Raw genomic sequence first — 558,332 nt, forward strand, 5'->3', positions numbered from 1 at the left:
CTTGCATCTGATGAAATGGTGCAGCCGAGATAGGTAAACTGGTTGACCGTTTTGAGTTTTGTGTGCCCGATGGAGATGTGGGGGGGCTGGTAGTCATGGTGGGGAGCTGGCTGATGGAGGACCTCAGTTTTCTTCAGGCTGACTTCCAGGCCAAACATTTTGGCAGTTTCCGCAAAGCAGGACGTCAAGCGCTGAAGAGCTGGCTCTGAATGGGCAACTAAAGCGGCATCATCTGCAAAGAGTAGTTCACGGACAAGTTGCTCTTGTGTCTTGGTGTGAGCTTGCAGGCGCCTCAGATCGAAGAGACTGCCATCCGTGCGGTACCGGATGTAAACAGCGTCTTCATTGTTGGGGTCTTTCATGGCTTGGTTCAGCATCATGCTGAAGAAGATTGAAAAGAGGGTTGGTGCGAGAACACAGCCTTGCTTCACGCCATTGTTAATGGAGAAGGGTTCAGAGAGCTCATTGCTGTATCTGACCCGACCTTGTTGGTTTTCGTGCAGTTGGATAATCATGTTGAGGAACTTTGGGGGACATCCGATGCGCTCTAGTATTTGCCAAAGCAAATATATACTCATGTATGTATTAACAGGTTAATTGATAACAGGTTGATTGATATCAGGCAAGATGATCCTGAGAATATACAAGATGGGGCTGTGTACATAATATGGACTAGAGCAGCATAACATACAGTGTGCATTGTTGGCCAGCAGGAGTTGTTAAGCTATACTGGCATGGAGTGTTTCATGCTGGCTTGAGAAGAGTGTGGTGATATGTGTAGATTTAAAAGAACCTATGTGTATGATGAGCAGGTGTAAAATGATATACAATGATTTGTGTCTATAATGAGTTGACCTTTAATGAGTGAGTGACTGCCAAGATGTGTGGCTAACGATGTAAGTAACAGAGCCAAATACAATCTATTAGAGAATGTCAGTGGGTCAAGCAGCATCAATGGGTGAAAAAGAAAGGTCGATATTTCAGGCTGAAACCCTTTACTAAGACTTCATTCATTGATGCTGCTTGAATTACTACATCAGATTGTGTTTGGCTTCAGAACCAGCATCTGTAATTTCCTGTGTGTCTCCAGTGTATAATGGAGTTTGTATATTGGGTATGATGTGTTGAATGTGGATTATACAACCAGTGGGAGTATAATAGGTGTCGATGTAATGGGTTTTGTTTAAAAGGTGTGCTGTGCAATGGGAAGGAGATAAATAATTGGAAACACTCAGCAGATCAGACTGGACATGTGGAAAGGAAATATATTTCAGGTCTGGAACTCTTTGTCAAAACTTGGGAAGAGAGAAAAAACCATTTAATTTTCCATTGTAGATAAGGCAGGAAGGGGTGGGTGGAAGAGAGGGAATATTTCTGATTGACTGCCCCCCGTAAATTAATATGATAGTTATGTAGCAGTCAAGCAGCAGTTCAAATCAGATTAAGCTTTTTTTGAATAATGTTTGTTTGAGGATGTGGGACATGAGGGACACGACTGTACAAAAGAAAAATCAAACTAAAATGATAGCAGGAAAATAATAGCAATATTTGTCCCACAGCCTTATCATGAACAACACATTGCACAAAGTTTAATCTGATTTGAATTGCTACCTATCTGCCACATTAAGCCATCTGGTCTCATCTATCAGATAAGCTCTCTTTATTTTACCTTATCTGCTACATAAACTAACTGTTTTTTTTCTCTTTTTCAGTTTCAATAAGAGGTTTTGGATCTAAATGTTTAATTTTTTTTTTCTATTTGCACAAATATTGCCTGACCTGCTGAGTATTTAATTATTCTACTTCAGATTTCCAGTATCTGTAGTATTTTTTTTAATTTTAATTTTCAGGGAAGATGGTATGATGGAGGATGTACACCAAGGGACATGAATGTACTTCGTATCTGTGGATATTAAGATGATGACCAGCAATAAATCAGGGCAGAGTGTAAATGTGTGGGTGAGTAAAGTACAATTGACCTGGCTGTAAAATGAGCTATGTGCTTGTGAAAGTAGTGTTTAAAAAAAATTTTTAAATTTAAAAATTGCAATGAATAATGAGCAAGTTAAACTTATGCAAGTTTATTAGGTATATAAATAAAAAGGAGTATACAGGAGGGAGTCTATTAGAGATGTACAAAGTTCAATCCTGACCTCAGCACTGTCAGTGTGGAGTTTGCATGGTCTGTCTGGATTTCTTTGAGCTCCCTTGGGTTGCTCCCTCATCCCAGAAATGTGTGCATTTGCAGATTATTTAGCCAGTGTGTAGGGTGCATGGTAGAATCTAAAGGAAATGTGAGATAATGAAATAGATCTAGTGTAAATATAGAGTAAATGGGTGCTTGATGGCAGCACTGACTCAGCAGGCTGAATAGGATTTTAGAACTGCAGACTATCCTTGTAATGCAAGTCTGAGAGAGGGGGAGGAAAGAGAGAGAATGAAGGAGAGAGAGGGGAGGAGGGAGAGAGATAGGGAAAGGATAGAGAGAGGGGGGTAGGAGGGGTAGAGAAAAGGGGTGTAGAGAGAGGGGCTGGGGCAGATAAACCACATACAGTCAAAGTTCAAAATTCCAGATGCCAGAAATCTAGACCACCCATGAATCCAGACTCATTGAAAATTCTGAAACTTCTTTAAATTTAGCGGCCTTTTGTGTGCGTGAATGCATAAGCATCACAGATGCACAGCAGCATTTTTAAAAAACTGCTCGTTTTGATAAATAATTCATGCTGTATTCGCTGATGAATAAACTATCACAATTTATCTGTTTATCTCTTTATTACTCCTTAAATTTGAATTTTAAAAGTACTGCCCAAGAATTCAGAAAATATGAAAATCTGGACTGACCCAATCCCCGAGCAGTCCGGATGTTCGGACTTCTACTACAGTAAACTACAATGACCATTGTTTTGATTTCTTAATGGTGATGGGAAACAAAATTCAATTGTTGACTCTGCTGGGCAAATATTACAACTCATTTGGAAGGATGTACTCAGCTCTTGCATGGATTCTGCAAGGTCATGTTTGGAGAGGCTCCTGTGCCCAAATACATTTATATCTTTAAAGGTGCCTACATAGAGAGAAGGTACTTGTGCAAAGCAAAGCTGGTGTCAAATCAGAGAAAACTAAAAGAGTTTCTGAATCCTTAAGAACCAATATAAAACATTGAACAGTACAATGCAGAAACAAAACCTCTGACCCACTATATCTCCCCCAATCATAATGGCAAAATAAACTAATCCCATCTGTCTGCACATGGTCCATAACCCTCTATTCCTGTCTGTTCATGTGTCTCTCTAAATGCTTCTGACATCTCCCCCAGGAGTTGTTAGTCGTTGTGTAAAAAAAACTTACCACTCACATCTCCTTTAAATTTTCTCCCTCTCGCCTTAAATATATTGACTCTCTACACTGGAGGGGAAAAAAAATACTCTATCTCCCCTTTCTGTGCCTCCCATAATGTTGTATACTTCTATAAAGTTGCTCTTCAGCCTCAGACCCTCCAGATAAATCAATCCCAATTTGTCCAACCTCTCTTGTACTCAAGTTGGTTAGGTGGTAGCGCATTGTCTTTGGAGTTAAGAAGATCTCACTCAAATTGAAAATCTAGCAAAGATGAGAGACTCTTTCTGTCTCACAAATTGATGCAAGAGATTTTATGTCACTGTTTTGAAAAAATAGCTATGTGAAATAGTGAACTGGGCCAAATTATCAGTACTCTGGTAACATTATTAAGAAGCAAATCATCATGGTGATTTTGTTTTGTGGAAACTTGCCATGTTCAAATCAACTTCAGAACACAAATGATAACAGTGACTTACTTTGGGTAGGTTTGAAGTTATGAGAAGGACAATATAAATGCAATTTTTTTTTCTGTTAATGAAGCAGCCAGATCCTTTTTTTACCTGGATTTTGGCTTCAAAACAACATCGATCATTCCGGTACCCAGGAAGAGCAGGGAGAGCTGCCTTGATGACTATTGTCCAGTAGTACTCATATCTTCTGTGATGAAATGCTTTGAGAGGTTGGTCATGTCCAGAATTAACTTGCACCCAAGTAAAGATCTGAATCCTCTGCAATTTGCCTGCAGCCGCAATCGCTTCACAGCAGATGCAATCTCACTGGTTCTCCACTCAGCTCTAGATCACCAGGATTACAGCAACACGTACATCGGACGACTACAGCTCAGCTTTCAACACCTTTATACCCTCAATGCTGGTCAGAAAGCTCCAAAACCTGGTTTTTCATCCTCTTCTGCAACTGGATCCTTGACATCCTCATCGGACGACCACAATCACTACGAATCAGCAACAATGTCTCCTCCTTATTGACAATCAGCACTGGCCCACTGCTCTACATTCTCTACACCCACAATTGGATGACTAGGCACCATTCCAATGCCATCTACAAATTTAACAATGACGTCACAGTCCACGGTCATCGCCAGAATCACAGATGGCAATGAGGAAGCATTTTTAAAAATATTTTACTTATATTTTCACACAAGTTAGTACAGCCATATACATTGTTAGTGCCATCCTGGTAGCTCGTATTCAAATTTACGTACACTCCATTCTCATTATTGACTGCATACACAAGATCGCATCTTTTCCAGATTCCCCCTCCCCCCTCACCTCCCTGCCCAACATCTAACACAGGACAGCTCATTCAAATTTCAACCAACAAAAGAAAACTTTACACCAGGGTAATAGATAATAATTTGGAAACAGGGATTGTCGCTGTTCGATGGGCGATCGATGGGCCGATGTATATTCCTGACTTTCCTTGATTGGGATTAGTGCAAGGAAGAGGACAACGCGGCAGGGAATGGGGGAATCAATCACTGCCATATGCCTACGTGGCCCATGTACGGCTGCCAAATCCTTCGAAAAGTGTCATATTTGTTTCTCAAATTATGTTACCTTCTTCAGGGGAATGTAGCTCTGCATTTCCATATTCCATCGTTTGATACTAAGACTAGAATCAGACTTCCAAGTCACCGCAATGCACTTCCTGGCCACTGCCAATGCGATTAACACAAATTGGATTTGAAATTTGCACAGCTTCATTGTGTTTCCCAACAGGAACAGGTTGCTGCTCAATGTGAGCAAAACCAAGGAGCTGATTGTTGACTTCAGGAAGGGGAATTCAGGAGAACACAAGCCAGTCCTCATCAAGGAAATCAGCAATGGAAAGGGTTAAGAACTTCAAGTTCTTGGGCACCAGCATCTCTGAGCATCTGTCCTGGAGCCTCCACGTCAATGAAAGCATGAAAAAGGCTTGTGAAGAGTTTGAGGAGAATTGGTATGTCACCAAATACTCTTGCAACTTTCTACAGTGTACGATGGAGAACATTCTGACTGGTTTCATCACTATCTGGTATGGAGGTGCCAAAGTACAGGACAAGAAAAAAACTACTACAGTGTGTTGTGAATTCGGCCACCACCATCATAGGCTCCATTGAGGACATTTACAAGAGTCTTAAGAAAGTAGCGTCTATCCTCAAGGACCCTCACCACCCAAGCCACACTCTCTTCAGACTGCTACCATCGGGAAAGTGATACAGGAGCCTGAAGACGACCATTCAGTGGCACAAGGACAGCTTCTACCCCTCTGCTATCAGATTTCAGAATGGACAACGAACCACAGACTCTATCTCACTTTTACTTATTTTTGCCCTAACTTACTTTTAAATGTAAATTTATAGCAATATTTGCATTACAAAGCTGCCACAAAACAACAAAGTTCGTGACAATTCTGATTCAAAGATCCTACTTTGAAAAGGGGACCTGCATCTGTTGTAACTCCAGGGGCAGCTCACTATCCAAACTAATGCTATGTTAGGCAGCCTTAAGATGGTTCATCTTACTTCAAGTAAAGTGTAAGATCCTTGATCTTGGAAGGCTGGAATGCATTTGTCCACAATACTTTTACTAGATTCTGCTGGAATTCCATCCTAAAATAGGCATCAGTGAAGCAAGCCTTGCTGGACAACTCTGATGTATGTATGAGCAGGCTCCGTATTTGATTCAAACCAGCAGGATCAACCACCCAGCAAGAACCCATTGTGAAAGTAGCAGCAACACACTACTTGACTGGCAGTGTGCTAGGTTCAATACCATTTTGAAGACATTATAGGCCTGTTTATACCCATTCTGGCACCTTAAAATGGCCCTGAAAGGCATTACAAAATCAGAGTCAAAATGTGCTTAAAACAGTGATGGAGCATTCAATGATGCGATGATCTCATGCTATAAACTAAATTTAGTATCAATATCATTACTGAAAATAAAGTCTAGCCACATTTTTTGCCATCTGTTCTCTCAAAACAGGAATCTTCCCCATCTGTATGCCAGTGTTTGATTTATTTATCACTTTTTAGGTTCTTTAAGTAATATATTGAAAAAAAAAGCAATATTTTTGTAAAATGGATTGGTTTATGCTTCACAACCTGCTTCCTGTCTATTCCTGCGTGTGTTAAACTTCAGAGAAGCAGTAAGAAATTCATGGAAAATCTCCTCAACCCTGAACAGAAGTGCACTGTACTCTCCAGCTCTGCAGAGTCCATGTGGCTTGGAGCCAGGCTGCTTTTTTTTAAAAACCAAGTTGTACACATAATGACCTGACTTTTAGAAGTGTTGCTGCAAACTGGTGCCATGTTCGCCAGGTGGATGGGAGCTGAAGTGCAAATTCATAGCTTGAGCCTCTAAAAATGTTTCATATAATACGATGAAATAAATTCCACAGAATTCTCCAAAGACTCCAGTTTTACTGAACTCTCAATAAAGGCTCCCAATGTTATATACCATGGCTGCAAAAAGAGTTGGAGCCACAAAGCAAGGAGCTAAAGTCTTTATATTGAGAAAATTAGCAATTGAATTTTTCCAGTGTATGTTTGCTGCAATTCACAGTACTTTAATATGAATCAGCATTCTTGCTGGTGAGACAAAATGGAAAAGAGCCATACATGGCAAGACAGAAACCATGCCCTGGCAGAATGACCCATATTTGGAGCCTCATGATGATTGGTTTAATCTCTGATGAAATGTCAAGTAATGATCAGATGCTCCTAGAGTTACTGATGCACTTCCCAGTTTCTGATTCAGATAAGGAAGACTGGTGGCTAGCTCTTTTATGAACATAAGGTATGCAGGCTGGAACAATCCATGGGATGACTCAAACGTAATTCACCACTTAAAAATATCAGGTCCAACCTTCTACCACAATCTCATTTTCCCAACAGCCTTTCATACCCATTTTCTCTAGTAAAATGTGTACCAGCCTAAGAAAGTCAGAAGAAAGGAGACTAATGTTTCTCTTTCTCACCTTCTGTACTCTTTTGGCTGTAGGTGAAGAGGAGGAGTGAGTATGACAATAAACCAACCTGTCCAGAGCCCTGGGTAACAGATTGAGCCAATTTCTCCACAGGTACCTGCATTATACTGGTGAGCCCCAAGATGCCAGGCACAGACAGATCATGGATTACAAGGCATAATAGGTGCAGGTGGGGGAGAGAGATTCAAAGGACATTGATGGTGAAGATTGGCGGTAGGAGAAAAAGTTAAACATTGTAAAAGAGAATGATATAAAATTCTCTGTGTTAAAGGAGAAAAAGCAATCACCAAGATAGGTTCATTGGCAGTCTACAGTGTGTGAAAGATTTACAAGAAAAAAGCAGTTTTCCCGGTTTTAGGTAGACCTGCAGTCATCCCTGTAAGAATTGCTGGTGAGGTCATAGACAGACCATGCTGCATCTGTCCATAAATACCCCAATCCCCACATTACAAGTAGGTTCTGGCACAGAAGTCACCATGAAGAAGCCACAAAAGAGAATTCTGGCAGGAGAACAGAGATCAGGAAAGGGGGATGTAACTTTCAGCCCTCTGATTTCCAAATTGTTCCCACCTGACAGAAAAGTTGAAAGTCAGGCCCAGAAATCTTATTTTTCATATGAGGAGCTACACTGCTGGCCTCTGGTGGCAGAAAGGCAGCAAAAAGTTCACCCAGTAGCTCAGGTTCTTATTTTCCTATTGTGGGAATCTTCAAGATTCAAATTCTGCAACTATGCCATTCCTCTCTGAAATATGCGAGACTGTGATCTTTATCTCTCTGACTGAAATCAAAATCATGATTTGGAGTGAAAACCTCTCTAATTCATTGCAGAATTTTGTCACAATTAATCATCAGGAAACTTTTTTTAAAACTCTGTTCTATATATTAACATTCGGGGTTTTATTTAGAGGAATTATACATCTGTAAGAAGCTTGGCCCATTCACAAAAATAGAATCTCACATAGTTCTGAAATGAGTACATTTTCAAATTCCATTTTGCATGAAGACATAAAGGGCATGTTACGATGAGGGTCAATGTTGAAGTGACTTTTAAAAGTCATGAAATCCATCACCAGTACATCCTAACATAATTGCACAGTCAGTACTGCCAATATTTAAACACTACCAGTACTTCAACTATGTCAAAAGGCAGCATGACTAGACTTCACTTCCAATGTGACATGTTACACCAGATAGTTGACAGATATCTATTGACAATCAGGACTTCGGGGATGGTAAAGAGAATACTCTGGTTTCTCAATTCTGGCGAGCTTATTTAAAACATATTTTGAGAAAAGATAATGCATATTATGAAATGCGATACTTAGGTTTTGCTTCAGCATATTTTCTCCAGTTGAATTGAAAGAAGATAAATGACATAAATGTAAAATTCTTATCCTCAGCTTTTTCAACTCCTTAGACATCATGTCAATATAGATTTCACTATTTAATTGTGTCATCGTCAACAGAATCAAACATTTTCACTATTTCTGGTTTAGTTTCCCAAAACACATTAAAGTCAGAGCATTAAAGTAAATTCTATGGTCAAAAATCTATATTGTATCAAATGAACAAATTTAGTAAACTCGTTTCCATGATAGAGTTCACTTTCAGTCTTTTTTCTGTGTCTCTATTAGCATGTTCTATAATTGTACACTGTGATTCACATTGTGAACAGCCACTGTGAATCTAATCTATGCAGCTATTTTTCTTAAGCTTCAACAGTCACTTTTACACAGGTTGTACAATGCACACATCATGGTTTCTTGTACAAAATAAATATATTTAAAAGCTTCGTGATCACAATTTAAATGAATTTTGCCAAATAGTTCAGCACTTAAAGAGCTAAATATTAACTTGATTATCAGGGTATCAAGAAGATTGCAAATGTGAAAATTGAAGCTGATAATATGTGAACAACTGCATTAATGACTACACGTTCAACAGGCCTTACAAGAGTTAAAATAATCAGATAATCCTCAGCGAAAACACAGATTAAAGTGGACGTCAAAATATTATATTTCAAGCCAATTGCTCTTTACTAACAATGTATCATGTTACAGTAGCTTTGAAAACATTGTAACAACTTAATTTGCTTATTTCTGTTTAAATTAGAAACAAAATATGATACAGGAACTGTAATTTTTGAGAAAAAAATAAATGCCTTGTGAAGGAAAGTATTTAAACTGTTGTTACCAGTTGCAAATGTTACATAGCTGTGCATTGCATTTAAAATAGCCTGTCAGAAATATGATCATACTACATTTTTGATTGCTAGATTGTCCAAGAATTATCCACTATAAAATACAATGAATTGCAAGATCTAATTTTTAAAAATATGCCACAGGCTTCAATGGTTTTACAGTGTTATGCATTGTGCTTGTATTCTTCAATTAAACACATCTGGTTCATTAATGGTCTTCAGGAGAGATCAACCAAACGTACCCGATCTGCTGCACATTTAACTCCAGTTCCACCAATGTGGTTGACTCTGAAATGTCCTCTGAAATAAGCTAGAAAGGCATTCAGTTTAAGAGCAAATTGTGATCAACATTAAATTTTGGCCTTACCAACCTCACCCATATCTCAAAAAATTAAATTAAAAAATGCTTTCAAATCTCATTTTGTTCAAATTTATTGGTAATTCCTTGAACTTTCAGCTTTTCTCTTTAGGTTTAGCTTTGAGCTCCATACCAGCCATTGTCAACAGGGGAAGAAGGGCTGTACTGCCTCCTGGGGCCACAGCACATTTGGGTGGGGGTGGGTGTGTCCCCATGTCTGGATGGGTTTTCGTGGGTGCTCCTGTTTCGTTTTACTATTCGAAACATACTGGGGGCTTTAGGTGAATGGGTGTAAATTTGGCGGCATGGGCGCATGGACCGTAATGGCCTGTTACTGTGCTGTATGTCTAAATTTAAAATATCCCAGCAGGTCCCAGAGGAGGGAAGTATGGGTTTGGCACACAACTCTCACCTGTCTAACCCCACTCCATTCACTTAATTTTCATCTTCGCCTGTTACATCACACCACGTGAACCCTTGCATAAAACTAGAAAAAAAAGTTTTTGTGCCAGATTAAGGTGGGATGTGAGTGGGAGGGGAAGGTTGAGAACCACATTTAGAGTAATGAGTAGTTTTTGGCCATGTATCTGACCAACATCAACAGCAGTGAAATTGCAATAATGCAAATTTACACTTACTCATGGAGGGTAAGTGGGAGTAAGGGTCACTGCTCTAGTACCCTGTCCCAACCCATTCCCTACAAAATTCTAATTATGTTCAGCTACAATTGACAGCGGTATCAAATGAACTGCTCCTCTTTTTGTTGGGATAAAATAACATAATTTTTCATCCATCAATTGCAAATGGGCAGAGAACTACACCTAAATTTGAAATCCAGAATGGTTGGAGTGCAAACAATTTGGTTTGTTTGGAATTCCAGTATCATAAAAACTTTAGAGGATAAAGCTAGTGTGGCTTTGTTATATCTCTTGCTTTTGTTTGACTGGCATAAGGTTAGGAGAGGTGAGGTATTGTGGAGTGGGCTGTTGGCAGAACGCAATATCAGTTTTTCACACTGCTAGATTCTGACACACAGAGTCTGAACTTTGACTGGTGGTGAGAAAAGGCTGAGTCAATCACCTTCTCCATTGTTGCATTTGCCTGCCTTAAGTTGGTGCTCACTTTGAGAATCAAAGTTTTAAATATTGGTGGGTAACAGGCCTAAACAATGTGGAAAATCAATGGTGCCTCAGGGATGTTCCTCTTGAGAGTTGCACTGGAAATTTGGCAACTTGTTACAATGTCATTGTTGGTTCAGGCCAGAGTAAAAAAATAAAGGAAACAAGTAAGAGTAAAGCATTAAATACTAAGTCACGATGCTCGATTTAGCAATCTGGCGATGAGATTGAGAATCCAGGCATCTGTAAAAATATCCAGTCAGTGTAGCTATAAAGTAGCAAATGTGAAAACTAGGGAGATGCCACAAGAGGGTGGCAGTACACTAGTACTACAAGGCTCAAAAGCAGGCTGAGGCCACACAACCAGTTCAACCTCTGTAGAGAGAATTTTTAAGTTTCTCTGACATTTTGTCTGCTTCATGTTTTTTTTTCCCAGTTCTGTAGAGGATTAATACAACAACATTTAGAAACCTTAATTAACTAATTTAATTCACAATTTCACTCCCTGTAAAGGATATGAAATCTAACACTGGAAAAGAACATTTATCCCCTGTGTATAATCTTGGATGCTTTGAAATGATAAATACATATCGTTAACAAATAAAAGCTTAATTGCACAAAAAAGGTAGCAAATTTAACATAAGTAACGAGCTTTAAGAAATAACCACTCTCGGTAGAAGGTTAAATAATTAGAAGTAACATCCATATGAATCACTATTTTTTTTACCCAATTTAAATTTAAACTCTATTATGTTCTACTGGAAGGATGAACAAAGATGGTTCAAGAAGTTTTGAGGCCAATCTAATGGGTGGTGTCCTCACTGAAAAGAAAAGGTGCAGTAGATCCAGTCAAAGGCAGCTCATACTTCAACAGGCCCCAAAGCCCCAGAATCACTGAGTTTCTTCAATCGGTTTGCAGCAGTTACTGCATAGTAGTTCTTCTACACAGAGATAAAAATCAAAATGAGAGTAACATCTATTCCTCCCTACATCAGATTTTGTCAGAAATGTGGTCAGGCAGAATTATGCATAACTTCTGACACAAAGATGCCACAGATAAAACATTGCTGCAAAAATATTTAATGGGAACTTGTTGCTTTGCTGAGTTTTAAAACAATACATATCTCACAACACTCATTTCAATTCCTCTTTAATCATTGAAATTAAAAAAAAACATGCAATCAAGCACGATGGGGTTCAGCTTGAAGATTAAGAGGAAGACCAACACTTTCAATGTGATATTGCTTGCTATAGTTTATGATTGTTGTTGCATTATATATTATCTGTAGTTGTGGAAATGAGTTCGGGTAGGGAAGGAGAATAATAAATATTCTCTCCTTTTCCTTAATATTTGTGAATTCCAAGCAAAACAGGACAGGAAAAAGGAGCAGCATGACATGCAGTTAAAGTAAAATACTGTTGGCACCAAAAAATCTGAAATGAAAGCAGAAAATGCTATGTGCTTGGTTTCGTTCTCTCTCTATGTATACCAGTTAACCCACTGAACATATCCAAAACAGGCAGTCCCGGGTTACATTCTGAGGAAATGTCCATTCCTAGCTACTTTCTCTGTAATGTGACCAAATTTATGTTTGGAGTCAGAGGGGAAGTGTGCAAGGTATAAATGAATACTTTGCATAAGTATTTACCAAAGAGAAGGATATGGAGGATTGTGATAAGGAGCTAAATGTGAAAAATGTTAATGTGTTGGGGCAATTTAAGATCAAGAGGGAGGTGGGTCTTTTGAGGAGCATTAAACTGGATTAGTGCCTGGGCCTAATGGAATGTATCCAAGATAGGTTAGGAGATTGCTGCGTCCTTACTAAAGATCTTTATGTTCTCACTAGCAATAGGCAAGATCCCAGAGGACTATAGAGTAGTTAATGATGTACCTTTGTTCAATAATGGAAATAGGGATAACAGGCTGAATAGGCTCACATTAGTGGTAGGAAAACTAATGGAGAGGATAATCAAGAATAGGATTTATGCACTTCTAGAAAATCGTGGTCAAATTAGGAACAGAGAACGTGGCAACTCATCTCTTCCCAATTTGATAGAGTGTTTAAAGATGTGACCAAAGTGGTTGATGAGGGTAGGGCAGTGATTTTTCTCTGCATGGATGTTAATAAAGCCATTTGACAAGTCCCTAATAGTAGATTGATCCATAAGTATCTACAGTGAATTTATGGTTTGGATATGGAATTGGCTGGATCAAAGAAGAAAGGGTATAGCAATGGAAGGTTGCTATTCTGGCTAGATGTTCCACAGGGGTCAGAGTTGGGACCACTGTTGTTTGTGATGTATATAAATGACCTCGATGAAAAAATAGGTGGCTGGGTAAGTAAGTTAGCAAATGACACAGGTAAGTGGAGTTATGGACAGTGTAAAGCAATGGTTTTCAAACTGCCGCCTTAAACTCACATACCATTTTAAGTAATCTCTTTGTCATAAGTGCCCTGTGATTAGTAAGGGATTGCTTAAGGTGGAATGTGAGTTTGGGGTACAGTTTAAAAACCTCTGGTGTAGAGGGTTATCAAAGAATGCAACAAAATATTGATTTATCAGCTATAGATATGGGCAGAGAAATGGCGGATGAAGTTTAATCCAGACAAGTATGAGGCATTGAACTTTGGAATGTCAAATATAAGGGGAACATATATGATCAATGGCAGGACTCTTAAAAGCATTGATATGTAGGATCTGGAAGTGAAACTTTAAAGTCTGTAGATGCTGTGATTGTAGTCAAAACACAGAAATGCTGAAGAAAATCAGACTCTCAAACTTTTTAAATTTAGTGGGCTTTTATGTGCTGGTGTGCATATATAAGCACCATAGGTGTTCAGTGGCAACAAGTGACCACACTTGTTGACTGTATTTTTTCTTTAAAACTGCTCATTTTGATAAAGGAGGCATGCTGTATTTGCTAATTAATAAACTATCAAAATGTACCCATTCATCTCTTCTTTATTCCTCCTTAAATTTGAACTTTAAAGTACTACCCGAGAATCCGTACCAACCCAATCCCTGAGCAGTCCAGATTTTAGAGCTTCTACTGTAGATCCTGTGCAAGCAGCCAAGGTTTAACATGAACTGGGCATCATGTTGAACACAAATATATGGGCCGAAGGGCCTGTTCCTGTGCTGTACTGTTCAATGTTCTATGCTCTTTTTCTACAGTAATCCATGTTAAATTGCTCGACATACATTTGAAATAATTTCATTTAATTGAATAATCAACCTTACACTACTCTGAATTTAGCCAGTGTTTACACTGTTTCTAATCATTTAATGAATGGCATGAAATGTTTTATTATTGCTTTTATTATATTATTATTGAAAAATTATTTTAAAATGCTGGCGAAAATTTATAAAAAGGTTGGATTTCCTTAAATCAGGTCATCCATTACCCATGGAGCCTGTATATCTTCTACGTTGGTAATTGTAGCATTTATTCTGCCTTGATCCTTAAAAACTACAATAAAACCCACGATATCTCTCATCTTTGGGGATTGGTAGATGCCGGTTAAGTAAGTTTGCCGGTTGCTTCAGATTCCATGTTGTGCGATTGGCGAACTTACCACAAGCGCGGTGCCAATTTTAAACTCCATACTTTTTACCTATTTATTTTTCACAATTTTTTTGCTGGTTTTACTGTATTTAGTTTAGAATTAACCAATTATTTTAAATTAATTAATAAATTCTGCATTAAAATCTATCATCAGGGGAAAATAATCAAGTTCACTGATATCTTTCAAGGAAAAGAAATCTAAAATGTTTACCAACTCTGTGCAATAATGCTTATTGAAATAGCTCAGCCAACCTTTCAACTCTAAAGGGACAATTAGTATGTATAACACAAAGCAGTACAGCACAGGTGCAGGCCCTTAGGCCCACAATATTTGTGCTGAAAACAATGACAAATGAAACTAAATTTCTTCTGCCTGCACATGATCCTTATCTTTCAATTTCTTCCATTTTCATGCATCTAGATAAAAGCTGATCAATGGTTTTGCTTGGAGAGATTTACAGAAATTTACTTATCCAGCATGAAATGAAACACAAAAATTTGCAGACACTGTGATTGTAGTAAAAACACAAAAATGTGGAGGAACTCAGAAGGACACACAGCGTCCATTGGAGGTAAAGATGTGTAACCAAAGTTTCAGGTCTGAGCTCTTCTTCACGGTCTCGATTCTACCTTGAAGAAGTGATCAGGCCCAAAAGATTAGTTATATATTTACCTTCTAGCATGAATGTACCTAATAATGTCAGGTGGCATTAAGGTGCCAAAGCCATTTAGATGGTTAGCATGCCTTTGGCTGCAGGAAAAGTACAGGTGAAGGGGAGGAATAAGTATCAAGAAATCCTTAATTAAACACAAAATGTGAGTTTACGACAGATACACATGTAATTACGTTTTTATGGTCAGAAAAAAAAAACGGACTCCATTATCTATTAAAGAGCTTTCCAAATGAGATTGTAACATAGGGAGAAAATATGAAAAATTGGCTTATGCATCAATATGCCAATTTTGTTGCTACTGGTACAAGGCTTGGAATGAAGTTAAAATATAACTTGTGTGAACAATGCGAGAGCCAGATAGTAATTCAGATTGAAGTATGACCCATGGATATGATTAATGTGTATTTTGTCTCTGCAAGTATGATTTAGCTAAAGGACAGATAACCATGCTGACTAACATTTTTTTGTGGGGGGGGGGTAGAAATGAAGATGTGGCAAAATAAAAACATAGTCCAGTGTCAAGATTGCAAATGGGAAGGTTACTGTACAAATACACTGTGCTCTGAAATGAAGTAGCTCAATCCACTAATGTCATGGGTTCCCAATCTGAATAGCAACTGGCTGAGAATAACTTTGCAGTTTGTTGATAGATGGGTGGGTTGTGGTGTGTAGTAGGATAGGTAACAGTGCTGAAATTAGTGAAAGGATTGTGGGAGATGATCAAGCAGGTTTTGGGGAAGGGTTAAATGTAAAGCCAATGGTAGGTATAAGGAATTCTGGTGAATGAGGGAGTTTTGAAATCTCTGCACTATTTCACTGACTGCATCACCCTGGTAAAATAAAAGAATAGTTTGTGTAGAGAGTATTTCCTTGACCTTTATCCCAATGGCGAACCTAATATCCAACATGAATTTTAGAAAAATAGAGTAAAGAACATTTTATTGAGCTGTCAAATTAATTTTGTCACCGGAATGCTGGAGTTTTTCTAAGACGGCAGTGTTTGTAGTAGCCACTACAGGCTTGTGAATAAGGCAGGAGGTCAAACCAAATTTTCCACCTCAATGTCCTTCCTCCTGACTGCCTCATCAGAGAGGCACTCAAAGCAACTACCTTCTGTTCGATTGAGATGTTGTTTGCTGGAGCAATTCGTTTAAAATTAGTATTATTACTGCACATAAATCATGATTTGTTTCAATTTGCTTTCAGTGTAATGCACGTCTCTGTGACATTTTGCTCTACTTTTGAAACATGGCACAAAACCAGGGACTTGCAACAAAATTGGCCATAACTTTAGAATCACTCACTCAATCACGGGAAGTGACTGCTAATTGTATTAATTTGCAGTTCTTTCAATTGCTCCCAAAATTAACAAACCCTTTCAATTACAAAGAAATTAATTCACATGATTTTGAAGTGTATGAATGCCATTTTGACTTTAATTTCCCCCATTAAAACTAACCAAACATGCCTGATTCCAATTAGAAAATTATATTTTCTTTTTCAGATCTTCAGCACTTCATAGTCAGGTTCTTCGTACTTGATAGTTTGACCACGTGATACAAAACATATTTTTGTATAGAATAAACTAATATTCAGCTGCTTTAGCCAAACCACACCAATGTAACTCCATTAATTATATGAATAAATCTTAAAATTACTCCAGTATTTAAAAGATTTTAAAAGTTGCCTGTGGAAAACAGATATTGTATTTGGCAAAATAGAGTTCTCTCCTTTGAGAACTCTTTTCTAGTGGGTTCCAAGCTATCAATGCAAATCCTGCTCCTCCTAAGAATAAAGGACTCTGGACTTTTTGGTTGCTGTTCTCCTGAAGCAGTGAAAACTAATCCTATTTTCATTGCTTCGTCCTCCCAGGGCTGGGCTAATGCTGGAATGGTCCTAGGCCACATTCCAAAAGGGAAAATAGCAGATCTCCCAGATAAGTACTGTATTTTTTTTTAACATCAGATTGAAGGGAAGCAGGGAAATTGGCAATGATTTATCCAACAACAAGTCTTATGGTTCAGACTTTTTGAAAATGGTAATCCAAATTCTGAATAAATCTGCCAGATTAGAATCACTGTGTCATCTGAAAACAAGTAGATGGAGATGTTTTGTTATCATACACTAACCATGTTCCAATGAAACCAAATTTGAGGAATGAATCCAAATAGTAGTCAACATTGTACATTTAATTAGCATCAGTGACCAGAGATCAATTTCTCTCAATAGAATGTTCACTTTATATTTTAACAATTAATTTTTTTATATACATGGGCCATACTTCATATCCAGGTTTTCATTTTAAAGCATTCAAACTGGAAAATGATTTACAATGTTCTATTGCAAACTGGCATTGTACCTTCCACAGCCGTCGCACCATGTATTTCTGAAGAAGGATCTGGGACTTGAGACGAACCTTACATTGTTTAGCTTTCTCTGCAATGTTATTTAGCCAGGGTTGTTTGAGACACTGAGTAGCACTTATTCTTCCACTACAAGAGAAAGAAAAAGGAATATCATATTTCAGTTTCTTGGGTTTGTGGTCATTTGGCTTACTGTTAATGATGTTTATAAACTTTCAGTTAGTGCAAAATTAAAAGTAAATACACTATCATGCATCAATCAATTCACTGTAAAGGCTGTTTAGTCATTTATAGCATTCTCATTAGGACATAGAATTAGGCATAAGGACATTATGTGCATGAAGAGCATGCATAATTTTATTTGCAGTCATGACCAGAAAGAAAACTAACGTGTGTTTAACACAGAAGCAAATGCTTTTTCACACTAACACCTCAAATTTCATGTTTGGTGAAGATATCATGGCCTGAAGGACATTTTTCCTATGTTGTAATGTTCTCCGCTTTTGTGTTCTATAAACAAAGAGCCTCAGCAATGATTACAGCGATCCACAAGGCAACAGAGTTATATAGGTAGGGTAGAGAAATTGGGAAGATGTTACCAGTTCTAACATAGTCTGCAAATTTGTAGTTTCCTTGCAGTTTTTTTTTCATGTTTCTACCAAATCTATCATGACAGTTAAAATAAATACTATTAATATTGATTTCTGTTGCTCTTCCATTTCAAATTGCAGCTATGGTGGACAAGAAATAGTTCCAAGGAAATTCTTAATCTAAGACGCAATTTTTATATGGTCAAAAACATTGTGATAGCTTTTGATCAGGGAGATTCAATATTCTTGTCCTTTCATACATTGTGTTTTGAAGAGAACTACAGAGATATGCAACACAGACACGGCTATTTAGTCAGCTTATTGAAAAATAAATTGTTGGCCCCATTCTGCTGCCATTACCCTTTTTCAAAGTTCTCTATTAGAGCATTTATCCATCACCTGATTAAAGGTTTTGGCCATATCTGCACATACTACCTATTCAAATTTGCCATGCTTTTTCTAATTTTCAAAAATAATGAAAAATGCAGATAGTCTCCATTCTAAAAAAAATTCCAATTAGAGAAGTGTCCTCCACAAAAAAAATGTTCCTAACTTTATGGGAATTACTACATTTAGTGGAAAGCCTGACAGTCTGTTACATGGCTGAAAAGTGGCAAACCCCTGTAATATATGAAGCTTTGTTGCCTGTTTTTTCAGAGCTTCTGCTAAGATTTTCCAAGCATCATTTCCTGTACAGGTCACAAACTGTGCCCACTGCCAATGTGTCTAAGTAAGTAACCTGAGAATGTTGATAAAGAATAAGCTGGAAATAAAGAAATTGCGAGAGACAGTAACTCAAATATTATTTTGAGAGGAATGTATCACTGAAGAGTAAGGGAGAGAAAGCAAACACTAACCTTTAAAAGACAAAGTAGATGTCAGCAAATACTGTGTCAAAACAGAATATTTTAGAAAGTGATACAGCATACTAAACCACTCCCATCCCCAAACCTCTATATGCCTAGTGGAACCATTAAGATTACTTCTCGAGGGCAAATTACACGATTGTATTTAACATAACATATAACATAACAATTACAGCACGGAAACAGGCCATTAGGCCCTTCTAGTCCGCACCGAACCAAACACCCCTTTCTAGTCCCACCTCCCTGCACAATGCCCATAACCCTCCATCTTCTTCTCATCCATATACCTGTCCAACCTTTTCTTAAATAATACAATTGACTCCGCCACCACTATTTCTCCCGGAAGATGATTCCACACAGCTACCACTCTCTGAGTAAAGAAGTTCCCCCTCATGTTACCTCTAAACCTCTGCCCCTTAATTCTTAACTCATGTCCTCTTGTTTTAATCTTTCCTCCTCTTAACGGAAATAGTCTATCCACATCCATTCTGTCTATCCCTTTCATAATCTTAAATACTTCTATCAAATCCCCTCTCAACCTTCTACGCTCCAAAGAATAAAGACCCAATCTGTCCAATCTCTCCCCATACTCCAGATGCTTAAACCCAGGCAACATTCTGGTAAACCTTCTCTGCACTCTCTCCACTCTGTTTATATCCTTCCTATAATTAGGCGACCAGAACTGCACACAGAACTCCAAATTAGGCCGCACCAACGTCTTATACAATCTCAACATCACCTCCCAACTCCTATATTCCATGCAATGATTGATAAAGGCCAGCATACTAAAAGCCTTCTTCACCACCCTATTCACGTAAGTTTCTACCTTCAGGGAACGATGTACCATTAATCCTAAATCTTTCTGCTCTTCTGTATTCCTCAATGCTCTCCCATTTACCACATATGTCCTATTCTGATTCTTCTTACCAAAATGAAGCACCTCACACTTATCAGCATTAAATTCCATCTGCCATTTTTCAGCCCACTTTTCTAAGCAGCCCAAATCCCTCTGCAATCCTTGAAAACCTTCTTCATTATCCACTATTCCACCTATCTTAGTATCGTCTGCATATTTACTAATCCAATTCACCACCCCATCATCTAGATCATTAATGTATATAACGAACAACAATGGGCCCAATACAGATCCTTGAGGCACACCACTGATCACCGGCCTCCAACCTGACAGACAATTATCCACTACCACTCTCTGGCCTCTCCCTTTCAGCCAATGTTCAATCCATTTGACTATCTTAAAATTTATACCTAAAGACTGCACGTTCCTAACTAACCTTCCATGTGGTACCTTATCGAAGGCCTTACTGAAGTCCATATAGACAACATCCACTGCGCTACCCTCATCCACATTCCTAGTCACCTCTTTCTCTGTTCTGAAATAACAAAGGAAATGTTTTTGAAAATGCTTCAGATAAAATACAACATCTGAGAGGATAAAAAAAAAGAAATAGCAGAAGAAATAAAAGCAAAACAAGTTCTCCTATATCTTCACATGACTGACCACCATCTTTCTCATAATTCTAAATTTCGCTAAATGACTCAAGCATTGCTTCATAGAAAGCTGCAATCAAGCTCTTAAAGTGCAAATGCTACTTTGTTAACTTGTTCCATGACTGTTAATCAATGTTATTTTTGTTGGAAATCATCCAGTCTGTAATTTGACTTAAACTTCAACAATGTAGGTGAACCAGAATTGGAGTTATCAATTTTAATCATGTCTATCACAACTCTGGAGGGTTTATAGACATCCTTATTTCAAGCACAAACAACTAACATCTTAAGATTAGTTCTAATTCCCACTGTCATGACTTTCCCCCCATTAAAAAAATTACATTGCAATATGCAACAAGTTGAAACTTTAATTTTCTGTCAAAATAAGCCAACTTTCAGAATCAAAATTGTTCTTTGATGTGACATGGAATATTGGAACATAGGGACTTATACTTGATGAGTCCATTCTTCTGTTCAGTGAAAACATGACAGAACTGTATTAAAAACTCTATTTATTTTTTAATACACCTGCCAGCAATAACTCATTAAACTCAGACTTAAGATGATTAATTGGGCTTGATCCACTGCGGTTGAGGGAGAGTTTCAGGCTATTCTTACCCATTTGTGTTAGTGTTTTTTTTTATATATATATATATACTTCAAGCCTGATTAACCTTGTTCTAACTTTGAATGATCACTGGTTGAAAAGGTTTTGCTCCACTTACCCTATCAATTATTTTCAGAAATGTAAAAGTACCAATCAAATCATTCCCAAAACTTTAATGTTGCAAGTTTGGATTTTATAATTGCTCATTGTAATCTAATGCATAGAGCCTAAGGGACATTCTGGAAACTCTGTACTGCATTCCAGGCCTAATGCATCCTTTCCATGGGGCAGATGTAGCAAAGCTGGGTTGAACATTACCCACTGTGACTGCTGCTTTCAAATCCCTCTATCTTTCTATTATAGTCCTTTTGTAATTATCTTTTAGTCTATCCACAATATTTTATGGGAAGACACATACAGCTTTAAGCTTCCTTGGATCTCCAGTATTCCCAGTTTAATAACCATTTAAGAAAAAATACAGGTCCTTTTTGCAACAGATTTTTATTGTATTTAAACCTGTCTTCAACTGTTTATTTTCATTATTTAACATTTCACTTTCTCTTTGGAATGCATTCCTCTGTCTACTCCAGATACTCAACCTTACCAGAACCATATAATTGTAATTCTGATAGCAAATTCTTTGCTATTTTAGTGTATTAATTTACACAAGTTCTGCTCTTTTTGTGGCATCACCAAGCACTTTATTATAAATAGAATACAAGTCAATTACCTTAACTCTCTCTGTGACAACTATTCTCCTGATCAGGTCAATGATCTACAATTCCATAAATTTTAATCTTAAATTAATTAGTGAAATCCATATAAACTAAATAATCTTATTAAGACACCACTAACTTTTATAAATCCATGGCTACTGTTGCTCATCATCTTAAATTTCCCTGAGTGTTCAGTTACTATGTCCCTAATTGTAGAATCGAAATAACTTCTCAACCACAGGTCTTAGACCAACAAGTCTAATTTAAAATGTAAATTTATAGAGGCTGATTTCCTATTACCCTGCCCATCTGGTTGGCTGTCAGGCAAGGAACTTGTTGAAAAGGTTTAAGAGATGTCCTCAATTAATTTCTAAGGATTCTAAAAAAAATGACACTTCCTGATTTCCTATTTGAAAAAAAACATTCCCTCACTCTCTTCCTGAACTCGAGCAAATATCAGGACCTCCAGGTCAGGATTCAAGGAGCAGATGGATCTCATTAATCTTGGGCTAACTCACTAAGTGTGCAAAACTTAGGAAAATTACTGCTGTCATTCCATTGTCTGCCATTCTAACATTCACAATTGAGCTCGATGGATGGTTCATAAGAAAGATCAGAATGCCTAAAGAAACACAAGGGAAGTAAGTATCTTAAAGACTAATGACTGGTGGAAGCAGCTTTTCACTTTAAAAATAAGTTGAGGGAATGCCTAGATCACTAATCATTAGGCTATTGGATGTTTGGGGAACCACAGATATGGGAGGAAGGTGACCAGGAGTTAGTTAAATATCCGCATTAATCTTATTTATAACATGTATTATTCTGCAATGTCACAGTTAAAGTATCTATCATTTATATCTCAATCAGTAAATATGGAGCTGCTATAAAGAAATACAGGTACTCCCGACTTGCGACCTATATGCAGATGCGTCCATCTGCACATACGACTGAATTTTTTTGAATAAAGAAAAAATATAAAACTTACCCAATTACAGTGAGAAGTGGGCCGATCTATGGTGGCTGCCATGTCGGCTGATGGCGAACCTCATGTGAGCTGGGCTTGTTGGCCGCCACGTTGGCTGGTGTCCAACCTCTCACAAGATCTGGCCTTGGTGGCCGCCATGATGAGATATTTCACCACATTTTAACTACTGTGGACTTTTTTTATGATTCTGTTGCTCAATATTCTGACGGTCAGACAGATTTTAGAGACCTGTATTGTCCGCAGGGTTCTCAATAGTGTAGCAACAGATGGAATGAGAAGGATTTGGAGATAGAGAATGGAAGAATGGAAGATACTTCACAAGTATGGGAATTCCAACATGTGTCCATTCCAAGATACGACCAGTCATCCAGAACAGAACACAGACGTATGTTGGGGAGTACCTGTATTTAAAGCCCCTCTGTTGGTTTCAATATTTCTGAATTATGGACAGAAATTAATTAGCAATTTGATTTCATACTTTGTTTCCAAGTTCTCATGTTAATTATTGTGTGTGATGATGTTAATAATCCAAAGTAGATTATTTTTTACATATCTTAAAATTGCTTTGTTGGAAATTAATATACACAGAGCATTTCCCATTCATTATGTCACTGTGAATTCGAAATGGCTAATTTACCAATACCCTTGTGTTAACAACAACATTGCATTCCAGATCTAGTAGTGAAACAACTTGAATGTAATTTATGTCATCATGTGGTGTAATGTAATGAGTGGGTGTCAATTATTTGCCAGTTAAGGGGATGCAAATTTGAAGTTAATTGATGTTGAGTTGCTGACATAAACTGGGCACAAAAGATTGCTCCAGCCGGGGAGTGGGGGGGGGGGGGGGGGGGGGGGGGGGGGTGGGGTGGGACTGAGGGTTCAAGGATTTTGGACTCACTGACACAGCTTTGGTGAGTTTCAAGCAACACATAATCAGATCAAGTTAAATTGGATTTGAATTTGGAGTTTCCACTTTGCTGGCAATCAAAAAGGGGATGACTGGGGATTGACAGAGATCGTAGAACCCTGATCTTCCCTTGATCTTCTGAATTCACACCAAGCAAGTAGTTGTAAAAACATAGCTTTTTGGGGAAGCCAGCAGAGACCTCTTCAACAACACCAGTTAGGCTATGAATTGACATTGTTCTTCTGAATGGAGTCAACATAACATTAGTAATGTCCGGGGCAGACAAATTTCTGGAGTGTGTCTGAATGTCACATGCCAAGTCTTTTATTCACAGTCGAAAATCCCTTCCTCCCAGATTCAAATTGTTCCTTGATTGCCCCCATTCCAGCTTTTGCTTGTGTTTCTATGAGCTATCATTAAATAGCACATGGTATTTTATCTATTAGCTATAATCGGACGTCCATTGGTGTCAGATAAATCCTTTGGTGTCACAAATTCTGCAGCTAGTGTTTGATCTGTGATAAGATTGCAGAGTTATTTTATAGGATATACTGTAGGTGAGAGGCCCCACCTGGTGGCATGGCTAATGATAAACAAACCATTCAAAAAACATTGGATTAAATTGCAAAGGTGTTCACGACTGGGATAAAGGATTGGAAGGGAAATTAGATGGAGTATTTTTTCATGGTGTAGAAATCACGGTTGTTTGCAAATATTAGTTCACATCTCATTTTAATACAGTATTAATGTAATTCTGTAATTAACATTCAAGACATGAACACTTTAATAGAAACCAAAGGTTCTAAGGAGATACTGAGTAATCGGCAGCCCCTTTTACAGTCTCTTCAAGGTGAGAATATTGCCCTTTTATTGTGCCACGTCGTTCTGTGTAAAAGGTATGAATATGGAAGGGGTGGGGGGGAGATATCATTGTGGTCCTGCCTTTAAGCTGGCGGTGGAGATAGTCACAGCGCTGAATCAATGTCTGTGTAAGAAGGGCGAGGCGTCACACGAGATGCCAATGCTGTTGTGTTATACGTCAAGCCTGTTTTGCTTACAGAATGCCGGCGTGCTTTGTAAAATGACACTCTGGGGCAGCATTATGCTGACGTTATTTGGTTCAGTGTGTAAAAAAAAAAGCAAAGCCGGCTTAATGACTAGTCTTCTTTACAGCTGTATTGTAGGATCTCTTGTGTAGAAAGGGCTAACAACTCAAAAAGTACTATGTACCCCATTCGTAGTCAATTTTCAATATCATGTATGTAGCGATAGTGAACAAACCACAGCAAGCCACAATATAAAGAAACACCACCTAGTCTTGCACAACATCCACACCTACATTTAAAATGTTTTACATATCAGGAGTGAACTGTTCTCCAAACCCATGCAAACAGGCATTTTTCTACAGCACAGGATCCTTTCATGTTAAAGGTCAAACACAATGATTGTAATTTTGTAAACATGTGGATGACCCGTAATATGAAACAGAGGAAAAACCTGCTCTGTTGAAAGAAGGAAATAGCAGCAATAATGTATCATTTATAACATGTCGAGCTGCATGCGGGTATCAAGCAACTAATGGTCCTTGACGGTAATATTAGACTGCTCTTTCTATTTTATTTATGAGCGTCATGAATGACATCCTCTGCTATCACTCATGTTAGATCACCATCCATGCAATACAGGACAGAGGCCCAATGTGTCAAAAGTGACATGACAGTTTTTATTAATAAAACAATGCTGAACATTTTTTCATGTGCAGTGAGGCCCACATTCATGAAAGTCAGAAATTAAGTAAAAGTTGCTTCTGTATTTGCATAAATGTTTGCACCAGGATGATCTACAAGTTATGAGGACATGAGCAGCATGACCGTGCCAATGTACAGCTACACTGATTTCATAATACTTATAAACAAGACAGGGACCTTGAAACCAAGCTTGTGATGGAGGTTTTGGTCTGACAACCAGGGGTGTTTAAGGGCCTCATTTGCACTTATCCTCCAGCTAAAGGAAAATAAAAGTCAGGTGACAGCAGTTGATAATACAGTAGAAATTGATGGTATAATAGGCCTACAGCATTTGTGCAAATTCAACATCACTGGAGTTGTTCCAGATGCAAGGTGCTTAAAATTCTGCCAAGTTTTTAGACATTTCTTCTGATTTAATGATATACCACGCTTTGATCCTTAGGGTAAAATAATCCTGAAATCAAATTTACTTTGGAACAGTACCACATGTTTAACAATATGAGGTTTCAGCTTAGAAATATTTAATACTAATCAAATGAACAGGACAGTTATCATTTCTTACTCATTTTATTCTATTCTAACAGCTCAGCAGTATTGAGGGAGAAAAACGAGTTCAGTCTATTGCTGTTGATTCTGAACTAGCCTGACAACTTTAATCATCCATTGCCATTACAAGTTCTTCTCAACCCTGTATGTTGAGATAGAGACAATGAGCATACATGAATGTATCTGTACTTAGAGGAAAATATAGATAGTATAGACAAGAATTAATAAGGGAAGGTAATGGAATAGAGAGAATAAGGAGGGAATTAAAAGAGGGACCTTTGTGACATATGAAAAGTGAAATCTTTTCTGGGGGAGGCGGGGTGGGGGGAAATAGCGGTCACTGCACAATCAGTTGACGCTTGCGAGTGGATTCGCAAATCCAAATGGAGAGGGGAGATGTGGTTGTCCGACAAGGGATAAAGGACAACTCAGGAGGTGAAGGGGAGATTGGGGATAAATAAGATAGAAATAGGAGAATAAGGAAAATGTTAGATGTTGTAGGAATGTTGTCTTATGAAGAGTTGAAAATAAGAAAACAGAAATGGAAAAGGAGGAAAGGTAATGATGGAAAAACGGAAAGAGAAGATAAACAAAATATAAAAGGGCTACGCTGAACTATATGTCTTTAAATATTAATGGAATACATAACCAAATTAAAAGGAAGAAACTACCAAATTTAAATGAATAAATGTATTCCATTAGAAAAAAAAATAACATATTGGTTAAGAAATAATATTGAAATATTCGAACAAGTATAGGAGCCTTACATTAAATACAATAGCGAAAACCTACCGGGGACAAACATTACCTAAGTTGATAGAAGGAGAAGGAAAGAAAAGAATGGACTCAGTAGAATTTCTGGTGTAATTTTGTTGAATGACAACATTGTCTGACTGGATTAATGCAACCTAGATTGTATACCTAAAATGGATGAGAGGGGGGGGTGGGGGGGTGGTTTGGGAGGAAAGGGGGGGGGGGGAGAAAAAGTCACTGTATATGTGTGAAAAGAAATAGTGTATATCATGGCTAATGTGATTTATGGTGTGAAAAATAAAAAAAAAAAAAAAAAAAAAAATTAGAACAGTTGAGAGATCAAATAAAATAATTCCAATACAAAAAAAAAAAAAAAAAAAAAAAACCCTGTATGTTGAGAGCATTTTGTTCTTCACTTTTTTAGTTCAACTATTTTTGCATGGCTGACCATTGAAGCTATTTTAGTTGTTTCCATTCCTACCTATAAATATACAATGCTCTTGCCTGCTTCTCCTTTCTGCCTTCTTTTTGCAAACATCTACCTTATTATGACACACTTGAGTCATTACGTGAAATGCGGAGGTGGGGGGGGAGAGATGGGGTGAATAGTGAGAAATTGAAGTGAGGGAGAGAGAAAGGAAGGAAAAAAGGATGAGAAAAGGTGAAAGAGAAGGGAGACAATTTGGTCTTAATCATTCTGTTAAATTCGATGGTCCTTCCTGCTGAGCATTCATGGCCTATTCAGAAAAGGCATGGGATGGACTGTTCAGCAATGATATAGTTGGAGAAACACAGGAGACGACAGATGCAGGAACTTGGAGCTAAACGCAATTTGCTGGTGGAGCTCAGCAGGTCGAGCAGCATCAGTGAGATAAAAAGTATGGTGGATGTTTTGGGCAAAATGCTTTGTCAAGGTGGTATTGCTTCAATAAGATGATATTCTTGTTTTTATATCGCATCCCAATTGGTCTCGTTCTGCATACACTGAAGAGTTCCAGTGCTTGTTGTCTATAAGCATGTTAACACAATAACTAATTGTATGTCAGGTGCTAACTTAAACTGCAAACGTGCATCTGGACATTACCTCCAATCTTTGAATAGAAATGCTAGCTGTGATCCACAAAAAGCAGATGCCAGGGATCTGAATTTAGCACCTATGGTGTTCCATAATTTTTCTTTGCTGAAATCTGTTACTACAGAAGTTAACGTATTCATCTAATGATGATCTCAATCCATCCTGTTTTTACCCAGTATCACTGGAGCACACCTTCATATTCTCCATTACAACTATTTTTCTGTACATAATCACAGAACTAATTAGTCTTTAATTTACCTTTGTCTTCAGTTCAAAGTTTAATTTTTCTCCATCCACTTTATCCATGCCTCTCATGATATTATTTACCTCGATAAGGTCAAACCATCAGCCTCCTACGCTCGAGTGAATTAATACCCAATCTAACCAGTCTCTCCCTACATAACTCAAGTTGTCTAGTCCTCACAACATCCTGATGAATTTTTTCTGCACTCTTTCCAATATAATGACATCCTTCCTGTAGGTGAGTGACTAGAACTGCACACAGTAGTGGTCGCAACAAAGAATTGTTTAGCTGCATCATAATATCCCATTTATTTTTGTACTTAATAACCAGCCCAATGAAGGCAAGCATGCTAAATGTCTTCTTAGTCACCCGATCCACCTGGGACACACTTCCATGGAATTATGTCCTGGTACTTCTAGATCTCTCAGTTCTACAACACTCTCCAGGGCTCTGCTATTCATTGTGAAGTCCAGCCATGGTTCAACGTACAAACATGCACCATCTCTCTTTAAATTTAATTTGCCAAATCCTTGGTTCACCTCCTCAACTGAATCTTCGATAGCTTTTCTTACTATCCATTACACCACCATCTGCAAATTTACTAATTTACCATGCAAATCTTTGACCTAGATAACAGATGGTAGTGGACCCAACACTGACCTCATGGCACTCCACTTGTCAAAGGCTTTTAATCAGAAAAGCATCCTTCCACTACTACACTCCTTCAAGTCAGTTTTAAATTAAATTAGTCAGCTCACCTTGGATCCCATGTGATCTAATCTTCCAGACTAACTTACCATGTGGGTCATTATAAAAGGCCTTGATAAAGTCTATGCAGAAAATATTCACTACCCTCATTAATTCTGTTGGTCACCTCTTCAAAAATAAAACTCAACCAAATTATGATACACAATTTCCTTCAGACAAAATCAAGCTATCTCAAAGCAGTCCCTATCTATTGAAATGCTGGTAGATCATGTCCCTCAGTGTCCCTTCCAGTTATCTTTCCACTCCTGATGTTAGGTTCACTACCTGTTTTCTCCTTGCTCTCGTCTTTTATTGATAGTGCCACATTAGCCACTCTGTCTTCCAGAACTTCACTCGTGGCCAAAGATGATGCAATTATCCCAGCAAGACTTCTACAATTTATTTCCCCATTTTCCACAAGGTCTGGTGATACACTTGGTCAGGCCCTGGGGATTTACCCAACTTAATGAACTCCAAAACAGCAATACTCTTTCATAGCACTTTAAATATGTTAACAACATTGTAACTGATTTGTTGAATTTCCCTCGTTGCCATGATGTTCTCCACAATAAATAAGGATGAGAAATAATAGTTCAAAATCTGACTTGCTGGCTTCTCTAATTTGTTTAAAAAGTTTTTTTTCCCTCCCAAGAAATCCAGCAAACACTTTTATTTATGACTATTGGGTAGTTTATTTTGAGGTGGTTATATGTATGATTATTTATACATGATTAAAAGTCTTTAAAATATTTATTTGACCACGTCTGTTTGTCCTCAACTATATTTGGAGAGCTAAGTTTCTAAATTCAGTGTAGTTCTCACCACTGCACCATTTTTTTTCTTCATGACCTTGGCACAACCATTTATTTTAATTTGGCACTGATCATTTATCCAATTATTCTTTCTGAGCCTTAACTTTTCAGGAAAAGTTTATTCAGTCCTCACGTTAGGGTCTGCTTTGTTGCTTGACTTAAATTTATAATTTCATCCTTTAATTTGTTGTAACATGGAGGATCACCCCACTGGACAAGGTTACGCCCCTTTGTCAATCAAAATCAGACTCTATACCCCAAACAAACCCACCGTCAATTGGTCATCCTCCTCACTTGATGTCACGTGACTCAATACCTGGGCCAACTTCTAGCTCCAGGAATATGGAACACATATTTGACTCTTTATCTTTGTTACTCCGAGCCTGCTCCAGGCTGTGATCAGTGGACAGCAACGAAGGACCATTTATGAGGTGTGTGCTGTATAGGATGGGGGGGGGGGGTCTCAACTGTGGTTCACCCATGTTAACTTCTACATGTGAATCTACAGCTAAAGAGCTTCTTTAATCAGTGATTTGTGCCTGTAGGTCGGGTGATCGGAACTGTTTGTTCTCACCAGCAGTTGTTCAAAATACTTTCTTTCGGTATTTGTAAATTAATGAACTTGCATGTGAGTGAGCGTTCTGCCTCTAGTTTCGTATTTACTCCCAGTTATTAATAAAATTTGTGCTGTAACTCTTTGAGAGGAGATCTTATAGAAACAAATAGGATTGTGAAGGGTATGGATAGGATAGATGTAGGAAGGTTTTTTGAGCTGGCCGGGGGAACTAAAATGAGAATACACAGTCTCAAGATTCGGGGGAGTAGATTTAGGACAGAGATGAGGAAAATTAGTTTTTCCCAGAGAGTGGTGAATGTTTGGAATTCTCTAACCAGGGAAATGGTTGAGGCTGCCTCATTAAACATATTTAAAATTTGGTTAGATAATTTTTTTACATGACAGAGGAATTAGGGGATATGGGGAGAAGGCAGGTAGGTGGAATTATGTCATAAATTAGATCAGCCATGATCGTATTGAATGGCGGAGCAGGCTCGATGGGCCATTTTTGGCCTACTCCTGTTCCTACTTCCTATGTTCCTATGTTCCTAACCCTTCAAATCTGTTATCTCAACGCTCACCACCACAGGTGTCCCAGTGAAAAATGCATTTAAATACATTTCAGAGTATCATTCCAAAAGACCATTGCAGGCCTATACTGTAAAAACAATGAAATGACAGTAAGATACAATAAGAAAAAAAAAATAAACCGATAAATGAGTTTTACTGACCTCTTTTCTTTGATGAGAAGTTTTGATATGAATTCTTTGGCATCTTCAGAGACATTTTCGAATTCTGCATCATCCAAATCCCACTTACAGGCAAGAATGTTATTCAGGGTTTCATTGTCATCTTCCCCAAGAAATGGGGAAAGACCACTAAGCCTTTTAATGGAAATGGAAAAATATGGGGTCAATTTGTTGACCAAATGCTGGTCAGTGCAAATAAAATAAAAAATTTTGGATCTATTTTTAATAAAATAAATGACTGTGTGTACTGAAAGAAATACAAAGATAAATAAATAGGAAATAAAAATAAACTTACCCTTCTTTGTATTAAAATTATGATATTTGCAATAGGGAAAGGAAAAGAACAAAGGTAGTAATGGAAGATGTCCTTGTAATAGACCAGAAGACCATCAAAGAAACAGGAGTAGGCTATTCAGCACCTTTAGCTTGCTCCACCATTCAATAATATTTTAATTCGTTCAACTTTCCTCATGTGTCAGAATATGAGTGATGGAATGGAATTAATTGAGAGTCAGCTTCGACTCTGACTACCTTCATGTATTAAGGAAATGTGAATGATAGCATATTGAAGATGAGAAATGAAGATGATATGTCTGCTTGTTTTGTGGTATAATCAGAAAGATAAAGGCTATATATACATAGGTGAAGTACTATGATTCTTTAGACCTTTACCTACTTCTAGCATTTCAACATATTAGGAATCCATAGAACAAAAAGGGATCTGGAAAGTAAATAATTTCCTTTAGGAAGTTAGGAACCAAGCAGGTAGTTGTATTTACAAATGTATTCCAAATCCATATCTGTGCCAAAAATATTTGTGTTCTTTGTTTTCATACTTACAACATGTAGGCAATTACGCCAAGACTCCACATATCCGTAGGAAATGATACAAAGTCATAATTCACAACTTCAGGTGCAAGAAATTCTGGGGTTCCAAAATTTATTTTTAGCTTTTCTCTTGGTTTGTATCTAACAGAACAAATCACAAACTATTAGTTTTATCATCTGTCTCCATCCATTATTAAAATATTACAGAACTGCATGACACCATTAGGATAGGTTGAGTAAATGTAATTGTTTATTCCTGTCTTCCATAATATTAGTGCAGGGGCAGATGGAGAAAGGAACATTTTTCATGAGCAAAATGGTGAATGCATAGAATTAAATATGTTGATATGAATCCATCTCATATCAATAGCACAGATATGAAGTGGACACAAAAATAATTGGCAAGAATTTCTGTTAAAATACCTAAAAATCTAATTGTTCTCACTATTAATATACAAATTATCCAGAAACCTGTTGGGAAGATTTGAGACCGTGTGATTTGTGCAGCTTCTTTGCAATTCACCTCAACTTCCAATCAGCTTAACAAACACAATGAGTTAATGAACATTATCTTGCAATATTTGACAGGATCAAACAGCTCCAATAATTTTCTCAAACAATCTTCCCAAGTTTAATTGAAAGAAGCTGAGGGTCATATTGATTCCTCCTAGTATAAAGTTGAATCAGTTAAAATTTAAAAATAATATAGTAGTAGCAATATGACTTTAGAACATTTATTTTTCTTAAATTAAATCTTGAGGAAATTGTAAAACATCAAGTGTGAGGACTTGAATGTTTTTTCATCCTATCAGCAAAGTACACTTCAGAGTTCAAGTTTATACACTTGTTACTTAATAAACAATTCCAATGTAAGAAGTTGTTTTATGTCCTTCACCAATGCTGAAATATATGTCTTTTGGAAGATTGTAGTTAATATTATTTGGTTCATTATCCATAAATAAATGAGCTGTACCTTCTTGCCAAGCCAAAGTCGATTATCTTTACTTGATTGGCTTCCCGGTTAACGCACAATATGTTCTCGGGCTGAAACGTTTTAAAAAATAAAATAATTTTTTAAAAAAATGTGAAAAAGTGATTTGATTCATTGAAACCCATCCTTCCACTGCACAAAGGTACTTCCTTCTTGGTTCTAAATGAAACTTTAAATTCTGAAATTACATTCCTTGAAGGATTATTTTCAAAATGCAACGTGTGGATTTGCTGATTATCTATTGATTGTTCATGTGTTTTTTTAATTAACTTTTGACTGAATTCCATTTGCATTCTATGATATTTTATTGTTATCGTGGAATAGGCCATGTAACCCCCTGGAGCCTATCCTGGCACGCCCAATCTGTACCTCTATTCCATTTACCTCCCCTTCACTCCATTTCCTGTGAGACGTTGATTTGGATTGTGTTTTCCTCTCGTGGGAAGCCTGCAGTAACAGATAACTTTAGCAGCTGCGTGGCTCCCAACATCCTGCTTGCAGCCATTCCACAAGGCAGAGCAAGTCACTGCCAGCAAAGAGGCCCACAGGTGGGGAAAGGAAGGCTGCTGTTTTGCTGATGGCCTACCCACAGCTCCTACACTCTGGAGGACTTTATCACTGTTTCCAGATATCTCTGATGAGATAAAAAAAACATTTTTTTTCAAAATGCAAATAATTTTATCAATTAGAAATTTGAATAAAAATTTAAATCTTTAAGAATAACAAATAACTTGAAAAACACCAAATGAATATGAATGAATTGAAGATCATAATACTGTAAAACCCCTGGTATCGGACACCAATGGAGATTGGTGGATTGTTGATTGTCAAACTAATGACGAGCCATGCCAATTTTAAACTTCCATATGTTTTACCGATATATTTTCCACTTTTTTTTTGCTGGTTGCTTGAGGCTGCCAGTTGCTTGAATTCCGGATAACAGAAGCTTTACTGTATTAATTTAAATAACGTGAAAAAAGACGTTAGATTTTTAGTGAATTCAAGTGGCACTGGCTGAGTTAGGCATAAAGCTAGGGAACCAAATACAAAGTGTTCTCCACCCTGAGCTCAGAATAGCATCGAATTGCCTCTGAGCTGAGTTTTGAGTCCACCACTGTTGCGAGCATTCTGGCAGTTGTGCTGCAGTTGGCTGCCACTGCTCCATGGAATTCATAATTAGCTGGCAGCAACATCCATCTCTTTGTATTAAGGTCATAATTAGCTTCCTTCATTGTGGACTTACACTACAGCTGCTGAGTCCTCATTCTTCACCTCAACACTGACAAGAAGATTGGGACCAATTCAAGCAGCATCATTATCTCTGAGGTTTGTTCCTCTTCAGTTACTTCTGGATTAAAATGATAGCTTGGTTTTCTACAAAGTATACTTTTCTTGGATTCAAAATAAATTGCAGTACCCTGTCTGACTATGAAGAGAAGTAGAATTGGTCTTGCCGGGAAGGGAGTCTGATATTTTCCTAAACCTAGCTATTGCGTTTATTGTGTCAGTGGAAATGCATGTAGTATTATGCCTCTCGAATGACATGCCATGTACATCTGCCTCATAGCTAATGGCTGCTGGATGAAATATTTGGTGTTACACAAGTGGGTTGTTCATCTCTCCAGGCATATTAGCATACTGAACAGAGTGGTACGGTTCTTATAATCAGCCATCACAATGTGAGTGGCGATCAAGATGGACTGCAGTGTTGGGCTCTTCTGTCAGTTGCTACTGTATTTTATCAACTTCCTGAATTTAATTTCCCTATATCTCCCCCCCCCCCCCCCCCACTCCCAGTAACATCTAAGTTTGCCACATAAATCTCCAAGTACAATCTGCCTCTTTACATCCTCAGGAATGCACCAGGAGCAAACCTGATCCTTGCAGCCCCAGGAATTGTCCAGGTAAAAACTTCTGCCATAATGCCTCTAGATTACTGTGTGATTTAGCCTCAGGAATACTCCAGGGACTATCCTGCACCATAGAGTGCCTGGGTGAACTCCCATCTATCTCCAAGTGATCTGGGAAGTAACTAATGAAACTGAAACTTTTGGCTACCCCTCAAAGACTTTGCCTTATTTGGGTCTCTGGTGACAACCTCTTGCAACTAGAAGCTTCAAATATCCTTGGTGTGCCTAAAAAAGGACCGAGGCCAGAGACCAGTAATATCCCAACATTGCACGTTAAATAGATGCATTATTACATGCCAGATAAACCTTTGGAAACACTGAACCAGTGCCAAAGAGACAGATGTCACACAGCATAGTTGTGTATAATTTACTCTGTTACAAGAAGAAATATGAATATTCTGGTCAGAGGGAAATGAATATTTAATTCTCAGGAATGACAATTTAAGTATTTATTATTTAACTTTCTAATTTCTTTATTGGGGATAGATGTTACCTGTCATGCAAAATTATTCCCAAATATCTTTCAATACCATCTACCTTCAGATCCAGATGAAGAATATACATCTGATGCATGTATTGAAGTCCTTCACAAATCTGCCTGACAAATAAGATTGTGTCCATTTCTGTTAAATTGTAGTTTTCATCAATGATCCTGTCAAATAGTTCCCCACCTTCAATACTGTAAGGAAAACAAATGAATCACAGTAAAAATTCATTTGGACAACATTTTATCCCAACTCCTGCTCCAAGATAAAAGGGCAATAATTCATCATTAGTCATAGGGCCGAGATATACAATATTGTAGCTGTTGCTAACTACGGTCTGGATCCAAAATATATTTTCACTGAAGTTCATTAAGTTTCATAGCTGGACTACAAGTTGATATTTATATATTAGTTTTGTTCATGAAGATGAATTTTGACTTCTGGGAGTTATCACTTTAGCACACAGATTTCCTTTAGATTCTTGTTCTTATTGCATTGAGTGAGCTGTATACTGATTCGGATCAAGTTTTGCTGTACACATGTTCAAATTTAACCTAATCAGTTCTTGCATATCAAACAAGCTACTGTCACTGGAGATTTTGAATGAAAACAGAAAATGCGGGAAACATTCAGTTAATCAGGCAGCATCTATGCATCTCTGCTACTGAATGTAAATTGTTTTCTTCTTTTCTCCAATTCAGCAGCATGGTTTATCTCCTGAAACATCATTGCTTCTGTCCACATATGCTACTTCAGCTGCTGAGTGTTTCCAGAGGTTTATGTTTTATATCTCGATTTTCATCTTACTCCTGTTCATTGATTATATCTGATGGAATATGCCAAGAATGATCTTTCACCTTAAAGGATCCTTATCACTTCTGGTCACAATCTCTTCTCACTGCTAAAAGTTTCATAGCTGGACTACAAGTTGATATTTGTATATTAGTTTTGTGCATGAAGATGAATTTTGACTTCTGGGAGTTATCACTTTAGCACACAGAAGCCTGAAAACCAACACCTCCAAGTTCAAGTACAGTTTCTTTCCAACAGCGATTAGACTCGAACATACCTTTCATGCACTAATCAGGATAGCTCCGTCACTACAAAAGGACTGACTGCACTGTTAGAAGTCACTTTGCTTGCAATAGGATAACTGTGAATATGTATTTATTCTCTTTTAATTTAATCTAAATTAGTTTACTATTATAGGTTTTCTTTACAAGTCCCTGTTCAAACTTCAGCAAGCAAGAATTTTGGTGCATAAGTGTATTGTACAATTCGTTCAGGTGCCTTGCCATTTGGCATAGGCAATAATATGTCTCCATCTGTCACAATCTCTGACCCTCCAAATTGTAGTTATTGCCTCTTCTTCTTTGGTGAAGGCTTCATCTTTGAGCTGAGACCATAGTCGATGTTGAGTTCATGACTATACAAGGGAAAAATACTGAAGGTTTCCGTTGCTTTCTTCAGTTGCAGTGTCCATACTGGATGGGTAACCCTGGTCATTGAGCAGCAGATTCATCTGCCCAGCATTTTTAGTTTTACAACCATAAATTCCAATTTTTAGAATCTGCTTGTAAAAACCATCCACCATCTGCAATCCATGGCTTCATGTGCCCCTGTTTGGGAGACTAAACAGGTACTACACCTTGCCCAAGTGTGACCTGTGTGCTCTCGGACGGAAGGATCGTCTTACACCTCCTTTCGGTGAGCAATTGAGCAGCGCCGACACTGATATTGTACAATGTGTACAACAATAAACTCATCATTTTTGAGTTGCTTCTCACCACAAATGCTGCAGTTCTTCAATTGCCTTCACACAACCAACCATAATTCCTCCTGCAACATGGAATACTTGAAATCTGAGTGTGAAACTTCAAACACCACCTCCAGCCATTAAAACCACTAACAGACAGTAAGATTGGGAACTGCCAGAAATGGAGTTGCTGTATTTTAATTACTCACTGTTCTTTTTCAAATCAATTGGAAGAGCCAAAATACTTTAGCTCAAGTAGAAGTGTCCTACTATTCATTTACAATGAAATTCCAATGAGCAACGATAACCAAAAAACAAATCATTTCACTCCTAAATTTGTATGTAACAGCTGGCTTTCTTTTTATGGGGCTGCTTTATTTTCCATCATATAATTTCCACAGCCACAGGGAGTTATCTTTGTACTAGTTCTTTTATTACAGCATCCAGACATATTTACCCTAATGTTAAATAAAGGTGGACAAAAAAAACAGACCACAACCTGGCCCCAATGAACAAACTCATTGGGAGAGGTGGTTGGGAGAAGTGATGGCAGGGGAAAGGGGTGGTTAAACTTTATATGGTTAAACAAAAATGTCTGCATATGCCGGCGTCAAGTGCAATACACAAATGCACCGAAGAAACAGCAGGTCACACAGCATCCATAGGAAGTAAAGGGTAACCAATTTTACAGGCCTAGGACCTTCATCGTGTATATGAATGTAAGTGAATAACTGATCTCAGGAGACAAGTCTACACTGAAAACATTTCAGTCGGAATGCCAGGCTTAAACTCATTCTCTGTCTTATATTTAACACTTGTGTTCCTGTGGACTACTAGAAACCTGACAGCTGATTATATGGGAAGATGTGCCACAATTATGATTTCTTTTAATCCATTGTTACTTCTGGGACATAAGAAACAAGAATATGGCGCAGAAGAGGAGAAGAAACATGGGACAAACTACACATGAAAATCGCCTACTTCCACTCTTTTTTTTGTACTTCAATTCTGTATTAACTCTGGCTTTGGCCCTCACTGCCTCCATCTAACTCATTCCTGCTTGACTCCCTACTATTGCCCTTTTGGTCAATACTCAGTGGATCATCTGTCACTTGTCCCCATTTCCAAGATTTACATTAATAATCCATGAAGATGTGTGAAGAAACATTTTATTATCACAATAATCTATCTTGAGACTTTTTTGTGTAGTAGTCCTGAATGTTAATTTTCCTGGACACTTTATGAAGCTTAGAATCTCCAGTCACCGAGGGAGAGTTGGTAATTCTCATCTCAACTGCTGCTTATTTCCTGATTTAAAAATACATCTTTGATGAAATGAAGTGGCTCAAAGCAAAATAAAAATAATTTTCATTTTTAATACACAAAAATGCTGGAAAAACTTATCAGGCCATGGTGGGAAGGAAGACTTTGGTGTATTAAACCCCAATCGTAGCATCTGCAGAATGTCTTGATTAAAAATAACTTACTCTTTTGTTTTAATAGATTAACTTTGAAAACAAATATTGTTTAACTGAGTCCAACAGGTTTTCATTAAATTTCACAATCACTTCTCCTCAATTAGTTCTACAGTGGTGATGAAGTGGTTAAGTTACCAAGCAAACAGCCAGATATCTGGACCAACAATCCGGAGACATGAGTTTGAATCATCCAAAATAGCTGTTACTTTTTAAAAAAAATCTAATATTTGTACAAAAGCCATGAAACTAACATTGTCATAAAAACCCATCAATTGCATTAATGTCCAACAGAGACATTATTAGCCTTCGAGCAGTGACTGAACAATGAGCACAGATTTCACAATGTTTAGAGGGTGCGAAAACATGTAAGATATGCCTTTTCCCCTTATCATGTCAGTGTCACTCAATTATAATTCAGATAATATTAATAGTTTATAATTAATTCACAGGTATTTTATGACCAGTTATATTCTTCTGGAAACTGCACTGGAACTACATTCAGTGAGGAATTTGGTGATGTATTTTGATTTTGTACTGCATTAAGTTTTTTTTTAAATGCTGGGCAATGAAGATTATGCTTTCTGAACACTTTTGGTGTATTTTATGGATTTTGGGCTACTGATCACGAAAATTTTCCTATCATGAACTTTTTTTAGATATAACTTATTTTTGTGATATTCTGTCATATTTTAAGTCTGCTTCAAGCATACAAAACCATGAAGTGCGACATGTCATTGAAAATTCTTTTTCTGCATTTGCACTTGGACTTCTTCCCTGCTGATCTTGGTGCAGTCAATGATGAACATGGTGAAAGATTTCACCAGGGCATTCCGATCATGGAAAAGCAGTATCAGGGCAACTGGAATCCCTCAATGCTGGCCGACTATTGTTGGCACTGACATGAGAGATATTAGATGCTGAGTACAAATGAAAATCAATGCCACAACATTTTTAGGTCAGTTGAACTAATGCAATTTGTCAGCATCATGCAAATTCAACAAATGTTCATTTAATGATTCTCAGGCATCCTACATGATACAGCAAATCTGAAATCATCTTTATATTCAACTTGAAGTTGTCTATCATAACCATTTCAGGAAGCAAACCTTTGGGGCGGGGGGGGAGGGGGGAAACATTGTCCAGTGTAATCAGAAAGTCAGTCGGAGGTACCCACTCTAATTGCTGATCCCTCCTACCCCTGGTCTATCAATATATATTATCATGCATTCTCACCTGACCAAAAGTTAATAATTTCTAATAATCCACTGAATAATTCTCAACTCCCAGTCAAAGAGTTAATTTATCCAAGTCCCAAGCTTTCATTTATAATAAAGAACCACAAGTGACCAAAGAAAATATTAAACCTTCAAGACTTCCAATGTTCCTTTGAATTTTCACTTAGCGGTGTGTCTGGCAATTCAGTATATGTCAGCTCTTGGCCAAAGCCTTGATCAGCAATTTGCACCTTTCCTAATACCCTTGTGTTGTATATACATTTTCAAGAACTAGGAATTTGATTGATGATTAATGCCACTTACTATTCCATGATCAGAATGATATCATTCTTTGTTTCAAAAGCATCATACAGCTGGATGAGATTTGTGTGATTCAGCTGATTCATGACTTGGATCTCATTCTTAACTTCCTCCTGTTGATCAATAATACATGCATATAATGTCAAAAATAAATCAAGCAATGTGCACAGGAAGGACTGGTGATATTCTGGAAGGGATATACCTTCTGCTTAGCTGCTCTGGTTTTAATAATTTTTGCTGCTAAAGTAAGGCCAGTAGATTTTTCAATACATTTGTGTACTTGTCCAAATCGTCCTCTGCAATGAACAGTTGAAGCAGACACAAAATTAATTAGACTTTAAAAGCCACAGCAACAAATTAACTAAAACAAAATTTTCAGTAATGGGGAATTTGTATCACAAAGAAATTTTAGAAGTATGACTAAGGTAACTAGCGACAGAATAGCTTAGTGGTCTAGTAACCTGACTAGTGTCTAAATATCTAGTCCATTGAGCTGACTGCATTAGTTCTAATCCAAATACATCATCTAAAGAAGTTCAACTAAATAAACAGCATTTGACTTGTGTCTCTATCTCAAGAGAAAGTTTTAGCCTGTTGATAGCCAGATAAGCAATTTTAATGAAATGGAAAGATGAATCTTCACCTACTCGTACATAGTGGTTGCATGATGTAATGTCATATTTAAGCTTGGAGAAAATTAAATACAACATCATAGATTGAAAGTTTCAATTTCAAAAGATATGGGCCCATTCATAGAATATTAAAATGATCGTCAGATTTAAGTAATTTAGATGCTCTGGTGATTCTCTGTCGAGTTTCTGAAGGTCGCTATTCAATTCATATCTTTTTTTTTGTCTCTAAAGTAACCTTGATTTGAGGGAGGGGGTAGATTAGATTTAGTTTTGTCTTTTTTTTTCTTTTTATTCCTTTTTTAGATTAATCAATTATATAGAGGTTTAATTATTGTTGTCCTAGATCATATTATTACATAAGACAGATATTACTGTGAGCTATATTGTAACTCATTCAGTTTCTATCCAGAATTATTTTTTAATAAATAATGTTGAATCAACAGATATGTATGGATTTGAATTACATTAATATTAATTTATGATATGTATATGGTATGAGATTTTTTTTGCTATATTACTAGACTTTGTATGAAGGATTAATATGTTAAACTAAAAAAAATATGTTAAAAAGAAAGAACTTTTAAAATTTTAAATTTAGACATACACACCCTTTTGACCCACAAGCCTGTGCTGTCCAATTGACCTACAACCTTGGTATGTTTTGAACGGTTGGAGAAAACCAGAGCATGCCAAGGAAATACATGCAAACACAGGGAGAGTGTACAATCTCTTTACAGACAGAGCCAGATTTGAATCCCAGTCACTGGTGCTGTCACAGTGCTCTGCTAACCTCTACGTTAACTGTGCTGCCCACTTATTAGATGGGATCTGACTCTGAAAATGTTGACTTGTTGAAGGAACACTAATACTAAAAGGCCAGGTCCACAAATGATAGCAGACTTACAGTAATGATGGTCGACTCTGAAATGTTTAACAAGCAAGAGCAATAAAGTGTCAATAAATATTGGCCAGTGATGCCCATATAAAAGCAGGTTGAATTACTGATCTATCATTAGCCCACACATATTGTGGGGTTGTTGGCTTGGGAAGGAGTTAGAATTACCCCAGTGCATCTTAAGCAATAAGCAAAACTAACCCTCCAAGGACTTCAGATTTCTGTATTGTATAGTAATTGCTGATCTGTGCGACATTTGTTGAGACAATCCGATGTTCAAATGGAGCAGGTGGAGCAGGACCATCATCTAAATCAAAACAGACAAAATAAGAAAATATTTTGGCACATGGATCTATTGCAACTATCACAGTACTGCACTTTAAAGGTTGACAATAACTCTCTGCAGGGAGTATCATTATAGATTAAGAAGGAAAAAAAATCAGTCACTTGGTGGATTTGCATTCATATATGAATATGACATATGACAGCGATGGAATCCATTTGGCCCATTGGGTCAAAATCTTATCAGTCCCTCCCCATTTCCTTTTTAAACCATATCTTATTCCCTCTTGCATGCCCATCAACTCGCTTTCTATTGCCTCAAGGATAATTTGCAGTGGTTGATTAAGTGATCAGTGTCATTGTAGGATGATCAAAAAGTTCTAAAGCAGATGGAATGTATAAATGTGAAATGACCATGGCAACACAACTATCCTGCAAGGTAGATGCTGCATTAACAAATTTGATATTTGAATTGATACATTGCTAGCTTTGATTTTATTGCCCACTATTAATGTATTGGACAGAAAGCAATGGGTCCACAAAAAATAAAACCCAAACCTTAGTAAAGTGAGCATTTGGAAACATAAATCAATTGTTCAGGCTTCAAACGCCAAGGGTGGGCATGGAATTTTGGTTGCTAAGATGCACATAATATTTTTCTACTGTATTCCTTTTCTCATTTGGAGGGAAGAGTAAAACTCCCTACCAAGGGGGAACTCAGTGTCCTCTTGATTTTAGAAATAATTTTGGTCTTTATACTCAACAAATTTAGTGCTTAAGATGAGTGCAAAGTCTCTAATGTAAATATAACATGGGATGCCCAGAAGCTACGTAATTTGCAAATCAGGTGCATTGACCCTGATTTATCTGCCATTTCCTACTTTTGTTTGGGTACAGACTAAATGACGTTTATTCATCAACCCTTCTGCAGAATAGAACTGTATCTCCGGCTGTCTAAAAGTTGTATCTAGTTAATTTGAACGTCAATGATCCAAATACAAAATCTGGGGAAATGCTATTTAACTTGCCAGGCCTCCTAAGAGCTTTTCATTTTTGCCATCTGACAAGTAATACTGAAGGGTAGCAAGGCATGATGATTGCTTTCAACTTCTACAGTATGTGAATTTGTGTATCCACCAAGATTATCAGCATTAAGTCATGGAAAATCCATTTGGTCCTCTATTGTCCCTTTCTGGATCAGCTTCCTGTCTGCATGATGCTGATTTACTTTCTTCCGTCTGGCACTTGAGAGAAACATAAAATATCACCATTGTGTGTTCATCTCCACTTTTGAATTTTTTTTAGTTCTAACTGGTATATGTGCAGTCAAGGAATGTACGAGTTAAATACAATTATAGCATAAATATGTTTTCAATCTGGTCTAATAACATTGGACAACCAAGATATTACTTCTGTGACAGATTATGTTATATTTTATATTGTATTTAGATATGTTTTAAAGGAGATAAATTGTGGAAGGTTTTTTATAGTGTAGGTCACATACAAACACTTCAAAATAGATCTCATTTGAAATGCTGGAGCTCTGCTCAAGCCAGACAGTTCAGGCTCTGGGTGCCTTTGCACTAACTTTGAAGGATGCCTATAAGGACTTCACAAGTAGGTGATTATTGCTTTGGAAAACAACAGATGAACAAACTCGAAAGATTAGGTCCGGAGCCATAGTCTGTCTGAGTGCAGTTGGCTTTTTTTTAAGAGGGTCATATGGTTTTCTCTGAGTGAGTGAGAGAGAGAATTCAGTTCTACAGTTCAGCAGCAACAGCTGGGACTAGAACAGGACAAGCTGGCAAACTTGTGGAAACCCCATTTTGAAGATGGGTCATGAGTTCTTAGTTCAGCCTGGTCAAAGCCCTTGTGGTCCATACAAGAGGAGAGTATTGGCTACCTAATGTTTCACTTGAAATAAGGGAAACATAAAGGAACTCTGTGGTGACTTGAAAAAAAGAGGTTATTATCTGGAAAGACACAGAAGTGGCTGATTGGAAGGAATCAGTGGTGGGTGTCCATCGAGCAACAAATATCTCTCTGAAAACTGACAAGAACCTTCCTGAGTGGTAACCATTTACTTTTCAAGCATCAAAGCCTGGTGAAGTTCATAAATGTTAAATTCTGTGCACAGTATAAGAATTGCCTGTAACCAGTGAACTTGGAGGAATGAGAAGTGAGACTGGACTGTGAATCAAATAACTTTTCTGAACTTACACACACACACACACACATTACATACATCCATGCTTAGAATTAGAAGGGAGGCTAAGTTAATAGTAATAAGTTAAAGTTTGATCCTGTTTTCATGTTTAAAGATAATTAAAAGCAACATTTGTTTAAGTAACTATTTGTCTTGGTTAATTTCTCTTGCTGCTGGGTTTTGGGATCCTCTGGGCTCATTAACACTTCTTAAACTCTTTTGTGTGTACATTATGGATTTTGGGCTGCTGATCACGAAAATCGTCTTAATATTTTCCTATCACGTATCTTTTTTTTTTAGCTATAACCTATTTTGTGATTTCCTGACATTTTAAGTCTACTTCAAGCATACAAAACCATGAAGAGCAACATGTCATTGAAAAATTCATTTTCTGCATTCATACTTGGACTTCTTCCCTGCTGATCTTGTGACAAACTTCAGTGGTGTCACTAGGGTTGGTGTCACCCAGTGCGGTAACTCATGGTGTCACAACCCCCCATCCATGGACCTCCTCCCATACCAGACCATACAGAATCCATAGTAATGTTTTTTACATTAATGTTACCTCATAAATCATAATTCCCATATATCACCGAGATAAACAACTAGCAAAATTAAAATTACACCTTTAAATTACAACATCATACTTGGTTCTCAAAATAAGTTACTGATATAGGTTCACAAATACTAATTACCACAATATTGTAGCTAAAACACCAGAAAATTTGACAAAAACAGCAACTATAAAAATACCAGCAGCAATGAAAACAACAGAATTAGCGTAAAGTTTTGCTAATTTGTAGGTATATTGATACTTGTAAGCTGGGCTTACAAAAAATATTTTTGTTGTTATAACAAATTACAGGGATATTTTTATAAAAAAATAAATAAATTTCTCCTGAAACATTGCACAAAAATTTTGTAGACAGTCATTTGGGGTCACCCTCTCTGATGGTGACACCAAGTGCTGTCCTCACCCATCTAGTGACAACAGTGACAAACATGGCGAAAGGTTTCACCAGGACATTTTCTTTCTTTGGCTTGGCGGATGAAGATTTATGGAGAGGTAATGTCCACGTCAGCTGCAGGCTCGTTTGTGGCTGACAAGTCCGATGCGGGACACGCAGACACGGTTGCAGCGGTTGCAAGGGAAAATTGGTTGGTTGGGGTTGGGTGTTGGGTTTTTCCTCCTTTGTCTTTTGTCAGTGAGGAGGGCTCTGCGGTCTTCTTCAAAGGAGGTGGCTGCCCGCCAAACTGTGAGGCGTCAAGATGCACGGTTTGAGGCGAGATCAGCCTACTGCGGTGGTCAATGTGGCAGGCACCAAGAGATTTCTTTAGGCAGTCCTTGTACCTCTTCTTTGGTGCACCTCTGTCTCAGTGGCCAGTGTAGAGCTCGCCATATAACATGATCTTGGGAAGGCGATGGTCCTCCATTCTGGAGACATGACCTACCCAGCGGAGTTTGATCTTCAGCAGCATGGATTCGATATTGTCGGCCTCTGCCATCTCGAGTACTTCGATGTTGGAGATGAAGTCGCTCCAATGAATGTTGAGGATGGAGCGGAGACAATGCTGGTGGAAGCGTTCTAGGAGCCGTAGGTGATGCCGGTAGAGGACCCATGATTCGGAGCCGAACAGGAGTGTGGGTATGACAACGGCTCTGTATATGCTAATCTTTGTGAGGTTTTTCAGTTGATTGTTTTTCCAGACTCTTTTGTGTAGTCTTCCAAAGGCGTTTTTTGCCTTGGCGAGTCTGTTGTCTAGCTCATTGTCGATCCTTGCATCCGATGAAATGGTGCAGCCAAGATAGGTAAACTGGTTGACCGTTTTGAGTTTTGTGCGCCTGATGGAGATGTGGGGAGGCTGGTAGTCATGGTGGGGAGCTGGCTGATGGAGGACCTCAGTTTTCTTCAGGCTGACTTCCAGGCCAAACATTTTGGCAGTTTCCGCAAAACAGGACGTCATGGAAAAATGGTATCAGGGCAACTGGAATCCATCAATGTTGGCCGTCTCTGGTTGTACACTGACACAAGAGGCATCAGATGCTGAGCACAAACTAAAATTAGCAGCAAATCATTCTTAGGTCAGTTGAACTAACACAATGTGTCAGCATCATTATGCAATTAGACATGCTAAATTCAATAAATTTAACGTTTCTCCAACATGATACAGCAAATCTGATATTATCTTTGCATTCAGCTTGGAAGTTATCTATCATTATCCCCAATATTTTTTCATGAAGGACACCTTTTGGGGGGAGGGGGGGGAAATTGTTGTCCAGTGTAATTGACTCTAAAGCAGCAAGTTGCCCCAGGAGAATAGGTTCAGTTTAATATTGCTACTGCTTTGCATTGATTCCAAGCATTTCCAGCTCTAAACAGTGAAATATCTAGGGTTCTACTTACCAATCACGATGTGCTCTCTCTGCTCTTCAGTTTCCTGTACCATCTGATTATTTTCTTGCTCTCTGTCAGTGAATAATGCTGCATTCTGACTTGATCCACATTCCAATGATTGTTCCTGACTCCATCCTTTTTCCTCCACTTTACTCTTTCTGCTGTCATCTTTAGTCACGTCTCCTTCGGTCTCCATTTTACTGGAAGTGCTCAGATCTTCAGTTTCCTTTTGTTCCGTGTGCTGAAATGTTCTTTCTTCAGGTACAACTGCTGCTGACAAAGCATCATCTTCTCTTTCTCTCTCTCCACAGCTGTCAAAAGTGACAAAGTACATTACTTCTTTCAAGAGGGATAGATGGGGCAGAATTTGGCAGGTGTATCTGAGAAGGATTCTTGACACAGTATGTGGACCAGCCAAGTAGAAGAGAGGCCATACTGGATCTAGTACTAGATAATTAACTTGGTCAGGTGACAGGCCTCTCAGTGGGGGAGTATTTAGATGAAAGTGACCACAACTCCCTGACCTTTAGCATAGCTATAGACAAGAATAGGAGTAGACAAAATGGTAAAGTGCTTAACTGAGGATGGGCTAATTATGATGGAATTAGGTCAGAACTGGGGAGAATAAATTGGGATCAGATGTTCTGGGAGAGGGGGGGGGGAATGCACAGAAGTAATGTGAAGGATGTATAGGAACTACTTACATGGTGTTCTAGTTAGGTTTATCCCAGTGAGACACACACAAAATGGAAGGATTAAGGAAGCATGGTTGACAAAAGAGGTGAGGCAGCTAGTTGACAAGAAGGAAGCAGACATTAGATTTAGGAAATAAAGGACAGGAAGGGGGTCATGAGAATTACATAGCAATCAGGAAGGACTTGGGAGAGCTAGAAGTGGCCATAAGAGGACCTTGGCAAGTAGGATTCAGGAAAACCCTGAGGTATTCTATGCATACTGTAGCTTAAGAGTGGAAAGACGATGAAAGTGAAGGTAAGCCTGCTTAAGGATAAAGGAAGCAACCTGCACCTGGAGGCAAGATCCTAAATGAATACTTTGCTTCAGCATTCAGCAGAGGGAGGGGTTTTGGTCAATGTGAGGTCAGTATAAAACAAGCTTATGTTCTGGAATATGTTGAGGTTAAGAAATAGGAAGTGCTAGATCTTCTTAAAAACCATTAGGATTTATTTATAAATCCCCACGCCAGATCAGATATACCTCAGTCTACTACAGCAAGCGAGAGAAGAGATTGCTGGGGAGTTGGCACTGATCTTTGCATCCTCCCTGGCCACAGGGAAGATAATGGAGGATTAGAGAGTGACAAATGTCGTCCCCTTGTTCAACAAAGGTAACAGAGAGAATCCTGGGAATTCTAAACCAGTGAGCCTCACATCAGTGGTAGGCAAACTATTGGAGAGGATATTTAGGGATAGTGTTTATGAACACTTAAAGAAGTATAAGACTTCTCCTAGATAATTAGCATGGCTTTCTGATGAGTTGGTCATGCCTCACGAGTCTAATTGAGTTTTTTTTAAGAAAGTAACAAAAGAAATTGATGAAGGTTAAAGTGGTAGATTTGGTGTGTATAGATTTTAGTAAGGCATTTGTCAAGGTCCCCCATGGTAGACGTTCAGAAAATTATGAGGCATGGGATCCATGGAAACTTGGTTGTGTGGATTCAGAATTGGCTTGTCTGCAGAAAGCAGAAGGTAGTAGTAGATGGAACATGCTCTGCCTGGAGGTCAGTGACTAGTGGAGTTCCACAGGGGTCTGATCTGGGACCCCTGTACATTGTGATTTTTTTCTTATAAATGGCCTGGATGAAGAACTAGAGGGATGGGTGATCTGTGAAGTGATGCATTTTGGAATGTTAAACTTGAAGGTTGAGTACATGGTTAATGGTAGGATTCTTAACAGTGCGGAAGAACAGAGGGACCTTAGCGTCCTATCCATAGCACTCTCAAGGTTTCCACACAAGTTGATAGGATAATTAAGAAGGCTAGTGATATGCTGGCCTTCATTAATCAGGAGATTGAGTTCAAAAGTCATGAGATAGTGTTGCAACTTTTGGAATATTGTGCGCAGTTCTGGCCTCCTCATTGGAGGAGGGATGTGGAAGCCAAGAAGAGGGTGCAGAAGAGATTTACCTGGATTGGAGAACGTGTCTAATGAGGCAAAGTTTACTCAGCTAAGGCTGTTCTCTTTGGAGCAAAGAAGGATGAGAGGGGACTTAACAGAGGTCTACAAGATTATAAGAGGCATAGATCAGGTGGACAGCCACCATAATTTTCCAAGAGCAGCAAAACCAGAGGACATCCATACAAAGTGAGGGGAGGTAAGTTTAGGGGAGTCGTCAGGTTATGTTTTTTACACAGAGAGTTGTGGGTGCTTGGAATACATTCCCAGGGGTGGTGGTGAAGGCTGGTACAAAAGAGACATTTAAGAGATTCTTAGACAGGCACATGAATAGAGAAAAAAAGAGTTATGTTTATGAGGTTGGGAAGGTTTAGTTTGTTGAGTAGGTTTATGTAGAAGTGGGTTTATGTAGGTTGCCATGACATTGAGGGCAGAGTGGCCTATAGTGTAGTGTTCTATGCTCTTTGTTCTATGAGACAATTTAAAAAATTTGTATTCTACTCTCTGCTAGCCTTCGTCGCGGGTCAGATTCAAATCATTGGTTACTCTTTCATTGTTATGCATGCTACATGACCCGCTGAGTTTCTCCAGCAATTTTGTGTATTGCCCTCCTTGATCATCTGGGTTAAAATTCTGAAATTTTACCTGAAAGTTAACTTGACTAAATAGACTACAGGAATTTAAGAAGGTTCTTAACCAGCATTTTCACAAGGATAAATGGCTATGGTGAATAAATCTATTATGCCACATTATGAGAAAGAACACAAGTGAGAAATAAATCTGCATTATTGCTGAGGATACATGAAAACAATAAATGAAATAAACAACAAAGAGAAACAAAAGATGTTGCTCTAAATGTTTTTGAAATGACTGCAACATGGTTTATTACTAGCTTAGCTGATTTTTTCAAATATTAAATTTTTTAAATAAATTTGCAAGAACTTCTATCAATTTTTTTGTATTTGAAAGGCCTTGAACAATATATATTGATTTTTTTTCCTGGTATGTACACCTTTAAGAAGCTGATGGCTTGAATTCAAAGTGATTCATTTTCAGCCAAATAAGTACAGTTAATCATATGCATCTGTGCCTACAAACCACCAAAGTATTCATAGTGATTGGAATTCCAGTTAACAATCAATGGAACATACAGGAACTGCTATTTACAAGGCCTCTTCCTCTTCTACAACTGTGCATCAATGAAAAATTGCTGAAGACGGCATTTCCCAGTGAAACACCTTTGAGAGGTAGTGAATGAAAGTTCCAATCTGCTGAATGTGTATAAAAAAAATTAAAGTGCAAGAATTGGAGGTTAGTTAGCAAGATTAATTGGGCAAATCTTGCCAATAATGAGTTAGCATCTCTGATAGGAACCGTTAGCGCCCATCTATTTAAATTTCCTTTGACTTCTGTATGTGCTTTATTGAATGGGAAGGTTTGAGAGATGCTCAGTGAATAATGGTGCAGCATCTGCCTCTACACTCTGTAGTTGGAATCCACTTGATTTTGGAGGGGTTCTATGTCTGCAAAATTAAAAGGGAAGGAATATTTAAAATATTTTACTTAAATTTGTTTTTAATTATTTCCATATGTTTCTAAATCAGTGATATTATGTGTGTAGTTCACTGTTAACATTAACAGTATTACAAAGCTCCATCACACAGAGACAGGCTGGCTGTCAAACTATGTCGGGGTATCCTGAAGCATAAAATGCCTTCTACCAGAGACCAACTCCCCACCGAAGCCATGTTGCCCAACTCCCCACCAAAGCCATGTCGCCTAACTCCCGAGCGCAGAGTCAGGGGTATAGGTCCTCCACGCCTTGCAGGTGTGTAGGGAGGGGTGGGGGGGGGCAAATTCTTGATGGTAGGGTGGATTTATTATGATCGGGCCCAAGATGTTAAATACATGGCAAATAGGAATTTTGCTCAAAAGTTGTTTTGTTTCGTCATGTACTGTAATTGCAATTATTAGGCTAACTATATTTGCTTGTGTGTGATCTAAGAAAATAGCAATATGCAAATTGAAAGAAACCCTGCATATTACAGGGTACACAGTCAAAGAAGCTTGATCTGGTCTGAATCATGATCTGATTTTACTGCTACTCATCGTTGTCAAAAATATTTCTGTTCTTCTCCCCATTCCTCCTATCCTCTGTGCTACTGAAAACTAACTTGTTTTTTTCTTATATCTATAATGTTAATGGTTTCTCTCTCCACAGATGTTGTCTGACCTGCTGATTCTTTCTATTTGAACTTCAGAAAATAGTTACTTATGGGTGACCAATTAAGAAAAAGGTGAGAAGGATATTGAATATAATTCCTGAACCTAAGTTTCCAGAGAAACAAACAATTGATCAAAAGTGAGTACTTATGTTAAAAAGAAAAATGCAACTACGCTTTATATGTTTTGGCCCTCTCTTTGAAAATCTGTTCTCTGAAACATCTGACTTGTTTTTAAAAGCCTTTTGAGACAATGATTTTGACTCATTGCTGCATGCAAGGGAAACAAATCTATTTCTTTCTATCAGCTGTGAATTCAGGGAAAATTCAGGAGTTCTGCACAAGGGCAACCAGATTATGGTTATGGAAGTAAATGCAATCAAGTCCATGCACAACTGTTGACTTGTGTTGAAACTTCAAACCATTCACTTACTTCACTGTAAGTTAGAGAAACAAATGTATTTGTCTCCATCTGCTGGAGTTCAGAAAATTTCAATTTCATTGAAAAAAATTTCAAAGGATCCACTTTTGACTAAAAGTTTGTTTCTGTACGTTTTAACAGAATGCCAGGCTACTTTGATATTCTCAAACACCATAAACTTCTCCATTTGGAGAGCTGCTATTTTATTTTCCTTTCAAGAATCAACTGTTTCGCCACAATTAGGCATCTTTGTATTTATTATTTTCCAGCTTGTGCAATATTGTTTTTTTAAAATATTTGTTCATTGGATGTGGGTGATATCCAGAAGGTCAGTACTTAATGCACAAATTGCCATTGTATTTGTGAAGGCTGTGGTGAATCTCCTTAAATTGTCCCTAAATGCATGATCAAGGCCCAATTACATTGAAATTCATCCCCCAATCACAGTAAGCAATAGTAGTATAGGTGCTGAACTTTGGACACCAATTAGCATAGAATTGCACAGAAATTCACAACCAGAGTAGAGCTAAATGTGCTATTTAGTATTACTCTGTGTATAAATTTCTGTGAAATTACTACAACTGAGTGACTTGCAGGGTAATACCAATGAGCAGATATCATTGCCAACATTTTTCCCTCCCCAATTTATATGAGATTCATGGAATCTTTTGTGCTAATTTGAAGAATAAGTTGTCTCATTTCAGATTTTCATAATATCACAAAAATGAAAAAGGAGTGCTTGATCTGCAGGCAATTTAAAAGATGATAGCTGGAAGTAAGACTTAATTATTGTTGTAAATGTAAAGTGACAGATAGTCTGATTTACCTGTGCAGTAAAACTGATTGCTGAATCTTGCTGGATTCTTCCTCTGTGACCTTTCCTTTGGATTCCTTAGTGATTGTCAGGTCTTTACTTTCAAATCTAGTATCCATTACTGCATCAATTTGTTCCTCAACTTGTAAGTGTTCCTTTCCTGTTGCCTCATTCTCTTTCACTTGTAGATCGTCTTTTCTTCCCATGGGCACTAATTCAGCTATTAACTCTTTGATAATATATTTGTTGCTATTTTTTTCTGCCTGCATTTTTCCCTGAGTGGTGATATTTTGCATTTTTTCCTGCATAACACTTTTCCTTTCTATCCTTTCACCATTTTCTTGGTTGGCACATGAATGATTCATTACTGAGTGAGAGCCTTCTTCAAACTTTATTTTACATTGTTCTTCTGCAACTGTATCTTCCCCTTTCTTTTCACCAATGGCATAAGTGTCCAAGGTGGTATCAGAAAATTCTGAGGCAATGGCTGAGGCAGTAGCCTTTGCCACCCCGCAAAACTGGACCCTAACATCTTCCTCAGATATGTTTGCTTTGAATTTAGTTACATTGTTCTGCTCCGGTAGATCTTCGACCTCATGCTGAGCTTCAAAGTCACTTGAACAGTTTCCATTTACTTGGCTTAAATTCTGGACCTTTGTATCAGCCAAAGTTTGCAGACTCTTCTGAATTTGCCCTGCGAGGAAAATTAAGAATGCATTTATATATGAAAATTTGTATACTATACACATGAGTTGATGGGATTTTTTAAAATACCTGTGGATTCTGGAGATTTCTTCTTCTGAGGTGACTTTATTTCTTTAACAATTACAGTTTGCTTTCCTTTCACCTCATTAGCTCTGTGGTCCTTCACCTGTACAACAATAAAAGCGAATCAAGTTTCCCTCAACTGACAGCTAGTTGTGCATGCAATGGAAATAGTACTATTTTGTGTAAAATTCCTGAAAAGCAATATTTGCAAGATTTATGTAAAAACACAATGCTGGACAAACTTAGGACCTATTTTGCCTTTAAAAAAAACAAATTAGCCAAGTGTAGAGTGACTGAGAGTACTCATGACCAGAGAGAGTACAACACGCTTTTATTCAGTCAGAATAACACACAATAGTCTTTGGACTGAACTGGGGTTTTGGCAGGGATCCAGGGTTTATATTGAGTTATGTGGGGGTAGAGTTGGGGGAGGACATCACATCAGTAGTGAATTCCCAGTTCACTACATTCACCCCTTTCTTTAGTGTGAAGCCTGTAGGTGAAACAGAACATAGTATAGTCATAGAATAATTTTTTAAACAATATTTACAAATTCAACCTGTCACGAGGTTTGGAGATGCTAGCAGAGGGCTGTAGTGCAGGCGGACTCTGAACTTTCTGATCCTCCTGTGGTTCTGTGACCTCGGGGCTTTGGTGATCTGGCTCTGTTGAGGGTTGGCTGGAACCACTTCCTGAGTCACTTCACCTGAGCCCCTTTGTGTTCCCCAGGGAACCCTGGATAGGTCCTGGCTCCCTTGAGGTGATAAACCCTCCATTCTGGCAGGTGCCAGGTCCCTGATTGAGACAGTGTCCTCCCTGCCATCCAGGCATGGAGTAGGTGCACTCTCTTGAACGGGGATTGGTTTTGCAACTCCTTGCATGCATTTGAAGCAGAACTGGTCCTGGTGTTGTAAGCCAAGTCGGGAGGGTGGTCCCTGACGTTGACTTTCTCTCAAAGAAAACATCAACTCATGAGGAGTTGCATTGGTCGCAGTGCAGAGTAATGAATTAATGGAGTGGAGCACCATGGGTAGGACATCCTGCCAGCTCGAGTCTGGAAGTCCTTTGGACCAGAGGGCCAATTTTATGTCCTTCCAAACCGTAGCGTTCTCCTTTTCAACCTGTGAAGTGCCAGTTGATGAAGTAGACAAAGACAATGTGGTCAAACAATAATCATGGCTTTTATTAGCAGAAACTCGTGGTACAATAATATACACAGTTATATCCAAGGGGAGTGTCCTTAACAGTAGAGATAATGCACAGCCAATGTTAGTACAGCAAGGCTCGCCAGAGGGGAGCCAGACATTCATCACAACCTATCCATTCCCCCGGGTGTAATAGCTGGTCGTCCTGCTGGATGCGATGCCCCTTACAAGCAGGAACTGATGTAGCTCCATGCTCATAAATGATGATCCCCAGTCGCTATGTATATAGCTGGGATACCCAAACAGGGCAAAAATGGAATCGAGGCCCTTAATGACGGATGCTGTGGATGTGTCCTGGCAGAGAATGATGAACAGGAAACTAGAGTAATCATAGATGTCTGTGAGGAAGGACACATTCCCCTTCATGGACGGGAGGGGACCCTTGAGTCATTCGAAGGGCCGGGATGCCTTTATCAGGTGCACTTTGCTGGGGTGGTAGAAGTGCAGTTTGCACTCAGTGCAGACCTTACAGGACCTGGTCATTTCCCTGACATCCTCAATTGAGTAGGATAAATTGCGTGCCTTAACAAAGTGAGCCACTCATGTGATGCCTGGGTGGCAGAGCTCATTGTGTAGTGACTACAAATGGCCAGCGTATGCAGAGGCACAGCTTCCTCTGGACAGGGCATCTGGATGCTCATTGAAGGAACCAGGTTGGTAGGTGAAGAGTTTGATCCTCCACTGAGTGATTTTATAATTTTTAATTTTTCCCTGTTTTGTATTATTGAACATGAATGCTACTGATTGCTGGTCTGTGAGGAGTTTGAATTTTCTGCCCACCAGTTAGTGCCTCCAGTGCCTGATGGCCTCCACAATGGCTTGAGCCTCTTTCTCCACTGATAGATTCCAAAGCTCATGGCCTTGTAGGGTCCGGGGAAAAAATGCAACCGGCCTACCCGACTGATTAAGGGTCGCAGCCAGGGCTACGTCTGAAGCATCACTTTCCACCTGGAAAGGTACACTCTCATCCATTACCTGCATAGTGGCCTTCACAATATGGCTTCTGTTGTAGTTGAAAGCATTTTGAGCTTCAGCTGTCAGTGGGAAGGAGGTGGTTTTTAAGAAAGGACAAATCTTGTCTGCATATTGAGGGACCTACTGGGAATAATACGAGAAGAAGCTCAGACATCTCGTTGGAGCTTTCATGGTCCTTGGGATTAGGAGTTCCAACAGGGGGCGCATCCTGTCAGGGTTGGGGCCAATGATGCCATTCTCCTCCACGTAGCCCAAGATGGCAAGGCGTTTAGCCCTGAACACACACTTATTAGTGTTGTAAGTGAGGTTCAGGGCCTCAGCTGCGTGGAAAAAATTCTGGAGATTGGCATCATGGTCCTCCAGAGAGTGGGCACAAATGGTAATGTTATCTAGGTAGGGGAAGATGACCTCAACTTAAATTCATTCAGCATTCGGTCTATTTGTCTCTGGAAGATTGAGACCCCATTTCTGATACCAAATGGAACCCTCCGGAACTGATAGTCTCCCGTTAGCCTCAAAAGCGGTCTTTGAAACAGATTGGCAAATGGTGGTAAGGAGCTTTAAGGTCGATGGTAAAATAAACCTTGTACTGCACAATTTCGTTCACCAAGTCCGAAATACGATGCCCCTCACCAGCAGGTACTGATGTATCTCGTCACTCATAAAGGATGAGCCCTGGTCGCTGTGAATATAGCTGAGATACCTGAACAGGGCGAAGATGGAGTCTATAGTCTTTATGATTGACGAAGTGGCCGTGTCTGGATATGGGATGGTGAATGGGAAGTGGGAGTACTCATCAATAATAGAGAGGAAGAAAGTATTGCCGCTCGTGGAGGGGAGAGGTCCCTGAAAATCGACACTGAGATGTTTGAATGGCCTGGATGACTTGATCAGGTATGCTTTTGCTGGGCGGTAGAAGTGCAGCTTGCACTCCACGCAGACCTGGCAAGACCTGGTCATTTCCCTGACGTCTTCCATGGAGTGGGGCAGATTGCACTCCTTGACAAAATGAACCATGCAGATGACCCCTGGAAGGCAGAGCTCATTATGCAGACACTGCAGTTGGCCAGTGTGTACAGAGGCACAGTTTCCTCTAATAAGGCATCTGGAGGGTCATTAAGAGCTCTTGACCAACAGGCAGTCATCCTCCACCTAGCTCGATCCTCCACCTAGCAATTTAGTCATTCTTGATTTTTGCCCTCTTGACATTATTAAACATGAATGCAACAGAGCATTGGTCAGTGAGGAGCGTAAATTTCTTACCAGCCAGGTAGTGTCTCCACTGCCTCATGGCTTCTACAATGGCTTGAGCCTCTTTTTCCACAGAGGGATTCCAGAGCTTGTGGTTTTGTAATGTCCATGAAAAAAATGCAACTGGCCTGCCCGCCTGGTTGAAGGTAGCAGCCAGGGTTATGTCCGAAGCGTCATTTTCCACTTGGAAAGGTACATTCTCATCCACCATGTGCATGGTGGCTTTTGCAATGTGATTCCAGAGGTAGTTAAAAGTCGTTTGGGCTTCAGCCGAGAGGGGTAAATTGGTGGCTTTTAAGAGAGGGTAAACCTTATCAGCATTTTGATGGATCCACTGGGCGTAATATGAGAAAAACCCCAGGCATCTCCTCAAAGCCTTTGTCGTTCTGGGAACAGGGAGGTCTAAAGGGGGTGCAACCTATTGGGATTGGGACCAATTATGCCATTCTCTACCACGCAGCCAACGATAGCCAGACGTTTAGTCTTGAACATGCACTTGTCAGAGTTATAAGTGAAGTTCAAAGCTTTCGCCACGTGGAGAAAACTCTGGAGTTTGGTGTCACGGTCTTCCAAGGTGTGGCGACAGATAGTGATGTTATCGAGATCGGGGAAGGTAGCCTTCTACCCATACTCATCCACCATTCTGTCCATCTGCCTCTGGAAGATAGAAACCCCATTAGTAATACTGAAAGGGACCATCTGGAATTGATAGAGACGACTGTTAGCCTTAAATTCTGTATATGGATGGTCCTCAGAATGGATTGGCATCTGGTGATGAGCACCTTTCAGGTAGATGGTCGAATAGGCCCGATACTGCGCAATATCATTCACCATGTCCAAAATTTGAGGGAGACGGTATGTGTCCAGGAGCATGTACCGCACCAATTAATAGTTTGTTTATAGTCATTTACTAGCCTGGACTTGTTTTCCCCTTTTACCACTATCATTTGAGCTCTCCATGGACTGCTGCTAAGTTCAATGATACCTTTGTTGAACAGATGTTGTGTCACAGATTGTATGAAATCTTGGTCTGCTGTGCTGTTCCTCCTGTTGGTAGCAATGGGTTTGCAGTCTGAGGACAGATTTGGGAAGAGAGGTGGGAGGTCAATATTCAGTGTGGAGAGGCTACATGTGGGTTATGATTTTAGGGGCCCTCTGTTCCAAACCGTTACAGGGGGGAGGGGACCAGATACTTTAAGGTCACATTTTTAATGTGACCAGAAGTCCAGACCCAACAACACCGGAGCACACAATTCATCAAGTATATACAAACAAAATTTACAGAATTCCCGCCTTCAAACAACAGATGTACTATATAATGTTGTTGAATACACGTAGAATGTGAATGAGACACAAGGAATATGCGGTAATTGGAAGGATACATCTTTAGGTTGCATTTTTGCAAAATCCGTGAGTCTATGAAGCTTTCAGTGGAGCCTATGTCAATTAGGCATTTAGTGGAGTGTCCAATTACCTTCACAGTCACTGTGGAGCTGCTGAGCTGGTGAGGTCTGTCCTGATCTAGGACCATTGAGGCAAGGACCCCAGAGATTCCGAACTCCTCATTCAAGTGGTCCCCCACTATCCTGGGTTGCCCTGCGTGGGTAAGGTGGTGTCGACCTCGTGGCACGGCAAGATGGCCGCCCTCCTTCCTCCAATGATAATGGCATCAAGTTTGAATTTGAGTCACGGCAAGATGGCCACCAAGCCTTTTCGTGCCATTTCCTCTCTGAGACCCTCTGTCGGCATGCAGCGCAGTAAGTGGATTCAGGTGAATTCAGGCCAGGTGGCTTGGGGCTGGAATCAGATCCGGGAGCCACGAGGACTTCCGTGGACTTCCCCGGGCTTCCTCTCCTGCAACAAACCCTCACCCAATGCCCTTTCTTACCACAGCTGGAACATACTGAGTCTTTAGCCAGGCAGAGAGATCGGGAGTGCTGGCTCTTGCTGCAAAAAAAGCACTCCCTAGCACAGGAAGCGCCAGCTGTTAGGGCTGGGGTAGCGGAAGCAGCCGGTTCTTGGAAGGGGTCACCTGGGTGAGCGATTTCACTGGCTTCAAGGTAGTCATTCTCGAGACTGGCCTGTTCCAACAATTTGGCCAGTTCAACGTGACTAGCAAGGTCCTTCTTACCCAACTTGAGCAGTCGCTGCCTTATATACCTCGAACGGACCCCCACGACTAGAGTGTCCCAGATCTGTTTTTCCTCATGAATGTGGCCTGTAGCCGCTTCATACCTGCATTTCTTGGCAAGCATCCACAGATCCAGCAGGTAGTCATTGATGGTCTCTCCTGGTCATTGGTGATATAGAGCGAGTCAGTACCTCGCTAGGACCTAGTATTGTTCCTACCCTCGAAACCAGTGCTGACCTCCTGCATTCAACGGTGTGTGGAAGACATCTCTAGTCACATTCAGGTAGACTGGAAGCAGTCTAGCCAGTACGTGAACTCCTCAGTCGCATCGGGGGATAGAGGGTCTATCAGCAACATACCTGGCTTGAGTAGCGCTTCCATCATTTAGAGAATAAGCTAATAAAATTGTAGAACAAATAAAAACTCTCACAACTGGAGGGAGAACAAATGCTTTTATTAGCTTAAAACTATGGGTAGGGATTCACAGTAGTCTTTGGAAGGGTTCTGGGTTTAGTCAGGAAACCAGGGCTATATATGGGGGAGGAGCCGGGAGCTGGAGCCAGCCGTCAGCACAACATACTGCCAGTGAATTCCAATTCACTGCAGTGTGGTATCTCCTGGTCCAACACCATCGCTGGACTCTGGAGATGCAGCTTGCGGGGATTGCTCCTCCCTTGCTGATTGTCAGGCAGGCAAGATGGCAGGAGCCATGAGGCACAGCAAGATGGCCACCCTCCTTCTGTTGTCGCCAATTTTGAAAACTGGCAAAATGGCGGAGACTATGTGGTGCAACAATATGGCCTCTCCCCCTTCATCTGATGAGGATGGCGCCAGTTTCGAAACGTGGTGAGATGGCCACTGGGATTTCCCAAGTTGCTGCCCTCACCGTGTGGCCCCACAGGAAGGCCATGGCGCACAGCACTGGCATTGGAAGGTTGTGGGATTAGGCTTTGGACTCACCTCAGTCAGCCCAGTGGGCATCATGCATGCATTGGACCTCTCAGCACTCACCCCTCATCCTTCAGACCTTCACCCAGTGCTCCTTCTTACCACAACCAGAGCAGATGGAGTCTTTAGCAGGACATTGAGTTCTTGGGTGCTGCTGCCAATGGAAGAAGAAGCATCCCTTGGTGCAGGAAGCTGTCGTCATTAGGACGGATGCCACCTGTGGAGCCGCTTCGGAAACCAAATCTTGGTGGAGTGTGCCTTCCAGGTTGTCAACTCCCAGTTGGGCCATCTCCTGCATCTTGGCCAGTTGCACATTGTCAGACAGTGCGGTGCTGCCTTGCTCCAGCAACTGTTCCCTGATGTACTTGGACCTCACACTACTGACAAGAGCGTCCCGGATCTGCTCGTCATCCCGTTCCCGGTCTGTGCCGTCTTCGTACCTGCAGTTCCTCGTGAGTGCTCATAGGATGAGGACAAAATCTTCAATGGACCCACCAGGCCGCTGCTTCAGTTGTGAGAGCTGGTGCCTTGCTAGGATGACATTTTGGGTCCTCATGTAAACAGCCTTCATCCTTTCGATGGCCGATTCGTAAGTTGTGTAGTCCTTGACGATCGGGAATCCTTTAGGTCCAACGCGTGAGAGGAGCACTGACCTTTTGAGTTCATCTGTAGAGTGGACTGTTTGTTTGGCCACCAGGTAGATTTGGAAGAACTCCAGCCAGTATGTGAGTTTCTCCAGGGCCTCTGGGGACAGAGGGTCAAGTAGGAGTATCGTTGGCTTCAATAGAGCTTCCATCCTCTTTTTACTGAATAAAATTGTAGTGTGACTGAGAGCACTCAAGACCAGAGAGAGTACAACACGCTTTTATGCAGTAAGAATAAACAGGGTTTATATCGGGATATGTGGGGGAAAAGTTGGGGGAGAAGCCAGTCCTTAGGACATTACATCAGTAGTGAATTCCCAGTTCACTACATCAAGTTAATTTTCTAGATAGCTGGATCAGAAGAAAAATACTCTAAATCACACATGTCAAACTCTGGCCCACGGGATTTGGCCCGCAAGATCATTTCAAAAATGTATTAGAGGTGGCCCGCCCTGCAGCGAGAGCCGATGCTGTTTTTTGGTAATGTCACCCCCACCATCCTCCCCCTTCATTGCACATCCTTCCCCATTGTAACACGAGAAATTGTAACATGAGAAGTCTGTCGCTGTCATCAGCCGGCAAACCAGTTGGAAGGCTCCCCGCACAACCAGTCACTTCTCCCACCTGTTGAGCGGTGCGGCGGATGGGCGAGCGCCTGTGATTTCCTGTCGGCGTGACGGGCATGGCAGGCTGCGCACGGCCCTCGGGCAGCGCGAGCCCTGCGCGACTGGCACCGGACGGCCCTTCCACAGCGCGAGCGCACTTCTCCCGGTCGCCACGGCCTTCAGCGCTTGCACCTGCGCAGACCCCAGGGACGACTGGTTCGGCCCTGCACGTGAAGAGAGAGATGGTGGCTGTCCGCAAAGGCTGATCGGCAGCGCGCTGGGCCTGAGTGGGTGGGTAAGCAGGGGTGGGCAGAGGGTGTAGGTGAGGAGTAATAGGCAGGGGAGGTTATGGTGGTGCGAGGGCAGTTAGAGGGAGGGATGAGTAGAAGGAGGGGTGGATAGGGAAGAGGTAAAAGGGGAGGGGCAGGGCGAGTAGGGGAGGGGTGATTAGAGGGTGAGAGACAGGTAGAGGGAGGAACAGGTTGAGGGGAGAGGCAGTAGAGGGGCGTGTATAGGATGGGGTGGGTAGAGGCAGAGCGAGTGGAGTGAAGGGTGAGTAGAGGTTGGGTAAAGGACTGGTCAGGTAGAGGGATGGTGGGTCGAGGGTGAATAGAGGCCTAGAGCCTAGGAGTGAGCAGGAAATGCTGAGTCCTGATGAAGGCCAAAATGGACACAGCCTGTGAATGCTGACTACATCTCCACAGGGACCAAATATGTTTCCCTCAGGTCAAGCAAAGGGTGAACTTGAGCTACCTGCTCCTGACCTGTAACATTATCCTCCTAAAGTTATATCCTAAAGTTTAACATTACATATGTTGAAAGAAGAAAAAACATGCAGATGTTGTTGAAAATTTTCAATAAATATTTAGTTCGGCCCTCGACTTAGTCCAAGTTTTTAATTTTGGCCCTCCGTGAATTTGAGTTTGACACCCCTGCTCGAAATGATTCCATCCTTCAGCTGCAAAGTGCTGTGCACTCCTGACCTAGACAGCTACTTTCATTTAGAGTCTATTCTGATGCCTTCCTGTTCTTTCTTTATACCTTGAATAACATATCTTTACCTTCTATGGTTGCTGTGAGCCTGGCTGAGTTCCTCCAACATTTCTATGTGTTTTATTTAGCTACTTTCATTCTCTATCTCCCTCCCGTTCTGACCCATCTGCACTAGCCCCTTGCACTGCTCCAAGTTAGGCCAATATAAGCTTGAAGAACAGCACCTCAGAATCAAAATCAGAATTCAGAATTAGAATTTTTCTCATGAACATGCCACAAAATGCATTGTTTATTCTTGTTTGGCTTGGCTTCGCGGATGAAGATTTATGGAGGGGTAATGTCCACGTCAGCTGCAGGCTCGTTTGTGGCTGACAAGTCCGATGCGGGACACGCAGACACGGTTGCAGCGGTTGCAAGGGAAAATTGGTTGGTTGGAGTTGGGTGTTGGGTTTTTCCTCCTTTGTCTTTTGTCAGTGAGGTGGGCTCTGTGGTCTTCTTCAAAGGAGGTTGCTGCCCGCCAAACTGTGAGGCACCAAGATGCACGGTTTGAGGCGATATCAGCCCACTGGCGGTGGTCAATGTGGCAGGCACCAAGAGATTTCTTTAGGCAATCCTTGTACCTCTTCTTTGGTGCACCTCTGTCTCGGTGGCCAGTGGAGAGCTCACCATTTAACACGATCTTGGGAAGGCGATAGTCCTCCATTCTGGAGACGTGACCTACCCAGCGGAGTTTGATCTTCAGCAGCGTGGATTCAATGCTGTCGGCCTCTGCCATCTCGAGTACTTCTTTGTTGATGATGAAGTCACTCCAATGAATGTCGAGGATGCCATTGTTTATTAACATTTATTTAAACTACATTATTATTAAATAAATAAAATAGTACAATAAAAAGGAAAAAGACAAAGTACGGCAGTCTCTTTGGTTTATTGTTCATTCAGGAATCTGATGGCAGAGAAGAAGAAGCTGCCCTTGTGCCGTTGACTTCAGGCTCCTGTACCTTTTTCCCGATGGTAGCGGAGTGAATAGGGCATGGCTTGGGTAGTGGGGGTCCTTGAGGATAGACACTGCCTCTTGTAGATGTCCTAGATGGAGTGAAGACAGGCTTCCATGATATCGCAGGCTCAGTTAACAACCCTTTGGAGTATTTTTCTTGTCTTGAGCATTGGCACCTCTGTACCAGTTATACAGCCAGCCAGGATGCTCTCCACAGTACATCTGCAGAAGTTTTTGAGTCTTTAGTGACATACCAAACCTCCTCAAACACCTCACAAAGTATAGCTGATGGCGAGCCTTCTTTGTGATTGCATTGACATGGAGGCTCCAGGACAGACCCTCGGAGATCTTGACAGCCATGAATTTGAAGTTCTTTACCCTCTCTACTACTGACTCCTCAATGAGGACTGGTTTGAGCTCTCCTTGACTTCCGCCTGAAGCCCACAATCATTTCCTTGGTTTTGCTAACTTTGGGTGCAAGGTTGTTGTGATACCACTCAACTATCTGATTCATCTCCCTCCTGTACGCTTCCTCGTTGCTGTTCATGATTCTGCCAACAACCATGATGTCATTGACAAATTTGTAGATAGCATTGGAATTGAGCCTGGCCACAGTCATGGCTGCAGAGTGAGTAGAGCAGTGGCTAACCACACATCCTTGAGATGCATCTGTGCTGATCGTCAGTGAGGAGGACATGTTGTTTCAAATTCATACTGACTGTGGTCTTCCGATGAGGAATCAAGGATCCAGTTGCAGAGGGGGATGCAGACACCCAGGGTTTGGAGCTTGTTGAATGGCACTGAGGAAATAATGGTATTGAAGACTGAGTTGTAGTCAATGAGGAGCAGCCGTATGTACAAATTGCTGTTTTCTAGGTGATCTAGAGCTGAGTGCTTAGGTATGTGTTAATTCTGGCCACAACTAACCTCTCAAAGTATTTCATCACCTCATTGTCTGTTTTGGCACATTTCAGTCTCTGGGTCTCAAACTGGAATCCAATGGTAACTAAAAAGTAGATTACGAAAATCTATAGACACCGTGGTTGAAGTAAAAACACCAAGTGCTGGAGAAGCTCAGCAGGTCAAACAGTGTCCTTTAAGTTGCAAAGGTAAAGATATATAACTGACATTTCAGGCTTGAGCCCTTAATCAAGGGATGAGAAAATACCGGCAGGTTTCCAAACAAAAGAGAAGGGAGGGGAAAAGGGGTGGGAAAGGTAGGAGATGATAGGTGGAGAGGGGAAGGATGGGACAACAGCAATGAGGGGGAGGAGGGATGGTTGGGTGGGTGAGTGGGAAGGGAAGGAGAATTGTAAAGGCAGAAAGGGGAGGCAGGAAATGAAAACTCGAGCAGTTTAGTAGAAAGCAAAAAAGTCAATGTTAATCCCATCTGGATGGAGGGTGCCCAGATAGAAAATAAAGTGTAGATCCTCCCATTTTCAGGTGGTCTGGGTGGGATAGTACACAAGGCAACGGACAGACATGTGAGTGTAGGAGTGTGACTCGGAATTGAACTGGTTGACTACTGGGAGGTCGCTGTGGTTGTGGATGGAGAGGAGGTGCTGAGCTAAGTGATCTCCCAATCTGCAACCAGTCTCTCTAATGTAGAGAATGCCACAAAGGGAACAGTGGATGCAGTAAATAAGTCCTCTGGATGTACAAGTGAAGTGTTGCTTCACGTGAAAGACCATGGTGAGGGGGGAGGTGTGAATGCAAGTGTTACATCTCCTGTGGGCACAGGGGGAAGTTGCCAGGGGTGCAATGGGTGGGGAGGGATGAGTGCATGAGGGAATCGTGGGGGGGGAGCGGTTCCTGTGGAAGATCAAGAGGGGAGGAGAAGGAAAAATGTGTTTGGTGGTGGGATCCTGTAGTAAGTGCAGGAAATTCCAGTGGAGGATTTGTTGGATGTGGTGGCTGGTGGGGTTGTAGGTGAGGATGAAGGGGACTCTATGTTTGATGTATCTGGAGGCAGAGGGGACCAGGACAGATGAGCAGGAAATGGAGGAGATGCAGGTGAGGGCTGATTTGATGGTGGTGGAGGGGAAGCCACGTTTGTGGAAGGAGTCAGACATTTTGGAAGATCTGGACTGGAAAACCACATCTTGGGAACAGATGCGGCAGAGACAGAGAAATTGAGAGAAGGGGATGGAATCCTTGCAGGGAACAGGGTGTGACTGAAGTGTAGTCCAGGTAATTGTGGGCTTAGAGAGTTTGAGATGGAAACAGAGAGATCCAAGAAGGGGAGAATGTTATCAGAGATGGACCAGGTGAGTTTAAGGTCAGGGTGGAAGTTGGCCACGAAGTGGATGAAGTTGACAAGCCTATCATGGGCGCATGAGACAGCCCCGATGTAGTCATCTAAATACCATAAGAAGAGTTGAGGGGTTTTACCTTTGTAGGCCTGCAGCAAGGATTGCTCCACAAAGCCCATAAACAGGCAGGTGTAGTTTTGTCCCATGGCTACGCCTTTGATTTGGAGGAAATGAGATGAGTTGAAAAAGAAGTTATTTAGAGTAAGGACAAGTTCTGCCAGATGGAGGAGGGTCGTGGTAGAGGGTGACTGGTCGGGTCTTTGCTTTCAGACCTTCTGTGTGGGGGATAGAGGTATAAAGGTGCTGGACATCATCGTGTAGATGAGGCATTCCGATTTGGAGAATCTGAAGGGCATGTGAGTTGTCATAGATGTAGATGGGGAGGGATTGGACCAGAGGAATCAAGGTAAGATGATACTAGTTTGGTGGGGAAGCAGGTAGAAACAATGGTCTACCTTGGTGGTTTGGTTTGTGTATCTTGGGTAGTGTGGGGATGGCAGACAATGAGGTTGGTAGGTGTGAGGGGGAGGTGAACAGAGGTGATGAGGTTGGAGATAGTGTTGGAGACAGTGGCTTTATGTGTAGTGGTGGGGTACTGTGGGAATGAAAGCTAGGTGGAGGTGTCTGAGAACTGTCAACTGGCCTCGGCAAGGAAGAGGTCAGTGTACCAGACCATAACTGCCACACCCTTGTCTGCGGGTTTGATGGTGAGGTTGGGATTGTTGCGGAAAGAGTGGAGGGCAGAACTTTCTGAGGAGGTGAGGTTGGAATACGAGACGGGGGTTGTAAAATTGAGATGGTTGTTTTCTCAGTGATAATTGGAAATAATAAGGTCCAGAGCCAAAAGCTGGCCAGGACAAGGTGTCCAGAAAGAAGAAGAAGAAGAAGAAGAAGGTGAAGGCGAAGGTGAAGGCGAAGGCGAAGGCGAAGGCGAAGGCGAAGGCGAAGGCGAAGGCGAAGGCGAAGGCGAAGGCGAAGGCGAAGGCGAAGGCGAAGGCGAAGAAGAAGAAGAAGAAGAAGGCGAAGAAGAAGAAGAAGAAGGCGAAGAAGAAGAAGAAGAAGGCGAAGAAGAAGAAGAAGAAGAAGAAGGCGAAGAAGAAGAAGAAGAAGAAGAAGGCGAAGAAGAAGAAGAAGAAGAAGAAGGCGAAGAAGGCGAAGAAGAAGAAGAAGAAGAAGAAGGCGAAGAAGGCGAAGAAGAAGAAGAAGGCGAAGAAGGCGAAGAAGGCGAAGAAGAAGAAGAAGGCGAAGAAGAAGAAGGCGAAGAAGAAGAAGAAGGCGAAGAAGAAGAAGGCGAAGAAGAAGAAGGCGAAGAAGAAGAAGGCGAAGAAGAAGAAGGCGAAGAAGAAGAAGGCGAAGAAGAAGAAGGCGAAGAAGGCTTTAAACAGGAGAAAGGGCTTTGGGAAGGGGGTGGAGAGTCATGGTCATGGAAGTGAGCCCGGAGGTGGAGGCAACGGAAGAAGAGTTCAGCACTGTGGCGTGCACGGAACTCATTGAGGTGTGGGCAGAGGGGGACAAAAGTAAGGCCTCTACTATGGGGAAGGCCAGAGATGATAGTAAAATTGAAGCAGGGGAAAAAGTGGGGATTGGTGTTGTGGGGGGTGTTGGGGGAGGGGGAGGAGGAGAGTTGGGGGAGTCTGAAAGTGGAGATGGAAGGTCGGGGAGATTGAAGGGAGCAGGAGGAAGGTTTGGGGAGTTGGTGGGGGAAGGGAGTTAGGGAGGTCGGGAAGGGGAAGGTTGGGAGTTTTTTTTTAATCAAGGTATGATGAAACTAGTTCAGTGGGGCAGGACCAGCCAAAAACAATGGGTATGCCTGAATGGTTGGATTTGTGTATCTTGGGTAGATGGTATAAATGGGCAGTGCGAGGGTGGGAGAGAATGAGATTGTGGCTGTGGAGGGGAGGTGACAAGAGGTGATGGTGTTGGAGACAGTTGCTTGATGTGTAGTGGTGGGGTCCTGTGGGAGGGGTCGATTGGAGAAGGTGTCTGAGAACTGTCTACTGGCCTTGGCAAGGTAGAGGTCAATGTGCCAGACCACAACTAGCCCACCCTTGTCCACGGATTTGATGGTGAGGCTGGGGTTGTTGTGGAGAGAGAGTGGAGGCAGAGCATTCTAAAGAGGTGAGGTTGGAATATAAGAGGAGGGTGGTAACATTGAGACAGTTGATGTCTCGGTGGCAGTTGGAAATAAAAAGGTCCAGAGCAGGCAGCTGGCCAGGATGAAGTGTCCAGGAGGAGGAAGAAAATGAAGCAGGAGAAAGGGGTCCTGGGTGGGGAGGTGGAGAGTCGCGGTTACGAAAGTGGGCCTGGAGGCGGAGGCAATGGAAGAAGAGTTTGGCATTGCAGAGTGCATGAAACTCATAGAGGTGTGAGCGGAGGGGGACAAAGGTGAGGCCTCTACTGAGGTCTGAACACTCCGTCTCAGATGGGGGAAAGCCAGAGAGGATAATAAAGACTAAGCAGGGGTAAGAGTGGGAATCGGTGTAGTGGAACTCACTTTGTCTGCTTATATCAGAACTGGTGATACTGCTGTAAAATTGTTCCTCTTTAATATTAACTCTTTTTGGTTTTCTAGGTCCTGGCACAAATTGATCTGCTGGACTTTTATGGAATTCTCTTAGCCTCAACAATAGCTCAGACCTGTATATCTCTATCTTTGTATTGTGTTTTCTCTCTCTTTAATGTCCCTCATTAAACTATGAGTGAAATGGCTCCAGAAAATCTGGAATCACGACAATAACCTTTGCCCCACATTATCAGAAACATCAATCTATTCCCATTCTCTATGTAATTTAAAGTTAATTAATTTTCTCAAATTTCTGGTGTTGATAAAAGGCCTTGACCTGAACCTTTAACTCTATTTCTCTTTCCACATGCAGTATCGCATGACCTGCTGAATTTGTCAATGTAGCTCATCAAATGACCCAAAGACTTGTTGACTCAAACCAAGGCTTTTATTAGCAAGACTGGATCATATTACATCGAGGTCAACTAGTCCAGACTGACCTGGGTCTGGTTAGGAGCAGCCCTTTATGACCTGCTAGTGGGTGTGGCTACAGCTCTCAGCCAATCACTATTACTATATGTAAATATATACAAATATATACATTGGTGATAGTATCCATACTATCACATTCACCCCTTCTTTAAGAACTGACCCCAGAGTGAGTAAAAAAAAAGTGGCGAATAGCGTGCAGTGTTCATGGGCTGTGGTGTTCGGGAGGCCTGATTGTCTGACGTGATTGCCGTGGTGCTGGGATCGGGGTAACTGGCAGAGTATCATTTCTGGGGTCCACACACACAGCTTCACCTAGCCCACTTTCGTCGTTGGCTGTAGGTGGTCCAATCTGCTGCCGTTGTCATCCGTAAGGTGCTGCTAGTCTCGCTGTCCCTGCACATAACCTAGAGGAGGATTGGATGGAGGTTGGAGTTGGAATGTGACAATGTTAGACCAAGCTTGGGCCAAGTACCTTACCGAGACCGTGTCCTCCCGCCCGCCCAGGAACTCGATATAAGCGTAGTGCGGGTTCGCGTGTTACTCGGTTGACTAGGGGGTCGTTTTTCGAGTACCGGACATGACGTCTCAGCAGGACAGGTCCAGGGACCATTAGCCAAGCCGGTGTGGTCGTTCCCGACTCCGACTTCCGTGGGATCAAGAACATACCTTCGTCCTTTCGACCAGCCCGTTACCGTGTGGGTTGTAACTAGTGGTCCTGCTCGAAGCAATACCATGCTCCAGAAGGTACTGCCTCAGCTCCGCACTAAAAAACGAGTACCCCCAGTCACTGTGGATATAGCTGGGGTACCCGAAAATGGCAAAGATGCTGTGCAGAGCATTTATGACTGTGGAGGCGGTCATGTCCGGGTAGGAAATAGCGAACAGGAAGTGGGAGTACTCATTGATCATCATGAGGATGTAGGTATTACAGTGTGTCGATGGTAGAGGCCCCTTGAAATCTACACTTAGATGTTCAAAGGGCCGTGTGGCTTTAATGACGTGGGTCCTCTCGGCTGGAAGTTTTTGGGCTTGCACTCAGCGCATACTGGGCAGGGTCAGGTCATGGAGCGGATCTCCTCGACCGTATAGGGCAGGTTGCGGGCATTCACAAAGTATTCAAACCTGGTGACCCCCGGGTGACAGAGCTCCTCATGGAGTCTGCAGCCTGTCCAGTTGTACACTGGCGCATGTCCCATGGGAAAGGGCATCGGGCGGGTCATTGAGTTTACCAGGCCGGTACAAAATGTCGTAGTTGAAGGTGGAGAGTTCAATTGTCCACCTGGCAATCTTGTCGTTTTTGATCTTACCCCGATGGTTGCTGCTGAACGTAAATGAGACCGCACATTGGTCGGTCAGCAGTGTAAAGCGCCTGCTCGCGAGGTAGTGTCTCCAACAACACATGACCTCTACGATGGCCTAGGCCGCCTCCTCGACAGAAGAGTGTCAGCTTTCTGGACCCTGAAGGGTCCTAGAAAAGAAGGCGACTGGCCTACCGGCCTGGTTTAAGGTGGCTGCCAGCGCAAATTCAGACACATCACTCTCTACCTGGAAGGGTATCGATTCGTCTGTGGCGTGCAGAGAGGCCGCGGCGATGTCCGACTTGATGCGATTGAAGGCTGCTCTGGCTTCCGCTGACAAGAGGAAGGAGGTGGACTTAATCAGTGGTCGAGCCTTGTCAGTGTACCATGGAACCCATTGGGTGAAGTAGGAAAAAAAACCCAGGCAGCATTTGAGTGCCTTCTGGGTTTGGGGCAGTGGAAGGTCCATGAAATGGCGCATCCGATCAGGATCTGGCATTTCCACCACGCAACCTAAAATTGCAAGGCAAGTGGCCCGGAAGACACACTTCTTTCAAACGGCGAAATGGCTGAATCTGACCTACAATTTCGAGGAGTGTGTCGAGGATATCCGCTCCATGTCCCAAGCCTGCCCAGTATGCGCTGAGTGAAAGCCCAACTTTTTCCGGCCCGAGAGGACCCACGGATGTTGGAGTCGAGAACGATCACACCGGCTTGGCTAACAGTCCCCAGACCTGTCCTGCTGAGACGTCACGTCCAGTACTCAAAAAACAACGCCCTAGTCGACCGGGTAACGCTGTTACACACGAACCCGCACTATGCTTTCATCAAGTAACCAGACGGGCGGGAGGACACGGTCTCAATAAGGGATCTGGCCCAAGCCGGCTCTAACATTGTCACGTTCCAACCCCAACCCCAACCTCCATCCAATCCTCCTCTAGGTTACGTGCCAGGTAAACAAGTCTTTGGGTCATTCAACGTGCTACAATTTTATTACCAAAAGACTGGAGCGTATTACATCAAGGTCAACCAGTCCAGACTGACCTGGGTCTGGTTAGGAACAACCCTTTATGACCTGCCAGTGGGTATGGCTACAGCTCTCAGCCAATCACTATCGCTATATGTAAATGTATACAAATATCTACATTGGTGCTAGGATCCATCCTATCGCAGTCAAACACTTTGTTTTTATTTCCAGCATCTGTAGTTTGTTGCATTTCAATAGCCCTCTGCCTCTCGGCCAGACCGTATACACAATCCGAAAATGACACATGCATTCTAACCCTTGGCTGAAGTCCTTTCATTTTGTTTTAATGATTCGAAACCTTTTGAGAGTATGCCTTTTTTTTACATTTGTGCATTTCAGAATCAGTTACAAATATCAAATCTGGACTCATAATTTTGCTTCAGGGTGTTGGCAATTTTTTCCAATTCTTAAGGTTGGTCCATCTGGAGCAGAATCAGAGCTGGATATTGCAAAAACATGTCTCTGACCAGAAGATATTAAATTTTGCTGATTTAACAATGAGTTCAGATTTTCAAAAAAATAACTTGTATTAGCATAAAATATCATAATTGAAAATAAGCTAAAAGTGTTTTAAGTATTAACTAAATGAATCAAATCACAGTTTTAAAATCCATTTTGAAGATTAAGTTCAGTGATCCCTTATCCATTTCAAGGCACCAAAGGTTGCAAGAGGCACTGCCATCAGCTCCTTGCTCTGTATGTTTGACCAGAAAATTCCAGAGTTTCAATGAAAATAAATTGTGATTTATTTTAATTTTTATTTTTGCTTGTTTCTCTCTCTCTCTCACTCACACACACACATACACACACACACACACACACACACACACACACACATACTCTCTCTCTCTCTCTCTCTTGATTGCTCTATATGCGCACACAGACACTCTCGCTCTATACGTGCGTGCACACACACTCGCTCACTCTATATGCACACACACAGACAGACAGACAGACACACACACACAAACACACACACACACACACTCGTTCTCTCTATATGTGCACACACACACTCTCTAAATATCTCTATACACGCACACGCACACACTCTCTCACTTTCTCTATACACACGCACACTCTCTCTCTCGCTCTCTCTACACGCACATACACTCTCTCGCTCTCTCTCTCTTTCTTCAGGATCTGGAACCTACTGTCTGAAAGGGTGGGTGGAAGCTAATTTGATTCGTGCTTTTAAAATGGAGTTCAACAGATACCTAAAGATGAGAAACTACCATGGATCCAGGTAACAATTTGAAAGGAAACACCAATTCTCCAATTCATTTGAACTTTTTTTTAAATATAGTTCTGAAATATTTTGGGACTTGTGTTTTCTAAGCCAAATAGATGTCCAAGTCTATATCTCTATATTTAAAGTGCCACAATGGGCATGATTGACTGAATGGCTGCTTTGGTATTATAAATATGCAATAGTTTAGAATACTGCTTCTAATCCTGGGGAACAACTGTCCTTTAGAAGCAGGTGCTATAGTGTAAAAACCGCACAGAAGTAGACTCTGATAAAAATCAGATTCCTTTAAAAATATTTGTCCATAATATTGCATAAGCCATGACATCACGGTCAGATTTAATAACTTTAATCACTTAATTGCATATGCAATAATGCTTAACTGCACTCTTTCTAATACATGGCATATTTACATTCCCGCTCTAATTCTAAAAATTCATATTCCTCTACAGACTCAACATTAGTTGATTTTTGAATGTTAGGTCAAGGCTGCCTTCTCCTCAGTAGGTTCTTCATCACACATTTATAATGAATAATTGAAATGCAGCAAAGGTCAATCAATATGAGGAAGGATTAATCACATCACAAATAGTGAATGGAACAGATGTTCATTGCTAAAAATAAAGCTAAGAATGTTCATTCCATAATTAAATCTACATGCCTGAGCTTTTTGGCACATGTTTGACTAATTTTGGCACTGGTGTCTGCTGTATTCAATTCACAGATTCACTATAATTGTGTTCATCAATGCACTGAGAACTGAAACAGATTGGAGCTATTTTCTGGTTCAAGACTATCCTTTATTTTGAACTGACTTTGTCTTTAAGAACCTGTACTTCAATTAAAAACAAATGTCTTCTTATTTTCCCATGTGCTCGGAAAGAAAACTCTAAAACTATCATAATTTTGAGGTGCATCTATTAGCTCGATGCTCAAAATTTGATGAGGAATAATGTTGTTTGAGCAGAAACCTGCTAAGATATTTTTGCCCCTCCCAATTTTTTTTTTTATCTCCCATTATGCTGTCAACTGCTAGTTTACTCACTTGCACATGGGCAGTAACCATTTCATGAGATTTCCAGTGTTTGGATAATCTTATAATCTGGTCTAAATCAATTGAAAATCTGACATTTCATTCATTGATGTCATCTGTCTTCACCTCTTTTATTGGATACGACTGCATATTGTTCCTGCTGCCAAAAGCAATGCCGTGCAAAATATTCATCCATGCATTTGAAGTTATGTCCTCTACAGTTCTGGTATTTTATGATCCTTAAATCAATAAGCAATTTGAAATAAGTGTTGCCTGACTCACCTGATAAAATTTCAAAATTGAGCAAGATGAGGATAAGAAAGACCAACAAGTGCTGCACCTTACATGCCCCTTCCCTGCATCACCTTCTAGGAAATGGCATACTTTAGATATGTAGTCACTGGGAATGTGACAGACAACTTAAGCAAAACAAACTCCCACAATAGCAATGTGATAGCATCAAGATGTATGTTGGTGGAAAATAAATAACAACCAGTGCACTGCAGTTGGATCCTTTGCACTTCTAAATTAGTGCCTTAGATTTTTATATCCACCTGAGAGAGAAGAAACCTATCCAAAATATCTTCAAATTAAATAGGTCAAATGTGCTGCAGGAAAAGAATTGCTGGAAGAACTCAACTGTTCAGACAGTACCCATGAGAAGAAATAGTTCTGGGTGTGAACTCTTTCTTTTGGCTTCATTCTTACCTATTTTTGATCCTTTTCCTTTACATTCCAGAGCTACTTGCTGTTTTATAGCATCTCACTCAAGTGACCATCTGTCATGATGGGGCTCTAGGGGAGGGTTGGTGGTAGAACAGAGAGACCCAGTGATACCAGTCCATAGTTTCTTGAGCGTTCAGAAAGGCAGTGAAAAAGGTGTTCAGCCAGCTTGCCTTCAATGGACAGGGCATCGAAAACAAGAGTTGGGACATCATATTAAAGCTGTAAAAGATGTTGGTGAGACCATTCCTGGAATACCATGTGCTGGTCCCTATACTAAAGGATGTGATTAGACTAGAGGGGGTACAGAAAAAAAATTCACAGCTCAGAATGGAGAGCTTGAATTACCTCATCAGACACAGCAAATTTTGTACAAAGCAATTTGAATCACTTTCTTATATTACAGTGTTTAGTTAATATTATTGCATAACTGATGGGAGCATATTAAAATATTTACCTTTACTTTTTTCCTTCTCAACACTACTTTTCCGGAAATAATTCTCTTTTTAGAAATCTTCTGCCCTTCATTGCACAAAGCACTTTGCGGCTTCGGACTAACTTGGCCTTTGAGAATAAATTCAGCAATTCTAGAATTTTTAAATGTCTCTCCTAGATAGTTAATAACTTGTTGTACTCCAAGGAGGACATTTTCAATTCCGTCTATCTTCTTAGTTTGTTCCTTTGAACTCTGTTTCAGTGTTGACAGCAGATCAGAAATTTCACCAGAGATATTGGTATATTTATGTTCTCCTCCGTGACAAATTATACCTTGTTTCATTTTTTCTTTGCCAACCTTCAACATTTCAATGTCTTTTCCAATCCGAACAACATCTTGAGTTATGCCATCCAGTTTCTGAACAACATTTTCCTGAACGCACAATATTTTATCCACAGTTTGACTTAAAGACTCCAATTTAATGTCCATCACATTGAAACTATCCATAGAACTGCACCGACTGCTCTCTGAAGATTTTCTGGAGGATCCCGTTATTGGGGGTGGCCCTTGGCTCTGAATAGCATTAGAATCAAACACCTTGGCCAGGGAATGTACCAAAGTGCTAGAGTTCTTCCTAGGTGGAGTGTTCATTATGAAATTTAATACAGTTAGAAGATTGCAGCCTTTACAGCAACAACAAATTGGTCAGCACAGTCAAAGCAGCTTACCTTGAAATAAATTCAATAGTCCAAATCAGTTTTCACCTTAAAAATAATGGAAGGTCACTGTGAGATTGTTTCTTTCGAGTTCAAATGAATAATCTGAGATGCTCTTCAGCAGTTTCTGTCAGGGTTTGTTTGTTCTTAGGTTTAATACTGTTTTGGAGACTTCCAAAAATTTTCCAGCAACACAATGAAAATGTTATATTTAAGTCCTGCCATGAATCCAGCAAGTCTTCAGATAAGTATAGCTTTCACCTGCAACCGTCCTGATGGGTGATTCTCTTTGTCCACTTTCCTTTGTTCCTTATATGTATTTTAAAGACGCACAACGGCTACATTTAGCAGTAGCAAACTGACATTGAAATTTTCCTACCCACTCCAAATGTCTGTTACCTTGTGACGCTCGCACTGAAATGAAGAAGGCTATTTGGGCACCCATGGCATTTAACAACACATTTCTTGCATGACACTTGATATGCTTTAAAGTGCAAGGCCATTTGCACTTTAGTTTTCCTCAGCAAGAATGTGACTGTGTTGTATTCAAACTAGTGGTTCTTTTATATTTAAAAAAAAGATCAATAAATAACTTTTTCTTCACTGATTACATTTTATCATTGTAGGAAAATGATTGCTTTGTAGATCATTAGGACAACCGGTAGTCTCTCATCTAATCAACTGGTAGTCTCTCATATAATCAACTGGTAGTCTCTCATATAATCAACTGGTAGTCTCCAATATAATCAACCGGTAGTCTCTCATATAATCAACCGGTAGTCTCCAATATAATCAACCGGTAGTCTCTCATATAATCAACTGGTAGTCTCTAATATAATCAACTGGTAGTCTCTAATATAATCCTCAAAAGCAGAAGTCCTCAGCTTGAGAGCTCCAAATACAGACTTATTTCCTGGAAGGTTAATTAAATGTAATCTTTCCTTCTACACTTTTGATAGAAACCCTTCCGCAAGATTTGGGCAGTTAGATCAAGCCTCACTCGAAAAACTGGAACAAGTGATTTAGCAGCACTTCTCTATTAAATAGGACAATAATCAGAAAGGTTATTACTGTAATTCCCCACTTTCCTGGATTTATACAATCCTGCCAAATTTATTCAGATGCTTTTTTTCCTCCCCTCTGACTATTTAGAGGCTCTGCTTGTTGTTGCCTTTTCTTCAGATGCTCTTTGCCCAGTCCACTTAGTCACTGTTCTTCCACACCGCGCCCCCCCCTTCCATTGTTAAGACACTTCTTCCTTCTGTAATCATTGAGAAACCTTTCTCCCCCCCCCCACCTCAACACCTTTCCAATGGCCCTCTCCATTTATTCAGTCACTCATGCACTCATCTCTTTCTCCACTTCTTTGTAATTGCACACCCTTCAACTGTAGAACCCAGGCCTGCTACAAACAAAGCTGAATTCACTGTGTCCTGAAACATATTTCTCTCAGAAGCTCATTAACTCCACTTTGATTATTTTTTGCCCTGTCTACACCAAAGGGCAATTTACAGTTGGTAATTAACCTTCCTTTGGGATGCAGGAGACAGCTGGAGTATGCAGAATATTTCATACAGTCTCAAGGAGAACGTGCAACTATCACAGAGACAGGAGCCGAGGAGGGGATCAAACCTCGGCCCCTGGAGCTGTAAGGCAGCAGCACTTCACTGTTGTGCCACCGTGTTACCCCTTCACTCATTCCTTCATGTTCTCACTTCCCCCTTGCTTCTGACAGTCATCCCTCTCTCCCCACCCCATTAATTCAGTAAATTCTTCTTCCTCCCCCTATTTATTTACAGCTCCCATCCTCTCCATTGATGTTGGCTTTCTCTCTCCACTTTCTCAATTCACACGGATAGACTCGTTCTTTCTCCACTCCAAGGAATCACGTAGAAAAAAATAAAGTAAGTGCACGTCAAGTCAAGTTTATTTTCATCTGATTATACAAGTACAACATCACGAAACAGCGTTCTCCGATCCTCGGTGCAAAATGTGCAGACATAACACACATACAGACAAACATACATACTGTATGCAGGTCAAGTATTTGATCTATAAATAAATAAAAAGATAAATGTTTTGTACAAATTTGAGTCATGGACAGTTAGTGTGTCCTGTTCCTTTGGTCATTCAGCATTCTCACTGCCTAAGGGATGAAGCTATTCCTCAGTCTGGTGGTGCTAGCTCTGATATTTCTGTATCTCTTTCCTGATGGGAGCGGCTGAAAGATGGTGTCTGCAGGGTGGAAAGGGTCCTCAATGATTTTGCATACTCTCTTCAGATAATGATCCTGATAGATCACGTTGATTGTCGGGGGGGGGGGGGCGGAGAGGAGACTCCATTGATTCTCTCTGCCACTCTTATGGTCCTGTGGATTGGCCACCGATTCATTTCTCTGCAGCAACCGTTCTACACTGGGATGCAACCAGCCAGGACGCTCTCATGATGGTGGCCAGTAGCTTTACCCGCTTCAGTCTTCTCAGGAAGTGCAGTCGTTGTGGCACCTTCCAGACAAGTGAGGAGATGTTGAGTTTCCACGATAGGTCACTAGTTAAGTGAACTCCAAGGAACTTGGTGGTCTCCACTCTCTCTACTACAGAGTTGTTTATGTGTAGTGGAGGTCCTCCTGAAGTCCACAATCGTCTCCATCATCTTGTCCACGTTGAGACTCAGGTTATTACTCTCGCACCATTTCACGAGATTTTCCACCTCATCGCTGTAGTGCAACTTATCGTTATTACTGATGAAGTCAATGACTGTTGTGTCATCTACAAACTCGATGACACTGTTGGAGCTGGATCTTGTGATGCAGTCGTGGGCCTGTAGTGTGAACAGGAGTGAGCTAAGCACACAGCCTGAAGGTGCGGCCAGTACTCAGCGTGACAGTGCTTGAAATTCTGCTGCTGACCCGGACAGACTGTGATCCTTCTATTAGGAATTCCAGGATTCAGTTACAGAGAGGGGCGTTGAGTCCCAACAAGGACAGCTTCTCCACCAGCCTCTGGGGAATGATCATATTAAATGCTGAGCTGAAGTCAATGAACAGCAGCCTAGCATATAAGGTTTCATTTTCCAGGGAGGCCAAGACAGAGTGAAGCGACAAGACTATAGTATTGTCTGTGTAATGGTTTCTTCTATAGGAGTTGGCCATTCAGCTCTTTGAGCCTAAACCACCATTCATTATGATCATGTCTGATTCTACCTGATTCCTGCTTTCTCTCCATACTCTGATCCCTTTAGCTATGAGCCACAGCCAATTCCTGCTGCATTTCCTTTCTTCCTTCTAAATTGTCTTTTCCAGCTATAGTTCCTCATGAGCGGGATGGTTAGTGTAGCAATTAGTGCAAGGTAATTGCAACACCAATGATCTGGGTTCAAATCTGGTGCTGTCCATAAGGAGTTTGTAGGTTCTCCCCATATCTGTGTGGGTTTACTCCAGGTGCTCTGGTTTCCTTCCACCTTTTAAAACATTTGGGGTTTGTTGGATAACTGATGTATTTGTGGGCTCATGGGCTAGAATGGCCTTTAACCAAGCTATAAGTATAAATTTGGTTGACCGTTTTGAGTTTTGTGTGCCCGATGGAGATGTGGGGGGGCTGGTAATCATGGTGGGGAGCTGGCTGATGGAGGACCTCAGTTTTCTTCAGGCTGACTTCCAGGCCAAACATTTTGGCAGTTTCCGCAAAGCAGGACGTCAAGCGCTGAAGAGCTGGCTCTGAATGGGCAACTAAAGCGGCATCGTCTGCAAAGAGTAGTTCACGGACAAGTTGCTCTTGTGTCTTGGTGTGAGCTTGCAGGCGCCTCAGATTGAAGAGACTGCCATCTGTGCGGTACCGGATGTAAACAGCGTCTTCATTGTTGGGGTCTTTCATGGCTTGGTTCAGCATCATGCTGAAGAAGATTGAAAAGAGGGTTGGTGCGAGAACACAGCCTTGCTACACGCCATTGTTAATGGCGAAGGGTTCAGAGAGCTCATTGCTGTATCTGACCCGACCTTGTTGGTTTTCGTGCAGTTGGATAATCATGTTGAGGAACTTTGGGGGACATCCGATGCGCTCTAGTATTTGCCAAAGCCCTTTCCTGCTCACGGTGTCGAAGGCTTTGGTGAGGTCAACAAAGGTGATGTAGAGTCCTTTGTTTTGTTCTCTGCACTTTTCTTGGAGCTGTCTGAGGGCAAAGACCATGTCAGTAGTTCCTCTGTTTGCACGAAAGCCGCACTGTGATTCTGGGAGAATATTCTCGGCGACACTAGGTATTATTCTATTTAGTAGAATCCTAGCGAAGATTTTGCCTGCAATGGAGAGCAACGTGATTCCCCTGTAGTTTGAACAGTTTACCTATCTCGGCTACACCATTTCATCAGATGCAAGGATCGACAATGAGATAGACAACAGACTCGCCAAGGCAAACAGCGCCTTTGGAAGACTACACAAAAGAGTCTGGAAAAACAACCAACTGAAAAACCTCACAAAGATAAGCGTATACAGAGCCGTTGTCATACCCACACTCCTGTTCGGCTCCGAATCATGGGTCCTCTACCGGCACCACCTACGGCTCCTAGAACGCTTCCACCAGCGTTGTCTCCGCTCCATCCTCAACATCCATTGGAGCGCTTACATCCCTAACGTCGAAGTACTCGAGATGGCAGAGGTCGACAGCATCGAGTCCACGCTGCTGAAGATCCAGCTGCGCTGGATGGGTCACGTCTCCAGAATGGAGGACCATCGCCTTCCCAAGATCGTGTTATATGGCGAGCTCTCCACTGTCCACCGTGACAGAGGTGCACCAAAGAAAAGGTACAAGGACTGCCTAAAGAAATCTCTTGGTGCCTGCCACATTGACCACCGCCAGTGGGCTGATAACGCCTCAAACCGTGCATCTTGGCGCCTCACAGTTTGGCGGGCAGCAACCTCCTTTGAAGAAGACCGCAGAGCCCACCTCACTGACAAAAGGCAAAGGAGGAAAAACCCAACACCCAACCCCAACCAACCAATTTTCCCCTGCAACCGCTGCAATCGTGTCTGCCTGTCCCGCATCGGACTTGTCAGCCACAAACGAGCCTGCAGCTGACGTGGACTTTTTACCCCCTCCATAAATCTTCGTCCGCGAAGCCAAGCCAAAGAAAGAAGGTATAAATTTAAGATCTATTCTCCTTTTAATTTGCATTAATTTTGTCCTTCCATCTGTTGTCATTCCTTTGCCTTCTTGTTTGTGACCACTGATTTCCCCCTACTGCATTCTCGGATCAGCGCTAGATCCAACTTTGGCACTGCCATTTCTTTTTCACCTCTCCTTTCTTGCAACACCTTCATTTACCCCTTGCCATGCAATAAACATGATCGCCTATTGCCATATGCCAGGGTTCCTTCTCCAACTCCATTCAGCCCTCCCTCTTTCTATCCACTTTTCTCCACATGACTCCCTTTCCCACTTTATATATTTCAATATATTTGTACAGGCTAGATATGGCAGGTTGAGTGGTCTCCATTCTGTGCAATATATTTCCATTGTTCAATACTACGATCTAGTCAGACATTTTGAGGGCAAAGGTGATGGAGCAGAAACTTTACATAACTGACATTCAACCACATGTCTCTACTGCAGTTACTTCCAAGCTTGCATCATGAATTCTCTCAATTAATTGGTAACATATAGAGAAAATATGGTAGATTATATTGTTAAAACTTTCACTAAAGTCGTCTTTTTTTTCATGCTAAGTTGCAGAGAACCGGCTGCCAAACGTCATGATGTCACGATGTGGTGATGTCGTCGGGGCACATGATGCAGGGTTTTTTTAAAAGTTGCGTGTGTCTTTAAACAGTTTTGTTTGAACTTCCTCTCAATTGCAACTCATTTCTCTTCTCAAATTACCCAATGCGACATCAGTGGCTACACATTGAGTCTATCCAAGATGGCCTTGAGCTGATATGAAATGAAGTATGTTGGAAATTGGGAGAAAATCTTTAGCCAAGACACTTTGGGCAAATGTGAAAAACCTTTCTAGGTTTTGATTCTTTAAATTATTTTGACATCAATACTTCAGATGTTGTAAAACAAATACAACCAGTTGATGTGCCCCATTTATTGGGCATCTTAAGGATCAAATTCAGTGATGCTGATGTATTTAGTCAAAAGAAAATTATTAAGTAGGTCGAGCTATTACCTGTCTAACTCCAGAAGTCCAGGTTGAAGCCTGACCACCTGCACTCTCTATATAGATTTCACTTGTCAGTCAAGTCAATTTAAGTTCAGCCACATTTATTGTCATCTCATTGCCCAAGTACAACCTGACAAAACAGCATTCTCCGGTCCTCAGTGCAAAACATGCAGACACACAACCAGACATAAGACGCATAAAGACAAGCAATATATATGTAGGACAAATAGTCATATATACAAATAAATAAATAAATATTGTTTCACCAATAGTGTGAGCAGTTCCTTTGGTCATTCAGCATTCTCACTGCCCATGGGAAGAAGCTATTCCTTGGTGCTGGCTATGACACTCCTGTGGGTAGGACAACATTGAAGGCTGAAGGGCCTGTACTGTGCTGTAGTTTTATCTCTTCCCTGATGGGAGCAGCTGAAAGATGTGTGGGGTGGAAGAAGTCCTCAATGATTTTGCATGCCCTCTTCAGATAATGATCCTGGTAGATCATTTTGATAGGCAGGGAAGGAGATTCCAGTGATCTTCTCTGCCACTCTTATGATCCTGTGGATTGACCTCTGATCTATTTCTCTGCCGTAACCATACTACACTGTGATGTAGCCTGCCTGGGTGGTTTCAAAAGAACTCCTGTAGAAGGTTGACATGATGGTGGCTGGTTGCCTTGCCCGCTTCAATCTTCTCATGAAGTGCAGTCACTGTTATGCCTTCCTGACAAGTGAGGAGATGTTGTGTGTCCATGATAGATCATTAGTTAAGCGAACTCCAAGGAACTTGGTGTTCTCTCCTCTCTACTACAGAGTTGTTGATGTGTAGCCGAGGGTCCTCCTGAAATCTGCGATCATTTTTCTCTTGTCCACATTGAATCTGTCCTCCCACGAACATCTGGCTTTCTCCTGGATGTTCTGGTTTCCACCTAGGACTGATAGATTAGGGGGCTGCTGTAAAGTCTGCCCAGTACATCGGTGAGTAGGAGAACTTGAGGGGGAGTTGATGGGAGTGTGGGGAGAATGAAATGGGATTCATGTAGGATTAGTGTAAAAATAGGTGTTAGGCATTCAGCACGGTCTTACTGGGGAAAAAAAAACTGTTTTCTGAGCTATATCTCCATGACTCTACTTGGCTCTCTCTTTAAAAAGTGTTCTGCCATCAGACAAATGCAGTTTACTCCAGTGCCAGAATTTTATTAATTAAAACTTCACCTCTAAACTCACAATATTCTCTATTAAAGAAGTCTAATCAAAGTCAAATCACTTACTGCTTTCATTTGGTTTATGTTTGCTCAGTGGCCAGTCAAAGATCTTCTGCAGATTAACATGGGAAATTTCTTGAAAGGATTTGCTCAGCCTTAAATCATAAACTTGAGCTACTTAAGGGGAGATTTTTTATACAAAATGGATGGTGAGTACTTAAAGTGTCTTTGTCACTTCAGCTTTCCACTGTTCTTATCTGCTTAAAATTTTGGACTTGACTGAGCACAACAATGGGTATCTTGAGCTGTTCTTTGTCATCTTTTTAACAGATCTTTAACTGATCTAGCAAACCCTTGATTTTTGCGGAAAACTTTGATGCAGTCCTATCACCTCGGAAATTAAGCTTCAGGTAGAGTAACTATTTTTGATATCCACACAGGTTTGACTGGGTGTAGCAGCAAAACATTTGAGCAAAACTGGAGTCAATGGGCATCAAAGGGAAAACACTTGTAAAATCAAATGTTGAACAAACAAAGATGATTGTGGTTGTTGCAACTCTAATAAACACAAACTCTGGACCACTGCAGGAGCTACTCAGGGCAGTACAGAGTCCCAGGCTCAACCAATTTTGGCTTTTCCTCAGTGATCTCCTTTCTATTATTAGGTCAGAAATGGGGACATTTGCAAATGATTATAGTGTTTTGAATTCCATTCACAACTTCTCAATAAATGAAGCAGTCATGGTCATAAGCAGAAAGTTCTACACAGCATTGAGGCATGACTTGATAGGCAGTAAGAAATGTTCATACCACAAAACTGCCAGAAAATAACCATCTCCATCAAGAGAAAAATCTAACCATCTGCACTTGGCATTAATGTCTCCAAGTCCAAATACCTAGATCAGAAACTCATCAGTGCCAAACAGGTCGGAAGCTGGGTAACCTCATGTTCCAATGCTTTTCTACCACCCAAAGGCACAAGTCAGGGGTATGATTGAATATATTTCATTGTTTGGATGAGTGCAGCTGCAACAACTCTCTAGAAGCACAACATCATCCAGGAACAAGCAGTCTACTTGATATAAGACATAGGAGCAGAAATAGGCTATTCAGCCCATTGAGTCTACCCTGCCATTTAATCATGAGCTGATCCATTTCCCCACTCAGCCCCAGTGACTGATCTTCTCCCCATAACCTTTGATGCCCTGGCTAATCAAGAACCTATCAATCTCTGCCTTAAATACAGCCAATAACCTGGGCTCCACAACCAGCTATAGCAACAAATTCCACAGATATACTGCCCTCTGGCTGAAGAAATTCTTACGCATTTCTGTTCTAAGCAGATGCCCATTAATCCTGAAGTTGTGTCCTTTTGTCCTAGACTGTCCCACAATGGGAAATAATCTGTCAACATTTACTTTGTCCATGTCTTTCAACATTCAAAATGTTTCAATGAGATGCCCCCTCATTCTCCTAAATTCCAATGAATAAAGGCCAAGAGCTGCCAAACTCTCCTTTCATTCCCAGAATCATCCTAGTGAACCTCTTTGAAGCCTCTCCAACCAGCACATTTCTTAAATGAGGAGCCCAAAACTGCCCACAATACTCCAAGTGAGATCCAACAAGTGCCTTATAGAGCCTCAATATCACACCCCTGCTCTTATATTCTTTTCCTCTTGAAATGAATGCCAGCACTGCCGCTACTCATCCAGGAGATGCTCACAGCACTTCCCAAACCCACAACCTCTGCTACCAAGAAATATTAAGGCAACAAGCATTTGAGAATAATGTAAAAACTGAAATCCCCACCCTTAATTGATTCCATTGTTTATCCCTATCTCCATCTGATTCCACTGTTCAACCTCACCCTATCTGTTCTACCATTTCCATCTCTGCTTATCCACCATATACATTTTTCTCTATCTAAATATTCTTCCCTCCTCCCCCCCCCCTTTCTAATGGTATCTTCCTCTTCTAATGGTATCTCACCTCTCACACTTTCTGCCTCATATTACTTCTGGGCCCCTCCCCCAGCCCCCTGTATGGGTGTATTTTTACCTATTTTATATTAGTCTTGACAAAAGGCTTCAGACTCAAATCAATGACTGAACATTTCTACTCATGGATGCTAATTGCCACCTTCTCAAGGACAACAAGAGACAAGCAGTAAACCCCGGCTTTGCCAATAACACCCAAGTCCTGAAAAATGACTCCAGGTCATGTCAGGCTCCGGGCCAAAGCCCCAACCTGCCACTGTACAGACAACCTGTGGAAAACCTGATCCTAACAGTCAGAACTAAGTCAGAATCACAAATAAAAAAGGTTTACGTACACGCAGCTCATGATCATTACAGTTTGAGTCTGTTCTTAAATAATTAAAAGTTTCTATTGCAAATGCATTTACCAGTGAAACTAAAGGTAATTTAAGGGTCAATTTGCTTTAACAATCATATACGCCACTGAAAGAATAAGTGAAGTTTATATAGCTAAAGGTCATTTGGCTTCCCAGATGTTCCATATAAAATTGAGATTTCCAGTCATAGAATTCTTGTGTCAGGGTCAAACGACTGCACTTTTCCTGATTTGGAAATCGTTAACTATCCATCATTTTGTCTGGAGGTGCTGATTGTCAGGTTTTAACATACTCATTCTGAAGTAAATATTGCTGGGTGCTGGTTGGTGTTCAAAATCAATGTGCAGTTCAGTATCGAGTTTGTTCTTGTTAGCCTTTTAGTTATTGCCTGGAAATCACAAACCTGGGAACAGTGGTTTCATTCATTTCTGGATATTATTAACCTATAGAGATTAACATTTAACCAGAGGGGTCAATTAATTCAATTTGAACAAGTATGGAGCTCATTTGAAAATTATGTGACTGCCAAAAGGAAAAGAAGACCACCATGATATTATCTAGAAATAATTAGGACCAAATGTACGAACAAGCATCAACTGGATTTGTGGCAAGAACTACCATAGAAATGTAAAAGCACCCCTGTACATTGAGAAAACATTCGTAATGTTTTCTAAAGTGATATACTTGTTTCTTTTAGTATTGGTTGTTCACTTTTATTGCTCTATTAAAATGATTATTGAAATTGGTTGATGGAAATAAGTTAAGTAAACAATTAGTCAACCAAAATGAACAATAAGTATTGGGAAATATAAGATAGAATTGCATTTATGCAGCACATTCCGAGATTTCAAAATCCCTCAAATACAGCAAAATACACATAATTGCAATGGTTTGTTATGGGGTTAAACTAAAAAGTCATTTTGCTTGAATTTTGCTAATACAACAATAAGTATTGATTTTGAAGGTAATTGTGCAATTTTGGAAGTCTGTTATTATCAGTGTTCCCTTCCTGGACTAGAACTTCTATGGCATTATTTATTCACTGGGATGTGGACATTGCTGATGAGGTCAGCACATAATTCATGTCACATATAACACATATGTTATATGTTGAGAATTTGTAGGAAGTCATCTTTTAAACTGTCGCATTCCTCTGGTAAAAGTACTCACAAAATGCAATGGGGAGGGAGTTACTGAATTTAGATCCAATGGCGACAGAGGAGCAGTAATAGATTTCCAAGTTGGAATGGCATTGGAGGAGGAGAACTTGCAGGTTATGTTGTTTCCATGTGTTGAAAGCTCGTTCACCTGGCGCAGAGGCCTAATTAATTTGATTTGCAAAAGCAGCCAGTGGTTCCACACAATCCTGAACAACTTACACATGTGAAGAGATGACTTTCCCAAGTTCACTTCAAAATAATTCTCAGGAAGAAATTTGGAGCGTTAATGAAGAGGGTGGGTTTCAGCTTCTGATCCTACATGACCTCTATACATCTATTTGCTATTCACAGCTTTGTAAATTGATTGCTGTATATTTCTGTCCTTGCCCATCACCCATGGTTTTCTTACCTCTGGACCTGGCATCCTCAATCATCTTCTGACAGCTGTCCACTTTAACAGCATCCCCCACTAATATACCACAATTCTGTGCTGCCTCTCTCTCTCCTCCTTAAAACCAGGCACTTTCGCCAGGTTGTCAGTGACCAATACAAAGATCAACTTCAACATTTTGCCGAAAGGTTCTCCTGAGAAGTACATTGAGACCACTGTAGTGTACACAACTCTGTAGTAGAGGGAGTGGAGAGCACCTAGTTCTTGGAGTTCACTTAACTAGTGACCAATCAATCATGGACACACAACATCTCCTCATTTGTCGGAAAGACACAACAGCGACAGCACCTCCAGAGAAGACTGAAGCTGACAAGGTTACCAGGTACCATTATGTTAACCTTCTGTAGGAGCTCTATCGAGAGCAGCCTAGCCAGTTGCATGAGCGTGTTATGGTTGCTGAAGGAAAATGGATAGGAGGTCAATCCACAGGTCCATAAGAGTGGCAGAGAGGATCGCTGGAGTCTCCCTCCTCTCCCATCGACATGATCTACTGGGATCATTGTCTGAAAAAGGTGCGCAAAATCATTGCGATCCCCTTCTACCCCACATGCATCTTTCAGCTGCTTCCATCAGAAAGAGATTCAGCAATATAAGAGCCTGCACCACCAGGCTGAGGAACAGCTTCTTCCCTCAGGCAGGGAGAATGGGGAGGAACTGCTCGCACTAACCATCCGAGATTCTTGTGCGTACAAAATCTAAATTTATTTATTTGTATATATGAATACTTGTCCCGCATATGTATTGTTCGTCAGTATGTGTGTTATGTCTGGTTGTGTGTTTGTATGTTTTTGCACCAAGGACTGGAGAACACTGTTTTGTTGGGCTGTACTTTGCAATCAGATGACAATACATTTGACTTGATTTGAGATTTTTTTTTTAAATTTTAGAGATACAAAACAATTAATGTCCTTCAGGACTGTATCCCCATTTACTCTACAAGCCTCATACATTTTTGGAGGGTGGGAACCAAGCCACCTGGGGGGAACCCACGCAAACATGAGGAGGACATATAAACTCCTTATAGACAGTGCTGGATTTGAACCTGGATTTCTGGTGCTGTTATAACGTTGCACTAACCACTACGCTAACCATGATTGCCTCAGTTCTGACTAAATTAAAGGTGCTAATGTTTGGAATTTGTTTCTGTCTCTTTGTGCTCTGGAACAACATTGGAACTAATCCAGCAAAATTCAAAGTGATCTATGTGGGTCCAGAATAGCATTTCAGCTCCTCCTGGACACACAGAGATCAGTTCGACATTTCCTAGAGAAGTTCTGCTTTGTTAGATGGAGAGCGGACAGCAGGTCTTTAGCCATTAAACTTGCATGGGTCTCGGTGGCATTATGGAAGCCCTAATCACAGGCATTTATTTGGCTCCAGATTGAGTCAGGTAGGCACTTAAATTGGTCATGGAGCAGCAGAAAACCAGCGCAATGACTGAGTTTGAATTGTTCAGTCCTGTCTGGTTTCTAGTGGGGGTGGTGAGGCTGCAGTGGGGATCGGTGGGGGCATGTACGATTCAAATGTCCCTCTCTGAATAGAGAAGGCTAGAGCTGGAAAGCTAAAGAGCGAGCTGTCTGTCTGTGCAGACCTCAACTAAATATGAGTGAAGGAATCTGCATGAAAGAGTAAGGGCACAGTCAGTAAATTAATAGCAGGCAGGATTATGTGCCTGAAGTAATCTGTTGTAGGTTGTTCAACTGGCAAGAGTTCTCTGCTCCATAATCTGCAGTGTTGCTTGCAAATGCATTCATTCTTCAGAAAAGTTGGGAATTTGTCCAACTTAATTTCAGAGCAATATCTTTGTGCTGGCAAAATCTTGGGAGATAGGAAGTTTAAGCACAATGTTTGATATTGCAAAGTTTGTGATTAAATCAGTACCATTCACATTACACAACAAGCCCCTCAGTTAACCCATTGAATTTTCTAACCAATAAAGCACACTGTTTGAAAGTTGGCACCTAGCAATTCTGGGGGAAAACAGACGTACAGCTAGCTTCCAGAGACATGCTCTGGAATTCCAAAATCACATCTCTTTGAGGATGGGAGGCAGTTGCCTTTCATATAATATGACTTTTCTTCTGTTGTGGTGGATAATGCCACTTATGCATTTAAAAAAAAACGGGTTCTAAAGACATTATTCAACCAACAACAAAAAAAATCACTGGAACCCAAAAAGTTAGTCAGAGAGATCAGAATGAGCACTACGGAATGATATAGAGTTAATTAATCAAATCAAATTAAGTTGATATCAAGGAGTAAAACATGAAAGTCTGCAGTTGGTGCAAAACATGCAGACACACAACCAGACAGAACACATACATAGACAACAATACATATCCAGGATAAATATTCATATATACAGTGGTTCTCAACCTTTTTCTTTCCGTGGTAAGAAAAAGGTTGAGAACCACTGTTTTAATCTTAACTAATGACTTGTGTGCACGATTTCATAACTCCAAAGGAAATGGGCCAATGACAATTTTTCTCAAGCAAATTATTTCAGTAACTTGCTTTGTTCGAGAGTGTGGACTCCCAAAGGCCGGAAAGTGTGTTGGCACAGTGTGAAGGGGAAAACCTGGAAGGTAGTGGCATTAACCAGCCGGCATCAGTTGAGGTCAACCAGGAGTTCATTTGCCCAGAGGAAATCCGCTCCTAGGAGAGCATAGCCTACTGATACGATGGTACAGTCCCACCCGAAAATGGCGTTTCCGATGTGAATGGTCACGCAATGTGTCCCATAGGTGGGGATGGTTGAACTGTTGGCAACCTGTAGGGGTAGGCCCTCTGGCATTGTTCTTCTGTTTGGCGGAACTAGGCTGATTTCTGCGCCGGTGTCTCTCAGGAATTCCTGCTAGATCTTCTGGTCACAAAGGTACAGCAGGCCTTTTCAAGTGTCAACTGCCAAGGCCTCTAATGGCATCTGGCCTGTTAATTTCCCTGCATTGGACTGGGTTTGCTGGGTTTTCAGGCAGCATTGCAGTCCCACCAATGGTGGAAATAGCAGTACCCTGCTGTTTTGTCACTGCAGTCGCCGCGTTGTGGCTGGGCTGCTGCGATGGCCGCCATGGAGGTGCACAAGGTGTTCAAGGTTTATGCGGTTGCTCTCACTGCACAAATGGGCTGGACATGGATGGAGTTGGGTTGCGGAGTGCGGAAGAGTCAGTTTGCTTCTCTTGCCATGATGTGCAGTTTGGCAAAGTTCATGTTGGAGATGGCGGCAGCAACATGGACCGGCATCTTGGAAGGGAACAGACCCTCAAACAGGAAGCACTTTGTGTGTCCATTTGCAAGGGCCACTAGCCCCTGCATCAGTTCTGAATGGGTTGCGATCACCTAGGCCCTACGTGTTAAGCACGTGAATGGCTCGTTTGTGCCAGCTAAGTTCAAATGACTCGAAAATAAACCATTTAAACATTATGTACTTGCCGTCCAAGAGTGGGTTGTTGACAAATGGGGTGACTTTTGCTGCTGTGGCAGGGTTCCAGGTGCTGACCATGTGCCAGAACTTTGTGCCTTTGGCTGTTATTCCTTGCAGGGCAAATTGTGGTTCTACAAGTTGCAGCCAGCTGCATGGCTAGTTTGCCCAGAATGGTGGCAAGTGGATGCTTATGGCGTAAACTGCCGTGGGAGATCCTTTGGTGGCAGCTGCTAGGGCTGTGGATGAGTCAGCAGGATTCATCTTGCTGCGTGTTTCGGGCTCTAAAAAATGTTAGAACCTGTTCAGGGTCACCACTGTAGCACTGCTAAAGGCAGAGCTGCTGAAATAAATGCTGTCCATTCCAAGCAAGTAAACCAGTAAATGCCGCTTATTCAAACTATGTGCGCTCCTTTTAAAGGGAGACGACAAGCTCATGGGAGTGATGTCATAATGCTACTGTGAGGCCTGGCAAGCACGCTCCTGCTGCCTGGAACTTCTGCGCAGTGGGGGGAAAGCCCTGTGCCCTGCTGTGCTCGCTGTTCACTACGACGATTCGGCCTGCCGTATATGAGGTTGACCCGGCCCGCTAAAATTTGTACAACACTTTGGTCAACGTGAGTTGTTTTAAATGTGCTATATAAATAAACTAAAGAATAGAAATGGTCCTGTCTGGTTGCATCATAGTATGGTAGCTACAAAGCATCTGATTAGAGATCAGTACAGAGGATGATTAAAACTGCTGAGAAGATCACTAGGGTCTCCATGCCCTCTATTAACAATATCAACAGGAAATATATATATATATGTATGTATGCTTTGGAATCTATGATTTATATGATTATATTGTACAATGAATTTTGAATTTAGATGAATGTATGACTTAAAAACATCAAAAATAAAATTCTAAAAATAAATATCGACAGGGAGCTGTGCTTATAGAGGGCTCAGAGAATCATTGAGGACCCTTATCACCCAGCCTGCAGTATCTTGGAGAAACTACTTTCAAAGAAGAGGTTCATGAGCATATAAACCAAGACTGCCAGGCTGGGAAACAGCTTCTTCCCGCAGGCAGTGAGACTGTTAAACAATTCTAGAAATCTGTAAATTATTTTTATATCTATTATGTTGGATTGTTATATATATAAAGTAACATTTCATAATTCAAGCATCTGGCAGCCTCAAACAGCCGGCAAAATAAAACAAGAAAGATAAATTCAAAAAATTAAAATAAATAAGAATAAAATAATAGGTAAAAATACGTGTTTAAAATTATAAATGTTCTCTGAAGTAACACATAAACCTTTGGTGAAATGGGAGCAAATATTCAGCCAACCAAGTGCCTTAGTCGTGTTTTGCACAACTGTTTAAATAAAGTTTGAATATAGTTGTATTTGAATAAAATGGCATCGCCCAAGATGAAGAGCTGTTTGATGCTGCTCACCCTTGGGGTGACTCTATTAAAGTATCTTCTTATCCCTCCTTAGTAAGAGTATCCCGGTCAGAAGATTTACCTTGGGGAAGGGAGGGGTTAATTAACTATAATTCTAATTCATCTTTATTTTAATATAATATAATTAATCTTTTGGGCAGCTCAGTGGAGGAGAAGGAAACTACAGACGCAGCAACGGTGAAACGTTTTCAAAGAATGTGACTGAAATTAAGTAAAATGCTTTAAGGTTTGTATGTACATGCAAGTGAAGTTTGTTCAGTGTAAGTACAGGATAGAATTTTTGTCTTGTTTTTTAAACTGTTTGTTCTTAATGCAGGTGTATTAGTTAGACATTGTAAGAGCAACTGGAAAATACACTTATCAGGCATTTACCAATCCCTGTAGGTGCCGGAATATCAGAGGTTTTACTTTATTGGTGTACTGTGCATTTGTGTGTTGATGGGTTGTACACTATGTATATATCTACAAAATGTAGAGCAGTTACTTGCTTGGGTCACTCTGAAAGTACTTCCCAAAGTTATGATCCTTACCATTAAGAAAGATAAAGTAACTAGCACCTCGAGATTTCCCTCTGTGCTCTACATCATTCTGATTTGAGAATGTATGATCAGTCCTTGCTCAGTTCTTGGTCTAAAACCTAGAAACCCCTACCCATCACTTTCATCAAGAAAACTGGAATGTTTCTAGTTTTAGCTCTTTGTGATGAGGGGAAATTGTTTCCTGCAGTCTACATTATTATTAGCCCTCATAATTTTATAAATCTTGATCTTGTCCCTTCTTAACCTCCTCCACTTCAGGAAAATAGATCAAACTATCCCAATCTCCCCTCATTATTAAGAAGCTCCATCTCAGGCACATCAGTGCCTCTACTTCCTCAGAAGTTTGCAGAGGTTTGGTATGACATTGGAATCCCTGGATAATTTCTACAGAGGTGTGGTAGAAAGTGTGCTGACTGGCAACATCATGGTCTGGTATGAAAACACCAATACTGCTGAGCGCAAAACCCTCCGAAAGGTCATGGGCACATCCCAGGACATCACAGGCAAAACCCTTCCCACTATTGAGTACATCTAAAGGGAACACTGCTGTCAGAGAGCAGCAACAATCACCAAAGACCCTCAACACCCAGCACAAGCTCTGTTCTCACTGCTGCCATCAGGAAAGTGGTATAGGTACCACAAGACTCGCACCACTGGGTTCAGGACAGCTACTACCCCTCCAGCATTAGTCTCCTCAATCAGAGACTCATTTAAGGACTCTTACTTGTCCACTCTATTGATTTTCTTCTGTTCTCTCTTTATTGCACAGTCAGTTTGTTTACATTATTGATCTATTTACAGTTCTTTGTTTGTTTACATGTTTCACACTTTGTACAGTTTATTTTTTGCACTACTAGTTAGTGGTAATTCTGCCGCACCCACGGGAAAAAAGAATCTCAAGATTGTATGTGATGTTATGTATGTACGCTGACAATAAATCTGAAATCTTGGTGAGTCCCCTCTGCACCTCACCAGTGCAAACACACCTTTTGTATATTGTGGTGATTAGGACTTCGTGGAATACTCCAGCTGAGATCTAACTAATGTTTATAAAGTTGGAGCATAACCTCGCTTTTCTTATATTCAATATCCAGACTCCTTGTGCCTACCTGACTACATTATCTACCTGTGCCGCCATCTTCAATCATCCTTGTTCTCTAGCTTCATTCTTAATTCTAAAATGCATCAGCTCATATTTAAACTCCATTTCCCTTTTGCCCATTTCACCAACACATCGATATTATGCTGCAGCCTAAGACTGCCTTCCCTTCCTCACTATCTACAGCTCTGTCAATCCTCATGCCATCTATGAACTTACTGATCCTGTCTCCTGGAGTCTCATCCAAATCATTCACAATCATTCACCCTTCACCAAACTCTGTGGACCATCACGGTAAACGTGCATCCACTCACAAAGACAACCTTCTGTCTCCTATTGCAAGCCAATTTTTGGTCCAACTTATCAAGATGCACTGGATCCCATGGGCTCTAACCTCTTGAATTAGTTTGCTCTGTATAACCTTGCCAAAGACCTCACTGAAGCCCATGTAAACCACATCTACTGCACATATTTCTAATCAGGTATTTTCAGGTCAAAATTGTGATAATAATAGAGTTCATAGCATTCACCAGTATTAAACTAAGTAAAAACCTAAGGCATCTGTGAAGGGGAGAAGAAACTGGGCAAATTGTTGATAATTTGTGCCATTCTGACAATGGCTTTGCCAAATATGCATCTATACTACAATTCTCGAGAATTCAATCAATAGCCAGGTCTGTCCAAAAGCATGAATGAGTCACAAAAATTAGTGCTGTCAATTCCAGTCATACGTCCTCTTTAAAACTCCATGAATTTTGATTTGTCATGAAGCATGAGTGTGCTTTTTCCCTGAAAGAACTAAATGAAACTTGGACCCTTGCTCCCATGGATCTGGAAATTTTGTAGACACTTCAATAATTTTTCCCCTTCTTTCATCCTGCCAAGAATTTGCCTGACATTTATTCTTTTTCTTTGTTTCATTCATTAAGGTCCAAGAGCATTGTGCCTCATAGTTCAGAGGTTTGAGACACTGCCCTGAGTCTGCCAACCCCATTGCACTCCCTTCAACTTGAACCACAAAAATAATTTTATCTGAAGAATGAAGCAAAAGTCCAGTCTATGATGCCTGCCATTTGATTTCTCTAGAACAAGGCAATCAGTATAGCAACAGGTGCTTTTGTGCCACCACAAATATTATCTTCAGCTTTCCTATCTATTTGAAGATCATTTATATCAGAAATATTCCCTGTTGATGATCCAAGAAGTGTTAGGTGGCAAGCAGAGCAAATTCAAATCATTGCTCCTTTGCTTGCCAACTCAATGAACATTTATGTTGAATCCTCTTTTATTGCTTTATTGGTAGCCTCGGCATCTTAGATAGATAATCATTTGATTTGCACCAATTAAATTTTAATGTTTTGGGCCCGTATCGCAGCACATGCATTTTGTGCGTGATCCACTACTATTTTCTGCTTTATTGTATGAACCTGCATAGCTGCATGATGGTTGGTTAATCAGTGACTGTAGATTGTCCCTAGTGCAGAGGTGATGGCTGGAGTTTGGGGGAGCTGAAAGGAATAGTGTAGCATTTGTCTAAGTGGTCAGTGTGAACTAAATGGGCTGAAGGATCTGTTTTCCCTACTGAATAATACTATGACTCTATCTTGGGCTTTCAGGTCATGTAATTAACCTTTAATGTGTGATTTTAAGAAATGAAATGTGGTGCAGTCAAGAAAACAACAACCTCTTGCACATTTTTCTACTCTGGGCTGTACCACTGAGATTGATGACCGCCTCGTGGGAACCAGGTCATCTTCCGTATGGGCACCCTCCAACTGGATGGCATTAACATCGACTTCTCCAGTTTCAGTTAATTTCCCCTTCCCCCCCACCCCCCCCACCATTTTCATCCCCTGTCTCCTTTCCTCTCGTTCTGTCTGTTTTTCTCTCTCTTCCATTTCCTGTCTCCTTTCACAGAGCCAAACTCAATTGTCACCTTTCCTCTTATTATATCCAATTAACTATTTTTGTTTGTTGGTTTGGACTCCTACCCCACCCATTCTTCTGTCTTTCTCTCTCAGTTTTTAATTAATTTCACACTGGTAACCCACTAAACGACCTATGTGCAATCTCTTCTCTTTGGCTTGGCTTCGCAGACGAAGATTTATGGAGGGGTAAATGTCCATGTCAGCTGCAGGCTCGTTTGTGGCTGACAAGTCTGATGCGGGACAGGCAGACACAGTTGCAGTGACTGCAGGGCAAAATTGGTTTGTTGGGGTTAGGTGTTGGGTTTTTCCTCCTTTGTCTTTTGACAGTGAGGTGGGCTCTGCGGTCTTCTTCAAAGGAGGTTGCTGCCCGCCGAACTGTGAGGCGCCAAGATGCATGGTTTGAGGCGATATCAGCCCACTGGCGGTGGTCCATATGGCAGGCACCAAGAGATTTCTTTAGGCAGTCCTTGTACCTTTTCTTTGGTGCACCTCTGTCACGGTGGCCAGTGGAGAGCTCGCCATATAACACAATCTTGGGAAGGCGATGGTCCTCCATTCTGGAGACGTGACCTACCCAGCGCAGTTGGATCTTCAGCAGCGTGGATTTGATGCTGTCGGCCTCTGCCATCTCGAGTACTTCAATGTTAGGGATGAAGTCGCTCCAATGAATGTTGAGGATGGAGTGGAGACAATGCTGCTGGAAGCGTTCTAGGAGCCGTAGGTGATGCCGGTAGAGGACCCATGATTCGGAGCCGAACAGGACTGTGGGTATGACAACGGCTCTGTATACGCTAATCTTTGTGAGGTTTTTCAGTTGGTTGTTTTTCCAGACTCTTTTGTGTAGTCTTCCAAAGGCGCTATCTGCCTTGGCGAGTCTGTTGTCTATCTCGTTGTCGATCCTTGCATCCGATGAAATGGTGCAGCCGAGATAGGTAAAGTGGTTGACCATTTTGAGTTTTGTGTGCCCGATGGAGATGTGGGGTGCTGGTAGTCATGGTGGGGAGCTGGCTGATGGAGGACCTCAGTTTTCTTCAGGCTGACTTCCAAGCCAAACATTTTGGCAGTTTCCGCAAAACAGGACGTCAAGCGCTGAAGAGCTGGACCTATGTGCAATACCGGCTGAGCAATTCACACTGGACTATGAATTTCCTGGTTCATGTGAATATCGTGGATCTAAGAGGGGGCCCATACTCCAATGGTGATGTTCTGAGTGACATATTACATATTTACAGGGCAATTAAATCAGAGCAGGAAAAGAGCATAGGAAAAAATCCACACAAAAAAACAAATGCAATGGGAAAATCTACTGCAGTGGGCTTCAGACTATTCAAATTCAGGACAAACCCACAGACCAGCTCTCTAACAATCTGGCAGACCTAGTGTCAAATCTTGAAATATTTGTGCTAGTGTTGTTTTCATATTTGTCTAAGTAATGGGGACACTTGGAAACTGAAAGGACATTGAGCTGAGCACTAATGCAGGTTCTGTGATCATATTGGATAAAGAAGAACATCCTTTCCTGAAACCATCCAGATAATTTATAACGTGTCATTGGCCTTCTTGGCCAGTCTGCAGGTCATCAGTAGAACGACAGAACTTTAGTATTCGTGCTTATTTTAGCCAAGTCCTACAGCCATTGTTATGGTCCTTTCTTAGTTACTACAACTCATGTACTGAACATGTACAGACTATTTTTTCTGGTCATTATTCCCTAAACAATAGAGTATAACAACTATGTACACAGCATTTTCAATGTATTAGGTCTTATAAGTAATTGAGATGATTTAAAGCATGGGTTCGCACTGACAGCCCCACCAGCTGCCCTGTGACTGCCTCACCGGCCACTCTGTGACAGCTCCACTGCCTGCCCTGTGAAATATAACTGCACTGATATTAAAATTACCAGACTGATGCATGCATGCAGGGACTGACATCACTAATGATACCCGGATGAGCAGGTTGCCTGTTTACGTTGGAGTTGAGTGAACTCCGTGTCAACTTGACCAGGCTCTGATACAACCCCCTGGGATGTATCAGAGCCTGGTTGATGTTTTTAATCCATATAACCATATAACCATATAACCATTTACAGCACGGAAACAGGCCATGTCGGCCCTTCAAGTCCATACCGGTTCACTTGAACAACTCCACTAGCTCCTCCGCAAACTCCTGAGGAAGCAGAGTCTCTCTCAGGTCGCTACATCTTGAGATCTTCCAGGTCCTCATAGATTCTCTTTATAAGACCCCGTTTTCTTGGATACTTTCCTCCGTTCCATTTCTCTTTAATCACTGTTCTCTGGGATTCTTTACACATGTTCCTTTATTCTTTATAATTCCCCGTACTTTGGGATTCTTTACTCGTATTCCTTTTCCCTTTGTAAGTCCCCGTCCTCTGGGAATCTTTACTCATGTTCCCTTTCACTTTATAAGTCACGGTTCTCTGGGATTCTTTAGTCATGTTCCTTTTCACTTTATAAGTCACCATTCTCTGGGATCCCTCTGCCTAGTTGGGAGCATTCACACTGACAGGTGACCCACTAAATACGCACTAAATTGCCTGCTTCAACCCACATTCAGTGTCAGTGTGAAAGGCCTCAGGCCTGAAATGTCAGTAATATATCTTTTCCTCCAGTGGATGCTGCAAATTTGGGTGAGATCTTCGAACGTTTCTGTGTGATTTTAACAATCACAGCATCTGTAGAATTCCATGTTTCACTTGAACTTTGTTTTGGGACTGGGATTTGTGAGGATACCAATGATGAGGCAGGGCTCCTGAAGGGCCGAGGGCACAATCAGCTTCCAACTCGTATCAGAGTCTAAAATCAGGAGTCAAGGAGGGTGCCTGGAGCTCTGGTTCACTGCTGGAATGGACAAGGGGTTAAGGAGAGTGCAGGAATGGGCAGCAACAGAGGAGGTGGGGTGGGGGTGAGGGATGGGTTTCAGGGACACTGGATATCGCTGAGTGACTCCCTTTTGCTTCTCTTGCTCTTGTTGGAAGGGCAATAGACTGGTGGTGCCTTTGTGTGCTTTTACGGACAAATAAAAGTGAACACATTTTTTGTATTTACACACAAGGCAATAGAGGAGCGTTGAACATTCAATAAAGCTGAATGTAGCTAAATAAAGCCAGTTTTTGCAAGATTAGTACTCCACATCTGTTTAGAGACAGTTTTAGGAAGCTACGTATGCAGATTCCATTAATGCTATTCCAATTAAAGGAGTGAATCCACTGGCTATCATAAAACATAATGTTTCAGAATTGCAGAGGGATTGAGGGAACTAACTCTTAGAGACAGTATTAGAGATTAGAAATCCTCATGGAGGAATTCTCAAGGAATAGTGCATTCTGCATTCATGGGCGGTTGAAGGATTCCTGCAAGAAGTCAATAACCAAGTATTATTGGCAGACTTAGTGTCAAATCTTTTATGCTTTGTGATTCCCCTCACAATCTGGCAGACCTACTGTCAAATCTTGAAATATTTGTGATCGTGTTGTTTTAATATTTGTCTAGGTAATGGGGTCACTTGGAAACTGAGAGGACATTGAGCTGAGCACTAATGCAGGTTCTGTGATCATTACTGGATAAAGAAGAACAACTTTTCCTGAAACCATCCAGATAATTTATAACGTGTCATTGGCCTTCTTGGCCAGTCCACAGGCAATTCCTCTAAGATTCATCTAAGATCCATTTCATAAATGAAACGGAGAAAGGCATTAACCTCTTTGGATGAAGTTCTCAAAATAGGTCCAGAGAAAACACAGTCCTTTTTCAGTAACAACTGAGCAATGAAAACTTAATATTGGCTTTAAGTTGTGCTGAATAACCTCAATTATTTTTTCTTTAATTCTTTCAGCTGGTTACTATAAAAGAACTAGATACCAAATGGCATTTGGTCCAATTAATAAGAAGGAGGCCTTTTATAAACCATTAACAGAACAAGATAATTTCCTTTAATGGGTTGGTATCTTCTGCTTATAGAAAGACCAGTTCAATATAAAAAAATAAAACAAACTTAAAAATTTATTCATCATTTCAACATAGGAAATTTTAAGCAGATTTAATGATCAAAAATATATTTTTAAATATTTTTAAGTTTTAAGAAAATACAGAATGTAGGACTCAATTAATATAATAACAATAATACATTGAATATAAAATCATATAAAAACATTCATAAGGTCTGATAAAAAAGGTAAGTTCCTCTTCTCCCAATGCCCCCTCCCCAGATTTGAAAGAAAAGGGTCAAACAGCAGGAAATAGAGGGAGATAAAAAGAAAGAAAATAGAAAAGATAAAGCAACAGGAGTAAGGTTCGACATCTCAGAGTCACATCATTTAGAAAATATTAAATTTATAATAGGCAGTAAACTAAATGACAAATATCAAAATTAATTATACAATCTGGGCATTTAAGTAATCAAATTTTGATGAACATACTATATCTATATCTGAGTCTCTAAGTAATTTTCTCAAGGGGAATACAACTTTGCACTTCCATGTTCCAACAATCATTGTAAAGTGAAGAAGCAGATTTCCATGTTATCGCTATACATTTCATGGCTATTGACAGCACAATTTTAATAAATTTAGATTTACTTTGGGAGAAGTTATAATTGCCAAATTCCCCAGAGGAAGCAATTCTGGATCTAGTTGGAAGTTTGCCTCCACAATTTTTATCAACACTTTCCCCAATTCTATCCAAGAGTCTTAGTTTTGTGCATAACCAGGTGGAATGTAAAAAGCTACCAAATTCTATACCGCACCTAAAATACCTATCAGAAAATTCTGGTTTATTTTTATGTATCTTTTGAGGTGTGAGATATAATTAGTGCAGAAAATTATTATGAATCTGTCTATATCTAGAATTAATTAAGGTAGTTATACTATCTACACGTAGATCTGACCAGCATTGTGGATCAATTAGATTAATAAATATATTGAATGTCTTTTGTTTGATGCCTACTACTTTAAATGTGATATATTACCAATAATGTGGATTCCATTATTTCTTAATTAACTTATGCACCTGAAACAAAGGATTTGATTATAAGTATGAACACAAAATGGTAACAATAAAGATGGATATTTCTGGCCGAATATCATCAACCAAAACCTTAATGGATGGAGAAATCTTTGCTGATCACTGAGTAAAAATATTCAATTGACACAAATAACATAACAAAGCAACAATATAATAATCAAATATTTAATGCCTAGATCACTTTAAAATGTTGGAGCTTATTTTCCTTTGACATTTCCAAACTTATGACTAGCATTTACAGGAACAGATCTTTACATTTTATATTCCTTCAGGCTGATCTGTCACTATCACAATTTTCCTTTCTTATTGATCAGTATCTTAACATTTTCACTCCTTCCCTTTCCTTAATATCTTGTGCATTATATAGTCTTGTCCTTCAGCATACACCATCTATGTGGCTCTTACACACCTCACCTGGATGCAGTGGAGAGTCTACGTGAAGCATTATATTGCGGTAATTAACTTCCACCAAGTTCTGTTCTGAATTAATTAACAGGCCTCGACATGTAACTTGTTTCTGCACAAGTTATTTTGTAAATAATAAACCTAACGGAAGAAAGATTCCAGATACCATCACAAGGTTTGTTCTCAAGCACGACAAGCACGACAAAGAGTTAGATTTAACATAATGTTTGCCTGTTTTGATAATTCCTACACAACTGATGACATTTAATTTTTCAATTGTGCCATAACTTTGAAACATTTTGGAGTGTCCAAAGTATACCATGAGGTACTAAATAAATGAAATTTCTCTACTCATAAATGACCTCCTAATTTGATGGTTTTCAAACTTTTTATTTCACTCACATACCTCTTTAAGTAATTCCTGTGCTCTGTGATTAGTAAGGGATTACTTAAAATGGTATGTGAGTTGGAGAAAAAGATTGAGAACAACTGCTCTAGACCAAATTGTTATTGAAATATTTTGCTTGAGAAAAATTGTCATTGGTCCATTTCCTTTGGAGTTATGAAACCTTGCACATATCAAGTCAATTAGGTACAACTAAACAGAGATTTTCAAACGTTTTCATCCCACTCACATACCACCTTAAGCAATCCCTTACCAATCACAGACCACTGAAGGCATAGGGAATACTTAAGGTGGTATGTGAGTGAAAAGAAAAAGTTTGAAAACTACTGTCCTAATTGATTGCAAAGAAACATTAGCAATGTACCTGCATTTGACAACTTCAGAAAGAAATTGAATATAAAGAATGGAATCAGTAATAGAAGAAAACAAGGTTGAAACAGGTAAATAAATTGTGGGAAAGGCCCTAAATTGCTTAACTATAAACTTTGATTTGAAGCTATAATGACAGACTAATGCATAGCAGATACTTGTATTAATCTGGTTTCGAATGTCCACCAATTTATTCGTGAACCTGACATATTAATAGCACAGAATGGAGTGTACAATACTGATGCCTTTTTTGGAAGTTCACTGACGCATTTCAGTTGTATTTTGATCTAATCAATATTCTTAGGGTGCTGAAATGATGGTGACACCAGCAGTGTCTCCATTCATTCGGACAGCAGCAAGTTCAGGTCACAAACTAACAAAATATGGTCTCTCAGTAAGTTTTGGCCTCACTCTTTACTTTAACACCTGTTATTCACAGACAATTATAGACTTCTATTTCCATGATGCACAAACTTCGTCTCTCATTTTTCAAATTATGCAATCGACAGTCATGTCTGCAATGGTTACATGATCTCAAGGGCATGCATAAGACTATAGATTATTTAAACTTTTTTGAAGCACAAGATGGTGAATAAACAGAATAAATTCTGTTGACATGATTTAACAAACATGTTTCTATACTTAAATAACCCTGCCACAAACAGCTATTGTCAACATAGCTTTGCCCTTAAAAACAGCTGTAGAGTTATACCTTCCTTTCCTGTGAAGTTCTGTTTTGAAGTCATGTATTTATCAGAGCAAGGCATGTAACTTGTGCCAAAATAGATCCTGACCCAGTTGGGAATTCATCAGTTGCCATCAGGTCAATACAAAAAAGATAAATCATTCCAAAATTCACAGTATTTCTCTGAATGATTGGCCTTAGTCTGATGAACTTGGCCTATTGGAGTCATACTGCTTTGTTTAAGCCTGTAGTTTAGGGTGGATTTACATGAATATGGCAGTATTGGTGTGAATTAGTTTCACTTGATACCAGTTTTGCAACTTTTGCAAACTGAATATAGAAAGTGCATCGATATTATGTCAAAGCATAATGCAATTTGGTGATGAAAAATTCCCACTGCTATTCACATGGAGCACAGTCTGGCCTTAAAACATCACAATATTCAAACAAATATGGGAACCATACATGAAATACAATAGAGAAATCCTACCAAGAACCTCCACCACCTAAAATAACAGAAGGAGAAGACAACAAAATGAATTGACTCAGTATATAAAAGTAAAAGATAAAAATTTCTTGTTTATTTTATTAAGTGACAACATTGTTTAATGGATTTAATGTATCTTATAAATTGAACTTTGAATAAATGGGAAGGGGGGAGAGGGAGGGGGGGAAGGGAGGGGGGGAAAAGGGGAGAAAATGACACTATATATTCAAGAGAAAAATGTCTGTATGTATTTTGGTCAATATGGTTTATTGTGTAAAAAAAACATGTATTATGAATACAAAGCAAAACTTGTTTATCTGAGCAGAGACCTATGGCCAATGAATGAAAATATAGGTGCCCTAATTATTACGTTTATAGGTGACACAAAAAGTTATGGATAGTGAGGATGGTTGTCAAAGGATCCAGCTGGAAATTTAGGCATAGAAATGTCAGATGATTACGATCTCAGGGCCGTCACAGTCCGAGGAAGAGCAGGGGACTTGGGAGAGCGGTGAGTGGAGGGAACCAGCCTGGGTGATGGCAACTGAAGGGTTAAACAGAGCTTTGATTTGTAGGAGTGAGTACTTCAGCTAATTGGCAGGAATAAATAAAAGGAGAGGAAGCTGAAGAGGAGCAGCCAATGTGTGAGTGGGCCAATGGAGGAGTGGAGCTTTGAGGCTCTGGCTCAAGAGGCTTCAGCGAGCATAGTCTGAGGATGAGTTTGCTTCCAGTAAGGTAAGGACAGATTAGGTAATTTAATCCTTTAATTGAATTAGGAGTAGGTAATGGAATCAGTTAAGGCTCTGATTGTGGGATGTGAAAAATCTGGGACAGCATAATTGTCCCTGATGACTACACCTGCAAAAGGTGCATCCAGCTGCAGCTCCTGAAAAACCGAGTTAGGGAATTGGGGCTGAAGCTGGATGAAATCCGGATCATTCAAGAAGCAGAAGGGGTGATAGAGAGGTGTTTCATGGAGACAGGTACACACAAAAGTCAGGAGGTAGGTAGCTGGATGACTGGCAGGAGATGGAAGGGGAAAAGACAGAGAGAGAGCAGAGCAACCCTGTGGCCAATCCCATCAACAATAAGTATACAATTTTGGATACTATTGGTGGGGATTATCTACCAGGGAGAAGATGTAGTGGTCACATCTCTAGCACTGAGACTGGACCCTCAGCTCAGAAAGGAAGGAGGGAAAAGAAGAGAGCAGTATTGACAGGGAATTCAATAGTTAGAGAGAATTCTAGGAGATTCTGTGGGAGAGTTTGAGAATCCTGGATGATCTGTTGCCTCCCTGGTGCCAGGGTACAAGATATTGCAGCAGCAATCATCAAAGACCCACACAACCCAGCACTCAGTCTATTCTCACTCCTGCCCTCAGGGAAGAGGTATGGGTGCTACAAGACTTGCACCACCAAGTTCAGGAACAGCTGCTACCCCTCCACCATTGGACTCCTCAATGACAAACTCAATCAGAAACTCATTTAAGGACCCTTACTTGTGCACTTTATTGATTTTCTTTGTTTTCTCTATATTGCACAATCAGTTTGTTTACATGTGTTATCTTTTTGCAGTTCTTTTATTTGTTTATGTTTATACTATGCACAGTTTATTTTTTGCACTACCAATTAGTGGTAATTCTGCCGTGCCTGCGGGAAACAGGAATCTCAGAGTTGTATGTGATGTCATGTATATATTCTAACAATAAATATGAAATCTCAGATTAAGTTCTCGGTATTCTCAGGAGGGAAGGTGAGCAGCCAGATGTTGTGGTCCATTTAGGGACCAATGACATGGTTGGAAAGATGAGGAAGTCCTGCAAAGAGAGTTTAGGGAGTAGGTGCAAGGTTGAAGGGCAGGACCTCCAGGGTTGCAACCTCAGGAGTGCTACCTATGCCACGTACTAGTGAGGCTAGAAATAGGAAGTTAATTCAGCTAAACACATGGTTAAAGAGATGATGCAGGAGGGAGGGCTTCATGTTTCTGGACAATGGGGCTCTGTTCCAGGGAAGGTGGGACCTGTTCCGACGGGACTGTTTGCATCTGATCTGGAGGGGGACAACATTCTTGTGGATAGGTTTGCTAGTGCTCTTCTGGGGGGGATTTAAACTAGATTGGCAGGGGGATGGGAACCAGAGTGTTAGAGAGTAGATAGTGAGGTGGAGGAGGATAAAGGTCATGTGAGAACTGCACATATAGACAGAAATCAAAGGATTGTACGTGTTAGAAATGTTCTCAGGTTATTTATTTCAATGCAAGGAGTATTGTTGGAAAGGCAGATGAGCTTAGGGCATGGATTATCACATGTGTTAACAACATTATTGTTATTAGTGAGACTTAGTTGCAGGATGGGCAAGGCTGGCAGCTCAATGCCCAGAGGGATCATCTACAGAGGCCATATGGCTGGAACTGAGGAATGGGAAAGTTGTGACCACAGTGATAAAGTTGTATTATAGACCACCCAATAGTCAGAGCGAATTGGAGGAGCAAATCTGTGGAGAGATAGCAGGCTGGTGTAAGAAACAGAAAGTTGTGATAGTAGGAGATTTTAACTTTCCACATATTGGCTGGGTCTCCAAAACTGTAAAAGGGCTGGATGGCTTGGAGTTTGTCAAATGTGTTCAGGAAAGTTTTCTAAATAAATATATAGAGGTACTAACAAGAGAGGAATGCAGTACTTGATATCCCATTAGGGAACCGGACAGGTCAGGTGACAGAATTATGTGTGAGTGAACATTTTGGATTCAGTGACCATAATGTCATTAATTTCAAGTTAATTATGGAGAAGGTTAAGTCTGGTCCTCGAGTTGAGATTCTAAATTGGAAAAAGGCAAATTATGTGGAAATTAATAAGGATCTAGGAAGAGTGGATTGGGATTTTTTTTCTGGCAAGGATGTGTTCAGTAAGTGGAAGGCATTCAAAGGCAAAATTTTGAGAGTGCGAAGTTTGCACGTTTCTGCCAGGATTAAAGACAAAGTTAACAAGCATTGTCAACCTTGATTTTCAAAGGATATTGGCGATCAGGTTAAGAAGAGAGAGGTGTATAGCAGGTATAGGCAACAAGGAGCAAATGAGGTACTAGAAGAGTATAGAAAATATAAGAAAGTACTTAAGAAAGAAAACAAGAGGCAAAAATGTGAAGATAAACATGAAGGGTTTCTATAAGTATGTTAAGTAAAAGGATAGTAAGGGACAAAATTGGTCCTGTGGAAAATCAGTGGTCATCTATGTGTAGAGCCTCACGAGATGAGGGAGATCTTAAACAGTTTTTTTTGCATCAGTATTTACTCAGGAAACTGGCATGGTGTACAAGGAAGGAAGGGAAACAAACAATAGTGTCATGGAACGTATAGAGATTAAAGAGGAAGAAGTGTTTGGTTGCTTGCTGTCTTACAGCAACTTGATATTCCCTCTGACCTTGAGAGGGAGAATAGTGTAGATATTGCAGGGGCCCTGGCAGAAATATTTAAAATACCCTTAGCCATGGATGAGGATTGGAGGGTAACTCATGTTGTTCCATTGTTTAAAAAAAATGTTCCAAAAGTAAACAAGGAAATTACAGGCTGGTAAGCCTGACATCAGTAGTGGAGGGTATTCTGGAAGACTGAATATACAAGTATTTGGACAGTCAGCATAGCTTTGTGTGTGGTAGGTCATGTTTAAAGAATCTTATAGAGTTTTTTGAGGAGGCTACTAAGTAAATATATGAAGGAAATGCTGTGGATGTTGTCTACATGGACTTTAGTAAGGCTTTTGACAAGGTCCCACATAAGAGATTATTTCAGAAGGTTCAGACACTAGATATCCATGGAGAGGTTGTAAACTGGATTCAAAATTGGCTGAATGGGAGAAGACAGAGAGTGGTAGTGGATGATTGCTTCTCAGACTGGGGCCTTTGATTAGTGGTGTGCCTTATGGATCAGTACTGGGTCCATTGTGCTTGTTGGCTATATCAATGATCTTGACGATAATGTAGTAATTTGGATCAGCAAGTTTGCTGATGACACTAAGATTGGAGGTGTTGTGGACCAACTGGAAAAATGGGCCAGAAAATGCCAGATGGAATTTAATGCAGGTGAATGTGAGGTGCTGCATTTTGGAAGGACAAACCAAAGTAGGAATACACAGTAAATAGTAGGACACTGAGGAGTGCAGAGGAACAGAGGATCTGGGAATACAGATACATAATTCCCTGAAAGTGGTGTTACAGGTAGACAATGCTGTAAAGAAAACTTTTGGCATCTTAGCCTTCATATATCAAAGTACAGGTACACAATCCTTTATCCAGACATCTAAAATCCATAAAGCTCCAAAACCCAGCATTTTTTCCCGGTGCTGGTACAGCAGAGGGAGAAGGAGAGAGACAGCAGCGCGACTAGGTTGGACGGGAGGGAGATGGCAGCGCGACTCGGGTGAGTGAAGGGGAGAAAGATGGCAGCGCAACTCAGGTGAGTGAGGGGAGAGAGAGATGGCAGCGCGACTAGGGCGGGTGGGGGGATAGAGATACAGCAGCGTGACTCGGGTGGACGAGGGGGAAGAAAGATGGCAGCATGACTCGGGTGGACGAGGGGAAAGAGAGATGGCAGCGTGACTCGGGCAGGCGAGAGGGAAGAGAGATGGCAATGCAACTCGGGTGGGCAAGGGGGAGAGAGACGGCAGTATGACTCGGGAGGACGGGGTGGGGAAGAAAGACGGCAGCACGACTTAGGGAGGGAGTGGTGAAGAGAGACGGCAGTGCGACTCGGGCGGGCGGAGAGTGGGGGAGAGAGAGATGGCAGCATGACTGGAAGGGGGTGGATATGGCAGCTCAATTTGGGTGGGCTTAAATCTGGGGCAGCTGGCTTTTGTTCTGAAATCTGGAAAAATCCAAAATTCACAACATACTGTCCCCCTAGGGTTCCAGAAAAAGTGTGGAACAAGCTGCCATCAATAGGAAAATATAATTTGACTAGCAGGACATTTAGAGTGTTTATGAATGGAGAGATCTTGAAGTGTAATTCCTTGGCTCATTGAAAGTGCTAACACTGGTAGATTGGCTGGTAAAGAAGTCATAAGCATGTTTACCTTCCTCAGACTTCGCATTGAGTACAAAAGTTAGGAATTCATGTTGTAGTTGTCTAAACATTCATTTGGCCACAGTTGGGGTATTGCGTGCAATTCTGGTCTCCACACAATAGGAAGAATGAAGAGGCTTTGGAAAAGATACTGATAATCAATAGACTTTTGCCTGGATTGGAGTGCATTAGCTACAAGGAGCTTGGTCAAACTTTTGCACAAAGAGTGGTAAGCGACTGGAATGTGCTACCAGAGGATGTGAGAAAAGCATATATGATGGAAACATTTAAGAGGAATTTAGACAGATGCATGAAAAGGCAGGAATAAAAGGATGTACATCATGTGTGGGCAGGTGGGATTAGTTAGATTGGCATCACGATCAATACAGAGATGGTGGGTTGCATGTCCTGTACAGTGATGTTCTACATTCTTTGTTTACCAAACTTAACTTCACGATCCAAATCTCAAAACTAATTTAGACCAAGTAAATAATACTACATTTTGGAAATCTGGAATAAAACCTGAACATGCTGTAAATAATCAAGAGAAACAGGATATTTTTTTGGCTGGTATTAAATATAAGCTATTCACTATTATCATTAAAATACAATTTTCTTTTGGAAAGCATGAACTAATATGAAAGCAAGATTATCCATTGCCAATTAAATACAATGTTCCCAAATCTCATTCAACTAGTTTGCATTTTTCAACATTTTTATGTCATTTTCTCTGTGGTTGTGTTTCTATTGAAGCATTACATTTTTTCTTGCACTAATTGCAACTGTGAAAATTTACTTATCTGTCCTTTTATATTTATTAAATCTTTTTTTTAATCTTGATATATTGTAACAATTAATAGTATTGTATATGATATATCTTTTATACCTATTTGGCTGCAGAAAGAATTTTGCTGCATCATTACATTGCACTTACAATAAATTCTCAGAGTCATACTGCCCAAAGACCGAAGACTGGAGTGGGTTGCAACACGAAAGCAACAAATACTTTCAAAAGGCCCATAGTTTTTCACAATTGATATTGTTTTCAGGATCTGTTTCAGAACAGGATTAAATTCCTGACAAACAAACTATTTCTTCATTCTCAGTGTTTGGAGAAAATACTTCTGATATATTATCTCCATAAAAGCTCAAATAATGTTAAAGTATGTTCACACTTCAATTATTCCTTCCTTTCACTTGTCATTCTTTCATCTGGTATCTTTAATTGTCTGTTGGGACATTGGAAACCCTTGTTCCTCTTTCACAGATGTGTCAGATTTCTCTCTGTCACGTGTAAATACCTAAAGTATGAACATTGACCAACCAGTATATTTGTTAACAGTTTCCAAAAGAATCCCTCTCAGCAGACATGCATTGTGCTCAGAAGCTCATGTTTCATCTTAAATAATCATTCATGTAGCCGACTTTTTTGAGTGCAGACTAGGCCACCTTTCTCCACTGGCAGCTGTGTTTGAATCATTTAATGATGGAATTGTATGTTTTGTAACCTCTGGGTATGTTTTTTTTGTCACTAAGACAGTAGCCCTGAGGTTCATCTCTAATTTGAAGAATTGTGGGGATGATTCCCTTTGGAAGATTGAAAAGCCAATTAATACAAAGACAAAAGTGACAGAATGCAAAAAAATTCCAATCATTATTATCATTGAGAAATGTAATTGTCATTGAATCCCAGCTGAATTTGGTTCCAGTAAAACAAAGTAGTTGCAGAAGTACAGTCCACACAAATAGTTCATGGAATATAGTCAGATGAGAAAGATGTCATTATGAATTTAAGCCAATTTAAAAATCCTTCATGTGCAACTTGGATGATCCCCAGAGTGAAAGAGTTTTTGCTTAAGGAGTGTTTGAAGTCTCTGGGATTGTGCTTGCCAGTGTTTAGAAGAATGAGGGGGATCTCAGAGAAACATAACAAATACTGGATGTGGAAAGGATATTTCCTGTGGTACGGGAATCTGGGACCAGAAGGCACAGCCTCAGAATACTAAAACATCCCTTTAGAAGAGAGATGAAGAGGAATTTCTTTACACAGAGATTGGTGAATTGGTGGAATTTGCTGCCACGGACAGTATGGAGGCCAAGTCAGTGGGGATATTTAAGGCAGAGGTAGATACATTCTTGATCAGGAAGGAAATCAAGATTTATGGGAGAAGGCAGGAGAATGGGGTTGAAAAGGATAGTAAATCAGCCACGAGATGGAATGGCAGGGTGGACCTGATGGGTTGAATGGTCAAATTCTGCTCCTATGTCTTATAAGTCAATGCTTATCAAACAAAATTGTATCAGAGCACTGCTTACATGGGGAATCATTTTAGAACATCATCCTTGAGTCTAATTGGAGATTAACTGTTCTGTACTAACTGTTCTTGTGGAGATACTGAAGGGAACATGCAATAGTCAAGTACATCATATTACTGATAAATGATTACCCTTTTGAGCTATGTATTTTAATCCACATCATTAACCAGGGGTATCAAAACTTTTTAGAGAGAGAGAGAGAGAGAGAGAGAGAGAGAGAGAGAGAGAGAGAGAGAGAGCAGGCAAATGGGATGGGTCAAGTGACGGAGGTTAGTGTTGGCGAGCACTTCGGGTCCAGTGATCATAATGCCATCAGCTTCAATGTCATTATGGAAAGAGAGAAATCAGGGCCAAGGATTGAGGTTTTTGATTGGGGAAAAGCTAGATTTGAGGAGATGCGAAAGGACTTGCAGGGTGTGCATTGGGACAATTTGTTTTATGGGCAGGATGTAGTAGAGAGATGGAAGTCTTTTAAAGATCAGATTTTGAGAGTGCAAAAGCTTTATGTTCCTGTTAGGTTAAAAGGAGGGGCAAAAGGTTTGAGAGAGCCGTGGTTTTCAAGGAATATTGGAAACTTGGTTTGAAGAAAAAGGGAGGCATACATTAGATATAAGAAGCATGGAGTTAAGGAGATGTTTGAAAGATACATTGAATGTAAGAGGAATCTTAAGAGAGGAATTAGGAAAGCTAAAAGAAGGTACGAGAAAACTATGGCAAGCAGGGTGAAAACTAATCCAAAAGAGTTCTACAAATATGTTAATGGTAAGAGGAAAGCTAGAGACAAAATTGGTCCCTTAGAAAATCAGAGCGGAAAACTGTGTGTGGAGCCTAGAGAAATGGGGGAGATATTGAACAGTTTCTTTTCTTCGGTATTCACTAAGGTGAAGGATATTGGGAGATGTGAGATAAAAAAAGCAAATTGGGTAAATATGGGGAATATAGAGATTACAAAAGGTGTAGTTTTAAGGCTTTTGAAGAATATGAAGGTGGATAAGTCTCCGGGACCAGACGGGATCTTCCCCAGGACATTGAGAGAACTGAAGGAGGAAATAGCAGAGGCTCTGGCGGTAATTTTCCAAATGTCATTAGATATGGGGATAGTGCCGGAGGATTGGCGCATTGCGCATGTGGTTCCGTTATTTAAAAAGGGTTCAAGGAGGAAGCCTGGCAACTATCAGCCTGTAAGTTTGACGTCTGTGGTAGGTAAATTAATGGAGAAAATTCTTAGAGATAGTACTTATAAACATCTGGATAGACAGGGTCTGATCAGGAGCACTCAACATGGATTTGTGGGAGGAAGGTCATGTTTGACCAATCTGATTGAATTTTTTGAAGAGGTGACTAGGAATGTGGATGAGGGTAGCACAGTGGATGTTGTCTATATGGACTTCAGTAAGGCCTTCGATAAGGTACCACATGGAAGGTTAGTTAGGAAGGTGCAGTCTTTAGGCATAAATTTTAAGATAGTCAAATGGATTGAACATTGGCTGAGAGGGAGAGGCCAGAGAGTGGTAGTGGATAATTGTCTGTCAGTTTGGAGGCCGGTGACCAGTGGTGTGCCTCAAGGATCTGTATTGGGCCCATTGTTGTTCGTTATATACATTAATGATCTAGATGATGGGGTAGTGAATTGGATTAGTAAATATGCAGACGATACTAAGATAGGTGGAATAGTGGATAATGAAGAAGGTTTTCAAGGATTGCAGAGGGATTTGGGCTGCTTAGAAAAGTGGGCTGAAAAATGGCAGATGGAATTTAATGCTGATAAGTGTGAGGTGCTTCATTTTGGTAAGAAGAATCAGAATAGGACATACGTGGTAAATGGGAGAGCATTGAGGAATACAGAAGAGCAGAAAGATTTAGGAGTAATGGTACATCGTTCCCTGAAGGTAGAAACTCACGTGAATAGGGTGGTGAAGAAGGCTTTTAGTATGCTGGCCTTTATCAATCATTGCATGGAATATAGGAGTTGGGAGGTGATGTTGAGATTGTATAAGACATTGGTGCGGCCTAATTTGGAGTTCTGTGTGCAGTTCTGGTCGCCTAATTATAGGAAGGATATAAACAGAGTGGAGAGAGTGCAGAGAAGGTTTACCAGAATGTTACCTGGGTTTAAGCATCTAGAGTATAGGGAGAGATTGGACAGATTAGGTCTTTATTCTTTGGAGCGTAGAAGGTTGAGAGGGGATTTGATAGAAGTATTTAAGATTATGAAAGGGATAGACAGAGTGGATGTGGATAGACTATTTCCGTTAAGAGGAGGAAAGATTAAAACAAGAGGACATGAGTTAAGAATTAAGGGGCAGAGGTTTAGAGGTAACATGAGGGGGAACTTCTTTACTCAGAGAGTGGTAGCCGTGTGGAATGATCTTCCGGGAGAAATAGTGGCGGCGGAGTCAATTGTATTATTTAAAAAAAGGTTGGACAGGTATATGGATGAGAAGAAGATGGAGGGTTATGGGCATTGTGCAGGGAGGTGGGACTAGAAAGGGGTGTTTGGTTCGGTGCGGACTAGAAGGGCCTAATGGCCTGTTTCCGTGCTGTAATTGTTATGTTATGTTATGTTAGATAGATAGATAGATAGAAAGTCTCTCGTATTGGTGTTGTCAATTTTTTTAAAATTCTGAGGGATAATGTTGATGTTTATGGAGAAAGTCAATAGGTGACAAAGGACAGCCAACGAATTTTTTAATGGATATTTCTTCTTTGCGTATAACTAGAGTATAGATGAGGGTAATACACTTGAAATTGTCAGTGTGGATTATTAATAAGACACACAGGAGATTGATCAGAAAAGTAAGTCCATGGGAAAATGGAAAGTTGTGTCCAAAAATAAGGATCAGGTTTTGTCTTTGGAAAATCAGGTAAAGGAATGCAAAATTAATGGATGGATACAAAGAGGATCTTGGAATGCAGGCCTAGATATCTTTGAAGGTAATAGGAAAAGAAGATAAAATATTGAAGGAGGCATAAAGGACACTTTCCCTTATTGATGAGGCACACACACATTACAAGAGCGGGAAAGTTATGCCAGAACTGTGTGAAGCAGCTGTTGGGCCACAGTGAGAGTGCTGTTCAAAGTCACACTACATGAAGAATCTTATTGTACTATAAAGGGCTGGAGAGTTTTAGTTATGAGCTGGCTTCTTCCCTTCTCACCCCCACTAAGCCAGTTTAAATCCTTCTCAAATACATGGTCATCAGTCACACTTGCTTCATTTTGCAATTTTTGTATGATCTAATTTCTATTGGGTTATATCATTCAAAGAGGGCCTTGAAAGGGGGGGAAATAAAATAAACTGGGGGAAGAAAGCGGCTCACGTAACATCTGTGGAGGGAATGGTTTTGGGTCCCTCAGCCTGACCCACTGAGCGAGTTCTTTCAGCCATTTGATTTTTGCTCTAAATTATGTCTACTGTCTCTTGTGTTTCAGTATGAGGATCTATTTAGATTAGCAGAGAAGCCAATCATTCAGAGTTGCCATAACTGGCATAGATGTAATTTTTTTAATAATCTGCTAAGACTGAGGTGATCCATTTCCCAGGATTTCAAGTTTGGAGCTCTGCATCTATATGACTGAGTTGACTCTGTACACTAATAGTAGGCACTAGGGTTGAGTAATTCCATGATCACGAGGAGAACAGATGCCATCAGGAAGGTTGACCTTACTAATGATCCTGGACTGGGTTTTATATCTCACTATCCTCTCTTCTGTCAAAGCACATTCCTACTGCCTTCAGTAGCTCCTGCAGATCATGAATCGCTCAAATGCATCCATCGGTTAATAGGCTGTAAATTGGGCGGCACGGACGCCTGTGCTGAAATGACCTGTTACCGTGCTACATGTCTAATTTTTTTTTAAATCAAAGCGGATCTATATGGGCCATTTTGATTATCTCTGGGGTCTGTTTTTATAGGGGAGCCTATAAAGTATGGATGTTTTGCTGCTGTCACTCGCTTCAAGTCAAACTTCAGTGCATTGAGGCTTCCCTTATTTTGGCACTGAAGATGACCTCAGCCATCTGTTTTAACATTGGAATTTAGACTTTTGCCCAGAATTTACCACAAAAAAAACAGTGAAGCTAATGGTGTTGTTATTATTACTCATGTGCAAATCATAAAGCAACTTCAAGCAACTAGATGTGGGTAAACCTCCAGAACTTATTGTCCAAGATGTACCACTTCTCCACAAAATGCACATGAATGGAATCTCAGTATCTTTAACATATTAAATGGCTTGAAGTTCCTATACAGATAACATAGTGGAGGCTAAACTAACCAAAGAAAAAGATCCTGTGTCTATGTTCATTGAAGTATCTCTTGTCATTGTTGCACATATTTCCATCCTCTTTTTCTCTTTCCATTTGTCTGAATTTTATTTCTAATGTGTGGTGAGATTGCAGGATTGGGTACAGGAGAGAGGTGGAATTCTCGATAAGTTAAGATGTCAACCTGCCAATTTCTGTATTTTACTCCAATGAGTCTGGGCTACATGCATTCAACTCCCAAGGGAAAGGCAAACTGTCAATTTCATTCTTTTATTTTCTCAGTTGAAGGGATACTGGCATGGATTTTGGACTTTAACCTGGGTTTCTCAGGTTTCCCGATGCTTGCCAGTGAATGCAATGTGAAAACAGTGCCAATTGAAGCAGATGAAGATTTGAGAGGGAATTGGGCCAAGAAGTACTCATTCCTCACAGCTGTTGTGTAAGGATTTAGTTGCAATATTTGTGCTGAGAGATAACTTGATATAGTTTGGAGGTTTGTGGGTTTCATATCCACTTTGTAATCTGGTCCACTAGATTTGCATGCATGCTACCATTCAATCTACATGATTTGGACCTCAGACTAAGTTCAAGATGCAGGGGCATCATCATCGTCGTGCCTATCCCTCGAGGTTGAGGATGATGGACTTCATTCTGTTGATCTATTTATGGGATCTCAGGTGGCTTATGAATCCAATCTTGACTTTGAAAGACCTTCCACATTCAGGATAGGTCATTCCAGATGGCAGACTGAGTTTTGGTTCTTGCTGCCTCTCTTTCCATTTACTTCTCTTTTCTTCTAGTTTTGCACATCTGTTGGCTTCGAAAGTTGCTGGTCCTTCTTAGATGATGGTTTGCCAGAGTTTCCTGTCCTTGGCATTAGTTTCCCAATTATTGATGTCAATGTTATATTTCATGATGGATTTTAAGACGTCTTCAAATCTTTTCTGTTGTCCACCCCTTTTAAACTTGCCTCCCTTAAGGTGGGAGTAGAAGATTTGTTTCAGCAAATGTTCATCTTCCACCCAAACAACAGAGCTGCAACTCTACCAGAATGTGGTGTGTGGGGGGGGGGGGGGGGGTGTTGTCAGCAGAGAAGTGCAGCTTGCCAGAGGCTAAACTGGCTTAACACTGCCTTTAACTTCCTTTGCCTTTGACTCCATCCGGAAAACTGCCAAAGATGTTTGCAAGTTTTCACAGTTAAGCACTCAAGACAGGTGGCAAGTTGTTGTTTAACTATAGTACATGCGATGACCACTATATAATGAAGAAGAATGCAATAACAAAAAGCACGTTTTTGAATTTTTCTTGATAATTCTATTTACAAACTGAATTGAAGCCTAGACTTGTACCTGTCGACCCCTGTTGTTTGTGCTGTACATGAATGAATTAGAAAAGAAGGTGGGTGTGCTATAAATGATACAAAGATCAGTGGAGCTGTGGACAATGTGGAGAGTTATCAAAGAAAACAACAGGATATAGATCAATTACAGATATGGGCAAAAAAATGACAGATGGTTTAATCCGGATAAGTGTGAGGTGTTATACTTTGGGAGGTCAAATGTTAATGGGGAAGTATGCATTTAATTGAATGTCTGTTAAAACTATTGATGTACAGATGGATCTGGGGTTTAGGTCCACAGCTCCTTGAAATAATCCACACAAGGATGTTAAAGAAGATGCATGGAATGCCTGGCTTCATTGAGTAGGATATTGAGTATAAAAGTAAGGAGGTCATGTTACAGCTATATAAACCTTTGGTTAGACTCCACTTGGAATATTTTGTGCAATTCTGGTCACCCCCATTACATCTTGAAAGGTTTACCTAGATGGTGCCTGGTTTAGAGGGTATGAGTTATAGGGAAGGATTGGACAAACATGGTTTATTTTTTCTGGAATGTAGGAGGCTGAAGGAAGGCCTGATCTAGGTGTAAAAAAATCATGAGAAGTATTGATAGAGTGGATAAGTCAGAATCTTTTCCCCAGGAGAAATGTGTCATTCACTTAAGGTGAGGCAGAGCAAATATTTTACGTACAGGTGCCTGGATTGGGCTATCAGGAATGGTGGTGATAGCAGATACAATAGTAACATTCAAAAGACATTGAGATAGACACAAGATATGAAGGGGATGGAGGGATATCTATCAAATGCAAACAACAGTCTGTTTAATTTGGGCGTTAAAGGTCTGTTCCTGTACTATACTGTTCTATGCACATTACTTTGATCAATTGTGTCATCCATTCCAACAATGAAGCCAGTCCGAATGAGCTGACACTCAGTTCTGGCTGTCTATCCACAGAGGAGGGTATGAGTGTTAATGATCTTTTGAAATAGCCAGGAAAATAAAACAATCTAAGGAGTGTTTATGGATAGACAATAAATGTTGTTCCCTTTGAATGAGTACAAAAAAAAAGTATCATCCCATTTCTTCCACTCCTTAATTTGGAGAACTACAGAGTACCTTGGTCTGTTGTATTGTTCCCCTCCATCAGTATGTAGTTTACCTGCAATCACAAATATCTTTATATAACAGGGAAGTAATCTCAGAATTGCTGCACATGCCACATGCTAGTGAGGTTGGAAATAGGAGGATAATGCAGCTTAACACATGGCTAGAGACGTTGTGCAGGAGGGAGCGAGAGCTTCAGTTTTCTGGATCACTGAGCTCTCTTCCAGGGAAGGTGGGAGCTGTTCCGATGAGATGGTTTTCATCTGAATTGGTGGGGGTTAATATCCTTGCAGGAAGATTTGCTAGTGCTGCTCGGGGGGTAGGGGGTTTAAACTAGATTTGCAGGGAATGGGAACTACAGTGCCAGGGTAGGTGGGGGAGTGGAGGGGGAAGAGATGGAGTGAAGATTGCATGTAATATTAGAAGTCAAAGGGTTGTACATGATGGCAGTTTTCTCAGGTGCATCTATTTCAATGCAAGAAGTGTTGTAGGAAAGGCAGGCGAGCTTAGAACGTGGACTGACACAGGGAATTAGGACATTGTGGCCATCGGTGAAACTTGGTTGAAGAATGGGCAGGACTTGCAGCTCAATGTTCCGGGCTTCTGTTGTTTGAGATATGATAGGATGGGGGGAATGAAAGGAAGAGGAGTTGAATTGCTTTTCAGGGGTAATATCACAGCTGTGCTGAGGCAGGACAGACCAGAGGGCTTGTCTACTGAGGTGGAGGTAGAGAATGGAAAAGGTATGACCACACTCATGGGATTGTTTTATAGACTGCACAATAGTCAAGGAGAATTGGAAGAACAAATCTGTAGAGAGATAGCAGACAGCTGCAGGAAACATAAAGTTTTTGATTGTAGGAGATTTAACTTTCCACATATCAACCGGGACTCCCATACTGTAAAAGGAATGGATGTCTTTAAGCTTGTCAAATGTTCAGAAAAGTTTTTTTTTAAATCGATATATAGAGGAACAAACTAGAGAGAGTGCAAAACTGAATCTCTTATGAGGGAATGAGACAGGACAGTAGACAGAAATACATGTAGGGGAACATTTTGGCCCAGTGATCATAATGCCATTAGTTTCAAGGATTAGTCAAGGCCTCAGGTTGAAATTCTAAATTGGAGAAAGGCCAATTCTGAGGATATGAGAAAGGATATGGAATGCATGGAATGGGATAAATTGTTTTCTGGAAAGGATGTTCAAGGTAAGTGGGAGACCTTCAAAGGTGGTATTTTAAGAGTACGGGTTTGTATGTTACTGTTAGGATTAAAGGCAAAGTAAACAGGCATACGGAGCCTTGGGTTTAAAGGAATATTGGATATCTGGTTCAGAAGGTGATTCGCAGGTATAGGCAATGGAGCAAATGAGGTATTCAAGGAGTATTAAAAAATGCAAGAAAAACCTCAAGAAAGAAACCAGGAGGATGAAAGAAGACATGAGGCTGCTTTGGCCGACAATGTGAAGGAAAATCCAAAGGTTTCTACAGGTATATTAAGACCAAAATGATGGTATAGGAACAAAATATGTCCCCTTGAACATCAGAGTGGTTGGCTATGTATGGAGACAAATGAGATGGGAGAGATCTTAAATTTTGTTTTGCATCAGTATTTACGCGGGAAACTGGCACAGAGTCTAAGGAAGTAAGAGAAACCAGCAATGAGGTCATGAAACTGGTATAGATTAAAGAAGAGGCAGTGCTTGCTATCTTAAAGAAAATAAAGGTGAACAGATCTCTAGGGCCTGACAAGATATTCCCTCAGACCTTGTGTCGAAATTCCAGGGGCTCTGGCAGAAATATTTAAAATGTCCTTAGCCATGGATGTGGTGCTGGAAGATTGAAAGATAACTCAAGTTGTTCCATTGTTTAAAAAAGGCTCCAAAAGTAACCCTGGAAATTATAGATCAGTGAGCTTCATGTCAGTAGTAGTTAAGTTATTGAAAGGTGTTCAATACAAGTATTTGGATAGCAGGGACTGATTAGGGATAGTCAACATGGCTTTGTGTGTGATAGTTTGTGTTTAACCAAACTTAGAGTTTTTTGAGGAGGTTACCAGGAAAGTTGATGAAGGAAAGGCTATGGACGTTGTCTATATTAGAGTCCATATTAAAGCCTTTGGAGGTTAGTCAGAAAGGTTTAGATGCTAAGTATTCATGGGGAGGTAGCCAACTGGATTCGACATTAACTACACAGGAGAAATCAAAGAGTGCAAGTGAATGATTGCTCCTCAGACTGGAGGCCTGTGACTAGTGGTGTGCCTCAGGGATCGGTGCTGGGACCATTGTTGTTCGTCATCTATATCAATGACCTGGATGATAATGTAGTAAACTGGATCAGCAAATTTGCAGATGACACTAAGTTTGATAGTGTTGTTGACAGTACAGAAGCTTGCAGAGGAATCTGGACCAGATGGAAAAATGAGTTGAAAAATGACAGATGGAATTCAATGCAGACAAGTGTGAGGTGTTGCATTTTAGAAGCACAAACCAAGAAAGGGCCTACACAGTAAATAGTAGGGCACTGAGGATAAAAAAAAAATCCCTGAAAGTGGCATCACAGGTGGATAGGGCTATGGGAGTTTGGATGTTATGGTAAAGTTGTATAAGACATTAGTGAGGCCAAATTTGGAGTATTGTGTACAGTTTTGGTCACCTAACTACAGGAACAATGTCAATAAGGTTGGAAGTAAATCACAAAATTCTGTAGACACCATGGTTAAAGTTAAAACACAAAATGTTGGAAAAGCTCAGCAGATCAGTGTCTTTTATGTTTTGGGATTGAGCCCTTCATCAAAGTATGAGAAAATGCCGGCGAACATCTGAACAAAAGAGTGGAGGTGAGGGGGGGGGGTGACAAAGGCAGGAGATGATGATAGGTGGAGAAAGGAGGGAAGGGACTGCAGCAATGGGGGGGAGTGGCTGGGCTGGGTGGGTGAAAGAACTGGAAAGACAGGAAAAGAGGGGAGGGGAAAGAAAAGACAAGCAGGTTTAATGGAAAGCAGTATGCCAAGTGGCTGGAGAGTGGCCAGACAGAAAATAAGGTGTTGTTCCTCCAATCTGCGGGTGGTCAGGGTGGGACAGTAGTCAAGGCCATGGACTGATATGTGACCATGGGAGCATGACCAGGAATTGAAATGGTTGGCTATTGGGGGATCGCTTTGGTTGCGAATGGAGAGGAAGTGCTGAACGAAGCGATCTCCCAATCTGCGACTGATCTCTTGATGTAGTGAATGCCACAAAGGGTGCACCAGATGCAGTAAATAAGTCCTCTGGATGTACAAGTGAAGTGTTGCTTCACATGAAAAAACTGTTTGGGGCCCCGAACAGTGGTAAGAAGGAGGTATGGGTGCAATTGTTGGACCTCCTGCGGAGATGGAAAGGTGCCAGGGGTACGATGGGTAGGGAGGGATGTGTCTACGAGGGAATTGCAGACAGAGCGGTCCCTGCAGAAGCCAGAGAGGGAAGGAGAAGAAAAAAATGTGTTTGGTGGTGGGATCCTGTAATATGTGCAAGAAATTCCAGCGGATGCTGTGTTGGATGCAGAGGCTGGTGAGGTGGTAGGTGAGGATGAGGGGAATTTTATGTTTGTTGCATCTGGAAGCAGAAGGCCAGGGCAGATGAGCAGGAAATAAAGGCAATGCGGGTGAGGGCTGAGTTGATAGTGGTGGAGGGGGAAGCCACGTTTATGGAAGAAGGCAGACATTTGGAAAACTCTGTACTGGAAGACCTCATCTTGGGAACAAATGCAGTGGAGACAGAGAAATTCAGAGGAGGCGATAGAATCCTTGCAGGGGACAGAGTGTGAGGAAGTGTACTCCAAGTAGCTGTGGAAGTTGGAGGGTTTGTAGTATTTTTTTTGACAAGCTCATCGTAGGTGCATGAGGCAGCCCCGATGTAGTCGTTTATATATTGGAGGAAGAGTTGGGGGGGTGGTCTTGCCTGTGTAGGCTAGCAGCATTAATTGCTCCACAAAGCCCACAAACAGGTAGGCGTAGCTGGGACCCATGCAGCTACTCCTTTGATTGGAAGAGCGTAGAGAATATTTACGAGGATGTTTCCCGGACTTCAGGAACTTTATTCCCTGGAGCGTAGAAGAATGAGGGGAGGTTTGATAGAGGTATTTAAAATTATGAGGGGCCTTGACAGAGTAAATGTAGGGAGACTTTCTTAACTGAGGGTAGGTGAGACACAAACCAGAGGACATGGATTAAGCGTTAAAAGGGAAAGATTTAGAGGGAATATTAGGGGGAACTTCTTCACACAGTGTGGGAATGTGGGAATGTGGAATAAGGCACACATCCCACAAGGAATGTGGGCTCAATTTTAATTTTTAAGAAGCATTTGGTCAGGCACATTCATTAGAGGAGTATGGAGGGCTATGGTGGAGGTGCAGATCAGTGGGACAAGATAGAATAATACTTCAGCACAGACTAGAAGAGCTAAAGGGCCTGTTTCTGTACTGTATTGTTCTATGGTTCTATTAACTGGTTGCTCAGTGTCTTGACACCTTCTCTCTGATTTTCCCTTGCTATCAGACCTGTTGAGCATTTCCAGCATATTCAGGGTTTCATGTTTTCAATATGTGTAATCTATTGATATTGTGTACAATCAATAGCATTCTCTTTCCTCATTGCTGCATGTTGAAAGCCCTTTACCTTCAGCGGAGATAGAGGCAGGCTCCTTAGATCCCTGTTCTGCCTCAAGATTCTCAGTTGGTAATGAGCATGTGAAGTGTCTGCTAAAGCCTGCTCCGTGTTCACCTATACATGAATAAGCAGTGCACTATTTGTCAAAGAAGCTGTGTGCAACTAGGAGAGGAAAATGACAAGGCTTTTATCATTTTAATATATTTTCAAGCATGGAATGTGTGTGTTATTTTCCACATTTGTTATTTGATACTATTATGTTGTTAGACAGCAGAATCAAGCTGAATTTTGCTTGTCAAACAAGCACCACTAACTGGAATACTCATTGTGTGCCATGAGTACCTTGCAAATAAAATTCCATTTTGGGTCTATTTTCATTCCTCTATACATTATGAAGACATTTTAACCAATGTGAGTTTATAACCACACCTACTTGCCAGCAAAGTGCTGGAGAACACTTCTGCAGATCAATGATCCATGATGTCATTTGCAGTGTGCAAGCCCTTCTTGAGGGTCTTGATAAAATTCTACTTATTGTCATGTTTGCTTCTCCACACAGACTATTTTCATGGATGAAGACATCATCATAAAAACGTGTGACTTGTTGTCAGTCATGCTTGAAGTGGACTCCTCCTGTCTCTCTGCAATATGAAGCTGGGATGCCTGTAGTAAATCACACATTGTTTGGTAATGCTCCAGAAATATCCTGTTGATCAGCAACCTCTGAGGTACAATATTGTCCAGCTAAGTAGAGCTTAAATGTCCAGTGGCCCCCAATATTCCTCTATTGCTGCCCCTGTTCTTGTTCACTGGTGAAGAATAAGTCACCAAAGAACTCTTTAAATCTCCCACCACTGGACAAAAGTAGTCTGCCCAACTATATTCATTATGCACCTAATCACTGACCTGCATGCATGGTGAGACTCTGCTGGTCTCCATTGGTTCTTTCTTCATAGATATGATTTAAGAAATGGCTGTAAGTGGCCTCAGGTTCTCTGCTCTCATCCTCTTCAAGAAAAATAATGAGTGTTTTCACCTGCTGGATGGAGAGAACTTGACAACAGTGGCTGTGAGGATTAATGATGAATATGTCAGGGATGAATTGACATAAGCAGATGAAGGGGAGTTTTCAGATAAAGAGAGATGGGTGCTTCAACATTGTAAATTATTACAGAAAGTTGAGGCTTCACTCCTAAAAGAACTCAATGCCTTCTAAGCCCAATTTGACGACATTAACTGCAAACAACCAACTCTCTGCACGCCCACATCCCATGATGATCCCATCCTGTCCATATCTGAGGATGACGTGCATGCTGTCTTCAGGAGAGTGAATCAAAGGAAAGCATCCGGCCTGGATGGAGTACCTGGTTGTGTATTAAAAATTTGTGCTGACCCACTTACCAATGTATTCATGGATATCTTCAATATCTCATTCCAGCAGGGCATAGTACCCACCTGTTTCAAACGGGTGTCTATCATACTATGCCCGAGAAGAGTGTGGTAACGAGCCTTAATGACTATCAGCCAGTAGCACTTGCATCAACAGTGATGAAGTGTTTTGAAAGGATGGTGGTGAAGCTTATCAGCTCCTGTCTGAGCAGTGACAGGGATATGTTCCAGTTCACCTATTGTCACAACAGGTCTACAGCAGATGCCATCTCACTGGCTCTACAGAAAACCCTGGAACACCTGGACAGTAAAGGTGAATTCATCAGGATGCTCTTTATCGACTACAGTATGGCATTTAACACCATCATCTCCTTAAAATTAATCAGCAAACTCCAAGACCTCAGACTCAACACCCCACTGAGTAATTGGATCATGGATTTTCTCACCTCCAGACTACAATCAGTGAGGATTGGTAAGAACATCTCCTCCACAATGTCCATCAGTATCAGAACACCACGGAGCTGTGTTCTTAGCCCCCTGCTCTACTCACTTTATACCTACGACTGTGTGGCTTGGTATGACAATAACACCATCTACAAATTTGCTGACGATACCACGGTAGTGGATTGTATAAAGGAAGGGAATGAGTCAGCATACAGGAGGGAGATTGAAAACTTGGCTGAATGGTGCACCAACAATAACTTTGCACTCAATGTCACCAAAACTAAAGAGATAGTTGTTGATTTCAGGAAGGGAAAGCCAGAGGTATACAATCCAATGATCATTGGGGGATCAGAGGTGGAGGGATTGAGAAAATTTATATTCTTGGGAGTCAATATTTCGGAGGATTTTTCCTGGACCAAACACACTATGCCATTGTGAAGAAAGAACAACAGTAGCTCTACTTCCTCAAGAGTTTGCAGAGGTTTGGTATGACACCAAAATCCCTGGCAAATTTCTACAGATATGTGGTGGATAGTGTGCTGACCAGCTGTATCATGGTCTTGTATGAGGACAAAAATGCCCTTGAGTGTAAAGCCTACAAAGGGTAGTGGACATAGCCCAGGACATCACAAGCAAAACTCTCCCCACTATTGAGAATATCTACAGGGAACGCTGCTATCGGAGGGCTGCAGCAATTATCAAGGATCCAACCACCCAGCACACACTCTGTTCTCGCCGCTGCCATCAGGAAAGTGATATTGATGCCACAAGAGACTTGTACCACCAGGATCAGGAACAGCTGCTACCCCTCCACTATCAGACTCCTCAACAACAAACTCGATCAGGGTAAGGACTCTAAGTTGTGCATTTTATTGATTTTTTTTCATTCTCTCTGTATTGTACAGTCTGTTTATATTCATATCTGTTTTCAGTTCTTTATTTGTTTACATGTATATGTAAACATATGTTGAAAGAAGAGAAAACATGCAGATGTTGTTGAAAATTTTCAATATTTAGTTTGGCCCATGACTTAGTCCAAGTTTTTAATTTTGGCCCTCTGTGAATTTGAGTTTGACACCCCTGCCTTAGATGAATCCATCCCATTCCATTCCAGATGGAGAGCAATGCGTCCGACTTCACCCAGGTTGCCACACTGAACCAGGCAGGCAGGCCGGTGGCATTTTTCTCCCATACCCTCCAGGGCCCTGAACTTCGGCACTCAGCCATTGAGAAGGAAGCCCAGGCCATAGCAGAAGCTGTGAGCCACTGGAGGAATTACCTAGGCAGCAAACTGTTCACCCTGCTGACTGACCAATGTGCAGTCGCATTTATATTTAACAACAAACAGCGGGGAAAAATTAAGAATGACAAGATCCTGAGGTGAAGAATTGAACTGTCCGCCTACAAATATGAGATCTTGTACTGGCTTGGGAAGCTCAACAAGCCTCCTGATCCCCTGTCGCGGGGTACCTGCACCAACGTGCAACCAAATCATGTCCAAGCCCTACACAACAGCCTCTGCTACCCTGGGGTCACCAGGTTCTATCAGTTTATGAGATCCCGCAACCTCCTGTACTCGGTTGAGGACATTATGGAGCTGACCTGCATCTGCATGAAGTGTAAGCCCCACTTCTACCGGCCAGAGAAAGCTCACCTCGTCAAGGCCACCCGCCCCTTTGAACACCTAAGTATGGACTTCAAGGGCCCCCCTCCCCTCCATGAACCAGAATGTGTATTTCCTCAACATTGTTGATGAATACTCACGATTCCTGTTCGCCAGTCCATGCCCAGATATGACTACGGCCACTGACATTAAGTCCCTGCATAACCTCTTCATGCTCTTCAGATACCCTAGTTACATTCATAGTAACTGGGGGTCCTAATTCATGAGCGAAGAGATGCACCAATACCTGCTGACTAAAGGCATAGCCACAAGTAGGACCACCAGCTATAACACCTGAGGGATGGCCAAGTGGAAAGGGAGAATGGCACCATTAGGCACTCAATTCAAGAGGGCCTCCTGCCTCCTAGTAGTAAGAGGTCCTCCCAGAGTGGCTCCACACTACCACGTCCCTCCTTTGTATAGTGACAAATGCTACCCCCTCATGAAAAGTTATTCTCCTTCCCCAGGAAGTTGGCATTGGGAACAACGCTTCTGGTCTGGCTGCTGAGCCCAGGATCTGTGTCACTCCAGAGACACACCAGAACACACAAAGTGGACCGCCTGGTTGAGAAGGTCCACCTCCTCCATGCAAATCCCCAGTATGCCTACATGTAGTACTAGGATGGGAGGAGGGACTTGGCTTATGCAGGGGCCCCCTCAGCTGAGGCATTTACTGAATCAACCACAGTCGATCGACCAGCACCCTTCCCCCTCCCCTCCCCACAACTAGCAGAGACACGGCCAAGGATCTGACCCCACCATTGGCACCAGCTGCCCTGAACCCAACACACACACCCCCAGCCCAAACTGATTCTGTTCAGCCATCCAAATCACAGCCTGTCACACAGGGCACTGCCCAGGAACCTACAGCAACATTACAGGTGGCACTGAGACATTCAATTCAACAGATGAAACCACTGGAGAGGCTGAACCTATAAATAGACTCTGAATGGACTCTGACACCTCATCCCGCTGGATTTTATTTCAATAGAAGGGGTGAACGTGGTGGAATACTCTATTGCAGTCATTGTATTGATTGGCCCGCCCCCAATTCTGTAACTCCTCCCCCTCCAGGATCCCTAATAATGGCAGTATTACCCAATCAGTACTGGCTTGGAATCAGGCCAACAACATATAAGATGTGACTGTAAGTTTATAGCAATGGTTCTATAAGTGGGAAGGGAAAGTTGAGAACCACTGCTCTGGACCCAATTGTTACTGAAATATTTTGTTTGAGAAAAATTATAATTGGCTCATTTCCTTTGGAGTTATGAAACCGTGCACATGACAAGTCAATTACGTACGATTAAAGCAGTAGTTTTCAAACATTTTTTTTCCACCCACATACCACCTTAAGCAATCCCTTACTAATCACAGAGTACCTATGGCATAGGGAATACTTAGTGGTATGTGTGTGGAAAGAAAAGGGTTGAGAACCACTGGTTTATTAGTGATTAAAGCCTGTTAATCTCAACTTCTAGCCTGTCAGGTCTAATTGATGGTGCTACACAAAAAAACAGGAAGGCATCAGAATAAAGACTGAAGACTGGCTGGGGAAGGAGTTCAGACCAATAAAATGTGCTAATTGGATGTGATAAGAGGAGAGGAGAGGTGATGTCATGACTTGTCTGTTCTGGTTATATTTTTGTTTTTCATTCCCTTTGTTATTTCCTGTCAAGTTTCCCTCCTGTGTGATTACCTACCCTGCCTTAATGTGTTTCACCTGTGTGCGATTACCCACTTGTGTCTTGTTATCCTCCCCTCCCCTTGTGTATATAAGCTGTGTGCGCTCTTCCCTCTTTGCCGGTTTGTCTTAGTCCTTTGTTTTAAGTGATTCAGCCTTCTTCCCCAGTGTTAGCCTACACGTGAGTTTTATTTTGACTGCCTGTGTTGATTAACCACCTGAGTACTGAACCTGTGATTCCTAATAGAGATATTGATAAAACTGAACTGTCTCGAAGTTGTGTGTTTAGGTCTATTCTCTGTGAGGCTAATTCCTTGTTAGGTGAGGTGAGTCTGCCCAGACTAAAGATTAGATGTTGATTATCCAATTTGTGGGTGGTCACAGACTGGCGGTGCATGAGACCGTGGACAGAAATATAATCGAGGGAATTGAAATGGGTGGCTATTGGAAGATCCACATTATTGCAGTACACAGATCCAAGGTTTTTAATAGAGTTATCTCCCAGTCTGTGCCTGGCCTCTCTGATGTAAAGTGGACTATGACGGGAGCACTGGATGCAGTAGATATCCTCTGCAGATTCACCAGTGAAATTTTGCTCCACTTGGAAGAACTGTTTATGGTCCTGAATGGTTGCAGTGAGGAAGTGTGGGCAGAAGTAGAACATCTTCTACTGTCACAGAGGTCGGTGTGATATAGAGAATTTAGGTTAAAAAGACTTAAGTTAAAATGTGATGATTAATCATAAACAGGGAAGCCAGAACGGACAGAGAGTTTACTAGCAGTCAAGGACAGAAGGAGCTGCTGAATATGTTTTTTTAAACCTATCTTTTCATGGTCATAGTGAGAGACATGCAGGAGACAAAGGATTGATAAGAAGTGTGAGAAACAGAATTCAGTGAATGTAGAGTTCACAGCGTACGTAACGAACGTGATAATTAATAATGCAGTTATACTTAGAATGTTTTTGTAATACTAACCAATTAAAACAGTATTAATAAGAAGGGGAAGGGCAAATAATAAAGGTATAAAAATCAATGCACTGTATGTATCGGGGCTTAACTGGTGAGAAACCAGTTGAGTCCAACTCTGCAGACTTGTAAATAAAGCTTGTCGTGTCATCTGTTTTAAAGAGACTCATGTGTGAGAAGTTTTATTTCTGACAAATGGGGGCTCGTCCGGGATCTACACTCCGGCCGTGAGGGGAGGCGAGAAGAGGGACATCGGAGGCGGTGCACCCCGCTGAGTTCAGCGGCTCCTAGTCCCTTGCTCGTCGCTTCGGGCGGCTTGAGCGAGTGGTATCCGGACAGGGTGACACGACAAGACGGAGAGGAGAAGGGTGACGGTTTAATCCCCGGGAAGACACCGGTAAGTGACGACTTACGATTGTGGTGTGGGGATTGGGTAACAGGTGTAACGGGATACACCTGTTTGGATAAAAACCTAACGGAATAGATTAAGTATAGATCTTTTGTCGTTGTGTGAGGACCCTGTCGCGGGACTCTAGGATAGACCCCAGGGAAACCTCAGCGGTAACCGAAGGAGGGACAGCACCTCCGACGAGGCGTCTGAGAGGAAGGGAGTAGGGTCCAGAGCGAGAGGGTCCTCAGCAACGATAAACAGATCTAGGTGGGAAAATGGGAGGATCAAAATCTAAGGGCTCGTCTGAAAATTCAGGACAATTCCTGGGAGTACCCCTTGACAGCCCTTTGGGGAGAATGTTTGAAAATTGGGATAGTAATAGATATCGGGACAAAAACAAGAAAAAGATGGTCCAATATTGTCTCCTTTGGTCAAAACAACCTATTAAAGGTTCCTCGGTCTGGTGGCCGAAATTTGGATCTGATGAGAATTGGGTTAGACAAACATTAAACATATATGTAAATTCGAGACCAAAGGTGAATCAAGAAGAGTCAGCATATGCATTTTGTTGGGTTCCCTGGCCAGGATCCTTAACAGAATGTTTTAAATTGAGAGTGGCAGGAGAAAAGAAATGGGAACCTCTGGACAACCTTCCCCCTCCTTATATTCCCCCAGTGCCTACTGCGCCCGAGGAAAGCTTATTACCGGAGGGGAAAGGTGATGAATCTGATTGCCCCGAAGGGGGTCGGGATAAAAAGGATGAATTAAGGGAGTCGGACCCTAAACTTCCACCGGTAAACCGACCCTGGACAAGATCCCAGACTGGTCCAGGACCATCAAAGTTTTCAATAAACCTAAATCCCCTGAGAGAAGTTCCTATGGGAGGGCCGGGAGGGGGAACGGGATATGTGAATGTTCCCCTAACTAGTACAGAGGTGCGGGGATTTAAGAAAGAAATGAAAAAGTTATTGGAAGATCCTATAGGATTGGCTGAACAGCTTGACCAATTCTTGGGACCAAACACATATACGTGGGAAGAGATGCAGGCAATAATGGGAACATTATTTTCACCCCAGGAGAGGCAGATGATTCGACGGGCTGCCCTCCTCATGTGGGAATATGAACAACCTGGGGACCCTAGACCCCATGAACAAAAATATCCCCTAAATGAACCCAGGTGGGACAAACGAACACCCGAGGGATTGGCAAGTATGAGACAATATAGAGAGTGGACAATTAAAGGGATACGGGAGGCTGTGCCAAAGGGTCACAATTTTACCAAGGCATTTGGGAACCACCAGGGGAAAGACGAGTCCCCTACTGATTTTTTGGAGAGGGTGAGAAAGAATGTCCAACAGTATGCTGGTGTGGACCCTAGTACACCAATGGGTGAACAGCTTATTCGAATTGAATTTGTTTCCAAATCATGGCAAGACATTAGAAAGAAACTAGAAAAGGAGGAGGACTGGAGTGAAAAACCCCTAAGTGAACTGTTAAAAAAGGCACAAAAAGTATATGTGCAGAGAGAAGAAGATCAAAAGAAGGCGACAAAGGTTATGGTACAGACTATCCGACAGATGAATGCTGAATCCAGAGGGGAAAGAAAACAAAACCTTCCTCTAAACAATCCAAAATATCCAAGAGAGGGAAGACCCCGGAGATTCGTTAAGTGCTATTACTGCAATGAGGAAGGACACTTTAAGAGGGAATGCCCCCGATACAAGAGGGAATTGCGTGCCCTCGAACTTATGGAAGAAGATTAGGGGTGTCAGGGGTTCCAAATGTTAGGGACCAAATATAAGAGGGAACCCCTGGTAAAACTAAAAATTGGTCCCAAGGGAGAAGAGGTGGTGTTTATGGTGGACACAGGAGCGGAACGAAGTAGTGTAATAACTGTGCCAATCGGAACTGAGCCTATAAAAAGTAATTTGACAATTTCTGGGATAGAAGGAGCTCCCAGAATGGTATCAATAATTCCCCAAGTAACAGTGAAACTGGAAGAAAGAGAAGGGGTACAAGACCTCTTGTTATTACCTTCGGCTGGATTTAACCTCCTAGGAAGGGACTTACAGGCTCTCCTAGGTTTGGGTGCTCTCCCTGTGGACGGAGAAGTGCGAGTCCACCTCTGCGCTTTAAAGGAAGAGGATGAACGGCAGATTGACGAGAGAGTCTGGTATAAGGAGGGAAATCGAGGAGGTCTGGACATCCCACCTTTACATGTCACATTAATACCAGGTCATCAGCCGGTAAGGAAACGTCAGTATCCTATTTCTTTGGAAGGGAGAAAAGGGCTACAGCCGGTAATTGAGACTTTAATACGAGACGGACTATTAGAAGAATGCATGTCACCTTATAACACCCCTATACTCCCAGTAAAAAAAGTCAGATGGATCCTATCGCCTAGTTCAGGATCTAAGAAGTTTGAATGCTATCGTTCAGACCCGCCACCCAGTGGTGCCTAATCCCTATACTATTATGAGTCGGATTCCCCCAGACCATGAGTGGTTTAGTGTTATCGACTTGAAGGATGCCTTCTGGACTTGTCCGTTAGAAGAGGAAAGTAGAGATATGTTTGCGTTTGAATGGGAAAATCCATGGACAGGTAGACGGAGACAGTTTCGGTGGACTGTATTGCCCCAAGGGTTCACTGAATCTCCAAACCTGTTTGGACAAATGCTAGAACAAATCCTGATGGACTATCCACAATCTGATGATTCCCAACTAATGCAGTATGTGGATGATTTACTATTATCAGGACCCAAGGAACAAGAAATGAGGAGAGAGACCATTAGACTCTTGAATTATCTGGGGAAAAAGGGTCTACGAGTGTCCAGAAACAAGTTACAGTTTGTTGAGAAAACTGTGATATATCTGGGACACCAGATAAGTAAAGGACAGAAACGGATTACCCCTGAACGAATTGTGGGAATCACTAGAATGCCTTTACCCCGTAATAAGAAGGAAATAAGACAATTCCTGGGACTCTTAGGATACTGTAGGTTATGGATAGAGGACTACTCAGTTTTGGTGAAGTTTATGTATGATAAACTGACAAATGAAAATGACTATCCATTGAAATGGACCCAGGAGGAGGAGGGATGGTTCGAGGACTTGAAACATCGCCTAACACGAGCCCCAGTGCTCACTCTGCCCTCTTTAAAACAGCCCTTCCAGCTATTTGTCACTCATAACCAAGGAACAGCTGTGGGAGTTTTAACACAAGAAAAAGGCGGTCAGCGACACCCAGTAGCTTTCCTTTCCAAAATGATGGACCCAGTGTCTCGCGGATGGCCGACGTGTATCCAGGGAGTAGCGGCTGCTGCTCTGTTGGTAGAGGAAGCACGTAAACTTACTTTTGGAGGAAAGATGACTGTGTACACCTCCCATTCTGTGAGTGTTTTATTAACACAAACTGCCCATCGATGGCTGACTGATTCTCGCATATTAAAGTATGAAACCATTTTAATGGTTGGAGAAGATTTACAGTTTGCAAAAATTAATAGCTGCAACCCAGCTCAATTTTTATACGGCAGTGAAACAGAGAAAGAGGTGGAGCATGACTGTGTCGAGTTGACAGATCTTCAGACCAAGACCCGAGAAGACCTTTGCGATACTCCGCTGGGAGAAGGATATGAATTCTACATTGATGGCTCCGCCAGATGTGTTGACGGAATGAGAAGAAATGGGTATGCTATAATAGAAGGAAATACTTGGAAAGTAGTAGAATCCACGAGACTACCCGGAAGCTGGTCAGCACAATCCTGTGAACTATATGCCTTGCAGAGAGCCCTCAAAATACTGGCAAAGAAAATTGGAACGATTTACACAGATTCCAAATACGCATACGGAGTAGTGCATACCTTTGGTAAGATCTGGAAGGAGCGTGGTCTAATTACATCAAGAGGAAAGGAATTGGCACACGAACAGATGATTACTCTGACTCTAGAAGCCTTAACATTACCCCAAGAAATAGCAGTGGTCTACATACCAAGCCATCAAAGGGGAGATAACCCGACAGCAATTGGAAACAGACTGGCTGATGAAGAAGCCAAAAGAGCAGCCATGCAACAAGAAGTCCGTTTGCTGACTTTAATCCCAATAAGGCAAGGCATAAAGACAGCTCCCATTTTCACTGCTAAAGAAGAAAAGAACATGGATCAGCTGGGCGCAAGCCAGTTACCTGATGGAACATGGAAAACACCAGATGGAAGAATTGTTCTAAATAAAGAAATAACTCGCAATATTTTAAAACACCTGCATCAACAGAGCCACTGGGGCACCCAAGCCTTATGTGACACAGTGCTTCGAGAATATGTGTGTAAGGGAATCTACACCTTGGCCCAACAAGAGGTGCAAAATTGTTACCTATGCACAAAAATTAATAAGAAGATAATGAGGACAGGGACCATGGGAGGTCAACCATTAGCCATACGCCCTTTTCAACGTATCCAGATCGACTTCACAGAGTTACCTCAAGTTCAAAGATGGAAATATCTGTTGGTGATAATAGATCACTTTACCCGATGGGTAGAAGCCTTCCCAACAATAAATACTACAGCCTCTACAGTAGCTCGCCTCCTCCTAGAGCAGATAATCCCCAGATATGGTATAATGGATTCTATAGACTCAGACAGGGGTCCACATTTTTCTTCAAAAATCCAGCAATTGATTTGTGATGCATTACAGGTCTCTTGGAAATTACATACCCCTTGGCATCCACAAAGCTCAGGGAAGGTCGAGCGTATGAATGGAACACTAAAAATCCAATTGACAAAGTTAATGGTGGAAACTAAAATGCCTTGGATAAAGTGTCTGCCCCTAGCCTTATTGAGAATTCGTACTGCCCCACGAAAAGATGTAGGGCTGTCCCCTTATGAAATGATGTTTGGGCTTCCCTTCTGGAGTACAGTTGAGGGGTGTCCCACCTTGGGGGAAGGGGATATATTTGTTAGGAACTATTTACAGGCACTGTCACGCTCTCTTACAGATTTACGAAAGAGAGGACTATTGGCACAAACACCGCCTCTAGACTTTTCTTTACACAAAGTGGAACCAGGAGACTGGATTCTTATCAAGACCTGGAAGACTGAAAAACTCCAGCCCCAGTGGGAAGGTCCATACCAAGTTCTCTTAACTACAGAAGCTGCAGCACGAACAAGAGAGAAGGGGTGGACACACGCATCCAGATTTAAGGGACCTGTAGAGGCGCCACAGGACCCTGATACGAACTCAGATTGGACTTGTATTCCTGGAGAAAAACTTCTTACCTTACGATTTCACAAAAAGACTTAATTCACAATGTTATTGTTATGTTCTTTGATTTTTCTTAGTTTGCCTATGTCTTTATCAGGTGTGAAATGTAAGAAATGCAGAGATACAGTGGTCCTGTTTCAGGACCACATTTGGGGAAGAAAGGAAGGTAATTTCATTTCCCATACCTCAGTTCCTGAGAAATGTTGGGCAGAAAATACCACCCAACATCCATATACCCCTTGTGTGGAAAAAGAAGGAAATAATATGGGTCATTATATACAGATTCCTAATACCACTCCTTTCCCTCTTAACGGTTGGAAAGGTGACTCAAGCCCACCATGCCCTGATGGACTCTGGTTTTGCATACACCAACGTACTGTTCCAATGAGAAGTTACACTCCACACTCGAAATTGCCTGTCCCTTTAAGACAGCCGGACTTAGTTCGAGTCCATCCAAATAACCATGTAAGTTTCGGTAATGTAATTGGGGGAGATAACCTTTTTGTAGATCTGGCAACTAAAATTGCAGGAACTTTTAATGTAACTAATTGTTGGGTCTGCGGGGGTCCACGGATGTCAGAACAATGGCCTTGGTGGGGAGAACCTCTCAATTCATTGACCATGATTTCCCGCATTTGGACAACTAACCGAACGAGATCAAGAGAAACCTGGTCTCTCTCTAATGTCCCCTCTGGTTTTTATTGTCTCTCACGAGCCGGCAAATACCCAGTAGGAGAAAGTCCCTGCAAGGCTGTATGGATTCGCATTTCGCCTGGTGTTTTCACTTGGTTTCCTAAACCTCAGACTTGGTTCTTATCCACTGTTTTTAAAACTAATTGCCTACCCCTGTCTAATAGCAGTATTCAGTTTTGGAATTGTACCACTTCCACCATCACAGGACCATACCAATCAAATCCTGTTCTTAAAAGAGTTTGGGAAAGGGGGTATGGAGTATCCCCAAATGGATTATTCTGGGTATGTGGTAATAAAGCTTATACTCGTCTTCCCTCACAGTGGAGTGGAACTTGTTTCCTAGGAATAATCCGCCCAGAATTTTTCCTTCTACCCCACGATCACGGTCATAAATTAGGCGTGAAGGTCTTTGATACATTACATCGTGAACCCCGCTCTACCACGGTACATTTGGGAGAATGGAGAGATGATTGGCCTCCAGAGCGCATAATTCAATATTATGGTCCCGCTACATGGGCTCAAGATGGATCTTGGGGTTATCGTACTCCTATATATATGTTAAATCGCATAATTCGCTTACAAGCAGTGCTTGAAATTGTTACAAATCAAACAGCTATAGCCCTGCAATTACTTGCATCCCAGCAAGGTCAAATGCGCTCTGCTATATATCAGAACCGTCTAGCCCTAGACTATCTCCTAGCCACGGAAGGAGGTGTATGTGGCAAACTTAATTTGACTAACTGCTGCTTACAGATTGATGATAATGGAAAAGCCATTCGTAAAATCGCTGATAATATTCGTACATTGTCCCATGTACCGGTTCAAACCTGGCATCCTTTCCCACAATTTAATTGGATGGACAAATGGTTTGGAGGAACCTGGTGGCGTACCTTCTTGTGGGTCATCGGAGGTATTTTATTCCTCCTACTTATTTTGCCCTGTATTATTCCCTGTCTACGCAGCCTGGTGATTTCCATGGTCGAACAAGCTATGCAACCAGGGGGGATGGGAGACCCTGTAAGACTTTTATTTCAGCGTGAGATTAATGTATCATAAAACATTTCTCTTCCCTAGCTTAGAATCCCCATTCATATCTATACATATATTCAACACATTTTAAAGAGAGAAAGGGGTGGATTGTGATATAGAGAATTTAGGTTAAAAAGACTTAAGTTAAAATGTGATGATTAATCATAAACAGGGAAGCCAGAACGGACAGAGAGTTTACTAGCAGTCAAGGACAGAAGGAGCTGCTGAATATGTTTTTTTAAACCTATCTTTTCATGGTCATAGTGAGAGACATGCAGGAGACAAAGGATTGATAAGAAGTGTGAGAAACAGAATTCAGTGAATGTAGAGTTCACAGCGTACGTAACGAACGTGATAATTAATAATGCAGTTATACTTAGAATGTTTTTGTAATACTAACCAATTAAAACAGTATTAATAAGAAGGGGAAGGGCAAATAATAAAGGTATAAAAATCAATGCACTGTATGTATCGGGGCTTAACTGGTGAGAAACCAGTTGAGTCCAACTCTGCAGACTTGTAAATAAAGCTTGTCGTGTCATCAGTTTTAAAGAGACTCATGTGTGAGAAGTTTTATTTCTGACAGTCTGTCTCAAAGGGAAAATTGATGGGGAGGGAAGAGTGGAGGAATCATAGAGGAAGCAGACCCTGTGGAACATGGTGAGGAAAATGTCTAGTTGTGGGATCATGCAGTAGGTGGTGGAAATGGTAGAGGAGGATATGTTGAACAAGTAGGGTGGTGGATGGGGGTGGAAGGGAGCGGGTCCACCATCAACAGCCCTCACCTGCATATCTGCCATTAGCTGGACCCTCTCCCACCAACTCAGCCCTTGCCTGCACATCCTCCATTACTCATACATCTGCCCTGGCCCCCTCTCTTTTGACATGCAACAAGGACTGGATTCCCCTTGTCCTCACCATTTCAATTACCCATTCCATTCCCTTGTCAGTTCATGGACTCGTACACTGCCAAACAGAGACCAGCTGCAAATTAGAGGGCTACACCACTTCTTCTGTTTGGGCACACTCCAACCAGATAGCATTAACATTGATCTCTAGTTTCCATTAAGCCATCCTATCTTCTTTCCCCATGGCCTTCCCCAGCCCTGTCTCTCTTACCCCTCTCTTCCCTCTATCTTTCACTGAGCCAAAATCAATTCTCACCTCCTCTCTTATCACATCCAATCATCTTAGTCTGGACTCCACCCGCAGTCAGTCTTTATTGCGCCTTCCTGTTCTTTGCTTATTCCTCGAAGGAGGGCATAGGTCCAAAATGTCAATAATAACCATATAATCATATAACCACTTACAGCACAGAACAGGCCAGTTCGGCCCTACTAGTCCATGCCGTAACAAATCCCTACCCTCCTAGTCCCACTGACCAGCGCCCGGTCCATACCCCTCCAGTCCTCTCCTATCCATGGAACTATCTAGTCTTTCCTTAAATGTAACCAATAATCCCGCCTCGACACGCTCATGGAATGACTTGCTAATATTCCTTAAAGGGCTTTAAAAACTTCTCGGGTGGAGAAACTCAGCAGATTGGGCAGCATCAGTGGGAGAACAAGAAGTCTTCATCAAATCTTGATTGGAAGGTTCTGTCCTGAAATGCTGACTGCTTCTTATCTCCCACTGATGCTGCTTGGCCTGCTGTAGACTGGGGTTTATTGGTCCAGATTTCTGCATTTGCAGTTTCCTGTGTATTTGCCTTAAAAGGCTGTCTGGTTTCTAAACCTTCTTCCCTTCATAAAACAATTAACCTCTCTGTTCCGTCCACCATACTATTTTCTTCCTATCCTTTTACTCCATACTCATTGTAGTTTTTTTTTCCAGCTTGTCTTCCTGCAAAGGACATTACTTTCTGAGTAACCCAATCTTTAAAATAACTCAAGATGCTGAAGGTGCACAAATGAATAGAGATTTTTAGAAGGTCACTTGAAGCAATCACAGAGTAGCAATGTTCATGTACATAAATTCCCTGTTATCTGGAATTCGAGCAACCGACAGCCTCCAGCCACAAAAATTGCAGAAAATAAATGGGTTTAAAAAAAACAAGTTTAAAATTGGCACCTTCTGCTGGATAGTTCATCAATCAATCTCAAGCAACTGGAAAATTCACTAATCTGGCATCTGCCAATCCCCACAACTCCTGGATACTGGAGGTTTTACTGTACATGTTTTCTCCCATGTCATAAATTGATTTAATAAACATACATTTCTGCAGCTTGTTTCTTTCTTTGAAATCCTGTGCAGTCATTCCCATATTCCTATTATATCTTGAATGGTGCATTCTTTTCCTCAAAATCTCTGCTGTAATATTTTGCAGCTCCTGTTTTATATTAGCCTTCTAATAGCCGGCACTTGTATGGACAAGTCAACTAAACTGTTCACCAGATAGCAATGCCTTATCAAGCAAAAATTGATTTTTATCTCTGTACACAGTAAAGGATTCTTATTTACTAAATCTTGTATTGTGATAGCAGTTTAAAGCATGCAAAAAAAAACTAAGGTTTAATTTTTCTTCATCCTATCAATCAACATTGCATTTTCTACATTCTTAAGCAATCCATTCCAAGGTAGTTAGGTGCCACTCAAAATATATAGATAAATGCCAGAATATATTATCTTTATCCTTTGGTATGCATATCAATATATACCTTGCTTGATGACGGTGATTAAATTGAATCTCTATTGCTTTCACAGTGTATGATTTCTGTTCATTTCCAAATTTAATTTCAATGAAAATGATGCATCACCTTACTAATTGATTTCAATTTTGCATCTTCTCCACAACACACACAATTAATCTGCAATGAAAGTAATTAATTATCTGAATCCTAATTTTGAGGCAAGTTCTTGGGGGGGGAAGCGCATTATAGTATCTTTTCCATATAGCGACCAAAAGAGATAATAGAGCAACCAACAACTAAAATATGCATGCATGGACAGACTTGTGGTTAAAAATCCAGATAATACTTAAACATATGGTAACAATTAATTACTACCTGTAGTTCTTGGAATGGAGACTTCTTTCTGTGTTGATTATAAGTGATTAATGTCTGAAACCTGTGCCAAAGGTAAGCAAAAAGGCGGAGGCTGCCTTCTATCCAAAATGATTTCATTTTACAAAATAAATCCATTGCTCATAAAGGGCAATGGTACATCAAAGGTATTTTAGCTATAAATTTTCATATTCATTCCCAATTGAAAGAGCATTGCTTTGCTTCGCTTCAATAAAGCATATATATATATATATATATATATGAAGTAGTCGCTCTGAAAAGTCACGCAGCCTCTGCAGGCAAATGTTGCCAAGAGTTGCACCTAAAAGGGAAAAAAATGCATTGGGCCTATGACAAGTCTAAAACAGGTGCTGAGAAAGATGTGCAAAGCAATTCTTGGCGTGTCATTTTTTATATACTAGTTCAAAGCATGCGGATGTACTACAACACCATGCATAGGAATCACTGAAGACCTCAGCATTGCTTTGGAGTATATACAAGTTTGTTAGGGTTGGGGGTGGAGGTGGGTCTTGCACTAAAAAAAAAATTATTGCTTGGATTATTCTGTGATTCATACAGGTACCTCCTGTATAGGCTAATTCTACACATGCTTTGCTATATTAATTAATCTAAAAATAGATCATCAATTGGAGTAGGGACATAATACAGACATTCATATATGGATGGTTGCATTCTGCCTAAATATACCTAAAAATTTGCCAAACAATTTATTTTCCATTATTTGCATTAGCTACAGTGATGTTCATCTTTCTTCAGTCACCTACAATGCTGGGTCACTTGAAGGCTAGTCTTCTGACTACAGTAAAACTCCAAAATTCTGGATACCAGAAATGTGGACCACACAAGCATCCAAACTTTTTAAACCTTAAAACTTTTTTTTTATTTGGCAGGTGGGGTGGTGTGCATAAGCACCACAGAGGAACAGAAGCTGCGGAAATGAACAAATACTTATTTGTTTTTGTTTGTACTTTGTATTTTATGAAAAAATACTTAATAAACTAGCAAAATTTACATGTTCATGTTTATTCTTGGGAAAATCCAAAAATTAGGACCAACCTGGTTCCCTGAGTAGTTTGGAATTTGGGACTTTTACTGTAGAATACAATTTTTTTTTAGCAGTGTAGCCCCATTGCTGGCAGTGTGGCTATAATCGCAATACTCAGCACAAATATTGTCTGAGCAAACTTATTTAAAGTGTTAAGGAAAACAGTCTTGTAGGACATCGGGTCATGAAATCCTGCCCATGAACACACTACTGTGGCAGATTAAGGGGCATTTTTGGGCAGGAGGGAGCTATAGACTTCTAAAGCACCCCTTATTTTAAAGTCTGTCAAACACAAAATTTCACCTGATGCTCCACAAGAGCCAGATAATCTTTGGTTAAATGACACTTTTTTTTACTCCCCACCCTTCCGGTTCAGTAAAAGAGACAAACTGTTTTGAAGAATGAGAGTTCACCCTACTTTTCCAGAGCATATTTTCACCCACTTCACTAAAACAAGTTATCAGTTTAGTCCTTGTAAAGTCATGCTGTGTTCAAACTGACTGCATTTTGTAACTATTCCTCAAAGTTTTTCAATGGCTGTAAAATGTCTGTGAAATGCCTTTAAATAAGTGGAAAAACCATTTCTATCTTTCAAGAAAAATTAAGCTTCATCACCCCCAGGAATCCATCACCTACCCCACCTTCCTACCAACCAGCCACATATTGATACATTGCCTATCCATTCACCTCACAAACTCTGACTGTGCAACATCTCCAAGCACCAGATTCGTGTCTCCTGGATGAATGTACTATGCAAAGCCTTCCAACCAACATAATAAAAATTATCTGGCACACAAATGGCTTTTCTTGTTTCGAATACTAAACTTTTTTTTAAATTCTTTTTGATCAAATCAGTGTCTCTTCACTGCCTTTTCATTCCAATTCACTGAAGTAGAATCTGGCCCTGGCAATTACCATGACTCCCTAATTTGTTCCAGCAAGCCAATTTCAGATATTTTCTACAAAATCTGTCACTGGAAATAATTTATCTCCATAGCTATTTCCCCTTCTTATTCCAATGCATTACTAATGCATTTAAGTTTTATTCCAATATTTTCCAGAATAGTAAATTGCCATATTAGTGTCATTGGTAACTTGGATAGATTTGGAAAACCATATTTTCCTGGATTAGGTTCATTGATGGTATCTCCAAGTGTTTGGCTGAATAAGGTGCCCAAATAAGGGTCCTTCAAGGTTAGTGATTTCAGGAACCAATCAACTGCTGAAAATGTTTTACTGTGTTGACAAGACTGACATACATTCATGAAGATAGGACTAGGAGGGAGAGGAAAAATGGCCCCTGTCCAGATTCAGTTCATTCATTTTGGCCATATTTCCTTTAAATAAGATGTTTATAAGTACAAGCACTGTTACAGGATTTGACTTAATAAATGCATCACTGTCTGAGACCATAAATTATATTTTTGTTTATTCTCTTGGATAACTGTAAAATATTCCTTTTTTTAAAAATTGAAGTTCTGTAATCCTGTATCTTCCAAAAGTTATTTATTTATTGATGTTTATAACACCCTGCTGTGCAGTAATTAGTTGCATTACATTCCAAAATAATATTTCCTTCACTTCAACACACCTGAGATTATGAATAGGGCTTTGCAAAAAGAACATTTTATTTATAGCATGAAGGAAATATATGATGAAGCCTTGAGGGGATATGATTTACTTTCCATAATTCTTTCAGTACTGTAACATTTCATTACTAAATCAGTCCCAGGGGAGTTATTTTCCAAGGTACACTGTATTAATTGATTCATAGGCCTGACAAGTTACTCTATAATTGCAAAGCATACAGACATTTAAAACAAACTTGCCTGCTTGAAGAGTATTTTACAGGTGTTTCAGCAGGAGTTTAATGCAATTACATCTTGGAGAAATATGCAGGCATCTTCAATTAAACTTGTGTTAACTTGGATTCAAACTGTAAATGTTGGGGCTAAGTTTTATATTCAGGAATAAAGCTTACCTCATCATCCTCAGTGTTACCATCTGTTTCACTGGTTTTTTCTTCCCAGAAACTCCTCATAGTTTCCACTCTTTCCAAGTAATGAAAGAAAGCCATTTTTCCTAACCTTCCACTGTTGGATCGCTTGTTGATTTCCTTCAACCTAGACACCTTCCATGATTTATTAGACTCTGTCAGCTTTATATCTTCATACCTTCCCTGTTCGTGACCACCTTTCATGCTTCTTCCATAAATATCTCCGTTTACTGGCTCACAGATGTTTCCTCCTGTACTGTGAATGAAAAAAAAAACATTTCTCTTGTTTTTGGCTGAAGTTATTTAACACGTTTTGTTGCATGGAGCAAACGAATCGTGCATTCAAATGCAAACAAGTAAAATATTAGGAGACTCGAGACTAGAACAAAAAGCGAGCTGCTTGAGAAACTCAGTGGTTGAGGCAACGTCCATGGAGAGAAATAGGCAGTTGACGTTTCAAGTCAAAACCTTGTTTCAGGACTGTTACAAATATTAGCAATTTGGAATTTATAATTTCAATAGAAGTTTTATGTCACTATATCTATTCTGCCATTCCTTGTTGTAATTGACATGTTTTTAAATATCTGTGATGAATAAATTAAATCTGAAGAAAACCCTTGATTGGACTCATTCCACCCTCCTGCATATTCTCTACACTTCTGGTGTATTGTGAATGCACTGCAGAAATTCATTTAAGCTTCCTCCCAAACTCGACCTCTACTACATAGAAGGTTAAGTGCAGCAGGTGCAGAGAAATCCCATTACCTACAAGATTGCTTCTAGGTCACACTGATCCTAATTTTTTTTTCCTTCATCATTGCTGGGATGAAACCTTATAGCTCGCTTTCCAATAAAACCAGAGTATGGCAGCTGTTCAAGAAGGCGGCTCACCCCCCCCTTTTCAATGGTAATTAGGTATGGGCAATTAATGCTGGGCTTGTCAATTCACATAAATAAATTAAAAATCATAATTGTATTATCTAATTACTGATAGGGTGCAAATGACTAAGGTTATTTCGGTAATGTTGACATCATTCTATATCATTTCGTGAACATTTAAATACTAATGTTTATAATTGCCCCTGATTATATTTTGGTTCTCATTTACCAGTTTACAGAATCTACATTTTATTATAATTTTCTATACTTCTACATGGGCAACATAAAATATGTAGGAAGGAATGAAAATGATTAATGCCATTCTGATTACACTGCATATATTATTACACAAATGCCATATCTTTACAATAACCACTTGTATCTCCTTTGTGAAAAGGAAATATTATTAATGTACTGTGTATACATTATCTAAATAGTGAACTAATTTACACATTTTCTGTGCTCCTATGCCCTTGTTCTGTGGGATCTATTCTTGTTTCTTCCAAAGCTCTAATTGAATTAACTTCTGGAAAACAAATGATCACATACTGTAATTCATAGAATTCTCTTGCATAATATGCTCTGCCAGCCAGGGGTTAACATCTATTATGGTATTTATTATTGTGCTGTAGTTTAGCAAAGTTTGCTGATTTGCTGAATTCTTGTTAACCTCTCGGTGACATTATTTGAAGCTGGGTGGTGTGGGTAAAAGAAAATTTGTGCGCCATAATTCTTTCTAAAATGCCCAAATCAGAACAAAAAAGTTTGCATGCGAGACTAGTTGCTCTAGTAGGCAGTGTCAAGACTAAGTTTAGGTGATCACTGAAGAAGAGTGCAGGTGGTGAAGGTGTTTAGCCCGCAAGTCTTCATTAGTCAGGGCATTGAGTACAAGAATTGGGATTATATCTACAGCTGTACAAAATAATGGTAATGTCATTGTTTCATCTTGTATTTGTATGTGTGAGTTCTTGGACAACACATGGATGAAGGGAAAGGTTCTTTACTTCAAAGTTGTTGTAAACAGCCCCATGAGGCATACCATGAGGTTTTAAAGCCTCCATTACAGATCTTTTATACAGCAGTCCCGCCATCTGTGTGAGCCCCCTGCTAGAAGCCAAGTGTAATCAAACAGGAACTATGATCCTTAAGACATTGCTCATTGTAATGCAAACATGATCACTATCATTGCAGTCATGTTTGGAGCATTGTGGGCTGTTCTGGTTTCCCAGCTCTAAGAAAGATGGACAGGAGTTCAAAAAGATTCACCTGGATTGGAGGGTTTGGGTTATAAGGAAAAGTTAGATCGGCTGAGATTTTTTTCCCTGGAGTTTTGGAGGCTGAGGAGATTGACGTGTATAAAATCACGAGGGGTCTTTTTTCTTTGGCTTGGCTTCGCGGACGAAGATTTATGGAGGGGGTAAATGTCCACGTCAGCTGCAGGCTCGATTGTGGCTGATAAGTCCGATGCGGGACAGGCAGACACGGTTGCAGCGGTTGCAGGGGAAAATTGGTTGGTTGGGGTTGGGTGTTGGGTTTTTCCTCCTTTGTCTTTTGTCAGTGAGGTGGACTATTGATAAGGTAAATGGTCACAGTTCAAAACTAGTCAGCATAGGCTTAAAGTGAGAGAGGAAGAATTTATAAGAGACCTGAGGGCAACCTTTTCACGCAAAGGGTGGTAGGTATTTGAAATAACAGCAGACAAAGTTGTTGTTGTAGCCACTATCATGATGTTTAAATGATATTTATCTAAGTACTCTGACAGGAAAAGTTTGGAGGAATATGGGCCAAGCACAGATTCCCAGGTATTATTGACTCTGCTTATCCACATTCAGATGAGCATTTGCACTTGAGAGTTGGGTAAATGTTTGGCTCTTGTGAACTCTTCCTAAAGATTCTGTAAAGAATGCAATGCTACTGTTCACAATCCACTGTGTGGTTTAAATGTCACCATGTGAACATCATATTGCCAAACAGTCTTGTCGAGTTTAGGCATATCTATAATTAGTATTGCAAGGTCATTCTGGCTTGTTCTTATCAGAATTTAATTTTGTTTCATTTACCTACTGGATGCTCATTGTAGCTTGGGCAGATTGTAACAAAAAGAACATTTATTTTGCACCCCCTTGATATCAGCATTATAATGTCCAATACTGAACATTTCTGTGTTCTCAATTGTATATCTGGCCATATTTTTGAAGCATCCATGCTGTTCATCTTTTTCCAAGCTTCAATCTATTTTGGTTCAATAACAACTACCATTGATCAACTTTTTGACTATCTGGATTAAAATCTTAAGTACTACACTTGAATACATCTTTGTTTCCAGCACTACGTTAGTGGTACTTGTTTCGGCTTGCTTGGCTGTGAATTGTTGTCATAATTGAGCAATCTCCTGCCACTTCTATGCTCTTATTGGGACACTGGATATGTTACCAATTTTTTTTTTTCTGAAGACCTTCAGCTTTCTGCCATTACTGCTGTTGGCATAAATGCTACAGTAACACAACTTTCCATGTTCCTATTGGCTTCTGTACTATGTAAACATCCATGTGGCTCCATGCTGTGAAAATTCCTCTGGTGTGAAGAAATCACAATCCAGGAATTGCTTTGATTTACAACCTTGGCTTTAGACTTGCATTCTGGGGATATGTAAACAAATGAAACTACAGATGCTGGAAGACTGGACAAACACAAATTGCTGGAGGAACTTCACGGGTAAGGCAGCATCCATGGAAGACAATAGCTAGTTGACTTTTCAGGCCATAATTCTTGATAAAGGGCTTGCCAAACATTGAGTATCTATTCCTTGTATAGATGTTGCCTAACCCACTGGGTTCCTCCAGCATTTTGTGTTTCTACTGTGGATATGTCTTTTGATCTATTAATCAAAATAATGTTTTATGTTGATGTACATGCAGTGGATGGTGTCTGTGACATCCGTGTCACTTGTAGCAGTCTCATCCACACACTTTGGATGTCAAATAAAAGATATTCAACATTTAATTTTAAAATAGGCTTTGTTTTAGATAAATTTGCCCAACTGTAGGCTATGGTAAGTGTTCTGAGCACATTTAAGGTATGCTAGGCTGAGGCGCTGTATTTTTTTTTAACTTGCTATTCCCCCACCCCCACTTACAATGGGTTTATCAGAAGGTAATCCCATCGTAAGTCAAGGAGCAACTGTACAAGTACAACCTGACAAAACAGCATTCTTTGGTCCTTAGTGCTAAAATATACAAACAATTCATATGTAGGACAAGTATTATATCTATATATTTTATTTTTTAAAATTATTTTTTACAAATGAGAGTCTTGGATGGTTAGTGTGAGGAGTTCCTTTGGTCATTCAGCATTCTCACTGCATGTGGGAAGAAGCTGTTCCTCAGCCTGGTGGTGCTGGCTCTGATACACCTGTACCTCTTGCCCAATGGGAGCAACTGAAAAGTGCTGTGTGCAGGGTGGAAGGGGTCCTCAATGATCCTGGTAGATTACATCAATTGGGGTGTGGTATGGGGGGGTGGGGAAGGGGGAAAGACTCCAGTGATCCTCTCTGCCATTCTTATGGTCCTGTGGATTGACCTCCGATCCATTTCTCTGCAGCAACCGTATCACACTTGGATGCAGCTGGGCTGGATGCTCTTGATAGAACTCCTATAGAAGGTTAACACAATGGTGGCTGGTAGCCTTGCCCACTTCAGTCTCCTCAGGAAGTTGCACCTTCCTGACAAGTGAGATGTTGAGTGCCACAATAAGTCACTAATTAAATGAACTCAAAGGAACTTGGTGCTCTCCACTCTCTCTACTACAGAGATGTTAATATGTAGTGAAAGGTGGCCATTCCTGGTCCTCATGGAACTGCATGATCATCTTCTTCGTCTTGTCCATGTTGAGATTCAGGTTGTTACACTCATACCATTTTATGAGATTTTCTACCTCTTCTCTGTAATGTAACTCATGGTTGCTGCTGATGAGGCCAAATACTGTTGTTATCTGCAAACTTGATGACACTGTTGGAGCTAGATCTGCCAATGCAGTCATGGGTCAGTAGTGCAAATAGAAGTGGGCTGAGCACACAGTCTTGAGGTGTGACGGTGCTCGATATGCTTCAATACCGACCCAGACAGACTGTGGCTTTTCCATTAGTAAGTCCAGGTTCCAGTTACAGAAAGGGGTGTTGAGTCCCAGCAAGGATAGCTTCTCCACCAGCCTCTGGGGAATGATCATATTGAAAGTTGATGAACAGTAGCCTGGCATATGAGGCGTCTCCTGTGCCTTCCATCCAAATACTAGTGTTTTACCCAAGAGAGTGATGTTGACCTTTGCACAAAGTCGAGAGTAAAACAAGTGGCCATGCTTCCCAGCATTTCCTATGAGTCAAAATACAATCTGCCAGAGGAACTCGATGAATTAAACTGCATCACTTTTGGCTCGGAACCATTCATCAAAGCAGATTGATTTATTTTCCATAGCAGTCTCTCATGAGTGACCCCACTCATTGCTGACATACGCTCATCAACAGATTCCAAAATGCCATTTAATTTTCTTGTTAATCTTTTATCAATTTGTAACAGTTATGCATGAATTCATTTCTACCTCCATGGATGGAGCAGAATTTATCAAGAAACACAAAGACAAGTGAAGATCTTGAAAGCAGACAATTGAGTTAACTGTAATTATAATTTTTTTATATATTGAGGTACTAATCCAAACATTTTAAACGATGGTTGACATTTATTACATAGATATATTAGGCTGTCAATTAAGTCCAAAGTTTAAAATTAACTTAACATCAACATTTAAAATTAATGAGCTTCATGGATTCTTCTCCAAACATTTAAAGATATTTCTGGAAAATTTACATACATGAATCCAAATCTCTGCATCAGAAAATTAAGTTAATGACAAAATTGATGCTTAATAGATTGCAAAAGGACAAATGTCAAAGGAAGGTAAGAAAAATTACCCAGCTTTATTTCAGAAGGTTTGCTGTCCATCCCAGAAAGATGGTTATTGAAAATAGCTAAAACGTTAGATACTATTAATAGATTTTCAACATAGAAAAAGCCATGAAAATTACTCCTCTTTCAAAATCCAATGTTGACAGCTTGACAGTTTCTGCTTCAAAGCTTTCAATAGATTTAGTTAGACTCTATCTAACTATTCAAGAGGTGATTAATGCACAACTCCAAGCATCTAAAAATATAAACTCATTTCATTGTGTAAACTGACAAACAGTTGCCTGCAATAAGTTATTCACCTTTGTTGATTTTTCTCAGTGTTGATGATAGCAAAGAATACTATTATAATGTGTTTAATAGAATCGACCAACTGCAAGAGTTATAGACTTTGTACACTTTTGGTGATTGGCATAACACAGATGAATGCATGACTGCCTTCTCCTTAATCCATCTCCTGTCAGTTACTTGAATTGGACCATTAACTGCAGAATCATCTTTACAAAGGTTGCACCATTAAGCTTGCACTTACAACTAAATGCCATCTAGTTATAGTGCAAGACAACATTTCAATTCATCTAATCCACATGGTGAGTTTATTATGACAGTTATAAAACAACAATAAAACTAGTTACTTAATTTTGAGTTGATTTGGAGGTTAAGCCAACAAAATGTATGCATTATTTCAGATTTCCAACATCGTACTTTGAATCCTAAATTTCTGCACGCAGTTTCTCCTACATGGATGATTCAGCAATGCCTCAAAATAATACAATCCTCTGTGTTCACTCTTGACATGACAATTCCATTGAAATCAACTGAACTTAATTTTGGAAACAGAGTACAATACGCTGCCCATGTTATGTTTCAGGGCTTATCAAAAGCAAATGAGGTCTAATTCTCAACTCACATTGATCATGCTACATATTATGCAAATAATTTTGTTTGTCCTCACATTTTTTAAATTTAATTTTATTTAGATATACAGTATGGTAAAAGGCCCTTCAACCTGTGCCACCCAAACACACCCATGTGGCCAATCAACTTATTTACCCTGTACATATTTGGGAATGGGAAGAAACTGGAGGAAATGCACACAGACTTAGGGAAAATGGACAAATTCCTTACAAATAGCGGTATATTCAAACTCCATTCACTGGCAACTGTAATAGCCCTGCATTAACTGCTACACTAACCACATCGACTTAAATTCAAATTTCTGTTAGAAGTACAGCACGGTAACAGGCCCTTCTGGTCCAGGAGCCTGTGTCTCCCAAATACACCAATTAATCTACAAGCCCCATACATATTGAAGGGTTGGAGGAAACCAGAGCATGTCGAGGAATCCCACACAGACAAGGGAAGAACATACAGACAGTGTGGGTTTTTCACTCTAGTTCACTGGTGCTGTAATAGCATTACACAAACGATGCTGCCCACAGTTCAGTGAATTAAATTGTGCAATGCTCAATGCAAAATGGTTTAAACAGTGAAAAACAGGAGAATTTCCTCAATTTTCACCAACTGCAACAGATGTTTTATGAAAACCCTTTTGGTCTTGTGCCATCTGGACACCAGTTGAAATTTAACTGCTCACTTATTTTTACTTGCTCACTTATTTTTACTTGAAACAGTAGTATAATACATGGGTTCGATATCACAAAGATATGAATTATGTTACGACAGAGAAACCAATTGATCTAAAACTCAGGGGAGCAGGTGGTAGGGTTGCATGCGTAATTTTGTAAGTCAAGCCAGAGAAGATGCTGGTTCCATTCTGCAACTAATTACAAAGATTCATGCATGGAGTCAGAGCTACACATGATTTTACAGGCTGCACGCATGTAGAAGTCTGAAACAGGAAGTCTGTGATGCTCTTGAAAATGTGGCCTCTTGATAATGGAGAGAAGCGGACAATGCAAGAAAGAGGAACAATGGCTAAGGGAGGAAGGAACAGGCAGTAGGACTCCTAAAGTTGCACTGAAGGTATTTTTTTCCATTTAGACAAACAGCACAGTAACTGACTCTTCCAGACTGCTAGTCCATGCCATCCAAATATTCCAATTAACCTACAACCCTGTATGTTTTGGAAGTATAGGAGGAAACCCACGGAGAGGGAGGGAGGAACATACAAACTCCTTGGAGACATTTCCGGATTCGAACCTAGATTGCTGGAGCTGTAATAGTGTTGCACTAACTGCTACGCTAACCGTGCCACCCATGACATGATACTTGTAGCCAAGAAAAGAAAGGACAAGAGGCCATGCAGGCAAAAATTCAGGAGACATTAGTAAGAAATATTGAACGTATGGTAGATGTGCCCAAAGTGACAGCCTATTCAAAATAACATTTTTTTAACGTATTTAGAGGAAGTTGTATGGGTGAGGCCCACAGAATGCATTGAGAGCTAGAAATGTGGCCAAATGGGTTGAGAAACACTGAATTAGATCATGGCTGGTCTTTATTTGAACTCCAAATTGGCAGCTTGGTTCCATTATACTTAATAACCCATCAATCTCAGATTTGAAATTTTCCAATAACCTAGGCTCAGCATCTTTTCTGGGAAAGTTCCAGATTTCCACTTCCCCTGGTGGTACTTCCTGTCATCACTTTGTCAACCTGTAGATTTTGGGTTATTTCCCTCTTTCCAGACCCCAGCAATGGTTTTCTTTCTCTCTGCCCAAACATATCTATTGCACATCATAAATGCCTCAATTTTATTGAGCAATGCCTGCCTAATCTGTACAATACCCCTAGAATTTAACCCTTTTAGTGTAATTCACAGAAAACACCCAGAAGGCTAGCAATATGCCAAATGAAATAAATAATGCACCACCTTAGAATTATTGCACAATCCTCTGAACCAACACTGATACAAGATGTTATACAACTAGAAGAGCTTTCTTGCCGATTATTGTTTGATCTAATGGAATTATTATTTGATCCAAAGGGGTCAAACATGAAAACACAAATGTTGGGTAAGTCCAAAATGGAATGGTGTAGAGCCACATAATTTTCCAGTTAGGCAGAAGTAAATATGTGCTCCTACTGTCTTCATGACTTCTTCTATCCAAACTGACAACTTGATGGTCAATGAAAATGGCATTACATAGCCGCATGGCTTGATCACCATTCCCAATTCAGTTATCAACTTAACATTGACCAACCTTTAATTTAAATTTATCTTCTATATATAAAAGTACAAACATGTTAATTGTATGCTGGTGTCCCTGCACACTACAATAATTAAATTGGTGCATTGGTGATTTACCAGGAAATTGCTGAGAATGCCATTCTTCAATTAAGAGAGACTTGAAAGACTGGGTTGTTATTCCATGGAGTGAGTGGGGACCTGACAGAAGTACACAAAATTAAGTGGGGCAAAGGTAGGGTGGATAGTAGAAACTTCTCCCCATTGCAAAGGTATGCCAAATTAGAAGGGTTAGATTTGGGGTAAGGGGTAGATGTTTTGGAGGGGATCAGAGGAAGATTTTTCACTGAGGGTGGGTGGAATCAGGAACATATTGCCTCAGTGGGAAGTGGAAAACATTCTTTCTCAACATTTAAGAAGTTGCATGAGTTAAGGAAGGTTATGGACCATATTGCTGGTAAATGAGATTACTATAAATAAGCACTTAATGGTCCATGTGGATATGATGAGCCAAAGGGTCTATTTCAATTTAATATTTTTTTAAAATCTAGATGTCACAGAACTTTCTGGCCTGCAAGTCTTTGCCACCCAAATATTCCAATTAACCTATAATGCCTGTGTGTTTTAAAGGTGTTATGAGAGGACAAGGAGCAATGAGTCCAGACACAGATTGAATGTGATAAGTCTTTATTTGCCTGTGAGGGAAATTCGGCACAAGAAATCACACTCACTCAGACACTTTCACAGTGTATATGATATAATCGCATCAGACGCAACTAAACAGCAATAACTATAAACCATGCTAGCTATTGATATCGAGTCAAGGAAAATGCAACAACAGTACCCACCACCCCTTGACCTTGTGCAGAGGTGACACCAAATAAAGAAAAAGAAGCCCAGTACAATGACGATTAATCACTGTGCACCCATCTTCTTCTTCTTTGGCTTGGCTTCGCGGACGAAGATTTATGGAGGGGGTAAAAAAGTCCACGTCAGCTGCAGGCTCGTTTGTGGCTGACCAGTCCGATGCGGGACAGGCAGACACGATTGCAGCGGTTGCAAGGGAAAATTGGTTGGTTGGGGTTGGGTGTTGGGTTTTTCCTCCTTTGCCTTTTGTCAGTGAGGTGGGCTCTGCGGTCTTCTTCAAAGGAGGCTGCTGCCCGCCAAACTGTGAGGCGCCAAGATGCACGGTTTGAGGCGTTATCAGCCCACTGGCGGTGGTCAATGTGGCAGGCACCAAGAGATTTCTTTAGGCAGTCCTTGTACCTTTTCTTTGGTGCACCTCTGTCACGGTGGCCAGTGGAGAGCTCGCCATATAATACGATCTTGGGAAGGCGATGGTCCTCCATTCTGGAGACGTGACCCATCCAGCGCAGCTGGATCTTCAGCAGCGTGGACTCGATGCTGTCGACCTCTGCCATCTCGAGTACCTCGACGTTAGGGGTGTGAGCGCTCCAATGGATGTTGAGGATGGAGCGGAGACAACGCTGGTGGAAGCGTTCTAGGAGCCGTAGGTGGTGCCGGTAGAGGACCCATGATTCGGAGCCGAACAGGAGTGTGGGTATGACAACGGCTCTGTATACGCTTATCTTTGTGAGGTTTTTCAGTTGGTTGTTTTTCCAGACTCTTTTGTGTAGTCTTCCAAAGGCGCTATTTGCCTTGGCGAGTCTGTTGTCTATCTCATTGTCGATCCTTGCATCTGATGAAATGGTGCAGCCAAGATAGGTAAACTGGTTGACCGTTTTGAGTTTTGTGTGCCCGATGGAGATGTGGGGGGGCTGGTAGTCATGGTGGGGAGCTGGATGATGACGAGAAAGTGTTCAATAAATATTTTGAAACTGAAAACAACTAAACTGTCTTCTAAACAAATTGCTCGCTTATTTGAGCTACTAGAATATCTTTGTGCTTCATTAATTAATTTAAGAAATAAAGATTCATCAAACTGTTGTGAATTGGTTAGAAACAAAATCTCTTGAAACCTTAGAGTTAAATAACTTCTTGCAGTTTTCTGTGTTAAAATACCTAAAAATAAACCGGAGAACAGGAAAGGAAAAGTCATTACAACATACATTGAGAAAAGTTTCAATAATAATTAAGTCAAAATGGAACTGTTACGTCTACCAAACAAAAATAATTTATGCACTATTAGGCCCTTGCACTGGTATTTATATGTCCCGATCTAAATTTGCCTATAGAAGAAACTGTTCCACAGAATATGCCATAGCCTTGTCACTTCACTCCATCGTAAACTGCCTGGAGAATGATACTTCATATACCAGGCTGCTGTTCATCATCTTCAGCTCGACATTTAATATGGTCATTCCCAGATGAAGGCGGAGAAGCTGTCCTTACTGGGACTCAACATCCCCCTCTGTAACTAGATTCTGGACTCCCTAACAGAAAGACCACAGTTGTCTGGGTCAATAGTAGAACATTGACCACCATCACGCTGACCACTGGTGCACTACAGCACTGTGTGCTCAGCCCACTCCTGCTCACACTACTGACCCATGAAAGCATTGCCAGATCTATCTACAAAAATGTCATCATGTTTGCAGATGACATAACAGCAGCTGGTCTCACCAGCAACAACGATGAGGTGAAAAATCCTGTGAAATGGTGTGAGAGGAACAACCTGATTCTCAACATGGACAAGACAAAGAAGATGATCGTGGAGTTCAGGAGGACCAAGAACGACCACCCTCCACTTCACATTGACAACTCTGTAGTCAAGAGACTGGAGAGCATCAAGTTCCTTGGAGTTCACTTAACTAGTGATGTATCGTGGACCCTCAATATCGCCTGACTTGTCAGGATGGCTCAACAGTGACTGCACTTCCTGAGAAGACTGAAACAGCCAAGGCTACTGGCCAACATTATGTCAACCTTCTATAGGACCTCCATCTAGCACATCCTGGTCAACTGCATCACAATGTGGTACAGTTGCTGCAGAAAAATGGATAAGTCAATCCACAGGACCATAAGAGTGGTGGAGACAATCATTGGAGTCTCCCTCCCCCCCCCCCCCCCCATCGAAGTGATTGACCAGGATCGTTGCCTGAGGAGAGGTTGCAAAATAAGTGAGGACCTGTTCCACCCTGCATGCAGCATCTTTCAGTTGCTCCTGTTGGAGAAGAGATACAGGAGTATCAGAGACAGCACCACCAGGCTAAAGGACAGCTTTTTCCCACAGCCAATGAGATTGCTGAACGACCAAAGGAACTGCTCACAGTAACCATACAATGCTCTTATATTCAAATGAAAATCAACAGCAAAACATTTTTAGGTCAGTTGAACTAACGCAATGTGTCAGCATCATGATGTGATTAAACATGCTAAATTCAAAAGAAGTTCATTTAATGTTTCTCCAACTTCCTTGTTTTCACCTTGAAGCCTTGAAGTTGTCTATCATAATCACCAATTTTATTTCAGAAAGTAAAAAAAAAACCTTTTGAAATAATTTGTTGTCCAGTGTTACTTGTTGGCAGAGGTGTAGCATCTTTCAGAAAACTAAGTCCTAACCAACAGTTCCAAGACTTCAGTCCATATTGTAAAAAAACATCAAGCTATAGTTGAAGACCAATAGAAAATTGTCTGTAATTTAAAATGTACAAGTTGATGTTCCAATGTAAGTTAAAAATGCTGTTGTATCAACCGTGTCACAGTGTGAAATGAAGAATAAGAAAATGATCAGACGTAGTCGAATCGAAGTTCAGTAAAAGTTGTTACTCAGTCACCTGCAGCTTATAAACCCCCGCAAGTTCCAAATAACATCATCGCATTGTGACGACGTGACTTCACTCAGAACCTCCCAAGCCAGTTCGATGAAGCCTTCAGTGAGCCGCTACATGCAGCCCTCCCCCCACCCCCCGAACCGGCAATAGGAGGCTAAACCTCTGGTGCCATTACTGTTCCCAGCATCTGAGTCATGGCAAGAGCCAATCAAGTTTGAGATGAGCGGGCTTTAGTCGGTCAATCTTAAATGTCTCTGGATGCCCCTAATGTCCAGTACACAAGTTGTACGATTGTTTCATAGCACTGTAAATGGCCCTCATACGGCCTCTGTAAGGGTGGCCATTGTGCACCTCTACGCACAAACACGAATTCACAGTCCCAGAGCTCCTTTGGGATGAAGGGTGTCATTGTTCCATGCCCTGATGTGGGAACTGGGGCCAATTTTTCAAGCCACTCCCACAGTCTACACAAGACTTCAGTCGGTGGCACCTTCTGTTTGCATGCTGCGGGCAAAGATTCTCCAAGTACAATGAGTGGAGTTCCTAAACCAACTTGGCTGATGAGGAGTTGAGATCCTCCTTGGGTGTCATTCTTATTCCCAGTAGGATCCAGGGAAGCTTTTCCACCCAATCAGGTCCCTGAAGTCAGACTATCAGTACAGCCTTCATGTGCCTATGGAACCACTCCACCAGGCCATTCAATTGCGTGTAATAGGCTGTCGTGTGGTGGAGCTGCATTCCCAGCAGTTGCAACAAAACATCCCAGAGTGCAGAGGTAAACTGTGGGCCTCTTTTGGTTATGACATGCATAGGTAGGCCAAAGCGAGATACCCAGGCAGAAATAAAACCTCTGGTGCTTGAATCAGTCGATGAGTTCATTATAGGAACTGCCTCCAGCCACCTAGTTAATCTGTCAATGACCATTAACAAGTACCTGGACCCTCGTGACACAGGAAGCGGGCCGACAATGTCGACATGTACGTGGTTGAATCTGCACTGCGGTGGCTGGAAAGACTGAAACGGTGCCTTCAGGTGCCTTGCATTTTTGCAGATTGGCCGTCCATGCACATCTTTGCCCAATACATGACCTGCTCATGCCATACAAACTTGTCGGCTCTCAGGTGGACTGTTGCTTAAATGGAGGGGTGGGACAGTCCATGAATGGGATTGAAAATGCAATGTCTCCATGCACCAGGCACGATAGGGTGAGGCTGACCTGTGGAAACGTTGCATAGGAGAGTGGTACCTTGCAGCCCAAAGGTTACATCCTCAAGTTGCAGGGCTGTGACAGTAGTTCTATAAGCTAGGAGTTCATCATCCTGGCACTGAGCTTTGGCGAGCACCATGTAGTCTACACCCAGAGAGAGGGCATGTACTGCTGCTTAAATGGAGGAGCAGGACAGGGCAGCAGCCACCACATTACTCTTAACAGAGATATGTTTAATCCTGGTAGAAAACTCTGATACTTAAGATAGGTGGCATTGCTGGCAGGCTGACTTGGGATCTGATGCTTTTGAGAAGGCAAATGTTAGTGGTTTGTGGTCAGTAAAAACCATGTACTCCCTGCCTTACAAAAAATACCAGGAGTGTCTGACTGCTAGGTACAGCACCAGCAGTTCCTTATTGTAGGTGCCGTATTTTGTCTCCGGAGGGTGGAACTGCCTACTAAAAAATGTTAGAAATTTCCATTGTCCATTGGTTCATTGTTCCAAGATCCCACCTATTGCTGCTTTGGACATGTCTATCGTCAAGGCAGTTGGTGCATCCATTTGTGGATGGACCCGCAATGTTGCCTTTGCTAGGATGTCTTTGATCTGCTGGAATGCTACTGTTATTTCCTTTGTCCACTCGACTTCTTTGGCATCATTGGACATGAGGTCGAAGAGGGGTTTTATAATATGAGTGCTGCAGAGGGTAGAAAGTGACAATAGAGATTGACCATCCCCACAAATTCCTGGAGTTCTTTGATTGTACTGGGCCTCAGGAATTTGAGGATGACTTTCACCTTGTTAGGCAATAGAGCGACACCCCAGCTGCTGATCTGATATCCCAAGAACACTACAAAGAGCTGCCTGAATTTGCACTTAGCAGGGTTCATAGTTAGCCCAAACTCTTATAGGGGGCAGCAGAGGAAACACAGATGCTGCAGGTGCTCTTTGTGGGAATGGCTGGTAACGAGTATGTCGACCAAATATACAGAAAGGAAGTCCATGCCATGCCCCATTGTGTACATCAGTCACTGGAATGTTTGTGTAGAATTTTTGAGCCCAAAAATAATGGCAGTTTTGGGCACATCCTCCAGGTTTACAGGTATTTGGTAGTATTCACGCACCAAGTCAATTTTAGAAAATATCCTGGCCCCATGGGGACTAGCTGTAAAGTCTGGTATATGGAGCACATGGTAGCGGTCTGCAATTATAGCATCGTTGAGAGACCTGTAATAGCCACAATGTCTCCAGCCTCCTGTGGCTTTTGGCACCATATGTAGCAGGGAAGCCCACAGGCTCTCAGACCTGCATATAATTCCAAGTTCTTCCATTTTGTAGAACTCCTGTCTTGCCAGCTGCAACTTGTTGGGTGGCAGGTGTCAGGCTTAGGCATGTAGAGGAGGTCCCTGGGTGAGGATGTGGTGTGTGATGCCATGTTTGGGTGTAGCAGTGGAGAACTGGGGAGTGACGATGATCAGAAACTCTGCAAGAAGTTTGGCGAATTCATTGTTAGAGTACTCCACGGCATCTTGGTGCGGGATGGGTAGTTTGACTTTTCCAAGGTGGAAAGTCTGGACCTTTGTAGTGTTCACCAACTGGCACCCTTTTAAGTTCACCATCAGTGAGTGGGCTCTGAAGAAGTTGGCAACCAGCAACGGCTGGGACACAGCAGCAAGAATGAACTTCCATATTAACTTATTGTCGCCGAATTTCAGGGGTGTAGTCTGTGTGCCATATGTACCAATTGAACCCAGTGAGCACCAGACCTGTGCTCCTGGTACAGGTGTCAAAGGCCAAAGGAGGAAGGATACTAAGCTCTGCACCCACGTTGACTAGAAATTTGCACTGGGAGAGTTCACCCCAGACGTAGAGTAGGCCGTTACGGTGGGTAGCCATTAGCGATGACTGACCATGGGGTTTTCCTGAAAATGTGCAAGGGGTCAGCAGTGGCAAGCTCCAGAACCCCAGCATTGATGGTAAAAACCGTCAATGATTGTCAAAGAGTCATGCTTATCTGGGGGATAATGCACACTGTTTGCCGGTACTTGTGGAGCCTGGGCCTTTGGGTGCGAAAAAGCACTAATTTCTGTGGGCCTTGTGCCTTGCTGTTTTGTGCTCCACAGAATGTCTGCATGGGTGGCTACTGTTCAAGGATTATCAAAGTCCTTGTCAACCAACATGAGGTGGATATGCTCTAAAAACAACTGCTTGAAGAGGAAGCAAGGCCTATGGCCACCTGCCAGTGCTAACATGTTGATCCTTAACTCCAAAGGGGCGCAATCGATATGGAGGATCCATGCAGCTTGCTCGCGCCATGAGAGATCGTAAATCCAGAGAAGGAGGGCTTTTAGGCCTTCGTACTTGCTGAGAACTGGTGGGTCCTGAAGGAAATCCACTACTTGACCAGCCGTGTCCTGTTCGGGGCACTTGCTGCATGATAATATTTCATGGCATCCATTTCTATCTTGCAAATGTGGAACTGCGCCTTAGCCTGCCCGAACTAAACCAGGTTGAGTCCAAAAGATGGGCAGTTTGAGCAAAAGTGCAGCGTTGTCCATGTTGAGTCCAAAATCTGTTTGGGCTCATTGGGGTCACCAATGTAGCAAATAGGTCACAGTGTGAAATGAAGAACGAGAAAATGATCAGATGTAGTCAAGTCGAAGTTCAAACAGTCACCTGCAGCTTTTAAAACCCCCATCGCATTGTGATGTCATGACCTCACTCAGGCCTCCCAAGCCAGTTCGATTAAGCCTTCGGTGCATGATTTTCTCACAAAAACACTAAATTTTGGATGGTGATAGTTCAATATTAACTCATCCAATGGAATGCTGATCAGATCCTATTGAAAAACTAGTTTCATAGCCCCCCCCCCACAATTTTGCATTCACCTATAGCTTCTGCAGAAAGAGACATAATGGAAACTGTCTATTCAGGTGTCTGCCAGATGGATTTGATTACAGATGGCCGCATTTTATTTCATGACTACTGTAGATTTTTTCAGGATTGCTGAAGGTTATTAGATGCGATTCCTTCTTTCAGTCTGATAATTTGAACATTGTTTCATCTGCTAAAATTCTCCATGTGGTCCATCTTGTCCAACTCCCATTGCTTCGCATATTTCTCCAAAGCTCCAAAGATCTAAATATTGTCATGGAAAACTTGAGCAATCAATTTGCAGGTGTTGAAACTGTAATGAGAGACATGACTGAAAGAATGACTGAAATTAAAGATATCGTTGAAGACTTAATGGAAAGAAATGACCCAAGCAGAAATGGACGGTAAAAACACAAGATAAGCTAAAAAGCTTTGAAGCAATGGGAGTTGGACAGATAAGGTCTGTTGGACAAGATGGACCACATGGAGAATTTTAGCAGATGAAACAATGTTCAAATTATCAAAAAGATGGTTAAAATCTTAAAATTAAGAATTTTTTTCACCAAAAAGTGGACAAAACAAGTACTAAGAAACCAAGGCAGCCAAGAACAAAAATTGAGTAAATTTCTACTCAACCGGGAACATCAAACGAAAGCCAAAAGGGAGTGGGGTAAGACAAAATTGCAATTTTGTCATTTACCATGGTCAACGACAAAATTGCAATTTTGTCATTTACCATGATCAACATCAACTTTTCAGTTTAGTGTTTATATTTTTTTATGTTAAATAAGCTGAAAGAAAGATGTTCCTGAATGTAGTGCATGAAGGCTTTAGGTAGACAATTTAAAAAATTTCACAGCTGGTACATATTTTTTTTAAAAAATTATGCTTATTTTCTTTATTATCTATATTAGTGAAAAGGGGAAGAAAAGTTCATCTATATTTTTTTCTCCCCTTTTCTGCTCAGATTTATTCTGTTTATCTCTGTCTCCTACTTCTGTGTTTTCTTTGTGGTTTCTTCTTTTAATTCTTTCCCTGTGACATTGAGTTACTTGGGTAGAAGACAATTTTGCCACCTGGATAATGGCCTGGGTTAACAACTCATTCTTCTATGATAGGACTGACCAATTTTTATTTTGTTTGTGACAAAACTGATTGTACTTTCCAGGGCACAATCAAACTGCCCAGGCAGCTTACTGTCCAAGCAGCAACATTGAAATTAGCCCCCATTACTTCTGTATTTCTTTATTTTATCGGTCTCTTTTGCCATCTCATTTTCATTCCTGGCTCCTCTTGTCCCCACTTTCTGGTGTAAAAACAATGTTTTTTCTGTCTAAAGGTTTGTTTTACTGTGCTTTACTGTTGTCTGAGCCTATAAGTCCAAACCTCTACACTTCCTGTTATTTTGAGTTTTTACGTGTCTTCCTTTTGTTTTACTTCTTTGGTACGCAGTCTTCAGTTTATATTTTTTCCTCACGGCATTAAAAAAAAAAGGCCACTTACCCCATAAAGTTTACATCAAGTCTCAGAGCATTCCCTTCAACTTTCCCCAGATCCTCCAGCCATCCACCGACACCTCAGTCATTTAGGGTGGCATAACGGTTAGTATGACGCTGTTACAGTGCCAGAGATCTGGTTTTGAATCCAGTGCTGTCTGTAAGGCATTTGCATGTTCTCCCTGTCTGCATGGGTTTTTCCCAGGTGCTCCCATCCCACCTTTCAAAACGTAGAGGGCTGCAGGTTAATGTTGGGTGTCATTGGGTGGCACAGACTTAAATAGCTGGGATCGGGTTAGGGTTAGGGTTAGGGCTTCTACCATGCTGTAAATAAATATTTTTAAAATTAAAATTTAATTAAACTAACCTACCAAGCTTCACACCTGAAGAGAACCTGGTGCAATCAGATAGTGAAAATGCAAATTCTACAAAGATAGCACAGGAAGTCAAGAGCAGGTCTTTCAAGGGGAATGTACTGCTACCAAGTCAGATCTGCACTACAATGACACTTACTCTCAGAAGAGAAGTTAAAGTGAGGAAAACAAAAATTGCTGATGCTGGAACCTTGAACAAACAAGGAGCTGCTGGAGGTGAGGCTGCATCCATGGGTAGAAATAGTCGGTCAATGTTTTGGGTCAGAGCCCTTTATTGAGACTGAAGTAAAATCATCTACTTCTTTCCACAGGATTCTTGTTCACTTTCACAAAATTAGCTGAATTTGTGGCTCCCTTCTCTTTTACTGGAAGATGTCATTACAACACTACCTGTGCAGAATACATGAGGTCAGTGAGGAAAAAGACATTAGCACACCAAATAAAAATCCAACATTTTGTTCTGGTTGCTGGAAATGCAATTCAGAATGTTTTCACTGCAAGATTAAGGTGTCTGTTCGTTAACAATTCCAACAGAGAGAGCCAATGGCTTGATTTTCTCATACCCAGTACTGTATGTTTCTTGGCAAGTAATCTGGAACATCCACATTAAAGACATGAGAGCCTCATAATTAAAAATGAGGAATTGGTAAATTCAGATGAATTTATACATAATTCTTAATGTTTTAATATTCCAGATGAAATAGAACAGTGGAACACTGAATAAACTATCAAAGTAGGAAAATAAATACAATAGATTATTTCCTCAGTCAGAATCAACAACCATAAACTGAAAGTCTCATAACCAAGTGGGCATAAGTGTGAGGAAGTTGTTTTTCAGAGGATCCAAGGGGTAGAGTTTTTTTTTAATATACAGGCATGGTTGATACAGTATCTTGAACATGCTACCAGAGGTGTAATAGAATCAGGTACAATCACTAGGTTTCAGACATTTAAATTGACAATTAAATAGACAAGGCAGAGAAGGATAGAGTCCTAAAGTGGGCAAATTAATGTCAAGGGGCAAAAAAGGTGGCATGGATGTGATGGGCCCAAGGGACTCTATCACTCAAGGATGTAAAACTAAAACTGTAATCATAAGGATTTAATAGTGCTGAGACAACTGTAATTTATATAAACAATATATCAATTCAGATCAATGCTTGTGAAGCAGATGCAATCAGAACAGAGTTTGCATTTGCAACAGAGTACATTTCAAAGACCTCGATTTTCCAGGTCACCTGCTACCCCACACATGGTGCTCACATTCCCAATTCTACTGGACTTAGCTTTTGGAATATGAAAGGCCGATATGATCCCAGATCTCATGCAAGTAACTGAGACACAACAACCAGACCCTGTCACAGAAACCATGGCCAACGCAAACCTCCCCTTGGCTGTCTGCCTAAGCTGTCAAAATATTTCATTGCCTATCAGTAACAAATAAAATATATCTTAAACAGTAAGTAAATAACAATAATAATTATTATTATAAAAATATTATTTAAAACATTAAAACTAAAAAAAACAGTGGGCGTGGCCATGCGAAGGACTTCAACAGACGTGTTTGATCAAGCTCTCCATGAAGAGTATCAAAAAGATGGTTAAAATCTTAAAATTAAGATTTTTTTTCACCAAAAAGTGGACAAAACAAGTACTAAGAAACCAAGGCAGCCAAGAACAAAAATTGAGTAAATTTCTACTCAACCGGGAACATCGAACGAAAGCCAAAAGGCAGTGGGATAAGAGTAGCCTCGAGACCAGTGGACTCGATCAGAGCTGGGGAGTCAGGAATAAGATCTAAATATTGTCATGGAAAATTTGAGCAATCAATTATCGGGTGTTGAAACTGTAATGAGAGACATGACTGAAAGGATGACTGAAATTAAAGATATCGTTGAAGACTTAATGGAAAGAAATGACCCAAGCAGAAATGGACTTGGTAAAAACACAAGATAAGCTAAAAAGCTTTGGAGAAATATGCGAAGCAATGGGAGTTGGACAAGATGGACCACGTGGAGAATTTTAGCAGATGAAACAATGTTCAAATTATCAGACTGAAAGAAGGAATCACGGGAAGAGATCCGGTGAACTTCTTTGAAACATGGATCCTGCGAGTGGTGAGAGAACACAAATTCAGAGAAAAATTATACATTGAAAGGTCTCACCAGACCCTCAGACCCAGGAGAGATGGCAATCAGTGACCACAACTGGTCCTGGTAAGCCTTTTCAGTTACCGGGGATGGGAGACAATTCTGGGAGTAGCATATGAATGCTCTAAGCAAAACAATGGTCCACTCAAGATTAACCATGAAAAAGTGCTATTTTTCCAAAAGTTTAGTCCTACTTTGATTAAGCAAAGAAAGGAGTTTAATGATGTAAAAAGACAATTGGGTTCCAAAAACTTGAAATATTCGATGATATACCCCCAACTATGAAGGTCGAAATAATAGAAGGTAATCGACGATTTTTCAAGACTAAGGACAAGGTGGAAAACTTCCTATGAGGTTTATGGAAAGGCTAAGGTTATCAAAGAGGAAGACTGTGAAGAATATTTACATTGGGACTAAGTAAAAGTTTGATTTTTTTTAAACAGTCTTATATTTATTGTTGAAAAGTAAATTTTAAGAGTGAAAACTTGGGTTAAGTAGCAGCAGGGTGGATATTCTGGTCTAAGGGGGAGAATGGTGCCCAGAGAGGAGTATTTATAAAAGATGGCACTAAAGGGGTTCTTCTTCCTCTAGAGATCTATGGACTTTTCACACAGGCTTTCCCGGTTTCCTGTTTGCATCACCATCAGGGAAGGGACATTGTATGTTTTTTACAAAAGAGGAAAGATCACTATTATTTAAAAAAATCAAAAAGGTTTTATTGTTAAACTGTAGCTAGCTGCTACAAGCTATTGGCTCTGCGAAGCCTATAGCTCAGGAGAGGTTATAGATATATGCAGGTTAGCTCAGAAAGAACATGCTGTTTCCAAAAAGAATGGCACGAATCCCACTAGAGTGTAGTTAACACTGAGCTTTATTCGGCTCAGAGCCCTGCTTTTATTCTCAAGCTGAGGGGTGTGGTCAAAGTCCCCTTAGTGCTGATTGGTGCATTTGCGATCCGCTTTCCTTGATAGGCCAGTTTGGCTCCTTTAGTTGTGACCAACGGGAGGGCAGTGCTGTGGGCCTCATGCAGGCTGCTGGATCGTCGCGTTTGTGGTTCATTTTGTGAGGAGCCCCGAGGGGGCTGCCACAAAGCAATATTTATTTAAAAATTGATATAGATAGAATGTTAAAATTTAATATTCTTAATGTTAATAGGATAAATGAGACGGTGAAAATGAGGCAGGTCTTCACACACCTTAAAAAAAATGAAAGGCAGATATAGTCTTTCTACAAGAAACACATCTTACTAAATTAAAAAGAGGATGGATGGGAAAAGTAATATCATCTTCATATGGCTCAAAAGCAAGAGGAGTCGTGATTTTTAATTAATAAAAATATACAAATAATAATAGAAGAGACATTGACAAAGCCAGAAGATTTGTAATGGCACATTGTAAAATTTATGCAGAACCATGGACTTTTATGAATATCTTTGCACCAAATTATGATGATGAAGCCTTTATGAAAGATGTCTTCTTAAAAACAGCAGAGAGAAGTCAAAATATACTGGTCGGAGAAGATTTCAATTTCTGTTCAGATCCAAGATTGGATAAATCAGCCAGAGCAGTAACAAGGGCACAGGCTTCAAAAACAACACCTATCATTTATGAAGGATTTAAATTTGATTGGTATATCGAGCCACTTAAAGAAACTATTCGTTCTATTCAAGGGTACATGACTCACATGCAAGTGTTGATTTGTTTTTAATGTCTATCCAGTTAAAAAGTAGAGTGGTAAAAATAAAATATTTGGCAAGACAATTTAAAGATTTATTGATGCCCCTTATGATGGATGCACTGGACCGGCAGAGGAGACCCAGACCCTCCCAGAATCTTTCTCAACTGCTATAATTACAGAGCTACTGAAGAAAAGTAGAGACCTATAAAATATTGGCAAAGGCACTAGCTAATAGATTGTGACAATATCTACCAAAATTAATAAGTAGACTATTTAATAGAATACACATGGCAAAACCAAAGTTGAATCCAAGTGTAACCATCTCCCTAGATGCAGAAAAAGAATTTGACTGATTAGAATGGTCTTTCCTATTTAAAACATTGGAAAAATTTGGTATAGGCAGAAAATTTATAAACTGAATAAGAACACTCTCATAAAACAGAAGTCAAAGCTATAACTAATAATCAGATGTTAGTGGGTTTTTCCCCCTTGAGTAGATCAATTCGGCAGGGGTGTCCTCTGTCCCCAGTGCTTTTTATCCCAGCTATCGAGCCACTGGTAGAGATTATAAGGAGAGATGCTGATTTTGAGGGCTTCAAAGTTAGACAAGAAGAAAATAAAATTAGCTTATTTGCTGATGATGTGCTATGATATAGGTCTGACCTATACTGAGATAATCCCATTGAAGAATTTTGATTATGAAAGATATCAAAAAGGTAGTTGATTTAAGTGGAAGATAGATGGAATCAAATATTTAGGAATAGTGACAAATAATAATTTACAGAACTTGTGTAAATTTAATTACACTCCTCTTCTAGAAAAAAAATAGAGAACTATCTACAGAAATTGAAAGACTTGTGAATTACTTTAGAGGGAAGAGTATATTATATTAAAATGAAAGTGATGCCAAAATTAAAGTATCTCTTGGAGTATTGCAGTACCTATAAATTTCTTTAAATTATTGAATAATTGCATAAGGCAATTCCTATGGAATAACAAAGTGCCCAGAATTTTATTGGAAAAATTTGGATCTGAATGGGATTGAATTCAATAAAGGCAAAGGACTTTATTTATAAGTGGAAAGTTAAATAATAACAAAAAATATATAGATAATTCTATATTAATACATATGATTAGAAAGCCAGTGTATCATTAAAAACCTTTATGTAAAAATGTGAATCTGGGTAACAAAATATTGAATTCATGCCATAATAAAGGAATAAGATATGTTGATGACTGTTGTGTGGAGGGATCTCCTACATCTTTTGAACAATTAAGAAACAAATATGGAGAAGGTAATGGGACTTTCCTTTGTTTTCTCCAGCTAAGATCATTCCTAAGAGAAAGATGGGGGCCAAGTTTGGCCCCACCTGAAATTAGTGAAATGGAACAAATGATTTGGCTGGGGAATACATCTAAATTTATAACTAAGATGTACTATGCTCTCCAGAATGAAAGGGCAAAACCAGGTTTACAGAGATTGAGAGAGAGAGATGTGAGTCAGATCTAGGTGTTGCAATAATGGAAAGATGTTAGTCTGATTGGTGTTTGGATAACATGACATCAATTATAAAGGCAAGATACAGATTAGTGCAATATAATTTCCTACACCAATTATATCTCACACCACAGAAGATGCATAAATCAAAATCTGAAATATTGGAGATGTATTTTAGGTGTGGAACAGAAATAGAAATGTTTTTACATGCTATGTGGTCATGTGTGAAGGTGAGACCTTGCTGGAAGGAATTTATTGAAATGTTAACAAAGATAACAGGGGTGGCCTTCGCGGGCAATCCAGAGCTTTATCTTTTGGGCAACTTCATTGAAATAAGCAATAAACTAACTAAATTCCAAATTTCATTTGGCAGAATAGCCTTAGCAGTGGCTAAGAAATGTATTGCAATTACTTGGAAATCCGACTCCCCTCTACATGTAGGAAGGTAGACTGCTGAGATGAATAGTTTCATACTCGTAAAAAAAATTATAGACAAATTAAAGAACAAATATTTGGATCACATAGGGGTCCAATTATAATTATAAATACAATAATAAAAAGCACAATAATAGATGCTGCTATAGCTGCGTGACTTTGAGAACTTTTTTATGGTCAACATAAATATGAGCACTGATGGTGTGAAGATCTATAGTGTGAAAGTGAGGGTTTTATTTTGTTTGCTTTTTGTAAGAAAAAAATTATATATAACATATACTTTGATACTGGAGAGTTTACTGTGCATATTTATGGAAAAGAAAACAAAAAAAAATGTTTTAAAACACAAATCGTTAAATAGAGTTTCTGCCATTCCAATATATCCTCTTAAGATAGCCATCAGCCACGTAGACCAGACTACTACAGGTTACAATAAGATTGTACAGACAGATTCTGAGCTATTTGGGCTCATAGTTACCCTTCACAGGCACTGTGACCTACCAACCCTCCAACATCTTCTTGCTGCCACCTTGATTAAGTGCCTGGATAAAGTAACTATCTGATCAATACTGATTCCACAAGGTGTCTCTCTGGGATACTAGACAATTACATTCCCCTTGAATGTCAAAGGGAAATAGTCAGATTTGATGCAGACAGGCTTTATTTCTTGTATGATGGCATGATGGTGATTTGATCTTTGTCATTTGAAGTATGAATGACAAACGTTTGTGCAGTATTTATCCATGAAGTACAACTATGTATCCCTGCCATGACCTGAACAAATGGAGTAGCCTAATCGAGTGAATCCAAAGAGTTTACCTTTCATCCTGACACCACATTCAGAGATGCTGTTCTTTGGGAGTCCTCCTGAAGGTAAACTTGTATGCTCAGTCGGTGGTGAAGAAGGCAAATGCAATGCTGGCATTCATTTCAAGAGGAATAGGATATAAGAGCAGGAATGTGATGTTGAGGCTTTTTAAGGCATTGGTGAGACCTCACTTGGAGTATTGTAAACAGTTTTCAGATCCTCATTTAAGAAAGGACGTGCTGAAAGGGTTCAGAGGAGATTCACAAGGATGATTCTGGGAATGAAAGAGTTATCATGTGAGGAGTGTTTCTCAACTTATTGGAATTTAGGAGAATGGGGAATCATTTAAAATGTTGTAAGGTGTGGACAGAGTAGATGTAGAAAGGTTGCTTTCTATGGAGGGAGAGTCTAGAACAAGAGGGCACAACTTCAGGATTAGAGATGTGGAATAATTTCTTTAATCAGAGGGTAGTTATGGAGGCCAAGTCAAAATATAATGCTGGAGGAACTCAGTAGGTCAAACAGTATCCTTTATATAGCACATGTAAAGATAAAAATACATAACCAATGTTTTGGGCTTGAGGTATGAAGGTATCAAAGTATGAGAAAATGTTGGCAGGCGTCTGAATAAAAGGGTAAGGGAGGAGGCATGGTCACAAAGGCAGGAGATAATAGGTGAAGAAGGATGGAGGGCACTGCAGCAAGCAAGGGGAGGGCTAGGAGAATAGAGTGGGAAGAGTGTAGAGCTGAGGTAAAGAAGTCAGAGTGAAGACAAGGGAGGGGAAAGGTGAGCAGAAAATGAAAAAGTCAATGTTAATGGCCATCTGGTAGAGAGTGCTTAGATAGAAAATCAGGTGTTGTTCCTCAAATTTACCGGTGGTCTTGATTGAATAGTACCAGTACATGAGGCCATGGACAGACATGTGAGTATGGGAGTGTGATGCAAAACAGAAATGGTTGGCCACTGAGAGGTCTCCCTCACTGGTGCAGATAGAGCGAAGGTGATCAACGAAGTGATCTCCCACTCTGTGCCCAGTCTCTCCAATGTAGAGAAGGCCACAAAAGGAGCATTGGATATAGTAAATCAGTCCTGCAGATACACACGTGGCTTCACTTGAAAGGCCTGTTTTGGGCCCCAGACTGTGGTGAGGGAGGAGGTGTGAGTGTAAGTGTGGCATCCCTATGGAATGCAGAGAAGGGAGAAGAGAGCAAGATGTGTCTGGTAGTGGGATCCTGTTGTAAGTGTGGTAAATTCTGAAGGATAATGTGTTGGATGCAGATGCTGGTGGGGTGGTAGATGAGGACAAGAGGAATTCTATGTTTGTTGCATCTGGGGGGAAAGGGGGTCAGGGCAGATGAATGGGAGATGAGGAGATGTGTGTGAGGGCTGAGTTTATGGTGGTGGTGGGGAAGCCTCATTTGTGTTATCATTGGTTGTATTTAAGGCATAGTTTGATAAGTTCTTGACTAATCTGGGTATCAAAGGTTATGGGGAGAAGACTGGGCAGTGGGGCTAAATGGGAAAGTGGATCAGTTCATGATTAAATGGCAGTTCAGTCTAGATGGGCTGAATAGCCTATTTCTGCTCCTATGTCTTATGGTCTTATTAGAAGCAAAAGATGGAACAGGATGAAAACAAGCATACAGAAATAATCTCATGGCTACTGTAAACCAAGTCCTGCCAACTCAATTTTCAGTAATTAAATGAAAGTCCAAAGCAGTTGCCCAATCCTATCTACAGGAACCAGTAAAACCTACTTCAAATGAGGTTGTATGTGGAGCAGCCTAACCAACAGGCCGAAAGGGAAGTGTGGATATATTTATAAATTTCTTTATTAAAGCACATTAACTATTATGGCTATAATGCCACCTGATGCACTAGTACAGTGGTCCTCAACCTTTTTCTTTCCACTCACACACCACTTTAAGTAATTCCTATGCCATTGGTGCTCATTGATTAGTAACGGATTGCCTAAGGTGGTATGTGAGTGGGAAGGGAAGGTTGAGAATCACTGCTCCAGACCCAATTGTTACTGAAATATTTTGCTTGAGAAAAATTGTCATTGGCCCATTTCCTTTGGAGTTATGAAACCGTGCACATATTGAGTCAATTAGGTATGATTAAAACAGTGGTTTTCAACCTTTTTCTTTCGACCCACATCTTTCTTTGGCTTGGCTTCGCGGACAAAGATTTATGGAGGGGTATGTCCACGTCTGCTGCAAGCTCGTTGGTGACTGACAAGTCCGATGTGGGACAGCCAGGCACGGTTGCAGCGGTTGCAAGGGAAAATTGGTGGGTTGGGGTTGGGTGTTGGGTTTTTCCTCCTTTGTGTTTTGTCAGTGAGGTGGGCTCTGCGGTCTTCTTCAAAGGAGGTTGCTGCCCGCCGAACTGTGAGGCGCCAAGATGCACGGTTTGAGGCGATATCACCCCACTGGCGGTGGTCAATGTGGCAGGCACCAAGAGATTTCTTTAAGCAGTCCTTGTACCTCTTCTTTGGTGCACCTCTGTCTTGGTAGCCAGTGGAGAGCTCGCCATATAACACGATCTTGGGAAGGCGATGGTCCTCCATTCTGGAGACATGACCCACCCAGCGCAGATGGGTCTTCAGCAGCATGGATTCGATGCTTGCGGACTCTGCCAGCTCGAGTACTTCAATGTTGGTGATGAAGTCATTCCAATGAATGTTGAAGATGGAGCGGAGACAGCGCTGATGGAAGCGTTCTAGGAACCGTAGGTGATGCCAGTGGTGGACCCATGATTTGGAGCCGAACAGGAGCGTGGGTATGACAGCGTGAAGCAAGGCTGCATCCTCGCACCAACCCTCTTTACTATCTTCTTCAGCATGATGCTGAAACAAGCCATGAAAGACCTCAACAATGAAGACAGTGTTTACATCCGGTACCGCACGGATGGCAGTCTCTTCAATCTGAGGCGCCTGCAAGCTCACACCAAGACACAAGAGCAACTTGTCCGTGAACTACTCTTTGCAGATGATGCCGCTTTAGTTGTCCATTCAGAGCCAGCTCTCCAGCGCATGACGTCCTGTTTTGCGGAAACTGCCAAAATGTTTGGCTTGGAAGTCAGCCTGAAGAAAACTGAGGTCCTCCAACAGCCAGCTCCCAACCATGACTACCAGCCCCCCCCCCCCAACCCCCCACATCTCCATCGGGCACACAGAACTCAAAACAGTCAACCAGTTTACCTACCTCGGCTGCACCATTTCATCTAATGCAAGGATTGACAACGAGATAGACAACAGACTTGCCAAGGCAAATAGCGCCTTTGGAAGACTACACAAAAGAGTCTGGAAAAACAACCACCTGAAGAAACACACAAAGATCAGCGTGTACAGAGCCACCCACATACCACCTTAAGTAATCCCTTACTAATCACAGAACTCCATTGGCATAGGGAATGCTTAAAGTGGTATATGAGTGGAAAGAAAAAGGTTGAGAACCACTGCACTAGAGTTAGAATGCTCTATTAATGTGTTTTCTTTCAAAAATATTTTTCAGTTCTTTGAGAAGCAAATACACCTGAGTGAATTTTGTGTTTGTCACTAAATTGTAATTGTTTATAAAGCTAGAACATTAACGACTACATTGTGACTGCACAATTAAATACATTTGTATTATCAAATAGGAGAAAAGATCAGTGTAACTGAATAAATGACAAATGAGGTTTAACATTTCATATTTTATTTTCGTGTTTACAATGGCTAAAGGAAAATATGTAATCCCAGTACATTAGAGTTTGTATATTTGATGGAGATTTTTTCAACTCAAGAAAATATTGCACAAATGTAGAGTTTCGAAATAATGAACCTAGACACACCAAAAATTCACAAACAAATGAAAAAAAAAACAATTTGTGAAGAAATGAGTCAAAATTCAAAGTACTTTGAGGGCCACACTGTTGCTTTTCCTTCACTTTATAAGTATGTTTTCAGGATCACGAGCCTCTCTGTGTACAGTAATAATCAGTTTAATTTGTATTGTTCACATGCATTACAAAAGGGAAGAAAGTAGATTTTTTTTGTCTTATAAAATCTTATCATTATAAGGACTCACGCACTCTATTAAAGATGAGTGAAGGATGTGGACTCAGTCCATTCCATGTGTTGGGCAATGAAAATACAAATAATTGGGGAATATTTCATGCCTGGATCTGGATAATTCTTTCAACTGTTATTCTCAGACCAGTATTTCTATGTAATGGGAGAGAATAGGAAATGATTTGTTACATTGGAATTCTCCATTTGGACTCGGTATGTGTACATGTGGAATCAACTGTTTTCTGTGGAGGTCTGTGCATTCCTGAAATTACAAAAATCACCATTATGAAGGGGACACCATGTTCTATATTATGTATTAAACATTTTATGTGTAAAAAAAAGACAATTCCATGGCAAATATATGGGCATGGAAAATAGTGGAGTCATAATCACAGCTTCAACTTTGTGGTATTACTAATAGTTGTTGGCCAAAAATATTCCGTCTCATTTTTAAAAAATTGGACGTGTAATTAAATGATTACAGAGTAAAGGCCTGTATAATGACCTCCATCTGGTCATCTAATCAATCATCAAACTTTAAACAGTTGCTGTAAAATACATCCACTATGACGTGCATACCAAAGACATGTTTTACAGATGGTTTAGAGCTGGTTTCAAATCTTCAATTGAAAGGTCATTTGTCAATTAGGTGTTAGAAGAAGAATCTGGCATTGATTTAGTGCTGGTTTTGCTTACAATCAGCAATTATTCATCACAAATATCATATGCTTGAGACCCAAAATAACATGCTTGCAAGTTTCCTCAGTTGTTTTCTCTACTGCTGATTTTACGACACAACAACGTATCCAGCAAAATAACGGAATTGCTTGCGAGGTTATTTTAGTATGGGTTTGACAAATAAAGTGTTCCAGGTTTATTTTGCTCCCTTCAATTTATTACTTGAATGAAGACTAAAGTGTTATTTTTTTTGTGTAGAATCTGCTGTGTTGGGTGCAACAACAATAGAATCAGCTGCAGACAATTCACAGTCATAACAGCAAATAACTGCCGTTTTTTATGTACTAACCCATGCTCAGATGTTACAATTTCATCCCTTTTATACGTGTGCAATAGGGGAGAAGAGGGTTGAACATTTCCTCTTTCCATTTTCCACTAGATTGTGTATTTTGCTTTAGAAACAGGTATGAATGGATGGAGAGAGGAGGAAGCTATTATTTTCTGTTGTGGTGCGTCATTTGGCTGATACGTGGAGGACTTTACATTTGTGAGCAAGCAAAATAATTTTAGGGTAAACTTGACGTACAAACAGGACCAATACAATTTCTAGCTCGCAGGCTCTAACACTTGGAAGTGCTCGTCAATGTAATGCTCAGCTTCACACTTCAAGCATCAACAACTTAGTGAGGAACAGCTGCGTAATTACCAATGTGGAATTTCACTTCAGAGAAAACTTTCAGGGAGAAGGCTGGAGAAAGAAAAATAACATTTTTTTTTGCAATATCTTATTCTCACAGTAATGATGAAATATAAATAAATAATTAAAATCTAGTGCCCTAAGATGGTGCTTTTACCACTTAACATAATTACACAAGTCTTCCTTTGTAATTCTGGGACTTAGTTTTTTTTTGTCGCATTCAATTTGGATATCCTTCATAAGACGTGACTAAGGAATTAACATTGATTCAGACTAAATAGAGAGAATGCCAAATGTATATCTTAATACCTTATTTCAAACTACAAGTATAATTCAATCAAGGAGAAATGGCTATAGTCTCCTTTAACGATATTTGTGAACCTTATGGACTTTTGTGACAACGTTGCAAGTTCATGCAATTCTATATATGATTAATTAATCAATTAAGTTTAAATTCTGCAGCTGCAACAAACTCATTTATTGAGATCATTTGTCTAATCTTGTAAACACTCCACCACTCTTTCCTTCAAATTATAGTTTATTGGCATTGATTATATCCTCAAAGTTATACAAAACTATTTCAATAGCATTGTTTCAGTGTCGTGAAACAAACATAGGCTTCTTCCTACAATTCTGAAACTGATACAATGGTTAGATCAACTTAATATCAAAAAAATAATTTTAAATATACAGCACTATCAAATGCAATACACAAATGTACTGGAGGAACTCAGCAAGTCATTCAATGTCCATAGAAAGTTAAGAGTAATCAACATTTTGAGCTATAAGGAAAATAAGGAAAAATTGGTAGATGTCTGAATGAAAAAGTAGGGGTGGGGAGGAAGGAAGAAAAGCAAGGTGGATGAGTACAGGCAACAGGAAAGAGTTAATATGGATACTGGTCGAAGGAGGGGCAGGGTAGAAGAGAAAGAAGCTGAGAAGTGATGGAGTGAGGGCAGAGGGCAAAGAAGGGTACCTTGCTGATAGGAGAAGGGGGAAAGGGTGGAGAGCTGCAGGAATGGAGCAGAGGGATGAGGGTAAAAGAGAGATATGGGGAGTTATTCCTGAAGAAGTGCCCAGACCCAAGATGCTGGTCAGCTCTATGACCTGCTTAGTTTCTTCAGGACATTTGTGCATTGCACTTGACCACAGCATCCGCAGATGTTCTTGTTTAACACCCTGATTAGTGTACCAAAGGGAAGTTCAAATGCTTGATGGCTATTGAACTGGAGGTGCTGGTTTGCAGGCAGGTGAACAGAGCTGAGTCATGGCCACATCAGCCATGATCTCCTGAATGGTGAAGCAAACACAACTCGACAGATATCTTATGCCTACTTCTATTTCTATATCCTATGATCCTACCAATGTTGTTACCAATGTGCGGAGTGAGCTCTGGCTGTTCACCTTCCCCCTTGCAAATGTTCTGCAGCCGCTCTTGGCCCTGGAACCCATGATGCCACACACTAGTTTACAGCCACAGAACCTCCTATTTGCCCATTTAATTATTAAATCCTCAATCACTATCACTGTATGACTCCACCCTTGACTATGAAGCTTTAGGGCTGGTTGTGGTGCCACAGTGTATCCTCCCAAGAGTATCCAAACAAGTATACCTCCTTCCAACAGGAATAGCCACAGGGGACCCCTCTACAAGGCCTTCTGCCTTGTGTTACCTAATATTCATCCAACTACTCATGAATGACAACATCAACATAACTGCTATTTATGAAGTTCTCAGCATCCCAAATAATCCTGAGTGCATCCAATTATACCTCCAATTCTTTGAGTTACTTCTGCCCTACACATAATCTTAAAAGTTAAAAGACCTAACCTGTCCTTATCTGGACTTTTCCTTCAAGACCCAAAGCTGCAACACTTGTTCCTCAAGACAGGAAAGAAGGAAAAGTCTGACCTTATTGATGTCCACCCTCCTCACTGAAACCTGAATGTCTCTGGCCTGCACCTTGATCAATCAGCCTCACTTGGCCTTTCCAAAAATGACCATTCTAAGTTGACCACTCCACTGGAGCCTGCCTGACTTCTATTTGTTCTTTTCACCAGCCATTCTACTAAAATGCCTGGCTCTCAGGTCCAACTCCTGTTCTTTCAATTTCCTGCTCTCCTCCTTCTCTCTGCTCTCGCTATCTTCTCTTTTAAAATGAGGCAAAAGAACAGGGCTCTGGAGAAAAACATGACACCAAAACTTCCTTCAAGGTGACCAAGATAACTGTTGTGTGGTAACAATCATCCAAACCTTTCTTTCCAACCATCAGACCCTCAACTCCTGGGGCTGAGTGTGACCTCCTTCCAATTCCATCATCCTCCTATCTTTGCTCGAGCGCCTTCAGATTCCTGAAATTGAGGTCCAGTAGGTTTTTCCCTGAGTTTAGGTGGGCTGCCTGCCTGCCTGGGTGATTTTGATTTTGTGTAGGCATCCAATCTTACAAAAATGAACAGTTCTTGGGAGTCATTATCTCAGAGGATCTTTCCTGAACTAAACACACTAATTCATCATGAAGAAACCACGTCAGCGGCTCTCCTCCCTCAGCACTTTGTGGTGGTTTGGTATGACATTGGAAAGCCTGGAAAATTTCAATAGATGTGTGGTGGAAAGTGTGCTAATCAGCTGCATCATTGTCTGGTAATGTGGACACCAAAACCCCTGAGCGTAAAGGTAATAGACAAAGCCCAGGACATCTCAAGCAAAACTCTTCACATCATCAAGAACATCTACAGGGAACGCCACCGTTGAACAGCAGCAGCAATCATCACGGATCCACACTACCCACCACATGCTCTGCTCTTGCTGCTACCATCAGAAAAAAGGTATAGGTGATGCAAGACTCACACCATCAAGTTCAAAAACAACTGCTACATTCAGACTCCTCAACAATAAACTCAATCAGGGACTCATTTAAGGACTCTTATTTTTGCACTTTATTTTTTCTTCTTCTCTGTATCGCACAGTCAGTTTGCTTACATTTCTTTATTGGTTTACAAATTGTGGTGGTACACCACTGGCCTACTGCAGGGGGAAACCTCTGTACCTGGCCAGCTGTCAATCAGCCGACCTGAATAGACCAAGCCCTACCCATTTGGGTGTCAATCACCCTCCAAGATGTAAGCCCGAGCCAGCCCTTCGAAGACCCTCTCAGAACTTACAGGACCACAATCTCACAGCTGGCTCTGTGGAAATTTATGTTGAATAAAGCCTGTTGTACAGTCTTTAGGTTTTGTGTTTTTGCTTCTGACCGACGGTGCACCACAATTTATTCGACATAAACTTACAAGCTGCTATGGACAAGCTCCTGAGCGCCGGGAGCCTTGAAATCGACCCATGCCACCCAGAAGCACAAACACGCTTCAAGATCTGGAAGCACACGGTCGAAGCAATCATCGAGGCTCATGCCCACAACATCCTGGACTCGGATCGAAAGAGGTTCATCTTACTCCGATCAAAGCTGAGTCCCCGAGCCTTCCAGGCACTCAAGGACTGCACTGGGTACTTGGAAGTGATGAACACCCTCAGGACCATGTATAAACCTCCCACAAATGTGGTCTTTGCAAGGTACCTCATGGGTATCCATGCCCAACTATCCGGGAAGATGGCTGAGTCCTAGCTGGGAGCCCTGCGTGAGTTGGCCTGGCCTTGTCTGGCTAAACCTAGGGTAAATGAAAGGGAGGTCAAGAGGCTGATCAGAGACACTTATGTCTGAGGGCCGTCAGGCAGAAGCTGCTGGAGGACAATGTCTACTCTCTGGCCAAAACAGTAGAGGTTGTCCGAACCCTGGAGGCAGCAGCCCTGCACATTGAAGCCTTCGACTCTAGGATTCCTCGGGCCTCTGCGTGGCCAGCACATTCGGCTGCTGTGCTCCTAGATCAAGCTGGGGAAGAAAACATCGCTACTGTGGGCGACCAGCGCCCTTGTAAGTACTGTGGGTCCTGGTGTGGGCCTGACCGTCAATCGCACCAAAACTGCCCAGTCAAAAACCACTACTATTCAAAATGTGGCAAGAAAGGCCACTTCACCAAAGTATGCCTCTTAAAGCCAGCTGGCAGCTCAGCGGCTCTCTACAACCTCCCCCCCCCCTTCATGATCCCTGCCACATGCGATTGCCAGGCAACACCATTGCCCTGCAGCCACTTCCAGCCTCCGCAAACCCGGTGGCCCAACATCCGGCCTCATCAGCAACGATCGCCACATGCGTGCCATGTGCACGGACCAGCCCTCGCTCTCACCAGTGCCGCCTCCCAAAGACTACAATGACATCATTTCCGGTTGACGGAAGGACATCACTTCTGCCGATCATGATGATGTTGCCCTCTCCAACAGCCCTCTTCACTTCCCCTGGCGCAACTAGTGTACCCAGGGAAGAAGGATAGCCATGTCTCACCCTCCCACGCAGCGCCGCCATCTTGGACCAACAGGCGCGGCCGCCACCGCCGTCACCGAGGCCCTCCCAGGCTTCCGACAATGACAACGTGGTCAATATGGGCACTGACCAGGCCGACCTACCGACACACCCCATGCCTACAGACGCTGCTATCAGCCACACACCGCACCCCACGACTACGGAGAGCACCACCAGTCGACACTCACCTTTCACATGCCTGCAGAGGACACTGATGACCACAACTTGCCTCCACTATCGGGGAATAATGACTCAGACCCCGAGAAGGTCCTAGCAGCCACCACCCTGACCAGGAACATTCCCCACAACCTCGGGTGCTCCATGATGGACGTAAAAATAATTGGGCAGGTAATAAAGTGCCTAATCGATAGTGGCAGCACCGAGAGTTTCATTCACCCAAACATGGCCCACTCACTAAAGTTAAAAATCCACCCCACCACTTTCTCTATCGTCTTTTCTGCCAAGGACCGGACTATCAATACCCTCAGGCACTCCTCGGCCGATCTGACTGTGGGGGGAGAGACATACACCGGGTTCAGGCTCCTGGTCATGCCAAACTCTGTGACCCAGTCCTCTTATGCTTAGACTTCCAATGCCACCTGCAGAACATCATCCTTGCCTTCGGGGGGGCCACTACCTCCACTCACGCTCCACAGCACACCGTCCAACCAGCCCTGGCCAACCAGTGGCCTCTCCATGCTATGCATCACCCCTCTCATGCTCTTCTCACACCTCATGCCAAACTGCAAGCCAATAGCTGCCAGAAGTAGGCGCTATTGTGTCGCAGACAGAGCATTCATCAGGGTGGAGGTGCGGAAACTTCTGGCAGAAGGTGTCATAGAGCCCAGCAACAGCCCTTGGAGAGCCCGAGTCCGAGTTGTCAAAGGGGGAAGCAAGCCGAGGATGGTCATGGATTACAGCTGGACCATCAACCGGTACACCCAGCTGGATGCCTACCCCTTACCAAGGAGAGCCGACATGGTCAACAAGATAGCCTGCTACCAGGTCTTCTCCATGATTGACCTGAAGTCGGCCTGTCACCAACTCCCCATCCACCCGTGGGACAAGTCCTATACCGCTTTCGAGGCCGATGGATGCCTGTGCCAGTCCCGCCGAGTTCTGTTTGGGGTCACGAATGGGGTCTCCATCTTCCAGCTGGAGATAGATCAGATGGTAGACTAGCACAAGCTAAAAGTGACTTTCCCGTACCTGGATAATGTCACCATCTGCGGCCACAACCAACAGGACCATGATGCCAACCTGGAGAAATTTCTCCATATGGCCGAGGAGCTGAACCTCACTTACAACAAAGAGAAGTGCGTGTTCAGCATCACCTGCCTCGCCATCCTGGAGTATATTGTGGCACATGGTGTCATCAGCCCAGATCCAGAACGGATGCACCCGTTAATGGAGCTGTCCCTCCCCCCCATGTTCAAAGCCCTCCACAGGTGCCTTGGCTTATTCTCTTACTACTCACAGTGGGTTCCCCGCTTCTCGGACAAGGTCCGCCCACTGGCCCAGGCCACAACATTTCCCCTCCCACCTGAGGCACAGGCAGCCTTCAAGTGCATCAGGCAGGATATTACAGACGCCACGATGCATTCCGTGGATGAGGACTCCCCCTTCCAGGTGGAGAGCGATGCCTCCGATGTAGCCCTCGCCGCTACCCTTAACCAGGAGGGGCGCCAGGTCACCTTTTCCAGGACCCTCCCATAGCTCTGAGCTAGGGAGCTCTGCCATTGAAAAGGAGGCCAAGGTGATCGTAGAAGTGGTCCGCCACTGGTGCCACTACCTGGCTGGCAGGAGGTTCACCGTCCTCACCGACCAGTGGGCAGTGGCATTCATGTTCAACACCACTCACAGGGGCAAGATCATGAATGACAAGATCTTGTGCAGGAGAGTCTAGCTGGCGACATACAGCTATAACATCCATTAACATCTGGGGAAGTTTAACAATTCCCCTGATGCCCTCTCCCAGACCTGAGCATCGCTCCACATCAACCAGCTGCAGGCACTGCACGAGTCCCTCTGCCACCCGGGTGTCACCCGCTTATAGCATTTTATCAAGTCCTGGAACCTCCCGTACACCGTCAGGGATGTCTGGACCATGACCAAGGCATGCAGGGTCTGCGCGGAATGCAGAGCTTGCTTTTTCCGCCCACCCCAGGCTCATGTCATGAAGGCCACTCAGCCCTTCAAGCACCTCAGCATGGACTTCAAGGGGCCCCTGCCTTCCACAAATCAGAACGTCTATTTCCTCACGGTCATAGACGAGTACTCCCACTTCCCTTTTGCTATCCCTTGCCCAGATGCTTCCATGGCCACCGTCATCAGGGTACTAACACAAATCTTCACCATGTTTGACTACCCCACATTTATCCACAGCGACCGGGGATCTAGCTTCATGAGTGAGGAACTACGCCAGTACCTGACATCAGGAGGCATTGCATCAAGTTGCACAACTAGTTACAACCCAAGAGATAATGGGCAAGTGACACACGAAAACAGGGTGATCTGGAAGGCAGTTCTCCTGGCCCTTAAGTCAAAGGGGTGGTCTGTAGAATACTGGCAGGACGTTCTTCCAAAGGCACTCCTGTGCACAGTTACCAACAAGACTCCTCACGAACCCCTGTTTTCATTCCCAGGAGAATGGCGACGGGAACGTCTCTCCCAGCATGGCTCGCATCCCCAGGACTGGTGCTCCTGCATAGACACGTGAGGGCACACAAGGCCGAATCCCTAGTCGAGCAGGTGTTCCTCCTACACATGAACCACAACTACACCTACGTTAGGTTCAGCAGTGGCAGGGAGGACACCATCTCAACCAGGGACCTGGCACCAGCAGGAGCACCTACCACAGAACAGCATTCTCCAGCCCAGGACCATGCTGGCTTGACACACACCCCCGACCCGGATAGCTATGGGGCACTCAAGACCTCCTTGGGCACCAAGGACTTACTACAACTGTGGGTGACGAACCCGCTCCCCGCCAATCTGATGCAACACACACACCTCAACCCCAGCCCCCCCAGTACAATTTTAAAGAAGGAGGTGAATGTGGCGGTACACCATTGGCCTACTGCAGGAGACAAACTCTGTATCTGCAGAAGAGCATGGGGACAAGACAACACCTGGCCGGCTGTCAATCAGCCGACCTGAATGGACCAAGTCCCACCTGGTTGCGTGTCAATCACCTTCTGGATATAAGCCTGAGCCGGCCCTTCGAAGACACTCAGAGAGTTTGTAGCAGCTCTCCTCACAGCTGGCTCTGTGGAAGTTTATGTTGAATAAAGCCTGTTGTACAATCTTTAGGTTTTGTGTGTTTGCTTCTGACCGACAGCGCACCACACATATGTATGTTGTCTACAATTTTTTTTTTGTACTGCCAATAAGTGGTAATTCTGCCTCGCCCACAGAATCTCAGGGTTATATGTAATGTCATGTATGTTCTCTGGCAATAAATCTGAAATCTGAATCTGACAATAAAGTTAAGACTCTTCAGCGTGGCAAGGAAGAAGTATATTTTTCTCGATTCCCACTTCTTGCTTGATCCTGTACTTATTGAAGCTATGATGCCATGGAGTTGCCACTCTTTCTTATCATAATTTCCATTAAATTTATAAGAACTAGAAACAAAAAAAATATTAACGATGCAGCACGAAAGAGGGCCCTTCTGGCCTATGAATCCTGTGCTGCCCATTTATATCCAATTACTATACAAACCTGGTACATTTTGGAGGGTGGGAGGAAACTGGAACACCGAGAGGAAACCCATGCATTTCACGGGGAGGACACACAAATTTCTTGCAGTGACAGATTCAAACCCAGGTCACTGGTGCTTAAGAGCATTGCGCTAATTGCTACACTAACCATGTTGCTCGTAATTTTAAATTTAAATAAAAATGTGGCCATACACAAAATACTGGGGGACTCAGCGAGCCAGGCAGCATCCATTGAAGGTAGTAGACAGTTGAGGCTTCAGTCTGTAACTCTTCCTCAGGATGGGCGGAAAGAGGAAAGAAGCCTGAACAAACGGATGCGTGCTGGGGGCAGGGGTGTTAGGGAGGAGCATGTGGATAGATGATAGGGGAATAGAGGCATGAGAGAGGAGGAATGGGTAAAAAAGTAAGACGTTTGGAGGTGATAGGATGAGGAAGAAGAGGACTAAGGAAGATGCTCTCTGATAGGGGAAAGTAAATCATGGAATGAAGGGAAGGGGTGGGAGCTGGGGAAAGGAAGGTGTGACTAATAGGCAGGTAGAGAGGGGAGGGGAGGGAAAAGAGAAGGAGGAATGGGGCCAAAAGGATCAGCGAAAGCAAGGGGGAATGTAAGGAGTTGTTCTTCTAAGCCACTGTGTGGCTTAGGTAGAAATATCATACCTCCTAATGAGTTCACAGTTCTAAATAGCTAAATAGCATAAAGGGAATTTCTGGCTATTCCAGTAGATGTCCCCATTCAATGCACATATCTCCAACACGCATCCCACACACAACACCAGAGGGCACTCTATTCCCTTTTGGAGAGATTTTCTTCATTGGTCTACCAAGGAACATGCGCTGAACCAATTCTCCAAACTTTCAAGCATTTCTGTGATCATAACAGGCAAATTCATTCAAACCTCTGGTATATTGACACACCTATATGAGATCAGCATTCCCACTGTGAATGAAAGTAAAATTTGAGTACAAAAGACATGACAACGTGTGTTTCAAGATTCATAACTGAAGATTCTTTTATTGTCATGTAATACATGTAATGTTATACGAAATTGCCTCTGCCTACCTTAAGGCCGATAAAGAGTCTCCATTAGTGTTGCCTGGTGCCCTTACAGTTAGAGAGAAAGAGGTGAGCCCCTTCAGATTCACTGAAGATCTGTAGATTTGCCTCTATCACTCCCGCAGTCTCTGTAGCTGCATGGACTCCTGCTCAGTCCATTGGTAAACCAAGCTCCTGATCCAAACCCCTGATGCAATCAGGAAGCCTTCAGTGGCCAAGGCCCTTTGGGAGCACTTCTTGCCCTCAGCACCTTCTTGAATCCTGGTTCTGATACCTGAAGATGGTTTGCAGCCATTTTCAGCTGGAACTGCAGACTAGATAAAGCTATCTTCCCTTATGTTTAAGTTTTCAATGTCACAGTGGTCAGCCTTTTGTCAATTTTAATTTACTCCACATAATATTAAAAAAACAGTGGCATGCACGGAGTACAGCAGGGTCAATGAGACCCAACAAAATCCTGGTGAGAGTTCTGAAGAGCTCCAGAATTGGCCATGTCACTATCTAAATTGCTCCAGTACAATTGCAATACAAAATTCTGCTAATTTGAAAAATAGGAAATTGCTGGCCATTAAAAGCAGGACAAATCCAAACTAGTTGATTACTGTCCCATCTGTCCAGTAATGATTTTATAAGCAAAATGCTGACAAATGTCACCAATATTATTAAGCCACACTCTCTCACCAATAACTCGCTCACAGAAGCTCTGAGGTTCACTAGGACAGTTCGGCTTCAGACTACATTACTGTCTTGGTCCTAACAAGGACAATTCCAAACAACTGCCCTTGTCTCCAATGCAAATTTAAACAAATATAACCATGTTCAACTGAAGTAAAACTGAAATCAATGGGACTCAGAATACTCTTCAGTAACTGGAACAATGCAGAGTCGTGTGAAAATGGCGGCACTGCTGAAGGCGCTGTAATGGCAGTGCTGCTGCAGACCCACGGAGAGCAAGGAGCTAAGATACAACACTCCTGTACAGTCCAACCGCCCAGTCAACTGCCGTCAGTTCAGCACAGGCTTTGAAGGGCCTGATAAAGGAGCCGATGGTAGTTTTATTTAAAATCCCATGGTCTGCACCCAAGATGGCGGCACCTATGATCGACAGTAGCCACGAGGGGTTGCAGACTCCAAGCAAGCGGAAGACTGGCACAGGGCACCAGAAAACATCTGAGAAGGAGAAGCAAAGGAGACGACCCAAGGGACAGTGACCATGGCAGCGGACCAGTGAGGGGGTTCTGCAGCTGAAAGACCCACACATGCGGCAGGCTGCTGACGACTCAAGGCGAGGAACCGACGGAGGATGTGGACTGCTGGAGACTGGCTCGAAACTGGCTGAAGGGGTACCAGGTATCAGAACCAGGAAGAGAAGGGGTGCCGAAGGCACTGAAGGGTTCCTGACCATATCAGAGACTCAGATCTGGAGCTCAGGTTGCTGGTGGTTTGAACTGGACTTTGTGTGGCTGCAGAGGCTGCGGAAGCACTGGAGGAAAATCTATGGACACTCAGTGACCCTGGGGGAGACTCTCTTCTGCTTCTCTTTCTCTGACTGTAAAAGGCACTTCAAGCAATTTCTGCCAATGGCAAATCTGCCTTTTAAATTTAAATTTAGACATACAGCATAGGTAACAGGCAATTTAGACCCACGAGTCAATGTCACCCAATTTATACCCATTAACCTACAATCCCGACACGCTTCAAATGGTGGGAGGAAACCGGAGCTCTTGGGGAAAGACCCCGCAGTCATGGGGAGAACGTACAAACTCCTTACAGACAGCACGGGATTCGAATCCTAGTCCAGTCCTGATCACTGGCACTGTAATGGCCTTAATGATAATGATTTTTTTGTCATCTACATTGTACAATGTACATATGCCAAAAACTCTTAATAGCTGCAGTCAAACAGGAACATAAAGAAAATCTATAAAATAAACTAATTAAATTAAGAGACAATAAATACATGAGATAATAAATATTCACAATGATCCTAGTGCAATTAAATGACGTAATAGTGAAGATAATCCATGCTTAATGTACCATAGGGGAAGTTAAAGAGCTTGATAACTGTTGGAAAGAAACTGTTCATGAACCAGGAGCCCTTCAGGCTTCTGTACCTCTGCCTAAAAGGAGTAAGAAGAGGTTGTGACTAGAGTGAGAGGGGTCCTTTAGGACATTGGCTGCCTTACTTAGATGTCTGAAATGGATAGGAGGTCATTGTGTTTGGTACCTTCTGCATTCTTGGGTACTTGTATTGACAAATCAGGCTGTGATGCACCCAGGCTGAACACTTTCCTCAGTGAACCTGCAGAAGTTTGATAAATTTTCCAACAACCATGCCAAATGTCCTTAGATGGAAGAAGTGATAGTATGCCTCAACGTGGTGGTTCCAGCAAAAGTCCTGAGATGTAGACTGCCAGGAACTTGAAGGTTCTGACTCTCTCCATCTCTTTCCCATCAATGTGGGTAGGAGTATGGTCCCTTGGCCTCTCCTTCATAAAATCAACAATAAGCTTCTTGATCTTGGTGATGTTGGAAGCAAGATTGTTGATCTGGCATCACCCAACCATGTTCTTGATCTTTTCCAATTATTCAGCCAACAACCTTGATATCATCAGTGAATGTATGGATTGAGATGGAGCTGAACTTGGCTGCGTAGTCATGGATGTACAAGGGATAGAGTCGAGGATGCAGTTGCAGAGGGATAAGTTTGTTATTGAGGGTAGCATAACTGTGCAATTACACAAATATGAACTGATCAGAGACAATGACAATAGTCTTGATTGGGGTAAGAATTGTCTAAGAATCTTGTTACATCGTTCATGGAAGTTTCAATTTAGTTACAAGATGCCTGTATTTAGAGGTAATCTGATGGCTTGTATAAAGAATTAGTTACAAAGCAGGAGATGCCATCAAAAATTCAGGCAGAACTTTCATGTATGAAATTTCTAAGATCTTCAGTTTGTGAAATTAAGAGGTGAATTCAATGATAATTCAAGGATAATCAAGTGAATACATAGGATAGTCGGCTACTCCATATATTTAAAGTTAATGGTGGGCTACTCTAAGGTAGAGTTAAGAAATGGATCACCATGATATATTTAAATGATGAAAAAATGTCTTTGGTACATTCAGTTAAACAGAGTTTTGGAGACTATACATTGAAAGATGAGACGCAAAGAAAGGAAACTTGGTGAGTCATTCATCAAATCAATAAATTTACTGTCACTAACATGCCCACTGTAACAATTCCCTTCCTATTCACATATGTAGTCACTTGAAGGCTAAGTTAGGGGTTTATCTGCAACGTGTTTTCGATAATTTCCAGTACAAGCTCAGTTGTATTTAAATCCTTTATTGTTAACATGCAAAACTTGTCATCTTCTTTTCTGATACTCTATGTTGTAGATTCTTAACAACATTCATATAAAAGTTAACTAGGCCAAAATGATGTTCAAAAGATACTTAATGATTCTGAAAGTGTTTCTGAAACAGTCAACCCCTAACTTAACTTCCTTCTGGTCTCCAACTTCCAGCGCTGGCTGTAGAACCTCATTTTAAGCATGCACATAAATCCTGTGCATGCTCCTTTGGATGGTATGCTGGCCCTGGCTTCAATTGCACACAGGCATACCACACTCCATGGCACAGCCAGGACTGAGCCGAGCATGCATGCGTAACCATGCTCCATGGTGCATGCATGCTGGCGGACATGCCGGCCCGGCTGCCACCACTGCTGCTGGGGCCAAGCCAACCGCATATGTGCCACCACGCTCCGGCTCCATAAACAGGCCAGCAGCGCATCACAGGAGACTGAGCAGTGAGCATACAGTTCAAAAATCACCACTTTGGAAGAATGTGCTCAAGGGGAGCAGTCTGGATGCTGGCATCTGGGGAGGAATTGTAGCATCGCTAGACTTTTTCTGATAAAATGTCCATAATTTATATTATTTCTAGAATCAGTGCTAGAATATTCTTCTCATATTATGTACATACATCATTATCATACTTTTATCTGTGCAATGCAGAGAGAAGAAAATCAATAAAGTGCAAAAGTAATAGTTCTCAAATGAGACACTGATTGAGATTGCTACTGAGATGCCTGATGGTGGAAGGGTAGCAGTTGTTTCTGAACCTGGTGGAGCAAGTCTTGTGGTACCTGTATCTCTTTCCTGATGGTAGCAGTGAGAACCAAGCATGTGCTGGGTGATGTGGATCCTTGAAGATTGCTGCTGCTCACTGCTACAGCATTCCCTGTAGATGTTCTCAATGGTGGGGAGAGTTTTGCCTCTGATGTCCTGGGCTGTATCCACTATGTTTTGCAGGGATTTACGCTCAGGGATATTGGTGTCTCTATACCAGAATGTGATGCAGCCGGTCAGCACACTCTCCACCACACATTTGTATAAATGTGCCAGGGTTTCTGATGACCTTCCAAACCTCTGCATACTCCTGAGAAATAGAGGTGCTGATGTGGCATGCTTTCTTCACGATGCCATTAGTGTGTTGGGTCCAGGAAAGATCTTCTGAGATCTCTGATCCCCTAATGATCACTGGAACATTCACTTCTGGCTTTCCCTTCCTGAAATCAACAATCAGCTCCTTAGTTTTGGTGACATTGAGCCCAAGGTGGCTGTTGGTGCACCATTCAGCCATGCCTTCAATCTCCCTCCTGTATGCTGATGCATCACCCCTTTTTATGCCACCACTTGCTGAGTGGTATCATCAGTGAATTTGTAGATGGTGTTGTTGTTGTTCCATGCCACACAGTCATAGGTCTATAGTGAGTAGAGCAGGGGGCTAAGAATGCAGCACTGTGGTGCTCTGCTATTGATGGAGATTGCGAGTGAGATATTCTTACCAATCCTTACTGATTGCAGTCTGGAGGTATTGAAGACCAGGTCTTTGCTGATCAAATTTGAGGGGGTATGATGTTGAATGCCGAACTGTAGTCGATGAAGAGCATCCTGATGTAGGCATCTTTACTGTCTAGGTGTTCTAGGACTTTGTGCAGCCATTAGATGGCATTCACCATAGACCTGTTGCTATGGTAGACAAATTGGAACAGATCCATGTCGCCACTCAGGCAGTAGATGATATGCTTCAACACCAGCCTTTCAGAACACTTCATTACTGTTGATATGAGTGACACTGGGCAATAGTCATTTAGGCAGGTTACTACACTCTTCTTGGGCACCGGTATCTTTGAGGCCTATTTGAAACAGGTGGGTACCGTGCCCTTCCAAAGTGAGATGTTGAAGATATCCATGAATACATCGACAAGTTGGTCAAAACAGGTTTTTAATATTTGGCCAGAAACTACATCCGGCCTGGAAACTTTCCTCTGATTCACTCTCCTGAAGGCAGCCTGCACGTCATCATTGGATACGGACAGGAGAGGATCATCGGGGCATGGGGTGCATAGAAGTGGTTCTTCGTTGTTTTTGTGGTTGATTCGGGCCTAGAAGTTATTGAGTTCATCTGGGAATGAAGCTTTGCTGTCTCCTCCTGCATCAAATCTGGTTTTGTAGCAAGTTATGTCATTTAGGCCCTGCCACAGCTGTCGAGTATCCTTCATGGTTTCTATTTTTGTCTGGAAACTCCACTTCATTCGAGAGATGGCTTTCCATGGGTCATACTCGCTCCTTCTGTCGTGATCCGGATCTCCGGACTTAAATGGTTGTGATCTGGCTCTCAGCAGGTTCTGGATTCTTCCAAAAGGCATCAGGGTACAAAAAGGCTGGCTTTGCTGGTGATGAATGAGAAAAATCCTTTACATCCTTAAGTCACTAGTCAATTATCAAGAAAAAAAGATTGTGTGAGGATGAATTTGTTAGGGCATTTCTAATAAAATGCAAAATTCATATGTGAACAATGCAAATGGGATGGAATGATTTCCACTTTTGTCACCTTGGGAAAACAGAACTTAAATCCAGTTGTGCAGCAATGTAAAATTATTCTTTATGTCACCATAATTTTCCACTATCCCAATTTATTTATTGAGACATTATTGCCAACACCATGAAAAAACTAGTCATATTTGCATTAGTATGTAATTAACATTGCTTTAAAGAGCTTTAAGTTTAAAAAAAAACTTTAAAAGTTTGCTTTGAAGCATCAACAATTTTGAAGGATGCAGGAAGAAAACTGCCCTCCTCTGATTAAATAAACAAATACTTTTGTCAATCTGAAATGTTGTTCTGGTAAACTTGAACCTGTCACTTTGTTAGAAATTAAAGTACCTTTAAAGAAATTGCTCGAGACAAAAATTGAGAACAAAGAACATTTATTACTACAACAATGCAAAGTTGGGTGCTTCCCCTTACCCTGGGAATACACACACATACTGGGGCTCACCCAACTTTTATACAGTCAATTCCAGTATCAGAATGCCCTCCCCCTTACATTCTTCTGCCCCCTGGATGGGTTTGGCATAGGTAATCCTTCCTGCCTACGTGCAGTTTCAGTACACTTGGAGGACCAGGGGGTATCCTGTGGGTGCCCCATCATGTCATTGTCCTTATTCACACCTTCCTGATTCTCAGGGCTACAATCTCTTGGTATGCGGAGTTGACTCATTCTATCTAGGGTTGGCTAATTTCATATGTATAAATCTGTGTATGGTTAGCTAATTAGAAATGTATGACTTGGTACTTCTGTCCAGGGCTAGGAGACCCTTATCTGATCCAGACTACCTCAACTTCCTACATTCTATTGTACCTTACCATTCCTTTTCTTAGTCTTATGGTCTTGTCACAAAGACTAGAAGATTCTTATGTTAATCGTGCTGACTCTGCTTTCCTGCATCCTAACCCCCAAGCTTATCCTGTTTGTACTGGTTACAGCCATTAACTGATGAACTTTAGTTTCTTCCATGTTCATAATTTTAGATCAATTTTCCCATCTCTCACAATCCTCACTTTTCTTTTAGATCAGTAATACTGATCTTTCACCATGATCAGTGTTACTGATCTTTGGTTACTAGTGTCAGTGTGACTGATCCCCCCCCTTCCTCACTTTTCTTTTAGATCAGTAATACTGATCTTTCAAGTGTAAGGTGTAGTTTTACCCAGCTGGTCAATAGCCGAATTGTAATCTCTGTGTAAAGTCTTTAGGTAGGGGAGCACCATGAAGGTCAGAGTAGCGAGTCCAGCTGCTTATTAGGGTTGTGAGTATCAGGCTCCAGTTCTCAGTAAAGAGTCGAGTCCATCCCACATCAGTCCGAAGTTGCCACGTCTGAACATGGGCATGGGCAGATTCACGTTGAAACATTGAAGCAGTGTCTTTTAACCACCCGACTTTTGTAAGCATTGTCCTGACAAAGTCTGTGAGAAACGCTGCCTTCAGCAGCGAACGAGTAGCAGTAGTCAGGCGGTTCCGTTGAATTGTGGCTAGTATCTGATGTCCTCTTCAGCCCCGAACCCTAGGGCCACCGATCTCCGAAGGCTGTCTGGAGCCTGATATTAAAGTGTCAAGCAGCTCACGTTGTTGGTAACTGGTGCTCCCCTTCACGGGGTGATGAAAAGAGACCAAGCTGGGGGGGGATTGTTTCTTGTGATTTAACTGTGTGTTGCAGCTTGTCTGCTAACATTAGCATATGTATCATTGAACTTGTGAGTTGCAGCCTGTCTGTGTACATTAGCATATGTATTAACTCTCTCTCTCTGTTACATGTACAATCCTGACTACCATTCTGTCTGTCTTTGTCCCACCATGTCCTTTGTGCTATCACTTCAAAACTCCTGTCTTTAATACCTGTGTAGGCTAAGATACAAATTAGATGTACTCCACTAAAGCTGTTCAGTTCCCCTGGTCCGTATTGGAATCCCTTGTTAACCCATATCCCACTATGACTATACATTAAATCTATACCCTGTCTACATTCTAAAGGAGCACAATTGTAACCTCTGCTGCCCCTATTCCAGGGGGACTTAAAACATTAACGAACAATATTCCAAAAAATGAGTAAAACAACAATGAAAGTAAAACCCATTGAAAGCAGCAATAAAATATAACAATAACTGAATAAACCACAATAAATGTAAAGCTCATTGAAAACAGCAATAAAATACAACAATAACTGAATAAACCACAATAAATGTAAAGCTCATTGAAAACAGCAATAAAATACAACAATAACTGAATAAACCACAATAAATGTAAAGCTCATTGAAAACAGCAATAAAATACAACAATAACTGAATAAACCACAAAACATGTAAAGCTCATTGAAAACAGCAATAAAATACAACAATAACTGAATAAACCATTAAAGAAACGAAAAAAAATGTAACATTACGGCACTTTGTCACGGCTCAGTGTAAGTTTCAGGTCTGATGGATGAGGAACTGCACGCCAGGTTGAGGTTTGAATCTGTGTGTCGTGATGTTGTGGTTCAGAAGCTGGTTTAATTCTTTGAATGTGGGTCCAGCCTTTCTCTCTTGTTCTTACTGCGGTGTCTGTAATTAAAAGTACACAGAAGGGACCATCCCAGGCAGGTTTTAGTTGATCCTCTTGCCATGCTTTTACATAAACCCAATCGCCAGGTTTTAATAAAATGAATAACAATCTGACTTTCCTTTGTGTTAGTGTAAAAATTGTAAAATGAAACACAAACCATATTTGCATGGGTTTTGAATATGTTAGACCTTATTAAAATGCAGTTGGAGCTGCTTGTCTGTATGGGGCACAACCCTCCAATTTGTTAGAGTACATAACAGACATTGTAGCACAAGAGCCTCTGCAAGAGAACTTGAAACATATTCAACCTTTAGTTCTGCCTTAAGTAAAATGCCTTGTGCCACAGCTCACAGGAGCTGGTCTTATTTAAAACAGTCTGTAAAACAGGCACCAAAAAAAAGTTAAAAGATGTTCTTATGAAGATTGCACACACAATCATTTAAGTACAGGCTAGTTTCTATTATATTCCACTTAAAAGTTCTGCTGCATGAATCCTGGAGCTTGTGGAGTCATTATTGAATCAAGAAATATTGGTGCCATGCCAATCTCATTCTAACATGCCAATTTCTCCAGTCCTTAAGTCAAGATGTACTGAATAGCATCTGGTACAAGATCTTTGAGTTCTTAATTATATTATTATTCTTATGCACCCAATTGTTCTGAACTATGCCACCAATTTAAATCATATTCCACCTATTGCAGTACTCACACAGCACCATAGACCAGTTCGCAGGTTTATTTCTCCATTAAGCTGAATCCAGTTGCGCAGGGTTTACCTCCGTGATTATTTACAATGTAACTTCCGCACTACCGGATTTAAATATAAACCTGATGAATGGGGGTAAGTTATCATGAATTAAATAACAGCGGCAATACAGAGAAATTGTGCTGAGGCATTAATTTCACTCCAGAGGAAAATGTACCAGAGAAATGAATGATTAAACTTATAGGAATCCCCATAGGAATCCCCAGAGGTATCTTTATTCTCCAGAGGTGGGTGATCTTTAAACTCACGGACCTTGACTGCTGAATGTGTAGAAGAAATACCTCTAACTGCAAGACAAGAGCCTGAAGCCTCAATTTCAAGTGCCACAGTGCACTTAAAGGGACATGCACACTCCCCCTTCAACTGGCTGATCCAGCCACTTTACACATCAGATCCTTTCTTTATCTCACATACACTTAAAGTTAAGATGTATAGAACTCACCCTATTTGCGCAAACATTTCTCCCTGCAAATGTTATAACATCACTCAACTCTCAGGTACTCCCTGTGCAAAATCACATTTGAATACAATTTATTTCATAAATTGGAATTAACTGGTAGTTAAATTCGCTAATTCTACAGTATTGAAAAACGATCATTTATGACATTTAATTTTTAGCATGAATTTTAATCAATATTGGTCAGTGACTGAAGTGGGAAGTCATGATTTATGAAATTATCTCTGGTCTCTACTCTCCCACTCCCTGCACTTCTCCCAACATTCAGGAGCTGGCACACAGTCCCTGCCTTTTCCATGTTACTCATCTACTATTCCTTTAACTGCTTGCATCAAAATGTTAGCCTTTGCTTTCTGCTTATCCTCAGATGTCTGGACAAATGCTTTTTGTGTGATCTGTAGAAGCTGGGTTATTCCCTGCTCATGCCAATTTTCTGTCTTTTGTAATTTTCTCCTAATGTCTGGGGCTGAGTTGGTAACAAAACCTGTTAGTATCAATTGTTCCCCTGCTGGAGATTCTATGTCGAGACCCCCATATTGTATATATATTTGGTCCCAAAAATTGGTCTAACTGTTCGGCACATCCCTGGGGATCTTCTATCAGGGAGGTCAGTTCTTTCTTAAAGTTACGCACTTCAGTACTGGTCAGGGGCACATTTACGAAACCGAGACCCTCTCCCATGGGAACTTCCCACAGTGGTCTCATCCAGTTGGTTTCTTAGCTTATTAGGTCTGGGTTCCTGCTCCCTGGGAAATGAATCAAAGGGTTCTGCCCTTTCTTCCTGAAGAGTCTCACGCTGTTCTGAATTAAAGTTACCTCTCTCTCCTGTCAACAGAGGTGGTAATCGAGTGCTTTGTGAGCAAGTTATCATACCACTCCTGCTCTCTCCTCTCGTGGTGGGGGAGGTGGGGAAGGTGCAGAAGGGTAGGTTATAGGAGGGGAAGGAAAGATAGGAGCCGGCATAGGAGGAACATAAGGTGGAGGGAGGGAATGTAACACATCCCAACCCTGTGATTCAGGGACAAAAGGTTCCTCCTCTCTCTTATCCCTGAATTCTTTCTCATTCAAAACCAGCTGTTCAATGGATCCCTTTAGCCAGCAGGCTGCATATTCCCTGCTCTCAACATTGTCTTTCTGGTTTTGATAGAGCCATAGGTTCAAAGCTTTACACATCCATTCATCCTCGGATCCGAATTTTGGCCAGTACACGGAGCTCCCTTTAACCGGGTATTTAACCCATTCAATACAACAATACCTGACCATTGTCAGTTTCTCTTTACCACGGGTCTTTCCTGTGCCCCACTCAGATAACATCAACCCAAGCGGGCTGTACGTAGCTATCTGGTGGTCACGTCCTGTGTCAGGACTCTCTTCTTTACTGCCCGTTATTCCCATGCTTAGAAACAAGTAAAATACCTGACCATCGTCAGTTTCTCTTTACCACGGGTCTTTCCTGTGCCCCACTCAGATAACATCAACCCAAGCGGGCTGTACGTAGCTATCTGGTGGTCACGTCCTGTGTCAGGACTCTCCTCTTTACTGCCCGTTATTCCCATGCTTAGAAACAAGTAAAATACTCTTACCGAGTTCTAGTAGTACTGCTCTAGCGCGCTTCCTTCCGCCGTTTGTTCTCAATGCCTCTTCTCGGATATCACTCGCTTCTTCCACTGACCAGCCACCCGTCGCCCGTGAGTCCAGCTGAATCAGCCGGGGTGCACCTACTCTCGTCGTCGGGGTACTCTGTCAGTGGAGGGAGTGTGATCCCGGACGAGCCCCCATTTGTTAGAAATTAAAGTACCTTTAAAGAAATTGCTCGAGACAAAAATTGAGAACAAAGAACATTTATTACTACAACAATGCAAAGTTGGGTGCTTCCCCTTACCCTGGGAATACACACACATACTGGGGCTCACCCAACTTTTATACAGTCAATTCCAGTATCAGAATGCCCTCCCCCTTACATTCTTCTGCCCCCTGGATGGGTTTGGCATAGGTAATCCTTCCTGCCTACGTGCAGTTTCAGTACACTTGGAGGACCAGGGGGTATCCTGTGGGTGCCCCATCATGTCATTGTCCTTATTCACACCTTCCTGATTCTCAGGGCTACAATCTCTTGGTATGCGGAGTTGACTCATTCTATCTAGGGTTGGCTAATTTCATATGTATAAATCTGTGTATGGTTAGCTAATTAGAAATGTATGACTTGGTACTTCTGTCCAGGGCTAGGAGACCCTTATCTGATCCAGACTACCTCAACTTCCTACATTCTATTGTACCTTACCATTCCTTTTCTTAGTCTTATGGTCTTGTCACAAAGACTAGAAGATTCTTATGTTAATCGTGCTGACTCTGCTTTCCTGCATCCTAACCCCCAAGCTTATCCTGTTTGTACTGGTTACAGCCATTAACTGATGAACTTTAGTTTCTTCCATGTTCATAATTTTAGATCAATTTTCCCATCTCTCACAACTTTGTTCATTTTAGATTGGTCACAGTGTTTGAACTACCGAAAGAAAATAGATACACACGCCGAGAGCACATCAGTTTATACAAATCTTTATTACAAATTCTAAAGCTGATATCAAACTACAATATGCAAGCCCTTCCCAATTATACTTATCAACGCCTGGACTGGTCCCGACTGCCGAGGCGAGGCAACGACCGCACACTTGTTGTAGGTTGTCGGGGCGCCAGTTACAGCTTCTCCACCTCCCCCGACCGGGACGTTGGCTGGACTCTAGAAGTTCTTCTTCTTGCTGAGAGATGTTGCCACCTCTGGGAGAGTCTGAAACTTCAGCAGCGGGGACCATGGCTTGTATTACCCAAAAATGGTTTACTCATAGCTTATCACTTTGAATTAATGGTTTACTTATCTTCAAGGTCTCCTGACAGTCTGCGACCAACAAAAGACAACTGCATCTCTGGGCCCCATGGGTGGAATTTAGAGTATTGTCTTCTGATTCACATGCATCATTCTTGCATAAGCTGGTCTAAATCCTCCATTACAAATGTAAACTGACACAATGGGACAAATTGTGTCAAAAAACAGCCAGCTGGAGGAATACAGCGGGTGGAGAGATATCGAGGGGAGGGGAGCGGGAGGAATTATCGACGTTTCGGAGCAAGACCCTGCATTGGGGCTAGATCTAGCTGACAACTATTATGTGATTAATAATTTCTGACACTGTGGTGGAACATGATACTGCAGGCGTGACCTGGCTGGACTGGGCAGGCTGGCCCTCCTCCCCTCCCTGGAGCTCCTCCCCAGAAGATCCCGAATAGAGCCCTAATCTCCTCCCTCCAGACCGGCCTTGGACGTGAATCCGCAGCAGGCGGAGGTTTTCTGGTGAATCAAGCCATTGACTGCTTGCTGGGTGTCTCCGGGTGGGTCATGGATCATGCGACAGATACATAACATGCAACACATGGTCATGGAGTTTGCATGACTGATCGGATCAATCGCTGAACAAAAACTATGTTGGGTTTCCTCCTCCGGCTATTCAGATGTAATGATATCATGGAGACGAACACCCACTGCCCTGATTGACACTTGAGCCCATTCCGTGTCCGAACACGCCGACTAAATCATTTGTGCATGCTACTAACTTTAAAAAAAAGGGTTCATTCAAACGACATCTCGCTTTGATCGATTCCAAGGTCTCGTTTCTCTTCCGGCAGCTCCGCTGCAAGATTTCCCCTGGTAAAGGCTGTTTGCGAAAGGCAGAGAAAAACACATCTCGCCAGCCGACTTCCAGACCAATTGCGTTAAATATTCGGGATGGATCGATGACCCGGGAATCTCAGGGGCTGCTGATGGCGCTGAGTCGGAGTGGGAGGCCGGCCGTGCAATGCCCTGTATGTTGGGAAGAGATGGAAAGTTTGGAGATCAATCCCCACCTCGACCAGTGTCTCGGGGCTGGGGGCCCGATTGACCGTGGAGAGGGGTGCAGCGGCCAGGATGGACCCGGGTGCAAGAGAGCGCGTCGGTCGCCAGCTCCGGGCAACGGGACGCAGCGCAAGGCCCCTGCTGGCTCCCCGGCCATGGCCGGTAGGAGACAGGGCGAGGCCCCGGTCTTTGCACTCTTCCAGAAGGCGCAGAGGCCGCCGCCTTTTGCGGCAGCTTCCCCCACTGGCGCGGGTGTGCTGCAGGACGCGGGGCCGGAGGGCACGGCCTTCGCCACGGATGCGCCTGAAGCAGGTCCGCGAGGAAACCTGGTATCGTTACAGCAACTTGAAGCAAAGCCTCTGGCGGAGATCATGAGACCCCGTGCTTTAAAAGAACTTGTTGGGCAAAATAAAGTTTGGGGAGAAAAAACGCTCTTGAGGACTCTACTGGACTCGCATCAAATCCCATCCATCATTTTGTGGGGTCCACCGGGATGTGGGAAAGTAAGTACCGGAGCAAATTCGTTTGGCTCATCCCTTGATTTAATTGATAAGTACCTCGGCATTCTGCCTATTTGCACACATGCTGTTTTATGCAATAGAGCAGAAGGAAACCAGGGGTCTCGGCTTCTCATCACATCACGTTGCAACATGACCTGACTTCAGTCCTTCCTCAGCTGCGTTGCACACCTCATCCAAACTTTGATCCTCTCTGGACTTCACGACCAAAGCTCCTCGACAAAAGTGTGCAATCTCTCGTTTTCTCTCTCTGAATACTCTGTGTAATTTTTCAAAAGTCATGTCAATTTACTGGATTCCCTTGGGAATACTCTGAATCTTCAAGATCAAGTTTATTATCATCTGGTAGCACATTTACAGCTGGACAAAACCGAATCCATGGTAAATGTGGGGAAAAAAACCCCAAAATGCACAGTAGATAATGATCACATAAATAATCAAAAATAAATATAAAATATTTGGGATAATTTTCACAGTTACAGGATACTATTCATCAAGCTCACAGTTCGTGCAAAGAAGCCTGGCAGTCCTGATTTTGATGCTCCTCTTCCACCATCTTGATGGTAGTGGGTTGAAGATGCCGTGTGCTGGATGGAAAGAGTCTGTTCTAATTCCTTGAGCCCTATTTTGACCTTGGGGCTGTTTTTTTTTTCTTTGGCTTGGCTTCACGGACGAAGATTTATGGAGGGGGTAAAAGTCCACGTCAGCTGCAGGCTCGTTTGTGGCTGACAAGTCCGATGCGGGACAGGCAGACACGGTTGCAGCGGCTGCAGGGGAAAATTGGTTGGTTGGGGTTGGGTGTTGGGTTTTTCCTCCTTTGCCTTTTGTCAGTGAGGTGGGCTCTGCTGTCTTCTTCAAAGGAGGTTGCTGCCCGCCAAACTGTGAGGCGCCAAGATGCACGGTTTGAGGCGATATCAGCCCACTGGCGGTGGTCAATGTGGCAGGCACCAAGAGATTTCTTTAGGCAGTCCTTGTACCTTTTCTTTGGTGCACCTCTGTCACGGTGGCCAGTGGAGAGCTCGCCATATAACACGATCTTGGGAAGGCGATGGTCCTCCATTCTGGAGACGTGACCCATCCAGCGCAGCTGGATCTTCAGCAGCGTGGACTCGATGCTGTCGACCTCTGCCATCTCGAGTACTTCGACGTTAGGGATGAAAGCGCTCCAATGGATGTTGAGGATGGAGCGGAGACAACGCTGGTGGAAGCGTTCTAGGAGCCGTAGGTGATGCCGGTAGAGGACCCATGATTCGGAGCCGAACAGGAGTGTGGGTATGACAACGGCTCTGTATACGCTTATCTTTGTGAGGTTTTTCAGTTGGTTGTTTTTCCAGACTCTTTTGTGTAGTCTTCCAAAGGCACTATTTGCCTTGGCGAGTCTGTTGTCTATCTCATTGTCGATCCTTGCATCTGATGAAATGGTGCAGCCGAGATAGGTAAACTGGTTGACCGTTTTGAGTTTTGTGTGCCCGATGGAGATGTGGGGGGGCTGGTAGTCATGGTGGGGAGCTGGCTGATGGAGGACCTCAGTTTTCTTCAGGCTGACTTCCAGGCCAAACATTTTGGCAGTTTCCGCAAAGCAGGACATCAAGCGCTGAAGAGCTGGCTCTGAATGGGCAACTAAAGCGGCATCGTCTTCAAAGAGTAGTTCACGGACAAGTTTCTCTTGTGTCTTGGTGTGAGCTTGCAGGCGCCTCAGATTGAAGAGACTGCCATCCGTGCGGTACCGGATGTAAACAGCGTCTTCATTGTTGGGGTCTTTCATGGCTTGGTTCAGCATCATTCTCAAGAAGATTGAAAAGAGGGTTGGTGCGAGAACACAGCCTTGCTTCACGCCATTGTTAATGGAGAAGGGTTCAGAGAGCTCATTGCTGTATCTGACCCGACCTTGTTGGTTTTCGTGCAGTTGGATAATCATGTTGAGGAACTTTGGGGGACATCCGATGCGCTCTAGTATTTGCCAAAGCCCTTTCCTGCTCACGGTGTCGAAGGCTTTGGTGAGGTCAACAAAGGTGATGAAGAGTCCTTTGTTTTGTTCTCTGCACTTTTCTTGGAGCTGTCTGAGGGCAAAGACCATGTCAGTAGTTCCTCTGTTTGCGCGAAAACCGCACTGTGATTCTGGGAGAATATTCTCGGCGACACTAGGTATGCTCCTCAGATATGAGAAGCAGTCCACATTTTCCAGGGGCTCATTCTGGGCCTTTGTTGGAAAATGGGGTTATACAGAAGGGCAGGTTGTAGGGGGTCTTCATGGGAGATCATTGTAAGGCCTTGTCTTGTACTAGTTTGAAACTGGGCCTCGGAATGTGTAATTATCAAGCGTCGTGTGCCTTCTGCAGTTTTAACTGATGTTGGGTGGAAAACTTGGTTTGTGTCATTTTTCAAATGTCATGTAAATTTACTGGATTCCCTTGGGAATCTTGTTCAAGGTGACTAAAAGTGACTTGTATTTTTGGCAATGCCAAAGGATGCCTTTTATTTTTAGTTTGTGTTGCTATTTACTTAAAATGTGCTGCTTTACAGTGGACAGTTAATGTATGAACACATCTATAGAATATGGGTGGAAACAAATTGAGCAGATACCCAGCTCCCAGAAGCAGGAACATACTGAACTCCCTGAAACCTCAAGACAGCAACGCTAACTGCTGGTCCGCTGTGCTACCCCAACTGTGGAGCATCTTTCTGAAATTTGACTTTCCTCAGAACATTCCCTCTATCTTGCACCTTCTTAATTATGATGCAAAATTTGTGTTCTGACTAACAGAGTGGATCTCAGTAAAGACCGGAGTCATGAAGTTCTATATCATCACGTCAACACTTTTCACAGACTTTCTTCTAGCAATGGCACCACTTCACTTTGAGTGTAATCAATCTACCATACCCTCAACTACTTGGATTTTTCTTTCTGGAATTCCCACCCTAAATGTCTCTGAATATTTACTTCCCTTCCCTTCTCCCGGAACCTTTGAGAAGATATCTAGAATGTTTTTTTCAGGGCATGAAATGTAGAAATCTTTATTGGCAATGACGAGTGGGGATGCTAACATCGTGAAGGAATGCACCCCAAATCATGACTACATGGTGCAAAGTGCTGCACTTGGAGAAACAGGGAAGGTTAGAAGTTTAGTCTTCAGAGGAGATTCAGGAGGAAAAGTGGGCCTTTTTGTAACCATTAGTATGCATCTTGTGCTGTGTGCTACCAGCAAGTTTCCATGTAAAATACATTGTTCTGCACTTCCTCACAATGAAGGAAAAGAAGGAGAAGATCTAGAAATCATGGTTAATGTTGGAGCTAATGATATGGAGAAAAAAAAATTGAAGTCCTATAGTCTTTGGGTTTTTTTTTAGGACTTCAAAAATAAGCATCACGAGATTAGTCCCTGGCCCATGCAGTAGCTAGAAAAAAAAATAGGAAAATTGGGCTGATTAATGGAGTGTGATGGTGTGGTGCAAGAGCGAAGGCTTCAAAGTCCTGGGAAATGAGTCTAGTTCCAGGGCAAAAGGGACCTGTTAAAAACGATGGAGTGTGCCATAATGGGATGAGGACCTTTGTCCTCAGAGATTTACAAGTGTGGTCAGGGAGGGATCAAATTAAATTGGCATCAGTGTGTAGTCACAGAAAAGTGCAATAGGATGTAAAGCAGGAGGGAACAGGAAAATTATGGTGCCATTTATAAGTTAGAGGACAGTTAAATTAAATGGGATGAGAAGAGAGTGACCAGAATATAGTAGTGATACATTCAGTAGTTTTTTTTTGGACAGAAGAATGAAAGACAGCAGTACCCCTCTCGATTTAGTGCTATGGCTGTTGCTTTGTGAAGAAACACTTGGGTTCTACATTCTTAGTTAAATTAAATGGATTAGACAGTTCAATATTAATAAATAACAAAGGCAATAAATAAAAGATTAAAAGAAATAAACAGAATGAAACATAATCTCTGTAATACTATTTATATCAAGGTCATTCCACAAAGTTAGCTGGATACAAGGTAAAATGTACAGCACTACCTGCAAGATTACCTGCTCAAAGCTAACACTGTTGTTACATAGATGATCACCAGGTAGTAACTATGCAAAGGGATTGAAGAGCCAAACTTCAATCTAATATTAATACAAATCTCAATCACTACAAGGGTACTTGACACAACTGATTTTATTAACTCATTTTAGAATCTGACCACCATTCCTTCTAATGCTTCTTGGGTTTCTCTGTAAATTTTACATTCAAATATACAGATCAGAAATAGGCTATTCCACACAATCTGGATATTCTTGTATGGGTAAAATTTCCAAACATTTACAAATGATGAAAGCTGTGCATGTGTAGTAGACAGCAATGAAGATGGTAACAGACTATAAAAAGATGCAGAATATCAAAAGGCGGGCTCTTAGTAAGTGAAATATAATTGAGATAAGTGTAAAGTGGTGCATAGTGATAGAAGACTAGGAAACCTTGTCATCCAAGTATTTACATGAATAGAAGGCCTTGCCATGTATCTGTTCAAGTCCTTGAAAGGGGCATAGCCTTTGATAGAGTAAAACATATGGCACCCTGGAACTTGTTCATAAAGGCACAGTGTTCAACATTAGGGAAGTTATGCTAAGTTATGTCTCCATCTTCTTTCTTGGTCTCTCCCCTTGGCTTTCAGGATAACTTGCAGTTTTGTGGGTTCTGAGGTAGATATGTGGAAGCTGCAGACTCTTTTTTGTTGCATTTGTGCAGGTTGTTAGGAAGGCCACCTCTGGAGTACTGCACATAGTTTTGGTCCTCTTGCCTCAACAGTGGCACTGTAGGCAGTCCAAAAAGATTCACCAGATTAATTCCTGGGATTAAAAGTATTTCCTGCCAAGGTCCATTGTGTGCTTTAAAAAAATGAGGGGTGCTCTTGATACCAAGTGGACATCTCCGGGTAGATGTCAAGTTATCTTTGTGCATGGGAGGATCTGGAAAGAGTGGGGATTATTTCAAGGTGAGGTCCAGCCATTTAGAACCCACATCTCCATCGGGCACACAAAACTCAAAACGGTCAACCAGTTTACCTATCTCGGCTGCACCATTTCATCAGATGCAAGGATCGACAATGAGATAGACAACAGACTCGCCAAGGCAAATAGCGCCTTTGGAAGACTACACAAAAGAGTCTGGAAAAACAACCAACTGAAAAAGCTCACAAAGATAAGCGTATACAGAGCCGTTGTCATACCCACACTCCTGTTCGGCTCCGAATCATGGGTCCTCTACCGGCACCACCTACGGCTCCTAGAACGCTTCCACCAGCGTTGTCTCCGCTCCATCCTCAACATCCATTGGAGCGCTTACACCCCAAACATCGAAGTACTCGAGATGGCAGAGGTCGACAGCATCGAGTCCACGCTGCTGAAGATCCAGCTGCGCTGGATGGGTCACGTCTCCAGAATGGAGGACCATCGCCTTCCCAAGATCGTATTATATGGCGAGCTCTCCACTGGCCACCGTGACAGAGGTGCACCAAAGAAAAGGTACAAGGACTGCCTAAAGAAATCTCTTGGTGCCTGCCACATTGACCACCGCCAGTGGGCTGATAACGCCTCAAACCGTGCATCTTGGCGCCTCACAGTTTGGCGGGCAGCAACCTCCTTTGAAGAAGACCGCAGAGCCCACCTCACTGACAAAAGGCAAAGGAGGAAAAACCCAACACCCAACCCCAACCAACCAATTTTCCCTTGCAACCGCTGCAATCGTGTCTGCCTGTCCCGCATCGGACTTGTCAGCCACAAACGAGCCTGCAGCTGACGTGGACTTTTTACCCCCTCCATAAATCTTCGTCCGCGTAGCCAAGCCAAAGAAGAATGTCGAAATTCATCACTGAGAGTGGTAACTATCTGGAATTCTCTGTCCAGAATGTTAAAGAGGCCAGGTAGTCATAAGTATTTTAAGCAGAGATAAACATTTGAAAGATTGGTGAATTGAGGACAATGAAGATTGAATACATAGGACTCGAGATTGGCTGTGTTTGTACTGAATGGTGGGGCAGATGAGAGGCTGAGATGTAAATCCTTTTCCTATTATCTGATATTCCTCAGAAGATGGAGCAAGAGCTGGGTGGTCTCAGAGCTGGTGCATTCGTTCCACTATTATCACTGAATTTAGAACTTCCCAACACTGGAACAGGAACTTTAGCTCACCAGGTCTGCATCGATCATGATACCAGTCAAAACTCATCCCATCTCTCTCCCCCCCCCCCCGACCTCTCCCCCCCCGACCTCTCCCCCCCCGACCTCTCCCCCCCCGACCTCTCCCCCCCCCGACCTCTCCCCCCCCCGACCTCCCCCCCCGACCTCCCCCCCCGACCTCTCCCCCCCGACCTCTCCCCCCCGACCTCTCCCCCCGACCTCTCCCCCCCGACCTCTCCCCCCGACCTCTCCCCCCGACCTCTCCCCCCCGACCTCTCCCCCCCGACCTCTCCCCCCCGACCTCTCCCCCCCGACCTCTCCCCCCCGACCTCTCCCCCCCACCTCTCCCCCCGACCTCTCCCCCCGACCTCTCCCCCCGACCTCTCCCCCCGACCTCTCCCCCCCGACCTCTCCCCCCGACCTCTCCCCCCCGACCTCTCCCCCCCCCGACCTCTCCCCCCCCCGACCTCTCTCCCCCCGACCTCTCCCCCCGACCTCTCCCCCCCCGACCTCTCCCCCCGACCTCTCCCCCCGACCTCTCCCCCCCGACGTCTTCCGCCCCCGACCTCTCCCCCCTGACCTCTCCCCCCGACCTCTCCCCCCCGACCTCTCCCCCCCGACCTCTCCCCCCGACCTCTCCCCCCGACCTCTCCCCCCCGGACCTCTCCCCCCCGGACCTCTCCCCCCCCCCCGGACCTTTCCCCCCCGGACCTTCCCTTCCCCCCCCCGGACCTTTCCCCCCCGGACCTTCCCTTCCCCCCCCGCGGACCTTTCCCCCCCGGACCTCTCCCCCCCGGACCTCTCCCCCCCGGACCTCTCCCCCCCCGGACCTCTCCCCCACGGACCTCTCCCCCACGGACCTCTCCCCCCCGGACCTCTCCCCCCCGGACCTCTCCCCCCCGGACCTCTCCCCCCCGGACCTCTCCCCTCCCCCCACCTCTCCCCCCCCACCTCTCCCCCTCCACCTCTCCCCCTCTCTCCTTTCCCCCTCTCTCTCCTGTTACACAGGCAGAGTATGATCTTTTTATTCTTCAGGGTCTTCCTTTTCTATAAAGAACTTTGTAGAGATTGAAATATTTTCCACAACCCACCATTTTTTCAAAAATCTCAGAATATTGAATGAATGTGTAGTTTTACTTAACCACATTCCTTACTATTGCCCACTAATGGTTGTCCAGTATTGTTCATTCTCTAGTGAATAATGAGATGAGGTTGGGGGAAAACTGTGACATAATTGATAACAGCTAATTGCTGGCTAAATTTACTTTTTTTGCATTCTTAATTTAAGTTCCATAATTAAAAGCATGTAGCAAACATTTGATAGTGTTGCTATGCGATGGAGATTAACCCATTTGGGGAATGGCATCTGAGGGAAGAGAGGATTTAGGTAGTTTATAGCTCTGACAATCTGCCCATGGCATAGTGACGTTAAAACGGCTATAATTAACGTGCAAGATGCCAAAAAATCTTCTGACTGCTTTGCACTAAAATTAGAAATAGATTAATACATTTCAAACCACTTGATATTATTCTAATTTTTTGCTTGTTCTATTAATTTTAACATTTTATAAATAGGATGGGGTGGGGATAAGATTTGATCAGGTGTTCTGTGACGGGTTGATTTGGCATTCCTTTGATAAGATAGAACAAAGAACATTACCACACGGTACAGGCCCTTTGGCCCTTGATGTGGTGCCAACTTGTATATTCCTGCCAAAATAAAAACTAAATCCTTCCTACCCTGTCGCCTTCTATTTTTCTTTCATCCATATGCTTATCTAAGAACCTTAAATGCCCCTAATGTTTCAGCCTATACCACCACCCCTGGCAAGGCATTCCAGGCACCCACAACTTTCTATGTTTATATAAAAAATAAGCCCTTACCCCTAATGTCTCCCCTAAACTTTTCTCCCTTCATTTTGTACAGATGTCCTCTGCTGTTTACTATTCCCACCTTACCTATGCCTCTCAGAGATTTGTAGACCTCTTAAGTCACTTCTCATCCTTCTTCGCCCCAGAGAGAAAAGTCTTAGCTCTATTAACCTTGCCTTATAAAACTTATTTTCCAATCCAGCCAACATCCTTGTAAATCTCCTCTGCACCCTCTCCATAGTTTCCACATCCTTCCTATAACGAGGTGACCAGAACTGAACAAGTGCGGTCTCATGAGAGATTTGTAGAGTTGCAACATGATCTCTCGACTTCTGAACTCAGTCCTTCAACTTACGAGTCCACGAATCCCATAGGCATTCTTAACTTTATCACATCAACCTGCGGCAACCTTGAAAGATGTATAGATTTGGGCCCAACATCCACACTGGTAAGTATCTGACCATTAGCCCTGTACTCAGCCTTTGGAAGGTTTAACCTTCCAAAATGCATCACCTCTCAAGTTTATCAGCCACTTTTCCGTCCAACTCTGCATTTTCTCCTTTTGTAACGACAACCCTCAACACTCTCCACACTCTTCCAGCCTTCGTATCATCTGTAAACTTACTGACTCATCCTTCCACTTCTTCATCTAAGCTGTTTATTTAAAAAATCACAAAGGGCAGGGGTTGCAAAACAGATCCCCGTGGAACTCCACTCGTCACTGATTAACAGCATAATTCAAGCTGACATTTTCTATGATCAATTCATAAGCATCAAAAAATAGAGGGGAAGATGTCTTCAAAATTTAATTTTGTTTGAATGGTGGTGACCATTGAATTGGGGGCTGGCTGTGTTCCTTTTACTCATTTATTCTCCATTTATAATTATCCCTGCACTGAATGGCTGACATGGCCACTCGATAGTTAACCACATGGTGGGTCTGGAGTAGCCTAATGACTGGAGCAGGGTGACAGATTTCATCAGGTTGCCCTGAAGGACATCTCTGAACCAGATGTGTGTCACAACGCTCTATCTGGTAGTTTCACGGCCAAGATAATACCTGATTTTATTTTTTAAATCTATGTTATTAATCGAACTGAAATCCACAGCTACCATTGTAGTAACTGAACTTGAATCTTTGGATTATAATCTAGACTGGTCTAATAGGTTGCTGGTCTAATTCTGCTCCTCCATTTTATGGTTATGTGAATGAAATAGTAATCCACAAACTTGGAATAGTAATTTGAAGATCTGAGTTTTTGTCAGTTGGTAAGAATTTCTAAAATAAAGCATTAAAAGCCAAGAAGTTATATTACCAGTGTACAAGATGGTCCTTCAATGTTAAAAATGTCACCCTAAAACAGGGGTCTTCTTGTATGTCAAGTATTAAATCCAAACCTTAACAAAAAAGTCTCAGTGCTCCCCCGCTGAGTTCATCTGCTCAGCCTGACTGCCGTTTGCTCTCTACAGGCTTTAAAACGCCTGTTAAAGGAGCAGACAGTGATTTATTTTGAAGTATGCCAATAAAATTTAAAACTCTGCCAGGACTGGGTGTCAAGAAAAGGTTCAGGGTGTCAGGAGCTTGGATGGGGAACAGCTGAGACTGGGTAGTAAGTGCATTTCGGGTGTTAGGAGCTCAGATGGGCGGGCCAAAAATTGGGGGTGTCGACTTTTACATGTGATATATTGGAAAATGTCAGATTTTTGGGCCAAAAATAGAGAGGTTGACTTTTGCATATCAACCATTACACACTTATATAAGGTATATTAAATGTGCCTAGCAGCATCTCTCCATTGGTTAATGGACTTTGTGGAATGATGTTGGTGTAAATAATATTACAGAGATTGTGTTTCATTCTGTACATTTTTGAAAATCATTTATTAATTGGCCTCTGATGGATTTATTAATATTGAACTATCTAATCCATTTCATCTGACATAAGAATATACAACCCAAGTGTTTCTTCACTAATTTCAAGACTGTTGCTAAGTTGTAAAGAAAAAGAAGTCTTTTATTTTCAAGGAATAGTGTATGCAAGACATAAATAGTTATTTCCATGGGAAATGTTACTTTTAAGAACAAGAGCACTGGAAGTGTCAAAGTATGCTTAAGTATTAAGGATTTTTTTAAAAAATATTAGATTGTTTCTTGCCTTACCCATTGATCTATTTATATATATTTTACGGTTATTACAAAAAAAACATTGTTTACATTTGTGTATTTTCGGCACCTCAAAGGAACCATTTCTCAAGCAAAATATTTTAGTAACAATTGGGTCTGGAGCAGTGATTCTCAACCTTCCCTTCCACTCACATACTACCTTAACCAATCCTTTACTGATCACAGAGCACCGATGACATAAGGATTACTTAAAGTGGGATGTGAGTAGAAAGAAAAAAGTTGAGAACCACTGATATAAAGAGTTAGGGTAGTCAAACTGCTTTGGTGCTTGAGTTCCAGGTTTCACATATCATTTCCTAACCTTGCTTTAGTGGTGGGGGTTTTGAGCTATAAGGGTTTTTTGTTTCCCCCTTTTTTAATTAGTTTAGATTTTCTTTATTTTCTTTTTTTATATTGGATAATGGCTTTGCTCAACTGTGAAAAATGCAACTTTTGATTAAAAAATATTACAGAATAAGAAGGAAAGACAATTGTATACCTTATATTTTTAAAAAGAAATTTATAATTCAATTGAAAAGAAATTTTAACTTTATTTTTCCTTTATTTCTCTTTCTTTTGGGTTGGGTCTTGTTTTCTTTTGTTCGATATTCTATCATTATCACCTATGTGTATTGTGTTGATTCTTTGAATTATGTTCATCTTTGAAATCTTTTTCCTGTATTTTCAAAGGTATTGCACATTGTATAATTGTATTGTTCAATTGTTTATATATTAAATACAATTTGTTTTGTATTTAAATATTTTATTTATAACACCTTTATTGTTCTATGAAAAGTCTTTAAGTAACATTCTAAGTGGTTAATTCTTAACAAAATATTGGCATAAAAGTTAGCGTGGCTTAACGATATTTAACGTCGTTCCACAATATTCAACATCTTAACAATGTTTAACGATATTCAACAATCTTTAATGCTCTTTTATTATTAAAATATTTTAAAAAGAAAAGAATGCTTGACATTACAGTTTGACCAAATGGAAGGTGTCTCAGATCTCCAAATTTGTTGTTCTATCAAGCTAGTTGAAAGGAATTTATGATCAGTGGGATTATTCCAAGAAATAATGATATTTTCTGTAAACTTCCACAATGAATCTTATTTTGAACATGCTGTTGAGAAGATTCAGAGAATAGGCCAGTCCTGTGCATCAGCTGTTCCTATGAAACCATACGACTAAATCAATATTCTGGTCATAGTTCCCTTGGGGGCTAGAGAGATGGTACCCATGGTTATGATGCAGTATATAATTGAGAAAATAAAGTCAAATGAAGAAGCAGTAGTTCAAGAAAATAGTTTACATACTATTAATTAGCATTTAAAGGATCTTTTTGTCAAATAAATCTTGACCCTCAGCAACTATTACTATAAAACAATTCAAGGATTAATTATTCCTCCTATATGTTAGAATCATGCTTACTGCTTCTGTCATGTTCCTGATCAAAATGCAAGAAATTTGCTGTACTTTGGGTCCACTGTTGGCCTTTATTTTGTCTATCCCACTTCTTGCTCTACATTAACTGCTCCTTCTCCAAACCACAACTGCAATCTGTTATAACTAAGATTGATTGATAACCCATGCATCCCTATTTAAATTGCTTTCTTGATTTTAAATTGTTGAATTTCTTCTATGGACCATCTAAATTTTCTAGTATTTTTTATACAAGGGTCCAATTCAGTCGGTCTTGCTGAAGAAAATGCCACCTGCCAAGAATGGGATGTGTTCAAGTCGCGCTTCATACGAGTCCATCTTTTTTCTTCCCCCACCAATGTCAAGAACTTGCTTTCCCACTTGAAAATTTCAGAGATAATTTGGCTGTTGAATTGGAATACTTCCAATACAATCACCAAAGTAGCCTCTGGATATTTCTTGTATTTCCCATTCCATTGGTGCTGGTTCTCAGACCAATCCCATGCCCCCACATTTCCATGCAAGCTACTCCTTTTCATGTGTCAATTTATTCCACTTTATTCAATAAAGGGGTAGTTTACACCAACCAAATAATTTTCCAACCACCTGCTCTTTGGGGTGTAAGATGAACCCAGAGCACTCTGGTGAGGCTTGTGCTGTCATGGAGAATATGCAGACTGCCTGCAGAGAGGAGTTGAGGTAAGGGGCTGTGGGGCAAGAATTCTGCCAGTTGCACCATCGAGCTGCCTGTTAGCATGTTACCACAGAAAACATATGGTACAAATGGTTTGTAACCAGCACGCTGAACTGTAGCATCAGAGAGAATGCTGGTCCTTTCAAGTTGTGCACTGAGCAAGTGGGAATTGTTCCATTTATTGCAGGCTTCCAAAGTTCAGAAAAGCTCAGTGGTCAGAGTTGTGCAAATCACCCCAGGAACCGATCCTTTAATTCCCCTCCTATCATTTGCCTGTCAGTCATGTAATTATGTCTACTCAGATTTCAGGTTTATTGTCAGAGTACATACATGACGTCACAGACATCCATGAGATTTTTTTTTCCTGCAGGCGTGGAAGAATTACCAGTGCAAACAAAAGTGAACATAAGCTACACATGTAAACAAATAAATAAATAAATAAATGTAAACAAACTATGCTTTACAGAGAGAAAAAAAAATAAATGAAGTGCAAAAGTAAGTAATGAGTCCCTGATTGAGTTTGTCATTGAGAAGTCTGATGGTCAGCTGTTCCTGATCCTGGTGGTTCGAATCTCGTGGCACTGATACCTCTTTCCTGATGGTAGCAGCAAGAACAGAGCATGCACTGGGTGGTGAGGATCCTTGATGATTGCTGCTGCTCTCCGACGGCAGCATTCCCTGTAGATGTTCTAGATGGCAGGGAGAGTTTTGCCTATGATGTCCACTACCTTTAGCAGGGTTTTCCACTTAGGAGTATTGGTATCCCTGCACCAGATCGTGGTGCAGCCGGACAGCACACTCCCTACCACGCCCAATTCAGAATTTTGCCTGGGTTTCCGATGCCAACCCTCCGCAAACTCCTGAGGAAGTCGAGGTGCTGATGTCTTTTCTTCATGATGCGATTAGTGTGTTGGGTCCAGGAAAGATCCTCCAAGATAATGACTCCCAAAAACTTTGCTCACCCTCTCCACCTCTGATTCCCCCAATGGTCACCGAATCGTACACCTCTGGTTTTCTGTAACTTGATTAATTTTACTTAGTTTGCTTTCATTACTGACAGGATCTTTGCCTCATAAGAAATGGTCTTTGAGTTCTACTGCATTTATTTCAAAATTCAAGTATTTTTGGAGGAGGTGCACCAGGCTGAGAGGCAAAACATTCCCCTCCATTGCCACACACATGCAGCAGAGTTCCACAGAAACTCACAGGAAGCAGTCATTTTAAATCAGATTGCAGCTAATGTGAGGCCATTGCATTTTGTTTGTTTTTGTTTCGTTAATGGATCTGGTTGCCCACGTCACATCTGTTCCCACCTGCTGGATGCAAGTCTGTGGTGGAGGGTGTGGGTGGAGAGGATAGTGTCAGGTAGCAGCTTTGACTTGCACCTGGTGCCTAAAGCGTGCCAGTGCTCTCTCACGCACGTACCATTTGTACCTCAGAATCGATGCAAATGTGCACATGGGTCCTATTAACATCGGTAGGCATTGGCCTCTCATTTCAAACACAGTGCTGAGCTGAAGAAAATCTTCAAAAGGTCACCCTTTTCTCTATTTGACGAGGAGCACTCTACTGGGAATCGCAAGGACACCATAGACCAAGCTCATTTTACTGATCTTGACAAATTTTACAAATCAAACAAGGCTCCCCTTGAACAAGGTCCAACCCCCCTCCCCATGAACAAGGCCCTACCCCCCCATTGAACAAGGCCCTACCCCTCCATAAACAAAGCCCGAAGGCCCCCAAACTTGAACAAGGCCCTAACCTTCCCCCCACATTGAATAAAGCCCTAAGCTCTCCCCCATACTGAACAATGCCCTGTCCCCCCTCATAAACAAGGCCCTAAGCTCCCCTGAACAAAGCCCTAAGCCCCCCCCCATGAACAAGGTCCTCGTCCTCCCCACCACGAGCAAAGGCCTTGTCCCCCCCTCCACAATGTATAAGGCCATTGCCCTCCCCCCACCACGAACGTCTCTCACTCCCACCATAAACAAGTCCCTTGTTCCCCCCCACCACAAATAAGATCCTCATCTTCCCCCCGCCCCCCATGAACAAGGTCCTCGTCTATCCCCCCTGCCCATGAACAAGGGCCTACCCCCCACCCCACAAACAAGGCCTTAACCCTTCACAAATAAGGCCTTCACGTCTGCCCCTCCCCCAAGGAATGGCCTTCACCCCACCCCCTCCTCAAATAAGTCCTTCACCTTCTGACAGTCGACCAAAGTTTCATTAATATGTTTATTCTTTTTGTTAAGTTTGATACGATCCATATCTTCTCAGCTATGCTTGGTTTTTAGTGCTCTACCACACTCTCCAGAATCTCCCATTTCCTTATTAATAGCCTATCTATTTAATGTGGAATTGTTTTCATTTTAATTGTTGATTTCTGATTGCTTCCATCTAAATTTAAGACTGAAATCTTGAAGTTTTATTTTCAGTGCTATCTTAGTTTGCCCAAGAATATGTAATAAACTTAAAAAGAAACTTTTTCTTCCAGACTTCACTAGCCCATGTTTTAGCCAACAGTAGAAAGCAGAACAGTACAAGATTTGTCAGCCTTTCCGCAGCAAGTGCAACTGTAAATAATATTCGAGAGGTGGTAAAACAAGCTCAAAATGAACAAAAGCTATTCAAAAGAAAAACAATCGTATTCTTTGATGAAATTCATCGATTCAATAAAACTCAACAGGTAAACAAATTAATTTGTCGATTGAAACTTTGGGAATGTACAGTATGTGTTTTTAAAGACACTTTTTAACACTACATATTAATCCATAGATTTTCTGAGATAAACTGAATACTTCACTATGAAATAAGTTTTCATATGCAATAATTTAGCAAGACAAACATGCAAAAAATGTATAATTCTTTCTGGATTACCTGATTTACAATTTCTGTTTTTTTTTAAATTTATGCCTCATTATTAGTTTGGCTGAGACGATTGTCAGTGGCTAAAAAGAAAACTTACGCTTTGTTTCTCACAACACCAGGACACTTTTCTACCTCACGTCGAGTGCGGAACAATCACACTGATTGGTGCAACAACGGAAAACCCTTCCTTTCAGATCAATGCAGCTCTGCTAAGTCGTTGCCATGTCATCGTTCTTGAGAAGCTGTCAGTGGAGGCTATGGAAAGTATTCTATTACGTGCTCTAAGCTCCCTTGGGATCCGTATACAAGGACAGGATAAAGCTGACTCGATGGATGGCAGCAAAGAGTCTGAGTAAGTCTCATTGGAACACAGCTCATAAAATACACATAATGTCCAAAATCTGATGACAGCAGGGGACAGGCCTGTGTCTATTTTTCATCTCTTTAGAAAACTATAATCCTAAGGAGAGAAAAAAAAATACCAAAATGATCATGGTCCAGGAAAATATTCTGTCTGATTTAAAGCTGTTTTTTTTTTAAACCCCCTTTCAACAGCACTGGTAGGATGATCCTCAATACAGATTGTTCAGTTTGATTGACCTGACCTGCTGATTAGAGCAAATATCTGAAAATCTTTTAGTAACAAACTTCATAAAAACTAGTTGAAGTGTTATCTCTTAGTATTAGGACTGACTGAGAAACACGTTCTGGATGAAAGACCTCATCAGTGTCAAGTGGGAGAGTGGTTTGTTACTTATTGCGTGCTCAGGAACCACATGGAAGACACACAGACCTGCAGTTAGTGAGCCATTTAATAGAAACATTGTCGTGCTCCCATTTCTTATCCATAAGAGAATTCTTTCCCATGATTGCATCATGGTATGATTTATGTAAAATGCTAAAATTATTCGCTTGATTTTGGTGAAAATAAAAGCAAATAAACCACGGGTGCTCATTAATATTACTATGCAAACTGTTAAATGTTGCTGGGTGATTTCTAACTCCACTGAAGGCTTCATGGAAACAGCATCCTAATCTTTTGGATATTATTTCACTTGAACTTTATTTATCTTTTAAACTTATTATTGGAAGAGATCCATCCACTATTGATGGAAGTGCCATATTACCCAATCATTGTTGACAAACCGTTCCTGCTGAGAAATGTATGGCTTCATTTCATCACATTGTGAATTGCTTGTGGTGTGTTTTAATTCTATATTTTTAACTGTCTTCTTGACCTTTTTCTCTCAATCCAATTTAATATTTTTCCATTTGATCCTCAGTTCATTCAATCTAATCCATTCATAACTGATGCACAATCAATGATATTCAGCACAATCCCCGTTGTACACGATTTCTTTTGTATTTGCAGCAGTTTTTCTGAGCAACTTACTTAAATTTCCAATTTGTACAAATATGTGAGCAGAGCAATTCTGAGATAAATTTAAAGGTAAACATCATTACTCAAAGGTTAATTAAAAAGCAATTGTAAAAAGATAATGAAGTTACGCAGTAATTTTATGGTTTCACGTTTCCCAACTATCCATCTGCTTCAGAGGGAAGCTAATAGGATGATGTACTGTTGCAGAAATTCAAATATGCCTGGAATTAGGAGATCAGATTCCTTTCTACACTGCTCCTTAACCTAAGCCTGTGCCGGAGACTATATTGTGTGCACTTGGTTTATGTTGTAATTTTGATGACTTGGAAATATTTTTGTGTAGCCAAGATTATAAATCTGGTTTAAAATGTCCCTATCATCCTTCTTTTGTGTTTGTCAGACTATCACGGATAATATTAATTTTCAAATACAAAATCCATGAGCCCTGAATGCACAATGGGCATTAAATTTTATTTCTGAAATTTGGTTCCACTCATCTTAAATTTGGAAGTTAAATACAATTGGCATATACTACTAAAGTATGTGTTTTACACTACTGGGAATGCATTTCTTCCCCATACAGTTTTGTCCATAGGATTTTGTACCAATCTGAAGAGGAGTGGGTCATGAGATTTAATTTACAGCCAGTCAGTTCTTCACAGCATTCCAGACAAATGGTATTCAGTTATTGTATTATCCACGTATGCCAGTGCTTCTCAACCTTTCTCTTTTCACTCACATACCACCTTAAGCAATCCCTTACTGATCACAGAGTACCAGTGACATAGGGATTACTTAAAGTGGTATGTGAGTGGGAAGAAAAAAGTTGAAAATCACTGGTGTATGGAAAGCACTCATTTCAAAGAGAAATCTTCAGTTGCTACATGTCATTATGCATTTGAACAAATATTTTTACATTTGGACTCACAATCATGGGTGGTGGTGGGCAATGGTCTTAAGTAAGAGAGTGACCGACAGGGTGAAGAAAGGTTCTTCTTTACCCAATGAACTAGTTGCAAAGACTTATCGTGAACCTCCAAATGGACTGACAAACCAGGTCATGGTGAAGACGTAGTCCTCAATGAGGAACATTTTTCAAGAAAATAGACAAAGACTTCCCCATGTTTTTTTGATTATTCCTGTACATCTGGATCTCAGCTTGTGTATAACACTGTGTTCATACCGGCTTTCCATGTCAAAATAAGTTGCACACAGGCTTCCAATACTGGATATTACTCAACAAACTTTCCAAGCCTGATAGGAATTGACTCTGTTCCTTGCTGGGGATTTCCAAACTTCTAATCATAATGCCTCTTGATATTTTTTATTTTATTATTTTGCATGTAACTTGAGATTAACATTGAGATTACCTACAATGTGTGAATTTTTGGCAGTTCTGTGTTTGGACAGCATTGACTTTCTACAGTTGAGATTTGAAATAAAATTCAATTTGAAACGGAACATTCATGATGCAGTTAAAATCTGATCTCTGCAGGAGATTCTTTGGAAGACATTCTGCACCTCCACAAAGCATTCCCCAAGATGCAGATGGAGTAGTTGAGAATTCTTTGTGCCAGCCTTCGATGCTCTTGAGCATTGTAAGGTGCTCTTTTTTTTTTGCACGATGAATAGGATTATCATAAAGCTTTATAGCATGGAAATGGGCCCTTCAGCCCAACTCATCCATGCTGGTCAAGTTGCCTTCCAGAGTCATTTGTCTGAGTTGGATCAAATCCCTCTAAAACTTTCCTATCCATGAACCTATCCACAAATGTCTTTTGAATATTACACTTGCACCTATCTTGACCAGTCCCTCTGGCAGCTCATTCCATGTACCTATTATGAGTGAAAAATAGCCCCTCTGATCCCTTTTAAATCTCTTCCCCCTCATTGTAAATCTATGGCCTCTAATTTTAGACTCGCTGTCTTTGGAATAAAAGATTGACCGTTCATCTTTTCTATCATCCTCTTGATTTTGTGTACCTCAGCGAGGTAACACTCCAGCCTCTTGCACCTCAGGGAAAAGTCTGCTATGGGCCCCAAGGGAGGTGCAGGGCCCCCTTTGAGAATGGCTAATCTAGATCCTGTTGTAATCTTGGAATACCTTCCTGGTGCATTATGCCACCAAACATACTAACCATTGGCAACTACATTCTGAGCCAAATCATTTATATCCGTAACAAACAACAACCAGCACTAATTCCCGTGGTGGACCACTGGTTACGGCCTCCAATCTGAACAACCTTCTATTACCATCCTCTAGCTAATTTGTGAGCCACAATTTCCCAAACAAAAGCTATGCTGGCTGACCATAATTGGTCCTTCTCTTTTCAAGTGTATGTAAACCCTTTCTCTCAGAACCCCTTCCATTAACGAGATGCTTTTATTGTCATGCCCTAATGCACAAAATTTAATAATGCACAAAATTTGTGAACTATTCCCTGACATAAAGACACACACAGGTGCCACTTGCCTAGCCTGGAGCCCCTAACAATAAGAGAAAGAGGAGCATACAAGAGTCCCTTCCATGGATTCACCACCAGCACTTCTGAATCCCACTCTCCAATACCATCAGGAAATCCTCTTTGCTCTTTGTGAGCTTCTTTCAACATTGGGCACCCTCATGAATCCCAGTCCTTTTTCCTGGTTCCCATGAGCTGGTCTCCAGCAGCTACAGCCTGTGTGAGTCCTTCAGCCATTTGAGTCCCTGCCTGGTCCATATCCTTGGTTACCTTCCCTATAGGGACGTCTCCCAGGCTTTTCCACCTCAGTGCTGGGGTTGTTCTTTCACTTCTGGTGCCCTTATCCAGTCCGCTGATCCCTGGGAGTCCGGAACTGCCAATCATGGGCAGTGTCATCTTGGTCAAGAAACTCTTACGTTTCCAAGATGTTGACCCATTTTACAGGGCATTTAAAAACTGCACGGGGCTGTCAGCATCCCAGGACAATAGAAGGACCCTGCGGAGGAATGATGTTCCTCCACTCTTGCTTCCACACCAGCATTGGCTTTGCTATTTTCTCACTAATGTTAGGCTCATTGGTCTATAATATCCAGGCTTGTTCTTGCACCCCTGAAAGGAAGACACATGACATCAACCTCCCTCCAATCCTCTGGCAACTCGCATATGGCTAATGATGATACACATATTTCTGCCAGTGTAGCAGCAATTTCTTTCCTCACTTTTCACAATGTCTTAGGTGCATTTGTACAGGCACCAAGGAATTATCCATTATAAAACTGCTGTGCCTCTTTTGTAATGTGGATATGCTTCGAAACACCACTGTTCTCTTCCATTTTTATATTTTCCAGACTAGAACTAAATGATAGGATGGTGAGTTGATTCCTGGTTGCAAAAATTCGTGTTACCACAGATTCATTCAGTCAGTATCTCACTTCCATAACGAATATTGAAACAGTTATTCAGTTATAATAGTACCTTGCCAGCAGATGTTAAAATATGAATAATTGCATTTACATTTGTCTCTTCTTTCTTTGGCTTGGCTTCGCGGATGAAGATTAATGGAGAGGTAATGTCCACATCAGCTGCAGGCTCGTTTGTGGCTGACAAGTCCAATGCGGGACAGGCAGACACGGTTGCAGCGGTTGCAAGGGAAAATTGGTTGGTTGGGGTTGGGTGTTGGGTTTTTCCTCCTTTGTCTTTTGTCAGTGAGGTGGGCTCTGCGGTCTTCTTCAAAGGAGGTTGCTGCCCGCCGAACTGTGAGGCGCCAAGATGCACGGTTTGAGGCGATATCAGCCCACTGGCGGTGGTCAATGTGGCAGGCACCAAGAGATTTCTTTAGGCAGTCCTTGTACCTCTTCTTTGGTGCACCTCTGTCTCGGTGGCCAGTGGAAAGCTCGCCTTATAACACGATCTTGGGAAGGCGATGGTCCTCCATTCTGGAGACGTGACCTACCCAGCGCAGTTGGATCTTCAGCAGCGTAGATTCGATGCTGTCGGCCTCTGCCATCTCGAGTACTTCGATGTTGGTGATGAAGTCACTCCAATGAATGTTGAGGATGGAGCGGAGACAACGCTGGTGGAAGCGTTCTAGGAGCCGTAGGTGATGCCGGTAGAGGACCATGATTTGGAGCCGAACAGGACTGTGGGTATGACAACGGCTCTGTATACGCTAATCTTTGTGAGGTTTTTCAGTTGGTTGTTTTTCCAGACTCTTTTGTGTAGTCTTCCAAAGATGCTATTTGCCTTGGCGAGTCTGTTGTCTATCTCGTTGTCGATCCTTGCATCCGATGAAATGGTGCAGCCGAGATAGGTAAACTGGTTGACCATTTTGAGTTTTGTGTGCCTGATGGAGATGTGGGGGGGCTGGTAGTCATGGTGGGGAGCTGGCTGATGGAGGACCTCAGTTTTCTTCAGGCTGACTTCCAGGCCAAACATTTTGGCAGTTTCCGCAAAACAGGACGTCAAGCACTGAAGAGCTGGCTCTGAATGGGCAACTAAAGCAGCATCGTCTGCAAAGAGTAGTTCACGGACAAGTTGCTCTTGTGTCTTGATGTGAGCTTGCAGGCGCCTCAGATTGAAGAGACTGCCATCCGTGCGGTACCGGATGTAAACAGTGTCTTCATTGTTGAGGTCTTTCATGGCTTGTTAATGTGTTAACCTGATCTGTCAGCCGATTCTGTATTTAATCCAAAAAAAGTAAGGGTTCCTTTTGGCCTAAAGTTACTGAATAGGATAATAGATTATAGTGACCGTCACTCACAATGATCCAAGTCATTGTTTAATTTTGTGTGTCAGTGATTCATTTGTTTCTATTTGGATATTGAGTTTCAATAATATTGTGTGGAACTAAACTCACTGGTTGCCACAAACTAGCTCATGAAACTTATAAATTTCTACTTCAGCGTTTTGCATTGATTTTTCTTAGAAACTTCAAACCTGATAGGAGAGTATATTGTTTGCGCTATTCCGAATCTTGTTTAGCATTCCCAAGGCCTTCTCGAACTTCCATGGAAACAGTGCCACAAGAAGCTCATCAAGTGTGCTTGTTCTGCCAAAGATTGCAGATCAAGGAAGTTTCCTTCACAGGCCAGTCAGTGTACAAACAGTGAGAAGACCCCTGCCTGAGATTTTAATGGGAGATAAATTGACTTGTAAGAGTAAGCCAAGAAAAATGGAATCTGAACTGTTTGCAGCCAAATCAAGGAGCCTTACCCCTTGTTGACCATTCGTGGTCCTTTCACTCTCCTTGCCACTGGATCCGTCTCAAACACAACTTTTAAATTAAGAGGTTTTGTGATGCATTGGATAGGGTTATCATCTTTCCGTGATAGTTTTGCCAAGATTTGGCAAATCCTTTGAGTCTCTGGCCAAGTTCTTGTGGTATTAGAAACCGCATTGATTGCATACTCAGCCTGTTGTTGACCATTCTGAATTCTCTGACTGAGATAAATTATTCTGAAATGTTAAAAAAGGATCGTTCTTATTTATTCAATTTCATGCTGCAAAATCTCCACTTTTGCATTATCTTGTAATTGTGTAGTTTTCTATGAATGATTCATTTGTGGGGCTTCTTTTTTTAATCACACAATTTTCTCAAATAATCCTTTAAATGTTTGTTGTAACTTTGCTAGGATACTGTGCACTTTGCTAGGCTTTGTGAGTGTTTGCTTTATCATGTTTCAAACTGAAAGTAACAAGATACTGCAATCCTATATTCCTGAACCAACTTATCTAAAGCTATTGCTTTCCAAAAGGACATTACTGCAAACGTCACATTTGTAAAAAGCAACGATCCTAGATCATTGTCAGAATACAAAAAAAAATCAAAGGTTTATTGATATTTAATTCTTAGAAACTATGGTTCACTTATTGGTGACAATTAATATTGAAATGGGTGTGAGCATTTATAATGAAGTCAGAATCGTAATTTGTTGTCATGAATGTGTCATGAAATTTAGCTTGCCTTTTGGTTTGTATCTGATCATTTAGTCAGATAATCGTGCAACCCCTATTTGGACTGCAAGGTAACAAGGGGTATAGAATAAAGCACTGGCATTCAGACAGCATCTAATTTAAGTGTTATTTGAGATGACACATGGTTGCAGCCAATTTTAACAATGTGGCTATGGGACAGTTGCATTGATGTGAACATTTTAAGAAATCCTTTTATCATTATTTAAACCATCAAAACCAATTGTTGCAATTAATGTGTCACTTTAATGAGAATATAAAATGCCAGTTGCAGAAATGGACTTTATCGATGTGATTTATTTTTAGGTAAAATCTTGGATAAATATAGAAAAGTCACTGTGGCATGTTTAGATGAAGTATCTAATCTAGGATTTCGGGTTACAGCGCAAACAGCAAGAATAAATGTAGTTTTTACAACTGTTCCCTGACCTGTTGGGATTAAATTGCAACCTTTAATGTCTCATCTATTTATAACACTCGCCTCTGTTGTTTGTCAATTTGTCATTAAGATTGTTGTACTTGCTATTTTCTTGGCAGTAGTCATGTTCCGGAACATGTGCTTTATGTGATAGTGTCTTATTTTTCTCAATCAAAATGGGTATGGGGATTCTTTTGTTGGATGATAAACACCTCTCTCAGCACATAAATTCTGATTATTTTCATGCCTTGTTTTCGAATGCTCTTTAAAATTTCATTGCAGGTGCTTGCTAAACTAATGAATGTAACTGTTAACAAGTATTCCAAAGTATTTAGTCATTTTTTAAAAAGTTACCTATAGTTATGGTATTGCTGCAGTTTTGCAGAGAAGTAATGAACTCTATGCAGTAGAGAACGTTAAATACACCTCTGCATTTTCCCTCAACTAATTTATGTTTGTTAACCATAAACTTCAATTGTATTGCTTTAATTATTGTATTTTTATGTATGGAACTGTACAAATTAGTTGAAGTAGCCCCAGGGCTCTGCTTTGCCATTCAGTAAGTTCATAATTGATCTGAACTTAACCTTTACTTAGCATTTTTATCTACACCAATATTCTTTCACTTAATCTCCTGACTTACCATGAATATATAAATGAAGCAACATTCTCAGCACTGATTTAAGCTGCTGCTTCCTGTTATCCAGTGAAGATCTGTCTGGATAGCCTCAAATCCCAAAGTTCCATCCTCCCAACAACTCAGTTATAGGATAGATTCTCCTTCCTACCGCCTCTTCCACAAATTTCTCCTCCTTTAAAAACATTGTACACAATATGGCTTGAATTGTACATGTAGATAATGAATAGAATCTATAAAAATTATGCAAAGAAATACATTATCCTTTCAATTAACGTGTTCTTGAACTGCACAGTAATGATCCCTGGTCCTGTTTCATGTATTGGCCAATTTATCTGCTATACAATCTCAAACGCATTCTAAAAATAATTTCCCTCTATGTGCATTTTTTTTGTAAACTCCATTAAAATTTGACACCAACAAAAAGATGTGTGTGATTTCAGCATTGGAAATGTTTGCATAATATAAAGCATTATCACTGTTCCAATACAGAACAAAGGTTACAAAACTTAACTTTCTGGAGCTTAGCAAACAATTTGGTTTTGCCTTGAGGCTGAATAGAGTTGCAGCCTGTTAGGTATAGCATCTGTTGTGAATCAGCAAGAGTTTTTGCAGAAACACAGCTGTTTGTTTGCTTTCACCACAGCAGGAATCTGGATCGTCTCCTGTTTTATAAAAAGATACGAGTGCACGACATCTTCAGCTGCCCTGCTAAAAAGGTTCAACTTTATGATGTTCCAAGCTCTTTCCTTCCATTGGAATTCATCAGCTGCAACATAAGCAAAGTGTTGTAATAAGATACAATTTATGGTTGATGAACTGAAGATATTTAAATGGCTTGAGGATACCTTCGTTCACTGTACAAGAATCCAGAAATTAATGATGCCAGAAATGGTGACAAACACTTAGTGCTCTCAGTTAAAAAAAGAAAGTTAGCAGAAGCTGATTTCAGATACAACCCTGAGATTCCTTTTTCTGTGCTGTCCATTGTATTGAGATGAGCAATGCACTTGTGCAGTTACACTTAATGGAAACTTTGCTGAATAGGCAGATCGATCCATGTTGCAGATCAGGTCGCAGTGGTACCCATTGGTACCCGCAAGGGCCCCAGCTATGCCTGCCTTTTTGTTGGCTACATGGAGCAATCCATGCTACAAGCTTGTACACGCATGGCCCCTCAACTCTTCCTCCGCTACATTGATGACTACTTTGGTGCTGCCTCATGTACCTATAATGAGCTCATTGACTTCATCCACTTTGCTGCCAACTTCCACTCTGGCCTCAAATTCACTTGGTCCATCTCTAGCAACACCCTCCCTTTCCTCAATCTCTGTCTCCATCTCAGGGGACAAACTCTCGACAGACATCTATAAGCCCACCAACTCCCACAACTTCCTCGACTACACCTCTTCGAATTTGTCCACTGTAAGAATGCCATTCCATTCAATTCCTCCATCTTTTTAAAAAAATACTTTTATTGATTTTAATAAAGAACTTGTACAAACAAAAAAGGTACAATTCAATAAGATGATATGGGCCTCGCCAAAAGAGAGTCAAAAGAAATAGCACGGCCTCTGAACCAGAGATAAAGAATCATTCTCTCCCATTGTACTGAAGAAGGCCACATAAGGGTTCATGTTAAATCTATATTGAAATTTTTGATAGAGTATGGAAAAAGACTTTCCAGTATTTTTCTAGACTAGGGCAAGTCCAGAACATAGAAATTAATGACGCTTCTCTGCTCTTACACTTGTCACACCAGGGAGTCATATCGGAATAAAAGTGAGACAATCTAGCCTTAGACAAATGCACTCTATGTACCACTTTGAATTGTAATAGATAATGTCGAGCACCTAATGAAGAGCTATTAACCAACTTAAGAATTGTGTCCCAATCCATATCCGATATAGTTAAATTTAAATCCTGTTCCCAAGCATTTTTGATTTTGACTAACGAAGTCTGATTTTAAACATAGCAATATCTTGTAATAATAGATATTAAACCTTTACAAGAAGGCATCAAGCTAAATAAACTCATCTACAAAATTTGATTTAGACTCTCTTGGAAAATTAGAAACTTGTGATTCAAGAAAATGCCAGACTTGCAAATATCTCAAGAATTGAAATTTGGACAAGTTAAATTTAACAATAATCTGTTCAAATGATGCAAAATATTAATCAATGAACAGATCCTTAAAGCTTCAAAAGATATCATCTTGTAAAGAGTGTTGAAAAAAGTGATTGGATGCAATAGGAATTGAGAGAAAAAAATTATGAAATGCAAAATGTTTTCTAAATTGTGTCAAATTCTCATAGAATATTTAACAATTGGATTATCTATTAACTTAGTTGAGAATGGAAATAAAGAGCCTAGAAGTGCTGAATTAGAAAACTTTTGGAGGGAATTTAGCTCCATAATGGGTGGTAAGAATGATTCCATCTCCGTCTTATCTGCACCCAGGATGAAGACATCCATGCCTGAGAGGTTGTATCCCAGCCCATGGGTGATAGGGAAAGGAAGGCAATGTTTTGTGTTGTTGTATGTAATGGTGTCAGTAGAACAATATTGTTTGGTTTTACCTTCCAATCCTGAAAGGCAGACTGTTTTCTCTGAGACAGGGAAGTGGTATTGTTCATTTTGTTCGTGATCCAGAGTGGAGAGTGTTGCTACTGCATTGATTAGAAATGGGATGGGGAAACCCTGGAACAATTGGTTTGTTGTCACCCTTTGCTACTAAGGGAAACATTGGGGAAGACGTGTCGGGCTCCAGTCATTGCCTGAAAGGGTTGTGAGAGGTGAAGGGAGCCTGTCTGCCCTGTGGGATACTCAGATCCTCTGATGGAGTGGGGCAGTGCTGGTGACTCTTTCCTCCACATCTGAAACAGGTAATTGAAGGTCCATAGAGGCTGGGTCTGGGATAACTATCTGGTGGTTCGTTATACCAGGGGACCAGAGCCTGGTCGTTTCTGTACCGTGTTGGCATGGGGGGGGGGGGGGGGGGGGTGATTTCCAGTCCTGTCGTTTATGTGCAGGTTGTTGAATCTTCTGAAATAGTATCTGAAAGCTGCTGGCAGTAGTGTGTCTTGGTTGTTATTTGCAGCTAGGCTATCAGGGTCGGTTTCTAGCGGGAAAATGGGAAATTCATATTTGAGCTTTGGTGTTGCAGGAGCCTCAAATTCTTTGCTGTTTGGGTCAGAAAGCAAGCACTGCATGTCACTGTTGCTCTCTGGTATTATCTGCCCAGTCAAGATTGGTTTTTATTAATGAGGCCGTCCTATCAGGTAGGGTCTGCATTTGTACGAGATTAAATTGTGGTGAGGTTCCCCCATTGTTGTAGGTCTGATCGCCAACATTTGTTCTGTAGATTGCAGTCAACCTTTCCCAAAAGTCAGTGGCAGACTCTTTAGGTTTGCATGCTAGTACTTTGCCCATGTTGATAGGGTGCTTCAGGGATTCCACAAGCCAATAAGGTATACAGTTAACCTGACCCTGTTTGATATTATGTATTTATACTGGCGTATTGAAGGTTATAATGGGTGCAGCGCCCCCACCCATTGCCTTTTTCCATTTTTAATTCTCATGGGGTCATGCTGCATTCATGGTCATTGTGGACCAGATGTAATTAACAAATTTCACTGGGTCCATCTTTCTGTCAGGAGCGTTTTGTGAAATGAGCATCATTTCTTGTGACTTTCAGGGGATATATAGTTCCATAGTGTCGGGCTGATTCCCACGGCCTGCCCTTGGATTGGGGACTGATCTGTTTGGTAGGAGCCTGTGTGGCTTGTTAGAATCTTACTTTAAATTGGTTCTCTCTGTTTCAACCCTCACAGAATCCTCACCTCTCTCTTCGTGTGGAGTAGACAGGATTGGGGTTGTGGGAATTGGGACCTGTCTTTGGATGGGGTGGTTTGGGTTTTGGGGGTGGGGAGGCGCATATGGTGGAGGGGGGTGTCCCCGGGAGTCTAGTGACTCTTCTTCCTTGGTTAAATAGGATTGCTATATCTGACATAGCGTTTTCCAAAAGATTATTTTGGTTCTTTGTTACCTTATTGGTCATTAAGCACCTGTTTTTATATTCATTACCTCTCTTTTGTTGTTGCTTATTATGCCAGTTGCACTCTGACTGCAATACCTGCCATGTCTTATGTTGTCCATTTTGAGTGCTAACTGCTATGCTTCTTCTACTTGTGTTAATCCTCCAATTCTTATTCCTTTTCTCATCCCACCTTTTGTGACCCTCCTCCTTCCATTCTCTAATTTTTAGAGGTGCCTTTTTACCACAGTAGTTGTTCAGCGTTGGCAATTGTACCAATATTGTACGTCCCTCCTGCTGGCCATGTTTCATTTCTTAGTTAATACCACTGACAGGATATGGTTGTGTTTACCATGGTTAGGATTGATGTGGCACATTGTTTGCACATCCCTGTTCTTATCCTTAGCCTGCCCCCATGTTCCCAGCCTGTTTTCCGAATAGATGTCAGACGGTATCTCTCATGGCAAGGTGTACCAAATCTGGCTGAGTCATCTGCCAACTGACCTTTGCACTTAACAGGAAGAATTTGAAGCAAGCTACCAAGGTAACCTGATACCGACTCGTCAAGTATTGTAATTTACTGTGTTGAAGCAATGTGTGTCCATGTAGTTTAAATAGACCTGATTGAGAAGCAACCAGCTGCCCAAAACGATACTCAAGTGTCAGAATGTACCCTTCCACATGTACCTTCAACTGCCAGGAGTGCTTTCTCAATTTGCCGGCTACAGACTATGCGATGGCGGGACGTATACGTTTCTTTCAATACTAGTAGAGCTCAGCCATTATCATCAACATCTTCAGTTTCTTAATTCTCTTATAAACTCACCATTATCAACATAAACTCTTCTCGTATTAATGTAAACATATTATTTCAACATAATCTCATCATTGCCAACATAAACTCTTCTCGTATTGATGTAAACTCATCTCATTTCAACATACGCTCATCTCACCTCAGGTAGTGTCTTGTGCTTTGGTTCTTTTTCTCTCGGCAGGGAACCAGATCAACCTCTTATGAGGGACAGTTACCCTGGGCCAGTGAAGGAATTCGGGCTCAATGGTCCCGAAGGTGCACTGCTGCTCCGTCTGATGTTCCAGTGTCCTTGTGGCCGTTTACAACATATGCGGTGATTTGCCCAGTGAGAGATTGATAACTATGCCAATGTAACAGCCGCACACCTGTCAAGGTACAAAAAGTACAACCAAGCCTCAGAGTACAATTCAAACAGACTTTATTCAAATAATGCTAGAGGGAATGAGCAGTCGTTAGTGGTGGGTAGACAAGGTCACCTCACTCAGACTGTTTAGTCTCATTCAAAGAACACAGTCACAGGGTACAATATTTCAGGCATTTTCCTGCATACAAATTGGATATCATTTCTTTGAACATATTGTTACAACTTATGTTTTACATTTTGCATATCCTCTTCCTAAAGACAGGGAAATAGTTTGTTGTCAGTCATTTGATCTCATGTGCAAGTTGTAATTAAGGGACATCCTTCTTGTATACAAAAATCTGGAAAGGTTGCTCTCAGTACACACCAATATCCGTTCTCTGCCTGCCTGATTTCTGGTTTTCAGTTAACACAAGCAAATAGTTTCTTTCACACTAATCTTAAATTATTAAAATTGACAATGATAGCCAAAACTTCTGGACAGAAATAATGTCAACCAGGGACTGAGTGGCGCCTTCAGTGTTATTGGACGTTCACTGCAGCCTTTGACAATTTACATCACATCTGACAGGTAGTAACTCAATCAGCTGCTTTTGGGCAGGAAACCAATTTATGAATGGGCTGCATTTTGACAGCTCATTGACTCAGTTAGTTAGTTAGTTGAAATTGTGTTAAAGTAATCAGGCAGGCATCAGGATATCTGAAGCCTGGGGGGGTTCTGTAGAAGAGGTGAGAATTGATTTCTGTCTGGGAGATTTGTTGGCTTTAAACTTATAACCTGTTTTCTGGAAGCTTCTGAGTGAGTAAAACTTGTGCTGGTTTTCTTATAAATGATTTTTATAGCTATCTTATAAACACGACTTTCTGCATTTCTACATTTATTCTATGAACACAACCTTCTACAATTCCTCTTGCCCTCACCTACCACCCCACCACCCTCGACATCCAACACATCTTCCTCCACCATTTTCTCCGCCTACTAAGTGATCCCACCACCAGACATATATTCCCCTCTCCTCTCTGCCTTCTGCAGGAACTGCTCCCTCCATGACTCCCTTGTCCACTCCTCCCTCCCCACTAATCCTCTCAGGACCTATCCCTGTGACTGCAGGAGATGCTCCAGTTGCACCCACACCTCCTCTCTCAGCACCATTCGGGACCCTAAACAGTCCTTCCAAGTGAAGCAACATTTCACTTGTAAATCTGCAGTGGTCATCAACTGCATCCAGTTCTCCCTCAGACAGCTCCAAGAAAAGTGCAGAGAACAAAACAAAGGACTCTACATCACCTTTGTTGACCTCACCAAAGCCTTCGACACCGTGAGCAGGAAAGGGCTTTGGCAAATACTAGAGCGCATCGGATGTCCCCCAAAGTTCCTCAACATGATTATCCAACTGCACGAAAACCAACAAGGTCGGGTCAGATACAGCAATGAGCTCTCTGAACCCTTCTCCATTAACAATGGCGTGAAGCAAGGCTGTGTTCTCGCACCAACCCTCTTTTCAATCTTCTTCAGCATGATGCTGAACCAAGCCATGAAAGACCCCAACAATGAAGACGCTGTTTACATCCGGTACCGCACGGATGGCAGTCTCTTCAATCTGAGGCGCCTGCAAGCTCACACCAAGACACAAGAGAAACTTGTCCGTGAACTACTCTTTGCAGATGATGCCGCTTTAGTTGCCCATTCAGAGCCAGCTCTTCAGCGCTTGACGTCCTGCTTTGCGGAAACTGCCAAAATGTTTGGCCTGGAAGTCAGCCTGAAGAAAACTGAGGTCCTCCATCAGCCAGCTCCCCACCATGACTACCAGCCCCCCCACATCTCCATCGGGCACACAAAACTCAAAACGGTCAACCAGTTTACCTATCTCGGCTGCACCATTTCATCAGATGCAAGGATCGACAATGAGATAGACAACAGACTCGCCAAGGCAAATAGCGCCTTTGGAAGACTACACAAAAGAGTCTGGAAAAACAACCAACTGAAAAACCTCACAAAGATAAGCGTATACAGAGCCGTTGTCATACCCACACTCCTGTTCGGCTCCGAATCATGGGTCCTCTACCGGCACCACCTACGGCTCCTAGAACGCTTCCACCAGCGTTGTCTCCGCTCCATCCTCAACATCCATTGGAGCGCTCACACCCCTAATGTCGAGGTACTCGAGATGGCAGAGGTCGACAGCATCGAGTCCACGCTGCTGAAGATCCAGCTGCGCTGGATGGGTCACGTCTCCAGAATGGAGGACCATCGCCTTCCCAAGATCGTATTATATGGCGAGCTCTCCACTGGCCACCGTGACAGAGGTGCACCAAAGAAAAGGTACAAGGACTGCCTAAAGAAATCTCTTGGTGCCTGCCACATTGACCACCGCCAGTGGGCTGATAACGCCTCAAACCGTGCAACTTGGCGCCTCACAGTTTGGCGGGCAGCAGCCTCCTTTGAAGAAGACCGCAGAGCCCACCTCACTGACAAAAGGCAAAGGAGGAAAAACCCAACACCCAACCCCAACCAATCAATTTTCCCTTGCAACCGCTGCAATCGTGTCTGCCTGTCCCGCATCGGACTGGTCAGCCACAAACGAGCCTGCAGCTGACGTGGACTTTTTTACCCCCTCCATAAATCTTCGTCCGCGAAGCCAAGCCAAAGAAGAAAAGAAGTGATCCCACCACCAGACATATATTCCCCTCTCCTCTCTGCCTTCTGCAGGAACTGCTCCCTCCATGACTCCCTTGTCCACTCCTCCCTCCCCACTAATCCTCTCAGGACCTATCCCTGTGACTGCAGGAGATGCTCCAGTTGCACCCACACCTCCTCTCTCAGCACCATTCGGGACCCTAAACAGTCCTTCCAAGTGAAGCAACATTTCACTTGTAAATCTGCAGTGGTCATCAACTGCATTCAGTTCTCCCACTGTGGTCTCCTTTACATCGGAGAAACTGGTCGCAGACTGGGTGGTCACTTTGTTGACCACTTCAGTCTGTCCACTGCAATAGGGTGGGTCTCCTAGTGGCCACTGTTACGAACTAACCAGCCCCGTTAGTCCTACCACAGGAACAATGATGGAAGATTCGCCAGACAGTAGTAAATTCAAAAATAATAGCTTTTATTAAATTTAATCATATAACAGTTCTCACTTAACTCTAAACTTACTTAACTCTAAGCTTAAACATCCCCCCCCCCCCGTAAATGTAATTGTATAAATGTGTCAGTGTATTAAAGTCCAAACAATTTCAGTTTAAACTTGAGTATAAAAAGATAGTCTTTAAAACCCAGTATTTTAAAGTCATGTTGAACTTGAAGGTCTATTAAATTGTAGTTCAGAAGTGATTACAAAACAACATGCTCTTTTAAATTGTTGCTTAAAGCAGTAATCAAGTGTGTGTTAACACTAATTCAGTCCGTCCTTAGTCTGTTCAAACTCACAATTCTTATTGAGCTATTTTTCCAGGAAGAGATTTCTTCTTAAACTCTCACACTGGTGATCTTCAACTCCCTCTTAGCTTCTTAAGAGTTCTGGAATTTCTTTGCTTAACGAGGCTGCACCATTTATCTTCAAAAGAGCAGTTGAGAAGTGGCCACCCTTTCAAAATCCACTTATTTCTGTAGTTCCCTTTAGTTAGAAGTCACATAACAGCACCTATTCTGGTACTGTAATTCAACCCTTTGCTTCACAAGGATCTAACACTGGTGTTCCAGCTACTGTGATATAGCACAGACCAGTATCTCCCTCACCTTCTAGAGATGACTGTTTTACTCCTATGTGTGCCACAGGGTCTTGATTTCTCAACTCCTGCAGTCTTCTGATTCAAAATGTCTGAATTTAACAATGTGTTTCTCCAAATCATATGACCATTTGCATCATCAATGAGGTCAGTTCCAATTCTTTGAAATCACATGACCATTTACTGGAATCTTTAATAGCTGTTAGTAACAGTTTCTTGGAAATCATGTGATCTTCATACCTCTAGCTTGTAGACATCATGACTCCAAAAGATATCACTTCTGAATGTATTATATGAGTGTGTGTGTAACCCTGTTTCAAACCCAAATTACTTAAAACGTATTCATAAGAAATTTAGCTTAACCTTAATTTAGTATTGATATTAACACTGATTTGTTAGAGCCACTCATTTCAACTCTCCATCCCATTCTCTTGTTGAGATGTCTGTCCATAGTCTCATGCACTACCAGACTGAGACCACCATAAATTGAAGGAAGAGTACCCTTCAACCGAATAGCATTAATATAATCTTCTCTGGCTTTCATTCAACCCACCCCCTGCTTCCGCTATCACCTCTCCATTTCCTGTCTCCTTACACACAGACAGGAGGACTTTGCCGTCTGAGCTGCGCAGCGGGCTTTGGACTTGGGGTGAGGGGCCGTACACAGCCTTTAGAGCCTCGTAAAAACCCCTGAAGTCGCCAATGTCTGCGCTGAGCTGGGTTCGTTTGGCGAGGCTAGTCTACCACTCATTTTGGATCTCCCGGAGTTTGCGCTGAAGATGGCTGCATGCGCGACGGAAGGCTCGTTTCTTCTCTGGCCAGGACGGCTTTGCAAGGTGAGCCTGGTGGGTAGCTCGCTTCTTTGCCAGCAGCTCCTGGATTTCCTGGTTGTTTTCGTCGAAACAGTCCTTGTTTTTCCTGGAGGAGAAGCCCAGTACCTCTTCAGTGGATTGCAGTATGGCAGTCTTCAGCTGATCCCAGAGGGTTTCAGGGACGAGTCCGTGAGGCGGATTGCATCCTTGAGCTTTGCTTTGCTCAGCGACAGGATCTCCATCCTCAACCGATGGTCAGAACACTTCCAATCTCTTTTCAGTGCCAACCGTTCAGTCCAAGAATCCGCCCTGCTCCAGCTCCCTCAACAGCCCTTAAGGCTAGCGCTGGATGAGGTCCTTACCCGGGAAGAGACATATAAGGCAATTGAACAACTGAAAAGTGGCAAAGCAGCAGGTATGGATGGAATCCCCCCCCACCCCAGAGGTCTGGAAGGCTGGCGGCAAAACTCTGCATGCCAAACTGCATGAGTTTTTCAAGCTCTGCTGGGACCAAGGAAAGCTGCCTCAGGACCTTCGTGATACCATCATCATCACCCTGTACAAAAACAAAGGCGAGAAATCAGACTGCTCAAACTACAGGGGAATCACGCTGCTCTCCATTGCAGGAAAAATCTTCGCTAGGATTCTCCTAAATAGAATAATACCTAGTCTCGCCGAAAATGTTCTCCCAGAATCACAGTGCGGCTTTCGCGCAAACAGAGGAACTACTGACATGGTCTTTGCCCTCAGACAGCTCCAAGAAAAGTGCAGAGAACAAAACAAAGGACTCTACATCACCTTTGTTGACCTCACCAAAGCCTTCGACACTGTGAGTAGGAAAGGGCTTTGGCAAATACTAAAGCGCCTCGGATGACCCCCAAAGTTCCTCAACATGGTTATCTAACTGCACAAAAACCAACAAGGTCGGGTCAGATACAGCAATGAGCTCTCTGAACCCTTTTCCATAAACAATGGCGTGAAGCAAGGCTGCGTTCTCGCACCAACCCTCTTTTCAATCTTCTTCAGCATGATGCTGAAACAAGCCATGAAAGACCTCAACAATGAAGACGCTGTTTACATTCGGTACCACACGGATGGCAGTCTCTTCAATCTGAGGCGCCTGCAAGCTCACACCAAGACACAAGAGCAACTTGTCCGTGAACTACTCTTTGCAGACGATGCCGCTTTAGTTGCCCATTCAGAGCCAGCTCTTCAGTGCCTGACGTCCTGTTTTGCGGAAACTGCCAAAATGTTTGGCCTGGAAGTCAGCCTGAAGAAAACTGAGGTCCTCCATCAGCCAGCTCCCCACCATGACTACCAGCCCCCCCACATCTCCATCAGGCACACAAAACTCAAAACGGTCAACCAGTTTACCTATCTCGGGTGCACCATTTCATCTGATGTAAGGATCGACAACGAGATAGACAACAGACTCGCCAAGGCAAATAGCATCTTTGGAAGACTACACAAAAGAGTCTGGAAAAACAACCAACTGAAAAACCTCATAAAGATTAATGTATACAGAGCCGTTGTCATACCCACACTCCTGTTCGGCTCCGAATCATGGGTCCTCTACCGACATCACCTACGGCTCCTAGAACGCTTCCACCAGCGTTGTCTCCGCTCCATCCTCAACATTCATTGGAGCGACTTCATCTCCAACATCGAAGTACTCGAGATGGAAGAGGCCGACAGCATCGAATCCACGCTGCTGAAGATCAAACTGCACTGGGTAGGTCACGTCTCCAGAATGGAGGACCATCACCTTCCCAAGATCGTGTTATATGGCGAGCTCTCCACTGGCCACCGAGACAGAGGTGCACCAAAGAAGAGGTACAAGGACTGCCTAAAGAAAGCTCTTGGTGCCTGCCACATTGATCACCGCCAGTGGGCTGATCTCGCCACAAACCGTGCATCTTGGCGCCTCACAGTTCGGCGGGCAGCAACCTCCTTTGAAGAAGACTGCAGAGCCCACCTCACTGACAAAAGACAAAGGAGGAAAAAGCCCAACACCCAACCCCAACCCACCAATTTTCCCCTGCAACCGCTGCAACCATGTCTGCCTGTCCCGCATCGGACTTGTCAGCCACAAACGAGCCTGCAGCTGACGTGGACTTTACCCCTCCATAAATCTTCATCCGCGAAGCCAAGCCAAAGAAGACACACAGACATGATAAATTCTACCTTGTCCCTTATCACATCTAATTAACACCTTTTTTTGGTCTAGATTCCTGCCCCCATTGTTTGAATTCTGAGACTTTCTGATATATCAGTTTTTTGAAATTTATATGTGGTTATGGAATAAATGTGAATTGGAGAAAGGTCCTTGAGAGGATGTAGAAAAGTTTTGGCAGAATAGTGTTACGAGCCCAAAGGACCCCAAAACCCAGTAGCAACAGACATTCACCAAGACCAGTGGTTTTTCAAACATAAATTATCTTTAATCAACTTTAAACATGAAAACAGAATCAAACCTTAACTTATCTCTATACTTATCTCTATACTTAACTAACTAAAATGAACACCCTTCTAATTCTAAGTGGATGTGTATGATGTGTGTGTAAATTTAAGAAAAGTTTTTTGGTTCACAGTTCAATCTCACTTCTTCTTCTTCCAAGTTCTCTGAATGCAGGCAATTTTTATACTGTGCACAGAATTTAACATGTATAAAGTTCACCAGGCTTTGGACCTCGAAAGGTAAATGTCTACTTGACTTCATCAAGACCTGCGTGGATAAGTGTGTGCCCACATTCACATTCTAGGTGTTCCCCTGTAGTTTGAGCAGTCTGATTTCTCGCCTTTGTTTTTGTACAGGGTGATGATGATGGCATCACGAAGGTCCTGAGGCAGCTTTCCTTGGTCCCAGCAGAGCTTGAAAAACTCATGCAGTTTGGCATGCAGAGTTTTGCCGCCAGCCTTCCAGACCTCTGGGGGGGTGGGGGGGATTCCATCCATACCTGCTGCTTTGCCACTTTTCAGTTGTTCAATTGCCTTATATGTCTACATTTACCTCGAAAGGTAAATGTCTCCTTTTCTTGCAGTTTAATATACATATTTGTTATAAATCTTTTGATTATCATTGTATCTGTAATTACATATTCAAGGTTACTTCCCTCTGGCAAACTCAAACTGCTTCCTAATTTATCCTTCAAGTAGGATCTCAATTGGTAATATGCCAGCGCTGTATCTTGAGTTATATTGTACTTATCTTTCATTTGTTCAAAGGATAAGAATCTATTTCCTGAAAAACAATTTTCTATTCTTTTAATCCCTTTTTTTTCCCCATTCTCTAAAGGAAAGGTTATCTATTGTAAAAGGGAGTAACTTGTTTTGCGTCAATATTAGTTTTGGTAATTGATAATTTGTTTTATTTCTTTCTACATGAATCTTCTTCCAAATATTGAGGAGATGATGTAATACTGGAGAAGTTCTATGTTGTACCAATTTTTCATCCCATTTATATAATATGTGTTCAGGTATCTTTTCCCCTATTTTATCTAATTCTAATCTCGTCCAATCTGGCTTTTCCCTTGTTTGATAAAAATCTGATAGGTATCTTAATTGTGCGGCTCTATAATAATTTTTAAAGTTTGGCAGTTGTAAGCCTCCTTGTTTATACCATTCTGTTAATTTATCTAGTGCTATCCTCGGTTTGTGCTTGTGTTTGAAATGAAATAGAAAACAAGACGTTGGAGTTGGAGAGCAGGTAATTTATCAGGAGGTCTCATCCATGTTTGCACTTGCTCTGAATGAGTAGAAGTGATTAAGGTGACTCCCCATTAACCAAAAAGTTCCTACGTGCTGCATTCGGTGACTGCTCAGGACCACGTTGCCAGCTCCAATTGTCACATCGGCCAAAGGTTTCCACATGGTTTTAGGCTGATCGAGGGAACATCTGTAGTATTTCATGGTTTGCAGAAGACCCTCAGAATTAGGGAAGTTTGTAAAGCAAAATCCATCTCCATCCCTTAACAAAGAGACTGGCAACAACATTAATAAACATTCAAGTTTTCCAACTTTAGAGAATTTTATGAACAATTATACCGAACTGAAAACGAAGGGAAAGAAGGGAAAATAGATGAATTTCTGACTAAAATTGAACTACCAAAACTACAAATAGAGGAACAAAATAAATTAACAGAGCCATTTGGAATAGTAGAATTACAAGAGATAATAAAAAAAATTACCAAATAATAAGACACCAGGAGAGGATGGATTCCCAATAGAATTCTACAAAATATTTAAAGACATTAATTCCACCCCTCCTGGAAGTAATCAACCAGATTGATAAAACACAAAGCTTACCAGATTCATGTAAAACAGCAATAATGGTATGTGGAGCTATTAAGTGTACATGCATTACATTGAAAGGTCTGCTTTTGAATCTTGAAGCCTATATGTTCCCACAGTGACGAAGCCTGCTATCCAGTACACAAGTAGCTATCACAGTTTTTTTTTTAATTTCATCACATTCCATTTTTAAGCCAGATGTCAGTTCACAGGCTGGCTACTTTGTGATGAAGGCTACCATCTCACCTCCGGACTCTTAACCTTAATCCAAAAGTCCTTCCCAAGAGGAATATGTTAAGAATGAAATATGGACAGCAGGCAGCCAAGTTGATGAGTGGGCCAATAGAGCTTTAAGCAAAGCACCTGGTTCATGGATTACTCTTGCAATGTGCTGCAGGGCTGGTTACCAAACACTGCAGGCCACAACTGGTCACCACGTGTTAGAAACAAGCAGAAGGTATTGAGAGAGATTTGCTGGATTGGTTCCAAAGATAACTTAGATAGGAAAAGCTGAGACAATGGAGAGGAAATTGAATAGATATCTTGGCTAGTTTAGACAGTATAAATAGAAGGTTGTTCCTATCACCAGATAGGTACAAATAAGGAGAAACAAATTCCAGGTCCTTAAATTTTAATTTTTAAATTTAAATGTAGATATACAGCATGAGCCTATGCCACCCATTACACCCAATTGATCTACAACCCCTAGTACATTTTGGATGGTGGGCAGAAACCAGAGCACCTGGAAGAAACCCAGGTGGACACAAGGAGAACGTATAAACTCCTTGCAGACAGTGTGGGATTCAAACCCTGGTCCTGATCGCTGGCGCTGTAACGCCATTCCTCTAACCACTACGCTAACCATGTCGTTCCTAACCGGAAAGTCAGAGGGAATGTGAGGGGAAACTTTTTACTTGGAGAATAGTTATGATCCACAACTTGCTTTTCATAAGGTTAATGAGAACTGAATAGATTCAGGAGTTTCCAAAGAGATATGCAGTTAAGGGACGGAAGATAATTTGCAAAACATTTCTGTGAGGCAGACTGACTTGGGATTGCTCAATGAAGATTTGCTACATACTGAGCTGTGCTGTAAAAATTGTGTAATTTTGGATCTCATGTACTACAACCTGCCAATAAGGCAGCTCAGCCTTTGCCTCCAGCTGTGATAGAGGAGGAGAAGAGGAAAGTTCAATATTAACTAAAAGAAATGCACCATTATTGGACACACTATGTGATGCAGTAGGCAGCGTACTCTCCCCTGGGGATGAAGAATTGATGGGCAAGAGGCTTGTAGGATATGACATTTGAAATGTCAGATATTTGTTTGATTCTGCCCAATTTACCATTGCTGATACACACTTGTTTGAAGAGAGGAAGCTATGTTGGAGTTGTGTAATGTCCAACTCTTTATTGAGAGATCTGTAAGTTGGTTGGTAAATAATGGGAGTAAATTTTGATTTTTTTTTGTGCCATGTCAAACATTACAGCCCATTCCCTGCTTACAAGCTCCAGTTAGTCCTCAGAAAGATATTTTATTGGTGGAATGAATATTGTCTCTGTGCAGTGGTTATTTCAAAGTGAGCTATTGTGTGTTAAACCTCAACATGTTAATAGTGATTGTACACTTCACATTGATACCTACTGTTACTGTTAAAATCTATATTATACTGTGATAATGAAAGCTCACCCCTTGCCTCCAGCTCTGATAAAAGTAGGACAAGTTGAGAGAAGGAATGATCAAGAGCCCCTTTCCATAATTATCCTCTCAGCAGTTTGCCCAGGTTATTTTCTTCCCTTTCCTGAAGTGCCAAATAAGATCCCACAGTTGGCAAGTCCTTTGGTACTTCATTAAAACCCCTGGTATCGGAAATCAAGCAAACAGCAGCCTCAAGCAACAGGCAAAAAAAAGAGGAAAATAAATTTGTTAAACAAAATAATAGGTAAAAAGTACGCAAGTTTAAAATTGTAAAGGTAAATGTTCTCTAAGTATCACACAAATCTTTGAAGATGAGAGCAAATATTCAGCTAGTGGAGTGCTTTAGTCATGCTTTGCTTGCAACAGCTTTTGAATAAAGTTGCATTTGAATAAAATGGCATTGCCCAGGATGAAGAGCTGGTTTTTAAAAAAAATTAATTCATAACTTTTAAAACGCAAAAATTGTTACGTTACATTCAATTGAAGAAATTATTTCAAAAAATTATACATGTGCTATATATAATCCCAGCCACCTTCTCACCTCCCCTCCCCAACTCCTATAAAAAAAGAAAGAAGGAAAAGAAAGAGTCCCATATTTCCAAAAACATGATATCTATCTCACAGATTCTAAGTCAACTTCTCTAATGGTATACAACTGCAAAGTTCTGCATGCCATATTTCCATACCTAAATCTATTTCTGACTTCCATAGTATTGCAATACATTTCCTAGAAACTGCTGAAGAAATTAACACAAATTCAATTTGATAGATATTTAATTTTAATTTTGGCCTTGGGGCAAATATAACTCAATAGAAATAACATCGGATCCTGTGGGAATTTGACCCCCATGATTCATTTCAAAAAAATTGCCTATCCTGAACCAAAATCATTTAACTTTAACTTTAGGACATTGTCAAGTTGAATGAAAAAAAATTCCAATCTTACCTAAAACATAAATCTGATACGGCAGGGTACGATCTATTTAATTTTTTTGGAGTCATATATAATTGATGTAAAAGTTATATTGGACTAACCTATATCTTACATTTATAACTTTAGTCATATTATTCTTACATAACTTCATCCTGTCCTTTTCATTTATTTGTGTGTGTAAATCTACTTCCCATCTTGATTTTGATTTATGCACCTCAATTTTTGGGACTTTAATTTGAAGACTTTTGGGACTTTAGTACGAAAATAAATTTATTTACAAATCAGTAATTCTAAATCATTTTGATTAGGTAACATCAAAGTAGGACCTATTTTGCCAGATAAAAAAGCTTTAACTATAATAACAAAATAAAGTATTGTTAGGTACATTAAATTTTTCTGTAAACTTGGTGGACGGGGTACCAGTTATCTATCATGTTATTGTTCATCTTTCGAGCAGCTTCATGGAGGAGGAGGAACTTGCAGATTCAGCGATGGTTAAATGTTTTCAAAGAATGTGACTGAAAATAAAGTAAAAGGTTTTAAAGTTTATGTATTTATTCAAGTGAAGTTTGTTCAGTGTAAATTCAGTATAGTATTTTTGTCTTTTTTTTAAACTTTATACAAGTGTATTAGTTAGGCATTGTAAGAGTAAGTCTCAAGCAACCAGAAAGTACACATCCAGCATCTGCCAGTCCCTATAGGTGCTGGATACCAGGGGTTTTACTATATCTCCATCTTCATGTTGGTATTTTATTTGTGATGCAATGATGCTAATATGTCTGCTTTAGTCCACACTCCAACTGCATGCTTTACAACAATTAAGAGTTGAGCTTCCTATCAGAATGTGAAAGAAAAGTTATCTCCAACACCTTACCCTTTCTCAACTTGCTCAATATTGCTATTAAACTCAGTTGTCTCATTTTTATTTTCTCTTTGCTGTGTATATCGCCATTGTACAAATTGGTTGCTCCAAGTTCTACAATACTGCAGTGAGTATACTTGAATGTTTCCAAACTAGATTTAGTGCACCTTGGCATCCCTCTCCCTCCCTGAATGGATGCTAATACGTGAAGGTCTTTCGTTCAAAAACTGGCTAAAAAAGAGGTTAAATAACTTGAACTTTACAACTGTCTCTCAGGATTCCTATTTCCATTGAACCAGAAGCAGTTCGAAGTATAGCGTTCCTTTGTGACGGCGATGCAAGGGCTGCTTTAAATGGACTCCATCTTGCAATTCAGGCAAAAATTGCTGAAGCAAAAATGCAACAGTGCAATAATGGGCAGCAAAATACTCCAACAAGGAAGATTGTTATTCAAGAAATGCACATAAAGGAAGGACTTCAAAGATCACATTTACTATATGATCGAGCAGGTAAATTCTTTAAACATAAGACTGAAAATTCTTTCCTCTATAGGTGTTTTCACACCACAAGTGAGCAGTGACCCTACTTTGTCCTGGAGAAATTCCCAGGAATTCAGGACCTCCTGGGCCTTCACACCATGGTCCAAATTCCTGGGAATTTGCCCTCTCTGCAATTTAGGGGGAGTCCTGCCCCCAACCAATGATGCATTAGGCACTCACTGGACTAAGTCCCTCCCCCCCCCCCCCCCAGTCCGTCCATTGATTGCCTGCCCGTTTCCTCCTTCCCAGCCGTCGGTAGGTTTGACACTCGCCTCCCCTCTCTCACCCGGCGGTCAATCGCTTGCCTGACTGCTCATCTCTCCTCCCACCCCCACCCTCAGATGATTGTCTCACTCATCCGCCTGCTCTCTCTCTCCCGGCTGTCCGTCGGTCAGTCAGTCGCTCGCCTGTCTGCTCCCTCCCACCTGTCGGTAGGTCAGTCGCTCGCCTGCCCACTCCCTCCCTCCTAGCTGTTGGTAGATCAGTCGCTCACCTGCCCACTCCTTCCCTCTTAGCTGTTGGTAAGTCAGTCGCTCGCCCGCCCACTCCCTCCCTCCCAGCTATCAGTAGGTCAGTTGCTCACCTCCCTACCCCAACCCCATGCTCCAGGGCCGCTTTGGCACATCGTGATGGTGGCACAATGAGGGATGAATGACCAACTTCATTTCCCATAATCCCTCTCGCAGCTGGAATCGCTCTGGGAAATATAGCTGCGAGAGGAATTATGGTTAACAAGGACACCCATTCATCCCTCATTGTGCTGCCGTCGTGACCCACTGTGTCCGGTGGTAAGTATATTTTAATTTTAATCGCCTACATGATGAAGCATGTGGTGTCATCGGCAAACTTGTTGATATTATTGGAATTGTAGAGCAGTGGGCTAAGCACGCATCCTTGGGGGGAGCTTGTATTGATAATCAGTGAGGAGGAGACATTGTTTCCAATTCGTACTGACTGGTCTTCTGATGCTAAAGTCAAGGATCCAGTTGCAGAGGGGGGTACAGAGGCCTAAAGTTTGTTCCTCTTGACCAGCTGTTGCTGTTTTCAAGGTGATCCAGGGCTGAGTGGAGAGCCAGCGATATTGCATCTGCTATGGAGCGATTGTGATGAAAGGTGAATTGCAGTGGGTCGAGATCTTTGCTTAGTGAGGTGTTAATTCTGGCCATGACCAACCTCTCAAAGTATTTCATCACAGTAGAAGTTAGTGCTACTGGGCGATAGTTGTTGGGGCAGCTCATATTACTCTTCTTGGACACCGGGATGATTGATGGTCTTTTGAAGCAGTTGGGAAGCTCTGACTGCAGCAATGAGAGGTTGAAAATATCCGTGAGCAGTCTTGCTAGTTGGTTGACGCAGATTTTCAATACCTTGCCAAGTACGCTGTCAAGGCTTGACGCCGTGCGAGGATTCACCCTGTTGAATAATGTTCTGATGTCCCCTTCAGAGACCGATATCACAGGATCCTCGGCCATTTCAGGGATTCTGGTAGGCACTGTTCGGTTCTTCTCAAAACGTGCGTAGAAGGTGTTGAACTCATTGTGTAGTGAAGCAGCACAGCCACCTATAGTGATGGTCTTTGCTTTGTCGGCTGTAATGGCCTGCACTCCCTGCCATAGCTGGCGTGTATCTGTCTCTAGCTTCCTTCAGAATTGCCATTTTGACTCAGAGATGGCTTTCTTCAGGTCATGTCTGGACTTCTTGTAAAGATCCCGATCCCTTGCTTTAAACTCCCTTGTTCTCCCCTCAGCAGGTTGCAAATACTCTGATTCATCCAGGGCTTCTGGTTGGGGAACACCTAGAATGTGAATGTGGGCACACACTTATCCACGCAGGTCTTGATGAAGTCAGTGGCACATGTTACATATTCATTCAACTCTATGGATGAGTTCTTGAATATGTTCCAGTCCACCAATTCAAATCAGTCCTGCAGACACTCCTCCGCCTCCCTCGACCACACTTTCTCTGTCTTCACCACTGGTGCTGTGGTCTTCAGTCTCTGCTGATACACCGAGAGTAGAAGTACAGCCAGATTATCGGACTTGCTGAAGTGCGGTGATGGTATGAAGTGTGGAGCTTGCCAGTTAACTATGTCATGGTCATGGTAAAAGTACTGCGTTAGTAATAAAGTCACCCAGTCAATAACCATGTGTTATCTGTTTTCAGGTGAGGAGCATTATAATTGTATATCAGCGCTGCACAAAACCATGCGGGCCTCAGATGAGAAGTCTGCCCTCTATTGGCTGGCCAGGATGCTGGAAGGTGGTGAAGATCCACTATATATTGCACGGAGACTGATACGATTTGCCAGTGAAGATGTAGGTAAGGCTTCAGAGAAGCAATAAATCGTCTGATTGTGTCAGATCTTTGCCTGTTAATCTTGGTCATTTGACAGAAAATAAAGGGACACTGAAGGACTAAAATGATTTGTGAGAATCTTTCTCACTGCTCTTCATCTGTACTCCCTACTGCTCTCAAGCTCTATGACCATGTACTCGCTCAGACTTGCTTTCACAGCCACGTGTCCTTCTGCATCTGCCAATCAAAATGATCATGAGCTTTCGTGATGCTTCTTGACCTGAAATTCAACCTTTCATTGTATTAAATGAAAAATTACAAACCTTCATTGATGCAAAAAAAATTCCCATAATTACTTTTCAGTTACATTATGTGGGCCATACAATGATTTCTAAATACAATTTACTCCAAGCAGTCTAAATTGCCCCCTTCCTTCACCAAAAAGAGTGACTTAAACTAATTAACGCTTTTTGTGTTGTTGGAAGAATACTTGCATCATAATCATAAACTCTAAATTTCTTGGTAAATTTAATAAATACCTGACATAGAAATCACCCAACCCCTCATAAAATGGAAGAGCATAGAAAGATGGGATAGATGCCTTTATACGGATGGTAATGGTGTTCAAAGGTGACAAGCATGTTCTGGAGACAAAATTCTTCACCATTTAATTGACTGACCTGCACATAAACAAACAATGATGACCTGTTCTTATTTTTCCAGGGATTAAGCCATTGTGTTTTAATTAGAACATAATTAAATGAGGGGGTAATTTTCTTAATTTGAACTAAAATTGTATGAGGTTTCACTTCTAGTTGTCATTGAAATATTTTGTCCCCAATATATAGTATTTCTACTTAACAATGGGGTCAAATTCTAACTGAGAGCAGAGGTGGACGTCTCAAACTCGCGTCTAGTAGGTAGCATTTAGATTATATAATATTATAAAAGAGCTGTAATTCAAGTTTGACTGTACAGTTGACTCAAAGTACCCAAGGAACGAAATAATTATTGTCAAACTGAGACACTAATATTTTAAACATAATGAATTCACTTGGAGATTCTAATGAAAACTTTTTTTTGTCTGAATTCCTAATATTCTGGTTCAAGTCAAGTTTATTGTCATCTGATTGTACAAGTACAACCTGATGAAATAGCATTCTCTGGTTGTCTGCAAAACATGCAGACACACAACTAGACATGACACACATACAGACAAACAGTACAAATGTAGGACAAATATTTTATCTCTACAAATAAATAAATTTTATTTGTATAAATGAGAGTCTCGGGTGGTTAGTGTGAACAGTTCCTTGATGATTTCTCTCCCAAGAGTTTCTCATTTCCAGCTTGGAGATGCAATATTCTCAACAAACTACAGCCAAGAAAATTAACTCCTGAAGAGTAAGTTGCCTGGTTTTTATGGGGCAGCTTGCCAAATTCGGTTATGTGAGTGAATCCCCTTTTATAGGGCATCTTAATCTACTTTTGCTTAATCTACGTGGTTACACCAAGTTGCATTTGGCTCCTATTACTCTCTTTGCTTCTTGATCCTTTTGACTTTTTAAAAATATTTTATTTTTGGTTTTCTTTTGTTTGTGACTTCTGTCAGGTAAACACTTTGTTGACTTGATCTAATGCATTGTTTCCACTCCAAAATCTTTGCAGAATATTCATCATTCATTGAAAGCTTCAGAACTCGTCTTTATAGTCTGTTCTGTATCTGCACAATTGTATAACTTTTAAGTAAATATTTGATGTTGATGCAACAACTGAAAAATTCTATATTGAAATTGGTTGTCACTTTTTGATCTTTTATAGGAATTGCGGATCCTTTGGCTTTGACCCAGGCGGTTTCTGCTTACCAAGGATGTCATTTTATAGGGATGCCTGAATGTGAGGTATTTTAATCCTGCCTGTGTACCAGGAATACAATTATCTTGTACTTTCTGAATTCCTTTGGTGTGTAGTTTGCTCTTTTAGATCATCTGCCGCAGACTCCTCTATCATTAGTATTTGAAGTATTTCAAAAAGTCGAATGTGCTTCAAGTCCCAAAAGAAGAGTTACTAAGTTGGTGCAAAGGTATTAAGGCAAGGATCACTACTGCAGTGGCTAACATTATATCAGAAGCTGATGAATGGTACAGGCACAGCTTGTGTTTGAACTTTATAGCTGCACATTTTTGCAGTTTAGGAGGAAGCTACTTAACTTGAATCATTTAAGAGTGTTTGAATGCATCTCTGTTGTATCATTGTTTACAATCCTCCTCCAAAAATTTGGCATGATATAGCATGAGATTTTGGACGTAACGGTGAAAATTGTTGCCCATGTGATTAAGAAATTACCTTGTATATCAGGACCTAAGTAAGATTTCTTCTAAATGGTGGTCTTCCATGACTTGCTGTATTGTTATTATTGATTTCTAAAGATGGTTCCGATTCAAGGTTTTGCAACACAACATCTGCAAACTTTCCAGGTGTAAGATTTTTAGGAGCCGAATTCCAGATGAGAAACATTCTGAATCCAAGATAGCCATTTTGCTTCCTAAACAAGCTTTTAAGCTTTCTTCTATTGTGAACCTTTTAATTAAAACAAAAGGCTTATGCTTTATCAGGACAAGAATTTCCATTGTTGCATCCATTGGATCTGTAATATTGCATCATTAAGTACCTCTGAATGATCATCACTGCAATGCAGGAAATACTGCAGCCAATTTCTGCAATACACAAAAGTGCTGGAGAAACTCAGCAGGACCCCCAGCATTTATAGGAAGTAATCAACGTTTCAGGCCTAAGCCCTTCTTAAGCCTTTTATATACTGAGAAACATGGGACTACTTTATGCTAGAGCGTGAACACTAACCCTGTAAGAGCCACATCACATTTGAGAGTGGTGCATGCGCAGTGAGACACATTGTATCTATACGCAACCCAGTAGCTGAATGTGAGTAAAGAAATGTGCTGTTAAACTTACAATCCTTTCTAGTGTTTATTAAGACCTCTGATGGTACAAAGCCAATTTCTGTTTAGCTGCGTATTTTGTGCAGTTGGTTAAGGATTGAAAATTGGCCATGAGATCTTTTACATTCTGCTAACTAATATTTTGTAATGTTTTATGTTGGCTTCAGTAGTAGTTGACACCCTATTAAACCTTTCAAAATAAACTCAGTGCTGCACTAAATTGCCAGCCCCTTGACTGTTCAGTAAACTTTCAAGATTGAAAACAGAAGGAATCAACAAGCCAGAGTTTTGCACCACCAACCACTAAAATAGAAAGCTCCATCATGTGTGTTTTGGTCTCCGGAAGGAGATGTGACTACATGCCTCAGGGTTGTAATGAGACACTACTCCTTCTGATTCAAGATTTCCAGTCTTTCTAAATCTGATGTGATCATTAATATTGTCATCCATACTGGTGAAGAACATTTAAATGAAAGAAAGGAATTTAAATGTTAGGTGACAAAATTGCAGAAGTATTGGTCACAATTTTCTGAAGCTCTTTTACGTCAAATAGTTCTCACTGTTTAAAGTACTTAAAGTTAACATCTAATGAGGTAGATGAGAAAAAAATGTTTCTCCCTGGTAAATCTGAAGACAGCATTGAAGTACCAGCTATTTTCCTTTATAGCACAGCGCTGTTTTCAATTGATCAAAATATTGTTGGTTACATTTCAGAGACAGGAATGAGCTTTCTCTTTTATTTAAAAACACAGAAATACTGAAGGAAACTCAGCTGGTCTCGCAGCATCCATTGGAAGTAAAAATGTAATACAGATGTTTTGGGTCTGAAGAAGGGATTAGGCCCAAAACATAGGTGATATATCTTTACCTCCTATGGACTCTGCGTTCCTCCAGCATTTCTGTGTTTTTACCACAATCACAGCATCTGCAGACATTCATGTTTCACTTCTTTCTTTTATCCTCCAGGTTATTTTGGCACAGTGTGTAGTATACCTAGCGAGAGCACCAAAATCTGTTGAGGTTTACATGGCATATGGAGCCGTTAAGGAATCTGTGAGGAACCACAAGGGACCCTTGCCTTCTGTACCACTACATCTGAGAAATGCACCTACAAAGCTCATGAAGGATCTTGGCTATGGGAAAGGTTATAAATACCCTGCAAACAATGAAATGGCAGATGGACCATGTTCAACAAAAGAGTAGATGGATTGTCACGATAGTCACATTTGTTTTTGTCTACCAAAATGTTCAGATATGCTGTGAAATAAATTTTGACCAACAAGAGAAAGCATACAGAATTTGTGATTCTTAAATTTCCAGTTCCTTCTTTCAATTTCATACATAGAGTAAGTTCTTTATTGAAATGCTGGAAGATTTAAGAGAGAAAGAAATACTGTGGCTTTGAAATTTAACAGGAATTATCCTAGTCTGTTCAGTAATTATGTTTTATGCCATTCCTCCAAATCTCCACTTTCAAGCAATAAAATTTGTTCCCAATTTGCAGTTCTTGAAAGGAATGAGGAATATTTCACTGAATTCATAAAGATAGATAAATAACTATCTGGTAATTAAATTGTACTGTGCTCGAACAGGGTTTTGTCTAAAACTTGGCGAGAGGAAAAAGAGGAAACTTTTTTGTGGAATTAATGACATAAGACAGAGAGTTAGGATAAATGGGTGTTTTTCTGATTGGCGGACAGTGGTAAGTGTCTCACGTTAGGGTTAGGGATGGTGCTGGGAGGCAGTTGTTTACCATTTACATTAATGATTTGGAAGAGGAGACGGAAAGTAATGTTGCAAAGTTTACGGATGATACTAAATTGAGTGGAAAAGCAAATTGTACAGAGGATGTGGAGGGGCTGCAGAAGGCTATAGTTAAGTTCGGTGAGTGGGCAAATATCTGGCAGATGGAGTACAACGTTAGTAAATGCTAGGTCATCGACTTTGGGTAGGAAAAATAGAAGAGCAGATTATTATTTAAGTGGTGAAAGATTGCAGCCTGCTGTAGTGCAGAAGGACTTGGGAGGGCTTGTGCATGAATTGCCAAAAGATGGGTTGCAGCTACAGCAGGTTATTAAGAAGGCAAATGGAATGTTGGCCTTCGTCGCTAGAGGAATTGAATTTAAGAGCAGGGAGGTCATGCTGCAACTGTACAAGGTACTGGTGAGGCCACACCTGGAGTTACTGTGTAGAGTTCTGGACTCCATACTTGAGGAAGGGTATACTGGCCTTGGAGGCAGTCCAGTGGAGGTTCACCAGGATGATCCCGAAGATTAGGGGGTTGACCTATGAGGAGAGGCTAAATTGCCTGGAATTATACTCACTCGAATTCAGAATAATGAGAGGCAATCTTATAGAAACATTATGAAAAATTATGAAAGGGATGGATAAGATAAGGCAGGAAAATTGTTTTTACTGGTAAGTGAGACCAGAACTAGGGGACACAGGCTCAAGTTTCAGTGGAGTAAATTTAAGACAGAAATGAGAAAAAACTTTTTCCCAGACAGTAGTGACTCTGTGAAATTCTTTGACCAGGGAACCAATTGAGGCTACTTCAGTAAATATATTTAAAGTTCAGTTAGATAGATTTTTACATAAAAAAGGAATTAAGGGATATGGGGAAAAGGCAGCTAGGTGGAGTTGAATCAATGATCAAATCAAGCGTGATAATATTGAATGACAGAGAAGGCTCAACGGGCCGGATGGCTGACTCCTGCTCCTATTACATATGTTCGATGATCAAATTCTAATATTCTCCACACACAGTGATTTATTTGTAGTGCACCATGTTAATCTAGAGAACAGGTCCTCATAAGTAACAGAGAGTATGTTAACTGCAGGGAGGAACGTAGCTCTCTAAATTGTACCAAGAATTTGCTTGTCAGTGAATTGAGTGCAGGCTAAATTTCTGCATTATTGAAATTTAGCACAGACATTTAATGATGAAAGTTAACCAGTAAATTTCTGGTATTTGTGACTGTGAGAACCAATAGTGATGTTAAAAATTGAACTTATTTTTAGTATAGCATCACTTGCCTTTGGCCTGTGTGCTGAAAACTCATAACTACCATTGGTGTTTAATTCTTTAAAAAAAAATCTCTTAACCTCACGACCAGCAAATTGATCAGAAAAGTTTGTTGAGATGGGTTAACTTATACCCACTTTGTGGGTGATATTGTTGCAGATAATTAGCTAGGAATACAATGAGAGACAAAAAAACTGTTCTTGTATTAAGTTGTATGTATGGTTCTATCTAACATACAAAGCTTTACCAAGTGTTAATTTTCTGAATTAAAAAAATATATATATGTATACTAAAATACAACAAAACATTTTGATGGAATACTTTTTACCGTGCTTTGTTCCATAATTCAGTTTTGATCTCGCTTCATTGCTGGTTTATGTCTAATGACATCTATGACTGCTCCCCTTATTTTATGTACCCTTATGATTTTGTATACTTCTTATGAGGTCAACCCTTCAGCCTCTTACACTCTTGGCCAAAAAAGTTTGATGTTATCTAGTCTTTCTTTGTTATAGGGACTGAAGGGCTTGAGTTACATCCTCAGGTCCACCCTTCATGAGTAAATGGTGAAGCAACCAATCTTATCCTATTTGTACAGGACTTCTATGCATCTGCATTCAGATAGCAAAGTCCAGCGACCTCTCATCATTCAAGACAGATAGGTCATAAGGAATGTTCTGCATCAGATTCGTTTTGTCACGAGGAGCACTTTGCCATGAGTTTCAGTGGAATAAATTGCCGAGAAGGAATTTGGTAGGTACAGTGGAACCCTGATTTTACGTACCCTGATTTAATGTAAATTTGGAGATAATGCAGTGAGTCGTTGGACTCCAATATATACAAGGTATGTGCCGCTTAACGTCCAGTTCCATTCTTTGAAATAGGATGTTAAGCAAGCCCATTTTAAAAGGTGTAGTACCAGGGACGGCCACTGTGGTGCGTCGGATGTTGAGAAGTGGGGCATCTACATGAAAGTACAGTAATATTTACCTTGGTGGGGAATTTGGTGCATGGATGCACCAAACAGGGGTATGGTGAGGGGCACAGATTGTGCTGCTGCAATCGACTTGTGTACACAGTGAAACCCTGATTAGTGCAACAATATGTAATACAATTTTTTTTTCACCCAAACCATCGCATTATAAAGGAGTGTCACTGTATGAGCTAAATGCCATTTTAAAAGTCTGAGACACTCAGAAATCTCTCGAGTCTTTTGCTTATATGACAATTCCACTTAAACCAGGAGTTTGGAAAAACTGACTATAGAAGTTGTCTCTTTTGAGCAGAGTTTGATCTGCCCAACTCTTGATGCCATTCTGTGCCTGTTGTCAGTCTGACCTCACCATGAGGGATTCGGTCAGCTCCAAGTTTCAAGATATGGTTGCCAGGTAAACCCACTTGAGCCCACTGTTGACTGAATTCTAGCCCACAATACTAGAGAGAATTTTTACATTTCTGTGTTCCAATGTGTTTTAAAGCATTATATGTAGAGAAAATTATTGCAACATAAGCAATTTGTTGATCATGATATTTCACCAGTATTTCAGATCAGTAATATTTTAGCAAATTCCAAAGAATAACAAAAAAAGTTAAAAATGTACTGTTTATTTTAAATGTTTTATTCCTGCTATATTATGGGTTAACATACGTTTTAGAACAGTTCATGATTAAATGTATGTTTGAAAAAACATCAGTCATTATGATAATTGCCAGCCTACCCTTCAAAAAAAAAGCAATGATTCAGCTGGAATGTGCTATTATGCACATTTAGCCACCATCAGTTCTTAATCCAGCAGCTGTTGTTCATGTTTGACCTTTGACAGTCAACATTGGTAGGTCGTCCAACCTTAAAAATTTGGGGCAACATGGGGATTCCAATTCAGTTCTTGTATTACCGCCATGACTGCAAATAACAGGTGTCACTGAAGGGTGTTAATAAACTCTGGCTAAGTTTATTTCCCTCCTCCTTGAGGTGAATCCAGATGTAGGACCTCCACTGTCGCCAAGGCAAATTGCTTCCTCAGCACAGACTGGGAACTTTCTGTTCTGTCTGGCTCAGTCACCCTGAGGATAAGTTTACTGAACCATCAGGAAGCTGAGCAATGACTGAGACGATCATTTATAGTGGGTGCCAATAGTGAAATTGGAACAAAATAACAGCCATCAATCAGTTCCAAGATTCATACTATAGTCTGTTTCTTACCTAGTCAATACACAAAAGTGCTGGAGAACTCAGCAAGTCATACAGCTATTCCTGTGTAGCAAAGATATGTAATCAATGTTTCATAACTTGACAAAGGGCTCAGGACCGAAAACAAAACATTGGTTATAATCTTTACTGCAAAAGGAATGCTTTGTGACTTTCTCAGTTTCTCCACCACTTCCCTGGGTTTTAAAGAAATAAGTTTTCGATCAAGCTTCATTTTAAAGTGTCAGTATTGTTTCTCTGAGGTTCTGCTAAAAGAGCAATAGAGAATTGACTGCATCACAAGCTGTTCACCCACCCTGTTCCCCTAATGTCAAAAACTAAATATTTGCCCTTCCACTTCACTGAATTTGATTGTGTCTTGGGCAGAGAGGATTTATAGTTTTTCTCAGGAAAATTACCTGGTGTTTCTGCGCTAGGAGAAAAAAGTAAATAGATTAATTGAACAAGTAACATTGAGAAAATAGAGGGAATCGGCAAGATTGTGAAACGTATTGATTGAGATAACTGACGTTTCCAAACTTTTTATTGTGTTTGACAAAAGAAATCCCAGAAGAATGTTCTTCAGACATCATTGGAAGTCTCACCACGGAAAGAAGCCACCCGCCTCTTCTTAAGAACATAAAAATGGGCCAATTGTTGGTCATTCCCATTACCTCAACTCCACCTTTCAGCAGTGTTCTAATTACAGGGTTCCAAAGATGTATTGCCCATTGAGCATATTTCCCCCTGGTCAAATTATGTAGATTTTTATTCTGAGACCTGGACTTTCAGTATCTATGTTGTTTAACCCCATTTAGGAATACCACATAAGATTACTAAGTAACTTAAATTATGGCCTCCAAGAACATGTTCCTCTATCATGGATATTAGTCTGTGAACCAATGCTGTATTCTTTTGAAGGCGTTCATTATTGGCCAAAAAAAAAAATTAAAACTAGACTCATCATTCCAGTCTGGTTTGGGTCCCTTGCTTGCTTGGTTTTGTTGCTTATTTTCTTTACCAACTTTTATCCCTTGATGAATTATAGGATCCTGTCAGACACTATAATTTCTGTAGCTTTCTTCTTGAATCTACTACTATTTCTAAATTTTCATCTCAGTTCATCTTGGAACATTGTTCTTGCAGTTTGTGTTGCAAATGATAATGCTTATCATTTGTCGGTCTACTGTCACGTTAACTTTTCTCAACTTAGGCCACTTTGTCTCTCATACTAATGTAGCTGCAAGACTAATTTCAAACAATTAGCTATCCAATGAATCACATTGTATCTCTCTCCACTCTCTTGCAATTCTTTTCCAATTTATCTTCAACTCCCTTTTGAAAGTTTCTGCTCCATATGCTTGTCTCTTCAAGCAGCCTTTACTGTGTTATCAGAATGTGCCACATTTAGAATAAAAGCTTATTATTTTCCCCTGTTTGTTTTAACCTAAATCTGCCCTCCCAGTGCAAATGTTTTTTTTCTATTCTTTTAAAACCCCCGAATAATTTTGAATCTCTGTTGAACTATGGCCAGCAGTTACACTTTTCTGTCCACATTACAAAAGCATGTCCACCTTCACAGAACAAACAGTTCTTCTCAGCAGGCAAAGTCTCCTTTTCTTCAGTTACTTTATCCTTTTCCTTATTTACAACTGACACAATTTTGGACTCGGCAGTGACTTAGACTTTTTTACATCTTTGCTCGCCATTGGAGTGTCCTTGATATTTCCAAATACTGGTACAGTTGCACTCAGCACTTGCCACGCAAGGAACTCCACAATATCCTCAAAGGTGGCATCCTTTCTATATTTTGTCTGAAGTTTACAGACTCTTGTTCTCCATGAATCCTTCAGCCCATAAGGCAATTTGTTTGTGACGATTAACATATTAGTCAAGCTCACGCACACGGTCGATATCTTCCATGGCATTACAACATCCTCTTAAAAAGAGGGTGTATGCTTGTGAAGCCTTTGTATCCTAAGATTTTATTGATGACCATGAAAGAACCTTGTCTACATAGGCCCTTGCGATTTTATGTTCATAGCCAAAAATGATCTTGTACTAATGCTTTTGTGAATCCCCTTTCTGGGTCCATATGCAGGCAACTCCTCACCAGTTCCTTTGGCTGTCCTCCAGTATACTCTTCCAGGTAATAAAGACGATCTCTGTCATTTTTATTATTACTTTCTATATTATGTTCAAAAGATTTAATGAATGATTGATACTGAAGTGGATCTCCGTTAAAGACTTAAATCTCCTTCTTGGGTAAGGAATAGAGAGAGACTTTGTTGCTGCACCAGTAAAGCAGTAATTTCATTTTGCTTTGCCATGATTGACAATATATTGTCTTGTTTACCATGTCTTGAAGCCAGATTTGTAGCCAAAAAATGTCACGTGCTCGTTCACCCTGATCTTGTTCCACCAGTCGTTGAGTTTGAACACCAAGCACGCATAACACAAGCCAATTCAACAGACCCCAATGGACTAGCGGCAGCAAATCCAAACTGTTCAAAATGTCGCAATAGACAGAAGGAGTCCACAGAAGTAGGCTTACTGTTTCTAATGGCTGTAATGTGCTGCTATTAACAAGTGAGTTTTCACCACAGCATCTGACTATATTGGTCCAATTTATTTTCAAGAAAACTCAATTTCAGTCGACTTATTACAATAAATTTTCTGTTGACTTAATATAGCGACTTCATTCCAATAAAATATAGTCACTTGGAGGCTAAGTTAGATGTTTGTATCTGCAAAACGTTTTCAATTATTTCCAATACAAATTCAGTTGTATTTAAATCCCTTTTTTTGTGACCATCTTCTTTAATGTTCCATGAAAATTTTTAAGTGACATTCTATGTGGTTGATTCTTAATAACAAAATATTGATATAAAAGATAATGTACCTTAACGATCCTTAACAATCTTTAACAATGTTCAGCTATTTAGGAATATCAGTAGATAGCAATTTAAATAATATATTTTAAATGAACTATACCCCTTTACTTAAGAAAATTGATGAAGACTTAAAAAATGGTTGGAATTTCCAATAATGTTACTGGGAAGAGTTAATTGTATTACGATGAATCTATTTCCTTTTTCAAACATTCCCTATATCCTTGGCACAAAAATTATTTCAGGAATTAAACAAATATGTAAGAAAATTTATTTGGAAGGGCAAGATGTTGAGGGTTTGAGAAAAATTAACATGGAAATTTGAATTAGGAGGTCTATAACTTCCAAATTATAAGAATTATTAAGGCAACACAGATGAGATTTTTCTCTTCTATTTTTGAAGAGGGATAGAAACCAGCATTGTTTAAGATAGGGATGAAAAAGATAGGAGCGAAGACACCAGAAGATTTTATATAAATGAGAACCAAGATTAATCTCTGGTGACAGGGAATCTCCATTGTTGAAGCATTTGATTAATATATGGAATAAAGTAAATACTGAAATGGGAATAAGGAATTTAGTGTTATCTAAAATGCATTTGAATCAAAATAGACTTGGTTTTCTAAGAAAATTAGAAGCATAGCAGACTGTTATGAAGGATGAAATTTAATGTAATTTGATCAATTTAAAAATAAATATGGAATACTATATTTTGTTAATATCAAATAGAAGAATATTTATGAGATAAACTGGGTCCAACAATACTATTACCTGAAATTAGCAAAATAGAAACCTTGATTTGTAATAGATTTATTATAGCCATATAGAAACATAGAAGATAGGAGCAGGAGTAGGTCATTCGACCCTTCGAGCCTGCTCCGCCATTCAATGAGATCATGGCTGATCTTAAAGTTCAGTACCCCGTCCACGCCTTCTCTCCGTAACCTTTAATACCCTTATACTGAAGAAATATATCTAATTCCCTCTTAAATATATTTAATGAACCTGCCTCTACTGCCCTCTGTGGCAATGAATTCCACAGATTCACCACCCTCTGGGTAAAGAAATTCCTCCTCATCTCGGTCCTAAATGGTTTGCCTATTATCCTCAAACCATGGCCCCGGGTTCTGGATTTTCCCATCATTGGAAACATTCCATCTGCATCCATTCTGTCCAGTCCTGCCAGAATTTTATATGTCTCTATGAGATCCCCTCTCAATCTTCTAAACTCCAGGGAGTACAATCCCAATTTGCGCAATCTTTCCTCATAAGTCATTCCTGCCATTCCAGGTATCAGCCTGGTGAATCGCCTCTACACTCCCTCCATTGCAAGAACATCCTTCCTTAGATAAGGTGACCAAAACTGCACACAATGCTCCAGGTGTGGTCTCACCAAGGCCCTGTACAGCTGCAGTAAGGTATCTTTGTTCCTATACTCAAACCCTCTTGATATGAAGGCCAACATACCATTTGCCTTTTTAACCGCCTGTTGTACCTGCATGCTCGCCTTCAGAGACTGGTGTACAAGTACCCCTAGGTCTCTCTGCACTTCCCCATCTCTTAATCTATTGCCATTCAAATAGTAATCTGCCCTCCGGTTTGTATTACCAAAGTGGATAACCTCACATTTATCCACATTGTAGTGCATTTACCATGTATCTGCCCAGTCCCTCAATTTATCCAAATCACACTGGAGCTTCCTGACCCCCTCTTCCGTGCAGACAACCCCTCCTAGCTTAGTGTCATCTGCAAATTTGGAAATATTACATCCAATCCCCTCATCCAGATCATTAATGTAAATTGTGAACAGCTGGGGTCCCAGTACAGATCCCTGTGGCACCCCACTGGTCACCGCCTGCCACTCAGAAAATGAGCCATTTATCCCAACTCTCTGTCTTCTACCTGCCAGCCAGTTCTCAATCCACATCAATACTTTGCCCCCAATCCCATGAGCCTTGATTTTGGAAGCCAGTCGTTTATGCGGGACCTTATCGAAGGCCTTTTGGAAGTCCAGGTACACCACATCCACTGGCTCTCCCCCATCTATTTTACCTGTCACCATCTCAAAAGAATTCCAATAGATTTGTCAAGCACGATTTACCTTTTGTAAATCCATGGTGACTCTGTCCGATCCCTTCTCTGCTAGTCATGTGCTCCGCTATTACAACCTTAACAATGGATTCCATCATTTTGCCCACTATTGATGTAAGGCTCACCGGCCTATAATTCCCCGCTTTTTCTCTACCCCCCTTTTTAAATAGTGGGGTAACATTAGCTACCCTCCAATCCATGGGTACTGATCCTGAGTCTATCGAGTTCTGGAAAATAATTCTTAAAGCATCTGCTATTGAATGGCCACTTCCTTAAGTACCCTAGGATGTAGATTATCAGGCCCTTGGGATTTATCTGCCTTCAATCCCATCAATTTCCCCAAGACCATGTCCTTAGAGATACTGATTTCTTTCAGTTCCTCCCTTGCATTAGTCTCTATGTTTCCCAACATCCTTGGGAGGTTATTTGTATCCTCTCTTGTAAAAACAGAACTAAAGTAAGAATTTAATTGGTCTGCCATTTCCTTATTCCCCATTATATATTCCCCTGATTCCGACTGCAAAGGACCTACTCTGGATTTCACCAATCTTTTCCTCTTGACATATTTATAAAAGCTTTTGCAGTCGGTTTTTATATTTGCCGCAAGCTTATTTTCGTAATTTATTTTTGCTCTCTTGATTAATCCCTTTGTAACTCAAAAGTAGGGAATTCATAGATCTAGACAGAGATGGGAAACGTTTAAATATTATTATTGGGGAGGAAAATTGGTCGGAATTATGTCATGATAGTGTGACAAACACAATAAATGTTAGATATAGATTGGTTCTATATAACTTTTTACATCAATTGCATCTTACCCCACAAAAATTAAATAGATTGAAGTCAGATCTGTCAGATAAATGTTTTAGATGCAATCAAGAGACTGGGACTTTTTCACATTCTCTATGGGTTATGTCCAAAATCGAGACCATTTTGGATAGAATTAGGAACTTTTTTTTGGAGCAAGTCACGGGAGTTAAGTTTCCACAGGATACAATATTATTTTCACTGGGTAATATTTCAGCAATAAGACTAAAATAGAAATTGAATTTATATCAAAAAGAATTTGTGAAAATTGCATTAGCAGTTGCAAGAAAATATATAGCAGTGATATGGAAATTGGATTTTTATTTAGGTTTGGAAAGATGGCATGCAGATGGCATGTAATTTGGTGCCCATATTTAGATATAAATTTATAAATGGTTTTCCCTGAAGCTCGTTAACTCCTTGGAATAAATAAAAGTGAAAAGGCTAAAATTGAGTGGATGGTGGTGATATCATACAGCTAGGTCTACTTAATCTTTTTCTTTTCTTTCCTTACTAATCTCTTTTCCTCATTCCTTTTTCTTCTTCTGTTTTTCGTGGGATATTATTTGGGGGGAGGGGGTTGGTAGGCTTTTTTTTTGGGGGGGGGGTTATATAAACCATCATATGGTTATAACCAGATGACTATTACACTTGGTATTTTGGCATAAATACTAAAAAAGTTAATGTGGCTTAATGATCCTTAACAATCTTTAACAATGTTCAACGTGGTTCAAATGTTGCTTAAACGATGTTCAATGTTATTGAAGGTAAAACACAGGATTCTGTTGACACTGTGGTTAAGTGAAAAAACACACAAATGCTGGAGAAACTCGGCAGGTCAAATGGTGCCTTTATGTAGCAAAGGTGATACATCACCAACGTTTCAGGTTTGATGTCCGAACAAAAAGGGGAGGGGGTGGTGAGGAGGGTTGGAGATGATAGGTGGAGGGGGGTGGGGGAGACCGCAGGAAGGGGGAAGGAATCTAGGCTAGGTGGAGAGAGAATCAAGTAGAAACTGGAATGACTAGTTAAAGGGGAGTGGTGGGGGGGGGGAATGCAAGCTCATTAGTGAAATGCAATGAACTCAATGTTCATGCCCTGGGGTTGGAGAGTGGCCGGATGAAAAATTAGGTGTTGTTCCTTCTGTCCATGGCCCTTCACACTACCCCATCCTGACGATCCACAGACTGGAGGAACCACACCTCATTGAGTTCTCTGCATTCCACTAATCAGCTTGCCTTTTACCCTCTTTCCCCCCCCCCCCCCTTTAACTAGGCATTCCAGTTCCTACTTCCTTTCTCCACCTAGCCTGGAGTCCTCCTCCCCCCCCCCCCCCCCCACCCCACCTTCCTGTGGTCTTCCCCCCCACCTATCATCTCCCACCTTCACCACCCTATTCCCCCTTTTGTTCAGACATCTCTCCTGTTCCCCCCACACCTTGCTGAAGCGTCTTTACCTTTGCTACATAAAGGCACTGTTTGACCTGCTGTTTCTGCTGTATTTGTGTATTTTTTCAATGTTATTGAAGGTGTTTTAACGTTAACAGAAATTGTCAACATCTAACTCACCCTTCTCAAATCTCCAACTGACCACTCGCATGAGGGAACCTATATTTAAACTCCCACCCATGCGTGCTCCTTTGTGCCATGGTTCGAATGGTTCACTGCTGGGGCCGAGCCAACCACGCATGAGCCACCATACTCCTCCGGCACCGCAAATGGTGCCAGCCTTTGTGCATGCACCTGCCAGCACTCACACAAGCACATAGTGATCAACCAGGCCATGCACAACCTACTAACCTCCAGGAGAATGTTGACACCCGCAGGGACCAGCAGATCATTGCTCAACTACAGGTAAGGAGTGAACCTTTGGCTCTTACAGGTGGCAAGGGATCAAGACTACAACAGATCACTTGCGAACCTTGGAGTTAGGACAATGACACCTCCCTTCCATACAGACTGTAGATCTTCTCTATACAGTTTGATGAAAAGAATAGGATGATGCCAAAGAGAACCTGCCTGGTGGATGTGCCTCCTGCATAACTCCAGCTGAGGTGAGGAGAACCCACACAAGGCAGTGTGACCAGACACCATATCTGGTCAGGTACTGAAGGACTGCGCAGACCAATTGACAGAAGTCTTTGTGGAAATCTTCAACACCCTGCTATAGCAATGCATCATTACCACAGAGTTCAAGATGGCCACCATCATCCTGGTCCCCAAGAGGGCAACAATAGCAGGCTGCAGTGGTTGCAATGATCACCACCATTGTGAAATGCATTCAGTGCCAGGTGATCAAATGCATCCAAGCACACATCCCACAGATACTGGACCCATTTCAATTTGTCTACAAATTTGTCGAGCACTGAGCACTGATGGACCTCAGGACTGTGTGCTCAGGCCACTTCTGTTCACGCTGCTGACCTATGACAGCCAGATCCAGCTCCAATACTGTCATCAATTTTGCAGATGATACAACAAGGAGTTGGCTTCATCAACAACAACAATGAATTGCACTACAGAGAAAAGGTGGAAAATCTCATGATATGGTGCAAAAGCAACAACTTGAATCTCAATGTAGACTAGATGAGGGAAATGATTGCGGATTTCAGGAGGACCAGGAATGACCATCCTCCACTACACATCAACAATTCTGTAGTGGAGAGCACCAAGTTCCTTGGAGTGTCACCTATTGTGGACACACAACATTCCCATTTCCCCTAGTAACATCTCTTAGTCCTTGCTCTACATACCTACCCCCTTCTTTATGCCCCTTTCCCAGAGAGGGATTTTCCTTCACTGGTACCAAATCAACTGCCACCTTTCAAAGGTGGAGGAAAAAATAAAATTCCTGCAGATACCAGAAATCTGAAATGGAAATGCACAGTGAGAGAGAGAAAAAAAAAAAACAAAAAGGGGAAGATCTTGCAATATCATGGAGTGGAAGAATGATTTAGATGAAAAAAAAGTATTTGTGGTTCAAACCAAAAATAGTTAATAAAAAGAACCTTGAAAAAGGGTTCAGACTCAAAATGTCAGTTATACAGGTACTCCCTGACTTATGACCATAATTCAGACCAAAGGATCAGTTGTATCTCAGAATAGAATAGATGCATGTTGGAATTGGAATTGCATCCAGGGTCCACAGGCTGGGTGTGGTCATCTTTATTCCTGGGTGCATGCGTGGTGGGGTTCACATATTGGAGATAGATGGTGCATGTGCGAGAGTTAAGCTTCCTTAACTCTTGTGTATATGCCAACTAAATTCAAATACGTGAACTGCGTCTGCGCCAACCGAAGTATCATGCACACGAGAATTAAAATGGCTGCACCCAGCCTACGGACCCTGAAACACTGACTACTAAGCTAAGTATGCACATTTTGAGTCTTAAATGCCCTGTATAAATATAAACCACATAAATATTTTTTTCAACAATTTTCGGTCATGTGTGCAGATGGACTTAAATCACATAGTACACAAGTCAGGGAGTAACTGTTTATCTTTACCTCCTATAGACTCTGCAAGGCCTGCTGAGTTCTTCCAGCATTAGTATGCTTTTGTGTTTCAGTAGGTTATATAAAGATGTAACTTGTGCCATGGTTAAAAGGAACTAATGATTTACAGCAGGAAGACTTTCAGAAAGTACTTAATGAGCTACTACATCAAAACTTACTGGAGAAAATAAAGCTCAGCATAGATACAGTAATATATTGGCCAATGGAAAGCTGTAACAGATTTGTGCTAATATTAATCTTTAAAGTTAAAATCTTCAGTTATAAAATATATACTTAGTAAAGTTAGTTATGGGTGCACAAGGCATATTTACATTTTCCAGACACACAATTACTCTCAGAGTTCTTTGAAATGGAAGCTGGTAGATCTCAAAGACGAAAAGTCTGTTATTGTAAGCTTCTTTGCTTGAGAGATCTGCCAATTCTGAACTGCAGTCATAAAAAATCTTGTGACTGTTCTCCATTAAGAACTCAAAACAATAGATCAGCTGCTGGCTGATTAACAAACAGTCTGGAATCTGATCCACTTAAGCTTCTGGAAGAGATCCATTTAGTATATAGATGTAAAGTAACTTCAAAAGGACCACAATGACCTGCGCAGACAGGCCAGAGTCTGTTGGATCATGATTCATAATTTTGAAGAAGACATTATGAATTTTAAAGACAGAAATGATGTCACGTATCATGTGATGAGACTTTTGAGAGAAAGATATTACCGGAACCAGAGATTTTTGAGCAAAAGAAGTTGGCCATCCTGTAGGTAACACAGGATTGAAATATAGTAATCAGAAAAGGTGCTGTTACATGTTACTCCTGGTCAAAGGAGAACAGAGGATAAGTGGCTTTTGAATGAGGAAGACCACTTCTTACTGTTTCTAAGATAAAGAGGGCAGTTCAACCATGTCCATTTTCATATGGCCACTTTGTTCAACCCTTGCTTTGGTTTGTGAAGTCATTGTGGAAGAAAATAGCCACTTTGCTGCATCTTTGGAAAAGAGGACAGATTTATTGTGTGGAACATGGATTCGAAAATCTCCATGCCTGAGAGAGAAAAAATTGTTCAAATGAAGAAACATTGCTCTGAAAACAACTCTACAAAAGAAATGTGTGAGTTTTAAAGAGTTCTGATGACTTGATGTTTCAACATACTTCATTGTTGCTTTTGAGCAACAATTTAAAGAAATTTGATGCCTCACACTTACTCCATAATTGCTTTTGAACAGCAGTAAAGAGAGTTTCAACACAAAAGCTTTCTGAGACTGAACTTTTAAATCATCTTTTCAAAATCAAGCTTAAACTGTAATGGTTTGGGTTTTAACACACACACATTTTGCACATAGTGTGGTTAAGTTTAGAATTAAGTAAATAGTGTTATTAATAATTAATAATAAAAAGTTTTATTTTGAAACTACCATTTGCCAGTGGTATATTCCCATTGCTGCAGATTTAGTTCGTAACAGAAGCAAAGAGTTGGCATGTTTTTTATCCAGGTGGTGGCATTTAACAAGTATTATACAGCAAGGGTCAGTGTTGGGTCCTCAATATTATACAATTTACATCAGTGATGGATAAAGATAAATTTTATTTTGAAGACGACTGTGGAACCTCTGATGGGATTTTGGTTAATTGAGCATCGAAGCTCTGGCAAATTGAAAAAGTGTAATTGTCCATTGTGACAATAAAAAAGCGATAAATTACCCAAACACTTGAGAAACTGCTGGGAGCCTTGGATGCCAAGCAATGTAATGCATGATTTGTAACAGTGTCTGGTATGCAGATGCAGCAAGTAATTAGGATAGCTAACAGGATCTTATCATTCATTGTGAAATAATTCTATAGAAATGTAGGGATGTTCTGCTTCTGTTATTTTGGGTACTATATCTGGAGCAATCTTTCCTCATTTACTGTCTGAAATGAGTGGGTTGTCTAATGACAGAAGGTTGGACAAATTCCGTTTGTTTCTGCTTAAGTTTAGAAGAGGGGATTTGATTGAAAGATGCAAGATTCTGGCTGGTCTTGACATGATGGATATGGTTAGGATATTTCTTCTTGAGGAAGAATTGTAAAGTATGAATCACTTGAAAATAAGGAGTTTCCCATTTCAGCAAAGAGGAGGCAATACATTTTTTATCTCTCTCTCAGGATTGAAACTCAAGGAAGTTATCATGAGGAAGAAATTCCTTGAGTGTTTTAAGACAAACATTGATAACAGAACTGAAGGATTATGGGAAGAATTGGCTGTGGTATTGAAGTAAAAGTCAGATCTTATTGACTGGTGAAGCAGGCTAGATGAGCCAAGTAGATTTGTCCTGCCTCCTAATACATATGTTTTTATGGATGTTCATTTGTTCTCTTCACTGATCCCCCTCACTTTCTACCCTCATAGGTAATCCAACCTGTTCACTTATGACTGCTCTGAAGAGAAACAGAAGTAGTTTAGCATGGGGGAAAAATCATGATGTAATAAAACGTGGTAGAGGTCCTAATGCTTTAAAATTTTAATTTTATATGCAGAATTTCATTCCTTTAGAATTTATTGTTGAAGATTTTATAAGACTACACTTTTGCTTTACTATATCTGTTCCTTTTATCTCTTCTGTGATTCCATCACATTTCTCCCCTTTTTACTTTCTTACACGACCTTACAATTAATTAATTATTCCAATTTGTATATATCCTGGCTCTGAGGATATAGCAAAGAAATGTAGGCCTTGTTCATTTACACTATTTCCATATGTATTGTAACAAATGCAGGAGAATCTCAGCAAACATGCTCCTATGGACACTGCATTTCTCCAGTACTTTTGTGTATTAACGACAATCACAACATCTGCAGACTTTTTTATTTCATTGCATTGTAAAGAATCTGTATTGTATTATGCTTCCGAATTTCAGCTCCTTTGATTTCAGTTGAAGTGAATTTCGGCAACAGATTACGAGACACCGCAGTAATAGTGACAAATTTAGATCAAGCAACCAAGAGTGAATTTCTGCATCTGTCTTAGTAGGTGAATGTTTTTCAATCTGATTCATTGAATAGGTTTCTAGACACTTATCTGCTGACACATGCGACAGGTTTGTTATAAGTGCTCTTTGATATAAAGATCACTGGATTTGCACTGACAGTAGATATGGGAGCTATAAAATCTATGCTTTGGAACAAGCTGTTCCTGGCTACTGCAACAGCTGAATTTGGCTTAAAACTTTTTGAAAGTTTATTAATGACCTGTTAACTTCTCTGATTTCAGTCATATCATTCAGGTAGTCCCTGACTTATGACCATATTTGGGACTGAGGGATCAGTTGTATATGGGAATGGACCCAAGTTGGAATTTTGCCCACACATGTGGAATACAGAAGTCTTAAAAGAAACTTTTTAATCAAATAATTGTTTCATCATCGATTTTTGTTGTATTTAACAAACTATAAAAGGGATAAAGGGCATGTAAGAGCCAAAATGTGCGTACTTACCTTGTAGTCGGAGTCCCATGATCCATAGTCTAGGCGCAGCCATCTTGATTCCTGTGCACATGCACAAATCTTCGCTTAACACATGTTAAGTGCCCTGACGATATTGAATTTGCACCCTTAACTCTCACACATGCGCCAACCAAACTCTTCAGCTAGCACATGTGCGGTAGGTTCGCTTTTTGGGGTTCGGTGCCCAGCCTATGGACCCTGGGATGCCGACTAACAGAGTAATTACTCACATTTTTGCTCTAACGTGACCTGTATCCCTGTTGTAGTTTGTCAAATACAACATAAACCACACAGATTTTATATTTTTCTTAATTTCTTTTAAATTCAGTTGTTTGTGTGGATGGATGTAAATCGAGTAGGTCATAAGTCGGGGAACACCTGTACATTTATTATTCTTGGGGTGCTTCAGAGAGCCTTGAGAAAAATTAGGTGCCATGCTAAAGTAGGAAGGATTAGAAGAACTGAATGGTGCAGCATGGAGGGCAAGTGAAAATGAATCTGAGTCAGAATTTCTTGTCATGAACATGGGTGAAGAATTTATTTTTGTGGCAGCATTACAGGTGCAAAAATGGCTAGAAATTACATTTTAAAATAAATAAATTAGTGCAAAAGAAGAGGGGGAGAAAAGAGACACCACCTCTTGTAAATGTCCTCAAAGGAGTGAAGACTGATGGCGCTAACTGAGTTCACAACTCTCTGTTCCCTTTTCCTGTCCTGTGCATTGGGACCTCCATACAGACAGTAATGCAACCAGTCAGAATGTTCTCCATGGTACACCTGAAGACATTTGCAAGAATCCTTGGTGACATACCAAATCTCCTCAAAATTCTGATGAAGTATAGCTGCTGACGAGCCTTCTTCTTAAAGGCAATAGGTTTAGGAGAAGAAAGCTTTCCATGGCTGAAAACCCATCTGGAACAGAGAAAATGTTGTGGTTATTAAGGCCCAAGCATTGTACGATTGTCTCAAAAAAGTGCACTAGCCAAAAATAAAGTCTGACCGTTTCTCTCTATGGGTGCTGCCTGATCCATTAAGTCCCTCCAACCTCTTGTTGGTTGCTCAATGTTTCAGCATCTGCAGTTTCTTAAGTTTTTTTACTGAATCATGCTTAACTTAATTTGTAATTGTTTCACTCAATTTATATTGAATCAGTTATTGAATCATAACATGCCTGCAAACAGCAGGAGCAGAACAACTTACAGATTTGTATTTCTTCTGGATTTAGTTTCCCAATACTTCAAGGGAGTGAAATTAAAATCTCCTTAACAGCATCATGCTATTAACAATTTTTTTTTCATTAATCTTTCATTGGGAAAGCACAACTTTGTAAGGCCAACATTATTTTCATCCTAGTGTATTTAGGAAGTGAGCAATGAGTCTCATTTTTGACATGGTGAATCCTAGATTCTTGCCAATACACATATCTTAAAATAGAGCTGTGCAGTGATGCAGCCGGTGGTGTTGCTGACTCCCAGATCAAGTACTGACTCCCATTGATGTATGTGTGTGAGCTTTGAACTTTGATCAAGCACCTTGTGGCCCAGCTACTGTGCATGTAAAGAGTAGACATTTTTAAAGAAATGAATGGGGCACCATCAATTCAGGAAGCATTTTGAATGCTGTTGCAGTTGCACATATCCAGGGAAGTAAAGAGATTTTTGGCACAATTATGATACGACTTGAAACTGGGGGAGGCACTTTCGAGGGTTAGCGGATGAATGGGATTGCTTTTTGCTGGCATAAATTTGAGGAGTGGAATGGCTTCTTTCTATGGCTTGAATTGATATGAAAATTCAATTGTCTAGAGATGGTGATTTGTAATGATGATTTGTTACAATTTCTAGGTCTCTTACCCAACACCATCAATTTAGCAAGAACATTTCCGAAACCACTTTCTTTCTGTTAGTTATTTAATTATCCTCACCATTCAGACCTGGTTAAGACAGGACAGCAGTGCTTCAACCTGGTTAGAGTAATTATTTAGTTTGGACCATACAACATGATGTGATTGCAATTTAGCATTGTCACATTTATGGCTTGCCTTCTAAAGAGGTCTGATGCTGCTCTGAACATGATCTTTTACGTCCCGCACAGAATCAGGCTTGGCCATCTAGCTTGCTGGTAATGAGAAGTGTGTTAGACCATAAGGTGAGATGTTGTGGATGATAATTCTGATGGTCCAGGTACTCACTTTTCAGAATTTAAATGAAGATAAAATGCGCCTCAGCCACAAAATGAAGCTTGGTTTTCATAACGATTCTGTGGTGCTTATCCTTCTATTACTACAGCCAAAAACATCGTTGATAGATAGACTGGTGAGTACATCCATTATCTTTGCTCACCACCTTCTATCGACCTAATCTGCCACTGACAACCTTCAGGGCTCCCAAGTAACCTCAAGATTCATCCTTGATGATGGCCTTTGAAAATACCACCCAGTTTTCTTCTGTTTTCTTCTTACTGTTCTCAGTGGTTCCATTAGCTGGTATTCTGCATGGATGAGCACTGATTCATCAGCTGACAGAAGTGATAGGCAGTGTTCGGAAACATTAGTTACCACCTCACTCAATCGATGAACGAGACTCCTTGGGATCTGAATTAAATGCTGAGGATTTACAAGACTGACTGTGTCTAGTCCATGGCTCTGCTTTGTTAGCCAGACAACACACCCAGGGTTGTTGATTCCCTGTGTACAAATGCATCAGGGTTTTTGCTTAATTTGATTAGATTTTGGGTCGGATCTCCTGACTTTGGAAAGAATAACGAGGCTGTCATTCTTCATCAGTCTGATGCAAGGTCTTGATCCAAAGCATCAGCAAATCCTCTCTTCCAACAGTGTCAAATTTTGGAATAATGTTGGAACATTATTTAACTCATGTATTACATTAATAAATCTCAACTGTGCTGCTTTATAATAATTCATAAAATTGGGGAGCTGTATACTTCCAAAATCGTATTTCCACGTCAGTTTCTCAAAAGAAACCCTAGCCATTTTTCCTTTCCATAAAAATTTTCTAACACAAACATTAATTCCTTTAAAAAAATTTGAGGATTTGAAATTAGAATCAATTGGAATACTGTATTTGAGGAAAAACATTTGTTTTAACACAATTTACTCTACCCATCAAGACAATAGGTAACATATTCAATTTTTCCAAATTTTCTTTAATAAAAATAAATAATTTAATTGAAATATTTTTGTCAAGTCTGATTGCATGCAAATACCTAAATATTTTATTCCAAGATCTGGCCTTCTAGATTCAATTACTTCTTTACATTTCTGATAATCTCCATTAACTAAAGACATAATCTCATCCTTCTCTCAATTTACTTTATATCCTGATATATCTCCATATTGTTTTATTCTAATTTTTTGTTGTGAAGAATTTAAAGGATCTGTTAAATAAATCAAAAATCATCTGCAAATAAATTTAATTTATATTCTTCTTGTTTCACCTTAATACCAACTACTCCTAATATGTATGCTCATAGGCATATTTATCAGCCTATTAATTCTGTCTCCCTCTTGTTACTTGCAGATATGGACTGCTTCATTTATTGAAGAATCACGTGTTGTGCTTAGGTTCATCTGGAGTATACTTACATCAGGCTGGTCAAACAGATCAGGTTTGCCATATACATTTACTATTTCTAAACAATTCTTGTTAGTAACCATATTAAATAAATGTGAGGGAACCATTCAGCCCATTTCTTTCATAATGGCCAAAATGGATTTTGGGTTCACCCCACTTCCTTGAACTGATTGTTGTTCCTCAACTGCTTATCCATGTATGTTGTATGTGGTGAGAACATCTACCACATGACACAAAGGCAGCAAGATGATTGCATTGTGGCAGCGCACATCCTCATGGCAAACTGGCCCCGCTTGTATTGCCACGTGGCGGGGCAGCCATGGGGATATGGTGTCATCAGAGGTTTCTCTCTGACTCCAGCATCCCTTCCAACGTGCACCCTGGGCAGCGATTATGATGTCACAATGCACCAGGTGACTGAGCTCATGCTGCCCTTATAGGGGTGCTCTGAATTTGAATAAAAGCTGTCATTAACGACCTTCAACGTGGTGGCTGTGTTTCTCCCACTGCTCACACCGCCACAGCATGATGTTTTCTATATCTCTTTATTCTCCCCGATCTATCTACCAATGAACTTAAAAATCTATATCCTAGTTTGACTTCTCCAAAAATAGAAAATGGAGAACTGCTGTAATCTGCCTCTTATTGTTAAATAGCTCTATTAAATTTACCTCCAGTCTCTTTTATTCCAAAATAAACAAGGTAGCCTTCACACTCCTTGACCATAGCCCTAGCCCAAATTACATCTGAGGTAGTCGACTTCTCTCATTTCCTGTCTGTGATATAGTGACCATAATCATACTCTGTACTCCAGCTATGACTAAATATTCAGTACAATTCAAGCATGATCTCCTTTCTCTACCTTGTCCAATAAAATCCTGTTTATAACATCCTTTCTTCAGCTCCCTTTCGTGGCGCATTCAGAACTTGGAGGACGTGTACTATATATGTTCCTTCTGAAAATAAAACAAAATGCAAATGCTGGAAATGTGAAATTTTTTAAAAAGGCAGAAAATGTAGGAAACACAAGTTTTCTTTGAAAGGTTCCACGCCTGAAATATTAACTGATTTTCCTTGTGCAATGCTGTCTGACAATGTTACAAACATTTATTTTTATTATCCAATATCCCACACTTTATATCAATGTTTATGAATTCCGTTTCAATGTTTACCCTCTGAAATAAGGGTGAAAGCACAGAACTAATGTGGTGCAAGTTTAGCGACCACTTGCACCGACCGGGCTCAGGCTTATCCCAATGGGACAGGGAATAGATGGTAGGAAAAGGGAACCATGGTTGATGAAACAGGTGAGGAAACTAGTCAAGAGGAAGAAGGAAGCATACATTAGATATAGGAAACAGGAGAGGCTCATGAGAAGTATATGGTAGCAAGGAACTTAAGTAAGGATTCAGGAGAGGTTGAAGCGGGCATGAGAAGGCCTTGGCAAGTAGGATTAAGGAGAACCCCCAGGCTTTCTATGTATATGTGAAGAACAGAAGGATGACAAGAATTAAGGTGGAGCCGCTATAGGATAAAGGAGGCAACATGTGCCTGGAGGTGGAGGAGGTTGGGGAGATCCTAAATGAACACTTTGCTTCAGTATTCACAAGAGAAAAGGACATTGATCAGGGCGAAGTCAGAATAGAACAGCCAGGCTTGTGGGCTGGATTGAAAGTCCCTGGGGCCGGAATTGATATAACCCAGGTTGCTGTGGGAAGTGACGAAAGAGACAGGTGGAGCAGTGACTATGATCTTTGAATCTTATTTGGCCACAGGGGGTTTGGAGAATGGCAAATGTAGTCCCCTTGTTTAAAAAGATAATAGGGAGAATCTTGGGAATTATTGACTGGTGAGTCTTACATCAATGGTGTGCAAACTATCTGAGAGGATTCTTAAGGATAGGATTGATGAGCATTTGGAGAAGTACAATCTACTCAAGGATAGTCAGCCTGACTTTGTGAAGGGAAGGCAGTAACAAATGAAATTGATGAAGGTAGGGCAGGAGATGTGGTTTGTATGGATTTTAGCAAGGCATTTGACAAGATTCCCCCATGAGAACATCATTCAGAAAGTCATGAGGCATGGGATCCATGAAACTTTGGCTGTGTGGGAAATTACCTGGATGAAGAGGTGGAAGGATGGGTTAGTAAGTTTGCAGATGACACAAAAGTTGGAGGAGTTGTGGATGGTGCTGTTAAAAGTTGTGCTTCTGTCAGGGTACAAAAAAAGTACAGTAATAAACCACAAAAGTCCAAAACACAATCTTTATTGAGTCACACCAGCGGGAATTAAAGGTACCAGTGGTGGGTAGACAGAGTCACCTCACTAGTACTGTTTGAACCTCATTCATGGGGTACAATATTTAAGACATTTTCCTGCATACAAATTGGATAACATTTCTTTGAAGGTATTGTACAGGAAAATGCCTTAAATATTGTACCTTGTGACTTTTTTGAATGAGACCAAACATGAGGTGACCTTGTCTACCCAACACTAACAACTGCTCATTCCCACTAGCATTATTTGAATAAAGTCTGTTTGAATTGTACTATGGGGCTTGGTTAATTTTTTTGTACCTTTACAGGAGCACGACTATCAGAGAGTTCAGGGAGATTAAGAATTCAGTGTTATGTCTGAAGAGAATAAAGAGCTGACTTCATTTTGTTCTGAAAGAAACGAGTGAGTATATTCTTTAATAGTGTGTAAAATGGGTAAATCAGTGCTCCTACAGCCCTGAATGTTGTTCCAACCTATATATTCCTATCAAAAATACTAAACCCTTCCTGCCTCAATCCTCTATTTTTCTTTCATTCATGTGCTTATCTCAGAGTCTCTTAAATCCCTCTAATGTTTCAACCTCCTCCGACTCTGGAAAGGCATTCCAGGGACCCCCCCCCCCCCCCCGCCAACTCTGTTTTAAAATAACGTACGCTTGGTGTTTCCCCCCTGTGAGAGATAAGTAAAACTGATATAAAAATATGAAGATGAGGAAACTAGTATAGATATATGTGTAATAAATAAAGCCAGTATGAATAAGATAAGGATAGATAATAAATATTAGAATGTAGGAAGTAAAGTTAGTTTGGATAAGATAAGGGTCTTCTAGCCTTAGACAGAATTAGCAAGTTCTGCATGTAAGAAGTTTGTAGCCCTGAGAGTCAGGAAGGTGTGAATTAGAACAAAGGCAGGTTTGTGAATAAGGACATTAAGGACAAATGACATGATGGGACACCCACAGGATACCCCCTGGTCCTCCAAGTTCACAGAAACAGCACGTAGGCAGACAGGATTGCCTAATGCCAAACCCATCCAGGGGGCAGAAGAATGTAAGGGGGAGGGCACTCTGATACTGAAATTGACTGTATAAAATTTGGGTGAGCCCCAGTGTATGTGTGTATTCCCAGGGTAAGGGTAAGCACCCAACTTTGCATTGTTGTTGTAATAAATGTTCTTTGTTCTCAATTTTTGTCTCGAGCAATTTCTTTAAAGGTACTTTAATTTCTAACAAATGGGGGCTCATCCGGGATCACACTCCCTCCACTGACAGAGTGCCCCGACGACGAGAGTAGGTGCACCCCGGCTGATTCAGCTGGACTCACGGGCGACGGGTGGCTGGTCAGTGGAAGAAGCGAGTGATATCCGAGAAGAGGCATTGAGAACAAACGACGGGAGGAAGCGCGCTAGAGCATTGCTACTGGAACTCGGTAAGAGTAATTTTACTTGTTTATAAGTATGGGAATAATGAGTAGCAAGGAAGAGAGTCCTGGTTCAGGATGTGAACACCAGATAACTACGTACAGCCCGCTTGGGTTGATGTTATCTGAGTGGGGCACGGGAAAGACCCGTGGGAAAGACAAACTGACAATGGTCAGGTATTGTTGTATTGAATGGGTTAAATGCCCGGTTAAAGGGAGCTCCGTGTACTGGCCAAAGTTCGGATCCGAGGATGAATGGATGTGTCAAGCTTTGAACATCTGGCTCTATCAAAACCAGAGAGACAATGTTGAGAGCAGGGAATATGCAGCCTGCTGGCTCAAGGGACCCATTGAACAACTGGTTTTGAATGAGAAAGAATTCAGGGATAAGAGAGAGGAGAAACCTTTTGTCCCTGAATCACAGGGGTAGGATGTGTTACATTCCCTCCCTCCACCTTATGTTCCTCCTCTGCCGGCTCCTATCTTTCCTTCCCCTCCTATGACCTACCCTTCTGCACCTCCCCCTCCTCCCCCACCACTAGAGAAGAAAGAGGAGAACCGGAGTGGTATGGTGACTCACTCACAAAGCGCTCGATTACCACCTCCGTTGACAGTAGAGATAGAACATTGTAATTCAGAACAGCGTGAGATCCCTCAGGAAGAAGTGGCAGAACCCTGCGATTCACTTCTCAGGGAACAGGAACACAAATCTAAGAAACCAGAAATCAGCTGGATGCGACCCCTGCGGGAGGTTCCTGTGGGAGAAGGTCTTGGGTTCGTAAATGTGCCCCTGATCAGCACTGAAGTACGTAATTTTAAGAAAGAATTAATCTCCCTGATAGAAGATCCCCAGGGATATGCCGAACAGTTAGACCAATTTTTGGGACCAAATCTGTATACTTGGGAGGAATTAACATCCATCTTTAAGACTCTGTTTACCTTAGATGAGCGGGGAATGATCCGACAGGCAGGCATTAGAGTATGGGATAAGGAACACCAAGGGGGGCACGAGGCGTCCCCTGGAGAAGTCAAATTCCCCCTCAGAAAACCTAATTGGGACAAAAATACCAGTGGTGGCCGCACACTGATGGAAGAATACAGGATTAATTTGATCAAAGGAATCAGGGAATCTGTCCCCAAAGGACAGAATTTCAAAAAAGCCTTTGAGGTTCCCCAAGGTCCCGAGGAGACCCCCTCTGCATTTCTCAATAGATTGCGCACGGCAATTCAACAATATGGGGGTCTCGACATAGAATCTCCAGCAGGGGAACAATTGGTTCTAACGGGTTTTGTTACCAACTCAGCCCCAGACATCAGAAGAAAGCTACAAAAGACAGAAAATTGGCACGAGCAAGGAATTACCCAGCTACTGCAGATTGCTCAGAGAGCATTTGTCCAGAGGGCAGAGGATAAACAAAAAGGGAAGGCTAAAATTTTATTACAAACAGTCAAAGGAATAGTAGCTGATCATCACGAAAAAGATAAGGATTACTGGCCAACTTCTGTACGCGGTGAGGGGAGCCACGGGTGGGGAGGTGGAGACCCCAGCAGGTGGAGGAGTAGAGGAGGATTCCGGGGACGACGTGTGCCCCCTAGAAATTTTGGGAAAGATTGGGAAACAGGACCCCTTATTTGTTTTCATTGTAAAAAGGAAGGGCACTTTAAAAAGGAATGCCCACTGCGAGCAATGGACACACGTTCCTATGCCCTGATGGAAGCTGATCACGAATAGGGGGGTCACGGTTCTCAGCTAATACACACCGTGGGGCTGCACGGAGAACCATTAGTTAATTTATGCATAGGACCCCACAGTGATAAGATGATATTTTTGGTCGATTCTGGAGCTGCCCGATCTAGCGTTCTACACCAACCCCAGGGGGTGAAAATAGAAGGGACAGTTACAGTTTCTGGGGTGGGAGGACGAGACTTTCCAGTCCCGGTATTGCGAGAAGTCAGAATTCAAATGGGAGATAAGATCATAATTGAGGATCTTCTATTACTTCCCCAAGCCGGAGTATGCTTGCTAGGAAGGGATTTACAGGACCAATTGGCTATCGGTACTCGACCTCTACAATCAGGCATTGGAGTACAATTCTATGTTTTAAACGAGGAAGATCGCAAACTAATAAATCCAAGAGTATGGGCAGGAAAGGGAAATAGAGGAATCCTCGATATTCCTCCGCTACAAGTCACTTTAAAAGATACTCAACGAATTGTTAGACAGAAACAGTACCCAATTCCGATGGCTGGCCGAAAAGGTTTACAGCCCGTAATTGACCAGTTGATTCAGGACGGTATACTCGAGCCCTGTATGTCTCCCTTTAATACCCCGATTTTACCTGTTCAAAAACCAGACGGCACCTACCGCCTAGTACAGGACTTGAGGGAGCTTAACAAATTCATTCTTGCCCGTCACCCGGTTGTACCCAACCCCTATACCATCATGAGTAAAATTGACCCCCATAATCAATGGTTTAGTGTCATTGATCTCAAGGATGCATTTTGGACTTGTCCATTAGCTACAGAGAGCAGAGACATGTTCGTCTTTGAATGGGAGAACCCCTTTACTGGCCATAAAAACCAATACCGGTGGACTGTCCTTCCACAAGGCTTTACAGAATCGCCCAATTTATTTGGTCAAGTCCTAGAACAGGTATTAGATGAAGCTCCTTGGAGAGAAAATTGCCAACTCATACAGTACGTGGATGACTTGCTAATTACAGCAAGAACTTATGAATTAGCTAAAGATTTTACGGTAGCACTTTTAAATTTTTTGGAGAAGAAAGGTCTGAGAGTCAGCGAGTCCAAACTACAATTTGTGCAATCCGAGGTCAAATACTTAGGACATCTAGTCAGTCAAGGAACCAGGAAAATTAGCCCAGAGAGAATAACTGGTATTATACAGATCCCCCCTCCCAAAAATCCCACTAACCTTGGGTTAGTGGGATTCTGTAGAATCTGGATAGAAAATTATTCGAACCTGGTCAAATTCCTTTATGATAAGATTCCCAGTATAGGAACCCAAACCCTTGACTGGACGGATGAAGAGATTGAAAATTTTAACTTTGTTAAACAGTGCCTTACGCGTGCCCCAGTTTTAGCACTACCCGACCTAAACAAACCTTTTGATTTATACACTAATACCAAAGCTGGGGCAGCCACCGGAATGCTCACCCAAAGCAGGGCTGGCTATAGACAACCAGTGGCTTTCCTGTCAAAGCTTTTAGACCCCGTTTGTCGCGGCTGGCCAGAGTGTATACAAGCCATAGCAGCCACTGCAATTTTGCTTGAAGAAGGACGAAAGATTACTTTCGGCGCCCCTATGATAGTTCATACCCCTCATACAGTCCGCAATATTCTATTGCAGCGGGCTGGAAGGTGGCTCACGGATTCGAGAATCTTAAAATATGAAACGATGCTAATGGACAGCAATGATTTGACCTTACTTACGACCAAAACTCTCAACCCAGCAGCCTTCCTCATCTCTCCAACTAATGACCAATCCTCAAACGATTTAGAACATGTGTGCTCAGAGGTTATCGACTTACAAACCAAAATTAGGGAAGACCTAACCGATGTCCCTTTAACTGAAGGAGAAAGATTGTTTATTGACGGTTCTTCACGTTGTATTGCAGGAACCCGCTATAGTGGGTATAGTATAGTGGACGGTAAACAGGAACTGGTGATCGAAGCTGGTCGCCTCCCTCGTCATTGGTCAGCACAATCCTGTGAGCTATATGCCCTCTGTAAAGCACTCCACGAACTAGAGAACAAGGTAGGAACGATCTACACTGACTCTAAATATGCTTTTGGTGTAGTCCATACCTTCGGTAAAATATGGAAAGAAAGAGGGATGATAACTGGCAAAGGACAAAAGTTAACCCATGAACAGTTAATTACCCAATCCCTAGAGGCTTTAACACTCCCGTCCGAAATTGCCATTGTACATGTGCGGGGACACCAGACTGGTAACAGTCCTGAAGCTAGAGGAAACAGGCAGGCTGATGCAGCTGCCAAACAGGCAGCATTAACAGAAAAGATTCACATGTACCAGCTATTGCCCACGCCGATAGAGATTAAAAAGACCCCCATCTTTTCACGGGAAGAGGAGGTCTCAATGAGAGATAAGGGATTTTGCCAGACTGCCGACAGGTTGTGGTGGACAGTAGACGGACGGCAAGTCCTTAACAAAGCCATAACTCGCCAAGTCATAGATCAGTTACATCAACAAACGCATTGGCGAACCCAGTCCCTTGTTGATACCTTTGGACGTTTCCTTCACTGCCCTGGCATATACAATATTACTAAACTCGCTACTAGATCTTGTCCCATTTGTCAGAGGGTTAATAAGAAATCGATGCGCCAAGTAATACCTGGCGGTCGCGACATTGCCGTTCGCCCGTTCCAGCGCATACAAATAGATTTCACTGAACTTCCTAAGATTGGTATTTACAAATTTCTCCTTGTCATGGTCGATCATTTTACAAGATGGGTTGAAGCTTTTCCTACTCCGAATGATCGTGCCAACACTGTCATCAGAATACTCATTGAATGTGTCATTCCACGATACGGGATGATGCAGACCATTGATTCAGATAGAGGTATACATTTCACCTCTCAGATTCTCCAGGGTGTCTGCAAGAACCTAGGAATAGACTGGCAACTACATACCCCATGGCATCCCCAAAGTTCGGGTCGAGTCGAACGTATGAATCAAACATTGAAACTTCAACTCACCCGACTTAATGAAGAGACTGGTCTTTCCTGGATTAAATCGTTACCATTAGCCCTGATTAGAATTCGGACAGCCCCTCGTAAAGACCTTGGAGTCTCACTGTACGAGATGATGTTTGGGCTCCCATTTATGGGGTTCCACACTGATTCTCCCATTCCTGAGGCTAATGACCAATACATTTCCAAATTTTTACGAGGGCTTTCTACTTCCATCCAAGATTTGAAACAAAAGGGACTATTAGCCCAAACACCACCCTTAGACTTTCCTATACATTCTATTAAACCTGGTGATTGGGTTTATGTAAAAGCATGGCAAGAGGATCAATTAAAACCTGCCTGGGATGGTCCCTTCTGTGTACTTTTAATTACAGACACCGCAGTAAGAACAAGAGAGAAAGGCTGGACCCACATTCAAAGAATTAAACCAGCTTCTGAACCACAACATCACGACACACAGACTCAACCTTCAACCTGGCGTGCAGTTCCTCATCCTTCAGACCTGAAACTTACACTGCACCGTGACAGAGTGCCGTAATGTTACATTTATTGTCGTATTTTTTAACGGTTTATACATTTATTGTCGTATTTTTAACGGTTTATACATTTATTGTCGTATTTTTAACGGTTTATACATTTATTGTCGTATTTTTTAACGGTTTATACATTTATTGTTGTATTTTTAACTGTTTATTCATTTATTGGTGTATTGGTCGTTAAATGGATATGTCACTTCAGTACTCGCTATGTTTTAAGTCCTCCTGTAATAGGGGCAGCAGAGGTTACAATTGTGATACTTTACAGTGTAGACAGGGCATAGATTTAGGACAATTTTAATACGGACCAGGGGAACACAGTAGCGATAGTCAGTTAACAGCCTACATAGTGATTAATCAATGTACATTTCACACACAGGGAGAGACTCAAAGGCAAGCTGCAAATACAATAAATTCACGAGAAACAATCCCCCCCAGCTTGGTCTCTTTTCATCACCCCGTGAAGGGGAGCACCAGTTACCAACAACGTGAGCTGCTTGACACTTTAATATCAGACTCCAGACAGCCTTCGGAGATCGGTGGCCCTAGGGTTCGGGGCTGAAGAGGACATCAGATACTAGCCACAATTCAGCAGAACCGCCTGACTCTTGCTACTCGTTCGCTGCTGAAGGCAGCGTTTCTCACAGACTGCTACTCGTTCGCTGTTGAAGGCAGCGTTTCTCACAGACTGCTACTCGTTCGCTGCTGAAGGCAGCGTCTCTCACAGACTTCGTCAGGACAATGCTTACAAAAGTCGGGTAGTTAAAAGACACTGCTTCAATGTTTCAACGTGAATCTGCCCATGCCCATATTCAGACATGGCAACTTCGGACTGATATGGGATGGACTAGACTCTTTACTGAGAACTGGAGCCTGATACTCGCAACCCTAATAAGCAGCTGGACTCACTACTCTGACCTTCATGGTGCTCCCCTACCTAAAGACTTTACGCAGGTATTACAATTCGGTTATTGACCAGCTGGGTAAAACAACATCTTACACTTGAAAGATCAGTATTACTGATCTAAAAGAAAAGTGAGGAGGTGGGGGGGATCAGTCACACTGACACTAGTGTTAGAAATAGAAGTACCTTTAAAGAAATTGCTCGAGACAAAAATTGAGAACAAAGAACATTTATTACAGCAACAATGCAAAGTTGGGTGCTTCCCCTTACCCTGGGAATACACACATATACTGGGGCTCACCCAACTTTTATACAGTTGATTTCAGTATAGGAATACCCTCCCCCTTACATTCTTCTGCCTCCTGCTGGAGAGGTTTGGCATTAGGTAATCCTTCCTGCCTACGTGCAGTTTCAGTACACTTGGAGGACCAGGGGTTATCCTGTCGGTGTCCCTTCATGTTATTGTCCTTATTCGCACCTTCCTGATTCTCGGGGCTACAGTCTCTTGATATGCACAGTTGGCTCATCCTGTCTAGGGTTGGCTAATTTAATATGTATAAATCTGTGTAAGGTTAGCTAATTAGATATGTAGGACTTGGTACTTCTGTCCAGGGCTAGGAGACCCTTATCTGATCCAGACTACCTCAACTTCCTACATTCTATTGTTCCTTACCACTCCTTATCTTAGTCTTATGGTCTTGTCACAAAGACTAGAAGATTCTTATGTTAATCATGCTGACTCTGCTTTCCTGCATCCTAATCCCCAAGTTCATCCTGTTTGTACTGGTTACAGCCATTAACTGATGTATGAATTTTAGTTTCCTTCATGTTCATAATTTTAGATCAGTTTTCCCATCTCTCACACCAGTAACCAAAGATCAGTAACACTGATCATGGTGAAAGATCAGTATTACTGATCTAAAAGAAAAGTGAGGATTGTGAGAGATGGGAAAATTGATCTAAAATTATGAACATGGAAGAAACTAAAATTCATCAGTTAATGGCTGTAACCAGTACAAACAGGATAAGCTTGGGGATTAGGATGCAGGAAAGCAGAGTCAGCACGATTAACATAAGAATCTTCTGTGTGACAAGAGCCACCATAAGACTAAAAAAAGGAATGGTAAGGTACAATAGAATGTAGGAAGTTGAGGTAGTCTGGATCAGATAAAGGTCTCCTAGCCCTGGACAGAAGTACCAAGTCCTACATATCTAATTAGCTAAACATACACAGATTTATACATATGAAATTAGCCAACCCTAGATAGAATGAGTCAACTCTGCATACCAAGATATTGTAGCCCCGAGAATCAGGAAGGTGTGAATAAGGACAATGACATGATGGGACACCCACAGGATACCCCCTGGTCCTCCAAGTGTACTGAAACTGCACGTAGGCAGGAAGGATTACCTATGCCAAACCCATCCAGGGGGCAGAAGAATGTAAGGGGGAGGGCACTCTGATACTGAAATTGACTGTATAAAAGTTGGGTGAGCCCCAGTGTATGTGTGTATTCCCAGGGTAAGGGGAAGCACCCAACTTTGCATTGTTGTTGTAATAAATGTTCTTTGTTCTCAATTTTTGTCTCGAGCAATTTCTTTAAAGGTACTTTAATTTCTAACAATAATGAAATCTAGCAAAGAAGCCAACTTTTGTTCTGTATGATAAGGTTGATCTATATAAACTGAGCCAACTGGACAATAGGGATCAGTCTTGGGGAGTAGCTCACTGTGCAGGTGACCTATGAACTAACGATTGACCCAGAGCTCTGTTAAGTTTTATTCCTGTGCTGTGTAATAAATTGACTGTTGAACCGAATACCTTCTCCTATCACTTCATTCAAAGAACACGCTGGACTCAGACCACACATAGACTAAATTAAGAGTAAGGTAAAGCCAGAGTCCGACAATTTGGTGACCCCGACGTGATGAAGATGGAGAAGTGACGGAAGAAAAAAGATACGAAACACCGGTCGATTGTGGTGTGGTGATAACAACAAGTGACCATTCTACAAAGGGAGGTAAGCAGACGCCTGTTTAAACGAAGTTCTGCTATTGGCAACGATAAAATTGTGTGTTGTCACTACTCTGCAAAAGCCCTAGTTAAAGCCAAAGAATAAAACAAAAGGGGGTTGGAGTCCCCCTAGTAGAACAGGGTTGGAGTCCCCTGTAGAAAAAAGGGGGTTGGAGTCCCCCTAGTAGAATGGGGTTGGAGTCCCCTGTAGAAAAAAGGGGGTTGGAGTCCCCCTAGTAGAACGGGGTTGGAGTCCCCTGTAGAAATAAAAGGGGTTAGAGTCCCCCTAGTAGAATGGGGTTGGAGTCCCCTGTAGAAAAAAGGGGGTTGGAGTCCCCCTAGTAGAACGGGGTTGGAGTCCCCTGTAGAAAAAAGGGGGTTGGAGTCCCCCTAGTAGAACGGGGTTGGAGTACCCTGTAGAAATAAAAGGGGTTAGAGTCCCCCTAGTAGAATGGGGTTGGAGTCCCCTCGTAGCGATCTCGAGAGATAGGTTTAGACACTTGGCCAATTAGAATAAGGTGTATTGTGATGGTTATTTGTTTCTATAGTGTGTAATAAGTATTTGATTAAGGATCGTGTACCATAGTAGTGTATAATAAGTATCTGTATAAGGTGTATTGTGTTATAGTTACTTGTTTCTATAGTGTATAAGTATCTGTTTAAGAACCGTATAGTGTATCATAATAGTTTATAATAAGTATTTGTTTAAGGATTGTGTACAGTGTGCCGCTGGTGCTTATAATAACGTGGGGAGGGTCGAAGTAGATTGCAGGGTGTCAAAATCCTACCAGGGGAGAGACCCAGTGAAGTACGAAGGCTAAAGGGTTAAAAATCGGAACAGAGATGGAACGAGTAAATAGGGATGTAGGGCAAGAGCTCGGGGAAGACAGAGGAGTTCCCCCATCTGTAAACCGACAGTGGGAAAAAACAAGGAATCAATTACTGGGAGGATTACCAAAGGGAGAGGAGGTACAGGCTATGGCACGGTACGAACAGATATGGAAAGAGCTGCAGAGTCGGGAAGGTACCATGAGGGTTTGAAAAAATCCGGCTGGTACTGTACTTAGGAGAAGCAGAGAGGGAAGCAGCCAAGGAGGTACAGGAACATGAGGCAAAGGGACAAGGATCTATATGGAATAGAAGAAGGCTTAAACAACAGAAAGAAGTGAAGGAACAGAGAAGGGCAGATTTACACAATATCACATTGGCTTGCATGGCTGTGGAAGCGAACCTTCAACATGATATTAAAAAGGGACCCCCTATCATAAAGGAGAAAACGGGGGAGGTTAAGCCGTCAGCCCCGCTATATCCAAAGTCACCAGAGACGTTGCCACCACCTTATCCGATTCCACAGATGCCAGTGATGCAGATAAATGAGGGAATAGTGAATGTCACTGAATTAGCAGGTCACGAACTCCAGGAGGCGAAGGAGAGACTTAAGAGAGTTATGCAGGAAAGGGTGGAGGAAATGAAGGAGTTAACAAAGGAAATACAGAATGATGTATGTAAAGTAAGGGAAACTAGTATGCGACTGGAAAAAACAAATGAGAGAGAGCAAGAACAGACACTTGAGAATGCCTTCTCTGTAGGAATGTCAGAGGATCACACCACCCCCACTCCTCACAATAGACAAAAGGAGTCAGAGGATGAGGAGATCTTGACCTTTTGGAGTCAGTGTAGGGAGAGTTGGACTGATAAAGCAGGAGTACACCCAGCCACAGATCCCTTGCAGACTACACTCTTTAGGGCTGCAGTAACGAGTGGACTGCCAGCTGTAGTTAGGGAAGCGTTAGAGAATAACCCTGATATTCCTGGCTGCTCGAGTGAGCAATGGGAAAAACATTTGACCCATCACATGAAACGTTACAGGGCTAAGCAAAAGGAGGACAAACAAACTACGGAGTCGGCACAAGTGCAACTCCTTAAACTTCAATTGGACGAGGCTAGGAAAAAGGCAAATGAGGCAAAAAAGAATCCCTCAAAGGGTGCGAACCAGATGATTCAGCAGCCACTGCAGCCACCACAAGGGAATAATATGAGTTGGCACCCGGCCCCATATTGGGCACCGGGTCCCACCTATGTGGGCAGAACGGGAGGTCCAATGGGGGGATTCTGAGTAAGAGGGAGAGGTCGGGGTACTCCACGAATGCCACCAGCCGTATGTTTTGTATGCAGTCAGCCAGGACACTGGAAGAGAGACTGCCCCCTAGTTTGGGGTCTGCAGGACACTGGGGCAAGGGGATATGGACCACCACAAAATGAGCATTGGGTCCAGCCCCAGAGATCGTCAGTGCCACCCCCGGTACATCAGGCACCCCATGCGGCTCTAGCTCCGAAGAGACAATTCCCTTTGCTGACAGAGGAGGAGCAATATTGCCCACAGTGACGGAGCCCGAGCACCCACGAGCAGGCTAGGTTGGCAGACCCTTTCCTGCAGATTAAAGTAATGGACATGGAAGTATCCTTTTTAGTGGATACGGGAGCCAGATTTTCAACACTCACTGGCGCTGAGTTTCCCGATAAAACATCATCCTCTAGCGTCCAGCTGATAGGGTTCTCGGGTACACCAGAAAATCTGCCGTTTTCTACACCACTAGTCACTTCTGTGGCGGGACAGACTTTTACACATCAATACATTTTGTCAGCCAGGTGCCCTACCAATCTTTTGGGCAGAGACCTGTTGGTCAGGTGCGGAGCATCGATCCTTTGTGGACCCAGTGGAATAGAGGTCACCTTTCCAAATGGATATTCTATGAACTGTTCAGTAACTACACTTCATTCCGGTTCTCAGATGTTGTTGGCGGCAGCTGGAGGATCCGCGTCTGAGGGACAATGGGCTGACATTTACTGGGGGCTGTTGGAACCAGAGGACCCACAGAAGGGAGGGCTGCTAAAGCTTTATAATCAATGGAAGCCGTGGATCCAGATGTTACACCCATATACCCCTCCCTCGGACCCCCCCATATAACCCTCTTTTACGATAGGGATGGGGATGAAATGTATCAGCATGCCTTTTATGAAGAGGTAGAGGGCATGCTATGGGAAATTAATTCGGACTACATAGTGGTAGGAAAGGAGGGAGTGGCCGCTACGGTGGCACTGACATCTGAACAGCTGGAATAGTATGTGATGGCGGGTGAGGCCATTCCTCATGTCACCCTTGCAATTGGTACTACTCACCAGGCAAATGATTTGGGACCGATGTGTCGGAACTTGATGTCCCTTAGTGACTGGTCTGACACGACCGGGAGCAGGAATTCAGACTACGAAGAATGAGGTAAGTTCAATGGGATGCAAGCTTTATTATGATAAACTAACGGCTCTGGTGTCAGATTTTTCACAACAGGTCACAAGTCCCAACAGAAAAGAGGAAACACCGATACCTTCAGTCGCAGAGTGGGTTCTGCTAAAGGTCATCAGAAGAAAGTGGTCGGAGCCCAGGTGGACAGGACCCTACAGAGTGGTGGAGAGGAGGACGTCCCACGCGGTTCGACTACAGGGAAAAGGCGAGACGTGGTATCATTGGAGTCAGTGAACAGCAACGGACCCACCTACACGGACACTGGAACAGATTCGAACGGAGGTGACTGAGAACCTGTGAAGCAACTACGGACTTTTTGAACGGGTCCCTTTAAAGAGACTATTGGTGACTGTATTTCAGTATTTGAAGTGATATTTCTATATTGAAGTCAACAGAATTTAGGGGGCTGTGATGGACACTATGTGGTGACTATGGGTGATGTTGTTCCTAGCCCTTGAAGCATCTGGAGAAGGAAACAACTGTACAAAGTGTTTGTGGTCAGCCTGGGAGGCCCATAACGAACCGAAACAGTACTTTGCGGATTGGACTGATGTTCCTGAACACAGTGTTGGGGCCCCCACTGGACTGAAGTGTGTTCATAATGGCCAAGTTTGTGAGGTTAAGTTTAACAAGGGATCGGAGATGCCGGTCCTTGCAAAAACTCCTGAGGTCTTGGTCCCATAAGGTAACAGGTGGTTGGTCTCAGTTTCCTGAGACCAAAAGGGGGACTGTTGGAATCTAGGGGTTAAAACATTATGAAAGAAATGATTAATTAATAAGTTTATATTTACTGCATGGTTCAGGGGAAAAGAGGAATGTGATTAAGTGGCAATCACAGCATGGAGTAAAGTTGGCTGAGCAAAATTGTCTGCTCCCAAATACAGGGAGAGGAAATGCATAAAACGATTTAGGTGGAATGCTCAAACTGAAGGAGGTGGTGAGTAGCACAGGAGACACAGGCCAGACCAGAACAAAGAATGGCCTGCAAGAAACAAAGGGAATGGAAAACCAGTCTAGGAGGAAGATTAAGGCAGGAGGAGGTGTTAAAGAGAACAGCAGAAATTGGCCAGACAGGGACAGAATGGTGATTAGAAATATCTGGGGATGAATTAATTTCTGATCCAATCAACAGGATAGTCTGGCTTGGAGGATTAAGATGGGAGTGCTACACCCCAGATATCTGCAAAACAGGAGATGACTTGTGATAACCCTTATGCAAAAAGATCAAGCAAAGGAAGACAACTTTTGTTCTGTATGATAATGAAATCTAGCAAAGGAAGCCAACTTTTGTTCTGTATGATAAGGTTTATCTATATAAACTGAGCCAACTGGACAATAGGGGTCAGTCTTGGGGAGTAGCTCACTGTGCAGGTGACCTATGAACTAACGATTGACCCGGAGCTCTTGTTAAGTTTTATTCTTGTGCTGTGTAATAAATTGACTGTTGAACCGAATACCTTCTCCTATCACTTCATTCAAAGAACACGCTGGACTCAGACCACACATAGACTAAATTAAGAGTAAGGTAAAGCCAGAGTCCGACAATAGGTGCACCCCAGCTGATTCAGCTGGACTCACGGACGGCAGGTGACTGGTCAGTGGATGAAGCGAGTGATATCCATGAAGAGGCATTGAGAACAAATGACGGGAGGATGTTATGGAAGCGCGCTAGGAATAGCTACTGGATCCCGGTAAGAGGAATTTTACTTACCTGTTATTATGGAAGGTGTGAGTAGCAAGGGAAATAGTCCTAAGGAAAGACGGGACAATCAGATAACTAAGCAAAGTCCGTTAGGATTAATGCTATCTGATTGGGGTGCGGGGATAACCCGTGGGAAAGACAAACAGACCATGGTCAGGTATTGCTGTCTGGAATGGGTTAAAAGTCCGATAAAAGGGAGTTCGGTATATTGGCCAAAGCTCGGATCCGAGGATGACTGGATGTGTCAGGCATTGAACATCTGGCTCTATCAAAATCAAAGAGATAATATTGAGAGCAGGGACTATGCAGCCTGCTGGCTCAGTGGATCGGTTGATCAACTGGTTTTGAATGAAAAGGAATGTAAGGACAAGAAGGATGAGGAACCTTTTGTCCCTGAAACACAAGGATGGGATATGTTACATTCCCTTCCTCCACCTTATGCTCTTCCTTTGCCAGCTCCTATCTTTCCCCTCTCTCCTATGCTCTACCCTTCTGCACCTTCCCCTCCTCCCCCACAGCTAAAGAAAGGAGAAGAAAGTAGGGGTGGTATGATGACCTGTTCACAAAGTACTAGATTACCACCTCAATTGACAAGAGAGGGAGGAGACTTTGATTCAAAACAGTGTGAGACCCTCAGGGAGAGAAGGGCAGAAACCTTTGATTCATTTCCCAGAGAGCAGGAATCTAGACATTATAAAGGAGAGGATAAGCCAGAAATTAACTGGATGAGACCTTTACGGGAAGTTCCCATGGGAGGGGGTCTCGGGTTTGTAAATGTGCCACTGACTAGTACGGAGGTGTGTAATTTTAAGAGAGAATGCCCAATAAACAGAAAGGAAAGGCTAAGATTTTGATGCAGACAGTCAAGGAAGTCGTGGAGGGACAGCAAGGAAAGGGTAGGGGCTGTGTGCCAGCTCCTGGACATTGGGAGGAGCTCCGGGAGTGGGAGAGAAGAGACCAGAGCAGGGGCAAGGGTCGAGGGGAATTCCGGGGATGACGACCATTCCCAGGACCTCGTAGTAATCCCGGTAGGAATTGGGAAACAGGAGCATTAGTTTGCTACCATTGTAAAAAGGAGGGAAATTTTAAGAGAGAATGCCCAATGCAAGCCAGGGAGACGCGATCTTACGCACTGATGTGTTGGAATATAGGGGTTAATTAATCATAGAAAATATGTAGAATATATGCTTATGTACTATTCAGTTTGTATACATGAATCCAGTACTATGTAATAATTTAATATTTACCTCATGGTGAAGGGAAAGAGTAATGTAAGTAAGGAGCTAGCTGCCACAGTATGTAGCAAAGTTGGCTGATTACAGTAGGTTTAGAATTGTCTGCTCCCCAATACAAAAGAGAGAATTAGTAGGAATGTTAAGGCAAAAGGAGGTGTTGATTAGCACAAACAAAGAGAATCTGACAGAGACTGTCAGAAACAAAGAGAATGGAACTAACTCAGTAAGGCTAAGACAGAAGGAGGTGTTTAGTAGAACAGAAGAATATGGCCAGATGAGAACAAAGAAATAATTAGAAATATCTGGGGTATGAATTGATTTCTGATCAAAACCACAGGATATTCTGACCTTGAGGATTAAAAAAAGATGGGAGCTCTACACCCCAGATAACTGCAGAGCAGGGAACTACGTGTGATAAATCTTGTGCAAGAAATCTAGCAAAGGAAGCCAACTTTTGTTCTGTATGATAAGGTTGAGCTATATAAACTGTAGAGACTGGACAGTAGAGGTCAGTCTTGGGGAATAGCTCACTGTGCAGGTGACCTATGAACTAACGACTGAACCAGAGCTCTATTAAGCTTTATTCTTATGCTGTGTGATAAACTGATTCTCCTATCACTTCATCTAACGAACACGCTGGACTCAGACGACACATAGACTAAATTAAGGGTAGGGTAAAGCCAGAGTCCGACAGATGGAAGCAGATTATGAATGGGGGGTCACGGTTCTCAGTCAATACACACCGTGGGGTGCACGGAGAACCATTGGTAAATTTAAGCATAGAACCCCACAGTGACAAGATGACCTTTTTAGTAGATTCTGGGGCAGCCCGGTCAAGTATTTTACAACCACCCGAGGGTGTTAAGATAGAGGGGACCGGGATGATTTCGGGAGTAGGAGGAAGAGATTTTACAGTCCCTGTATTAAGGGATGTAAGAATACAAATGGGAGAAAAGATAATAACAGAGGATATTTTACTAGTTCCCCAAGCTGGAGTTTGTTTGTTAGCACGAGATTTACAGGACCAATTTGCTATCAGCACCAGACTACAGGAATCGGGTATCGGGGTTCAATTGTATGTATTAAGTGAGGAAGATCGAGAACTAATAAATCCTGGAGGGGCAGAAAAAGGCAATAGAGGAGTATTAGATATTCCTCCCCTGCAAGTTACTCTAAAAGATCCTGAGCAAGTAATTAGACGAAAGCAGTATCCAATTCCGATGGCTGGCCGAAAGGGGCTGCAGCCAGTAATTGACCAGTTGGTGAAAGATGGTATACTCGAACCTTGTATGTCATCTTTTAATACCCCAACTTTACCTGTCCAAAAACCAGACGGTACCTATCGATTAGTGCAGGACTTGAGGGAGCTGAACAAAATTATTCTCACCCGTCACCCGGTTGTACCTAATCCCTATACAATAATGGGTAAAATCGATCCCCATAGTAAATAGTTTAGTGTGATTGACCTCAAAGATGCTTTCTGGACCTGTCCGTTAGCAACAGAGAGCAGAGACATGTTTGCCTTTGAATGGGAAAATCCTTTCACTGGACGGTCCTTCCCCAGGGCTTTACAGAATCACAAAATTTGTTCGGCCAGGTCTTAGAACAAATATTAGATGAGGCTCCTCGGAGAGAGAATTGTCAGTTGATACAATATGTTGAGGATTTGTTAATTACGGGAAATCCTACAAATTAGTTAAACAGTATACTGTTGAACTTTTGAATTTTCTGGAGAATAAGGGTCTCAGGGTGAGCGAATCCAAATTACAATTTGTTCAATCAGAAGTTAAATACTTAGGTCATCTGGTAAGTCAGGGAACTAGGAAAATAAGTCCAGAGAGGATACGTGGTATTCTACAGATCCCCCCTCCCAAGAATGCCCAAGAATTTAGGAAATTCCTTGGTTTAGTGGGATACTGTAGAATCTGGATTGAAAATTATTCTAGCCTGGTCAGATTTCTCTATGATAAACTCACAATTCTAGGGGGCGAAGCTGTTGTCTGGACAGAGGAAGAGATTAAAGATTTTAACTTGGTGAAACAGCGCCTTATTAGTGCCCCAGTGTTGGCTTTACCCGACCTAAATAAGCCATTTGACCTATATACCAATGCGAAAGGAGGTGTAGCCACTGGGGTACTAACACAAGAGAGGGCAGGCTGTAGACAGCCAGTTGCTTTTCTGTCAAAACTTTTAGACCCTGTTTGTCATGGTTGGCCAGAATGTGTGCAAGCCATCGCAGCCACTGCTATTTTAGTTGAGGAAGGACGAAAGATTACGTTTGATGCCCCGATGATAGTTCACACCCCTCACACAGTCTGCAATATTCTCTTACAACATGCTGGAAGGTGGCTTACAGATTCTAGAATTTTAAAATATGAAGCGATCCTAATGGATAGGGATGATTTGACCCTGATTACGAATAAAGAACACAATCCAGCAGCTTTCTTGGTTTCTCCAAATTCTGACAATACCATGAATGAGTTAGAGTATGTATGTTTAGTGGTAATAGATTTACAGACCAAAATTAGAGAGGATTTAAGTGATGAGCCTTTACAGGAGGGTGAAAGGTGGTTTATTGATGGATCTTCCCGTTGCATTGATGGCACTCGCTATAGCGGGTATAGTGTAGTGGATGGGAAAGAAGGAGTGGTGATTAAAGCCGGTCGCCTTCCCGGTCATTGGTCAGCACAATCTTGTGAATTATATGCCCTCTGTCGAGCTCTCCAGGGTCTCGAGAAAAAGGTGGGCACGATCTACACAGACTCAAAGTACGCTTTTGGTGTAGTGCACATCTTTGGGAAGATCTGGAAAGAGCGGGGAATGATAAGTGGAAAAGGACAAAAGTTGATTCATGAAAACTTAATTGTCCAATCTCTAGATGCTCTTACATTACCTGAGGAAATAGCTGTAGTTCATGTACGAAGCCATCAAAGTGGTGACAGTCCTGAAGCACAGGGGAACAGACAGGCAGATGTAGCTGCCAAACAGGCTGCGCTCACGGAGAAAATAGCTGTTACTGCCCACCCCTGGAGTATACTATTCATTCTATTAAACCTGGTGATTGGGTATATGTAAAAGCATGGCAAGATCACCAACTAAAACCTGTCTGGGATGGCCCCTATTGTGTACTTTTGATTACAGACACTGCGGTGCAAACGAAAGGGATGGAGCCACATCCAACGAATTAAACGAGCTGCTGAACCACAGATTAACGACATTAATAATCTACCCTCCACCTGGCGTGCAGTCCTTCATCCTTCTGATCTGAAAGTTACACTACGCCAGGAAAAAGTGCTGTAATGTTGTTTTTACCATTTACTGTTTTGTTTACTTGTTGGTTCCCAATTTTTGGGAAATCACCAAATTGCTCACAATGTATTAAGTCCTCCTGGAATAGGGACAGCAGAGGTGACAATTATTTACCTTTAGAATATAGACAGGGCACAGATATGGGTATGGGGTATGGGTTAATATAGGATCCCAACATGGACCAGGGGAACAGAACGGCTCTACAGGAGTAGATTTGATTTGTATTTTGGCCTCTACAGGTATTAAAAAGGAGTTTTAAAGGGAAAGCACAAAGAAGATGGTGGGACAATGACAGACAGAATGTTAGGATTTACATGTAGCAGAGATAGAGTGAATACATATGCTAATGTTCACAGACAGACAGGCTGAAACTCACAGGTTTCAGTGATACTTATGCTAATATTCGCAGACAAGCTGCAACTCTCAGGTTAAGTGACAAGAAACACCCCTCCCCAACTTGGTCTCCTGTAAATCATCAATTGGGTCACACAGACATTCGGAATGTTGAGAACCACCACCGTAAGGGGAGTTCCATTTGTAAACGACGTAAGCTGCTCCAGAACACCACAGCTGCTTGGCATTTAAATCGTTTAATCAGACTCCAGCCTTGGAGATCATCACCGAACAGACAGTGATGCCCTGAATTTATGGGCTGAAGAAAGAGGACAGATACGAGCCACAGTTCAACAAAACCGTCTGGCTCTTGTCGGACTCTGGCTTTACCTTACTCTTAATTTAGTCTATGTGTAGTCTGAGTCCAGCGTGTTCTTTGAATGAAGTGATAGGAGAAGGTATTCGGTTCAACAGTCAATTTATTACACAGCACAAGAATAAAACTTAACGGAGCTCTGGGTCAGTCATTAGTTCATAGGTCACCTGCACAGTGAGCTACTCCCCAAGACTGTCCCCTATTGTCCAGTTGGCTCAGTTTATATAGATAAACCTTATCATACAGAACAAAAGTTGGCTTCCTTTGCTAGATTTCATTATCATACAGAACAAAAGTTGGCTTCCTTTGCTAGATTTCATTATCATACAGAACAAAAGTTGGCTTCCTTTGCTAGATTTCATTATCATACAGAACAAAAGTTGTCTTCCTTTGCTAGATCTTTTTGCATAAGGGTTATCACAAGTCATCTCCTGTTTTGCAGATATCTGGGGTGTAGCACTCCCATCTTAATCCTCCAAGCCAGACTATCCTGTTGATTGGATCAGAAATTAATTCATCCCCAGATATTTCTAATCACCATTCTGTCCCTGTCTGGCCAATTTCTGCTGTTCTCTTTAACACCTCCTCCCGCCTTAATCTTCCTCCTAGACTGGTTTTCCATTCCCTTTGTTTCTTGCAGGCCATTCTTTGTTCTGGTCTGGCCTGTGTCTCCTGTGCTACTCACCACCTCCTTCAGTTTGAGCATTCCACCTAAATCATTTTATGCATTTCCTCTCCCTGTATTTGGGAGCAGACAATTTTGCTCAGCCAACTTTACTCCATGCTGTGATTGCCACTTAATCACATTCCTCTTTTTCCCTGAACCATGCAGTAAATATAAAATTATTAATTAATCATTTCTTTCATAATGTTTTAACCCCTAGATTCCAACAGTCCCCCTTTTGGTCTCATGAAAATGAGACCAACCACCAGTTAACTTATGGGACCAAGATCTCAGGAGTTTTTGCAAGGACCGGCATCTCCGACCCCTTGTTAAACTTAACCTCACAAACTTGGCCATTATGAACACACTTCAGTCCAGTGGGGGCCCCAACACAGTGTTCAGGAACGTCAGTCCAATCCGCAAAGTACCGTTTTGGTTCGTTATGGGCCTCCCAGGCTGACCACAAACACTTTGTACAGTTGTTTCCTTCTCCAGATGCTTCAAGGGCTAGGAACAACATCACCCAGAGTCCCCACATAGTGTCCATCAAAGTTAGTCCAATCAGCAAAGTACTGTTCTTTTTCGTTGTGCGACTCCCAGGCCGAGTGCACACACTTTGTGCAGTGGTTTTCTTCCCCAGCACCTTCAAGGGCTCGGAATACCAGTACCCATAGTCCCCACATAGTGTTCATCCCAGCTCCTTTCATTGTTTTGATGCCAATAAATTGATTATGCCGTCAACCATTGATACACAGTCACCGTAGTCCAATAGTCTCTTTAAAAAGGGACGTTAAGTGTTCTTAGTCCGTGGTTGCTTCACAGGTTCTCAGTCACCTCCGTTCGAATCTGTTCCAGTGTCCGTGTCGGTGGGTCCGTTGCTGCACACTGTAAGGTAAAACATCATGAGATGGGAATGTGTAAGGAGTTACCCTGTACAGGGCTGTAACAAGATGTGAATGCATCCTTGTACTTACAAGATAAGAGAGACATTGATGGATTGAGAGGCAGGAAGCTAGCAGGGAAAGGATAGCAACAGTTTTAGTCATTGGACAAGTAATGATATGATGATGTTCTAAGCACGTATCCAAGGGTATAAAAAATCACCATTTTGCTGATAACGGCAGAATGCATTCTCCGACTAACATGGTTAGTTGCAAGTGTTACAATCCGGTAATAAAGAACAAAGAACCCTGATTTCGACTCAGTCTGGTGTTTGTCTCACTCATTCATGAACAAAGCAGACCTAACAACACTGACTCCAATGATATCACGTCTCGCCTTTTCCTTGTAGTCGAACCGCGTGGGACGTCCTCTCCACCACTCTGTAGGGTCCTGTCCACCTGGGCTCCGACCACTTTCTTTTGATGACCTTTAGCAGAACCCACTCCGCGAATGAAGGTATCGGTGTTTCCCCTTCTCTGTTGGGACTTGTGACCTGTTGTGAAAAATCTGACTCCAGAGCTGTTAGTTTATCATAATAAAGCTTGCATCCCATTGAACTTACCTCATTCTTCGTAGTCTGAATTCCGGCTCCTGGTCCTGGAAACTGGTGCCCTGTTTGTAGTTCATATGGAGTAAATCCTGTCACAGAACTTACCGAACTCCTTATTGACATTAATGCCAGGGGCAACGCATCCACCCAATTTAGTTTGGTCCGTGCCTGTACTTTCCCGATCTTACCTTTTATTGTTTGGTTCATCCTCTCCACTTTCCCTTGGGATTGTGGATGGTACACTGTTCCAAAGGCATGTTTCAATCCCAACATCGCTTCTACCTCCTGTAGATCGTTATTCTTAAAATGACTTCCATTATCGGACCTAATTTTTCTAGGAAATCTGTGTCTCAGAATATACTGGTTGATCAGGAATTTACATACCGTCCTTGCATCTTCTCTTTTGGCAGGGATTGCCTCCGGCCACCCTGTGAACACATCTACTGCTATTAAGAGGTACCGATAGCCACTTACCCTCTCAATCATGTCCGTATAATCAAGTACGATTTCCTGCCCTGGTAACTTAGGTAGCGGGAACTGTCCTTCATGTGGCTTTACAGTCGCCTTTATATTGAAAGTTATACATACCTCGCACTCTCTAATATGGTTCTCAACCATCGCCGGCAGGAAGGGGTGCCACCAATGTATCAAGTACCTTATCATCTGCTTCTTTCCACAGTGTGTTAGCCCATGCGCCTCCTCGAGGAGGGGTTTCATGAGTCCAGATGGTAAGACTGGCCTCCCGTCTATCGATCTCAATAATCCTTGATCCTCGGTTGCCCCCCTTTCCTCCCATACCATCCTTTCCTGAGGTGATGCCTTTGCTTGTTCCTGTACTATTACTTCTACCCTACACGGTGGTAATAAGTCATGTGCTGTTCTGTCTGCCTGTATCATAATAAACTGAGGGCCGTATCCTGCTGCCCTTTTAGTGGCCATGTTCGCTTCCTGATTTCCCCGAGCCACCATCGTATCTGTTCTATCATGTCCTTTACATTTAAGAACTGCTAATGCCCTTGGTTTCAGGAAACCCTCACCCAATTTCCTAACATCCTTCTCGTGTTTAATTGGGGCCCTTGCTGCTGTGAAAAACCCACTTCTAATCCATTGACTAAGCTCAACCTGTATTGTCCCTACCACATATGCCGAGTCTGTATATATATATTGACCTCCTTCCCTTCTGCCCATTCTAATGCTGCTATCATTCCCTGTAGTTCTGCGAATTGTGCTGACTCCTTTCCTCTCACTGTCCCTGTAATGATTTCTTCAAATCCTCCTGTAGTTTTTCGTACCACCACATAGGCAGCTTTCAATCCATTTGTGGGGTGCCCCTATTGTCCAGTTGGCTCAGTTTATATAGATAAACCTTATCATACAGAACAAAAGTTGGCTTCCTTTGCTAGATTTCATTATCATATAGAACAAAAGTTGGCTTCCTTTGCTAGATCTTTTTGCATAAGGGTTATCACAAGTCATCTCCTGTTTTGCAGATATCTGGGGTGTAGCACTCCCATCTTAATCCTCCAAGCCAGACTATCCTGTTGATTGGATCAGAAATTAATTCATCCCCAGATATTTCTAATCACCATTCTGTCCCTGTCTGGCCAATTTCTGCTGTTCTCTTTAACACCTCCTCCTGCCTTAATCTTCCTCCTAGACTGGTTTTCCATTCCCTTTGTTTCTTGCAGGCCATTCTTTGTTCTGGTCTGGCCTGTGTCTCCTGTGCTACTCACCACCTCCTTCAGTTTGAGCATTCCACCTAAATCGTTTTATGCATTTCCTCTCCCTGTATTTGGGAGCAGACAATTTTGCTCAGCCAACTTTACTCCATGCTATGATTGCCACTTAATCACATTCCTCTTTTTCCCTGAACCATGCAGTAAATATAAAATTATTAATTAATCATTTCTTTTATAATGTTTTAACCCCTAGATTCCAACACTCTCGATTACTCGTTGGCTGCTGAAGGCAGCGTTTGTGAAAGACTGGTTAATGACAATGCTCACAACGGTCAGGCGGTTAAAGACACTTCTTCAGGAGTTCGAAAATCTTCCCATGCCCAGGTTCAGACTTGGCAACCTTGGTCTGGTGTGGGATGGACTAGACTTTTTATTGGTAACTGGAGTCTGATACCCACAGCCCTTATAGCAGCTGGACTCGCTATTCTGGATATTATGGTGCTCCCCTGCCTAAAGAGTTATGTGCAGTATTTAATTCAACGGATCCCTCGTCAGAACAATATAACCCAAAGGATGTATGTTTCCCTAATTCTGTCTGATGATGCCGAGACTGCAGTTAGTTTACTGACCAGCTGGGAAAAAGACCAAGTTTACATGTAATACATTCCAATTGAGAAGTCACGAAGCGTAGCTAAAAGAAAAGTGAGGATTGTGAGAGATAAGTAAAACTGATATAAAAATATGAAGATGAGGAAACTAGTATAGATATATGTGTAATAAATAAAGCCAGCATGAATAAGATAAGGATAGATAATAGATACTAGAATGTAGGAAGTAAAGTTAGTTTGGATAAGATAAGGGTCTTCTAGCCTTAGACAGAATTAGCAAGTTCTGCAGGTTTGAGAGTCGGGAAGGTGTGAATTAGAACAAAGGCAGGTTTGTGAATAAGGACAGTAAGGACAAATGACATGATAGGACACCGACAGGATACCCCCTGGTCCTCCAAGTTCACAGAAACAGCACATAGGCAGACAGGATTGCCTAATGCCAAACTCATCCTGGTGGCAGAAGAATGTAAGGGGGAGGGTACTTCTATACTGAAATCAACTGTATAAAAGTTGGGTGAGCCCCAGTGTATGTGTGTATTCCCAGGGTAAGGGGAAGCACCCAACTTTGCATTGTTGTATAATAAATGTTCTTTGTTCTCAATTTTTGTCTCGAGCAAATTCTGTGAAGGTACTTCTGTTTCTCACACCCCCCCCCCCCAATCTTTCCTCCCTTCACTTTGTACAGAAATCAGCAAAAAAAAATAAATGCAACTCTATCCTGATGAAATGAACTTGCCTTTGCCATTAATTACTGACTGCTCCAAGATTTTGTATTGAACTAAATATAGAACAATGTTAATTTAAACCATTCCCTATACCAAAGGAAAACCAGTGAAGATTAAGACATGGTTCTGGACCCCCCTCCGCCCCCGGCTTCCTCACCCCAAATTGAAGAACAAATAACCCACTTCCGTGTACAAAATCTACATGGTTCTACCACAGGACATAAAATTCAGCACTTGAACTTGTTACTTTCATTTTGTGGGTAGAGGGCAGGTAGAGAGGGCCACGTTTAATTGACAGAAACACTAGACATGAGTACCGGTTATAAATTATTCATAGTTAATGGACAAAGTTGGGCAAGATATGTTATAAGTGTGAAATTGCACAGTACATTTTATAATCTTTAATTTATTCATTCTCAGGATGCTGACTTCACTGGCAATACCAGCCTTTGTTTACCCAGTCCCAATCAGCGTGCAATCACGAGGTCAGTTGCCTCAGTTGGCCTGGTAAGGAGAGCAGACATCCTCCCCTAAAGCCTGTTAATCGACTGGATGATTGTCATTGTCTTAAAGCTTGTAGTAAAATGGTGGCGCTGCTGCTGGTGTGGACTCACGGAGAGTGGAGATGTAGCACTCCCGCAGGGTTCAACCATCCAGTCAACTGCTTTAAACAGTCAGTTAAAGCAGCTGATGGTGGTTTTATTTAAAATCCTGCAACCGCAGGGTCTACACCCAAGATGGCGGCATCTTTGATCGGCAGCAGCCGCGAGGGGTTGCAGACTCGAAGGAAGTGGATATCTGGCGCAGGCAACCAGAAAAATGGGGAGACCAACCCCCCCCCCCATCTGAGAAGGAGAAACAAAAAGGAGATGAACCACAGGATGGTGACCACAGCAGCGGACCAGTAAGATCGACTGAAGGACCCACACAAGCGGTGGGCTGTTAGTAGCCTCTTTTAAACTGCAGCACCTGGGCCCCATGTGCAAGTACTGGGGCAAAGGTGTTGGAAGCACCTTTTAAGTTGCAGGTGGATCTACCCATTAAATCACCAACCCAGCAATTTAAGCGAGATCCCACCCCTGCAATGACTCGTCACGTTTTCAATGGAAGTTTGGATGATGGCTGCCCGGTGACGCTTGCATTCAAACACTGACGTCACCAGAATAAGCGGGTCAGCCATTTTCACTTTCAAGTCACCTGTGAACATGGTCCAAGTAAGTTTCACAAGGTTCCTTACTTCTGAGGTAGGTCAGGGACCTGGTTGGATTCCAAAAGGGTTGACTGGGTCCGATCCTTTCTAACGACCACATAACTGGGCCGCTAACTGAGTAAATTGCCCGGTTAACCCCATTTTACATGGCAGTTTGAAAGAGCCTAATGACTCGAGGTGAGGAGCCCACAAAGGTTAAGGGCTGCTCGAGGCTAAGTCAAGGGGTTAACACCAGGCTGTGGACTGCTGGAGATTGGCTGAAGGGATACCAGGCATCAGAACCAGGATGCTGAGGGATTTCTAATCGTATTGGAGGTTTGGACCTGGAGCTTGAGTTGCCCATGGTTTATACTGGTCTGGCTGTGGGGGCTGCTGGAGGAGATTCCAGGGACACTGAGTTACTCTGCGGGTTCTCACTTTTGCTTCTCCTTCTGACTGTAAGAGGCACCTCGGGCAATATCTGCCAATGGTTAATCTGTCAGCAGGCAAAAGTAAATTCTGTATAAAATGACAGTTTTATTACATGACAATAATTGTATCAATACAAATTGCTTTATTTATTGATGACAGCTACTTTGAAATGAGAAATGCATCTTTAAGAATCCAAAAAAAATTAGCATTTTTTCCTATAGTTTGGTAAGTCAAATATAAACAAAATTGTTCAAACTGATATTTAATAAGCATTTGTCAATATCTTAATGAAGGACTCAAGCCCAATACCTTGGTTATGTATCTTTACCTTTGCTATATAAAGTACACTGTTTGACCTGCTAAGTTTCTCCAGCATTGTGTTTTTTTTTTTAAAAAGCTCTTCATTTTATTGTAATCCAGTAAAATGTTATCGTTAATGTTTTTATTTTTCCCAACTTTGTGTTACTTACGTTAATCAAGTGTTTAGGGAGTAGCGTATCGACCAAAGAAGAGAATGCTATTTGTTTTGTTGTGCCGAATGAAAAAGAGGAAAGGGTGATCAGCGGTGAATAACACCTCCTCACGTAAGCAACACAACACCACAGATACAGCTGTAGCAGCTGCTGCCTCAGTTCCTTCCTCATTCATCTCCACCACAGCCTTATGAACAACCTTGGACACACACAGGTTACCAGCTGCAGACATTCCAGAGAGGTCTGCCCTATCACTGAAAAGGTCAGTTATTCCCAGACAGGAAAGAACAGAATTTAGCTCATTGTTATCCTCCAATTTAAACTTGGGCAAGTGCACAGAAACTTCGATTTTCTGCATGCTGGTTTGACGTGTCCATTCTTGTAGCTTTTTCAGAGTAAGTTCCTGCTCCAGCTGAAAGACAGGCAAAAAAAAAGCAAATAAGTGGTTAAAGACAAAAAGCAAGGAAAGCTTAACTACAATAAACAAAGACGTTAAACGTCTCGGCTGGATTTAATCCCCTGAGGAGCAGGTCAACTGGTGGGGAGCCCAGAATTTTGTAAAGAAAATAATGTTTTTTTCTCATCTCCTATAACACCAGACAGATCTGGGATAGAATGGAGATTGAGTACATTATGAGAGGCAAGATATTGTGGTCACAGAGTAAGTTGGAAAGATGACAACACCTCTTGTTTGCTATTGTTGGTTTTGGACAGTAAGAACATTAAAAAGATAGGATCACAGTCAACCATTTGGTCCCTCAGGCCTTGTCTCTTCTGTACCAGTTCCCCATAATGGAAGTGACCAAGCAAGCCCCCCTCATTTTGCTTTCCTCAGACATGCTGAGAAAACATTTACACATGCTTCGATCTTTTGCCTTTCCTTTTGTTCTTATGATAGCAGGAAAGTAATACCTAACACAAATGAGTCTTCAAAGTTGATATTCTCCCACGTGCCAAAATAACAAGTCAACAGACTTGAAATGTAGCCTGTCCATTACCTGAATTCAACCCAATTTTCTTTTAAACTCAGGATTCAATTACCAATGCCCAAAGGAGTGTTTGAACTATAAAACATGGAACAAAGGTCGTTTGTAACATTGCAGCTGTGAGTCAAGGTGTGGTAATGGAATAAAAAGGAGAGATTTGCTAAAAATTGAACCACAGGTTGGCTAGGGCACAACTGCAGCAAAAAAAAACAAACACATAGCAGGAACGTTACAGGGGTTTATTTCCAGAGAACCAGAATTGAAGTTGTGCTCAATTTTTATTAAACCTAGGTAACCCCGTGGTTAATGTACGACAAGAAATTTTTATCACTATGTTGAAAAAATAACAATGAAGGTGCTGGAAAGAGTGCAAAGACGATCTAGAGAGGTGGTAACTAAAATGTGAGGGTTTAAAAATTACTAAATGTGGTTGAGGGTGTTGATAGTCACTGGAGAGGAAATGTTTCTGGTTGAAAAGCAAAGAACAAGTAGAGACTATTATTGCAGACATCCATCAAAAATCCAATAATGGATTCAGTGGAACTGCCCAACGAATGGAGAAAACAGGGAATGTTTAAAGTAAATAGTGCTAGATGTATATAAGGATACAGTGAGTAAGCATGAAAGGAACAGAATTGTGCTGATAAGATTTGGGTGAAGAAGGCAAGATAAAGGTTGAGTACAGCATAAATACTGAGTTGTCCTGATTGGGCCAAATGTCTTGTTTGTCTTGTCCACTATGTTAAATCAGTATGGATGCAGAAATAGTAAACTAAACATTACACGCCAATAATTGAATCATGCAGTCATGTCTGGTTCAGGGGAAGGATAATGGAGAGGAGAGAAAGAATCTTCCTGAACCAGTGTGCCATTCAAGAATTCAAATATCTCCAACTGTTAAAGACAACTTTCAGATAAAGAAAACAAGACCAACATTTACGAGCACTTTTAAGCAGAGATTGATGTGCCGCAAGAAAAATTCAATAGGAATAACATTTTTAAGCAATTTTGCAAATAAATGCATAGTTAAGTTGACATACTGGGCAATGTAGGCATTCTTTTTTAAAAAAAAAGAGAATGGATAAAATTGGACTAAACTATGCTGACCCGCAGACATGTGTGTCAGTCATTTTAGGCTAGAATTCCTGTTTTATGTTCACCAAATGGATGAGCAGATAATGGTTTATTTACTGTCACACAAATTAAGCAGATACATGTATATTATGGGCCCTGCAATTAAATCATTCAGCTAATCTACACTCTTTCATTTGCCAAGCATATTGTTATGATCATACCCTACCCTGCAACACCAGCATTAAACATGTTATTGGCATTATTGGAAGTCAATGCATTAGCTACACAAATCACACCTATAACAGATGTAGATCAACTTGCCCCTGACATCCCAAAGATTTAAGGAATGCTCTCCACTTATCTGAATGACTTCAGCCTCAAGTATTTTCAAGAATACAAAATCATTCAGGACCAAGTTGCTAGCTTGATTGGTGCATAGCTGGACCATCTATAAAACACATCATAATTACCCCACCTTTACCCAAGGCTATTTTCCCCCCAATCTTTTTTATTGGTTTTAACATATGCAAAATACTTAGATACATAAGGTAGTAATAATAATAATAATGTAAGTTAATATTGAGTTACAAGTATCAACAACGAACAAGGTACATACAAGCCCATGTTGTTAAGTGGAAAAAAAAGAGAAAAAAAAACATTCCTAAACTAAGAATCAAACCCCTCTCTGAGGGCTGCCCACCAATAATAATTATGGGGTATCTTAAAAAAAATTAATTTATAAGTTTTGAAAGTAATTGATAAAACAAAGGTAAGATTGATGGCAGTAGTAGAAAACCTATTTTTTTTTTCTGGAGAAAGACATCCCATCATATCCGACAACCATTGAGTACGAGTGGGAGGGACAGCATCTTCCCATCTTCAGCAAAATGGCCCTTCTAGCAATGAGGGAAACAATGGGATTGTGAAGCAGTCAGTATTAAATCCATTGGCCCACTCGTACCCAAAAAAAAAGCAATGAAAGGACTAGGGGTCAATACCCCTTGCCAGAAATAATAAAGAAAGAAGCACATTGGAAAAACACATTTAGAGATAATATTAGGATAAAATTTAGCTAACTGAACCTTAGAAAAGTGTGCTTGATTGATTATTTTAAATTGAATTAATGAATACCTAGCACAAAGAGAAGATGAAAGAACACATTTCAAAAAAGAATCTCATGTCGTTTCAGCAAATGGTTGTTGAATGTCTTGCTTGCATAATTTCTTAATAGCACCAAGGGAACTATTCCTAGATCTTAAAAATAATTGATAAAGGGCAGAAATCAATCTTTTATGATTAGGTTTAAAATTATATACTTCCCAAATAAGGTTAAGATCTAAATACTTAGATCTTCAATGTTAAAGAATTTAAGAAACTCCTAATATGTAAATAACAAAAAAAGTTATTTAGGTATTTTAAATTTAATAGATAATTGTTCAAAAGAAGCAAGATTTAGGTCAATATTTAGATCTAGAAAAGATTGGATACCCAAGCTTAGTCACTGAGTATAATGGATATCTTGGACCAAAGGTTATATAAAAAGTGGAATTACGTAGACTAGGGCTAATCAATTGTGAAACAGTTTGGTTGAGGGTGTTGATAGTCACTGGAGAGGAAATGTTTCTAGTTGAAAAGCAAGGAACAAGTAGAGACTATTATTGCAGACTTCCATCAAAAATCCAATAATGGATTCAGTGGAACTGCCCAATGAATGGAGAAAACAGGGAGTGTTATGGTAACCAAAATCTTTTCTAAATTGAAACCACATTCTCAAAGTGTGTCTGGCGACCAAATTATCAGTTAACTTGAAATCCAAAAAAAAGGCAAGGTGCTCCAAGTATCGAAAGGCAAGAATACCTTTTAGTAGATTGATCTCTAGGTCAATTCATCTTGAAGCTCCTTGGTATTTATTATGATGAATCCAAATATATCTAATATTCTCTGCCCAGATAATAAGATCTAAAGTTAGGCAATACCAAACTTCCTTTTTTCTGAGGCAGGAGCGCTTATTTTTCAAAACAAAAGAGATGAGAGAATCTAATGAATCAAAAAAGGATTTAGGATCAAAAACAAGAACAGCTTGAAAAATATATAAGAATTTAGGCAAAATATTCATTTTAATACTATTAACGTCCAATTAAAGTCATCGAAAGAGGAGACCATTGATATAGGGATTTCTTAACATAATTCAGTAAGGGAAGGAAATTTTCCTTTCGCAAACTTTTTAGCAATAGAAATCCCTAGATAGTTAAATTGATTTTTTTTAAAACAATTTTAAAAGGCACAGATGAATCTAAGGAGCAGGAGAGTTCAAGACAAATATTTCACTCCTCAGTAGGTTTAATTTATAGCCTGAAAACTGATCAAATTGACTGAGGAGTAGCAAATTATGTGGAATGAAATGATCAGGATTGGATATGTATAGCACAAGATGATCAGCATAGAGAGACACCTTTATGAGTATTTCAAGCTCTAGAGCACGCATGTCAAACTCAGGCCCGCGGGCCAAATTTGGCCCGTGATATAATTATATTTGGCCCACAAGATCATATCAAATATGTATTAGAGCTGGCCCGCTGGTCACTGCGCCAGTATAGCACATGCACAGCTAATACTACAAATCTCAGAATGCTTTGCAAATGCGTTGGCGCTGGCCCGTCAGCCCGCTAATCGCCCCCACCTCCTCTCTTTACTTTCATTAGCATCTGCGACCTGTCGCCCAACTCACATGTAATAAACCCCTTACGAAAAATGGCCAAACCAAAGACAGAAAACAGGACCTTTCAACACAGGTGGGATGTGTTCATCATTTTAAAAGACAAACCTGTTTGTCATTGACTTGTTGGATTGTGAAAAAAAAAACATTTAAAAGGAGCTTAAAGGCTATAGAGAAATATTATTTATTGAATATTTTATTTCTCATTTGTTAATGCTTCTTCTGGAAAGAGTTTAACCAAAACTATTATTAAACATTTATTTTAATAAGAAAAAGTTTAGCATTACATATGTTGAAAGAAGAGAAAACATGCAGATGTTGTTGAAAATTTTCAATAAATATTTAGTTTGGCCCATGACTTAGTCCAAGTTTTTAATTTTGGCCCTCCGTGAATTTGAGTTTGACACCCCTGCTCTAGAGATTCCAAAGATCTCTGCTGATCGCCGAATTAAATAGAAGAGGGCTTAAGGAACAACCCTGTCTGGTTCCACAATGCAGTTTAAAGGGTTTGGATTTATTGGAATTAGAGAAAATTGAAGCTGTAGGGTATAGATATATCACTTTAATCCAATTAATAAATAGAGAATGAGATTAAATTTCTCTAGTACACAAAATCAATATTCCCATTCCACTCTATCAAGTGTCTTTTTTGGAATCTAAAAAGATAATACATTCAGAGGACAAAACTATGGGAGAATACTGAATACCTAAAAGATATTGAATACAGAATTGTGAGTAATGTCCTTAAATTAATCCCGTTTGATCCTCAGAAATAATTAGAGGTATAACGTTCCCTAACCTAGAGACCAGAATCTTAGACAGAATTTTGGCATCAAAATTTAAAAGAGAAATTGTTCTGTAAGAGGAACTGTCTAAAGGATCCTTATTCTTTTCAAGAATAAGAGAGATAGAAGCATCATAAAAGGTTTGCAGCAACTTTTCACTAATTGAAGATTGAGTAAAGGCAGAGTCCAAATAGGGTATCAGCAAGTGAGGGGGAAAAAAATGTACAGATCTCCACTGGGAATCCAACTGGACCAGGACTTTTGCTGGACTGCAAAGAGTTAATAGCTGCCGCTATCTCTGACTGAGAGATAGGCTGTTCCAATTTAAATCTGTTTTCTGAAGTGATCATCAATTTATTCTAAAAAGTTCAATATTGAAGTTTGATCTTGAGTAAAATCAGAACTGTATGGTTTAGAATAAAATGGGAAAAAAGTATCATTTATTTCAACATGATCACTAGTGGTCTGGCCGTCAGCTTTACGATTTTGGCAATAAGCTGTTTAGATATCTGATTTTTTAATTTGCCTAGCTAAAAGTTTACCAGTCTTATCCCCGTGCACATAATATTTAGATTTAGTCTTGAGGAGTTGGGTTTGTTTAGGATAAGTAAGAATGAGATCATATTTAGTTTCCAGCAAGGCTATTCTGACAGCACCTCACAACATTCAAGGGAACTTGGAAGCATTACCATCCTTTGAGTCATATATCATCTAGATTTGGGGAAATAAATATTGCAGATAATTTATCATTGAGTATAAATTAGAAAACTTACAACTCAATCGCCTATGGAATAGCTTCAATAGCTACAGTTCAAGAGGATGATTTTAAGGCATTAACAGCAAAAAAACAAATAATTAAACTGTCAAGATTATGCAGGTCCAAGTCCCAGTTGGTATAATCTATATTTCCACATAAGACATGTATATAAAAAATACTCTTACCTGTTTAAGACCTGTTGAATTATCTCCAATGTCATCAGGCAACAAGATGATCATACTCAAGTCTTCTTCAACATATGGAAGCTCAAGAACTTTGATATTAACTTTAGGAATGTGTCGGAAAAAGAAATCATTCCTCTGAAACATCATTTTCACTGGCCTGCTGGTATTCTTTTTAAAACAAAAGCAATCAATTCCTTTAATTATTATGTACTCAATAATACTGAATGATAATTATTCAGAAGCAAAACTTTAGCACGACTTGTTAATGTAAAAATACAGATGTCATCTTAAAAGATAAAGTTCTTCATTTAAGCTCAAAATATTTAGATAACATTTGTGTTGGACTGACACAGTGCTGCAATAATCCGAGGCTCTGCATTCTGGGTGTGATATTGAACTGGAGTCCTGCCTGCTTTCCCAAGAGGATATAAAAAGTTCCCTTGATACTATAAATGATTTCCTAGCTAATTTATCCTTCACTCAATACTAATAAGAAATATCTAGTCACTTTGCTGTTTGTGGGATCTTGCAGTTCACAAACCAAGTGCAGCACTTTCAACTTCACAATAGTTAAAAATACTTAAATTGGTAGTGCAATGCTTTGAAGTGTCCTGAGAGTAATGCCAGAATCAGAATTTATTGCCATGAAATTTGGTGTTTTGTGGCTGCATCATTGTGCAAACATTCATATTCTTCTTCTTCTTTGGCTTGGCTTCACGGATGAAGCCAAAGAAGGGGTGAATGTGATAGTACAGATTCTATCACCAACCAGCGTTGTCTCCGCTCCATCCTCAACATTCATTGGAGCGACTTCATCTCCAACATCGAAGTACTCGAGATGGCAGAGGCCGACAGCATCAAATCCACGCTGCTGAAGATCAAACTGCGCTGGGTAGGTCACGTCTCGAGAATGGAGGACCATCGCCTTCCCAAGATCATGTTACATGGCGAGCTCTCCACTGGCCACCGAGACAGATGTGCACCAAAGAAGAGGTACAAGGACTGCCTAAAGAAAGCTCTTGGTGCCTTCCACATTGACCATCGCCAGTGGGCTGATCTCGCCTCAAACCGTGCATCTTGGCGCCTCACAGTTCGGCGGGCAGCGACCTCCTTTGAAGAAGACCGCAGAGCCCACCTCACTGTCAAAAGACAAAGGAGGAAAACCCAACACCCAACCCCAAACAAACAATTTTCCCTTGCAACCGTGTCTGCCTGTCCCGCATCGGACTTGTCAGCCACAAACGAGCCTGCAGCTGACATGGACATTACCCCTCCATTAATCTTCGTCCATGAAGCCAAGCCAAAGAAAAAAAGTGTAGGATGACTGTGATTGACTAAGACTGTATCTACATCTACTGGCAGGTCTTAAAGGATTGCTCCTAGCCAGACCAGGTCATTCTGGACTGGTCAACCTCCTTGTGATATGCTCCAGTCTTTTAGTTAATAAAAGCATTGGTTTGAATCAACAAGTCTGGTTCTTTCGACACGCATTACATTGTGGAGAATACTTTGTTTCCAAATCGTACTGACTGTGGTCTTCTGATGAGAAACTCAAGGATCCAGTTGCAGGGAAAGGTACAGAGGTCAAGAGTTTGTTTCCTCAGTGCTGGTCAAGAAGCTACAAAGTTATTGAAGGCTGGGCTGTAGTCAATGAAGAGCAGGCGTATGTATGAATTTCTGTTTTCAAGGTAATCCGGAGCCAAGTGGAGAGCCAGTGATTTTTCATCAGATGTGGAGCAATTGTGACGATAGGCGAATTGGGTCCAGATCAAATAATCTTGTAATAAGTAATAATGAATATGAGGCTCTCTAAAGCTGCACACATTTTATATATTACTCTGCAGAAAGCTATGTATGAAATAATATTTAGAAGGGCAGAATGCAAGTTTCACCTTTTCATGAAGAATTAAAAACAATAATTAAAAAGGAGGCATGGTTACTGTGGCAGTTACATCAGTGTCCTGGGTTCGAATCTAGGGCTGTCTGTAAGGAGTTACTCTGTTCTCCCTGTGACTGTGTGGGTTTCCTCCAGGTGCTCTGGTTTCCTTCCACCCTTCAAAAACTTAGAGCTTGTTGATTAATTGGTGCAATTGGGGCAGCACAGGCTCAAGGGTCGAAAGGGCCTGTTACTGTGCTGCATCTCTGAACTTTAAGAATTTTAAAAAAAATTAAAGAAAAAATAGTCCAATGCTGGTTCTTTGTTTAAAATACCTTATTTAGTCTGAACGGCATTTCTACTGTGTCTTTTTCATTAAACTTTTCGGCCCAACTTCCTTTAAAGTAGATGGCATTCACCAATACAAGTTTGGTGTCGCTGCTAACTGAACCTGAAGCCAGCAGATCTTGGATCTTACCTGAAGGAAAATAGACAAGTACATTTGTAAACTACACAACAGTGGCAAAACGATGAGTGGTTATCATTCTGAAACTTTGATATTTAAAATTCCTTGAGGTCAGGAATGAAAGAATTTTTCTTTCATTCAATGCAAGAGTTCACTGTTGAAAAATTAAACGTTTTCTTTGCATCTATTCTCATTAAGATCATTCTCTTGCATTGTTAGACATGTAGCAAGATTGCATGGTCTGTCCCTAATTGTACACAAAAACCTAACTGCAGATCATAACATGTGACGGTAAAGCTCTGATATTTTACCATTCCAGTGTTTGGAAATTCCAATGGTTCAACAACTGGTTTATCAGGTGACATCTCTCATGCTCTCTTGCATGCATCAGATCATTTTTAAACCAGTTTCACTTACTCCCTTTAAACTCATGTTTTGCTTTCATATTATTTCACTGTGCAACATCTAAGAGTTTTTAAAAAGTGTGTTGAAGTATGAATTGGAATAACATCCAGTAATCCAGATAATCTGTGCTGGATGAGCAGAGTACCTGTACTACACAATATATTTTGTACATTATCCAGATTGCAGTTTCTTTGGGAACATTGCAAATATGGGGAATAATTACTATAGAGAATTCCTTGATCATCTGCTAAAACAAGGAACAGACTCTCCACATCTCAGTCAATCCCACCAATGAAATGACATGAATGGCATATGATGGGGAAATGGAAGAATCCACAAAAGGTTCTTCAATACTACCAGTTGGATGAACTACACCTCCATGCCTAACAAAAGAGTGATTATGGATCCCAAAAAGGGAAAATTTTCAGCCCACTATTGTGATCATTGACAAATTTGCTGATAATACTACAGAAGTGGGCAGTATAAAAAGGGGCGATGGTTCAGCATAAAGGAGGAACATTGAAAACTTGGCTGAATGGTGCACCAATGACTACCTCACATTCAACGTCACCAAAACCAGGGAGCTGATTGCAGATTTTAGAAAGGGTAAAATCAGAGGTATGTGATACAGTGATCATTGGGGGATCAGAGGTGAAGAGGGTGAGAAAATTTAAATTCCTGGGAGTCACTATCTCAAAGGACCTTTCTTGCATCTAACATATTAATGTCATGAAGAAAGCACGTCAGTGCCTCTATTTGCTCAGGGGTTTGTGGAGGTTTGATACAACATCGAAAACCTTGGAAAACGTCTACAGTGTGTTGACCAGCTGCGTCACAGCCTGGTACAAGGGCAGCAATATCTCTGAGAGGAAAGCCCTGCAAAAAGTAGTAGACACAGCCCAGTACATTACAGGCAAAACTCTCCCCTCCATCACGAAAATCTACATGGAACGCTGCTGTCGAAGAGCAGCAGCAATCATTAGGTATCCACACCACTCAGGACATGCTCTGTTCTCACTGCTGCCATCAGGAAAGAGGTATAGGTGCTGCAAGACTCACACCACCAGGTCCAGGTACAGTTGCCACTCCTCCACCTTCAGACTCCTAAACAACAGTCTCATTTACAGCCTCTTAAATAAATAATGGACAAATTATTTTTTATGTATTTGCACAGATTATTTACATTTCTTTGTTCACATTTCTCACTTTTAAAAAAAATATGTATTTTTTCTTGAGCACAACTTACACTACTGATAACTGCTGGGTCTGCGAGTAAAAGAATCTCAGGGCTGTAGGTGAAATCATATATGTAAAATGACAATAAACATGAACTTGATCTCATGTTCTCAAAATTGAAACAAGATAGTACCTCAGCTAACCGAAGCACAGGATTATTTATTTATTTGTTTATTGATTGATTTTTTTTTAGTTGGCCCAATTAAAACCCAACTCATACTTGGTTCCCATTGGCTCATTTTGGTTGTCAGACTCTGTCATGGATGAAAAAACAATAATTCTGGATGATACTCTGATTACAAGCTTAGTAACAATTGATTTTATTTTGTGTATTATAAACAGAATGTAGTCTATTGAATTGTTTATTGGTACATGTACCAAAATACAGCAAAAAACTTTGTTTTGTCTGCTATCCAAACTCATGTTCAAGTCTAGAAAGTAGTGCAAACTATACAAGTGCAAGATGTCATGTTCCAGCAAATCAGTGTTCAGGGTGAAGAATTACAAAGTGCAGGGTATAGCGAAAGATCCCGTTAAAACAGTGCAAGAGCATCTTTTACGAATGAGTGGTCAATTTAGCAGGCTGAAAACAGATGGAAAGAAATAGCCCTTGAAGCTGGAGGTTTGGCTGTTCAAGACTGTCTATTTTATACCTGACAAAGTGGTGAATGAAAGTTTATGATCCAAATGGGATTAATCATGGCAGCTTCCCCAAGACAGCAAGGGATATGGACAGAGCTGATAAGAGCAGAGGTTGACAGCCTGAGCTACATTCAGAACTTTAATGGCCCAAAAGATATGTCAATTATTACAACAGCGCAAATGTGAATTGCAATCTGTCCTAGTTAGATTCCTGTATCACGTGATCCAACATGTCAATTTTACTTTACTCTGTTCAAAACCAAATTTTGACAAAACTCTATGCAACCAATTCGCATACAGCATAATGAATGTCAAATATTTCCTTACAAGTGAGTACTGGGGCATGGTTATGGTGTTCAACAGAAAAATTGCCCATGTGCACACAATAACATCACATTAGCACCTTGTAATAAAAACATCACACAAGAGATTAGACATCTGGCAGTACCTTGATGAAGGCTTCGGCGCAAAATATTGGTTACCGGTGCTGTGTGACCTGCTGAGTGTCTCCAGCACAATTGTGTACTGCAGGCAGTACAGGATGTCTGAAAGCACAATTTAATACCCAACAGAACGGCTCGAAATTTTGAAGAAAATTGTGCTCAGAACTCACATTCACCAGAAAAACTAGAAGGTGGATGCATTACTGACCTGATTCTAAGGCATTACTGTGAGCGGAGCTGTGCGCATGACTCTGACGCAAAGTCCACAGATTGTACAACAGGTTTTAATTAGCTTAAACTTTGTACACCAGTCTTAGTATCTTTGCTGGCTCCATGTCTGACTGTCCCCCGAAGAGGCCGGCTCAAGCCTTTATACGGGCCGGTGATTGACAGCCAGCAGGTGGAGGCAAGCCTCCCAGGTTGCCTCTCTACAGGTACAGTGGTTAACCCCTGCCATTGTAGTGGTTGTATCACTACATTCACCCCCTTCTTAAAATAAGTTCTGGGGGTGGGTGGGTTCCATGTCCTCATTGTCGGGTAGTATCTACAAGTTCATCCAGTCTGACCTTGCAGGACAGGCTCCAGGTCAATGGTCAGTAGGGGCAGGGCTGCCTGAGGGTTGGCTGGGTCTGGGGCGGCCAGTGGTGTGGGCAGAATGGTGTCTGGCAGAGAGGGGGTGTAGGTGGGTCTGCAGGGAGTTGTCTAGAGAGGTGGAGAGAAGGTGTCAGCCCCCAGAGGATCCTGGATGGGCCAGGGATTCCCAGGTGAGCGGATTGGACCCCGCTGCTGCCAGGTCCCTGGTCCAGATGGTTTCCTCTCATCCATTGGGGTACCTGACGTAGGCGTAATTTGGGTTGGAATGGAGGAGGTGCACCTGCTAGACCAGGGGGTCAGATTTGTAGGTCCTCGTGTTTACAGAGGGGTTCTTGTCCCAGAGACATCAGCCATGCTGGCAGGCAGACGCCAGCCGCCGATTTCCTAGGAAAGGAGAAAAGGCGCTCGTGAGGGGTCTCTTTGGTAGCCGTGTACAAGAGCAACTGTATGGTGTGGAGGGCCTCTTGCCAATACCTCAGGGCCAGGAGGACTGCCTTCCAAATTACCCCATTCACACACTCCACCTGCCCGTTGCCCTTGGGGTTGTAGCTAGTCGTGCAAATAGCCATGATGCCTCGCCCCGTCAGGTACTGGTGCAGCTCTTCACTCATGAAGCTGGACCCCCGATCACTGTGAATAAATGCTGGGCATCCGAACATGGTGAAGATCTGCGCCAGTGCCTTGATAACAGAGGCGATGGAGGTGTCAGGACAAGGGATGGCAAAGGGAAAACGGGAGTAATCATCTATTACCAGACATTCTTATTTATGGAAGGCAGTGGTCCCTTGATGTCGACGCCGAGTTGCTTGAAGGGTCGAGTGGCCTTCACTACGTGGGCCTGTGGCAGGCAGAAGAAGTGCAGTTTGCACAGATCCTGCAGGAATCAGTCATGGTCCGGACTTTTTGGATGGTGAAGGGGAGGTTGCGAGACTTAATGAAGTGATACAGGCACATAACGCCCTTGTAGCAAAGGGTGTCATGCAATGCCTGAAACTGTTACTGCACACACGGTGCAGGTCTGGGACAGGGCATTGGGGGATGGGGTGGGGGGGGGGGGTCATGAGCTTCCCTGGCCTATACTAGATGTTGTAGTTGAACGTGGCCAGCTCGACCAAGATCTTATTGTTCTTGATCTTGCCCCTGTGGATGGTGCTGAATAGGAATGCCACTGTGCGCTAGTCAGTGAGAAGGGTAAATCTCCTGCCTGCCAGGTAGTGGCACCAGTGGCGGACTGCTTCCATGATCGCCTGGGCCTCCTTTTCGATGGCGGAGTGTCCGAGCTCTGAACTGTTGAGGATCCTGAAGAAATAGGCCATGGGTCTGTCCCCTTGATTGAGGATGGCAGCGAGGGCAATGTCAGAGGCAATGCGCTCCACCTGGCATCGTGGGAGTCCTGTCTGATGTGGGCGAAGGCTGCTTGTGCCTTGGCAGGGAGGGGGAAAAGTGATGGCTTGGGCCAGTGGGTGGACATTGTCCAATTTCATTCTAATACAATAAAGTGGCTTTTACAGATCAATTGGAATATGCAAATTGGGTGGTGCAACTACAAAAATAATCAAAGAACCTTGGGATATCTGCAATGAAAAGGAGGGTCTCCTCTTTTTTTTAAACCATCATTCATCACAATGAGCATGAAGGACAACTTACCCTCAGTCTGCTCTTCAACCCATTTATTGATCTCTTGTCGAGTTTCATTTGCTGAAGTCATAAAATCAACTGCAGACAAGGCTGCTCCATAGAATTTCATGCAGGATGTCTGGAATTCCTGCACAATAGAAATAGGGAGAAGTAACCAAAGTGAACAGAAACTGCTCAAACCAAAAAGGATTAAATTAGTGAATTATCAGAATTTGTCCCACATGCTCACTGAGTGCACTTAATTAAATGAGTGATACTTTAATATTTTTTTTTAAAACTGATCTCATATATAGGGTTCTGATTAGGATTATTATCAAAGAGGTGACCTTCTCAGGCCAGAGGAGGTTGGGGCAGGTCAAAAAGGAGGACTGCTATTTAGGACTGAGATGATCTCATTTAAAAAGCATTTGGAAAATTCTGGAGAGCTGAAGGCAGTGGTGTTGAATATATCCAAGGGTGAAATCAGTTGGTGAAAAGCAAAAGGGTCATACAGGAAAGGTTTTACAGATGAGCATTGAAATGGCTGAAACGTGGGCCGAGTTTCCATTTAATGATGTTCCTTTGTCACAACCAATGGTGTTAGGCATTCCCTGTGCTTCAAAATGACTGACCTATCGAACAAAACTACCATGACACTTTTTGTCTCGCTTCAGAGAATAGGTGCCTCACTTATGACGTACTTCTAGGAAACTACAAGTCTTTTCTCCATACATTCGATTGGCCGCTTTAAGCAAATATGAAACATCAGCTCGGTTAACATCCAATTGCATTTTCTGGAAAATAGTGTGCAGATCCTCAACTTCATCAAAATGGAGAGCCTAGTATCAGAAAAAAAAAGACAACCATCAGCCCAACAAATAAAAATGTGATAAAGATTTCCCCAATCATTTTGGCAGCTTGTTTGCTTCCTGCTTTATCATTTATTTTGTAGCAGGTTACCATTCCTCATGATCAAATCCATTCTTTAGACAACCCAGTACCAATAGTTTTTTCTCCCCATTGCAGAGGCATACAAGTTCCTCTATCAGCCAGCATCTACATATCCAATAGAAATCACTCAGTTGTAAACACGAACCAAGGTGAACTTTCTTTTCCCACTATTACTAAATTACCTGAGATCAGTAAGCAGTAAATGCAGTGGAAGGTTTTAGGTATCAGTAGTCAATTGCAGTGTAAATCAATCAACATACCTTTTCAAGCCACCCCTGTCCCCGTATTGGTGGTCTGCAAATCATTCGGACAGCAGTTCTGAAAGGTTGGAACCTGATTACATCATCCCTTCATCCACAGTGTTGCTTGGGATGATCAGAATCCGGAGAAATAAATGTCTTTTCACTCAAGAGTAAAGACTTGAATAAACAATGAAACTTTTTTTTGGTCCAGAACACACTAATTCCCCATTAATGATGCACCTTGAATATTCACCAGTGATGTTTAGACCATCATGAAAGACATCCCTCTCAAAACTTGCCAGAATTTGGAAAACTAAAGCCTTTTTAAAATATATATTTAAATAAAGCAGCCTGTTATCTGCATCAGACGAAAGTCTGCGTACCTTTGCCATTTGGGAGGCAGTATTCTTTTTTGCACCAAGATAAACCATGGCCAATGCTGTTGCAACGCTGAATGGAGAAAGAAAGATATTGCCCACTTGATTCCTTTCATTTATTTCTCTGAATAGATCAAGGGTGAAGTGATAAATTGCATTGCTCAGTTCCTCCATCATTTCAAACTACAAGGAAAACAATAAAACACAGATGTTTAGAATGGTTTTAGTACACCAAGGTATTTTGTTACACTCCCCAGCAGCAATTGAGAGATACATAAATGAATGGGTTAAGTTTAACGCAAGATTTTTAACAAACTAACAATAATAGAATTAACCCAATAAACTTAACACCCAAACACCAGCCTTAATGGCAACTCTAATCGAACAACAGATTATTATACGATGTATGTGGAAAAATACCCAGACCATTACAGTCCAAGCTCAAATGCCCCAAAATCAATAATACCCAAAAACAAAACTCCCAAGTCAGTCACTTCAAGTCTGTCAGTCAAGAAGGAACAACTCACAGATCTGGTCTCTAGGCTTGGGATTATTTGTTTCCTTGCCCACTGGTCTTTTTAGTTTGAGGTTGTATCTAGATGACCGAGGTCCCTATAGATTCACATCCCTGTCAAGGAAACATGAGACTTGCTCGAATTTTGAATGTGGCCACAACCAGATTTCCTTCCTTCATCAGGGAATTTTCAGTCACCACACGAGGTTCAATCCTCCGAATCCCTCCTCAGGGTTACCAAGCGAGTCTTTCAAAGCCCTCTTTGGGGTTAACAAGTGACCTGTCACATAAGTCCTCTCCTTTGGACATCCTGGCTTGAGTGGTCCCATGACTCCTGTCAATGAAGTCCTCCTCTTGAAAGGGGACAGGAGAGGCACTGGTCAGTCCCACACACACACTGGGTATCAGAGATCCCCAAACAGCTGTCAGGACAACAGTGCTGGCATCGGTGGACTAAGTAGCTCAGACTTCCTTTTCCCACTGAAACTACTGGGTGAGCACACTGAAATTCAGCTCCAGATGGCAGTACTAGCATCCATGAACAAAGCAACTCAATGTGTGGCTTGCTGAAGCTGCCGGGTTAGCTCACACAGTCAGACTGACTGATGCCTGCAGGCTAATCCACCGACTAACCTCTCCAAAACCAGTGCGCTGGGCTTTTTAAACTGCCCAGCATATCTCTCCAGCTCTCCCCATTTCTCTCCTGCAAGTCCACGGACTTCCAGCGTGTGGTTCCTATACTTTGACAGCTGTCAAAGTTCCCTAGCAGTAGCCCAGTGCTACTACAGTTCATAGCAGCTGTCAAATACTCCTGCAGTAGGTTCAGTCCTGTCCTCAGTAAAAATTAAAGGTGTCCAAGGCCCATAACACCTCCCACCAACAAAGAAAATTTTCATATGCAGGAACAAAATTTAAACAGTTAGCAAAAGTGCAAAACTATAAATACAAGGCCAACACAATTTTCCATTATAAACACACACAAGAATTTCTTCATTTACAAATTTTAACAAGAGGGACAATCAGCAATTACATTATCTTTCCCCTTAATATAAGTTTGTGGCAGATCTTAGTTATGGACGTAAGCTATCATGTTGAAATAGGATGAATAACAAGACCACACCTCAGGTTTCAGCCAGATAAGAGCAAAAGCATTTACTGGCATGCTGTCAGGCTTGACATAGACAAACAACAGAGGTTAAACTCCATGCTACTTAAAAGGCAGGAATTTAGAGAGTTTATTGAACATCAAATTAAAATGTACTTTGAAATAAATACAGAATCAGTGAAAGACAAATTTATATTATGGGATGCAATGAAAGCTTTCATTAGAGGGCAAATAATAAGTTATGTAACTAAGTTGAAAAAGGACTACAATTGGGAAATAGAACAGTTGGAAAGGGAGAAAGTAAGTACAGAAAAGGAACTAGCAACAAGGGATGATATAACAAAAAGAAGAGAATTGGCGGACAAAAAAATAAAATACGAAACATTACAAACGTATAAGGTGAAGAAGAACATAATGAAAATAAAGCAAAAGTATTATGAGCTAGGAGAAAAAACACACAAAATATTAGCCTGGCAACTTAAAACAGAACAAGCTAGAAGAACTGTATTGGCATCAAGGAAAAAGGACAAACAAATTACATATAATCCAATGGAGATTAATTAGAACTTTAAGGAATTTTATGAACAATTATACCAAACTGAGAACGAGGGGAAAGAAGTCAAAATAGAAGAGTTTTTAGCTAAAATTGAACTGCCGAAATTGCAAGAAGAGGAGCAAAACGAACTGATAAAACCATTTGAAATAGAGGAAGTACAGGATATATTAAAAAAGCTGCCGAACAATAAAATGCCTGGAGAGGATGGATTCCCAAGAGAATTCCATAAAACATTTAAAGAGTTATTAATTCTTTTTCTCCTGGCAGTAATGAACCAGATAGAAGAAACACAAAACTTGCCAGATTCAAGTAAGACAGCAATAATTACAGTAATACCAAAGACAGGGAAGGATTCACTAACACCAGCATCATACAGACCAATATCTCTACTTAATTCAGATTATAAGATAATAGCAAAATTATTAGCAAACAGATTGGTCGACTGTGTACCAAAAATAGTAAAACAAGATCAAACTGGATTTATTAAGAAAAGATGAACAGCGGATAATGTTGGTAAATTTATTAATCTAATTCATGCAGTTCAAGGAAATATGAAGCCAACAGTGGCTGTTGCTTTAGATGCAGAAAAAGCCTTTGACAGGGTAGAATGGAATTATTTATTCAAATTATTACAGAGGTTCAATCTACCAGAAAAATATATTAATTGGATTAAAGCATTATATAATGGACCATTGGTGAAGGTAAGAGTAAATGAATATGTATCAAACCAATTTAAATTAAGTCGGTCATCTAGGCAGGGATGTCCATTATCTCCCTCAATGTTAGCTTTAGCAATAGAACCACTGGCAGAAATGATAAGAACAGAAAATAAAATAAAATAAAAGGGGTAAAAATAAAGGAGGAGGAGTATAAAATCAGTTTATTTGCAGATGACATCATAGTATACTTAACAGAACCAGAAATATCAATAAAAGAACTACATAAGAAATTGAAGGAACATCAAGAAATATCAGGGTACAAGATCAACGCAAATAAAAGTGAAGTGATGCCAATGAGTAATACGGATTATACAGAATTTAAAAAAAGAATCACCATTTAAATGGCAAACACAATCAATTAAATTATCAGCCACTAATAAAGAAATTGCAGGAAGATTTAGAACATTGGAAAGAATTACCACTAACATTGATAAGGAGGGTAAATTGCATTAAAATGAATGTCTTCCCAAGGATACAATACTTATTTCAATCGTTACCAATTCCCTTAACAGAGAAATTCTTTTATGAACTAAAGAGAATAATAAGGAAATTTTTATGGAAAGGGGGGGAAACTCAGGATAACGTTAGATAAATTAACGGAAAGGTACAACCAAGGTGGTTTGCAGTTACAAAACTTTAAAAATTATTATAGAGCACCAGAATTAAGGTATTTATCAGATTTTTAATCAGACAAGGGAAAAGTCAGATTGGACTAAGATAGAGCTAGATAAAATAGGGGAAAAGGTACCGGAACATATATTTTATAAATGGGATGAAAAGCTGGTACAATATAAAAGCTCACCAGTATTGCATCATTTACTCAATATGTGGAAGAAGATTCACTTAGAAAGGAAAAAAAACAAATTACCAACTACCAAAATTATTATTGATGCAAAATCAGTTAATCCCTTTTACAATAGATAACCTTTCCTTTAGAGAATGGGAGAGAAAAGGAATTAAAAGAAAAGAAAATTGTTTTTTGGGAAATAATTTATTAACATTTGAACAAATGAAGTACAAATATGGAATAACTCATGGTACAATGTTTGCATAACTTCAACTGAAAGCCTACTTAAAAGACAAATTGGGAAACAGCTTTGAATATGTGATTACAGACACAATGATAATAAAAAGATTTATAACGAACATGTACATCAAGCTGCACGAGAAGGAAAATGATGAATTAAGCTATAAACCCAAACAAAAGTGGGAAAAAGATTTAAACATAAAGATAAAAAATGAAACATGGGAAAAGTTATGTTCTGGAACTATGAAGAATATAATAAACACAAGGTTACGCATGATACAGTATAATTGGTTACACAGGTTATATATCATGCCCCAAAAGTTAAAAAAAAAAATGGGATCCAACATTATAGATAGATGTTTTCACTGTAAGAAGGAAATGGGAACAACAGTACATGCAATTTGAGCATGTGAGAAAGTGAAAAAGTTTTGGGAAGATCTAAATCAGGTATTAAATAAAATCACAAAAAACAACACAAAAAAATCCAGAGATCTTTCTTCTAAGTAATATTAGAAGTAAAGAATTAGGCCTCAAACTGGATGAAGCGCAAAAAAGATTTATTATGATAGCCTTAGCTGTAGCAAAAAAATGTATAATGTCAACTTGGAAATCAGAAGAGAGCCTGAGAATACAGCAATGGTACATGGAAATGAATAAACAAATATATTCCGTTGGAAAAAATAACATATAATTAAAAAAATAAAGTAACATTATTTGAACAAATTAGGGAGCCGTACTTGGAACATAACAGAGAGGCCTTGCCTTAGACCTCCACCCCCTAAAATGATAAGAAGTCAAAATGACTTGATCCAGTGTGTAAAAGTAGATGACACATTTTTCTTGTTTATTTTCATTGTGTGACGACATTGTTTAATAATTTTATTGTATTGTATATGTTGAATGTTTATTGGTTTTGGAGGGGGGATGGAAGGTAGGGGGAAAAAGGGGAAAAATGCCACTGTGTATATTTAAGAGGGAAATGTTTGTATGTATTTTGGTTGATATGGTTCACAGTGTGAAAAATTTAAAAAAAACTACTTAGACAAACAACAGGTGACCTGGCATAATGACATCTGGAGTACGTACTACCTCATGACATTCACTTTGAGTAGGCCAGGGATTCTCCATAGTCACTATGCCTCGTGGCTTTAGTGGCTAGTTACCAGTAGATAGGAGGCTGTTATGTCTAGCTATCATGAGTTTGGAGCTGTTAATGCTGGTTCTGCCCACTCCCCCACCCCCCACCAGTGTACCGCTCCAGTTTATCATTAGGTCATATTCCTGTAAAAATCAAACTCCAATTAAATAAATGTCTTGTGACAGATTATGTTACATTTTATATTGTACATAGATATGTTTTAAAGGAGACAAATTTTTTAGCGTTGGTCACAAAAAGATACAAACATCAAAACAGATCTCATTTAAAGAGAAAGAGAGAGAGAGAGAAAAAAGAATTCAGTTCTACAGTCAGCAGCAGTAGCTGGGACTGGAACAGGTCAAGCTGGCAAGTTTGTGGATATACCCCATTTTGAAGGCAGATTGTGAGTTCTTAGTCAAAGCCCTTGTGGTCTATACAAGAGGAGATGGCTAGCTGTATAATGTTTCACTTGAAATAAGGGAAAGAAAAAGGAAATCTGTGGTGAACTGAAAGAAAGAGGTTATCACCTGGAAAACCCTGATGGGGCAAGTTTCTTCAGCAAGACACTGAAGTAGCTGATTGGAAGGGCTTAGTTGTGGGCGTCCAACAAGCAACAAATTTCTCTCTGAAAACCGACAGAACCTTCCTGACTGGTAACCATTTACCTTTTAAGCACCAAAGCCTGGTGAAATTCATAAATGTTAAATTCTGTGCATGGTATAAGAATTGCCTGATACCAGTGAACTGGAGGAATGAGAAGTGAGATTGGCCTGTGCATCAAAGAACTTTTTTTGAACTTATATACACATTACAAAGAATTAGAAGGGGGTTAAGAGGTTAAGTTAATAGTAATGTTAAAAGTATGATCCTGTTTTCATGTTTAAATTAAAACCAACTTTTGTTTAAGTAAACATTTGTCTTGGTGAATTTCTATTGCTGCTGGGTTTTGGGGTCCTCTGGGCTCATAACAGTCTATTCTTAATCCTCATTTTACATAGAAAAACTAAAGGATTGTGATCCATATATACAATAATTGGTCGTTGTGCTATACAAATGTAGACATCGAAATGTTGTAAAGCCAACAGTTCTTTTTCAACTGTTCAGTAGTTCTTCTGGTGTTGATTGAACTTCTTTGAAAAGTATGCCATGGAATGGTCAACCTCATCATCTTCCTTCTTCTGCAGCAACATGGCTTTGTCACTGGCGTCCACAGCTAGAGAAAAAGGTTTCCCCAAGTCCGGGGACTTAAGTATGGGTTGATAGCATAAGATGGCTTTTACTTTTATGAATGCCTCTTGGTAATCCTCCAACCAAATAAATTTATATCCCTTCCAATATTAATAGGCTCTTCCTATTACTTGGGGCAAGGAACCTAGAAATGGTTGCAACTTTTGCCTCCACCAGTGTTAATTGTCCCTGACCTACAACATAATCCATGTACAGTCGTATGCCCAAACTTCCACTTGCTAAAATTAACAGTGAGATTAGCTTTTGGTAAATGAGAAAATTTTTCTTTCAATTCCACCAGAAGCTCCTTCCAGGTGTGAGTTCCTATAATAAAATCATCCAGGTAAGCACCCGTATACCTCAATGCCGGAATTACTAAATTCATCATTCTCTGGAAAATCCCTGGAGCATTTTTCATCCCGAAGGGCATCACTTTATACTTGTCTGTACAGCCTGGATAGGGTTACAAATGCTGAATCTTCTCTTCCCATTTCTGTTAATACCCCTTTAGCAAATCTATCTTAGTCACAAATTTAGCTCCTCCCACTTTGTCAATACAATCATTGATTCTAGGAATCAGGTAGGCATCTGTTTTTTTGCAACCGCATTAACCTTTCTGTAATTGGTACAAAATCTAAACATGCCTTCTGCCTTAGGTACCAACACACACGGTTAACTCCAATCTGAAGCTGATTTACGGATTATTTCATTCTTTAGCATATAATCACATTCATGATTCATTAACCTACCCTTTTCCAGATTTATCTGATAAGGATGTTGCTTAATAGGCCTATCACCTATATCCACATCATGGCATGCTATGGAAGTTAAAATCCTTGAATTCTAGAAGCAATTGTTTCATTTCTTCCCTTTTCACAATTTCAAGATGAGCCAATTTAATTTCCTTAACACTTTCAACCAAATAAATGAAACTCAAAACGGAGCAGTCTACATTGAAAGATTTAAACTAATGAATCAAAACAATTATATTTATTTGTCTGAAATATACATGTTGTCCCATTGACCAGTGTGGTGTTGCAGCATTAGTTGATTGATAATTCAAGACACACCTTGCAAACTGTCCATTAAATTTCTCATTCAATCTGAAATTAACCTAAATAAACAGTTGAATCACGATTCAAGCAACATACTGATTCAAACCCAATATAAACTTTGCCCAGACCCATCCCTGCCCCACCTTCCCATCCCACTGAAATGTGGCAATTCACTGCAAAACAAGATCAACAGCCTTGATAAAGTTGACATGATAAACTACCAAGAATCCCATGAGCAAAATTAAACCTCCCAATTGCACACTAAAGAATATTTTCAGATTTTTTTTTTCTTTCCTGCACTTCAATGAAAATTTGCACTGAGCAATATACAGTAAAATCCCTATTATCCAGAATTCAATCAACCAGAAACTCAAACAACTGGCAAAAACCAAGAGGAAATAAATAGACAGACAGACATACTGCCAAACAAATAGGACTGGACAGATATGCCCCGTAGTAGAGCACAGAGACTTTGTGGAACATACGCAGGTTTAGCTGTTGAACTAATAATGCACATACATTCTCCAACTGTTGCCACTTGTGCTGAGGTGAGTCAGGTGATGTTTGAGGGCCTGACCAGGACAATTGCATGGACAGGAGTCAGGTTGTCAGCGCGAGGAAGGTGGTAGAGTGCGCCTAAAGCCTGACCGGAACACTTGAGTCAGAGGTGGTGGGACAGGGATAGAATATGGAGGGAGAGTTTCAATAAAGTGGTGTTGGAATGAAATGGTGGCACCGAGGGTGAAGAGCTGGCCGATGCCCTTCGCCACTGGATCAACTCTCCAAAGTGTCTCCCAATCTCTGCCTAGTGGGAGTTTATATCTTTATTAGAATTAGGTAAATCTGTAAAGATGATGGAGGGGAGTTAATTACGACAGTGACACAGTTAGCACAGTGACTAGTGCAACACTGTTAAAGCATCAGTGACCAAGGTTCCAATCTAAATTTTGTACATCACAGGAATTACTTTATTAAAGTGAACTTTACATAATGAAAGACTACAATATTGGGGTTTTTTTCTCTAATTAGCTTACATTTTTCACGTTTTTCTTTTAATATTGTATTCTGAATGCATGTGTATCAATTAGGCATTGGAAGGGCGAGTCTCAGTCAACAAGAAAATGTACAGGGGCGTGGCAAGATGGCGTAAGGATCAGACGTGCCTTCCAGTCCTCTCCTGACTCTATCTTATTGTTTTGTCTAGAAATGCCTGTTAAAATTCTTTAAAAGTTTAGATAATTTCAGTGCTGTTAATTTAACTTATGATGCTACAATTGGTGGAAAAGAGCAAAAAAAAACGACAACAGATCATCAAAAAACTACATTTTCCAAAATTTCAAGTTTTGGAGCCTACCTACAGGAAAGACACCGGGACTCAGCATGAAATGGATCCCAGGAGAGAGGTACAGTGTTCGGATGTAGAGCTCTATGTTACATCAGTAGAGCCCCCTAAAGAGGGTGCCAAACAGCCTTTAGAACAAAGAGTTACTCAAAGGCATGTCAACTGTGGAGGTGGCGCTGCAAACTGCATCTTTTGAGATAGAAAAACCTATACAACTTGATGTACTGGGAGAACTTAATACATTATGGACTGGGGAAACCCCCAGCCAGCGTCCTCCAGTCATTGCTGGAGAGGCTGTGGCTGGGGTTTCCACACGCAGTCATACTACAAGGAAGGCAACCAGCATGAAGGAAGGAAGGATCCTTTGGTTATGCAGAAGAAGCAGGAATCTGTTGAGCCAAAATCTCTTCCAATTGAAAAGATTTTTGTGAATCATGAATCTAAATGATCTTATACAATGCAGGGATTATCCAAGATTATGACTGAACTTGGTACTAGGTTTAATACTCTGGTGAAAATACATTCTCAACAGATGGCTGAGTTTGGAGCTTTTAAGCTAGAAGTGAGAGATAAATTTAATTCATGTGAAGAAGATATAGACGAAATATGGGATCAAGTTTTTGATGTGACCAAAATGGTCGAAGACTTACAAACTCAAAATAAAAATTTGGTGAAAAAGATTGATTATTTGGAAAACCAATCCAGACGGAACAATATAAAGATTATTGGTTTGCCGGAAGGTATGGAGGGACCAGACCCAAGAAAATTTTTTACTGAATGGATTCCGCAGGTGCTGGGTCAAGAATATTTTCCGGAGGGTATAATACTGGAACGTGCTCATAGAGCCTTGCGTAGAAGACCTATTTCAGGTCAAAGTCCAAGACCTGTTTTGGTTCGTTGCTTGAATTATTACGACAGAGAAATAATTTTACGAGTGGCTATTAGAAATCTTTTCTTTGGCTTGGCTTCGCGGACGAAGATTTATGGAGGGGGTAACACAACAGAGAAAATCACCCTTGATGATTCAAAATAATCGAGTTTTCTTCTATGCGGATTTGAGTCAAGAAGTTATGTTCCAACGACGGGAATTTAATCCTGCTAAAGAGTTGTTGTGGAAGAAAGGTTACAAGGCAACCTTTAGATATCCAGCTGTTTTGAAGGTTTTCCAAGATGGTTGCCAACCAAAGTTCTTTGATTCTCCAACCCAATTACTCAGTTTCAACAGAGACATAGTCCACCATGATCTCTAAGGAGACAAGAGATGGAAGAAAAGAGCCGTGCTCCAAGAAGGAATGGTTGTAATGGTGACTCGGCAGTTGGAGCTGATTAAAAGAAGAGTTGTCCTTTTTTTTTTCTAATGTTTTTTTTTAAAAAAAGGGATATTAAATAATGATGATGTTAGTTTAAGATGAAGTGAGAGTTGGGGGAGAGAACTGGATAGGCACTATTTCCTGAAAGTCATCTGCTACGTGTGAGTTATCTCACACCCATTTTTTTTTGGGAGTTACTGCATTGCGCGGTTTAGACGGGAGGGGGTATTTTTAACCTCCTACCCGTTTTTTTTTCTTTTTTTTGTATTATTAGATTAAAAAGTGAAGGGTTTTTTTTGTTTAAATATTTTTTTAAAAAGCATAAGAAAGTATTTGATTGTTTAAAAAACTAAAAATTGATGTGTTTTTTTTGTAAAAGTTTATTCAGTAGATAAGGAATATCTGAAATTTAAATGTGAATGGGATGGATAAGTTTTTTTTAATATTTTTTCTTTAACTTTAAGGTGAAAGGAGTGGTAATTCTGGTGTATATTATTTGCTATTTTAGTTATAGAACGAAGGGAATAATGGTGAAAGTTATAAATTGAATTGTACAATTCTTAATGAGGCTTGAATTTTGTTTGTGGTTTATGCTCCATTTGTTGAAGATATAGATTTCGTTGTAGATGTGTTTTTATTATTTGGATATCTGAATTTTAACGTAATGATTGGGGATATTTAAATCTGGTATTGGAGCTTTTATTGGATAACCATTCAAGAGTAAAAGGGAAAAATGGTGGAAGAGTACTAAAATTGAATTGTACAATGCTTAATGAGGTTTGAATTTTGTTTTAAGATGGTGGTTTATGTGACTTATATGATGATAGATGTGAAGTTAGTTGATATTTGGTGAAGGTTTATCTCTACAGAGAAAGTTTTTTTTCATCTTTTTTTTCATGCTACAATTTTTTTTTAAGAATTGATTATTGTTTAAGAATTTTTGATAGATAATGTTACTAACTTTACTAATTTTTTATATTAAGTTTGAGTTAAATATATGTTTCATCTTAACTCCGTTTGTTAAATATATGCATTTAAGTTTGATTTAAATATGTTTTTAAGTCTGATATCTTAGTATTAATTACTTTTCTTTTTGTTAGTATTTTAATCGGTTATGTTTTTTTTTGTAAGTGGGTTTTTTTCTCACATATATTATTAATTTTATTAATTCTTCACTTTTTATTTTGGGGGGAAAGAGGGGGTTGGACTAATTTGAGTTGGGTTATTAATGTGTAATAATTATTGGGGAGGGTATAGTTTATATAGATTACTGATACTGTATTGTAATTTTATTATTTTATTTTTAATTTTTTTAATGTAATCCTATATGTTATTCATGTTATAAAATCTTACATAAAGTTTAAGAAAAAACAGAAAATGTACATATCCAGTGTTAGCAATCCCTGTAGGTGTTGCATTTTACTGTATTGGCATTCTTCTCTTTTTCCTGCAAGTTGTTCCTCCTTTTTCCACATTATATCTACCACTGGAACTTCCCAACTAGCACCACCTTTTCCAAGTACAGAGCAAGTGAACTCGGACGGACCATGCCAGAAAAGTTAGTCAGTCAATAAGCCTCTCAAGCAGATTTCACCATTCGCTTAAATCACTGGTACTTTTTTTTTTGGTTTGTTTAAATGCCATCACCTCAATTTTGCAAGGTATCTGTTGTTTTTAAAGTCTCATTGATTTTGGCATCTGGCTATCATTGCAGGGGCCTAATTGCCTAACTAGTGCAGGTCCTTTCTATGGTGAACAGGACACGAGGGGGGAGTTTTTCACATGCCATCATTGTAATGCTTCTGCAACCCCTTGGCAAGAGGAATAGTCATTTCATGCTCAGGTCTTCAGCTAGCAGGAAATGCTTGTTAAATGCCATCAAATTTAATGGGGAAAATCAGAATATGGCCAAAGAGTCCAGAGGTGCAGATGAGTCAGGGTGATGATTCATCCAAATTCTCTCCCATCAAGGAGATTTCTGTGTACCCAAGTTCTCTGCAGATTCTATACCAATGCTTTTTTTTATTTAAAGTCTTTTCATTTAGTTCTCCACAACTTTTAAGTTTCTTTTCCTCATCTAATCAGAAAAAAACTACTGCCATTAGTCAACTGAGCCCAATCCTTTTTTTTTTAAAAACAGTTTATGCATTTTCTTAAGATACATTATTGTGTGGACAGAAACTTCAAACGTCCACATGCATACCTTTACTGAGGACACTGAACACCATCTCATTCATAATGCTTGCACCAACCATCCAGCTTTGGTTTCATGGACAATATTACAAAATGCATATTCAATGTGCACAGGTAAATTACAATGAAAATTAAAGCACTGCAGGTACTTTAATTTGGAGGTAACAAAATAAAACAGAAAATGCCAAAAACACCCAGCACGTGAGGAACGATCACAAATGGGAAGAAGACAAAAAGCAGTTAGTTTTAGATTGCAGAGAGAGGGGTATATCAATAGACTATCTGATTGGTTGAAGCCAGAGTTGTCTTTGGGATAACTTGTAACGAATCATTCTTCTTTTCTCTTTGGCTTGGCTTCGCAGACTAAGATTTATGGAGGGGTAATGTCCACGTCAGCTGCAGGCTCGTTTGTGGCTGACAAGTCCGATGCGGGACAGGCAGACACGGTTGCAGCGGTTGCAAGGGAAAATTGGTTGGTTGGGGTTGGGTGTTAGGTTTTTCCTCCTTTGTCTTTTATCAGTGAGGAGGGCTCTGCGGTCTTCTTCAAAGGAGGTTGCTGCCCGCCGAACTGTGAGGCGCCAAGATGCACGGTTTGAGGCGATATCAGCCCACTGGCGGTGGTCAATGGGGCAGGAACCAAGAGATTTCTTTAGGCAGTCCTTGTACCTCTTCTTTGGTGCACTTCTGTCACGGTGGCCAGTGGAGAACTCGCCATATAACACGATCTTGGGAAGGCGATGGTCCTCCATTCTGGAGACGTGACCTACCCAGCGCAGTTGGATCTTCAACAGCGTGAATTCGATGCTGTCGGCCTCTGCCATCTCGAGTACTTCGATGTTAGGGATGAAGTCGCTCCAATGAATGTTGAAGATGGAGTGGAGACAACGCTGGTGGAAGCGTTCTAGGAGCCATAGGTGATGCCGGTAGAGGATCCATGATTCGGAGCCGAACAGGAGCGTGGGTATGACAACGGCTCTGTATACGCTTATCTTTGTGAGGTTTTTCAGTTGGTTGTTTTTCCAGACTCTTTTGTGTAGTCTTCCAAAGGCGCTATTTGCCTTGGCGAGTCTGTTGTCTATCTCGTTGTTGATCCTTGCATCTGATGAAATGGTGCAGCCGAGATAGGTAAACTGGTTGACCGTTTTGAGTTTTGTGTGCCCGATGGAGATGTGGGGGGGCTGGTAGTCATGGTGGGGAGCTGGCTGATGGAGGACCTCAGTTTTCTTCAGGCTGACTTCCAGGCCAAACATTCTGGCAGTTTCCGCAAAACAGGACGTTATGCGCTGGAGAGCTGGCTCTGAATGGGCAACTAAAGCGGCATCGTCTGCAAAGAGTAGTTCACGGACAAGTTGCTCTTGTATCTTGGTGTGAGCTTGCAGGCGCCTCAGATTGAAGAGACTGCCATCCGTGCGGTACCGGATGTAAACAGTGTGAGAGATGGGAAAATTGATCTAAAATTATGAACATGGAAGAAACTATAAAGTTCATCAGTAAAATGGCTGTAACCAGTTCAAACAGGATAAGCCTGGGGCTTAGGATGCAGGAAAGCAGAGTCAGCACGATTAACATAAGAATCTTCTAGTCTTTGTGACAAGACCATAGGACTAAGATAAGGAATGGTAAGGTACAATAGAATGTAGGAAGTTGAGGTAGTCTGGATCAGATAAGGGTCTCCTAGCCCTGGACAGAAGTACCAAGTCATACATTTCTAATTAGCTAACCATACACAGATTTATACATATGAAATTAGCCAACCCTAGATAGAATGAGTCAACTCTGCATATCAAGAGACTGTAGCCCAGAGAATCAGGAAGGTGTGAATAAGGACAATGACATGAAGGGACACCGACAGGATACCCACCCTGGTTCTCCAAGTATACTGAAATTGCACGTAGGCAGGCAGGATTGCCTAATGCCAAACCTCTCCAGCAGGAGGCAGAAGAATGTAAGGGGGAGGGTATTCCTACACTGAAATCAACTGTATAAGGGTTGGGTGAGCCCCAGTGTCTGTGTGTATTCCCAGGGTAAGGGGAAGCACCCAACTTTGCATTGTTGTAGTAATAAATGTTCTTTGTTCTCAATTTTTGTCTCGAGCAATTTCTTTAAAGGTACATTAATTTCTAACAAATGGGGTCTCGTCCGGGATCACACTCCCTCCACTGACAGAGTACCCCGACGACGAGAGTAGGTGCACCCCGGCTGATTCAGCTGGACTCACGGGCGACGGGTGGCTGGTCAGTGGAAGAAGCGAGTGATATCCGAGAAGAGGCATTGAGAACAAACGGCGGAAGGACGCGCGCTAGAGCAGTACTGCTAGAACTCGGTAAGAGTATTTTACTTGTTCCTAAGCATGGGAATAGCGGGCAGTAAAGATGAGAGTCCTGACACAGGACGTGACCACCAGATAGCTACGTACAGCCCGCTTGGGTTGATGTTATCTGAGTGGGGCACAGGAAAGACCCGCGGTAAAGACAAACTGACGATGGTCAGGTATTGTTGTAATGAATGGGTTAAATACCCGGTTAAAGGGAGCTCCGTGTACTGGCCAAAATTCGGATCCGAGGATGAATGGATGTGTAAAGCTTTGAACCTATGGCTCTATCAAAACCAGAAAGACAATGTTGAGAGCAGGGAATATGCAGCCTGCTGGCTCAAGGGATCCATTGAACAGCTGGTTTTGAATGAGAAAGAATTCAGGGATAAGAGAGAGGAGGAACCTTTTGTCCCTGAATCACAGGTTTGGGATGTGTTACATTCCCTCCCTGCACCTTATGTTCCTCCTATGCCGGCTCCTATCTTTCCTTCCCCTCCTATAACCTACCCTTCTGCACCTTCCCCACCTCCCCCACCACTAGAGAAGAGAGAAGAGAGCAGGAGTGGTATGATAACTTGCTCACAAAGCACTCGATTACCACCTCTGTTGACAGGAGAGAGAGGTAACTTTAATTCAGAACAGCGTGAGACTCTTCAGGAAGAAAGGGCAGAACCCTTTGATTCATTTCCCAGGGAGCAGGAACCCAGACCTAATAAGCCAGAAACCAATTGGATGAGACCACTGCGGGAAGTTCCCATGGGAGAGGGTCTCGGTTTCGTAAATGTGCCCCTGACCAGTACTGAAGTGCGTAACTTTAAGAAAGAACTGACCTCCCTGATAGAAGATCCCCAGGGATGTGCCGAACAGTTAAGACCAATTTTTGGGACCAAATATATATACAATATGGGGGTCTCGACATAGAATCCCCAGCAGGGGAACAATTGGTACTAACAGGTTTTGTTACCAACTCAGCCCCAGACATTAGGAGAAAATTACAAAAGACAGAAAATTGGCATGAGCAGGGAATAACCCAGCTTCTACAGATCACACAAAAAGCATTTGTCCAGACATCTGAGGATAAGCAGAAAGCAAAGGCTACCATTTTGATGCAAGCAGTTAAAGGAATAGTAGATGAGTAACATGAAAAAAGGCAGGGACTGTGTGCCAGCTCCTGAATGTTGGGAGAAGTGCAGGGAGTGGGAGAGTAGAGACCAGAGATAATTTCATAAATCACGACTTCCCACTTCAGTCACTGACCATTATTGATTAAAATTCATGCTAAAATTTAAATGTCATAAAGGATCGTTTATCAATACTGTAGAATGAGCGAATTTAACTACCAGTTAATTCCAATTTATGAAATAAATTGTATTCAAATGTGATTGTGCAGTACCTGAGAGTTGTGATGTTATAACATTTGCAGGGAGAAATGTTTGCGCAAATAGGGTGAGTTCTACACGTCTTATTTTAAGTGTATGTAAGATAAAGAAAGGATCTGATGTGTAAAGTGGCTGGATCAGCCAGTTGAAGGGGGAGTGTGCATGTCCCTTTAAGTGCACTGTGGCACTTGAAATTGAGGCTTCAGGCTCTTGTCTTGCAGTTAGAGGTATGGAGTCCTATCAATAGATTTAGTACATTTCTTCTACACATTCAGCAGTCAAGGTCCGTGAGTTTAAAGATCACCCACCTCTGGAGAATAAAGATACCTCTGGGGATTCCTATGGGGATTCCTATAAGTTTAATCATTTCTCTGGTGCATTTTCCTCCGGAGTGAAATTAATGCCTCAGCACAATTTCTCTGTATTGCCGCTGTTATTTAATTCATGATAACTTTCCCCCATTCATCAGGTTTATATTTAAATCCGGTAGTGCGGAAGTTACATTGTAAATAATCACGGAGGTAAACCCTGCGCAACTGGATTCAGCTTAATGGAGAAATAAACCTGCGAACTGGTCTATGGTGCTGTGTGAGTACTGCAATAGGTGGAATATGATTTAAATTGGTGGCATAGTTCAGAACAATTGGGTGCATAAGAATAATAATATAATTAAGAACTCACAGATCTTGTACCAGATGCTATTCAGTACATCTTGACTTAAGGACTGGAGAAATTGGCATGTTAGAATGAGATTGGCATGGCACCAATATTTCTTGATTCAATAATGACTCCACAAGCTCCAGGATTCATGCAGCAGAACTTTTAAGTGGAATATAATAGAAACTAGCCTGTACTTAAATGATTGTGTGTGCAATCTTCATAAGAACATCTTTTAACTTTTTTTTGGTGCCTGTTTTACAGACTGTTTTAAATAAGGCCAGCTCCTGTGAGCTGTGGCACAAGGCATTTTACTTAAGGCAGAACTAAAGGTTGAATATGTTTCAAGTTCTCTTGCAGGGGCTCTTGTGCTGCAATGTCTATTATGTACTCACTCTAACAAATTGGAGGGTTGTGCCCCATACAGACAAGCAGCTCCAACTGTATTTTAATAAGGTCTAACATATTCAAAACCCATGCAAATATGGTTTGTGTTTCATTTTACAATTTTTACACTAACACAAAGGAAAGTCAGATTGTTATTCATTTTATTAAAACCTGGCGATTGTGTTTATGTAAAAGCATGGCAAGAGGATCAACTAAAACCTGCCTGGGATGGTCCCTTCTGTGTACTTTTAATTACAGACACCGCAGTAAGAACAAGAGAGAAAGGCTGGACCCACATTCAAAGAATTAAACCAGCTTCTGAACCACAACATCACGACACACAGATTCAAACCTCAACCTGGCGTGCAGTTCCTCATCCATCAGACCTGAAACTTACACTGCGCCGTGACAAAGTGCCGTAATGTTACATTTTTTTCGTTTTTTTTAATGGTTTATACAGTTATTGTTGTATTCTTTATTGCCGTATTTTTATGGGTTTTACATTTATTTTCGTGCTTTAATGGTTTATTCAGTTATTGTTGTATTTTATTGCTGTTTTCAATGAGCTTTACATTTATTGTGGTTTATTCAGTTATTGTTGTATTTTATTGCTGCTTTCAATGGGTTTTACTTTCATTGTTGTTTTACTCATTTTTTGGAATATTGTTCGTTAATGTTTTAAGTCCCCCTGGAATAGGGGCAGCAGAGGTTACAATTGTGCTCCTTTAGAATGTAGACAGGGCATAGATTTAATGTTTAGTCATAGTGGGGTATGGGTTAACAAGGGATTCCAATACGGACCAGGGGAACTGAACAGCTTTAGTGGAGTACATCTAATTTGTATCTTAGCCTACACAGGTATTAAAGACAGGAGTTTTGAAGCGATAGCACAAAGGACATGGTGGGACAAAGACAGACAGAATGGTAGTCAGGATTGTACATGTAACAGAGAGAGAGAGAGTTAATACATATGCTAATGTACACAGACAGGCTGCAACTCACAAGTTCAATGATATATATGCTAATGTGAGCAGACAAGCTGCAACACACAGTTAAATCACAAGAAACAATCCCCCCCCAGCTTGGTCACTTTTCATCACCCCGTGAAGGGGAGCACCAGTTTCCAACAACGTGAGCTGCTTGACACTTTAATATCAGGCTCCAAACAGCCTTCGGAGATCGGTGGCCCTAGGGTTCGGGGCTGAAGAGGACATCAGATACTAGCCACAATTCAATGGAACCGCCTGACTACTGCTACTCGTTCGCTGCTGAAGGCAGCGTTTCTCACAGACTGCTACTCGTTCGCTGCTGAAGGCAGCGTCTCTCACAGACTTCGTCAGGACAATGCTTACAAAAGTCGGGTGGTTAAAAGACACTGCTTCAATGTTTCAACGTGAATCTGCCCATGCCCATGTTCAGACGTGGCAACTTCGGACTGATGTGGGATGGACTAGACTCTTTACTGAGAACTGGAGCCTGATACTCGCAACCCTAATAAGCAGCTGGACTCGCTACTCTGACCTTCATGGTGCTCCCCTACCTAAAGACTTTACACAGGTGTTACATTTCGGTTATTGACCAGCTGGGTAAAACTACACCTTACACTTGAAAGATCAGTATTACTGATCTAAAAGAAAAGTGAGGAGGGGGGGGGGGGGGAATCAGTCACACTGACACTAGTAACCAAAGATCAGTAACACTGATCATGGTGAAAGATCAGTATTACTGATCTAAAAGAAAAGTGAGGATTGTGAGAGATGGGAAAATTGATCTAAAATTATGAACATGGAAGAAACTATAAAGTTCATCAGTAAAATGGCTGTAACCAGTTCAAACAGGATAAGCCTGGGGCTTAGGATGCAGGAAAGCAGAGTCAGCACGATTAACATAAGAATCTTCTAGTCTTTGTGACAAGACCATAGGACTAAGATAAGGAATGGTAAGGTACAATAGAATGTAGGAAGTTGAGGTAGTCTGGATCAGATAAGGGTCTCCTAGCCCTGGACAGAAGTACCAAGTCATACATTTCTAATTAGCTAACCATACACAGATTTATACATATGAAATTAGCCAACCCTAGATAGAATGAGTCAACTCTGCATATCAAGAGACTGTAGCCCAGAGAATCAGGAAGGTGTGAATAAGGACAATGACATGAAGGGACACCGACAGGATACCCACCCTGGTTCTCCAAGTATACTGAAATTGCACGTAGGCAGGCAGGATTGCCTAATGCCAAACCTCTCCAGCAGGAGGCAGAAGAATGTAAGGGGGAGGGTATTCCTACACTGAAATCAACTGTATAAGAGTTGGGTGAGCCCCAGTGTCTGTGTGTATTCCCAGGGTAAGGGGAAGCACCCAACTTTGCATTGTTGTAGTAATAAATGTTCTTTGTTCTCAATTTTTGTCTCGAGCAATTTCTTTAAAGGTACATTAATTTCTAACAACAGCGTCTTCATTTTTGAGGTCTTTCATGGCTTGTTTCAGCATCATGCTGAATCATTCAGTCATGAGGTTAATAGGGGCATTTTAAGAGAAAATGAACTAAAGCCATAAAATGAGGGTACAGTAGTAGGAGATGGAGAACACAAAGGAATATAAGGTTGTGAAATACAAAGCCCATCAAGTCAGGTGTGGCGGGTTATATTTTATATATAATTATGGTTTTAAAAGAGATAGATTGTTTCTGTTTGTGGTGACTGACACTAACCTCCCCTCCCCCCACCCCCCCCCCCCCCCGCCACCCCGTTAGTGTCACAAGACACTTCACAAAAGAAATCTCATTTAAAATGCAAGAGCTATGCATAAGGAGACTTCATTCCATAGTGATTTTAGAAACTTTGAAAAATGGAAGAATGCCTATGGAAACTTCACAAGTAGGTGTTAATTGGACTGATGCTGTGGAGTAAATGAATTATTGTTTTGAAAGCAACAGATGGCCAATATCAAGAAACTGTCTGGTTGCAGTTTGCTCTTCTAAGAAGATCATGTGGTTTTGCAAGGAGAGGGAGGGAGAGAAAGAAACTTTCTGAGAAAGAGGGAAGAGGGAATTCAGTTGGAGTTCTGCAGTGGCTTTTGGAAGCTGCAACTTGACAAGCTGGCAGCTTGTTGAAGACCCCATTTTGGAAGGTGGGTTGTGAGTTCTGAGTTCAGCCTGGTGAAAACCCTGAAATAAGGGAAACAAGAGGCACTCTATGGTGACCTGGAAGAAGAGGTTATCATTTGGAAAACCCTAATGGGGCAAGTTTCTTCAGCAAGACACTGAACTACTGATCGCAGGGTATCAGTTTGTGTGTGTCCAGAGAACAACATATCTCTCTCTGAAACCAACTAGAACTTTCCTGAGCAGTAACCATTTACCTTTTCACTGATGAAAATTCATGTTAAATTCTGTGCACATTATAAGAATTGCCCGATACCAGTGAACTTGGAGGAGTGAGAAGTGAGATTGGTCTGTGAATCAAAGAACTTACCTGAACATGTACACATTACATACACATGCGCTTCGAATTAGAAGGGGGTTAAGTTAATAGTAATAAGTTAAAGATCTATCCTGTTTTTATGTTTAAAGAACATTTTTTAAAAACTTTTATTCATGTAACCATTTATCTTGGTGAATTCCTATTGCTGCTGGGTTTGGGGTCCTCTGGGCCCATAACATAGGTTAAAGTAAAACAGCAAAAAAAAACTGGACATTTCTGTCAGGTATTACTAGAACTATGGGACATAGCTTCAAGATTCGGGAATAAGGAGGAACTCGTTTCCGCAGAGAGTAGGAAATCAGTCCAAGGAAGCAGTAGAGGCTGCCTCATTAAAAACACCGATATATTTTTGTTAGCAAATCCCTAACAATAATGTGACAAAATTCAACATTGAATCAAGAGGATAGCAAATTATGAGGTGCTGTTCCTCCACTATGGCCCTCTTGCACTGACATAATGAGAATTAAAGATCAAAATCTCCCCTGCAGGTTGAATGCAAGTACTCTGCAAATTGGTAATTTAATCTGCAGTTGTTTTTCTATGATATACAGGAAGCTACATTGCTTACACCCAGTTTGTAAACTAAGTTTGGAAAAAGTGAAATGAATCACTGCTTTTCTTGGAAGGACTGCTTGTGTTCTTGACTATGGGAACAAAAGGAATGAAAGGACAGCTCTTGATATAGAGTGGGATGAAGGGGAGTGGTTGAAGGATATGGGTAGAAGAAAACTTTACTAAAGGAATGATCCTTTCAAAATGCACGATAAAATGGGACATTAATAATGAAAATTGTTAATGTTAAATAAGCTGTACATCAAATAATTTTTGGACATCAAGTATTATTAGATGTATTTATTGAAATATCACAAGATAAGGAAGAGATCTGACCCATTTTAGTGCCTCCATTCAGAACAATCCTAATTTCTTAACATTGCAATATTGAATTGTTTTCACATGCAAGCTGGGTTTTCAGTTCTACCAAAGTGTAAATCCATATCAAGCATTGATCATATCTCACAATGTAATAAGATTGTATTATACCAGTTAAACATTCACCTCTTGCCCACCTCCATATTTACATTTTCCACGACATTTACTATTTCAGAGATACCTCCATTAAAAAAAACCCTTCAGACTGTTTTTCCATAAAATTTAGACAACAGAAACTATAAAAGCATCCTCATGACACTTCCCCACTCAGGTCTCCAGTAGTATATACCTTATTGTGTCAGTTTGATATAACTATGGTACTTGATGCACAATCTAGACAGAGCACTAATGGCCTGATCATGAATTTCCATTTATATTTAAACATTCAGTCTGTGCCAATCAATATTTTGTTTGTTATATCCATTGTAGCTGCATTAATTATACATATTTAGCTCTGTGCTGTTGACAAGGGACCTTTGAAGCTCAGTCTAAAGTCAGCGCATTATGCTTCAAACATGAAAGGATGAGGAAAGAGCTAGCAAGCATAGGTTGGGATTACATGCTTCAAATGAGCAACAGTGGAAGTCATTCAAAGAGATTTTCAGGAAAACCAGTGGATCAGATTATTATAGAAATGGTGAAAGAATGGAACATGCTGTTTGTTGTGCAAAGGGACTTGGGAACACATCAGTACAAATTGCACAAGATTGATTTGCAGGGGCAACAGGTCATCAAGATGGGAAATGAAATGTTGGACTTTGTTGCTAGAGGCGTTGAATTTAAGAGCACGGATCTTCGGCTGCAACTGTATAGGGTGCTTGGTAAAGCCACGCCTGGAGCACCTGTGTGCAATTCTGGTCTCCATATTTGAGAAGGGATATATTGACTTTGGAGCTGGTGCAGAGGAAGTTAACTGGGTTGATTCTGGAGAGGTGGGATTTGCCTAAGTGGAGATTGAGTCTCTTGGGTTTGTACTCACTGGAATTCAAGAATGGAAGGGGATGTTGTGGGAACATATGTAATTATGAATGGGGTTGACAAAATAGAGGATGGAAAGTTGTTTCATCTGGTAGGTATTACTAGAACTATGGGACATAGCTTCAAGATTCGGGAATAAGGAGGAACTCGTTTCCGCAGAGAGTAGGAAATCAGTCCAAGGAAGCAGTAGAGGCTGCCTCATTAAAAACACCGATATATTTTTGCATAGTAAAGGGTTATGGGGGAAAGAGCAGATTTGTGGAGCAGTGCCCACAGCCGGTTCAGCCATGACCTTAATGAATGTCTGGCCAGGTGGCCAACATTTGCTCCCATTTCTTATGACATCCCCTCTTTGCTTCTCTTGTGCACATATCACACTTTTGATTCCACCAATACATACACATTTGCTGCTCACCTTAAACATATTATTGGATAGCCACATTCTTATAACAACCAAAAACAGAAATTCCACCCAAATGGATATCTTCTTAGAAATGGAACTCTCTCTTCCTCATATTTATAGCCCACAGTTTTAGACATTCCTCACAAATGAACATTAAATGTTTTGAAAGGCTGGTGATGAAGCAGATCAGCTCCTATCTGAGCAGTGACATGGATATGTTCCAGTTCACCTATTGTAGTAACAGGTATATAACGAATGCCATCGTACTAGCTCTACAAAAAGCCCTGGAACACCTGGACAGAAAAAGTGCATTCATCAGGATGCTCTTTATTGACTACAGTTCAGCATTTGACATCATCATCATCCCCTCAAAACTGAGCAGCAAACTCAACACCCCACTGTGAAACTGGATCATGGATTTCCTCACCTCCAAACCAGAATCAGTGAGGATTGTCAAGAACATCTCCTCTACAATTTCCATCAGTACCAGAGCACCACAGGGATGCATTCTTAGCCCCCTGCTCTACTCACTTTATACCTACGACTGTGGCTTGGTACAATAACAACACCATCTTGGAATTTCCTGACGATACAATCATAGCGAATTTGTACGGTGGGAGGAAACCAGAACACCCAGAGGAAACCCATGCAGAAACAGGGAGAACGTGCAAACAGCCAGCATCGGATTCAAGCCCAGGTTAGTGGTGCTTTATAACATTGCACTAGTTGTGAAGACCGACTTCTCCTATCCTCCCATATTTCAAAGTAGTGTCAAAATATAAACAAATTTGAGTTTCGGTTACTAATGTCTAATTATTTGAAATGTTCTTCTTCTCACTAATTTATATTTTTTCCTCCAACATCTCTCTTTGACCACAGATCTACTTTTTCCAGCTTTGTGTTCCTAAATCTTGGGATAACTTTCCAGTTAGTTTCCAGTCTCACTCCCCTCCCCTCTCACCCCTCCCTCTTCTCTTCTCTCCCTCCCCCTCCTCCCATCTTCTCTCCCTCCACCCCCTCCTCCTTCCTCTCCCCCACCCCTCCTCTCCCCATCCTCCCCCCACCTCCCACCCTCCTCCCCCCACCTCCCATCATCCTCCCCCCACCCCCCTCTCCCCACCCTCCTCCCCCCACCCTCTTCCCCCCACCCCCTCTCCCCACCCTCCTCCCCCCACCCCCCTCTCCCCACCCCCCTCTCCCCACCCCCCTCTCCCCACCCAGTTACCAATTATTACACCTTTAAATTAATTCCAAGCACTTCAAATGACACTGATAAGCTCTATCAATAACCACGAAGTCGAGAGCAGGGGAATGACAGGCTTAACTAAACATAAGACGTTTTGACTGGCCAGAATCCAGGTACAGGAATGCCAGAAAGGAGGAAGGAGGTCGACCTTTATGGCCAAGTCATAAGGGGTGGAGACATAGGAGATAAGTCACTCGTGGGCGGGCCAGCCTCATACATAGAACAGCACACAGGTAACGTACATATTACTCTTCTCTTTCTCTTTGGCTTGGCTTCGCAGACAAAGATTTATGGAGGGGTAAATGTCCACGTCAGCTGCAGGCTCGTTTGTGGCTGACAAGTCTGATGCGGGACAGGCAGACACGGTTGCAGGGGAAAATTGGTTGGTTGGGGTTGGGTGTTGAGTTTTTCCTCCTTTGTCTTTTGTCAGTGAGGAGGGCTCTGTGGTCTTCTTCAAAGGAGGTTGCTGCCCGCCAAACTGTGAGGCGCCAAGATGCACGGTTTGAGGCGATATCAGCCCACTGGCGGTGGTCAATGGGGCAGGAACCAAGAGATTTCTTTAGGCAGTCCTTGTACCTCTTCTTTGGTGCACTTCTGTCACGGTGGCCAGTGGAGAACTCGCCATATAACACGATCTTGGGAAGGCGATGGTCCTCCATTCTGGAGACGTGACCTACCCAGCGCAGTTGGATCTTCAACAGCGTGGATTCGATGCTGTCGGCCTCTGCCATCTCGAGTACTTCGATGTTAGGGATGAAGTCGCTCCAATGAATGTTGAGGATGGAGCGGAGACAACGCTAGTGGAAGCGTTCTAGGAGCCATAGGTGATGCCGGTAGAGGACCCATGATTCGGAGCCGAACAGGAGTGTGGGTATGACAACGGCTCTGTATACGCTAATCTTTGTGAGGTTTTTCATTTGGTTGTTTTTCCAGACTCTTTTGTGTAGTCTTCCAAAGGTGCTATTTGCCTTGGCGAGTCTGTTGTCTATCTCGTTGTCGATCCTTGCATCCGATAAAATGGTTTGCATTTAATGTATCCTTTGTAAAATTGTACCCACGGCAGAAACTCATTGCACGCTTTACTTCCAAGATTTATTTCATGAGTCATCACAACTCTCTTGCCTTCTATAGTTTCTACTATTTTCATTAACTCCCATTTTCCCCACTGCTCGTATTAAAGAAAAGCACCAGGCCAAGAAGACATTACTTTTTTTTAATTTGCCAGCCTTCGGCTGTGTGCGTCTCTGGATTTTGTTTTAACTGGGATGGTCCGATTGCAGGGCCAAACATCATTTATCGCTCCTGTATCATCGTTCTGGTCGCCCGACTTCAATCTGGGCGTTGTCAGCACGTTCTCCACGACCCAAAGTCGTGTTGAGAAACGGGTAAGGACTTTTTAAAACCCAGCGATAATAGCCAACAAACTGCAGGGACACGGGGAGGAGAACGGGACGGATTTGGTTGCTCTCTGGAGTGAGCGTCCCCTTTTTGTGCGGTCATGACAAGCAAGCGCAGCCTCCGTCTAGGCAGAAAGAGGCTGCCCTCCCCCCTGGGCTTCCCTCCCCCCCTGACTTCCTCCTTCCCTCTCCCCCCACCCCCCCACTTCCTCCTTCCCTCCCCCCCACTTCCTCCTTCCCTCCCCCCACTTCCTCCTTCCCTCCCCCCACTTCCTCCTTCCCTCCCCCCACTTCCTCCTTCCCTCCCCCCCACTTCCTCCTTCCCTCCCCCCCCACCCCTGGCTTCCTCCTTCTCTCCCCCCCTCCTGGGCTTTCCCCCCCCCCCCCGGGCTTCCTCCTTCCCTCCCCCCCCCTCCCGGGCTTCCCCCCCCCTGGGCTTCCTCCCTTCCTCCTTCCCTCCCCCCCTTCCTCCTTCCCTCCCCCCCCTTCCTCCTTCCCTCCCCCCCCCTTCCTCCTTCCCTCCCCCCCCCTTCCTCCCTCCCTCCCCCCCGCTTCCTCCTTCCCTCCCCCCCCCCAGCTTCCTCCCTCCCTCCTCCCCCCCCCGCTTCCTCCTTCCCTCCCCCCCCCTCCCGGGCTTCCCCCCCCCTGGGCTTCCTCCCTTCCTCCTTCCCTCCCCCCCTTCCTCCTTCCCTCCCCCCCCTTCCTCCTTCCCTCCCCCCCGCTTCCTCCTTCCCTCCCCCCCCCCCCGGGAGTTTCCGCAGAATGGGCTGAGTTTCGCAAATGAACGGCGTTTCGAAAGCTGCCATCCTTCATGTCCAAACTAGAAGAGGCCACGCCTGGACGAAATAGGGATGTGTTCATTCAAGCCCTGGCAGAGCGCTCGCACGAACCAGCCGTGGGACAAAAACTCCGGAGTGAAATACCAAGGTTGCTCACCTTGCACGATTCAAATTCCAACCCTTCCTCTCGGAATTTCGCCCTGTGCTTCGCTTCTTTACCCAAAGCAGTCCTCCTCGCCGCTCTCCTATGGACTGGACCAATCTGCTGGAGGCGGTTAAGACTCGGGGAGAAATAAAACCGGCAGAACTGCACGTAAATGTGCTATGTGGCTATCAGCTGAGGGTCCAAAACCTTTTTGCAGAAAGCTGGAGCTGTGTCGGAGATCTAGGGGAAAGTTCATTGTACTGTCTCGTCTGAGTCAGAGGCCACAGTTCAACAGCCTCTCCACGCACAGAAAATGATTTGGTAGCAGATCGATGACATTACATTTGCTGCATGCCAATCATTGTTGATAATAATCATCCGTTTATTGTGTTGGAGTCTGGCTTGACCCTACCCTCAATTTGGTCTATGTGTCGGCTGAGACCAGCTTGCTCGTTGAATGAAGTGATAGGAGAAGGTATTCGGTTTCACAATCAGTTCATTACATAGCACAAGAATAAAGCCTTAACAGAGCTCTGGTTCAATCATTAGTTCGTAGGTCACCTTCTCGGTGAATGACTTCCGAAGACTGACTCCTACTGTCCAGTCTCTTCTGTTTATACAGATCGACATTGTTCCATTGACCAAGAGTTGGCTTTCTTAGACTTCTTGCGTAAGATTTATCTCAAGCAATTTCCTGTTCTGCAATTATCTGTGGTTTAGACCTCCTATCTTCATCCCCAAGGCCAGAACATCCTGTTGTTTTGATCAGAAGTCAATCCATACCCCAGATATTTCTAATTATTTCTTTTGTTCTTGTCCGGGCCATAATCTTCTGTTCTAATCAACACCTCCTGTGTATCCTTATGAACTCATCATTCCTACTAATGTGGTTGATCCATTTTGTTCTACTCTGACATTCTTTGTACTTTTCCATGATTACTTAACTCCTTGGTTCCCACAAGTGTCATATCCATTGTATAATGTACATACATGCCAAAATTCTTACTTGCAACAGCTGAACACTTGTTGAAAAGCCTACTAACAGAACTTAAACCACTACAGTATTCTTAATTAAATAGAGACAACAAATTGCATTTACTCAATAAATATTCTGTTAACCTCGTTGTATCGCCCCTACCAGTTACTGTATATATGAGGCTGGCCCTCTCACTAATGACTCTCCCTTAAGTCTCCCCCGCCCTCACTTTTGCCCTGGCCTCCCCCTTTCTGGCAGTCTTGTACCTGGATCAGGGCCAGCCAAAGTCTTGTGTGCATTAAAGCCTATTGTCCCTGCAGCCTATGACTCTGTGGTTATTGATATAGTCTATCATTAGGCTAAAAAGAAATCATTAACTACCACATGACTTTAGGCTGAACTTTCATAAGGCTCCTTCTGACCTTGTTCCCCCCTCCCCCTGCCCCACCCTTTGTTGAATTGAATAAAGTGACGTTCAATTATGTTAAATAACTTATAGTAGGGGTTTCCAAAGTAGTCAACATCGACCTCTGTGGGTCAAAAAATGGGTCAAAAGGATTTTAGAGATTGAGGTCGCTGCTCCTGCCCATAAGCCCAAGGTCCCCACTTAGGGTGGTCAGATGTCCAGACTTAAGGCCTGATAGTCCAGTTTATGAGGACTGTTGTGAATATTAACCTGTGTGCATATGACATCAAATATTGTGTGCTGTGGGGAACCATTTTAGATTAGTGATAAAGGATGAACGAAGCACCACGTCTCTGTGTGCTGATGTCTTTCTAAACTTAGAATGCCCAACAGATTGGTGACGAGGATCGTAACAAACTTCTTCTACACTGAGCATTGAGAGAAGATTTAAAGAGGAAACACAAGGCTACCACAGGCTCAAGCACAGAGAACAAAGAAAAAAGATGCGGGAAAATGACTCAAAATGGCAGAAAGACGTTTTGGAAAGCAAAAAAGCAGGTGCTGTTTTTGAGCCAAGTGGAAAACAAGACATTTAAACTGAAAGTCCAAGTACAAAAACTGATATGTGCTGTAACAAATGAAAATCTCCTAAGCCACTGGTGATCGCAGAAATTTATTTCAGAAAACAGGGGAATCCATAAGCGAATATTTGGCTAAATTACATAGATCATCAGAAACTTATGAGCTTGGTGTGGCTTTTACTGACTGCAGTGCCCAACAGTGATTGCTAAGTACAAAAGATGTAACCATTATGTCTGCATATGACACAACCTTGGGTTTCAAGATGGCTGATAAAAACTTGGAAATTATACAAGGCAATCCACAGGTAGTGGGAAAATTTAACCAACGAGAATGCTTCAGCTGCAGAAAAAAGCAGCCACAGTCTGTCTAGATAATTATTATTTCAGAAAGACTACATGCCATCTATGTGACAGGGTGGGACTCATCAAAGCCAAATGTCCAAGAAAGAAAGGAATTGTTAACAAGGGGAGAAAGGAGAAAAAGTAAAGATCCAAAGTAAAAACTGTCGAGGAGAAGGATGAAACCCCTGGAAGAACCTAATGACTCAGAGGTCACTAGAAGTAACATATACAGGTGGTCCTCAACTTACGACTGTAATTGGGACTGAAGGATTGGTCATAACTCAGATTGGTCGTAAGTCTGATTTGCATGTCTTAACAAGGTATTAAAGCAATTTTTCAAAAAAATAATCAACAAATGAACCTTTAATGAAAAATCTCAGCACATAAACAAGTTATTGCATGGCATAAATGTGGAATGCTACCTTGATGACATCATAATTAGAGGTCAAAACTACTCATCTATCAAACCTGGAAAAGGTCCTAACCCGATTGCAACAAACAAACATCCATCTGCACCAGGACAAGTATGTATTTATGGTACCTTCCATAACATATTTAGGATTTACAATTAATAGTGAAGGAGTCCGAATGGATATCGCTGGTATCGAGGCCATTCATAGAGCACTCAACCCATAGAATAAAGCTGGATTGCAATCATTCCTGGGTTTGGTTAACCATTATCAGAAGCACATTCCAAATATGTCAACGCTGTGCAGCCCGCTGAACCAATTGATAAGAAAAGAACAGAAATGGTGCTGGAATGAAGAGACAAGTAACGTGGTCGATCTTTTGAAAGAACTGCTACCTTGTCCACGACAACCCAGAAAAGGAAGTGAGCCACAAGTGACAGAAAAGAGGGGAGCAATTGTTGCCTTATGCCTCCTGGTCTCTCTCGGTTTGTGAATGTATTTATGCACTCTGGAAAAAGAGGGGTACACCACAAATGATTTCACCAATACTTATATTGTACGAAGTTTACCTTGGTAACAGACAACAGACCACTTAGTTTGGGCCCTAAAAAGGGGATTCAAGTACTAGCTGCAACAAGAATTCAAAGTTGGGCCATGCAGCTCACTGCATATGATTACAATTTGAAACATAAACCAGCAACACAAAACAGCCATGCTGAAGCCCTATCTCGCTTATCTCTAACTGAAACTGAACAGAAAGATGAGATCATTAAATGGATGGCAGAAGCTACAGCTATTAATCAAGAACAACTTCATTCCTGATCAATTGCAACAAAGACTATCAGCAAAGTACAGAGAGAAACTACATTGTCAAAGGTCCTATACTTCACATTAAATGGGTGACCCAAGGCTGAAGCTATTTCTCCTGAACTGAAACCTTAATATACATGACGTAATGAAATATCAATTGAAGAAGATTGTTTATTATGGGGGTCTAGGACATGGCAAGCTGTCATGTTATTAGAGCTCCACAATAATCACCCACGGATGTTTCGAACGAAAGCTTTGGTAGAATGCATGTCTGGTGATCCATCAATGGACATCAATATTGAGCAAACAGCAAGCATCTGTCAGGAGATGCAACCCAAGGCACCTCAAGCCGAAGTTAACCCATGGAAATGGCCATTGTGACCATGGCACAGGATTCACATAGATTTTGCTGGTCACTTTCTGGGAGAAAACTTCCTTATTGTTGTCAATGCACACTCTAAATGGCCAGTAATGTCACAAATGAGAAAAACAACAAACCAAACAACTGAGAGACTACGAAATATCATATGGATTACCTATAGAACTAGTCTCCAATAATGTCCGCAGTTTGTATCTAATGCTTTTAAGACGTTCCTACATAATAACAATATTCAACACATCTTATTGGCACCTTACCATCCAAGCACGAATGTGGAAGCGGAATGTTTTGTGCAAACTTTTAAAAAGGCTATAAAAACTAAGAATCATAAAAACCGGAATCACAAATTTTCTAATAGCATATGGAAACACACCACACTCTACTACCAAATGAATACCAGCAGAATTGATGTTTGAGCAGAACTTAAGGACAAGATTTTGCAAGGTTCACCCTAACATCATCCTTCACGTGGAACAATCCATGTCTCCAAGTAAACCTACTAAATCTCTGGAAGTTGGGGAACAAGTACTAGAACAGGACTACTGCAACAATAGGGAGCCATGGATAAGAGGCATTTATCGACCCCCTGGATGATCTCATCAACCCTGAGGGTGGATATCGAACACTTTGGAGACCCTTAATCCAGATCATTAATATAGATGACAAACAACAATGGCCCCAGCACAGATTGCTGAAGCACACCTAGTCACATGACTCTAGTCTGAGATGCAATAATCCACAACTACTCTCTGGTTTCTCCTATGTAGCCATTGTCAAATCCAGTTTACTACTTCACTATGAACACCCATCCTCTGAATCTTCCTGACCAACCTCCCATGTGAGACCTTGTCAAAGGCCTCACTTAAATCCATGCAGACAACTTCCACAGTCTTTCATCACCTTTCGTGGTAACCATCACGAAAAACTCTAATCAGATTGGTTAAACATGACCTACCGTGCACAAAGCCAAGACGACTATCCTTAATCAGTCCCTGGCTATCCAAATACTTGTGTATTTGATCTCTTAGAACTTATTCCAATAATTTGCCTACTACTGATATCAGGCTCACCGGCCTACAATTTTCTGGAATATTTTTGGATACTTTTTTAAACAATGGAACAACATGAGCTACCCTCCAATCGTCCTGCTCCACATCAGAGGACATTTTAAATATTTCTGCCAGAGCCCCTGCAATTTCTACACCAGCTTCCCTCAAGGTGCAAGGGAATATCAAATCAGGTCCTGGGGATTTATCTCCTTTATTTGCTTTAAGACAGCAAGCACCTCCTCCTCTTTAATTTATATAGGGTCTATGACTTCATTGCTTATCTTCCTTGACTCTGTGCCAGTTTCCTGAATAAGTACTGATGCAAAAAAAAAATTAAGATCTCCTCCATCTCTTCTGGCTTCATACTAGCCGACCACTCTTATCTTCAAATAGAATAGAATGTATTACCTGCTCAAATTTTCTCCAATTCAGCATTAGATATAACATGGCACTTGATGGTCTTTCATTCCTCCTAATGTTTTTGGGGGAGTTGAATGACTTGAGGAAAGCAATGCTTTCATTTACCTCCAAGCATCAGAGGAGTGATCTAAAGATGGACTGTCAAGTTTCCAAGAAGAAAGATCAATGAAATGCTGTGAGCTTGAGAAAGTCTGCAATTAATTTTCAATAATTTAGTACCTGCATTTGATTGCTTTTGCCTTTAGTTTCATACCAGCATGGTTTTGAGAAATTAAAGAGCTTGAAGGGAAGGTATAAGTGGAAATGGAGAGGGCACAGGAGGATCAAGATAAGGACTCAAGCAATTTTAAAAAGTGAATCAAGAAGTAGGAATAACTTCTGTTTGACTAGCAATGAATGTAATAAATAAGTTACTTTTCTATGGTCTTTTGTATTACAGGGACAAATCCAATCAGTTCTGAAATTCATTCCAAAGCAATGGCTTCATAAACCTCATTTAATCCCACTTTTAATTGCTGCCAAGAATAAATTTATGCTTGGTCAGTGGAGCATTAGCATTTTATTTGCTGTTTCTGAAAGCCATTCCTGTTACAAAATAGATCTTCTAAAGAAGGGATGCATAAGTCAAGAGAGAGATAGGGTTTATTTGAATAGGCAAATAGATGAGCAAAACTGGATGGAGTTGTGTAGGGATAGTATGACAAATACAATTAATGTTAGATACAGGTTGGTACAATATAACTTTTTACATCAGTTATACTTTACTCAGCAAAAGTCACATAGATTGAATTATACATTACAAGATTTGTTTTACATGTGGACAAGAGGTTGGTTCATTTTTGCATTCTACTTGGCAATGTCCTGAAGTAAAACCTTTCTGACTTGATGTGAGTAATCTATTAGAACAAATAACAAGGATTAAATTCCCATGGGATCCAATGCTATTTCTGTTAGGTAATCTTAAAGGTATTATACATAAATTAAAATTAAATATGTATTAAATAAAGTTTGTAAAAATTGCCTTAGCAGTATTGAGGAAATGTATTGCTATAACTTGGAAATCAGATACAGACTTAGGAATGGAGAGATGGAATGCAGAAATTCATAGTTGTATATGACTTGAGAAAATTACATATAGCTTAAGGAATAGATGCCAAATATTTAGGAAAATATGGCTCGCATATTTGCAGCATGTTGGAATTAATGTTTAATCATTTCTTTGGTAACGTCAATCCTTGGTGACTTCCTTAATTTGATGGAAAATATGATTTCTAGAAAAGGAATCTCTGGACAATCTTTGGTCTTTCTTCTTACATGTATCTTTTTCATTCTTAGGGCTTTAGGGGATTGGGGTGGGGGAAGTGGAATACACAGTCTAATCCATTATACATGTGGTGTATTTGTGTTTGTGTATAATGGATTAGACTATTTTAAAGATTTTTATTGTATTGGAAATTTTATTTGGTGGTTGAAACACAAAAAAATTTAAAAAAAGAAATGCTTTAATGCAGGCAGAGAGGAAGTCTATGTCTCCAAGTAGGAAAATTAAGATGTGTTTGGTCAGATGTTAAAAGTTCAGTGTGCCATTGTCCAAGATCTTATATTTCTCACCTATCATACTTTGTGATAACAACATTTGAACTTCATGGCCTGGTCTCAACTGAAAACACCTGCAAATTAGAAGAATACCTCATTTTCTATCTGGCTTCTCCAGTTTCCTTTTGTAAAGGAATTACAATTGGAATCAATTGAAAAATATAGTGTAGTCTTAAGAAAAATATTAATCTTAACACAATTTACTCAACCTTATTAAAATAATTCCATCTTCCCAAATCTTCTCTTATTTTCTTCAATACTAATTAATAATTTAATTTAAATAAATTTTAACATTCTGGTTCCACACAAACACCTAAATATTTTATTCCAGCTTCTGGCCATCCAAAATCAATTGCTTCCTTACATTGCTCCATTTACTAAGGGCATAATTTTTTTCCACAATTGATTTTATAATCAGATACCTCCCCATTTTCCTTTAATCTAACTTTAAACTGGTGCAAGGAATTTAAAGGATCTCTTCAACAGATTAAAGCATTATCTGCAAATAAATTTATTTTACATTCTTCCTAATTCACCTTAATACCAATTATCTTTGTAATCGTGTCTTATTAATTCAGCTAAAGGTTCAATTGCTAAAATAAATAAAGCTGGTGACAATGGAGAACCTTGTCTACTTGATCTAATCAACTGAAGGGTTGTTGAGATTTGATATTAGTCACTACCTTTGCACTAGGATTTATGTTTTGGATGTGGACTGGAATTTGGTACATTTTGGCATTTTACTTGGCAATGTCCTAATGTTAAACCTTTTTGTTTGGAAATAGGTAATTTATTAGAATGAATAATGGGGGGTTAAATTTCCACAGGATCCAATGTTATTTTTATTGGTTGATATTAGCAGGGTTAAAACTAAATTAAAATTGAATATGTATCAAGTAAAGTTTGTTCAAATTGCTTTAGCAATAGCTATAAAATGTATTGATATAACTTGGAAGTCTGATATAGATTTGGGAATAGAGAGATGGCACGTGGAAGTTCTGAGTTGTATACCACTTGAGAAAATTATTTATAATTTAAGAGACAAATATTATTTTGGAAAATATGGAGCCCATATTTACAAACTGTGGGTATGAATACATGAATGAATCTCAGAATTCTCTTTCTCCTAAAGGTCTCTGTATATTAGAAGAAGATTTATAGTAAGGACCATTCCTGTTGAAGATCTCTTGTCCCATTCTTTTTTATTTGTAGAGGGTTGGGGGGGGGGAGGGATGAAAGTTTCTTTCATTTTTTAATTTTTCTTAGATATACCACATGTATTTGAAATGGACTTGTATTAATGTAAAATAAGTAAATCTGTTGTGGTTTCAAATTTATGAATAAAAATTATAAAAATAACATTTAAAAAATAGGTGCAGAAGAAGGACAAGAAGTTACCCAAACGTCAGATTTCAGATTTATTGTTAGAGTACAGTGTTCTCTACTATTCAATACAATCATGGTTGATCATACATCTTCAGTATCCTGTTCCTGCTCTCGCTCCATAACCCATGATCTTTTCAACCAATGACACCACATCCAATTCTCTTTTGGATAATATCTAATAAGCAGGCTTCAATGAGTTTCTGTGGAAGAGAGTTCCATAGTTTTCACAATTCTAAGTGACAAGGTTTCTCCTCATAAATAGCTTGACCCATATCCTAAGAATACAGTCACCCATTATTCTGGACTTTTCAACCCTGGGAAGACTCGACCTGCCTCCAAACTATTTAGTCCTTTCAGAATGTTATGCCTCCATGAGTATCCCTCTCATTCTTCTAAATTCAAATGAATATAACCATAGTCTGTTTAATTTTTCTTCATAAAGTTACAGGAGTTCAAAAGATTCCTTGGTCTTCACAATTCTAATGATCTCACCTGGTCCCTGAACAACTCCATCCTGATCAAAAAGGCACAACAGCAACCTAATTTTCTGCAGAGCATGAAGAAAGTACATCTCTGTCCCAGAATATTGATGGATTTTTACCACTGTACCATTAAGAGCATACCTACCTATGGCATCTCTGCAAAATATGGCAATTGTCTCTTATTTAGCTGTAAAGCACTTCAACGGGTGGTGAAAACTGCTCAGTGGATTATCAGCTTCCAATTGCCCATCTTTTGGAACATCTATCAGTAACACTGGGCAGGACGAAGAGCATCATCAAGGATGCATCTCACCCAAACTTTTTCCCCATCTGGTAGACGTTATAGGAGCCTTCACTCTCGAACCAACAGGCTCCAGGAAAGCCTTTTTCTTGAGGCTGTGACCCTACTGAACCTTAAATCACAGCGCTGAGTGGTACTGCACTCATATTGTACTGTCAGTACTTTTATAATTGCTTGCTTCCTGAATTCATTTGTTTTTATTTGCACATAGTTATTTTTATGAGTATATAGCACTATTGTTTTTAAACCTGGTTGGAAGCTAATTTGTATTTTATTAGCTTTGTATTTGACGGCACAATGACAATAAAGTTCAATCTAATCTAATCTAAAAGAGGAGGACATCTCTGTGGTCCTGGAATTAAAAGCCTCAACCTGGGAACAGAGATGGAGGAATCAAAACCTTTCCAATGAAATGGAGAAAGAGTTGAGGAGACTTACCAGTGTAGGCTTGCACATATCCAACAAAGAAACAGTTATAGCTGGTACCGATACAAGTACATATATTATTGAGGATGAGTACAAGTTCTGCTCTGAGGAGGGGGTGGTATGGGAGGGGAACTTGTTAGGTCTGTTATTGAAGAAGAAGTGGCAAGCCTTGAGGCTTTCTTTATATGGGGATGGAATAGCATTGAGACTGGCAACCATGGTGAAAATGCAGCAGGTAGCCCAGGGAACTATACATTATTGAAGTGATGGAGAGCATGTGAGGTGCCCCTGATGTAAGTGGAATGTTTCTTAGCCCTCTGGCCACTCCCCCCATCACTTCTCAGCTTCTTTCTCTTCTACCCTCTCAGCTGTTTCTACCTATTACTTCTAACATGTTAGCCTGTATTCCTCCCCTTCTTCTCCCTCTCCCCCACCCCCAACCTTTGTCTTCAAGCATCTGCCTAGTTTTTGGAATGTCTGGGGCAGTGATCAGGCTCAAAGCATCAATGACTTTTGATTTCTTCTTGATCCTGTTGACCTGCTAAGATTCTCCAGCAGTTCTTGTGTACTCCATTCAGGGATAGCACCAGAGACAGCTCACAACCCCTCACTCTCCTTGTCTCCTTTATACAGAAAAGCCACTTGACTGTTGGACCACCTGATAATCCCAGGGAATGTATTTGCAATACCTTCAGCCCCATAAAAGTCAATAAGTAGCATTTCTGCGGGCGTGTTACTTGGGAGAATATTTGTGCAATTCAATACTTACATGTGTTTAAATTGGATTGTTTTTGAGCTGTGGAGACATAGATGGACAGCGTGGTGAAAAATGTGAGTGATGTGAGAGACAAGATGTCTGACATTCTTGCCTCATTAGTCAAGGCACTGAGTACAAGAGAAGGGACCTCTCTTGTTACAGTGTTACAAATGTACAAGATATTGTGAGTCTACAATTCTGGTTATCCATCTATCGGAAAGGTGTTATGAATCACCAGCTTGATTGCAGTGATGAAGGTGTTAGCCTAATGGGGGAGGTTGAGTAACCTGGGAGGGTACTCATTGGAATTTAGAAGAATGGGATGGGTTATTATAGAAACATAAAATGATGAAAGGCATTGATAAGATAGAGGTAGGTAAGTTGTTTCCATTGGTGGGGGAGACCAGAATGAGGCAACAAAGCTTCAAAGTTCAGGGTAGTATATATTTAGGACAGAGATAAAGGAGGAACTGCTTTTCCCAGAGGGCGGTGAATCTGTGGAATTCATTGCCCAGAGAAGCAGTGGAGGCAACCCCAGTAAATATAGTTAAGACAAGGTTAGATAGATTTTTACATAGTAAGTCAATTAATGGAGAGGGAGAAAAGGCAAATAGGTGGAGATGAACCTATCATTAGATCAGACATTATCTCATTGATGCTGGATGGCCGACTCCTGCTCTTATTGTTTATGTTCTTATTACTGCATGAATGGTTTAAAAAAAAGTGGTTTGCAGGAGCATCAGCTGAACAAAAAGGCAAATAGGTCGTTGACCTTCATTTCTAGATGGATTGAATTTAAGAGCAAGGAGGTTGTGCTGCAACTGGACAGACTATCAGTGGAGTTTCACGTTGATTTCTGTGAGCAGCTATAAGCTCCTTACTCGAGAATGGATATACAATTAAAACCCCTGGTGTCCGGAATTCAAGCAACCAACAAAAAATAAATAAATCAAGGACAATCACAAAAATTTTAAATAAATAAGATAACTTAATAGGAAAAAAAAATACACAAGTTTAAATATGTAAAAGTAAATGTTCTCTGAAGCAAAATGGTGAAAATGGGAACAAATATTCAGCCAGAGGTGAGTCTTGGCCATGCTTTGCTCATAGCAGCTGTTTGAATAAAGCTGTGTGAAACAGCAATGGCGTCACCCAGGATGAAAAGCTGGTTGATGCTGCTTGCTATTGGGGTGACTCTCTTATCCCTGGTTAGTAAGAGTCACACTGATCAGAGGCTTTATTTGTAAACTTGGGGGAGGAGGGTGGTTAATTATCTGTATTGTTATTGTTAATCTTTCAGGCAGGTCCATGGAGGGGGAGGAACCTGCAGATGGAGCAACTGTAAAATGTTTTCAAAGAATGTGACTGAAAATAAAGTCAAATACATATTCATGCAAATGAAGTTTGTTCAGTAAGTATAAAAGAATATATTGGTCTTTTAAACTGTTTTTTCATAATGTAAAAGTTAGCCATTGTAAAAGTAAGTCTCAAGCAACCAGAAAATACACTTAACTAGCATTGATGCAGGATACCAAGGGTTTTTCACTGTACTGGCTTTGGGGGCAGCACAGAGGAGGTTCACCAGGTTGATTTAGGGAATGAAGAAGTGAGGAGATGATATTATGAGGAACCTTTAGTAGCCTGGAACTTTACTCATTGTATTTTACAAGGATGGATGGGTGGGGGGAGGGGAGGATCTTATAAGACATTCAATTATGAAGGAATAGATAAGATTGCAGGAAAGATGTTTCCACTGATAGGTTATTATTATAATTCGAGATGCTTTTCATGGAATGCTGGAAGAGAATGCTTCTCTTTTGATGTAAAAATAGACCTTCAGCCCCATAAAAGTCAACAAACCTGTTTAATGCTGAATCCAAAAGGTAAGAATTGTATCATAGGCCTCACTAAGGTCCAAATAGACGATATCCTCTCTGTTAGCATCTGCATGCTTGAAAATGACCTTGAGCATTTCTTTATACCATTTCTTCTGGCTGCCTTTTGAAATTCCTTGTCAGAGAGTCAATTCTTGGGCATCTGGATACAGCGACCTATCTATTGTGGGTTATTTCTGGATTCAGTGGGAGTGTCTTCTCTCATTACTCCTGGCAACCTCCCATTTAATTTTTTTAAAATGTAGACATGCAGAATTGTTACAGGCCCTTTCGGCCCATGAGTCCGTTCTGCCCAATTTACACCCAATTAACCTACAACCCCGGATAAATTTCGAAGGGTGGTAGGAAATCAGAGCCCCAGAGAAAATCCACACAGATACTGTGAGAATGTATACACTCCTTACAAATAGCACAGGATTTGAACCCTGGTCCCAATCGTCAGTGTTGTAAAGGCACTGCGCTAACGACTACACCATCCGTACTACCCTGTCAGAGGATCTGAGAAAAGCACCATTATTGAAGCCCTCAATGACCTGCACATGGCGTTGGTGGACAACCCTAGTTTTACTGCAGCAGAAGTGAGTGAATATTGCAAAAGCCCTCGATACTCAAACAATACTCAATTTCCAATAGCCTCGATTTTCAGACTCATTGTCATAATTTACAGACAGTAGCACTGCAGCAGCAAACACAGTGCTAGTCATGGCTTGTAGTCTCTGAGAAAGAGAGACGAATAAGATACAAAAGTTGCTTTTCATACTGAAAGGTACAAGGAAAACATGGTGGAGAACCTTTGGCCTGCCCACATCAGGGACACCACCTGGGCCATTAGGTGAAAAATTAAAGAGAGCCAGATTCATGTCTTTCTATGCCTTTGTGGCAAGATTTGCTTTGTCTCAGAAGCAACTAAAATTAATAGTTTCCCATCTAGTAAATGACTGCAAGGTCAAGGGAGAAATTCCAGACAAAGAATGCTCCAAGTGGCCCCAAGGTCAGCAGGCATTGAAAACCTGAAGAAACCTGCAATTGGAGAAATCATCGTAATCTCCATGTCATTGAATTCGGCCAACAATTGCCAGGATGGAGTGTATTTGGATGTGCATCAGAGTTCACACGTGAAAACGTGACAGAAGATTCTGTCAGATCCAACGCTCAGAGGGAATGGAGAAATTATAGCAGGGGTTATTGATATAAAGCCAGCCAAAAATCTGCACACAGATAGTATATGCCTGAAGGCCTTTTAACATATTAATCAGGCAGGATACTCTGAAACAAGTTGCTTCTTGTTTTCTATTGAGTGAGTTATCAGGTAACTCAGATGTCACTTCAATATTGACAGCTGCAGGTTTCAGATCTCTCAGTTTAATTAGAATCATTCTAATCAAGTGAATTAATTAAGAATTTTTACAACTGACTGCAGTATTTGAAGAGCACACTGCTGTCTTGAAGTGAACTGGGACTCACTAGAGGTGTCCTGTACCGGCGACTGGTCCCGCCTCCTGGCTCCTCCCCCAGGGCCCATATATAACCCTAGTTTCCCACCTAAACCCAGAACCCCTCTGTGATGAATGGCTGCCAAGCTGCCTGCCTCCCCTCTGGTGAGCCTTGCTGTACTAACATTGGCTGTGCATTATCTCTACTGTTAAGGACACTCCCCTTGGATATGCACCTATTGTGTATGCACCTATTGTCTTTCATTATTGTACCATGAGTTTCTGCTAATAAAAGCCATGATTATTTTTTGACCACATCGTCTTTGTCTACTTCATCAACTGGCACTTCACCCTCTGAAGCCTGTTCATGTACCCTACATGTGTTGTAAGCTAATAAAAGTGTTTGTTCCTTCTCCAGTAGCTTACAAACAAGGATGGAGGCGATACTCAAGCCCAGTATGCTGTTGATAGACCCCCAGTCCCCCGATGCAGCTGAGGAGTTCACATATTGGCTATACTGCATCCAGGCCTACCTGAACACAACCAGGGACATCTTCCATACAGACAAACTCCGGAGGTCAGCGCTCATCTCAAGCGTAGGGACAAAGGGGTACACAGTCATCCAAGACTGCCCAACATACGAGGCCGTATGAGGTCCTAGCAAGACACCGGCTCACCCTACACCGCCAAAGGAATGGAGAGTCTATTGATGACTACCTGCTGGACGCTGGCTAAGAAGTGCAGGTATGAGACCACTTCTGGCCACATCTGGGAAGATGAACAGATCTGGGACACTCTAGTCGCAGAGGTCTGCTCGAGGTACGTGAGGCAGCGACTGCTTGAGTCGGGAAGGAAAGACATCGCTAGCCAAATCACTGGAACAGGCTAGTCTCGAGAATGGTGACCTTGAGGCTAGCGAACTCGCACTCTCGGGTGAGCAGCTTCAAGGACCAGCTGCTCTTGCTACGATGGCCCCCGTTCTAATGGCTGCTGCTTCCCGAGCCCAGGAGTGCTTTATCTGTGGCAAACGACAGCACCCCCATGCCTGCTGCCCAGCCAAAGACTCGGTGTACTCCAGCTATGGGAAAAAGGGATATTGGGCGAGGTCTGCTACATGAAAGGAGGTCCGGCGAAATGCATGGCCTGTACCACTCCTGGATCCGATTCCAGCCCCAAGTCATCTGCGCCGACTGGCCCGAGATCGCCTGCTGCGCAACCCGCCATCTATGGAAATGGCAGGAAAATGCTCGGCAGCCATCTTGCAGCGGCCTGATTTTGAATTCAGCACCATCATCATTGTCAGAGGAGGGCGGCCATCTTGCCACACCACGAGGTCGGCACCATCTTACCTGCACAGATCGACTCAGGACATAGGGGGCTCACTCGAGGGAAGAACACGGCAACCTGCATCAGTTATATTTGACACTGGAGAAGTTGAAAAAATATGATTTTAGGGATTCAGATTTATGTTTTTGGTGTGGAATACAAAAAAGAACTTTTTTACACTCTGGTCATGTGAAAAGGTGCAAAATTTTTGGTTAAAAGTTAAGACAGTTTTTAAAATGTTTATATAAAATCCAGCTATTATTTGATCCTTTATTATTCTTATTAGGATTTATGACGGACTTAAAGGGAATGAAATTGGATAAGTTTCAAATTGCTTTTATTCATTTGGCTTTAGCTGCAGCAAAAAAATGTATAGCAGTAACATGGAAATATTATGTAGATATTAATATTCAAAGATGGCATAATGAATTGAAATCATGTATCTAGAAAAAAATAACATATAGCTTACATAATAATTATGCTTTTTTATTAAAATTTGGGTTTCATATTTAAAATGTATGGGTCTTAATATATGTTAATTACTTTTTATATATGTTACATTGAGGCACTTTTAAATTTTGTACAAGGCTATTATGTAGAGCTAGGGGTAGTTTAAGTTTTTTTTAGGGGGTAGTGGGATAGGAGGTTGGGTTGTTTATTAATGTACTAATTTAAGATTTTGTAATTTACTTATTTAATTTTGTAACAGGGTTTTTTATTGTATTATGTTTTTTAAAAATTATAAATAAAGTTTTCCAAAAAAAAGAGGGAGTTTACAAAGATGGAGACCCAGCGCCTGATGGAGAAGGGGATAAATCTTGCCACAAAGGCATAGAAAGACATGAATCTGGCTCTCTTTAATTTTTCACCTAATGGCCCAGGTGGTGTCCCTGATGTGGGCAGGCCAAAGGTTCTCCACCATGTTTTCCTTGTACCTTTCAGTATGAAAAGCAACTTTTGTATCTTATTCGTCTCTCTTTCTCAGAGACTACAAGCCATGACTAGCACTGTGTTTGCTGCTGCAGTGCTACTGTCTGTAAATTATGACAATGAGTCTGAAAATCGAGGCTATTGGAAATTGAGTATTGTTTGAGTATCGAGGGCTTTTGCAATATTCACTCACTTCTGCTGCAGTAAAACTAGGGTTGTCCACCAACGCCATGTGCAGGTCATTGAGGGCTTCAATAATGGTGCTTTTCTCAGATCCTCTGACAGGGTAGCACGGATGGTGTAGTCGTTAGCGCAGTGCCTTTACAACACTGACGATTGGGACCAGGGTGGAGCACCAGCTCGTGGAGAGCACAAGTGGTGATAGTAAAGGGGGAAAAGAAGTCCAAGTTAGTGATTGACTAACAATAGCCATGGACGAATACCCCCTCCTTTGCATTTTGGATATGGTGAAAGATATTGCGCAGTATCGGGTCTATTCGACCATCGACCTGAAAGCTGCCTACCACCAGCTGCCAATCCGTTCCGAGGACCACTTGTACACAGCATCTGAGGTTAACAGTCGACTCTATCAGTTCTGGAAGGTCCCTTTCAGTATTACCAATGGGGTGTCTATTTTCCAGTGGCAGATAGACAGGATGGTGAATGAGTATGGGTTAAAGGCTATCATTCCCTACCTCGACAATGTCACCATCTGTGGCCACACCGTGGAAGACCATGATGCCAATCTCCAGAGATTTCTCCATGCGGCGAGAGCCCAGAATCTCACAATTCTGACAAGTGTATATTGAGGACGACATGACTGGCTATCCTTGGCTACGTGGTGGAGAATGGTGTCATTGGCCCAACCCTGATAAGATGCACCCCCTGTTAAGCTTTCCCTCCCTAAGACCTCAAAGGCTTTGAGGAGATGCCTGGGGATTTTCTCATATTATGCCCAGTGGGTCCCTCAATACGACAACTAAGTCTGTCCTCTCTTAAAGGCACCAATGTCCCCCTTTTGGCCAAAGCCAAGACAGCTTTTAATTACCTCTGAAGTTACATTGCGAAAGCCGCCATGTGCACGGCGGACGAGAATGTACCTTTCCAAGTGGAAAGTGACACTTCGGATGTAGATCTGGCTGCTACTCTCAATCAGGCAGGCAGGTCGGTTCCCTTTTTCTCATCAACGCTTCAAGGCCACGAGCTCTGGAACCCATATGTGGAAAAGGAGGCACTGGAGGCACTACCTGGCTGGTAGAAGATTTATGCTCTTCATGGACCAGCACTCTGTCACATTCATGTTCAGCAACACCAAGAGGGGAAAAATCAAGAATGACAAAATTGCTAGGTCGTGGATCAAACTCTCCACCCACAATTTTGACATCACCAACTGACCAGGGGCCCTTAACAGCCCTCCAGATGCCTTGTCCAGGGGATGCTGTGCCTCTGCATACACCGGTCAACTGCAGACCATACACAATGAGCTCTGTCATCCAGGGGTCACCTGCATGGCTTATTTTGTCAAGTCCCATACTTTGCCCTACTCAATAGAAGACGTCAGGGAAATGACCAGGTTATGCCAGGTCTGCACTGAGTGCAAGCCGCACTTTCTTCACTCCGCAAAGTGCACCTGATTAAATCATCCAGGCCCTTCAAACAGATCAGCATCGACTTTAAGGGACATCTCCCCTCCATGAATGGGAACATCTCCTTTCTCTCGGTCATTGATGAGTACTCCCAACTTCCCATTCTCCATCTCGTGCCCAGACATGTCTGCCTCATCCATTATGAAGGGCCTAGGCTCTATTTTCACCCTGTTCAGGTATCCCAGCTACATTCATAGTGACAAGATCTCAGCCTTCATGAGTGATGAGCTGCATCAGTACCTGCTGGTGAGGTACATCGCATACATCAAGGCTACCAGTTACAACCCCAGGGGAATGGGCAGGTTGAAAAGAGAACAACACTATCTGGAAGGCTGTCAGACTGCTTGAAGCAAAGAGGCCTTACAGACTCATGCTGGCAGGATGTCCTTCCCATCGTGCTCCACTTAATTTGGCCACTACTCTGCACTCCTCATGAGCTCATGTTTACATTTGACAGGTCAGCGTCAGGGACTACACTCCCAGCCTGGCTCACTAGTCCTGGTCTGGTCCTTCTCAAGAAGCACGTGAGGAGAAGAAAGATCGACCCCCTGGTGGAAAGGGTGAAATTGCTCCATGCCAACCCCACATACCTACATGGAGAACCCGGATGGCACAGAGGACATAGTCTCCATCAAGGACCTGGAAGGATCTGTTGTCTCAGGTGCCCCACAAAGCTACCCAGCTTTTTCTCCACATCCCCACTCAGGGCCTCAGGGGACCTGGTTCAGGAGGAGAACCACCCCCCCCCTCCCTCTATCAATCATTGAGCCAGAGCCCCAGCCCTCTACCCTTCCATCACAAGGGGACCAGGAGATTCAAGCAGCCCAAGCCAGCCCGGTGCTAAGGCACTCCACCAGGATCTCCAGACCCCCAGACTACCTGAATCTGTAAATAATACTGTAAATATTTCTCTTCTGTGTCTACTATCGGTTTCTGATCCTTGTTCTCTTCATCCACAGACACTTAATTCTGAAAGAAGGGGTGAATATAGTGAACTGGGATTCACTAGAAGTGCACTGTACTGATGACTGGTCCCTCCTCCCACTTCCTCCCCCTGGAGCCCTTATATAACACTGGTTTCCCGCCTAAACCCAGAACCCCTCTGAAGCTTGTTCATGAACCCTACCTGTGTTGAAAGCTAATAAAAGCATTTGTTCTCCCTCCAGTCGAGTGTGAGATTTTATCTATGCTACATGTCTCACAAAGCATTCAGAATATCTTTCCTGGAACAAGAGCACTGATAGTTTCTGTAGTGAGTGTGTTAGTGAGGTTAAAATTCCTAGTCAAATGTGATAGGCAACCCAACACGAGACTACTGAAACAGTACTTTATTCTGAGTCCTGTCATGGCAGGGGTTTACCAGGAAGATAACCCACAAACTGCTAGAAACCATTGGCACATCACACTCAAATTGCACAAGGATCATTCAGGATAGAATTAAGAACACAGAAGTTGGAGCACATGACCTATCCACCCACCCACCCTAGCCTTGCATTCAACAACAATGCTGTCAAAAGCATTCAACAATTAGGGGAACAATTAAGACCCCTCTGTGGTGTGTGAGGAAGCAGGTTTTGTAGGTCTCAAGGGCAAAGGCTCTGGACAAGCAGTTTTTGTAGGAAAGAACTTTATTTATAGAAGCCAAGTGTGGGAAATGCTAACAGATGCAACACACTATCACTACAAAGCCCCACCACACCTCAGCTCTATTCTACAAGGGACACTAATCAAACAATAATAGTGCACATCTTACCAACAGTTTCTTCAGGGCCCTTCCACATTTCTAGGCCTGGAGTGAAGCAGGGTGATCCCCAGCAAGCAAAAAGAAAGAACAAAGAACACATGGCATCTTTATAATGCTGAAGGGTCCAGCCCAGACCACTAGCATGGTTCAATGGCTCAGTGCCAGGAGAGTTAATCCAATTACAACAGCCAATGGCCCAAGGCCATGTACAGGCAGGAGGGTCCAGTCCAGGTAATTCACATGTAGCCAATGGCAAGGTGTGCACTAATGGGTGGGGCTGAACCAAACCTTGATTGGCAGCTGGTGTGTCCTCCGACTAGGTAGGGGCCAGTCCTGTCACTTGACAGCCATAACCCTTCCCAATACACCCTCTGAAGCATACATAGTTCAATCGCTAATTAATCTCTCCAGTAACTGTACATCATAAGGAATTCAAGCCATATAGCATGCCTCCCATCTGCCTGTTGTGGTGCATGTTCACTGTAATTTCAAATACCATCAGATTCCTGAATAATCAATAAACCAAAGACACAGCCTTACTTTTCGTGCACTATTTTTTTTAAATATTACTGTTGTAAGATGGTTTATAATATGAATATTTGCACTGTGACGCTGCTGCGAAACACAGAATTTTGTGACTTGTTCATGACAATAAATTCTGGAATATTCAGTTAGGTAATAAAAAGGGAAGCTATTTCAAAGTGCTGTACCAGCATTTTGTTTTCTGTTTCTTGATCATGCAAGTGAAACAAGAAAGACTGCAGACACTAGCCGCTTTCAGGTGGCCAGAATACCCGACTGTAAATCCGCCTATTAAACCCCAATGTGGAGGTCAGGTGGCCACCTGAAAGTGGAGAACCTGGCCAGGAGGAGCACTTACCTAACCCTCCTCAGGTAGGTACATTCTCCGGCTCAGAGACACTCCCATTGCACCTGAAAGCAGCACCAGGCAAAGCAGCTCGCAGCTTTCAGGTGCCAAGCGGTCCCCAGTGCCTGACAGTCTTGCACCAGCGGCCCTAGCGCTGACATCCCACGATGGCTACTCCATCCCTGTAGTCCTGCGCCGGGAGGGGGCGGCTATCAGGCAGTGGGGAGGCGAGCTGTCAGGCAGCTTCCCCTGCCCTGACTCAGGAGCCAGCATTTGCTCTGCGGCACCTCTTCCTGCTTCGGACCTTTCAGGTGGCAGAACACCACCTTCAGCACTGCCACCTGAACATCTCTTTGCAGACACCCGCAGCTGCCCCAGAGCCGCATTCTCCAGGTGATTCCACAAAAGTGCTGGAGACACTCAGCAGGTCCCACAGAGGGCAAAGATGTAAAACTCATGTTTCGGAGCTGAGCCATTCATCAAGGCATCATTTTCTGGATTTTGTAACCAATGTTTGTTCCTGGGTCTTCAATAGTCTTGTTTCATTCCAGGAGGAGTATGTGAGTGAATGGAGAAATGGAGGAGTATGTAAGGGAATGAGGATAGGAAGAATTAACTTAGTGTTGAAATGAGAAACAGTAACTGAAGTACAATTCCAAGTGTTCAAACATTTACGGTTTTATTTTGTTTGGTGAAGGACATTAACCATCATTTGCTACCTCTTAGCTGCTTCGCTTCAACTTTACTCAGGGTTTCTGGTTGGACCTTGGCCACAGCCGATACAACTACCACCACCACCACCCTCCTCCCATCCCCTGTGTGGTGATAAAACAAAGGGCATACCTTACCCTCTCCTGTGATCCTTTCTCAGTCATTTTAACTGAATGAAAAGTTGCAGATCTGCAATGGTGTCGAGGGTGGTGTTCTTTGATTTGAATTAGCACTTCAAAATACTGGCAATAATACTGTATAACATTATTTATTGATCATTGGGATAGGGGCAAATGCCAGATAATTGCTCATGACGACACTGGACACAATATCACAAACATTCCTTCCCTTATCCTCCCAAAACTAAGCAACCTGTTTGCTGCTTGACTCCTAGCAGCTGCAGGTTCTCTGGCATAAACTACATTCTCGATTCACTCTCAAGCTATGCTCCGGAACTACGAGAAATACAATAAACACGAGGTTACGCATGATACAATATAATTGGTTACACAGGCTATATATCACGCCCCAAAAGTTAAATAAATAGGACCCAACAGTATCAGATGGATGTTTTCGCTGTAAGAAGGAAACTGGAACAACAGTACATGCAATTTGGGCATGTGAGAAAGTGGAAAAGTTTTGGGAAGATCAAAATCAGGTATTAAATAAAATCACAAAAAGCAACATACCAAAAAATCCAGAGATCTTTCTTCTAAGTAATATAAGTAAAGAACTAGGCCTCGATTTGGATGAAGCATAAAAAAATTATTATGATAGCCTTAGCTGTAGCAAAAAAATGTATAATGTCAACCTGGAAATCAGAAGAGAGCCTGAGAGTACAGCAATGGTACAAAGAAATGAATAAATGTATTCCATGGGAAAAATTAACATATAATTTAAGAAATAACATCACAGTATTCGAACAAATTTGGAAACCGTACATGGAACACAACAGAGAAGGCCTACCATGGACCTCCACCACCTAAAATGACAGAATGAGAAGACCCAGTGTGTAAAAGTAGATGACACAATTTTCTTGTTTATTTTCATTGTGTGATGACATTGTTTAATGGTTTTATTGTATATGTTGAACGTTTAGTGGGTAGGGAGGGGGTGGGAAGGAGGGAGGGAAGGGGGGAGAAAATGACACTGTATATTCAAGAGGGAAATGTTTGTGTGTAGTTTGGTTAATATGGTTCATAGTGTGAAAAATTTAAAAAAATTTTTAAAAAAAATTGCAGTAAGGATATCATTATGTCGCAAGGTGTCAGTGTAACTCCCCACTCATCTGAACACTCAACAATCACTTCAGTTCAAAGCTCTAGAATTAATTCTGGAAATAGTGGGTTATTTTTAATAGTCACGTCCCCTTGAAGCTCCAGTTTCCAAATATTCCCCGATTCATTTTGGAGCACAGTATTTGTTTGATAGCACATGACACATTCCCAGGACTTAGCCAGGATGTTTTATTTCTTCAATTTTAAGCATATCCTTGAATCCTTTCCATCACCTACCTTGTTTCATGGCACAGCTCAGAACAGATTGTTTCAGGGGCATATCTTCAAGACTAGAACAGGTGGCCTACCTGTTCTGGCCAACTGAGTGTAGCTAATACCTTAAAGCTTGGGAATGTTTGGCCTATTTTCTTTTCCAGTGAACATGGATGTTCATGGATGATTTTGTAAAGATACACATGTAGTTTTCCAGTGCCTGTGTCTTCTCCTGCAGGTTGTCAAGGTTTCAGAAGCCTGAACAATGTTTATTGGTGTCTCGGCATGAACACTTTCTTATTGCACAGCAGGTTAGTTGAGGACCTTTACTAATTATAAGAGGCCTTTCATCATCTTCATACTATGCCTCAACTACCTTTGGCTTTAGTGTGCAGTCACCATCATTGAACAGCTGCTCCTCAATTCTGATTGGTCAACTCCATTTCGTCCATATTATGGGAAAGAGAAACAGAAAAGCATCATCCATGAAGCAGCTGTCTTTGACATGGGTCATTATTGAAAATGATACTGTTGTAGATCTGGTGGTCAGGATCATTGTACATTATTGTTTGCATGCCAACGTAGAGCTAAAGAAAATTTTCTGAATGGCTGAATTTAAGGATGGTATCTCACACTTCCCAGCTGAAGAAAGGTTGAGCGAGATCAGTACTGGGAAGATTTGCTGACAATTGCACAGTATTCAATCTTATTCACAACTCAAAAATGTAGCAGTTTCCACCATGTCAGCATTCAACAAGAACTGAATAACATTCAAACATGCAGTGTCATGTAGCCAATGAGCACTGCAGCACTAAAGGTGGCCAATGGCCATTTTAAAGAGAACAGATCTACCTATCTTTGCCAATTATCAATCAATTTCATATGAACATCATTGATCTGGAATTTGTACCAGCCAGCTGCATAAATTCTGTGACTACATGTTGGCAACACTATTATCTGGGCCAACTGCACAAATACTGTGACAACATGAGCAGGTGCAAAGCTGTACTGCTAAAAAAATAGCTCCAACTATATCCATCATAAGCAAAACAGGAGTTAAGCAGAGGGGCTCAGGCCCAAAACATCAACTACATTTCATTTTCTGTGGATGCTGCATGTCCTGAGTTTTCCTAGTACACCTTTGTGTACTGTAAAGCATCTGTTTGTGCCACCATTACGCAGCAAATTGAAAGGCATCTCTCATAAGCAAGGAAACTGCAAGGCCTACTAATTAAGCCTGTATTTACCAGATTCCTCCCATTAAAATTCTTAATGCCAAATCTTTCAACAGCCCAAACGTGTAGATAGGCACTATCTGGAACTTTCCATTCACAGTACAACTCCGATTATCCGAAATTGGATTCTCTGAAATCCTCATTTATAAAATTGTTTTTTTAAAATTTTGAATAAATGATAATATGCAAAAAAATCAGAAATCCTCATTTATCCTTAAGTTTTTTGTGCCAAACTGACCACAGACATTGGGCTGCCAACAACAGGGGCATGCCAGTGGGGAGGTGGTCAGCGGCAGCCAGTGATTTTTTTTGGGTGAGAATTAAACATTATTTTAATGCTTAAGTAGCCTCCCCTTGTTGTTTGTTATTGTTTAAACACTAAAATGTTTTGCTGTTGCTACTGGGCAACAGAGTGAAGCAAAGTTTCTCCAAAGGCCCACTGAGATATTCACAATTATTTAAGAAGGTCAATGCAAGCTTTTTTGTTTGAGTATAGCAGATACACTCAAAGCACAATACCTCGCTCAAATGAGAAAGTGAAACAGTCTTGTTTTATGAATAATTTTTCAGGCCTTCTATTGAATACTGGTTATTCTTTGCAATAAAACCAAATTGCCACATGCCTCTCCACTTCAGAGTATTTTATTATGTAGCATGGTGACTTGGAATACTTGCCCAAAAGAATGCAAGAATGGTCTGTTAACAATATTTTCAGTGCAAATGCAAGCAAGCCAAAGTACTACGTGGCTGAACTGGCCACAAGAAAAGTTTAGATCAAAATTAGGAAATTACACTGTTCAAAATTTGATCCAGGTTTCACATACCAATCAAATTGCAACACTTAACCATTTGCGCTTGAAAAGTTGGAGTGGAAGGAGTGGGTTGGGGGTGGTGGTGGGGGGGGAAGTAGTCTGGGGAAGTATCATCTCTGGTATTAAGAATAATTTTGCTCAATAAGTGCCTCATGAATAAATTGTGAGCAACAGGAAAGCACCTTCTAAAGAGGTTTGGTATTTATGAGCTGTCCAATCCAATCATGGACTCCCTTGTCCACTAATAAAGCAATAAATACCAAGCTGAACCTTTGCCTTAAAAATAGTTTTTACTCATTTTATAGGTTTCTAAAACAATAATTCAGAATTAAACCTAATACATGTTAATTTGTTCCAATCCATCTCACCCTCAAAGTTTACCCTTGTGTAATCCCTCAACTGAAGTGATCATATTTGAAATCAACTAGACCGTTGACAACCAATCTGAATCGTATTGCGGAAGGAGGCAGAAAAGATAGAGATGTTTTGATAAAGCAGCAGGAAAATGGTTCTGTATCTAAGGAGATGAGAATCTGCCAAAGAATAAAATGTTGCGTGTTTTGTTGTGTCGGATAAAGAAAAGAAATGGATGGTCAGCCACAAACTTACGTCTCATTTGCGAACAGCGCAACATCAAGATTGCTGCTGTGGCAGCAGCTGCTTCTGTGCCTTCTTCGTTAACTTCCACGAAAGATTTATGGACAACTTGTGACAAAAATAGATCATTATTACTTGTCATTCCAGTGAAGTTAGCCTTCAAGGTGTCAAATGCATCCACCATCCCCATTTGAGGGAGGATTAATTTAAGGTCATATTGCTCTTCCAGCTTGAATTTGGGCAGAGAGACTTCAATCTCCATCTCGCTCATAAATTCTGGGTTGGTCCACGTCATGAGGTGATCAAAATTGAGATAATTCAGAAGCTTGGAACAAAAAGAAACATTTAATCATAAACCTCCAGACAACAATTTGCAAAAAAAAAATCTTGCATTTCCAAACAAAATAGAATCTACTGATTTTCGTTCTTCCTTTTCAATTATCCATGATCTTGTAGATTGAGATTCAATCAATTAACTACATCTACTGTAAAACCAGAGAAATGGGCAATTAATACAATTGGCTATCCAACTCTACAGTATTCTCAAGACCAAGTCACCTGCAACTATTTTTGCATTTTATAACATGTGCACATTGCCATTAGGCTGGTAATGAACAGGGCAAGGAGTTTTTCCCAAGCAATAAAGTACAAGTTACAAGGTGGATTTTACTTTTTTTTTAAAAAAATACAAAGAATCTGGAAAAAATTATGTTGTACTATGTGAATCAGACTGTCTTCTGACAAGTAGCCAACATTTACTCACCGTATGAAAGAAAGTTTGTTTTAGCCAAGTCATTACAATCTGAATGCAATGTTATGTGAATATTTGTGTTGGGTTTTTTTATTAAAAGAAAATAGCACAATGTATATCTGTATAATGTGCACAAGATTGTTATTTCAATAAATCAATATTGAAAAAACCTGAATGAATGTGTCAAGTCCAGCACTTCCAGGAACAAGAACATTTTTAAAAAAATATCCACAACTACCTTCTGCACTACTCTAACCATGACTGCCAGGCATAGGAACCTTAGAAGATACTTGACCCAGACTGGGTCAAAAATATTCTTCAGATTGCCCACCTGGGCCATCTCCAAAACTGTTTGTTTTCATTTCACATCAATATTTCTCCTCATCTGTTGACATAACTGTCATTCATTCCTTTGACAAAATTTGGAAGTACTCTGTACTTGAGAGCAACCATGTGCTAGAATCTGTATCTCAAGTCAAAGAGCCTCCATCCAGGGGGTAACTGGCTGAAGCATGTACATTTAAAAATCTAGATGAGCCCTTAAATCAACAAGGCATCTATGGGCCAAGGAAATGGGCCCTAGTGATCAGTTGGACATCGTAGGCAGAAGGGCCTGCTTCAGTGCTGCAAATGCACAACACCAAGCATTTTGCAAGCAGCAGAGGTGGGGGTGGACAGAGCATGGGGGGGGTGGGGGGGGGGGGGGGAAGGGGGGAAGGAGATGTGAATATCCATGACTGGATGCAGGCCAAAGTTGTGAAGGTGACAATTTTAAAATCCAGTAGATGAGTCAGTGATAGACAAACTGCTAATAATTGAAACAAAGACTACAACTACAGTATATTTGTGCAAAACAATGTTTTGTTTTTGTTTGCAGCTAAAAAATCCAACAGCAAATCCCAAAAAATGTTAGTGTCCTTTTCCAGAAAGTGAGATACTAGGTGTTCATCATCAAATTTCTCTAGCAATACAGGCTCAGAGGTCAAAATTAGGAAGGAGAATTAAAATGACAGAAAAATGGAAGCTCAGAGTCACCTCGAGAACAGATGAGCTGGTCTGCAAAGTGGTGACCCAATCCACATTCAGCTTCATCTATGTTACATGATAAGCACTGAGTGAAACATACATTTGGAGAACATGAGAAATGCAATTCACATGGAAGAACTGTGAGTTCCTAGATGGTATGAAGTGATACAATAAGAAATATAATATCCCACAATTGCTAGGGAATATGTTAAGATGGAAGTGGTTGCAGATGGAAGAGTAGAACAGGGAGTCATGAATGGAAGCATCTCTTCATGTTTAGAATGGAGGGATAAAATTAGAGTCATCGCATGAAGTCCCCATGGAGATGGAATTTGATGCACTGAATGTGGAGATGGGGGAGGAAGAAGGGGAAAACACCATTTTTGTCCTGGCTGAGGGCAAAGGGTGTGTGTGTGTGTGTGTGTGTGTGTGTGTAAAAGGTTGGGGAGATGTGTTATATTTTATATGTTTTAAAGGAAATAAATTGTGTTTTTTAAGTGTAAGTCACAAAAAAAACTTCACAACACAGATCTCATTTAAATGCCAGAGCTCTGCTCAAAACAGATAGTCCAGGCTACAAATGCCGTTGTAAAGACAATGGAAACTGCTTTGCTGAAGGACTTCACTAGTAGGTGTTAATTGGACATGCTGTGGAGTAATGGATTATGGTTTTGAAAAGCAACAGATGAACAGACTCAGAAAATTGGGTCCGGTGCTGCAGTCTGTATGAATGCAGTTTGCTGTTCTAAGAGGGTCATGTGGTATTCACACAGAAACAATTCAGTTCTAAAGCAGCTTGCAAGCATGTTGAAATTCCCCATTTTGAAGGCCGGTTGTGAGTTCTTAATTCAGCCTGTTCAAAGCCCTTCTGGTGATACAAGAGAAGATGGCTGGCTGTATAATGTTTTGCCTGAGATAAAGGAAACAGAAAAGGAACTTTGTGGTGACCTGAAAGAAAGAGGTTATCAACTGGAAAACCCTGATGGGGCAAGTTTCTTCATCAAGACACTAACGTGGGAGTCAGTTGTGGGTGTCCAACGAGCAACAAATCTCTCTCTGAAAACCGACAAGAACCTTCCTGAGCAGTAACCATTCACCAAAGCCTGGTGAACTTCATAAATGTTAAATTCTGTGCATGGTATAAGAATTGCCTGATACCAGTAAACATGGAGGAGTGAGAAGTGAGTGTACTGACAATAACCACAACAGCAGTGCAAGTATAAGACAGCTTTAATAAACTAATGTGTACACTAAGAAGTCTTGTCTCTCTGCAAGACAAACCTGGAAGGCTAGACTGTAGCTCTGGACTGTTTTATATACAAGGTCACCAGGATGACCCCTGGTGACCTAGTGGTGTAATTACATCTCACCACAGTGAGAACTTTTCTAAACTGATACACACATTACATACACGTGTGCTTAGAATTAGAAGGGGGTTGTTAGGTTAGTTAAGTTGATAGTGACAAGTTAAAGTGTAATTCTGATATCATGTTTAAAGATGATTAAAAGCAACTTTTGTTTAAGTCACCATTTGTCTTGGTGAATATCTATTGCTGCTGGGTTTTGGGGTCCTCTGGGCCCATCGCAGAGGCAAGCGCAGCCATACAGGAAATCAAGGGAGATGAGATTGACAGCCCCCAACAACAGCAGAAAAGTTAGTTACAGAGCAATGAAAAGCCTGCACAGTAAATTAAACTTTCATTTTTGCATCAGTGCACGAGTTAAATGGCCAATTCAAACCAAATCACAATCAATTCACCAATGCAAAATATTCTATTAAATGGCAAGGCTGTTATGAGGTGTTAATGACCTACTTCTCTTTCTGGTGTATGTTGGCAAATATACAAGTTAAAATCCATTATCACAGTATATCAATGCCAATCATTAACCAAATCTATAAACAGCAAACACATCTGCAATGAATCATTCCTATTGACTGGCACAACCAAATCTCATTTTCTTTTGATGATGGAATTAAGAATATTTTTCCTCTTGTTTGGAAGGATTCTAGAATCCAATTTCCTGTTTTCTTCTTCTGAAGAAATTCAAATTAATAATTTCATAACAAAGCTTCCCACTTACCTTATCAAGTCCACTGAAATCATCATTTATTTTGGGCAACAGGATGACCATACTGAGCTCACAATCAACATAGGGAAGCTCAAGTATCTCAGTTGAAACTTCTTCAACATAAGTGAAAGGAAACTTGGCTTTTTGATACATCATTTGCACAGGCTTCTTTTCATGCTGAAACCAGAAAAAGGTTAGTAAGCGTAGAGAGTGCATTTACCCAGGAAAAAGGAGAAATAATTTCAAGAATTACAACAAAGCTCCTTTCATCCATTAACTATTGGGTTATTTCTGAGAGCTTGTACATTAAATCTTTACATCACGGTTGTGAAAGCAGTCCTCGAACATTACAGTACACTACAACCCCTTCAGCTAACAATGTTGCGCTGATCTATACAAACCTACTCAAAATCTAAATCTTCCCTACCTCATATGCATAAGCCACATTTTCTGTACCCACATGCCTAAGAGTCTTTTAAAATGTTACTGTTGTATCAGCCTCAAAAACTACTGCTGCCTATGCATTCCAGACATCCACTACTTTATTTCTCCCTTAAAGTTTCCTCCCCTCACTTTAAACAGGTTTCCTCTGGTAATTGCTATTGTCACCCTGGGAATGCTGTTGTCAACCCCAACTCTGCCTCTCAATTTATAGACCTCTATTAAGTCTTCTCATCCCAATTCACTCCAAAGAGAAAAACCCCAGCTTTGTTAACTCTCCATCATAAGACATATTCTACAATCCAGGCAACATCCTGGTAAATCTCTGCACCCTCTCCAAAGCTTCCACATCCTTCCAGTAATGAGGTGACCAGACTGAACACAATATTCCAAGTATACTCAAACTGTAGTTTTGTAGAGCTGCAACATTACCTCATGGCTCTTGAACTCAATCTCCTGACTAAAGAAAACCTCAAGCCTTCTTAACTACCCTATCAACCTGCATGGCAACCTTGAGAGATCTATGGTCTTGGTATTCCAAGGTCCCTCCATTCTTCCACACTGATAAGAATCCTGCCATTAACCATGTACTCTACCTTAAAGTTTGAACTTCCAAAATGCATCACCTTACACTTATCTAGAGTGAACTCCATTTCCCACTTTCAATGAGTGGGAGTGTTGAATGGGTAATGACATTCAATGCATTTTTAACAAAGGGTGGCCAAACCTGCCTGCACTTCTTTCCCTCAACCCTACATTTCGCCCCCCCCCCCCCCCCCACTCCAAAACAAGTGACAGGAATCAACCCTAGTTGAAGATCTTAAATGGTTTCTGAAATAAATAGAACCAAAAAGATTTTAATATGTGTTACTGGAAAAGGCAGTGCAAGATGACCAAATCATTACATATTGGTTGGATTATAGTTGAATTTTAAATAGTTTCTTTTTCCTTAAACCTTCATGTAATTACAGATCAGATTTAATTGTCAGAGTACATACATCACCACAATTCCTTTTTCCTGTGGATGTGGCAGAATTACTACTAACTTGTATATTACTTACACACAGTGTAATACATGTAAACAAATAAAAACTGTAAACAGATAAAGAATGTAAACAAATTGACTGTGCAATTCAGAGACCACAAAGGAAAATCAATAGAGTGCAAAAGCAAGAGACTCTGATTGAGTTGGTCATTGAGGAGTCCGATGGTGGAGGGGTAGCAGCTGTTCCTGAACCTGGTGGTGTGAGTGTTGTGGCACTTCTACCTCTTTTCTGATGGCAGCAGGAAGAAGAGAGGTGTGCTGGGTGCTGTGAGTCTTTGATTATTGTTACTGCTCTTTGATGGTAGTTTTCCCTGTAGATGTACTCAATAGTGGGGAGGGTTTTGCCTGTGATGTCCTGGGCTGTGTCCGCTACATTTTGGAGGGCTTTATGCTCAGGGATATTAGTGTTCCCATACCAGATCATGATGCAGTCAGTCAGCACAATTTCTACCACACTCTTATTGTTAATCTGCATTAATAAATTTATGTCAACTGGGGAAAGATTTGAGAGACCACAAGAGTACCATCTTCACAGAAGGGGGGTGGATGTATGGAATTAGCTGCTAGATGTAGTGGCATGGACAAATGTAGCATTTAAAAGACATTAAAAAGGTTCATGGATATGGAACTAAGATGGAAAAATGGGACTAGCTTGGTCAGCATGGACAAGATGGGCTAAAAGGCCCATTTCCATGCTGTAGAACTCCACAACTCCAGAGCAAACACTACCACAATGGTTTAGTTGTGACACTTTTACCCATATTGATATCTTTCCTTTTTAATGCCCCAATTCCACTTCACCCTCCTCAGCAGACTCGAGCTTCTGACCATCCTTTAAAGCTAGAGTGGCCTTCTCACAGATGGAGAACAATGACTTCCTGTTTACTTGAGCAATACCTTGCTAGCCCCAGTCTTCTTCCACTCTGGTCAATTTTCAGTCTGGTTAGTAATTGATTAAAAAGCTGATTATTTTAATGATAAAGAATTGCATTTCCATTCAACTCTCAGCCACATCTTTTCTGAGCAACCACTCCTGAGTCCAACTTCTCGCACACCTCTGAATAATCTGATTGTTTCAACCCATGAGAAAAATTCCTTTGTTCCAACCATTGCCTTCACCCACATTCTCAGCCATCAAAACTAACTTGCTTCATTTCCTCACTTCTGACAAAGGGTCAGAGACCCAAACATTATCTACTTATTTGCACAAATGGTAATATTTTCTGTTTTTAATTCCCAGCATCTGCTACTTTTCATTCACAAGTGCAGCCTGGCCCTAATAGTCAAAGTTTGACATCCTCAACACTGCACACTTAATTGAATTACTCAACAACTCCTTGCCATTACTTTCCACTCTTAAAAATGAGACATGCATAACATTCCAAGTTAATTTGTACTTCCTTCAAAAGCCTGATATGCAAGTAAAATAAGCATTGGGCAGCGGGTTGATTTGTTACCTTCAATGCCATTGATTTTTTTCATTACATTTTGGGAACTCTCAGTTCAATATACTTTTACTCAATGTGTCCAGGAGGCTAAATTATTTGCAAATCCAAAAAAATAATTCAGTACATCTTTACCATCCAAGGAACTACCCATCCCTAACCCAAAGAGTAAAAGATTCTGTTTGCAACTTTTCCTATCCGTTCAATGGACAAGAAATTGAATTGGTTCTTAGTCATCAAGATCTCAACTAAACAGGCAGCTCATAATCTGTGCTCTGATCAAGCATGTTCAGCTAAGGACAAAAGGGGGAAAAAGCAGGAATTTATTCTGGGCATTTCACAATATCCTATTGGAATTCACACATTTGTTGATCAACCATCAAAGTCAATGTTCATTATCATTTCATTTTTGTCCACTCACACATTACCTGGTTTATTCTGAATTGTTCATCGTGTGTATTTCTCTTCTCAAATTTCTTTGCCCAGTTTCCTTTAAAGTAAACAGCATTCACGAGAACAAGCTTTGTAAAGTTGTAAATAATTCCTTTTGCCAGCAATTCCTTGATCTTGCCTAAGGAGCAAGAACAGTGATAGGGAGGTAGGGAAACATCCACTTGTATCAATAGGTCAAGAAAACAATCAAGGCAAAGCCAACAAGTGAACAAAAACTGTAACTGACACTTGTTTGCAGTGTGCAAAGATGAATGACTTGTATATATTGATTCTCTAAACCCACTACTTCTATCATCAAGAAACATGCACATTTACATATTCTAAGTAACACCAACATTAACACCATCCCATTTGGAAATGGTGTTCTTTCTTTGTGACTGGGCCACAGAATTCAGTGACAGGATCTCTCAGCTCCATGGAAATGCCACCCCATCCCCCCTCAAAAAAAAACTATAGTGCCTCAAGGAATCTCATCACCACCTGCAAAGAATTGATAAATGGCGTGTTGCAAATGATACGCAGAAGAGTTCTGGTGAACAGTGCTGGGAAACAGTACTCACTCTGAAAATAACGTGTTTATGTGTGTTCAAGTATCCCAAAACATAATTTACCTGCAGTTTGTTCTTCTGTCCAGGTATTGATCTCTTGCCTGACCTTTTCTACTGCATTACTAAAGTCAACTGGAGCCAGCTCTGCCTGATAGTATTTCTGTGTATCAGCAATGAAATCCTGATGATCAGAACAGATAAAAATAAACTTCACTTTTCTGATTTGATTATTAATTTCTACCAGAAAAGGAAATGATGAAATTGAATGAGGACTAAGGGACAAAATTGCAGCATTGTGTCTCCCAAATTCTATTAACTCTCTTAGGACCACACTTAGAGTACTGTGTTCAGTTCTGGTCACTTATTATAGGAAGGATGTGGAGATGGTGCAGAGGAGATTTACCAGGATGTTGCCTGGATTGAAAAACACTTTTTATTAGATTAGGCTAGCAGAGCTGGGAGAGGAGACTTGATAGAGGTCTACAAGATTATGAGAAGCATAGATAGGGCAGACAGCCAACACCCATTTCCTAGGACAAGAACAGCAAACGCTAGAGGACATGTGTACAAAGTGGAGGGAGGGAGGTTTAGGGGAGACATCAGGGGCAAGTACATTTTTTTTTAAAATATACAGAGGTGCCTGGAATGCCTGACCAGGGATGGTGGTGGATGCTTAAACATTAGGGATATTTAAGAGACAGACAGGCACATGGATGAAAGAAAAATAGATGGTAACAGGGTAGGGTTGGTTTAGTACTTTAAAAAAAAAGTATGGGTCAGCACAGCACTGAGGGCCAAAGTGCCTGTACTGTAATGGTCTATGTGACATAGAGAATTTAAACTTTGTAGTGAATGATGTTGCTATCCTAGTTTGGACCTGCCTTGGATCCTAGTTGCTATCCTAGTTTGGCCCTTGAATACATGCGATTCTAATGCTTCAGGTGCCAGAAATGTACAAGATTGAGTCACAGAATTCATCCCATTAAATTTGCAGCAAGAAAACAAACAAGTCAGAAGATCATTTGTTTTCAGAATATTTACACAAGATTTACAGTTAAAAGCACCTAATGAAGTAATTTCATTTGTTTACAAAATAAATTCCACTTATGAGTTGATATATTTATGGTCCAAGATCAAGCTTTCTCCAAATGAGCTTACTAACTGCAGTTCTTGAGAAACAAAACTATATCCAGTTCTTTAAATATTCCTGCATCAATTCCCACCCCACCCCCCTCCCCCCCTAAGAAATCACACTTTGGTATTACAAACATTGAGCATGGAGCTGTAAACTAATCTGCAACTCTTTCCTAGTCCATTTCACTATTCTTCAGAGGAAAGCAAACTAGCCACAAATTAAAGTCCAAGCCCATTCTCAGTAGGAAAACGGTATACTTTTCCTTCCAAAGCTCAAAAATAAATTTGTTATTCATCTTTTAGTTCATCATAAATAAACTGACCATCTCAGCCTCTAATTTTCCAACTGGAGAAAACTTACTGGCAGAAAGTTATAGGTCTTCTCTCCAAAGAGGCGATTGGCAAGCTTCAAGACATGATCTGCTTTAGGGTTGAAGAGTTCAGCTTGCAGCTGTTGAAATTTAGAGTGGACATCTTTGACTTCAGTTTGCATTTGTTGAAATTCAAAGTGGGAGTCTTTGACTTTGTCAAATGCAAGCACCTATAAGAGATAAAATTACTAATCATTTAAAGAATGGAAGTATATTTTATAAATGCAGATCTAAATTAAGGAAACCATACTAGTATTCTGAGGAACTACAAAAATGAAATCAAATTCTCTTAGTCAATTTCCCATTCAATCTGCAGAATAGTCAAGACAGTCAAATTCATGAACTATTAATTAGCTTGTAGTGATAGGTTTCCTCCATTGTATATAGTTATTGTTGGTTACTGTATATATGGAGCTAGCCAACCCACTGATGAATCATACCCCATGACTCCTCCCCCATGGTCTTGGGCCATAAAGGTCGAGCCACCTCACCCTTCCCTCCATTCCTATACCTGGATCCGAGCCAGCAAGGTTCTTCTGTATATTAAAGCCTATTGTTCCCTCAGCCTAGTGGGCTGAGTGGTTACTGATAGTGCCCTACATAGCTGATGGATGAGATTGGAAGGCATTAAATATGATGGCAGTGTGGCGACACATATCTCTGTAAGCGAACTGGCCTGTTTGTACTGGCAGGGCAGCGGCAGAAGATTGTGCTGTCAGGGCTTTCTCTCTGCCTTGTGACTTGGCCACTGCTTGTGCCACGGCCCATGTGATGACATCACCGTTGCACGGGGCAGAACTCCTGCTGGTCTTAAAGGGGCATGTGCACAAAATTCAAATAAACAGTTCTACTGGAAACCCCACCGAGTCTAGTGGTTTTCTGTGTGTAACAGCCACTATATTGGGGACCCCGACGAGCCCAGATGATATCTGGTCTCCAAACATGGACTCTTTGGCATTCAGCACCATCTCAGTAAAGCTCCCTCCCTTCTGGACCCACTGGCCCTGTACGTGGTTCAGGCAGGCAGACACTCAGTTTTGACTTCGGCAGATCACCTCAGACTCCTCCATGTTCTACCATGTGGTGAGTGTCCTCGATGAAGATACAGCGGCCAGAGTGGACGACCTGATCCACGATCCTCCTAAGGAGAGCAAGTACACCACCCTCAAAACCCTCTGTCTCAGCACCTTTGGACTATCCCATCGGCAGCACGCAGACATGCTGATGCACCATGATGGCCTGGGGGAAAGAGCCCGCCTGCGTTGATGGATGAGATGCTCGCACTAGCAGAAGGTCATAAGCTATGCCTGATGTTTGAGCAAGCCTTCCTCGAACAACTGCCAGAGGACATCCAGCTCCTGCTAGCGGACGAAGATTGCTCAGACCCCAGGAAGGTCGCAGCTTGCGCTGACATGCTATGGCGGACGAAGAGGGAAAACGAGGCCACTATGAACTAGGTTGCCCGCCCTGCACCCAGACGACCACAGCCCACCCCCAGATAGAAGAGGGAGGAGTACCAGTCGACCTGGTGCTTTTAATCGCCAACGCTGGGGAGCACAAGCCCACAAATGCTGCCAACCCTGCTCGTATCAAGGAAAAAACCAGGACAGCCGCCACTGATGGCTGCGACAGCTGGCCATACGAACAGCCTCCTCCATGTGGTAGACAAAACCCAACGGTCGGCATTTCCTGGTAGACACTGGAGCAGTGTTGAGTGTACTACACCCAACTGTCCTTGAGACCCACACGAGAGCATGAGGCCAGAGCCTGTGGGCAGCGAATGGCACCAACATTAAGACCTTTGGCACACGGATTGTTCAGGTCCACCTAAGGCAGGAGAAATACCGTTGGAAGTTCCTACTGTTCACTGTGAGAACTGCATTGTTAGGGGCAGACTTCCTTCAGACATACAGTCTGCTGGTCGACTTGATGAGCAAGAGGCTTATGCATGCCCGTACTTTCCAGACCCTTAGTCTCGAGCAGTCTAACACACACACAGGCCAGGGATAGCAACCTTCTGCAAGCCCAAGGATGATTACGCCAGCTTTCTCGATGAGTTCCCCACCATCTCACGGCCACAATTCACCGCCTCCATAACACAACACAGCATCCACCACCACATCAACACACAGGGCCCTCAATATGTGATTACAGATACAATGTTAATCAAAAGATTTATAACAAATATGTATATTAAACTGCAAGAAAAGGAGAATGAGGAAACAAATGGTAAAACTAAACAAAAATGGGAACAAGATTTAAATATAAAGATAAAAAAGGAAACATGGGAGAAATTATGTTCTGGAACGATGAGAAATACAATAAATACGAGGCTGCGTATGATACAATATAATTGGTTACACAGACTATACATTACACCGCAAAAGTTAAATAAATGGGACCCAACAGTATCTGATAGATGTTTTCGATGTAAAAAAGAAAGGGGAACAACAATTCATGCAATCTGGACATGTGAGAGAGTAGAAAAATTTTGGGATGATCTCAATCAGATATTAAATAAAATAACAGAAAACAATATACCAAAGAATCCAGAGATCTTTCTCCTAAGTAACATAAAAAATAAAGAATTTGGAATTGACTTGGAAGATGCACAAAAAAGATTTGTTAAGATAGCCCTAGCCGTAGCAAAAAAATGTATTATGTCAACCTGGAAATTGGAAGATAATTTGAAAATACAACAATGGTATATAGAAATGAATAAATGTATTCCATTAGAAAAAATAACATATAGTTTAAGAAATAATATTGAAATATTCGAACAAGTATGGGAGCCTTACATTAAATACAATAGCGAAAACCTACCGGAGACAAACATTACCTAAGTTGATGGAAGGAGAAGGAAAGAAAAGAATGGACTCTGTAGAATTTCTGGTGTATTTTTGTTGAATGACAACATTGTCTGACTGAATTAATGCAACCTAGATTGTATACCTAAAATGGATGAGAGGGGGGGGTGGGTGGGGGAGAAAAAGTCACTGTAAATGTGTGAAAAAGAAAAAGTGTATATCATGGCTATTGTGATTTATGGTGTGAAAAATAAAAAATTTAAAAAAAAACAAAACACACACAGGGCCCTCCGCTCCACGCCACGGCCAGGCGACTACCACCCGAGAAGCTGCAGTTGGTGAAAGAGGAGTTCACCTGCCTCGAAGAGCTTGGCATCATCCGCAGGTCGGACAGCCCCTGGGCATCTCCCCTGCACATGGTCCCCAAGACCTCTGGGGGTTGGCACCCGTGTAGGGACTACCGCCAACTCAATGATGTGAGTCTGCTTGATCGCTACCCAATCCCCCACATCGAAGACTTCACGGCCAACTTGCACAGCACCAAGGTATTCTCCAAGGTCAATTTAGTCCGGGGCTCCACCAGATCTCCGTACACCCTGATGAGATTGGCAAGACCACCATCATCCTGTTCGGCCTGATCGAATTCCTTTGGATGCCTTTTGGCTGGAAGAACGTGGCCCAAACCTTCCAATGGCTCATGGATGTGGTGGGCAGAGACTTGGACTTTATGTTCATCTACCTCGATGACATTCTCATCACCAGTCGAGATCACAACAAGCACAAGGCCCACCTCCGCACATTTTCGCCCACCTGGCGGAATTTGGCCTCACCGTCAACATGGCAAAATGCCAGTTCGGGAAAAAGAGTCATTACAGTTTTTGGGCCATACCATCACCGCGGATGGGGCAGCACTGTCACAGGACAAGATCAGGGCCATACAACAGTTCCCCAGGCCAGACACCCTCAAGGTCCTTCAGGGGTTCACTGGGATGATCAACTTCTACCATTGCTTCATCCCAGGGGCCGCATATTTAATGTGCCCGCTGTTTGCCCTGATCCCCTCTAACCAAAAGACACTCAAGTGGTCGAGAGAGGTCGAAACAGCTTTCATCCAGACCAAGGCCGCCCTCACGAGCACCACCCCGTTGGCCCACCCCCGACGCCCATACAGCAGTCTCTGTGGACATGTCCGCCACGGCCATCTGAGGCGTCCTAGTGCAAGAGGTCAACGGGCAGTGGCACCCTTTGGCATTCTCCAGCCAGCACCTCCGACAACCCGAGTTGAAGTACAGAGCGTTCGACCGAGAACTCCAGGCCTTGTACCTCGCGATCCAGCACCTCCGCTATTTCCTGAAGGGCAGACCCGATCACCGCTTTCACAGACCATTCACTCAGGACCTCGCCATGGCCAAAGACCCCTGGTCAGCATGTCAGCAACGGCACCTTTCCTAAATCTCGGAGTTCACTACTGAGATCCGACACCGGACGGGTAAGGACAATGCCGATGCCGACGCGCTTTCCAGACCAGCCATCCACAACTTGTCCCCCAGCCTGAACTACGCACAGTTGGATCAGGCCCAGAGGAACGATGAGACGATGCAGGCCCTCAGAACCGCCATCACCGGCCTGCACCTAGAGGACCTGAAGCTGCTGAGTAGATACGATATGGTCCTGTACGACATCTCCACAGGCTCGCCTCAGTGGAGGCAGGAGGCATTCCAGGCGATCCACGACCTGGCCCATCCCTTGGTCGAAACAACAGTGCGCATGGTGGCAGAATGCTTCATCTAGTATGGGTTAAAGAAACAAGTGGCCTAGATGGCGAGGAACTGCATGCATTGCCAAGCATCCAAAGTTCAACGCCATGTCATAACCCTGATTCAGCACTTCGACCCTCCGGCCAGGAGGTTCGACCACATCCACATTGACATAGTGGGCCCCCTACCAGTGTCCAGGGATGTCCACTACCTCCTGAATGATCGGACAACGAGGTGGCCGGAAGCCATCCCCCTCAGGGACACTACCGCCGTGACCCGCACCAGAGCCCCGCTCGAGCACATTTCAGCGTCCTAGCCCATATTACTAGCGACAGGGGCACTCAGTTCACCTCCACCCTTTGGGCGCATCTGGCGAGCCACTTGGGGATTCAACTCCACCACACAACGGCCTATCATCCCCAAGCGAATGGACTCTTAGAACCTTTTCACTGACACCTCAAAGCAGCTCTCATGGCATAGCTGAGAGGACGCAACTGGGCAGACTCGCTGCCGTGGGTCCTGCTTGGCATACGAACCGCTCCAAAGAAAGACTACCAAGTCTCGTCTGACGAGCCCGTCTATGGTGCACCGCTGTCGCTGCCAGGGGAGTCTCTCAGAGCAGTCACCAGATTGGAAGGCAAGGCCCCGATGCTTCTCTCGGACCTCCACAGCAAGCTCACCTCATTAACAACCCCACCACCAACCCACTACGGCAAGCACCCATGAACGTCTCCAAAGAGCTGGACTCGGCAGAGTTAGTGTTCATCCGGCGGGGCTCGCAACCGGCCCCCCTGCAGCCCGTACGAGTGCTTGTACAAGGTCCTCCAGCGAACCAGTAAAGCCTTCAATCTGGACATTAGGGGCAGGGAGGAACTTTACACTGTCGACTGATTAAAGCCGCCACACGTGGAATCAAGCCAGCCTGTGCAAACAGCACAACCTGAATGGAGGAGCTGACCGCCCAAGCAGCAGAACATGTAAGCCAGTTCTGGGGGGTGGGGGGAGGGTTTGTGTGGCGGCGCACATCTCTCTGAGCGAACTGGCCCCATTTGTACCGCTGCACTGGCAGGCCAGCTGCAGAAGATGGCGCCTTCAGGGCTTACTCTCTTCTTCGTGACTTAGGCCACTGCTCGCATCCCAGAGCACGTAATGACATCACCGTTGGGCGGAGCGGAACACATTTTGGCCTTAAAGTGGCATGCACAAAATTCAAATAAACAGTTCTACTGGAAACCCCACCAAGTCTAGTGGTGTTTTCTGTGTGTAGCAGCCGCTACAGCAGTATTCTTCATACAAAAATTATGGTTTCTGTACTTCATCTCAGTTCAATAAGAGATAACAAGCATGCTTCAGTTAAAGATATAAAGTTACAAGAAAGATGGGATCAGTAATTAAGGGAAATTCACCATAAATTAAACAGAACGGTGCTTTCTTTGCCCTGATCAGCCTCCACAACATTTGTACTAAATCAATAAATAGCCCACCTTCAACTCACCATAATCTCAACAGCTACCTTTGCAGCGACAACTCTTCATTTTCAGGAAAATTATGGAATGCTTAGATTTCATATGGGAAAAAAAAATTGTAATTTTAAAATTGTGTTTTTCATAACTTTGAGAAGTTCATACTCCCCTAATGCCAATTATTTTAGATGTTTTTGGTGCAGGTTTGTTTTTAAAGTAATGCACCGGTAACTTTCCACAAACAGCACCAAGGAAGGTGCAAATGTATTTTGTTTTATTTAATGAATCCCACAGAAGGAATAAATTTAATTTATACACGCCTAATAAATTCTCTCTTAAAAATGCAAGTCCATACAATCTAATCATAGTCAAGCTGGATCATCAAATTCAATTGTCCAAAATAGACAACTATAGGGGGGAAAAAAAGTGTTAGTTTCAAGAACTAATGTGTTAATTCAGCCATGAGACAGATGTATGGACACATGAACTGAAGAAAATTTCCAGCGATTCTTCCACCTGCCCCTCCTCTGTGGAGATTTTCGATTTTAATGGAAGGGAAAAGTAAGTATTAACACCCATGGAAGCAAGCTTGATCAAGTTGGGTTTGCAGCAAACCAGATGATATCAATTGGCTGTATGTACCACTGTCACTTATCAGGACAACACACTTAAATTTGATAACAATTGGTAAATGTTAGAAATAAACAGCAGTTCAACATCATTTGCAAAGGGAACAGAATTAAAACCTCATCCAGTTTGGCTTTTTCAATTCAATACCGAACACATACAAAAGAACCTTTCTTACAAAGAACATTCTATGCTGGCCTGGCTGCTCACACCCACATCTCAAGAATTAATTTAAAAAATACAACTGCCCACACATCATTTCAATTGTAAAGTTGTTTCTGAAGAAAGTTTTATTCCTAAACTTGGCATGCAGAGTTGTATAGCACAGAAAGAGCTCAATCAATCACAGCCATTCTACTTGCTGTACCCCTATCTTTCTTCTTTCTTTGGCTTGGCTTCGCGGACAAAGATTTATAGAGGGGTATGTCCACGTTTGCTGCAGGCTCGTTGGTGACTGACAAGTCCGATGCGGGACAGGCAGGCATGGTTGCAGCGGTTGCAAGGGAAAATTGGTGGGTTGGGGTTGGGTTTTTCCTCATTTGTCTTTTGTCAGTGAGGTGGGCTCTGCAGTCTTCTTCAAAGGAGGTTGCTGCCCGCCGAACTGTGAGGCGCCAAGATGCACGGTTGGAGGCGATATCAGCCCACTGGCGGTGGTCAATGTGGCAGGCACCAAGAGCTTTCTTTAGGCAGTCCTTGTACCTCTTCTTTGGTGCACCTCTGTTTCGGTGGCCAGTGGAGAGCTCGCCATAGAACACGATCTTGGGAAAGCGATGGTCCTCCATTCTGGAGATGTGACCCACCCAGCGCAGTTGGGTCTTCAGCAGCATGGATTCGATGCTTGCGGACTCTGCCAGCTCGAATACTTCGATGTTGGTGATGAAGTCATTCCAATGAATGTTGAGGATGGAGCAGAGACAGCGCTGATGGAAGCGTTCTAGGAGCCGTAGGTGATGCCGGTAGAGGACCCATGAGCAGGTATGGATGGAATCCCCCCCAGAGGTCTGGAAGGCTGGCGGCAAAGCTCTGCATACCAAACTGCATGAGTTTTTCATACCCCTATCTACATTTATCCCATTTATCATCATTAGGTTTGTATCCTTCTATGAGAGGCTTCTTAAAATGTCTAAAGAGTATTGAGGCTCACTTGAATGATCTCCGGAATTAAAGGATCATTTGATAGCTCTGGGACTGCATTCACTGGACTTTAGAATAACGAGGGGTATCTCATTGAAATCTATCAAATAGGTTTGGGTAGCATAGATGCTGAGAGGATGTTTCCTATGGTGGAGGAGTCAGAGAACAGAGGGTGTAACCTCATAATACAGAAACCCCTTGATAACAGTGATGAGGGTGGCAAATCCATGGAATTTGTTACTGGGGACAGCTGCAGTGGCCAAGTCATTGGGTATTTGCAAGATAGTAGTAGACAAGTTCTTGATTAGGAAGGGAATCAAGGGTGACATGGAGAAAGCAGGAGAATGGAATTTAAAGGAAAGTAAATCAGCCATAATGAAACAGCAAGGCATTGTCAATGGGTCAGTAACCCAATTCTGCTCATGTCTTCTGGTCAATATCTGCCTCCATCTTTTCTTCAACCAACACATTCAAGAGTCCAACTACCCAGTGAAATAATTTCCCTTGTATCCCTTCCAAATTCCTACCTCCTTCTTTAAATCAATATGCTCTTGTCGGACATGCCCTTCGCGATAATTATTGTTTTGCTACCATCCTATTTTACATAATTTTCGTAGACCACTATCAGGTGGTCTATATACACACACACATACACATATATATCACACATACATATCACACATACACAAATATACATACATATACACATATTTATATATATATTCAATAAATGTTATATGTTATATATATATATTCACATAAATGTTATATATATTCATATAAATGTTATATATATTCATATACATGTTATATATATTCATATACATGTTATATATATTCATATACATGTTATATATATTCATATACATGTTATATATATTCATGGTGGGGAGCTGGCTGATGGAGGACCTCAGTTTTCTTCAGGCTGACTTACCCCACATCTCCATCGGGCACACAAAACTCAAAACGGTCAACCAGTTTACCTATCTCGGCTGCACCATTTCATCAGATGCAAGGATCGACAATGAGATAGACAACAGACTCGCCAAGGCAAATAGCGCCTTTGGAAGACTACACAAAAGAGTCTGGAAAAACAACCAACTGAAAAACCTCACAAAGATAAGCGTATACAGAGCCGTTGTCATCCCCACACTCCTGTTCGGCTCCGAATCATGGGTCCTCTACCGGCACCACCTACGGCTCCTAGAACGCTTCCACCAGCGTTGTCTCCGCTCCATCCTCAACATCCATTGGAACGCTTTCATCCCTAACGTCGAATCCACGCTGCTGAAGATCCAGCTGCGCTGGATGGGTCACATCTCCAGAATGGAGGACCATCGCCTTCCCAAGATCGTGTTATATGGCGAGCTCTCCACTGGCCACCGTGACAGAGGTGCACCAAAGAAAAGGTACAAGGACTGCCTAAAGAAATCTCTTGGTGCCTGCCACATTGACCACCGCCAGTGGGCTGATATCGCCTCAAACCGTGCATCTTGGCGCCTCACAGTTTGGCGGGCAGCAACCTCCTTTGAAGAAGACCGCAGAGCCCACCTCACTGACAAAAGGCAAAGGAGGAAAAACCCAACACCCAACCCCAACCAACCAATTTTCCCCTGCAACCGCTGCAACCGTGTCTGCCTGTCCCGCATCGGACTTGTCAGCCACAAACGAGCCTGCAGCTGACGTGGACTTTTTACCCCCTCCATAAATCTTCATCCGCGAAGCCAAGCCAAAGATATATATTCATATATGTTAATTTTTTTGTTAATTTAGTTTTAAAAAATTAAATATATACATAGCTGCAACACAACAGCCAAGTTCATGCATTCAAACTTTTATTTTGCATCCAATTTACCTACCAAAATAAATCTAGTTAATATGAATTATGATTAATGCAAGTAAAACAATCAAATTGTTCTGACAATAATGAAACAGGCTTATTCTGGTAAATAAGGAATTAAACATTTACAACTCAGACATCTGCTTAGCATAAGAAAGTATTCCAGTTTTAATACAAATTATTCCTAATACGAAAGTCTTCGTCCAGTTAAACACACTGCTTGACAGATTTAGATTTTGTCAGTTGATTCCAAAACAAGGTACACCTTCTAAAGCTTCAGCCACACGCACCTTAGCCATTTGAGCTGCTGTATTTCCTTTTGCACCACGATACACCATGGCCAGTGCAGCTGATATGCTGAAGGGGGATACAAAAATATTGCCAACTTTGTCACTTTCATCCAGCTGTTTGAAAAGATCAACAGCAAACTTGGTATTGGCACAAGTCAAAGGATCCATTGTCAATGAATCTGGAAGAGGAAGGCCAGGAAAAAAAAGTTTAATTTAACTTTACTATTTGTATACATATTAGAACACTTTCAGACTCAAAAGTACAATGGCAGCTAATCTTTTCTGCCTCATTTTACACATAGTGAGACACAAAAGTCTGCAGACATTGTGATTGTAGTAAAAACATACAGAACTGCTAGAGAAACTCAGCCAGTCTTGCAATGTCCACAGGAGGCAAAGCTACATTACCGATGTTCTCATTGCTAGAATCTGCCTTGGTTTTAAAAATTGTAAGCATTCAAAATATGATGTAATGCAAGCCATTTTGTGACACTCCCTCTCCTTAGCGTAAAGGAGCATAATACAAAACATTTATACAAAAATATATATACCTATAAATTTTTAAAAATTGACTTGACACCCAGGTTAAATCTCATATTTATATTTAAGCATGTAGTGAGGTTGCTATGTCTACAGCTAGGTTATAGCTCAGTTTTGGCCTTGGATTGTAGCTTGAATCTGCAGTAGAAGACACACACCAGTAGAGTGTATTCGACACTCAGTTTATTCAGTGGCAGCTCTGCCTTTTATCATCAGCTCAGCCGTGTCACCACCGGGACATGGCTTGAGTGGGTCAACTCCCCATTGGTTACCTTGGATGCCTGTGCCCCGATTGGAACCTCTGTGATCCATCAGCAGTGATTGGCCAGTTTCACCGCTCTGCCGGCAGCCTATGGAAACAGGCGCTTCAGCCCACACGATGTTTTGCTGGTTGCCGCGTTCGCTGGCCACTTCCTGTGTTGGCCTGAGGCATGGGCCGCTACAGCCACACATTTTAAACAGCCATTTTTGGCTTCTTATTTTGTTTTGCTGAATGGAAATTGCTGGATAAATCCAACCACTGAATTTTCTACTCCAAATGAACAGATGGCAACCTTGTTCATTCAAAACATGATTCACCAAAATATGCATCTGCTGCTCGATTCTTTATAGACCACCAGATGCAGTATTAGCCAAGACTTTGAAAAGGTCTCCAGAGCCAAACTGGAACTAGTATCCAAATCAGAGTCTGGAGTACTATTGAATACAACATACAGGGCTTTGGGCACTGCTGCCATTTCTTCTTCTTTGGCTTGGCTTCGCGGACGAAGATTTATGGAGGGGTAATGTCCACGTCAGCTGCAAGCTCGTTTGTGGCTGACAAGTCCGATGCGGGATAGGCAGACACGGTTGCAGCGGTTGCAAGGGAAAATTGGTGGGTTGGGGTTGGGTGTTGGGTTTTTCCTCCTTTGTCTTTTGTCAGTGAGATGGGCTCTGCGGTCTTCTTCAAAGGAGGTTGCTGCCCGCCGAACTGTGAGGCGCCAAGATGCACGGTTGGAGGCGATATCAGCCCACTGGCTGTGGTCAATGTGGCAGGCACCAAGAGATTTCTTTAGGCAGTCCTTGTACCTCTTCTTTGGTGCACCTTTGTCACGGTGGCCAGTGGAGAGCTCGCCATATAACATGATCTTGGGAAGGCGATGGTCCTCCATTCTGGAGACGTGACCCACCCAGCGCAGCTGGATCTTCAGCAGCGTGGACTCAATGCTGTCGGCCTCTGCCATCTCGAGTACTTCGACATTAGGGATGAAAGCGCTCCAATGAATGTTGAGGATGGAGCGGAGACAACGCTGGTGGAAGCGTTCTAGGAGCCGTAGGTGATGCCGGTAGAGGATCCATGATTCGGAGCCGAACAGGAGTGTGGGTATGACAACAGCTCTGTATACGCTTATCTTTGTGAGGTTTTTCAGTTGGTTGTTTTTCCAGACTCTTTTGTGTAGTCTTCCAAAGGCACTATTTGCCTTGGCGAGTCTGTTGTCTATCTCGTTGTCGATCCTTGCATCTGATGAAATGGTGCAGCCGAGATAGGTAAACTGGATGACCGTTTTGAGTTTTGTGTGCCCGATGGAGATGTAGGGGGGCTGCTAGTCATGGTGGGGAGCTGGCTGATGGAGGACCTCAGTTTTCTTCAGGCTGACTTCCAGGCCAAACATTTTGGCAGTTTCCGCAAAACAGGATGTCAAGCGCTGAAGAGCTGGCTTTGAATGGGCAACTAAAGCGGCATCATCTGCAAAGAGTAGTTCACGGACAAGTTTCTCTTGTGTCTTGGTGTGAGCTTGCAGGCGCCTCAGATTGAAGAGACTGCCATCCATGCGGTACCGGATATTACAATATTACAGTGAACAATATTACAGTGAACAATATTACAGTGAACAATATTACAGTGAACAATATTACAGTGAACAATATTACAGTGAACAATATTACAGTGAACAATATTACAGTGAACAATATTACAGTGAACAATATTACAGTGAACAATATTACAGTGAACAATATTACAGTGAACAATATTACAGTGAACAATATTACATCACTACAAACTGCAACAATAACTATCCAAATCTCTTAAGAATAAAAATTAAACACCAAACAAGATTACTTCTGCATTACGAGTACTGTTATGAGCCCAGAGGGCCCCAAAACCCAGAACCAAGACAAATGGTTACTTAAACAAAAGTTGATTTTAATTATCTTTAAACATGAAATAGAACTTTAACTCATCTCTATGACTTACTTATCCTAACTTAACCCCTTTCTAATTCTAAGCATACATATATGTAATGTATGTGTAAGTTTAGACAAGTTCTTTGGTTCACAGTCCAATCTCGCTGTTCACTGGTTGCTGCAGAGAAAGAATCAACTGCCGACACCAGGGTAACACTTTGGAAGAGTTTTATTAGCAAGATATCATGTCCAGCACCCAGCCTGAGCTTGCTCTGCTCACAGCCAGTTTTAACAGAGTTTATATACAATAAATGGCAGTGCATTCCTGCATGTGGGCTTCCTGTTGCGATCAACCTGACAATAGTTTATCATTGTCAACATTTGGCAATAATTTAATTATTGTTTCACAGAACTCCAAAGCTCATTATATCTGCAGATACGCATGTCTGCGCAACCTTGAGATTTCCTGCCTCCACTTAAGCAATATGCAACTGACTCTTGTATGTTCTTGTAAGCAACTTATGGGTGAACCCTTAACCCTTTCTGTTCAGATTTCCCTCCACACTGGTTGCAGGCAATTCTTATACTATGCACAAAATTTAACATTTATAAAGTGCACCAGGCTTTGGTGCTTGAAAGCTAAATAGTTACTGCTCAGGAAGGTTCTAGTCAGTTTTCAGAGAGAGATTTGTTGTTCCTTTTTAATCAGCCAGTTCAGTGTCTTGCTGACAAAACATGCCCCTTCAGGATTCTCTAGATGACATCCTCTTTCTTTCAGGTCACCACAGAGTTCCTTTCTGTTTCTGTTATTCCAAGTGAAACATTAGACAGCCATTCCTCTCCTCTTGCATGAACCACAAGGGCTTTGACCAGGCAGTCTTTCAAAAGGGTGCTTTCCATAAGCTTCCCATCTTGTCCTGTTCCAGCCCCAGCTGCAGGCTGCTGGCTGTAACGCTGTACAAATGATCTGTGTGTGTGTGTCTCTCTCTCATTCTGCGAGAAAGCCGGTTTGATTCTCTCCACATGATCCTCTTACAACAGCAAGCTCTGCTCCAGACAATATGTGGCTCCAACAAGCTCTTTCATCTGTTACCTTTTGTAAACAAAGTTCATTAGTGAAGTCTCTTGAGCGTTCTTCAAAAGCTCTGAGTCCCCAATATGTCTAGGATTGGGCAGAGCTCCAGTATTTCAAATAAGATCTGTTGTATGTAACCTACTCTAATGAACCTTTCCCAATTTATCTCCCAAAAACATATCTATATACTCTATCACAATTACAATCCCAACCACAACAGATCAACTTTTCTGGATATGCACCTGTATTTCTGAATAAGAAATTAACCAGACTTAAAAAAAAATTCTTTGGGTTTGCATACAGGGTATTTACATCTTTCTTAGAGATAGACTTGATCAGTTGGAATTTTTCTCCCCCTAAAACATAGAAGTTAATAAGGATTTTGCAAGTGGCCATGAATCTCCAACAGACTACTACAATCAGGTGTCAATTAAGACCAGTCACTTTCATTTGCCGTTCTTACTGTAAAGACAAGATAGCAGATATCCAGGATCATGAAATATATTTACACAAATACAAGTTAGAAGTTAAACACATTGAAATATTTAAACGTATACAATAAAATTCGACAGTACATTATCCACATATGTTCTGAGAATTCAGGAGCCTGATGGCTTGGGGAAAAAATATTGTTGCCTATCTGTACGTAACGCCCTGACTGCTATTGCACCTCCTAGAAGGGAGAACAAGGGTCTGTGGAGTCCTTCACACTAAGCAAATATAATAAGGAGAGGGAATTGTAATTAACTAAGTATTAATCTATTTTTGAAAACCTTTAGCGTCACAAAAATGGCTCACATCACATCATTTTTTTTAAATTACAATTTTATTTTTAAAACAAGGCAGATTCTAGCAATGGACACTCAGGGATTAAAACTGTTTACATCTTGAGGAAATATATTATTTTCTGAAGTCTTAAGAAGTGGTCAGGACTCCTTTGTCCCGCGTCCTTGTGAATAATCAAATCGCTGTCTACAACTAAAAATGTGGGGAGTAAAACTTTTTGGCAAAGGGAACTCAAGACACTAACATCAGAATAAAGTTGCTGGAACAGCATTAAATTTGGAGGCATCAAGATTCGAGACGTCCTAAGATCAAAATAAAAAGCAATGTTTTATTTAAAGACAAAACCCGACGGATCTGCATCGCATTTTTAAAACCCGACGGATCTGCATCGCATTTTTAAAACCAAGATTGCACAATTTCATTGTTTTCAGGGGCCTTCCACCGAAGTAATGGAAATAACGAAGGTGGCATCGCAATGAAAAGTAACAAACAGCAGGCAACCCCTTTCACCAACACTCATTCTATTTAGACCCACCCAAGCAGCCAAGCGCCCAGTGCAGGGCTCCGCGCTGACAGTGCGCTGCTGTCGCTACAGCGAACAAGCAGGCAGCGCGACCGCCAGCCCTCACAACCCATACTTACTACCAAGCGATTGCCGGCAGAAAAAAATAAGACAAGTCATTACCGTCCCCTCTCACCCTTTTATTGGTCCCAATCAGGTGACTAAGGTGCAACTACAGGAAGTTTCAGACCACCTGCCTGGATCCCTGTCAACGGGGGGTGAGGTGAAAGTGTGAGAGAGCTTAAAAAAAACTTTGTTGAACTGCTATTTAAATTTGGCTCGCAGAGTGGGAAGATGTATTTATTCTTCATTGAACGCGAGTCTGTCTCTTTTTCAAACGATTCCACTCCCAAGACAAATTGTTAGGCGCAGGAGAGTGGCGAAATGTAGAAGGGACGCGAGCGTCGAGGACAGGATGGGATAGGGGGTCCCGTGTGTGGTTGAGGGTGAACGGAGAGAAGAGCAAGGGGGTCAGAGAGAAGGAGAAGACAAAAGGAAATCAGATTCCAGCCCTGGCTGCCTCCAGCCGACGGTGTTTCATTCTGCGCCGTTTTGCAAAAACCCAACTGTTGTAAAAGTTTCTAAAAACACCTGGGGAAGAAAAGTTGTAAATGTAAAGTCATTGACTTGAACTGTCCGATCCTTTTCTCTCTGCAGCCTGACCTATTGCTATTATCTCGACTTTCCAGCATTCGCGTAGATTTGTTTAAAGAGATTGGAGCTTGTTTTTATTTTAATGCTTCGTCTGTTAGACCACCGAACTCCGTGCACTCAGCCCGCAGAGTTCATCGAGTTGAACCTTTGAACGGATCTGCCGGCGTTCAGGTTTCCCCACGGAAGTAAATACGATGCATCTGTTTTTTGTCCTCCCCTACATTGAATGAGTGATAAGGAGACCGGAGCCGGAGATATAGCAGGCCTTTTATTCAGTACAAGCTTACTGAGCAAGTCCATCGAGTTTTTATATTATTAAAACTGTGAGCGCTGCTCTGCAAATAATTCTGATGCAAAGTCCACAGACTACGACAGGCTTTAATGAGCTTAAACACACACGCACAGGAAGTCTCAGTACACACCTGGCTCCATTTGTCTCCACTGAACCCAAAGACGTAGGCTCCAGTCTTTGTGCAGGCCGGTGATTGACAGCCGGCATGTAGGGCAAGCCTCCCTGCAGATACAGTGGTTGCCCCCTGCTGGTAGGAGTGTAGCCAGTGTAGTGGTTGTATCACCACATTCACCCCCTTCTTAAAATAGTCTTGGGAAGGACGGTGTTCTCAGTACCGAATAGTATCTACAAGTTCAGACGGTTCGGCTGAGCCTCTGGGACCGTCACAGGACAGGCTGCTTGTCAATAGGGGCAGGGCCGCCTAAGGGTCGGCTGGGTCTGGCGTGGCCTGGACAGTGTGTGGCAGAGTGGGGGGTGTAGGTGTAGGGTGGGGTGGGTCCGCCCACAGGGAGTGGGACCTTCTGGAGAAGTGTAAAGAGGGTGTCAGCTCCTTGGGGGGGAGGGGGATTCCTGGATGGGCTGGTGTGAGAGGGCTGGGCCACTGCTGGTGCCAGGTCCCTGGTCGAGACGATGTCCCCACATCCACTGGGGTAACTGACTTAGGCGTAGTTTGGATTTGCATGGAGGAGATGGATTCTCACGTGTTTGCGGAGGAGTAGTGGTCCTGGAGACGTCAGCCATGCTGGCAGGGAGACACCAGTCATCATTTCCTAGGAAAGGCGAAAAGGCATTCGTGAGGGGTCAGATTGGTAGCCGTGCACAAGAGCGACCGTATGGCGTGGAGTGCCTCGGAGAGGGGCCCCTGTCAATAGCTGATGGACCAGCCTTTCGACCTCATGGCCAAAAGGACTGCATTCCAGATTACCCCGTTCTCACGTTCCACCTGCCTGTTGCCCCTGGAGTTGTAGTTAGTCATGCGACTAGCCAAGACGCCTCGCTCATCGGAACATAGTGAAGATCTGCGCCAGTGCCTTGATAACGGTGGAGGCATCAGGGCAAGGGCTGGTGAAGGTAAAACCAGAGTATTCATCTGTGACCAAGATGAAATAGCGTTCTTATCCATGGAAGGCAGTGGTCCCTTGAAATTGACGCTGAGTCGTTCGAAGGGCCAAGTGTCCTTCAGCATGTGGGCCTGTGGCGGGTGGAAAGAGCACGGTTTGCACTCCACACAGACCCTGCAGGACTCATTCATGGCCTGGACTTCTTGGACGGTGAAGGGAAAATTCTAGGACTTAATGAAGTGGTACAGGCATGTGACACCCTTGTGGCAAAGGGTTTTGTACAGCGCCCGAAGCTGTTTGGACTGCACAGGTCTGGGACAGGGCATCGGGGGGAGTCATTGAGTCCGTGTTTCATCTTTGTTTTTCTCTGACTTTATGAGCTCCAGTTTTGCATCTGAAATGGGCAGTGCACTTGTGATCATGTCCACAAACACTTTCACGTCTTCATCCATTTTGGTGTTTGCAGGCTCTCTTGTGTCAACAGCTCTAGATAACATGTCTGCTGTGTACATTAGCTTACCTGGAGGGTCTGCTACATTCAGTCTATAGTGTTGCAGCCTAATCTCATTCATTTAATGGACATTCATTTAATGGCTTTTGGAACAATGAAATCAAGGGTTTATGGTCAGTCTCTACACTGATTGCTTGTCCTGACACAAACTTATGAAATCTTTCACAAGCATATGTGATGCTGAGCAGTTCCTTTACAATTTGAGTGTATTGCGCCTCCACGTCTGTCATTGAGCGTGATGTACACGCAATGGGTTGCCAGTCATCATATTTTTGCAGAAGAACTGCAGCGAGCCCACTGTGTGATGTGTCTGATAATAGGGATCTCGCTGGGTCATAAAACCTCAGAACTGATTCCTCTGTGAGCAGTTTCTTTAGTTCACTCCATGACTTTTCATGTTCATGATTCCACTCCCATTCAATGTTCTTTTCTGTTAGTCTTCTCAATGGAGCCATCTATTCAGAGAGGTTGGAAATGAATCTACCCATATAGTTGACCATTCCATTAAACCTCTGTACATCCTTTTTGCATTGTGGCCTTGGCATGTGCCCAATGGTGGACACCTTTCTGGGATCTGGTCTGATGCCCTCACTGCCAATAATATCTCCTACAAATGTTACTTCTGTCACCCCGAGCTGGCATTTCTCTCTATTCAGCTTCAAGTTTGCTTCCTTTGTTGCTTCCAGGACTTTCTTTCGTCTCTCATCATCCTCCATTCTCGTAGCTCCCCAGACTATGATGGCATCCATTGAGGTATCAACTCCATCCAGGTGCTCATAGACCATATGGATAGTTTTATGATACACTTCAGGAGCTGAGGCAATTCTGAATGATAACCTTAGTAATCTGTATCTGCTAAATTGACTATTGAACATGCACAGTCTTGAACTTGCTTCAGCCAATTTTAACCGCCAAAATCCTGATGATGCATCTAACTTGCTGAAAAACTTTGCATTTGCAAACTGTGACATTATTTCTTCACACGTTGGAAGCTTAAAGTGTTCTCTCTTTGTTGCTCTGTTTAGATCTCTTGGATCCAAACAAATTCTAAGCTTTCCATTCTTTTTGTCCACAACGACGGAACACATCCACTCCATTGGTTTGTCTATCTTTTGAATAATGTTCAGGCTTTCCATCCTGTCCAACTTTGCTTTTAGATGCTTTTAAAGCACAAATAGAACTTTTCTTCATGGTTATATTTTCGGTGGCACATGTTTATCCACTCTGATCATGTGTTCTCCTGGAAAGCAGCCTAAATCCTGAAATAGGCCATTGTACTCTTTCATGAGTTAATCATAGACTGTCTCTCCTTCGGTTTCCATTACGAGGATTTTTTTTACCAGGTTCAGTTTCTCAAGGCTGTTAAACCTATTATGGCCTGTACATCCTTTGGTACCATTATGAATGTTAACATATGCTCCTTATCTTTCTGTTTCACTTTGACCATGCATTCTCCTTGCACTGGTATATCGGTACCTGAATATCCTGTCACCTTCACTTTAGTTCCATAGATCTTTGGTCTCTGTCTAATCTTCTTAAAATCAGTCTCTGATATTACATTAATTTGTGCTCCAGTATCCAATTTCTCTTCTCTTTGGCTTGGCTTCGCGGACGAAGATTTAAGGAGGGGGTAAATGTCCACGTCAGCTGCAGGCTCGTTTGTGGCTGACAAGTCCGATGCGGGACAGGCAGACACGGTTACAGCGGTTGCAGGGGAAAATTTGTTGGTTGGGGTTGGGTGTTGGGTTTTTCCTCCTTTGTCTTTTGTCAGTGAGGTAGGCTCTGCGGTCTTCTTCAAAGGAGGTTGCGGCCTGCCGAACTGTGAGGCACCAAGATGCACGGTTTGAGGCGATATCAGCCCACTGGCGGTGGTCAATGTGGCAGGCACCAAGAGATTTCTTTAGGCAGTCCTTGTACCTCTTCTTTGGTGCACCTCTGACACGGTGGCCAGTGGAGAGCTCGCCATATAACACGATCTTGGGAAGGCGATGGTCCTCCATTCTGGAGACTTGACCTACCCAGCGCAGTTGGATCTTCAACAGCGTGGATTCGATGCTGTCGGCCTCTGCCATCTCGAGTACTTCGATGTTAGGGATGAAGTCACTCCAATGAATGTTGAAGATGGAGCGGAGACAACGCTGGTGAAAGCATTCTAGGAGCCGTAGGTGATGCCGGTACAGGACCCATGATTCGGAGCCGAACAGGAGTGTGGGTATGACAACGACTCTGTATACGCTTATCTTTGTGAGGTTTTTCAGTTGGTTGTTTTTCCAGACTCTTTTGTGTAGTGTTCCAAAGGCGCTATTTGCCTTGGCGAGTCTGTTGTCTATCTCGTTGTCGATTCTTGCATCTGATGAAATGGTGCAGCCGAGATAGGTAAACTGGTTGACCGTTTTGAGTTTTGTGTGCCCGATGGAGATGTGGGGGGGCTGGTAGTCATGGTGGGGAGCTGGCTGATGGAGGACCTCAGTTTTCTTCAGGCTGTCTTCCAGGCCAAACATTTTGGCAGTTTCCGCAAAACAGGACGTCAAGCGCTGAAGAGCTGGCTCTGAATGGGCAACTAAAGCGGCATCATCTGCAAAGAGTCGTTCACGGACAAGTTGCTCTTGTGTCTTGGTGTGAGCTTGCGGGCGCCTCAGATTGAAGAGACTGCCATCCATGCGGTACCGGATGTAAACAGCGTCTTCATTGTTGAGGTCTTTCATGGCTTGGTTCAGCATCATGCTGAAGAAGAATGAAAAGAGGGTTGGTGTGAGAACGCAGCCTTGCTTCACGCCATTGTTAATGGAGAAGGGTTCAGAGAACTGAAATGTATATGTCATTCACTTTTAATCTCAACATCCAGTCTCTGTTTTCTTTCTTGTTTTCATTCACAACATCTACATAGAATTCCTTTATCTCCCTTTCATCTACTACACAAACCTTGCTTTGTTGCACTTGGTTCTTACAGCAATGGGCATATTGGTTGCTTTTGTTGCACATATTGCATGTTTTATCATATGCTGGACACTTTTCTGGTAGATGTTGTTTACCGCATCAACAACATGGCTTTTGATTGTCCCTTTCACATTTATTCGCTGGCCATGCCTCTCTTTCCACTTCGGTGTGCTTTTTGTTAAATGGTTTATGTCTGTTCTTGCTCACTGCATCCATGTTGCAGCTAGTTTCACTGAATAGCTCTTTTGCCTGTGTCTTTACAGTTTCTGCAGCTCTACAGAGTGCAATGGCTTGTTCCAGGTCTAGATTGTGCTCTCTTCTCAGTCTTTCCCTTAGACTATTATCTGGAATACCACACACAAGTCTGTCTTTTATCAGCGAGTCAGTCAGTCCACCAAATTCACACATTTTGCTTCTGTTTGTCAATTCAGTCACATACTGATCAATACTTTCTTCCATTTTCTGTACATGTGAAAAATCTGTGCCTCTCAGAAGTCATGTATGCAGTATGCCTCAAACTGTTCCATTATTTTTTTCTAGTTTCATTTTGTCTCATTCAGCAGCAAATGTGAAGTTATTATACACCTCCAAGGCTTCATCACCCACAACATGTAAGAAAACTGACACTTTCACTTTAAAAATTTTCTCGTCAACTCCAACTGCCACTAAATATAATCCAAAATAGTGTTTAAATCTGTTCCAATTTTCAGCCACATTACCTGTCAGCTGAAGTTTCGCTGGTGGGTGTAATCCTTCGATGTTTCACTGTGTTAGCTTCTATTCACTGATCAGTTGCTGACTTTAGATTTTACTTTTTAAATATTTTCTTTTAATTTCCTTCATCTCACTTCTGACACCATGTTTCATCTTGTATTTGTATGTGTAAGTTCTTAGACAACACATGGATGAAGGAAAAGGTTCTTTATTTTAAAGTTGTTGTAAGCAGCACCATGAGGCAGGCCATGAGGCTGCAAGTCTCCATTACAGATCTGCATACTTCAGTGCCCTGCTCTGTGTCAGCCCCTGGTGGCAGCCAAGTATAATCAAATGGAAAGGTATTGCTAGTTACATTGCAACCATGATCACTATCATTACACCTACTGCAGTGGTAACCACTGTACCTGCAGGTAGGCAAACTGGGAAGCTGGCTCCACCCGCTGTCTGTCAATCACTGGTCAGTATAAAGACTCGAGCTGGCCCCTTTGTGACATGTGGAGCCAGGAGTGTACTGAGACCTGATGTGTACAAGTTTAAGCTAATTAAAGACTGTTGTACAGTCTGTGAACTTTGCGTCAGAATTATTTGGGCAGCTGCGCTCACAGTTTAATTACCTTCAAATTAAAATTAAAGAGAAGTTCCTCACCACCGAGAGGCTGGATATCGATCCTCAACATCTGGACACTCCAGCATAGTTCGAGATCTGGAATCAGATGATCGAGGTGATCATCCACACATAGGCTGAGGTCATCAACACTAACCAGATGAGAATTTTAGTACTTTGCACCTAAATAGGACTGAGCACTTTTCAGGCTATCTGAGACTGCACAGATTTTGAACCAGCAATAGTCATTCTGGAAGGCATCTACAGGCCCCGACGAACATACTCTACTCCTGGTACCTGCTCAGCATCAGGGTACAACAGCCAGATGAGACAGTACGGCAAGAACTAGCGTGATTGAAGCTGGGGTAAATGCTGGAGAGGTGGAGCGACTCGTTTGAGATGCCTGCATGCAAGGGTTGTGGACGAGGGCAACTCGACAGAGACTGTTGGAGGAGAATAGTGCTGTGGTGTTGCTGTAGGCTCCTAGGTGGTGCTCTGTGTGACAGACTGCGATTCGGATGGCTGAACAGAATCAGTTGGGGTTGGGTCGTGGGGTGGGTGTGGGTTGGGGTTGGGCCGGTGCAACTAAGGCCAATAGTGGGGACAGATACCTGACCGTGTCCCTGGTAGCCATGGAGAAAGGGGGGGTGTGCTTGTCAGTCGACCATGGGGAGTCCAGCGAGTGCCTCAGTTGTGGGGGGTCCTGCAAGTGGCATGTCCCAAACAGAGACATAGAAACATAGAAAATAAATGTAGGAGTAGGCCATTTGGCCTACTCCGCCATTCATTTTGATCATGGCTGATCATCCACTCAGTATCCTGTTCCAGCTCTCTCTCCATACCCCCTGATCCCCCTAGTCACAAGTATTAAATCTAACTCTGTCTTAAATATAGCTATGGAACCGGCCTCAATCATTTCCTGTGGCAGAGAATTCCATAAATTCACCACCCTCTGAGTGAAAAAATTCTTCCTCATCTCAGTTCTAAAGGACTTCCCCTTTATCCTTAAACTGTGACCCCTGGTTCTAGACTTGCTCAACATCGGGAACAATTTTCCTGCATCTAATCTGTCAAATCCCTTAAGAATTTTGAACATTTCTATTAAATCTCCTCTTAATTGTCTAAACTCCAGCGAGTACAAGCCCAGTCATTCTAGCCTTTCTTCATGTGCAAGTCCCGCCATCCCTGGTATCAATCTGGTAAACCTTTTCTGCACTCTCTCCATAGCAATGATGTCCTTCCTCAGATAAAAAGACCAAAACTGAACACAATACTCCAGGTGAGGTCTCACCAAGGCCCTATAAAACTGCATCAATACCTCTCTGCTCCTGTACTCGAATCCTCTTGATATGAACGCCAACATACCATTTGCCTTTTTTACTGCTTGCTCCACCTGCATGCCCACTTTTAATGACTGATGCACAGCGACACCCAGGTCTCTTTGCATCTCCCCTTTTCCTAATTGGATACCATTAAGATAGTACTCAGCCCTCCCATTCTTTCCTCCAAAGTGGATAAACACACACTTATATTGCATCTGCCATGCATTTGCCCACTCACTCAACCTGTCCAAGTCACCCTGCACACTCTTAACAGCCTCTACACAGCTTACAATCCCACCCAGCTTCGTGTCGTCTGCAAACTTGGAAGTGCTGTTTTCTATTTCCTCATCTAAATCATTAATATATATCGTAAATAACTGGGGACCCAGCACTGAGCCTTGTGGGACCCCACTAGTAACTGACTGCCATTCCGAAAAGTACCCATTTATTCCTACTCTTTGCTTCCTATCTGTCAACCAATTCTCTATCCACCTCAATACCATAATACCGCCTATCCTGGTATTGCATGTAGGCATACTCGGGGTTCACTTGGAGGAGGATGACCTTCGTGACCGGGGGGGGGGGGCCTGATGTGTCTCCAGAGTAGCACAGGCCCTGGGGTCGTCAGGTAGACTGGTAGCATGGTTCCCAACGCCAACCTCATGGGGGAGAAGAATAATTTTTCATGTGGGGTAGCATTTGTTGCAGTACAGGGGAGGGACCTGGTGGTGTGGAGCACATCTAGTAGGACCTCGCCACTGGAAGATAGGCAGCCCTTTTGACAAGGGCCAGGACAGCCCTCCAAATTGTGCCACTCTCTCTTTCCACCTGCGAATTCCCACGGGTGGCCCTATTTGTGGCTATGCCTTTAGCCAACAGGTATTGATGCAACTCCTTGCACATGGATGAGATCCCCTGACATTGTGGATGCAACCAGGGTACCCAAAGAGCATGAAGAGGTTACGTAGGGACTTTATAACTGTAGCTGTGGTCATATCTGGCCAGGGGATGTCAAACAGGAATTGTGAGTATTCATCAATAATGTTGAGGAAATACACGTTCCAGTTCATGGAGAGGAGGGGGCCTTTAAAGTTCATACTTAGGCGTTCGAATAGACAGATGGCCTTGATAAGGTGAGCTTTCCCCGGCCAGTAGAAGTGGGGCTTGCACTCTGCACAGACCAGGCAGCTGTGGGTCAGCTCCCTGATGTCCTCAACCAAGAATGGGAGATTGTGGGCTCTGAAAGTGAGAGAACCTGGTAACTCAGGAGTGGCAGAGGCTGTTGTGTAGGGGTTGGAGAGGGTCTGCTTGTGCATTGGTGCAGGTACACTGGGACAGGGCTTCGGGAGACTCGTTCCTGGGCCGGTACAAGATCTTGTAATTCTTGGTGGACAGTTCAATTCTCCATCTCAGGATCATGTGATTCTTAATTTTTCCCCACTGTTTGTTGTTAAACATGAATGTGACTGCACGTTGGTCAGTCAGCAGAGTGAATGATTTACCGGCTAGATAATTCCTCCAGCAGTGCACAGCTTCCACTATAGCCTGGGCCTCTTTCTCAATGGCTGAGTGCTGGAGTTCAGGGCCCTGGAGGGTACCTGCCTGCCCACCTAGTTAAGTGTGGCAGCCTGAGAGAAGTCGGACGCATCACTCTCCACCTGAAATGGGATGGATTTGTCTACAGTGTGCATCGCCGCCTTGGCAATGTCGCCTTTGATGAGAGTGAAGGCCGCTTGGGCTTCTGCCAATGGGGGAAAGGTGGTAGGTGAAAGAGGACAGGCTTTGTCTGCATAATTTGGGACCCATTGTGCATAGTATGAAAAGAACCCCAGGCACATTTTCATGGCCATGAGGCTATGGGGGAGTTGGAATTCCAGCAGGGGCTGCATACATTCAGGGTCGGGTCCAATGACTCCATCCTCCACCATGCACCCTAGTTTAGCTGGGCACAAAGTGCTGAACTTGCATTTCTTCTGGTTATTCGTGAGGTTTAGGTCTTTTGCTGTCTGGAGGAATTTTTGCAGGTTAGCATCGTGGTCCTGCTGGTCATGGCCACAGATGGTCACATTGTCCAGGTAGGAAAATGTGGCTTTCAGTTAGTGGTCATCCACCATTCGGTCCATCTTCTTTTGGAAGATGGAAACCCCATTCATGACTCCAAAGGGGACCCTGAGGAAATGGTAGAGGTGGCCATCCGCCTCGAGCACCATTTATGGGCTGTCCTCTGGGTGGATAGGGAGCTGGTGACAGGACAACTTGAGGTCAATGGTGGAGTAGACCCAGTACTGGGCAATCTTGTTTGCCATATTGGCTGTGGCAGGGGATGTGTTAGGCAGCCAAGAGGGTGAACCAGTTGATGGTATGGCTGTAGTCTATGACCATCCTGTGCTTCTCTCTGCTTTTTGCCACCACCACCTGCGCTCTCCAAGGGCTGGTGCTGGGCTCTATGCTGCCCTCTGCCAGGAGTCACTTAACCTCAGCCTTGATAATGTCTCTGTCCCCAGAACTGTATCGCCTGCTCTTAGTTGGCAAAGGCTTACAGTCGGGAGTGAGGTTTTTGAACAGGGATGCAGTGAGACCAGACCGCAGGTCGTGAGCGGTGGGTGGTGTTCGGGTCACTGACTGTCTGTGTTCAGGGAGACAGGTAGCTGGTTTAAAAGTTGGAGGGGTCGGTGCCATCATTTTCCTTCAGAACATTTTTAAGTTGGCACTAGATGTTCAGCCTCAGTATGACCAGTGCACAGAGTCGTGGCAAAGTGAGCATTTAAGTTCTTGCACTTGGTGCCACCCACGGTTAGTGTTACTGTGAAGCTACCTCAGATTTCGGTCAAGTGGGACTTGGAGGCCAATGAGATTTTACACTGGACTGGGGTCACTGTGAGGGACCAGTGCTGTACAGTGCCCAGGTGTCTAAAACTTACGGTGCTTCCCATGTCAAACAAGTAGTTTGTAATACGCCGTTTACCTCGATGTCCATGATGGACTTTGTTAATTGATGTGAGCTGCTCTGCTCCAGAATAATTGATGCCAATGCCAGCTCATTGTCTGACTTGCTGTTGCTGTCTGTATGCATCAGCGACCTCCAAGATGTCTGCCCTGAACGTGGCTTCCCCCATGGTTTGCACGCGGTTACTGTCAGAAATGATGCCAACCCAGGCTGTCGTCCCCGGGTTCCCGCCATGCTGTTCTCCGCGACTGGAAGTGGAGCTGGAAATGACATGGTCTAAGGTGGCGATGGCTGCTGCCCGCAAGCAGCGCTGCGATGGGAAGGTTTGGACCTACATATGCTTGCTTAGTGTCCTTTTCTTCCACAGCTGGAGCAGGTCAAACTTCTGGCAGGGCAGTTCTTCCACAGGTGCTTCAACTGGCCACATTAATAGCACTTCAAGTGGTTGGCGATAGTGGCTGCTGTTTGGGACCCCATGTCCCAAGATAGCAGCGTCTGTGCTCCCCAAGTGGCGGCCACATTGCTGGAGGAGTAAGCCTCTGCATTCTGTTGGGCTGTCTCTTGTGATTTGGTGAGATCGACCACATCCTGCTGGGTCTCCAGGAGCCTTTGTCTGATATGGTCAGACCTGAAGCTGGCCACACATGCGTCTCTGCTTAGGTCCTCCTGGTAGATGGCTGCTGTAATGTCACTGCAGCCACAAGTTTGCCCAGCTCCCATGTGGCCTGAAGGTATCCATCAACAGACTCACCAGGTGCTTGTTGATGGCCACCCAGGAGGTGCAGATTATGTTCTTCAGGGCCCAGTACTGTTCTTGCAGGAGCCCCATGGCTACTGAGTAAGTGTCACAGTCTCTGATCATCTGGAAGGAGCAGTGGCTGACCTGTGCAAACAGTAGGTCTCTCTTGTTCACTTCCTCTCAAATATCATGTCGCCTCATAAAGGCGTTCAGGTAGGGCAGCTGCTGGTCAAATTTTACAGAGTCCTCTGGATCCTTCGGGTCTGTGCCCAGTTTCTTCACTTGAATAGCCTTGTCCATGGCATGAAAGTATAGTGATTAAATTGAAGCACTATCAATTAGACCCAACAGATCAGAAGTTGTGATTAATAGGCTTTAATCGCTATAAACTTACAGGCATATCTTACATGCTGTTGACTCGATTCCAAGGCAGTAATAAGGGAAGGGATTGGGCAGTACCTCCTTTATTAGGGATTCTCATGGAGAATCATTTAAGTATCGGGGCGGGCCAACCTATATAATGCATGTATTATGGTGTTCCACCACAGTTCCATGTCATTGTAAGTGACAAGATAATCAAGCAGCTCTATTAAGACAAGTAGTTCACATTGATATTCTAAAGCTTTTGAGGACAAAATCCAGATAACCAAAATATATTTTTAATTCTGAGCTGTCACTTTGGGTACAATAAATACTCTAAGTTAGACTTCCAGGAGTAGTGTTGGAAACAGATACTAAAAAGGCATCTTGGTAGACACATGCAGGGATTATAGGGATATGGAAGCACTTGTTCTAAATTAAATTTGGGCAACATATTTGGTGCAGTCATTTAGGTCAAAGGGCTTGTTCCTGTGTTGCACTGAGTGAAACAAGAAAGTCTGGAGATGCTGTGATTGTAGTAAAAACACACCAAAATGCTGGAGGAACTCAGCCAATCTCATAGGAGACAAGATATATTGCCGACGTTCCATGTACTATTGGTTGGCCTTCCAGTTCTGGATCAGCGGAGGCAGCTCATCAAGCTGTTGACTCACAGCACCAGCAGTCCCAGATTAGTATAACTAGAAGAGGTTAATAGAGACTGATAGTTGTTGGACAGAAAGTGTTTGGAACCTCGAGGCACTAGTTTTCAGGCTTCTGTTATCTTACCCAATAGTAACAGTGAGAAGAGGTTGTGATTGGGTTATAGGAATTCTTTATGATGTCTGCCTTCTTGAGGCAAAACCTCACATAGATGCCTGCAATGAGGTATTCTGCCAGATTATCTGGATCAAGGGGTCTCTTTTTCTTTTTAAAATATTTTATTGGTGTTTACATTATAAACAATTAAACAGTACAGTTATTTGTTGGGTGACAAGATTCAAGAAAACAAAAGTATTACAAAAATCTTTTATCCTGATTAAAAAAAATCCAGAGCACAATAATAACACACAAGCCCCACCCCCCAAACAAAATAATTCAAAACCCCGACCACTAAGCAAGGTTAAAAGCTGACATGTAGGAATCAAGTGATAATAACCTGGAAATGGACACCACAGGACCAAAGGTTCAGAACAACCCTAATTCTTAAGATTATGATAATAGTCCTTTTGGAAGTTACCGTTTGAATCTTTAATGGCATGTCTATTTTTTTTCTAAACTTAAACAAGACATAAAATCACTTAACCATTGTTTATGTATAGGTGGAGAGTTGTCTTTCCATTTGATCAAAACTGCATGTCTGGCTAATAATGAAGTCTGAATTGCTCTATTCTGATCTTGAAATTATCCAAGTAGAGCAATTAAAGGGCAAGGTTCCAATTAGAAGTTGAGAATCACCAATAATGTTTGAAAAACATCTTTCCAAAGTTTTTCTAACCGAGGGCAAGTCCAAAACATGTGAACCAAAGAGGCATCCCCAATTTACAAAGAAAAAAAAGTTTGAAAACCACTGTTTTAATTGTACCTAATTGACTCGTTATGTGCAGGGTTTCATAACTCCAAAGGGAATGGGCCAATGACAATTTTTCTCAAGCAAAATATTTCAATAACAATTGGGTCTAGAGAAGTGGTCCTCAACCTTCCCTTCCCACTTGCATACCACCTTAAGCAATCCCTTACTAATCACAGAGCACTGATGTCATAGGGATTGCTTAAGGTGGAATGTGAGTTTTTTTTGGGTAGGGCTATTTGAAAACTACTGATTTAGATATTCTGCTCCAGGAATACCTCGCAGAATTCATCGACTCCTTGTCCCTCATTGTTCGCAGGATGTTCTGTGCTGACCCCTGCCTGATTGGTCTTGTGGCCAAAGGTGTATTTTCATCCTTCCTGCAGTTAAATTGCACTATCCACCTTTGTCTGGTAGTCATCCAATGATTTTTTGCCTTTACATATTTAAGTTATGATGTGACCATCATATTAATTTAATCTATTCTGGTATGTTGTATTGTTGTACATGTACTCACACAATAAAGACTCGAAAATGTGATGCTTTCTCATCCTTTACTTCTATTAGACTAACCTGGCTACTGACACACAGGGTTATATATATTTGGAAAGGTGACTTGATGTCCAGCAGAGGACATCAAGTGTTATACCCAACACTCTTACCCCCACCCCATGCAGTAAATGCTGACTGGGCTCTTTCAAAATAATAAGATTACATCGGGCCCAGGACTAAGTGAGAATTAGAATATATCTCATGAGTAATTATAATTATAAAAGGGCAAGTATTTAATAATAATCAGGGCACATAGTCCTTAAAGTGTTCAGGAGGTCTTCTTTCTCTTTTGGACCACATAGGCGTGGTTTGCTCTGCCTGTCTTTGCTCGAGACCCATAGATAGTTGGGTCAGCAGTCGAGTCGCCGGCGACTGCCCATCTTCGCTGCCCTCCTGGCTGCATGTCTCAGTTACTGGACTCCTCAATGGACAGCTCGGCACCGTGGCCGTCTCTGCCCCCACCCCACTCGGTCTGAGGGGCAGGATGGTCAGGGCAGGCCACAACAGGTCTGATTCCACCTCCTCCAATTCATGAGGCAGTTCATGGACCTTAGTGTCAGTCAATGCTTGTAATTGGTCAATGCGTCACTTCCACAATCTGTCCCCCACTAGAACAGAGTATGAGCAGCGGCTCAATTTTTGTAAGATTACTCCTACCACCCATGGGTCTTTATATTGTCTATAATCTTATACCACAACTCTCTTGCCCACTTTCAATGTTCTATGTGAGGTTCGTGGTGATGTTTTAAGCAATCAGAGAGTCAGATCTGGATGAACAGTGGACATACTGGTCTGCAGGTTACGGCCAAACATTAGTTCTGCTGGGGTATGTTTTGTGGTAGAATAAGGCGTGTTTCTGTACCCCAATAGGAAATCTGCGATTTTGTGTGTCCAGGAGGCATTTAGAAGTTTCATGGTTTTCATTGCTTTTTTGAATGTTTGAACAAAACATTAGTTCTTGGGTGATAGGGTGTGTAGTGCGCATCGAAAGAACCAAAGACTTGTTGATCCAAACCAAGGCTTTTATTAACTAAAAGACAGGAGCATATCACAAGTAGATGGACCAGTCCAGAATGACCTGGTCTGGCTAGGAGCAATCCTTTAAGACCTGCCAGTAGGTGTGGCTACACTCTCAGCCAATCACAGTCATCCTACACTACCATCTGTACACATTGGTGATAGAATCTGTACTATCACAGGGTGCGGACAAAAATGTCTGATATTGTTCTCACACATACATTTTTAAAAATGTTCTGATGTAAATTGAGGCCCATTGTTCATAACTAATTCATGAGGCAATCCATAAGTGGCAAAGATCATGGACAGTCAATTGCTTTGGTGTTTCTCAGTTGTGAAACTACTGGCCATTTGGAGTATGCATCCACAGCTATAAAGAAAGTCTCACCTATGAATGGTCCAGCGAAATCGACATGAATCCGATGCCAGGGTTTGGATGGCCATTTCCATGGGTTAACTTCAGCTTGAAGCATTTTTGGCTGCATTGACTGACATACTTTGCATTTTCTTACTGTTGTTTTAATGTCTCTGTCTATGAAGGGCCACCAGACATCCATCTGGGCCAGTACCTTCATTTGTACCATTCCCGGATGGTTGTGGTGCTTTTCTGATAACATGGTAGTTTTCCATTTGGCTGGAATAATTGTATGGGTACCCCATAATAAACATCCTTCTTCAACTGATAGTTCATGGCAGCGTTTATGGTAAGGTTATAGATCTTCTGTAATGAATTTAGATTCGGGCCACCCATTAAGGGTGAAGTATAGGATCTTGCTTAATGTTGCCTCTTTTCAGGTTTCCTTTCCCATCATCTGGGCTGTAATGGGCAGTTGTTGAAGTTGTTCTTGGTTGATGGTGTCCACATAATAATTTCTTCTTGTTGTTCTGTCTCAGGTATCAGCATGTGTGATAAGCCATCTGCATGGGTGTTGAGTGTTTCTGGTTTATGTTTTATATCATAGTTATATGCCACTAGTAGCATGGCCCATCTTTGAATTCTGTCCGCTGCTAATACAGGTATACCTTTGTGTGGCCCCAGTATTAAACTAAGAGGCTTGTGGTCTGTGATCAGGGTGAATTTTCTTCTGTAAAGATATTTGTGGAATTTCTTTAACACCAAAAATGACTGCCAATCCTTCTTTTTCTAGTTGGGCATAATTGTGTTCACTTGTGGTTAATGTTCATGAAGCATGGGTGCTCACCTTTTTCTGTGATTTGGGATAGTACCACTCCTAGTCCCACTGGTGAAGCAACCACAGCTGGTGTAACTTCTTTATTCGGGTCATAGTGGATCAGCACCTTATTTGTTGACGTGGGTGTCATGATGTCCAGCAGAGGGCAGGCTTATTCCCAACAGTGTGACTGTTGGTCACAAGAGCAATTTGAACATTACAATAACAATGGTTTTTATCAATGGAATTTCAAGCAATGCTGGTGGCAAAAAGAAAAGTGGGAGGGTGAGAAAGTGGAGGAGCAATGTGCAAAGTGACAGTCAGAGGAAGGAAACCATTGACTGCAGACATTGATTCTACCATTGACTACTTCCTTTGATGCTTTAGTTTTATCAGAACTGCTACACACAATACAATGCTGCCAAGATATCAATGGTAATCACTCAGTTCTTTAATGGAATCAGTCTTTTTTTTGGATCAGATGCAAGGATCGACAATGAGATAGACAACAGACTCGCCAAGGCAAATAGCGCCTTTGGAAGACTACACAAAAGAGTCTGGAAAAACAACCAACTGAAAAACCTCACAAAGATAAGCGTATACAGAGCCGTTGTCATACCCACACTCCTTTCTTTTTCTTTTTCAATCTTTTTATTATTATTATAATTTATAAACACATACAGTTCAAAGAGATATAAAAAAAATACATAGTAAGTAATGAATTAATACAGAGATATTAAACAATAATATTAGAGAATAAAAATATATCATAAAAAAATTTTTTGATCAGTTTAGGGTGTGAACTATCTCTAAAAAAAAGATATAATTAATAACAATATATGAAAAAAGAGAAAAAAAAACCCCAAAAAGAAGAAAAAACAAATCTGAATTAAAAATAAAACAAAAAAAAAACTTAAAAAAAAACCCTACAGATATAGCTAAACCACGCCGATCACTCCGATCTCTCATCTTACAGCCCAATTATCATACATAATCATAGAAAGAAAACAGAGCCAGATCAACTCACCACAAATGAAAATATTGAATAAATGGTCGCCAGGTTAACTCAAACTTAGAAGGGGATTCATAGATAGAGTTTCTAATTTTCTCTAAATTTAAACATAGCATGGTTTGGGTAAACCATTGGAAAACAGTGGGAGGATTTACCTCTTTCCAATTTAATAGTATAGATCTTCTAGCCATTAGTGTAAGAAAAGCAATCATACGATCCGCAGGAAGAGATAAATAAGTCAAATCTATCATAGGTAATCCAAAAATTGCAGTAATGGGATGTGGTTGTAAATCAATATTCAAAACAGTAGATATAATGGAAAAAATTTCCTTCCAATAATTCTGTAAAGAGGGACAGGACCAAAACATATGTGTAAGGGAAGCTATTTCCAATTGACATTTATCACATATAGGATTGATATGAGAATAAAAGCGATGGAGTTTATCTTTAGACATATGAGCTCTATGAACAACTTTAAACTGTATTAGTGAATGTTTTGCACATAGAGAAGAAGAGTTTACCAGTCGCAGAATTTTATTCCAATTTTCATTAGAAATATGAAGGTTGAGTTCTCTTTCCCAATCATCTTTAAACTTTTCAAAAGTCCCAGAATTTATTTTTGTAATTATATTATATAATTTAGATATCACACCTTTTGGAGGGAATTTTGAATATAGTATATCCTCTAAAACAGTCTTAGTCTCCCGATTGGGAAAAGAGGGTAAAGTCGAAACTAAGAAACTCCTAATCTGCAAATATCGAAAGAAATGAGATCGAGGTAAATCATATTTCATGGATAATTGTTCAAATGACATGAAAGAGTTATCCAAGAATAAATCCAAAAAGCATGTTATACCTTTAACTTTCCAGAGTAAATAAGCTTGATCAATTAGAGAGGGATGAAAAAGGAAATTTAGTACAATAGGAGTTTCCAAGATAAAATGACTTAGGCCAAAAAATCTCCGGAATTGAAACCATATACGTAGTGTATGTTTAGCCATTGGATTATCAATTTGTTTATATAATTTAGTAAGAGTAAAAGGGAGAGCAGCTCCCAAAATAGAGCTAATTGAAAAATTTTGTATCGGTTTAATTTCTAAATTTACCCAATGGGGATTTAGAGATAATTCTGAATAATTCAACCAATACCTTAAGTAACTAATATTAATTGCCCAGTAATAAATTCTAAAGTTGGGTAATGCCAACCCTCCCTCTAGTTTAGATTTCTGTAAATATTTTTTCCCCAATCTAGGATTCTTGTTTTGCCAGATATACGAGGACAATTTAGAATCGACCTTATCAAAAAAAGATTTAGGAACAAAAATAGGTATAGCTTGGAATATATATAAAAATTTAGGTAAGATCATCATCTTAATAGCATTAATTCGGCCTATCATGGATAGGGATAATGGTGACCAATTGGTAAGTAAACTGCCGATCAGGTCCAATAGAGGGAAAAAATTAGTCCTAAACAAATCTTTATGTTTTTTAGTAATCTTAATCCCTAAATATATAAAATGGTCTCTAGCTATTTTAAAAGGTAAACTATCATAAATAGGGACCCATCCATTAAAAGGGAATAATTCACTTTTATTTAAATTCAGTTTATATCCCGAAAAATTACTAAATTGGGCTAATAAAGATAAAACTGCAGGAATAGAATTTTCAGGATTGGAAATATATAACAATAAATCATCTGCATATAGTGATACTTTATGAATATCCCTGCAATGAATAATACCAGTAATATTGGGTGCTTCTCTGATAGCAATTGCCAACGGTTCTAAAGCTAAGTTAAATAATAAAGGGCTAAGGGGGCACCCTTGCCTGGTGCCCCGAAATAATCGAAAATATGGCAATCTTTGGGTATTAATAAAAACCGAGGCAACTGGGGAATTATAAAGAAGTTTAATCCAAGATATAAATATCGGACTAAAATTAAATTTTTCAAGAACTGTAAATAAATAAGGCCATTCTACTCTATCGAAGGCCTTCTCAGCATCTAGTGAAATAACACATTCTGAAGACTTATGTGAAGGAGTGTAAATAATATTCATCAATCTTCTAATATTAAAGGAGGAATAACGATTTTTAATGAATCCAGTCTGGTCTTCAGAGATAATATATGGTAATATCTTCTCTAGCCTTGTCGCTAGAATTTTAGAGAAGATCTTAGAATCAACATTCAACAAAGAAATAGGTCTATAAGAAGAACATTTGGTCGGGTCTTTATTTTTTTTCAAGATTAGAGAAATCGTAGCTCTGTAAAATGATTGTGGTAGTTTACCCAATGTGATAGATTCATCAAACATCTTAATCAGCCAGGGAGAGAGAGTAGAAGAAAAAGCTTTATAAAATTCCACAGAATATCCATCGGGACCTGGTGCTTTCCCCGAGTTCAGTGAGAAAATAGTATTATTGATCTCCGAATCTGTAATGGGTTTACTTAATTCTAAGTTATCTTGAGGTAATACTTTTGGGAATTTCAAATGTTCTAAAAAATTAAACATATTACTAAGGTCTTGAGGGGATTCTGTACTATATAAGGATGTATAAAAATTTTGGAAAGATTGATTTATCTCTTCCTGGTTAACAGTCAGTTCTCCATTCTGTTTGCGAATCTCCACAATTTGGCATCTAGCTGAAATATTCTTCAGATGATTAGCCAACAGTTTACCCGATTTCTCACTATGCACATAAAAATCAGATTTAGATCTAATTAGCTGGTTTTTAATCGAAGATGTAAGTAACAAATTATATTCCATCTGCAGTTCAATTCTTTGTTTGTAAAGTTCTTCAGTAGGATCAGTCACATATTTCTTATCAATGTCTTTAATCTTCTCAACCAATAGATGAATCTTGTTTTTGATGCATTTCTTCAAAGCTACTGAGTAAGAAATAATTTGACCACGAATATAAGCCTTGAATGTATCCCACAATATTCCATAAGAAATTTCCGTAGTGTAATTTGTTGAAAAGAAAAAGTTAATTTGTTCTTTCATAAATTTAACAAAGTCTAAATCTTGCAATAATGTAACATCAAAACGCCAGTGCTTAATAGTAGAAACAGAGTCTTTGAATTTAAGAGAGAGTTGTAATGGAGAGTGATCCGAAATGGCTATAATGTCATACTTACAAGCAGTTACAAGTGGAATAAAACGTGAATCAATAAAAAAGTGATCAATTCTCGAGTATGAATGGTATACATGAGAAAAAAAGGAAAACTCTTTATCTGTCGGGTGAAGAAATCTCCAAATATCAACAGCTCCAGAGTTAGTAAGGAAAGAGTTAATATATGTAGCCGATTTATTCGGTAGGAGCTGTGAAGTTTTCGACCTATCTAGCAGGGGATTCAGACAACAGTTAGAATCCCCACCCATTATTAAATGATATTCATTTAGATTGGGTAAAATAGTAAACAAAGATCTAAAAAACTCAGAGTGATCTACATTCGGGGCATAAACATTAACCATGACAACCTTAATATTGAATAATAACCCAGTAACCAATAAAAATCTGCCGTTAGGGTCTACAGTGATGTCATGTTGAACAAATGTAATAGAGGGATCAATAAAAATAGATACACCTCGAGTCTTAGAGCATAAGTTGGCATGAAATTGTGGGCCTTTCCAAGATTTAAAAAAATGCAGATTATCCTCCTTCCTCACATGAGTCTCCTGTAAAAAAATAATCTGTGCTTTCAGTCTCTGGAATACTTTAAAGACCTTCCTCCTTTTAAACATGTTGTTTAGACCATTAGCATTCCAAGAGACAAAATTAATGTTTTGATCCATTACTTAGGTCAACCCTCCAGTATATAAAGGGTTAACCAAAGCAGGGACCCATGCGCCCGGAAGAAGAATTAAGATATAAGGAAGGACCGGAAATGACGACGTGTCAGCCATATCTGTAGTTCTAAAAGAAAAATCAAGAAAAAACAAAAGAAAATGAAACATAAGAACCCCTGAAGGAAAAAAAAACCCACCCCCCACCCACAAAGCCCCCCATCTGACCAGAGAGTGATCAGAGAAAAAAGAAGAGATAGTACTAAACCTACCCCCATGTCTTCAGACGGCAGCTCCTAATATTAAGATAAGATCCACCACCTAAACTTATAAAAAGGATAACTCAAGCTAAAATCAAATACTAAATATTGAAAGAAAAATATTTAAAAAGAAATAAAAGAAAAATCGTAATTGTGTAGTACCTACTGATAAAACAAAGTCATAAAGAGTTAAATCATTTTAAAATTAGTTTATGAAGAAAGACAAAGAGAAAATGGCGAATGTAAAAAAAAACCATGAAAAGTTTTAATAAACAAAATATAAAAAATCGCCATTTTCAATAATTCAGAAATAAAATAGTAAAGAATATAATCATATTATTAGTATAGATTAATATAAAATTAAACATACACTTATATATTTAAAAAAAAATTTCTCACAGAGGAGAAAGAAAATATATAAAAATGTGTTAAAGATGAACAGGATAATTAGAGCTATAATGATCTATTACTTTCGAATGGTCAGAAATCAGAATCTGACTATTAACCTGAAAAAGACCAATATCTACCGCATTTTTTATCAGTCACTCGGGCTGAGAGGTCGCGCTAGACGGGAAATTAGCCGACAGGTAGTTCCGTGCTGCAGACACGGAGTCGAATATTTGACGAGCTTGGTTCTCCGGAGAAATCCTGAGTCTCGCAGGATACAGGAGCGCAGGTTTCAGTTTCTTCTCAAAACATTCAGACATCAGATCTTTAAACAGTCTTCGAGCGCGTACTACCTCCGGACTAAAATCTTCATAGGCTCTTAGACTAAAGCCACGAACGGTCACATTTCCAAGTCTTCTGGCTGTACGAATCAATCTATCCTTTGTACTCACGTAATGCATACGGACCATCACCACTCTGGGTTTGGAAGCTTCAGCATTTCGGTTCCAGATACGATGTACTCTATCAAGTAGCGGTGGATCAGCAGGGAATTCGGATGGGTATGCTTCTTTTAAAAGCTCGGCAAAAAACGTCAGGAGATCTCCTTTCTCAATGCCTTCAGGAATTCCAACCAAACGAATATTTTGTCTTCTGGAACGGTTCTCTGAATCAATGCTTTTCAGCTGGAGTGCTTCTAGTTGTTTAATTGCTTTGGAAAGTTTCTGTTCGACCTCAGTCAGTCTAATCTCTTTTTGTTGAACTTCAGTTTGAAGAGCTGCAATTAAGGTATGTTGTTTTTTGGTTTCAGCTTCTGAGGCAATTAAAGCTGTATGAAGTTCAGCTAGGTCTTTTTTGCGACAAACATCTTTGAATTCATCACGAAAGAATTTTAAAAAGTCAGTGAAGGTCATCTCACTTAGTTTAATGTCTGGTTGTTTGTTCTCTCAGCCGTTACCTTCTTCTGCCCGGGTTTTAGCTCGTGTAGCTTTTCCTTCAGTCATTTCTTCAAAATTTTCAGACTCAAGTATAATTAGAGAAATAATAAAGATCTTTCTGACTTCTGTGAAGTTAGTTCAAAGGTGGATACAGGTTAAAAATAGTATATTTTATGGAGCAAAAACCAAAACGTGTTCACTCCATGAGCGCCACCTGGAGACTCCTACCCACACTCCTGTTCGGCTCCGAATCATGGGTCCTCTACCGGCATCACCTACGGCTCCTAGAACGCTTCCACCAGCGTTGTCTCCGCTCCATCCTCAACATCCATTGGAGCGCTTTCATCCCTAACGTCAAAGTACTCGAGATGGCAGAGGTCGACAGCATCGAGTCCACACTGCTGAAGATCCAGCTGCGCTGGGTGGGTCACGTCTCCAGAATGGAGGACCATTGCCTTCCCAAGATCGTGTTATATGGCGAGCTCTCCACTGGCCACCGTGACAGAGGTGCACCAAAGAAAAGGTACAAGGACTGCCTAAAGAAATCTCTTGGTGCCTGCCACATTGACTACCGCCAGTGGGCTGATATCGCCTCAAACCGTGCATCTTGGCGCCTCACAGTTTGGCGGGCAGCAAACTCCTTTGAAGAAGACCGCAGAGCCCACCTCACTGACAAAAGGCAAAGGAGGAAAAACCCAACACCCAACCCCAACCAACCAATTTTCCCCTGCAGCCGCTGCAACCGTGTCTGCCTGTCCCGCATCGGAATTGTCAGCTACAAATGAGCCTGCAGCTGACGTGGACTTTTACCCCCTCCATAAATCTTCGTCCGCGAAGCCAAGCCAAAGAAGACTCAAGTAAGGACTGGAGACAAATGCTCCATGCAAAACCCAGCATTGGCACTGGTAAATGGATTACTGGTATCTTTACTGATGACTGAGAGATTCAGCAGCATTGGCTTGGGTGGATTGCTCCTGGTTTTTAATGACAGAATAGACCCAGATAATATAAGTACACTGGAATAGCTTTGCTCATTCAAGATGCAACTGAGTTATTAACTGCAGTAAGCAGTGCCCTCTGCTGTTTATTGATTTTACATGGAAAGAAAGAGTCAAACTGGTTAAAGATTGGCTTCTTTGCGTGCTTCAGCTGTTTGAGACAAGGGCTCATAAAACATTGAAAACTGAGTTGGCACCAGCCACCAAATGCCTACCTGCACTAATCCAATGTTAGTTTTCTCTCATTACCATCAAGTCCCTCCAGCTTCCACCATGCAATGATAAGGAAATTTACAGTGGCCAATTAACCGACCCAATTCATATATTTGGCATATTGGAAAAAGAGAGAGCATAAAAGGAACCCCCCCCCCCCCCCACCCCAGAGTCATAGTGAGAACATGCAAACTCTACACAGAGACACTGAAAGTCAGTATTGAACCTGGGTTGCAGGGGCTGTGAGGCAGCAGCTCAATTAGCCTTGCTATCTCACTCAGGCACTCATACATTGGCCCTACCACATTGAAAGTGGAATATTCTTGTTAACCCCTTCTTCTCTTATGTACTTTAGTTATCTGTCTTGGGTAAACTTGTACCTCTCACTTTGTTCGTTTTAGATTGGTCACAGTGTTTGAACTACCCGAAAGAAAATAGACACACACACCGAGAGCAGTTCAGATTATACAAATGTTTATTACAAATTCAAAAGCTGATTTCACACTACAATATGCAAGCCCTTCCCAACTATAGTTATCAATGCTTGGACTGGTCCCAACTGCCGAAGCGAGGCAACAACTGCACACTTGTAGTAAGTAGGTTGTCAGAGCACCGGTAGCAGCTTCTCCATCTCCCCTGACCGGGACGTTGGCTGGACTCCAGAAGTTCTTCTTCTTCTTGCTGAGAGATGTTGTCACCTCTCAGAGAGTCTCTCCCTTCAGCAGCGGGACCTTGCCTTTTATTACCCAAAAACTGCTTACCCAAGCACCTATTCCCAGCACAGCAAGAAAGATAAGCAAGCAAGCTAGCATGCTAGGTTAATTAACGAATAACATAATTTTCAGCTTATCATTTTTAATACAATGGTTTATTCTACATCAAGGCTAGGCTCTGACAGTTTGTGACCAAAACAAGCAGGAAGATTAAATGTTCTCGGTACACAGATGTCCTTTCTTCAGATAACAGCATCTCTGGCCCCTCGGTGGAATTTTGCTTATGTCTGCTGAGTCTAAAAACAATTAGGTTCTCAGCCTTGCAGAACCCAAAGCTGCAAATTTTAAAAAAAGGTTCTCAGCTCTGCAGAACCAAGAGCTGGAAATTAAGAAAAAAACAGGTTAAAAAATAGGTTAGAATCTTCCATTACATTCCACCCCTTGGTCACAGGCTGTCAGACACGAGACTTGACAAGGATTTGAGTACAAAAAGAGCGTAAAAGAGAAATTAAAACTACAATAATCACAAAAACAAGCAATAATGCGAGCAACCAAAGGAGAATATGGTGGCCCAACCCCCCGAATGTACCAGTTAACCATGAAAAAGGATTCCAACCAAGGCTCACATTATCCTTGTTGGCCACAATACCCAGACACTGGAGCTCACGAACAGACTTCGAGACATGCTGAATAATAACAGAAATATTAGTGGTTACATTAGGAATATACGAGCAACATTCAGAACCAACAACTGCACACGTGCCACCCTGTTTTGCTAACAGAAAATCCAAGGCCATACGATTCTGCAAAGCCTCTGTCCTAACGTCAGAGAGTTCATCATGAAGGTCACTAAGGCCCTGATTTACAGACAAAAGAGCAAAGGATGTCTCATTGGCAATAGAGTTCATCAGATCATATAATTTGTGAATCTCTAGGGAAATACGAATATCGCCATAACCTGGCATCAAGGCGCCAAGGACAATCTCGGCACCTGAAAGGTGACATCTATGCCGAAGGACAGTGGATCTATGCATAAGCAAGGGATGGTCCTGTAAACGGGAAATATGGTGCAGGTAGGGGACAGCATATGCTAAATAGCAGCAACCACCCCAGGTAAGGGGCAGCCAGGCATAGGCGTGAGACCCACAAACCCAATAAGTCCTGTTCACAGGGGGCTTGGAAATGAAAAGGGAATATGTCAGACAATCACTGAATCCCAGTGAATCGGCAGGTTTGGCAGGGAATTTACAAAAACAGACAGAGCCCTTCACATATTGGGAAACAATAAAATAGGGGGGTGTGATATTATGAGAGAAGGTAGAAATATGCCATCCTTGGAAAATACCCAAAATATCACTCAGATTAAAGAAACGAGCCTCCTCAGGCACAGGCTGATCAACATCAATGTAAACTCTGCTTTTGGAAGAGTCAAAATATTTCCAGGCAGCAACTTCCTTTTGGGTGAAAGGAATGGGGATCATGGGAATGCCTGTACCAGCATGCAAAGGGCCTATAGTACAAACCCAACAATCAAAAACATTTAATCGGTGAGCGTATGCATAGGAAACATGGAGAAAGGAATTGTCAGACAAATCTGAAGGAATGTTTGATGGCGAGGTAGACCACCAATCCTCCACAGAACTGGAATCCTTCCGCCACTTAGCAACAGGTGGAGCAGAGTTATTACAAGATACAAAGCGAGCACAAAAACGACCATCACAGAAGTAGGGGGGGGGGCAACCTCTTCAGTTGGTCCATCTACAAACAAAATATAAGAACCGACACTGGCAATAACATATCTAAGCTGCACTTGAGGCGGATGACCGAGGACTTCCTTGATGTAATGCACCAGGCTGTGTCTCCCACGGGCAACTCCCTCGGAATGTCTTCGTTATTACAAATCCAATTGTTGGCACCAAAGCAGCTGTTAAGCCAGATCACCAGGAGCGTAAAGGAAGCCTGACACATGTCACTCATGATACCGTAAGCGTTCAGTGTTTAAACAGACTAAATCATCGTGTCCCTCAATAGCTACCCACCGAGTGTTACCCTGGGAAGGTGTCACTATTTCTCCTTTTACAGGAGGGCCACTACCTGGTGGTGCCACCCATACCTTTTGTCCGGCATTCTCTAGTTCAGGAGTGGGGGGCAATGATTGTTTTTCCTCTGGAATAGGCTGTAGTTCAGAAGCGTGAAGAAGTCGGTGGAAAGGTATACCTCCTTTTAAAGGGCGATGATTCAAATTGTCAACTGCCTGCTGCAGCACATGACACCACCCCTTCAGGGTTCCCAGTGGTGTTAACAAACGAATTTGTTCCTTCAGTAAGCCATTCATTCGTTCAACTAACCCAGCAGCCTGTGGGTAATAAGGAATATGGTGAACCCATAAGATACCGTTGTCATTTGCCCAATCACAGATTGCCTTCCCGGAGAAGTGCGAGCCATTATCAGACTGAATCTCCTCTGGAACATCATAACGAGAAATTAAATGATTTAGTCCTTGAATAGTACTAGCTTGGTCAGCCGTCTTGGTGGGAAAGGCAAAAACCAGGCCTGAAAAGGTGTCAACCATTACTAGGACGTAACGTTTACCCATACAGTCTGGCATGGGGCCTATGTAATCAATTTGCCAAACCGCAGCTGGGCGAGCACCCCGTTTTATTCGGCCATGAGGACCAGGAGGAACGACACGGGTCTTCACAAGTTGACATTCTGGGCATGTACGCACGACCATGCGGACATCATCCTGATGGACGGGTAAAGCATGTGTTTGGGCCCACATAGCTGATCCCTTCTCCCCCAAATGACCACTCTGTTCATGTGCCCATCGAGCCAGGGGGACGGTATCAGCACAGCTGATGGTAGCAAGCTGATCTGCAACTGCATTATGTTGTGCCATGTTAGTCGCCACATTAGTATGGGCATCAACGTGATACACAGTTATCTCACGGTGGTGGGAAGCATCCCACAACAGCTGCCACAACTCTTTGCCCCACACTGGGCGGTCATGTATCATCCAGTCATTCTTTTGCCAATCAGGCATCCATACTACAAGTCCATTAGCCATAGCCCAGGAATCAGTAAACAGATGAAGAGGGTGATCATGGGGATCTAGTGGTAAAGTGACTGCCTTCAACTCAGCATACTGACTGGAGCCACCATCCCCCTCCTCTGATAAGTGAGTTCCTGACTTGGGATGGTAAGCCACTGCCTTCCACTTTTGCTTTCCTTGCACCCACCAGCTGCTACCATCAGTAAACCAGGCATCCTCTTGTTCTGCTGGAGTGAGCAAATCATAGGGTTTACCCCACTGAACTGGTGAAGGGGGTAAAGGAGGGGGCAAGGCAGGTTCAACGTCCTCATGACGAGACGGAAGATCAGCCACCTGTTCGTGTATGCGGCCCACCCCTTCAGGCCTTCTGGTTGCACGACTCTGAATATACTACTTCCATTTAACAATAGAAGACTGCTGCGCCCACACGATCTTTAGATTAGCATCATTAGCCAGAACCCAATTCATTATTGGAAGTGCAGGTCTCAATTGAACATCTGCATCACCTGTCATTCTTTCAGTCTCCAACAGGGCCCAGTAACAGGCTAGTAACTGTTGTTCAAAAGCAGGATAACGAGTGGCAGCCTCAGGCATGGTACGTGACTAGAATCCCAGCGGGACTCGGCGACCCTCTTGTTTCTGCCAGAGGCTCCAGCAGGCCACATCATCAGTAATGGAGACCTGTAGTTCGTAGGGGGTATCTGGAATGCGGGGAGCAATGGGCAGGGCCTGAAGAATAGCCTGATTGGCGGACTGGAACGCCCTTTCCTGATCATCACCCCATACAAAGTCTGTTTTCTTTCGGGTAACCTTATACAGAGGACGTAAAAGCAATGCCAAGTGTGGAATATGGTGTCACCAGTATCCCAAAAACCCCAGGAAACGCTGGGTCTCTTGTTTGTTAGTTGGAGTGGCCAAGTCAGCGATTTTATTGCAAACTTTATCGGGAACCACTTGTTCTCCAGCATGCCACTGAATTCCAAGGAAAATAACTGTCTGGGACAGGCCCTGTACCTTGGCGGGGTTAATGGCCCACCCTCTTTGCATCAGGGTATCTTGGACACTCTCCAAACCTTCCTGTACCATCTCTTCTGTGGCCCCTTGGATCATCACATCATCAATATAATGGTGAATTGAGAGGGAAGGCGATACTGGCACCGTCTCCAGGTCACGGGCAATTAGGCTGTGGCAAATAGTGGGAGAGTGTACATAACCCTGAGGGAGGCGGGTGAAGGTATACTGACGCCCCTTCCAGGTAAAGGCAAACTGATCCTGTGAGTCCTCAGCTATAAGAATATTGAAGAAGGCGTTAGCAAGATCAATGACAGCATACCATGTTCCTGAGTTCCCAGTAGCAATGTTTTCAATAAGGGTAACAATGTCCGGAACTGCTGAAGCAAGTGGTGGGGCATGTTTGTTCAAAAAGCGATAATCAACTGTCATTCTCCAGGAGCCGTCCGGCTTCTGGACCGGCCAAACAGGGCTATTAAAGGGCGACGTTGCAGGCCTCACTACCCCTTCTTCTTGCAAAGCATCAATGGTGGCACTAATCTCTTCTTGCCCTCCAGGGAGACGATATTGTGGAATGCACACTGGTTTCATGGGGGGTGGCACCATCACAGGATCCCACTTAACCTGACCCACTACTAGTTTTTTTGTAATAGTCCGAATTCCAAATGCAAATCCCCCTTGGCTAGTATTAAGGGCCGTACCGGCCAACATATTAATACCCAGGATACACTCGTCAGTAGAAGCCACAAGGGCATGTAACCAGATAGGGGAAGGGCTATCACCCACCATGGCACGGACTTTTATTTCCTTTGCCAGGGTGACTGCCCCTCCCAACCCCTCTATTCGAAAGGTCGGTCCAGTCCAGAGGTCGAGGTTACCCGGAATCACTGAGTGCTCCGCACCGGTATCGACCAAGGCCAAATATTGGCGGTCATTACCCCTACCCCAATGGATTGTTAACGGTATGTAGGGCCGTGGGTCCCCGTGTATCCGCTGTATCTCAATGGTGTAGACACGGGAGCCCTGCCCACACCTTCATGCTTTAGTAGGGTTCGGGGGCTTCCAGGCCCACATGCCACTATTATCCATTAGAGCCTTGTTAACCATTTGTTGCACCTCATCACGGGTAACTGGAGCAGGAAAAGCCGGCTCGATAGAAGCAGCAGTGGGAGCAGAGGGCACAACTGGACCAGGAGGACTCAGCAGCTGGGGATGATGTTCCCCCTGCCTTCCTCTTATAAAGGGCATAAAGGATCACGGTAGGTTTCCCATCAATATTACTTTTAGGTTCGCCTAACTTTAACAAGGTTAGAAAAAGGTCCTTCCTTGTCGGTCCGTTATTAGCAGCAGTCCCTCTCCTTTCATCCTGCTTGTCTGATTTAACCTGGGCTGTACGTGAGTGGATTTTACCTCCCAACTCTAATTCTCGAAGCCCAGATAAGGCATGCACCGCCTCAGATACAGGGTGCCCAATTAGTGGACTAGTTACGGACAGAACCAGCCCCCGTATAGTAGGTTGGGCGGAACGAACCAATCTGGTATTCATTCCGGCCGTGAATATCTCTTCATCAGGGCTCCCCTCATGTACCCACAGCCTCAAACGCCCTGCATACAAGGCAGAGGCCAGGGCCTGCTGACGAATTACTGCTATACCCTCCTCTGGGGTTCTCCAATTGTTCTGCAAATGTAAATCCCAATCTACTGGTGATGGGTATACTCGTAGCAGGGCGTCCCCTAGAGTAGTAAGTAAGTAATCCATCTCTCTCCCTCTACCCTGCAGCTCAGCAGTGACCCTGATATCAGTAGACAATGTTCCTAATCCCAACAATTCCTCAGGGGTTAAAAATACATTACCCCCTCCTTGTTCCCAGACACGCAGGAGCCAGGCTGCCAGAGTTTCTCCTGCCTTTTGCCTAAATCGATCTCCAATGGCAGCCAGCTCTTTTATAGAGAAGTCACGTATCATTGATGGCTTCCGACCCCTGTTCCCTCTTTGGCCCGCAGGGACCTCCACCCAGTCTAGGGGAGGAGGTCGAGGCCATCCCGTAGAGGGGGTAGGCCATAGAGCATAAGCAGGGGTTTGGGTATTTTCCCCTGTGTCCACTTGGGAGACCGGGGTATCTATCCCTTCCATCTCTACCCTTACATCATCTCCCCTTCTATCTGTTTGGGAAATCTGCTGCCTTATGTGGTGGGCGTGAACAGCAGGTGGAGAGGGTAGTATGTTAGACACATGCTGAGGAGTATCTGCATTATTACCATTGTCATTCCAGATATTCCTATCCCAATCCTCAATTACATCAGGATCGTCACCATTCATTATCATGGCACGAATACGATATGGATCGGGTTCTACTCCTTGCCTTTCCTTATCTGCACAGAGCTGCAGCCGGAGTTTAATATTACGGCAGACAGTTTGAATATGCTTATCTTCCAATTCTTTGGCTCTGTCCTGACTGGTGCGAACAATTTCACTCATCATGGAGCAGCGTTGTTGCATGGCTTCTAGCTCCTCCTCTAATTGCTTTCTCTTGTACTGAGATTCTACTTCTCTTTGAACTGATTCTGCTTCACGCTGAACGGAGTGGCGTAAGGCTGTGGCCAGCAACCAAAAACCATCCGTCAGCGTCCCCTTTTAATCAGGAAATCTTTTTTCTCGAAGGAGAGTGGCAACCCGCTCTCCCAGAGGTGCACTTGATGAATCTAACTTCTCATCCCAACTAATGGGTGGTCCCAACAAAGCCAGGGTATTGGCCAACATGCCAAACCCATCGTCTTTGGAAGTCCATCCTGGAATCAAGAACTGCTCAGGGCTCACTTCTTTCTTTCGGCGAAACATCTTGAGAGCAACCCTGCTCGCAGCTCCAATTGTCTTGGGTAAACTTGTACTTCTCACTTTGTTCGTTTTAGATTGGTCACAGTGTTTGAACTACCGAGAGAAAATAGACACACACACCGAGAGCAATTCAGATTATACAAATGTTTATTACAAATTCAAAAGCTGATGTCACACTACAATATGCAAGCCCTTCCCAACTATAGTTATCAATGCTTGGACTGGTCCCAACTGCCGAAGCGAGGCAACGACTGCAAACTTGTAGTAGGATGTCAGAGCACCGGTAGCAGCTTCTCCACCTCCCCTGACCGGGACGTTGGCTGGACTCCAGAAGTTCTTCTTCTTCTTGCTGAGAGATGTTGCCACGTCTCGGAGAGTCTCTCCCTTCAGCAGCGGAACCTTGCCTTTTATTACCCAAAAACTGCTTACCCAAGCACCTATTCCCAGCACAGCAAGAAAGATAAGCAAGCAAGCTAGCATGCTAGGTTAATTAACGAATAACATAATTTTCAGCTTATCATTTTTAATACAATGGTTTATTCAACATCAAGGCTCTGACAGTCTGTGACCAAAACAAGCATGAAGATTAAATGTTCTCGGTACACAGATGTCCTTTCTTCAGATAACAGCATCTCTGGCCCCTCGGTGGAATTTTGCTTATGTCTGCTGAGTCTAAAAACAATTAGGTTCTCAGCCTTGCAGAACCCAAAGCTGCAAGTTTTAAAAAAAGGTTCTCAGCTCTGCAGAACCAAGAGCTGGAAATTAAGAAAAAAACAGGTTAAAAAATAGGTTAGAATCTTCCATTACATTATCCACCGCTATTCATGAATAAATGTGGTAGGAATTCTAATTCAATCTGATTTCTTAATCAAGAGATCGCATGTGGGTGGCATGGTTGGTATAGCAATTAGAACAACGCCAACAATTGGGACCGGGGTTCAAATCTGGCACTATCTGGAAGGAAGTGCATTCTGTGTGTGTGTGTGTGTGTGTGTGTGTGTGTGTGTGTGTGTGTGTGTGTGTGTGTGTGTGTGTGTGTGTGTGTGTGTGTGTGTGTGTGTGTGTGTGTGTGTGTGTGTGTGGCAGACTTCAAAAATAACTGGTGCAGCTACCAAGCTGTAATACTTCAACTTCTTTTTATACACATTTACTCTTCTGATTCCAGGGCATTCTTCTCTATTCTCTTTGTTTTATAAGATATGCAAATATGTTATAATTCCCTAAATAGAATAGCTGGTTAGTTAGGAAAATAACATGCAGGCCATTAAGAAGCTATGTGAGAGGTTAGGTGATTTTTAAAGATACATAACCAACGCTTCAGGATGCCCCATCCCAAAGGCCTTCGACAGAGTAGAATGGAATTATTTGTTCAAAGTATTGCAAAAATTCAGTTTACCGGAGAAGTATATTAATTGGATTAAAGCATTATATAAGGGACCGTTAGCGAAAGTGACAGTAAATGGACATGTATCAAAGCAATTTAACTTAAGCAGGTCAATGCGGCAGGGATGCCCACTATCACCTTTATTGTTTGCGCTAGCTATAGAACCACTAGCAGAATTGATAAGAATAGATAATAATATAAAAGGAATAAAAATAAAAGACAGGGAATATAAAATCAGTCTATTTGCGGATGATGTTATAGTGTACTTAACAGAACCAGAACTATCAATAAAAGAATTATATAAGAAATTGAAGGAATATGGAGAAGTGTCGGGTTACAAGATAAACGTAAATAAAAGTGAAGCAATGCCTATGAATAATGCGGATTTCTCAAAATTTAAGAAGGAATCTCCATTCAGATGGCAAATGCAGGCAATAAGATACCTAGGTGTACAAATAAACAAAAATCTAGGCCAATTATATAAACTCAATTACAATCCACTAATGAAAAAATTACAGGACGATTTAGAGCATTGGAAAGATCTACCACTAACACTGATAGGAAGGACAAACTGTATTAAAATGAACATTTTTCCAAGGATATTATACTTATTTCAGGCATTGCCAATACAACTGACAGAAAAATTCTTCAAAGAGTTAAAGAAAATAATAAGGAAATTTTTATGGAGAGGGGGGAAACCGAGGATAGCACTAGATAAATTAACAGAATGGTATAAACAAGGAGGCTTACAATTGCCAGACTTTAAAAATTATTATAGAGCCGCACAGTTAAGATACCTATCAGATTTTTATCAAACAAGGGAAAAACCAGACTGGACGAGATTAGAATTAGATAAAATAGGGGAAAAGATACCTGAACACATATTATATAAATGGGATGAAAAATTGGTACAACATAGAACTTCTCCAGTATTACATCATCTCAATATTTGGAAGAAGATTCATGTAGAAAGAAATAAAACAAATTATCAATTACCAAAACTAATATTGACGCAAAATAAGTTACTCCCTTTTACAATAGATAACCTTTCCTTTAGAGAATGGGAAAAAAAAGGGATTAAAAGAATAGAAAATTGTTTTTCAGGAAGTAGATTCTTATCCTTTGAACAAATGAGAGATAAGTACAATATAACTGGAGATACAGCGCTGGCATATTACCAATTGAGATCCTACTTGAAGGATAAATTAGGAAGCAGTTTGAGTTTGCCAGAGGCAAGTAACCTTGAATATGTGATTACAGATACAATGTTAATCAAAAGATTTATAATAAATATGTATATTAAACTGCAAGAAAAGGAGAATGAGGAAACAAATGGTAAAACTAAACAAAAATGGGAACAAGATTTAAATATAAAGATAAAAAAGGAAACATGGGAGAAATTATGTTCTGGAACGATGAGAAATACAATAAATACGAGGCTACGTATGATACAATATAATTGGTTACACAGACTATACATTACACCGCAAAAGTTAAATAAATGGGACCCAACAGTATCTGATAGATGTTTTCGATGTAAAAAAGAAATGGGAACAACAATTCATGCAATCTGGACATGTGAGAGAGTTGAAAAATTTTGGGATGATCTCAATCAGATATTAAATAAAATAACAGAAAACAATATACCAAAGAATCCAGAGATCTTTCTCCTAAGTTACATAACAAACAAAGAATTTGGAATTGACTTGGAGGATGCACAAAAAAAGATTTGTTAAGATAGCCCTAGCCGTAGCAAAAAAATGTATTATGTCAACCTGGAAATTGGAAGATAATTTGAAAATACAACTATGGTATATAGAAACGAATAAATGTATTCCATTAGAAAAAATAACATATAGTTTAAGAAATAATATTGAAATATTCGAACAAGTATGGGAGCCTTACATTAAATACAATAGCGAAAACCTACCGGGGACAAACATTACCTAAGTTGATGGAAGGAGAAGGAAAGAAAAGAATGGACTCAGTAGAATTTCTGGTGTATTTTTGTTGAATGACAACATTGTCTGACTGACTTAATGCAACCTAGATTGTATACCTAAAATGGATGAGAGGGGGGTGGTGGGGGGGTGGCTTGGGAGGAGGGAGGGGGGGGAGAGAAAAAGTCACTGTATATGTGTGAAAAAGAAAAAGTGTATATAATGGCTAATGTGATTTATGGTGTGAAAAATAAAAAAAATTAAAAAAAAACATTTTGGTACCAAAAATGTCTCATGGCATTGCACAGGAGTGTTATCCAACAAGGACAAATTGATGTGAAATGCAAAGGTCTGCAGAGACTGTGATTACACTGTAACTGAGTATATAGATATATTTTTGGAAGATAAATTGGGAAAGGTTTGTTAGAATAGGTCACATACAAAACACTTTAGAACCGATCTTATTTAGCTCTGCCCCATGCTAGACATATCGGGGCCTCACAGGTTTGGCAAGAGCGTTGAGGAGTGCTCAAGAGACTTCACTCATGGACTGTTGTTTACAAAAGACAACAGATGAAAGATCTTGCTGGAGCCGCAGATTGTCTGGAAGTTGTTCTAGGAGGGTCATGTGGTTTTGCAAACAGAGAGAGTCAAACAGGCTTTTCTCTCTGTGAGAGAGAGAGAGAGAGAGGTCACTTGTACAGTGTTACGGCCAGCAGAAGCCACTGGGACTGGAATAGGACAAGCTGCCAAGCTTTTGGGAAACCTCATTTTGTAAGACACCCTGGTCAAAGCCTTTGTGATTCATGCAAGAGGAGAGGACTGGCTGTCTAATGTTTCACTTGGACTAAGGGAAAAAAGGAACTCTGTGGTGACCTGAAAGAAATAAGTTATCATCTGTAATACCCTGAAGGGATAAGTTTCTTCAGCAAGAAACTGGAGTGGCTGATGGAAGTACATCAGTGGTGGATGTCCTGGAACAATAAATCTCTCTCTGAAAACTGACATGAACCTTCCTTTCAAGCACCAAAGCCTGGTGAACTTTATAAATGTTAAATTCTGTGCACAGTTTAAGAGTTGCCTGCAACCAGTGAACTTTGAGGAGCGAGAAGTGAGATTGGACTGTGATCCAAGAATTTTTCTGAACTTACACACACACACATTACACACACATGCGCTTAGAATTAGAAGGGGGTTAAGTTAGGTTAAATAAGTTAATAGTGATAAGTTAAAGTGTGATTCTATTTTCATGTTTAAAGATAATTAAAAACAACTTTTGTTTAAGTAAAAAAAAAAGTATTCCCCATCCCAGTATATGGCACAGGTGTCACATCAAGACCTGCGTGGATGGGGGAGGAGTCACGTGATGGAGTAGTGGCCGGACGGTGAACTCCAGCCCTCTCCAGAAAAGTCGGAAAAAACAAAGGAAAACACAAAGGCACAGAAATAAAAGTTAAAGAAAAGTGAGTATAAAGGTGGAAAGAAGATGGCGACAAAAAAAGAAAAATCGAAATCAACGGTAAGAAGAGAGGAAGAGAAGACAACGGAGGATGAAGGAGAAGGCCTTACCTGTTCGAAGAGGCCCGCGGTGGAGAGAGAAATCCGCTCCCACAGGTCAGTAGAAATTGGACTACAAAAATGGCTCGCTGAGCCGAGTAAAAGTGCGCAACTGCGCATGAAAAGAAACACACTGACGGGAGGGGTGACCAGCTGGGGAGTCGATCTCCACAGCCGGCAACGACAGCTGCAGAACACCTGCAGCAAGAAGAGACCACAGAAGACAATAGAAACAAGAAAGAAGAGAAGGAAAGGGCAACAAAGAAACAACAGATGGCCAACCCAGAGGAAGAAGAAGAGGAAGAGGAAGAGTACAGTGAAATAGAAGAAGAAGGGAAAGGCAAGATAAAGGATTTACTTTCTCTTATTAAAGAATACATTGAGTCATTTAAAGAATGGCAAACACAGGAATTTAATGATTTAAGAAGAAGAATAAACAACACAGAAGAGAAAATGATTAAAATAGATATGACCTTAACTGAAATGGGAAAGAAAATGGACAAGATGGAAGAGCGGGCAGTAGCAGCAGAAATGGAGGTAGAAGACTTAAAAAAGAAATTGGAGGAATCTAATAAAAAAGCGATAGAGACACAAGAACTGTTAGCTCAAAAAATAGATATAATGGAAAATTATAACAGAAGAAATAACATAAAGGTAGTGGGCCTTAAGGAAGATGAAGAAGGCAAGAATATGAGAGAGTTTATAAACAATTGGATCCTTAGGATCCTAGGATGTCCAGAACTACAGCAAGAAATGGAAATAGAAAGGGCACATAGAGCATTGGCCTTTAAACCACAACCACAACAAAAACCAAGATCTATTTTAGTAAAATTCCTAAGATATACTACAAGAGAAAAGGTACTGGAGAAGACAATGGAAAAAGTAAGAGAGGGCAACAAGCCACTGGAGTATAAAGGGCAAAAAATCTTCATTTATCCAAATATAAGTTTTGAACTCCTAAAGAAGAGAAAGGAGTTTAATACAGCAAAGGCGATTTTATGGAAGAAAGGGTATAAATTTATACTAAAGCATCTAGCGGTATTGAAAATATTTATTCCAGGACAACAAAACAGACTATTCTCGGATCCAGAAGAAGCACGAAAATTTGCAGAACAATTACAAAATAGACTGAGGGATGAAGACGTGTAATGAGAGTAAAAATGATCACGATTGATATGTATGTGGGTAAAGAGGTATAAGAGTGTATAGGTATAATGTGCATACGTGAATGTATCTGTATTTAGAGGAAAATATAGATAGTATAGACAAGAATTAATAAGGGAAGGTAATGGAATAGAGAGAATAAGGAGGGAATTAAATGAGTGACCTTTGTTACATATGAAAAGTGAAATCTTTTCTGGGGGGTGCTGGGTGGGGGGGAGTTGCGGTCACTGCAAAATCAGTTGACGCTTGCGAGTGAATTCGCAAACCCAAATGGAGAGGGGAGATGTGGTTGTCCGACAAGGGATAAAGGACAACTCAGGAGGGGAAGGGGAGATTGGGGCTAAAGAAGTTATAAATAGGAGAATAAGGAAAATGTTTGATGTTTTAGGAATGTTGTCTTATAAAGGGTTTAAAATAAGAAAAAAGAAATGGAAAAGGAGGAAAGGTAATGATGGAAAAAGGGAAAGGGAAGATAAATAAAGTATAAAATGGCTATGTTGAACTATATGACTTTAAATATTAATGGAATACATAACCAAATTAAAAGGAAGAAACTGCTAAATTTAGTGAAAAAAGAAAAAATTGATATAGCATTTGTCCAAGAAACACACTTAACTGAATTGGAGCACAAGAAATTAAAGAGAGATTGGGTAGGACATGTAATAGCAGCATCGTGTAATTCAAAAGCAAGAGGAGTGGCTATATTAATTAGTAAAAATGTGCCATTTAAAATAGAAGAGGAAATAATAGATCCAGCAGGGAGATATGTAATGATAAAATGTCAGATATATTCGGAGTTTTGGAATTTACTCAATGTATATTCACCTAACGAAGAAGATCAAAAGTTTATGCAAGATATCTTTTTGAAGGTAGCTAATACGCAAGGGAACATACTAATAGGAGGGGATTTCAACCTGAATTTGGATTCATATATGGATAAAACTGGGAAAAAAATTAACAGAAAGAACAAAGTAACCAAATTTATAATTAAATCAATGCAAGAAATGCAACTTTTGGATATATGGAGGAAACAAAACCCAAAAGAAAAGGAATATTCATATTACTCGGCTAGACATAAAACATACTCAAGAATAGACCTATTTTTGTTATCAGCTAGTATGCAAGATAGAGTAAGAAAAACAGAATATAAAGCTAGAATACTATCGGACCATTCACCCTTAATATTGACAGTAAAGCTAGAGGACATCCCTCCAAGAATGTATAGATGGAGATTAAACCCCATGCTACTTAAAAGGCAGGATTTTAGAGAATTTATTGAAAAACAATTAAAAATGTATTTTGAAATAAATACGGAATCAGTGGAAGATAAGTTTATACTATGGGATGCAATGAAAGCATTCATTAGAGGGCAAATAATAAGTTATGTAACCAAGATGAAGAAGGACTATAATCAGGAAACAGAGCAGTTGGAAAGAGAAATAGTAAATATAGAAAAAAAATTAGCAATGAAGGAAAATACAACTAAAAGAAGAGAATTGGCGGATAAAAAAATAAAATATGAAACATTACAAACGTATAAGGTAGAGAAGAATATAATGAAGACAAAACAGAAATATTATGAACTGGGTGAATAAACGCACAAAATCCTAGCATGGCAGCTTAAGACAGAACAAGCTAAGAAAATGGTATTGGCATCAAGGAAAAAAGACAAACAAATTACATATAATCCAAAAGAAATTAAGGAAAACTTTAGAGAATTCTATGAACAATTATATCGAACTGAAAACGAAGGGAAAGAAGGGAAAATAGATGAATTTTTGACTAAAATTGAACTACCAAAACTACAAATAGAGGAACAAAATAAATTAACAGAACCATTTGAAACAGTAGAAATACAAGAGATAATAAAAAAATTACCAAATAATAAGACACCAGGAGAGGATGGATTTCCAATAGAATTCTACAAAACATTTAAAGACTTATTAATTCCGCCCCTCCTGGATGTAACAAACCAGACTGATGAAACACAAAGCTTACCAGATTCATGTAAAACAGCAATAATTACAGTAATACTAAAACAAGGGAAAGATCCACTCTCACCAGCGTCATATAGACCAATATCTTTACTAAACACAGATTATAAGATAATAGCTAAACTATTAGCAAAAAGATTAGCAGAGCAGGTACCGAAAATGGTAAATTTAGACCAAACTGGATTTATCAAAATAAGACGCACAACAGACAATATTTGTAAATTTATTAACTTAATTCATGCAGTAGAAGGAAATAAAGCACCTGCAGTAGCAGTTGCTTTAGACTCAGAGAAGGCCTTCGACAGAGTAGAATGGAATTATTTGTTCAAAGTATTGCAAAAATTCAGTTTACCGGAGAAGTATATTAATTGGATTAAAGCATTATATAAGGGACCGTTAGCGAAAGTGACAGTAAATGGACATGTATCAAAGCAATTTAACTTAAGCAGGTCAACGCGGCAGGGATGCCCACTATCACCTTTATTGTTTGCGTTAGCTATAGAACCACTAGCAGAATTGATAAGAATAGATAATAATATAAAAGGAATAAAAATAAAAGACAAGGAATATAAAATCAGTATATTTGCGGATGATGTTATAGTGTACTTAACAGAACCAGAACTATCAATAAAAGAATTATATAAGAAATTGAAGGAATATGGAGAAGTGTCGGGTTACAAGATAAACGTAAATAAAAGTGAAGCAATGCCTATGAATAATGCGGATTTCTCAAAATTTAAGAAGGAATCTCCATTCAGATGGCAAATGCAGGCAATAAGATACCTAGGTGTACAAATAAACAAAAATCTAAGCCAATTATATAAACTAAATTACAATCCACTAATGAAAAAATTACAGGACGATTTAGAGCATTGGAAAGATCTACCACTAACACTGATAGGAAGGACAAACTGTATTAAAATGAACATTTTTCCAAGGATATTATACTTATTTCAGGCATTGCCAATACAACTGACAGAAAAATTCTTCAAAGAGTTAAAGAAAATAATAAGGAAATTTTTATGGAGAGGGGGGAAACCGAGGATAGCACTAGATAAATTAACAGAATGGTATAAACAAGGAGGCTTACAATTGCCAAACTTTAAAAATTATTATAGAGCCGCACAATTAAGATACCTATCAGATTTTTATCAAACAAGGGAAAAACCAGACTGGACGAGATTAGAATTAGATAAAATAGGGGAAAAGATACCTGAACACATATTATATAAATGGGATGAAAAATTGGTACAACATAGAACTTCTCCAGTATTACATCATCTCCTCAATATTTGGAAGAAGATTCATGTAGAAAGAAATAAAACAAATTATCAATTACCAAAACTAATATTGACGCAAAATAAGTTACTCCCTTTTACAATAAATAACCTTTCCTTTAGAGAATGGGAAAAAAAAGGGATTAAAAGAATAGAAAATTGTTTTTCAGGAAGTAGATTCTTATCCTTTGAACAAATGAGAGATAAGTACAATATAACTGGAGATACAGCGCTGGCATATTACCAATTGAGATCCTACTTGAAGGATAAATTAGGAAGCAGTTTGAGTTTGCCAGAGGCAAGTAACCTTGAATATGTGATTATAGATACAATGTTAATCAAAAGATTTATAACAAATATGTATATTAAACTGCAAGAAAAGGAGAATGAGGAAACAAATGGTAAAACTAAACAAAAATGGGAACAAGATTTAAATATAAAGATAAAAAAGGAAACATGGGAGAAATTATGTTCTGGAACGATGAGAAATACAATAAATACGAGGCTACGTATGATACAATATAACTGGTTACACAGACTATATATTACACCTCAAAAGTTAAATAAATGGGACCCAACAGTATCTGATAGATGTTTTCGATGTAAAAAAGAAATGGGAACAACAATTCATGCAATCTGGACATGTGAGAAAGTAGAAAAATTTTGGGAAGATCTCAATCAGATATTAAATAAAATAACAGAAAACAATATACCAAAGAATCCAGAGATCTTTCTCCTAAGTAACATAAAAAACAAAGAATTTGGAATTGATTTGGAGGATGCACAAAAAAGATTTGTTAAGATAGCTCTAGCCGTAGCAAAAAAATGTATTATGTCAACCTGGAAATTGGAAGATAAGCTGAAAATACAACAATGGTATATAGAAATAAATAAATGTATTCCATTAGAAAAAATTACATATTGTTTAAGAAATAATATTGAAATATTCAAACAAATATGGGAGCCTTACATTAAATACAATAGCGAAAACCTACCGGGGACAATCATTACCTAAGTTGATGGAAGGAGAAGGAAAGAAAAAGAATGGACTCAGTAGAATTTCTGGTGTATTTTTGTTGAATGACAACATTGTCTGACTGGTTTAATGTAACCTAGATTGTATACCTAAAATGGATGGGAGGGGGGGGTGGGGGGGTGGCTTGGGAGGAGGGAGAGGGGGGGGAGAAAAAGTCACTGTATATGTGTGAAAAAGAAAAAGTGTGTATCATGGCTAATGTGATTTATGGTGTGAAAAAAAATTTAAAAAAAAAAGACCTGCGTGGATGAATGTGTGCCCATGTGCAATTACTGGGTATTCCCCAACCAGAAGCCTGGATGAATCAAAGAATTCACAACCTACTGAGGGTGAGAATAAGGGTGTTTAAGGCCGGGGATTGAAATCTCTGAAGTAAAGTGGCAATTCCAGAGAAAGCTAGAGACAGAAGCTCCTTTCACACTTGCCAGTGATCTCAGGAATCGAATGCCAATCGGCCTTTAAAGTGGCAAGTGTGAAAGCAAAATCTTCTCAACACCAGCATCAGATGACATCATCTCACGCCAGGCATTGCCGGCTTCAATCCCTAGTACAATCCCCGGCATCTGCCGATGCCGGTGTTGAGATCAGGCAAGTGTGAAATGGGCAGTTACATTGCAGGCCTTTCCTATTAAAGATGAAATGCCAGGGATAAACCCTTGCAAGTGTGAAAGCGTTAAGTATCCCAGTTAGGAGTGGTCTAGTGTGAAAGGTCTGAACCCCATTCCTATCGCAGAACACTGAACAGCCAATTTACTGGGGTCCAAGTGTGAAAGGGGCTAGAGAGAGATACATGCCAGCGATGGCAGGGAGTGCAGGCATTACAGCCTACAAAGCGAGTACTAACACTATAGATAGCTGTGATGCTTCACTACCCGGTGAGCTGAACGCCTTCTATGACTGCTTTGAGAAGAAGAACCAAACAATGCCAACTAGAATCTCTGAAAAGGCTGAGGACTCTTTGATATCTGTCTCTGAGGGCAACGTCAGAACATTATTCAAGAGGGTGAACCCTCACAAAGCGTCAGGCTCGGACGGCGAACCTGCAGGGTGATGCATGATCAGTCGCATGAAGACAGATGTTGATGAGAGTGAAGGCTTTTATTTACAAGAGATGGACAGCTTCCCTGTGTTGAACACCCTCAGTAACCTGGACTCAAACTCGAGATAGGCTTGTGGGGAAGAAAGGGGCAGGGGTCACGAACCAGCCAGTGAGAGCAGGGGCAACCAGGAAATGTCATGACATTTACATATGCCAAATATATACAATAGTGGTTTTACCGCATTCACCCCCTCTTTTTAGAAGGAAGTCCCAGGGGAGGGGTGGGATTGTGGTGTGGTTAACCACCCCTCACAAGTTCAGTCTGTCTGGAGGTCTTCTTTGGCATTTCAACCACTGAATCCTTGTCTGGGAGTCTGTGGTGGTCTCTGTCGGTTTTCGCTGGTCCATCCTGGTTGGCCTGGCCCGACTGCTTGGCTGGGTTGAGGGTGGTGGGGAGATGTGTGTCGACTGTCAGCATGGCCAGGGTGGTGAGCGTTGGGAAGGTTGGCCTTAGAGCAATAAGGAGGGGAGGGGGGGCGTACCTGTCAGCTTACCGAGATAAAGTCTCCAGTAACATACTGCTTCAATAATGGCCTGGGCCTCTTTCTCGATAGAGGAGTGCTGGATCTCAGGGCCCTGGAGGGTGCATGAAAAAAATGGAATAGATCTGCCTTCCTGGTTAAGTGTGGCAGCCAGGGCAAAGTCAGACCTGGGACGGGATGGATTTGTCCACTACATGCATTGCGGCCATTGCAATGTTGGCTTCTATATGGTTGAGTGCCTCGTGGGCTTCTGCTGAAAGGGGGAAAACGGTGGCCCTGATGAAGGGTCAGGCCTTCTCCATGTAGCTGGGGACCTACTGAGCATAATAAGAGAAAAACCCCAGGCACCTTTTCAAGGCCTTGAGACACTGGGGGAGTGGAAGTTCTAACAGGGGGCGCTTGCGGTCATGGTTGGGGTTGATGACTCCATTCTCCACAACGCAGCCTAGTTTAGCCAGGTGACGTGTGCTGAAGATGCACTTCCTTGTGTTATATGTCAGATTTAGGCATTTTGCGGCATGGAGGTATTTCTGGAGGTTCCTATTGTGAGACATGAGAAAACTGATCTACAATTATGAACATGAAGGAAACTAAAATTCATACATTAGTAAATGAATGTAACCAGTACAAACAGGATGAGCTTGGGAATTAGGATGCAGGAAAGCAGGGTCAGCACATTTAAGATAAGAATCTTCTAGTCTTTGTGACAAGATCAATGAGCCCACCATATGAATAAGATAAGGGTAAGGAACAATAGAGTGTAGGAAGTTGAGGTAGTCTGGATGAGATAAGGGTCTCCCAGCCCTAGACAGAAGTACCAAGTTCTACATATCTAATTAGTTAACCTTACATAGATTTACAAAGTTATACATATTAAATTAGTTAACTCTAGACAGGATTAGCGAATTCTGCATATCAAGAGACTGTAGCTCCAAGAATCAGGAAGGTGTGAATAAGGACAATAACATGAAGGGACACCGACAGGATACCCCCCTGGTCCACCAAGTGCACAGAAACAGCACGTAGGCCGGCAGGATTGCCTAATGCCAAACCTCTCCAGCAGGAGGCAGAAGAATGTAAGGGGGAGGGTATTCCTATACTGAAATCAACTGTATAAAAGTTGGGTGAGCCCCAGTGTATGTGTGTATTCCCAGGGTAAGGGGAAGCACCCAACTTTGCATTGTTGTATAATAAATGTTCTTTGTTCTCAATTTTTGTCTCGAGCAATTTCTTTAAAGGTAATTCTGTTTCTAACACTATCATGGTCCCGCTGGTCGTGGCTGCTGATGGTGACATTGTGGAGATATGGGAAAGTAGCCCGTAGCCCGTGTTCATCCACCATCTGATCCATTTCCCTCTGAAAGACTGAAAATCCATTCGTGACTCCAAAGGGAAGTGGTAAAACTGGCATCTGCCTTCAAGGCAATATACTGGCAATCTTCAGAGTGAATGGGGAGCTGGTGATAGGCAGACTTAAGGTCTCCATGTTGATGCTCTAACAAACCTTTCCCAATTTATCTCCCAAACGCCTCTATTTACTCTGTTACACTGGTACGTTGTGTGTGCTGACATGGGGTGTGACAAGTGCGGTGTCCGGGGCTGGCTGTGTGCACACTTGTTGATCACGTTGTCAGGTCGGCGGGGCGGAAGTGACATGTTTGGTGTGGGCGCCATAAGGGCAACCATCTTGGGTGCCATCTTACTGGAGTGCCAGCAGCCAGTGGAACTCCTCAGATGATGAATTGATGCTGGCATCGGTAACCCTCAATCAAGACAGATCCCATCAATGTTCCAGGTCTATGATGGGCATCCAGGTAAACAGCCACCCCACTGCTTGCCTGTTTGACAGTTGAAGCACTGAAAGCTTCAATCACCCAGGCACGGTACAGCACTACTCCTTCGGGATGAAGCAAGTGAGCCATTGGATCTCCATGACATCCAAATCTCACTTGGCAGAGATATGTGACAGTTGCACAGTAACACTGACTGTTTGGGGCATGGTATACCAGGACTTTAAACTCTTCATTCAGTCAGTGCTGTGCACCTGTTACACTTCCAGTGTAACATGAAGAGCAACAACATAGAGTATGACAGGCCCCACCCCCTCTCATGGTCTGCAATGGACAGTTTTTAAACCACCCAACCTCCACTCACCACATGGTCAACAGTCAGCCCCAAACCCAACCACCACATCCGACATGCATAGCTGACATGATGAACCAGATTGCACAGTACATGAAAGGTTTGTTAGAGCAGGTCACACACAAACACTTTAAAACACTGAATTTTTGCAGGAGCTTTTGCAAGAGTGCCCAGAGATTCAGAATGGGCTGTTATTTGCAAAAGGCAACAAATGTAACAACATGCAGTGGCAACTTTGTCTGGAAAAAAGCATTTACTGTCTGGAAGGTTATGTGATCTTTGCAGGCAGAGAGCAGAAAAAAAAACAGGCTTTGCTTTCAGAGTTAGAGGGAGTGAGAGAGAGAGAGAGAGAGAGAGAGAGAGAGAGAGATCGGTTCCAGAGGGACAAGCTGGCAAGCTTTGGAAGACGACCTGGTCAAAGGCGAGGACTGGCTGTCCGTGTTTCCCTTGGAATCGGAGAAACAGAAAGGAATAAGAAAAACTCTCTCTCTGAAGACCAACAAGAACCTTTCTGAGTGGTAACCATTTACCTGTTAAGCACCAAAGCCTGGTGAATGTTATTAATGTTAACTTCTGAGCACAGTACAAGAATTGCCTGCAACCAGTGAGATTGGACTGTGAACCAAAGAACTTTGCTGAACTTGCACACTCATCCGCTTAGATTTAGAAGGGGGTTGTAGGTTAAGCGAGTCAATAGAGATAAGTTAAGGTTTGATTCTATTTTCATGTTCAAAGATAATTAAAAGCAACTTTTGTTTAAGTAACCCTTTGTCGTGGCACATATCTATTGCTGTTGGGGTTTGGGGTCCGGTGGACTTGTAATACCAGACCCACCACACTCCACAGATGATGATGATGCCTCCTCCATCCTGGCTAATCGGGACTGCACCTACAAACTGCTACTTGCCGCTGCCAGCTTGAAGCAGCAACTTGGACCCCAAGTCAGTCCTAGCGTCCACCACGCCGTCGGATAATATCCCCCATGGGCTTCGGCACTCAAAGATGGACAATGCTGTCAATGGGAAGGTAATAAAATGCCTGTTTGATAGCGGTTGTACCGAGAGCTTTGTTCATCCTCATGTAGTCTCTTCACTGTCACTCAAAGTACACCCAGCGAACTCCATCACAGTGCTGGGGCGCTGTTCTGTAAATTTGACTGCGAGAAGGGAAATGTACAAAGGGTTCAGGCTCCTGGTTATGCCAAAACTCTACGCCCTGGTTATCCTGGGTCTTGATTTCCAGTGACACTCTAGCTTTTGGTGACCCACTCACCGACCACAACACCAAACCTATTGACCGTCCCCTCTCCACCTGCAGCCTGTCCACCCTATGCATACCCCCTCCCTCCTTCTTCAATCACCTGACGTTAGAATGCAAGTCCATTGCGGCCAAGAGCGGTGTTACTGTCCAGCTGACAGGGCCTTCCTTAAGGCCGAGGTGCAACGGTTTCTGGTGGAAGGTGTAATAGAGCCCAGCACTAAACCCTGGTGAACCCAAGTCCTGGTGGTCAAAGGGGGCAGTAAACCGAGGATGGTCATCGACTATTGTCAGACCAACAACTGGTACACCAGCTGGATGCCTACCCCCTGCCCAGCATCGCCAACATGGTCAATGAGGTAGCCTAGTACAGGGTTACCATCAGCTCCCCATCCATGCCCATGATAAATCTTGTACCGTCTTTACCAGTTCTGCCGGGTCCCTTTTGTGGTCACAAATGGAGTCTCTGTTTTCCAGAGGGAGATGCATTGTATGGTAGACTGACATAATCTAAGACCGATCTTCTCATACCTGGATAATGTCACCATCTGCGGCAATGAGCAGCAGGACCACGATGCCAACCTGGAGAGATTTCTCCAGATGGCAGAGGCACTGAACCTCACTTACAACAGGGAGAAGTGTGTGTTCAGCACCACCCGCCTCGCCATCCTGGGGTGCATCATGGAACATGATGTCATCAGTCCCGACCCCGAATGCATGCGCTCTCTGATGGAACGTCCCCTTCCCCACACACTCAAGGCCCTGCACAGGTACCTAGGGCTGTTTTCTTACTATTCCCAGTGGATCCCCAGTTCTCATATATAGTCCGCCCACTTGTCCAAGCCACCACATTTCCCCTCCCCACTGGGGTGCAAGTGGCCTTCACCCACATCAGAAAGGATATCGCCAATGCCATGATGCATGTCGTGGATGAAAAAAACCCATTCTAGGTGGAGCGCAATGCCTCTGACATTGTCCTCGCTGCCACTCTCAACCAAGGGGGCAGACCCGTGGTCTTTTTCTCTAGGAACCTCCACGGTTCAGAGCTCAGACACTCCTCCATCGAAAAGGAGGCCCAAGTGATTGTGGAAGCGGTCTGCCACTGGCACCACTACCTGGCTGGCAGAAGGTTCACCCTTTTCACTGACCAGTGCACAGTGGCTTTCATGTTCAGCACCACCCACAGGGGTAGGATCAATAACAAGAACTTGCGCTGGAGAGTTGAGCTGGCCACGTTCAGCTACGACATCCAGTATAGGCCAGGGAAACTTAATGACTCTCCCAATGCCCTGTTCCAGATCTGTGCCAGTGCACAGTCTGATTAACTTCAGGCACTGAACAACACCCTTTGCCACCCAGGCGTCACGTGCCTGAACCATTTCATGAAATTGTAGAATTTCCCCTTCACTGTCCAGGAAGTCCGGATGGACCATGACGGAGTCCTGCCGGGTTTGTGCGGAGTGCAAACTGCACTTCTTCTGCCCAGCACAGGCCCACATAATAAAGGCCACTCAGCCCTTCGAGTGACTCAACATTGACTTTAAGGGGTCACTACTTTCCACAAACAAGAATGCCTAATTCCTCTTGGTTATAAAAAAATATTCCAGTTTCCTGTTCGCCGCCCCTTGCCCTGACACCTTGCATTGAACTGGAATTCACTGTTTGTGTGTGTAGACAGCTAACCCATCCCCCACTCTTGCCTCCACCCCTTTCGTTCCCCATATAAACCACGTTTTCCTGCCTTACCTCAGAATTGCTTGAAGACCTCTGGCCATTAGTTGTAAGCTAATAAAAGAATTTGTGCTCCTCACAAGTCTCGGAGTACTATCGATCACGTTACAATTTTATTAGCTACTTTTGAAGACAGGATGAAACCTCTTCTGAAGCCAGGCATGTTCCAGGTCAACTCTCTGTTCGCAGAGGCCCCAAAAGAATTTGCCTACTGGTTGGAGTGCTTTCTGTCCTACATCATGGGATCTTCTACTCCGATGCCCTCCAGAAATCAGCCCTTCTCTCTTGAGTCAGCCCCAAGGGATACACAGTCATTAGGGACTGCACGACATAAGAGTCAGCCATCGACGATCTGAAGGTCCACTACATGAGGCCCCAGAATGATGTGCTGGTGAGGCACTGACTCAACATCAGCAAAGAATGGGTTGGTCACTAGATGACTATGTCATAGAACTAAGGACACTGATGAGGAAGTGCCATTATGAAGCAGTCTCAGACCAGATGAGGGTAGAAGAGCAAGTCCAGGACACCTTGTGGCTGCAGTGACTCCTAGAACTGGGAAGAAGGACCTTGCCAGTATGCTTGACCAGGCAAAATCCCTCAAACAGGCCCAACTGGGAGTGGACCACCTCACCAAAGATAATGGCACCTTCCCTGAAAACCAGGCCTGTGGCGCACAGCAGTTTCTCCAGGTACTGACTAATGCAGCCACATGCAACCGGGAGTGCTATTTTTGTGGACAGACCTGCACCAGATGTCCCACGAAAGACTCCGTGTGTTCAGGATGCTGTAAGAGGGGACATTGGGCGAAAGTCATTCGTGCAAAGGTATTCGCTGAATACCCCAGGAAGGCTACTGCATGCGTGGCCCCCGAACAGTCATACTCCCCATGCCCAAGCCCAGAGGAGCGGGTCCTGGCCACTGCTCGCCACTGCCATCTTGCTGCGTCTTGTGGTGGGAGCAGCTACCAGAAGAGAACCAATGGCGGGAACAAGTGCCGGCACCGCTACCAGAAGAGAAGCAATAGTGGGAACAGTGGCCATCTTGCATGTGGATCAAGGTGACGCCATCAGGGAGAGCGATGCAACCTCTGGAGAGCTAGCATCCGTCGTCTTTGACCAAGCAACACCCCACCAGATGAGCAACTTGACCATGGAGGTGAGGGTAAATGGACATCTGACGGATTGCTTAATAGACACTATCTTGATGGAGTTCGACTGCTCTGTGGTACACCCTAAAGGTTTATCCCACAGACCATCATATCTATCTAACGTCACAATCATATTCGCCGACTATTCAGGGGTATTTAATTCTGCACTTAACTGTAAAAGGAGGGGAATTTTGCAAGTTCCAACTGTATGTATGTATTGGAGGATTTGTGTGTTTCTGTGTTGCTGGGCCTGAACTTCCTGCATCACCTTAAAAGCGTGACCATGGAGTTCTCAGGCCCACTTCCCCAAATCATAGTGCAGAATGAAAGGTCCCAAAAGTGGGACACCACATACGGTCTCTCCACGCTGAATATCAAACCCCCACCCCTGTTCCAGAACCTTACACCCAATTGTAAGCTGATAGCCACAAAGAGCAGTGCAGGGGACCAGGAATTTTTTAGGGCCGAAACCCATCGGCTGCTTTAAGAGAAAATCATTGAACTGAACAACAGCCCGTGGAGAGCCCAGGTGCAAGTCATAAGAGGGAAAGAAAGCCCAGGCTAGTGATTGAATATAGCCAAACTATTAATCGCTTCACACTTCTGGATGCATACCCCCTCCCCCGAATCTTGGACAGGGTGAATGAAATTGCACAGTACTGGGTCTACTTGACCATTGTCCTGAAAGCTGCATGTCACCAGTTACCGATCCATTCCGAGGACCGTCCCTACACAGCAATTGAGGCAGACGGATGACTCTATCAGTTCCTAAGGGCCCATTTCGGTATTATGAATGGGGTCTTTGTCTTCCAGAAGCTGATGGATAATATGGTAGATAAGTACGGACTAAGAGCTACCTTCCCCCATCTCGACACATCACCATTTGTGGACACAACCTGGAGGACCATGACGCCAATCTTCAGAAATTTCTCCACACAGCCGAATCCCTCAACCTAATGTACAATGTCAGTAAGTGCATGTTCTGGACCAAGCATCTGGCCATCCTGGGTTATGTGGTGGAAAATGGTATCATTGGTTCAGACTCTGAGTGTATGCACCCCCCCCCCCCCCACTCTTAGACCTCCCTATCTTAAAGACCATGAAAGCACTAAGGACGTACCTGGGCTTCTTCTCATACTACACCCAGTGGGTAGCTCATTTCGCTGACAAGGTCTCCCTCCCCCCCCCCCCCCATTAAAGTCCGCCTCCTTCCCATCATCGGCCAAAGCCCAGGCAGCTTTTAATTACGTCAGGAGCTACACGCGAAAGCCACCATACATGCGGTGGACAAAAAAAGCCCCATTCCAGGTGGAGAGCGGTGCCTCCAACATAGCTCTGGCCATGACTCTTAACCAGGTGGGCAGACTGGTAGTTTTCTTTTCCTGCACCCTGCAAAGCCATGAGCTCCGGAACCTGTCTGTGGAGAAGGAGGCTCAACCCATTCTAGAGGCCATCAGGCACAAAATTCACACTGCTCATTGATCAGCAATCTGTAGCATTCACGTTGAATAATATGAATAGGGGTAGAATAAAGAATGACAACAATGAAAAGGTCGCGAGGTGGAGGATAGAACTCTCCATCGATAGCTATTTTGACTCATCGCTTCCGGTTATTCGGCCAATAATGTGGTGTCATTAAACTTATAGATTGTGCTGGAGCCGAAGTTGATCATGCAGGCAAGAGTTTGCAGCGGACTGGTGTAAGGAATACTGGAATGTGAGGAGTCAAGCAAGTGCTAATTAGAAATGAAGTATTATGGGTTAAATCAGGGTGAAGGGATGCTAGAATGGGAGGAAGGGTTATAAAAGTATAATAAAATAAGGATCTTCAAAACAGGATAGCAAGTAGATAGCTTAAGCAAGTCTTGGGGATTGATTAATGAGTAAAGAACAAAGACATGATATTTCCTGGCTAACAAGTTTGCAGGAAGGCACATAAACTGATAAGAAGTTAGAATCCACGTGGGCAGAATTACCTAATGCTAAACCAATCCAGGAGGCAGAAGAATGTTAGGGGGAAGGTATCTCTGTACTGAAATGAAATGTATAAAAGTTGGGTCAGCCTCAGTATCTGTGTGTATTCCCAGGGTAAGGGGAAGCACCCAACTTTGCATTGTTGTAATAGTATAATAAAAGTTCTTTGTTCTCAATTTTTGTCTCGAGCAAATTCTGTGAAGGTACTTCTGTTTCTCACAAATGGGGGCTCGTCCGGGATCCCACTCCCTCCACTGACAGAGTGCCCGACGATGAGGGTAGGTGCACCCCGGCTGATTCAGCTGGACTCACGGACGGCGGGTGACTTGTCAGTAGACGAAGCGAGTGATATCCGAGAAGAGGCATTGAGAACAAACGACGGGAGGATGTTAAGGAAGCGCGCTAGGAATAGCTACTGGATCCCAGTAAGAGGAATTTTACTTACCTGTTAGTATGGGAGGTGTGAGTAGCAAGGGAAATAGTCCTAAGGAAGGACGGGACAATCAGATAACTAAGCAAAGTCTGTTAGGATTAATGCTATCTGATTTGGGTGTGGGGAAAACCCGTGGGAAAGACAAACAGACCATGGTCAGGTATTGCTGTCTGGAATGGGTTAAAAAAACCCGATAAAAGGGAATTCAGTATATTGGCCAAAGTTCGGATCCGATGAGGACTGAATGTGTCAGGCATTGAACATCTGGCTCTAACAAAATCAAAGAGATAATATTGAGAGCAGAGAATATACAGCCTGCTGGCTCAGTGGATCGGTTGATCAACTGGTTTTGAATGAAAAGGAATGTAAGGACAAGAAGGATGAGGAACCTTTTGTCCCTGAAACACAAGGATGGGATGTGTTACATTCCCTTCCTCCACCTTATGCTCCTCCTGTGCCGGCTCCTATCTTTCCCCCCCTCCTATACTCTACCCTTCTGCACCTTCCCCTCCTCCCCCACAGCTAAAGAAAAGAGAAGAAAGTAGAGGTGGTATGATGACCCTTCACAAAGTACTTGATTTCCACCTCTATTGACAAGAGAGAGAGGCGACTTTAATTCAGAGCAGTGTGAGACCCTCTGGGAAGAAAGGGCAGAACCCTTTGATTCATTTCCCAGAGAGCAAGAATCTAGACATTATAAAGGAGAGGATAAGCCAGAAATTAACCGGATGAGACCTTTACGGGAAGTTCCCATGGGAGGGGGTCTCAGTTTCGTAAATGTGCCCCTGACTAGTACGGAGGTGCGTAATTTTAAGAGAGAATGCCCAATAAACAGAAAGGAAAGGCTAAGATTTTGATGCAGGCAGTCAAGGAAGTCGTGGAGGGACAGCAAGGAAAGGGTAGGGGCTGTATGCCAGCTCCTGGACATTGGGAGGAGCTCCGGGAGTGGGAGAGTAGAGACCAGAGCAGGGGCAAGGGTCGAGGGGAATTCTGGGGATGACGACCATTCCCAGGACCTCGTGGTAATCCCGGTAGGAATTGGGAAACAGGAGCATTAGTTTGCTACCATTGTAAAAAGGAGGGACATTTGAAGAGAGAATGCCCAATGCGAGCCAGGGAGACGTGATCTTACGCACTGATGTGTTGGAATATAGGGGTTAATTAATCATAGAAAATATGTAGAATATATGCTTATGTACTATTCAGTTTGTATACATGAATCCAGTACTATGTAACAATTTAATATTTACCTCATGGTGAAGGGAAAGAGTCATGTAAGTAAGGGGCAGCCACAATATGTAGCAAAGTTGGCTGATTACAGAAGGTTTAGAATTGCCTGCTCCCAAAATACAAAAGAGAGGATATGTATGAAACAATTTAGTAGGAATGTTAAGGCTAAAGGAGGTGTTGATTAGCACAAACAAAAAGAATCTGACAGAGACTGTCAGAAACAAAGAGAATGGAATCAGTAAGAAGCTAAGACAGAAGGAGGTGTTTAGTAGAACAGAAGAATATGGCCAGATGAGAACAAAGAAATAATTAGAAATATCTGGGGTATGAATTGATTTCTGATCAAAATGTGAGAGATGGGAAAATTGATCTAAAATTATGAACATGGAAGAAACTAAAGTTCATCAGTAAAATGGCTGTAACCAGTTCAAACAGGATAAGCTTGGGGCTTAGGATGCAGGAAAGCAGAGTCAGCACGATTAACATAAGAATCTTCTAGTCTTTGTGACAAGACCATAGGACTAAGATAAGGAATGGTAAGGTACAATAGAATGTAGGAAGTTGAGGTAGTCTGGATCAGATAAGGGTCTCCTAGCCCTGGACAGAAGTACCAAGTCATATATTTCTAATTAGCTAACCATACACAGATTTATACATATGAAATTAGCCAACCCTAGATAGAATGAGTCAACTCTGCATATCAAGAGACTGTAGCCCAGAGAATCAGGAAGGTGTGAATAAGGACAATGACATGATGGGGCACCCACAGGATACCCCCTGGTCCTCCAAGTGTACTGAAACTGCACGTAGGCAGGAAGGATTACCTATGCCAAACCCATCCAGGGGGGCAGAAGAATGTAAGGGGGAGGGCATTCTGATACTGAAATTGACTGTATAAAAGTTGGGTGAGCCCCAGTATGTGTGTGTATTCCCAGGGTAAGGGGAAGCACCCAACTTTGCATTGTTGTAGTAATAAATGTTCTTTGTTCTCAATTTTTGTCTCGAGCAATTTCTTTAAAGGTACTTTAATTCCTAACAAATGGGGGCTCGTCCGGGATCACACTCCCTCCACTGACAGAGTACCCCGACGACGAGAGTAGGTGCACCCCGGCTGATTCAGCTGGACTCACGGGCGACGGGTGGCTGGTCAGTGGAAGAAGCGAGTGATATCCGAGAAGAGGCATTGAGAACAAACGGCGGAAGGACGCGCGCTAGAGCAGTACTGCCAGAACTCGGTAAGAGTATTTTACTTGTTCCTAAGCATGGGAATAGCGGGCAGTAGAGATGAGAGTCCTGACACAGGACGTGACCACCAGATAGCTACGTACAGCCCGCTTGGGTTGATGTTATCTGAGTGGGGCACAGGAAAGACCCGCGGTAAAGACAAACTGACGACGGTCAGGTATTGTTGTAATGAATGGGTGAGATACCCGGTTAAAGGGAGCTCCGTGTACTGGCCAAAATTCGGATCCGAGGATGAATGGATGTGTGAAGCTTTGAACTTATGGCTCTATCAAAACCAGAAAGACAATGTTGAGAGCAGGGAATATGCAGCCTGCTGGCTCAAGGGATCCATTGAACAGCTGGTTTTGAATGAGAAAGAATCCAGGGATAAGAGAGAGGAGGAACCTCTTGTCCCTGAATCACAGGGTTGGGATGTGTTACATTCCCTCCCTCCACCCTATGTTCCTCCTATGCCAGCTCCTATCTTTCCTTCCCCTCCTATGACCTACCCTTCTGCACCTTCCCCACCTCCCCCACCACTAGAGAAGAGAGAAGAGAGCAGGAGTGGTATGATAACTTGCTCACAAAGCACTCGATTACCACCTCTGTTGGCAGGAGAGAGAGGTAACTTTAATTCAGAACAGCGTGAGACTCTTCAGGAAGAAAGGGCAGAACCCTTTGATTCATTTCCCAGGGAGCAGGAACCCAGACCTAATAAGCCAGAAACCAATTGGATGAGACCACTGCGGGAAGTTCCCATGAGAGAGGGTCTCGGTTTCGTAAATGTGCCCCTGACCAGTACTGAAGTGTGTAACTTTAAGAAAGAACTGACCTCCCTGATAGAAGATCCCCAGGGATGTGCCGAACAGTTAGACCAATTTTTGGGACCAAATATATATACAATATGGGGGTCTCGACATAGAATCCCCAGCAGGGGAACAATTGGTACTAACAGGTTTTGTTACCAACTCAGCCCCAGACATTAAGAGAAAATTACAAAAGACAGAAAATTGGCATGAGCAGGGAATAACCCAGCTTCTACAGATCACACAAAAAGCATTTGTCCAGACATCTGAGGATAAGCAGAAAGCAAAGGCTAACATTTTGATGCAAGCAGTTAAAGGAATAGTAGATGAGTAACATGAAAAAAAAAGGCAGGGACTGTGTGCCAGCTCCTGAATGTTGGGAGAAGTGCAGGGAGTGGGAGAGTAGAGACCAGAGATAATTTCATAAATCACGACTTCCCACTTCAGTCACTGACCAATATTGATTAAAATTCATGCTAAAAATTAAATGTCATAAATGATCGTTTTTCAATACTGTAGAATTAGCGAATTTAACTACCAGTTAATTCCAATTTATGAAATAAATTGTATTTAAATGTGATTTTGCACAGGGAGTACCTGAGAGTTGAGTGATGTTATAACATTTGCAGGGAGAAATGTTTGCGCAAATAGGGTGAGTTCTATACATCTTAACTTTAAGTGTATGTGAGATAAAGAAAGGATCTGATGTGTAAAGTGGCTGGATCAGCCAGTTGAAGGGGGAGTGTGCATGTCCCTTTAAGTGCACTGTGGCACTTGAAATTGAGGCTTCAGGCTCTTGTCTTGCAGTTAGAGGTATGGAGCCCTATCAACACATTTAATACATTTCTTCTACACATTCAGCAGTCAAGGTCCGTGAGTTTAAAGATCACCCACCTCTGGAGAATAAAGATACCTCTGGGGATTCCTATGGGGATTCCTATAAGTTTAATCATTCATTTCTCTGGTGCATTTTCCTCTGGAGTGAAATTAATGCCTCAGCACAATTTCTCTGTATTGCCACTGTTATTTAATTCATGATAACTTTCCCCCATTCATCAGGTTTATATTTAAATCCGGTAGTGCGGAAGTTACATTGTAAATAATCACGGAGGTAAACCCTGCGCAACTGGATTCAGCTTAATGGAGAAATAAACCTGCGAACTGGTCTATGGTGCTGTGTGAGTACTGCAATAGGTGGAATATGATTTAAATTGGTGGCATAGTTCAGAACAATTGGGTGCATAAGAATAATAATATCATTAAGAACTCACAGATCTTGTACCGGATGCTATTCAGTACATCTTGACTTAAGGACTGGAGAAATTGGCATGTTAGAATGAGATTGGCATGGTACCAATATTTCTTGATTCAATAATGACTCCACAAGCTCCAGGATTCATGCAGCAGAACTTTTAAGTGGAATATAATAGAAACTAGCCTGTACTTAAATTATTGTGTGTGCAATCTTCATAAGAACATCTTTAACTTTTTTTTGGTGCCTGTTTTACAGACTGTTTTAAATAAGGCCAGCTCCTGTGAGCTGTGGCACAAGGCATTTTACTTAAGGCAGAACTAAAGGTTGAATATGTTTCAAGTTCTCTTGCAGGGGCTCTTGTGCTGCAATGTCTGTTATGTACTCACTCTAACAAATTGGAGGGTTGTGCCCCATACAGACAAGCAGCTCCAACTGCATTTTAATAAGGTCTAACATATTCAAAACCCATGCAAATATGGTTTGTGTTTCATTTTACAATTTTTACACTAACACAAAGGAAAGTCAGATTGTTACAAAGTGCCGTAATTTAACATTTTTTTTCGTTTCTTTAATGGTTTATTCAGTTATTGTTGTATTTTACTTGTCTTTTGATTATTCAGTTATTGTTGTATTTTATTGCAGTTTTCAATGAGCTTGACATTTATTGTGGTTTTATTCAGTTCTTATTGTATTTTATTGCAGTTTTCAATGAGCTTTACATTTATTGTGTTTTATTCAGTTCTTATTGTATTTTATTGCAGTTTTCAATGAGCTTTACATTTATTGTGTTTTATTCAGTTCTTATTGTATTTTATTGCAGTTTTCAATGAGCTTTACATTTATTGTGCTTTATTCAGTTCTTATTGTATTTTAATGCTGTTTTTAATGAGCTTTACATGTATTGTTCATTGTTGTTTACTAATTTCTTTGGAATATTGTTCGTTAATGTTTTAAGCCCCCCTGGAATAGGGGCAGCAGAGGTTACAATTCAGCTCCTTTAGAATGTAGACAGGGCATAGATTTAATGTATAATCATAATGGGATATAAGGGATCCCAATACGGACCAGGGGAATTAAACAGCTTTAGTGGAGTACATCTAATTTGTATCATAGCCTACACAGGTATTAAAGACAGGAGTTTTGAAGCGATAGCACAAAGGACATGGTGGGACAAAGACAGACAGAATGGTAGTCAGCATTGTACATGTAACAGAGAGAGAGAGAGTTAATACATATGCTAATGTACACAGACAGGCTGCAACTCACAAGTTCAATGATATATATGCTAATGTTAGCAGACAAGCTGCAACACACAGTTAAATCACAAGAAACAATCCCCCCCCTGCTTGGTCACTTTTCATCACCCCATGAAAGGGAGCACCAGTTTCCAACAACGTGAGCTGCTTGACACTTTAATATCAGGCTCCAAACAGCCTTCGGAGATCGGTGGCCCTAGGGTTCGGGGCTGAAGAGGACATCAGATACGAGCCACAATCAAACGGAACCGCCTGACTACTGCTACTCGTTCGCTGCTGAAGGCAGCGCTTCTCATAGACTGCTACTCGTTCGCTGCTGAAGGCAGCGCTTCTCATAGACTGCTACTCGTTCGCTGCTGAAGGCAGCGCTTCTCATAGACTGCTACTCGTTCGCTGCTGAAGGCAGCGCTTCTCATAGACTGCTACTCGTTCGCTGCTGAAGGCAGCGCTTCTCATAGACTGCTACTCGTTCGCTGCTGAAGGCAGCGCTTCTCATAGACTGCTACTCGTTCGCTGCTGAAGGCAGCACTTCTCATAGACTGCTACTTGTTCGCTGCTGAAGGCAGCGCCTCTCACAGACTTCGTCGGGACAACACTTACAAAGGTCGTGTGCTTCAAAGACACTGCTTCAATATTTCAATGTATGGGATGGACTAGACTCTTTACTGAGAACTGGAGCCTGATACTCCAAACCCTAATAAGCAGCTGGACTCACTCCCCTGACCTTCATGGTGCTCCCCTACCTAAAGACTTTACACAGACATTACAATTCGGTTATTGACCAGCTGGGTAAAACTACACCTTACACTTGAAAGATCAGTGTTACTGATCTAAAAGAAAAGTGAGGAGGGGGGGGGGGGGGGGGGGGGGGGGGATCAGTCACACTGACACTAGTAACCAAAGATCAGTAACACTGATCATGGTGAAAGATCAGTATTACTGATCTAAAAGAAAAGTGAGGATTGTGAGAGATGGGAAAATTGATCTAAAATTATGAACATGGAAGAAACTAAAGTTCATCAGTAAAATGGCTGTAACCAGTTCAAACAGGATAAGCTTGGGGCTTAGGATGCAGGAAAGCAGAGTCAGCACGATTAACATAAGAATCTTCTAGTCTTTGTGACAAGACCATAGGACTAAGATAAGGAATGGTAAGGTACAATAGAATGTAGGAAGTTGAGGTAGTCTGGATCAGATAAGGGTCTCCTAGCCCTGGACAGAAGTACCAAGTCATACATTTCTAATTAGCTAACCATACACAGATTTATACATATGAAATTAGCCAACCCTAGATAGAATGAGTCAACTCTGCATATCAAGAGACTGTAGCCCAGAGAATCAGGAAGGTGTGAATAAGGACAATGACATGATGGGGCACCCACAGGATACCCCCTGGTCCTCCAAGTGTACTGAAACTGCACGTAGGCAGGAAGGATTACCTATGCCAAACCCATCCAGGGGGGCAGAAGAATGTAAGGGGGAGGGCATTCTGATACTGAAATTGACTGTATAAAAGTTGGGTGAGCCCCAGTATGTGTGTGTATTCCCAGGGTAAGGGGAAGCACCCAACTTTGCATTGTTGTAGTAATAAATGTTCTTTGTTCTCAATTTTTGTCTCGAGCAATTTCTTTAAAGGTACTTTAATTCCTAACAAAAACAACAGGATATTCTGACCTTGAGGATTAAAAAAAGATGGGAGCTCTACACCCCAGATAACTGCAGAGCAGGAAATTACTTGTGATAAATCTTATACAAGACATCTAGCAAAAGAAACCAACTTTTGTTCTGTATGATAAGGTTGAGCTATATAAACTGTAGAGACTTAACAGCAGAGGTCAGTCTTGGGGTATAGCTCACTGTGCAGGTGACCTATGAACTAATGACTGAACCAGAGCTCTATTAAGCTTTATTCTTATGCTGTGTGATAAACTGATTCTCCTATCACTTCATTTAACGAACATGCTGGACTCAGATGACACATAGACTAAATTAAGGGTAGGGTAAAGCCAAAGTCAGACAGATGGAAGCAGATTATGAATAGGGGGGGGTCACGGTTCTCAGTCAATACACACCGTGGGGCTGCATGGAGAACCATTGATAAATTTAAGCATAGAACGCCACAGTAACAAGATGGTATTTTTAGTAGATTCTGGGGCAGCCCGGTCTAGTATTTTACAACCACCCAAGGGTGTTAAGATAGAGGGGACAGTGATGATTTCGGGAGTAGGAGGAAGAGACTTTACAGTCCCTGTATTAAGAGATGTAAGAATACAAATGGGAGAAAAGATAATAACAGAGGATATTTTACTAGTTCCCCAAGCTGGAGTTTGTTTGTTAGGACGAGATTTGCAGGACCAATTGGCTATCGGCACCAGACCACAGGAATCAAGTATCAGGGTTCAATTGTATGTATTAAGCGAGGAAGATCGGGAACTAATAAATCCTGGAGTATGGGCAGAAAGAGGCAATAGAGAAGTGTTAGATATTCCTCCCCTGCAAGTTACTTTAAAAGATTCTGAACAAGTAATTAGATAAAAACAGTATCCAATTCCTATGGCTGGCCGAAAGGGGCTGCAGCCAGTAATTGACCAGTTGGTGAAAGATGGTAAACTCGAACCTTGTATGTCACCTTTTAATACCCCAATTTTACCTGTCCAAAAACCAGACGGTACCTATCGATTAGTGCAAGACTTGAGGGAGCTGAACAAAATTATTCTCACCCGTCACCCGATTGTACCTAATCCCTATACAATAATGGGTAAAATCGATCCACATAGTAAATGGTTTAGTGTGATTGACCTCAAAGATGCTTTCTGGACCTGTCTGTTAGCAACAGAGAGCAGAGACATGTTTGCCTTTAAATGGGAAAATCCTTTTACTGGATGCAAGAATCAATATCGGTAGACGGTCCTTCCCCAGGGCTTTACAAAATCACCAAATTTATTCGGTCAGGTCTTAGAACAAATACTAGATGAGGCTCCTCGGAGAGAGAATCGTCAGTTGATACAATATGTTGATGATTTGTTAATTACGGGAAAAACGTATGAATTAGCTAAACAGTATACTGTTGAACATTTGAATTTTCTGGAGAATAAGGGTCTCAGGGTGGGCGAATCCAAATTACAATTTGTTCAATCAGAAGTTAAATACTTAGGTCATCTGGTAAGTCAGGGAACTAGGAAAATAAGTCCAGAGAGGATACGTGGTATTCTACAGATCCCCCCTCCCAAGAATTCCCAAGAACTTAGGAAATTCCTTGGTTTAGTGGGATACTGTAGAATCTGGATTGAAAATTATTCTAGCCTGGTCAGATTTCTCTATGACAAACTCACGATTCTAGGGGGCGAAGCTGTTGTCTGGACAGGGGAAGAGATTAAAGATTTTAACTTGGTGAAACAGTGCCTTATTAGTGCCCCAGTGTTGGCTTTACCTGACCTAAATAAGCCATTTGACCTATATACCAATGCGAAAGGAGGTGTAGCCACTGGGGTACTAACACAAGAGAGGGCAGGCTGTAGACAGCCAGTTGCTTTTCTGTCAAAAATTTTAGACCCTGTTTGTCGTGGTTGGCCAGAGTGTGTACAAGCCATCGCAGCCACTGCTATTTTAGATGAGGAAGGACGAAAGATTATGTTTGGTGCCCCGATGATAGTTCACACCCCTCACACAGTCCGCAATATTCTCTTACAACGTGCTGGAAGGTGACTCACAGACTCTAGAATTTTAAAATATGAAGCGATCCTAATGGATAGGGATGATTTGACCCTGATTACAAATAAAGAACACAATCCAGCAGCTTTCTTGGTTTCTCCAAATTCTGACAATACCATAAATGAGTTAGAGCATGTATGTTTAGAGGTAATAGATTTACAGACCAAAATTAGAGAGGATTTAAATGATGAGCCTTTACAGGAGGGTGAAAGGTGGTTTATTGATGGATCTTCTCGTTGCATTGATGTCACTCGCTATAGCGGGTATAGTGTAGTGGATGGGAAAGAAGGAGTGGTGATTGAAGCCGGTCACCTTCCCGGTCATTGGTCAGCACAATCTTGTGAATTGTATGCCCTCTGTAGAGCTCTCCAGTGTCTAGAGAAAAAGGTGGGCACGATCTACACAGACTCAAAGTATGCTTTTGGTATAGTGCACATCTTTGGGAAGATCTGGAAAGAGCGGGGAATGATAAGTGGAAAAGGACAAAAGTTGATTCATGAAAACTTAATTGTCCAATCTCTAGATGCTCTTACATTACCTGAGGAAATAGCTGTAGTTCATGTACGAAGCCATCAAAGTGGTGACAGTCCTGAAGCACAGGGGAACAGACAGGCAGATGTAGCTGCCAAACAGACTGCGCTCACGGAGAAAATAGACATGCAGCTTTTACTGCCCACCCCTGGAGTATACTATTCATTCTATTAAACCTGGTGATTGGGTATATGTAAAAGCATGGCAAGATCACCAACTAAAACCTGTCTGGGATGGCCCCTATTGTGTACTTTTGATTTGTGAACGAAAGAAAAGGGGTGAACTCAAATACAACAAATTAAACAAGCTGCTGATCCACGGACTAAAGAAATTGATAATCTACCCTCCACCGGGCGTGCTGTCCTTCATCCTTCTGATCTGAAAGTTACACTACGCCGGGAAAAAGTGCTGTAATGTTGTTTTTACCATTTACTGTATTGTTTACTTGTTGGTTCCCCGTTTTTGGGACATCCCTAAATTACTCACCATGTATTAAGTCCTCCTGGAATAGGGACAGCAGAGGATACAATTATTTACCTTTAGAATTAGACAGGACATAGATATAAAGTATAGTCATAGTGGGGTATGGGTTCACGGACAAGTTTCTCTTGTGTCTTGGTGTGAGCTTGCAGGTGCCTCAGATTGAAGAGACTGCCATCCGTGTGGTACCGGATGTAAACAGCGTCTTCATTGTTGAGGACTTTCATGGCTTGGTTCAGCATCATGCTGAAGAAGATTGAAAAGAGGGTTGGTGCGAGAACACAGCCTTGCTTCACGCCATTGTTAATGGAGAAGGGTTCAGAGAGCTCATTGCTGTATCTGACCCGACCTTGTTGGTTTTCGTGCAGTTGGATAATCATGTTGAGGAACTTTGGGGGACATCCGATGTGCTCTAGTATTTGCCAAAGCCGTTTCCTGCTCACGGTGTCGAAGGCTTTGGTGAGGTCAACAAAGGTGATGTAGAGTCCTTTGTTTTGTTCTCTGCACTTTTCTTGGAGCTGTCTGAGGGCAAAGACCATGTCAGTAGTTCCTCTGTTTGCGCGAAAGCCGCACTGTGATTCTGGGAGAATATTCTCGGCGACACTAGGTATTATTCTATTTAGTAGAATCCTAGACGATGCCGCTTTAGTTGCCCATTCAGAGCCAGCTCTTCAGCGCTTGACGTCCTGCTTTGCGGAAACTGCCAAAATGTTTGGCCTGGAAGTCAGCCTGAAGAAAACTGAGGTCCTCCATCAGCCAGCTCCCCACCATGACTACCAGCCCCCCCACATCTCCATTGGGCACACAAAACTCAAAACGGTCAACCAGTTTACCTATCTCGGCTGCACCATTTCATCAGATGCAAGGATCGACAACGAGATAGACAACAGACTCGCCAAGGCAAATAGCGCCTTTGGAAGACTACACAAAAGAGTCTGGAAAAACAACCAACTGAAAAACCTCACAAAGATAAGCGTATACAGAGCCGTTGTCATACCCACACTCCTGTTCGGCTCCGAATCATGGGTCCTCTACCGGCATCACCTACGGCTCCTAGAACGCTTCCACCAGCGTTGTCTCCGCTCTATCCTCAACATCCATTGGAGCGCTTTCATCTCTAACGTCGAAGTACTCGAGATGGCAGAGGTCGACAGCATCGAGTCCACGCTGCTGAAGATCCAGCTGCGCTGGGTGGGTCACGTCTCCAGAATGGAGGACCATCGCCTTCCCAAGATCGTGTTATATGGCGAGTTCTCCACTGGCCACCGTGACAGAGGTGCACCAAAGAAAAGGTACAAGGACTGCCTAAAGAAATCTCTTGGTGCCTGCCACATTGACCACCGCCAGTGGGCTGATATCGCCTCAAACCGTGCATCTTTGCGCCTCACAGTTTGGCGGGCAGCAACCTCCTTTGAAGAAGACTGCAGAGCCCACCTCACTGACAAAAGGCAAAGGAGGAAAAACCCAACACCCAACCCCAACCAACCAATTTTCCCCTGCAGCCGCTGCAACCGTGTCTGCCTGTCCCGCATCGGACTTGTCAGCCACAAACGAGCCTGCTGCTGACGTGGACTTTTTACCCCCTCCATAAATCTTCGTCCGCGAAGCCAAGCCAAAGAAGAAAGAAGTGGGGTATGGGTTAATATAGGATCCCAACATGGACCAGGGGAACAGAACGGCTCAAGAGGAGTAGATTTGATTTGAATTTTGGCCTCTACGGGTATTAAAGAGAGGAGTTTTAAAGGGATAGCACAAAGGAGATGGTGGGACAAAGACAGACAGAATGGTAGTCAGGATTGTACATGTGGCAGAGATAGAGTTAATACATATGCTAATGTTCACAGACAGGCTGCAACTCACAGGCTCAGTGATACTTACGCTAATGTTCGCAGACAAGCTGCAACTCACAGGTTAAGTGACAAGAAACACCCCTCCCCAACTTGGTCTCCTGTAAAGCATCCTTTGGGTCACACAGACATTCGGAATGTTAAAAAAAAACCACCACTGTAAGGGGAGTTCCAACTGTAAACGAAGTAAGCTGCTCCAGAATACTAAAGCTGCTTGGCATTTAAATCGTTTAATCAGACTCCAGGCAGCCTTGGAGATCATCACCGAACAGATAGCAATGGCCCTCAATTTAGTGGCTGAAGAAAAATGACAGATATGAGCCACAGTTCAACAAAACCGCCTGGCTCTCGATTACTCGTTGGCTGCTGAAGGCAGCGTTTGTGAAAGACTGGTTAAGGACAATGCTCACAACAGTCAGGCGGTTAAAGACACTTCTTCAGGAGTTCGAAAATCTTCCCATGCCCAGGTTCAGTCGGGGCAACCTTGGTCCGGTGTGGGATGATCTAGACTTTTTATTGGTAACTGGAGTCTGATACCCATAGCCCTTATAGCAGCTGGACTCGCTATTCTGGCCATTATGGTGTTCCCCTGCCTAAAGACTTGTGTGCAGTGTTTAATTCAACGGGCCCTTCGGCAGGTCACTACAAGCCAAATAATGTATTCTTCCCAAACTCCGTCAGATGATGCTGAGGCCGCAGTTCGTTTACTCACTCGCTGGGAAAAAGACCAAGCTTAACAGAACACTGTTGGAATCTAGGGGTTAAAACATTATGGAAGAAATGATTAATTAATAAGTTTATATTTACTGCATGAGTCAGGGAAAAGAGGAATGTGATTAAGTGGCAATCACAGCATGGAGCAAAGTTGGCTGAGCAAAATGGTCTGCTCCCAAATACAGGGAGAGGAAATGCATAAAACGATTTAGGAGGAATGCTCAAACTGAAGGAGGTGGGGAGTAGCACAGGAGACACAGGCCAGACCAGAACAAAGAATGGCCTGCAAGAAACAAAGGGAATGGAAAACCAGTCTAGGAGGAAGATTAGGCATGAGGAGGTGTTAAAGAAAACAGCAGAAATTGGCCAGACAGGGACAGAATGGTGATTAGAGATATCTGGGGATGAATTAATTTCTGATCCAATCAACAGGATAGTCTGGCTTGGAGGATTAAGATGGGAGTGCTACACCCCAGATATCTGCAAAACAGGAGATGACTTGTGATAACCCTTATGCAAAAAGATCTAGCAAAGGAAGACAACTTTTGTTCTGTATGATAATGAAATCTAGCAAAGGAAGCCAACTTTTGTTCTGTATGATAAGGTTGATCTATATAAACTGAGCCAACTGGACAATAGGGGTCAGTCTTGGGGAATAGCTCACTGTGCAGGTCACCTATGAACTAACGATTGACCCAGAGCTTTGTTAAGTTTTATTCTTGTGCTGTGTAATAAATTGACTGTTGAACCGAATACCTTCTCCTATCACTTCATTCAAAGAACACGCTGGACTCAGACCACACATAGACTAAATTAAGAGTAAGGTAAAGCCAGAGTCTAATTCAATGGGCCCTTCGGCAGGTCACTACAAGCCAAATGATGTATGCTTCCCAAACTCCGTCAGATGATGCTGAGGCCGCAGTTCGTTTACTCACTCGCTGGGAAAGGGACCAAACTTAACAGAACACTACCGAATGGGGATTTACTAAGCGTAGCTAAAGAAAAAGGGTGGATTGTAAGGGATACTGGAATGTGAGGAGTCAAGCAAGTGCTAATTAAAAATGAAGTATTGTGGGTTAACTTAAGGTGAAGGGATGCTGGAATGTGAGGAGTCAAGCAAGTGCTCATTAGAAATGAAGTATTATGGGTTAAATCAGGGTGAAGGGATGCTGGAATGGGAGGAAGGGTTATAAAAGTATAATAAAATAAGGATCTTCAAAACAGGATAGCAAGTGGATAGCTTTAGCAAGTCTTGGGGATTCTTTTCTTTGGCTTGGCTTCGCGGACGAAGATTTATGGAGGGGGTAAAAAGTCCACGTCAGCTGCAGGCTCGTTTGTGGCTGACAAGTCCGATGCGGGACAGGCAGACACGGTTGCAGCGGAAAATTGGTTGGTTGGGGTTGGGTGTTGGGTTTTTCCTCCTTTGCCTTTTGTCAGTGAGGTGGGCTCTGCGGTCTTCTTCAAAGGAGGTTGCTGCCCGCCAAACTATGAGGCGCCAAGAAGCACGGTTTGAGGCGTTATCAGCCCACTGGCGGTGGTCAATGTGAACAAAGACATGCTATTTCCTGGCTAACAAGTTTGCAGGAAGGCACATAAACTGATAAGAAGTTAGAATCCACGTGGGCAGAATTACCTAATGCTAAACCAATCCAGGAGGCAGAAGAATGTTAGGGGGAAGGTATCTCTGTACTGAAATGAAATGTATAAAAGTTGGGTCAGCCTCAGTATCTGTGTGTATTCCCAGGGTAAGGGGAAGCACCCAACTTTGCATTGTTGTAATAGTATAATAAAAGTTCTTTGTTCTCAATTTTTGTCTCGAGCAAATTCTGTGAAGGTACTTCTGTTTCTCATACTGGGGTGTCCTCGTGGTGGAGGAGGTGATGTGGCCCACCAGCACTGATTGGAGTCTGTCAATGACTCAGTTGCAGAGGGACCAAGAGAGTTGGTCATGTTTTTGCTGGTATTTCAGGGGCTGGGGACAATAATTAAATCTTGCGATAAATCTGAGGGGTGTTTGTGCTTTTCAAAAAAATCTTGCTGATTTCAAATTCTGGGGAGAAGTGTTGTTTTGTGTTTGTTTTTTTAAAAATATTCAAATAAGAGAAATTCCTTGGCTTGGTCCCAAAGTCCAGGAACCTGATGAACCGGTTGCCTCGCCCGCCCTCGCCGTGCACTGACGCTAGTTTCGATCCACGGACTAAAAATTCCCACCGCTGAGTCGACTTCGGGTAAATGTCTCTCTTCTTATCGTTGCCGTTTTTGCAGACTCGATAGTAGTTGGGTGGGCCGCAGGTTCACGAATCTTTAAAGCCCGCTTCCCCTTTGTGAACGCCAGCCTGCGAGCCGAGCCCGGGTGCCGGCGCCGTGGTCTGGATCCTCCTCCGCGCTCTCACCTCTGGATCTCCCGACGCCGTGGTCTGGATCCTCCGCGCTCTCATCTATGGGTCTGCCCATGCCGCAGGACGACAGCAGGTTCTGATTCACGACTGTCTCAACTCACCTCATTCCAGCCCAATGATTCTGTTTAGCCCGTCTATCCCCTTTTGACTATTTCCTTTCTCTTTTGGTTGTAAATGCACCTGGCCTTTTATATGTTCTGGGATCTGGTGACCGAAACCCCCCTTTGCGGTGCAAGGCAGTCGCAGGTATGGATTGCAATGTTATTACAATAGTAGCGCTGTTTCAGGCCTTGTTCACTGACCCATATCAAGGTTCAGCAAACTCGTCTCACTTCTACACAGTGCAACTTCGAATTTATAGTAAGACAATATAATTTTGCAAACAATCCGATTCGATGCATTTCACCAGGGTTCATCTTGTTTTCCAAGAGAAAAGTTTCAATCGACAGTCTGATAAGGGTGTACGATTGCTTTGAATTGAATTTCACCGGGGTTGTTTGTTTTGCAAGATAATCGTTCCAAACGACAAGCTGAAGTAGAACAAATATAAATAAGTGGCGGTGTAAATTACGCTGGATTCTGGAAAAGTGACGGCAGAGTAAAGCACTTAGTAAAACCTCTAGCCGAACAAGCACTCGAGTCCATCAAAGAGGCACCGGATAAAGGAATCGGGAGCAGGCGCGATGATGTGGAGGAACTCCGCCTCAATGTGTGTGTGAGTGCAGGGGTGGTCGTGGGATTGTACGCGTTTCGGGTCAGAGCGTCCTTCATTAGGATCAATACCCGTGCACGCATTTCCTTGCAATCTTTTCCTTCAGGTTACTTCCCCTATAATCTTTGGGATTTTTCTTTAAAAATAATATTTTGTTACAACTTGAATTGGGTGCCGAGCGATCGTTACAGATTTACCCTCTGTAAACCAGTCGTGAATGTGGTCACCTGTGTCAAATCACCCTCGACCCTTATCAGATATCTTTCGGTCTTATCAAATTTCCTCACAATTGTCTTGTGTTTGCATGGTTAACATTTCTAGCCACTAACTAAATATGTGTCAAGTCTAACAGTACTGTTTGCAAGAGATAGACCATTTGTATTCTGCATTTTACACAGGAAAGTTTTATAAGCATGGAGTCATACAGAGGTACATGGTATAACAAATCTTGATGCATTTTTTGGGTAAAATACATTATACTTTAAAGGAATAATTGAACTTTCACAGGAGAATTGCACATACCCCCAAAGATGTTTTTCTTTAATTTTAGTGGTGATGAATACTTCCCCATTAGAGTCAGGGAGTCCTTCAAGCCTGTGCCATTTACCCCAATCTTACACTCATGCCATTTCTCCTGTTGCATCAGCTTCCTCCGCCCCTTATTTTCCACCCACACTCGGGACAGTTTACAGTTTAGCCAAATAAACTATCAACTGGCACATGCTTGAAATGTGGCAAGAAACAGAGGTCCAGAAGGAAGCCCACACCGTGATAGGAAGAACCTGCTAACTCCACATTGTAGCATATAAGATCTGTAATTAAACTGGGTTTTAATAATAAGTAGTGACTCCAAGAAAAAAAAATCCTATCAGTGGCAACTTGGCAAACAGCATTGTGGACAAGCACCTTGTTCTCAGGCAGGCCTTTTGGATTGAGGTTGTCTTGTTTTGTGGGTTGTACTGAAGCCAATGTGGGAAGTGCAGACTCCCACATCTGGGAAAGTGGTGTGTGATAGGGCAGATGGTGCCCTCCTGCTGTTTTTTTTTGGGAAAAATATATGTATCATTTGTATCAATACAGACAAAAGAAAAATTCAATGAATACAATATTTATCATTTGATCATGAGTAGTGATTAAAAAAAAGAACTTTTAAATTTTCTATCCAACCACCTCCCTCCCAAAAGTAAGACAAAAGGAGAGAAGAAATGCCTACTACTACATATACAATAGTATTATATATGTTCATTAATTATTATTATTAATTTTTAATTGAGACGGGTGGATAAGGTGGAAGAGGTGGATGGAAACTTATTCATAAAATCCATATGTGGTTTCCAAATACTATAAAAATGTTCAACTTGATTTCTTATACTATATGTAATTTTTCCTAAAGATATACAATTTTGCATTTCACTATGCTATCTACTTAATAATACTTAATTATCAACTTTCTATGTTATTGGTGTACATTTCTTTGCAACCACTATTGCTATATTTAAAAAATTTTCTTGCCATTTATCCAATTTCAATTTTATATTCTTTTCATATATATCCCCAAGTTTTGTATCTTTATCTTCATAATTTGTCCTAATAATAGACTCAAATCATTCTAAAATCTTTCCACTTTTTCATAAGACCACACTGAATGTACATCAAAAACACTTATTGGAATAATTAAGGTTAAGGCCATTTAATTTATATGGAGTATAATATCATTAATGGAGAAAATTATATTGAACCCTTTGATATCTAGCATTAACTGTATTTGTAACACTTTCTTGACACAATTTTGACCATATTTCCTCTTGAATTTGTGTATTTAAATCTTTCTCCCATTGCATTTTTGATTTATATAAATCTTTATTCTTTGTAGTTTCTTGTAATTTTATATACATATTAGTTCACGGACAAGTTTCTCTTGTGTCTTGGTGTGAGCTTGCAGGCACCTCAGATTGAAGAGACTGCCATCCGTGCGGTACCGGATGTAAACAACGTCTTCATTGTTGAGGTCTTTCATGGCTTGGTTCAGCATCATGCTGAAGAAGATTGAAAAGAGGGTTGGTGAACTTGTCCGTGAACTACTCTTTTGCAGACGGTGCCGCTTTAGTTGCCCATTCAGAGCCAGCTCTTCAGCGCTTGACGTCCTGTTTTGTGGAAACTGCCAAAATGTTTGGCCTGGAAGTCAGCCTGAAGAAAACTGAGGTCCTCCATCAGCCAGCTCCCCACCATGACTACCAGCCTCCCCCACATCTCCATCAGGCACACAAAACTCAAAACGGTCAACCAGTTTACCTATCTCGGCTGCACCATTTCATCAGATGCAAGGATCGACAACGAGATAGACAACAGACTCGCCAAGGCAAATAGCGCCTTTGGAAGACTACACAAAAGAGTCTGGAAAAACAACCAACTGAAAAACCTCACAAAGATAAGCGTATACAGAGCCGTTGTCATACCCACACTCTTGTTCGGCTCCGAATCATGGGTCCTCTACCGGCATCACCTACGGCTCCTAGAACGCTTCCACCAGCGTTGTCTCCGCTCCATCCTCAACATTCATTGGAGCGCTTTCATCCCTAACGTCGAAGTACTCGAGATGGCAGAGGTCGACATCATCGAGTCCACGCTGCTGAAGATCCAGCTGCGCTGGGTGGGTCACGTCTCCAGAATGGAGGACCATCGCCTTCCCAAGATCGTGTTATATGGCGAGCTCTCCACTGGCCACCGTGACAGAGGTGCACCAAAGAAAAGGTACAAGGACTGCCTAAAGAAATCTCTTGGTGCCTGCCACATTGACCACCGCCAGTGGGCTGATATCGCCTCAAACCGTGCATCTTGGCGCCTCACAGTTTGGCGGTGTGAGGAGGAGGTAAGGAAAATGCAGAGGGACTTGGACAGGCTGGAGGAGTGGGCGGCTAAATGGAAGATGAATTTCAATGTGAACAAATGTGAGGTTATTCATTTTGGGGGAAGTAATAGGAAAGCTGAGTATTATTTAAATGGAGACAAGCTAGGGAGTGGGGAAGTGCAAATGGATCTGGGTGTACTTGTTCACCGGTCACTGAAGGCTAGCATGCAGGTTCAGAAAGCTGTGAAGAAGGCAAATGGAATGTTGGCTTTCATAAAGAGGGGATTGGAGTATAGGAACAGAGACGCCCTTCTGCAGTTATACAGGGCCCTGGTGAGACCCCACCTGGAGTATTGCGTCCAGTTCTGGTCTCCAAACTTGAGGAAGGACATACTAGCTATAGAGGGTGTGCAGCGCAGATTTACAAGGTTAGTTCCAGGGATGGCAGGGTTGTGATATGCAGCAAGGCTAGAAAAACTGGACTTGTATCCATTGGAGTTTAGAAGGATGAGGGGGGACATGATTGAGGTATACAAAATCATCAGGGGGATAAACAAGGTGAAGTCTGATTACTTGTTCCCAATGATGGGGAGACGAGGACTAGAGGGCATAGTTTAAGAATACAGGGTAGGCCCTTTAGGACGGAGATGAGAAAGCATTTTTTTACCCAGAGAAGTGTGAATCTGTGGAATGCTCTGCCACAGAGGGTGGTAGAGGCGGATTCGCTGACTATGTTCAAAAGAGAGTTAGATAAGACTCTTGTGGGTAACGGAGTTAAGGGTTATGGGGATAAGGCTGGAAAGGGGTACTGATGGTGATGATCAGCCATAATCTAAAATGGCTGTGCTGGCCCGATGGGCCAAATGGCCTTCTCCAGCTCCTATTGTCTATTGTCTATTGTCTCACAGTTTGGCGGGCAGCAACCTCCTTTGAAGAAGACTGCAGAGCCCTTCTTCTTTCTTTTCTTCTTTGCCTTGGCTTCGCGGACGAAGATTTATGGAGGGGGTAAAAAGTCCACGTCAGCTGCAGGCTCGTTTGTGGCTGACAAGTCCGATGCGGGACAGGCAGACACGATTGCAGCGGTTTCAGGGGAAAATTGGTTGGTTGGGGTTGGGTGTTGGGTTTTTCCTCCTTTGCCTTTTGTCAGTGAGGTGGGGTCTGCGGTCTTCTTCAAAGGAGGTTGCTGCCCGCCAAACTGTGAGGCGCCAAGATGCACGGTTTGAGGCGTTATCAGCCCACTGGCGGTGGTCAATGTGGCAGGCACCAAGAGATTTCTTTAGGCAGTCCTTGTACCTTTTCTTTGGTGCACCTCTGTCACGGTGGCCAGTGGAGAGCTCGCCATATAACACGATCTTGGGAAGGCGATGGTCCTCCATTCTGGAGACGTGACCCATCCAGCGCAGCTGGATCTTCAGCAGCGTGGACTCGATGCTGTCGACCTCTGCCATCTCGAGTACTTCGACGTTAGGGATGTAAGCGCTCCAATGGATGTTGAGGATGGAGCGGAGACAACGCTGGTGGAAGCGTTCTAGGAGCCGTAGGTGGTGCTGGTAGAGGACCCATGATTCGGAGCCGAACAGGAGTGTGGGTATGACAACGGCTCTGTATACGCTTATCTTTGTGAGGTTTTTCAGTTGGTTGTTTTTCCAGACTCTTTTGTGTAGTCTTCCAAAGGCGCTATTTGCCTTGGCGAGTCTGTTGTCTATCTCATTGTCGATCCTTGCATCTGATGAAATGGTGCAGCCGAGATAGGTAAACTGGTTGACCGTTTTGAGTTTTGTGTGCCCGATGGAGATGTGGGGGGGCTGGTAATCATGGTGGGGAGCTGGCTGATGGAGGACCTCAGTTTTCTTCAGGCCACCTCACTGACAAAAGGCAAAGGAGGAAAAACCCAACATCCAACCCCAACCAACCAATTTTCCCCTGCAACCGCTCCAACCGTGTCTGCTGTCCCGCATCGGACTTGTCAGCCACAAACGAGCCTGCAGCTGACGTGGACATTTACCCCTCCATAAATCTTCGTCCGCGATGCCAAGCCAAAGAAAGAAGATATACATATTAGTAATAAATTTCTTTACCATAAACGTATCTGTTATTATATCTTCAAATTGTCTTTGTTTTGGGAGTCTCAGATCTGTACCCAATTTCTTTTTTTAAATACAATTTTAATTGATAATGTGCGAAAATTATATTATTATGTATATTGTATCTTTTAATTGGTCAAAAGTTTTTTTTAAATCCTAAGAATTTTTTTTATCCTCTATACCTTTACTATACCAATTATCAAATAAAGAATTATTCTAAGTGAAAGGAAGAAGTTAGTTTTTTTTTTAAACAACATTTTTAGTAATTGATAGTTTTTAATTCCTCTCTCAATATAGATTCCATTCCATATTTTCAATATGTTTTAAAACTAATGTCTCCTTAGTTCCTTTGAACAACTCACTATTCCATTTATACAGAATTTGAACTGGGATAAATTCACCAATTTTATCATTTCTATTTGAATCCAAGTTGGTTTTTCACCCCTTTGATAACAGGAGCACAAAAATTTCAATTGAGCTGCTTTGAAATAATTCTTATAATTTGTTTGTCTTAGTCCTCCCTGATCAAATTTCCACGTTATTTTTTCCAAACCAATTCTTGACATCTTGCCTTTCCAAATAAACTCTCGTGTTATTTTATTCAAACTTCAAAGAATGATTCTGGTACATGACTAGGTAACTATTGAAATAAATATTGTATTCTCGGAAAAATATTTGTTCTAATACAATTCACTTGTCCTATTAGCATTATTGGCAAATCTTTCCATCTTCTCAAATCCTCTTCCAATTTTTTTATTAATGGCAAATAATTTAACTTAAACAAATTATTAATATTTATATTAATTTTTATTCCCAAATATTTAATTGCATCATTTTTCCATTTAAATGTTGTCATTCTTTTACACTGAGAATAATCCATATCTACCATAGACATCATCTCACTTTTATCAACATTGACTTTATAACCTGATACTAATCCATATTGTTTTAACCTCTCATTCAACTTATTTAGTGATATTTCTGGTCTCATTAAATATAGAGACCAGAATATATATAACATCATCTGCAAATAAACTAATATTATGATTTTTATTACCTACTTAGAAAACCTTTAATTTCTTTATCAGTTCTAATTATTTCTGCTAATGCAAATAAAAAAAAAAGGTGATAATGGGCAACTTTGTCTAGAAGACCTTACCGCACGGATGGCAGTCTCTTCAATCTGAGGCGTCTGCAAGCTCACACCAAGACACAAGAGCAACTTGTCCGTGAACTACTCTTTGCAAACGATGCCGCTTTAGTTGCCCATTCAGAGCCAGCTCTTCAGCGCTTGACGTCCTGTTATGCGGAAACTGCCAAAATGTTTGGCCAGGAAGTCAGCCTGAAGAAAGTGAGGTCCTCCATCAGCCAACTCCCCACCATGACCACCGGCCCCCCCCACATCTCCATCGGGCACACAAAACTCAAAACGGTCACCTTTCTCGGCTGCACCATTTCATCAGATGCAAGGATCGACAACGAGATAGACAACAGACTCGCCAAGGCAAATAGCGCCTTTGGAAGACTACACAAAAGAGTCTGGAAAAACAACCAACTGAAAAACCTCACAAAGATTAGCGTATACAGAGCCGTTGTCATACCCGCACTCCTGTTCAGCTCCGAATCATGGGTCCTCTACCGGCATCACCTACGGCTCCTAGAACGCTTCCACCAGCGTTGTCTCCGCTCCATCCTCAACATTCATTGGAGCGACTTCATCACCAACATCGAAGTACTCGAGATGGCAGAGGCCGACAGCATCGAATCTACACTGTTGAAGATCCAACTGCGTTGGGTAGGTCACGTCTCCAGAATGGAGGACCATCGCCTTCCCAAGATCGTGTTATACGGCGAGCTCTCCACTGGCCACCGAGACAGAGGTGCACCAAAGAAGAGGTACAAGGACTGCCTAAAGAAATCTCTTGGTGCCTGCTACATTGACCACCACCAGTGGGCTGATATCACCTCAAACCGTGCATCTTGGCGCCTCACAGTTCGGCGGGCAGCAACCTCCTTTGAAGAAGACCGCAGAGCCCACCTCACTGACAAAAGACAAAGGAGGAAAAACCCAACACCCAACCCCAACCAACCAATTTTCCCTTGCAACCGCTGCAACAGTGTCTGCCTGTCCCGCATCGGACTTGTAAGCCACAAACGAGCCTGCAGCTGACGTGGACATTACCCCTCCATTAATCTTCGTCCGCGAAGCCAAGCCAAAGAAGAAGAGAAAGAAGAAGATTTGTAATCACTTTTGCTTTTGGCTGATCCAATGTCTTTATCCAATTTATAAAAGTATTTGGAATCCTAAAGGCTTTATTTGTTTCAAATAAAAAAATCCTATTCCAATCTATTACATGCTTTATTTGCATCTGATGCTACTGCTACCGCTGGGATCTTTCTATTTTGTGCTATATTTATCAAAATTAAAAATTTAACAATATTATCTGCTGCTCTTCTATTCCTAATAAAACAAGCTTGATCCATATTTACTAAATTTTGGCAAAAAATCAGTTAACTTTTATCTAGTAATTTTGATAGAATTTTGTAATCTTTTCAATAATGATATAGGTATATATAAAGAAGGTTGTAAACAATCCCTTTCTTCAGAATCATTGTTATTAATGCTGTTTTAAATGATTCTGGTAAATTATGTACTTTTTTTCATTTGGTCTATTATCTCCATTAATACAGGCATTAATAACTCCTTAAACTCTATAAAATTCTGGTGGAAAACCATCTTCACCCTGTGCCTTATTATTCTGTAAAGACATTAGAGTCTCATAAAATTCTATTTAAGAAAAACTTTCAGACAACCTTATCTTTTCATCTTCCTTTAGCACAGGTGGTTTAACTTGTCTTATATAATCATTTATTTTATTATTATCTTAGATTCTGAATGATACATTTTTAGCATACAATTTCTTAAATTTATTATTTATTTCCTGTGTTTTATAAGTAATCTGACTTGTAGGTTCCTTAGTTGCAGTTATTGTTCTAGAATTTTGTTCTTTTTTTTAATTACCATGCCAAAACTTTATTAGCCCTTTCACCCAACACATAATATTTTTGTCTTGATCTCATTTTATCTCTCTCCACTCTAAGTCTGTATTGAATTAAATTTTAATTTCTTTGACCTTAGCAATTTTCTCTTCTCATATTTCCTTCTCCAATTTCATTATTTCTTTATCTAGCTGATCTACTTCTTTCATATAATCTTTCTTTATTTTAGAAGTGTAGCTTATTATTTGACCTCTTAAATATGCCTTCATAGAGTCCCTTAATGTAAAGTTATTCATAACCAAATCTTTATTGGTTTCAAGAAAAAAATTTATCTGTTGCCTCATATAAACACAAAATTCTTTTTTTTCTTCAATAATATTGTATTTAACCTCCATCTATAATCGATCTTTTGCTGCTCTTCCAACAAAATTGACAACATTAAAGGTGAATGATCCAATAAATTCTACCTTTTGTACTCTATGTTGTAATTGTGCAGAAATTATATCTATATGTGAATATATTTTATATCAAAAAGAGTAAATGGAATAATCCCTTTCATTTGAATACATTTTTCTCCAAATATCAACTAGGTCCATATCTTTCGTTAAATCTCTTACCATTTTTGCTACTTTATTTTTTTGAAACTTTATCTCCTGACCTATCTAATTTAGGGTCTAAAGCAAAATTAAAATCTCTTCTAGTATAACTTTCCCCTTAGCATTAGATAAATGTATAAAAACATCTTGCATAAATTTACCATCATTTACATTTGGTGCATATACATTCATTAGGGTCCATTGTTCCGAATAGATCTGACAATTTACCATAACATAATTTCAATAAACATCTATACTAGTATCTAGTATTTTAACTGGTAATTTTTTTATTTATCAATATTGTCAATTCAGCATTGAATTTTTTTTAAACAAATCAAAAGTTATATCAGGGTAAAAGAAGGATCTTATTTCCATTGTAAATTAATGGTGACTGTCTCTCTTTTGCTTGTTTCACCACCAATTTCAGGATCTTTTCCCTCACTTCATAACAAAGTAACTTTACCAGTATTTAATGTGGTTTTTGATCTGATTGTAGTTTTGGTCATAATGCTCTATAGGCTTTCTGAATCTTGATATCTCCTTGAAATTCAATTACTCTCAAAGATTGCAGGATCCAACGTTGCAAAAATCTCTTCATATTTTGTCCTTCATCGTCTTCTTTAAGCCCAACAATTTTTATATTATTTCTTCAACTGAAATTTTCTAACATATCAAATTTTGGAATTAGTTGATCTTTTATTGTGGCCGCTTCTGCTTGAACTTTTTTCACTTGTTCTCTTAACATTTTGAATTTCAAATTCATTCCCTTTATTTTTTTCTTCCAACACTTCAAATTTTTATCTATTTGCAACTGCATTCTTTCCACATTTTTTGTATAACTATTATTTTCAATTACACTCTCATTACATTTTTTAACTTACATTGTCAATTGCACCAGAGATTGCTGAAAAGTATACGTGTATTTCTTAATTACTTTTGTAGAAATATGTCTTTTTTTTCTCTTTTTTTTTAGTTAAAACTCTTCGTTCTACATACATTTCCTCTTCCAGTTCTTCTTCTTGATCACTGGAGCTGGAGGCTTCATGAGCCTTTTTTATAATTGCCTCCTTTTTTTTTCTGTGCTCTGCTCATGCGCAGGGTCACTTCTCCCGTGGCAGGCGGCCACAGCAATGTCCAAGGTCTCCCCAGCTCCAGGCTTGTCTCCATGGGCTCCTACCTTCTGGGCAGCTCCAGGATCCTTCTTCAAGGTCAGCCTCTCTTTATCTGCTTCCTTTTCTTCTTCAAGTTCTTGAAAGGTAGTAGTTGTTTTATCCTTCTTGGGTGGCATTCTGAGTTGTTCTGTAGGCCTTCCGACAGCTTTTCTTTTAATCACTTCAGCTTTTTAAACTCTTTTTTTTAAACTTTTACAGAGAGAGAAGTGATTCCAAGTCTAGCCCCATGTCATCACGTGGCATGCCCCCCCCCCCCCCCCCCACCTGCTGTCTATGTAGGCCTTCAGTGTACTCCTGGTGCTAGCATTAGAGGTTCTCTGAACAATCCCAAATGTTCCTTCTGCACTTCCAGTGGTCATAGATTAGGGATCCCCAGGAGTCAATGGGCATGTTATTTTTGTCAAAGAATCTTTAGGCACATCGTTTAATACTTAATTGTCATCAGAGAAATAAATCTGTTGGAGAGAAAGTATTTTATTTTATTAATTATTTGGGAATTAAGTTTTATCATTCATGTGGATTTTCCTAATTGTTGGCATAGTTTAGTTGTTTTGGCAAAGGTAATCTGTTTATTTGTTTTTGGCACAGTAATTATTCCAGTTATTTTTCAGAACATGGAATATTTGGGGCATGGCCGTACAAAGGTTCTTAGCAGGTGTGTTCTGAAAGAGCTCTCCAGGAAAAGTATAAAAAGATGGTTTGAAAATTCAACAATCAGAATTTCATCAACAAAAATGGATAAAACTAGTACAAAATGACTAAGGCAACTAAAAACGAAAACTGAAGAACCAGCAGCTCAGCCAGGAATATGGAGTGAAAGCCTAATGACGAGTGGCACAGAAGGGGCCTTTGGGACCGGCTGAACCCTGCAGAGCTGCGGGGTCGGCCCAAGATATAGCCAATATCTTGAACAATATGGAAACTTTGTGCGATAAGAGAAACATATTGGAGATGATAATTGGAAATTAAAGAAATCATGGAAGATTTAATGGAATGAATGACATGTGGAGGCTGAGCTGGACAAAAAAGATGGGCTAAAGTCTCTGGAAGAAAAAGCAAAAATATGGGACACAGACAGAAAAGGAATGATGGACAAGATCGATCATATGGAAAATTTCAGCAGATGTAATAAAATGTAAGAATTATTGGACTGAGAGAAGATATTGAGGGGAAAGACCCGATGAGCTATTTTGAAAAATGAATCCCACAAATGCTGGGGCAAAACAAGCTTCAAATTGAAAAGGCTCACCGGATCCTCGGACCCAGAAGAATCAGCGATCAATGATCACGACCAGTCCTGGTAAAACTTTTAAGTTACCGAAAGTGGGATGTGATCTTGGGAGCACATACGAATATTCAAAAATAACAATGGCCCATTCATGGTGGACAATGAAAAGATAATGTTTCTCCAGGACTTGATCCCTGCCTTGGTCAAACAAAAAAAATAATTTGACAAGGTAACTATGATCCAAGAACTTAAAATACTCAATGACTTGCCCAGTGACGCTGAGGGTCAATGTTTCAGAAGGTAATCGAAGAATTTTCAAGAATAAAGAAGAAGTGAAAGAAATTTTATGAAAGCTGTGAAAAGATTAAAGCTGCCAGATAAGAAGACTGTTTTAAAACAGGACTAACTGAAAAATGTATCTTTTGTCCATTTTGTAATATCGAACCGTATTATTTTTACTGCTAAAAGAAAAAAAATATATTACTGTAATGTGCATTGAGAGCACTGGAGAGAAAGGAAAGTGGCAGGGTTGGGTCTCCAATCTAAGGAAGAAAATGGCACTGGGAGAGGAGTGGTTTTAAAAAATGGTGCTAAAAGGAAGGGTTCTTTTTTGGAAAATTCCACAGGCCTTTTTTGCGGGCTTCTGAGTTTTACTGCTTACACCACCATTAGAGGATGTGTGTGTGTGTATTTTTAAAAGGGAAATGTATATGTTTCTTAAAAAGGAAATGTTACTCAAAAGAGAAAAGTTCCTTATAAGGGAAATGATTTTTCAAAGGGAAATGCAGTATTATTTAAAAAGTTGGAAAGATTTTATTGTTATACAATATCTCTTTGAAAAATGATATGGATAAAACACTAATGTTTATTGGACTTAATTTTTATGTTGTTAAATAGGATGGTGAAAAAGAAAAGGATCTCGGCATACTGAAAGAATTTAAAAGTAGATATAATCTTTCGACAGGAAACATCTTACTAAATTAGAATATGATAAATTGAAAAAGATGGGTAGGACAAATAATATCATCTTCTTTTGGTTCAAAGGCAAGAGAAATAGTAATTTTAATTAATAAAAATTACACTACTATTAATAGAATGCACATCAGTTGATCAAGCCAGAAGGTAGGTAATGGCATATTGTAAAATTTAGGCAGAAGCATGGATACTTATGAATACCTATGCCCCAAATTATGATGATGAAGCCTTTATGAAGGATATATTCTTAAAAACAGCAGAGGGAAGACAAAATATATTGGTCAGAAGTGATTTTAATTTTTGCTTGGACGTGATATTAGATAAATGAGCAAGAACATTAAAGAAGGCAAAAGCAGCAAAAAAACCCACAATTTCATATATGAATGATGTAAATCTTTTCAATATATGGAGACAATTAAACCTCACAGAGAGAGAGAGAGAGAGAGAGAGAGACTATTCCTTTTACTCAAGGGTACACGATTCATATATAAGGATTGATTTATTTTTTGTGTCTGGCCAGTTAAAAAGTAAAAAGTAGAGTGATTAAAAACAATACCTAGTGAAGCTTTTTATCAGTCCACTCACTATAAACATAAACTATTGCAATAATGGAAAACCAAAAGAATGTATACAGATGGCATCTCAATCCCATATGACTCAAAAGAGACAGATAAAATTATTTTGTGAAACAAATCAGCCACCTACTAATAATAGTTTTTTTTAAAATATATGGGACATGCTCAAAGGTTACTTGAGGGATCAAATTATATCCTATTCAAAAAATCTTAAAAGAGAATATGTGGCAGTAGTAAACAGTTTGGAGAAAGATATTACAGAATTAGAAAAAAAATTGAAGAATAGGATTCAAAGAAGAATACAGACTACTGGAGAATAAAAATCTATGATACAATACATTACAAACAGAACAGAAAAAACTACATTTAAAAATGAAATAAAAATATGAGTTTGGCAAACAGGCACATAAAGTCTTATCTTGGCAAGTTAAAATACAGGAGTTGTTAAGAATAATAAATGCTATAAAAACAGAGACAGATACTCTAATGTACACAAAAGTAAATCAATGATATCTTTAGACAATATTACACAAAATTATACAAATCAGAATTACTAGGAGATGAGAATGAAATGGAAGAATGTTGAACTTCTAAAACTAGAAGAGAGAAAAAAGATAGAACTAGACACCCCCTTTTCAAGAGAAGAATTTGAAAAAGCCCTGAGTCACCTAAAGGCTAATAAATCAGTGGGGGAGGATGGATTCCTACCTTTGAAAAAAAGGATTCATTAAAAACTTTGTTTTTGACCAATTTCGCTGTTAAATGTTGATTATAAGATACTAGCAAAAGCATCGGCTAATAGATTAGGACAATATTTACCAAAACTGATACATTCAGACCAGGTAAGATTTGTTAAAGTAAGACATTCCTCAAATAGTCTAGGAAGATTATTTAATATGATACACATGGCAAAATTTAAACAAAATCCAAGTATTACAGTCTCTCCGGTCACAGAAAAAGCATTCAACCATTTGGAATGGCCCTTTCTAAACACTGGAACAATTTGGCATTGGCAGAACATTTATAAACTGGATAAATCTTTATATCCTAAACCACTAGACCGATATCAGCTGTGTTTCCCTTGAGAAGATTGATGCCCCCTGTCCTTAGCACTTTTTATAACTAGTGATTGAACCACTGGCAGAGATAATAAGGAATCCAGATATAAAGGGCTTCAAAGTTGGACAAGAATAACACAAAGTTGGTCTATTTGCTGATGATGTGCAATTGTACCCATCAGATCCGGTTAAATCCTTGGAAAAATTACAAGGAACATTAGAAAAATATGGAAGGGTATCTGGCTATAAAATAAATATGGACAAAAGCAAGATAATGTCACTGACAAATTTGGAATGTGAAAGGTATCAAAAAGGAAGAACATTTAAATGGAAGACAGATGGAATAAAATATCTTTGAATAGTAACTGACAATAATGTACAAAATCTGTATAAAGTAAATTATGTTCCTCTTTGGGGAAGATAGAAAAAGACCTGCAGAAATGGGCAGATTTACTGACTACTTTAATGGGAAAGGTCAAATGCATCAAAATTAAAATAATGCCAAGACTACAATATTTTCAATTGCTGCCTATTCTATTACCTAAACATTTTCTTTAAATTATTAAATAATTATATTAGACAATTCCTATGAAGTTACAAGGTACCAAGAATCAGATTGGAAAAACTAACATGGGACAACAGGCTGGGAAGACTTAGACATAAATTTTAAAAATACTACCTTGATGCACATGCTAGATTTCGCACAGCCTTCCTTGTGGAAGACAGCACCAGCCATCCCCCGTCTTGGATTCAAATAGGAATGTACTCAATGGGGAGGGGGAAGCAATGGATTTTATATAGATGGAGTGTCAAATCACTAAAAAATACAGATAATCGCATACTAATACATATGATCAGAATGTGGCAGGAAATCAATGAATATTTAAGAAAAAAAGTAGGGATGTCAATAATAGCTCCAGTGTGTAAAAATGTGTTATTGCCTACATACATAGGCAATAGAATATTGAATTTGTGGTATGAGAAGGGAACAAGATATATTGAAGTCTGTTACACAGAAGGAACTCTTATGTCCTTTCAACAACTAAAACATAGATATGGAATGGCCAGTGGGACCTTCCATTGTTTTCTCCAGCTAGCATCATTCCTCAGAGGAAGATGGGGACCAAAGTTGAAACCAGTGAAATGGAACGAATGATATGGATGGGGAATACAGCCACATTTATTATAAAAATGTACTATGCATTCCAATGTGAAAGTACAAAATCAGGTGTACAGAGGTCAAGAGAAGATAGGAGTCAGACTTGGGTGTAGTCATTTCAGAAAGAAGCTTGTCAGGTTGGTGTACGGATAATATAATATCAATTATAAGTGCAAGACGGACTTGTCAGCCACAAACGAGCCTGTAGCTGACGTGGACATTTACCCCCTCCATGAATTTTCGTCCGCGAAGCCAAGCCAAAGAAGAAAGATAAGTGCAAGATATGGATGAGTTCAGTATAATTTTCTGCATCAATTGCCATATTTTACTCATATAACACATAGCCACATATAACACGCAGAAAACAATAAAGAGTGTAAAAATATTTTTGTATAACATATACCACACAGATGTATATTCTAAATTACCCAAGATCTGTCACAGTTAATCTTCACAATTAACACCCAATCAACTTCCCCCAGAGGTGTCAATCATCTATTATGAGCTAATAACCTGCTGTGATACATTAACAAACCTTGGAGAAAGATCAATTAAATAGATTGAAGACACTTCAGAGTTGATATTTTAATCTCCTCCCTCAGGGACAGGTCTAGACAATTAACATTGATAAAGTACAGTGCCCTAACTAAATTGTCCTTTTTATTGGATTACCATGCCATTCAGTGCAAAGAGATATTCCCACGCCCTCTATAAATTGTGCATATTCTTTCTTGCCGCTATTACATTCTCATGCTTGCAATAACATTCTCACGCTCACTATAATTTGCGTCTTTCAGTCACTATAAATTGTGTGTGTACTTTCATTGCTGCTATTACATTTACATTCTCGCTCTAATATTCCCATGCTCACTATAAATTGCCTACAGCTATTATAAATTGTATGTGTTCTTTCAATGGTGCTATTATATTCTCAAGCTCACTAATATTCCCAAGCTCGCTGTAAATTATCAGTTCCATTTTGACAGGCCTGCTATTAATTGTGTAAATGTAAAAATATTCTCGAATAGCACACACACGCATACAATGAGCGGTGGGGGGGGGGTCTACCTGGTTTGTAAAATACACACATAATATGTGTAAAAATATGGCATTTCTTACTGCACAGAAGTTACATAGATCAAAAGTAGAAATTTCAGAGATATGTGGGACTGAAACAGGAACTTTTTTTTTACATGCTACATGGTCATGCATGAAGGTGTGGCCATTTTGGCAAGATGTCACAGAAAAATTAACCAGGATAACAGGAGTGGGCTTCATGGGCAACCTGGAGCTATATCTACTCGGCAATTTTATTGAAATAAGCAACAAATTGACTAAATGTTAAATCTCATTTATTAAAATACCACTGGCGGTAGCAAAAAAAAAGTGTTGCGATCACTTGGAAGTTCGACTGGTAACAGGCGCTTACGGCCCACGAGCCCACATCGCCTAAATATACCCACATGATCAATTAACTTTCCTCATCTTTGGAATGTGAGAGGAAACCAGAGCACCTGGAGAAAACCTATGTGGTCACAGGGAGAACATATAAACTCTCTACAGACAGCATCAGATTTAGGTTGCCGGCACTGTAATAGTGTTGTGTTAACTGCTACCCTAATCATACTGTGCTTTGTTGTAGTCTTTCTATACAGAATACTAAAATATTTAAGATTATATTATGAATAAGCTTCTTGTTCCTGCCCACTTTTTGACAATTATATTTTCAATTACAGATCTGAAGTGTTGACCTGAAAACAAATGAAGCTGCAAAATGTCAGATCTGAATAAAGATCCAAGAAATTCTGATGGAAGCCGGTCCACCAATAGACCACATCGAGAAAGGAGAACTAGAGACCGCCCAAATAATGAAAGTAACAATTCTGGTCGGCGACGCAGGGAAGATCAAAGAGACATTCGCCAAAGCAAACCTTCAAGAGAACCATACCCTTCCAATGAAAGGTTCTGTTTTTGATTTTTCATTCTGTTATGCAATTATAATTGTAATTAGGAAATGATATCAATTTACATTTTTAGTGTGTGAGAACTAACATCCAATTTTCAGATTGATAACAAAATCAGTTTTGTTGAGATTCAATGCAATTGTGCTTTTATATAAACTAGATAGAATTGCCAGTGTCTTAATCTTGTCCTTGACATGTCGATTTATTCATATATTTTGGAATGAAAGAGTAAGTGGAAATATAAAGGTTCAGGTTGTGGTGGAAGCATACTGCAGGAACTGACGAGATCTCAGAACATTGTTATTTCATGGGAGGTCTGCTGTGTCGTGAGACACACTTAGTTTTTTTTTATATATAGTATGTATGGCATCCATTTGAGAAGGTGAATATTTCTTAACGGTCAACCAGAAACGTTGAATTTCAGTCTGAGCTCGACCACTTTTGATGGTTAAGAAGAGAACTGATGGAGATCATGCAATGAGATGAGAGTTTATATTTCAATACAATGTACGTATGCACAGAAATCCTTATTGGCTGCAGCAGGTACATAAGATGCACTAACTACGATAGTATAACTTCCATTACCATAACATGCCAAGGCAGAGAAGGGGATAGTAAATATGAAAGGATAAGTAAATAAATAATCACAATTGGAGTGGCTGCGCAATCTTGAGTGTATGGGGAATAGAGCAGAAGACGAAACAGCAAATCAGAAGTGATGATGTGGCCGAACTGCACAGACTGGTGTCTGCCCGATAAAGAAACTGAGAATACAGTTGCAAAGTGATGAATAGAATCCCAGATCTTGAAGTTAGATTATTAATTTTGCTGCTAAATGAAAAGCTAAGGTGTAATCAATCAACAGCTGCCTGATGTAGGTGTTCTTGTGGTACTACATAATGAGCAACCTGCATAGGAGAAGGCCACTCCGATATAAAACCTACGACCCAGGGAGCCTGCAGCCGACGTGGACATTTACCCCCTCCATAAATCTTCGTCCGCGAAGCCAAGCCAAAGAAGAACATCATGAGCAGTGTTCTTTATATGATTCGATTTTCTATCCAGGTCTGCCTACTCATTTGAACCCAGACATATTTTGTGACAATGTTCATTATCATGACTTAAATTTAAACATCTTCCAACGTCATTGAATACTGTTTGCCTGTCTCGGTTTACTTTTGTGAGCTGCACGTAGATTCCTGCTGTCTGCTAGATGCACATTGTTTTCAGTAAATAAATTGTATTTAATGTAAGTTATTGTGAGTAAAGTGGGTTGAAGTGTTAAGAGGATGTTGAAGTGCTGAATGAATGCAGATTTTTTTTAGCAGCAATGGAATTTCCATTGGACAAAAGACTGGGTTAAAGAATGGTCTTTGTCATGCCTTTATTAGTTTTACTTTAAATGGTTTTTGCAATTAATTTTTTTTTTAATTAAAAGTAATAGTTTTGTCAAGTTCCATGAAGAAGGTGATTTGGTTCATGAAAAATTGTATCCTAGCAACTGATGGTGCAAGTCATGCTTTTTAGACAACAGAGTATGTCGTATTAAAATGGCTTACTCCGCCGTCGGACATTTTGGAAAGAATGATCAGAAATTAAAAGGATCCAAGCGTTAACTCAAAAATCTATTTTTTTTTGTTCAAATTGTATTATAAATATCTGGACCCATGTTTAGGCTTTCAGCTATCAAGACATTAGAAAAGTCAATGATAGAATTTTCAGTGGCTTTCATATGCATGCCTAAGACAATTGAGTTAATTTGATGAAGGGCTTTTATGATAATGATGGGATGAATTTGTATGAATTTGTATCAATTTGTATTAGTGTTGAATTTAAATTAGCATTTGGCTGTTTGTCAATTAGACTCTTATCTGTACACAAGCAAACACTTAAGACTGGTTGTTTAGTTTTAAAATTTTGGTTGGAACAGATCAAAATTTGATGAGTTGGAAATAATTTCTGCTTCTGTAGACATTCACGTAATCCACCAGAAGAATCTTATTCCCGACCACCAACTACAAGAAGCACACCATCTCAACCAAACAGTAGACCATCTTCTACAGCACCTCCAATTTATAGCTCTGTATCACAGGCTAACACACCACCTAAAGAATCCTTCGGGACAAAGTGCTCATATTTGTGCTCCAGAAGAGGTATGTACTATATCACTGGCCCTGAGTCGAAGAATGTCTTTCACTGATTCACTTTTTGAGTTCATTTATGAAATAGTATTAGAAACATGAAGCACAGTTGATTTATAACCAAATTACTTTATGTTTGTTAAGTATTCAGCTTTATTTCATTGCATGTTACAATACAAAGATTCACCTTTCATGAGCAGTTCAACATGCCATTATATATGCGTGTAATAGTTAACCCCGTATTTTTGGCCCATAAACCTGGTGTTTTTCATATATTGCGTGTAAAAGTCAATCCCCCTATTTTTTATACTGGCCGCTCACCCTCCAGATCTCCAAATGCCCTGAATGCCATCTCTCACCTCGCCCACTTCCGCCCGCCCATCCAAGCTTCCAACACCCTGACCGTTGTTTCTTGACCAGACTGCCCACCCACCAGAGATCCCGATGCCCCGAGCGTGGACTCTTGCCTAGGCCACAACTCCTCCGCCGTCCTCCCATCCAACCTCTCCTTGCCCTGACCATGGACTCTCACCAAGTTCCCGGCTGGCCACTCCCCTACCCGACCATCCAAACTCTCGACACGCCGGACACGGACTAACCACCCCATCCCGCCTCTCCGTCCGAGCTCCCAATGCTGAAACTCAGACTTGCCTCCTGGTCTCAGCCAACTGCCCTCCGATCTCAAGTTCCTGACACCCTGAGCAACATGGGTACGTACCGTGGCCAAAAGTAGTATGTGTGTAAAAGTCGACCCCCTAAATTTTACTCTAAAAATTGGTCCACAAAATTTGACTATTACATGTATAAATACAGTATTATGATGATGCAAAATAAGGGTTATTCATATCAGAATATTCTGCTCAGCAATACTAGATAGCATAGATTGATGGAAATGCCACATTTTGTTACAGCGGAAATTTTACACCTCCAAAATCACAGACCCATTTATCTCTGAGCAATGAAGATTTCTTCATTGATAACTGCTGTACCTTTTATGCTACTTTTCCTGTTTATTGTTAAACTCTGCCCTCTGACAGTGGTGGATGATGATGTCATCTTGAACCATTGTGGACATCACTGAAATAATGTTCAAATTTTCATTTGAAGAATCTGATATTCTTTCACATGCTGCAACATTCAGTGTCTCTTCATTTAGATCTAATTATAAAGATTAAATCAAAATCAGAACATTGTCATGAACAAGTCACAAAATCTGGTGTTTTGCGGCAGCATCTCAGGGAAAACATTCATATTATAACCATCTTACAGCAATAATATAACTAAAAGTAACAATAAGAGCGCACAAAAAGTAAGGCAGTGTCTTTGGTTCATTGATTATTCGGGAATCTGATGGCAGCGGGGAAGAAGCTGTCCTTGTGCCATTGAGTGCTCGTCTTTAGGTCCCTGTACCTTTTTCCCAATGGTAGCAGAGTGAAGAGGGCATGACCTGGGAGGTGGGGGTTTTTGAGGATAGAGGCTGCTTTTTTAAGACACCACCTCATGCAGATGTCCTTGATGGAGTGAGGTCTGGTGCCTGTGATGTCGCAGGCCAAGTTAACAACCCTCTGGAGATTTTTCTTGTCCTGAGATTTGACACTGCCATACCAGGCAGTGATGCAACCAGCCAGAAAGCTCTCCATGGTACACCTGTAGAAGCCTTTGAGAGTTTTCAGTGACATACCGAATCTCAAGCACGTCACAGAGTATAGCCGCTGGCAGTCCTTCTTCGTGATTGCATCAAATGTCTCAATGAATGCCAAAAGTATTTTCAAGAGAGACCCATGAGCTATTTTGACAGACTGACCAGAAGTTTATATTGGTTGTCAGCATTTGCTAAAAGCCTCCATGGTTACATAACCCATCCTGTTCACAAAATAAATTGCTGCTATCACTCTGTTTTCTAATGGTCAACAAATAAAACAACTGTTAGAAACAAATTGCAAATTAGTTTTAGAGAACTGATGTATACGTATGCCAAAATTGTTAGTAACAAATGTGATATGGATCTTGGAGCAAAAATCAATTTGCAGAGGAAATCAGTGGGCTGAGTAGTATCGGTGGTAGAAAAAGAATGCTCAATGTTTCAGGCTGGAGCCCTTCATCGAGACTGAGAGTGCAGAGGGGGCATAGCCAGTATAGCGAGGACTGTATGGGAGGGGGACACGGCAAGACTGGAAACCAAAGAAAGGTGAAGGATGGATTTTGCTAGATCCTAAAATATTTGGGGACAGAATGGTTGATTAGTTGTTAGATTATGTTGTTTGACCAGATAAATACTGAACCATTTGATTAAGTCAGTTGGGCAGGTACTCAGTGCTCCAGAAACAAGCATTTGCCCAAGTTTTGTTTAGAATAGGTTTGATCGATTCAAAGAGAATCAAGACTGGACACGTGTTAAGAACAAACAGTGGTATTTATTTACACACAGAGGAATTTACAAAACAGATGTACACTGACAGATTAATAGACACAGCACGCAGGCATGGTATACTGAGAAACAAGGGTTTAATTTCACCCACCTCCCACAGGCAAGGAATACAATGTAACAAATAAACAAGTACATACACATAAACCGGTCTCCAGTATAGTCCCTGCTTAGGATCCAGGACGGGCCTATTGCAATCGGCTCTCTGGAGCTGTCTGCAACTTGGAACTCAGCAATGATCACAACTTACAAATACATAATATAAACTGGTTTCCAGCATCGATCTCGTCTCGAGATCCAGAACTGGCCCATTGCAGTCAGCTATCCGGAGCTACCTGCAACTAAGACTTCAGGGATTGTTTGAAGGCAGCAGCAGGAGAGACAGAGACTGCATGTGCTAGGCTATTTCAATGTAGGGCACTTGCATGTGATGTGTGAGGAACAGCCTCGCCTGTAGGCAGATTTAGCCATTGATTGGCACCTGGAGGGTCAATCACACACCAACTGCCAGGGCCAATCACGCATTAGCCTCACAGGTAGGCAGATCTAACCCTTGATTGGAAGGTGAGGTGACTTCAACCAGGCTCCAGCTGGAGAGGTCACATAACCCTCCACAATTCACATTGCCCCCCAGGTTCCAGACGTGGAGGCCATGCGACCCTCCACAATCCACATTCCCACCAGGTTCCAGACAGGGAGACCATGCAACCCTTCACAATCCATATTCCCACCAGGTTCCAGACGGGGAGGCCATGCAACCCTCCACAAACCACACACCCACCAGATTCCAGATGAAGAGGCCACATGATCTTCCACAATCCACACTCCCACCAGGTTTCAGATGAAGAGGCCACATGACCTTACACAAACCACACTGCAGCCCATCTAGAATGAAAACAAAAGATGTTGGAAATACACATCCATAGAGAGAGAAATGAAGAAAACACTTCAAATCTAACTGGTGTGTGTGTAAAAAAAAATCAACTAGTGTGTTGCTGGAGAACTCACTGATACTAAAATTCATCTTTAAAATAAATAATACTAAAGTGAAATCAAAAACTTTGCAACATAACATTCAAAAATGATAACCAATGGTTTCGGCATGATTTCTTCATCAAGGTATGAGCAAAAAGAAGGCAGGTGCCAAAACTAGGTTTACCTTTTGTGTTTTGCACTACAATAACAGTATCAGCTGACTTCCCTATTTAATTCTGAAATAGCTTCATTTTCTAGTGTACGGCAAAAGGATTTTTTTCCATGTTTGTAAATTGTATATCCAGCAATAAATAATTACAGCAATCCTTGAGACCTTTACAAATATAAGAATAAGTATTAATTACAAACAGATAATAGAGATACTTTCATGTAATGCAGGGGAAAATGTATAATATTCTCTCTTCATTGCACTTTAATTGAATATGTTGGTTTATTGTTTGTTTCAACTATGCCCTTGAGGAACTATTGAAACCAAACTAGTTTTTGGCAGATCAGTTTCAGTCAAGAGCTATTGAGCCACACCCATGGCAGTGCTTCTCAGTGTTACTGTAAGCTTTGAAACCTGTGTCATGAGATTTGATTGTTAAACTTGAGTTGTAAAGCGACCATTACATCTTCACTCACGTGGCATATTTTTTTCAGTTTACATTCCACAACTACCAATATTAAATCAGCTTGTTTGTAATTTTTCTTGGTGAATTGAAATTTATCCGAAAATCTGGGTTATCTCTAGCTACTGAGACCAGTAATTTCAATATATTTTACTTTTCATTGGAGAAACATGAGAAAGATTCAGGCACAAATGCCCAAAACTCTGACCCTTCTCAAAAAACATCTCAGTGCAGTGATGTTTTTGGGAAAAGTCTGCCCTCATACATTTATACTCTGTGAGGAATTAATATGCTTCTTCCATCAGTTCCTTCAGGAATTGTTCAATGTAGGATGTACTGGCTTTGGAGACAGTGTAGAGGAGGTTCACCAGGTTGATTCCAGTGATGAGATGGTTAGCCTGAGGTGAGATTGTCACCTGGGACTGTACTCATTGCAATTTCAAAGAATGAGAGGGGATCTTGTAGAAGTGTATAAAATTGTGAAAGGCGTAGATAAGATAGAGGTAGCTAAGATGTTTCCATTGGTGGGGGGGAGACTAGAATTAGCGGAAATGGCCTCAAGATTTAGGGTAGTAGATTTAGTACGGAGATGAGGAACTGTTTTGAATCTATGGAATTTGCTTCCCATTAAATCAATGGCTACCTCAGTAGGTATATTTAAGACAAGGATAGATACATTTTCATGTAGTAGGGGAATTAAAGATATGTCGAAAAGGCAGGTAAGTGTAGATGAGCCTATCATCACATCAGCCATGATCTCATTGAATGGTGGAGCAGGTTTGATGGGCTGGGTGGCCTACTCCTGCTCCTATTCCTTATGTTCTTTTGTTGAGGTTTAAGATGAAGTTGTGATAGGAGCAAAGTGCCAGACTATAGTTGTCGGTGACTGTGCTTCCTGAACTTAGTTTGGTCCAGTCACCTAGGTTTTGGGAAGTTCTTTGGAGGGAGAAAAACATTTTGGAATCTAACAAGAACAAATTTGTCCTAGCCTGCCTGCTTTAAATGCATAACACACAAGTAAGTAGCTGCATGTTGTGTTCAAATTTGTTTTTAAATTCAGTTGAAGCCACAGGTTTATTATTCAGTTAACCCAATCAAAGATGATTTTTGACCCATGAATGATTTATTAATACTCATGCTGCCACTAAAGGATTTATGATGGCATAGAATATATTGGATGAGCTATTTCAGTATGGAGAATGTAGTGCAGTTTGTATTCCAGTCTTGGAATGAGCTTTCATTCCTCAACGTCATGTTGGCACCTCCACAATGAGCATTTCCAAAACATCAATCTTCTGTTTCAAAACCATCAGATCTCTGTTGTTCTTGCACAGGACCAGCAGACTATACTCCTTCAGCATTTACATTAAAGAACAAAAACAGATTACCTAAGGCCATTCCTGGTAACAAATGAGGAGGGAAAACTTAAACCTTACCTTACGTAGAGCAGCCCTTAAAGCACACATGTCAAACTCAGGCCCGCGGGCCAAATTTGGCCCGTGATATAATTATATTTGGCCCGCAAGATCATATCAAATATGTATTAGAGCTGGCCCGCTGGCCGCCGCGCCAGTTAGCACATGCAAATACTACAAATCCTAGAATGCTTTGCAAATGTGTTGGCGCCGGCCCGTCAGCCCGCTAATCGCCCCCACCTCCTCTCTTTACTTTCATTAGCATCTGCGACCTGTCGCCCTACTCACATGTAATAAACCCCTTACGAAAAATGGCCAAATGAAAGACAGAAAACAGGACCTTTCAAGACAGGTGGGAGGCAGACTATATGTTCATCATTTTAAAAGACAAACCTGTTTGTCATTGAAGCAAGTTGTTATTTTTTTGGCTTGTTGGCTTGTGAAAAAAATATATTTAAAAGGAGCTTAAAGGCTATAGAGAAAAATTATTTATTGAATATTTTACTTCTCATTTGTTAATGTTTCTTCTGGAAAGAGTTTAACCAAAACTATTATTAAACATTTATTTTAATAAGAAAAAGTTTAACATTACATATGTTGAAAGAAGAGAAAACATGCAGATGTTGTTGAAAATTTTCAATAAATATTTAGTTTGGCCAACGACTTAGTCCAAGTTTTTAATTTTGGCCCTCTGTGAATTTGAATTTGACACCCCAGCCTTAAAGGTTGCTTCTGTGTTTCATTCATATTGTAGTGCCATCTGGATCTGATGGAGGCAGGGCAATTAGTGCCATAGTGCCACCTGTCATAAAAGCGCAGCAGAGCAATGGCTATCTTCCCTACCTGTAATCCACCATGCAGCTGGAACCCCTCTGTGTTTCCCAGAACAGTTCCAGCTGCGTGGGGGATTATGGGTAGGGAGACAGCCAATGCTCTACCACGTTTTGAGCCGCAGAGAGCAGCACCAAAGGCGGAAGCAGCCAGGTGAGGCTGCCCTCTAACGGCTCCTGTCAGCTCCCGCTGCCCTGACGGCTCCTGCCAGCCCCCCGTTGCCCTAACGGCTCCCGCCCACTGCTTCTGCCTTGAATGGGTCATGTAGGGAGAGGGGTGAGTGGGGAGATGGGTCGTGGGTTGATGCTGTCATCAGTTCGGCCCTAGCCAGCCGCTTACAGTGGCTGTACATTCAAGCCAGGTGGCAGAGTACAGCACTCCGCCAATTATCCTTCACTGAGAAGGGTTGGACCCGGCGCCTTGGAGCCAAACACGGCACATTCAGAAGGGCAAGTCTCTAGACACAAGGGCAGAGAATCCCCGCCTTTACAGTTGGGCAATTTCCTTGCTTGAAAGGTCCTCTAGAGAAGGGATTGAACCATTCAAGTAATGCTGTGTTATAGCTTACTTTACTTAGTCATTTATTTGAATGTCTCTTTCTAAGTCCATCCCAGATGATCCAAAACTAAGTAATAAATATCTATGGTACTGTTCTTTTGTCCTTTCAGCATGTAAATCTGCAAAACAAAGATGGTTTAGTGTGGTTCATCTACATTAGATGAGTTCTCTATTTGAAAGGGAATGCAGTGATCTGTTAGCTTTCTCCATATTTGTTGATTTTATTTAGATTGCAGCTTTGTTTCAAGCTCAAAAGTGTAAAAAGAGTAAATGAGCCACCGTGTGTGCGGTGTTGGTGAATGCTTGAATTCTGGATGTGATGTTTTCGGATTCTGTTTTTATTCATTGCTACCTAACCTATTGCAGCAAGATAAAATTTGATTGTATAACTTTTCAATGATGTGTGATTGAAACTTGACCTTGCCCCATATTCTGAGTCATTTTATTTTTATTCAAAATGTTGATTGAGTCCTTCTAAGACCAAATTGTGTCAGACATGAACTCTGTATCAGTCGTGCAAATGAAATAAATCTTTTTTTAACACGTTTTACACAGATGTGCACATGTAATAATCCTTGTGGAGCATTAGAGGACAAAAATTAGATCAGTCTGCACATGTAGCTTCGCAGCATCAAATTTGGATCCCAAAACCTTTGATCCTTTGAACCAACTTAATCTTTCTGTTAGAAATCAGTCCCAACCCTCACTGCACTCCAGTTTCTGATTACAAGACTAGTTCCTGAAATGAGAGGAGCTAAATGAGGAGAGATTTATGTGAAATTGGACTTTTTTGTGCCATGTTTGGGAAAAATGAGAGGAGATCAATTGAAGTATTCACTTTTTGATGGATAAATGCAAGTGTAATGTTTGAACTGGCTGAAAAATAATTAGGGATCACAGTATTCAAATAAGAAGAAAGCATTTTGGACTGAGACAAAGACAAATTTGTTTTCTTGGTGATGAATCTTTGAAATTGTCAATCCTGTAGTATTATGGATGCTCATTCATTGATAGCACATCGAGATTGCAAGGGTGTGAAAGGGATCAAGGAATGTGGAGATGGAGCGGCCATAAGGTTTGGAGTTAGAAATCAGTCATGATCTTGTTGAGTTACAGAGCAAACTTGGGAGTTGAATAACTTGTTTCTACACATATGGTGTCATATTTTCCAAAGCACAAGGCTCTCCACCGCACCCTAGTACCTGCTTTGCTACCAAATCTACGTTTGAAGCAACAACAAAAAAGCACATGGCTTCTGTATTTGTCTTAAAATGGAAGCATTTGAACCATGGCTGAAACATTTCGTGTGTACCACTTGTAACAACAGCTGAAACGGTCAATGGACCCACTGTAACAACAGCTGAAGCAGTCAGTGTGCATCACTGTAACAGAAGCTGAAACAGTCTGTATGTACCACTGTAACAACAGCTGAAGCAGTCAGTGTGCATCACTGTAACAGAAGCTGAAACAGTCTGTATGTACCACTGTAACAACAGCTGAAGCAGTCAGTGTGCATCACTGTAACAGAAGCTGAAACAGTCTGTATGTACCACTGTAACAACAGCTGAAGCAGTCAGTGTGCATCACTGTAACAGAAACTAAAGCAGTCTGTATGTACCACTGTAACAACAGCTGAAACAGTCAGTGTACATCACTGTAACAGAAGCAGAAACAGTCTGTATGTACCACTGTAACAACAGCTGAAACAGTCAATGTGCATCACTGTAACAACAGCTGAAACAGTCTGTATGTACCACTGTAACAACAGCTGAAACAGTCTGTATGTACCACTGTAACAACAGCTGAAACAGTCTGTATGTACCACTGTAACAACAGCTGAAGCAGTCAGTGTGTATCACTGTAACAGAAGCTGAAACAGTCTGTATGTACCACTGTAACAACAGCTGAAACAGTCTGTATGTACCACTGTAATAACAGCTGAAACAGTCTGTATATACCACTGTAACAACAGCTGAAACAGTCTGTATGTACCACTGTAACAACAGCTGAAGCAGTCAGTGTACATCACTGTAACAGAAGCTGAAACAGTCTGTATGTACCACTGTAACAACAGCTGAAACAGTCTGTATGTACCACTGTAACAACAGCTGAAACAGTCTGTATCTACCACTGTAACAACAGCTGAAGCAGTCAGTGTGTATCACTGTAACAGAAGCTGAAACAGTCTGTATGTACCACTGTAACAACAGCTGAAACAGTCTGTATGTACCACTGTAATAACAGCTGAAACAGTCTGTATATACCACTGTAACAACAGCTGAAACAGTCTGTATGTACCACTGTAACAACAGCTGAAGCAGTCAGTGTGCATCACTGTAACAGAAGCTGAAACAGTCTGTATGTACCACTGTAACAACAGCTGAAACAGTCAGTGTGCATCACTGTAACAGAAGCTGAAACAGTCTGTATGTACCACTGTAACAACAGTTGAAGCAGTCAGTGGGCATCACTGTAACAGAAGCTGAAACAGTCTGTATGTACCACTGAAACAACAGCTGAAGCAGTCAGTGTACATCACTGTAACAGAAGCTGAAACAGTCTGTATGTACCACTGTAACAACAGCTGAAACAGTCTGTATGTACCACTGTAACAACAGCTGAAGCAGTCAGTGTGTATCATTGTAACAGAAGCTGAAACAGTCTGTATGTACCACTGTAACAACAGCTGAAGCAGTCTGTATGTACCACTGTAACAACAGCTGAAGCAGTCAGTGTACATCACTGTAACAGAAGCTGAAACAGTGTGTATGTACCACTGTAACAACAGCTGAAACAGTCAGTGTACATCACTGTAACAGAAGCTGAAACAGTCTTAATGTACCACTGTAACAACAGCTGAAACAGTCAGTGTGCATCACTGTAACAGAAGCTGAAACAGTCTGTATGTACCACTGTAACAACAGCTGAAGCAGTCAGTGTGCATCACTGTAACAGAAGCTGAAACAGTCTGTATGTACCACTGTAACAACAGCTGAAACAGTCAGTGTGCATCACTGTAACAGAAGCTGAAACAGTCTGTATGTACCACTGTAACAACAGCTGAAGCAGTCAGTGTGCATCACTGTAACAGAAGCTGAAACAGTCTGTATGTACCACTGTAACAACAGCTGAAACAGTCAGTGTACATCACTGTAACAGAAGCTGAAACAGTCTGTATGTACCACTGTAACAACAGCTGAAGCAGTCAGTGTGCATCACTGTAACAGAAGCTGAAAAAGTCTGTATGTACCACTGTAACAACAGCTGAAACAGTCAGTGTGCATCACTGTAACAGAAGCTGAAAAAGTCTGTATCTACCACTGTAACAACAGCTGAAACAGTCAGTGTGCATCACTGTAACAGAAGCTGAAACAGTCTGTATGTACCACTGTAACAACAGCTGAAGCAGTCAGTGTGCATCACTGTAACAGAAGCTGAAACAGTCTGTATGTACCACTGTAACAACAGCTGAAACAGTCAGTGTGCATCACTGTAACAGAAGCTGAAACAGTCTGTATGTACCACTGTAACAACAGCTGAAGCAGTCAGTGTGCATCACTGTAAGAGAAGCTGAAATAGTCTGTATGTACCACTGTAACAACAGTTGAAGCAGTCAGTGTGCATCACTGCAACAGAAGCTGAAACAGTCTGTATGTACCACTGTAACAAAAGCTGAAGCAGTCAGTGTACATCACTGTAACAGAAGCTGAAACAGTCTGTATGTACCACTGTAACAACAGCTGAAAAGGTCAGTGTGCATCACTGTAACAGAAGCTGAAACAGTCTGTGTGTACCACTGTAACAACAGCTGAAGCAGTCAGTGTGTATCACTGTAACAGAAGCTGAAACAGTCTGTATGTACCACTGTAACAACAGCTGAAACAGTCAGTGTGCATCACTGTAACAGAAGCTGAAACAGTCTGTATGTACCACTGTAACAACAGCTGAAGCAGTCAGTGTGCATCACTGTAACAGAAGCTAAAACAGTCTGTATGTACCACTGTAACAACAGCTGAAGCAGTCAGTGTACACCACTGTAACAGAAGCTGAAACAGTCTGTATGTACCACTGTAACAACAGCTGAAACAGTCAATGTACATCACTGTAACAGAAGCTGAAACAATCTGTATGTACCACTGTAACAACAGCTGAAGCAGTCAGTGTGCATCACTGTAACAGAAGCTGAAACAGTCTGTATGTACCACTGTAACTACAGCTGAAACAGTCAGGGTACATCACTGTAACAGAAGCTGAAACAGTCTGTATGTACCACTGTAACAACAGCTGAAACAGTCAGTGTGCGTCACTGTAACAGAAGCTGAAACAGTCTGTATGTACCACTGTAACAACAGCTGAAACAGTCAGTGTGCATCACTGTAACAGAAGCTGAAACAGTCTGTATGTACCACTGTAATAACAGCTGAAGCAGTCAGTGTGCATCACTGTAACAGAAGCTGAAACAGTCTGTATGTACCACTGTAACAACAGCTGAAACAGTCAATGTGCATCACTGGAACAGAAGCTGAAACAGTCTGTATGTACCACTGTAACAACAGCTGAAGCAGTCAGTGTGCATCACTGTAACAGAAGCTGAAACAGTCTGTATGTACCACTGTAACAACAGCTGAAACAGTCAGTGTGCATCACTGTAACAGAAGCTGAAAAAGTCTGTATGTACCACTGTAACAACAGCTGAAACAGTCAGTGTGCATCACTGTAACAGAAGCTGAAACAGTCTGTATGTACCACTGTAACAACAGCTGAAGCAGTCAGTGTGCATCACTGTAACAGAAGCTGAAACAGTCTGTATGTACCACTGTAACAACAGCTGAAACAGTCAGTGTGCATCACTGTAACAGAAGCTGAAACAGTCTGTATGTACCACTGTAACAACAGCTGAAGCAGTCAGTGTGCATCACTGTAACAGAAGCTGAAATAGTCTGTATGTACCACTGTAACAACAGTTGAAGCAGTCAGTGTGCATCACTGCAACAGAAGCTGAAACAGTCTGTATGTACCACTGTAACAACAGCTGAAGCAGTCAATGTACATCACTGTAACAGAAGCTGAAACAGTCTGTATGTACCACTGTAACAACAGCTGAAACAGTCAGTGTGCATCACTGTAACAGAAGCTGAAACAGTCTGTATGTACCACTGTAACAACAGCTGAAGCAGTCAGTGTGTATCACTGTAACAGAAGCTGAAACAGTCTGTATGTACCACTGTAACAACAGCTGAAACAGTCAGTGTGCATCACTGTAACAGAAGCTGAAACAGTCTGTATGTACCACTGTAACAACAGCTGAAGCAGTCAGTGTGCATCACTGTAACAGAAGCTAAAACAGTCTGTATGTACCACTGTAACAACAGCTGAAGCAGTCAGTGTACACCACTGTAACAGAAGCTGAAACAGTCTGTATGTACCACTGTAACAACAGCTGAAACAGTCAGTGTACATCACTGTAACAGAAGCTGAAACAGTCTGTATGTACCACTGTAACAACAGCTGAAAAGGTCAGTGTGCATCACTGTAACAGAAGCTGAAACAGTCTGTATGTACCACTGTAACAACAGCTGAAGCAGTCAGTGTGCATCACTGTAACAGAAGCTGAAACAGTCAGTGTACATCACTGTAACAGAAGCTGAAACAGTCTGTATGTACCACTGTAACAACAGCTGAAACAGTCAGTGTGCATCACTGTAACAGAAGCTGAAACAGTCTGTATGTACCACTGTAACAACAGCTGAAACAGTCAGTGTGCATCACTGTAACAGAAGCTGAAACAGTCTGTATGTACCACTGTAACAACAGCTGAAGCAGTCAGTGTGCATCACTGTAACAGAAGCTGAAACAGTCTGTATGTACCACTGTAACAGAAGCTGAAACAGTCTGTATGTACCACTGTAACAACAGCTGAAACAGTCAATGTGCATCACTGTAACAGAAGCTGAAACAGTCTGTATGTACCACTGTAACAACAGCTGAAGCAGTCAGTGTGCATCACTGTAACAGAAGCTGAAACAGTCTGTATGTACCACTGTAACAACAGCTGAAACAGTCAGTGTGCATCACTGTAACAGAAGCTGAAACAGTATGTATGTACCACTGTAACAACAGCTGAAGCAGTCAGTGTGCATCACTGTAACAGAAGCTGAAACAGTCTGTATGTACCACTGTAACAACAGCTGAAACAGTCAGTGTGCATCACTGTAACAGAAGCTGAAACAGTCTGTATGTACCACTGTAACAACAGCTGAAGCAGTCAGTGTGCATCACTGTAACAGAAGCTGAAACAGTCTGTATGTACCACTGTAACAACAGCTGAAACAGTCAGTGTACATCACTGTAACAGAAGCTGAAACAGTCTGTATGTACCACTGTAACAACAGCTGAAACGGTCAGTGTGCATCACTGTAACAGAAGCTGAAAAAGTCTGTATGTACCACTGTAACAACAGCTGAAACAGTCAGTGTGCATCACTGTAACAGAAGCTGAAAAAGTCTGTATGTACCACTGTAACAACAGCTGAAACAGTCAGTGTGCATCACTGTAACAGAAGCTGAAACAGTCTGTATGTACCACTGTAACAACAGCTGAAGCAGTCAGTGTGCATCACTGTAACAGAAGCTGAAACAGTCTGTATGTACCACTGTAACAACAGCTGAAACAGTCAGTGTACATCACTGTAACAGAAGCTGAAACAGTCTGTATGTACCACTGTAACAACAGCTGAAACCATCAGTGTGCATCACTGTAACAGAAGCTGAAACAGTCTGTATGTACCACTGTAACAACAGCTGAAGCAGTCAGTGTACATCACTGTAACAGAAGCTGAAACAGTCTGTATGTACCACTGTAACAACAGCTGAAGCAATCAGTGTGTACCACTATAATACAGCTGAAACGGTCTGTGTGAATCACTAACAAGAGCTGAAACGGTCATTGTGCATTACTGTAACAACAAACTGTGATTGCTGACATTTGACTGCACTAGAATTTCTAGCATTGTGGTCTTTATTTTTGGTCTAAGTTCATGATTTTCAGATTTAAAGTAAGTAATTACTTATTGATTGCATGGAATGTAGAATATCAATTTTTAAAATGTTAGAATTTCACTACTGTCAATTTAATTTTTAGTACGTTTGGTATCCATGCTTATCATTGCTATTATCTGAGTGGTAAATTGCTTTTTCATATTTGACAACTAAGCAATGAATTGTTGGGAATTAAAGATTACATATTTCAGTGCCATGTAAACAAGTTTGTTGTATTAAGTTACCAACTGCATATTTTTTTTGAATACTTTAGCCACATTACATTAAAATATAATAATTAATATACAAAAAAACAATGTTGTACATACCAAATCCCTCCTCCCCGCCATTCCTTCCCATCCACCCCAATACCCCTCTCGCCAATCCCTCCTACTCCAAACCACAAAGATAGATGAATGAAAGAAAGGAGATACACCCATCAATAACATAATTAAATGCCACAGAATAGGGTAATGCCACCAGAAGAAAGTTCAAAACTTTAAACCCATATAATCCAAATAAAAGCTCCACATTTTATGATTTTAAAAAAGATGATTATCATGTAAATTATACGTTATCTTTTCCAATGGAATACATGATCTCAATTCCATATGCCATCATTGAAAACTTAAATCAGTCTAATTTATTTCATGTAATAATTATATATCTTCTCGCTACTGCAAAGGTTAATCTCAAAAATGCAAGTTGCTACCTACTTAATCTCAATTTCAAACCCAACATTTTAACATTACCTAATAAAAATAATATTGGTTCCATCAACAATTTAATCTTAAAAATTTTGTCTAAAACCTCCTCCAAAAAGTTTTAATAGTATCATATAACCAAGTAGAATGTAAAAAAGAACCTACTACTTTATGACATATAAAGCATAAATCTGAAGAAATTAAATTAGATCACTTTAATTTTTCAGGAGTTGAATATAACTGATGTATAAAATTATAATGAACTAATCCATATTTCACATTGACAATCTTAGTCATTCTATCTTTACATAAATCTCTCCAATCTTCCTGATCAATTGCTATTCCCAAATCTTTTTCCAACTTTAATTTAGATTTATGCAAATCTATCTTAGGTATTTTGTTCTGTAATAATGAATACATTTCTGATATAAATTTTTTCTTCCCGTCTTCCATAAGTAGAATTTCAAATTTTGACTGCCTTGGTAACTTTAAAGCATGTCAAAAATGATCCTATAATAAAGCTCTAACTTGATAATAACAAAAAAGGGTACTTTGTGGTATTTCATATTTTTCTTTCATTCTTTGAAAGGAAATAAAATGACCAGCTTCATAGCAATCTTGTATAGTCTTAATTCCTTTCTGATCTCATATTTTCAAAAGTTGATTATTAAGAGTAAAGGAAAAAATTTTCCCGTGTACCTATTTTCTCACTTATCATACTCCATAATTCAATGAAATGTCTCAAAATAGGTGAATTATAAATAAATAGTAATTTAGAATTCCATTTATAAATAACTCCATCTTCTTCTCACCAATTTTAGTTAACGCAATATTATCCCGTGCTAATGAATAATCCAAATGAAGCATTCTATTAATAAATTTCATTTGTGCCATTTTATAATAATTTTGAAAATTTGGTAATTCCAAACCTCCCAAATCGTACCTCTAAGTTAATTTTTATAAAGATACCTAGCCACTTTATTTTTTCACAAAAACTTCCTTACAATAGAATTCAAATCTGAAATTTTTTTGAAGAACTTTACAAGGAATAGATTGAAAAAGATATTGTAGACTAGAAAAATATTCATCTTGATACTATTAACTCTACCCATTAATGTTATAGATAAATCTTTCCATCTATTGCCAACTGCGTATTCTTTCTTTGTTAAACAAATGAAAAGTTCTTCCATATAACAAATCACAACTGCTTACTGGTAATAGTTTCTTCATCTACTTACTTTTCAAAGATTTCTGATGCTGCTTTTCCAGATTTACGTGTTTAAAAAAGTGACAATGAAGGGAAAACAATGCATGCATTCATTTCTTTCATCCAAATAAAGGAATTTCCTTGCAGACCGAAAGACTTAAATACCATTTTTGCTACTGGAATTCCAATAGCTGTATTAAACAGATCAAAGTCAAAGCACAATGACGGAGAAACTCAGCAGGTCAAACAGTGTTCAGATAAAGATACATAAACAATGTTTCGGGCTTGATCCCATCATCAAGGCATCAAAATGTATCAGATACTCCTGTTATACATGTACTGACGTAATATTTATCCATTATAGATAATTGTTATGTTCAACTGCCAAATTAAACCATTCAGTTAGGGTTATTTGTATGTTTGAATAAATGGTATGTTCATTCTCCAGCAACAAAATGTATTTCTCCATGGGGAGGAGAAGAGGTGGCGCTGAATAACCTATACTCCTGTTGTACTCTTGCTTTCATGCTTCCTCTGAAAGACCTGATTGTTGATTCCCACCGTTATTGAGAACACTTGCTTATTATTCATATCGAAGCACTTCGAGTATTTTTGGATTTCAAGCATCTGCAATTTTGTTCCGATAGCTCCTAGTTCTGAACTCAATGGTATCACCAAAATAAACCAATAAGTTATGTCAGCTTTTTTTTGCATCTAATTAAACATAAATGCAACAATTTACACTGAAAAGTGATCAAAATAACAGATATCATTAGTAGAATATTGGAAATCCAAATTACATATAGAAGCAACCGTATTTTAAATGCTGAGTGACGTACTGTTCCACTTATAATTTTATCTGTTAAAATTGCTTTGAAAATCTGAAATAGAGCAGAAAATGTTTGAAAAATTCATTTAGAAAGGCAGCACCTCTGGAAAGAGAAGCAGAAAGGATAACAAGATATTTCCTGACCTTGTACATTTTTTCAGCCTTTTTATTTTGCTTTTACTTCTAGCATCTGCAATTTCCTTTTGATTTTAACCATATAACCATATGACCACTTACAGCACAGAACAAGCCAGTTTGGCCCTACTAGTCCATGCCGTAACAAATCCCCACCCTCCTCGTCCCACTGACCAGCACCCGGTCCATACACCTCTAGTCCCTGTAACTGGATAGTTACATGGATAGGAAAACTATCCAGTCTTTCCTTAAATGTAACCAATGATCCCGCCTCAACCACGTCTTCCGGAAGCTCATTCCACATCCCTACCACCCTTTGCGTAAAGAAATTTCCCCTCATGTTCCCCTTATAATTTTCCCCCTTCAATCTTAAACCATGCCCTCTAGTTTGAATCTCCCCCACTCTTAATTGAAAAAGCCTATCCACGTTTACTCTGTCTGTCCCTTTTAAAATCTTAAACACCTCTATCAAGTCCCCCCTAAATCTTCTACGCTCCAGAGAAAAAAGCCCTAGTCTGCACAACCTTTCCCTGTAACTCAAACCTTGAAATCCTGTCAACATTCTCGTGAACCTCTCTGCACTCTCTCTATTTTGTTTATATCTTTCCTATAATTTGGTGACCAAAACTGTACACAGTACTCCAAATTTGGCCTCAGCAATGCCTTGTACAATTTCATCATAACCTCCCTACTCCTGAATTCAATACTCCGATTTATGAAGGCCAACATTCCAAATGCCTTCTTCACCACACCATCTACCTGAGTATCAGCCTTTTTTTTTAAATTTTTTATTTTTCACACCATAAATCACATTAGCCATGATGTACACTATTTCTTTTTCACACATATACAGTGACTTTTTCTCCCCCCCCCCCCCCCTCCCAAGCCACCCCCCCACCCCCCCCCCCTCTCATCCATTTTAGGTATACAATCTAGGTTGCATTAAGCCAGTCAGACAATGTTGTCATTCAACAAAAATGCACCAGAAATTCTACTGAGTCCATTCTTTTCTTTCCTTCTCCTTCCATCAACTTAGGTAATGTTTGTCCCCGGTAGGTTTTCGCTATTGTATTTAATGTAAGGCTCCCATACTTGTTCGAATATTTCAATATTATTTCTTAACCTATATGTTATTTTTTCTAATGGAATACATTTATTCATTTAAATTTAGTAGTTTCCTCCTTTTAATTTGGTTATGTATTCCATTAATATTTAAAGTCATATAGTTCAGCGTAGCCCTTTTATATTTTGTTTATCTTCTCTTTCCGTTTTTCCATCATTACCTTTCCTCCTTTTCCATTTCTGTTTTCTTATTTTCAACTCTTTATAAGACAACATTCCTACAACATCCAACATTTTCCTTATTCTCCTATTTATATCTTCTTTATCCCCAATCTCCCCTTCCCCTCCTGAGTTGTCCTTTATCCCTTGTCGGACAACCACATCTCCCCTCTCCATTTGGATTTGCGAATCCACTCGCAAGCGTCAACTGATTTTGCAGTGACCGCTATTTCCCCCCACCCAGCCCCCCCCAGAAAAGTTTTCACTTTTCATATGTCACAAAGGTCACTCTTTTAATTCCCTCCTTATTCTCTCTATTCCATTACCTTCCCTTATTAATTCTTGTCTATACTATCTATATTTTCCTCTAAGTACAGATACATTCACGTATGCACATTGTCTCTATTCACTCTTATACCTCTTTACCCGCATACATATCAATCGTGATCATTTTTACTCTCATTACCCGTCTTCATCCCTCAGTCTATTTTTGTCTTTACCCACATACATATCAATCGTGATCATTTTTACTCTCATTACCCGTCTTCCTCCCTCAGTCTATTTTTGTAATTGTTCTGCAAATTTTCGTGCTTCTTCTGGATCCGAGAATAGTCTGTTTTGTTGTCCTGGAATAAATATTTTCAATACCGCTGGATGCTTTAGTATAAATTTATACCCTTTCTTCCATAAAATCGCCTTTGCTGTATTGAACTCCTTTCTCTTCTTTAGGAGTTCAAAACTTATATCTGGATAAATGAAGATTTTTTGCCCTTTATACTCCAGTGGTTTGTTGCCCTCTCTTACTTTTTCCATTGTCTTCTCCAGTACCTTTTCTCTTGTAGTATATCTTAGGAATTTTACTACAATAGATCTTGTTTTTTGTTGTGGTTGTGGTTTAGAGGCCAATACTCTATGTGCCCTTTCTATTTCCATTTCTTGCTGTAGTTCTGGACATCCTAGGGTCTTAGGGATCCACTCTTTTATAAACTCCCTCATATTCTTGCCTTCTTCATCTTCCTTAAGGCCCACTATCTTTATGTTATTTCTTCTGTTATAATTTTCCATTGTATCTATTTTTTGAGCTAGTAGTTCTTGTGTCTCTTTAGTTTTTTTATTAGATTCCTCCAATTTCTTTTTTAAGTCTTCTACCTCCATTTCTGCTGCTACTGCCCGCTCTTCCATCTTGTCCATTTTCTTTCCCATTTCTGTTAAGGTCATATCTATTTTATTCATTTTCTCTTCTGTGTTGTTTATTCTTTTTCTTAAATCATTAAATTCCTGTGTTTGCCATTCTTTAAATGACTCCATGTATCCCTTAATAAGAGAAAGTTCCTCCTTTATCTTGCCTTTCTTTTCTTCTTCTATTTCACTGTACTCTTCCTCTTCCTCTTCTTCTTCCTCTGGGTTGGCCATCTGTTGTTTCTTTGTTGCCCTTTCCTTCTCTTCTTTCTTGTTTCTATTGTCTTCTGTGGTCTCTTCTTGCTGCAGGTGTTCTGCAGCTGTCGTTGCCGGCTGTGGAGATCGACTCCCCAGCTGGTCCCCCCTCCCGTCGGTGTGTTTTTTTTCATGCGCAGTTGCGCACTTTTACTTGGCTCAGCGAGCCATTTTTGTAGTCCAATTTCTACCGACCTGAGGGAGCGGGTTTCTCTCTCCACCGCGGGCCTCTTCGAACAGGTAAGGCCTTCTCCTTCATCCTCCGTTGTCTTCTCTTCCTCTTTTCTTACCGTTGATTTTGATTTTTCTTTTTTTTGTCGCCATCTTTCCACCTTTATACTCACTTTTCTGTAACTTTTATTTCTGTGCCTTTGTGTTTTCCTTTGTTTTTCCCGACTTTTCTGGAGAGGGCTGGAGTTCAGTGTCCGGCCACTACTCCATCACGTGACTTCCCTCAGTATCAGCCTTGAGGGTACTATTTACCATCACTCCTAAATCCCTTTGTTGCTCTGCACATCTCAATAGCCTACCATTTAATGCATATGACCTGATATAATGAAGTAAATGCTAATATTTATAACTAAGTACTTTCATAACTGTTTAATATAGTTTAGTTAATGAACCAAATCTATTATCGCCTCCCCAGATCCTCCATCATGTCCACCGTTGGTCTATTCAGGTGAGGTGTAGGACTTTATGTGTTGCATTTTCCCATTAACACCTTCCTCAGTCTGGTTGTTGCAGGATTCTTGCAGATGTTTGAAATCATTCTTAACCTTGCAGCACTGATCTTTGCTCCAGGAACCCAAAGTGCTTCTGCAGGCTTCGCTAGTATCGGAGGCTTCGGGAGTCTCTATTATTACAACATGGGTTATGCCAACAGTGGATTTCTAAATCATGAGGTACAGCAGATCGGTCAACTAGATGTAGAATACAAGGTGATGAAGTCGGCCACTGTGTACTGTGCAGTAGGGATTAGTGTTCTGCTGCTTGCCTTTTCTATGGCTTTTCTTCTTGTTGGATGTATATTACAGGTCCTCAGTGCTGCACAGCAAATACTCATCGTTCCTGATTATGGAATGTGTAGTATAAAGGCTCTTGCAGCTGTGGTCTACACCATAGGAGTGGCATTGTATCTTCACTTCATTCATAAAATTAGTGCCATGGATGTGTGCAAACAAAGAGAATCCCTCTACAATCGCCATGGCTACAGCTCAGTGAAATACGCCATACGAGGCACGGAAGTTGCTGTATCCATTTTTGCTGTGATGTTAATAATTACGTACATTGCCATTGTGGTGTTTGGAGTTTTGCTTTTCGAGAGTTAAAAACTACACAATCGGAACATACAAAATCTCCAGCGACTTCTGCTGTGTGGAGACATGCTGCACCCTCTGAGATACAGCCAATGACATCTGACTCTCTCTCTATACAAGCTCAAGTTCAAAGTTCAAGTGACATTTTCTTAATTAAAACAATGATATTTAAAGCTTAATTTTAAGCTTCAGGATTTGGATTCTTTAAAACTCATGGAATGCTTTCTGATAACTATGTAATGAGTGAACTCAGTGACCTACTGTCGAGAAATGAAAAACTGTAATGCTTCAAATTCAGTAGTTGAAAATTGGTTCAATTTGTCTCTGTGAGACCATTCCTAATTGGTTTCACATCATTTCTTTGCTTTGGTTCTTGGGCATTACCGGCAGGCTTGAGTTTGATTAAAAGAAACGGTTACATCTGACCCATTTTGGTATATTAAATGACAGAGCTGCTACAGTGGGATGGAAAAGTGAGAGATTCATTAGGGAAAAGCAAAGAATATGTACAGTAATTACAATACATTTTCTTCATGCTCACAAATATTAGCTGTGGGCAAATAGAAAGGCATATTGTCATTAGATATTATTTTCACCTGGGATCCTTTTGCTCAGATAGGAATGTCAAAAATGGATGTACATGCTGAGTATTCCTGATGAAGGGGTCAGACATAAAACTTTGACTACCTGTTGAGTTCCACCAGCAATTTTTTATGTGTATTAGTTACAGGGTAGACCTGAATTGGGATAGGCACAGTTGGCATCCTTCAAATACGAGTTTCTATGTTTGGAACAGCAAAGTGGATTTACATCCATTATCATGTCAAATTCTACTAGCATGTACCCTTGATAAGAAATGATGTAGGTTAAATATGCAGACTTCTTGGGGACCTTATTGTATCACACTTAATAAGCTTGGTAACACATGCACTATGGAAACCCGCCATACACCATGAAGATGACCAAGTCGCTGTGGCCTTTGGTGTTAACTTATCAAGTCAGTTCCAGTTCACTAATTGGCATCTCATCCTTTGGTCATTAAGTCCAGGTTCATTCATTACCTTTCATGGACTTGGATACACAACTCATAAACCATCTGATGGAAATGCTTAGCCGCTTGGTCATCAAAGACGCCACGGAAGAATTGAAAAAGATATTTTTGTTGTACCCTCTGGGTACTCCGGATTTCTCTCACATTCCAAAACGAATGGATTGGAAGGTTAATAGTTCACATGTGTATAATTGGGCAGTGAGGACTTGATGGCTGGAAGGACCTGTTACCGTGATATATCTTTTAGACATACAGGTGGTAACAGGCTCTTTGGCCCATGACCCAGTGCCACCCAATTACACCCAATTGACCTATAACCCCCGGTACATTTTGAAGGGTGAGAGGAAACTGGAGCCCCTGAGGAAAACTCACGCAGACATGGGGAGAAGGTACAAACTCCTTGCAGACAGCGCGGGATTCGAAACCAGGTCCCAATCGCTGGCGCTTTAACAGCATTGCACTAACTGCTACTCTAACTGTGCCTCCCCTGAAATTCAATTTCATCACAGCAGCTGAGATATTTAAACTGATGTAACTGAATACATTTTGGATTAAAATACTGGTATCATCAATGTTTGCCATAAACTTGCCTTTATTATAATAAAACCCACAGTTGTAGACTTTAGGAAAGGGAATCCGCCATCCTTGCTGTGTCTTCAACCTGACGATAAACTTTATTGCAACATCATTGACTTCTACCTTTCATCTGAAAAGGCCACTGAAAGTTCATATCTCTTCAACAAATACATTTATTGAACAGTCTCCTGTCTGTGCAGCAGAACGTGTTGCTACTGTGTTCATTGCAGATGCACAATATTACTGCATGCCATTTCCTGGCTGTACTTGACCCTTCTGTAACATTTTGCTTGTGGTGTGAAAGTAGGACCTTCAGTTTCCCGTGCACAGGAATATTTCTCCTTGATGCTTTGCTTTCCATTCCCTCCCTCTCAAATTTCTGACCCAAATATTAACAACCATTAGAAAATTAATCAGAGGAGAGCTTCCATTTTCCACTCACAATGAGAGGTTGCTCTTGTCCTGAGTGCCACTGACAATCACCATATTGTTACTTGTACTCCTGGCTCTGATGGAATTACTTAGCCATGTGGTCACTCTCTTCTCCATTGTTCCTTACTTCAATGCTCCAATGCATCTGACATTTGTCCTGATTTCTCTCTTCCTCTGCACAAACTCCAATATATTTTTCCCTTCTCCCAAATCCCATATCAAACTAACATTCTGTCATTCACTTCTCTATTCGGCTAGTCCCCTGTATCTCTCTCATCAAAATTTGTTAGAACCAGTGGTTGGATGTTCATTTGACACCCCTGTCCAAATTACTGATGCATTCATTTATCTTGCTGTCAAATGGATCTAATTGAACATTTGTATTTGGATCTTATTTAATCTTCTGTGTCAGTATCTTTAAACAATACTGTGTGGTGACCAAAAAATTGGAATAAATTCATAAAAAAGTTTTTATTACTTTACATCCCATGTCCTTTGAAATGACGTACATGTTTATCAGGTGTGCTATATTGAAACGCTGAAGTTCAAATTAAGATGGCAACACCACAAAGTGGTACATTTCAAGGGGTTACTGCTCTTTTTAGGTAGACATAACTGAGATGTTCTGTTGATGAAACCTATTTGTATTGGCAGTTAATGTGAAATTAAAATATTTGGTTTTGTCTCCCTACTTCTAAACATCCTATGTAGAAGAATCCTGTATGTTTGCAATAATCTCCAAAACATTTTTCATTAACTGAAGGAGCACAGAATTCTCAATATATTAGCAATGTGCTTTGAAATCTCTTGTGTGAGCAATTTATTCCCGGTGCCACAAGACGTTTCTCCTGCAGCAGCTGCTACATTACTGCATGTGATTAGTATGTGATTAGTAGTACAGCCAGACTAAGTTTAGTGCACATAAAAATCACTTTAAACTTTGTAGTCCATTTTTGTAGCCCAATTTATGGTATATATATATATATATATATGTGTGTGTGTGTGTGTGTGTGTATATAGAGAGAGAGAGAGAGAGATTTTATATAGATTTATTTGAGTGAGATATGTATGTGTGTAAAATATACACATATATACACACACAGTCACACTCACACATATATATGTATATACATACATATGTATATGTACATACATAATCCAAATATTGGATTTGCTATTATTTCAACATGATTTATGCCAACAGTGGATTTCTAAATCATTAAATACAGCAAATTGGTCATAAAATTTTCCTTATTTATCAGACCCTTTATAATTATTATTGCTTTTGCAAATCCAATATTTTTCTTTATGTCCTGAGCAATTACTTTAATACTTTTCAACTTTAAATGTAGGAGTAAAGGAAATTTATTGTAAAACTAATGTACCCAATTTGATTGAAAATACATTCAAAAAGTTAACTTTTTTTGGGCACAGACTTTTTGTAACTGAAAATCTCCCTTTATAAAGCTTAGACATTCTGAAATAGAGAAGTTGTTCATTGCATTACCACTATGGTAAAAAGTGATTCATGGTTGTTGTCAGGTGTAGATTTAGCAGTGAATAACCAGGTGTTCATTCTGGTCTGCATCTCTGTTAAGTTTAGCACCAAGAGAAAATGTGACAAGATCACCAAACTCTTGTGATGAATTACTAAAAAAAAATTGTTAATTAATAAGTAGCAAAATATTATTCCACTGGTCTTAATAAAGGTTGTTAAAACCACAGAATTTCATGTATCAGTTTACACAAGATTTGTTTAGTTGGTATTCTGATAGTGATATGGTGTTGTCTTTCATTCTACTGGATGGGAGTTGGTCATCTGATGAACTAGGATTGTAGGTGAGGATAGTCACCTTCCTGACCTGAAAGAATAGAATGCAGCTACGTGAAGAAAAAGGTAGAGCAGTAGTTAAAACCATTCATGCCCCTGTTTGGAATTGCGAGGTGGAGTAGCAGGATGCCAGAAAACAAAAATAAGGAAATTTGGGGTCTGATTAGCAAAAGATGAATGATTTGGGAAGGCCTGATATTCCCTATTAGCATTAATGATGTGATGATGAAAATTGCAAGTACAATTTCACCTTGACATTGGAATGTAAAGAAATACAGTGGAAAACAATTACAGAATATAAGAAAACATGAAATGAATTATAGAATGGAAGTGCAGATGGAAAATGAACTCTAATTATAGATAAAAGTGAATTCTACATTTTGGCATGCAGAATTTTGTATCTTCATAATGGATTGCTATAGGAGACTTTTGAAGGACATTTATTTGCTTCAAATATTGAGGATTATATACTGAATTCTGATGTATAACTATAGAAAATAGTTATATTTTTAAGTAACTTTTTTACATGAAGAAAATTTGGCATCTAGATTTAGGTCATTTTTAGACATTGTAGTGGCGCACTCTCTCATGGCAAACCGGCCCCACTTGTAACATCATGTGGCGGGGCAGCTGTGAGAAGATGGCACTGACCGGGGTGTCCCCCTCCATCGTTTTTCCAGCTCAGCCCATGCCGGGGGGCAGCAGTCATAACATCATGGTGCACGCGATGACTGACCTAACGCTGCCCTTAAAGGGGCGTGCGCTAGATTTGAATTAAACAGTCGCTAACGGCATCCAACTTGGTGTACTTCTGAGCGGTAGCTCACACTACAAAATCTTATTTTCAGAGAGAACAATTCTTATTTTGGGCTTAACATGAAAAAGCAAGTCCAAGGTGATTTGTAATCTTGACGTGATAAAATAATATGTATTTAATTTTTTTTCATTAATACAATGTTTTGAGTATGAATTGGGAACTTAAAGTAACTTACAGATACAATCACAGTTATTTTGTGGGTTATTTTTGTATGAATAGGGAATGTAGCTATTTTGTAAAGCTTTGGGTATTAATAGGGAATTTAGAGAGACATACAATTACAATAACACAATTATTTTGTAATGCTTTTGAGTAATGTATGCATTTTATTGTGCTGTACTTAAGAAAATAAATCGTCATTTCTCTTTTATATGTGTTCATTATTACATCTATTATGTAAGGTTTGACAAAACATTAAAAGATTAAATGATTTTCAAGACCAAAATGAGGTTAAAATGATATTAACAAAAACAGAAAATATTGGAAACATAGAGCAAATCAAGCAGAATGAGTGTATCCATTATTATCTGATTTGATTTCAGATTACCAACACCTCCAGTTTTTGTTTTGTAATTTATTTAAAATAATTGTATGCTAGGTACTAAATATTGTGTTTTTAGCCCCCTGCTCTATTCACTTTACACCTACAACAATAACACCATTTACAAATTTGCCGACAATACCACGGGAGTGGGTTGTATAAAGGAACGGGGTGAATCAACATATAGGATGGAGATTAAAAATGTAGTTGAATGGTTCACCACCAACAACCTTGCACTCAATGTCACCAAAACTAAGGAGCTGATTGTTGACCAGGAAAGGAAAGCCAGAGGTATACAATCCAGTGATCTTTGGAGGACCAGAGATGGTGAGGTTGAACAAATTTAAGTTCTCAGGAGTTACTACCTCAGAGGATATTTACTGGACCCAACACACCAATGCCATCGTGTAAAAAGCATGTCAGAGCCTCTACTTCCTCAGGAGTTTGCAGAGATTTGTATTACACCAGAAACCTTAGCAAATTTCTACAGCGATATGGTGGAAAGTATGTTGACCAGCTGCATCACGGTCTGGTATGGGAACACCAGAGCATAAAGCCCTGCAAAAGGTAGTGGACAAAGCCCAGGACATCATCGGGCAAAACCCTCCCCACTATTGAGTACATCTATAGGGAATGCTGCTGTCAGAGAGCAGTAACAATCATCAAAGACCCTCACCAACCAGCACAGACTTTGTTCTCACTGCTACCATCAAGAAATAACAGCTGCTACCCCTCCACTATCAGACTCCTCATCGACAAACTCAATCAGAGACTCATTTAAGGACTCTTACTTGTGCATTTTATTGATTTTCTTTTGTTCTCTCTGTATTGCACAGTCAGTTTGTTTACATTCATTGTCTGTTTGCAGTTATTTATTTCTTTACATGTTTATGCTGTGTACAGTTTTTTTTTGCACTACTGTACCCGCAAGAAAATGAATCTCAGGGTTGTATGCAACGTCATGTATGTACTCTGACAATAAATCTGGAATATTGAGTTCTCCAGAAATGCATTGGCAAAATAACAACATAAATAAAATAGCATACAGTATTTTGAAAATAGATTGAAAAAACTCCAGAATAAAGTTTGACTTTTACCTAAGTAAAAGAAATAGGGATATGTTAAATTTTATTTTCAGTAATTTATTGATAACACTCAATACGAGAGCACTGTGTATGTGCATCTGCATTGTGTGGATGTGCATTTTGTGTATTATGTACATTAAAGGAAAAATATATTGCATGCTGCTTTTCCATTTAATTTTCGCAATGGTAAGGATTTAAATCACTAAATGCCTATGTTGAATTCATTAGTTGTCCAATATGCAGTATTGTTTACACTTGAAATTCTTGCCATAGTGTAACGCTGTTATTAAGTGAGTAAATTTTATGTGGAGAATGAGCTACTAACCAACACTGCATAACAGTTGGAAGTGGTTGACCATATAACTTTCACAAGTGAGTCAATTGTACAGTAAAGGAAATCAATGCCATTAAAAAGCAGTGGAGGCAGATTTGTAGTGTCTGATAGTACGGATTCTATATTGCAGAATAGGATGGCTCTGATTGGCTGAGAGCGTAGCCACGCCTACTGGCAGGTCTTAAAGGGTTGCTCCTAGCCAGACCCAGATCATTCTGGACTGGTCGACCTACATGTGATACGCTTCAATCTTTTGGTTAATAAAAGCATTGGTTTGGATCAGCAAGCCTTTGATTCTTTTGATGTGCACAACACATAGGCATCTACTGAATGCAGGCAATTTTTCAAGATTTATACAGTGAATATAGGAGAGTATGGTGGCACCCCATTAGGCAGGTGAACTGGCCCTGCATGGCACGCACGTGGCGGGGCAGCCGGCCAAAATGGTGCCATCGGGGGTTTCTCCCCAACCTCGGTACCAGGCTCAGAAGCCCCAGCAACGTCAGGGCCCACGACACAGTTCTCAACCAGGTCCAGGCTGGAGTATAAGACCAGCCAGGCAGACCTCAGTAAACAAGTTTTTGCTCACTGAACTCAACCCGTTTGGTCGTGAGATCATTCAGTAGGAGAGTAGCCGCCACTATATAGCTGACAGGATCAAACAGCTTTGAACCCAATATGAATGACTCTTCGATCAACACTATAGCCATTAAGCTTCCTGACTTCTGAGTTCAGGAGGGAGACCTGGTTCAGCCACGCAGAGGCTCAGTTTCACCTCTGCCAGATTTCATCAAATACAACCAAGTTTTACCATGTGGTCGCCGCCCTGGACCAGGCCACCGCCAAACGAATGCTGCATCTCGTTCAGCACCCACCCGCGGAAGATCATCAAGTGGGTGCTCACCGGCTCCCTCAGCCTCTCCAGGCGCCAGCGTGCTGCTCGGATGCTGCACCTCGACGCTTTGGGAGACAGAACTCCAATCCTGTTGATGGATGAGATGCTCGCGCTCATGGGCGATCACACCAACTGCCCACTCTTCGAGCATATCTTCCTTGACCAGATGCCCGAACATATCTGGCTGTTACTGTCCCAGGAGAGCTTCGACGACCCTAGGAATGTCGCGCAAAAGGCTCAGGAGCTATGGCTTGAACAATTCCCGGAGGGCTCAGCAGTCCAGCAAGTTACAAGTCCCATCTATGACCACGCCAAGCCTTCCTCTAGTGCTGTGGAGGAACACTCGGCCCCTGCAAGGGCCTCAAAGAGCATAGCCAGAAGCAAGCCATCCACTTCAGGCCTCTACTTCTTCCATCAGTGCTGGGGAGCCAAGGCTCAGAAGTGTCGTCAGCCCAGCTCATTCCAGGAAAATGAGCAGGTCAGCCGCTGTTAATGGCTGTGGCGGCTGTCCAAGTACACAGCCTTCTCTACCTGTGGGATGCAATCAGCAGCCTATGCTTCCTCGTCGACACCGGGGCCCAGATCAGCGTCAACCTGGCCAAATGCCAGTTCGGGAAAGAGTCCATGAAGTTCCTGGGCCATACCATCACAGCCGAAGGAGCTACACCAGCTGCTACGAAGGTCACTGCAATCAGAGAGTTTCCACGCCCGGACAACCTGAAGGGGCTACAAGAGTTCGCGGGTATGGTCAACTTCTATAAATGATTCATTCCAGGCGCTGCATGCATCACAGAGCCGCTCTTCGCCCTCATCACGGCCAAGGACAAGACACTCGCCTGGACTCCAGAGGCCAACAGAGCAGTCACAAAGGCCTGCTCATCCACCCGTGCACCGACCTCCATATGGTGCTCTCCGTCGATGCCTCTGCCACCGCTGTCAGTGCCATCCTGGAGCAGCAGGTTAACAGAGAGTTGGAAACCACTGGCATTCTTTAGCCAACTTCTTCGTCCGCCAGAGCGCAACTATAGTGCTTTCGACCGTGAGTTTCTGGGCATGTACCTTGCTGAGTGTCATTTATGCTATTTATTAGAGGGGAGGCCTTTCACCAGTTTTACCAACCACAAACCCCTCATCCAGGCGCTCACTATGGCTAGATATCCCTGGTTGGCCCGCCAACAGCATCACCATCGACATTCGGCAAAAGGCGGGGAAAGACAACGTGGTCGCCGACGTGCTCTCCCAACTGGCCATTTTCTCACTGACACCCAGCCTAGACGACGACCAGCTTGCCCGGGATCAGAAGTCCAATGAGGAGACGCAGGCCTTCAGGACTGCCATCACGGGCCTGCGGTTCCAGGACTTCCCGACTCCTCTCGGTGATGATACCATCCTCTGCAATGTCTCCATGAGCACCCTGTGACCAGTGGTTCCCCAGCAGTGACACAGGCAAGTCTTCCACCATATCCATGACCTTTCCCACCCTTCCATCAGGTCCACGGTTCGTATGGTGGCAGAACGCTTCGTCTGGCACGGGCTTCGAAGGCAGATTGCAGACTGGCCAGAACCTGCACCCATTGCCAGCTTTCTAAGGTACATATGCACACCATAGTGCCCGTGCAAGATTTTGAACACGTCCGAGAACGGTCCAGCCACATACATGTGGATATTGTCGGTCCCTAACCCGTTTCCCGAGCTAACGGATACCTTTTCACGGTGGTAGATCACACCACTTGTTGGCCCACAATCCAGATGCCGCCACAGACTCCTGCTCCTGAGCACTTATGACCGGTTGGGTTGCCTGGTTCGGCATCCCAACCCACCTCACCAACGACCGCGGCACACAGTTTACCTCCACGCTCTGGGCACAGCTCGCCAACAGACTTGGAATCGAACTGCATCACACAACGGCCTATCACCCACAGGCCAATGGGCTAGTTGAGTGATTACACCACCACCTTAAGTCAGCACTTATGGCCCGCCTCACCGGCCCTGACTGGGTGGATGAGCTGCCTTGGGTACTCCTGGGCATTTGCTCGACACCCAAAGAAGACCTGCAGGTGTCATCGGCTGAACTGGTCTATGGTGCACCGCTAGCCCTGCCCGGTGAGTTTATCAATGCACCTCACAACCCACAACAGTCACCGCATGGTTTACTTCCCCGCCTCTGGGCCCAGTTGGACTTCTTCACACCCCCACCACCACCCAGGCATGGCACACAGGCCTCTTACGTCCCCAGCGAGCTGTATTCCGCAGAGTATGTTTTTATCAGACGAGGCCCTTCCACAGCACCCCTTCAAAGAACGTACGAAGGGCCATACAGAGTCATACAGCGGTCAGGATCCACCTTCGGATGGTAAGAGGGAACTGTTTACTGTGGACAGATTAAAGCCAGCACACCTCGACCCCAACGAGCCTGTGGTCGCGGCTCAACCCAAGAAGCGAGGCCGCCCAGCAAAAAAGGACATTGGCACCGGTTCTGGGGGTGCTGTGTGGCGGCACACCATTAGGCAGGCGAACCGGCCTTGCATGTCACGCACGTGGCGGGGCTGCTGGCCAAAATGGCACCGCTGGAGTTTTCTCCCCGACCTCGGCACCAGGCTCAGAAGCCCACACTCTGCGTCCCATGTGATGCCCCAGCGATGTCAGGGCCCCCGGCGCAGTTCTCAGCCAGGTCTGGGCTGGGAGCATAAGACTAACCAGGCAGACCTGAATCAACGAGTTTTTGCTCACTGAACTCAACCCGTTTAGTCGTGAGATCATTCAGTAACAGAATAGCCACCGCTACAAGAGCAACATTACCCATATAAAAACAACCATTTAGTTACAGAAGGCTGATCCCTAAGTTTGACTGAACAAAAGAATTACCTGATTGTCTCCACCTGACTGAATACAGTATTACCCCTTTATTTTGTAACCAATATCTCACAGTTTTGATTTAGCAACCAAGCAAGGGAGTAAGACATTAGTGCAAGGTTTTTTTTCCACCAAATTTTCAGGTTTAAACCAACAAATATATTAAAGTCAATCAACTTTGAAATTGTACTAATGGTCAGTGAATGTCTTTATCAAATTAAATTTTGTCAATAACTAACCTGCTTTAACAGCCAGTTTGTGAATTTTGCAACTATTGACAAATTGTGAATTTTATGTTCTTAGAACAATGTGGCATCAAACTAGTGCACGTTGTTTTATTATATTATCATAACATGCTTGTATGTTTTAAGTAGATAATACATTTGACAGCACCACTCAACATCAAAATCAAAACAAAAGAATTAGTCATTCTGTCTTTGGATATTTTTTTTTGTTTGTCTGTGTTCTGTTTACAATTATTTTGTTTGTCAAGGACCAGTGTTTTGCAGGTAGATTTGTGTTGGTAACTGGTATCAACAAATGATACTCAAAGGTCCTGTACAAGATTTTAGAGCTTTGAGACATATGAAGCAACCCTTGTCTACTTTATTCAAAATTCTATTTTTTTTTTTAATTTTTTATTTTTCACACCATAAATCACAATAGCCATGATATACACTTTTTCTTTTTCACACATTTACAGTGACTTTTTCTCTCCCCACCCCCCTCCTCCCAAGCCACCCCCCAACCCCCCCACCCCTCCCCCCTCTCATCCATTTTAGGTATACAATCTAGGTTGCATTAATTCAGTCAGACAATGTTGTCATTCAACAAAAATACACCAGAAATTCTACAGAGTCCATTCTTTTCTTTCCTTCTCCTTCCATCAACTTAGGTAATGTTTGTCCCCGGTAGGTTTTCGCTATTGTATTTAATGTAAGGCTCCCATACTTGTTCGAATATTTCAATATTATTTCTTAAACTATATGTTATTTTTTCTAATGGAATACATTTATTCATTTCTATATACCATTGTTGTATTTTCAAATTATCTTCCAATTTCCAGGTTGACATAATACATTTTTTTGCTACGGCTAGGGCTATCTTAACAAATCTTTTTTGTGCATTCTCCAAATCAATTCCAAATTCTTTGTTTTTTATGTTACTTAGGAGAAAGATCTCTGGATTCTTTGGTATATTGTTTTCTGTTATTTTATTTAATATCTGATTGAGATCATCCCAAAATTTTTCTACTCTCTCACATGTCCAGATTGCATGAATTGTTGTTCCCATTTCTTTTTTACATCGAAAACATCTATCAGATACTGTTGGGTCCCATTTATTTAACTTTTGCGGTATAATGTATAGTCTGTATAACCAATTATATTGTATCATACGTAGCCTCGTATTTATTGTATTTCTCATCGTTCCAGAACATAATTTCTCCCATGTTTCCTTTTTTATCTTTATATTTAAATCTTGTTCCTATTTTTGTTTAGTTTTACCATTTGTTTCCTCATTCTCCTTTTCTTGCAGTTTAATATACATATTTGTTATAAATCTTTTGATTAACATTGTATCTGTAATCACATATTCAAGGTTACTTCCCTCTGGTAAACTCAGATTGCTTCCTAATTTATCCTTCAAGTAGGATCTCAGTTGGTAATATGCCAGCGCTGTCTCTCCAGTTATATTGTACTTATCTCTCATTTGTTCAAAGGATAAGAATCTACTTCCTGAAAAACAATTTTCTATTCTTTTAATCCCTTTTTTTTTCCCATTCTCTAAAGGGAAGGTTGTCTATTGTAAAAGGGAGTAGCTTATTTTGCGTCAATATTAGTTTTGGTAATTGATAATTTGTTTTATTTCTTTCTACATGGATCTTCTTCCAAATATTGAGGAGATGATGTAATACTGGAGAAGTTCTATGTTGTACCAATTTTTCGTCCCATTTATATAATATGTGTTCAGGTATCTTTTCCCCTATTTTATCTAATTCTAATCTCGTCCAGTCTGGTTTTTCCCTTGTTTGATAAAAATCTGATAGGTATCTTAATTGTGCGGCTCTATAATAATTTTTAAAGTTTGGCAATTGTAAGCCTCCTTGTTTATACCATTCTGTCAATTTATCTAGTGCTATCCTCGGTTTCCCCCATCTCCATAAAAATTTCCTTATTATTTTCTTTAACTCTTTGAAGAATTTTTCTGTCAGTTGTATTGGCAGTGCCTGAAATAAGTATAATATCCTTGGAAAAATGTTCATTTTAATACAGTTTATCCTTCCTATCAGTGTTAGTGGTAGATCTTTCCGTCCTGTAATTTTTTCATTAGTGGATTATAATTGAGTTTATATAATTGGCCTAGATTTTTGTTTATTTGTACACCTAGGTATCTTATTGCCTGCATTTGCCATCTGAATGGAGATTCCTTCTTAAATTTTGAGAAATCCGCATTATTCATAGGCATTGCTTCACTTTTATTTACGTTTATCTTGTAACCCGACACTTCTCCATATTCCTTCAATTTCTTATATAATTCTTTTATTGATAGTTCTGGTTCTGTTAAGTACACTATAACATCATCCGCAAATAGACTGATTTTATATTCCCTGTCTTTTATTTTTATTCCTTTTATATTATTATCTATTCTTATCAATTCTGCTAGTGGTTCTATAGCTAGCACAAACAATAAGGGTGATAGTGGGCATCCCTGCCGCGTTGACCAGCTTAAGTTAAATTGCTTTGATACATGTCCATTTACTGTCACTTTCGCTAACGGTCCCTTATATAATGCTTTAATCCAATTAATATACTTCTCCGGTAAACTGAATTTTTGCAATACTTTGAACAAATAATTCCATTCTACTCTGTCGAAGGCCTTCTCTGTGTCTAAAGCAACTGCTACTGCAGGTGCTTTATTTCCTTCTACTGCATGAATTAAGTTAATAAATTTACAAATATTGTCTGTTGTGCATCTTTTTTTGATAAGTCCAGTTTGATCTAAATTTACCATTTTTGGTACCTGTTCTGCTAATCTGTTTGCTAATAGTTTAGCTATTATCTTATAGTCTGTGTTTAGCAAAGATATTGGTCTATATGATGCTGGTAAGAGTGGATCTTTCCCTTGTTTTAGTATTACTGTAATTATTGCTGTTTTACATGAATCTGGTAAGCTTTGTGTTTCATCACTCTGGTTGATTACATCCAGGAGGGGCGGTATTAATAAGTCTTTAAATGTTTTGTAGAATTCTATTGGAAATCCATCCTCTCCTGGTGTCTTATTATTTGGTAATTTTTTTATTATCTCTTGTATTTCTACTGTTCCAAATGGTTCTGTTAATTTATTTTGTTCCTCTATTTGTAGTTTTGGTAGTTCAATTTTAGTCAAAAATTCCTCTATTTTCCCTTCTTTCCCTTCGTTTTCAGTTCGGTATAATTGTTCATAGAATTCTCTGAAGTTTTCCTTAATTTCTTTTGGATTATATGTAATTTGTTTGTCTTTTTTCCTTGATGCCAATACCATTTTCTTAGCTTGTTCTGTCTTAAGCTGCCATGCTAGGATTTTGTGCGTTTTTTCCCCTAGTTCATAATATTTCTGTTTTGTCTTCATTATATTCTTCTCTACCTTATATGTTTGTAATGTTTCATATTTTATTTTTTTATCCGCCAATTCTCTTCTTTTAGTTGTATTTTCCTTCATTGCTAATTTTTTTTCTATGTTTACTATTTCCCTTTCCAACTGCTCTGTTTCCTGATTATAGTCCTTCTTCATCTTGGTTACATAGCTTATTATTTGCCCTCTAATGAATGCTTTCATTGCGTCCCATAGTATAAACTTATCTTCCACTGATTCCGTATTTACTTCAAAATACATTTTTAATTGTTTTTCAATAAATTCTCTAAAATCCTGTCTTTTAAGTAGCATGGGGTTTAATCTCCATCTATACATTCTTGGAGGGATGTCCTCTAGCTTTACTGTCAATATTAAGGGTGAATGGTCCGATAGTATTCTCGCTTTATATTCTGTTTTTCTTACTCTATCCTGCATACTAGCTGATAACAAAAATAGGTCTATTCTTGAGTATGTTTTATGTCTAGCCGAGTAGTATGAGTATTCCTTTTCTTTTGGGTTTTGTTTCCTCCATATATCCAAAAGTTTCATTTCTTGCATTGATTTAATTATAAATTTGGTTACTTTGTTCTTCCTGTTAATTTTTTTCCCCGTTTTATCCATATTTGGATCCAAATTCAGGTTGAAATCCCCTCCTATTAGTATGTTCCCTTGTGTATTAGCTACCTTCAAAAAGATATCTTGCATAAACTTTTGATCTTCTTCGTTAGGTGAATATATATTAAGTAGATTCCAAAGCTCCGAATATATCTGACATTTTATCATAACATATCTCCCTGCTGGATCTATTATTTCCTCTTCTATTTTAAATGGCACATTTTTGCTAATTAATATAGCCACTCCTCTTGCTTTTGAATTATACGATGCTGCTGTTACATGTCCTACCCAATCTCTCTTTAATTTCTTGTGCTCCAATTCAGTTAAGTGTGTTTCTTGGACAAATGCTATATCAATTTTTTCCTTTTTCAGTAAATTTAGTAGTTTCTTCCTTTTAATTTGGTTATGTATTCCATTAATATTTAAAGTCATATAGTTCAGCGTAGCCATTTTATACTTTGTTTATCTTCTCCTTCCGTTTTTCCATCATTACCTTTCCTCCTTTTCCATTTCTGTTTTCTTATTTTCAACTCTTTATAAGACAACATTCCTACAACATCCAACATTTTCCTTATTCTCCTATTTATATCTTCTTTATCCCCAATCTCCCCTTCCCCTCCTGAGTTGTCCTTTATCCCTTGTCGGACAACCACATCTCCCCTCTCCATTTGGGTTTGCGAATTCACTCGCAAGCGTCAACTGATTTTGCAGTGACCACTATTTCTCCCCACCAGCCCTCCCCAGAAAAGATTTCACTTTTCATATGTAACAAAGGTCACTCTTTTAATTCCCTCCTTATTCTCTCTATTCCATTACCTTCCCTTATTCATTCTTGTCTATACTATCTATATTTTCCTCTAAGTACAGATACCTTCACGTATGCACATTTTATCTATTCACTCTTATACCTCTTTACCCACATACATATCAATCGTGATCATTTTTACTCTCATTACCCGTCTTCATCCCTCAGTCTATTTTTGTAATTGTTCTGCAAATTTTCGTGCTTCTTCTGGGTCCGAGAATAGTCTGTTTTGTTGTCCTGGAATAAATATTTTCAATACCGCTGGATGCTTTAGTATAAATTTATACCCTTTCTTCCATAAAATCGCCTTTGCTGTATTGAACTCCTTTCTCTTCTTTAGGAGTTCAAAACTTATATCTGGATAAATGAAGATTTTTTGCCCTTTATACTCCAGTGGTTTGTTGCCCTCTCTTACTTTTTCCATTGTCTTCTCCAGTACCTTTTCTCTTCTAGTATATCTTAGGAATTTTACTACAATAGATCTTGGTTTTTGTTGTGGTTGTGGTTTAGAGGCCAATGCTCTATGTGCCCTTTCTATTTCCATTTCTTGCTGTAGTTCTGGACATCCTAGGGTCTTAGGGATCCAATCTTTTATAAACTCCCTCATATTCTTGCTTTCTTCATCTTCCTTAAGGCCCACTATCTTTATGTTATTTCTTCTGTTATAATTTTCCATAATATCTATTTTTTGAGCTAACAGTTCTTGTGTCTCTATCGCTTTTTTATTAGATTCCTCCAATTTCTTTTTTAAGTCTTCTACCTCCATTTCTGCTGCTACTGCCCGCTCTTCCATCTTGTCCATTTTCTTTCCCATTTCTGTTAAGGTCATATCTATTTTATTCATTTTCTCTTCTGTGTTGTTTATTCTTTTTCTTAAATCATTAAATTTCTGTGTTTGCCATTCTTTAAATGACTCCATGTATCCTTTAATTAGAGAAAGTACCTCCTTTATCTTGCCTTTCTTTTCTTCTTCTATTTCACTGTACTCTTCCTCTTCCTCTTCTTCTTCCTCTGGGTTGGCCATCTGTTGTTTCTTTGTTGCCCTTTTCTTCTCTTCTTTCTTGTTTCCATTGTCTTCTGTGGTCTCTTCTTGCTGCAGGTGTTCTGCAGCTGTCGTTGCCGGCTGTGGAGATCGACTCCCCAGCTGGTCCCCCCTCCCGTCGGTGTGTTTTTTTTCATGCGCGGTTGCGCACTTTTACTCGGCTCAGCGAGCCATTTTTGTAGTCCATTATCTACCGACCTGAGGGAGCGGGTTTCTCTCTCCACAGCGTGCCTCTTCGAACAGGTAAGGCCTTCACCTTTTTCCTCCGTTGTCTTCTCTTCCTCTCTTCTTACCGTTGCTTTCGATTTTTCTTTTTTTATCGCCATCTTCTTTCCACCTTTATACTCACTTTTCTTTAACTTTTATTTCTGTGCCTTTGTGTTTTCCTTTGTTTTTCCCGACTTTTCTGGAGAGGGCTGGAGTTCACTGTCCGGCCACTACTCCATCACGTGACTCCTCCTATTCAAAATTCTATTTAATGATGAATCAATCCTTCTGCAAGAGAAATTTATAAATGGAATTCTTTTTGACTATGATGTACTGATCTGAAATGTTTCCAGGTACAGGTCTGGTCCAATATTATTTCTTCATTCCTGACTTAAGGCTGACAGGTTGCTAGGATAATAATTGTTGGTGTTTCTTGTTTTACTTATAGTGGGATCCATCAAGAAAATGATGGATTGAAATTTCTTCACTCTTACATCAGAGAGACAAAGAAATTACTTTTGACTTAAGAATTAATCATGAACTGGATTCACAGCCTGTAAGAGCAGTGGAAGCAAATTTGATTGTTATTGGATAGTTATTTGAGGACCAAAATAACTTGCAAAACTCTGGGGGAGGAATTGAACCCAGTTCACTAAATTGTTTTTGCAGTGTGTCTTTGCAGGTTCAATGAGCCAAAATCCATCTGAACTGGATTCAAATCACTGCTCCCATCTATTCCAGGCCAATCCATTTTGCGTAATCAGCCATCTTCATGCTATAAACACAAATAATCATTTTGTGTTATAATTTTTAAAAAGTGGTTTAGTGTAACTTGGGCATCATGTTCAATATAATCATGTGGGCATAAGAGCCTGTTCCTGTCTTGCATTGAATACTTAGCTCAAACAGTGAAGTGTGAGGACAAGATTTGATCTTTTCATTGTGAAGATCGTTCATTACTCTGTGGTATTAAAATGTTTATATTTTGTTCACAGGTGTTCTGCAGTTTTCTGAAATCATAACCAATCTCATGGTCCTTATCTGTGTGGCAGCATCCCAGGCAGCAATATCTGGATACACGTCAATGGGAGGCCTTGGGGCAGGTTCTTTTAGCATTGATTCAGCATACAGTCCTTTCCAAGGCAATGAACTGAAGCAGATCCGGGAACTTGACATGCAGTTCAATCAAATGAGAACCCCTGGAGTATATGGAGGGGTGACATTTAGCATTGTCATCGGTTGTCTAACAATTTTTTTTCTTGTGGGTGGTGGTAAACCTCTTCACCGTATTTCTCCAAAACTTCTCATGGCTGAATTTGTATTCAACATTCTTGCATGCATAGGGTACATAGTGGGTGTTGGACTTTACTTGCATCTCATAATTAAAGTAAATAGAACTGAAGTTTGTAGATTAAGACACCGTTTGTATGCAGGCCGGGGTTATACCTTTATGAATTGTGATGTTCAGGGAGGAGATGCAGCTGTGGCATTATTTGGCTTAATTTCTGCTTGCTTGTATTGTGGAAGTGCAGTTCTGAGTTTCTTGACATTGAGAACTTTGAAGAAAATTATGTACATGAACACTTCATTTCAACATAATTTGGAGGAACAAGAATCTAAAAAGCATATGAATCACCAGGAGGTTAAGCCTAATCACGACGTGACAACCCTTGTGTAAGGTCATTACCTCATGGTAAAGAGTTCTTGCAAGCAAATAACTGCAGATACTGGAAATCTGACAGTATAAGTAAACGCCAGAAATGCTTTCTTTTATTTCCCCATTCCCTCAGCAAGAATAGATGAAGAGCAGTTGAGTTATTAACATTGTGAACATCTCATGGTTCTCTTCTGAATCAGCTGACCAGAGCTAAACGCTAAAATTGTTCAGCATCTGAGAAATGGTGAGGGGAAATTCAGGATAAATTATCCAGGAAACTTAAGGAATTGTTTGCAAATTGACTCTAAGCAGGAATATCATTATACTAGGTAATTTATACTATACTAGGTAGTAAATTTCATACATGTACCTTGACCATTTAAATGACAGACTGTTGGGTGACCAGGACCAGGAAGATTGTAAATTAGCAAAATGAAACAAGCATTTTTTTTCCCATTCAACATGCCAAAAAATTGTTTTTAAAAATTAAATGGTGAAGGTTTATAATCTTGATATACAGCTATTTTAAACCATCCCCTTTTAAAGGTTACAACATCAGGAGATACTTATATATTTGTTGAATACCTTGATTAGGAAATTAATTAGCAGCTCCTGAGTAGGAAATCTTCTTTGTTAATCACGCTGAACATGTTTTAGTTTTAGTTATTGGCCACCGATAGGATAGCGTTCAAAATTGATTTCCATTGAAGTTAGGAACAGTGTACAATAGTCAACTGATATTTTAGCAGCTTGTTACCATTAATGAGCAAAGATATAACATTTGCTACACTATATTTTATTTTATGTTGAAGACCTCTAAATGCTGGAGAAGTTCTGATGTTCTTCTCAGTAAGTAAATTCATTTGAATGTCACTTACCAAATTATTGTGAAAGCCAGCTGTCAATCTTTTATCAATGATTTTTTTAAATTATTCATTTTCTACAAGATATGGATAAATAAAACCTTTTGAATTACAGTCTGCATTTAAGTTCCTGCAATTCCACTTGTTTTGCACAAATTATTTTTCATTTTTACAGTTCTCCTATCTTAATGGACTGTGGGGTGCATAAAATGGATGACTATGTCACATTGCAACAGCTTTAGTCGAAGACCATCACTGCTGTGGTAAATTTACTGAAAGTAGTGCACTGCTACAGAGCACGTGTTAGATAAAGTCACTGATATTTTGTGAAGATTTGTAAATGATGGCATCTAATAAAATATGTATCTTTTTGTATGTTGTCTTGAATAGAGGTATAGAAATAAAGTATTTCTTAATGAAGGTTGTCTAGAAAATTGTATTTTAAATAAACTGATTTTCTAAAACAGGACTTTCAAGCATGTTCCTGATTGTTGTGTAGATCAAAAGGATCTAATTTACCGAAAATATAATTGACACCTTTATTGCATGATCACTAGGACTCTTCCCACATTTCAATAGTTTCTAAACTTCAGAAGTAATTAATTAACCACTGGGCATTATGAGATCTCTTGAAGGTGCTCTAACATTTGTTTTGATGAGGAAGCATTGTTTCTTTGGTCAATTTCATCTATCTAATCACCTTACATCAAATAAAATAACAGAAAAGAATATACCAAAGAATCCAGAGATCTTTCTCCTAAGTAACATAAAAAAACAAAGAATTTGGAATTGATTTGGAGGATGCACAAAAAAGATTTGTTAAGGTAGCTCTAGCCGTATCAAAAAAATGTATTATGTCAACCTGGAAATTGGAAGATAATTTGAAAATACAACAATGGTATATAGAAATGAATAAATGTATTCCATTAGAAAAAATAACATATAGTTTAAGAAATAATATTGAAATATTCGAACAAATATGGGAGCCTTACATTAAATACAATAGCGAAAACCTACAAGGGACAATCAATACCTAAGTTGATGGAAGGAGAAGGAAAGAAAAGAATGGACTCAGTAGAATTTCTGTTGAGTGACAACATTGTCTGACTGGTTTAATGTATCCTAGATTGTATACCTTAAATGGATGGGAGGGGGGGGTGGGTTGGGAGGAGGGAGGGGGGGGTGGGTTGGGAGGAGGGAGGGGGGGTGGGTTGGGAGGAGGGAGGGGGGGTGGGTTGGGAGGAGGGAGGGGGGGTGGGTTGGGAGGAGGGAGGGGGGGGTGGGTTGGGAGGAGGGAGGGGGGGTGGGTTGGGAGGAGGGAGGGGGGGTGGGTTGGGAGGAGGGAGGGGGGGTGGGTTGGGAGGAGGGAGGGGGGGTGGGTTGGGAGGAGGGAGGGGGGGTGGGTTGGGAGGAGGGAGGGGGGGTGGGTTGGGAGGAGGGAGGGGGGGTGGGTTGGGAGGAGGGAGGGGGGTGGGTTGGGAGGAGGGAGGGGGGGTGGGTTGGGAGGAGGGAGGGGGGGTTGGGAGGAGGGAGGGGGGGTTGGGAGGAGGGAGGGGGGGTTGGGAGGAGGGAGGGGGGGTTGGGAGGAGGGAGGGGGGGTTGGGAGGAGGGAGGGGGGGTTGGGAGGAGGGAGGGGGGTTGGGAGGAGGGAGGGGGGGTTGGGAGGAGGGAGGGGGGGTTTGGGAGGAGGGAGGGGGGGGGTTGGGAGGAGGGAGGGGGGGGTTGGGAGGAGGGAGGGGGGGTTGGGAGGAGGGAGGGGGGGTTGGGAGGAGGGAGGGGGGTTGGGAGGAGGGAGGGGGGGGTTGGGAGGAGGGAGGGGAGGTTGGGAGGAGGGAGGGGGGGTTGGGAGGAGGGGGGGGGGGGTGGGAGGAGGGAGGGGGGGTGGGAGGAGGGAGGGGGGGGTGGGAGGAGGGAGGGGGGGGTGGGAGGAGGGAGGGGGGGGTGGGAGGAGGGAGGGGGGGGTGGGAGGAGGGAGGGGGGGGTGGGAGGAGGGAGGGGGGGGTGGGAGGAGGGAGGGGGGGGTGGGAGGAGGGAGGGGGGGGTGGGAGGAGGGAGGGAGGGGGGGTTGGGAGGAGGGAGGGGGGGGGGTTGGGAGGAGGGAGGGGGGGGTTGGGAGGAGGGAGGGGGGGGTTGGGAGGGTGGGGGGGGAGAAAATGTCACTGTATATGTGTGAAAAGGAAAAAGTGTGTATCATGGCTAATGTGATTTATGGTGTGAAAAATAAAAAAATAAAAAAAAAGAATGCATCAAAAAAAAATGCATGAGTCTCCAAAGATGGAGACTGTGCTGCTCGTCTGGATTTGGTCACCTGCTGCACAGTTATAAGCATAACATTGATCATCCCCTTTTAATGTTCTGCTTTGCTTACTGCCCCAAACAACTTTTTTAATGTTAAAATTTCTGTTGCAATTCTTCCAAATCCCCTTATGTCGAAAACGTTTTCATCATGAAATCCAGAGCTGGTTCTGAAGTTTGCTCTACCTGATAGGGAGAGTGCATGTGCTCTAATGAGGATTTGGATCTATGGAACAGATGCAGCATCAACACCTGTATAATTGGTGCCAATGGATCTAGGGGGAAAAAAAAAGACATACGACAAGAACTATCGATGCTTTGAAGATTCTGCAAAACAAGTAACATATTGGAGGAATCGTTTTATGTATTAAATATGGCGAATTGAATAGAAAGACAAATTAATTCCTCTGGTTGCAGCCATATTAGGGAGGTTCGAAAATTGTATCATTCATTGTCAGTATATGTAGCAGAGAAGGGTAAAGTATGTGAGATTATGCCAATGTGTTCAGTTTCTGCATTGAAGAGGTGGTAGTGTTCTGAAATGTTGAGGTAAACTAGGCTGGTGGATGGGGGACGTGGAGGGACATGAGTTTCATTGAGTTTATTGGGGGGGGGGGGGGGTGGTGGAGCAAGTCGTGGACCTGGATCGTAAAACAGCGGTTTTACGTTGTAAAATTGAGGAGAAAAAAAAAGCCAGATATTTAAAAAGTTAACAAATCAACCCTGCAATTGTCATCTCTCCTGAATATTTGCGAAGGGTAGGTCTTGCTGCAATAAGAGCATAGGTGGTATTCTAACCAGACAGTGCATTTCCAACCGCTTTTCTCGCTTGCTTTTGGCTTTGTCCTGAAGAAGACCCGACCCACCCTCTCTCATTTGTTGACCACTCCCACCCCCGGCTTTCGCTGTTGGGTTGTGGCGAGGCAAGACCAAAGGGTGGATGCAAGCGAGTGGTGGAAGCATGGAACTGGAGGACGGAGAGATTGCATGCCCAAAGGAACGGTAAGGATGATTTGGGAAAGGAGATGGGAATGTGCGGCAAAGACCGAAGAGCTTGCGGCATCTTCACCTCTACCTGTTCCCCACAGGGGATGGTTCAGATAGTGGGACTGAGTCGGCGATGTATTGCAATCACACATGGGGATAGTTTGTTGGAAAACCCTTTGATGACTTTGAACTTGAATGCATTTGCCGGAAAAGGCGACGAAGGTAGTAAACGCCTTCATTGGTCTTTTGAGGGTAGCTTGAGATACCAAGAATACACGTTTCGAATGGACATCGACTGTACTAGAGTTGTGAGCCGATGCTCCCGATGGAAACGGAAGGTTTTGCAGAGTTGTGCTTTTGAAGTGGTGTAGAGGATGAACGTGAGGGGGGAAGAGAGTGGAGATTTGAAGGTGTGTGAGAATTGAGAAGATATGTAGGACTTGGTGTTTGTTTCATCGTGCTGTTCAATATGTTTGTCAGCCACCAATTTTTTTGGTTCATTGGGAATGGCCCTTTAACATTTCTTTTTTTAAAAAAAGCCTCTCAAAAATAATAAAAATGTGTTTATTTGTGATAGCATCTCATTTTGAGGGGGGAAAATGCACTTCCCTACACTAGGCTAGCCCTTCATCTACCTTGGACAACCGACAATGTACCAAAACCACTTTGCAATTTTAAACATCCTCATTGAGGTGAGTGGAAATACCTTCAATGAATGGCTGCAACAGCAGGGGAAAAAAAAACCTCTTCAGACGCAACTGTTTGTGTAGCGGTTTCTTAGGGAAAGAATGGTGCAGCTTCCCTGCAGATGATGGATAACGATGTATCCAATTTCACAATGCCAAATGTTTTATGTGGTTTCCATGGAAGTCTAATATCTTCAAGGCTGCTTTTAGCACCTGATTGTTAACAGTCTCCCCACTCCTCTTCCTTCCAGCCTCTGCAGAGAACTGCACCCAGAACTAAATGAAATGATCCTGTCAATGGAGAGTTGAGCAATTTATTAGGGTAAAAGAGGACCCTTCATCAGTTCAGCATTGGAGAGGATGAGTGGTCACAGTATTGAACAGTGCTGTAAGAAATTGGGGTTGTCAGAATTCAGGAAATCAGGATTTGGGAACTGAAATCAAGAGGAAGGGGCTATTATATAATGAGAGTAGTCTTGACTTTTAAAAACTTAAAATTGTTTTGAAATGAGGGTCTGTGGGAGCAAGTGATATGAAGAGGTCAAAAGGCCTCCTTCCATATAGTATGCAACTCGATAACTCAGGCATATCTGGTCTCTATGATCGAACGCAAAGTGGGAAGTAATCTAGTGTGCTGTAGATTCACGTTCAGCCTGAGGTGGTAATTGAGAAATGCATTTAACCACAGTTTGTTGTGGCTTTACTCTTCCCATTGGTTTAGTTGGAAGATTTTGCTGCCGTCCAGGACTGCATGTCAGATAACAAGGCAGACAATATAGAGTCAATGGAAGGGTCAAGGTAGAGACCTGAGCATTCCTAAAGTCCCGGAAATTATGTTACTGGGTAACAATGCTAGAAGGAGCATTGTGGAAGGGAAGTTCAAAGATCAATTAAACCAGACCGGAAAAAAAGCAGTTTCAGGAGATTCTGTCTGTGACAGCTTGGGTATCTAGAGATGCCAGTAACAGTTAAACAGGACAACAGAAGAGCAGTATTTGAGATTGACTGACAATCACAAACATAATTGATGGTGGAAAAGAGAAAAGGCAGGATCAATAGGGATGGGTAAAGAACCACTGGCTTGGGTGATCCCACTAATAGTTTTAGTACAGGGTCAAGACCAACATGTTAAAATTCATATGTGGAGTTGTCAATTAACACAGATTTAGGAGGTGAAAACACCTTGAAGAATGTTGGAAATGGACAGAGAATCAGCATAGTATTTTTTTCTTAGCGGAGAGGTGATGACAGCAGTTTTGAAAGGAGCACCCAAAGACATGGAGCCATTACATAAAATCCAAAAAGGGGAATTTTAGTACAATCAAGAGTTTAGTGGCAAAAGGGGACAGAGCAGAAGATGAATATTGGAAAGGGCATGAGAAAATAATAGGGAAATCTGAGAAAAGTTCAAAAATAAGCAGAGTTATCTTTGAAATCCATGTTAGTCATGGCAAAAGAATGGGCTATGTCTGGTTAATTTTGTCACAAATGTTCAGATGAAAGTCTATTAGAGAAGTGGGGTGGGGGGAAAAGTGGACAGTTTTGATGGAAAAGAGTAAGTATTTTGTTTCAGATTAGAGCATCAAGACAAAGGTGAGGGGACTATTAAGTGGATCAGTAGCTGGTTAAATAATAATGTTTATTGTACCTGTGCACTGAAATTCAAATATTGCTACACCTGAACAAGTACTTCATAAAAAAAGCCACTACAATAGGATGTATTGAATTAAAAAAGATAACAAAAGATGGATAATAAATAATCATCGTTACCACAGTGCAAGTGGCATTCCAATAGTGCAGATAGTCCTTTTGTGGTGTCAGAGCAGGTCATGATTAGTGTAATCAAGAGCCTGATAGCTGTTGGAAAGAAACTGTCTTTAAACCAAGAGGTGCTGGTCTTCAGGCTTTTGTATCTTCTACCTGAAGGTAGCAGTGAGAAGAGATTGTGACCAGGGTGATGGGACTCCTTATGATGTCTGTTTCATTAATTCCCATTGTTACCCAAAATGATACAGAAAATGCTAACAATTTTCAATGCTTTTAATTTTTAGCACATCTGATTCTATCCAAGATTTCCAAAACCTGCAAAGTGAAATGGAGACACAATTCAGGAATGCAAAGACTGAGAAGGCAGTTAAGGATAGTGCTATTGGCGCAACAATTGCCAGTAGTTCAAAATCTTCGCCAAACCCCAAAAACACCATGACGAATGTCTTCAAGAAACAGAAACATCCAAAGGAAAGTAATGAGCAGAGTTCAAGTGCAGGACGACCAGTATCATCTGTCCTTAGTCATGCCAAGGAAGAGCCAGGCTCTGATCGAGCCATGTCATCAACCCAGAATTCTACAGGATCCAAAAGAAAAGATTTTCAGCCTTCCCTACTGGGAAAATCTCTTCAGACGATGGGAGGTTTATCTTCAATCACCATACCCATGCGACTGGATGTTCTTGCTTATTTGCTCAATTATGCCATTCTGAATCCTTGCAATGCAATGCCACGGGTGCCATGCTTTGCTAATGCGTGCAATATTGCGACATGTAGAAATGTTGACACCAGCCTTTATGGCCAAATCCCTCTGACTTGCTGTCCTTATCAAACCAGACCAGCTAGTGCAGTCGACTATTCTTCAATTCCAATATACTGGAGCCAGCCTCCTAATTCTACAAATACAACTGATCCAACTCACACAGGACATAATTCCAATCCTGTATACTCAGCACAAGGTCAGAATTATAATTACTGTTATCAGGCAGTTCCTAATAAAGAAATAACACTTAATGCAGACAGTAGATGGGAAAAGTTAAACTCTTCCCTCTCTAACACTACTACATCAAAATGGGATGATCCTTCCAGACCAATGCAAACCTTTGAAACATCTTGCACTGAAAGGTACAATAGTAGTTTTAATCAAGCAAGGGGTTCTTTCACAAGAAACGATTTCAGAAGCACCTCAGTTCAAGGAAGTTCTGGGAACTGGAGAAGTCGTCGGGATGAGGATTGTGAATGGAAAGAAAGGTCCACAGGCAAGTTTTCTGGTGGCCCAAGAACCAGATTTAGGAGGGGAGGTTCAGGCAACTATGAAGGAAATGGTTTTGGTGGAGAAAGATCATTTGGGTCAGATTTGAGAAACCGGAAGAGAAAAGAAGAAAAGTTGTGGTCCTCTGGTCGGGAATTAGTTTCTGCTCCTAAACAAGCGCGCTGGCCAGAGAATGTAGAAAGCAGCAAGAATCAAAAAGTGGGGCAGTCTGGCTCTATGCTACAACAGGAGGTTGATTACATGGGAGACAAAAGTAGGCACAGATTTACTGAATCAATGGAAAAAGGAAAGACATCAGTCTTTGCTCGAAAACAAATAACACCATCTGAAGACTGGGATGCAGAGTATGACACAGAATGGCCAAAATCAAAAGGCCATGAAGGGAAATTATCTGGATTTCAACAAACTGAATGTCAGAATAGGCCAATGAATGAAGATTGGGAGACCGATTATTGTGAGATAGAAGATTCTAAGCAAAAGACCTCATTACAACGTGCACAGACTGAAGACAAAATTATAAATGATAGAAAGGGGGAACTTGATAAAAAATGTCAGTCTTCCTCCCTCATTTGTGATCAGAGTTGTACATCATCAGAAGTTGGTAACATATTTAAGATCATGGAGAAAGATGTTTCTATTCCTGCGTCACTGGGTGTATCTGGAGAAGCAGCAGACACAACCGATCTTCATGCTATTACTAGACCAGGAGATTCAGACATTTGCCAGTGCACTGATTCACAGAATCAATCAGCATCTGCAGAGCCTTTTGCAACATCTGTAGCTGAATCAATTATGTGTGTTAAGCATGAATAAATGTAAAACTAATGTACATCAAGAAGAGAATTGAATAATCCAGTATATTAGTGGCTCTGTACCTTTAGATTGTGCCCTGAAAGAAATGTGAATCTAAAGTTATTTTTGAGGTTGTGAAATCCATTGTGTCCACCATAGTTAAAATTATGATTGAATCTATCTGTTGTGCATTGAATAAAGGTCTGGCTAGATCAGTCTGATAATATTCTTTATACAAAGTCTTGGAATGATCAGTAATAAATAGACATGGGAATTTTTGTTTTGTATTTGCAAAACTTTAAAGTGTTCTTTTGGAGAAAACATGTTAAGAAATGACTACCTTTATTATGTTGAAGTGTTGTTGACTTATAATTTCCTTGTGGGATTTGGGATACTCTCCAGGGAGAGAAAGTAAATGTACCACAAACACTCAGTATAATCCTGCAGTTGGCACTACTCCACTGCGTAACTTGGAAAGAGTGGCAGAAATCACTTCCTCAGGTCAATGTACTTCACTATACTGTTGACAGAGTTACAACAGAGGAAAAAAAATGTTTGGAGGCTTGCTGTCTAATTCTGTGTGTTGACTATTTGATAAAATGCCTTTGAACCATTGACTTGGGAATAATTTTAAAAGAATGCACAGGTTTGGAAAGAACAGGACTGTTCTAGACTATTATAGCGATGCATTTTTACGAAATAGAACTCTTGCTGAGCAGTGGCTTTACCAGTATTTACCACACTGATAAGGGTAAGGCACAATGTTGAAAAAAACGTACCACTTATTATTTGTCACATTCGCACACCATTTAGCTAGTATTTTGATGTGATGGATGTGTTTATTTAGTGAAAGTGTTCTTTTGGATTCAAAACATAAATTGGCAGACACTTTGATTTTTCATGAGCTTTGTGAGAGCTCCTCTTGAACTGCAAGACCTACAAATGGTAGCCTTAATATTGGCTTGTGTTGAAGTTGGGAAGATGACCTGCGATGGATACTTTATTTTTTCCAATGAATAGAGTTAGAATATTCTAGGTTTGATAAAAGTAAATAACCCCTATCTAAAATTGGTCAGATATGAAGATATCTGTTTGAATTACCATATGGAAAATATTTTTCTCCATTGCTAAATTGAAGATGATACAGTAGAAAGATACAAAATAGGTTAATATTTACAGTCATTTATTGCTATTCACTCAGACTAGTTGTATTGAAACTAGTACATTTTAAGTTGTTTAGAGCATCTTTGCCTTTGCATATTTTAATAATGGTTCTCAATGAGTCATAATTGCATTTTTGAAAAATAACCAGATTTTTTAAAAAAAAATGTCATTTTTGACAAAAGTTAACTTTTGAATATAACTAGTGGTTGGTGAAGGTTATGGGCACCAAACCTTGAGTGCATTGCACATATCGTTCACAATTGCTGTTTTAAATTTTCAGTATTAAGGTCCATTATGTGGAAATTTTGTGTAAAATAGTTATTAGTTCCAGGTGGCACTTTCTTTGCAAGAGGCAGACATTTGAATTATTTCTAATCACATGGATAGCATTTGTGAGCTCCAGTTTGAGCAGGAATAAAACGTTAACCCAAAATGTATGAATGGGGTTAGGGTTCAATAGGTTTTTTTTCTGTGGAGTAACTTTTATAACGTGTTTATGCAAGTTTTGGACTGAATTCTACATGATCTGCATGCCATTTTTTTTCTGTTGGCTCTCTAATGATGAACATTGGTTTGGAATGTCTTTTAATCTGTGGTCTTAGTTTCATTGTTTAACTTCTAGAGATGAGACCAAAATGCAATGTGACTAATCCTGCTTTTTTTTTGGGGGGGGGGGTGCATTGAATGAATGAGTTTGTTTAAAATGAAAAATCATGCTGTGCTATTATTGGCATTTTCAGCTTTGGTGTTGGTTGTATTGCAGTGGCCTGGCAGTGTAAAGCATCCAAATTGGCTGTGATTGACACTATTGGAAAACATTTAAACAGCAGATTGCGTTCTGTTGATCATTTTGAATGTTCATTTAAAATATTTTGCCTTTCACTTTTCACGTATTTTGTTCTATTGGGTGAAGATTATTAAAACAAAGCAAAAAGAATATAGTATTCTGTTTCATTGCATTATACAATGGAATTACACATTGGATTATTTATGCTTCTGCCTCTCCCTTACTTTACTGCTATAAAAATTGTACTGCTCGCTGATACAGTTCTAGTTGTGAAGGCAATGATCAAAGTTTACACGTCATTTGATTAATAATTTACAAATGATCCCCAAAAAAATAATTCTTGCCACTATTAATCCTGCAGTGCAAATCACTTGAGCTTTGAGTTTTCCAAAGTATTACAATCATCCAGCCTGTGAGTTCAGGAAAGTTGCATGTTCTTTGTCATTAATATTTTTCATTAATATGTTTTGTAATTTAAGCTCTTAAAGTAAATTATGTGTCGAGGACACAATAAAACCACAGACCCAACAGCAGCAGTTCAACACAATTTTATGACTTTATCGAATAATTGGGTACTTTCTTACAAGCAAAGTCATTGTTAAGTAACAACGGGGTTTTGCTGCAAGGAGACCATCTTGTACTCTGAGCCATGGATATTTATACAGGCTGACTTCCTGGTTACATTATCTCACTCCTTGTGTGTGCGCGCGTGCACGCGTCAAAACTGGAAAAAGTGGGATCAAAGCAATATATGAAGTCAGCTATCCTGTCCCAGTCTTATCTGAAGATATTTTTCAAGAAAGCTATTACAAGGTAAATGATGTCGAGATAGATATTCCATCCCACAGTCTTTATCAAAGGTTGACCCCTGTAAACTATGTCTAGTTCAAACTTCTTGTCTCCCTACAGTTCCTGACCTGAAGTTGCCTTTGAAGCTGTTTGTCACATGCCTGGCCATCTGTCCTTCAAACATTTGTCAACCATTATTTTAATTGTGAGAGTCAAAGGTTCCATTCCATTCATCAGGTGTAATCATTTCTTTTGGCCTCACTACAGATGATGTGTATCTAACTGTCCCATTGTTAAATATCTAGTTTTTTTCTCTCTGGAACCATATAATTTACACAAATCAGGGAAATCCCAGCTGTAAGAATACCTTGGAGTGGGGGAGAAGAAGGGGGGCATTCTTGTTTCCACTTTCTCAATGCCATGTCCCTAACAACATTCAAATTGGTATGGAGGTTTCCCATTTAGAGTAAAAAATCTGATTTACAAACATTGATAGAAGGCTGGTATTATTACACTGGTTTTTGAGAAGGCATTGTAATCTTTTTGTTTTAGGAGTATCAATAAAATAGAGTTTGAAAATTATTGTGCAAAAGTTTTCATGTCCATCCATTTCATTAAAAGCACACATGTAACTTTGTATTAGTCATTCAGGTTACAAAGTTCTTACCAAGCTTTTAGAATGTGAGTGCAGTTAGTGGAACACAGACGTTGCAAAATACAACTCTAAACTAGATAATGGGACACTAACTATAGACAAATAGAAAATTTAAAATAATTACATGCGGAATAATACTTAGCCTAAATAATGGGAGAAGACCAAACAGAAGGAAAAAAAAAACCTGTTTAATATTTTAATGTTTGTTGAAATGCACCATTTCAATATTTCAGTGTGATTCTGGTATCACTTCCATGACTATATTACTATGTACGATATCTCTACAAATTTTTATCCCTGATATCTCACAAAAGAGATTCAGGATCGTATTGAGAACCTCTTGTGCTTGCATAGGCAGTATACAGAAGCCCAGCGTAAAGGGTGAATGGTGTGTGCTATCTCACAAAACTGCCATCTCCCATTCAGGCACTTTCTGCCCTGTCTGTGGTTCCATGTTTACCTTGTTGGTCACTTCAGAGCACAAAGAACTAGAGCGGAAGCAAGACACCCTCAATCATGAGGGGCATATCCAAATATTTAAAAAAAAAATTATTTGAAGTTTTATTTTATTTGAAGCCAAAGAAGAATACTCCTTATAATAGAGTATCTTAATACTCCTTATAACTTTATATACCTCTATCAAATCTCCCCTCATTCAAAAACACTCCAGGGAATAAAGTCCTAATCTATTCAGCCTTTCCCTACAACTCGGCTCTTCAAGTCCTGACAACATCTTTGTAAACTTTGTCTGGAATCATATCTTTCCTGTAGGTAGGTGACAAAAAAACTGCATGAAATACTTTAAATTTGTCCTTGCCAATGTCTTGCACTGCTTCTTTTTAAAATATTTTTTATTGATTTTAATAAAAAACTTATAGAAACAAAAAAGGTACAATTCAATAAGATGACATGACATACATAAATTGTAAACTCCGAACCAGAGATGAAGAAGAATTATTCCCTCCCATTGATCCGAAGAGGGTCAACAAAGGGTTTGGTGTTTTTTTGATAGAGTATGGAAAATGTTTCTCCATTATTTTTCTAGACTAGAACAAGTGCAGAACATAGAAATTAATGATGCTTCTCTGCTCTAACACTTGTCACACCAGGGAGTTATATCAGAGTAAAAGTTAGACAATTTAGCCTGGGTCAAATGCGCTCTATGTATCACATTGAATTGTAATAGACAATGTTGAGCACCTAATGAAGAGCTATTAACCAACTTAAGAATTGTGTCCCAATCCACATCCAATATTGTCAAATTTTAAATCCTATTCCCAAGCATTTTTGATTTTAACTAACAAAGTTTGATTTAAACATAACAATTTTTCATAAATAATAGATATTAAACCTTTACAAGAAGGCATGAAGCTAAATAAACTCATCTACAAAATATGATTCAGATTCTTGGAAAATTAGAAACGTGATTCAAGAAAATGCTGGACTTGCAAATATTGAAGAATTTAGATTTTGGCAAGTTAAATTTAGCAATAATGTGTTCAAATTATGCAAAATATTCATCTTTAAAGCTTTGAATACCCTCTGAAAAATATTGTCATGTAAGGAGGGTTGAAAAAAGTGATTGGATACAATAGACTTAAGAGAGAAAAATTATGAACTGCAAAATGTTTTCTAAATTGTGCCCAAATTCTCATTGAATATTTAACAATCGGATTATCTATTAACTTAGTTGAGAATGGAAGACTCCAGAAGGGCTGAACTAGTAAACATTTTGGGGGTGGGGGGGGGGGGTAATTCAGCTTCATTGATACCCACCATAATGGGTGGTGAGAATGATTATGAAAGAAGGACCAAATACTTAAGACTTTGTATATTGACTGCCCAGTAGTAGAATCTAAAATTAGGTAGAGCCATTCCACCATCTTTCTCAGATCTCTGAAGAAGAATTTTATGCCATATATAAGACAATGTTTCATCACTTCAACATAACATCCCAATTGCTGTATGCCTTTTTAAAATCAAAATATTGCAATGTACCAAACACTCTCTTTAAGACCCTATCTACATGTGACGTCACCATCAAGGAACTGCTTATGTGTAATCCAGATTCCTCTTTTCAACTGCACCCAGCAGTGCGTTTACCATGCAAGTTACACCATGCTTTGTCCTCCCAAAGTGCAAAACCTCACAGTTGCTGCATTAAATTCCATCTGCTTTTTGTAGCCCATTTTTCCATCTAATATAAATCCCGCTGCAATCTTTGAAAGCCTTCCTTGCTGTCCACCCTCAATCTTAATGATTTGCAAATTTGGTGATCCAATTTATCACATTGTCGTGCAGATCATTGATGTCAAAGACAAACAACAGAATCCAGTGCTGACCCCCGAGGCACACATCTAGTTTGTTACAGCCCTCCAGTTAGCGAGGCAATCATCTACCAAGGCTTGCTGGTTTCTCCTGAAAAGCCAATGTCTAATTTGATTTACTACCTCATCTTGAATACCAAGTGGCTGAACCTTCTGACCAACTTCCCATGTGGGACAAACACAAAAGTCCTCAACAGGTCATGCAGCATCTCAAGGACGTTTCACCAACACTATTGTGTATTGCATATATCCTGTAGATGCTGTGTGGCCTGTTGAGTTTCTCCAGCACTTTTGTCAATTGCACAATAATCAAAGTGTGCACCTTACTGTTTAATCCCAGTAGGACCTTATCAAAGGTTTTTAAATATAACATTAAGGCACAGTAAAATGAGCCGCAGCTAGTTTAGCACTAGTTTTTAAACTTTCAGGGCCATTCACATGACAATGGACAAAATACAATATGCTGGAGGAACTCAATGGCTCATGCAGCATCAGTGGGAGAAAAAATCGTTTCCTCTCTCATTCTCCTATTGATGCAGCTTGGCCTACTGAATTCCTCCAGCAGATTGTGTTTTGCTTCAGATTCCAGCATCTGTAGTCTCCCATGCTTCCACATTATAATGGGGACGTCTTGTAATTACTGATAAGGCGATGTACTGCTTAATTAACTGCCTTGTGGGTTACAGACCTTTAGCTTTAAAAGAAGGAAATGAATTGGAACCAGTTAAGTAAATAGAAAATAAAATGATGATTCAGGTTTACATGCCTAATTTTGCAGTTGCGATAATAAATGTGGGCCAGGAAGACCTTATAATGGATCTTCCCTGGAAAGAGCTGATAAAAATGACTATTTAGTCTCTTTATACATATTGTTTCATACTTTACCCAAAGTATTGCTGGCAAGAATTGCTGTTTCTGCAGGTTTTTTTTTGAAACTTTATTTATTAATTTTAACATATGAAGAAAGTAAGTAATTCACGTACAGAAAAAATACAAAATAAAGTAATACAAGTACAAAGTAACATAGTTAATACAATACCAATCTCAGCATCTCCCCCTAACAACTAAAAACTAAGACTAAAAAAAAACTATTTTTAACCCCTAAACCCCCCCCACCCCCACGATAAAGAGTGAAGAATTAATACTATTAGTATAATTTAAAAAATATATATCTTAAAAAAAGATCGATATATATATAAAAAAACAAAAAAATTAAGTATTAATTATTAATCCAAAAATTTTTTATTATATAAGAATATATATGAAAAAACAAAGACAAAAAGAACTTAAATGAAAAAAACCCAACTAATTAAAAAAAACTAAAAAAAAGAAAAAAATAAAGAAAAAAAAACATATATATAGAAAAAATATATAATAAAAAAAGTTTTCCTAAAGAAAATAAAATGATTAATTCAAACTTATTTAAATTGTATATAATCAATAAATGGGGTCGACTTTAACTCATAAAAAGACATCTTATCTTGTATAGAAAAAGATATTCTTTCCATAACCAAACAAAACTTCATCTCTGAATACCACCTATCTAAAGACAATACATTTCTATTCTTCCAAGTAATCGCTATACATTTCTTGGCCACTGCCATTGCTAAGTAAATAAAAGAGATCTGGTAATTATCTAATTCTAAATCAATCAACGGTGGCATATTCCCTAATAAAAATATATCAGGGTCTAATACAATATGAAGGTTATATAGATTATTAAATACAGATTGAATACCTTTCCAAAATTGTTGTAACCGATCACACAACCAAACAGCATGTAAAAAAAGTACCAGAAACCTGATCACTACGAAAACAAAGATCTAACTTACTAAAACCAAATTTTTTAAATTTTTCGGGTGTTAAATATAATTGATGTATAAAACTATAATTAATCATCGCCAATCTAGCATTAATCAATTTTCGAACACTATTACGGCAGATTTCAGACCAATCTTCTTCAGTTATTGTTAAACTTAAATCTTTTTCCCATTTCATTTTATCTTTATCCCAATCTATTTTACTTTCACTTTCCAACAAAATACGATACAAACCTGATATATAACCCTTTTTTGGAAATGAGAGCACATATTTCTCAAAATCAGTTTCAGACAGTAAATTCATTTGACGACTGCATACCTGTTTTACAAAAGATCTTAACTGATAATACACAAATATAGAATAACCACTTATATCAAATCTCTTCTGCAATTCTACAAAAGAACAAAAATGACCTTCTAAAAAACAGTCAGATAAATTATGTATTCCTTTCTCCTCCCATTGTTTCAAAATAGTATGAGATACCGTGAAAGGAACAAGTTGATTATTATATAATGGTAATCTTCCCGACCACTTATTTTTCAATCCCATTTTATGTAATTTACTTGTCCATATATTCATTAAATGTTTCAATATTGGTACATCATAAGTTCGTAACAAATTTTTATTCCATCGAAATAAAAATTCATTCGAAAATTTTTCAGAAATAACTGCCAATTCTATCTGTGCCCAACTAGGCGTATCTTGTGTGGCCATTAATGCGCTAAGAAATCTAAATTGAGCTGCTTCATAATAAAATTGAAAGTTAGGTAGCCGTAACCCTCCAAATTGAAAATCCCACATCAATTTTTTCAACGCCACCCTAGAAAATTTTCTTTTCCACAAAAAGTCCCTAATTACTTTATATAAATCCTTAAAAAATCTTTTTTGTAAACAACAAGGAATTGATTGAAATAAATATTGTATACGAGGAAAAATATTCATTTTTATAGTATTAATTCTTCCTAATAAACCCAAAGGTAAATCTTTCCATTTAACTAAATCTGCCTTAATCTTCTTCATTAAAGGAAGATAATTAAGTGAATATAAATTTTGGTAGTAATTATTAACATTAATTCCCAAATATTTAATTTGTTTCGTCCACTTCAAATTCATAATATTTCTAAATATTGAATAATCATCTTTACTAATTGATAAAATTTCACTTTTAGTCCAATTAACCTTATAATCAGATAATTGACCATAAATTTCTAAGGAATCTTGAAGTGCTGGCAGAGAAACATCAGGATCCACCAAATACAGCAAAACGTCATCCGCAAATAAATTTATTTTATAATCTTCATTCAAGACTCTCATACCTTTGATACTATCATTCTGACGTATTAATTGTGCTAGAAGATCAATAACTAAAGCAAACAAAGCGGGTGATAATGGACATCCTTGTCTAGTAGATCTTGTTAAATTAAAGAATTCTGAAAGCAAACCATTAGTAACAACTCTAGCTTTCGGACCATTATACAGAGCCCTAATCATACCAATAAATGAGAGACCAAACAAAAACTTTTCAAGTACTTTAAATAAAAACTTCCATTCTACTCTATCAAATGCCTTTTCTGCATCCAATGAAACCACCATTGGATAATTCTTTTGAGATTTAGATCTATTTATCAAAGTAATTAATCGTAGAATATTATCCGAAGCATACCTATTTTTATAAAACCTGTTTGATCACGTTGTATTATCTTTGGTAAATACTGAGCCAACCTATTAGCCATAACTTTAGCCACTATTTTATAGTCTACATTTAACAAAGATATAGGACAGTAAGAAGCTACCTGTAAGGGATCTTTATCTTTTTTTGGTATAACTGTAATTATAGCATTAGAACAGGACTCAGGTAATTGAAAAGTAACATAAAGTTGTTGTATTACATTCTTAAATAAGGAAGATATATCAACATAAAAAGTCTTGTAAAAAGAAGTTATCTAGGATTATACCAGCTATTAGAAATAAATTGGGTATTCTTTCTTCTTTTCTTCTTCTTTTTAGTCAAAAAGAAATTAACGATGAATTTTGTAATTTTTACAAAAAACTTTATTTGACTGAATGTAAAGAGATAAAAGAAGATGCAATAGACTCTTTTTTGAAAAATATTAATTTACCACAGCTATCTCAAGAAGACAGACAAGAGTTAGATAAACCTTTTACGGATAGTGAAATTGAAATGGCTATAAAAGATATGCCAAATGGAGATGGTTTTTCTAGGAACTCTTTGAAAAGGTGGGTATGAGAACATTTTTTTTTGCAACACAGTCGAGAGTGATGGGAGAGTTGGAAAGGATTAGGAAGGACGAAGAGGGAGGGACATGATGCATTATCAATTAACTCCAAAGACGAGAGGTTGCCAGAATGACAGGCTGGGGATCAATCAGCAAGACAGTGGTGTCGCCACAGGACCACTGTCGAGGATGCTGGAACAAGGGCTTAAGGGGAGGAATGGAGCCAAATGGAAGGACAAAGTGCAGGAGAGCCGGCTGAGGGTGGCGAGGTGAAATGGGGTTGGGAATAAATGATTGGAGGAGGAGGGATGCATCATGTGATTCGGAGGAAGACTGCACTTGGTCCACGGAGCTCTGCGCCACGGCCTCTGTGACACCCGGAGCAATCCGGAACGAAAGAGAAGCACCGGAGAGGGATGGGAGAGACGGCAGCATCCACCCCCACGCACCGCACACCGGGGCTGCACGGCGCACGTGACCATCCCGGCCGCCGCGCGCTGCTTCCGGCGGCTGGGGGATGTCACATCCAGGCGGAAGAGGTGACTCTGGCCACGATGGGCACGGTGGAGTGGGTGGCAGGTTGCTGATTGCTGATCGGTCGTCCCAAGCCTAAGCGTTCCTAATATGCTGCGGCGGTTGCCGATCTGACCCCGGGCAGTATGTTGGGCTTCAAGGCGAGCTCCTTCACTACCTTAATCGTGGGGGTTTTCGTCGCTTACGTGTTGCACACATGCTGGGTGATGTATGGAATAGTTTACACCAAGCCCTGCGCTAGTCCCAAGACCCAGAGGTGCATCAAGCCATACCTAGCTGGAAACCCTAGCATTCAGGTCGGTGTCTCTTTTATTTCCATGCCACACCATGCAATGATCATCACCTTGAAGACTCGATTCTGAATTCCGCATTTTTCTCAGATTTGTGGTTTAACTTTTTTTTTCCCAAAGAACAGTTTTACTCTCTGCACAGTTGTTTGGAAAATTAACTGTAAGGCGAAGGGACTGCATCAACTATCTGGAGGATTAAGACGTTGATTGATCAGTATGCTTTCTCAATCACTTGTTATTAGTGTTACTGCAGCATCGCATTGTGAGGAGGTAAAGCAGCCAGGATTATTTTTTTTTCAGTCTAATCAAATACTTTCTGAACCCTGGTTTTAATTTTCTGAATAGTTTCCTGCTGCTGGTGTTTTCAGATGTTAAGGAAAGTCTACAGTTGGGAAACTTAGAGGATTGAAGCTGACGAGACACTAGCTAAAAGCAATATTCTTTGCACTTGTGGCACATTTGGAGATGCAAAATATGATTTGGTGAAAAAAAGAACTTCACTATTTACTGTGAAAGGTTCTACATTTCATATGATGTTAAAATTTGTAAGAGTGACTTCATGGTGAGAAGTGATAAAGCTCGTGTTACCTATACAGGAGCCTTCAAGCAAGCTAATGTCAATGACTCCAAACCAGCAACTTCTTAAAAAGACACATGAATTTCAAACCAACATCATTAGAAACTATCCTTTCAAAATATCTGATGAAAATGCAGTGATCTCAAATGCAAAATGTTTTCAATTGGGCCCAATTTAGCTTGATGTGTAAGTTCATAACAAAAAATTAAAACAGGTTAGACCATACAGTCAATTGAATCTACTTTATCTTCAATAAATATCTGCCTGACATTGGTATGTTGTCAGAAACTCTGGCAAATTTCTACAGATATTGTGGTGGAAAGTGTGCTGACTGGCTACATCGGGTCACCAATACCCCTGAGAGTAAAACTCTGCAAAAGGTCGTGGGTAAGGCCCAGGACATCACACTCTCCCCACTATTGAGAATATTTCCAGGGAACACTGCTGTCGGAGAGCAGCAACAGTCAACAACGATCCATATCACCCAGCATGTACTCTGTTGTTGCTGCTTCTATCAGGAAAGAGGTCTAGGTGCCACAAGACTCGCACCACCTGGTACAGGAACAGCTGCTCCCCCTCCACCATCAGACTCCTCAACAACAAACACCATCAGGGACTCATTTAAGGACTCTTACTTGTGCGCTTTGATTTTTTTTCTCTCTATTGCAGTCAGTTTATTTACTTTTTTAATATTTATTTACATGTACAGTTTTATTGCCCTATCTGAATCTAATTCCCATATCCCTATTCATCTCCTTGAAACAGTGACAAAGCAAACCCTTTTACTGCGATTCCTCATTTTTAGACTTTGGTTCCTGTCTGTAATAAACTATTTAATTCTTGTAGATTTAATTACGATTACCTTTTTATCTAAGTTCCTGTTGAGTACAAGTCTTTCGTATGAATGTCATCTGGAATGATACTCTAATTTTTGGGTCAATGCTGCACACCATTCCTTGCCTACTCCCAGAGTGGTCTCACAAAAGCCCTATGCATTTGTATTGCTGTCCACCCTTGTGATTCCCTTAATTTTATAACAGCTTTTTTCAGTGTCACTTTTTCAAATTAATCTACAAAATTCAGATATGCTTTATCCAATCCCTCCCCAGGATGTCGGGGAACTAGTCTTTTTTAATGACAAATCAGTGTTTCTTCATCATCTTTTGTGATGTTAGCTTTTTGATTGATTTGGAGGGATGTAAACTTGTTCCTCTGGATTGATAGGTCACTCCAGTGCATAACTAGTCAAATTTAAATCATTATAAACCTACCCAGTAAAATGTATAATATAAGTCATTAAACGCATTAAATATTAAGACGTATATTGTAAGAATCCCCGGCACCTAGGTACTCTATGGACATCTGTTCTAGGAATTCAGATGGCCTGGGGGGAAAAAGCTGTTGCCCAATCTGGACGTAGAGGTCCTAGTGCTGCAGTACCTCCTACCAAATGGCAGAAGAGAGAACAGTTTACATGAGGAGTGTGAGCTCTTCACAATGTTTATTGCCTTTTGCCTGCCTCGAGTGTTGTAGATGTCCCTCATAGTAGAAAGAATGCCCCCAATGATCTTTTCCACTGTCCACTGCTGTCTGAGGTGGTACAACTTCCAAACCAGATGGTGATGCAGTTGCACAGAATACTCTTAATACATCCTCTGTAGAATGTAGTGAGGATGGAGGGGGGGGGGGGGGGGGAGATTAATTTAACTCAGCCTTCGCAGGAAGCAGAGGCGCTGCTGGGCTTTCTTGGCTATGGAGCTGATGTTAAGGGACCAGGTGAGATTGTCTACTAACGGCACTCCAAGGAACCTGATATTCCTGACTACCCCAACGGTGGAGCCATTAATGGTCAGCGGAGTGAGGTCTTCCTGAAGTTGACAAATCCCACATTTAATTGATGGCAGGATTAATGTTTTATGATTTTCTCCCCGATAGTTGCAACATGAATTTAAATACATCTCCATTTTCCACCTTAAATTATATGTTGGCTCTCTAAAATGATGTGGAAAATGTTGCATTGCTTTTAAGATGGTTAACATTGAAATTTTATTTAACACTTTTTTTGTCCAGAGTATATACAGCTTTGTAGCCTTGAAGAAATAATACCATACTTTTGTAAAATGTGCTAATTATCTTGAAATTGTATTTTAGCTGAGCATTTATACTTCAACGAAAAGCAGTGTTACTGATGGAGCCAATCTAAATCTAATGCTGAATATTGAACACTTTAATGTCAACTCTAAATTTGAGAGGTAACTTTTTAAAAAGTTCAATCGTATACTTTAGGATGCTTTGGATGTGTTAGAAGCTATTAATCTTATTGGGTGCCAAGCTCCAAATTGTGTCAGAAAGCTGAACATTTATGAATTAGATCCCATGAAATCAGTGCAAGTGTTAAAAATTTTGACTCTGGTCAATGAGTTTTGAGCTTGTCTTCTCAAAATATTTTTGTGTGTTCTTTTTGACCCAGATATAAGTCACTCTTTCAATAGCTGTCATTTGAGTTAATAAGAGGAATGAGTTTTCATTCATATTTAATTTCATTTGAGCTATATTCTGGTTTGGAATTCTATATTATTTGAAACTCAAATTTAGTTTATCAAGAATGTAATTATTATACATGGGAGTCTATTTTTAAAAATGTACATTCATCCTGTCTGTGTGCTAGACATTCCTTATTACAGTTTTTAAAAAAAATTTTTCAAATATTATACATAGTAACATTTTAAATATACATTATATTAAACTTTTTCTTACAAACACAACAAACAAAAACAAAACAGTCCCTCCTTCCCTCCCGCCATAATACAATTTAAAGTAGTCAATTGGGCTACTATTCCAAAGTTCAATTAGCTAAATTTTACCCCAGTATATCCTCTAAATGTGATAAGTATCCAACTCAGGCAGATACTTTATATCATATGTTCTGGTCAGGTCCCTCTCTTTGTAACGACTGGAGAGGGATATTTAGTACATTAATTCTTGATATAAATCTGTCTCCAAGCCCTTCTGCTATTTTTGGAAGGAGTGGACCGATGGACTTAATTTTGACTCCCTCTCAATCCCAAATAATTGCTTTTGCTTCCCTGATTGCTGGAAGGCTCATTTTGCTGCAGTGAAAAGAAAGATGCTCTCTCACATACTCAATAGTCATTGGATTTGATGTCATTAAGAAAATTAGGTGCTCAACTATTAACTTTATTTTCTCTGGGGTTCCTTTTTCAATTATTTTCGAAATGTATAGATCAATTATTTTTGCTTTTTATATATAAAAAATGTTTCTTTTAATTATTTCTTGAATATTTAGTATTCAAATTAGTAGTTGATACCTGGGTTTGATAGTAATCCCTCAGATAATAGGTTGGGGTTAGAAATTAGATTAGTTCAAGATTTTTTTCCTTTTCCTTTTTTTAATCAATAACATGGATCATGCATGTCTTGTTTATCACCTGTAATTTTAATTTACTTCTATTTGAACTTTATATATTCTTTCTTAAAATCCAATAAAAAGATTGTAAAAGAAAGAAGAATGCATTTGTTTCATGTTATTTCAATATGTTTGGGTAATATGCATTAAAATATGCATGCTATATTTAGTTATTTCTTTCAATTATTCAATCTAATGTACTGCTTTTTATATCTTTAAAAGGGATATCAATGTTTCATTACCAAAGAAAACCCGTAGCAATGGGACACTGTACACTCATTTGTTTCTCCACCACGCTGGTATCCTACCTTGGCATGACAGCAAGCATGTATATGCCACTGGACACCTTACAACATACATGATTCCTAAGCCTGAGGAAGTCAACTTAATTACAGGGGAAACCAATAGCCAAGTATGTATTTGTTTTAAATATGTCAGAAAAGAACTGTTATGCTTATGTTTATAAAGTTTAAATTGGGCAGCTGTTGGTGATCAGTACTATAATTGGTTGCAAGCTGACTTTGTAAGCCAATGGAGTTTTCTGAATTTAGAACTGATGCCTGTTGACACGATTGAAGGAAAGGAGGTCATTTTATGTACCTCGTGGTTTGAGCAGCTGAAATCCCAAAAGCTGTATGGTGTTATTCATCACAGTAGTTGTGATCCCTTGTTTCTAATTATTGCCAAGTGGAAACAAGCTTTTCATTGGCGAATGAATGCTGTTCCAGACTGAATGCTGGCCGGACTAATTTTGCAGCATTAATTAATCATATCGAGTCATTGGGGCTCGGATGCAAACAATAATGTATCACATGTTCACACCCGAGTGCTGCATTGCTTTAATTGTTGTTGCTCATAGTGTTATTTCATTCTGATTTTTAATAACCAATTATGATGAAAGTTAATCAAGGTAATACAACATCTGCTGCTATTAAACATAAAATGCCATCCATTTTTAGTTTCTTTGCAATTATATTCTTAAGTGCTGAAAGATTCATAACGTGTGCTGAATATTAAGAGGATGGCCATAAGTGTGTTCTCGGCCAATTGGGGGTGAATTGGAAATCTTCACTCTTCCTACTATTAGCAAGATTCATCATGTTGTACCTCCACTGGAGATGCTGTAGTTAAACCCCTGCTTCCTTTAACATTTTTTCAATGCCTGCTGAAGCTCAACATAAATTTGTCATCTCATTCAAATCTAGGTAACGGTGGAAGCGCATCTCCAGTTCATTGCCAGTGCTGCCCACTTGAACCCAGAGTGTCCATCATTAGGCTCATGCTGCCTGTAACTTAAGTTTCACGCATTTTCTCTTCTGTTAAATCTGTTTATCAGTCCTCCCTCCATTGGTTTCACAGTTTTTCTTTGCAGGTAAATCGATTCTTCCCAAACACTTTGCTGTTTTCATTATGTTATATTTATCTATCCATTGGTAGACTTCTTTGCAAAAAAAAAAATTGTTTCCGTACAATATATTTAAGCCCTTCTCCCACCACATTTGTTTTAAGACCTCCATCCCTGCAGAAGAAACTTTCCATTCTCTGTTTGGCTCCAAAAATTAATGGAAGTGCCCTCAGCTATTGTGCACTCACAGTCTCAAACTTGGTTTATCAACTCACACGCTTCCAAATGCCTTGTGGGTTCTACTATTGGGCATATTGGGGAGCTTTGCTGTGTTAAAAGTTCTGTGCACGTACATGTTTCCATTATCAAATTTGGTTTAAATGCAGGAAATATCTGTTAGGTCAAGAAACTCCTGTGGAGAGTCCTGTATCTCCACTAATTTTAATTTAAACATACAGTAAGGTAACAGGCCCTCTGACTCACAAACCTGCGCCGCCAAATATCCCAATTAACCACCAAAATTGGTACATTTTGAAGGGTGGGAGGAAACCGGTACACCCACAGGAAACCCAGGTGAGAGCTCAGTCATGGGGAGAAAGTACAAACTCCTTACAGTGTTGGATTTTAACTTTGGTCGCTAACACGATAAAAGCATTGCGCTAATCACTGTGCTAACTGTCCCCCTGCTTGAATGCTGCTCAAACAGAGTACTTTCAGTTTTATTTTGTATTGACAGCATTTTCTTTTGGGTTCAGTAGGTGACTTTCCTTGTAGTTCAAGTCCTATTCAAATGTTTGAGTGAGGGGTAATTCAATTCAGGCGAGAACATTTCATAGTGAAATGTTAATATCTTTTGATGTGTGTGTAAATAAGTCCGTTAAGCATCCACAGTTATTATAAAATTCCAAGTTTCATGGTTGTTGGGGTGTTATTCTGGTCATCAGTTTCAGAGAACTGGAAATACTGTACCAGCCATATCTTTGAATCATGTGGAAGGTCAATAATGTGATGAAGTGCAAAATACTCTTTGTTGTTTTGCACAAGAATAAAGTCTAATAGTCTGAATGTATAACTGGTTCCTCCTCATGAATCACTAATAAGAGTTAGGGTCTGCTATAAATGGTGATACAGCTGCATCAGATGTGTTCATCTTAATGTTAATTATGTAACTATGTAACACAAATATTGTGCATTCATCTCATCTTTTGTAGCTTGTGTTCTTATTACTTTGGAGGTATTCAATGAGTGGGACTAATGTTTTCCTTTGTTGGATCAATTCTGATCTTTTCATTGTCTTCATTAAACCAGGAAACAGTGACTAATGCTGAAACAAAAGTTCCAGACCAGCCTGTTGTACATTGGAGATCGAGACTCACCATCAATATCATGGCTGACAATTTTACTTTTGACGGCTCAGCACTTCCTGCTGACGTACATAGATATTTAAAGCTGTAAGTTCAGATCAACTAAACATTTCTTCTTTGGCTTGGCTTTATGGAGGGGTATGTCCACGTCTGCTGCAGGCTCGTTGGTTACTGACAAGTCCGATGCGGGACAGGCAGGCGCGGTTGCAAGGGAAAATTGGTTGGTTGGGGTTGGGTGTTGGGTTTTTCCTCCTTTGTCTTTTGTCAGTGAGGTGGGCTCTGCGGTCTTCTTCAGTGGAGGTTGCAGTCCGCCGAACTGTGAGGCGCCAAGATGCACGGTTGGAGGCGAGATCAGCCCATTGCCGGTGGTCAATGTGGCAGGCACCAAGAAATTTCTTTAAGCAGTCCTTGTACCTCTTCTTTGGTGCACCTCTGTCAATGGAGAGCTTGCCATAGAACACGATCTTGGGAAGGCGATTCAACTAAACATACATCGCAATCAAATGCTGAGTGTTGTTAAGTAAATATTTATACATATTTATTTGGTGAGTGAAGTAAAATTTAATGGAAATTATTTCTTCTGAAGTTCTTTTTGAAGTAGCAGCTTTATAATATGAGAACAAATGAAGATGGAAAAAGGAAATTAGTGGGCAAAAAAGGACAGTGTAATGAATGACATCCTTCCTATAAGTGAGCAACTGGAAGTGTACACAATACAACTGGGCTTTTAGTTTGGTCACTTCTGGCTCTGTGACCAACTGAGCAGCACTGACTTTCAGCTAAAAGTCGACCAGATATGGTGGAGTGTCCAGCTGCTTTTGATTAGTAAGTTCTTCCATTCAGAACACATTGTATGCCTATGCTGCTCTGAGTTATTCTTCTACATGGTTTCGATATGTCATGCTACTTGATGCCTTGAGATGTTCTGGACTCTTTTCAGGACTTTGGGGCCTCCTCGAATTGACTATAAATTATTGTGTCACCTTCTGTTCTGCTGTTCTAACAGCATTCAATCTCTGATGGTGATCGAGAAATGTTATATTGGTTGAGTACTATTTGAAAACTGCTGGGTCAGATGCTTGATGATGTGTTTGTGTCTAGAGTTTATGCCTAGCAATGCCCGAGATATTAGTGTGCGAACACTGACAAGTGGGTAGCCATAAAGCAGATGAAATTCAGAGCCTATAATTCTTAGGTGTTACATAAGAGATTGAGGAATGAGGAGAGACATTAGGTGCTGATGGGCACAATGCCATGAGTGGCAAAGATTTGTTTAATTTATGCAGTTTTTTAATGTAAAAACACAAAAAAAAAACTGGAGAAACTTGGCACGTTGAGTTTTTATGCTTTGTTTGTGATTGGTATTTTAGGATGCAGCATGGAAAGACTGTACAGTACCTTCCTATACTGTTTGTTGATGAACTGAGCAATCGTGTGAGAGATTTGAAAGTAAGTCGCTTTTATTCCCCCCCCCCCCTCCCCACCCCCGCTTACCTGAAGTATCACTTCACCTTATGTAATGCTTTACTTCATGTTCATTCACTGTCAAATTTAACCCTTTGGACTCTGTCTCCTGGTTTCAGGGACTACCAACATATACTCCGTGTCCCGATTTTTTTGGGACTCTTTTTATATTCAACCACCAGGTGATTCGTACTGTAGTTTACCCACGGACGCAGTCCAGAGTATATATTATGAAAGGTTAAAAATGGTTGAAGTCCAAAGGGTTAATATTTTGGCAATGTTTTAAAAGCTTTATTCAATTTGTCTTCCTGGGCTTTGTTCTTCCATGATCTGCAATGTTGGTTGAAAGTAGGAGACAGACTTCACACTGCTCTCTATTCTCTGAGATGTGCCCAAGAATGCTAATTTTTTTGTTAAAACCCAGAATGAGAGCACTAGCATTGTATTGCAATGTTTGAAATGTATAACTTTCAAAAATGGGACATCATAAACACAAGTTCTGAGTTTTCCAATTTACGGTGCAAAGAACACGTGCTGCTAATTGCTGCCCAACATATTTCCAAGCATTTACCCATTTTGTTTAGCATAATTGTAAGTAAATTGCTCCTTATAAACGTGAATGGCAAAGTTCGAGACCCAAATTATAATCGCTAATGAAGTATGAGTGTCTGGAAGTCCAGTAAATTATAATGAGTAATAATTCCTAATGAACAGATTAAAGTCATGATGGGGTAAAACACAGGATTCTGTTGACACCGTGGTTAAGTGAAAAAACACACAAATGCTGGAGAAACTCAACAGGTCAAACAGTGCTTTTATGTAGCAAAGGTGAAGATACATCACCAACGTTTCAGGCTTGAGCCCTTCATCAAGGTGTGGGGAAACATGAGAGATGCCTTTACAAAAGGTGAGGTTTGTGAGGGTGGGAGATGATAGGTGGAGAGGAGAGAGAAACACCACGTGGGGGGGAGAAGTCTATGCTAGGTGGAGAGGGAAAGGAAGTAGGAACTGGAAGAACTAGTTAAAGTGGGGGGGGGGGATGGGAAAAGGCAAGCTGATTAGTGGAATGCAGTGAACTCATTGTTCATGCCCTGGGGTTGGAGAGTGCCCAGACAAAAAATGAGGTGTTGTTCCTCCAATCTGTGGGTGGTCAGTGTGTGGTAATGTGAAAGGCCCTGGACAGGCATGTGATCTTGAGAGTGTGACTCAGAATTGAAATGGTTGGCTATATGGGAAGGTCGCTTTTGCTGCGGACGGAGAGGAGGTGCTGGACAAAGTGATCTCCTAATCTGCAACCGGTCTCTCCGATGTAGAGGCGGCCACAGAGGGTGCACCGGATGCAGTAAATGGGTTCTTTGAAGGCAAAGGTGAAGTGTTGCTTCACCTGAAAGGTCTGTTTGGGACCTCAGAGCATGGTGAGGGAGGAGGTATGGGTGCAGGTATTACACCTCCTACGACCACAGTGGAAGGGGCTGGGGGGGGGGGGGGTGGGCGATGACTGGGGAGGGAAGACTGCACAAGGGAGTCACAGAGGGAGCCTTCCTTATGGAAGGCTGAGAGGGGAAGAGAAGGAAAAATGTGTCTGGTGGTGTGGTCCTGTAGTAAGTGTCGGAAATGCAGGCAGATAATGTGTTGGATGCGGAGGCTGGTGGGGTGGTAGGTGAGGACAAGGGGGATTCTGTGTTTATTGATGGGATTCATCAGGGTTCTGCTGTATTTTGTATGTGCATTTGTAAAATTGTTCTGAATGGAATGGCTGTTGATTTTAATTTCCAAAATCTAATATTTAGAAGCCTTTCCTTGCAGATTATTAATGCTACATCATTTACCTTACCTCTTACCATCTCCTATGATGCTATATCACTTGGGAAGCTGCGGTTTTGGACACACATGCAAGAGGCTGTCTTTTCATTGCAACAATTTGGTATGTTTTATGTGTTACAGGTTTATGTTATTTTTATCTATTTTTTATATTCTATATTTTAGTGGATTATTTTGTGGGTTGAACAGGGAAACACACACATAACACCATTTTGAAATAGATAGAGAGACTACTCAAGAAGCCACAAAAGCCTTGTTATTGTTCCATTAAAAGCCTGAATGTTTGCTAAAAGAGACGGCCTGCATGTTAGTTCAGAGGTGTAGGCAATTTGTTTATTTTTCATTTGGAATGCTGGAACAGTGGAATATTAAAAGAAAACCATCTGCTTATGAATAGTGCTTTTGGAGAAATGAAATGGCACCATGTATTTGCTCAAGCTAGTCATGTGATTTAAGACACTTGAAGACAAGTTTTAGTATCAAACCAGAGTCATCTGGGGACAGAATTAAAATGATGTCGGGAGAAAATGGTCACTCCTGCTGTTTCTCTTTGTCAAGAGAGAGCAGCAATACTCAGCCATTGTAAAGGTCACTTCTGACTGACCCATATCTGGGCAAAGGCAACAAGATCGTTCTTGTTTCTGGATCATGACCTTTTTGATGGTTACTTCATCTAAAACCCTTGCTTGGGGCTGGGTCTCATAACCCTTGTGCAAGAAACAGGGTAGCTGTGACAAATCATACGTATGAAGGAACATTTCTCTGAAATCAACTCAACAAGAATTCATGAGTTTTGAGAAGTCTGATGACTCGGTGTTTCAACTACATAATTACTTCTGAACAACAGTTTAAAGATTCTTAAGTTTCAACACAAGATTCCTAAGACAGAACTTTGAATTTGACTTTTCAGAATTGTGTCTAAGCTGTTAATGGTTTGGGAAATCCAGTCGCACACATATTTGCACATAGTTGGGGTTAAATATAGGATTAAGTAAGATTATTAATAGCTATTAATAAAAAAATACTGTTTTGAAAATGCCATTGTCTTTATGAATTTTAATTGTTGCTGGTCTATGTCATAATATGTGCTCTTGAAAAGTATCACCAATTTAAAAAAAATTGCATTGTCATTGCAGGTCCAAGAGAATAGAACTCTTCCATTTTGGTTGGTTGTGTAATTTTTCAGTAATTCTGTACAATCTATTTCATAGAGTAGAACTTAAATTCTGTAAGGTAAATGGTTGCAAAAGTCTCAGAAGAGAGTCCTTTCATGTACCCGTTTTACATTTCCACATTGCACTGTTGCACTATTTGGGATCTGGAGTGAAGATGACCAATTTTTTTCCTATTTAGAGATTATTTTTTACAGTAATATGATGACACCAATCAGTAGGCTGGCAATATTTATGTCATCAGAGATGTATTGGCAGCTCTGTGGAGTACATTAGATGCAATATCAATGATTCCTCTGCGGTTGAGTTATCCGTCTGAGTTCAGAAGTTTTCAGAGGTGATCTTGGTGCACTCCTGACTCTGAGTTAATGTTTTCCTTATCTGGATGTGAATGACAACAAAATATAAATAAAGAATAAAATAGAAACTGCTGGAAACATTAGATCAGACACCATTGGAAAGAGAAACAGTTGATATTTTTAGATTTTCTTTTACTATAAATAAGGAATGTTGAAAACTTTGCCTGGTTTTGTTGTTGTTTGGAAGCATACCAGTTAGCACAGCATTTCACACAATGCTGTTATAGCGCCAGGTTTTAATCTGGCATTGCCTTTAGGAAGTTTGTATGTTCTCACTGTGTCTGCAAGGGTTTTCCACAGGTGCTCGGTTTCCTCCCATCCTTCAAAACATAGGGGCTGTAGGTTCATTGGTGCATTTGCAGGGCACGGGCTCATGGGTTGGAAGGGCTTGTTACTGTGCTGTATGTCAAATTTAAACTTATTGTTTGCAATTATGCCATGCTGGTGGTCCTTCCTCCTTCAATGTCATGAATCCCTATGCGCAGCAATGTAAAGGAGAACCAGCTGTTGAATAATTTTATTTGCACTCAGGTTCCTAATTACTTTGATTTTTGTGTTAGTGACTGCTATTGTTTATTTAGTCACCAAAGGAAGGAATGTCACCAAAAATTAACTGCTCTTTTCCTTTCTACATTTTTTACATTTTAGGATTCACTGAAAAAGATGTTGATGAAGTAAAAGGGATCTTTGTTGACACAAATCTCTATTTCTTGGCTTTAACATTCTTTGTTGCAGCATTCCATGTAAGTTATAGATGACTTTATTCCATTGGGGATCATTCCATTTTTACTTGAGTATGCTTAAGACTAAAGGACACTTCCCTTTTGAGAGCAAGATAAATACCTAATTATAAATTATTTAATCCATGACTCATTGGCTATGGCATAGCACAGGTACACGATCCTTTATCCGGACATCTAAAATCTGGAAAGCTCCAAAATCCGGCAAGTGGGGACCGGTGGTTGGGGGAGGCGGCCGAGGGACTGGCAGCCGGGGGAGACTGCCAGATGGTCGGGGAGGCATCCGGGCAGCCAAGGAACCAGTGGTCGGGGGAGGCAGCTGAGGGACCGGCGGTCGGGAGAGGCGGTCGAGGAACTGGCGGTCAAGGGAGGTGGCTGGGCGGCCAAGGGACCAGCGGCCAGGGAAGACTGCCAGGCGGCCGAGGGGAAGGCGGCCAAGGGACTGGCAGTCACGGGAGGCGGCCAGAGGACCGGTGGTCGGGGGAGACGGCCGGGAGGCCAGGGAACTGCGGTTGGGGGAGGCGGCCAGGTGACCACTGGTCGGAGGAGACAGCCAGGGGACCGCGGTCAGGGGAGGCAGCCGAGGGAGCTGTCCGGGCGGCCGAAGGACTGGTGGTCGGGGGAGGCGGCTGGGCGACCGGGGAACTGCGGTTGGGGGAGGTGGCTGGGCAGCCAAGGGACCGGTGGTCAGAGAGATGGCCAGGGAACCGCGGTTGGGGGAGGCAGCTGAGGGACTGGCGGTCAGGGGAGATAGCTGGGCGGCTGGAAGGGGGTGGGGGTCGATATGGCAGCACAATTCAGGTGGGCTTTCTGAAATCTGGAAAAATCCGAAATTCGGAATATACTGTCCCCCAAGGGTTCCAGATAAAGGATCATGTACCTGTATGTTAGAGTTGGGATGATATTTTACATTTTTACAAAATGTTGGTTAGGCCACACTTGAAATATTATATACAGTTCTTGTTGACACATAATAGAAAGGATGTAATTTAGCTGGAGATTCACCAGGATGTTGTCTGGATTGGATCTTTCCAGTTGCAAAGAGAAACTGGGTGTTCCCAATGCACCATTGACTACTTTGGAGAGACTGGATGCAGATTGGGATTGTGCTTCTTTGAGCACCTTTGCTCAGACCACTGCAACAGTAAAGTCTTCCCAATGGCCGATCACTTCAATTCCACACCCCATTACCATCCTGACATGTCTGTCCACGGCCTCGTGTACCGCCAAGTTGAGGCCACCTGCACCCAGATTCCACCCAGACGGCATCGGATTCGAGCTTCAATTTCTGTCAACTCCCTTCCCTGGTCCCTTTCTCCCTCAGCCTCGATCTCCCTTCCTCCAGCTCCTTTTCCCCTTCTCCTTCTAACAGAAGGCTATCTTTCAGCCCTCTGCCTTCTACCCCTATCATTTCTCAGGTTCTTCTGCCCTCCTACCTGTATCCATCTGTTTGCCTGTGTTCTTGCCCCTTCTCCTGCCCTTTACATTTGATGCAGACACCTGCCTGACTTTCGCCATCGCGAAGAAGGGCTCAGGTATGAAGTGTCAACTTTGTTTTATTTCCTGTGGATGCTCCATGACCTGCTGAGTTTGTCCACCACTTTTGAGTACTGCAGATTTTTTTTGTTTCCCCGAGTTTGTTTTCCCTGGACTGGAGGGTTGACATTATAAAGGTATACAAAATTTCGAGCGGAATGGATCGAGTGATTAGTAAAAAATGTTTTTCCAAAGTGGTATTGTTTAAGACAAGAAGGCATAGGTTTAAGGTGCAAGAGGAAGGAGGTCCAATGGAGATCTGAAGGAGAATTTCTTTTCCACACAGTGTTTGGAATCTTGTATGATTTGTCTGAGCATGAGGTGGAGGCAGATACTCTTATAACATTTGAGAAGCATTCGGTCAAGCACTTGAATTGCCAAGGCAAAGAAAACAACAGACCTAATGTGGGTATATGGAATAAATGTGGATAAGTTCAGGGAACAGTATGGACTTGTTGGGTCTAAGGGCTAATTTCTGTGTTGTACAACTGACTTCATCAAATTATTGTATCACTTAATGATTTTTTTTTGTAGCTCCTATTTGATTTCTTAGCTTTTAAAAATGATATTACCTTTTGGAGACGAAAGAAAAACATGGTTGGCATGTCAACAAAAGCAGGTAGGTGTTAAATGTAATTTCCTGTACTACTACAGTCTAGACCAATATTGTACTGATATCACAGAAACATTATATCTTCTGCAAGGACTATCAACTGTTCTACAAAGTGCATGTTTTTCTTTAAAACAAACCTTTCTGTAACATTATTCCTTTTTCATATTGTAACAGCTAGTATGTATAACTGGTAAATTGCACTCTCACTCGTGTTGTAGCAGAATACATCTCGCAAGCAGAGTAAACGAATCACACGCTCAGTCTCAGAACAGTTGGCAAACTTACGATTCAATAGCAGCAGCAATATTTTCTGTTACCTACACTGAGGAGGGTGGGGGAAAAATGCCAACTTGCTTCAGATTACTGAAAGTATAGTTATAATACAAGCTTGCATGCAGTGGACCTTCTCACTGTCTGTCTGGGGTGTCTGGACTCACTGCCTACTTCGGCTTAGAAATGAAAGGCCAGTGTCTTCGAAAGACAAGAATTAGAAAAAAAAATATTTTAAGCATTGAAATCTTTCCCTTGGTTTTCTTCTCAATATCTTAAACATAGTTGTGCAACCGTGTGAATGGCAAGGAAATCAATTTGAAGTCACAGTGAAGAAAAATTATTAGTAAAATAAATAACTATTTTTCTCTTTGCAGTTCTTTGGCGATGCTTTAGTACAATTGTGGTATTTCTTTTTCTTTTGGATGAACAGACCAGTTTATTAGTACTTATTCCAGCTGGCATTGGTGCAGTAATAGAGGTAATGTTAACATCTATAATTGCAGATTCATCAACTTTAAAGGACAAATATTTACACTCATTTTTACATTGATACTTTTGGTTTTTATTTTCCATTTAAAAGCAGCTTAACCTGTTTGTATGCACATTTACACCACAGGTCTGGAAAGTTAAGAAAGCCTTTAAGATGACTGTGAAGTGGCATGGTTTAAAACCAATATTTCAGGTGAAGTATGGCAAGAAATTTAGAATATATAATCAATGAGCAGTCCTTTAATTGTACTCATTAGTATTGTAGCACATACATCAGCAAGCTCTTAAAATTCTGAGGTTACTAAATCCGTTAAATGTTAGAGTTAAATATTCAACTTGAATGAGTAGAAAGACTGCCTCCTGACATCTTTTTCTTGAATTTTTTTCAAAACATTTGCTGCAGTGAACTGATCTTGAATGTTAATATGCGCTATTTGAGCAGAGTGAACCATTTGTAGTATGTTCCTAAATGGGATAAGAAATATGATGTTCCATCATGTCTTTGGAGAAGAATCGAGGTAGGAAGTATACTTGATGGAGAGCTGAAGAGGTGAGGATAAGATAAGCCAGAGATGCAGGACAAGATGCCGAGATGAAATGGGGATTGAACGTGGGGAAGGGGTGGTAGTTGGCCAGATTTTATTTTTCTAAATTTCCAGTTCTTATCCTAACTAATTCTCTTTGGGAACTTCTGAATAAAGTGTACTGGATAATAGTGATCTCTGGTTGCTGTGGTTAGATTTTGCTGCACACTGCCCTTAGTGAATTTAGATTCTAGTGAGGCGTTCCTTTTCATGTACTCTTCAAATTACTGAAAGACCATAAACTTATATCAAAGCAAAATGATTCAGTGTGGATTTTTTTTAACAGTTTGGAACATTTGATGAATCTGAAAAAAAGACTGAAGAATATGATACTCAGGTATTGAGCTTATGAACAGTAACTTTAGCCTACAATGTTTGTGTTTAACCCAATGTTGAATTAAACTCTGTTTCTTCTGCCTGCCCATTATCCATATCCCTCTCCTCTCTGAATATTCATGTTTGCCTTCAAGCCTCTTGAATACTATCATTGTCTGCTTCCACCACTACCCTTGGCAGCATGTTCCAGGGACCTATCACTTACTGTTATTTTTTTTAAAAAAACTTGCCCCATATATCCCTTTTATATTCACCTTAATGTATGCTCTCCAGTACTTAACTTTTTTTTTAACCCAAGATTATGACGACCCTATACACCTTCATTAATTTTATAAACTTCTGTCAGGTGCCCCTTTAGCCTTTGATATTCATAAGACCGTATGACATAGGAGCAGAAATAGGCTATTCAGGCCATGAATGTATCTCTCACTTCAATCACGAGCTGATCCATATTCCCACTCAGCCCCACTGCATGGCCTTCTTTCCTTAATCTTTGATGCCCTGGCTAAACAAGAATCTATTAATCTCTGCCTTAAATGCACCCAATGACCTGGCTTTCACAATTGCTGGTGGCTACAAATTCAACAGATTTACCACTCTTTAGCTGAAGAAATCCTTACACATTTCTGTTCTAATCCTGAAATTATGCCCTCTTATCCACCATGGGAAACAACCTTTCTACATCTACTCTCCCATGCTTTTCAACATGCAAAATATTTCAATGAGATCCCCCCGCATTCTCCTAAGGTCCAATAAATACAGGCCAAGAGCTGTCAAATACTCCTTATATGATGACTCTTTCATTCCTGAATCATCTGAGTAAAGCTCCTTTGAATCCTCTCCAATGACAGTACATCCTTTCCAAAATGAAGAGCCCAAAATTGCTCACAATATTCCAAGTGAGGTCTCACCGGTGCCTGTAGGAGCCTCAACATCACATCCCTGCTCTTGCATTCTATTTCTCTTGAAATGAATGCCAGCATTACATTTGCCTTCTTCACCACCGTATCAACCTGCAATTTTGCCTTCAGACTATCCATTACGATGATTCCCAGGTCCCTTTGCATCTGGGTATTTTCAGTTTTTTCGCCCCCATTTTAAAAAAAAAGCTTGCTCATTTATTTTTTTCTACCTAAGTGCTTGACGGCACATTTTCTGATACTATATTTCATTTGCCACTTCTCTGCCCATTCTCGGAATCTAAATAATTCTGCAGCCTCCATGTTTTCCACCTACCTTCTTATCATCTGCAAACTTGGCCACAAAACCATTCATTCCAAAATCCAAATAATTAATATACAACTAAAAAAGAAGTGGCCCCAACACCCAGATGGAACACCACTGGCAATCGATCATAATGTGATCCTTATTTTCCAGCTTTCTGCTTCCTGCCAGTCAGCAAATGCCAGTCATACCCATGCTAGTATGTTTACTATTATGCTATGGGCTCTCATTCTTGTTAAGTAGCCTCATGTGTGGCACCTTGTCAAATGACTTCAGAAAATCCAAATACATAACATCTACTGCATCTCCCTTATGCAGAGAAATCAACCCAAGTTTATGCAACCTCTTCTAATTGCTCTTACCCTCTAATCCAGGGAGCTTCCTGGTAAATATTCTTCCGTATCCTCCCAAAGCCTCATTAGGGGAATCAGAAGTGAAATACTCCCAATGCAGCCTCACCAAAATTTTATATGGCTGCAAGATGATTTTCTTGCTGTTGTACTTAATACCCCAAGCAATGAAGGCAAGCATACTTTCCTTACCACCCTATCTCCTTGCATTGCCACTTTTAGGGAGACATGGACCTGGAACTTCAGATTGTTTTTCAATAATGTTTGCAAGGGTCCTGCCATTAACTGGATTCTCTCCCCTTACTTTTGACCTCCCAATGTGCAACACCTCACAATTGCTCTGATACATGGCTTGTTTCATATGTTGCTCCATTTGTACTGCATTATTGTTCAAGGAAAGAAAGACAAGCATTCGATTAAAATATGAGCCACTGCTTTGCTGGTGTGCAATGTTGATTGATGAAAAGAAGATTGGGAATTAAAAAAAACAAACTGCTGGAAGAACTTAGTCAACTAAACAGCGTCTCCTTGGAGATGGGGGAGGAATTGTTGGCATTTCATTTCCAGCCCTGTGTTAGGGTTTGAGAAATGTATGCTTATTTTCATGATTTATTAAATTGTCTGTTCATCAAATGCTCTTTATGTCCTCTTTAGGCAATGAAATTTTTGTCCTATATTCTTTATCCACTTTGCTTTGGTGGAGCTGTCTATTCCTTATTAAATATGAAATACAAAAGGTAATTAATTATTGTCCTTAAAGCAACATTCATTTTACTTTTGAATCTTAAAGGAATTGTTAATTCTAATGCATTAGATTCACATCATATGTATTTTCAGCTGGTACTCATGGTTGATCAACAGTTTAGTTAATGGTAAGTACCAAAGTTTTTTTGAGTTTTGAGTATTTTTTTCTAAATCCAGTCATTTATCCATTTGCTTTGTTTTATTATAGCAAGGTCATTTAAAATACCCCTGTCTTTGTTGCAGGAGTCTATGCTTTTGGATTCCTGTTTATGCTGCCTCAGCTGTTTGTTAATTATAAGGTGAGTGAAAAGATAATTATTCCTACTTGTGCTGAAGCTAATTTAAGAGAAATTGTCAAATATTAATTGGAAACATAATTATCCAGATGCCATTTTGTGGATTGCTCTCCATTAACCTCTATCACACCAGCCCATCTGTGTTTTTCTCCTGATGGATTCAAATGTGTGCTGTTCTTTCTGAGCTGACAAGGTGGCAGAAGTGTGAGTTGTCACCTTGAGTCCCTAACTCTCTTCACTTTTGCTTTTGGTTTTTGTAGTGGTTGCGTATGAATTTGAATTTTGTAATATATTAAAGTTTTTTTTTTCTGAAGGCCAAAATGAAGCATTTACCTTTGTGAGTAGAATCATATGAAGATGTGTCAATATTTTGCCATCTCCATTCAACTCTGCCTGCTGTTGTTTATGGGACAGGAAGAGTAATCTTTTCTGCTTATAACTGTGCCAACAGTGAACTGGGGGTGGGAAGGTGATGGCTGGTGGAATCCAAGCTACTTGGGGAAATAGAGTGTAAAATACATGAGTTGATATTGATTGGGGCAGTGAGGCTTTGCTGTGAGTCTCCACGATTTCAGAGTCTTATCAGGATGCACAGTAACTAGCAGTGCTGCTGTAACGGCAGTGCTAGTGCGGACCTGGGAGAGTGAGGAGCAGAGACTCGGCTCTCCTCCGCAGGGTCCTACTGAATGATCGCAATGCTAATAGCCCCATACATGTTTTAAGTTGCCTGCAGAAGGGGCTGGTGGTGCTTTTGTTCAAATAAATATATCTAAATCCACGGAGACCAGGATGGTAACGCCCATACTTGGCAGAGGACAATCGGGATCGGCACAGCGCGCCATTTGGGCTGAGAAAAAGCCTGGGAGACATCACAACAGAGAAAGTGACCTCGGCAGTGGACCAGCAAGGTGCTCAGTGGCTTTAGGACCAGAATGTGCCACGGGCTGTTGGCCCAGGATTCAAGAGGGTGCTGAGGGCAAAAAGGATCCATGATAAAGCCTTGGGGCCCTGAAAGCTTCCTGATCATTTTGGAGGTTTGGATCTGGGAACTTTGGTTTGTCAAAGGATCAAATAGGATTTGGGTGGCTGCAGAGATTGCGGGAGCACAGGAGGTGAATCCTTGGACACTTGGTGACTCTGAACAAATTTTCCTTTGCTTCTCTTATTGTTCGGGGTGCTGAACAGTGTTCGTGACACCTGTTTGCTTTAACTGAAGGAAAAAGTTGAAGAATTTTGTGTGTTTTTACATTTTGTGTATTAGTACATAACAATAAAGGAATCTTGACTCTTGATATTTGTCCATACACAAGGAATGATCTGAAAACAGTAATATAGTAGCTCTAATGGATCAAGAATATAGGAGACTCTATTTTGTAATATTTGGCAAAACATATTAAAACAATCTTCCTTGCACATTAGCATTCCCAAAAAGTTGTCTTTGGAATACTACAAGATGACTCTTGATCCAATTAATGGATACATGTCCGTGAAAAGTGTGAATATTGAGCCTGTTCTAAAATGCAATTTATTGCTAACAAAATAGTGGGATTTCATAAGACAGATTATGATATAGTTTCAAATGTCTAAGTTTCAAGTAATAAGTACATATTAAATGACATATGTTGAAAGTTCCAAACTTTAAAATTAGATGAGAAGTGGTTTAAGCTTTGTGTTTTTACATGTTATTACTTTCATAACTGCCAAATACAAGCAACAAACTTTATGATGTGCACATTTTAAAGTTCGGGAAATAACCGTTCTTTTTAGAACTTTAAAACTTCTCTTTAAAACTTGTATTTCCATGGGTTCACTTAAAAATTGTGATTTTTTTTTAACATCATCAGCATATTTGGAATTGATCATTTTCATTTATTTGCAGTTGAAGTCTGTGGCACATTTACCATGGAAGGCTTTTATGTATAAAGTAAGTTTTATTTTTAGTTCTACTTGCGTATCTAAACTTAAACCCAGTTCATGTCATTTCTGACAAGTTTATTTGTTATTCACAATCTTGCAAAACATTCTTCAAGCAGCTTTCCATACACTGGATACAACTAAATGCAAATTATTAAAGCTGGGATACCAAGTGGCATTATTGTTTTTACAGTTGGGGGATGGCTTGTGCGTGTGGGGGGGAGGGAAGTACACCTCTCAAAGACTGCTGTTCTGATCTGAGAGTTGAGAATTTCACTTTACCCTCAAACTAAGCACACAATTCAGTTATTGGAAGTTTATTGCAGTTTCTTGGATAACTTAAAAGTACCTTTTTTAAAAAGTACACGTGGTTGTATCCAAATCCTTGTTTAAGAGATCTGGTTCCTCTCAAGCTTTTACGAATGCCATTTTGGTAACTAAGATTGCTTTTACCTTCGTGAGAGGGACAAAAGTGAAGATAGGGGAAGCTCTGAGCATGAGCATTATTTGGTGATGTTCCTTGCAGATTGGAGTATTGCCAGAAGTCTGGAGAATTAAAGTGCTATAGCTTTACTGAAGACATTTAAAGATTCAGAAACCTGGTAACTTGTACTAGTTAGTCTAACATTGGACCCTGTTGTCACAGACAAAATTAATTTTCATTTGGAGGTGCAAGGACAGCAAGCATTAAATGCTCCAAAGGAAATTGTAACAAAATATTTTTTGTTGAGATGGTAAAGATGTTAACGAAGGGAGCAGCCATTGTTGATGTGTGTGTTGAAAAATAATTTAGAACATACTCATTTATTGAGGAAATACAAGAAGAGGATTAAAATTATAGACTCAATAAATTTTACTAAGATATTTAAAATTATGAAGCCTTTAAATAATAACGAAAGAATTGCCTTTTGGCTTGGGCCTAAAGAAAAGAAGAAATAAAATTAAAGTATTTAAGGTGATTGGAAATCCAGCTAATCATATTGTAATCCAGTTTTGACACAGTGGCCAAACTTGTTATAGATTGACTAATGGAAATGTAAACTGGAGGAGGTTGGGGAAGTGTGGATTGTTTTTACAAAAGCCAACAGTGACTCAGTAGGTTAAATAGCCTCTTCCTGTTATGTATTATTAATATAGTTATTACTTTGCCAGTCAACATGGGGAGTTGATTCTTAATGGTGATGGAAAGAAGAGTAATTAATTGGGCCTGGATTCTGCATCTCAGCACAATCCAGCAGAATGGCTTGTATTAACTCTAGGATTAGCAATTGCTGTTGATTTTATCTACTTTCAAACACAATATAATTCAGGAGATTAAAATATAGATTGAAAAGCTGTGTGCAGATTTAACATATAACCATATAACCACTTACAGCACAGAACAGGCCAGTTCGGCCCTACTAGTCCATGCCGTAACAAATTCCCACTTGAAAAAGTTCTGCAGATTTTCAGAAAAAAATGAATATACTGATGAGTCAATGGCTTGTTAACATAATTAGTGGGAGTCGTTTACTATAACTAACACATTTTCATGCCTTTCACGTGCACATGCATATAATGCGCAATCTCTTAAATTGTATAAAAAATATTTTCGTATAATGTGCACACGCAGTGGTATTCTAAATTCTTGAATGGCAAAAGCAATTTCCAACAATGAACTCCGTATCAACTTCCCCCAGAGGTTTCACTCACCTATTATGTAGATGATATCCTGCTGCAACACATTTTAGTTTTGGAGAGGAATCAATTAAATGAATAGAACACAGGCCCATCAGAGATTAGCAAGATTTTGTCTCAAATCAGAGGCATTTGATATGTTAATCTCCTCCCTCAGGGATGGGTTTGGGCAATTAACAGTGATAAGATGCAGTGCCCTAGCCAGAATGTCCCGTTTGTAGGTATAAACGGTACAAAGAGATATTCCCAAAATCATAATTTCCCACAGCTGCTATAAATTGTGCCCATTCTTTCATTGCCGCTATTATATTCTCATACTCGCTATAATTCTCCTATGGTCGCCTTAAATTGCAGGTGGGGCTTTCCCATGGCTGCTATTAATTGTGCACATTTTTTCAACAAATTCTCTAGCTTGCACACGCATATAACATATTTGTAAAATATGCATATAGCGTGCATGTTATATGCGTTAAAATCTTTCTTTGGCTTGGCTTCGCGGACGAAGATTTATGGAGGGGTAATGTCCACGTCAGCTGCAGGCTCGTTTGTGGCTGACAAGTCCGATGCGGGACAGGTAGACACGGTTGCAGCTGTTGCAAGGGGAAATTGGTGGGTTGGGTGTTGGATTTTTCCTCCTTTGTCTTTTGACAGTGAGGTGGGCTCTGCGGTCTTCTTCAAAGGAGGTTGCTGCCCGTCAAACTGTGAGGCGCCAAGATGCACGGTTTGAGGCGATATCAGCCCACTGGCGATGGTCAATGTGGCAGGCACCAAGAGCTTTCTTTAAGCAGTCCTTGTACCTCTTCTTTGGTGCACCTCTGTCTCAGTGGCCAGTGGAGAGCTCGCCATATAACACAATCTTGGGAAGGCGATGGTCCTCCATTCTGGAGACGTGACCTACCCAGCGCAGATTGATCTTCAGCAGCGTGGATTCGATGTGGTCGGCCTCTGCCATCTCGAGTACTTCGATGTTGGAGATGAAGTCGCTCCAATTAATGTTGAGGATGGAGCGGAGGCAACGCTGCTGGAAGCGTTAAGAACCGATAAGAAAATGCGTTAAAATACAATACAGAGAAAGGCTGATTATTTACACTCTTTAGGAGAGCAATGTCAGGATTTAACTTTAGCCTGTTGGCCACCTTTCAAATCAGCACCTTCTTAACACCTGGAAACGATTTACTTTAAAAGGCCTGTTTTTAAGCCCAGCATTCGCTTTTTAGTCACTAGAATTTTTGTTATGTGAAAAATAATCATTGTGGAACTGGCAGGTAAAAATATTCATAGTGTTGCTGTTACTACCTGCTTCAGTGGTTTATTTTGACACTATTCATTAATTTAGGTGTTGATTCATGTGCTTTGAAAATACAAATTCCTATTGTGGAATTGATATTTTATAATTTACATTTCCAATGAATATGATGAAATTTCTTTTGAGCATGTTAAATGTATAACTGATTAGAAGATTAAGAGGCAGTTATTGGATAAATATAAAGAATCAACTGATTATTACAAAAGAAATTGCACGAATATCATTCTTTCAATAACCAAAGCAGCCCAATAAAATCTGGTTTTACAACCATTTGCATCTAAAAAAAATTCACTATCTTGTTACACTTTCAACCTCTCTTTTATAACAAATAAAAACTTATTCTTGTATTAATTTCCTTGTTGCATTTTAAATATGGAAAATTGAAAACATTAACTTCATTGCAACATTTTTCACACCCATTTTGTTGATGTTACATATAGTCTCATGTAGTATCCAGTCTTCTATTCTCCAGTATTCTGAATTGAAATAACATTCAGTTTTTGAGTATCACAACCTATCTTCCATTGCAGGCATTCAATACCTTTATAGATGATGTATTTGCCTTCATCATCACCATGCCAACGTCACATAGACTAGCTTGCTTCAGAGATGATGTCGTATTCCTTGTTTACCTTTATCAAAGATGGTAAGATTTTTCAATATATATATATATATATCTTGATCTGAAGAAAACTGTTATGCCATAACTATATTTTGAACTTCAATCAAAAGTTTCATTAGAGGGAAGAATCCTTTAATTTTCTAAATTGGAACTTAAACTACAAAATAACTCATTGTATAATAACAAAAAATAGTGTGAAGCATTCTCTATATCCTTTTGCTTCACGTTTCAATCAGGTGAAAAAATGGCAGGTATGAATACAGGAAATTCCTACCCTTTCCAACAGGATTTTATTCAGGAGGTGGAGAATTTGACAGGCATGTGTGAAATTGGAAAGCTGATACAATAAAACATGGAAGAAAGTTTAATTCACTGATATCCAGAAACCTTTTTTCAATAACAATGTTTAAAAGGACTAAGATCATTTTGATCCAGGATCCTCTGTTTGTGAGTACAGTTGGGCTTTATTGTTAAATATTAAACAGACATTTGACTGATTCTTTTCATTGTGTAGGCTTTACCCAGTGGATAAAACCAGAATAAACGAATATGGTGAATCGTATGATGAAAAGGAGACAAAGGGAAAGCTGCATAAAGAATGATTGCAGACTGAACTTTCTCCATGATTAGCCTCCATTTAGTTACAAGCTGTCTTTGTGCACTGCTGTCTGCAGGATCGTAACTGCATTGATCTTTCCTGTTTGTGGCTGCAATCTCTCCAGCAGTGCCAACCTTCTTGGATATATACTCCTGAGAATTAAACAGTATTATAAAGAGGTTAGAAATTATAAACAAAGGTTTGTAGTTTGACATTTTTTCCAAGGGTCCATTCAACTGGAAGAAAGATTTTGAGATTTGAACTAAATTTTGATTAACTTCATTATGGACATCCACAAGCTTGGTTTCAGGTTATTTGTTTGCAGTTGTTTTAAGTGCAATATCTAAAACATGAATGGCTTATCTTCCAACTTGTCATTGTCTTTGGTTTTGTGAAACTGATTATTAAAGTTCTGCATTTCTTATTAGTATAAGTGAACAGTGATTAGCCAAGTTAATGAATAATAATTCTGAATAGTTACAGCCACTTTGCAAGACTACTTTAAATTTCAAGTCAGATATTAAACTTGCCTCTATTTTTTTAAATAGAAGGCCAACATTTGGTTACAAGGGAAAAATAATTAATTTGAATTTGTGGGACATAATTTTTATACATTTTAAAAAAATCTTTATTTTCTCCAAGAGTGTAATAATTTAAATGACCTTTTAAAAAAACTAGGCCACAAAAGCTAAGAATCTTGGTCAGAAAGCATCACTGAGTGGAAGTAGTCAACATTTCAGGACTGAACCCTTTATCAAGACTTCATTTAACAGTTCACACCCAAAACATTGACCATTTCCATTCATATTTGCTGTCTGACCTGCTGAGTTCCTCCAGCAATTCTTTATTTGCTTAAATAAGATAAAAATCTATAATGGGAAGAAATTCTCACAGCTAAATATGGCAAAATGTAACAGCATAATTTAAATTTCTCAAGTCTTCTCATGTGTTTGGCTGAAGAAAAGTAATTTAGAGTTGATGAAAGTAAATATTGCTTCATATTTCAAAGTGACTGAATCTTGACAATTTGTATTTTTGACTAATTGTCTCAGCTCAATAAGATTTTTCTCTTTCTCATGTAAAATTTGATTTGTTGAATAGATGCAATGATCGCTCAATCTCCTTTTTCTGAGAGTGGTAATAATTTTCAACACAGCAAATTTTTCTGCAATTTTTTTAGATTTTGTGGAGGCATTGAGTTGAGAATATTGCAGGGAAATAGGCTGTTTGGCTCTCTAACCCCATGCTGACCCATTAGATCTACACAAATCATTAAACCCATTTTATATACTCTCTGCATTCTCATCAAGTCCTTCCAAGATTTAACCATACAACTATTCACTAGGGGCAATTTATTCTGTCCAATGAACTTGCCAACTTGAAGGTAGGTGAAAGATAGGCAGTACCAGAGGAAATTCATACAGGCACAAGGAGAATGCACAGACTCCATGCAGAGACCACCCAAGTCACCATTAAACCTTTGCCTCTGGCTCTGTAAGGCAGCATCTTTACCAAATGTACCACTGTTCTGCCTAATATAATTGCACAACAAAGAATTCTTTTCCAAAATATTTTTGGGTGTATGTTATGGAATTTTGGTGTACTGATCACGAAAATCACCTGACAATTTTCCTATCATACATTTTTTTAAAATATAATCTATTTTGTAATTGCCTATCATATTGTAAGTCTACTAGTATGTAGCCCACAATGTAAGCTGTTTTGCTCAATTCAACCAAGTATGTCTGGGCATGCACTGAATGCAGGTGTTATGCAAATATTGTCTTAGGCCCTTGTTGTGAGTGAGGTAACAGGTTTGGTTGGTCTCAAAGGCAAGGACTCTGGACATAGTGTTGGTAGGGAAGGATTTTATTTACAGAAATGGTAACAGATGCAACACACACACACAAAACTGGTACATACAATGATCAAGAAAAAAAAAATCACTACAATGCCCCATCACACCTCAGTGCAGGCACAGCTCGATGCTACAAGGGACATTAATTAAATCCTCCCAACCCTTTTAACATTGCACGTCTTACCAACAGTTTCTCCAGCAGCCTTCCACATTTTTAGGCCTGGAGTGAAACAGGATAGTCCCAATATGGCAAAGAACAGACAGCACCTTTATGGTGGTGGAGGGCTCAGCCCAGGTCATTAGCATATGCCCATGGCTTGGGGCCAGGAGGGCTAATCCAATTACAACAGCCCAAGGCCAAGTACAGGCAGACAGGAGAGTCCAATCCAGGTAATTTGCAAGGTGTGCACTCATGGATGGGGCGGAACCAAACGTTGATTAGCAGCTAGTGTGTCCTCTGACTAGGTAGGGGACAGTGCTGTCACATGACAGCAACAACCCTTCCCAATACAATCCATCCCTCGGAGGTCACACAACTCACCAATCAGGAGATGATCAATAAATATATAAAAACAAAAGGACAAGTTTTACCAAAAAACTATACTAGGTTAATATATACACTAGTGCTGTCTGAATGCTGTCAGTCAAATTCAATGATAACACCTCATTAGCCCCACCCCCCCAAACTCCCAACCAAACAGGACCATTGGGTTACGAATGGGACAGGGTGCAGTGGGAGGGTAGAAAAAGGAATTTATTTGGTCACCGACTCATGCCTGATTTCTCTGGCTTGGCTGGCAAATGTGAGCACCCTTACCACCAACATCTGCAAGAAGGCAGTGCAAGGTCATCCATCAGGTGCCAGATCCTCCTCTTGGCTTGCGCAACTGGTATCTTGGCCTCAAGCTTGGGTGCCCCCTCTGTGCAGAGCCCAGATGCCTGTCATCGTGCTAATCCTGTGGTGATGCAGGGGGCAACTCAGCAGGTATACATCCAGGGTGTACCTGGGGTGCCTGTTTTTCTGGGCTGACGTTTGACACCAGGACGCCGTTCCAGCTCGTGCTCTCTTTCAATGGGTGCCCCCAAGTGCCTGTGTTGCATCCTCTGCTACCATTCTTGAGGGACAAATTAGATCCATCCATGGGCTTACTGATGTGCAGTGACAAAGAGACTCTGATTCGAAAGGGGAGCACAGGGAAGTTCATCTTGGTGATGTATTTCTTACTCCAAGCGGAAGGCCCTAAACTAGGCCTTTACAAGTCAAGGCAAGGGTGGGAGACAGACTTAGGAACAATGATTGATGAGCAGTCTTGGTCAGACCTGTGTCAGAGCAGCATGACTGCGATTATTAATGCACGGTATAGGCTGGTGCAGTATAATTTTCTCCACCAGCTATATTTGACACCACAAAAATCAAATAAGTCTAAACCAGAAATTTCAGACCAATGCTTCAGATGTGTCATTGTGACCTGGATATGTACCAAGGTGAGACCCTTTTGTGTGGAACTAGGCCAAGCCCCAGAAAAATTCATAGGTAAAGAATTATCACAGACCCAGAACTGTTCCTATTGGGAAACATGATGGACATAAGGCTTAAACTGAAGCAGTCCAAATTCCAAATCCAATTTGTAATGATCGCATTGGCAGTGACCAGGAAGTGCATAGCGGTTACCTGGAAATCTGACTCCCACTTGGGCACTGTGTTCAGGAATACAGAAATGCAAAGCTGTGTTCCCCTGGAGAAAATTACCTATAACTTAAGGAAAAAAATATAACATCTTCTTTAAAAATTTGGCAACCATTTTTAAATTTAATAGGAGCGCAGTTATAGTGTGGACCTGTGTATCTCACTGCCCTGCCTTCCCCGTCTATCCTTCTGAGGGAGGGGTGGGGGGGGGTCCATTCCATCCCAATCAAGTAAAGTCAAGAAAAATGTAACAGCCTAGGTGCCGGCCGGCTGTGACAAATCCCTGATGTGTTCCCTAACTTTGTTGTGGGTGTCTTGAATGTTGCGCATAACTGCATCAGTTGAGTGTGGGGAGGGAATGGAAAAAAATGGCTTGTATTCGATAACAAAATTTGTTTATAATTGATAACTGTAATTTGTGATTACTAAAAACTGAGTTTGAAAATTTATAAATATCAAAAAAAAGAAAATTGTCAGGCAGCCACGAGGGGCTGCAGACTGGGGAAGCGTAGAACTGGAGCAGAGAAACGGAGGATGGGAAGATCACCCCCATCTGAGAAGGAGAAGCAGAGGAGATTACGCGGTGGGAGGGGGAGAAAGGTGACCACAGTGGTGGACTAGTGAGGGAGCTCTACAATGGGCTGATGGCGGCTCGAGGAACCCGTGGAAGCTGTGGTCTGCTAGAGGCTGTTGTTGGGAGTCTCGCACCAGGCTGTGGACTACTGGAGACTGGCTCAAACTGGCTGGAGGGGTACCTGGTTTCGGAACTGGGATATGAGGAGGTGGCGAGGGCTTCTTGACTGTCAAAGGTTTGGATCTGGAGCCGGGATTGCTGGTGGTTTGGACTGGACTCTGTGTGGTGCAGGGGCTGTGGAAGCACTGGAGGTGAATCTATGGACACTCGGTGATTATGGAGGGGGTACTCTCTTTTGCTCTCTCTGTAAGAGGTGCTTTGGGCAATTTTCTCCAGTGGCTAATCTGTCTGCCTTGCAGCAGGAAAAGAAATTTCACAAAATACGACACTGTTTTATTACTACGATAGCATCTTGAATCTTGAGGATTGCATTGAATAGTTTACGAAGATACAGTAAACCATGTTGTCTTTTAGATTTAATTCATGATCACCACAAGTTTTTCTGTCAGAAAACCCAGAGAGTGGTGAATCTTGAATTTGCTGCCCATTGAAGCAATGGAGGTGGGAATTAAGGGATATGGGGAAAAGGCAGGTAGGTGGAGATGAGCCTATCATTAGATCAGCCATGATCACATTGAATAGCAGAACAGGCTTGATGGGCTGGAAGGCTGACTCCTGCTCCTATTTCTTATGTAAAACGTGTTCAGATCTCCTCCGTAACTAAAATTCTACACAGTACCTTGGCTTTGCTTGGGATGTTTGAGGGACTATATCCATTAACAATGTGACATGGAGAAACTCAGCCTGAGTACGGAAACGAATGCAGTGTTGGGTGACAATGGAAAATTTAAATAAAACTGCAGATTATGGAAATCCTAAACAAAAATGTTGGAATCTCTCTACTAGTCAGGCTGTAGAAAGAAGAAAAGTTAACATTTCAAGTCAATGATCCTTCACAACAATGATGCAGGCTTGATGTGTATTTCCAACATTTGTTGTTTAAAGGCACACCTTTAAATGAAAGGTCATTCTGGGGGGGGGGAATTAATAAAGAGCTGAGGAGGTATTTGATGGTGCTCTAGCCAAGAATGAATGGTTGTGTTGACAGGAGTGGGAGGGGACACTAGTGAGA

At 41.1% G+C, this 558,332-nt stretch overlaps 6 protein-coding genes and 4 long non-coding RNA genes across 28 annotated transcripts; 6 read left to right on the plus strand and 4 right to left on the minus strand.

The window, feature by feature from the left end:
- Window positions 1–10,481: 10,481 nt before the first annotated feature.
- Window positions 10,482–226,265, minus strand: mylk4b (myosin light chain kinase family, member 4b). 7 transcript variants are annotated; one of them, XM_069909885.1, is made up of 17 exons: window positions 225,902–226,265; window positions 222,253–222,478; window positions 217,270–218,032; window positions 208,992–209,354; window positions 139,766–140,036; window positions 52,785–52,881; window positions 52,023–52,704; window positions 46,430–46,731; window positions 41,738–41,843; window positions 40,212–40,305; window positions 40,013–40,122; window positions 35,293–35,434; window positions 32,828–32,898; window positions 31,867–31,995; window positions 31,009–31,161; window positions 17,610–17,742; window positions 10,482–11,949 (listed from the first exon to the last, which is right to left on the minus strand). In XM_069909885.1, the coding sequence occupies exons 5-17, from the start codon at window positions 139,982–139,984 to the stop codon at window positions 11,869–11,871; spliced, it is 2,319 nt and encodes a 772-aa protein (XP_069765986.1). In that variant the 5' UTR covers window positions 139,985–140,036; window positions 208,992–209,354; window positions 217,270–218,032; window positions 222,253–222,478; window positions 225,902–226,265; the 3' UTR covers window positions 10,482–11,868. The 7 variants fall into 7 exon arrangements, with proteins under 7 accessions (XP_069765986.1, XP_069765976.1, XP_069765994.1 ...); XM_069909875.1 differs by having other exon boundaries at window positions 208,992–218,032; XM_069909893.1 differs by lacking the exons at window positions 208,992–209,354; window positions 217,270–218,032.
- Window positions 67,924–93,429, plus strand: LOC138748954 (uncharacterized). 2 transcript variants are annotated; one of them, XR_011348331.1, is made up of 6 exons: window positions 67,924–67,997; window positions 71,040–71,402; window positions 81,766–81,880; window positions 82,002–82,081; window positions 90,647–90,732; window positions 93,074–93,429. It is a non-coding gene; the product is annotated as an uncharacterized lncRNA (long non-coding RNA). The 2 variants fall into 2 exon arrangements; XR_011348333.1 differs by lacking the exons at window positions 81,766–81,880; window positions 82,002–82,081.
- Window positions 192,629–243,921, plus strand: wrnip1 (WRN helicase interacting protein 1). Of its 2 annotated transcripts, none has more exons than XR_011348330.1 (7): window positions 192,629–193,706; window positions 208,521–208,712; window positions 209,014–209,246; window positions 235,074–235,306; window positions 237,500–237,651; window positions 239,453–239,532; window positions 241,558–241,645. XR_011348330.1 is itself a non-coding variant. In XM_069909906.1 (7 exons), exons 1-7 carry the CDS (start codon window positions 193,104–193,106, stop codon window positions 241,792–241,794), a joined length of 1,734 nt encoding a protein of 577 aa, XP_069766007.1. In that variant the 5' UTR covers window positions 192,629–193,103; the 3' UTR covers window positions 241,795–243,921. The 2 variants fall into 2 exon arrangements, 1 of the variants encoding a protein (XP_069766007.1); XM_069909906.1 differs by having other exon boundaries at window positions 237,500–237,655; window positions 241,558–243,921.
- Window positions 243,922–262,130: 18,209 nt separating this feature from the next.
- LOC138748975 (uncharacterized) lies at window positions 262,131–290,080 on the plus strand. Of its 2 annotated transcripts, none has more exons than XR_011348354.1 (3): window positions 262,131–262,212; window positions 264,763–264,857; window positions 289,903–290,080. It is a non-coding gene; the product is annotated as an uncharacterized lncRNA (long non-coding RNA). The 2 variants fall into 2 exon arrangements; XR_011348349.1 differs by lacking the exon at window positions 289,903–290,080 and adding an exon at window positions 269,509–269,642.
- Window positions 290,081–291,225: 1,145 nt separating this feature from the next.
- LOC138748959 (leukocyte elastase inhibitor-like) lies at window positions 291,226–333,796 on the minus strand. Of its 2 annotated transcripts, none has more exons than XM_069909929.1 (7): window positions 333,224–333,796; window positions 306,935–307,111; window positions 306,060–306,197; window positions 305,389–305,506; window positions 300,291–300,433; window positions 298,080–298,247; window positions 291,226–291,988 (listed from the first exon to the last, which is right to left on the minus strand). In XM_069909929.1, the coding sequence occupies exons 2-7, from the start codon at window positions 307,103–307,105 to the stop codon at window positions 291,587–291,589; spliced, it is 1,140 nt and encodes a 379-aa protein (XP_069766030.1). In that variant the 5' UTR covers window positions 307,106–307,111; window positions 333,224–333,796; the 3' UTR covers window positions 291,226–291,586. The 2 variants fall into 2 exon arrangements, with proteins under 2 accessions (XP_069766030.1, XP_069766039.1); XM_069909938.1 differs by lacking the exon at window positions 333,224–333,796 and adding an exon at window positions 330,882–332,400.
- Window positions 333,041–351,918, plus strand: LOC138748969 (uncharacterized). Of its 2 annotated transcripts, none has more exons than XR_011348338.1 (3): window positions 333,041–333,686; window positions 344,833–344,943; window positions 351,220–351,918. It is a non-coding gene; the product is annotated as an uncharacterized lncRNA (long non-coding RNA). The 2 variants fall into 2 exon arrangements; XR_011348339.1 differs by having other exon boundaries at window positions 333,041–333,214.
- Window positions 351,919–354,337: 2,419 nt separating this feature from the next.
- LOC138748982 (leukocyte elastase inhibitor-like) lies at window positions 354,338–383,719 on the minus strand. Of its 4 annotated transcripts, none has more exons than XM_069909977.1 (7): window positions 383,627–383,719; window positions 377,422–377,600; window positions 367,494–367,673; window positions 366,062–366,179; window positions 365,426–365,568; window positions 362,079–362,243; window positions 354,338–358,544 (listed from the first exon to the last, which is right to left on the minus strand). In XM_069909977.1, exons 1-7 carry the CDS (start codon window positions 383,634–383,636, stop codon window positions 358,140–358,142), a joined length of 1,200 nt encoding a protein of 399 aa, XP_069766078.1. In that variant the 5' UTR covers window positions 383,637–383,719; the 3' UTR covers window positions 354,338–358,139. The 4 variants fall into 4 exon arrangements, with proteins under 4 accessions (XP_069766078.1, XP_069766086.1, XP_069766070.1 ...); XM_069909985.1 differs by lacking the exon at window positions 383,627–383,719 and adding an exon at window positions 382,687–382,764; XM_069909969.1 differs by lacking the exon at window positions 383,627–383,719 and adding an exon at window positions 382,631–382,693.
- LOC138749000 (uncharacterized) lies at window positions 380,339–382,514 on the minus strand. The gene is made up of 2 exons (XR_011348363.1): window positions 382,233–382,514; window positions 380,339–381,220 (listed from the first exon to the last, which is right to left on the minus strand). It is a non-coding gene; the product is annotated as an uncharacterized lncRNA (long non-coding RNA).
- Window positions 383,720–450,003: 66,284 nt separating the features above from the next.
- LOC138752352 (MARVEL domain-containing protein 3) lies at window positions 450,004–510,207 on the plus strand. Of its 4 annotated transcripts, none has more exons than XM_069915260.1 (5): window positions 450,022–450,109; window positions 450,790–450,989; window positions 467,424–467,649; window positions 469,623–469,804; window positions 508,263–510,207. In XM_069915260.1, exons 3-5 carry the CDS (start codon window positions 467,462–467,464, stop codon window positions 508,943–508,945), a joined length of 1,053 nt encoding a protein of 350 aa, XP_069771361.1. In that variant the 5' UTR covers window positions 450,022–450,109; window positions 450,790–450,989; window positions 467,424–467,461; the 3' UTR covers window positions 508,946–510,207. The 4 variants fall into 4 exon arrangements, with proteins under 4 accessions (XP_069771355.1, XP_069771361.1, XP_069771351.1 ...); XM_069915250.1 differs by having other exon boundaries at window positions 450,023–450,109; window positions 450,790–450,995; XM_069915254.1 differs by lacking the exon at window positions 450,790–450,989 and having other exon boundaries at window positions 450,004–450,109.
- Window positions 510,208–527,773: 17,566 nt separating this feature from the next.
- Window positions 527,774–554,139, plus strand: clptm1l (CLPTM1 like). 2 transcript variants are annotated; one of them, XM_069910014.1, is made up of 17 exons: window positions 527,774–528,196; window positions 530,919–531,019; window positions 532,417–532,606; window positions 534,848–534,990; window positions 536,274–536,352; window positions 538,174–538,291; window positions 540,368–540,462; window positions 542,530–542,614; window positions 543,256–543,359; window positions 543,498–543,563; window positions 544,241–544,291; window positions 546,519–546,601; window positions 546,702–546,736; window positions 546,852–546,907; window positions 548,784–548,828; window positions 552,332–552,447; window positions 552,938–554,139. In XM_069910014.1, the coding sequence occupies exons 1-17, from the start codon at window positions 528,026–528,028 to the stop codon at window positions 553,023–553,025; spliced, it is 1,626 nt and encodes a 541-aa protein (XP_069766115.1). In that variant the 5' UTR covers window positions 527,774–528,025; the 3' UTR covers window positions 553,026–554,139. The 2 variants fall into 2 exon arrangements, with proteins under 2 accessions (XP_069766115.1, XP_069766123.1); XM_069910022.1 differs by lacking the exon at window positions 527,774–528,196 and adding an exon at window positions 528,322–528,460.
- The last annotated feature ends 4,193 nt before the right edge of the window (window positions 554,140–558,332 follow it).

Source organism: Narcine bancroftii, chromosome 1 (genome assembly GCF_036971445.1).
Source record: "Narcine bancroftii isolate sNarBan1 chromosome 1, sNarBan1.hap1, whole genome shotgun sequence".
Taxonomy (NCBI): Eukaryota; Metazoa; Chordata; class Chondrichthyes; order Torpediniformes; family Narcinidae; genus Narcine; species Narcine bancroftii.

Bases quoted from the DNA above. Each gene is read 5' to 3' on its own strand.
- mylk4b (XM_069909845.1), bottom strand. From the start codon at position 74,248: ATGAACACTCCACCTAGGAAGAACTCTAGCACTTTGGTACATTCCCTG. The intron at 52,705-52,784 runs GTATTTTAAAAA...TTTTCCTCGCAG, and splicing joins GAAATCTCCAGAATCCACAG to GGCAAATTCAGAAGAGTCTG. The intron at 31,162-31,866 runs GTAAGTATGAAA...TTCCATTAAAAG, and splicing joins GGCGTAATTGCCTACATGTT to GCTTAGTGGTCTTTCCCCAT.
- wrnip1 (XM_069909906.1), top strand. From the start codon at position 193,104: ATGACCCGGGAATCTCAGGGGCTGCTGATGGCGCTGAGTCGGAGTGGG. The intron at 193,707-208,520 runs GTAAGTACCGGA...TTTTTCTTCCAG, and splicing joins GTCCACCGGGATGTGGGAAA to ACTTCACTAGCCCATGTTTT. The intron at 239,533-241,557 runs GTATTTTAATCC...TTTATCCTCCAG, and splicing joins TAGGGATGCCTGAATGTGAG to GTTATTTTGGCACAGTGTGT.
- LOC138748959 (XM_069909929.1), bottom strand. From the start codon at position 307,105: ATGATGGAGGAACTGAGCAATGCAATTTATCACTTCACCCTTGATCTA. The intron at 306,198-306,934 runs GTACGCAGACTT...TTCTGATACTAG, and splicing joins CTGCCTCCCAAATGGCAAAG to GCTCTCCATTTTGATGAAGT. The intron at 291,989-298,079 runs GTAAGAGTATTT...CCTGTCTTTCAG, and splicing joins ATTCAACAGGTCTTAAACAG to CTGGAGCAGGAACTTACTCT.
- LOC138748982 (XM_069909969.1), bottom strand. From the start codon at position 382,670: ATGACTTGTCTTATTTTTTTCTGCCGGCAATCGCTTGGTA. The intron at 365,569-366,061 runs GTAAATTATGTT...CTTGCTCCTTAG, and splicing joins GACAGAAGAACAAACTGCAG to GCAAGATCAAGGAATTGCTG. The intron at 362,244-365,425 runs GTAATGTGTGAG...TTCTGGTTTCAG, and splicing joins AACAATTCAGAATAAACCAG to CATGAAAAGAAGCCTGTGCA.
- LOC138752352 (XM_069915254.1), top strand. From the start codon at position 467,462: ATGTCAGATCTGAATAAAGATCCAAGAAATTCTGATGGAAGCCGGTCC. The intron at 467,650-469,622 runs GTTCTGTTTTTG...CTGCTTCTGTAG, and splicing joins CCATACCCTTCCAATGAAAG to ACATTCACGTAATCCACCAG. The intron at 469,805-508,262 runs GTATGTACTATA...TTTTGTTCACAG, and splicing joins ATATTTGTGCTCCAGAAGAG to GTGTTCTGCAGTTTTCTGAA.
- clptm1l (XM_069910014.1), top strand. From the start codon at position 528,026: ATGTTGGGCTTCAAGGCGAGCTCCTTCACTACCTTAATCGTGGGGGTT. The intron at 528,197-530,918 runs GTCGGTGTCTCT...ATTGTATTTTAG, and splicing joins CTGGAAACCCTAGCATTCAG to CTGAGCATTTATACTTCAAC. The intron at 546,737-546,851 runs GTAAGTACCAAA...TCTTTGTTGCAG, and splicing joins GATCAACAGTTTAGTTAATG to GAGTCTATGCTTTTGGATTC.